The following is a 560,580-nucleotide window of genomic DNA, read 5'->3' on the forward strand; positions in this document are numbered from 1 at the left end:
CCAGATCACTCAGGCTAAAAGCAAACATATGTCTGCTGAGAAATAAAACATGTGAATAGCACAAAACTAAAACTTAATAGAGGCTGTGGGACTGCACCTGCATGACACATTACTGTACAGGTGGTAACATGTCCTCTTGTAATTATTTGGGGAATGGTAGTTATTTTGCTATGTCAACACCATTGGATCTGAGAAATGACAAAACAAAGGTATTTGCTCATCTTTTATAAGAGATCCTTGAACTCTAAGAGGGGATTCACCTGGGGACAGATCAAGAAGATTTATGTTCGACCTGTAGCATTAAGCGGACTGTGTTCCTTTAGGATACACAATGGTAGCTCAGAAGAATAGAGGGTTGTGCCCTTTGGAGTGGAGGCCTGCTGTTTGTTTGACAGAAGGTAATAAATAAAAAGACCACAGTGCCCTGAAGCTCTTTGGAAGGTTTGCAATGAGGAAGTTAAAAAATGGCAAACAGCCTGAAAGTGGGATGTAATGGTGAGGGAGCCGGTGAATGGAAATTCACGTGCCTATTACTCTTTTAAACTTTTCCGTACTGGGAAATTATCTGGGGTCTTCCAGCTCTTAATAGAGCTTGCACTTATTGCCACCTCCCCCTCTCTTTCCATCCAGAAACTCTGACTTAACGAAGCAAAATGGCATTGAAGGGGGAGGAGAGAGCTTTGATTATTGGTTGATTAAAGAATGTTGCTGTGATGTAACCAGTTGATAGAAACATTTAAAAATAGAAAAAAAGTAAGAACATTGCATATGTCAGCTTTTTTGTGAGACTGAGAAATTTCACAAATGTTTCACAAGCATTTCAAGAAAAAGTATGTCTTTTATTGTTGTAAAATATAACAAAACATAAAAATGACCAGTTTAGTCATTTTTAAGCATACAATTCAGTAACGTTGAGTACATTTGCTGCTTAATGTACATGGGTAACCATCACTACTATAGATTTCAAGAATTTTTTCATCTTCCCCAACTGATACTCTGTAATCTCCCCTTATCTGCAGTTTCACTTTTTGTGGTTTCAGTTACCCAGAGTGAACCGAACCGCAGTCCAAAAATGTTGGGATATTTTTAGAGAGTCAGCGAGTGAAAGACCACATTCACATAACTTTTCTTACAGTATATTGTTATGATTGTTCTACTTATTGCTATTATTTTTTGGAGACTGGGTGTCCTGTTGCCCAGGCTGGAGTGCACTGGTGCAATCATAGTTAACTGCAGCCTGAAACTCCTGGGCTCAAGTGATCCTCCCACCTCAGCCTCCTGAGGAGCTGGGACTACAGGTGCACACCATCATGCCTGGCTAATTAAATTTTTTTTCATAGAGACAAGGTCTTGCTTTGCTGCCCAGGCTGGCCTCAGGCTCCTGGCTTCAAGTAGTCTTCCCATTTCGGCCTCCCAAAATGCTGGGATTACAAATGCAAGCCAATGTGCCCATTCATATTTTATTATTCATTATTGTTGTGCCTAATTTATAAATTAAGCTTCATAATCAATATATATGTATAGGAAAAAACCTAGTATACGTAGGGTTCAGTACTTTCTGAGGTTTCAGGCATAACTCACTGGGAATCTTGAAATGTATCCATCATAGATAAGGGGGAAATACTGTATCCATTGAACAATTCAATGAACAATTCAATATTGTATCCATTGAATCCTCCATTTTCCCCTCCCCTAAGCTCCTGGCAACCACCATGCTACTTCTGTCTCTATAAATTTGACTACTCTGGACACTTCACCTAAATGGAATCATATGATATTGGTCTTTTTGTGACTGGCTTATTTTGCTTAGCATAATGTCTTTAAGTTTCATCCACATTGTAGCATGTGCCAGAATTTTCTTCCTTCGTAAGCGTAAATAATATTCCACCAAATGTATAAGTGTACATTCCATATTTTGTGTACCCATTCATTTGTCAATTGACATTTGGGTGGCAGAAAAAGTGTCTCTTAAACATGGCAGGGGGACACAATCTCTTCCTTTTCTTAAATCATCTTACTTTCATTTTTTTCCTTTCACTGTCCTTTCCTTCTTTCCTTCTATTCTTTCCTTTCCTCCCTCTCTCCTCTCTGGATAAAAGGAGGATAAAATGTGACTAAGGAATGGTACCATTGGGAATTTCAAGAATTAGACCGGGCGCAGTCCAGGCATGGTGGCTCACACTTGTAATCCCAGCACTTTGGGAGGCCAAGGCAGGCGGATCACCTGAGCTCAGGAGTTCAAGACCAGCCTGGCCAACATGGTGAAACCCCATCTCTACTAAAAATACAAAAATTAGCCAGGTGTGGTAGCCCGCACCTATAATCCTAGCTACTAGGTAGGCTGAGGCAGGAGAATCGCTTGCATCCAGGAGGAGGAGGTTGCAATGAACCAAGATCATGCCACTGCACTCCCGCCTGGGCAATAGAGCAAGACTCTGTCTCAAAAAAAAAAAAAAATGACGATCATTAAAAAGTCAGGAAACAACAGGTGCTGGACAGGATGTGGAGAAATAGGAACACTTTTACACTGTTGGTGGGACTGTAAACTAGTTCAACCATTGTGGAAGACAGTGTGGCGATTCCTCAAGGATCTGGAACTTGAAATACCATTTGACCCAGCCATCCCATTACTGGGTATATACCCAAAGGATTATAAATCATGCTGCTATAAAGACACATGCACACGTATGTTTATTGCAGCACTATTCACAATAGCGAACCCAAATGTCCATCAATGATAGACTGGATTAAGAAAATGTGGCACATATACACCATGGAATACTATGCAGCCATAAAAAAGGATGAGTTCATTTCCTCTGTAGGGACATGGGTGAAGCTGGAAATCATCATTCTCAGCAAACTATTGCAAGAACAGAAAACCAAATACTGCATGTTCTCACTCATAAGTGGGAATTGAACAATGAGAACCCTTGGACACAGGAAGGGGAACATCACACACTGGGGCCTGTTGTGGGGTGGGGGGAGGGGGAAGGGATAGCATTTGGAAATATACCTAATGTAAATGACGAGTTAATGGGTGCAGCACACCAACAAGGCACATGTATACATATGTAACAAACCTGCATGTTGTGCACATGTACCCTAGAACATAAAGTATAATAAAAAAAAAAAGAAAAGAAAAAAAACTAGTAAAATGACTTTCTTTTAAAAAGTATATATTTAATTTTTTTTAAGAGAAGTTTTAGAGTCACAGCAAAATTGAGCAGAAAGTATGGAGCTTTCTCATATATCGTTTGCACCCATACATGCACAGCCTATGCCATTATCAATATTCTTTACCAGAGGAGTGTATTTGTTACAATCAATGGACCCGCATTACCCCAAATCCACATCATTACCCCAAACATCATTACCCCAAATCCACAGTTTACATTAGGTTAATCACTCTTGGTGGTGTACTTTCTATGGATTTGGACAAATGTATAACCACATGTGTCCACCCTTATAGCATCATACAAAATAGTTTAACTGCCCAAAAAATCCTCTGTGCTTCACCTGTTCATTGCTCCTACCCACAACATCTGGTAACCACCTGTAGTCCCAACTACTTGGGAGGCTGAGGCAGGAGAATCACTTGAACCCAGGAGGCGGAGGTTGCAGTGAGCTGAGATCGTACCACTGCACTCCAATCTGGATAACAGAGTGAGACTCCGTCTCAAAAAAAAAAAAAAAAGTAATTATTCATTAAAAATGATCAGTAATGTAAAAACCCCCAGAAATGTCAGGGTTTAGGGTTAGATATGGTCTGGCTGTTTGTCCCTTCCCAATCTCATGTTGAAATGTGATCCCCCGTGTTGGAGCTTGAGCCTTGTGGGAGGTGTTTGGGTCTTGGGGGTGGATCCCTCTTGAATGACTTGGCCCCATCTCCACAGTAATGAGTTCACATGAGAGCTGGTTGTTAAAAAGAGCCTGGCAGCTCTCTTTCTACCTCTCCCACCATGTGACATGCCTGCCCCCACTCCACCTTCTGCCAGGAATAAAAGCTTCCTGAGGCCTCACTAGAAGCCAAGCAGACGCTAGTGCCATACTTGTACAGCCTGCAGAACCATGAGCCAAATAAACCTCTTTTCTTCATATGTTATTCAGCCTAAGGCATTCTTTTATAACAATGCAAAACTGATTCACATTAAGATTTTATTACATATGGCCATATTGCTCAACAGAAAAGTTGCTCTGACTCTCCCTCTAGAAAAAAAATCCTTGCTTATTTAAAATGTTAAAAAATATGCTTTGTTGTTGTTTTAATTTTCATTTCAATGTTACTAATAGGTTGAAAAATATTTTTTAACATGTTCATTATTTGTATTTCTACTTTTGTGATCTTTACTCATTTTTTTCTATTGGTATTAGTGTTTTTCTATTGAGTTATGGGAACTATTTACACTTAAAAATTTGACGTGATTATATACATTGCACATATTTTCCCTGTCAAATTTATTTTAATTTTAATTTTTAATAACAAAGCCATTAACTGAAAATATTTTTTTGAGACATAGAAGATATTTCTTTATCTCAAGAATAGAAAAATGTTTGCCTTGATCAGGCACAGTAGCTCATGCCTATAATCCAAGCACTTTGGGAGGCTGAGGCAGGTGGATGGCTTGAGGCCAGGAGTTCCAGACCAGCCTGACCGAAGTGCTGAAATTCCATCTCTACTGAAAATACAAAAATTCAGGCATGGTGGCAGGTGCCTGTAATCCCAGCTACTTGGGAGGCTGAAGCAGGAGATCACTTGAACCTGGGAGGCAGAGGTTGCAGTGAACCTAGATAGCACCACGGCACTTCAGCCTGGGTGAGAGATACTCTGTCTCAAAAAAAAAAAAGAAAAAGAAAAAGAAAAATGTAAACTGTTTAACTTTTTGTTCTATTGTTATTATTAATTTTAAAATTTATTTTTATTTTTTGAGACAGGGTCTTGCTTTGTCACCCAGGCTGGGATGCAGTGTCATGAACATGGCTCACTACGGCCTTGACCTCTTATCTCAAATGCTTGTCCTGCTTCAGCCTCCCGAGTAGATGGGACCACAGGCACGTGCCACTATGCATGACTAATTGTTTTATTTTTGGTAGAAACAAGGTCTCCCCATGTTGCCCAGGCTAGTCTTGAATTCCTGGACTCAAGTGATTCTCCCACCTCAGCCTCATGCAGTTCTGGGATTCAGTACTATTTTAATAGTTTAATTATATCACTGAAAAAAATATGGAACTGTTTTAGGAGGCAAAGCATAAGATGGAGATCCAACATTATTTTCTTTTAAATCGTTAGCTGACAGTCCCAAAAGCATTTATTGAAAGAGTCATCTTTTTCTCTCTCACTAATTTTAAATGCAAACATAAAGCCATATGACAAGTTTTCTGTTGATTCTATCACTTAAAGGAAAACTGACTTTTCAAACAGGCCTTTTAAAATTTTCATTTGACTTTCTTTCCATTATATATATTTACTATCCTTTGTAGATGGATTGAAATAGTTTCAGGAATATTTTTATTGAAAATGATTCTAACTGTTGTCTTAGTCCATTTGTGCTGCTATAACAACATACCACCGACTGGTTAATTTGTAAAGAACAGAAATGTATTGCTCAAAATTCTGGAGGCTGGGAAGTCCAAGGTCCAGGTACTGGCAGATTCAGTGTCTGCAGAGGGCCCAGTTCCTGCTTCCAAGGTGGCACTTTTGAACAGTATCCTCACATGGCAAAAGGTGGAAGGGAAAAAAGGCTGAATGAATACTTTGTGAAGCTTCTTTTATGAAGACTTTAATCGTATCCACAAGGGAGAAGCCCTCATGACCTAATTGCCTCCTAAAAGCCCCACCTCTTATCACACTGGTGATTAAGTTTCAACATATGAATTTTGGGGGACACATTCAGATCTTAACAAATATTATCTTTTTTTTTTTGAGACGGAGTCTGGCTCTGTCACCCAGGCTGGAGTGCAGTGGCGCGATCTCGGCTCACTGCAAGCTCCGCCTCCCGGGTTTACGCCATTCTCCTGCCTCAGCCTCCCGAGTAGCTGGGACTACAGGCGCCCGCCACCTCGCCCGGCTAGTTTTTTGTATTTTTTAGTAGAGACGGGGTTTCACCGTGTTAGCCAGGATGGTCTCGATCTCCTGACCTCGTGATCCGCCCGTCTCGGCCTCCCAAAGTGCTGGGATTACAGGCTTGAGCCACCGCGCCCGGCCATATTATCGTATTTTTCAATAAAAATCAGTAACATGGGGTGGGGTGCCGTGGTTCCCACTTGTAATTCTAGGCTGAGGTGGGTGGATTGCTTGAGCTCAGGAGTTCGAGACAAGCTTGGGCAACATGGTGAAACCCCATCTCTACTAAAAATACAAAAATTAGCTGGGTGTGGTGGCATGCTTTTGTAGTCCCAACTACTTGCAGAGCTGAGGCAGGAAGATTGCTTGAAACTGGAGGTTGAGGTTGCAGTGAGCCAAGATGGTACCACTGTATTCCTGCCTGGGCAACAGGACAAGAACCTGTCTCAAAACAAACAAACAAACAAACAAACAACAACAAACAAAACAGTAACAGGGACTTGGAACTTAAGCCTAGTCCTGGTTGAAGATCATGTCCTTTTTTTTTTTTTTTTTTGAGCTAGGCTTAAATTATTTTTTGAGCTATGTCTTTGATTTCTTGCTAATTTTATAAATACTATTATGATTTTAGAGCTTGTTTAAAAGAAAACTTGGCTTACAGTGATAGATTTAAGTGAGAAAGACAGTATTATTATAATATCACATGTATAATGCAAATCAGTGCTTACCACATTGCCTGTATCTTTTAAAATGAAAGATTTGAGAACATATGCTGCCTGCAATGTGGTGATAATGATGATGCATTGAAATACTCCATTTAAAAAGCATGCACAAGTAGTAATGAGTTTTTCTGCTAGCATTTCATGAAAAGGAAGCCCTAGGTCATGTTTGTAATATCTGTATTTCCTAAAGGGGTTCCAGTGGTATCATGAAATACCTGGTAAAGACTTTACCTGTGTAAAAAGAGAGAATATGTACTTCTTCTTGATTTTGAAAGGTACCTGATAAATTACATTTCCCTCCAGGTTACCAGAAAATGACATCAACACAGTTTTTTTCTTGCAAAGAATGACATCAAAAACTTCCAGGAACATTAGTAGCTAGAAATAAGATTTATTTTCACTTAGGAAGCTGTAGTAGTATGTATCACAAAATACTTATGCACCTTGATAACTTATCAGTCTCTCATTCATAATATTCAGAATCTCTAACTTAAATAGGAAAATACAGAATAAACTCAATATTTTCTATATGCCAAGCACTAAACTAAAACTTTCTGTGCATGTATTACTTATTCCTCATCATCCCGTGAGATAGTAATATTTTAATCAACTTTATTGACCTATAGTTTACATTTTTTTTTTTTTTTTGAGATGGAGTCTCGCTCTGTCACCCAGGCTGGAGTGCAGTGGCCCAATCTCGGCTCACCGCAACCTCCGCCTCCTGGGTTTAAGAGATTCTCCTGCCTCAGCCTTCTGAGTAGTTGGGACTCCAGGCGTGCGCCACCACACTAGGCTAATTTTTTCTATTTTTAGTAGAGACAGGGTTTCACCATGTTGGCCAGGCTGGTCTCAAACTTCTGACCTCAGGTAATCCACCCACCTTGGCCTCCCAAAGTGCTGAGATTACAGGCGTGAGCCACAGTGCCCAGCCTTATAGTTTACATATACTAAGTACAACCATTCTAATTGTGCAAGTCAGTGTGTTTTAGTAAATGTATATACCCATGCACTACTACCACAATAATAACAGATAATATCTTCATCATTGCAAACTATTCTTTTGTGCCCACTTTGTAGTCAATCCTTTGCCTCCACCTCCACCGCCGGGAAACCACTTGTATACTTTTTGTCACTATAATTTTGTCTTTTCCAGAATTTCACTTAAGTGGAATCACAATATATGTAGTCTTTTTTTTTTACATTGCATAATGATTTCAGATTAATCCATGTTGCTTCATGTATCAGTAATTCATGTCCTTTTATTGTTGAGTGATGTTCCATTATAAGGATGTGTCGTAATATGTTTATACCACAAGTTGATAGACATTCAGGTTGTTTTCATTTTTTTACTATTATGGATAAAGCTGCTTTGAAATATAATGTAAAAGTATTTGTATGAATGTTGAGTTCTCTTGGGTAAATACCTAAGTGGGGCATTGGATTTTATAATGGTTGTACCATATTAAATTTCAAACAGCAATGTATGAGATTTCCAGTTGCTCCTCATCCTTGTCAACACTTGTCTTTTTAATTTTAACCACCCTAGTGAGTGTGTATTCTTATCTCATTGTGGTGTTCACCGGCATTTCCCTGATGTGGTAACCAGTTTCCAAGATGGCACCCAGTGATCCTCATCTTCCAGTATTTATGCTTTTGGGTAGTCTAGCCCCGTGATAAATGTGGATGACCTGTGTAACCAATAGACTATTGCTGGAATGACAACTGAGTAACTTATGAGGACAGGTCATAAAAGACTTTGTAGTTTCTGTCTTGTTCTCTTTCAGACCACTTACTCTAGGAAAAACCAGCTACTATATCATGAAGACACTCAAGTAGCACTGTGGAGAGATCTATGCCATGAGGAATTAAGGCTACCTGCCAATAGCTAGCACTAATTTGCCAGTTATGGGAGTGAGCCATCTTGGAATTGGATCCTCCAGTCTCAATCAAGTCTTATGATATGGCCTTGGCCACCATCTTGACTGTAGTGTCATGAAAATTTCAGTCTAAAACACTCAGCTAAATGACTCCTTGATTCTTGATGTATGAAAACTGTGTGAGGTAATGTAAGTTTATCGTTGCTTTAGTCTGTTAAATTTTGGGGGTAATTCGTTATGCAGAAATAGACAAATAATGTGGATTTTGGTACTTGGAGGTGGGTAGTACTGTAATTCCTAAACTGTGGGAGTGCCATTGGCACCAGGCGGTAGGTGAAAGGTGGGAAGACTGTGAGGGAAATGTCAGTGAAAGCTTATTGATAGAACCTTGATGGCCTTTGAGGAGGCTGCCAGTGAGGGTTTATAGGAATGTGAAGTAGCAGGATTCTAAGGTTGCCCTCAAGATTCCTGGCCTCTAATGTGTTTTGCATAATTACCCCATTGAATGTGAGCAGGACCTGTGAGTATGATAGAACATTACCACCATGACAATATTATAATATATGGCAAAAGGGATTTTGCAGATACAATTAAGGTCTCTAATCAGTTGACTTTGGGTTAATAAAAATGGAGATTATCCTGGGTAGGCCTGACCAAAACACATGAGACTTTGAAAGACACAAACAGCAGCAACAGAGATTTTTCTGCTGGCCTTGACAAAGTGAACTAGCATGTTTTGAGAGGGCCTATAGGCAGCATAGGGAAAGGTATTCTGGGTAGAGGGAACAACATGGGCAAAATTAGGAGGCTTGAAAGTGTATAGTCTGTTTGTGTGTAGTCCGGCTAGAGGGAAGAGTGACAGGAGACACCAGCTGAGAGGTGTATACCATGCTAAGGAGCTGGACTGTCTCCACTGGCAGCAGGGGTGCATTGTAAGCAGGGAAATGACATTACCATCATCTTTAGAGAATACTTTCTATGAGCCAGGAAGTAGGCTAAGAACTTGAGTGCATTATCTCATTTAATCTATTAATAGTACCGCATGACAAAGTTACTATCATTATCGCCACTTTACAGGTGAGAAAACTTAATCTTGGAAAACTTATGCCCAAACCCAGCAGGTGATAGCTCAGAATTTGAATTCCATCTAACACCTAAAGCTATTCTGCAAATCATTTGTAGATCATTTTATCTAGAAGAGAATAAGAATAATTATAAGAATAATTCTAACAGTGTTATAGAATAGGGATTGAAGAAAGGCCAGGCAAGGAACCTGTTCAGGTATTATAAGGGTTTTGAGGAAAGATGATGAGGGCATTAAGTATATTTTCAGTGTTTGCTCTGCTATGTTCTCTGTAGCCACACTGAGTTGGTTACTTGTTGGAGCATCAGGAGCCTCTGTAAAATGAGGACAGTAGCCGTGCTGACATCATAGGGTTGGTGAAAGGATTCAATGAAAAAATGTCTGTCAATCACTTAGCACCACGTCTGATGTAGTTGGCCCTTAATATACACAGAAGTTTACAAGGTATTTGTTTAATAAAGACAGGTTCACTCCAAGAAATTTTATTAAGTACTTAATAACGTGTGCTTTGAGGTGTACACATGAGTACAACAGCGAACAACATGCACAGGTAAATAACTAAACAAACTAATAATTTTAAGTACAATAATTGCCTGTAAAGAGAAATGGAGGATGCTAATTTTTAGCTCCGGTCAGGAAACTTTTTAAGTATTTTTCTATATCTTTATTTAATAATCTTCTGATAATGAGTTAATTTAATATAAACTCAGATAAAATTTGTTGACAAAACTAAGAGATAAACCAAAATGAAATATCCGATTAGGATTCCGAATCGCGCCTCCAGAGGTTAGTACCGCCCCTCACGACTCCTCCCTTCACCATAGCCACGCCTCTTTTGGGTTTACAGTTCAGAATCACCCCGGCCTCATTCTACGGCTGCTCTCTCCTGGATCCCAGCCGAGGATCTTTTGCTCGCGAGAGTTCCTCCGTCTAGCTGCACACAACGCTGCTGCAGGAAACAGAGGTAAGAGAATTGCCGAGACTTAGCTCGACCACACTCCCCGAGGCCCCGCCCCTCCTCTCTGGCCCTCCTCTTGGCCCGGGTCTTGGGCGTTGCACGTGCAGTTGTTGTGGTTCTACGTCACGTGGTCCCGGAAGTGCACGATAGGCCCGCCTCAAAGATGGCGACGCCTACCGCGCGAGGACGTGATCCGCCTCTGCTCCGGCTTGGATTGCAGCCTTGACGAGGTCTGAGCGACCATGGACGGGCCGGGGTTCATGGCGTCGCTGGTGGTGAGTGCGGGGCGGTGGGGTGGGTCGCTCAGAGTGCCGGCGTCCGGCATTGGAGCCGGTGGGGGTTCTCAGCATTGGCTGTCTTCCGGTTTTGCGCGCTGGACTGTCCTCGGGTTACTGGCAGCCAGGTCTGAGAAGGAGCGCGGGGCTCCCAGGCCACTGGCGGGCCTGGTATCAAGGCTGTGTCTGCGCTGCCAGGTCGTAAGAGACAGGTGGGGGAAGGAAGGGGTACTTGACTCGTTGTCTTTTGCACACTCATTTACTTAAAAGAAAAAAGAGCTTCTATTATACACTGTTAACTACTCTTTTGGGAATTAAAGAACTGTAACACAACGACAAAAACCTTACTCAAGTCGCTCAAAGCCCTTGTATTCGATACTGCCTTTCTTATTTTGCTGCATCTCTTTTCAGTGTTGGCAAATAACATGTCCATCTGTTCATTCAATACATAATCTGCTATTTCTGCCTAGGCTTTGGAGAAATATTGATGAGCACACATAGCTAGCTCATCAGTAACGCTGCGGAGTCAATAGACAGGCTTAGTATTTAATTCCGTAGCAGAAAACTACGAGCATCAACATGTCTTAACAGAAAAAAACAAAAACCAAAAAAAAAAAAAAAACACCTTTACCAAATATTTTGGAGCCTCCAGTAGGGTATATTAGATACAGCAGTTCACAAGACAGAGTTTGGCTTCCTACGTTTTCATTGTGTGGAATGGGCAGTGACAGACAATAAATAATTTAAAAAATGATTTTCATAGGGAAAATGGGGGCCCACAGTGATTTATTCCCTGAATTATCAAATTTTGGTGTTGCAGGTGTTGAGGATAGCATGGTGAACAAGATATACCTGCTCCTAAGGGTCAGGTGTTGGAGACAAAATAGTAAAATGACTGTTGGGATAAATAACAGGTGGGCTAGGTTCAGCGTGTTAGGGGAATATATGGAAGTACGGATGTCTTAGCCAGACTTGTAGGATGATAGCTTTAAATCTAGATTTGTTGAAACTTGTATAAGGTAGGTCTTAGAAATATAAAGAATAATGTTACCGCCTTTTTTTTTTTTTTTTTTTGAAACGGAGTCTCACTCTTCGCCTAGGCTGGGGTGCAGTGGCGCCATCTCGGCTCGCTGCAAGCTCCACCTCCCGGGTTCAGGCCATTCTCCTGCCTCAGCCTCTGGAGTAGCTGGGACTACAGGTGCCCGCCACCAAACCCGGCTAATTTTTTGTGTTTTTAGTGGAGGTGGGGTTTCACCGTGTTCGCCAGGCTGGTCTCGATCTCCTGACCTCGTGATCCGTCCGCCTTGGCCTCCCAAAGTGCTGGGCTTACAGGCGTGAGCCACCGCATCCGGCCAATGTTACCGCTTTTAAGGAGCTTTCCTGTCTAGCTGGTGAGACAGCAGTAGTAGTTTGTCAGCTAACATTCCTGTACCAAGAACTGGGGTAAGCACTTTACATACATTATCCCATTTAATTCTCACAATAATTGAAGTCTTATCCCAATTTTCCAAATGAGGAAACTGGGATACCAAGCGGTTAGATAACTAGTTCAAAATCACACAAGTGAGATCTATTTCGTGTGTATAAGTATTGGAGCTCATATTCCAACCCAGGTGATGTCACTTGGGAGTCGTGCCCTTATCTGCTTCTTGATACTCTCAAGTCAGCAAAGTTTGCAATTGCTAAAACACAGGTGAGTGCTGCAGTTAACAAAATAATGGATTTAGTATATACTTAATTACAAAGTATGATACACATGCAGTAAAGTATACTTTTTTCCCAATGTATTTATAGAGAGTAAAATTAGGATCAATAGGTGGAAGTTTCAAGAAACTAGATATCATTCCAGATAAAGGAAAAACATTTTATTCATTCAGCACATGGTTGAGTTTCCATGTATTCTGCCCACTGGGTATCGTGGTAGGCTTTGTGGATACAGTGGCAGATAACCCCCTTTCAAGTATGGAAGAAAGGCCAACAAAACAGTTGCAGTGAATAAGTGCTGTGGAAGGAAATGAACTGAAGATGTGACAGAGTAGGGAAATATTGGTGAACCTCTTAGATGGAGTGACGAAGGAAAGCCATGAAGAGGTGACATTTCAGCTAAGACCTAAAAGATGGGAAGGGGCTTGAATTTTTGATGATCAGAGTGGGAGGTTCAGTCATGGGGAATGGCTCAAGTGGAAAGAGCTTAGCGTATTCAAGTGGTGAGGCCTAATGGGTAAGGATAACATGGCAGGGGATGGTATGGGTGGGGTAGGCAAAGCCAGCTGAAGTGGGGCTTTGTGGGCTAGGGAAAATAATTTGGATTTCTTCTGAAGTGTAATGGAAGCTATTGAAATGTTTTGTTATCAGAGTAGTACAGAAATGGAGTGGCTATTTTTTAATGTCTTGGAGTGCCTTTGAGACAGGGTAAACACTCCTGAGGGAGTTTGGTTTTGCTTACTACTGTGTAACCAGTACCTGGCACTATATAAGCACTCAGTACTACTTTGAATGAATGAAAAGCCGAGATCGCTGAAGTCTTGAAACTTGGATTTGAAGAATTAAATGAGATAACATTACACATGCGCAGCAGAGCCTGGCAAGTAGCAGACATTGAAATGCTCCCTTCCTAAAGCTTCATGAAGAGGACTGAATAAGTGGAGAGCCTCTGGGATGTTAGTTTTCATTTGGAGCACAGAGTGGGCTATCCAGAAACAAAATCCTCAAATAGTACATTGATCAGTGTATACTTCTAGGAAAGCAACTGGAGCTAAGTATTAGCAACCTAAAGCTATTTATATTAATAACATTTAACTCAGTAAAGACAGAAGCTACTGAAACATGGGACAGAGAGGAAGAATTAGGCAAACAATGGGAAACCCATTTCTTGAACTAGTCTGCAGCCGTAAAAAATAGTGCTTGTGAAGAAAATGTACTATAATTACATAGAAAATGCTTATGAGATAAAATTAAGAGGAAAACGTTGCATGTATGTACATTTGCTTGTGCCTAGTTAAAGCTATGTTAAAACCTATTCCATTCATGGGGGAAAAAAGCCAGATTGAAATACCCCAAAATAACACTCAGTATTTTTGGTGGTAGTATTACATTGTGTAAGTCTGTTCTCATGCTGCTAACAAAGACATACCCGAGACTGGGTAATATAATTTATAAAGGAAAGAGTCTTAATTGACTCACAGTTCCACGTGGCTGGGGAGGCCTCATAATCGTGTGGAAGGCAAAGGAAGAGCAAAGTCACATCTTACCTGGTGGCAGACAGGAGAACATGTGCAGGGGAACTCCCTTTTATAAAACAATGAGTTCTTGTGAGACTTATTCACTATCACCAGAATAGCATGGGAAAGACCCACCCCCGTGATTCAGTTACCTCCCACCAGGTCCCTCCCACAACACATGGGAATTATAAGAGTTACAATTCAAGATGAGATTTGGGTGGGGACACAGAGCCAAACCATATCATTCCACCCCGGTCTCTCCCGAATCTCATGTCCTCACATTTCAAAACCAATCATGCCTTCTCAACAGTCCCCAAAGTCTTAACTCGTTTTAGCATTAACTCAAAAGTCCATAGTCCAAAGTCTCATCTGAAACAAGGCAAGTCCCTTCTGCCTATGAGCCTGTAAAATCAAAAGCAAGTTTATTACTTTCTAGATACAGTGGGGTTACAGGTATTGAGTAAATACACTCATTGCAAATGGGAGAGATTGGCTAGAATGATGGGGCTGTAGGCCCCATGCAAGTCTGAAATCCAACAGGGCAGTCAGATCTTAAAGCTCTGAAATGATCTCCTTTGACTCCATGTCTTACATCCAGGTCATGCTGGTATAAGAGGTGGGTTCCCATGGTTTTGGGCAGCTCTGCCCCTGTGGCTTTGCAGGGTACAGCTCCCCTCCTGGCTGCTTTCATGGGCTGGCATTCAGTGTCTGTGGCTTTTCCAGGCACAGGGTGCAAGCTGTCAGTGGATCTACCATTCTGAGGTCTGGAGGACAGTGGCCCTCTTCTCACAGCTCCACCAGGTGATGTCCTGGTAGGGACTCCCCTATTGGGGCAGCCACATTTCCCTTCCACTCTGCCCCAGTAGAGGTTCTCCAGGAGAGCCCCGCCCCTGCAGCACACCTCTGCGTGGACATCCTGACGTTTCCATACATCATCTGAAATCTAGGCAGAGGTTCCCAAACTTCAGTTCTTGTCTTCTGCACACCCACAGTACCAATACCACGTGGAAGCTGCCAAGGCTTGGGGCTTGCATCCTTCGAAGCCATGACCTGAGCTCTACCTTGGCCCCTTCTAGGCATGGCTGGGACACAGGGCACCAAGTCCTGAGGCTGCACACAGCAGGAGGGCCCTGGACCCAGCCCAGGAAACCATTCTTTCCCCTCCTAGGCCTCTGAGCCTGTGATGGGAGGGGCTGCCATGAAGGTCTCTGACATGCCCTGAAGACGTTTTCCCCATTGTCTTGTCAATTAACATTTGGCTCCTGGTTATTTATGCAAATTTCTGCAGCCAGCTTGAGTTTTTCTCCAGAAAATGGGTTTTTCTTTTTACCACTTCATCAGGCTGCAAATTTTCCAAAGTTTTATGCTCTGTCACCTCTAGGATGCTTTGCCACTTAGAAATTTCTTCTGTCAGATACCCTAAATCATCTCTCTCAAGTTCAAAGTTGCACATATCTCTAGGGCAGGGCAAAATGCTGCCAGTCTCTTTGCATAGCAAGAGTGACCTTTACTGCAGTTACCAACAAGTTCCTCATCTCCATCAGAGCCCACCTTGGCCTGGATTTTATTGGCCATATCACTATCAGCATTTTACTCAAAGCCATTCAATTTTCCAGGAAGTTCCAAACTTTCCCACATCTTCCTGTCTTCTGAGCCCTCCAAACTGTCCCAGACCCTGCCTGTTAACCATTCCAAAGTCGCTCCCACATTTTCAGGTATCTTTATAGTAGCATCCTAGTCTTGGTACCAGTTTACTGTATTAGTCTGTTCTCACACTGCTGGTAAAGACATACCCAAGACTGGGTAATTTATAAAGGGAAGAGGTTTAATGGACTTCCAGTTCCACATGGCTGGTGGAGGGGCCTCACAATCATGGTAGAAGGCAAGGGAGGAGCAAAGTCATGTCTTACATGGCTTCAGATGAGAGCGTGTGCAGGGGAACTCCCCTTTATGAGATCATCAGTTCTTGTGAGACTTATTCGCTATCACCAGAACAGAATGGGAAAGACTTGCCACCATGATTCAGTTACCTCCCACCAGGTCCCTCCCACAACATGTGGGAATTATGGGAGCTACAATTCAAGATGAGATTTGGGTGGGGACCCAGAGCCAAACCATTTCATATGTGTTCTTTTTATTTTTTTGAGACAAGGTCTTGCTCTGTTGCCCAGGCTGGAGTGCAGTGGTGCTGTCTCAGCTAAAGTGATCCTCCCACCTCAGCCTCCTGAGTAGCTGGGACTAGAGACATGCATCAACCACGCCTGGCTAATTTTTTTAATTAAAAAGTTTCTTGTTTTGTAGAGACAGGGTCTTGCCGTGTTACCAGAGCTGGTCTTGAACTACTGGCCTCAAGCAATCCTCCTGGCTCGGCTTCAAAGTGCTAGGATTACAGGCATGAGCCACTGAGCTCAGCCCATGTTCTTATAATTTTTAGAACTTTTTTTTTTTGTAGGCAGAGGTTTCTTGTAGAGAGAGGTTTCACAGTTATGAGCCACCACCCCTGGCTGACCCTAAGAATTTTTGTCAAAACATTAAAAACACTTTGGTTGTAAATATATAGGGGAAAAGTTGCAAAGCTGATATTTACTTAGTACACTGTAATTAAAAACATTAGAAACATTAATAACTTAATTTTTTGGACAAAACCTTATCAATAGTAGTTTGAACATTTGCTTGTGTTCTCATTATGTATTACAGATGAAGCATCTTTTTATGCCTTGGCAAGTTGTCATACTGCTTTCTCAGTTTGGATCAACTTCTAACATTTTATTTTTTGTGCTTTCCATGTTGTGAGTTTCTTTATTGTGAAGACTTGCTGGCATAACTTACTCTGGGACATTTTCATCCTTTTCATTGCAACTACTTTCCTCATTTATGTTAAGTTTGCTCTCACTTATTTTTTCTAGTTACTTATCTAGATTAATGACAGCAGTGTGAGTATTTCCATGGCCAGCTGTTTCTTCTGTAACACCATTTATGTTTGATTTTCATTTAACTTTGTGTTACCACTTTGCATTTTGTTTTTGCATTTTCATCTTTGTTCATCAATTTTCTATGTATTTTTATAAAATGTCCTGTGCATTTATTACTGGGAGATGAGGTAACACAACTATTTGCTGTCTGTGCAATATGCAGTGACTTCTGTTAATTGCATTGTGATTTGTAGACTGAACAAGTGGTAACGTTTACACTTTATCCAGTTACTCATAGTTAATATGCTGTGGTAACTGAAATTTGCCCTGGGTTGTTGGGAGATTCATGTTATTTAAGTAAATCATGGTAACTGAAATTCATGTATGTAGGTACCATGCAAAGTGAGGACTGCTTGTAGTTTTTTTTTTTTTTTCCTTTTCCTGTTTTTAGTGAGATGATTTTTGGCTGTCATCTGGGGAACTTTTTCATAATACTTGGGTGTCTTCTCACTGGACCTACACTTCTGCTGAGAACCACTGGCAGGCAGTAGGAGACTTGAGGGGGACAATGTGGGTTATGATGGGAGGGGTTCTTGGGTGGAGTGAAGAAAGGTAATATGAATGAAGTATTGGGTATACTATTAAAAGAGGTTTTCTGTTTTTTTGTTGTTCTTGTTTTGCCTCATATCTTTTCTGGATAGCGGCCTCCTAGTTTTCAATTTGTAGTAAAGGGTATCTTTGAAGTAAAGATTATCTCCAAATTTATAAGAAATTGAGAATTATGCTTCTCTTTCTCAGGACTTGTGTGACTTGTTTCTTTTTGGCATTTATGTCAGAGTGAGCAAGTCTTCCCTTTTTGCTTGCTTTTGTGTTGAGCAAGAAATTATCTAAACACAAGTATATTCCAAATTTTGCTCAGCCCGTGGAGCATGCAAAGCACTGCTTGGAGACCACCAATATGCAAGGACCACAGTTGAGAACCACCGATGTGATGGAGGCATTTTTTTGTGCATTTCTAGTACCCAGAGATGGGACTACCTTTTTTTTTTCTCATTTTTCTTCCTGTTTAACAAAAACATACTTGGGAAGTTTTAGTATTTGATAACTTAGCTGTAAGTGACTTGTTAATGTGCTTTTGTTACCACTTACAAACCTTACTACTACATGTTGAAAGTTGCTTTAAATATTAAATCTTTTGTAATACAGACAAAAGTTGAGTAACGTTAATTAAATTCCAAATAAAGGAAAGATAAAAGTTTCACGCACAATTATCTCACCCCCCACAAGGCAGCTTTTACACGCCTAACCAGATACATTTGTTGGCCTTTGCTCTGTTATTTGGAGTTGAATTCCTCAAAAATATGGTCCCCCACCTTCATGGATTTAGAGTCTAGTAGGAGGCAGATGCTATACAAAACTTAATTATGTAATTCCACTTGCTGGTAAAACTTAACTGTTTACTGAGCACTTTAAAAGTGTGTATGCAGCTTTTTCATAGCTGAGGTCATATAGGTACAATTTTATAGTCTACTTAAAAAATTAACATGTAAGTTTGAATACAAGAATCATAAAGCAATTTGAACACTAGTATTTCTCTTAAGTTTTTGAAGTTGATGCTGAATGTTCCTGTCATGCATTGCATGATTTGGTTTCTGTTGAGTCAGTTCACTGGGGATTCTTGTCCAGAGAGCAGAATTTGAAAAGAGCTTTTAATTCATTATTGCTAGTGAAAATTTGGATTTACAGATTTTAATATATGAATTTGTCAATTGAGTTGAATATAGGAATGTCATCTTCAGTCTTTGGTAAAGTACTCTAGGCTTTTGCATGGTTTTTAGTATTTCCATGTCAGTATTGGTAACAGCAAGCTTTGAAGGATGTTTATAGTAACATAATTCTAAAAATAATAGTTCCTGTTTATTGATACTTGATTAAGGGCCAGGCATTTTGCTAACCGTATAACAGGTTCATCTAATTGTGTTTAGTTCTCATTTATTTAATTCTCAAAAACTGTGAAGTGTAGGTACTCTTTTCCCTGTTTCATGTGTCAAGAAACACAGGCTTGGAGAAGTTAAATAGTTCTACTAAGAAGACTGATATGGTTTGGCTGTGTCCCCACCCAAAATTTCATCTTGAATTGTAATCCCCATAATCCCCATGTGTCAAGGACGAGACCAAAGGTGGAGGTAATTGGATCATGGGACGATTTCCCCCATGATGTTGAGTGAGTCTCATGAGATCTGATGGTTTTATAAGTGTCTGGCATTTCCCCTCTTTCAGTCACTGTGTCCTGCTCCCCTGTGAAGAAGGTGCCTGCTGCTCCTTTGCTTTCTGGCATAATTGTAAGTTTTCTGAGGTCTTCCCAGCAATGCGGAGCTGTTAGTCAACTAAACACTCTTTTCTTTATACATGACCCAGTCTCAGGTATTTCTTTTTTTTTTTTTTTTTTTTTTTTGAGACGGAGTCTCGCTCTGTCGCCCAGGCTGAAGTGCAGTGGCCGGATCTCAGCTCACTGCAAGCTCCGCCTCCCGGGTTTACGCCATTCTCCTGCTGCAGCCTCCCGAGTAGCTGGGACTACAGGCGCCCGCCACCTCGCCCGGCTAGTTTTTTGTATTTTTTAGTAGAGACGGGGTTTCACCGTGTTAGCCAGGATGGTCTTGATCTCCTGATCTCGTGATCCGCCCATCTCGGCCTCCCAAAGTGCTGGGATTACAGGCTTGAGCCACCGCGCTTGGCCAGTCTCGGGTATTTCTTCATAGCTGTGTGAGAACAGACTAATACAAAGACCAAGTTGAAAATGAAGTTAGATCTGGTTGATGCCAAAGCTGTGTTCTTAGGCAGTACTTAATTTGAAATAATTCCTGGAGAAATGGAAGAATAATCAAGTCAGATTCTGGAACCATTATTATTGTATTCTTGAGAATACTCTCACTAAAACAAAACAAAACAAAACTGAGCAATCACAGTTCTTTCCATTAGGAGGTAATAGTAAGCAGAGGTTTCTGGAGAAGTCCCCCTGAATATTCTACAAAGTGGTCAGGGTGGCTGGGGAATGCTGGGAAGAATAGCAGCTGGTAGCTAACCCTGGCTTTTGGTTGTCACAGGTGCGGTGGCAGACCAGAACAGGGACCACCAAGCAGTGCTTGACTGCAAGATTTCTTCTGAACATTTCATCTTTTTACAAAGTGTTATCTCATCATCCCACATTTCTATTTTAGTAACCCTGCTACATAAGAGACACTGGGTTAGATATTTAGGAAGACAGAGGTGACTGACTGATTTGGTTTCTACTCTGAAGGATCTTCATGTCAGACATCATGGTTAGTACCAAAAGCGAAATATAAACAACGTTATATGCTAGAGTCAAGGACATAGCATTTAACTGTGACTGGAAAATTGGGAAAGGCTTTATGAGGAATGTGGCTTTGGGTTGCAGCTTAAGAACCAAGAGGATTTTGTCAGGGGCATGTGTGTGCATGTGTGTATGTATTGAGGTGGAGGTGATGGTGGTCTACTGGCTGCAACAGGCAGGAGACAAGGATTAGAAGGGAATTTTAGGCCGGGCGTGGTGGATTATGCCTGTAATCCCAACACTTTGGGAGGACAAGGCGGGCAGATCACCTGAGGTTGGGAGTTTGAGACCGGCCTGACCAACATGGAGAAAACGCATCTCTACTAAAAATACAAAAAACTAGCCGGGCGTGGTGGCTCATGCCTGTAATCCCAGCTACTCAGGAGGCTGAGGCAGGAGAATTGCTTGAACCTGGGAGGTGGAGGTTGCGGTGAGCCAAGATCGTGCCATTGCACTGCAGCCTGGACAACAAGCGCGAAACTCTGTCTAAAAAACAAAAAAAAGAAGGAATTTTAGACTGAGGGAAAAACCTAAGCAAAAGCACAGGAATGAGAATTTTTAAGGAAACAGCCGGGTGCAGTGGCTCATGCCTGTAATCCCAGCACTTTGGGAGGCCAAGGCAGGTGGATCACCTGAGGTCAGGAGTTCAAGACCAGCCTGGCCAACAGGGTGAAACTCTGCTTCTACTAAAAATATAAAAATTAGCCAATCATTGTGGTGTGTGCCTGTAGTCTCAGCTACTCCAGAGGCTGAGTCAGGAGAATCGCTTGAACCTGGGAGGCAGAGGTTGCACTGAGCCGAGATCATGCCACTGCACTCCAGACTGGGTGACAGAGCGAGACTCCATCTCAAAGAAGTTGTTTCAGGACATGTTTGAGATGTTCGAGTAGTCAGATTGGTTGAAAACTCCAAGGTCTATAGAGGGTGAAGCTGCAGAGGAGGCAGCTTAGGGTCAGTGGGTTGAGGTTCTTAGTTACCATTTGCTGAGTGGCTTTTATATATCAAGTACAACCAGTAAATTAGAGATTTTTTTTTTTTTTTCCCCAGGGGAAGCATTAATTTTGAATGGCTTAGCTTTTATATATTTGTAATATTCATTACAAAACTTGAGCAAATAAAAGATTAACAAGATAGTAATAATATTTCTCATCCTGAATCTCTTTCCATAGAGGCAGTAACTTCTAGCAATTTACTGTTTATGCTTCCAGATTTCTAATTATGCATATACAAATAGTTACACTTTTTTTAAGATGGGATTATATAGCATGTTTTGTTTTATAGCTAATTTGATTAAGAATATAGTGTATGTTTCTGTGCCAATAAGTATGGATTGAACTTTTTTTTTTTTTTTTTTTAAATTAGAGAGAGGATCTTGCTCTGTTGCGCAAGCTGGAGTGCTGGGCAGTGGCGTGATCATAGCTTATTGCAATCTCACACTCCTGGGCCCCAGTGAGCATCCCATCTCAGCCTCCCAGCAGCTAGGACTGCAGACATGAGCCACTGCACCCAGCCTACCTTGTTGTTTTAAAGGCTGTGTAGCAATTCATTATTTGTGTATAACTTAATTTACTTAACAAGACCCCAGTGGATGGACTTTGAGGCTGTTTTCAATTTTTTTATTATTACAGAAATGGTGTAGTAGACATTCTTGTATATTTGTGCATTTATTTCTGTGGAAGAAATGCTTAGAAATAAAATTAACTGGGTCAAAGGGTTTGATAATTTAAAATGTTAATTTTGCCAAATTGTCCTCCAGTAGATTATGGTAATGTTTTCATTAACAGTGCCCATACCCATTCTTCATATTTTAAATTTTTTCTAATTGGGAAAACATTTTGTTTTTATTTGATAATTAATGATGGAGAATCATATTTTCAAATTTTTGTTAGTCATTTATATTTTTCTTTTGGGAATTGCCTGGTCCTGTCTTTTGCTATTTTTTAAAAAAGTTCAGTGTACCTTTTTAGTGCCTTCTAAAATATAGATAGTAACCCTTTATTAGAGCCATTGAGTGCCTCCCATTAATATGTGGTGGTGCTGGGAACATATTAGTAAACAAAACAGATAAAGATCTTATGGTTTAATTGGACTGGTACTGAACAAATGGTCAGAGGCAAAACTATGTAATTAAAATTGTGTTCAGTGCTTGGCAAGAGGATCTAAACCTGAACTGGAGATTAGGAGGCATTTGTACGAAGTCCTTGAAATGAGGAAGATCAGATGATTTAGAGGAAAAGATCCAGGTGGAAAGAAAGGACTGAGCAAAGGGCACATAGTGCAAGTTTTGGGAGCTGGAGGGGCTCCAGAATTTCCAGAGCCTGGAAGGCTGTGCTAGGGTTTTCTTCATCCTTGGGGCTGTTGGAAAGTTTGGAAGATTTATAGGCTGGAGAGTGGCAAGATGAAATTTGGATTTTATGAAAATGATTAGTACAGAGAGGCAGCGAGCACTGCAGGGAGAAGGAATGGGCAGTAGGGAAGGCGACAAGTATGTCAGAAAACAGAAGTGGCAGTTCTGCAGTGAGGAAGATGGTGATTCAGGTCATGGGTGGCCACTTCATTGTGGAGGAAACCGAGACTGTCAGGGAAATGTTTCCCTTGAGAAGCCATGTTAATATTAAGGCTGGTTCTTCTTAGCTGTCATTTAGGCCCGTGACCTGTGTTGATTTTGCTTAGTTAAATTACGCAGATGATTCGGTTTTGTCCTAGAGGGACAGCGGTGATGCTGTTTTTATGGTGTGCCCTCCCTCTTTTGAGAAAAAAAGTTTTATGGCGTGTAATTCCGACCTATCACTTCTCAGAGTAATTGCAGAGCACTAATTAGGCACTTCCTCTCTACAGCCTGCCAACACTTCATACATTTATTAACTTAAGGTAGAGACATGTATTTTATCTATAAGATATTGAGGTCTAAATACATTGTGATGCTCTAGCAAGATTTGCTGGTTATCTGGGTTATGTCCTATTTCTTTGGATTTTTTCTAGTTAGAATTTTTCAGTATAAGCTATCATAAATTATGAAACGAATCACTTGCCTGATAACTTTCTGATAAATGATTATAACAAAATTTTCAGACTAAAGAATAAGAGTTTGATAGAGTTCTTTATAATTAGGTTGTTACTGGCTTATATATTTTTTACTTATTTACATACAAAACAATATTGATATAGGCATTAAGGTTTTTGTTTAAATCTGAAGTATGTGGTTGTGTGGCTGAATATATAGGTATTCTTATTCAGGTTCTCTGTTAGCTGTTTTTTTTTTTTTTTTTTTTCAGTCTCATGAATTTAAATGCCATTTGAGTTAAATAGAAGTTTGAAATCGATAGAAGTGATTGGTAATCCTTGAGTCATGTTTCACCAGACAAGTAGATTGAATCTGGTCATTTTTTTCCTCAGAAGTTAAGAATTGTGATGAAAGAAAGATTAGAGAATCAATACATGTAAAGTAGCCAACTGGATTAAAAGAGTAATTATTGATTAAAATTTAGCAGTAGATAGTGTTTCTCTGAATCCTCACCTAAGATTAAAGAGAAAATGAGAGGGAAGTGCAGCATGTTTTTAAATAATCTAGTCACATGAGACATTTTCACCAGGATTCTATTCTCTCTGTATTTTGAGAAAATGAAGAGGCAGGCAAACTGTTTACTTACCAAATTATTATTAGAGACGAGGTCTCCCTGTGTTGCCCAGGCAAGCATAGTGGCTATTCATGGGCACAATCATAGCTCACTGTAATCTCAAACTCCTGGGCTCAAGCGATCCTTCTGCCTCAGCCTCCCAGGTAGCTGTGATTACAGGTACGTACCACCATGCCTGGCTCTACTTACTGAATTTTATAAAAATCCTGAAACAAGAAGTAAGAAGAATTTTGACGATTGGCCTTTTTGCTTTCCTGCATTACTTGTGAACTTTTTGCCATGACTTAGGGAAGGCCACCTTTATGTCCAGAAAGAAATCCCACATTATTGGATATTCTTTTGGTACTACTTGGTTTCCCTACTGGCACATCTCTGTGCCCTTTTGGGTGACGTCTTCTTAGGTAATTTGCTGAGTAGAACTTCAGGGTCTTTGGGCTTCTTTCATGTCTTTGGGCTGATCATGAAGTATAGTATTGCTATTTGTAGTAATGTACTTGTCTAGTGTAAATTAATTTTTAATAATTAACCTGTGCTAGTTAATTTGAAAATAGGTATTGGATTTATCATTAAAGTATTTCATTTTTCCAGTTAACTCCTGGGATGGTTTTATGGTGAGCGGTAAGTAAAACAGATAGTATTTGCTAGGTACTAAGCTTTGTGGCATCTGCACATTTTGTAAACTTAAAGGATGGAAACAATCAGTTTGAACTTCGGTTGTATGTTTGAATAATACTGATTCTTTTTTTTCCTTTGTCATGAAATGTATAGTTTAAAAATGTATATTTTTACTTTTTGAATAGGTGATGTATTCACATGGTTCTGATTTCAAAATTAGCAAAAATTAGCAATTCAGTTAAAAAATTGTATAGGAAAGTTTCCTCTTTATAGTGCATTTGTCTGCCTACTGTAAACTGATTTTAACTCACATCTTTAAATGATGCCTTTCGATCTGGGTGATCTTTTCATATCAGAACAAATGTTATGTTTTTGTCTTTTTCACTAATAAGTAGTGCATGTGTATTGACTTTTTTGAGACCTACATTTTGAAACAACTAATGATCCTTGTGAATCCAGATCTGTATTTTAATAATCACACATGTGAGGATTCATACGTATTAGCCTTTCTTTGATGCTCTTTGTGTTCATATTTTTTCAATTTGTTTTCTTTGACTAAGGTGTAACGAGTTTAAACATATTCTACATACGTGTCACTATAATCTTGAGGTACAGAGTTAGTTCTTAATCATTTTTTTTCCCCTAAAATCCATTTAGCAGGAATTAATCAGTTTTTAAAGTACAGCTTCCCCAAAGCAACATGGTATCTCTTGGGAGATTACTAGTTTGGGCCAGATTTTAATTTCCTTCAGACATTTAGCTCTTTAAAAAAATCAATTTATTCACTTGATTAAAAATTATCAAGGAATTTTCAAATACATTTAAAGCCGAAGATAATACTATATGAGTTCTTAGATGTGTGGTTATTAAAATACAGATCCAGATTCACAGAGATCATAAGCTGTTTCAAAATTCCAGTCTGAAAGGAGTCAATTCGGATTCACTGCTTATTGGTTAAGACAACAGTATAACATTTGGTCTGATGTGAAAAGATAAAGATAAATTGTTTAAAAAAAAAAAAGTACAGAATAGTGCATATTGTACATCATCTTTTCTTTTTAAAGAAAATGAAACTATATGTTCATACATGCTTGTGTATGTTTAAAGTAACTTTGGAAAGATACAGCAAGAAACCAATAAAAGTGGTTTACCTGAGTTATTAGGAACAAGGTTGGAAGGAGACTTTGAGCTGTTGACCTTTTTTTGAAGTTTATTTGTTGCTCTTGTTGGCTATTTATTTGTTTTTAAGACACAGGGTCTTGCTGTCACCTATACTGGAGTGCGGTGGCAGGATCATAGCTCACTGAACCCTTGAACTCCTAGCTGAAGTGATCCTTGTTCTTCAGCCTCCCAAGTAGCTGGAACTACAGGCATGTGCCACCATCCCCAGCTTAATTTTTTATTTTTTGTAGTGATGATGTCTCACTGTGTTGCACAGGCTGGTCTCGAACTCCTGGCCTCAAGTAATCCTCCCAGTTCTGTCTCCCATACTGCTGGGAGGCATGAGCCATTACATCTGGCTTTTTTTTTTTTTTTTTTTTTTTTTTAGCTTTTTGAACCATGTGAGCACTGTATCAACAATGAATTTAAATTTTGTTTAAAAATTTTTTTATTAAGGCCGGGCGTGGTGGCTCAAGCCTGTAATCCCAGCACTTTGGGAGGCTGAGACCGGTGGATCACGAGGTCAGGAGATCGAGACCATCCTGGCTAACATGGTGAAACCCCGTCTCTACTAAAAAAAATACAAAAAACTAGCCGGGCGAGGTGGCGGGCGCCTGTTGTCCCAGCTACTCGGGAGGCTGAGGCAGGAGAATGCCGTAAACCCGGGAGGCGGAGCTTGCAGTGAGCTGAGATCTGGCCACTGCACTCCAGCCTGGGCGACAGAGCGAGACTCCGTCTCAAAAAAAAAAAAAAAAAAAAATTTTATTAAAATTTGATTTAAAAAGAAAATTTAATATAAAGTTTACAACTTAAAAATATATCACAATAATGGCTATTTTCTCAGGAAAACTTCTAGATTTAGACTGAAGGTCCTTTGTGCTGCAGAAGTTGTGGACTGAAAGGAATGAGAAATGTGCTTTAAAGACTGTCTTTTTCCTGTCTTTGCCCCCAAGTGGCAGAGGGCTTATTTTGTTGTAACCTTTTTTTTTTTTCCTTTTTCTTCCCTCTTTTGTTTTCAAAGGCTGGTGGGGTAGCAGGTGTTTCTGTTGACTTGATATTATTTCCTCTGGATACCATTAAAACCAGGCTGCAGAGTCCCCAAGGATTTAATAAGGCTGGTGGTTTTCGTGGAATATATGCTGGTGTTCCTTCTGCGGCTGTTGGATCCTTTCCTAATGGTAAAAAATTATATTCTCACTTCTGTAAAGCCATGATAAGATTGGATTTTCAGAATGGTGTGTGGTCTTACCCACATAGAATTCCTTGTGTGTTGAAGCTTATCTTCTGAATTTACTTCTTTAACCTGTTGTTGTTATTTTTTATTTATTTTAGTCAGGGTCTCACTTTGTCGCCCAGGTGGGAGTGCAGTGGTGAGATGATAGCTCACTGCAACCTTGACCTCGAGGCTCAAGCCGTCCTCCTACCTCAGCCCCCTAAGTAGCTGGAACTACAGGCGTGCACCACCATGCCTGGCTAATTTTTCTGTTTTTTTGTAGAGAATGGGTTTTGTCATGTTGTCTAGGCTGGTCTTGAACTCCTAGGCTCAAGCAATCTGTCCACCTTGGGCTGCCAAAGGCTGGGATTATGGTAGTCATGAGCCACTGTGCCGGGCCTAACCCATTATTTTTGACTCAGATAGTGTTATAGATTCTATTTCGATATATTTGTAATAGGAAAAAAAAAAAGCAATCTTTAAAAAATGGTTTTTGTTGTTAAAATTTCCAGCTAGAATCCTTAAAGTGTTATTTTAATGTTGTGATTCCTCAGAACAATCATTCTCAACTTTGCCTGCACATTAGAATCTACTGGGAAGCCTTAAAAAGTACTGATGTCCTGTGTCACCCTAGAAGTTTAATTGGTCTAGGCTTTGCCTGGGTATCAGGAGTTTTAATAACTTCCAAGGTGACTCCGGTGTGAAGTCAGGTTTGATGATAGCTGCTTTGGAGCATCTTAGAGAGCAGGTGAACCTAGGAGGCATTAAACATTTCTATCCTAATTAAATTGCTCTTAGATGATGCAAGTGTTTCTCACTAATAATCTCCTGGATACTCTCCTTCCAGTGTCTTTTGTTTTGGTTCTGAAGTCATGTTATGTGACTTATGACGCTCTTACCCTTTAGTCAGTGTAATCTGTTTTGTTTAATCTGCTTCTTGGTATACTGTTTGCAGATACTTATTTTAATTGTTTACTGTTGGATGCCTCTAGTGGCCTCCAAAAGTAAACTAAAGCAACAAAACAAAAAAATCACCACACATAAGACACACCCACAAAACCACAGCTCTAGAAGATTCTTAAATTCTAGGGTTTGCTTTCATTTTTTCACAGGATGATTCATGAGAATTTTTTTCTCTTATGTTAACCTGACATTTAAATGTTCAATCTGTGAGCATAGCATTCATACAAAGATTTGTAGTGCAAAGAGAAAAATAGTATTTCTGTTTCTTTTTTTCTCCTGCCCTTCCCCATCCCCCAGCCATCATTAGAATGGCAAACTGTTTTGGTCATCCTTGCATTTCTGTGTATGTTAATACTTTGAGTAATTGTAACAAGTCGTTAACTGAGCATCCACTCCATGCCAAGCATAGTTTTAAGTATGTGAGAGGGTCATGGGTTCCCCAGTTTGTCCACTTTGCAATCACCTGATTACTGAAGAGCTTAAACAAATACAGTTGACCCTTGAACAATGTGGCGGTTAGGGGTGTCAACGCCCTGTGCAGTCAAAAATCGGAATATAACTTTTGACTTCCCCAAAACTTAACTACTGATAGCCTGCTGCTGCCTTAATGATAGCATAAACAGTTGAGTAGCACATACTTTGTATGTGTGTTAAGATATGTATTAACATACATTTATGTGTTTTTTTATTTTTATTTTTATTTTTTTATTTTTTTCAAGACAGAGTCTTGCTTGTCACCGCCCAGGCTGGAGTGCAATGGCGTGATCTCAGGTCACTGCAACCTCCAATTCCTGGGTTCAGGTGATTCTCCTGCTTCAGCCTCCTGAGTAGCTGGGATTACAGGCACACGCCCCCACACCCGGCTAATTTTTTGTATTTTTAGTAGAGACAGGGTTTCACCATGTTATCCTGACCTCATGTGATCCGCCTGCCTTGACCTCTCAAAGTGCTGGGATTACAGGCGTGAGTCGCTGCATCCGGCAAATGTTTTATATACTGTATTCTTACAACAATCAGGTAAGCTAGAGAAAAAATATTAAGAAAATTGTAAGGAATGGCCGGGCGCGGTGGCTCAAGCCTGTAATCCCAGTACTTTGGGAGGCCGAGATGGGTGGATCACGAGGTCAGGAGATCGAGACCAACCTGGTGAACAGGGTGAAACCCCGTCTCTACTATAAAATACAAAAAAAAAAAACTAGCCGGGTGAGGTGGCGGCGCCTGTAGTCCCAGCTACTCGGGAGGCTGAGGCAGGAGAATGGCGTGAACCCGGGAGGTGGAGCTTGCAGTGAGCTGAGATCCGGCCACTGCAACTCCAGCCCGGGAGACAGAGCGAGACTCCGTCTCAAAAAAAAAAAAAAAAGAAAATTGTAAGGAAGAGAAAACGTATATTCAGTAAGTGGAAGTGGATCATCATAAAGGTCTTCAGGTTGAGTAGGCTGAGGAAGAGGAGAAAAAAGAGGAGCTGGTCTTGGTGTCTCAGGGGTGGCAGAGGCAGAAGAAGTAGAGGAGGTGGAAGGGGAGGCAAGAGAAGCAGGCTCACATGGTGTAATATTATGGAAATATATCATAGTTTCTGTCTCACATTTTTGCTGTTTCATTTCTCTGAAAATGATTCTATATGGTACCAATCCTTTCACCATTTGCTTTAGTTTCAGTGCCCATATTGTAGAAGCGTCCTCATCATAAAAGAAGTCAAAAGCAGTCTTTAATAATCAGAACCTTTCTGCTAGATTGTCTGATGTCATTTTCTTTTCTGGCACTCCGTCTTCTACATCTTCTCCCTTGTCATTTGACACTGGTTTGGAAGCACTCATCTTCACCAAGTTGTCTTCCGTTAATTCTTCTGATGTGGTGTCAGCTCTTGAATTTAAGATTTATATTTTGAAACCTTTCACCCCCAACTTTTTTTTTTTTTTTCCACATCCACAATCTCTTTTATGGTTTTCTTGATTGGCTCTGTCATGAATACTGTGAAGGATTTGCCTGCTTCTCTTCCTTACTAATAAATGTCCTTTGTGACATTTTTCTTTTCCCGGAATAGGGCACTTTCATCTACATTAGAAACCTATTCAGGCAGATGTCCTTTCTCCTCAATAATTTACTTAATGGCAGCTGGGAACTTGTTTACTGACTTATGGATGGCAGAAGCTGCTTCTCCTGTTATCTTGACATTTTAAAGCCAAATCTTTTTCTCAAATTATCAAACTATCCTTGGCTGGCATTAACTTCTTCAGCTTTAGATTTTTCACCTTCCTTTTGTTTGATCTTGTCATGAAATGACTTTGCTTTTTCTCAAATGATTTTAGACATAAGTATGCCTTTATTATAGCAATCCTTTACCCACATAAAAGCTGCATTTTCAAAACAAGAAAAAAGGTAGTTTGCAAGAAGTGCAAAGTTTTCATGCCTGCTGACATAGCTGCGGCAATGGGTTAATGAGTTTCGTTTCATTTTTTTTTTTTTAAACAATGGATTAAGCTGGATTCATTCCTTTTGAAATGACTGGCAGCCACTGTTTCAGTCTGTGGTATGTAACAAGCAATTTGACTTTTTCTTGTAATGTCATGACTCCTTTCTGCTTCTTAGGAGCTTTCTTGTAATGTCATCACTTCCAGCATCACTAGTGGCACTTCATTTGGGTCCTATGGTGTTATTCAAAGTTTGTGGTATGGCACTAACCACAACAAAAAATACATAAGAACTGGGAGAGATCCTTTTGTACTGTGACAGGCAATTTATTGGGGCGATGAACTGCTCATGTGGAGATAATTAGTGTCACATGGCGTTTTAAGTGGATACTCGGCAACATCTGAACTCACGATAATAGCGAGAGGAGGTGGCAAAGAGGTTACTACGTAGTACAGTATGTGCTGCAGTTAATTTGGTGTGCAGTTACGATTTAACACTACACCTTGTTTTTCCCCCTGCGACAGGTCTTACTCCGTTGCCCAGACTGGAATGCAGTGGCATGATCTTGGCCCACTGCAACCTCAACCTCCCAGGCTCAGGTGATCTTCCCACCTCAGTCTCTCAAGTAGCTGGGATTACAGGTGTGGGCGACCACACCTGGCTAATTATTTGTTTTTTTTTTTTGTAAAGATGGGGTTTCTCTGTGTTGTCCAGGCTGGTCTTGAACTCCTGAGCTTAACCCTCAGCCTCCCAAAGTGCTGGGATTACTGATGTGGGCCACTGTGCCTGGCCCATCTTTACATTTGTTTACATTTCTCTCAACTATGAATGATGTGCTATATGGTTTGTGTTTATAAGTTTTGATGAATTTTAACTTTTTATGTTTTATGTTAGTAAATGATAAAATAGGCTAGTATCTACATATATTTTATGTATTCATGGCACGGCTAGCCTTTTCTTTTCTTTTCTTTTCTTTTTGAGACAGGGTCTGTCTTGCTCTGTCGCCCAGGCTGGAGTACAGTGGTGCCATCTCGGCTCACTGCAAGCTCTGCCTCCTGAGTTCATGCCATTCTCCTGCCTCAGCCTCCTGAGTAGCTGGGACTTCAGGCGCCCGCTGCCACACCCGGCTTTTTTTTTTTTTTTTTTTTTTGTATATTTAGTAGAGATGGGGTTTCACTGTGTTAGCCAGGATGGTGTCGATCTCCTGATCTCATCCACCCGCCTCAGTCTCCCAAAGTGCTGGGATTGCAGGCATGAACCGTGGTGCCCAGCCAGCCACCTTTTCTTAATTTTTTGGTATTTCTAGGCTATGTGGTTCATCTATAAGTTTGTTCAAATTATCACGAATATCCAAAAATTTTTCCAATATATTTATTGAAAAAAAGCCATGTATAAGTGAACCTGTGCCTTTAAACCCATGTTCAAGGATCGCTTGTACTGGTGTTTGTTACCCAACCCCAGAGATTGTGACTTAATTGGTCTGAGGTGTGACCTGGGCATTGGATGTTTTAAAAAAAATCCCTAGATGATTGCTACATTCAGACAAGTTTGAGAACCTCTGAACTAGGGAATTGCAAAGAAACGTGTCACTAAGTCCCCATCTTTTGGTCACCATTTTTTATGATGTCTCCTTCATTTACACTCACTCTTCTAAAGATCTTTTTCTCTTACATATTGCACATAAAGATTATTGTGGGGAGATGTACAATTAGCTGTAGTGTGTGGGTTACATAGTGCTGTCATTAAGATCACAGGTTTTGCATTCTTCTTTAGGAGTTTACTTATAGAATGTGGTTTTGATTTTTTTTTTTTTTGTTCCCATCCACCAAACTTTAGTGAATGGGAGATGCTAGGGAAAAGTGAGAGTACCAGGGTTTCAAAAATAGCCTTGTTTTACTGCAAATTTTGAATGAATTGGACTTTTGTGTTTGGTGTCTTTTTTCTTTTGCTATTGGTTACGGTCTTAATCTGAGTACAGAACTTCACTGTGGTTGATCATTAGTGGCTATGGATGTTTTTGTAAACCTATGCTGCAGGAGTGAGGGGTTGGGGTGGGGCTAGAGGGGACGAAAGATGGAAAGAGGTGAAGAGAAGACCATGTTTAGGAGCCTTACTCCCTGTTTCGAAGGGAATGTAGAGAAAGCATAGTTGTTTTTTTTTTTATTTTGTTGTTGTTTGTTTGTTAAGAGCCAGAAGAAACTATAGGCATCAGATAACCCAGCCCCTCTTCTTTGTTTTAACTTGTTCAGCCCCCAACTTGGAACCTGACTGTACTGACATTTCCAGTTAGTAGAGGCCTTCTTGGATGCCACCTGGAGGTTGGAGGGAGGTTTGGAACTTATATTCTTAAAGAACCTTGTAGATCACAAAAGAAGCCATAAAGTCAGACGAAGTTGAGGTGGTTAACCATGAAATGGAGGAAGTTTTACCACTGTCTTTCTCCCTTTTCTTGGGGATTAGGAGGGTAGGAGGTAGAGTGGCAAACTTAACAGCTGAGTGCAATTAGAGGTATTATAGCTTCACATTTAGTGAGTGGGCTGAAGTGGGAAAAATCGTATGAAGAAACACAAATGGGAATAGACTTGTGTTAACCACGTAAAACTGCCTGAACTGGTCATTATTCATTCGTGGACAGAGTGCCTCTTCTTTTAGCCTAGTGTATATTTGTTAGCATGTAAAGATCCTTTACAAGCTTTTGTTGACTTTGGAGAACTGATTTTCACTTGTCAGGCTGTTTTCCTCAGTGTTTCAGACTTTGTGACATGTTCAAATGTCCTTCAGAAGATGAATTTGTCATTCCTTTATCTCTTGTGTCTTATCTTTTATCCAACTGATAAACATTTTTTGATGAACAGTACATAGAAAGTTTTAAAGCCCTCATGTGCAGCTGCGATTAGTTTATGGTGATAGGGGTAGCTTTTTAGAGATTTTGATTTCCAGTTTTAATTAAATGGTTGATTGTTTTCTTGATGTGAAGGTGAATTCATGCAGTAAAACAGCCATGATTATTTTGAGTAACCAGCAATAAAACATTATAGAATAGACATTTTCTTTCAAGTTAAAGTATGTTTGCAATTTTAACCTATTTATTCATAATGTAGTTGATTGTTTTATGGCCATACATAATGATATTTTGGATCACAGAAATTCATATCCTTTTCTAAAGTTGACTTTAAAAATGTTTAAGTAATTTGTCAGCACAACACGGTAAGTGCTAGATTAGCTCTTATGCTCCCTCAGGGTAAGCATTATATTTTCTGCATTTCTGTAAGTCTAAGATGAGGCATATAACATGGCCTCAGTAAATTCTGAAAGAGTGAGGGTAGGAAAAAAAATACGTGCTTATCACCTTTTCTGTTATCTCATAATTTAATAGTTATTGTCATACCTTTTGAGAAACATGTTTCTTAACAGTTTGAATATATGTTTAAACTTTGTGAAAGACTGGCTTGTTTTAAATTTCAGCTGCTGCATTTTTTATCACCTATGAATATGTGAAGTGGTTTTTGCATACTGATTCATCTTCATATTTGACACCTATGAAACATATGTTGGCCGCCTCTGCTGGAGAAGTGGTAAGTAACAAGTTTTGTGTATAAAATACTTCAGAAATGCACATGATGCATATATTTTCAGTACATATTTATTTCATTTTTAAAAAAATTATTTTTAAATTATGAAAGTTATAAATGCCAATAAATGTAAATGGATTAAATATGACAGAAGATAGAGCCTGACAACTAAAAGATAGAGCCTGATGTAGGACAGAAGAAGAATTCTAGTTATGTGTAATTTACAAGAGACAGATCTAAAACATAATTAATGGAAAAAAGACAAAAGAGTGGAAGAAAATATCCATTCAAATTGTGACAGCTTTGTATTGTGTCAGCACACAACTGAGCTGGAACTACTTCTCTGAGAATTTCCTTTCCAAAGTAGTTTCTTTCAGTTTGGGTCAGCCACAAGAGAAATTTGCGTGTTCTTTGTAAGGTAGAAGTGAAGAGCTGTATTTATGCCCAGAAGGTTGGTATATGGTCAGGCAATGTTGCAGCTTACACACCTGACTTTGCTGTATCACCATGTTGGCATTTGACTTCCAGCTTCTCCAGCTCCCTCTGGTTCTTCTCCATCAGCTTATCCAAATTCTAGGTTAGATTTGTGGGCTCTGTAATGAAGGGTGCCAGCTTATACTGCAAGTTCTCTCTCACAGGTTGGTGAGAAATAAATGTGACTTCCAGTCTGTCCTTGTTCTTCCTCCACTTCACATCCATCTTTCCTTTCTTGTTGCCTGCCCTTTGATTTCTATCCCAACACTAGATGCAGAAGCAGCAGCCCTATACAAACTGCTTAATTAGCTCCCATAATTGCTGGTCAAATCTCTATAATCCTTATCCTTATCACTCATAGTGGTTTTGCTTCTGTGATGAAACCTTAACTGATAGAGAAATACTAATTGGAAAAGAGTTTGTGGAGTAATATTAATATTAGGAAAAAATACATAAGGCAAAAAATGAAGAGACCAGTGCATAATGATACAGGAACAGTTCTTTCAGGAGATATAACAAGCCTGAACATGCACTGAATAACATAGTCTCAAAACGTATAAAGCAAAAACTGACAGAATTTTACGGAGAAATGAACAAAACCATAGTCTTAGTTGGAGATAGTCACGTCTCTCTCTCAAAGCAGGCATAAACTTACTAAGGCCATAGAAGATTTGAACAACACAATGGCAAGATTGGTCTGTTGATAATATGTTACACTTTGCACCCAGCAAGTAAAGAAGATAGACTTTTTCAAGCATAATTGGAACTTAATAAAAATAACAATAGCCCACAGGGCCAGTTTTAGTGAATACTGCAGAGACAGTGTCATTACAGATCATTAGTTGTATCGTTATAATGAAGTAAAATTGGGAACAATGACAAAAAATAGGCAGTCTGTTCCTACCATGTGTTTAAAAAACAAACTTTCTTTTGTAAATAATTTCAGTCAAAGTAGAACACAATACTGTAAGTGGTAAGTGTAAGTGATATTTATTTTTGTTTTTATTTTCAAAGAGATGGGGGTCTCATTATATTTTCCAGATTGGTCTCAAACTCCTGGCCTCATATAGTCCTCCTGACTCAGCCTTCCAAAGTACTGGGGTGATAGGCATGACCCACTGTGCCTGGCCAAAAGTGATATTTTAAACCAAATCATAAACACAGTTATGATTAAAGAAAAAAAAAAGAAACTCAAAACGAATGCAGAGGAGAAATGTATAATACAAATAAAAATTTCTTCATTCCCCTCATTAACTTACTTTCTCCCTACCCCTTCTGCACAATGCTGAGGGACAGCCTTGTCTGTTGCTTGTTACACTATTTTCAAATCGCACAGCCTGGTATTCATGCAGTCTTATTAAACCGCCAGTCTTGTGATGGGCGTAACAGAAATGGACAACACAGTGAAGAAAAAGGTCTTAAGTTTGTAAGCCTTTTATGAAATCACACTTTTCTTTGTAATTAGAAAAGTAATGGCATATGTTTACATAGGAAACTTGGGAAATGAATTAACCTTTATAACATTTACGTTAAAAAATTGTATTATATTGTGAATTTGTTTTTGATGTGCTTTTTTTCTTTAGGAAGTTTAACAAGAATCTACAAACTGCTTAGTAACCTAATAATCCTTGCTTAAGAATATAGTGAATTGGGGATATGGAAAAGAGAGTTAACAGAAAAGTAAAAATTAAAGAAGATTTTTTTAAAATAAACGAGCTTTATTGAGATATAGTTCACATACTATGCAGTTCACCCATTTAAAGTGTATAATTCAGTGGTTTACACCATATTCACAGAGTTGTACAACCATTGCCAGCGTCCATTTTAAAACATTCATCACTCCCCAAAGGAGGCCCTTACCCATTGCAGTCATAATCCCCATTTCACCCCAACCCTCCCCACACCTAGGCAACCACTGGTATGCTTTCTGTCTCTATGAATTTGCCTGTTTTGGACATTGGTATAAATGGAATCCTATGATATGTGATCTTTCGTTACTGACTTTTTTCAGCTACTGTAGTGTTTTCCAGGTTCATCCGTGTTATAGCATCTGTTAGTACTTCATTTCTTTAAAATTATTTTTGGTGATTATGTCCTGACACACAGTCTTATTACATGCATTTAGTTAGGAGTATATATACTTAGATTTGTTGATACGTTGTTGAGAGCAAGCAACAAAAAAAGAACCTGGCCACTTCATTTCACCTGGGGCCATCTTGCCTGAAAGCTAGTTTGCCATGTTGAAGGGCAGGCTTGCTTCAGTTTGTAAACTTTCTGTCCAGGAAAATAGAAAGTGATATAATAGGTAGGGCAAATAGTAGCTATTAGATTTCTCATGTTAATCATACATCTTTTTGTTTGTAGAAAGTCTTGTATATTCTAATGCTCCTAGTATCTGTAACTAATATCTTAAAAAAAGTTTCGAAGATTTCCAAATATTATGTCATAACATTTGATATGTGGACTGTTAGGCTTGAGAGGTGGGGTAGATAGATTTTAGAATTAGGAAACAAGTATCCATGAGACTGGAGATATAACAGATGAAGACATTGTACCTGCACTGTGTCTCTTGGGGGTTCTGTGGTCCCTGAGCTGGTAAGGCCAAATATCAAACACCTGTTTATAGTTTCTGTGGAGCTGGGCTGTTGGTAATTTGCCCATGTTGGCTTCAGACTCTTGGCCTCAAGGGATCCTCAGTAGCTGAGACTACAGGTGTGTGCCACTAGGCCTGGCAATTCCTAGAGAATCTTTTTTTTTTTTTTTTGGTTTGAGATGGAGTCTCGCTCTGTCACCCGGGCTGGAGTGCAGTCGCGCCATCTCGGCTCACTTCAAGCTCCACCTCCTGGGTTCGTGCCATTCTCCTGCCTCAGCGTCCCGAGTAGCTGGAACTACAGGCGCCTGCCACCACGGCCGGCTAATTTTTTGTATTTTTAGTAGAGACAGAGTTTCACTGTGTTAGCCAGGATGGTCTCGATCTCCTGACCTCGTGATCCGCCCGCCTAGGCCTCCCAAAGTACTGAGATTACAGGCGTGAGCCACCGGGCCTGGCCCCTAGAGAATCTTAAAAGGACAGTTGGTCAGCAGTGGGTACATAGATTGAGGACTTTCCACATGAAATACTTCTTGATGTTGACTATTTAAATAAAAATATAAATATATATACATATGTGTGTGTGTGTGTGTATATATATATGCACGTACACACACACACACTCTTACAAATGAATGAATGACAGGGTCTCACTCTGTCACCCAGGCTGGAATGCAGTGATGTGATCATAGCTTCTGTAGCCTGTAACTTCTGGGCTCACATGATCCTCAGTTTAGCCTCCTGAGTAGCTGGGACTGTAGGCAAGTGCCACTATGCCTGGCTAATTTTTTAAAACAGTTTTGTAAAGATGGGACCTTACTATGTTGCCCAGGCTAGTCTTGAACTCCTGGCTTCAAGCAATTCTTCCACTGTGGCCTTCTAAAGTACTGTAATCCAGACACGAGCCACTGCACCCTGCCAATATTGACCTTAAATGGACTTTAAATTCAGTTACGGTTTAGTATGCTGAGAAGTTTGCCAAATTTATGAAGTTTGTGGAAATGTTGGTTCTGATGCTCTAATAATCTTTGAACTTTAAAAAAAAAAAAAAAACCACAACTTTCTGAAGCCATTCAGTATCGATTTTCTCAATAAATGCTTATATACATATTACTCCTTTTTTTAGTAACTTGTTTTAGTCTCATAGAAGGTAAACTTTGGATTTCAGATTCATGCAAGTGTGGTTGCTGAGATTAAGAGAAACCAACAGGTGAATGTAGAGGAGATAAATTTTTGTTTGTAAAATAAAAAGAAATAGGAATAGAAAATATTTATAGCTGTCAATGGTCAGAAAGGCATAGTAAGCTAGATAGAGATTATAAGAAATACTTTAGTGCAATCATTCTGTAACACATTTGCTTTGATAGAAGATTATTATGTTAGATTCCTTAGAAACAATAACATTTTGTTTGTATTGAATATGGCCACAGTTACTTTCTTGTAGCAACTATTAAAGAAACTTAGAAACAAAAGAGCATTGCCAAAATAATAACCATTCCCTGTAGCAACAGCTTGATTAAAACTTAATGATGAATCAATAAAATTATAATTACAACCTTCTACCTTGTGTTTTCAATTTGGAATACAGTAAAATCAATCAAATAAGATTTAACATGTAACAATAGCAAGAGGGGTCTCACTTGTGCCGTTTTTATTAGGAAGATTGCTGTGCCAAATCTCTAAATCCCTACCTCCATAATTTTACAGCTCGTTTTCGTCACACACAGAAAAGGCCCTTTGGGAAGTAGAATCTGTAATTAGATCAAAGGTTGGGGCAGGTTTACTTTAACGCTACATATGCTATAACGTTCTAATGGTAATGCTTTTCTTTTCTTGAAAGGTTTGAAGATTTGACTTTTGTTGTATCTTATCCTACTTTTGTCTGTCTTCATATTGTCAGAAATGAAAAAAACGTTGAAATTTCTTCACCCTTGAAAGCAGCAACACTGTGAATGTAATATGTGTGCATAGGTGACATGTACATGTCCTCATACACTTAGATGCTGGTAGAGCGTCATTTTCAAGTGTCCTTTATAGTCCTGTTCTGACTTGGGATTGAGAAAGCTAGGAAATAAATGGTATCATGTTTTGTAAATGTTTTTCTGACAGCCTCTAACAGTACTTCCCCAAGAAGGCCCGACGAGCATCAGGCCGTACTTCACCATCAATTGCGTAGGTAGCTAGTTACAAATAGGGATTTTTGGAGATGACACCAGGGTTCCTGTATTTTAATCACAATTTCTAGATGATTGTGCAACTCACCAATATTTAAATGCCACTGATCTAGGCACATAAAACGTCTGAACTTATACCCCAGTAGTAAATATTTTTACTGAATTGGCTCAGTAGTTCCCTACATAATATTTTAGTAGGTGCATGACACTGGGTGTGGTGTTACCACTTGTAGATCAAATGTGTTATTCTTTCTTTTCTCCTCAAAATGACATATTTTAGACCTAAAAAGGCTAGTTTAATAAACTGGTTATTTTTGAGTGTGACAGTGAACTCAGACATGTAGATTTGGGTTTAACTGGAGTTAGAATGAGTTGGAACCTCACTGAGATTTTCTTGAAGGCCCATGCTGTCATAGAGCCTCGTAGGTGAAGGCAACTTGTGCGGTTTAGCTTCTTTAGTAACTGACAGGCCATTGGACCCCCTTTGTACTACAGTCCATTCCAGGGTCTTGTTTGGTATCAGCATATGGGGCAAACATGTTTTTATTCAGCTTTCCCACTGGTTAAAGGATGGGACGCGTGGATGCTGTGTGGTGTTTGTCAGCTCCAGAGCATGGTGCACATGTTACTGAGTTTTTCCCTAGTGGGGGCTTAAGCTGTTTTGTTTATGTACTTAATAGCATGTTTTAAAAATGAGTATGTAGTGTTTTTCATGATCTTCACTGGCCTTTTCTTTTTTTTTTTTTTTTTTTTTTTTTTTGAGACGGAGTCTCGCTCTGTCGCCCAGGCTGGAGTGCAGTGGCGCGATCTCGGCTCACTGCAAGCTCCGCCTCCCGGGTTCACGCCATTCTCCTGCCTCAGCCTCCCGAGTAGCTGGGACTACAGGCGCCCACAACCGCGCCCGGCTAATTTTTTGTATTTTTAGTAGAGACGGGGTTTCACCGTGGTCTCGATCTCCTGACCTTGTGATCCGCCCGCCTCGGCCTCCCAAAGTGCTGGGATTACAGGCGTGAGCCACCGCGCCCGGCCTTCACTGGCCTTTTCTAAGAAGAACCACTGAGCAAGATAATAGAAGGTTGACAACTTTTGAAATGTGTTTTATCTTTTGAATTAATCATGCTTTTGAAATATTCATCAGTCAATACAGATTATCTCTCACTTGCAATTGGAATATTTTGCCACATCTCTGTACGGTTGTATAATTGAGTCATGGGGGATAGGTGGAGTGGGGCCACAGTGAAGTGTAGCTGACGATGGTAATTGCTTGTATATAAAGATGAATGAAGGTATGAGTATATAACTACTACCAGGAAACACAGAAGCTGAAACAGAACTGTCAGATACCTGAGTGCACTCAAACACTTTTTTGTTTGATGTGTCTAAGCACATCCATGTATTATGGGGACCTTTCACCCTGTTTTCATGTCTGTTGCCTTTTTCAGTGTGTCTGGGAGTCTTCCTTCAGGGCATTAAATACATAAGGCAGGCAGACTTTTAAATTCCTTCTTAGCAACCCTAAACCATCAGAATTACATGAAAAATTATGTCAACAGTATAAAAAACAACTTGTTTTCCAGACTCCTTTTATTTTGTATTATTTCCTCATTTGTACGTCTTTGGTTCCTTTTTGTAATAGGTTGCTTTTGTTCAGCTCATCCTAGATTCCTTCACCACTTTTATTGTCCTTACCTAGTGGTGTGAATGTAGATCTGAAGTCCCTAATATGTTCCAGGCATTGGGAATGAAATGACAGGATAAGATACTGCGTTTTAGAGGCTTGCTGTCTAGAAACGGAGATGGATATGTAAGTGCACTAAAGTGTTACAGGCATTTTAAGAAAAGGAACTATAGATGGTCCCTGACTTACGATGGTTCTACTTAAATGACTTTACGATGGTGCAAGAATGAGATGCATTCAGTAGAAACTGTATTTCAGATTTTGCGTTTTGATCTTTTCCTGGGCTAGCGATAGGTGGTAATAGGTGATGAGATGCTCTCTGGCAGTGCTGGGCAGTGCACGTCCCAGTCAGCTACGCTGGTGTAAGTATTCTGAGCAAGTTTTAGGGAGGTGAGGCTAAAGCAATGATATTCCATAGGTTAGGGGTATCACATGCAATTTCAACTTGAAATGTTTTCAACTTAGGATGGGTTTATTGGGATATAACCCTGTCATAAATTGAGCATCTGTACAAGGTAGAGTGAGAGGCTGAAGGGAAGGAGTGGTTGGTTTTCTCTGGATTGGGGTAGATGGATGGGTATTAATTCAGAAAAAACCTCACAGAACAGCCAGCCTTTAAGCTGCGTTTAATTTAATTCATTAAAAAAATTGTGTATCTATTTAAGGTATACAACATGATGTGGGATACATATAGATAATAAAATAGTTGCCGCAGTGAAGTAAGTCAACATATCCATCATGTCACATAATGACTCTTTTTGTTTTGTTTTTGTGGCAGGGCAGCAAAAATCTACTCATTTAGCAGGAGTCTCAGTTATAGTACAACTTTATTATCTTGCATTTAGAATAGGATAGTTTGTTAGGTGGGTGGGTGCAAGGAGGAGTATTGGAGTTCTAAAATGCCCTTGTTAGGTAGTTTTAAGTTCCATATAGTTAGAGCACAGTGTGATGGGGTCACCCTGAGGTGAAGCAGGGGCTGAGAGCTATAGGGCCTTGCCTGCTATAGTAAGGATTGGGGCTTTTATCTTTTGATCAGACTTGTAATTTTAAGAGAGTCCCCTGGCAGCTTTCTGGAGATAAGGGGCTATTAAAGGAATCCCCAGGAGAGAACCACAGCCTGGGCAGAGGGATGCAGAGGGAGAGAGTGAATTCAAGAGATGTTAAAGAGATGGAGCTGGCGGAAAGATGATCATTCTTTCAGGAGCCCTTCCAGCGACATCCTTCAGTGCGTTTTTCATCCTGGTTGCCTTTTAGTTTGTTGTGTCTCTGTGTGTTGTGCACCTGCTTGAATTCTCCAATGGAGTCTGCCGAGCTAAGTTGAATAAACATGCCCCATCTTGTCAGTGGGCCCAGCCATCTGACGCTGAGCTCACACACAGAGAGGGGAAGAAGACGAAAGAGAGAGACAGTCAGGACAGGGGAGGTTCAGGGCTTGCCCTGGCTTGGCATTACCTGTGTGTGGTGATGACCTTGCTTGTAGTTATTCATCTATTGAATGTGCTGAAGAGATTTATCAGGGAGGCCTTTAGAAAGGAACATCGTACCCCAGCTATGTCTCCACCCCCAGTTTCTCGATGACTTCCTTTTCTAACATATTTCAGATTGTTTTCTGTTGTATGGATTTTCTTTTTCTAATATAGTATGCAGTGTTAGTTCAGATGATATTGATTCATGATCTGGGAGAGAGTATTTCATTGATTGTTTTATTTAGTTAGTGGACAAAAGGGAAGGGAAACTCTGTTAACTTTTTATTTAAGATCTGCATCAGTTTATAGAACACAATTAAGTTGAGCTTTATAGGCACAATATGATTTTCATATAGGATGATGCAGTTGAAGAAATGCTTCTGAGCCACAGGAGTGAAACTTGGTCAGTTATTGCCACTACATTGTAAATGGAAAAACTGAATACTGCTCTCAAAGGACCAAAATACCAAAGGAGGTTAGGATTAGTCACTTCCAAGCAAACCTGAACTCTGTCAGTGACAAACCTTTATTTCCCAAAATATTGCCTTGTTAAGATGAGGATTCTTGAACTAAATGCCCCTGTCACTTATTTGCTTTGGTTTGTGATTGTGTGCTTTTCAATATTGGAGTGCCTGTTGTATATCTAATACTATTAATAGGTGCTAAGAGACACCAGATAAGAAATTTGATCCCTGTTTTTGAGAAGCATATAAGTTAGTTGGATCCATCTGTTAAATAACTAGGGAGTATTTGAGGATGTCTGTAGGGAGGTAGTATGGTATGGAACATGGGCCGTCAAGTTACACAGATCAGGGTCAGATTTGTGACTTGTCCACGTATTTGTCTGTAGGCTATTTACTTGCCTTCACTGAAATGCTGTTTTCCTCATCTTGGAAAAATAGGATTAATGCCATCCCAGTCACAGTTCTTACAAGGATGAAATTATACAGCACTTACAAAGTGTCCAGCCTAGCATCTGACACACAAAATGTTGAATAAACATTGGGTCTAGCCCCATTTCACACAAGTTGCTGAATGTGGCACGTTTTTAGAATTTCCTGGTTTTGGGAAGGATATCAGTTCAGAAGAAGAGGAAATTAAAATTCAAAGAAGTTTAGTGATGTGCTCCTAGTGTCCCAGCTATTATTATTCCCAGCTAACAATAAAACGCCATTGCAGAATAAGTAATTGGATAAATATCTCTGTGTGTACTTCAAGGAGCACCTCTTGTTTTCTTTTTTGTGTAGTATTTAAAAAATGGCAGAAGTAGCAATAAGTATACTACTTGTGCAGTAAGGATTCACATCAATGGTTTCTTAAAACATTAGGTTCCAAAATTTGCCATTGGTTACTGTGGTAGGCAAAATAATGCCCCCCCCCCCCCCCCGCCCAATAAATATGTCCTGGTCCCCAAATCTGTGAATGTGTTTCCATACATGAGAAAGAGATTTGGCAGATACAGTTAAGAATGTTGAGGTAGGGGCTGGGCATGGTGGCCTGTAATCCTAGCACTTTGGGAGGCTGAGGCGGTTGGATCATTAGGTCAGGAGATTGAGACCATCCTGGCCAACACGGTGAAACCCCGTCTCTACTAAAAAAAAAAAAAAACCACAGAAAAAAATTAGCCAGGCGTGGTGGTGGGCACCTGTAGTCCCAGCTACTCAGGAGGCTGAGGCAGGAGAATGGCGTGAACCTGGGAGGCGGAGCTTGCAGGTCGTGCCACTGCATTCCAGCCTGGGTGACAGAGCGAGACTCCATCTCAAAAAAGAAAAAAAGAGAAGTGGAAAGAGTTTTCTGGATTATCCAGGTGGGCCCAGTCTAATCACTGGGGTCCTTAGGAGAGGGGAGCGGGGGTCAGAGAGCTGAAGACGCTATACGACTGGTCCAAAGATAGAGCGAGGGGCCACAAACCAAGGAGTACAGGGGAGCCCAAGAAATCAGGAAGCCGACGCTCCCTTGCAGCTTCCAGAAGGCATACTGCCTGACTGACATATCTCGATCTTAGCTCAGGAAGACCCATTTTGGAATTCATACCTTCAGAATTATAGACAATAAGCTTGTGTTTTAAGCCACTAAATGTGTGGTGATTTGTTAGAGCAACAGTAGGAAGCAAATACAGTCACCATTGCCACCTCCTCCACGTTCAGATTTTTGTATTGGTGGGAATCTATAAATCCATCCATGGGGCGTTTGTCACCTCCTGTGAAATCATGGCTCATTTCTGTTATGGAAAAGTACAAAAGCAAAAAAGCCATTTAAGGCTAATCTTTTGGGTTGTGTAAAATTCTGTGAACAAATTTTAGACACAGGGGCTAAGCGTTGGTAGAGTTATTTTCATTGAGAAGACTTCCCTGTGTAGTCTGGATTATCCGCGCCAGCAGTCTTGTCAGACCAGGGAAGACTAATACCTACAACGATTGAACTTATTTGCGTGATTAGAAAGAGTCTTATAAGGGAGAAAGGTTTAATGAACATAGGTCCCAACGTAAGTAGGTAAAAATTAAAATCTAAGGAGTGTAAGTTAGGATTTGTAAATTGGTTTTGTCAACAGCTGTAATTCCATTTATCAGCAGAAGATGGCAGACTTGACACACAAATGGAACTGTTGTAGAGGTTTTTGATTTTTAAATGATGGTATAGAAAGAGATGTTAAATATTCTTAATTGGAAACCTTTCTAAAGAGAATTTTGGGAATTACAAAGAGAATGTGGAAATGAAGTACAAGTAAGCAAATTGCATTTCAAAAATCTTTATAGTTTCCTGGGGTCTCTCCCTGACCCCCCGTCTTACTAATTTGCCACATTGAGTTTGCTCTGTAAAGTCCAAAGTAGCTTTTGCTTTGAATATGATGAAGCTTTGACTGGCTCTGTTCAGTGTATTGTTAAATTTCTATTGAATTGGTTATAGAGTTGCCTGTTGAAACATGAAGCATTAGCTGAAATTAAACCTTGAACCTTTAAGTGCATTAGATGTGTGTAAGTATGACATCTTTATTGAAAAATAATTCTGGAGATGATAATCAGAAGACTTGGGTTTCACCCATACTTCCTGAGCTAAGTAGCTCTCTGACCTTCAGCAACTTCTGTGATCTCAGATTGATTTATATGTAAAATGCTGACATAATTAGCTTCTAATATCAGAGGAATATTTGCAGGTAGTTGATGGAGTTTCTGGGAGAAAAATCTTAAATCAGATTTTTTTTGTGAACTATGTTGAAATAGTTGGGGAGAAGATGTAATGTTAATAAAAGGTATTATTGGAGATACTCAGGGACTTTGAAGAGCGTTTCCAGAGCGAGAGGACAGGGTGCAATTGTAAAACCCCAGTGGTGATGTGCTGAAGGACGGGAACTTGCTATGGCAATGAAAGAACCAGAGATTTTAGTAGCATCCATCTCTCTCTTCCTCCACTCAGTACCTAAAGTGAGGCCAAAGTTCACTGTAATTTTTTCCTTTTCAGACACTTAGTTTTATGATTTGTAGTGTTGCATCTCGGGTTTTTGTTTTTGTTTAAAGAGACAGGGTCTCATAGGTGGCCTAGGCTGGCTTCAAACTTGTGGCCTCAAGTGATCCTCCTGTCTTTACTTCCCTGAGTAGCAGGGACAGCATGCAGGTGCACCTGGTTCTTGGTGTTTCATTTAATAAATACCAAAAGGAAACATTCAGTCCTTGGTTGCAGCAGTCAGTTAAAAACAGCAGAAAAGGTTTTATTTATGTCAAAGGAAGAAAAATCTTGGTAGCAGCATCATGATTTAATCAACATTTTAATCTAAGGTTTCATCATATTTTGGCGTGTTGAAGGAGGCCAGCATTGCATTTTGATTTTGATAAAGTATGGAGGGAGCATGATTTTTTTTTTTTTTTTTTTTTTATGGAAAACCTTAGTAGTTCTTGTTTTTAGATAGAACTTTAACATATAAAACATTCTTGGGTTTAGTGAAAATGCCCCCATTCCTGTGTCATGGATTCATACTGAACCCCAGATTTATGAGGAAAGAATGCTCTGCAGAATGAATTTACCAAGAGACCCACAGATGACATTCCCTTTATTTCCTTTCATAGAACCATAATACTGTAACATGTTTTTGTTCTTGTGCAGTGAAATACTCTGTTGTAGCTCAAATTCAAATCTAAGAAGGATCAGAGTTAATAGAAAACCAAATGGAAGGCTCCGGAGGTACTGGAGGAAGCAGAAGCGTTACTTTGTAGCATGTCTCTTATGCTGCAGTTGTCACCCAGCAGAAGTCAGGAAGCCATGCTGGGTGCTTTGTACCCCTCGACTAGTTAGATTGATTTTTTTTATCAGAGAGCCTTTTCAAGGTTTTTCTTCTGCATCTGTATTTTTAAGAACTAAAAACATAATAGTAAGAACATGGAGGGTTATGAAGCATGAAGTTCCATAAATATTGATACCAAGCCACAGAAGTAGACAATTCCTATTTTCTTGACATATTGGGGTCGGATTTCACTCTTGACCTCTTGAATTGAAAAATGCAAAGAGTTAGTATACCCTTTTCTTTCTCTTATTTATTTATTTTCATTTCTTTAATGAGTTTTAGATGCTGGGAGCTGTCCTTTTAGGTTCATGTAGGTTTCATTGGACTTATACCCAATTTTAGGCCTTACTGGTAAGCAGTTTTAATCTGTTTTTGTGGATTTATTGCTACTAAATTTATAATATGTAATTTTTATCAAGGCTAATAGGTTGCCATCTAAAAGCATATTTTAAATTAGCCCTTTTATTTTTCTCTCTCACTTAAAATCTTTGGTCCATAATAAATACTTTTTTTCTTTGAAATTACGTTAAAAACTTATGAAATAATAATAAATGTGAATTGTAGAGAATTTAGAAAATATAGGTAGGTAGAAAAGAAACATCTGTAATTCTACTGTGTTTATTCCCTACTCTTTACATAAGTATATGTATAGACAATAAATATGTGTAGAGGCAAAAAAAAAAATTAGGCTGGATGTGGTGGCTCCCGCCTGTAATTCCAGTGCTTTGGGAGGCTGAGGCAGGTGGATCACTTGAGGCCAGGAGTTTGGGACCATCCTGGGCAACATAGCAAGATCCTGTCTCTACCAAAAGATGAAAAAATTAGCAAGGAGTGGTCCTCTACCAAAAGATGAAAAAATTAGCACATCCGTAGTCCCAGCTCCACAGGAGGCTGAGATGGGAGGATCACTTGGGCCCAGGACTGAGGCTTCAGTGAGCTATGACCATGCCACCTTACTCCAGTCTGGGTGACAGAACGACACCCTGTTTCTATGTATATTTATATGTAAATTCTAAAGTATGGAGAAGTCATTTCTGTGGAATTGATGTTTTTTTTTTTTTTGTTTGTTTTGTTTGTTTTTTTTTTTGCTGATTCCTTTCCTCCTGGCTAGTTTCATTTGCTTTCAACATAAAATAATACACCAGCTGATTAGTAAGTTTGGTGCATACCGTCTTCTTGCTCTCAGGGTGCTTACGGTTTAGTAGAAGAGGAAATATATTTTACAAACTATATGGTGTAAGTTAATAAGTAAAAAATGTCAGATAAGAAAGCTTATATGGGAATTAAGAATTCAGAAGGGAGGGAATCTTTTGAGGTTAGATAAGGTATAATTTTGGAAAATTAAGAATTATAGAAATAAGGACCTAAAAAGATACCATAAAAATTTGGTCCAAGTCAAGTAAGAAAAATTATACATATATGCATCTAATTGTATAAATATATGCATTATTATTTGTCAGTTTTCTTAATTTTGAAATGAATTAAAAAAAAAAAAAAGACCTGGAAGGCCAGGGAAACACTCGGGAATTCACTTGCAGAACTGGGGACACAGTCTAGGGCTGCAGACCCTCAGCCAGACCACTGCTCATTCCTCCCTGGAGTTGAACCCTGAATGAAAGATCCAGTTTTGATGCAGGAGTGGCCCCGAGGCTGAGGGGTGGGCCTGGTAAAGGGAGGTAGTCACAGATGGAGAAGCATGGGCTCGGGCTTCTGACTCTGCCTTTTTTAATTTCCTGTGGGGTCTTCATGTATTATTTCACTTCTTTCCTAGGTTATCAACCTTTGTCTTGCTGAGAGCACTTTCCCCCATCGTATGTGCAAATATCGACTGTCTTAAGTAAAACCAGACTATTCCTTGACCCTGTGGCCCTCTTCACTCTGAACCCATCTCCTAACACCTAGCCACCTTTCCCTGACGGTAGTCTACACTTGCTCATCTCCCTCAATACCTTATGAATTGACCATAATGGATCTCCCACCGCAGCCACTCTATGGAAACAATACTGGTGAACATTGGAAACCCTCATATGTTTGCTGCTGGAGACTCTTGATGCGTTCCTCTGCCAATCTCCATTTGAGGCTTCTGGCCCCCTTGCACATCAAGTAGGGTGCTTGGTTGCTTGCCATCAACATTGATCCTGGCTAACTTATGGAATGAAGAATATTTTTTTGAAGATTGGCAGACACTGTTGCCTTCCACTTCTCCTTTGCCCACAGAATGCTGATTTGGTTTGTGTCCCATGTTCCTAACGCTTTGCTAGATCTAGATATCCTCCACCTCCCTAACAAGGGGTGGCCACATCATACAACTCTGGCTAACACATGCAAGGAAATGTTTGCTGGGGGGCATCTGAGAAAAGAGAGGAGGCCCGTTCTTCCTGCCTTGAACTCTGTTGTGTGATGAGGTGGTACTGAGGGACATAACAGCTGTCTTTTATCTGAGAGTCAGGAGGCCTAAGGATGAGAAGCCAGGGAGCTGGGTGGCTGGGCAGAAGGATAGGAAGAGCCTGGCTGCTTGTTCACTTTGAGGTTCTGGACTAAAAGTTGAACTGCCTGTCACCAAATCACTTAAGTGACAATTAAATGTCATTTATAGTCATGGTCCTGGTGCTTGCATCTAAAAAAGCAGTTATTTCTGTAAATGAATGTTTAGCTTTCCCAGTCGCTCCAAACAGCACTGTTCAATAGAGACATAATGTAAGATGCAGGTGAAATTTTATCTTTTCTAATAGCCACATTAAAAAAGGTGAAAACATCTGCTGGGATGAACTTTAATAACATCTTTTATTAAACCAAACACATCCTTGGTATTTAGATTTCACTGTAAAATTAATGTAAAATAATTATTAATTGGGAATGGTGGCACCATCTACTCAGGAGGCCAAGGTGGGAGAATCGCTTGAGCCCAGGAGTTCAAGGCCAGCCTGGGCAACATAGTGAGACCTCATCTCTCTTTTCTTTTTCTTTTTTTTAAAGAATTAGTAGCAGGATATTTTACATTAATTTTTTTATACCAAATTTTCAAAATCTGTCATTTAACACTTATAGAACATCTTAATTGTACTAGCCACTTTTCAAGTGCTCCGTAGCCTCATGGGCTAGTGGCCTACATATTTGCCAGCATAGCTCTAGAATCAGACCCCTGGACAGGAGTGTTTGATTAGTCGGACCTAAGTCACCTGATTGTGGTCCTCCTGCCAGGGCAGGAGGGGAGAGACTGACTCCCTTTGTTTTTCCTAACTGGGAAGCCCCCAACACATGAGAGTCAGAAGCTGGGCAGCCAGTGAAGGCAGATGTGCCTGGCAACACCATGTACCCCCTCCCACTGTTGCTTGCCCTTCAAAAATTGATGTTCCCAGGGTCCCATTATTGGCTTTTGATCTTCCTTTTTGGCTCTCTCTTTGGGTGTTACTATCTATTTTCGCAACCCTGTTATTTTCTAGTTTTATAACTATATTTTCATTACTTGGCTGGACATAGCCCCTTACGTGTCCCCCAGACTTCTACTCAGCATTGTCCAGTCTGAACTTACCTCCCCTCTTCTTCCCTGGACTCCTAATCTCATGTTATGGGACCACCATATGCCCATTATCCAAACCAGAAACAGAAGCATCTTACTGTCTCCCTACTTCTTCACTCCTTAACCTCCTGTCGGTGACCAGGTCCAGTGCATTTTACTCCTGAATTTTTCCTCAGATTTGACCTTCTCTGAGCCATATTCATTTCCAGACCTCTTATAGAACTGCTATAGCAATCTTGTAACCCATCTCCTGCCTTCTGGCTCTTGGTCCGAGTTTGCTTCTTGCCTTTCTCCCCACTCCACCCTCCAGCTCTCCTGTGCACTGCGGCCAGAGGGATCTCCCTAAGCACACATCGTCATTCCTCTGCTTCAGCTTTTTCAATGTTCCCACTGACTATGGAATGAAGTTCCAGCCCCTTAGCGTGGTATACAGGGCCTTGTCTGTCCAGTCTTACTTGTCATTACTCCTGACCTTGCACTTGCTACTTTGGTAATACGGAACCATGTGGGAGGCTGCCAGCTTTGGAATACTGTGTTGGTGGGGCTGCCGCTGATGCCCCTGGACACCCTGCTTTTGTATTTACATACTTTCTTTTTTTTGAGACAGAGTCTCGCTCAGTCGCCCAGGCTGGAGTGCAGTGGTGCAATCTCTGCTCACTGCAAGCCCTGCCTCCCGGGTTCATGCCATTTTCCTGCCTCAGCCTCTCGAGTAGCTGGGACTACAGGTGCCCGCCACCACACCTGGCTAATTTTTTGTATTTTTAGTAGAGACACGGTTTCACCGTGTTAGCCAGGATGGTCTCGATCTCCTGACCTTGTGATCCACCCGCCTCGGCCTCCCAAAGTGCTGGGATTACAGGCGTGAGCTACCGTGCCCGGCCATTTATGTACTTTCTTTTATTGTTCGCTCTTCCCACTGTGACCTTCCCACCTTTCTTACCAGCTCATTCTGGCTCATCTGGAAGGTTCTATAATGGCGTAATCTTGGGCAGTTTCTCTGAATGTGGGGGTTGGACTAAATACCCCTCCTCCACATTTCCCATAATCTTTCTTCCCCCCCCCCCCCGCGCTTTTTGGCCATATGTTATTGAAATTATTGATATGTATTTATGGGTTCTTTGAGGCCAGGGCATCATCTTAGTCTTCTTTGTCGTGGAGTGGCTTGTGTAGTATCTGGCTCCATATGTATTTCTTGAACTGAATTAGATAAGTTTAAAGGGAGACTGGGTGGAAAGATATATTGGCCCAAGTTATAGACAGCTTTATGCATAAGAAGCATTCAAATGTTCGGTGAATGAAGAAATGGAAATCAGATTATATTGTTCTGTAAATCTTGTCAGTTTTGGTAGAAAAATAACTTCAGGTAATGGATCCTTTGTTACCATAACCATACCCTTTGTTGTAATGCATCAGCATGAAGCATTGTTACTTCCTAGGTTTAGAGGCGATATGCCCGTGTTAGCTGACTTCATGACGTCTAAAATCACGTCACATGGCATCTTTGTCCCACTTGTCATGGGGTGCTGGGGCTTTTATCTGTTCTGTGCCCAGTCTGCTTTTGCCAAGGCTAATTCTCTTAGCGTAGGGGTTGGCAAGCTGTCGCCTGTTTTTGTAAATATCATTTTATTGGAACATAGCCAAACTATTAATTTATATATTATATATAAATTAATATATATATTAATCTATACATATATAATATATACATTATATGTATAGCTTCTTTTGTGCTAAAACAGCATAGCTGAACAGTTGCGACAGAGACCATGTGGCTTGCAAACTGTAAAATATTTTCTACTTGGTCTTTTACATTATAAATTTGCTGTAGAGCCATGCTTTAGAACCATTTAGTTTTGGACAGACAAAGCCTTATGTAATATCCAAATTGAGTACTGATCTCTGATTAGGAATCAGGAGAATACAGATCAGAAGGGATAAACCTCTTTGAGTTGTGTACTCTATTTGGTGGGACAGTTTTCTTTTTTTTTTTTTTTTGAGACGGAGTCTTGCTCTGTCGCCCAGGCTGGAGTGCAGTGGCCGGATCTCAGCTCACTGCAAGCTCCGCCTCCCGGGTTCACGCCATTCTCCTGCCTCAGCCTCCCGAGTAGCTGGGACTACAGGCGCCCGCCACCGCGCCCGGCTAGTTTTTTTGTATTTTTTAGTAGAGATGGGGTTTCACCGTGTTAGCCAGGATGGTCTCGATCTCTTGACCTCGTGATCCGCCCATCTCGGCCTCCCAAAGTGCTGGGATTACAGGCTTGAGCCACCGTGCCCGGCCTGGTGGGACAGCTTTCTTACATTTCTTGCAGGCTAGTCTTGAACTCCTGGGCTCAAGCTACCTTCCTGTCTCAGCCTCCCGAGTACCATAACTTTGGTGTTCAAGGTTACATGTGTGAAATCTAAGTTGCAGAAAAAGTTTTTATCTTTGCAGACTGTTAGGTCCATAGAGGCTTGAATACAGGACTTCCATTAAAATGTTTAAAATATGTTTACACGTCTCCCTCCCTGTACCTTGCCACCCTTTCTCCAACCTTGCCTTCTTTCCTTTTGTGGGCAGAGTTCCTTTGGGTTTGACGAATTTTTTATTGTTTCTCTTTCTGAAAATAAGTAAATTACCTTTATATAGGGTAAGGTAAAATCCTGGCAGTGTGGATTTGAGGTGACATATACCCGGCCTCAGCATGTCAGCAAGGGTGATATTAGAATCACATATTGGCCAGTAGCTGTGAGGATGACCCACGTCTGCTGGAATGCTGGAGGAGAGTGTACAAGAGTGCTGGGAGTCCCTTTTCAGTTGCTGCATGATCGAGAGTTGTGGGGGCTGGAGTTGGTGAGGGATGGAAGGGTGGGTACCAGCTGATGGTCAGCTTGCCTCTACGGATGTGTGCATTACTTCCAGTAAAGCAGAGGTTCCTCTGGTTCATCTTTCATCACGCATGTTTGAAATGTCATGTGCCAGATGCAGTTCTGGGCGTTGGGGATTCGAAATGAGTAAATGTGCTTCTCGCCGTTGGGAGGCTTATAGACAAATGTTCTTGGAACATCTGGCAGGAGGTGGGAGAATCTATATAGGACAAGCCAGGAAAGGTTTTTTGACAAGGTTTTTTGACATCTTGCAGTAAGCCTCCATATTATACCTTTTTACTATAATTTTTGCTTACCAAAAAATTTCAGTTTTTATAGCAGTTATTTACTTTTTAGGATATAATTAAATTTGTCTTTTAGGTTGCCTGCCTGATTCGAGTTCCATCTGAAGTGGTTAAGCAGAGGGCACAGGTATCTGCTTCTACAAGAACATTTCAGATTTTTTCTAACATCTTATATGAAGAGGTGAGATGTGTTTTTTAAGCTCTTCTTTTCTTTATTAAGATTTTATAGTAGCTCATATGAGCACTGTGGACTTCATCCTGACAGCCTGAGAGAAAACTTTAGAGCTAAATTTAATGTCCAGTTGTAGTAATTTTTTGCTAAGATTATCTTTGCCTTTTATTGGTTTTTGAGTATTTTCATTTAAATGTTTTTCAAATTTCTAAGCATAACATTGAGTGTCTCCACAGTATATGTGTCCTGAGTTGTAATCTACCTGCAGTTCCTCTGGAATCAGATGTGAAACAAATTGTAAATATGTAAAATGAAGAAAGATACTATATTAAAACATCACTATAGTATTTTAGGTCCATGGAAGAGATATAGTACTGGACTGATGACAGTAACCAGTGTCATAACGTTTATACCAAAATGTAGCTTCTTTTACTGATGCATTTGAAACTGTCAGTCAGAAATTGTTTTTCCTGGCCATGTGACTAGAGAGCATTTAGTTGCTTTCTTTTATAGTTTTTATAGAAGTCTTTAAAAAAAAAAAAAAAAAAAAAAACATGAGAATCACATGGAAATTTTCAATGAGTGTTGATTTTAGAAAAGTTATTTGTAATAGTCTGTTACCTAGGTGAGGAGACATTGAATATTAATTGTACAAATGAGATGAAGCGACTATAGCTTCCTTAATGAAATATGTGGATGGTTAATACAGGTTTGTCTGGAAATATTGACCACTACTTTGGGAGATTATGAATAACTTTCTGATGTTTGAAGCTATAAATATAATTCTGTTTATATACAAAAGGATAATTGGCATTTGTGTGCATTTGCTTTTGGAAATGTATTTAAAGCATCTCAAATATTTTTTTCAAGAGAAGACATGTTACAGCAATTAAGTACTATTACTAATATTTAGTAGAATAATAGCAACTAAAAGTAAGTAAATGTGTAGTCAGTTTTATTGTTAGAGATGTTCCTATTTCAAAGGAAGCTAATCTGAGCTCCCTTAGGAGCTGGTTATAGAGGTATATAAGTTATATAAGGTATAAGTTATGTACCTTAGGCCAGTTTAGAATCATTAACCTCTTATAGAACTGTGGCAATTGTGAATGTTCTAGAACTCAAACAAGAGCAGGTAGATCTGCTGTATACAGAACGTCCTTCAGAAATCTCTGCCATTCTTTCTGAACTCTTGGCTGTTTGTTTCAGGGTATCCAAGGGTTGTATCGAGGCTATAAAAGCACAGTTTTAAGAGAGGTAAGTCACTTACTTTCCAATATTGAAGTACAAAAGAATGATGTGCTTTGTTCGGTAAATTTACACTACTTAACAGTTAGAAATATATTTGGAGAAACTTGGTTTAAAAAATCAAAAAGGGAAATTATTGTCGCTTTTCTGTTAAGTTTTCTCAGTTTTTACATTTGAAAGAATGAGTAGAACGGGTTTGGCGGAAGAGCAATTTCAGTGGTCAGAATGGCCCATGATGTAACTGACTTGTTATTCCAGGGTGGCTAAAAAATGTCTCTTACAGTTGATGTATTAAGAAATAACTTCAGGCCGTGTGTGGTGGCTCACGCCTGTAACCCCAGCACTTTGGGAGGCCGAGGCAGAAGGATCACCTGAGGTGAGGAGTTCGAAACCAACCTGGCCAACATGGCGAAACCCCATCTCTACTAAAAATACAAATATTAGCCAAGTGGCGGGCATCTGTAATCCCAGTTACTCAGGAGGCTGAGGCAGGAGAATTGCTTGAACTCGGGAGGCAGAGGTTACAGTGAGCCAAGATCGTGCCACTGGATTCCAGCCTGGGAACAGGGCAACAAGAGTGAGACTCTGTCTCCAAAAAAAAAAGAACTACTGAGGGTAAGATATCAAGTTAATTACTGAATTATGAGGAACTAATGAAAAATTTGTAATGAAATAAGCATTCTAAGACAGGGACCCCAACCCCGGGGCAGTGGACTGGTACTGGTCTGTGGCCTGTTAGGAACTGAGCCACACAGCAGGAGGTGAGCAGCAGGTGAGTGATCATTACCACCTGAGCTCTGCCTCCTGTCAGATCAGCAGCAGCGTTAGATTCTCATAGGAACACGAACCTCATTGTGAACTGCGCATGCAAGGGATCTTGGTTGTGTTCTCCTTATGAGAATCTAAGGCATGATGATTGGAGGTGGAACATCTTAGGTGGAACAGTTTCATCCTGAAACCACCCACCCCACCCCACTGGTCCATGGAAAAATTGTCTTCCACAAAACCTGTTCCTGGTGCCAAAAAGGTTGGGGACCGCTGGTCTAAGAGGTGGGTGTCTCAAAAGTCCGTATCAGGCAGTGAGCCCTTGGCTTCTTGATAAGAAAATGTGATGAGCTGGGAAGTTCAGTCTGGACTGGAGTCCTGGCACTGCAGGTGATTCAGAGAGCAGTGTACCCCAGGGGAAGCCACTTCACCTCTCTTTGCCTTCTAACTCTAAATTTCTGTGATTCAGCACATGGGAAATTTTCTTTTGTTCTGTTTGGTTGAAAGAGCAAAAGTTTACGATCAGTAAGTAGTTTCAGTATATTACTGCAAGAGCATGATATAGGCCAGGCATGGTGACTCAAGCCTGTAATCCCAGCATTTTGGTAGGTGGAGGTGGGTGGATTGTTTGAGCCCAGGAGTTTAAGACCAGCCTGGGCAACACTGTGAGACCCTGTCTCTGTAACAAATACGAAAACTAGCTGGGCGTGGTGGTGCCTGTAATCCCAGCTACTTGGGAGGCCGAGGTGGGAGGACTGCTTGAGCCTGGGATGTTGAGGCTGCAGTGAGCCGTAATTGTGCCACTGCACTCCAGCCTGGGTGACAGACAGACCCTGTCTCCAAAAAGAAGAAAAAGAAAAAAAAGAAGTGTGTTATAATCTTTGCTTCACATGGAAGAGACTATCTTGAAGTTCAAAAGTTCGTTTTCAGATAGATGAGATATAAGAGAAGTCTGGTTTGGGACACAATTTTCTGTTAGAGAAAATATAAGTGAGAACCTGCATACGTCTGCTCTGTGTCTGCGTTTTCTATTTGGAGGTTCTGGGATACTGAAACATAATAGTTAAATATTGCCGTATTTGACCGAATACTGAAATTCGTTGAAATCCCTCATGTTATTCTCAGGTAGTTTTTTGTTTTTAATTAGAGAGTGCAGTCTTCTTTATGACATACCAACACTGTTACATGTGACTTAAAGCTTTGGTTTTCACAGGTTCACAATCTACTTGGTGTAGATCTTTGAAGAACTTATTTTTAAGGCAAACTTAATGTTTCAAAATTAGTTAATTCTGTGGCGATGACTTGTGCCTTTGAGAAATAGCACCCATACTGTATATACACTCTGTACTTAGTTTCTTTCTAAACGTGTTACTTACTCAGATTTCACCTGGGTGCAGGAAAGAGCGAGGCAATAAGCCTTTTTTATTTTTCTGAGAGATACTGAATAAATGAATATATTTACATGCTGGAGAATACTGGTTTTGCATACAAACAGATAAACACATGATTGCAGCTGTGTTCTGTTCTTTAAAAAATTTGTTTTGACATATGTCATGCTAGTAATTAATTTCTAGCCTGCAATCCTTGAAAGTAGTGTGACCTTACTGAGATGACTTTGTTTACTCAAAATGGCAGCGTTTTGTTGGAAATTTAATTGAGGTCTTCTGCATTATGCGTATTTATAAAAGATCCTTCAGACTTGATTTTAGTTGAGGTGTTGCTTTTGTACAGATTCTCTGATAGAATGAGAGAAGAATTATTGCCGAATGAAACATAGCTGCTTCTCAAAATGAGAAAAATAAGAAGTGATAACATCTGCTTTAAGCAGAATTTTTTTGCATTAGGTTCTTACTTTATTCTGGCACCAATATAAAATCTTTTTGCCAAGAGCGTGTTTGTTGTTTCAATAAGAAAATACATAAAAACCTTAGTGAGAATCACCTGGAAACGTATATGTTTATTCTGTATGCAATTTTTTCCTTAAACTAGTTTTATCTCCCTAGCAGTTGCCCATTAGAATGAGATTGAAGTTTGAGTCCATGCATTATAAGATAGATTCTGTGTTCTTTAGATTGTGTGAATGTTGTCACACTTTTTCTTCCCCCTGCATTTGATGTTTGTGGGGATTGCATGCTTATCCCTTACATTCTCTGAAATTATTTTAGTTACTGTGAATTTTAGATGGAGTCTAAGCAAGGTCAGCAGATTACACTGTTTACCTCATCCTTTCAGTGTTCATTTTTCTCATGATCTTTGCCAAATTAAATGTGCTCAAGCATGCTGGTGCAGTGTTATTACTGCAGTAAGATGAAGGTGGGGAGCAAAATCATAGCTGCTTTCATAACCAGCACGATTTCAGATGGAGTTGGCCTGAAAATTTTATGGAGAGCAGCCTCATACTCTTGGACGTAAATTAGAAGGACTTTTTATAGAGGAAGAAAGCAGAGTAAAGCAAATTGTTTCAAAAGAAGTGGGAATCAGTTAAACTTAGCAAATGTTTTTTGTCCACAAATTTCACTCAGCAGTCCTTTTTGGAGTGCCTACTGGGTCTTGGGGCACTACAAGGAGCACTTCTGCCTGAAGGATTCACTTTCTGGCAGGGAAACAAAGAGGGAAGTAGACACTTTACAGTGCAGTGTCATAAGCACTGTAATGATAAGTATATACAAGATGCAGCTGGGGTTACAGAAGGAGCAATGCTTGAGTGGTGCTCAATTAGCATAAAATGACTTAATTGTTGAAGGAGTGGCAGTTAGAAGTAGTTAAGGATATAGGCAGAACAGCAAGAGCAGAACCACAAGGGTGTGAAAGTACATGTGTGTGGCTTGCTTGTTGAAGCAGAATTGGGGTTTTCATAACCATAGAGAGTGCAAGCCAAGTGAGGGCCTTCAAGAGAGCACAAAGTGGGGTATTTGCCTGGGGGAGAAGTTGAACCTCTTGCTCTCAGCTGTTTGCCAGGGATTGGAGTGGAGAATTTGGGAAACGCCCTTAAAAGAGCCCAGCATGTGTCCCCTGGAGTCTGGAGGATAAATTGCTGGTGTCTGACTCCTGTCTGCAGAAACCTGAAGGTTAGAAGCTGGTTGGAGCTGTCCCAATGGCAAGATGTAGCCATTTTAATAACAAGTAACTCCTGGCTTCTTTTTGGTAGATGCTCCTGAAGAGTTTTGAGATAGGTGAGGGTTATTCTCCCCACCCTAGTTTTGCTGCAGGCAGTCAGGCACGCCAAACAAGTAATTCAATCTGTTCAGTAAGTTCATTGAAGCCCCCAGTCTTTAGGTGCAAAAATCATCACTCTTACTAGTTTACTCAAAAGTGGATATAGCAGCTTTTCAGACTTGTTTTCCCTTAATATCCATGCTAAGCAGCAGGGATTCCCCTAAATCCAGTGGCTGGAAACGGGAACCTTCAGGAATCAAGCTTCAAGGACTGTCCTCCAAAGTCTCCTTCCCGGTTCTGCTGTCTGCCTGCTCAGTGCCTTCCCCCAAACACTCATGTTATATAAGTCTCCTTAGTGTTTTTCCAGAGCCACTCTATCCTAGATCTTCTGTATTTTTTTTTTGCTGCTTTCTAACCTACTTTATTTTGGAGATGATTTATATCACTTCACAAAGAGCACTGTCTTTTATAATGATTGCATAGTAGTCCATTGTGTAAACAAACCATAGTTTATTTAACATTTCCCTATTGGTGGACATTACAGACATGCTGCGGTGAGTGATACTGTTCCTGTGTCACGTTATACATGGTTGAATGTTTGCAGGTTACATACCAAAAGTAGAATTACTTCGTGAAAGGTATGGGCATTTGTAATTTTGGTAGATAATGCCAAATTGCCCTTTAGGGAAGTACCAATTGACACTTGCCAACAACGTAGGAGCTTTCTGTTTTCCCCTGCCTCATCTATGGACTAGCAGTCTTAAAGATAAAAAAAAAGATGTCATTGTAGTTCTAATTTTAATTACAAGTAAGAGTGGACATAGTAACATATATCTGAGAACAGTCTTATTTACTTTCCTGTGAACTGATGATTTGAAACTTCCCCATATTCTTGTGAGAATTAAATGAGGGGATCCAGGGTAAGTGCTTTCTATAGTGCCTGTCACATAGTATGTGCTCAGGAAATGTTAACTAGGAGGATTAGTACTCTGGTAACTGAAAGAGCATTAACAGTGAAGGACACCTGATATGGTTTGGCTCTGTGTCCCCACCTAAATCTCATCTTGAATTGTAATCCCCACGTGGCAGGGGAGGGACCTGATGGAAGGTGGTTGGATGGGCGGTTTCCCTCATACTCTTCTGATGATAGTGAGAGAGTTCTCACAAGAGCTGATGGTTTTAAAAGTGTTTGGCAGTTCCCCCTTCGTACTGTTTCTCTCCTGCTGCCATGTAAGACGTGCCTTGCTTCCCCTTTGCCTTCTGCCATGATTGTAAGTTGCCTGAGGCTCCTCAGCCATGCAAACTGTGAGGCAAACCTCTTTCCTTTATAAATTACTCAGTCTCAGGTAGTATCTTTATAGCATTGTGAGAATGGACTGATAAAACACCTAAGTGTGGAATGCAGCTCTGTCCCTTACCACCCATCTGCTCCTGACAAGTTTACTAATCTGAGTCCAGGTTTGCCCATTTGTGCTAGGAACTTTGCATAGACTGTTCTCATTGATACCTTTGTACCTTTACAGCAGTTCTAGAAGGCGGCTGTGATAGCAGTATAGCCTGCTAGGAGATTTGGAAATTAAACCTGCCTTTAGGTTGTTAGGTTCTTCAACGGGGATGCAACCTTGATCTGTCTGCTTTCAGACTTGTTGATGACTAACAATTGCTGTGTTTGAATGAGAGGCCAGACAATTGTTACTGCTTGTAAAGCTTTCCTGCTATAATGAAAGCGTTGTATTCAAATGTCTTATTGAGAGGCATCTCTATAATTGTAACAAATTGCAACCTGCAGTTGATTTTATATTCACTGGCTACTTCTGTAGGAAAAACAGCATACTGGTATAATGAAGTAAAGTTACCCTAATTGATGATTGAGCTGATCAAGATTCCTAATGAAAGTGTATTGGGAAAATTCCATGATTGTTATTTTTGACTTATTCTTATGGAGATTGCACCACTTGGATGTTTTCCACTGAAAAATGTTACCAACCAACTATCACCAGAACTTCTGTTGCATCTTTACCGTCCTTAAGGCTCTATGTACTATTTCCTGCTTATCATGATTGTAAAAGAGGAAAAAAACCAGTCCTATCTCATAAGGGAGAGTTTTCCCCCTCCTTGTATCAGTGCTGTGTATCTGTCTCTGTGTATGTTTGTGTGAAATTGTTTTCTTTGATTTACCTCGTTCTCTTTCAGTTTGTCCTTAGAATTGGGTTGTGGCTTATCTTTCCAGATAGCATATTAGTCCTCTTGAAAACAGCCACTGGGTGTTTACCTCCTTGTAGGGTGCACAGACTCTAGGATAAAACTTCTACACAGTGAGCACTCAGTGAATACTTGTTGTTCTTCACTGCTTTAAGTTTGACTTACTTTTGTTCAGAAGCTGCCTGACATCATGATCATTTCAGAAAGGTGAGGGAGCTCTAAGAGGGCTTGGAGTTATGTAGAGTAGTGAATCAGGCTTTTGATATGCTACATTACTATGATCTTTGCATGAGACGGGTGATGAAATACCAAAGGGTATACACTTTTCTAAGATTCCAGTCTTCTTAAACCTTGAAAAAGTAGTTTTTATAAGTCTGATTTTATTGGAAAAGCAGTAAGTGCTATAATTATTCATTTATTTTCTTCATCTTAGCACTTCTACTAAAAAGGAAAAAAAGTGTTTCAAAATCTTTCCAAACTTCTAATGTGAAATTGTTTTTCAGTTAAAATCCAATGCAAACATATTGAACCTTATGTTAATCCTACATAATTCATTTTATTAACTATGACCAAATACAACATCTGTTAAAATTCCATAATGCTAGCTTCATGGGAAAAGAAAAAAGTCCCTGTTTGCTCTTGGAATTTGTCCATTGTTTTATTATTCAGGCTTTCAGTAAATGTGTAATGAGACATTCTTTTTGATGGAAATATTAAACAAATGAAAATGAAATTTCCTCTTTTATCATAGAGGTTTATAAAATGAGTCACTTAATTGCATTTACATTATTGTAACTTTACTGGAGAGATGTTCTGTGAAGAATGAGTGCAGGTTCATTTGATTCATTCTTTAATTCAAGAACCTAAAATCATTACTCCTCAAACCTGGGCTTTAGCCTCTAGTGTTTCATCATCTCTTAAATAAGCAAACATTTTTAGGAAGAACAATTGAGTAAAATTATCTTAATGTGGAAGTATTAGTCTAGCCATTCAGTGCATAGTTTCTCATGTTTTGTTTACGTGAAACCAGCTGCTATTTACTTTTTTCCTTCCTTGGACAAATTTCATTTATGCTGTGAAGTGACTTGAAAATGCTGCATATTTCCATTGTTGCATGTTGGCCATGTTGTCCTAAAGGGGCACCAGTTCCTGTGTATATGGTGTGTGGAATGTAAATGCAATAATATGATGCTTCACTGTAAACACATTGGAAGCTATTGGATACAGGTGGAAATTATCTCTTAATTCTTTATTTAAACGTTGTGATCATAAACCATAGTGTTGAGAAGTAGCTCTTTGTTGTTGTTCCTTTGTGGTTTTCATCCCATGTGAAATATCCTCTTTCTTCATCTTCGTAAGTCCATTTGGATTGCATTTAGGCTGCAAATAACAGAAAATTTGACTGCAGTCGTTTCACCAAAGAAGTTTTCTGTTTTTTCCTTTTCTAACAAATCTGAAGATGATTATTCTAAGGCTGGTGTACTGATTAGATGAGGGCAAGGAGAATCCAGCTTTTTCATTTTGCCTGGCTAACTTTAATGCTCTGGCTAATTGACTTATGGTCACAAAATGTCTGCACTACTTTCAGGCATCATAGTTCCATTCCAGACATGAAGAAGGGGAAGGGCATGAGGCAGTACTAACTTTATCTGTCCTTTTGTTTATCTCGAAAACAAAAACTTTCCTGGGGCAGACGGTATATCAGGGCCTTTCTGAGTTGCGTGGGGATTGGGAAGTTGAGTATGAGCTTTTCAGTGTAGTAGATGAAGTGAGGCAAAGGGTGGACTGGGGGCAGTGTGACTACCGTTACTGAGTCACCCCACAGGATCTGCCATATTCTGTCCCTTCAAACCCTTCTAGCTAAAGTTTCATCTCTTCAGAGAGAAGACCATTTCATACGTCTGTAGCTTCAGCCCCACATGTGGGCATCCATGAGTACTTGTTTTTGGTCATTCTCCTTTGTAAATGGAAATGTCTGTTCATTTTTTTTTTCTGCTGCCTTTGTTCTTTTGGGCACCAGTATAGAAACTCATCTTTAAAAATCATTTGGTGATCTCACTGAAATTATTTTGAAGACATGAATTTACTTCTGAGTTATTTGCTTTTATATATAGTTTTGATTTTAAAGTTAAAATCTCAGAATCCCTCTTATATTGATATATTCATATGTAAACAATGTGTGTCAAAAATGTGTGTCATTTTAAATGGAAATAAATGTTTACATTTACCAAGTACTTAGAATGTTCCAGTCACTGTGCTAAGTTCTTTACATACATTATTTCACATAATCCTCACAGTAGCCCAAAACACGATCCCTACTTGACAGACACTAAAGCTTGGTAAGTTTGTGGTTGGCCCAGGGTCTCCTACCGGTAAGGAAGAGATCAGAGGACTCCAGAATCCATGAACTTAACCTTTATGGTGAGCTGTGTATTTTACATTTTATTAACAGATACATTTTTCTGGGGAGGAAAAAACATTTAAAATGAATAATCATATTTATATCTGTAGTCTTTAAGCCTTTAGATAGGTGTTAGTGCCAGGAGTTTGGGGAAACTGGAAGTGTACATGATATTAAAAATAAATTAATTAGAGGAAATAAGCAAGTGTAAGGAATCTGTGTTGATGGAAGTGTTCGTGAAGAACTGTGGCTTATAAGTGCATATTATCACGTTTGCATGATTTTCCCTTATCTAGATGTTAGTTCACGTGCCTCTTCTCTGAGGGACCTCCTGTGATCACTCCAGCTAAAATAGATCATTCACCTGTTACCCGATCACTCACCTGTTACCTTTTCATGCACCGATGTTTGAAATTACCTTCATTTCTTGTTCAGAAATTAATTACTGCTGTCTTCCCTCCACTAGAATGTATGCATCAGGAGGGCAGATGCCTCCCACTTTGTTTCCTACTCTTAATCCAACACGTAGAAGAGTGTCTGGCACATAGCACACTCAGAAAATATTTAACAAACCGATGACTTAATCATACTTGCTTCTCAAAAGCAGACCAGTTTTAAGTACTTAGATATTTAAGACCTGCAGATACATTTAGCAAGAATTGTGGAGTTCTCACTTAATTCCTATACAAGCTAATGGTTTTCTACCAGGTAAACTCTCTGTACTTCCATTGAGATTTTCTTTTCTTATCGTATTTACTGCTGTCCACAGATAGCTCTTATTTTAATTTTGTCATTTCTAGTTATAGTTACTCCTGTAACTGTTTCATATATTCAAAACAGGTTTTGAAATGATACGTGAAAATAATAAAACAACTTATGAAGAAGATCCTTCATCAGGTGTGTGCAAATTGTCTCTGGTGAATACCGTGTGGGTCAGCAATTACCTTTGATGTTCTCATTACTGTATACTGTCTTATTGTCTGAATAAACACCATCTTATATGGAGTATTAAGAAACTATATATGTAAGAAAACTAAATTTCTTATATATGTAAGAAAACTAAATTAAAACTAAATTTGAAAAATCAAATCTAGCTTTTTAGATTGTGTAATTCAAAAATAGTGATTGGAATCATTCAAAGGAAATTAAAATGTTTATCTGTGGGTTCGACTGCTTGGCTGCAGATTACTTTGGGATCACATAATGAAAATAGTTACAATTTGAATACTAATTATGATCATTTACTTTACATATATTTTCCTAATCCTTAAACTGTAAGACATTAGCCTATTTGTACAGATCATAAATGGAGGCTTAGAAAAATTAAGTAATACAACTAGGAGGTGGCAGGACTGGAATTGGAGGTCAAGTCTGCATAATTCCAAAGCCTGTGATTCTCGTTACACTTTGCCTCCTGTTTGTGTCTTACAGATAAATTCACTGATAGAATTTTTCAATAAATCCTAAGAAAATAACGTGATGGGAGATCTGCAAGACGTGAACCAAATCTTGACTTGAGTGAGAAGTGGAGCACAATTTCTCAGTGTTAGAGGATTCTAAAGCATAGAAATGGAACCGTTTATATGGGCAGAACACAATGAGAGGCTTCTAAATTAGCCATTAATATTGATTTCCTTATCCTTTTTCATCTGGCCTTTATGAAGGGTGCTTAAAAATGTTTTGACTGATTGTAGTCTTCTGTCCTTTTTTGTTCCCTGAGCTGCATGATATGTTCTGAGAAACAGTAGAGTAGGTGGAAAAACGTTGATAATCTTTGGACTTGAAGTGGTTTTGGTACATAGCCAAGTAACTAGCAGATAATTTATTGACTAGTGGAGAAGCAGAAATTTTTGTGAGAAGAGGATTTTTTTTCCCCTTTTTGAATATACTCTGCTTTTTGTTACTGAACTTCTCAGTGCAACTCACGTTACAGAAGATCACACTAGAGGGCGCACAATGCCTGTGTTTTAAATGTTGGTGGCAAAAACCTCAGCATGAACTTGGGAGTTGCTTCGTGGCACTGTTTGGGGGGGAAAAAAAAAGATTCAAATTAGAAAATGAAAATTTAAGCATAATAGTGTTTTCTGATCAAGATACCTGAATGGGTAAATTTGTGTTATCTTTCGATACATATGTGCATGGAGTTGTATTTATTTGGGTTCTAATTTTTTAAAACTTTTACCATGGAAAAATTTAAAGACACACAAAAAAGATTAGTAAAATGAATACCTGTAGTCTCATCAATTACCAGCTCTTGAGCCATGTTGTTCCATCTGTACCAAAGCCTACTTCCCACACGTCTGCATGATGTTGAAGCAAATACCAGACATTGTGATTTCATCCAGAAATATGTCACTATGCATCTCTAAAAGATAACTGTAAATATAATGTATAAAAATGAATGTCATAACAGAAAGACAAATACTGTATTATATGTGTAAACTAAGAAAGTCAAATTCATAGAAGCAGAGAGTAGAACCATGGTTCCCTGGGGTTAGGGAGTGGGTAAATGGGGAGATGTCGGTCAAAGGGTACAAATTATCAGTTATAGGATCAACAAGTATTTAAGGTACAGTGTGAAAAGTGATGGATGTGTTAATTAATTGGATTGTGGTAATCATTACACAATGTGTATCAAATCATCATATTGCTCACTTTAATATATATAATCTTTGTCAGTTATTTTAAAAAATGAGTATCATAGTTTAGAAGTATTTCCCCAAAGCTATTTATCACTTACAAAGGGGAAAATAGTAATTTTACATTTGGAAAGACTGGCAGTCGCTATTTTATCCAAGTGATAAAGATTAACATCACCAGTAATAAGATTATATTAACATCATACATCCCTAATATAATGCACCAAGGACACAATGTAACTCCTTTGGTCTTCTTGCCAAAGATGCATAATCTCAATGTGTTCATGAGAAAACATCAAACAAACCCAAATTGAGAGACATTTTACAGAATTGTCAAAGTCATGATAAAGAAAGATGAAAGAACTGTCACAAATAAGAGGAGACTAAGGAGACAAAACAAGTAAGTGCGGTGTAGAATCCTAGATTTGATCCTGGAGCAGAAAAGATTTTGGGAAAAACTGGTAACATTCAAAATCTGTAATTTAGCTGTTAGCATTGCAGCAAAATTGGTAGCTGGTTTTGGTAAGGGTGCTCTGGTTAAGTTATTAACATTAGAGAAGTCAGTGTATATGTGAACTCTACTATTTACGCAACTTTTATGAAAGTTTGTTTTAAAAAACCAAAAAACTAAAATGCCAGATTTGGACATTGTATGAAATACATAATTTTAAAGTCATCTTCTAAAATAATAAGTTAAATTTAAAATTTAATTTCTTTTATTGTTAACTTGTATCAAAATAATATATGCAATTAGTAACAACCCAAATAATGTAGAAAGATTTAGGTTGAAAAACAAGTCTCCTGCCCATCCCTCTCCATTCTGGTTCCACTCTCTAGAGGTAGCCCCCTTTTTTTTTTTTTTTAAATTAATTTTAACTTTTATTTTTAGTTCCTATTTCATCAGTACTTTCAGATAATATATTTAAATGTCTGTTTTAAATTTTGTCAATAAATAAAGTCTGTTGAGTCTTTGGGATGGAAGATGTGATTAAGCTCACATTATTTTCCTCCTCAACCCTGTTTCATTCTAGCATTCCAGTTATAAATTTCATTCCTCTGGTCATTTTAGAAACTTTAAGTCATATATTTGTTTATTCCTTATCCTACAAACTTTCAACATCTTACAATTTTCTCTTGACATGATGAGGCTGTTGCTTTCTTTTTGCCACCTTGTCCTCCTTAACCTGCAAATTTCACTTTCTGGAAAGACTTCTCTCAGCTATACTTTCATTATACATTGTCGAGAGGGTTGACAATTTCATCCTGTCTTTTACCCTCAGTCACTTCTTTCATACTTTTTCTGTATTGATTCCAAAAGTAGAGTACTGGTGAACTAGTGTTTGTATTATTGAGAAGACTTCATGAATGATCAGACCACGTAGTGTGCTAAGGCTGTATTTTTGTGTGTGTGTGGGACTTACCCCCTGAGAGATGGTATCAGCATCAGAGTCAAATAGACCTTCTTTTCTTGCACTCTATCAGTTGCTACAATTTAATTTACAACATTTGGGACTTGAGCTTATCTTTTTTTCTTGGAGTTTCTAATTGCCTTTTCTATGTGAAAAAGGCATTATTTGCATTATTTTTAAATATAACAACTTTGAAAACATACTGTCTTTTGTCCTGAGTCCCCTTTTCCCCTGGGAATCTTGGAATCCTTCATTCTCCTTTTCTAATCCTGTGTTATAATTCACTGTGTCTGGGCTTCTATTCATGGCCTTCTTGGGTCAGATTTGCTGTTTCCTGAAGGCTGCAGAGCATAGTGGTTCAGACTAGGGCTTTGTGGTCAGGCAGCCTAGGTTTTGCCGACAGCTCTGCCTCTGTTAAGCTTACACCTGGTGCTATAGTGTCCTCATCGAATGAAAATGCTTTAAGATATGATAAATATAAGAATATAGTTCATTTGTTTGAAGGCTTTTATTTGATCCTGATTTTTTGGGGGGAGGTCAAGTAATTATCTTTCTCTAGTGTCTATTATTTTACAAATCTCTCATTAAAGACAGCCGATGATAACCATTCTAATGATTCTTTGGCCTCAAATGTGTTTCATTGATTTTTTTTTTCAATAGTAGGAAGGAATTATGTTAATGTTATGATTCTTAGAAAAGCATTTTGATCTTATTAGTTTAGTGTGTATCCTAATTATGTTTTGGAAATAAGTGGTTAAATTGATCTGTGGTAGTCTTACAAATGGATTACCAAGTTTCTGATAAAGCTTGCCTATGTCTTGATCCACGTATTTTAAGTCTTTCCTATTATCAGTGAATTTTTCCATACTTCTGTTTTAGAGAATGGAATGATGACTAAGTTAAAAATCACTTCGGGACAAAATTTATTATCTTTCATAGGGTAAATGACAAACATGTCATTTGCCTGGTAGAAGATACCAATAGTATCTGTGTTCACAGTCATCTATGTTGTGTTTCATGTTGACTAACAAAGATCTTGTGATAATTAGACTCTCGGCTGGTTTATCTTTTGGTTCACACAATTGTTTGCCAAGGTTGTCTCATCCTTATAGACATTTAATATGAGTTTGAAAAAGTAGTGAGAACAATCTTAATCTCAATCTTAACCTTAATCTCAATCATTAAGTTTTGATGGAGTGAAAACACCAAAGGTTTGGTATACAGTTGCCTCTTGGTAACTGGTAAGTTCTTACCACATTATTTTTCTGTATTTGAAGGAGAAAGTACGTTGAATTTATCCAGCATCTGCCATATGCCAGACTAGGTACTTTTCATATATAGTTTTTTCATTTAATCCTCACAATAATTCTCAATCATTATTGCCAACTGAATAGTTGGAAAGTACGTACCTCTTTAATACCTTGTCCTGATTCCCACTCAATCTCTAATGTTCATCTACCTTGTAAACCATTTTATATGCTAACAGACGTTTCTCTGTTTAATATCAGTGAGAAAACTGACCCTTGGTGGTGTAACTTGATCTATGTAAAGCAAGAAACACTGTTAGTGGAAGGCAGAGTTGGGCTCTGAATTCTTTGAACTCTTAAAGCTCTTCTCGTAACAATGTATGTATTTCCTTTCTACTGTTTGAGGTATGAGTGAGGAAGTTTGAAAGTAGTAACACCACATTTTTCTTTTTTCCTGCCTCTCCACCTTTTTATTTTGAAAAATTACAATTTACAGAAATGGTAAAACGTGTATTTTTTTCCCCAAGATTCACCAATTAACATTTTGCTTTGTCTGCTCTGCCCCTTTTTTTTATCTTTTTTTTTTCTGAAATATTTTAAGTAAGTAGCAGACAATCTGATACTTATTCAGTATTTCAGCATGTCTCCTAAGAATGGATTCATAACTTCTCATAACTACAATGCCATTATCACACCCAAGAAATTTAATATTAACTAACTAATATTATCTAATATGTGGTCAATTTCCCTGTTGTCCCAGTGATAAAAGCCTTATAACTTCTTTCTCTCCTCAGGATGCTGTAAAGGATCATACCTTGCATTTGGTTGTCAGGGTCCCCAACCTTTTTTATTTCCTCCATGTCGTTGACTTTTGTGGAGTCCAAGATATTTGTCCTGTAAACGGTCCCATAATCTGGATTATCTGAGTTCCCTATTATTAGACTCAGGGTAATTGTTTTGTTTTTGTTTTTGTTTTTGTTTTTACATGGATAAGTATTTTTGCGTGTTTCTCATTGAATTGTACCAGGAGGCACAAAAAGTCTTATACTTGGTGAGTTTAATTGTTTGATTATGTTGTTTTCTAGTTTTTTATACACTAAAGGTTCAATTATCCTTTGATGTTAAGCAGCAATCTATGGGGTAATATTTTGAGGACACATGATTATCCTTTTCCCCAATAATCTTTCACCTAATGGTTTTAACATCTGTGGATACTTCTTGTCTTAAGCATTTATTACATTGGTGATTGCAAAGTAATGATTTTCCTAATACTATCATTTTTCTATGAATTTGTTAGCTGGCATTCTTCTGTAGGGAAGAGTTTCCTCCCTTGCCCTCCAGATCCTTTTAAAAAAATCCCCATGGACTCATGGATTTTAAAACATAGCCTAATTGAGATACAATTCATGTACCAGACAGTTTACTCATTTAAAGTGACAGTTCAAGGGATTTTAGTGTATTCATAAGTATGTGCAATCACTACCATAGTCATGGATTCTTTTCTGTTTGGGAATCATAGTCTATTACCATTATTATTATTATTCTTTTGATCCTTAAATTGTCCCAAATTTGGCCAGTGGGAGCCTCTTCAGCCTACTTCTGTGTTCATGTGACATTTCCCCATTAGTCTTTTTTTGAGATAGAGTCTCATTCTGTTGCCCAGGCTGCAGTACAGTGGCTTGATCTTGGCTCACTGCAACCTCTGCCTCCCAGGTTCAAGTGATTTTCCTGCCTCAGCTTCCTGAGTATCTGGGATTACAGGTGCGCACCACCACACCCAACAAATTTTGCATTTTTAATAGAGATGGAGTTTCACCAAGTTGGCCACGCTGGTCTCAAACTCCTGACCTCAAGTGATCTGCCCACCTTGGCCTCCCAAAGTGCTGGAATTACAGGCATGAGCCACCGTGCCCAGCCCCCATTAGTCTTTGAGAACCTCCTTGCTGGTGTAGCAAGGTATCTTAGTCTTACCTTGTACTCTCCCTGCCCCAGTCCTGTAGTCAGCCCTTCCCCAAGGGGGCCTTGATTCCTTTTGGTGGGGAATGGTGTTTAGAAGCTATAGGAGTATCATTGCATCTAGGCTCTTTTATTGGACAGAAAAAAATGAAATTATGTCATCTTTCCCATTTCATATATTTACATCAGGCAAGAACACAGAATTATGATTTATTTAAAAAATTATACTGTAAAGGTCTTTCCCGTGTACAGTGCTGTGAATTCAGTGTATGTATAGATTTGTATAACCATCATCACAATCAAGATACAAAACATTTCCATCATCCCAAACTCCATTGTGCTACTCTTTGTAGTCATACTCCTTTCCCTGCTTCTTACTGCTGGCAACTTTACTGATCTGTTCTCCATCACTATAGTTTTTTATTTTTGAGAATGTCATTTAAATGGCATTACAGAATATACAGCCTTTTCAGGTTGCCTTCTGTCACTCAGCATAATGCCTTTGAGATTCATCCCGATCATTGCATGTATCAATAGTTTCTTTTTATTGCAGGGTGGTATTCCATTGTTAGGACGTATAGTGGAATACAAAAATTATGGTTTATCCTTTGATCTGTTGAAGGACATATGAGTTCTTTTGGGGTCATTATGAAGAGGATTGCTATTAATAGTCATGTACAAGTTTTTGTGTGAACATCATTTTCATTTTTCCAGGGTAGAAACTCAGGAATGGATTTGCTGGGCTGTATGTTGAGTGTATATTTAGCTTTATTAGAAACCGTGAACTCTTTTCTTTTTTTCTTGAGACAGGGTCTCACTGTGTTACCCAGGCTGAGCGCAGTGGTGCAGTCTTGACTCACTGCAACCTCTATCTCCCGGGCTCAAGTGATCCTCCTACCTCAGCATCCTGAGAAGCTGGGACTACAGGCATGTACCACCACACCTGGCTAATTTTTGTATTTTTTTGTAGAGATGGGTTTTCACCATGTTGTCCAGGCTGTTCTCAAACTCCTGGGCTTAAGCAGTCTGCGTACCTTGGCATCCCAAAGTGCTGGTGTTATAGGTATGAGCCACTGCGCCTGGCCCAAACTCTTTTCTACAGTGACTGTACAATTTTACATTCCCACCAGCAGTATATGGTTAGCACTTCATACTGTCAGGATTTTTATTTTAGTCATTTTAGTAGGTGTGTAACGATACCCCATAATGGTTTTATTTATTTATTATTGTTTTAACCTTAGTTGACTCTTTAATCACAGAAGTTAAATAGTCCAGAATATAAATTTATTTGCAAAAAAGAACCACACATATTTATGGGAGAGAAACTTTCTATAAGATTGAAAGTTTAGAATATTGAGACCTCTATGTCTTGAACATGGTATCTCCATTTACTTTAATCTCCATTTTCTTTAATGTTTTGAAAATACTTTATAAATTTGTTGACTGTTATTGAGTATTTTTTGATTTATTCCAGGTAATATTTTCTGATGCCACTGAAATGTTATCTGTGTCTTCACTTTTTTATGCTAAAATATTTTAAAGTAAATTGATATTACACACTTAAATATTTCAGTATAGGCTGGGCATGATGGCTCATGCCTGTTATCCCAGCACTTTGGGAGGCGGAGGTGAGAGGATCACTTGAGCCCAGGAGTTTGAGACTAGCCTGGGCAACATAGTGAAACCATGTTTCTACAAAAAAAAAAAAAAAAAAAAAAAAAAATTGCTGCCTGTGGTGGTGCACACCCATAGTCCCAGCTACTTGAGAGGCTGAGGTGGGAGAATCTCTTGAGCCCAGGAAGTAGAGTCTGCAGTGAGCTTAGATTATGCCACCATACTCCAGTATGGGCAACAGAGCAATGTTAGAAAAACTGCTGAGTGCTGGAACTCTAATCTGCTATCAGAAAGGGAATAAAAGTCCTGAAAACATAGTTTCATATGATAAAGTAAAACTGAAGATCCATAAAAGCTGATTTTCTCCGCCACTCGCAGGTATATATATACCTAACAGAAATGCACATGTGTACCAAGAGACACATGCAACAGTGTTCATATCAGTATTGTTTATAATAGGAAAAATTTGAGATAAATATTAATATAAGAAAAATAAACTATGATATGGAAGTGCATGGAATAATACACAGCAGTGTGAAAAGAACAAACTGCAGCTCTTGCAACAACATGGATTAGTCTCAACAAACTTCATAACAAAAAAGAGATGCAAAGTAATATATAGTGTAAGTGTCCATACAGAACTCAGAAGCAGGGCTTGCCACATTTTCAAATGGTGCAGCAAATATATATCCATCTATTGAGATACCAAGAAAACATGGTTAAAAGTTAATTGAGAATTTGGGTGAAGAATATGCAAAAATTCATTGAACTATTTTGTTACCATTTTGTAGGTTGGAGATTTTTCAACATAAAAAGATAGGAAAGGGTTAAAAATCAGATAAAGCTAATTTATGTAGTTTTGGAGTATAAACACGGGTAGTAAAATGGTAAGAAAATACTACAATTAAGAACAGTACCAACTCTGGGAAGAAGGATGAACTTTTGCTGAGGAAGAGCCTAGCAAGGGTCTTCTGGTGCTGGTCATTTCTCTACCTGGGTAAATGTGTGAACTTTCCTTTATAATTATCTATTAAACTATCCATATGACTTCTATGCATTTTTGATATACATATTTCACAGGAGAAAAAAGGTAAAAACAATGTAATGAGGTATATGAAAATGCTTTCAAAGAAAGATTGCTATACACTTGTTAAACATTATTTTTTTTTTTAAACCTGCATTTGCTTTGTAACAAGTGAAGTGAGTAAGGGGATTTTTGCTATGTGAGTCGTTTACTTGACATAAATTTATCAAAGGCACTTACTGAGGACCAATTTTTGAGGCTACCAATATAATGTCATCTTACTTTTACTAAGGTAGTTCTTACACAGCCATCAATTCTGAATCTTGTTTAGTTTGGTAATACTAGGTAATAGATTCTTTTAAATAATCCCCATGAACTGCAGTATGATACCCTCATACTCATTTTGGCAGATATTCTAACATATGCAACTTAAAAAATTGTTATAAGAAAAACTTGAGCCCAGGAGTTGGAGCCCTGAGTAACAGCGAGACCCTGTCTCAAAAAAACATATCCAAAAACACAATGGATGAAAATCTTATACTTGCTGAAATATCATACATGATTTATATTGTTCATGTATAAATTTTGCCTCTTTTCAATAGCTTTTTTCAAATTTTCTCATGATTTCACAGTATTTTTTGTGAAAATTGGAAGTCAGAAGTTGGTCAGAATTTCACATTCTCAAATTGACTTGTAATATGTTGATATTAATTCACTCTACTTTGTCATCTAAATCAATATCAAAATCTAAATCATCACTTTAACTTTTTCTGCAGCTTCTTCGGTGGTTAGAACTTAGATTATTTTCAGTAATTTTTGTTTTTTTTCTGGTTCTTTATTAAACAGAATAATAGTGACTTCTTCATTTCTACATTTTGTGCAGACTTCACATTCATAGGCACATAGTCTACACATTATGTGATAAGAATCCTCCACTGACATTTATAAACATTTAACACATTTTTTTAGGTTTTGATAATGGTTTGTGTTTATTATAGTTTATTAATGCATGTCATTCAGGAACTTCTTTACAGAGCTGGCATATCCCATCATGAAATTTTCCGTTTATTTTCTTGGTCTGAACACTCTTACCAAACTTGGTGTTTTTTTTTGTTTTGTTTTGTTTTTTGTTTTTGAGACAGGGTCTTGCTTGCTCTTTCACCCAGGCTGGAGTGTAGTGGCATGATCTCAGCTCACTGCAAACTCCTCTTCATGGGTTCAAAACTTGGGGGTTTTTTTGTGCTTTTTTTTTTTTTTTTTTTTGAGACAGAGTTTTACTCTTTCACCCAGGCTGGAGTACAGTGGTGCAATCTTGGCTCACTGCAACCTCCGCTTCCCAGGTTCAAGTGATTCTCCAGCCTCAGCCTCCTGAGTAGCTGGGATTACAGGTGCCCACCAGCACTCCCGGCTAATTTTTGTATTTTTAGTAAAGAAAGGGTTTCACCCTGTTAGCCAGGCTGGGCTCCAACTCCTGACCTCAAGTGGTCTGCCTGCCTTGGCCTCCCAAAGTGCCAGGATTACAGGCGTGAACCACCATGCCTGGCCCAAAACTTGTTATTTTTGAAGCCAGGTGTATTCTGGTGTTTCTGAGGCCTGGAACGAACCACATTGCCCTTCTGGGAGCTAACCACAGGAACAACCACCCTGCCCTTAGTAGAGGGGAAGTAATGCAGGGAAGACCAACAAACTACTCCCAGGAGTTGATGCTATGTCTCATAATGGTTTTACTTTTCAGTTCCCTAATGGCTAATGATGTTGAACATGTTTTCATATGCTTATTTGCCATCCTTGCATCTTTTTTTCGTGAAGTATCTGTTCAGTCTTTTGTTCATTTTTAATTGTATGGTTTCTTTTGGAGTTTCAAAAGTTCTTTATATATTTGGGATGTTCGTCCTTTACTCTTATGTGATTTGCAGTATTTTCTAATCTGTAACTCGTAATTTCTGTAAAACAGTATTACTTGCAAAGTTAAAAGTTTTAAATTTTGGTAAAGTTCAATTCATTTTTTCTTTTATGAATCGTACTTTGGATGTCATCTCTAGGAACTCTGCCTAACTCTCAGTCATTAAGATTTTCTCTCATATTTTCTTCTAAAAGTTTTATAGCTTTATGTTTTATATTTACATCTATGATCCATTTTGAGTTGATTTTTATTTAAGGGGTGAGGTTTAGCTCAAGTTTTGTTTTTTGCATATGTAGATGTACAGTTGTTCTAACAGCATTTGTTGAAGAGTTTTTTTTTTTTTTTCCTCACTGAAATGCTTTTGTATCTTTTCAAAAAATCATTTGGCCAGATTAGTATGAGTCTGTATCTGGAAGAAATATATATATTGAGGAACCTGTGTATATAGGTTCCAAGTAATGTCTTTGTTTTTCTTTATTTAGGTGTTTGTTTTCATATTTTTGAACATCGCAGTCTTGAAAGATGATGTTTTGATTTTCTGAGACCTTTCCTTTCGTTTTTTTATTTCATTTTTCTCGAGACAAGGGTGTTGCTCTGCCACCAAGGCTGGGGTGCAGTAGCACAATTTCACTCACTGCAGCCTCCTTTCTGGATTCAAACGCCACCTGAATAGCTGGGATTACAGGCATGCATCACCATGCCTGGCTAATTTTTATATTTTTAATAGAGGCGGGGTCTCACCATGTTGGCCAGTCTGGTCTTGAACCCCTGGCCTCATGTGATCTGCCCAGCTGAGCCTCCTGAAGTGCTGGGATTACAGGCATTAGCCACCGTACCTGGCTTGCTTGTTTTCTTAATTGATATGATGGCTATCTTAAAAAAATTTCAAAGAGGGCTGGGCATGGTGGCTCATGGCCTGTAATCCCAGCACTTTGGGAGGCTGAGCCTGGCGGATCACGAGGTCAGGAGATTGAGACCATCCTGCCTAACACAGAGAAACCCCATCTGTACTAAAAATACAAAAAATTAGCTGGGTGTGGTGGCGGGTGCCTGTAGTCCCAGCTACTCAGGAGGCTGAGGCAGGAGAATGGCATGAACCCAGGAGGCGGGGCTTGCAGTGAGCTAAGATTGTGCCACTGCACTTTAGTCTGGGCAACAGAGCGAGACTCCATCTCAAAAGAAAAAAAAAATCTCAAAGTGTCGTCTTGTCTTTTCTCTCCTAAAACATCTCTTTGTTCCTTTTCTTTTTTTTTTTTAAGTGATAGAAAGGACTGACTTTTTAGTCACTGTTTTTACATTTCAATAATTGGTTATCTTTCACCTTTTTTCTGTCTCTATTTTTCTGAAAATGCCTATTTTCTCTTGCATTACTGTACTCTTAATATGTAGACAGTGGATTAGAAGCTCAGTTCTTCTTCTTTTTTGATTCATAGTATAGTTACTATTAATTCCTTATATAGATCGTGCCGTTTTTAAAATTCTTGCTGTTGCATTATCATGTAGTAAAAATAGTCTCAACATTCACCTACTGGAAGGAGGAAAAGGCGCTGTGTATTTTGTTTTATCGAAGCACGAACCTTCTTTGCTTTGAGTTGTCTTCCTTACAATATCCTATAAAATACAAAATCTGAAGTGAGTCACTAAGATTACTGTTTACTTTGTGCTGAAATAAACCTAGAACCTAAATTATTTACTTCTTATTGTAGCACTGACTTCTTAGAATTGAAACTCTAAAAATCATGGAATTAATGTGAAGTTTTTAATGCAGAGGACAGATTATAGAAATTTTCTTTGTACACTATCACTAAATGTTTACTGTAGTTTTGAGAATAATATTGTTACTGAAGTGGTGACCCAGTAATTTTTAGTTCACCAGAAAACATTTATAGAGTGAGTGTAGGGTACAGAGCTATAGAATTAGCCATGTGTAGATGGGACAGAGGAGAGAGATTCTACCCCTAGACAGCCTCTCCTATTTGTGTGTGGAAATGCATGGATATTTGTAAAGCAGTTCATTAGTAGTTGAACATTCAGTAGTTGGATATTAAAAGTGTTGGAGTGCTGGCAAGATACGAACAGACACTCAAGGAGTGAATCCTTGAATGTCTCTGAATGAGGTGAATTTTGGACAGTCCTTTTAGACAACTTAGAAAAAGGAAGGGTAGAGTAATGGAATTGATATATTGACATTGGAAAGCATTTTTTTTTTTTTAATTACGCTTTAAGTTCTGCGATACATGTGCAGCAGGTTTGTTATATAGGTATACACGTGCCATGGTGGTTCACTGTAACCATCAACCTAAATACAAATACCTAAATACATTAGGTATTTCTCCAATACTATCCCTCCTCTACCTCCCACCCCCAGCCCTCAACAGGCCCCAGTGTGTGATGTTCCCCCTCCCTGTGTCAATGTGTTCTCATTATTCAACTCCCACTTATAAGTGGGAACATGCGCTGTTTGGTTTTCTGTTCCTGTGTTAGTTTGCTGAGATTAATGGGTTCCAACTTCATATCCCTGCAAAGGACATGAACTCATCCATTTTTATGGCTGCATAGTATTCAATGGTGTATATGTGCCACATTTTCTTTATCCAGTCTATCATTGGTGGGCATTTAGGTTGGTTCCAAGTCTTTACTATTGTGAATAGTGCTGCAATAAACACACTTGTGCATGTGTCTTTTTTTTTTTTTTTTTTTTTTTTTTTTTTTGAGACGGAGTCTTGCTCTGTGCCCCAGGCTGGAGTGCAGTGGCGCGATCTCGGCTCACTGCAAGCTCCGCCCCCCGGGGTTCACGCCATTCTCCTGCCTCAGCCTCCCAAGTAGCTGGGACTACAGGCGCCCACCACCACGCCTGGCTAGTTTTTTGTATTTTTTTTTTTTTAGTAGAGACGGGGTTTCACGGTGTTAGCCAGGATGGTCTTGATCTCCTGACCTTGTGATCCGCCCGCCTCGGCCTCCCAAAGTGCTGGGATTACAGGCTTGAGCCACCGCGCCCGGCCGTGCATGTGTCTTTATGGTAGAATGATTTATAATCTATTGGGTATATACCCAGTAACAGGATTGCTGGGTACAATGGTATTTCTGGTTCTAGATCATTGAGGAATCGCCACACTGTCTTCCACAATGGTTGAACTAATTTACACTCCCACTAACAGTGTAAAAGCGTTCCTATTTCTCTACATCCTCTCCAGCATCTGTTGTTTCCTGACTTTTTAATGATCGTCATTCTAACTGGCATGAGATGGTATCTCATTGTGGTTTTGATTTGCATTTCTTTAATGACAAGTGATGATGAGCATTTTTTCATATGTTTGTTGGCCACAAAAATGTCTTCTTTTGAGAAGTGTCTGTTCATATCCTTCACCCAATTTGTGATGGGGTTGTTTTTTTCTTGTAAATTTAAGTTCCTTGTAGCTTCTGGATATTAGCCCTTTGTCAGATGAATAGGTTACAAAAATTTTCTCCCTTTCTGTAGGTTGCCTGTTCACTCTGATGATAGTTTCTTTTGCTGTGTAGAAGGTCTTTAGTTTAATTAGATCCCATTTGTCAATTTTGGTTTTTGTTGCCATTGCTTTTGGTGTTTTAGTCATGACGTCTTTGCCCATGCCTATGTCCTGAATGGTATTTCCTAGGTTTTCTTCTAGGGTTTTTATGGTTTTACGTCTTAACATTTAAGTCTTCCATCTTGAGTTAATTTTTGTATAAGGTGTAAGGAAGGGGTCCAGTTTCAGTTTTCTGCATGTGGCTAGCCAGTTTTCCCAACACCATTTACTAAATAGGGAATCCTTCCCCCGTTGCTTTTTTGAGGTTTGTCAAAGATCAGATGATTGTAGATGTGTGGCATTATTTCTGAGGCCTCTATTCAGTTCCATTGGTCTATATATCTGTTTTGGTATCAGTACCATGCTATTTTGGTTTACTGTGCCTTGTCGTATAGTTTGAAGTCAGGTAACGTGGTGCCTCCAGCTTTGTTCGTTTTGCTTAGGATTGACTAGGCTATGCAGGCTCTTTTTTGATTCCATATGAAATTTAAAGTAGTTTTTTTCTAATTCTGTGAAGAAAGTCAATGGTAGCTTGATGGGAATAGCATTGAATCTATAAATTACTTTGAGCAGTATGGCCATTTTCATGATAATGATTCTTCCTACCCATGAGCATGGAATGTTTTTCCATTTATGTGTGTGCTCTCTTATTTCCTTGAGGAGTGGTTTGTAGTTCTCCTTGAAGAGGTCCTTCGCATCCCTTGTAAGTTGTAGTCCTAGGTATTTTGTTTCCTTTGTAGCAATTGTGAATGGAAGTTCAGTCATGATTTGGCTGTTTATCTGTTACTGGTGTATAGGAATGGTTGTAATTTTTGCACATTGATTTTGTATCCTAAGACTTTGCTGAAGTTGCTTATCAGCTTAAGGAGATTTTGGGCAGAGACGATGGGGTTTTCCAAATGTACAATCATGTCATCTGCAAACAGAGACAATTTGACTTCCTCTCTTCCTATATGAATACCCTTTATTTCTTTCTCTTGCCTGAGTGCCCTGGCCAGAGCTTCCAATACTATGTTGAATAGGAGTGGTGAGAGAGGGCATCTTTGTCTTGTGCCAGTTTTCAAAGGGAATGCTTCCAGTTTTTGCTCATTCAGTATAATATGGGCTTTGGGTTTGTCATAAACAGCTCTTAATATTTTGAGGTACATCCCATCAGTACCTTGTTTATTGAGAGTTTTTAGCATGAAGAGATGTTGAATTTTATTGAAGGCCTTTTCTGCATCATTTGAGATAATCATGTGGTTTTTGTCTTGGTTCTGTTTATGTGATGGATTATATTTATTGATTTGCATATGTTGAACCAGCGTTGTATCCCAAGGATGAAGGTGACTTGATCATGGTGGATAAGCTTTTTGATGTGCTGCTGGATTTGTTTTGCCAGTATATTATTGAGGATTTTCACATTCGTGTTCATCAGGGATAATGTTCTGAAATTTTCTTTTTTTGTTGCGTCTCTGCCAGGCTTTGGTGTCAGGATGATGTTGGCCTAATAAAATGAGTTAGGGAGGAGCCCCTCTTTTTCTGTTTGGAATAGTTTCAGAAGGAATGGTACCAGCTCCTCTTTGTACCTCTGGTAGAATTCGCCTGTGAGTCCGTCTGGTACTGGGCTTTTTTTTTGGTTTGTAGGGTATTAATTACTGCCTCAATTTCAGAACTTGTTATTGGTCTGTTCAGGGATTCGACTTCTTCCTGGTTTAGTTTTGGGAGGGTGTATGTGTCCCGGAATTAATCCATTTCTTCTAGATTTTCTTGTTTATTTGCATTGAGGTGTTTATAGTATTCTCTGATGGTAGTTTGTATTTCTGTGGGATCGATGGTGATATCCCCTTTATCATTTTCTGTTGTGTCTGTTTGATTCTTCTCTCTTTTCTTCTTTGTCTGGCTAGCAGTCTATCTATTTTGTTAACCTTTTCAAAACATCAGCTCCCAAATTAATTGAGTGTTTTACTTCCAATTATGTGGTCAATATTAGAATAAGTGTGATGTGTTGCTCAGAAGAATGTATATTCTGTTGATTTGGGGTGGAGAGTTCTGTAGATGTCTATTAGGTCCTGTTGGTCCAGAGCTGAGTTCAAGTCCTGAATATCCTTGTTAATTTTCTGTCTTGTTGATCTATCTAATATTGACAGTGGGGTTTTTAAATCTCCCACTGTTGTTTTGTGGCTGTCTCTTTGTAGGTCTCTAAGAACTTGCTTTATGAATCTGGGTGCTCCTGTATTAGGTGCATATATATTTAGGATAGTTAGCTCTTCTTGTTGCGTTGATCCCTTTACCATTATATAATGCCCTTCTTTGTCTTTTTTTTATGTTTGTTGGTTTAAAGTCTGTTTCATCAGAGACTAGGATTGCAACCCCTGTTTTTTTTTTTTTTTTTTTTTTTGCTTTGGTTTCAGTTGCCTTTGGCATCCTCATCATGAAATCTTTGTGTGTTCCAATGTCCAGAATGGTATTGCCTAGGTGTCTTCCAGGGATTTTATATTTTTAGGTTTTATATTTAAGTTTTTAATCATCTTGAGTTCATTTTTATATATGGTATAAGGAAGGGGTCCAGTTTCAATCTTGTACATATGGCTAGCCAGTCATCCCACCACCATTTATTGAATAGGAAATCCTTTCTTTCTTTATTGCTTGTTTTTGTCAGCATTGCTGAAGAGCAGATGATTCTAGATGTGTGGCCTTACTTCTGGGCTTTCTGTTCTGTTGGTCTGTGTGTCTGTTTTTGTACCAGTACCATGCTGTTTTGGTTACTGTAGCCCTGTAATATAGCTTGAAGTCTGGTAGCCTGATGCCTTTAACTTTGTTCTTTTTGCTTAGGATTATCTTGGCTATCTGAGTTCTTTTTTTGGTTCTATATGAATTTTAAAATAGTTTTTTTCTAGTTCCATGAAGAATGTCAGTGGTAGTTTAATAGGCATAGGGTTGAATCTATTATATAAATTGCTTTGTTCTGTGTGGCCATTTTCACGATATTGATTCTTCTTGCCCACGAGCATGGAATGTTTTTTCGTTAGCTTGTGTCATTTCTGATACCTCTGAGCAGTGTTTTGTAGTTCTCCTTGTAGTATCTGTCACCTCCTTGGTTAGCTGTAATTCTAGGTATTTTGTTTTTTTTGTGGCAGTTGTGAATGGGAGTTCATTCCTGATAGGTCTCTTGGCTTGCCTGTTGATGTATAGGAATGCTAGTGATTTGCGTATGTTGATTTTGTATCCTGAGACTCTGCTAAAGTTGTTTATCAGCATAAGGAGCTTTTGGGCCGGGATTATGGGGTTTTCTAGATATACAATTGTGTCACTTATTGAGTTTTTAACGTGAAGTGGTGTTGAATTTTATCGAAAGCCTTTTCTGCATCTGTTGAGATAATCATGTAGTATTTATTTATTTATTTTGTGCATAACTCTTTCCTCAAGTTAGAGGGAGAAAATAAAATTGCAAGCCAAGGTGGAATTTGTTTGGAAGGCTCTGTGTGATGTTCTCATATAAATTACAGAAATGAGTAGTCTTAGAATATCAGAATAAAATAGAACTTAAAAAAATCCATGTAGTAGTAGGACAAAAAAAAAGTGTAATTAGCTAGTTAACATTCTGTCTGCTATGTAGTAACCTATTTACTATGGGTCATTTATTGATTACCACACGAGATTGTTAGGAAAATCTTTGTAGCAAAAATGGCCATGATGCTCAAATGTGTGGACAGTAAAGAATCCACTTTGCTTTTGGCTCTTAGTTGTTACATTTAAAAGATCTCAAATGAATTTACTCTCATTGCAGTTAAAAAATATAAACTGTTAACCTCTTATCAAGAACACTTTACTGCTGTTCTTTATATTAAAGTTAGGCATACGCTGAATCTTATAAAAACTGCTTGGATACAGAAAAAAAGTTGATTTATCTCGTGCAAATCAAAAACCCCAAACAATTTACAACCTATTTTGTAGTTTAGAGGATATTAAACAGGCATCACTCATGTTTTGGGGCATCTTGAAGCATTATTCAATATATGTGATCTTGTCAACTTGGATGGCTTTTGCGTTTTCTCAAATTTGCTTGTGTGTGTGTGTGTGTGTGTGTGTGTGTGAGAGATGGAGTCTCACGCTGTTGGCTGGAGTGCAGTGGTGTGATCTCAGCTTACTGCAAGCTCTGCTTTCTGGGTTCAAGCAATTCTCCTGCCTCAGACTCCCGAGTAGCTGGGATTACAGGCGCACACCACCACACCCGTCTAATTTTGTGTGTGTGTGTGTGTGTGTGTGTGTGTGTGTGTTTTTAGGCAGAGTCTTGCTCTGATGCCCAGGCTGGAGTGCAGTGGTGTGATCTCGGCTCACTGCAAGTTCCGCCTCCTGGTTCACACCATTCTCCTGCCTCAACCTCCCGAGTTGCTGGGACTACAGGCACCCACCACCATGCCCGACTAGTTTTTTGTATTTTTAGTAGAGACGGGGTTTCACCGTGTTAGCCAGGATGGTTTCAATCTCCTGACTTCATGATCTGCCTGCCTCAGCCTCCCAAAGATTTTTTGTATTTTTAATAGAGACGAGGTTTCACCATGTTGGCCAGGCTGGTCTTGAACTCTTGACCTCATGATCCACCTGCCTTGGCCTCCCAAAGTGCTGGGATTACAGGTGCGAGCCACCGCGCCTGGCTGTGTGTGTTTTTAAAACTATTTTTTAAATTCCATTTCTTGGCCGGACATAGTGGCTCATGCCTGTAATCCCAGCACTTTCGGAAGCTGAGGTGGGTGGATCATGAGGTCAGGAGTTTGAGACCAGCCTGACCAACGTGGTGAAACCCCATCTCTAATAAAAATAGAATAATTAGCCAAGTGTGGTGGCAGGCACCTGTAATCCCAGCTACTCGGGAGGCTGAGGCAGGAGAATAGCTTGAACCCGGGAGGCAGAGGTTGCAGTGAGCCATGATCACGCCATTGCACTCCAGCCTGGGTGACAGAGCAAGACCCTGTCTCGGAAAAAAAAAAAATTCGATTTCTTAAAGAATTGGAACCATCAAAGTTGGCAAGCATTAAGCATGCTAATTAGTTCAACATACTGACCAGTTCTCTGAATTATTAGTTCAAAGAAGCATGTGGACAGGGATGAAATTAAATTTGGGAATTTTTCACTCTAGTTGTTTTAGGATACTTAGGTTTGCTTTGATCTGTAAATAACAGATGCTTTTTCATGCATGGTGTAGAGTATATCAAACATGTTCAAAACTTCAGATACTTAAAATCAAGTTATTTTCCTGATATGCATGCATTTGCTTTATTTTAAAAAATAAACTGGCATGAAATAGGTGTAAGGCCATACATAAAATTTGCTTTATTAATTGCTAAAATATATTGCTTATTTAAATAATCAGTTTTAAGAGTAAAAGCTTTGGCAACTGTGAAAGCATAGGGAGTATGTGTTCATATGTGTGTGTACTATATGTGTATACATAATATACTTTTAGGTATCTAGTGAAGATGAATGTCTGCTTTTATTAGCTAAATATTCTATTTAACTTAATAATTGCTTAATCACTAGAATGAAAATAAAACTTTGTAGACTGAACAGAAACATTGTTTTTAACGTAAGTGTCATAGTTGACTACCTTTTTTGGCTCTTAACCAAAATTTTAGTAGGGGGAAGAACTTTTTTAACGAATGGCATAAAATGGATGGCAGATGGGATGAGAAAGGTGCAGGACCAAGAGTGTAAGAACTGAGAAGTCCTCGATTCTGTTTTCCACACTCCCTGGTCAGAAGGCTTGATTGGCATAGGCCCTAATAGTGTAGGCTACAGGAAGCAATGTGACGAGAGTCCAGATTGTCATTCAGTGGTGTAAGCCTCCCATTTATAAGTAATAATAGGAATAAGAATGTCTGGCATTGAGTCGGGTGCAGTGGCTCACGCCTGTAATCCCAGCACTTTGGGAGGCTGAGGCGGGTGGATCACCTGAGGTCAGAAGTTCAAACCAGCCTGGCCAACATGGTGAAACTCCCATCTCTACTAAAAATACAAAGAAATACCTGGGCATGGTGGTGGGTGCCTATAATCCCAGCTAGTCAGGAGGCTGAGGCAGGACAATTGCTTGAACCTGGGAGATGAAGGTTGCAGTGAACTGAGATCGTGCCATTGCACTCCAGTCTGGTCAACAAGAGTGAAACTCCTTCTCAAAAAAAAAAAAACAAAAAAAAACAATGTCTGGCATTAATTCTAGAACTGAGATGCTCTTTTGCTTAGTAAAGTCATTTTTTCTTTTTGATCATTAAACTACATGAGGTTTTGTAATGCATTCCATTCGTGGCTGTTCTTTATCAAAATATTACTATAACAGTAGCTTCCTTAGTACATCAGACATCAGGACACTGAAGGTCTAGTTGCAATCTTGCCACTTACTATCTTGTGCCTTTTGAAGTTGTTTAATCTCTCTGGGTATTGATTTCCTCCTTTTAAAAATAGTTGGTAAACTATGACCTGTGGGCGAAATCTAGATCCCAGCCTGTTTTTGTAATAAAGCTTTATTGGCGTGCGGCCACTTTCTTTCATTTAGGTATTGTCTGTCTGCTTTCACACAACAATGGCAGAGTTGAGTCGTTGTGACAGAGGCTGTATGGACCATAAAGCCTAAACTATTTATTGTCTGGCTCTTTACAGAGAAAGTTTGCTGAATCCTAGACTAGATCATCTTTGAGGGCTGTGCGATGCCTTAGAGTAGATTTCCTTTTTGTCAATTTCTCTTTAATTCTAAGCTCTCAAAGTCTGTCTGTCTTTAAAGGATATAGCATATCATTTCCTTGTTATCAAATTTGCAAATTATGAAAAGAAGGAAAATACTGAGTAGATCATTGGTTCCCAAAGTACAGTCCTTCCATGAATAGCAGCCGCATTCCCTAGGAACTTGTTAGAAATGCAGACTCTAAGTTCCCACTTGAGACCTTCTGAATCAGAAACTTGGGGTGAGGCCCAGAATTTGTGTTACACACCCTCTGAATGATTCTGATGAATTCTGAAGTGTGAGAACCACTGGACTAGGTGTTACCAAGTTCAGTTAACCGATTTTCTTCTTCTGTTTTGAAAAAAAAGAAAAGCTTAAATACCAAAACCATTTGGTAGATATATCAGGAGGAAAATACATTGTTTGATATTATTACTAAACTGGTGGAATTAATATTTTCTCTAGTCAAACTGTTTGTCATAAATTGTGGATAATTTTTAATGAGAAATTTCTGAGAGGTATATCTGTGTCACCTTCAGCATATTTTTAATGGACAGAAAAGTAAATATGATTAGTTTCTTTGTGGGGTTTTCTTTTCTTGGTGGGAGATCACTTTGATTTATTTCAAAACTGATGATTTATAATAAACAGTTTTCAGAATAAAAGAATTACATTAAGAATTAATTTGCTTGTGAAGAAATGTTTTAAGGAAGAGCATTTAAGGGGCACAGCAGCCTCTCTGCTGTAGCTGGATTTCTTCCCCATTTTTAGTGACATCAGTGTTGAATTGACTTTTTCCTCAGTGCTAAAAGCTGCTAGAAATGAGCACCAATCACACTACTGATCTGTGTTAGGAAAGATCACAAACACAGTGCTTTGTAATAAATCTCAAAAAGAGGAATAGCAAAATTGTACATGTCAAGAAAGCATTACAGGATGACATTGTTATTTGGAGAATTGCTTTCATCTTTGAGATATCTCACACCTGCTTCATTTGGCATAGAATGTTTCCATTTCATGAAAAACAGTCTTTTCCCTCCCCCAGATCCCAAGTTATATAGAAACAGTATGCTAAGAAGGGAAAAATTTTAACATAAAAACTCACTTGAAGGTGCCATTTAAAAACGCAATGTATAAACTGAGTTAACTAACTTTGTTTTGTTGAAAAGGGACCTTTGGTTCATGTGTGTTTATGTATGTGTACACATGAATATGTACCTGTGTATGTATGTATTACTGTGTGTTTATATGTGTATGTATATAGTTCATTTGATGTGCATGTGTATGCACCTATTTCTATGTATATATTTAAAAGAATACGTACAACAGACTGTTTTTTGGAGGCAAAGTCTCCTTGGCTGGAGTGTAGTGGCACAATCTCAACTCACTGCAACCTCCACTTCCTGGGTTCTAAGCGATTCTCATGCCTCAGCCTCCTGAGTAGCTGGAACTGCAGATGTGTTCCACCATGCCTGGCTAATTTTTGTGTTAGTAGAGACTGGGTTTTGCTTTGTTGGCCAGGCTGGTCATGAACTCCTGGCCTCAAGTGATCTGCTCACCCAGCCTCCCAAAATGCTGGGATTACAAGTGTCAGCCACTGTGCCCAGTGAACAAACTTTTGTATATGTAATCCTCTAATACTCATTTTTAACTACTTCTAAAATCTGTGTTAACCCTCAGTCACTAACACAGTTCCATAGGCCATATTTATTACTGCTTCTTTCACTTTTCTCCTTTCCTAATGCATGAAAAATACAATATGATCCAAGGGAGGTATGTGTGCATGGGGTGTGTGTTTATAGAGTAATAGTTAAATGTCTTGAAACAAACTGATTTGGATTTTTAGGCTGTAGATGTTTTTGTTTTTTATTAAATGTCTTGATTGTTTGACTGTCATCATGGTTGTTTGTATAACTCCTTGAGAAGCTTCCTCGTGCGGGTAGTTTTTGAAAAGGGGAATATTTATTTGCTTCAGTTTTTCAGGGGATGGTATCATACTGGTTTTTCACATTTTGTGAATGACTTATTTGGCTATCTCTGGGCAAAATCCAGTTAAAAATAATAGTATTTAATATTTAATAAACTACCAGGCTTTTGAACCATCTGGAACTTTATTTTCTTTGCATGCAGCATCTGAGTTTCAGCTGTTAGCGTTTCTCCTTTGCTCTGGGAAGGGTCAATTGCTTTTAAAGTCTTTGAAGCTTGCTGTGTCAGCCCTTTTCATATTTTCAAAATGCCCGTGTAAAAGGGCTTTTCATCCATTCATGCTGATAATTCTTTTGAACTTGAGGTTTGAACCAAGCTAATCAAATTTAATTATAGCTTAAATCCTGTTACAGTGAACTCCAGTGGACTTCTAGGCTAGGGGTTTTTTTTTTTTTTTTTTGGTGTTATATTGGAATTTAGCCATTACCAATATTACTTGAAGTGAGCACACCATTGACTGCAGTTTGGGAGACCTTTTGTAATGGCCAGATTTTAGTTCTAGTGACATTGGCAATATGATTTGAACTTTATTCTTTTCCAAAGGAAATAATTGATTTAGCCACAAGTAAAATTTCTTGTTCTTTGCATATATTTCAAATTATCTTTTCCTATTCATCTTAAACAGCTTTGAACAATTAAAATCTTAAAACTACTTTTTAAAAGAGTCCTTCGGTGGTGATGTCGCTGATGCTTGTTTTCTGTTTTTAAGATCCATAACAGAATGAGGATTTACATACATCCTCCTAGAGATAATGTCAGGGTTTCTGCATATTTGCATAGCACTTTGAGATAGACTTTTTCATTTTTGCTTCATGTAAAAAAGTTTGAGCAGTATAATTTTCTAGAAAGAAGGAAATATAAATATTTTAGACTGTAGCATATATTAAAGGGAGGTGGACTAGTACTGATATTTTTAGTGCTTTCTTCAAAATGATTGCTAACACATGTGTATTACATTTTAGTATCTTGTTAAATTCACTTGTTAATCTGTATTTATGCTTCTGTATGTGCAAAGTTTTTTAGTTTTTCCAACACAATTTAAAATTCTACTTAAAGATTACATTTTGTTTGGATTTCTAAGCAGATTTGGGAATTATGGCATTGAAAATACTTTGTTGCTTTTTATGTCTAAATAAAGTCTGCATTTTTATAATATTGGACCAATGTTTGACCTGCTGGAATAAAATGATAGAACTCATTCTATCCTCAAAGAATTGGATCCTGAAATGGAAGACAGGGTTCATGAAGGATAACAAATAGCAGAGCTCATACAAAGGTGAAAATTTGCTTTTCTTTTTAACATTCAACTCAAAATTGCCAGTTTCCCTGAATTTGTTATAACAAGGTCTCTTGTTTTAAAATGAAGTGAAATGTGAAGTTAATTTACATACTAGCTGCTTTGAAGTGTAATTTTGCTTGCCAAGTTGTTACGGATTTTTATACAGACTTTTAAAAGAATTTTTGTAATAACGCTGCCACAGTGTGTAGGACAAGTTCATGCGTTACATCTTTGATGGGCTTTAGAATTGTTTGCCACAGTTCCCACTCTGGTTGGAGGACACAACCAATTCGTCTATGCCTTTTGACTTACATGCTAGAGAGTGTGATTTCTGCATCTGTTTGTTAGTATTTTTATGTAAGCAGAAGCCAAGAATATCATTAGAAAGTAAAGCTTTAACAAGAAGTACTGAAACCTACTAGGCAAACATAATTTATAGAGAGCAGAGGCTGACATTTTCATTTGGGAAAAATGCTTCCATTTCTGTACGTGTTTAGGCAGAGTACCTTGAGCGTTGTTTTAGTCTTTTCCTGTCTACATGTTATCATTAAGAACTCAGGTGGATGGAACATATTTTATGTGTAGTTACAGAGAGATACAGAGCTAAAAGGCTACAGATACAAGCATTAGAATTTTGATGGGGATGATTAGAAACATGGACTCCGAGGGTTGCTGCCTGTCTGGGTTCAAATTTCAGCTCCAGTACTTAGCCATGTGGCTTTAAGCAAGTTATTTAAACTGTCTTATTTTCTACCTCTGTAAGATGAGAGTAACAGTAATACCAACCTCATGAGGTTGTCGGGAAAATTACATGTGTTCATACATATGAAGTGCTTAGGACAGTGCCTGATATATAGTTCTATATAAATGTTATGATTTATGATTATTGTTGTGATGATAATGATGATGGTAATATCACTAGCAGCTCTTCTGAAACTTGTTGGCCTCATCCAAGGCCTATCATTTAGCTTTATCCCGTGTCTCTAATACTCCATCTGTTGTACAGAGTATATCCTGAACTTTCCTCCCTCTGAATTTGCCCACTTGGCACCTCTTCATTTGCTCTTAAAATCTCTAGACCATAAATTTCAAAGAGGTGACCCAAAATGTTGGACTCAAGGTTTTTGAAAACTATAAGCTAACATGTTAAAATTGAGTGGTTTCATATACAACTTCAGGTATCCAAGTTTTCTTGGACAATCTGGATATCTGGTCATAGTGGGCCTACATTTCTGCATTGCAGTAATTGTCTAGAACAGAGTGGCTTCCTGTTTTGACAGAAACTGTGCTCTCTATTTCATTAGAGTCCCTGCCACTTCCTGTTGTTTTGACACTTTTCTCATTCTAGTCATCGATATCATTTGTTTGGGCCATGTAATACTTATTTGCTGCCAGCAGTGTAGAGTAAGCAGTGGTTCTCCACTATGTGTTCTATATACTCATACTCCACTATTCCTTTGCTGGTAGGTCACCAGATTTTGATCCATGTGTAAAACAGATTTGTTAAAATCAAGTATGCATAATAGTGTCTTGGCTTTGTCTGTCAGAAGGAACATTGAGCTGAGCTTGTGTGCTTGTGTATTAGAGCTGGATACAACATGGTGAAAAGTTTAGCCCATATTTAAGTTCAAACCAAAGATAAGTGATTAAAGCCCAAGCCAAAGACAATTGGGGTATGGGAGAGCTTTGCCTTCTGAGTGTGTAAGGGAGCACAGGTGGGGCATGCCATGTGTTCAGTGTCCCAGTGCTAGGGGTTAAGCAGGGATAAAGAGAGATAACTGATTCCTTAAAGCAGAGTTTAAGAGGACCCCCTATGCGTTCCAGGCTGTGTAGCAGCATCCCTGGCCTCTACCCACTAGATGCCAGGAGCCCCTCCCCTGAGTAGTGACAATTTGAATGTCCCCTGGGAGGTAGAAAGATGCAGAAGACATTATATAGTAGTTATCATGGTCTAGTCACTGTTGACATCTTTAATGTTGCTTTTAGTCTTTGAATCCTTTGAAATATTGGCTTTATACTCCACTTTTCTAAAGCATGCGGTATTTATTTTATGGCCATTTTACTACAGTATCAGAGAGGAGATACACTTCTCTCCCCCTCTCTAGTCAAGCACAACTGCTTGTATCTTTAAGGAGCAGCCACCTTTAAGGAAAGACTTCTGAGGGAACAGCTAATGGTGCTGGAGGAACTGGGCTGTGGCTCGTCCTCTGCTGCTCATTAGCCTTGTGAACCTGGGGAGGCTAGCTTCCTGTCTTAGTCTTGGCTAGAAAGTGAGGTGGCTGGATCAGATAATCAGCAAGATGCCTTCCAGGTAAGATTAGGCTGTCAGTCAGAAAACACTGTAGGACTTCTGAAACTTTAACTGCCAGTCAAGATCGCTTAACTAGAATGTCCCACATTTTTCACTCCATTGAAATGAGTAACTTCAAGTGTCATGTAACATCACGATCACACAGGGGAACGTCTAGAGGTGCAGTAGGTAATTGTTAGCTTTCTGTTGCTGTGTAATGAATTACCACAACTTTAGTGGTTTAAGGTAACATATATTGATGATCTCATGGGTCTCTAAAGCAGCAGTCTGAGGACCGCGTGGCCAAGTTCTCTGTTCAGTGTTTCACACAGCGGCAGTCAAGGTGTTGCAGGGACTGTGATCTCATCTGAGGCTGGAGTCCTCTTCCAAATGCACAGGGCGGTTGGCAGATGGCATTTCCTTGTGGCAGTATGACTGAGGGTCCTGTTTCTTGTTAGCGATCGGATGGTGAACACACTTGACTTCTAGAGGCTGCTCTCAGGTCCTTGCCATGTGGCCCCCTCCATAGGCCCTTTTACAACATGAAATTTTGTTTCTTCAGATCCAGCAGGAGAATCTCCCACACTTCAGATCTTGTTAGGAAGGGGCTAGTTTTTCTAAGAACTCACCTTTGAAGTCCAACCCATCCACGATAATCTCCCTTTTGATAAGCTCAGAACCAACTGATGGGGGACCTTAGTTACATCTGCAGAATCCATTCATGTTTGTCTTTGAATGTACTCTCGTCACAGGACTTTTTTTCGTCCTGTTCACAGTCCCATCCACACTTGATGGGGGAGGATTATACAGGGCAGGTACACCAGGGAGTGGGAATCTTGGGGGCCTCCCACAATGCCTTTTGATTTAAAAAGATTCTGGAACATAATTTTTCTTATGTCTCATATCTAAGCTAACAACTTCCCTTTTCTGTTCAGTTTTGTGTTCACACGTCCATTGTCATATTTTTTCTTGTATTTTTGCAGGAGGAGGATTAGAGTCAAAGGTGTGGGATGGCTTCTGAGCTTCTGTGAGGTGTTGTGTGTGGCTTGTATATATGCTGTTGTACTGGTATACTCTGTAACAACCCCTGATTGCTGAACATTCTAACTGGGATATACACTGCATGGTTCACTGGTGCTTTCAGGAAATCATTGAGGTGTCAGACATTCAGGATTTGTTCACTAATACATTCTTTAAAATGCTTTTAGAATCATTATATCCAGTTTCCTTTCTCTCTCTACATGGAACTGATTAACCACCGTGTGGGCGGAAATCTAATTTGTTGCTGGCTCAGAACTTTGCAGTTTTCAATACTTTGCAGAATTCTCCTGTTTACCAAATGAATTATGATGAAGATTGATACATTAGTATTAAGAGGATGATTTATAGCATGTACTGTGATTTATAGGGCCAAAAAGACCTGTTACACTCAGCACTTTTACCCCATAATGTTAAGAAACTCAAGAGATTTTGTCACCAAAAAGCATATCTTGTGTTTTGTTTGTTTGGTTTTTTTATAACACGGTGATAGCGCTTGTTAGAGTTCTGAGATTCTTTATTAGCAACTGACAGTTTTCTAGGAACTGAACTTAGAGCTGCCAAAAGCAAAAACCATTTCTAAATCATCTCCATTCCATTCCCCTCAAATAATAATGGACAAGCTCATTATAGTTTGTTAGTTTCTCATGCCTTTCTTTGGTGTTCTTATGGTTGTGAGAAGTTTGGAGAAGCAGTGTCTAAATTTAGGAAATGAATTTCTTTTCTGTTACTAAGGTCATTGCTATAATTTAAAGACAACAGGAGAACATGTCTTTTTTCTCAAATGGATCTGCATATTTTTCTTCTAAGGTGTTTCTCTAAGAGTAACATTATGTACTTTAATCAATGTTATAAAAAATGGAACTCCTGGTTAGGATTTGAAAAGGTGATGTTAACAGATACCAAATTTTTTTCTTTTAGGGATTGAAGGACTTTTATTTATTTATTTAATTTTAATTTTAAACTCCAGGGTACATATGCAGGATGGGCAGCTTTGTTACATAGGTAAATATGTGCTATGGTGGTTTGCTGCACCTGTCAACCCACCACCTTGGTATTAAGCCCAGCATACATAAGCCATCTTTCCTAATGCTCCCCTCCCCACAACTCCACTCTGTGAAAGGCCCCAGGGTGTGTTGTTTCCCTCCCTGTGTCCATGTGTCCTCATTGTTCATTTATAAGTGAGAGCATGTGGTATTTGGTTTTCTGTTCCTGTGTTAGTTTGCTGAGGATAATGGCTTCCAGCACCATCCATTGATCATTGAGACATGATCTCATCCCTTTTTTTTTTTTTTTTTTTTTTTTTGAGACGGAGTCTTGCTCTGTCGCCCAGGCTGGAGCGCAGTGACCAGATCTCGGCTCACTGCAAGCTCCGCCTCCCGGGTTCCCGCCATTCTCCTGCCTCAGCCTCCCGAGTAGCTGGGACTACAGGCGCCTGCCACCTCGCCCGGCTAGTTTTTTGTGTTTTTTAGTAGAGACGGGGTTTCACCGTGTTAGCCAGGATGGTCTCGATCTCCTGACCTCGTGATCCGCCCGTCTCGGCCTCCCAAAGTGCTGGGATTACAGGCTTGAGCCACCGCGCCCGGCCGATCTCATCCCTTTTTATGGCTGGATAGTGTTCCATGGTATATATGTGCCACATTTTATTTGTCCAGTCTATCACTGATGGGCATTTGGGTTGATTCCTTGTCTTTGCTATTGTGAATAGTGCTGCAGTGAACATAGGCATGCATGTATCTTTATAATATAATGATTTATATTCCTTTGAGTATATACTCTATAATGGAATTGCTGGGTCAAATGGCATTTCTGGTTCTAGCTCTTTGAGGAATTGCCACCCTGTCTTCCACAATGATTGAACCAATTTACATTTCCACCAACCGTATAAAAGCCTTCCTGTCTCTCCACAACCTCACCCTCACCAGCATCTGTTGTTTCTTTCTTTCTTTTTTTTTTTTTTTGAGATGGAGTCTTGCTCTGTTGCCTAGGCTGGAGTGCAATGGCACTAACTTGGCTCACTTTAACCTCCGCCTGCCGATTTCAAGCAATTCTCCTGTATCAGCCTCTTGAGTAGCTAGGACCCCAGGTGTGCACCACCATGCCTGGCTGAGTTTTTGTACTTTTAGTAAAGATGGGGTTTCACCATGCTGGCCAGGCTGGTCTCAAACTCCTGACCTCATGATCCACTCACCTCGGCCTCCCAAAGTGCTGGGATTACAGGCATGAGCCACTGCGCCCGGCCTGTTTCTTAACTTGGTAATAATTGCCATTGTGAATGGCGTGAGAGGGTATCTCATTGTGGTTTTGATTTTCATTTCTCCAATGATCAGTGATGTTGAGCTTTTTTTCTTAGGTTTGTTGGCTGCATGAATGTCTTTTGATAAGTGTCTTTTCATGTCCTTTGCCCACTTTTTAATGGGGTTGTTTTTCTTGTCTCTTTTTTTTTTTTTTAATACTTTAAGTTCTGGGGATACGTGTGCAGAACGTGCAGGTTTGTTACATAGGTATACATGTGCCATGGTGGTTTGCTGCACGCATCAACCTGTCATCTAGATTTGAAGCCTTGCATGCATTAGGTATTTCTCCTAATGCTATCCATCCCCTTGCCCCCCACCCAATGTGAGATGTTCCCCTCCCTGGGTCCATGTGTTCTCATTGTTCAGCTCCCACTTATGAGCGAGAACATGTGGTGTTTGGTTTTCTGTTCCTGTGCTAGTTTGCTGAGAATGATGGTTTCTAGCTTCATCCATGTCCCGGCAAAGGACATGAACTCATACTCTTTTATGGTTGCATAGTATTCCGTGGTGTATATGTGCCATTTTCTTTATCCAGCCTATCATTGATGGGCATTTGGGTTGGTTCCAAGTCTTTGGTATTGTAAATAGTGCTGCAGTAAACATACGTGTGCGTGTGCCTTTATAGTAGAATGATTTATAATTCTTTGGGGTATATACTCAGTAATGGGATTGCTGGATCAAATGGTATTTCTGGTTCTAGATAGATCCTTGAGGAATTGTCACACTGTCTTCCACAGTGGTTGAACTAATTTACACTCCCAACAGTGTGGAAGTGTCTGTTTCTCCACATCCTCTCCAGCATCTGTTGTTTCCTGACTTTTTAATGATTGTCATTCTAACTGGCGTGAGATGGTATCTCATTGTGGTTTTGATTTGCATTTGTCTAATGACCAGTGATGATGAACTTTTTTTGGTATGTTTGTTGGCCACATAAATGTCTTCTTTTGAGAAGTCTCTGTTCATATCTTTTGCCCACTTTCTGATGGGGTCATTTGTTTTTTCTTGTAAATTTATTCAAGTTCTTTGTAGATTCTGGATATTAGCCCTTTGTCATATGGATAGATTGCAAAATTTTCTCCCATTCTGTAGGTTGCCTGTTCACTCTGATGATAGTTTCTTTTGCTGTGCAGAAGGTCTTTAGTTTAATTAGATCCCATTTGTCAATTTTGGCTTTTGTTGCCATTGCTTTTGGTGTTGTAGTCATGAAGTCTTTGCCCATACCTATGTCCTGAATGGTTTTGCCTAGGTTTTCTTCTAGGGTTTTTATGGTTTTATGTCTTATCATTTAAGTCTTCCATCTTGAGTTAATTTTTGTATAAGGTGTAAGGAAGGGGTCCAGTTTCAGTTTTCTGCATATGGCTAACTGGTTTTCCCAACACCATTTATTAAATAGGGAATCCTTTCCCCATTGCTTGTTTTTGTCTGGTTTGTCAAAGATCAGAAGATTGTAGATGTATGGCGTTATTTCTGAGGCCTCTGTTCTGTTCCATTGGTTTATGTATCTGTTCTGGTACCAGTACCCTGCTGTTTTGGGTTACTGTAGCCTTGTAGTATAGTTTGAAGTCAGGTAGTAAGATGCCTCCAGCTTTGTTCGTTTTGCTTAGGATTGTCTTGGCTATATGGGTCTTTTTTGGTTCCGTATGAAATATAAAGCAGTTTTTTTTCTAATTCTGTGAAGAAAGTCAGTGGTAGCTTGATGGGTTTAGCATTGCATCTATAAATTACTTTGGGCAGTATGGCCATTTTCATGATATTGATTCTTCCTATCAGCATGGAATGTTTTTCCATTTTTTTGGGTCCTTTCATTTTCTTGAGCAGTAATTTGTAGTTCTCCTTGAAGAGGTCCTTCACATCTCTTGTAAGTTGTATTGCTAGGTATTTTATTCTCTTTGTAGCAGTTGTGAAAGGGAGTTCACTCACGATTTGGTTCTGTGTTTATCTGTTATTGGTGTATAGGAATGCTTGTGATTTTTGCACATTGATTTTGTATCCTGAGGCTTTGCTGAAGTTGCTTATCAGCTTAAGGAGATTTGGGGCTGAGACGATGGGGTTTTCCAAATACACACTGATGTCAACTACAAACAGAGACAATTTGACTTTCTCTCTTCCTGTTTGAATACCCTTTATTTCTTTCTGTTACCTGATTGCCCTGGCCAGAACTTCCAGTACTATGTTGAATAGGAGTGGTGAGAGAGGGCATCCTTGTGTTGTGCCATTTTTCAAAGTTAATGCTTCCAGCTTTTGCCTATTCAGTATGACACTGGCTATGGGTTTGCCATAAATAGCTCTTATTATTTTGAGATATATTCCATCAGTACCTCGTTTATTGAGTGTTTTTAGCCTGAAGGGGTGTTGAATTTTATTGAAGGCCTTTTCTGCATCTATTGAGATAATCATGTGATTTTTGTCATTGGTTCTGTTTATGTGATGGATTATGTTTATTGATTTGCATATGTTGAACCAACCTTGCATCCCAGGGATGAAGCCCACTTGATCATGATGGATAAGCTTTTTGATGTGCTGCTGGATTCAGTTTGCCAGAATTTTATTGAGGATTTTCGCATCCATGTTCATCAGGGATTTTGGCCTGAAATTTTCTTTTTTTGTTGTGTCTCTGCCAGGTTTTGGTATCAGGGAGATGCTGGCCTCATAAAACGAGTTAGGGAGGAGTCCTTCTTTTTCTATTGTTTGGAATAGTTTCAGAAGGAATGGTACCTCTGGTAGAATTCGGCTCTGAGCCATCCGGGCTCTTTTTGGTTGGTAGGCTGTTAATTACTGCCTCAATTTCAGAACTTGTTATTGGTCTATTCAGGGATTTGACTTCTTGGTTTAGTCCTGGGAGAGTGTATGTGTCCGGGAATTTATCCATTCCTTCTAGATTTTCTAGTTTATTTGCATAGAGGTATTTATAGTATTCTCTGATGGTAGTTTGTATTTCTGTGGGATCAGTGGTGATATCACTTTTATCATTTTTTATTGTGTCTATTTGATTCTTCTGTCTTTGCTTCTTTATTAGTCTGGTTAGCAGTCTGTCTATTTTGTTAATCTTTTCAAAAAACCAGCTCTTGGATTGATTGATTTTTTTTTTTGAAGGGTTTTTCCTGTCTCTATCTCCTTCAGTTCTGCTCTGATCTTAGTTATTTCTTGTCTTCTGCTAGCTTTCAAATTTGTTTGCTCTTACTTCTCTAGTTCTTTTAATTGCAATGTTAGGGTGTCGATTTTAGAACTGTCCTGCTTTCCCCTGTGTGCATTTAGTGCTATAAATTTCCTTGTAAACACTGCTTTAAATGTGTCCCAGAGATTCTGGTATGTTGTGCCTTTGTTCTCATTGGTTTCAAAGAGCTTACTTATTTCTGCCTTAATTTTGTTATTTATGTAATAGTCATTCAGGAGCAGGTTGTTCAGTTTCCAGGTAGTTGTGCAGTTTTGAATGTGTTTCTTAATCCTGAATTCTAATTTGATTGCACTGTGGTCTGAGAGACTGTTTGTTATTATTTCCGTTCTTTTGCATTTGCTGAGGAATGTTTTACTTCCAATTATGTGGTGGATTTTAGAATAAGTGCAATGTGGTGCTGAAAAGAATGTATATTCTGTTGATTTGGGGTGGAGAGTTCTGTAGATGTCTATTAGGTCCGCTTGGTCCAGAGCTGAGTTCAAGTCCTGAATATCCTTGTTAATTTTCTGTCTCATTGATCTGTCTAATATTGACAGTGAGATGTTGAAGTCTCCCACTATTACTGTGTGGGGAGTCTAAGTTTCTTTGTAGGTCTGTAAGAACTTGCTTTATGAATCTGGGTGCTCTGTATTGGGTCCATATATATTTAGGATAGTTAGCTCTTCCTGTTGAATTGACCTCTTTACCATTATGTAATGCATTTCTTTGTCTTTTTTATGTTTTTTGGTTTAAAGTCTGTTTTGTCAGAGACTAGGATTGCAACCCCTGCTTTTTTTTTGCTTTCCATATCCTTGGTAAATATTCCTCCATCCTTTTATTTTGAACCTATGCGTGTCTTTGTATGTGAGATGCGTCTCCTGAATACAGCACACCAGTGGTCTTGACTCTATCCAATTTGCCAGTCTGTGTCTTTTAATTGGGGCATCTAGCCCATTTACATTTAAGGTTAATATTGTTATGTGTGAATTTGATCTGTCATCATTATGCTAGATGTTTATTTTGCACATTAGTTGATGCAGTTTCTTCATAGTGTTGTTGGTTTATATTTTGGTATGTTTTTGTAGTGGCTGGTACCTGTTTTTCCTTTTCATATTTAGTGCTTCCTTCAGTAGCTCTTCCTTCAGTAAGGCAGGCCTGGTGGTGACAAAGTCTCTCAGCATTTGCTTTTCTGTAAAGGAGTTTATTTCTCCTTTGCTTATGAAGCTTAGTTTGACTGGATATGAAATCCTGGGTTGAAACTTATTTTCTTTAAGAATGTTGAATATTGGCCTTTACTCTCTTCTGGCTTGTAGCGTTTCTACAGAGAGATCTGCTGTTAGTCTGATGGGCTTCCCTTTGTAGGTAGCCTAACCTTTCTCTCTGGCTGCCCTTAACATTTTTTCCCTCATTTTAACCTTGGTAAATCTGATGATTATGTGTCTTGGGGTTGATCTTCTCGAAGAGTATCTTTTTGGTGTTCTCTGTATTTCCTGAATTTGAATGTTGGCCTTTCTTGCTAGGTTGGAGAAGTTCTCCTGGATAATATCCTCAAGTGTGTTTTCCAACTTGGTTCCATTCTCCCTGTCAATTTCAGGTACACTAATCAATCGTAGGTTTGGTCTTTTCACATAGTCTGATATTTCTTGGAGTCTTTGTTCGTTCCTTTTCATTATTTTTTCTCGTCTTGTTGTCTTGCTTTATTTCATTAAGTTGATCTTCAGTCTCTGATATCCTTTCTTCTGCTTGCTCGATTTGGCTATTGATACTTGTGTATGCTTCACGGAGTTCTCATCTGTGTTTTCCAGCTTCATCAGGTCATTTATATTCTTCTCTAACCTGGATATCCTAGTTAGCCATTCCTGTAACCTTTTATCAAGGTTCTTAGCTTCCTTTCATTGGGTTAGAACATGCTCCTTTAGCTCGGAGGAGTTTGTTATTACCCACCTTCTGAAGCCTTCTGTCAGTTTGTCGTACTCATTTTCTGTCCAGTTTTGTTCCCTTGCTGGTGAGGAGTTGTGATCCTTTGGAGAAGAGGTATTCTGGTTTTTGGATATTTCAGCCTTTTTTTGGTGGTTTTTCCTCATCTTCGTGGATTTATCTGCCTTTGATCTTTGATGCTGATGACTTTTGGATGGGGTTTTTGCCTGGGTGTCCTTTTTGTTTATGTTGATGTTATTGCTTTATGTTTGTTAGTTTTCCTTCTAACAATCAGGCCCCTTTGCTACAGGTCTGCTGGAGTTTGCTGGAGGTCCATTTCAGACCCTGTTTGCCTGGGTATCACCAGTGGAGGCTGCAGAATAGCAAAGCTTGCTACCTGCTCCTTCCTCTGGAAGCTTCGTCCCAGGGGGACACCTGCCAGATGCCAGCCGGAGCTCTTTTTTATGAGGTGTCTGTTGAACCCTGCTGGGAGGTGTCTCCCCGTCAGGAGGCATGGGGGTCAGGGACCCACTTGAGTAGGCAGTGTGTCCCTGAGCAGAGCTTGAGTGCTGTGCTGGGAGATTCATTCCTCTCTTCAGAACTGACAGACAGGAAGGTTTAAGTCTACTGAAGCCATGTCCACAGCCACCCTTTCCCCCAGGTGCCCTGTCTTATGGAGATGGGAGTTTTATCTATAAGCACCTGACTGGGGCTGCTGCCTTTCTTTCAGAGATGCCCTGCCCAGTGAGTAGGAATCTAGAGAGGCAGTCTGTCTGCAGTGGCTTTGCAGTGGGTTCTGCCCAGTCCGAACTTCGCCACAGCTTTGTTTACTCTGTGAGGGAAAACCACCTACTCAAGCCTCCGTAATGGTGGACACCCTTCCCTGCACCAAGCTCGATCACCCCAGGTCGACCTCAGACTGCTTTGCTGGCAGCAAGAATTTCAAGCCAGTGGATCATAGTTTGCTGGGCTCTGTGGGGGTGGGACCCACTGGGCAAGATGACTTGGCTTTCTGGCTTCAGCCCCCTTTCCGTGGGAGTGAACAGTTCTGTCTCACTGGGGTTCCAGGCGTCAGTGGGGTATGAAAAAAAGAAAAACAAAAACAAACAAAAAACTCGTGCACCTAGCTGTCTGCCCAAACGGCCACTCAGTTTTGGCTTGAAACCTAGGACCCTGGTGGCCTAGGCACCAGAGGGAATCTCCTGGTCTGTGGGTTGTGAAGACTGTGGGAAAAGCATAGTATCTGGGCTGGAATACACCATTCCTCATGACACAGTCCGTCAAGGCTTCCCTTGTTTAGCAGAGGGAGTTCCCTGGTCCCTAGTGCTTCTTGGGTGAGTCAGTGCCCCACCCTGCATCTGCTCGCCCACTGTGGGCTGCACCCACTTTCTAACCAGTCCCAATGAGATGAACCAGATACCTCAGTTGGACATGCAGAAATCACCTGCCTTCTGTTTTGCCCTTGCTGTGAGCTACATACCAGAGCTGTTCCTATTCAGCCATCTTGCCAGATACCACTGTTTTTTTGTTTTTTGTTTTTCTTGTAGATACAAGTTCCTTGTACACTCTAGATACTAGACCTTTGTCAGATGGATAGATTGCAAAAACTTTCTTCCAGTCTGTAGGTTGCCTCTTTGCTCTGATGATAGTTTCTTTCACTGTGCAGAAGCTCTTTAGTTTAATTAGATCCCATTTATCAATTTTTTGCTTTTGTTACTATTGCTTTTGGCAATTTTGTCATGAAACTTTTCGTGTGCCTGTGTCCTCAATGGTATTGCCTAGATTTTCTTCTGGAGCTTTTATGATTTTGGGTTTTACTGTTAAGTCTTTGATCCATCTTGAGTTAATTTTTATAAAAAGGAAGGGGTCCAGTTTCAGTTTTCTGCATATGGCTTCCAGTTCTCCCAGCACCAATTATTAAATAGTGAATCCTTTCCCCATGGCTTGTTTTTGTCAGGTTTGTCAAAGATCAGATGGTTGTAGATGGGCTGTCTTATTTCTGAGTTCTTTGTTCTGTTCCATTGGTCTATGTGTCTGTTTCTGTAGCAGTACCGTGCTGTTTGGGTTATTGTAGCTTTGTAGTGTATTTTGAAGTCCAGTAGCATGTTGCCTCCATCTTTGTTCTTTTTGCTTAGGATTGTCTTGGCTATACGAGCTCTTTTTTCATTCCATATGAATTTTAAAATAGTTTCTTCTGATTCTGTGAAGAATGTTAATGGTAGTTTAATGGGAATAGCATTAATCTGTAAATTACTTTGGGTGGTATGCCCATTTTTGTGATACTAATTCTTCCTATCCATGAGCATGGAATGTTTTTCCATTTGTTTGTGTCCTCTCTGATTTCCTTGCGCAGTGGTTTGTAGTTCTCCTTGAAGAGATCCTTCACGTCCCTTATTAGCTATATTCTTAGTTATTTTTTTTTCTCTTTGTAGCAATTGTGAATGGGAGTTCATTCATGATTTGGCTCTCTGCTTGCCTGTTGTTGGTATATAGGAATGCTTGTGACTTTTGCTTGTTGATTTTGTATCCTGAGACGTTGCTGAAGTTGCTTAAAAGCTTAAGAAGCTTGTGGGCTGAGACAGTGGGGTTTTCTAGATATAGTATCATGTCATCTGAAAACACAGCCAATTTGACTTTCTCTGTTCCTGTTTGAATACTTTCTTTCTTTCTCTTGCCTGATTGTCCTGGCCAGAGCTTCCAATACTATGTTGAATAGGAGTGATGAGAGAGGGCATCCTTGTCTTGTGCTGGTTTTCAAAGGGAATGCTTCCAGCTTTTGCCCAGTCAGTATGATACTGGCTGTGGGTTTGTTCTATATATCTCCTATTATTTTGAGGTATGATCCATCAATACCTAGTTTACTGAGACATAACATGAAAGGATGTTGAGTTTTATTGAAGGGTTTCTCTGCATCTGTTAAGATAATCATGTGGTTTTTGTTTTTGGATCTGTTTATGTGATGAATTACGTTTATTGATTTGCATATGTTGAACCAACCGTGCATCCTGGGGATGAAGCCAACTTGATCGTGGTGGATAAGCTTTTTGATGTGCTGCTGTATTCAGTGTGCCTGTATTTTATTGAGAATTTTTGCACCAATGTTCTCCAGGGATGTTGGCCTGAAGTTTTCTTTTTTTTGTTGTATCTCTGCTAGGTGTTGGTATCAAGATGATGCTGGCCTCATAGAATGAATTAGAGAGGAGCCCCTCCTTTTCAGTTGTTTGGACTAGTTTTAGAAGAAAGAGTATTGGCTCCTCTTTATATTTCTGGTAGAATTCAGCTGTAAATCCATCTCGTTCTGGGCCTTTTTTTGTTTGTTTGTTTGATTGATAGGTTGTTTATTACTGCCTCAATTTCAGAACAGATTATTGGTCTAGTCAGGGATTCAACTTCTTTTTGGTTCATTCTTGGGAGAGTTTATGTGTCCAGGAATATATCCATTTCTTAAAGATTTTCTAGTTTATTTGCATTGAGATGTTTATAGTATTCTCTGATTGTTGTTTGTATTTCTGTGGGGTCACTGGTGATATCCCCTTTATCACTTTTTTATTGTGTCTGTTTGATTCTTTTCTTCATTAGTCTAGCTAGCAGTCTATTTTTGTTAACTTTTTTAAAAAAACCGGCTCCTGGATTCTTTGATTTTTTTGTTTGTTTTTGAAGGGTTTTTCATGTTTATCTCCTTCAGTTCTGCTCTGATCTTGGTTTTTACTTGTCTTCTGCTAGCTTTGGGGTTTGTTTGCTCTCGGTTCTCTAGTTGTTTTAGTTGTGATGTTAGGGTGTCAGTTTGAGATCTTTCTAACTTTTTGATGTAGTCATTTATTGCTAAAAATTTCCCTCATAACGTTGCTTTAGCTGTGTCCCGGAGATTCTGGTATGTTGTTTCTTTGTTCTTATTGGTTTCAAATAACTTCTCGATTTCTGCCTTAATTTCATCGTTTACCCAGTAGTCTCAGGAGCAGGTTGTTCCATTTCCACGTAGTTTTATGGTTTTGGGTGGGTTTCTTCATCTTAAGTTCTAATTTGATTGCATTGTGGTCTGAGAGACTGTTATGATTTCAGTTCTTTTGCATTTGCTGAAAAGTGATTTTCTTCCAGTTGTGTGATCAATGTTAGAGTTCCATGTGGCACTGAGAAGAATGCATATTCTGTGGTTTTGGGGTGGAGAGTTCTGTAGGTGTCTATCAGGTCCACTCGATCCAGAGCTGAGTTCAAGTCCTGAATATCTTTGTTAATTTTCTGTCTCGATGATCTATCCTTGATAGTAGGGTATTAAAGTCTCCCACTATAATTGTGTGGGAGTCTAAATCTCTTTGTAGGTCTCTAAGAACTTGTTTTATGAATCTGAGTGCTCCTGTATTGGGTCTGTATATATTTAGGAGAGTTAGCTCTTCTTATTGATTTGACCCCTTTACCATTATGTAATGCCCTTCTTTGTCTTTTTTGATGTTTGTTGGTTTAAAGTCTGTTTTGTCAGAGACTAGGATTGTAACCCCTGCTTTTTCCTGTTTTCCATTTGCTTGGTAAATTTTCCTCCATCCTTTTATTTTGAGTCTGTGTGTGTCTTTGCTTGTGAGATGGGTCTCTTGAATACAGCACACTGATGGATCTTGACTGTTTATCCAGTTTGCCATTCTGTGCCTTTTAATTGGAGGCATTTGCCCATTTACATTTATGGTTACTATTGTTATGTGTGAATTTGATCCTGCCATCATGATGCTGGCTGATTATTTTGCAGACTTGTTTATGTTGTTTCTTCATAATATCACTGGCCTGTGTACTTCCTTGTGGTTTCATAGTGGTTGGTAATGGTTTTTCCTTTCCACATTTAATGCTTCCTTCAGGAACTCTTGCAAGGCAGGCTTGGTGCTGATGAATTCCCTCAGCATTTGCTTGTCTGATAAAGATTTTATTTCTCCTTCGCTTATGAGGCTTACTTTGGCTAGATATGAAATTCTAGGTTGGAAATTCTTTGGTTTAAGCATGTTGAATACTGGCCCCCAATGTCTTCTGGCTTGTAGGGTTTCCACTGAGAGGTCTGCTCTTAGTCTGATGGGCCTCTCTGTAAAGATGACCTGGCCTTTATCTCTGGCTGCCCTTAACATTTTTTTTTCTTTTTTCTTCATTTCAACCTTGAAGAATCTGATGATTATGTGTCTTGGGGTTGATATTTGCATGGAGTATCTTCCTGGGGTTCTCTGGATTTCCTGAATTCGAATGTTGGCTTGTCTTGCTACGTTGGGAAAGTTCTTCTGGATGATACCCTGAAGTGTGTTTTCCAACGTGATTCCATTCTCCTAGTCTCTTTCCAGTACCCCATCAGCTGTAGGTTTGGTTTTTTAACACAGTCTCATAGTTCTTGGAGGTTTTGTTCATTCTTTTTCATTCTTCTTTTCTAATCTCGTCTGTCTGTCTTATTTCAGCAAGATGGTCTTCAAGTTCGGTTATCTTCTCTTCCACTTGGTCTGTTCAGCTGTTGATACTTGTGTTTGCATTGTGAAGTTCTCATGTTGTGGTTTTCAGCTCCATCAGGTCATTTATGTTCATCTCCTGGTTATTCTGGTTAACAGCTCCTGTAATGTTTTATCGTGGTTCTTCACTTCTTTGCAGTGAGTTAGAACATACTCCTTTATCTCAGCGAAGTTTGTTACTACCCATCTTTTGAAGCCTACTTCTGTCAATTCATCCATCTCAAGCGTCTGCTCAGTTCTGTGCCCTTGCTGGAAACATGCTGCGATTATTTGGAGGAGAAGAGGCCCTCTGGCTTTTTGAGTTTTCAGCATTTTTGCATTGATTCTTTCTCATCTTCATGGGTTTATCTACCTTTGATCTTTGAGGCTGCTGACCTTTGGATGGGGTTTGTGTGCGGTCTTTTTTGTTGATGGTGTTGTTGTTGTTGCTTTCGGTTTGTTTTTCTTCAGGCCCCTCTTCTGTAGGGCTACTGCAGTGTGCTGGGGGTCCACTCCAGACCCTGTTCTCCTGGGCCCCTCCCACCCCTGGAGGAATCACCGGAGGCTGCAGACCAGCAAAGATGGCAGCCTGCTCCTTTCTCTGAGAGCTCTGTCCCAGAGAGGCACTGACCTGATACCGGCTAGAATACCCTTGTATGAGGTGTCTGCAGGCTTTTGTCGGGAGGTCTCACCCAATCGGGAGGAGTGGGATCAGGGACCCACTTAAATAAGCATTCTGGCTGCCTGTTGGCAGAGTGGGTGTGCTGCGCTGGGGGGAGTCCCCCTCATCCAGGCTGCCCTGACTCTCCAGAGCCAGCAGGCATAAAAGACTAAGATTGCTTATCCATGATACCACAGCTGCCCCTCCTCTTAGGGGCTCCTCTCAGGGATATCAGAATTCTGTCCATAAGGCCCTGGCTGGGGATGCTGAAATTCCTGCAGGGAGACCCTACCAGATGAGGAGGAGTGGATCAGGGTCCTACTTAAAGAAGCAGTCTGCCCAAGAACTGACCCAGCGACTGTACTGTGATGTGGGGAATTGCTCCTGGTCCAGACCACCCAGTCTTGCTGGCACTGGTGGCAGGGGGAAACAGCCAACTGGAGCTGCAGTGATGGCTGCCCCTTTTCCCCAGGAACCTGGTTGTCTTAGGCAGTCTCAGGCCTGGTATGCTGGTTGGGGATTCCAGGCCAGTGGATTTTAGGTCTTGGGGTTTGTGAGTGAGGTCACTTGGCTCCCTGGCTTTAGCTCCCTTCCCATGGGAGTGGACAGATCTCCTGCCTCACTGGCCTTCCGAGAGCTGAAGTATGCAAATTCTCCTGTGTCTCAGTGCCTGCCCAAGGGGCCACCCTCCTGAGCAGTTGTTGGGAGTCTGCACAGTTCTGTGCTTGGGACCCAAGGCCCTGGTGGCATGGGTTCACGAGGGGTACCTCCTGATCTGTGGGTTGCAAGGATCTGTGGGAAAAGCATGGCTTTCAGGGAGGGGTAGCACAATCCCTCACTGCCTGCCTTGACCGGGAGAGGGAGCTCCCTTGCCCCCTCCCCTCCCATGAAGCTCCCAGATGGGCCCTTGCTCCACCCTGCCTTTCCTTGCTCTCCATGGGTCATGCCAACCAGCTAGTCAGTCCCAGTGAGAGAACCTTGGTACTTCAGTTGAAGATGCAGAATTCACTTGCCATTTTCATCCTTCTCAGTGGAAGCCACAGAGCGGAGCTGTTTCTATTCAGCCTTCTTGGCTGCTCCTGACTTTTTTTATTAAGAGAGAGAGAGAGAGAGAGAGAGAGAGAGAGTGAGTGAGTGTGTGTGTGTGTGTGTGTGTGTGTGTGTGTGTGTGTGTATTTTTTTTTTTTTTGAGACAGGTTGGGAGACTCTGTCACCCAAGCCGGAATGCACTGTCTCATCATAGCTCACTACAGCCTTGAAATCCTGAGCTCAAGGGTTACTCGTGCTTCAGTCTCCGATGTAGCTGGGACCATAGATATGCACCACCACATCTAGCTATTTACGTTTTTTTTTTTTTTTTTTTTAATAGAGATGGGATCTCTCTTTGTTGCCCAGGCTGGTGTCTAACTCCTGGCCTCCCAAAGTACTGGGATTACAGACATGGACCACCACACCCAGCCTCAAAGGACTTTTAGATTCACAGATTTGAGTTACATTCCCCGTATTGTGACTTACGCTATACTTACAACTTTCACTGGACACCGATATTTTCTAAATGCCTAAGGCTATATAACAAACACTAAAGGCAGAGTCACAGCCACCCTTGAGAAACTTAGTTTTGAGATGAGAAATCAGGAGTCAGCATCACTTAAATCAAGTTAGAGTTTGTAGAACCAAAGTTACTGAAGTAGAGAAGTGTATATGATGGCATAGCTCATTACACATTTCCTGTATATTAGGAGCCTCGTGATATAATTGTTTCTTTTCTGTGTTTTTAAGTACCCAAAGTATTGAAAGTTGAGGGTGTGCCAGAGACAAGTGAGATTATATTCATTGGGAAATTCATATTATGGCTAAGAAAATAACTATAGGCAAAGATACCATACCAGTATATAATGCATCCTGCTAGTCTGTTTTATCCCATTAAAAAACTTTGTGTGCTTTTATTAGAAGGTTTATTTTTCATATGACTGGGTAAAACAAAATTAGATAATTTACCTTTGAAACAGTTGCTTATCTAGCATTCTTATACCTTCCTAATCTATTATTAGTGAGCTTGTTTACTGTGACTATTTCTGCCTTTCAAAGTTGATTTAAATTCGGTTAAAATTGTCTGATCTTCCATTAACAGTTTTTCTTTGTGAGCATATAAATACTGTAGACAAAACAAAACCAAAATGATACATCTGCATAACTTAAGGGGTCAGCTAAACTGAAATCAAAGTACTGTGTGACAGCAATTAAATTATTATTATTATTATTATTTTTGAGATGGAGTTTCACTCTTGTTGCCCAGGCTGGAGTGCAGTGGTGCGATCTCGGCTCACTGCAATCTCCACTTCCCGGGTTCAAGCGATTCTCCTGCCTCAACCTCCCGAGTAGCTGGGGTTACAGCCACATGCCACCACGCCTGGCTAATTTTTTTGTATTTTTTTTTTCAGTGGAGACGGGGTTTTTCCATGTTGATCAGGCTGGTCTCAAACTCCCAACCTCAGGTGATCCGCTGCCTTGGCCTTCCAAAGTGCTGGACAGCAATTTAATCTTTAGTGGGCTTTTAGACAAATAATTGAGACTAAACTTTGAAGTAATTAAGCTTGAGCTTTTTATAGTGGTGGTTAATAAAAATATATAAACTAAAATTTGCCATTTTAACCATTTTTAAGTGCCTAATAGCATTGATTACATTCAGTGTTGTGCAACCATGATGACCATTTCTAAAATGTTTTCATCACTGCAAGTACAAACTCTGTAACCATTAAGCAATAACTCCCTACTCTCCCCTCACCCCAGCCCCTAATCCACTTTCTGTCTCTCTGAATTTGCCTATTCTAGTTATTTCATATCAGTGGACCACGTGATACTTGTCCTTTGCGTTTGGCTGATTTCACTTAGCTCAGTGTTGTTAAGGTTTATCCATGTTGTAGTTTGTATCAGAACTCCTTTCCCTCTTTGAATAATGTTACATGGCATGGATATACTTCATCTGTTGATGGTCACCCGGGTTGTTTCCACCTTTTGGCTATTGTGAAGAAGGCTGCTGTGAACAGTGGTATGCAAGGTTCTGTTTGAGTTCCTGCTTTTAATTCTTCTGGGTGTATACCTGTAAGTGGAGTTGCTGAGTCATATAGGAATTCTAGTTTTAGCTGTTTGAGGAAGCCCCAAACTGTTCATAGGGACTGAACCATTTACACTCCCACCAGCAATGTATTAGGGTTCCAGTGTCTTGTCACCACTTGTTATTTTGTTTGTTTTTAAATTATAGTCATACGAATAGATGTGAAACAGTATAAACCAGTTGCATTTTAAAAAGTAAATTTAAGATTTGTTTATGAAATACTTAAACTTTGCTTAAAAGTGCCCTGAGTTCAACAATTTTAAAAAATTGTTGTATTTTAAAACATTTATATAATTGCTATGGTCTGAATTTTTGTATTCCCCCAAAATTCTTACGTTGAAGTTCTAACTTTCAAGATGATGGTATTAGGAGGTGTATGGCCTTTGGAAGGTGAATTAGATCTTCGGGGTGGAGGCCCCCATGATGGGAGTAGCATCTTTATAAAAAACACCTGAGAGAGAGAGCGCGCCCCCACCCCTTTGATCACGTAATGTTACAGTGAAAAGACTAAAAGCATTATTAGCATAACCTGGGAACTTGATATTAATGCAAATTCTCAGGCCCTACCTAAATCGGAAGTCTGGGGCTAGGGCTTACAATCTGTGTTTTAACAAGCCCTCCAGATGATTATGATGCGTGCTAACGTTTAAAGCGTTCTCTGTATTTAGAGTTCTTTTCTTGTCTTTTATAGCATGATGAGAGTCTATGCATCTTGGCGCAGTTGCAGTGTTGTCCCTTCTGGAAAGGCTCCCCCTTCCCCAGTCTCCTCCTGCACTGGGCTCTCAGAGTGCGCTAGTATGGAGTGCTGATAGTTGGTCTGATGTTCCTTCCGGTTTGAGAAACTCTTCCGTTTAGGGATTTGTATCTCTTTTACTTCTTTATAAACCATCATGCTTAGCAAACTGTAGAGGTCCTTTAAAAGTTTGTTCAGTTGAATTGTGTGCCCAGCGGGTGGGGGACAGGGTACATAAAGTAATTAGAGGGAAGTAGAGATGAAGCAGGTTGTTACTTGATTCATGGGGTTGTGAAAACAATGGCAAAAGTCGAGTTTACTTTTTTGAAAAGTTTTCTTGGGGGTGGTATTATCCTTTCTTGTTATATAGCTTTCTGCCTCCTTTTTTTTTTTTTCTTTCCTTCTTATTTTAAGAGTGGTGTATGCTAGTTAGAATTCAGAATTATCAGGCGGAACTTTATCTTAGTCTGTTTTGTACTGCTGTAACAGAATACCATAGACTGGGTAATTTATAATGAAAAGAAATTACCTGTTCATTATTCTGGAGGCTAGGAAGTCCAAGATTGGGGGACCAAACTCACCCTTTTATATGGAACTCTCTCCTGAGATAACAGCATTAAGCCATTCATGAGGGTGGTGCCCCCATGACCCAAGTACCTCCATTAGACCCTGCCTCTCAACACTGCCACATTGGGGATCAAATTTCCAACACGTGGACTTTGGGGGGCACATTGAAATTGTAGCAAATTTGCTTTAAAATGCTTATAAGGTGTGAAATGAACTTTGAAAATGAGTGTGGGGAGATTCTGAGATGTTTCGGTTTTCACTTTTAGGATATAGGAAAGTGTCTTTTAAGGAAGAAATCCTTTGTTATTAATTCACTAGTTTGATACATGCTTTAGATTTTTAAAAAATAGGACACTTTTACCCTGTGAAATTTAAATATGTGACTAAAGATATTTAAAGTTTTGGCACACATTTTCTTTTTCTTTTTTTTTTTTTTTTTTTTGAGACAGAGTCTCGCTCTGTCGCCCAGGCTGGAGTGCAATGGCCGGATCTCAGCTCACTGCAAGCTCCGCCTCCCGGGTTCACGCCATTCTCCTGCCTCAGCCTCCCGAGTAGCTGGGACTACAGGCGCCCGCCATCTCGCCCGGCTAGTTTTTTGTATTTTTTTTTAGTAGAGACGAGGTTTCACCGGGTTAGCCAGGATGGTCTCGATCTCCTGACCTCGTGATCCGCCTGTCTCGGCCTCCCAAAGTGCTGGGATTACAGGCTTGAGCCACCGCGCCCGGCCTGGCACACATTTTCTCATTAAGCAATGAGATTCATATTTTCTAGTTCATGGGATAAAAATAAAAATTCGATCAGTGGTTGCTACAGTTTCAATCTCATTACAGCTGCAGTGGAGTTTCCTTATTAAGACCGCTTTTCAACCACAGATACACTTTTTAGCTTAGGCTTCACAAAGCCTCATAACTGAGGTTCCAATGGCATTGAGTATCTTGCCTTTAACAGACTTCTAGGGCTTTATTTGTTTCCCACAATTTTCTGCATGTTTGTCTCAAATGAACCATAAAATGATTCAGTGACAACATGTGGTTTTAATAACAAACAAGCATGGGCAAATGAATATGGACTTAGAATTTGAAGTTTTATACATATGCCATGACTTAAACTTCTAACTCAATTTATAGCTCAGCACTCAGTCAGTAGTAAATAATTTATCAGTTGCTAGATGGACTTTTTCATTCTAGACTTCAGTTATTTTGGGTGTCTGGTATTGAAGACCGCAGATCGTTGATATAAACAATTTTCTGCAAGTTTTTAATAGAACATTTCTAGTTAGGTTTTGTGATCAAGTGGGAGCAAATTTCCCCCAATCTCTTTTTTACCTTCTTAGTTTTTAATTATTACGGTTTATGTCAGGCCTCTGAGCCCAAGCCAAGCCATCGCATCCCCTGTGACTTGCACGTATATGCCCAGATGGCCTGAAGTAACTGAAGAATCACAAAAGAAGTGCAAATGCCCTGCCTCGCCTTAGCCTTAACCGATGACATTCCACCACAAAAGAAGTGAAAATGGCCGGTCCTTGCCTTAAGCGATGATACTGTCTTGTGAAATTCCTTTTCCTGGCTCATCCTGGCTCAAAAAGCTCCCCTACTGAGCACCTTGTGACCCCCACTCCTGTCCGCCAGAGAACAACCCCCCTTTGACTGTAATTTTCCTTTACCTACCCAAATCCTATAAAACGGCCCCACCCTTATCTCCCTTCGCTGACTCTCTTTTCGGACTCAGCCCGCCTGCACCCAGGTGAAATAAACAGCCATGTTGCTCACACAAAGCCTGTTTGGTGGTCTCTTCACACAGACGCGCATGACAGTTTATATTGCATCAAAATGAAAATTTCAAGATAATCAAGTAAGGTATTATAAAACTCATTTCTTTACAAAGGTTTCTATTGAAAATGAGTCTTTTTGAAGTAAGAATGTACTATAGTAGCTGCTCTGAGCATTAGAAATAGGCATAGTGTCCAGCCTGGGCGACAGAGCGAGACTCCGTCTCAAAAAAAAAAAAAAAAAAAAAAAAGAAATAGGCATAGTGGAGATTCCTCTTTCGTCTCTGAGGTGGAACAGCATGAGGCTACTGATGTATGTAAATGTGGTCATTTCCTCAGATCAGGTGGGGCAATGGAAGGGGTGATGGAAGAGAGGGTTAGTAGATGCCATATTGGTATTTGAGTGTCTTGCCTGTACAGGCTTTGACTGAACGAAAACCACATTTTCCAATCAACCTTATAGTGATAAAAATAATACTCTGGCCTTAGGTAATGTACTGTGTCTAAAATAATGTATTAGTTACTGTAACCACCAGCAAGTTCTTGCCCGCTGCCGATACGGAGCCAATTTATCAAGATGAGGGAATTGTAATAGAGAAAGAGTTTAATACAAGTAGAGCTGGGTAAATGGGAGACTGGAGTTTTATTATTCCTTAGTCTCAGCAAAAATTCAGAGACTGGGATTTTTAAAGATAGTTTGGCCTGTATCCCAGCACTCTGGGAGGCTGAGGCAGGCAGTTTATTTGAGCCTAGGAGTTCGAGACCAGCTTGGGCAACGTGTTGAGATGCTCTCTCTACAAAAAAAAAACCAAAGCAAAAACTGGCCAGGCCTAATGGTGCGTGCCTGTAGTCCCAGCCACTTGGAGGGCTCAGGTGAGGGATGGCTTGAGCCTGGGAGGTCAAGGCTGCAGTAAACCTTGTTTGTGCCACTGCACTACAGCCTGGGTGACAAACTGAGACCCTGTCTCAAAAAACAAATTAATTAAAATAAAGATAGTTTGACATACTGGGTGTGGTGGTGTGTGCCTGTTGTCCTAGCTACTTGGGAGGCTGAGACAGGAGGATCTTCTGAGCCCAGGAGGTCTGGGCTGTAAAGCAGTATGTCAATTGGGTGTCCACACTAAGTTCAGCATCAGTATGATGACCTCTTCGAAGCAAGGACCACCATGTTGCCTAAGGAGGGGTGAACTGGCCCAGGTTGGAAACAGAGTAGGTCAAAACTCCCATGCTGATCAGTAGTGGGATAGAGCCTGTGAATAGCCGCTACACTCTGGCCTGGGCAATGAAAAAAATATGTATATTTTTAAGAAGACTTCCTGTTTGTTAAAAAAAGTGTGTGTGTGTGTGTTTGTGTGTGTGTGTGTGTGTGTGTGTAGTTTGACAGCAGGGGCCTAGGGAATGGGGAATGCTGGGTGGTTGAATCAGGGATATAATCATAGTGCATTGAAGCTGGTTTTTCTTGCCATCTTCTGTTCCTGAGTGGGATTGCAAAACTAGTTGAGCCAGATTTTATTGGTCTGAGCGAGGCCAGCTGGTCTATCAGAATGCAGAGTCTGAAAAATACCTCGAACACCAGTCTTAGGTCTTACAATAGTAATGTTATCCGTGGGAGCAACTGGGGAGGTTAGGCATCTTGTGGCCTCTGGCTGCATGATTCCTGAGCCATAATTTGTAATCATGTGGCTAATTTGTTAGTTTTACAAAGGGGATCTGGTCCCTAAGCAAGGAGGGAGTTTGTTTCTGGGAGGGGCTGTTACCATCTTTATTTCAAAGTTAGACTATGAACTAAATTCCTCCCAAAGTTAGTTTGGCCTACACCCAGGAATTAACAAGGGCAGCTTGGGAGGTTAGAAGCAAGATGGAGTTGGTTAGGTCAGGTTTTTCTCACTGTCGTAATTTTTGCAAAGGTGGTTTCATTATTAGAGTTCATTTATAAGTACTGTTTTTTTTTTCTCTTGCCTTATATTCTCTGCCTTTTGGGAGAAGGAAAAAAACTTTTTTCTTTACTCTCTTATATTTGGTAGCTGGGAGCCTACAAATTATAGTGACAAAAGACAGAGTAGCAAGAGAAAAAAATAGATTTGATTGTGTATGTATATATATACACACAGGAATTCACAAATAAATGTGACTCAAATAGGCAATTTGAATTTTGGGCTTATATACCATCTTATTAGGGGATGGAGAGGGTCCTTCTGAGAGAAATTCAGATTGGATTTTTCTTTATGTTGGAGGATTGACTTAACCCTTGCCTTATCTTGGTCTCCTTCAATGTTTTCACAATTCTAGTATAAGCATTTCCCTCAGAAGCGTTCATGCAGCTTCTGTTTATGGGAGATTATAAGGCGTATATTCAGTGAAAAATAAAAGATAGCCAGAATAAAAATCAAATAAAAATTAAAGAAAGGTGAGGTGATGCACACCTATCTTGTTTATATAGTAACTTAATGAGGTTTTACAGATTCACTGATGGATGGATAGATGGTTAGCTCATGCATTCATTTACAAATGCGTATTCAATCTTTCATATGTACCAGGTACTATGCATAGGGGAAACATCTGTTAACAAGATCAATATGGGCCTTGCTTTTGCCTCTTGCCTAGTTCACAGTCTGGTAAATGAAACCGATACTGTTTAATTAGAGTGTAATGAGTGCTTTATAGGTGGTATGAGAATGTCTAAGTAGGACACCTGATCTAGTCTGGACCAGTTAATGGCACTTTCCTGAGGGTATGCTGTTGGGTCTGAGTTCTGATTTATGAATAGTTAGTAACTAGGTGAAAAGGGGGTGCAGGGAAGGCCCAGCAGCCCAGGCAGAGGAATCATATGTAAGAAGGCCCCGGGGATAAGGCCAGTGTAGCATAAAGCACGAAGGAGGGGCCAGTGGCTAGAAATGAGCCAGCACATGTAGGGCCTCGAAGACCATGGAAGGACGTTTTCCTTCATCCTAAATGCAACAGAAAATCACTGAAGGTTTTATAAACAGAAGGTGATCAGTTTGGTCTGTTTTCTTAATGTTGCCTCTGGCTCCTCTAGAGAATGGATCATGGTTGGGGAGTAAAAAGAGGTTGAACAGAGATGAGTTGGGGTGTTGTAGTTGTCTAGGTGAAAAGTAATAGTAGCTCAGACTAAGAGTACATTGGGGAAAAACAGATTGAAGAAATATTTAGGAGAGAAAATTCACAAGATTGGATTGGCTGCTAGCTTGTGAAGAGAAAGGAGGTGCCAAGAAGGACCCACAGATTTCTGACACAACCACCTGATGCATAGTGACCACATTGACTGACCTCGGGAACCCAGGAGAAGGCTAGGCTTTGGGGGCTGGGGCTCCAGCCTATGGGCTAGATTGCAGGACATACAGAGTGCCTGTGAGACAGCTAAGTGGAGATACTGAGTGGAGACTGGAACATATGGATCAGGAGCTCTAGAGTACCTGTCTGGGTTGGAGAAATGTCCGATGGAATTGGGGGAAACCAAACAAAAAACCTGTTCGGGTTCAGCAGCTTTGTGAGTCTTAAAATTTTTATTGGAATGTCCAATAAACAGAAATCTTCAACTGCCACAGATGATGCTAATAAATCCTTTTCTTCCTAAAGTTTTAAATAAAGTATCTTAGATGGCAGCAGCAGTGAAGGAAAGTGAGAGGATAAAAGCCTTAAAATGAGGGACTCTGCAGAGCCATCTCAAGAGAAGCTGCCAGCGAACACGAGTCCCAGCTCTTTCTTGTCTCTTATTTTCCCAGTTAGTGCGGGAGTGTTGAGTAGCCTGCCCAAGGCCAAGGTCATTTGGTATATCTGGATTCTAATGAGAATCTGTTTGGCTTCATAGCTTTTGCTGTTTCCACTCACCCTGTTGCAGTCCAGAAAACAGTTAAACTAAAATAATAATCTGTAGTCAAAATCATTTTTTAAGCATCTGTGGTCCCACACAAATGTGAAATATTCTTTATTTCATTATCATACCTCTGAACGTCCCTGTCAGTGACTTGTACATAGTTGTCTCAGCCAACAAAACTTAAAGCCTTTGGAACCTTAGAATGGTAAAATGTTAAGGTTGGAAGGGACTTGAGAAATCTTCGTGTCTGATAACTTTCCTTTGTAGATAAGGAAATAAAGATATCAAGGTCAGCTGGGTACGGTGGCGCACGCCTGTAATCCCAGCACTTGCGGAGGCCGAGGTGGGTGGATCACCTGAGGTCAGGAGTTCGAGACCAGCCTAACATGGTGAAGCCCCGTCTCTACTAAATACAAAAAAATTAGCCGGGCATGGTGGCACATGCCTGTAATCCCAGCTACTCAGGAGGCTGAGGCAGGAGAATCGCTTGAACCTGGGAGGTGGAGGTTGCAGTGAGCTGAGATCGTGCCACTGCACTCCAGCCTGGGCAACAAGAGTGAAACTCTGTCTCAAAAAAAAAAAAAAAAAAAAAAAAAAAAAAAAAAAATCAAGGTCACCCATCCTATTAATATGAAAAGCAAGCTGTAGCCCAAATATCAAACTCCCTATCCTTCCCTGTAGCAATATATGCTGTTCTTCTCATGTTTGACTTCTCTTTTAACCCTCACATTTAATTGCCAAAGCTCTACCAGCTATTCTTCTAAAATGCCTCACATGCTGGTTTCTGTCTCCAAATCCTACTCCTCCTAACCTAGCTCAGTCTCCCATCTCCCATGCACTCAAACTCTGTGGCAGGAACCTCCTGACTGGTCTTTTCCTAAGCCACCACCATGCCTGTGCCCCTCTCCAGCTCACATGGGCTTTGACTTTTCCTTGGGCACCACAGAACTGGTTTCAGAATCTTCTGCTGAGTTGCTTCTGCAACTGTGGGTGGGGCCTGGAGGTCAGGGTGGAGTCCACAGAACTTCAGCATACATCTGATGGTTTTCTCAGCTTTGGAGTTTGAGAAGGATCAACCTTTAGGAGAGGGAAGGCAGCCAGCCTCTACTTAAGTGCTGTTGAATTTTTAGTGCCATTTCAGTCTATGCTGTAATTCATTTCAGCTGTTTCAGCAGTTTCTTATTAAATGCCCACAGTGGGCCAGGCACTGTCATAGTCATGGGGATATGAAGGCATTAACTTCTATTTAGTAGAGACACATGTTATTCTTAAAAAATTTTAAAAAGAGATTCCTTTAGATTGTAGGCTCTATGGGGCCAAATACCTTGTTTTAATCATTTTGTATCTCTGGAGTCTACCTTAGCATTGGGCACTTACGGACCTTCGGTTAATATTTGTGGTGTTAGTGGAGATTGAATTAAACCAAGATTTTCTTTTAACTTTCGTATTGTTTTACTTAGAGACTTTCCATAAAAAATTGATACTCTTTAAAGAGTTCTTAGGTTTTTTTGGTTCATTCTGTTATGACTGTCCTTTCCATCCATTCATTTTTTTCTTATCTAAGTTAATAATGGAAAGGTGAGTAATGATTTAGTCATCAAGAAAGAAAGGTATTGCTGGGTGTGGTAGCATGCCTGTTGCCCCACCTACTCAGGAGGCTGGAGTAAGAGGATCACTTGAGTCCAGGAGTTTGAGCCCAAAACATAACGAGACTCTTGAAAGAGAGAGAGAAAGAAAGAAATTAACATGTAACAATTTTTTTTTTTTGAAAATCAAGTATTTATACAGTTTGATTTTGTGTCAAATTGAAAAATACGCGTAACACAAATATGTGCCTGATCTTTATCAGTAAATGTACTGTGTTTTATTCAGAATTAATATGCTTTAAAAGTGTATTTTATGCTCTTAGAGTATTTGGTCTTTCCTTGTTTCTGTTTAATATGTTTTAATTAGAAAGAAATGTTGCACCAAGTACAATTGCTCTGCCGGGAACATCAGTGAAGGGGATCAAATGAAAGAGATCTGTTAAAGGTGACCAAACGCTCTGTCCAAAGAAGAAGGCAGAGCGCAGTGACAACCCAGAACCTCAGAAGATGATACCAATCCCTCCATTTCCCTCTAAACTGCCACCTGTCAATCAGATTCACTGGGACATTCTGTGGGCCTGGCACCACCAATTAAAGCTGAGCACAAAGACCAGAAATTAGATGCACATAAGGGCCTGTATTCTTTTACTTACCCAAATCAAAAGGATATTCCTAGCACAGGAAAAAAGAGGCCAGAATCTGGAAGTCATTATGAAAAAAAATCAAAGGTGGAAAAGAGGGAAACGTCTCTGCAAAGTTCTGAGAAGATGCGTCCTCCTGAAGTGGCTCTTCTTCCTGAGGAGGGGTTGCCTGCCCTGGCAGTCTGCTGCTCTCCTTGAAGGAGTTAATACAGTTGTGGTGACAACTTCTGCCCCAAAGGCTTCGCTGGCCTCCTGGGCCAGAATTGCAGCCAGGGCAGGGATGCCAGAGGCAGTGAATGGAATCTCCACAAGAGTGGTGTCAAGCGGCATGTGGTCCATGGGAGAAGTCTCCCTGCAGACACAGATGGTTGGGTTCACCTCCAGTTTCATGCTGGACAAGCCTGGGTTCCCGAGAAGCAGGAGGGAGAGTGAGTGCATGCATGCCTCTCGCTTCCTGCCTTCAATTTTCCACCCCCACACCTTGCAGACAATATGTTGAGCCCCAGATGTGTTCACAGGAACAAGATCTTCAGAAGCCTCCAGCGGAAAAAGAATAGCAAGAAAAAGGGCACATCTCTGGTAATGGCAGAAAGCCTGGACAGTTGAGTCCATGGTGCTGCTGGCAGGTCAACTCTGGTCCTCTCCACACCTGCTTCTAGGCCATGCAGACTGGTGGGTTGCAGATGTTAGCCTAAGACCGTGGCAATGCCTGCTGCTTTGTGGTTTCAGATAGAGACTCTCATGTTTAAAAATGGAAAAGCATTTTACAAATTACTATTTAATTCTAGTTAATACGTAGAAAAAGTCATTCACACTACCCCTCTAAAGTAGAATAACTTCTGCTCTTTTAGGCGGGAACTTCAGCTGGGCATTGGGAATGGGTTGAGTGAAGAAATAGTAGTTTGTGTCTGTGCTCAATTTCCCTCCTCATAATACTGATTATTTTAGGAGTTGCTCCATTCCAATTGGATATTTCATAAATTGTAAAGTATTTTAAGGCAAAGAAAGGCCGTTAATTTTCTCCCTCCCCAAAACGCATGATTTTTAATATTCAAAATAATGTTTTTCAAAATTTTCTTAGTAACCTAAGATTTCTATGGTTTGACTCCAGGATAAAAACACAAGGTACTTTGTCTGTATTATTTCCACTTATAATTGTTTTATATATTTCTGCTGTTAAAAATGTTTAAGGTTGCTTCCCACTTATAAATATATAATACATTGAACTTAAAATATATTTATTAACCAGTTCTCCAAAAACAAGAATGAAACGTATATAAAATAATTCATCTGTTATATTTAGGGAACTGTATACATTGCAGTGCAAACAATTGTTAGTGATCTTTACTGAAAGGATTAATCCAAAAAGGATGATTCTGTTTTTCATGATTCATTTGCTTATTTTTTTCTTTATTAGTTGGTGGTATGGGTTGGATCATTTGTTTTAAAACCACTTTTTGTATGATTGACATACAAAAAGCTACACATATTTAGTGTATCAAATTGAGTTTAATTTTTAATTTTTTGTGTACTTCCTAAATTTATAGTCCTGTGAGTCTTAGGACAGATCTGTTTTTCACTTGTCCTGTGTTTTAATGTCCGTTTCCAACATTGTTGTATTATGACGAGTAGGGGATTTTTTTTTTTTTTTTTTGCCACTTTAATGAAGATACAAAAAAAATAACGTGCTGAAAGGAGTGGCGGAATTGAAAAATTTGTAACCATCATGATATGGAATTAATAGGTTTGGGAAAGAATCCTCAAGAATGTTAAAGTGGAGGAGGAAAGTTTGTTAAGAAGCAAGATGGTTTTATAGTCTGTGTTATTCCCTCCCACCTGCCATTGGTTGTTGGTGGTCAGAATTATTCAGTGTAATAAACAGTACACACATTTTTCCCTTTAAAAAGTTGTACAGATTGTTTTGTGTTTTGTTTAGTATTGTGATGATGATGCGTTCTTTTGTAATAATATGAAAAGAGAATAAAAGTCCCATTAAGATGCAAATTCAAAGAACAGGTTATTTCATACGGAAGGTGTTTCTTTATAGTTAGACTTCAACCATTTTCCCCATATAACTTGATTTAATATGAAAGCTGGTTCTATGAGGCACTCCTCACGTGAATCAGTGTTAGACCTTCATGGTCATAAACTCAGAGCATGTGGTGCTAACACATTACCTACTAATAAATAGGAGATCAGCTGTGGACTCTAGATTTCCCCGTCAGCTCACATATTTTTAAATGGTTTATTTTCATCCTCTTTCCTTTGAAGATGGGACTCTAAAAGGTCTGTCAGCTGATCCACTTCTGTTTCCTATTTAACAGTACCTCCATTCATCCACAGCTGCTAAAGTCATCTATATTAAAAGATCTTTTAACTTAAAAGTCTCTCAGCATTCGAGAAATAACTTAGGCATCTTTATAGAAGTATTATACATTCGTTAATCAATAAAGCTTGTGTGTCTTGAACATTTCCTAGTTAGCAGTAAAACACTTAGTTTCTCTTTATAAGATTTTCTTTTATAATTACTTGCATTTAGACTTGTGCCCTTAATTTTCTATTTGTTGTCTAAATGGCACCATTTAAAGTGTTCTAAGAAATTTAATGTTTCCTTATTGGATTAGGAGAACATACCTTTAAGGAAAAACTACCCTCTGAGCAGGTGATTTACAGTATTATTTTCTCCTGGCCAACCTTTTTAAAAATCCAAAGTATGTGCCACCTAGCTTTTTAAAAGTTTCGTTAGAATTAGTTATGTATTATGACATATTTGTGAAGTATGTGAAGTGCTTCGGACAGCACCTGGCACATTGTGAGCACTAAGGGTTCGCCATTATTATTCTTACCTTGATTTTAAAGACGTGAAATATGGAGATGTGACTGTGGTTTTTACATTGGAATTTCATATTAAGTTGGTGGCCCGTTCAGTAAAATAATAGCTTACTGTAAAGTTCTCTGCAAAAGATTTTCCATTTTCATATTTAATTTGCATGCATATCATAATTTTTATTTCTCTCGTCTTGGAGTCTCTCTGTAGATTTCCTTTTAATGTGTCATACTTAAGGACCTCTTCATTTTCTTAAAATTCTGCATCCTTCTGTTAACCAAACACATTTAGAAAGTCATTCAAATTTTATGCATGTAAGTGGTACTGAATTGGAAAAGCAAAGGATTGTTTACCCCAGGAGCAAGCTGGAGTGTGTGCCTGCTTAATAATGGAAAACATTGTGATCAATTTGCTTTTAACTAGTTCTCCCTTTTTCCCCCCTATTTCCTTACCCCCAAGAATGAATATAAGTGTTAGACAAAGTTGAGGTGAATTTCCATTAGGGTTTTAAAAGAAATTTTTCTATTATAAAGGAATTGGATATTTATTACATTTTTAAATGTAAGAAAATTGAAAGAAGAAAGGCACTAACAGACACTAAAAGACCATTAGTATTTTGTGGCAGATTGTTCCAGTTTTTTTTCCTCCTACTCTATTCAGTTTTACTTATTTGTTTGTTTATGAGCTAGAGCCTTGCTCCATCACTGTTACCTTGAACTCCTGGCCTCAATCCACCTTCCTGCCTCAAACTCCCAATGTGCTGGGATTATAGGCATCAGTTTCCCCAATTCATTTTAATACTGATGTAGATAGAGATTATAAATTTACTTCTAGATTTAAAAGCTGTGGTATTTATCTTTATAACTGCTTTAGTATGTTTTTTCTAGGGATCTGTTCCTTCATTCAGTAAATAATTACAGAGAACCTCCTATGTGCCAGATGCTGTTCTAGGGGCTTTGATTCATTAGGACATCCTACTCCCACCCTATCCTTAACTTTCTGCCTTCTGCTCATCTTTCAGTACACTCTTGACATCAGGAGCTTCCAGTAAGTTAGCCTGGCAGATAGGATGCAGTTTGTGTGAGGGAGCGAGCTGTCAAAATTGACTCCAGGGTCTGGTTTGGCCTATACAACTGGGCCTATGTAGTCATCTTTAAGATGGAGAAACTGTAGGTAGAGCAGGTTTGGGAAGAAGGTTATACAAGTTGAGTTTGGACATGTTTAGTTTAAGATACCTATTAGACAACCTAATGGGAATGTTGAGTAGATAGGGAAAAACACTGATGTTCTAATCAGATGTGACAAGAGGTCAGCCAGAATTTTGCACAATTATCAAGATTATTTAAATGTTGTGTATGTTATATATATATATATGTGTGTGTGTGTGTGTGAAATGTTAGTCTACAACAGGAGTAGGATATATATATAAAATATATTTCATGTGTGTCTGTTCATATCTTCATCTACATATTTCTGTGTATTCTACCTCTATTGTAGGCTGTGTGCTTTATCCTGACTTGTGCCTTGAGATGCTAGCTAACAATGATAGTATCTATATAAGTGATCCTTAAATAAATAGACATATAATGGATGGGGGGAGTGGGTAGGCATTTTTTTTTTTTTTTGTCAGCAGAATACACAAAGTTTGTAAACTGCTGAAACACCCACACAAATTTTTGCCCATTCAAAAAGTTAAATGAATGCTGTGGATGATTCTGTCTATAAATTGTTTAAGCAACAATTCCTCAAATATGAAACTTTCTTATAAGAAAATTCTTTTGATACTGGAAGAACCAAACTCATTTGAAAGGAATCAGATCCAAGATAAACTACCAGCCTATAGCTGTTTGTCCTTCAAGAACAGAATCCATGGGAAAATCTTCTTGGTTACTCCTTTTCTTGGGTGGTGATTTGTGAGAGTTTGTGTATCTCAGTCAATTTTTTAAACCTTAGATTTATTATTATTGTAATTTAGATATTATTTACATATATGGAAACATCTCTTAAGAGAGCCTTATTTAAAGTGCTTATTAATTATTGTTTAGTTTATATATCTATATATAACTCTGGTACTATGCTATATCTAAACTCTTGGGTTTTCTAGGGCAAAAGTCATTGTATGAGAGTAAGAAAAGTGTTTTCTTTCTCCCTTCCTCCCTTCCTTTTCCTGTGTTTCCACCAAGTCAATTTTTCTTTTACTGTATTCACCAGTACTTTTAAGGAATGTTGATTGATACTGCAAACAGTAGACATCCCTATCTAGTTTGAATTTGTATTTCATTTAACTGCTGTATTTTAGTTTGAATATTGGTTTGTGATCTACTTTTTTCATAAAACGTGGCTTTTGTCATTACTTAATACCCTTTTAAAAATCCCATTTTGTCACTTTAACCTTTTAAATCTCATTTCCATGCCTATCCTTTTATTTCCAACATTTATTTTGTTTTATGTGTGTTTTTTTAAACGGAATATAGATGTCTTTTAGTGGATAATTTACTTTATTCATGTGTCATATAGTTTTTTCTTGCTTTCTTTGCTGCATATTTTAACTTGCAGTTTATTATATCTGATTTTTGCTGGTTTGATCAATTTATTTTATTTTATTTTATTTTTTTAATCTCTTGTTACTTTGGAAGTTCTACCGTGTATTTCCATTCCATTAATGGCGACTTTTTCTTTCCTTGTACTCAGAAACATTTATATGCTGTTATTTAAAAATAAAACATGTGACTTTCCCCAACAACTTGTCTTTGCTATAATAACTTCTGTCTCCTGCATACATCCCTCCTCAGTAAGGTGATAACTTTGGAATTGTTATGCCCAGACCGTTTATTCCCCGAAGAAGACCACCAGAGTCCAGAGTCAAAGCTAAGCAGCAAGGATCTTTATTACAGGTTCGAACCTGGAACTCTCCCTCGCTCGTGAAACGAGACGGGCAGGAGAGCTCCCCCACTCAGCTCCGAACAATGTTATATAGTCTAAGAAAAGTGGGCATAGAGTTATTATACAAATCAGATATATGATTGGCTAGTGTTTGAACAAGGCGATTTGGCTAACTATGATTGGTTCCTGCCATTTCTGATATTTTGGTTCAAACTTTGAGGCGGGAGAGCAGGTTTATGGCAGCAAGAGTTTATCTTACTTAAACACGTCTTGTGACCTTGCCTCAGAACTTACAAAATCTCTGGTATGTGCAAAACAAAATCTCTGGTACGTGCAGAAAACCAGGTACTCACAGAACTTAAGAAATCTCTGGTATGTGCAAAGATTAGAGAGCAGAACAAGGATGTAGCGGGTGGGGGGCGGGTACACATCTATCTTTGTGTCCTTTCAGAATATTTTCACTTTCCTCTTGTTCTGCGACCCCCACCCCCACACCCACACCCACACCCAGCCAAGAAGTTTTTTTTTGTTTTGTTTTGTTTTTGTTTTGTTTTTGTTTGTTTATTTTGAGACAGAGTCTCGCTGTGTTTCCCAGGCTAGAGTGCAATGGCACGATCTTGGCTCACTGTAGCCCCTGCCTCCTGGGTCCAAGCAATTATCCTGCCTCAGGCTCTTGAGTAACTGGGATTACAGGTACGCGCCAGCAAGCCTGGCTAATTTTTGTATTTTTGATAGAGATGGGGTTTCGCCATGTTGGCCAGGCTGCTCTGGAACTCCTGACCCTCAGGTGGTCCACCTGCTCTGCCTCCCAAAGTGCTGGGATTACAGGCGTGAGCCACCACGCCCTGCCTCCAGCCAAGAAGTTTAGCATGCGCCTACTCCTACTGTGTTTATCCCTTCTTCCAATGCTTTGATATTCCTGAGACAGTTACATACTTTCAGTTCAATCCTTAGCAGATAATACTTTGCCGAACATCTGTTTTGTTTCAAGTATTCTTAATTAGAATTTATTACAGTTGCCATACAATTAATATTACTCATTTATAAATGAGATTGAATGTATACAACTACCATATTTCATAAAACTGAAGCACTGTTTGCATTTTAGCACCTCTGGAATTGAGATGTGCCTTATAATTGATGATTTTCTAGAATTAGACTTAGAATTGTAATTTGGCAGCACTTGGATTTTCTTTCTTTTTTTTGAGATGGGGTCTCTTTGTGTTTCCCAGGCTGGTCTCAAACTCCTGAACTCAAGCTGTCTGCCTGCCTTGGCCTCCCAAAGTGCTAGGATTACAGGGATGAGCCACCGTGCCCAGCCAGTGCTTGAACTTTATTATCTATCTGGTGGAATAGATACAGATACATGAAACTGTGTCTATAGAGAAAGCTGGTGCAGGCACAGACAGGGTTTATTTCATACTGCTCTTATCTCTCTTGTCCTTCCCCAGAGATCTTTAATTCATTTATTCTTCAATCAGAAGTCGTTCTCAGGTATTTTTCTATATGACACATGTGGGTGGTATATTTTCTGAGTATCCATCCATACATTTTTTTCAGGACAAGTGACAGGTGTTGTGTTTGGGGATTGCTACTTTTCTCTCAGTAGTTTGTTAGAGCCATTGCTATGGCTTCCATTGTCATAGGTGAGAAGTCTGATGCCTCTGATTTTTTTTCCGAAGTACTGTGTTCTACCTACCTGTAAGCTTGTAAAAATATTTTCTCATAGAGTCAGGAATTTAGTAGGATGTGTCAAGATCTGTGTGTAGAATAACATGAGCGCTTTTAATCTGCAGACCACGGTCTTTCTTTGGCCCAAGCAAATTTTCTTCTGCTTTATTACTGCCTCTCCTCTGTCTTTTCATCTTTCTTCAGCTGGTACTGCTGTTCATCTTATTAGATCTGTCCTCCAAGTCTCTTATCTTTTCTATCGTCATTTCTATTTTGTTGCTTTGAGCTGTTTTTTCCATTTGACCTTCCAGACCACAAATTTGGATCTTCGTCATAAGCCATTCTTTCCTTCATTTAATCTACTACATGGTTTATTTGGAAAATCATGTTTTTAGATGTGGGAAAGCTTCTCTCTGCTGTAGTTAAATCTCCCCAGCATCCCTTAATTTTTCTGACTCGTGTTGGCCTTTCTTTCTCCAAGCAGCTCTATTTCATTTGGGGTTTATTCCCTTCGTCTTGACCCCGTCTTTCTGGATGCTTAGCCTCTTTATGTGTTGTCGTGTTTTCTTGGTCAGCTCATGAGGGCCCAGGTCTGATTTTGGCCTCTAATGATTCAAGGAGATGTAGATGTGCTGCCTTCCCTGTTCCCCACCCAAGGGTCATCAGATCTCTGTGGGCCAGGCTTTTCTTAGAACTGTTAGTTTATGGTCCTTGTTCTAGGATTGCAAGAGACTTGTCTCCAAATACTTGCCCAGAACCTAGAGAAAAAAAAAGCACACACTCCAGTTCCCTCCTCTGTATTACAGAGAGTGCAAGCCTTCACTTCCATTTAGCTGTCTGCAGGTCCCAGGGCTGTGTTCTGTTACAGCAGACAGATTGAAAATGGTAATGGAGGTCAAGGAAGGTGAGTTTGTGTCTGACTCTTTCTGGAATCTTTTTGGGCCTGGATTTTTTATGTTTTCATTCCCTTAACAGTTGTGGATCTTTTGTCTAGACTTAACAACAGTAGGTAAAACAGCATTTGGCATGGAAACTAGAAGACCTATAGGAGTAATATATTACTGTTCTCAACTCTTTGCTTCTTTCTCTCTGAGAAGATTGATGATACTTCCCTGTCTCTTGCAGTGTGATTGATTTGTTGTGTCTCCTGTCCCATAGTCAGGCTTGATTTTATGACTTGGCCAATGGAGTATTTGTGGAAGTATACGAGTCCTGAACAGAAGCATTCTTTGTTTGTTTGTTTTTTTGTTTTGTTTTGAGACAGAGTCTTACTCTGTCGCCCAGGCTGGAGTGCAGTGACATGATCTTGGCTCAGTGCAACCTGCATCTCCCGGGTTCCAGTGACTCTTGTGCCTCAGCCTCTTGTGCCGCACACGAATAGCTGGGATTACAGGTGTGCGCCACCATGCCTGGCTAATTTGTTTGCATTTTTAGTAGACGAGATTTTGCCATGTTGACCAGGCTAGTCTCAAACTTCTGGCCTTAACTGATCCACTGGCCTCAGCCTCCCAAAGTGCTAGGATTATAGGTGTGAATCACTGTGCCTGGCCCTGACCGGAAGCTTTAGGAGATATAGCAGATTTCTGTCATCCCTCTTGCTTCTGCCTTCTACCTTGAGAATAGCATGTCCCAAATATGATCTGTTCTTCTGGATTGGATTCTGGGAAAGAAGACACTCAGGGCAAAAGCCACAGCTTTGAGGGCAGCCATAGCTAACCCAGGGCTAACATGTAATGTGACTGAGAAATACACGTGTGATGTATGCCACTGAGATTTGAGGGTTGTGTTGTTACTGCAGCAAGCTAACTGATAAAATCTGGTTTAATTTATTGTTTTCTCCTTTTATTAGCTGATACATATTTTTCCTACCAACTTTAAAAATCTGTATCAGATCCTACATTCTATTTTCTCTCTCTCCTGATTTATCTCTTAATTGGCTGATATAAATGAACTATTGTAATTAGGGTCAAACACTGATTACTTGTGGTAGAGTGTTTATAAGTTATGTAGTAGGTTCCAACCTGTGTAACAACTGGGGAAAAAAGCAGTAAATTGGGGGCAGTGTCTTGTGGCTGTTAATTGCCTATTTATTGAATGCCCTAAATTCTGTTCCAAATTATGATTGTAGAAGCATGGCTTTTCTCTGAATGTATAAAGCAGATTATTTGTAGATCTCAACATCTGGATGGTAGTGCTGTTTTCTATTATCATAAATAAGAATTAATTGGGAAAGCATTTATGGAGTGATTTTCCAGAGTTGGGAATTCCTGGGATGTGTATATGTGCGTATTTATCTGGCCTGTTGGATTAACTGAAGAACAGATGTAAAGAATGGGATTTATTTTTGTGTTTTATCCTTTTTGTGTATAATTGATATTCTTTTGTCTTATTATTCTGCTCTCAAAACACTATTCTAACAAATATTGTAAATTAGCAGTAGATGAGTAGAAACAGTAATATTATTCCTTGGACCATGAGCCAGAAGACCCGGGTTCTCCCATAACTCTTTTAGCCTTATCCCCTCCCTTCTCTTCGTCCCTTCCTTTGCCTTTCCTCCATTCACTGATGTAATAAATATGTATCGAGTGTCCTGTTAGGTGAGATGCTAGATGTGGTGAGAAGTAAGCCAGCCTCCCTCATCAAGCTTACCGTCTTCTCTTCTGTTCTTTAGCCCCTTCTGTCTTCCAGCCATACAGCAGTATAAATTGGTCCATGCTGCATTACTGCTAAGCCTCCTCATTGCCATCTTTTGTTAACAGGGCTGCTTTCAAAGGTGTTTTTAATACTGGATTGTTTTGGGAAAGTTGGGGTGGTGAGGAGGGAGGGAGGAAGGAAGTGGGTAGATGAGTAGGCAAGTAGGAAAGGAGGAAGCTAGGGAGCTGTTCACAGGACCTAACCACCCAACAAGCTGCTTTTTATTAATGTTTTTCATGATTCTTTTCTAATTGTAATTTTGCATAAATGCACAGAGGATGTATCTATACAAATGATTTGAATATTAGATGAGAACCTTTCTTGTTCCTGGCTAGGTTTTAAAATTTTATTTTTTAGAATTTGGGAAACCATCAATTAAAACATCTTTGGTACCAGAAAAATTGCTCAAAAATAGGGAAAGCCTGGATAAATAAGCATATGCCTTTGTTAACAAGGACATTTGATAAATTAATAAGTAAAATAAAATCTACCTTTTATTGTTTTGTTTCTTGAGGCATTGGTCACTCATTTTTCCTCTCCCCTCTTTGTTGTTGTCTCAGTAAAGAGATGCTAAAATGTGCTGCTGAAAGGGAAGGAAAGTTGGGGGTGGGAAAGACAACGGAACTGTACACAGTGATGTCATTCTCAGCTGCAGGAAAAAAATCTTAAGGCAACCGGATTATATTTGATAAAAGATTAAAGTTGCATGCAAATTCTAACTAAGAACAGCTGTTTCCTGATCCTGTGCAAGTTCTAACATTTTGATAGGAATTCTGGTTTTGAAATGTCTGAGTCTTAAGTTTACCTTCCTCAACTACTGCATGGCTGTTTTCTTAAAGGACTTAAGTCAATACTGCTTAACATACTGGAAATGACTGTGAAGAACCGAAAATGAACTTCTTTGATTGCTTCTTACAAGAAGTTTTCAGGTTTCATAAACAAGAATCATCGTGATTGCCGAGTGACAATTTTAAAAATTGTGGTGTGATGCAGAGTTCATTCCAGGAAGCCAATGAAAAAATGGAACATATGTATATGTGTGTGTGTGTATAATTAGTAATAGATTTTTAAAAACTTTTCAGGTGTTCCTGATTTTATTAAGAACCTCAACTAGCAAAAATTGTTCCTTTTTAAAACTTTGTTTTTAGGTGAGGTACAATTTGTATCAACTGTGACATCATAATTTATATTTTGCTAAATCAGACATGTGTTGAAAAATCTTGATACCATAATTGCACTGCATCAGTAATGCTTACAGACTCCTGGAAGTAGGATGAAATCTAAAAGCAAATACTGAACTTTAGCTAGGGGATTGGTTTATATTGAATTTTGCATTACAATTGCTCACTTCAACTGTGAAAGCTAGTGTGATTTTGTAATTTTCATTTTGATTGATTTTTTAAACTTGATACCTAAAAGCAGATTTCTTTGTGTTCTGATACACCCAGCCGTTCACACTGGGCGTTTTCTAAGGATGATTGTACTGTGGAAATGTTAACGCTGGGTCTTAGTCTACCATGTTAGTGTGAGGTATGTTGAGGAATATTTACAGTCTGTATGATACAGTTAGAATGTCCTACACATTAGAAATGATTGATTAAAATGAAATGATTGAACAAAGTTGTGTTTTATGAGGAAGAAAAATGGAAAGAACCCATCAATGAGGGATAGTTAAATATTATGAAATTCTGTGCATTAGAAAGAATGATAGATCTATTAATGTATTAACATGGAAATACTTAAGATAATGTTGGGGGAAAAAATCAAGTTTTGGAACACATACTAATGTTTAAAACAAACCCCCTGAAATTAAAACCTAAAACTAAATGCGTGGAGATAAATCAGAAGATTTATTCCAAATTGTTAATGACAGTTAACTTTGGTTGAACTTCTATATATTAATTTTAATGCAAATGTAGTCATGCTTTACACATACACTTATTTTTTATTATGGATGTACACAAAGTAAATTGAATTTATTATATAATGAACCATGAAGTACCCATCACCAACCTGCAAAAGCTATCAATATTCTGCCGTTTTTATTTCATTTATGTCTACACTTATTCTTCACCTTGACTACTATTATATTTTTTACAGTACATTTTTAGGTAAAATTCATATATATTGAAATGCACAAATTATATATGTACACTTTTGACAAATGTATAGTTGTGTAATCCATATCCTTATGATATTGAATGTTTCCCTATTCACAGAAAGTTCTCTCATCTTCAGTCTCATTCTGCCTACCCAGTTTATTTTTGCCTTTTCTGGAATTTTATATGAATAGAATCATATAATCTGCACTCTTTTTGTTTCTTACTTCTTTTGCTCAGTATAACCTGTGCAAGGGTTGTCAATGTTACAGCAATGTATCAATAATTTTTTTCATTGTGTTACTAATATTCCTTTATATGAATACACCACAATTTGTTTAGCCCTTCTCCTATTGATGGGCATTAGTTGTTCTGATTAAAGCTGTTACGACATTCATGTATAAATCTTTTTGTGGACGTATATTGTTGTTGCTCTTGGATAAATACCTAGGAGTAAAATTTCTCGTTCAAATTAAAACCTGAGCAACCACCTTTGAAAGTTTTAAGTTCCCACCAGCAAAGTATGAAAGTTGTGGTTGCTCCATATCTTTTCTGTTGTTTGATTTTCTCAGTCTTTTGATTTCAGCCATTTTAGTGGATAATGGCACCTCATTGCAGTTTCTAAAAAAAAAAAAAAATTAAAATTGTGGGAAAATTGCCACTACCATAATCATAAAATTTGCCATTTTAAACATTTAAAGTGTAAGATTCAGCATCATTAATTACATTCACAGTGTTGTGTAACAGTCATCACTATCTATTCCTAAAACCTTTTTATCACTTCAGACAGAAAGGTTGTATCATTAAGTACAGAGCTTCCTGCTTACCCTTCCCCCAGCCAGGCTACAGCTTCGAATGCAGTTCCCCCACAAACAACTTCTAATATAGCTTCTATCTCTATGAATTTGCCTTTTCTAGATATTTCATATAATTATAATCATACATTATTCGTCCTTTTATTTTACCTGGCATGGTGTTTTCAGAGTTTATCCATATTGTGGCATGTATCAGAACTTTATACCTTTTTATGGCTGAATAATACTCCATCCCATTGTATGTATATACCGTATTTTATGTATTCATTTGTGTGTTGATGTACTTAGATTGTTCAGCTATTGTGACTTATACTGCAAGCTGGGATACTAGTGTCTGTTTAAGTCTGTTTTCAGTTATTTTGGCTGTATACCCAGGAGCAAAATTGCTGGATCATAAGGTCATTCGATGTTTAACTTTTTAAGGAACCATCAAATTGTTTTATCAATAGATTTTATTCAGGATTTCCCTGATGACTAATGATGTTGAATCACGTGCTTATGTTACCTATCTTCCTTTGTGAAGGGCTTGTTCAAGTCTTGTGCACATTTTAAAAATCAAGCTTTCTTTTTTATTGTTGAGGTTTGAAAGTTATTTTTATATTCTGAATGCAAGTCCTTTGTTAAATACACATTTTGCAAATATTCCACTCTGTGGCTTGCCTTTTTATTAGGTGTATACCTAGAAATGGAATTGCTGGATTTTATGCTGATTCTACTACTTAATTTTTTTGAGGAAGAGCCATACTGTTTTCAGGTGACTGCAGCCTTGCATATCCTTTGTTCACCAACAGTGAACAAGGGTTTCATTTTTTTCATACCCTTGCCAGCAAGGATATTTGTTATTTTCTGTTTTTGTTGCTAGTAGCCCTCCTAAAGGGTGTGAGTTTATATCTCATCATGGTTTTTATTTGTGTTTCCCTAATGATAGTGATGATAAACATCTCTTTATATGCTTGTTGTCTATTTGTGTATCTTCTCTAGAATAATGTCAATTTAAATCCTTTGCTCTTTTAAAATCTGGTTGTTTTGTTGAATTCTTTATATATTCTGGATATTAACCCCTTATCAGATACATGATTTGCAAATGTTTTCTCTTATTCTGTAGGTTGTCTTTTTATGCTGTTAATTGCATTCATTGATGCACATATGCTTTTAATTTTGATGTCCCATTTATTTCTTTTTGCTTTTGTTGCCTTGCTTTTTGTGTCATATCCAAGAAAATCATTGCCAAATCTAATGTTATGAAGATTTTCCCTGTGTTTTCTTCAGGGGGTTTTGTAGTTTTAGGTCTATGTTTAGTTCCTTATTCTACTTTAATTTTTATATAGGGTATGAGGTAAGGGTCCAGATTCATTCTTTTTCATCTGGATATCCATTTTTCCCAGTGTCGTTTGTTGAAAAGATTGTCCTTTCACTGTTGAATGGTCTTGGCACCCTTGTTGAAGATTATTTGACGATATATGCAAAGCCTTATTTCTGGGCTGTTTTTTCACTGGTCTATTTGTCTGTCTTGATGCCACTACAACACAGTTTTGTTCATTGTAGCTACTTTTGAAATCAGAAAGTATGAGACCGCCAACTTTCATTGGGGTACCTTGAGGTCCACATGAATCTTGGTGGTGGATTTTGGATTTTTCTATTTGTGCAGAATATGCCATTGGGATTTTTCTTAACCTTTTGATGAGCAGGAGTTTTAAAATTTGATGTAAATTAATTTTTCAAAAGTTTTTTTCTTTTGTGGTTATTGCGTCTTGTGGTCCCAGAAATCTCCTTCTATCCACAGATCACCAGTTTGCACCTGTTTTCTTTTAAAAGCTTTATGGATTGAGCTTTTATCTTTAGGTCTGTGATCCAGCTCTCATTAATTTTTGTGTAGGGTTTTGAGGTTGGGGTCAAGGCTTATTTTTATCCTGTGGATATTCAGTTGTTTTAGTGCCATTTATTGAAATCATTGTTTATGAGCACTCTCCTCTATTTCATTGTTTTGTCTATCCTTACGCCTGGTTACTCTGATCACTGTTTTGATTATAGTGGTTTTAGAGTAAATCTTGAAATCAGATATTGTCAGTACTCCACCTTTCTTTCATCTTTCAAGATTGTTTTGGTTATTCTAGGTCCTTGGCATTTTTATGTAACTTTTAGAATTAGCTTTTGATACTATTGTAAATATAATTTTTTGTTGAAAAAAGTTGTTTTTCATTTATTTGCTGCTAGTATTTAGAAATTATGTTGGGGGAGAGAGAGAGAGAGAGAGTGTGTGTGTGTGTGTGTGTGTTGATTCCTTAAGATTCTCAGCAAAAACAATCATGTCATTTGTAAATGGGGACAGTTTTACGTCTTTTCAATCTTTGCTTTTTATTTCTTTTATATATTTTTTCTTTTTCTTGCCTGATTGCATTGACTAGGACCTTCAGCACAATGTTGAATAGAAGTGGTGAAAATAAACATTCTTACGTTATTCATGATCTTAAGGGGAAAGCATTTAGTCTGTCACCACTAAGAATGATATTAGCCATACATTGTTGGAGGTATATTTTATCAGATTGAGGAAGTTCCCTTCCATTCTTATTTTGATGAGCATTTTTATCATAAGTTGGTGTCAAATATTTAAATACTTCTGAAAAACAGTGAAACTTGTTTCCAGGGCTTCAGAAGTATAGTGAATTACAGACTAATTTGACATTGTCATTATCTTCATTACAAAATAGTGTTATATAACTGGCAGTCTAACATGTAAATTGATACATTAGGAACCAGTTCCATCTACACAAAATTACTGTGATGATTCTGTAGAATGTAGAAAAAGAAAATCTAATCATTACCTTCAGTGATAGCATTTATGACTAATGTACTGAGTTGTGTGTGGAGATACTCCTAATGCCCCTGGCCTTGAAATCTGAAAGATTTACTTAAGAATCAAACTGCTCACACTCATCTCCTTTTCTCTATTAGATTCTGTTGCTCGTTTTTTGTTTTTTTTTTTTAATGTTTTCTTTGGAAAGATGCTTTAGTTTTTATTAACCTAAGGAGTAATTCACTTTCAATTTTCCCCGTTTTAGGTTAATTTCTTTTATTGGGTATGTGCTCTTTTCCTTAGGTACAGTATAAATAAATGAACTGTAGTTGTTAAAAAAATCAGAATGTATTTACTATTGGAATTCTTTCCCGCTATGTTGAATACTAGCAGACTAGCTTTGAATGGTTCTCACTTCTGTTGTTGTTTTTTTAAGAATAATTATCACTTTGGTACAAGGAATTTTTAGGTCTTCAACTTCATTTGTCCTTGGTTACCCCTGGGGTTGAATTGGAAAAGGTTCAGAATATTTAAAAGAATGGTTTTGTTGTCGGTGGGACAGTAGAATGGAAAACTCTAAATTAACCACTAGAATTTGGAAATTGTCATGCAAGAAAAAGGAGACTCTTCTGTGAATCACTTGTAGATCTCTTGAAAATTGCAGTGAGCCAGTCCTTGGATCCACTCTGCTATACATGGCAAGCCTACCAATTCCATGCTGTTCTTCATTCAACTAGAGGTCTTGCACACGGTTTCTGTGTTTTTTAAATCTATCGCTAGAGAGTTTTTGGTTATTTCTGCCAATTACAAAAGCTTTTACAGCTTTTTAAATGGACTTTCTTGGTCCTTAGGCTTCCTAGATCACCCATGGTGGCATTATGTTCATTGTAGCTTACAGTCAAGTCTTATTTTTTAAAAATGTATTGGTATTGTAATGTAATTTTTTAATTGAAAAATAGAATGTTAGGGCTAAATGATACCTTAGAAATCATATCTTCTGTCTCTTCAGTTGTATTATAAATCACTTTGCTATTAAAGGACCATTAGATTGCATTTATTTTAAGACCACAGGGTTAGAAGCATTGATTGGCTTCAAAGATAATTCTAGTCCCACACTTTGTGATAGGTGAAACGTGCTCATAATATAATTTTGTCTTTATTTCATTAGTGATGCCTAACTTGCCCTTCCTGTTTACCACACCCAGATTTCATTTTATCCCTATTTCACCTGGAATCCTCACATGCATTCTTGTATAGAATTATTTCTCTGTTTATTACTAAGTGGAATCCATGTTGAATTTTAGCAGGTTTCTTCCCCCTCCATCTGTGTCTTTGATGGTAGCTGGGTTTACTGCCACTCACTTATTAGTGCCCTGGGTCTTAACAACCTTATTCAAACAAAACATCTTAAATGGAGGCATTAAACAGGTCACAACAATGAGCCATTTTGTAACTTTAGGTGCAATAAAATGGGTATGTTGTGTTTTGGAATATAAGACCTCTGAGTACAGCTATTCATTTTCTTCATCTATAAAACATTTTAGAATAACAGCCTACATCTGTTTGGGGGTATAAAATTCCACGTTTTGAAGAAACATCACTGTTATGTAACTTCAAGGCAGACGTGGGGAGGGACCTTGCTTTCTGACGGGCCCGCGTTCTGTAGACGTTGGGAATAGTGTTTGTTTTAGCTATGGAGCTGTATTTGCTGGCAGCCCATCTTTCACATGTGTGGAACACATTTTCATTATTGTTTGTTCATATTGTAAATGACAACAAGTGTGTGATACAATTTTGACTTGAAGAATATTTGAAAAATTTTCACACAGCAGGAATTTATGAGGGATATTTCACTACTAGAAGTCAGAAGCAAATTTAATTATTTAGGCATTTATAGCATATTTAATTACTTTAGACTGTCAATCTTGTTTTAGGGAGTAAAGCTGGGGTTTACTGTCGGCCCTCTTTTTAAAATAAATACCCAGTGGAATAGTACAGCCAACTGTTCCAAATGTGTGATTTTAAAATTATTTCTTTAAACTGAAGGAACAGCTCAGTGAGTAACTTTCATAGAGGAAATGGGCAAAATGTTTAATGATAGAATTCAAAATCTAAAGTATTAAGTACCAAATAAGTGTAGATAACACTCAATGCAATTTGTAGGTGATTTTAATTGAGAAGTGAATGATGCTAACGTGGATCGTTAGAGTGAATTTTAAAGCTTTTTTCGTCTTATAAATGTGAAATATTTATCTTCCTACTAATCCATAATCATACTACCTGTCTTTTGGGGCATATTTTATTACATATTATTGAGTTTAAAAAATTTAGAAAAGCTTTTAGAAACCTATTACACAGTCAAGTTATTGTTTTGATAATTAATTGGAAATATAACACTTGAGTTTCAGAACAGATGGTGTCAGATGCTTTTATGTTTTTGTGACAATAAAAAACTAAATTTAACTACTGTTAGGGAAATTTGAGTTTCAGGGTGGGCTGGCTGCCTGTTTATGATGATAACAAACTTCTCTGAGATTCTAGCTTGTCAAACTAGCCCAGGCTGTTGACATTGATCTTTTTTCTCGTTGACATTTCCTTCCTGAATGGTAGACAGATTTTCTTTCTGTGGTCACTGTCTGTCAAATTTGGGGCCATCATTTGCTGTAGCTGAGTAAGACAGATGATGCTAATCTTTAAATTTCTGATTAAATATAAATATTTAAGAAATAACAATGCCAGGCCAAGGCGGGTGGATCACCTGAGGTCAGGAGTTCGAGACCAGCCTGGCCAACATGGTGAAACCCCGTCTCTACTAAAAATACAAAAATTAGCCAGGTGTGGTGGCACATGCCTGTAATCCCAGCTACTTGGGAGGCTGAGGCAGGAGAATTGCTTGAGCCTGGGAGACGGAGGTTGCAGTTAGCTGAGATCGTGCCACTGTGCTCTAGCCTGACCGACAGAGCAAGACTGTCTCAAAAAAACAAAGAAAGAAAGAATGCCCTCAATTCACGTGAAGGTAAATACCCATTAATTCCTCTGAAACTGGGACATTACAGCCACGCCTACCCACCCACATGTAGTGATAGTGATAATGTTCAAAGTCCACATTTACTTTTCCCTTGCAGCTGGGCTGCCTGTGCAATGCCAGTACTGGGCCCATGGCATGTGCGTGCCCATGGGCATCACCACCACCAGCACTGGTCCCCTGGGCTGTGACTGGACATTACTTCAGCTGCTGGGTGGGGTCCACTGGTGTTAAGACATTTTTATCTTAGGAAATATGACATGGGTGTCTTAAGTTTGAATTTCAGAAAATTAATAACAGATTGTACTGTGGGTGAATTTATATGCAGATAATTTAGATGTCTCCTGGGGATAGTGGTAGTTAGACAAAACTCTAGAGTCAGATTGTCTGGGCTTCTTACCTCCTAACTGCCTTTAGGCAAGTTACACAGCGTCTTTGAACCTCATTCTCGTCAACTATAAAATGAAGGAAGTAATACTACTTAACTGTCTCAGCATGCGTTATGAGGATTCAGTGAAATGAAGCTTACAGAGTGCTTATTTGCAGATATCTGGCACATGAGAAGTGTTGGTGGTTCTAGCCCTTACTGTTAGACAGCTCATTGTAAATACCTAACTCTAAGTGTGGCGATTCTCTTGACCGCTCATACTTCATTACTACAGATGACTCCCCTCCCCAGCTGTGCCTGGGACTTGATCAGCGCTCAGACCCACGTCCCGCTGTGTTTTGTTAGAACCTCTCCAGTCCCCCAGCATTGACTGACTTGGTGATCCTTCCTTGAGGGGTGTGGGCTTCCCACTCCTACACTGGCTGCTCCGTTCCTGGAGTCCTGTTTCTCAAGTTTGACTCTTGTAGGTAGCTCTGTCTGCTTCCTCTTTCTTCCCTCCAGCTACCCTTGCCCTCCAGCCTCCTCCCTCCTCTTTTCTCCCTCTTCTTTCCTTCTCTGCCCTCTGTTTTCTGTCTTCTGTCCTCCTCCTCTCTGCCCCGGCACCCTCTACCTCCCTGCTTTTGTTCTCCTTTCCTGCTTCCTTTTTTACCCGCCTCTTTTCCTCTCTCTACTTTTTCCTTTTCTTCCACTCCTTTCTCTCTCCCCTTCTCTTCCTGCTCCCTCTTTCCTCTCTGTTGTTTCCTCATTCCCCTAACACTTTCCCCCCTACCTTACCTTTCTTCTCTCTCCTCTGGGTTTCTCCTTTAAATCCTAACACTTTGCCTGCTAAGGAGTAGACAGCCTTGGCTCTTAAGCACAGAAATGTCAAGTCCTAAAGTGTTTTCATTATGCTGGGAAATATTTATTTTGTCATTTCAGTAGCCAGACTGTTGTGCTTCTCCTTCCATTTCAAAGGGGCTTCACAACATCATTTTATGTCCCTTGGGCTCAAAACTTAGAAGATCACCAGGCTCAGTGGCTCACGCCTGTAATCCCAGCACTTTTGGAGGCCAAATCAGGTGGATTGCTTGAGCCCACGAGTTTGAGAACAACCTGGGAAACATGGTGAAACCCCATCTCTAAAGAAAACATACAAATATTAGCTGAGTGTGGTGGCGTGTGCTTGTAGTCCCAGCTACTCTGATGGCTGAGGTGGAAAAATCTCGTGAGCCTGGGAGGTCGAGGGTGGTGATCTGTCAGCCTAAGTGACAGAGCGAGACTTCATCTCAGCAAAAAATGAAAATCCACAGGCCACAGTTTAACTCTTTTTCTAAACATTATGTCTACTATAACTGTGAATTTGTTTGATATTAGCTTTGTTGTAAAGTTGAAGTAATAATTACAGGCTCGTATAGTCATACAGGCAAACTTGGCTCTTTTTTGCCTAATTTATTTGATTTTTTTTTTTTTCTCTCTTCAGATTCCTTTTTCTCTGGTCCAGTTTCCCTTATGGGAGTCCTTAAAAGTAAGTTTCTCAATCTTCACATAAAATTTATCTCTAATTATAACATACCTAATAGTTTGAGTGTGAAAGAGTAGAACATAATGTTGACTAGAAGTTCAGCAACCGAAACCTATTAGCAGTTGAAAATACATTTTATGTGTGATTTACATGCAATTTCAGCCTTTTAAACTTGTTCAGGTGGCTGTGCTCCTAGGAAATAGGCATAGCAGGTGGCACTGAAATCCATAGATAATAAAAAAAACTTAGCTTTACTTTTTTCCATATTGCCATTCTTTCTCCACCGTTAAATTTCATTTTGCTTTGGGGGTGTGTGTGTGTTTAGAAGTCAAAGACTAACAGTGAGGGTAAATGGGAGAGGAAAAATGCAAAGCCTTGAATACTTAAAGACTAAGAAGGACCAGCTCCCCCAGCACCCTATATAAGGACCACTCGGATGGGGAGCAGCAGGGTCTCAGGGCTCTGACTGTCCCTTCCATCTTGGTTGCTCACTCCAGCCAGGACTAGGAGCCTCCAGAGGGAAAGAGCAGAGTGTGGTGAGTTGTGAGACAACCTTGGGGAAGGTCAGTGAGCTATTTATAAAAAACAACATGTTTTAACCATTAAGGACATGGACATGGGCAAGTATTTCATGAGGAAAACATCAAAAGCAATTGCAACAAAAGCCAAAATTGACAAGTGGGATCTAATTAAACTAAAGAGCTTCTGCACAGTGAAAGAAACTACCGTCAGAGCGTTCAGACTGTCTACAGAATGGGAGGAAATTTTTACAACCTATTCATCTGACAAAGGTCTAATATCCAGAGTCCACAAGTAACGTAAACGAATTAAAAGAAAAAAACAATCCCATTAAAAAGTGAGCGGAGGACATGAACAGACACTTCTCAAGACTTTCATGCAGCCAACAAATACATGAGAAAAAGCTCAACATCACTGATTATTAGAGAAATGCAAATCAAAACCACAGTGAGATACCATCTCACGCCAGTCACAATGGTGATTATTAAAAAGTCAAGAAATAACAGATGCTGATGAAGCTTGGGAGAAAAGGGAACACTTTTACTTTTGTTGGTGGGAATGTAAATTAGTTCAACCATTGTGGAAGACAGTGTGGCGATTTCTCAAAAGACCTAGAACCAGAAATACCATTTGGCTCAGAATCCCATTACAGGGTATATACCCAAAGGAATATAAATCATTCTGTGATAAAGATACATACATGCGTATGTACATTTCAGCACTATTTATAATAACAAATACATGGAATCAACCCAAATGCCCATCAATGATAGACTGCATAAAGAAAATGTGGTACATACGCACCATGGAATACTATACAGTCATAAAAAAGGAATGAGATCGTGTCCTTCGCAGGGACATGGATGGAGCTGGAAGCCATTATCCTCAGCAAACTAATGCAGGAACAGAAAAACAAACATTGCGTCTTCTCACTTGTAAGTGGGAGCTGAACAAGGAGAACACATGGACACAGGGAGAAGGACAACACACAATGACAGGGGCCTGGGAGGGAGAAGGAGAGCATCAGGAAAAATAGCTAATGCGTGCTGGGCTTAATACTTAGGTGATGGGTTGATACATGCAGCAAACCACCATGGGACACATTTACTTGTGTAACAAACGTGCACATCCTGCACACATACCCCAGAACTTGAAAAACAACAACAACAAAACACATTTTAAAAAGCCTATATTCAAAACATGCAGAGGCGTTGCATTGGTTTTTCACCTTCTGGTGCGGTGATACTGAAAACTGTGGGCTGTGATATGAATTGTGTGGGTCTTTGTCAGCATTTTAAAGACAATAATAAAGAAGAATATAGTAGAGGGCATCTTAAATGGTAAGAGTAAGTCTTATTTTGTAAGACCTCAGTGTTATGTATGCATGCACACACACATGTATCTGTACTAGGTTGCAATGTAAAATGTATTTCTCGCTGTGGATAGTGGTCCAGAAACTTTGAAAGCCCTTGTTCTAGTGAAGATGTCATAAATGACCAGGCCATAAAATAATCTAGGTAGGCATTAGCTAATACAAAAATAAATAAATTACTCTCACAATTTTATAGATTTACTAGTCATGGAGTGCTCTTACAAAATGCCTTTTGAGGATTATCATAAAAATTATTTGGGCTTAGAAATAAATTGTTGAGGTTATATACTAAAAGATACTAAATTGAGAAAAAACAGTCATTAGCAAAGTAAATTATGGGATGTTAGGTATTGAGAAGTATTTCTTATAAGTGATCTGATTTTAAGGAGGAGTATTGCTCATTTAATACAGTTTTTTGGCTCTTTTGTTGTTTTGTTTGTTTTACCATTTCCTATGTGGTGCGTGGTGAAAATAGAGTTCTCGGGCAGTGTTTCAGGTCATGATGTAACAGCTATCCAATGAGAAGGTCACATTCCATTAGCATAACAGCTCTCCTTTTTAGTGTGTGACAAAAGAACAATGAAGCCAACAGCTGTCCAGCAAACAAGACTTACTTTATTAGTGTCTCAATAACCAGCATTCACACAGCTTCTGCACACTCTAACATCCTTATGCCCTAACTCTGCAAAGGAATGTTTCGAGGCCTAAAGAAGGAAAAAGCATAGTGTTTATTTCTTTTCAATATTAAGGACATTTGTAGAATTCTAGCTAGTTAAGAAATGTCCAGAATTTTTCAGCGTAATCATAGATGACAATGCTGTGATTTAAAAATTCTCTTTGAGCAAATGTTAAGATGCTGCAATTTTTTTTTCTATCAAGTCAGGTTTCTTGAGGAATACTTTGCATATGATAAAATTCACCCTTTATACATGTACATTTTTATGAGTTTCAATAAATGTTTATAACCACCACCATAACCAAAATAGAGTATTTCCATCAACCCAGAAAGTTCCCTCATGCCGCGTTGTAGTCAGTGCCCTTCCTCTACCCACAGCCCCTGTGAGCCACTGTTCTGTAGTCTTCTGTTTTCCAGAACATCATAGAAATAGATACAGGGTACTATTATACCATCTTATGCTTTGCTTTTTTTGCTTAATGTAATATTTTTGAGATTCTTTCATGTTGTTGCTTGTACTGGTAGTTTGTTTTATTTTACTTTGTAGTATTCCATATGTGTATAGATAATGTTACAATTTATTCACTAGTTTATACACATTTGACTTGTTTTCCAGTTTTTGATGATTATAAATAAAGCTGTTGTAAATATTTGCATATAGTATTGGTAGGGACATAGGTTTTTACTTCTCTAGGGTAAGAGGCCAGGAGTAGCATCCCTGGGTCATACAGAAGGCATATGTTTAATTTTTTAAGAAACAAACTGTCAAGGTGTTTTCCAAAGTGGCTGTACCAGTTTGCATTCCTACCAACAGTGTATGAGAGTTCTAGTTGCTCTACATCCATGTCATTTCTCGTTACTATTAGATTAAAATTTTTTTTCCAGCCATTCTAGTACTTGTGAATTGGTATCTCGTTGGGGTTTTAATTTCTAGTTCCCTCATGACTAAATAATGTTGAGCATCTTTTCATATAATACTGTTTTTTAAACATCTGAATGTACAATCACAATACTTTTGTAGAAGTAGACAATTTTTGGAGCTTTTTTATTTTTGTGTTTACAATTTTATCTGTTTAAATTTGAGTTTGCAGTTATAGAAGGAGATTATATTATATGAAAGGATTTCTCCACTGTGTTTATTTGTGTTTATGTGGGAATACCATTCAGGGAAGTTCTTCTTAGCCAAGACTAGCAGATTGCATACATATGGCACTGCAGGGAGTAAGGGGCTGGAGGTGGTAGCCACTGTTATCTTAAATTCAACTCTGTCTAAAATAAAAGTCATCATCTTTCTTATAAAATCATGTCTTCCCGCTGTCTCCCATTTCTATTAATCAGTATTCTCCTGGCCACCTATTCTCAAGTCTCCGATTAAAATTTGATTCCCGTGTTTCTCTTTCTCCATATCACATTACTCAACAAATTTTGTTGACTTGACTGTTGGGAATTTGTGGCCACATTTCACCTGATTCTTAGTGCCTTATGCTTGCCCACATCCTGGTAGGTTCCCTTCTTTTTCATCCATTCTACATTTTGGATGTGTCTGATCTTCCTTAAACTTCTCTTTCAGTAACACTTAGGTTCTCAGGAACATATAACTTTCTAAAACTCTAAAACGTGAAGTTCTTGGAATTCAGGGTTCTCCACACTGTGTCCTTGACTGGTTTTTTGAGCTTCTACCCTATACTGTGTGTGTGTGTGTGTGTGTGTACAAAATTCTTTCCCTCCAGCCAGAATAGCCTCCTTACTGCCTCTGAATATGTTCTCCCCTTCCTTGTTCTCTGACTCCTTTCTGAAGTATGCTTCCAAGGAGCCAAAAGAGATGCCGCATTCAAAGCTCAGTTCAGTGTTTGATCTCCTGCTTGAAGTCTTCTAATCGAGGCCTTGAAGAGTTGCCCTTACCACAGATTTGTCTGTGTCACTGACTCGTATTTAATCACCCACCATATTGTGTTTAAAACATCTTAACAGTGTTCGGATAAGGCCTTAACCCCTTCAATTTACAAATAAATGATACCTGCTGTCATTGCGCCTCTGGTACCTGTCTACTCTGAGCTGGACATGGTTGCATTTCACAAGAATGCAAAGATGAATAAGAAATGGCTTAATGCCCTTGAGGAGCTGAGAGTCGATGAGAGCAGCACACAACTCGCTGATACCTTTAATGTGTCTCTAAGTGCAGAATACTCGCTACCCAAATCCTGTGTTACTATGCTACATCATTTCCTTTGTTTTTCTTTTCTGTATTATACTTTATGCTTACAAAAGCATATTTTAGATGAAAGAGGACAAGACGCCATAAAGAGATGGGGAAGCAAAAGCAGTAGTTTATCATATCCAAAGTCTTAGAGAAGATAATTTTCCTTGAAGATTGATATTTACTTTGGAACTTTCTGGCAGCCCAACAAGAAGAGAAGCATGATAGATTTCATGGTTTTTATTACCTGACAAAGACCTGTAGCTTGTTATTTTATCTTATCCCTCGGCTTTGGATACCATCTTTCTACCACCTTGCACGTTTATAGCCCCTTCCTCTGAGTGGCAGCCTCGGATGACCAGCTGCCTAGTTGACATCCTAACTCAGGATGTTTCTGGGTGGCTAGGTCAGAACAGAACTGTCAGTTTTCAGTTGCCTTCTTCCCAATCTGTTCCTTCTTAGTTGTCCGCTTCTCAGTAAATAGCACAGTTGTCTTATGCTTGCTCAAATAGAAACTTAAGAATGATTCCAGAGTTCTGTCCTTTATCCCTTATCATCTAGGCCATCAACAAGTTCGCTGTTCTAGTTCAAGCCTCTGACACCCCTTGTTTGAATTGCTCCACTGGTCTCTCCAATGGTCTCCCTCATTTCCCTCAGGCTTTCCCAAAATATCTTCACACAGCAGCCACAGTGATCTTTTAAAGAAATGAATTAGGTCAGGCACAGTGGCTCACGCCTGTAATCCCAGCCCTTTGAGAGGCTTAGGCTGGAAGATCACCTGAGCTCAGGAGTTTGAGACCAGCCTGGGCAACATAGACTCCATCTCTACAAAAATTAAAAAAAAAAAAAAGATTATCTGGGAGTGGTGATGCACACCTGTAGTCTCAACTATGTGGGAGGCTGAGGTGGGAGACTCACTTGAGCTCACAACCTGGGCAACAGAGACCGACCCTGTTTCTTAAAAAAATACAATAAGAAAAAGAAAGAAATTAGACCATACCATTCCTTGCTAAAACCTGTCAGTGGCATCTCTTTAAAAGAAAAATAAACCCAGAGCTTAAGCTCCGGGTGACAAGGCCCTGTGTAATCTGGCCTCTGTCTGCCTCAGCCTTACCCCATGCCACTCACCCGCTGTGCCCAGCCACGCTGCGCTGACTGTGCTGCTGCCTACCACCTCCCCTCGGTTGGTTTGTTTGTTTGTTTGTTGTTGAGATGCACCAGGGCCTTTACATCTGTAGATCTCTCTGCTAGAAATATTCTTTCTTCCTTCATTCTATATACATCATTTTTATGTGTGTGATCATTTTTTTAATTTTAATTTTTTCATATTTTTAAAAACTAATATCTGTATATTTAAGGTGTGCAGCATGATGTTTTGAGATATATAAATAGTGTATATATCTTTACTGAGTGTCTACTATGTGCCAGGCATTTTCCAGGGTCTGGGGATACAGTGATGAAGAGGACTGACACAAATAACTGACCCCATGGAGCATTCATTCCAGCTCTTTCCCTAGGCCTCTCTCCATCCCTCTTCCCCATTCCTCTCTCATGTCTCCTCTTTCCCCATTCCTTAGGCTTTAGATCACATGTCACCTCAGAGAGACATTCCCTGTCTACCCCTCTCTAAAGTAGGACTTTCCCCTCCTCCCTCCTCTGTAATCATAACACCTATTTATTTCCTTACTGGTATTTTAATAACTTAGTTTTTTTAGTTATGCACTTACATCATTGGAATGATTCTTCACTACATCCGTGGTGTGATGAGCAGACACTGTGTGCCAGGCTCTGGGCTAAGCATGATGCATTCATTACTGTCATCTTCACACCACACACAACCCAAAGAGGTGGGCCTTGTTGTTATCCCCACCTTAAAACCAGGGAAGCACGGCTGGAGGAGATTGTCTTTCACCTGGTAGCCTGAGCACATTTTACTGTGTGCTGCGTGGCAGACGGGGAACTCAGGTTAGCAGGTGATTTTTTTAGTGATGGTAACAGCCATAATAAAAGCAAGAACAGCCACCATTTTTCAAAGATACAATGTGCCAGGCACTGTAGTAACACTTTCCACGCATCTTCTGCTGTTCATCTTCGTGACAGTTCTGTGAGGTAGGTGCTGGTCTGGTCTTCATTCTGTAGATGTGAAAACGGAGGGAGAGTTAAAATGCCTTGCCCAAGGCCATGGGAGTACTAAGGGGTACAGCCAGGATTTGAACTCAGGCTCAGATCTAACTCCAGACTTGATATTCTTAATCACTTTACATGTAATTATGCACACCACACATGATGTCTTCCATAATGTTTTTGCAGTTTTGTATACTCAAAAGTTGATAAAAAGTTTAGGTCATATTTAGTCCGCTCATTGAAGGCATTTCTGTAAATTGCATTGATTCCTTAACTTGGTGACATGTAGCTTAGGAAAGTCTGGCCAGCATATTTCTTAGACCACCTCTCCCAAGCATCCATTGCATCTGCTGAGCTTGGGCAGGGATTAAACTGTGCTCACTGAGTCAGTTCTCAGAGACCAACCACGGAGAGCACAGATAAGTTCACAGTTAAGGAGTTCAGCCAGAACCGCATTTTCCACGTGCTTGTGTTTAACTCCCCACAGGACAGTGCTTACTGGAGTAAGGAACTGTGTCTTCTGTTTATTCTTTATGGTTCTGTCTTTTACACAGCAGGTGTTTATGTAACTATTTGCTAATTGTTTGAAGGGTAGCATTCTTTTCCAGGTTGAATGCAAAGTTGGATAACTGTATCTAGATTAACTGTTTTATTTATACATTCTTTTAGAGGTATGTTCACAGCTATAAAAGAGTTTTCCCTTTTTAACCATACAGATTTTTTCTTACCAAGCTTTAAGTCAAAAGTAAGCATATTATGAAAGGATATGATAAAATTTCCTATGAGAATGCATTTTTTTTTTCTATTTTCTTAGTGTGAGACATCAGTTTATATTGCAGTGTGGAGAACTGTTAAGAATACTGTCAGGTCCGAGTGATTTTGCTTACAGCTACAAGGTGTTACAAAGCAGTAGCTAGATAAGATGTAATCTTTAAGCTAAGCAGTATTTAAAGCAAAATGAAAAGAAAATCAGTTTGGTGTTGTAAGACAGCAACATTATGCTTATGCTTTTCTAAGATGAAATCATAGCTTTGTAACAGAAATCAGGGATCAATGCATTATCACTTCACTTGCATTGATAGTTCGATGTATATAATAATTAGATCTCTTTTATGTTTTATAAGTATTTTAAACGTGCAGTACTACATAAAAGCTATGTTTTCAAGTTTAAGAGTAAATAGCATTTTTTCTTGTTAATTCTTGTTTTAATAGTAGTGAAAATGTCTACCACCATCCTACCCACAACAAATTTCTCTCATACTTTTAGTTATATAAACAAGATAAGAATTAGAAGATGCTCAGTGCTCAGGGTCTGCAGTTATACCATTTCATGAGACTGGGAGAATCTGGTGTCTTCATAGACATGTTTGCTCGGAACACAGCCTCCAGTAAAAGCATTGCAAAGATTGAAAGGAGTGGCGACAGACTAAAAAAATGCCTGTGTGTCTATGTGTCTGCGATTTTTACCACAATAAGCTAGTATTAAAAATTAAATATAACATGTCAGTATGGAAGAAAACTGCCTGAAAATACGAACAAAGTACATTGTAAGCTGGGCATAGTAGCCCACGCCTGTAATCCCAGCACTTTGGGAGGCCGAGGGGCAGATTACTTATGGTCAGGAGTTCGAGACCAGCCTGGCCAACATAGTGAAAACCTGTCTCTACAAAAAAGACAAAAATTAGCGGGGCGGGCGTGGTGGTGCGCGCCTACTTGGGAGGCTGAGGTGGGAGGATTGCTTGAACCCAGGAGACAAAGGTTGCAGTGAACCAAGATTGCACCGCTGCACCCCAGCCTGGGCAACAGAACAAAGCCCTGTCTCAGAGAAAAAAATAAAAAGAACAAAGTACATTTTAAACTTCCAGATTAGCAGTCAAATCAGAGTCTAAGTACTGTTTAAAATTTTAGCAAAATCACGTGATGAAACAGGCATCTTTTAACATTTCAAAAACTATAAGAAAATTTGAATTCTTAATTTGCATCTTAGAAAGTATGGGACACTTAATAGAAAAAGAATGAGAATTCCCCAGCATCCTTGCATTCAAATTATAAAAGTAAGAAGCAAAATTTTCTGGTTTCTAGAGCAATTGAGAGAGATCCATATAAGGAATATAAGAATTGGAAAAGTATGAAACTCCTTGGGTTTTAGGTGAAATTCAGTGAGTAAACAAAATGTTTAGGAAATGCTTGTATTTCATGATTTGGCCAAGGAAAAGATAAATACAGATGGTTTAAACAAACAAACACACAAAAAAACAGATGACTAAGAAGACCAAGTAGGGCAGGAAGAGTATCATGTATCTCAAAGGCCCAAGAAGATGGATGAAGTAAAGGCTGTGGCTCCCGGAGCCCAGGCTCCCTCTCCCAGCTCCTCAGTTAGAGCTGGGTACCCAGCTGCCCAGGCATCCTGCTGTGGTTACGGTTCTGGAGCCAAACTAATAACACCCAGCACATTTCTTGCAGGTTCTCTTATTTGTAAACTGAAGGTGAGATTTAACCATGGCTTATGAGTGCCATAGCCTGGAGGTAGTGGGCTAGGTCGTTTGTCAGAAAACAATAAAAAGCACACCAGAATTCGTCGTTTCTTTCTTTTAGGTATTTTTCTCTTATTTATGGAAGTCTGTGACTGAAATGAGATAAATAGAATCCATCAAGATAAAAGGTTCTTGGGATGAGTCATATCGACTTTTTTTTGCTGAGACAAAATGTGAGAAAAGAGAATTTTCCACACTTGAATTTAATCAGATTATCAAACATAAATATATATTTAGAAGCACTTAAAATGCCTATAATGATTCCTCATTCCTTTGGAAATAGAAGACCTTGACAGTGTATGATTTTCAAGGGACTCGTTTATACATTTACGTGTACCTCCTTTAACAAATGGGGGGAAGAAAAGAGAGTATTAGCTGTTTGTATTTGTTCTTGAGACCTGCTTACTTGTTATTTGTGAGCATTTCAGAGGTTTGTTTAGTGGGTCTGGTTTAAATATGCGGTATGACATTGCGTGTGCTGCCTCTAGGTCTTGCTCTGCCCCAGTAGGCTTTACCAGTTGATCGTAGCTTTCATTCCAAGTGAGCCTAAATAAACTTGGGAAACCATCTTTGCACAGCTCATCAGAAAGCCTTGTCCAGTCCAGTAAATGCCATTCCTGATTTATAGGGTTATTTATTGAACCAAGAATGAAATTTGGGATTGTGATGTTTGGCCCATTCATGTTTTCTCCTGTTCCTTATGCAAGGGTAAAATGGTGAAATACAACTTGCATGGTAGGTATTCATGTAGGTACCAAACATTTACTTGCCTTCTTTATGTAAGGAACTGTGCAGGGCCCTGTGGGGACTCCAGAGATGAAGGTAATGACGTCCCTCTCCCTTAGAATCAAAGGTGAGATGAGAGAGCTTTTAAAGGGCAATGAAAAAAACAAGTGACTACTTTCTTTTAAAATATTTTTCTGGTGCTTTTTAGGATAAAGGCTTGTGAGTATATCTGTTTCCAATAAATAGGGCTTGTCAGTGTAAGTCCTTCAGCTCTTTTATGTTAACCATTTTTGATAAAAAATCTTTTTAAAAAGATTGTCCCATACTTAAACACAGCAAACCAAGTGTTCTTTTGCAGGCAAAATTATTAAAAATAATCACACCTTTTCTTGGTGACTCATAATCAATGTCATGAGCATCAGTCAAATTGTTTTATCATGACTATTACTCAATGATATGTTTAGATGTTGTCAACGGGTTTTACCCTACCCAAGACTAATGATAAGGTTTGGCTGTGTCCCCACCCAAATCGAATCTTGAATGGTAACTCCCACAATTCCCATGTGTTGGAGAGGAATGCAGTGGGAGGGGATTGAATTACAGGGGCAAGTCTTTCCTGCTGTGTTCTCATGACAGTGAATGAGTCTCACAAGATTTGATAGCTTTAAAAAACAAGAGTTTGCCTGTACAAGCTCTCTCTCTGCCTGCCGCCATCCACGTAAGACGTGACTTGCTCCTCCTTGCCTTCTGCCATGATTGTGAGGTTTCCCAGCCACGTGGAACTGTAAGTCCAATTAAACCTCTTTCTTTTGTACATTGCCGGGTCTTGAGTATGTCTTCATCAGCAGTGTGAAAATGGACTAATACAACTAATAAGAACCACAAATAGAAAGCTCGGAGAATCCCCAGTCAGAATAAATATCCCCCACATATCTAAAATCTGGCCCACACATATCCAAAAATATTACTGTATAAATTCTAAAACCTAAATAGTAGTAAGCAAACTGAGCATTTTAGTCCATCTTGCTTTTACTTAAGAATAATCAATGTCTTTGCCTGTAATTACCAGCACAATCATTAGTTTAAGATTTTCTTATAAATTCTTATTATCTTTACTAACTTATCTAGAATGCAAATATCTAAATATCTCAACTAGCCAACATATATTATTGCCAAAAACAAAGTACAGATCAACGCATATAAAAATGATGCTGCTTGCACATCCCAGAACAGTTTCAGTCTAGCTGCCATTATAACCCAAATCAGCCTGTATACCGTAAGGGATTCCTAATTATCTGTTAGGTATATCCATTTTTAATTATGAAAAGTAGTGCTATATGAAAAATTTATTTTAGCCTTTTAGCCACCAGTGTGTATTGCAAGAGCTACGGTGTGGCCGAATGAAATCCGAATTGTGGTTCCCATTATGTTTGATATTGTTTTCAGTTTCACAACTTGCTTTTAGAAATCTCTTTTGTAGCCATAGTAGTATGAGAGTACTTCACAGAGAGATGGTTCATCTGATTGAATGATAAAATGATAGGCAGCTGTTGCTTTGTTTTTAAAAATATATGTGCAAAAGCTACGCAATAGCTTGATCAACAACAGCATGGAAAGTATTTACACGAAAATCATTGTCTGCTGTCTGTAATCTGTTATAAACTTCTGGTGGTAAAGTCACAGCAGTGAGACCTACCCAGAGGATGATATCCAGAGCAAGCCTAGGTTTGAAAAAACTAAGCATTTTCCTTTCTATTGTCTTAAATTTTGTCATCTGATGTTGCTAATTTTGGAATTGAGTAGATGATTCTGTGCACATACCTATTTTGCTACATGCATAAAATGCATGTTGTCAACGGGTTTACTACATACATAAAAAGCATGTAGTATAATATCATCATCTTGTAAGGTTGGAAGCGATATAACTGCTTTTGAATAGAGCAGCTAAAGAAGTCCTAAGTTGTAAGTTTTTGTTCACTGGAGCCAACACACTTATTTTCAATTTGTTATTCATAAGACAATAGTGCTTATTTGGGTGGGTCTTTTAAAAGTGAAAAAGCCTTCTCTTCATGCTGTACTTTAAATAGAAGACATCTGGTCTGGGGTTGGACTCCCAGCCACTTCATAGTATTGTGCCTGGTGTTTGCTTTCTGGCCTATGACTACTGGTGCTAATAGTTATTATCTTGGGGTGGGGGTCAGGGAGCCAAACTACTTCATGCTTTTCTTCCTTTGATAGGCCTTTAGCATTTAAGTGAAGAATCACTTGGGAAATTACAACCTGATTGTTTTTGTAGTGATATCACTGAGTATCCTAATGAATAATACAAATATTGTTAATTTTAAAAGTCAAGCTGATGTTTAAAAGTTGCTTACTTTTATACAATAGTTGTTATGATGAAACTCAACTAGGGTCTGTAGCTTAGTTAATAGTATTGTACCAATTTCAGTCTTGTGCTTTGATAATTATACTGTGGAAGCTGAGTGAAGGATATATGGGAACTATATTATTATTATTTTTTGAGATAGGGTCTTGCTTTGCTGCCCAGACTAGAGTGCAGTGATGTGATCGCCGATAACTGCAGCTTCAACCTCCCAGGCTCAAGCAATCCTCCTACCTCAGCCTCCTTAGTAGCTGGGACTCAGGCATGTGCCACCACATCTGGCTAATTTTTACATTTTTTTGTAGAGACAGGGTCTCCCTGTGTTGCTCAGGCTGGTCTCAAACTCCTGGGCTCAAGTGATCCTCCCACTTCAGACTCCTGAAGTGCTGGGATTATAGGCACGAGCCGCAGCACTCGGTGGACTGCTTCTACTTTCGTAACTCTTCTGTAAATCTAAAATTATTTCAAAATAAAAGTGTCATACAACCTATTAGAAATGGTTTATAATCAGCCTCTATTAAGGTAGCTTTACTTAAGAAAAATTACCGAAGTGAAACTAAGAACATTTTTGACTTCTGTTCTCATTACTTAAACTTGATATTTCTCATTAATGTAACCATAGATTCATGTGAAAATTTTATTTATACTGTAATTCCAGCTACTTGGGAGGCTGGGGTGGGAGGATCACTTGAGACCAGGAGTTCGAGACCACCCTGGGCAAACATAGCAAGACGCTGCCTCAAAAAAATAAAATAAATTAGCCAGGCATGGTGGCACTTGCCCAGAGTCCCAGTTTCTCAGGAGGCTGAGGCGGGAGGATCGCTTGAGTGCAGAAGTTGGAGGCTGCAGTGAGCTGTGATCACTTCACTGCACTCCAGCCTGGGTAACAGAACAAGATTCAGTCTCTTAAGTTACTTACATTTGAACAGAAAAAGGAAACGGGAGATTGAATTGGGATAAATAAGCAAACATCAGGGAAAATGTGCCTCCTTGCTTTTTAAATTTCTTATTGTTATTTTGGTATACAACCTCCACCATGGGTTGAGCCTACATTACTGCTTCTTCACATTTGGGCCCCTTAGTACCCCTCTCCTCCTCCCCTAATTATTTATCTGCCCTGACAGAAATGATCATTAGACCTCTGTGGCAATGAAATGACTTATTTAGGTTGAGAAATCATGGAAATTTAAAAAAATTTTGGCAGGTTCTTTAAAAAAAACTTTTATAAACCTACATTATTTAAATTCATTTTATTAACTTCAAAGTATTTAGTAACATGTGTATTATGATGTAGTTTGACTAGAAATTGAGCTGCATGTGATAGTGAGGAAACATAATGCTATTTGCAGAATGAACCAGCCTCAGTTTTCCCACTTACTATCTATGTGACCTCAGGCACGTTACTTAAAATCTCCTAGCACTTGCCTCTCACCTGTTTTTGTGGAGAATAATACACTTCTCAACATTGAATGAGATTATACATGTAAAATCTTTAGCATAGTGCCTAGAGCATTGTAGGTAGTCAGTAAATCCCAACCAGTATTGTCAATAGTAATCATTTATATTGTTACCTACACTACATTTTTATTCCACATTCCAGTCTAAAATTATGTGAATGTCATAATCAATATGTAGTCTTCCTGTGAGTAATGTCTTCCAGCTAGAGTATTTTGTTTATTACAATCCTGTTGTCCCTCCAAATAGATGAGCAAATATGTAATTTCAAAATATGTTCATAATTTTTGTATAGTATTTTTTAGCAGTCAGGTTCTGATGATTGTTGTTTTACGAATTTAAGGTTGCACTCAAATGAATAATTTGTAAATAACACTCACCTTTTTACACTGGTCTCAGTATTACATTTCTGAAGTTCTGTATTCAGACAGTTCCTCAATTAGAAAAATCATTACAAACTCATTTAAGCAAGTTGTTTCAGACATTTACATAATTTGTTCATTCACTTGGATATTTTAATCATTCCAGTAGAAACTGTGATTTGTGTGTGGAAGTAAAGTGTCTCATGAATGCTTATCTGTGTGTTACCTGGACAACAATATCCTATAGATCCAAACCCATGTGATCCAAACCACACCAGAGTGTCCCTTCCAGATCCCAGCTTTCCTACTCACTGTTTAATCTTTGAGTTACTTAACATCTTTGAGCCTCATCTTTAAACAGTTTTTTCCTTAGAGATGGGATCTCACTATGTTAACCAGGCTCATCTCAAACTCCTGGCCTCAAGTGATCCTCCCATCACGGCCTCCCAAAGTGCTAGAATTACAGGCGTGAGCCACAATGGTTTTGTCTATAAAATGACAAGATAATAAGAATTACATATACGTCAGAAGATTGTGGAGAGAATTACATGAGTTGATGTATGTAAAGCGCTTCACACCTGGAACATGGGAAGTTCTGTATCTTCTGTGGAAGTGTGTATTGTGGTTGCTGTTACAGTCGTTCTTTACGTCATGCTTTGTGTTTGCCACTGAAGTTTCTCGCTTTACATGTTTTGAGTCTTCTGGAGATGTTTTGTTTGTTTTAAGGTATTTATTAGTATCCATTTCAAATACCAAATTATTTCTTTATGTGTTTTTTGTAAGCTCATTATTCTGGCCAGGTGATAGTGGAAAGTTACAGTTATCTGTGGAGATTCTATTTTTAAATGTTGTCTTCAGCCATCTGAGTCTGTTTTGATTGTGGCTTTTTTTCCCCCTGGCAACCAATTTTTTTTCTCCCTAGATTATGACAGGTGCCTCTGTGAAGCTTTCTCTGTCACCTCACTTCTCTCTTTTATAATCCTCTTCTGCCCCCACCATACCTTCCTCGAATATTAAACCTAGGGACTGTTACTTTTTCTCTCCTTGGCTATAATACCTGACACCTAGTAAATACTTGTTGAATTTATGACTTGCATAACATTTTTGATTTCTTATCACACATCTTGTTGTTACTTACTTTTGCTTATAAACTCAGCATTATTACCAGTATTTCAAGTCTATCTGGAGTAGCCTTCTACTCTTTGGAACCTTTAAAGTTGTCAGTAGATTAACTGAAGGTGACCTTTAGTCATCAGCAGAAATCTAGTTTATATTTTGCACTGCTTTTCTAATAAGTTGGTGAAGTAAGTGTTGGTGTTAAAACTGGCATTAACCTGATAAAATACACCCTTTGCCACCTTAAAAGTAAAGAAAAAGCGATTCCACTCTCTTGTTTCTTACTCTTTCTGCAATGCTTATAGGAGCTCTGGAGAAAATAATGCTTTCTATTAAAGCATACAGATTTATTTGCAAACATTAGAGCATTTTCTGAAAATATACCAGATACTCAGTTTAATGGCAATATTATCTTTAGAAACCTGTTTCTAATAAATCTTTTCTTTTTTAGCTTATCTGTTTTCACAAGTAAGATGACAAATACCTATTTGAGAGCTGCACTCTCAGTGCAGTAAATTGAATTAATACACTTTCAGAGAATCATTCATGTTAGTATGGATAGAGGGAAATGTTGGTCCTCAAACCACATACTGTCACATATTTAATTTGTTAGATAGTTAACATAGTAGCTGTCTGACTTAAGAAAAGTTGTGAAAGTTGACAGAGTAAACAGTACCTATGATTCATTTCCATGGCATCTTCTTCCTCCCCTCAGTGACCTTCACAGCCTTCCAGAGATAGTTGTCAGTGAGGAAGTATTCAGAGTAGGAAATTAAAATGAACTTTGCTGTTCTTCTTTTAGTTGCTGTGTATTTGATTATCCCTAAAAATGTCACACCACTCTCAAAGTCATTATACTTTTCTAACTATTTAAATTAGTATATTCAAGAGGTCTTTTTTGTTAATATTTGTGGTCACTATTGCAATGCATACTATTATGCTGAAGGTCCTACTCAATTCAGTAAGGCAAAAATGAAAATAAACAAGAAAAGTTACCTTAATTGGAGAGGAAAAAGTACAGCTCTCTTTATTCACAGACGATATGGTCATCTATGTTGAAAATTGGATGAGCTCTATAAAAAAAGCTATGAGGTTGGTAACTTTAGCAAGGCTGCAGAATACAAGATCAGTGTACAAAAATCAATTGTATTGATAATCAGTTTCTGCATATTAGCAATGAACAATCAGAGATTGAAATTTTAAAAAAGTATGATTTGCAGTAGCACCAAAACATGTGAAATACTTAAGGATAAATTTGACAAAACCAGTGCAAAACTTGTATACTGAAAACTATAAGACAGTGTGGAGAGAATGTAAAGAAGGCCTTAGTTAAATGAAGAGGAATGTCATGCCTATGAGAAGAAAACCCCTCAACATTAACAGCTGGTTCTCTCCAGAATAATCCATGGATTTGGTGCATCCCAATCACAGTCTCAGCAGGTTATTTCATAGGAATTGATAATCAGATTGCAAAATTCATATGGAAATGCAAAATACTTAGAATAGGTAGAAGAACTTTGAAAAAGAATTTGAAAAACAAATACTACCTGATTTCAAGATTCATTATAAAGTTACAGTAGTGAAGAAAGTATGGGATTGATATCAAGATAGGCCTATAGAGGAGAACAGAATAGAGCGTTCAGAAATAGACCCACACAGATGTGGACAATTGATTTTTGACAAAAGCAAGCAGGCAGTTCACTGGAGAAATTACTGTCTTTCCCAGTCACTGCAACAACTGAATATCCACATGTGAAAACCAAATAACTTCAATCTACATATTGTATGATGGATATAAATGTAAAACCTGAAAGCATAAAATTTCTAGAAGAAAACACAGGATCAAAAAATCTTTGTGACTTTGAGTTAGGCAAAGATTTCTTAGATGTGACACCAAAAGCAAGATCTGTAAAAGGATAATTTGAACTTCATCAAAATTAAAAACTTCCTTGAAAGACGCTGTTAAAAGAATGATGAAAGATGCTGTTTAAAGAATGAAAAGACAAGACTAGAAGAAAACATCTGTAAATGAGCTATGTCTAGAATATGTAAAGAACTCTTAAAATTCAGTCATTGAGATATGGTAACCCAGTACAAATGTGCAACACATTTGAACAGACACTTCACCAAAGACAGTATGTTGTGGATGGCAAATAAGTACATGAAAAGCAGCTCAGCATCATTAGGGAAATACAGATTAAAACCACAATGAAGGCCAGGCGCAGTGGCTCACACCTGTAATCCCAGCACTTTGGGAGGCTGAGGCGGGTGGATCACTTGAGGTTAGGAGTTTGACACCAGCCTGGGCAACATGGTGAAACCCTGTCTCTACTAAAAATACAAAAATTAGCTGGGCATGTTGGCGGGCGCCTGTAGTCCCAGCTACTCAGGAGGCTGAGGCAGGAGCATCACATGAACCCAGGAGTTGGAGTTTGCAGTGAGCTGAGATTGTACCACTGTACTCCAGCACTCCAGCCTGGGTGACAGAGTGAGTCTATGTCTCAAAAAAAAAAAAAAAGAATAAAAAGAAAGAAATACTACAACACACTTAGTAGAATGTTTAAAATGTTAAAGTGGTGATGATAACAAGTATTAGGAAGATGTGGAGAAACCGGAACTCATGGGAATGTCAAATGGTACGATTGCTTTGGAAAACAAGTTTGGCAGTCCTTAAAAAGTTAAACATAACTCCCATGTGATCTAGCGATTTCACCGCTAGGTATTTCCCCAAGAGAAATGAAAGCATGTGTACATATAAAAACCTGTATACAAATGTTCATGGTGGCTTTATTTGTAATAGCCCCAAACGGAAAAAATCTCAGATGTCCATCAACAGGTAAACACGTAAATCACGATATATACATACAACGGAATATTACTAATGAAGAAGTAGTCAACTGTTGATATCTGCATGACATGGGTGAATCACAAAATAATTCTGAATAAAAGAAGTTGGATTTTAAAAATATGTGATTACAATGATATTCTGGGAAAGGCATACTAATCGAGTGACAGATCAGATTGGGGGGTAGTGAGGAAGGACAGGAAGGAGGGGTTACATAGGGAGACAAGAAAACGTGTGGGTCATGAGTAAGTTCACTATCTCAATTGTGGCGATGAAGTTTTGTGTGCGCACACACATATGTATACTCTGAAAATTGTTTCCTTTGAGCACTCTACTGTAGCTGTCACTCTCATTTCTTTGACTTATTTTAGAATGCAGTTAAGTCTTTGGGAAAGTCACTTATGTCATCAGTAAAGAATGCCACCAAAATAGCTTCTCATTTAAGTTCCCATCCCCAGAGCTAACCCACAGGAGGTTCCGATAAATTCAAATATTTAATAACTTGTATTTTTCTTTCTCCTTAAACACAGGCCCTCTGGTCCTGGAGGCAGGATCATGTGGTGGATTCTTGGCAGTCAGCAGTCTGTGGAGCTTTTGCAGGTGCAAAGGATTATATTATACTGGGAAAGACCTAAGAGGGGGAAAAATGTGAAAATATTAACTGTGCAAAAACAACATTCTTTAAAAATTCCAGGTTGTTTAGATGAAGAGTGCTCCACTGGTTGAGAAAAGAACGTGTCCTAGAGGGGGGAAAAAACTGCTAAAAAGGTGTCTGCCTGAAAGACAACCAATTTGTTTTTGACAAATTTTTCTTTTTCTTTTTATCTTTATTAAAGCCTTCATTCAGGCCCTGGAATGATCTTAAAGATGATTTAGAAAGTCCTCTGTGGGAAGAGACTTGCTGTGGGTGCAGGGCTTACCATGCAGCTGTCTGCCTTGGGCAGTGCTTAGGGGGTTTAAGCGATTTCTGCAGAAGGCAATGATTCACGGTTGGTGTGACATGTTTGACAGCACTGTAGATTAAGTAGTGTCAGGAGAGCAGAGGCTCCTCCATAACTTACTGAAGGCTAAACTGTTCTGTGTAGGAAGTATGGAAATCTACACATCTGGGCATTTTCGAGACATTAAAGCAAGAGCGAGGTGACAATATGCAATGTCATGTTATCCATCACTAAGTCATAGGAATTTTACAGTGAGGCTTTAATGAGAACTCAAATGCTTTAAAGAGCTTAGTAAGTGACACATTTAAAAACCTAAGAGAGAAGTATATTTTGTTGTTACAAAGTTAAATTAGAATTATAGTTGAAATAAAATGGGAATTTGCCAGAAAAGGAAACTTTTAGTTGAGATGTGAAGCCAGTAGGGGAGGTTTAGGGTGTTAACTTCATTGGAAAATAATTATTTTCCAGTTTGTTTAATAGTCATTGTTTTTTTGTTGTTGTTGTCATGATTGGGAAAACAGAAAATAATTCATTTTATAGGACTCTTTATTAATAGACTCATTTGACTTGTAGAATTGGTAATCAACAATAAGAATTTTGCCTCTAGGCATGAAACCAATCCAGATTGATTATGATGATGATTGTTTCCACATGACACATAGTCATTAGCTGTGTTAAATAATAGGTGGTCTTGATTCATTTTCCAGAGGTCAGGAGTCATTATTCCCCAGTCCCTAAGAGAGATGTGCATTTTTGTAGACACTCTCCTGGGCCCTGGGGACAAAGTGAGCACATAATGGAAATTTAGTCATCCTGGATAAGTAAAGCTACTTTTTAAAGTTAGCAATACTATAAAACTTCCATGTGTTGAAATAAGAAGAACATATTCTCTGGTCCTATTCCTTAAATACCCAATTCAAAGATTTGCTTGCAGAGACATTGTTACTATTAAGGAAATTTGCATTAATTACAGTTTCCTTTTTGGAGTAATACTCTGTAATAGATGCTAAGGACTTATACTGTCAGAAGGAGGGAGAGAAGGGAACTTCCTATCAGACATCCTCTATCTTTGTGGTAGGATCCTACCATCCAGGCCCTTTCAGTTAAGGTGACTCGCCTGGGGAGTGTGGCAGCACAGCCGGTGCTCCAGTGATGCTGGAGTGTGGAGAAAGGGAGCGAGGTGCCCACAGCTATACATCTAGCACAGGCTGAGCTGTGTGACTTACAGGATTGTCAAGTCTCTTTTTGGTCCCCAACTCAGGAATGAGACTTTGGGGCCCTCATGAGTGCCAGTTTCCTTACCTGTAATGTAGAAGCAACAATTCCTACCTTAGGGGATTACTTCAGGGCTTGAGATAATGTATGGTTAGTACTCTGTACTCTGCAAAACCGAGTCGATATAGGGCACTACTACTATTTCAGTAAGAACAACCAACGTCCAGAAAATGAAAACCTACTTTCACAGTAATTCACCTTCTTGATTGAGTGAAGGAATGTCATATCAATGAAGTTATTGTACAGAACAATCTCCTCTAATAGCTCATACATTTTAAAATGCCTCCAATACAAGCATCTTATTTTTTTTTTCTGATGAAGTTCTGATAAGTGAAGGAGTTTGTCCAAGGCCTGCAAAAAATCCGTTGTTAGTAGATCCACATATATTTAGCAAAAGATAAATATATTTCTTATTTATATCTCTTACTGTTTTGAAATTTTATTTGGTACAAATGTTGATCCAGAGGAACAGGGTTACTATTTTAAAGCATTTCTGAAGGATAAACATCACTTGAAAATATTCCAATTTATGAAAAAGCGAGATTCTGTAAGAGTTGCAACATGGTGCCTTACAGAATATAGAAATGAATGATGTCTTATGAAGTCCCTTTAAAATACGTACACACTGCACTTGCAGACTTTACCCTTACATGGCCATAAAGGCAGTGATAAAACTTGCCCTCAAATCAGAAATCAGATTTCTCATCCCCATGTGCTTTTCCAAGTTTAAATTGGCTAAATCATTGCAGATGAACCATGCTGTGTGCCATCCTTGGCACTCTTTCTTGCTCATGCCTGTTTTATAAACTACTTGGCACAAATATCCAAAAATGTCCCACGAGATTGGAGGTGTTGATGGCTTGTCATGCACAGAAATTCCCTTGGCTTCTGGTCAGGGGTGAAACTAGGGGAAAAAAAGGACTTTGCCAACTTCCTTGTTTCAAGTGAACTTCTAAACATAAACCATAATGCAGCCGAAGTATGACATTTGCTACTATAGTGATATTTGGTGCTCTCGTATATTTTGATCAGTTTCTCATAATAAACACCTCTGTACATTCTCTAGGAGAAAAGAGGGTGGGGGAGAAAGAGGCGGGGAAGGAGATTGATTGCAGTCTCTCCATGGGTTAGAAATTCTAGAATAGGGTGAGGGATTACTCGGGTAACAAATGAGAAGGCCTGACACAATCTCTATTAAAATACAAACAAAAACCACTTTCCTTCTTGTTGATGTGGAAGTCTTCCACATCTGTCTGCTTCACTGGAGGTCACGCATAAGAGGGGCGTGGTGGTGCTCTTGTCCCTCCCAGACTAATCAGGAGCAGCGCAGGGGCTGGAGGAGAAATGAATGGCAGCAAGGGTGCCCAGGGGTGGGTCTGGGGACTTCCCCACTGCTGCCCCCACATTCTCAGCCGCTGCTCAGAGGTGACAGCTCCAGCCTTACTGTAGGAAGGTGGCTACTTTGTCTTTATGGCGGGGAGGGGCGGTTAGGGAATCTGCATTTGTTCCTCAAGGAAATAGATATAATTTTATCATAAAATTTTAGTTTCCCCTGAATCCTGTCCTCGACAGCAGTTAGCCTAACATTCAGTAGAAACCTAACTCCAGTGGAGACCGTAGAAGACTGTTTCACGGATGCTTTGAACACAATGGCAGCCTGTAATTGCTGTACCAAATGATTATTTCCTGTGTCATATGTTAGAATGTTCCTTGTATCTATTACCAGTAGCTTACAATGCCCTTAAATAAAACATAGAAAATAACTACATTTTAACTGAAAGTCCTGGCCCCCAGCCCTTCCCCGTTATGACCATTATTCTATTCTATTATCTTCACAAGTCCTCCTTACAGCCTTACAAAAGCATTGTGAGATCCGCGAATCAGAGAAATATTTGATATTTGAAGACGGGCAAATTGATTTATTAGTAACACATAAAATACAGCTTCTCTCTCAGTAGTAAAGTTAGAACCTATTTGGAGCATACGTGTTTCTGTCTTAACTTTTCTTCGTATTACTTTCATGAAACCTAAATCTCCAAGAGAATATTGGCAGGCATCCACACTAAAGTAATGGTGGTAGACCTTTGCTAATGGCCAAAATAAGTTTGATTTGCAGTAACTAAATTTATTAGATGTTCCTTATCAACCTTTAGGTCTTTTTAATTGGTTTAGGATCGTTTGTGAACATTTTCACATATGAAAGTGAGTTTTAACCATTGGACAAATTTTAATTTGTCTTATATGTCAAAGTCATTATGTAGTGGAACAAGTGATACTTTTGGAGTCATGATACATGTGACAGTCCCAGGTCCCACACCAGCTGTGTGGCCTGGGCAAGTAAGTTGGGTGTAAGATGGGAATAGTAACCCTATGCAAATGAGATCAAATAATCAATGTGCCTAGTGCATTCCTGGCATGCCAGATACGAAGTAAGCACTGCAGATATTAGCTCCTACCTTTACTTTTCCCTGCCTTTTAGAGGATGAGTTGAAATTTTCAGTTTATAACTAGAAAATTTCACTAGAGAACAGGACTGTATATTCACTAGAGAATAGGACTATATATATTTTCAGTTTATAACTAGAAAATTTCACTAGAGAAAATTTAACTAGAGAACAGGATACCAATTAAGCGTTTTCAAGTGCCTGCTGTGTGTGTGCTGGTCTAGAGATACGAAGAAAAATCACTCATTAGCTCTGCCCACCCAGGAAAAAGTTATTTTTTTGATTACTGCTGTGAGCCAGATGCTGTTTCAGACGTGTTGCGTAGGCCCATTTAATTCCTGTGTCATACTACTGTCTGCATTTTACAGATGAGAAAACTGAGGCCACTAGGAGACCAGTGGCTGAGAGTCCCAGTTCCGGAGTCAATACAGACCTAAGATCCCATCTCAGCTCTGCGCTAAGTAAAATCTTCAAGTTTTTAGCCTCCGTAAGCCTCAGTTTCCCCACCTGTAGCATGGGGTAGTAGGAGTCCCTAGCTCATAAGGTGCTTCAGCTACAGAATAAGTAATTACCTAAGGCTGGACAACTGGTAGAGCAGGGATTTAAACGTTGGTCTTTCCACCTCCAAAGAAGGGTTCTTTCAGGCTAGACCCTGCTGCTGGTGAGGGAAACAAAACCAAATACATTATTTCGGAGTATAAGAAGTTTGAGATCGTAAAGTTTATTGCCTTTGTGTCTTGTGTCTTTTTCCCTTTTCTTCCTTTCTTGGGGGAGAGGGGGAGGGAGGGATGGCTGGACACATGAATGGATGGATGGATGTTCATGGATGTTCATGGAACCTGTTGTGTAACTAAAAGTATATTTACTTTTCCAGGGCAGAATATATGGTTACAAGAGTAGGATTTCAAGACCAAGTCCACAGAAATTTAAAAGACACAAAGCTTAGCAAGTCTCTGAATTTCAGACAGCCTCTGAATTTAAGACAAAGAGTTTTACATACTCATAATTTGAAATGAGTAAACCAAAGGGGATTCAAATACTCCTGTCAGTTGATAGTACTTACCCCTGAAGTCTGTGACAGTCAGGGGTAACCAGAAGTGGACCATGAGCGCGTAAATAAGTACACCGTTCAAAAAGTCAGTGTCATAATAAATGCTACCATATAGAGGAGGCTTGGTATAATCTTATTTCAGCAGCATGTTTAGAAAGAGGTCAAATGGCCTTCTTGTCCACAAGCCACAAAAGTGAGAAGGAAAGCAGTGCTGTTTCTGGAGTATCCTTCACATACGTGTGTCCTGTTGCCCTTGTAACACTGCCTCTTTCCCCCTAGCTCTTGGAAGCTGAATCTTTATAACACCTTTTAGGGTTTATTATTTTTCTCTCGTAGGGCCTCTTGGGATTTAGAATATATCTTTGTACTGCACTAAATGAAATATTGACACTATAAACTTGGTTTATGTTAAAACAGAAAGTCCTTCAAAAAGTCCAATCTGTGTACAGTTCAGCTGTCATGACATTCAGATAATGCAAACATGAGAGAGAAGGGAGGAAGGAAGCCATAACGTGGAATGCGTGCTGAAGCAAGACTCAGGCTAAGAAGATGTAGAGGAGAGCTTAGAAATGTAGTAACTCTGGCTAGCCTGCTATCAGGAGCCTGTGAAACACAAAAAGCTTTGCTCCTTTAATTCAAAGAATCCAGCCATGTATACCAAAAATCCCCACAATGTTAACATGTGACTCTGTCCATTTTGCTATATGCAAAGCAGAAATGATAGAAGCATTTTGAAGTAGTCACTTTAAAGAACGGTGGTCCAGGCTGGGCATGGTGGTTAACGCCTGTAATCCCAACACTCTGAGAGGCCGAGGCAGGAGGAGTGCTTGATGCAAGGAGTTCAAGACTAGCCTGGGCAACATAGCAAGACCCTATCGCTGCAGAAAATTTAAAAATTAGCCAAGCATGGTGGTGTGCAGCTGTAGTCCCAGCTACTCAGGAGGAGGCTAAGACGGAAAGATCACTTGAGCCTAGCAGGGTGCGGCTGCAGTGAGCTATGATCACACCAATGTACTCCAGTCTTGGTGAGAGACAGTGAGACCCTGTCTTAAAAAAAAAAAAAAAAAAAAAGACAGTGGCCCATAGAAAGTCGTGAACCCTTTGAGAATCATTAGGAGCAGAGGGTCTCACATACTGAGAGTGGGCATCTGGCCATATTCATGTATGTCATACGTGTACACATTCATCATGTACGTACATACACTCATTCGTTTGCTAGTTAATGAGAGAGCAAGATAAATTGTGGAGCCTTGTATTTTTCACCTGAGTGGGTAGAGTTCTGTCACTGCAAAAGAAATGAAGCGTGTGGATAGAGATTGTGCATGTGTGCATCGTGTTCTTGAATCAGTGTACATAATGATGAAGTGATTTGGGCAGAGTCAGGAATTCTAAAAATTACAAAATTATCATGTAATACAGTAAACAGTATCTCACTTGGGTGTTGGGTATTATTTGCACAGGTGGATTTGCCGCTGCAGTCACCACACCTCTAGATGTGGCAAAGACAAGAATTATGCTGGCAAAGGTAAGTGGCAAAATAATGTAATGGAGACACTTCAGATGCTCATATCTGTTAGCACTAGGACTACACGTATATAAAGTAAACACAAACGGCTACCATTTACCTGTAATAGCATCTTATGCTGCCTGTGGAACCTCTAAGAAAACCGCCATTGATGGAACAATATCCCCAGTGTCTATATAACATTGTACCATTTCACAGGCATTTTCCCCTGTGTCATGTAAGCACATAGGGCTGGTAGGGCCACTGCCTGGTAATACTATCTTCAGATAAACTCTCTTTTTACTGCTGACAAACCTAAGGCTCAGAGAGGTTGACGAGCCTCCTGCCATGTGGCAGGCTTTGAACCTAGGGTCACGGTTGGCCTTAACTGGATGAGTTAAGACAGTTGTCAGAAATGTTGAAACCATTTTGTTTAAGAGAAAAATTGTTTTAAAAAAACCCCGCTAGATAGAGAGTTGAAAGAATGCCATACATATAACATACCTGAACCAAACCAAAACAAAAAAAGTCCTATGTTTTTGGAAAAGTAGAACAAATATGGCCAGATTTTAGTATGGAGGTGGCAGGATCCAACCTAAGAATGCTGATCACGTTGTAAATGGAACATTTAAACGGCACTCTATTAAATATGCTTATTAGCTGCTTAGGCAAGTTTCATAGTTGTACCATTTACACTAATGATTCCCTGCCCTCCTCACGTTGCTTCATGGTGCTTCTTTTTCCTGTTAAATAGTTCATCATTCATCTCATGAGCTCTGATAAGCAGAGCCTCCCATGTGGCGTGGGCCACATCCCTGCTTGCCTGCATATCTGAGCGTAAACGCTTCTGGGCAAGCGAGCCAGGTCCTGATTGCCAAGAAACTCCCTGGTATCTGACACTGTGTCCTAGATGAGGGTGATGGGGAGCTGTGCGTCTGAGGATATCTGAGAGGCAAGTGTGTGATTGGGAGCTTCAGAAGATAACAGGTTTCTCTTTGTTCACACAGGCTGGCTCCAGCACTGCTAATGGGAACGTGCTCTCTGCCCTGCATGGGGTCTGGCAGTCACAGGGGCTGGCAGGGTAAGACGAGGAATGCCCTCCCGCCTTTCTTCCTCTCCACCACTCCTCCTCCTTTAGCCTGACTTTGGATGAACACCTCTCCTTCCCTTCTGCTTATGTTCTGCTTTGAGTTTCTATATATTGTGCACAATAGTCTAGTTGATGTTGTATATATGAGATAACGTAGCACATCAAATTGACGGAGTATTCCAATCAGGCAGTTCTCAGCCTTGCCCATCTTGATGTTAGATGGAATTCACGTGGGTGGCCCTCACCAGGGTCTGGGCTGCAGCAGTGATAAAATGGGCTTCTGGTTACACAGTGCAGATATACAAGGGAGTGAAGGTAACATTGCTAGAAGAAAGCATTTGTGGTTTTGATGTTTTTAACTATTATTAGTAACAAATTACTTTCAACGTACCACAGTGCAGGTGGGATGACTCCACAATTAGCATCAATTGAGAACCATTGTACTACAGAAGTGCCTCAAACTTCTAGCTTCATGTCCTAAAAAGGTCTCTCTGCAAGATATTTCAACATTGCTTTGACACCGTAAACTTGTAAAGCCACCTGAATGTTGGGATCTTACAGGCGTGTGAAATAATGATTTTTCTCTTAGGGACCATGTACCAGGGATTTTCTTGCAAGAGCAAAGCAGTGGCCTCCCTTTGGAGAGGGTCGGCAGCTGCCTGGACTTCAGGCGTCTCAGCTGGCAGTGCCGCCTCCTCATCCTGATGCCGAGTTGGATCACTTATTTGATGGTAGTTTTTGTGTACCTTTGGCAGTTTTAATCTCAGCTATTTGATGGTCTGGAGAACATGAAGTTAGGTGAGTCAGGCCCCAGTTAAAGTTTTTGTAGGAGAGCAGCCCATCCTAGATTGAAATTTTCCAGTTGGAAGTTTGAAAAATAGGTGATATTGGATGGTTTTGTTGAATGTGACAACTCTGAGGGATTGATGTTGGGTGCCCGAAGGGTGTCGCGGTTTTGAAACAAGAACTGGGGTGAAGCCAGAGGAATAATTGGCTGTTGACGTCTAGTGAGAGCGTGGGAAGGGCCGAGTGGGGGCGTGTGTGCTGGGAGCCTGCCACTTAGGACTGCCATATCGTGAGCTCTGCTTGTATTTGTGGCACATTCATTCTGCTGCCAGTTCCACAGCAAACAAAGGAATGGTGTGAGAAAAATGAGTCCTGAAGCCACTTAGCCAGTAGCAGGTAAACAGTCTTTATGGGCTGGGTGAGGTGCTCACACCTGTCATCTCAGCACTTTGGGAGGCTTTGAAGCAGGAGGGTTGCTCGAGGTTAGGAGTTTGAGACCATATGGCAAGACTGTCTCTCTAAAAAAAAAATAAATAAATTAGCCTGGTGTGCTGGCACACACCTGTAGTCCCAGCTACTCAGGAGGCTGAGCGATCATTTGAGCCCGGGAAGTCGAGGTTGTAGTGAGTCACAACTGCGCCACTGCACTCCAGCCTGGGTGACAGCAAGACCCTGTCTCAGAAAACAACAACAAAAAAGTTCTTATGTGTTTCAAATAGCAGTTGGACTGCATACACAAGAGAAGTCACATTCAGTGGCTTTTTTGGACTATAAAGCCAAACTGCCACATTTCACTGTCTCACTGATTTCAGTGTAGTTCATGCTTGATTCTGTGGCAGCTGTTGGGCAGACCTCTTCTGTCGACCTTAGCTTTGTGGAGCTGTGCAGAGCCGTAGCCCCTCTGCCTTTCTGGAGACAGTGGTGGCAGGTGGGGATGGCATGATTGACTGGCAACCCCGTGGCCCCGAAAGCTGGTAGCAGTTGAGTAGATTGAAAATCATCTTCCCTGTGCTGGTTGTGGCGTGTATTATACTTGACGTTATAAAACTAAGCAGTGCCGGAAATACAGGCAGAAGAGGGGTGTCTTCCTCAGGCCAAGGGCCCGTCTCTGTCCCCATTGTCAGCTCTGTAAAGGTCATCTGGATTTTTTTGCTTTTCTATCTTCTGAAAGTGTCAGAAGTCATGGGCTCTAGTCAGTCTGTACAGTGTAGTCTCTTGAGAGCATTGCAGACAGCAACGGTTGTCACTTAAGGGAGTTCTGATTAGCCCCTTATTAATGATTAAAGACAATAAATAATTTGACCAAAAAACAGTCACAGAAAAACCTGGGCTGTTGTGAACAGAGGTCCCAGGCATCCTCAGCCTGAAGGTGTCTCCGCCGGCTTCTTCTGTTGGGTCTCCAAGCACACAGCGCTGCTGCCACCTCCTGTCTCCTCCCCTGGGCACGCACTAAGTTTACCAGTTACTACTTGGGTTTTCCAGCAGACACCATCTCCTCACCTTGGGATGGAAAGGTGCTGCCCTCTCGGGGTCAAGTAAGGTGGCGACCACTTTTATCTTTCTGTGTGGTCCACGCAGGTGAAGACTTTGTTCTGGCACGTACTGGGAATACACATATCAGTAGAAATGTATTACTAAACAAACACCGCGTGTTCATTCAGCCCAGCAGCCGAAGGCAGATGGGGAGCCTGCCCACCCTGGATGGCCCCTTTCTGGTTTTCTTCACTCATCAGCTGGCTTTCTGTTTTTGTTGACTGTGCCCTTTATGTAGTAGCTGCCACTGCCGCGAGCATCCCTTTCTGCCTGGCACTGTAAGTGCTTACGTTTGCTCTCATTTAATCTGTGGGCACTAGAACGCGCTCCTGCTCAACTCAAAAGTCTTCACCTGCGAGACTGGCTGGGGCCTTCACTGTTCACATTACTCCACGTTAAGGCCGTAATTACGTTAATAGATTCAGTGGTCATCTATTGAAACCATAAACTGCTTCCATCTGCCTCTTGCCAGGGGCAGCTGAACTTGTGAGTGGCAGAAGCTGAACAAGACACTGGCGTTTAGAAATAAGTAAGGTAGTCAAGGCGGAGAACTTTGTGGCCAGTGTGGTCTCCTGCAGCTCGGCATCTGCTGACTGCCCGTCTAGCACCCTTTCCTTCATAATATGGTAGGAGCAGGGAGGCTCAGCTGTTTTTCAGGCGGGAAGGACATAGTGGTAATTTATGAGTTTTTGTCCTCACCACCCACCCCATGCAAAAACAATATGCATCATGATGCTGACCTTTTTTTTTTTTTTTTTTTTTTTTTTAAACAAGTATAGTTTGGTTTTCAGTACAATTTTCATGGTTATTTTTGGACAAGTAATAAGGGTCCTTAATTTTATGTGCAGTATTTTAATGATTTAAACCCTTAGCTAGCTAACTAAAAAGGGCCTCACAAAACTCTTGAATCTCCCATTTTCCTTAGAAGTGCTGAGTGCTGCAAACAGAGGGAGGCTGCTCAGCCTCCTCCAACAGCTCAAAGGTCTTGGGAGAAAGGAGGCAGCCAGGTGCTGGAAGCAGCCTGCAGGGACCGCCACGTTTCTCTCCAGGCCACCAGCTTGCTTGTCACAGAGGCTTTTCCTGTATATTAAAGGATGCATAGCTACTGTTGGTGTAACTTGACCATTTTCAGTTTTCTTCCATAGACCTGACCGGAAGTCTTTTCACTGGCATATGCACTAGGTCTGCCTTCATAACTTCTTCTGCTTACAGAAGTAATATAGGCATATTTTGTTTAATTGCACTTCTCAGATAGTGCATTTTTTCCCAAATTGAAGGTTTGTGGCACCCCTGCATTGAGGGAGTCTTTCAGCGCCCTTTTCCAGTAGCACATGTCCACTTTGTGTCACATTTTGGTAATTCCCACCTTTCAAGTATTTTCATTATCATATCTGCTGTGATGATCTGTGATCGGCCATCTTTCATGTTACTGTCATTGTTTTGGGGCATCACACACCGTGTCCACCGAAGACAGCAAACTTAATTGACAAATGTGGTGTGGGTTTGGGCTGGGTCACCAACCGGCCATTCCCTGTCTCTCTCCCTTTCCTCAGGCCTCTATTCTGTGAGAGACAATATTGCAGTTAGGCCAATTAATAATCCTCCAGTGGCCTCTAAGTGTTCAAGTGAAAGGAAGAATCACACCTTTCTCATTTTAAATAAAAAACTCCGGCTGGGCATGGTGGCTCACATCTGTAATCCCAGCATTTTGGAGGTCAAGGTGGCAGATGGCTTGAGCCCAAGAGTCCAAGACCAGCCTAGGCAACATGCCAAACCCTGTCTCTACAAAAAGTACAAAAATTAGCTGGGCATGGTGGTGCGTGCCTGTGTCCCAGCTACTTGGGAAGCTGAGGTAGGAGGGTCACCTGAGCTCAGCAGGCAGAGGTTGCTGTGGGCCATGATCGTGCCACTGCACTCCAGCCTGGGTAGCAGCAAGACCTTGTCTCCAAAAAAAAAAAAAAAAATTAAAAGCTGGAAATGATTATTTAGTGAGGAAGGCATGTGGAAAGCTGAGATAGGCCAGAATCTAGGCCTCTTGTGACAGTTAACCAAGTTGTAAATGCAAAGGAAAAGCTCTTGAAGCAAATAAGAAGTGCTATCCGGCGAATACACTAAATGATAAGTGTAACAGCCTCACTGCAGATATGAAGAAAGTTTGAGTGGTCTGGATAGAAGATCAGACCAGCCACATCCTCTTAAGCCAAAACCTAAACCACAGCAAGGTGCTCTCTTCCATGAAGGCTGAGAGAGGTGAGGAAGCTGCGGAGTTTGAAGCTAGGAGAGGTTGATTCATGAAGTTTAAGGACAGAAGTCATCTCTGGAACACAAAAGTGTAAGGTGAAGTGGCAAGTGCTGATGGAGAAGCTGCAGCAAGTTACCCAGGAGATCTAGCTCAGATCATCGGTGAAGGCGCTAACACTAAACAACAGATTTTCAATGTAGATGAAACAGCCTTCTATTAGAAGATGTCATCTAGGACTTTCCGAGCTAGAGAGGAGACATCAATGCCGGGCCTCAAAGCTTCAAAGGACTGGCTGACTCTCTTGTTAGGCGCTAATGCAGCTGGTATCTTTACGTTGAAGCCAATGCTCATTGACTCTTCTGAAAATCCTAGAGCCTTTAACAATGATGCTAAATCGACTCTGCCTCTGCCATAGTAATGGAACAACAAAGCCTGAGTGACAGCACATCTCTTGACAGCATGGTTTCTGGAATATTTTAAGCCCGCTGCTGGGACCTAGTGCTCAGACGAAAAGATTGCTTTTAAAATACTACTGCTCATTGACAGTGCACCTGGTCACCCTGGAGTTCTGCTGGAGATGAATGCTGTTCTCTTGCCTGCTAACAACATCCATTCCTTGGTCCGTGGAACAAGGAGTAATTTTAACTTTCAGGTTTTATTATTTAAGAAATCCATTTCATAAGGCTACAGCTGCATCGACAGTGATTCCTTTGCTGGATGTGGGCAAAGTAAATTTCTGGAAGCCTTCTAGAAAGGAGTCAATATTCTAGATACCAGTAAGAACATTGGTGGCTTCATAGGAGGAGGTCAAAATATTGACCATGCTAAGACTTTGGAAAAAGTTGATTCCCATCCTCATGGCTGACTTTGAGAGGTTCAAGACTTCAGTGGAGGGAAACACATACTAGATGTACTGGAAATAGCAAGACCACTATAGTTAGAAGTGGAGCCTGAAGATGTGATGAATTGCCACAATCTCATGATTAAACTCGAATGGATGAGGAATTGGTTCTTACGGATGAGGAAAGAAAGTGATCTATTGAGGTGAATCTACTCCTGGTGAAGATATGGTGAACATTGTTGAAATGACAATAAAGGATTTAGAATATTTCATCAATTTAGTTGCGAAAACAGTGGCAGAGTTTCAGATGATTGACTCCAATTTTGAAAGAGGTTCTACTGTGGGCAAAATGTATTGTGTGCTACAGAGAAATCTTTCATGAAAAGTAGAGTCCATCAACGCAACAATGACAATTTTTAGAAATTTCCACAGCCACTCCAACCTTCAGCAGCCACTATCCTGGTCAGTTAGCAGCCATCAATGAAAGCAAGACCCTCTAGCAGCCAAAAGATTACAACTTACTGCAGGCTCAGATGCTCATGAGCATTTTTTAGCAATACAGCATTTTAAAATTAAGGTATGTATAATTTTTAGACATAATGCTACTGCATACTTAATAGACTACAGTATAGTGTAAACATAACTTTTCGGTGCCCTAGGAAACCCAAAAATTTGAATGGCTTGCTTTATTGCAATATTCACTTTATTATAGTGGCCAAACTTCTCCTGGGACCAAACTTGAAATATCTGAGTCATGCCTATACTCTTGGTCAAAAGGTTCAAAGGTTATGGAAGCATGGGCCAGGAATGTGTCCTGTAATCCTTAGGCAGCAGGCATTCAGTTTAGGGTTTAGGACACATCCCTGGCATGCCTTTTAGACATGGAATCATAGCCCTTGGACTTGGTTTTATAAACCTGTTTTTAATTTTTTTATGTTGGCATCTGTGTATTTCCTCATCTTTATCAGCTACATAATCATCCACTGTATGTTTGTAGTGTGCCGTAACTGGTATCACCAGCAGCAATGCCACAGTGAAGATGTTTGCACAAATATCTGAGTAGGCATTGAGGGGGGGGGGGCAGTTTTAAAGAATGAATCCTCAATTTATATCCTCGTGGCATTGTAGTTTCACCTTGCATTTCTCTGATTATTCTACATTGCACCTTGGCTGGTGAGCAGCCTTCTGTGGTACCAAGGGACTGTGCAGGTGAAAGCATGCTGCCCCCTTCACAGCCACAGCCCATTTGCCTTTCATGCCTTTAGACAGAAAAGGAACACAGGGAATCCATGGAGCTTCGACTCATTGTTGTGATGTCAGGTTTTGGGGTCTCAAAGGACAAAATGCAACGGAGTCAGTGGGCAGAGCAGCAGCATTGCCCAAAAACCTCTGCACCAAGCGAACCCCTGGAGACCACTTTAGAGGTCTGGGCTGGGAAGTGCCTTCCAGCCTTACCTAGGATTCAGCTCTTTAACGCCTTTTTAAAAGTCAATTTCATCTCTCAAAGGGAAAAATGGCATGAAAGTTTTAGAACTATTACTGGGACAGCGCCATTACTTGCCTTATTTGGGAGGGTTCACAGGTGAGCTGTTTACAAGTGAGTGTTCACAAGTGAGTGGTAGTTAGCCACTAATGAGCATGGTGTACTGAGCCAAGCAAGCTGTGGGTATTGGAATTTAACCTTTCTTTTAAATACACACAACATTAAAAATCCTGTTTTTTCCCCTAAGATTATTTGCAGGTGTCTTCCCTCGAATGGCAGCCATCAGTCTGGGAGGTTTCATCTTTCTGGGGGCTTATGACCACACGCACCGCTTGCTGTTGGAAGTTGGCAGAAAGAGTCCTTGAAGCAGAGACAGCCTCACCTCCACTTCTGTCAAGAGAGGGGCCTGCAGTGTAAACCCTCTTCCGCTGAGCAGCTGTCTGAACTATAGGCCCCAGTGCTGAAGACCAGTTCTGCCAAGATGCCGGCATCGAGATTGTGCCATCCGTGGTGTAGGCTGGCTGGTATGAAGTCATTGGCCTGTATGCCAGAGAGCTAAGAGATGAAAACGGGGTGTGTGGCGGTACTCTGAACAATTTCCTCAGAACCTCTTAATAAATGTTTGGTATTGCTGAGGCCAGGCCTTTCAGAGCTTTCATTTGATCTGTATCTGATCTTTCATTTCCTGCCACCTGATGGTGGATTCAGCAGAAGGCAAGATGGTTAGAATTTTAAAAGAATAGCTTGTTTGGGAAAAGGAGACTTGGGGAAGAAGTTGTCTATGTGGGTGTTTCTCCCCCTAGTTAATTCCTGTTGTGTAAGGTTAGGCTTTGTTGAAAAAAGAATGAACTACACAGGTGCATAGCAAGCATTCTTTCTGGGTAACTAGGCTGCTGGTTTTAATTACCCTCAGATTTCACCCATAAAAACACACAATGTATTATTTTACAGAGCTGTGTCCAGCGCCCCCTGTGGTGTGTGAGAGAGAGCAGCTGCAGCTCAAGTGACTAGGTGGGCCCAGCTGGCTTCGTGCAGGAGGACACGGTGGGTGAGCCATTCTTGCCATTCTCCGTGTCAGGCTGAAAGGAGGGCCTGGGCCAGCTTTGAAAACAACATTGCTAGAAGTAGGCAGGATGAAATGGAAAGGTCACCACACTTTGGGATTTTAGAGCTTGACTAACAAGCTCCAGGCATAGAAGAATTCAGAACGAAATCTCAGGAATCTAGCTGTGTTGTCTGCCCCGGAGCAAACAGTATATGATTTTGCTTTGCCTATTTTTTTTTTTTTTTCCTTTTTTGGGGAAAGATAATTAAAGGCAGAATGACTGCGTTTGTAAAAGGACCACCAACTGTACTGACATTTATAAATGAACCTTTATTAAAGACACTTCAATGCCATCTGTTAGACACTTCAATATTTTACATGGTTTTCAATGTACACTGTACCAAAATTTCTATAAATAAATAACTTTGTACATAAAAGTAATACTTCCTCTTTCACATTGCCTCTCAGAAGCAGCAAATTCACATATTTTGTGGAAGTAAGATTAGTCAGTTAACTGTCAACAAAATTCTAAATATGCTTACCTTTTGAACAGTGATGACACCTGACAGTAATTGTTAACTATTTTCTCCGTAACTCCCTTCAGCTTTTGGCCAAAGGAACATTTTAAGGACCTTGTTTCTATGTAAGTTAAGTTTTACTAAATTACACATTGGCACTTACAAGATGGTTAGCTACCAGTCTCAAAAGTGCAAATATACCCAGAACCCAGGTCAAGGTCTAAGTCTTTTCCAGTCCCAGCTCAGTTTCATCTGTGCGTGGGAATGGCATGGACAGGCCTGCTCTGGATCCTCAGTAGAAATAAGGTAGCCCTGAAAAGAAAGAACTTCCTCCTTTCTATCCCCCAAGGCCAATGTAATACTCACTCATTATATTGGCAGAACGAAAACAGCACTATAGAAAAATCCACAGGTACCAACACCAGCAGCCTTTACCTTAATTAAAAGTCTCAACTAGCGATCGAATGATACTGAGAAGGCCACATTTGCTTTTATCATAAAATCTGAGGAGGAGGAAAGGCAGTGCTTCATTAACTGTTCTGACCATTTGCTTGTGATGGATTAACCACCCTCATTCTATGCCTTAAAGACAGGACTTAAACCTAAAAGGAAAAGCCATTCACTGCAAGCGTGGATGGCACCCGGCACCCCTGGCTCTACAGGGAGGCCTGTTGCAGGGGCATCCACACATGACCAGTGCTCTCCCGAAGCTCCTTCCAGCACATGTGGAGTCTGACCGGGCAGCAGTCTAGGGGTCTGTCTATGAAGTGCAATACAACTCCAAGGCCTTCCCTCCTTCCCATCCCCACCAAAAACTCCTGCTAACAAATGTGGTTGTAGCCTCTATAAATTCCAGCCATGCGTTAAGGCACCAGAACTATTTCCCCACCCCCCTCCAAAATTAAACAGCAACCTGATATGAAAAATAATATTGTCAAAATTGTATAATTTTTTCTGTATAATTTTTTTCTGTTAACCATGCACTAAAGATTAAAATAGCCTCTGTAAAAGATATATATGAAATCTCTGAAAACTCTTATGTACAATGGTATCAAATACTTTTTCTGCCTTTTGTACACAAATCCCCTCTTGCGTTTCTGTGCTTCAGATGCAAGTCCTGTGAGTGACTGATACTCCACATGGAAGTTACAACTATGTACAGATGAGTGACGCTTGAACCCAAGCTTCCTCACAGCCTCTCCTACCTCTCTTTCCCGTAGAGACTGGCATGACAAGAGCTGAGGTAGACAAAACCTAGCTTTTTGGTGCCAACAGCAGTGGCACCCTCTGTTTCCCGGGGAGCTGTCCTGTCAGTGGCATGGACTCGGGACTGGAGTCGCACGCTTTGGGGAGATGGCCATTGGAAACAAGCAAGTGCTGGGCTGCCGTGCGCTCTGGACTGCCTGAAGTTAACGAAGATGCAGGCTGTAGCTCTGCACAGTCCGGGTCGTACAACCTTGCTAAAGTCCAGGAAGAATCCCCTACAAGGAAAGAAAGGACCTGTGAGACCCCCACTTGACCACTGAAGCAGCTCCCAACTCACCTGGTAGTAACTCCTCAGAAGACAGTAAAAAGTTACCTTTCCCATCTAGAGATGCCATTGGCTTTTTCTTCACAGCCGTCAGCATTCTATCATGGTTACTGGGGTAGAGCGACCCCTGGCACTCGGGGCAGGACCCAGCAGCAGTCCCGCTGCACTGGTGATGTGGAGAATGCTCTTGGTCACTCCCACCCGGCTCCGGGCCATTTGGCTGCACGCTGTCTCTGGACACAGGCTGGGGGTGGAAGTCTTGTTCCCTGGAGTAACAGTCCACTTCAGTGTTGCAGTCACTGCATACAACCCGGCCACCATGTTCTGCAGGACAGTGCCAAAGATGGGTTAGAGCCACTGCTGTGGGAGTCTTCATGCCCACACAGAGAACAGGCTGCTCAGCTCCACTGTGCAAGGTGAGAACCCTGACTGCAAACACTGTATGCATGCTTCCTCTTTCCCCCAACTATGTCCCCAGAAAAAGGACTGGGCAAACACCAAGCCACTCATGAACTGTGGGGTCTTTCATGTTTACAGTGAATTTCATACTCAGAGAATATAGTCTTACTACTTCAGGGGGGAAAGGGCCATTAGCGTTAGGTACTATGCAGTGTTGGGTCTTTTCAACAGTTAGAAATTAAGCCTCAAAACAGCCCTGGTGAAAAGGTGCTGACTGAAACTCTACATTTTATTTGTGCCTTGCCCCTTATTTAAGTTGCTTATAAATCTAGAAAATTCACGCTTAGGCTTACCATGCCATAGATTTATTTAGGAGAACTATTCTGGAATTAAGAGAGCCAGGCCCAAGCTTCCCCAAGCTTCCCATTTCTATACTGAACACCAAATTTGGAGACAGCTGTGGACTAAGAATGTGTCTCCCCCTTTGATGTACTGACTAGGTCAGCCCCAATTTCCACTTCAGAAAGAAACTACTTCCGACGGGAAGCATCTCATACCCATCTTCTGCGGCCCAGGTATCCCTTCCGCTTTCTCCGTCGCTTTCCACGGCTCTTTGTGATACCCCGTACAGAGCTTTGGCTGCCTGCAGGCAACGCTGTGAGCGTCGGCCTCTGGAAAGTGGCTTGCATCTCTTGGACAGACACCTGCAGTGAATTCCAACACGATTAGAAACTCTGGGCTTGGTATTTCCCAGTAAGCCTTATGAAAGGAATGAGCAAGGCCACTAGAATAGTCATTTTCTAAAAAGTTCTTCAGAGCGGCAGGGCTGTTGGTCTGGCAAGCAGCGTGTTTTCTATCACTGCTTCCAGGCAGGTACGCCGGCCTTGTGAAATGAGCAGCTCATTTCTCTACAAGGTGAGCCTCTACGGTCTCGGGAAAGAGCTCAGAGGCCCCCACCATTGGAAGTACCTTATCCTGGTGACAGCTTTCCAGTGTAAGACTGGCTCACAGAGCAGACCTGGGCACATTCCCCATGTAAGGAATGGGCTGGTTGGGTTCATGCCCCGTAATGCCCTTTCCAGCTGCTACTGCAGGCAAGCCTACTTTATCCTGCCAGGGAGGTACTAAGCCCAATCCAGTGGCTTCCTTGGGCGGGGGGACAGGACTTTAAAACCTTGCAGAACTCATAAAGACTGGTCCAAAAATAGCAGCCCTTAGTCACAGACTAGAAGTCACAGCCTTCGAGTTCACCAAGTGTGCCCCGTCTGATGCCAGGTACCTGCCCTGCAAAGAGCTGGAGGCCACCTCCAGCACCCGGAAACATAGTCTCAGCAGAGCTCTGCTTCACGGTTACTGAGGCCTTACCGTTGCTCTCAATGTGTCCATTGGCCTGAGGGCCACCCTCGGTCCTGACCACGGTTTCTTGTCGGTCAGAAAGGGTCCCCTGAGAAGAGAGGTAGCTTGGAACATCTGGTGGCACGATGGTTTCATCTGCAAGAAGACAGGACAAATAAAACACCAGGGTCTCAGTCACAAGAAATGCAAACACACGTTCATCGTCAGGCTCAGAAAGGGGATCCTCCCAGTGACGACCATCAGGGCTGTGCAGAGATGGCATGGAGTCCATGTATGCAATAGGCCCTCCCAGAACCTGCTCAGCCTTACTCTACACCCAGTGTGAAGAGCACAGCCGGCAGATGCCAGATGCCACAAGAGGTGGAGACCAGTGACGGGAAGGGAGCCAGGATTCACAGAAGCACCGCACTGGGAGATTGTTTCAGGAACAACCTACTACATAGCAGCAGGGCCTGTGCATAGATGGCCTCTGAGTTACCAAGGAGAGGGAAAACTGCAGGGTGCGTCAGTTACTTATATATGAGAGTATTCCTGTTTAAGGTTAAGTTACTCAAAGTTAAAATGGAATTGGTGGGACTAAAGCCTCAGGAGTTCTGAAGACGCTGGAACCCAGCCCAGTTCCCCAGCATCACTGCCATTCCTCCCTCCTTGAAAGTCAGCTCCGCTGGCAGCGCCTGACCTGTGTTGGTGACACTGTACTCTTCACTCTTCTTCCTGGTCTGGTAGATGATGCACACCCAGACCAGTGACGTCAGGACGATGCTGCTCACGACGGCAATGGTGAAAATGCCTACCGTGGTCCCGTCCTTCCTGCAGCCTGCTGCGGGCAGGACACTCAGCTGGCTGTGAGCTCGCTCCGTGCCCAGGGTGTTGGACATCTCACAGGTGTATCGGCCCGCGTCCTCTGCCACCACGTTCTGAACCACAAGCAGCTGGTTGTCAGGGGTCAAGTGGTGCCGCTCAGTGAGGCTCAGTGGGCCGTCCCCCTTGAACCAGGTGATGCGGGGTGGAGGGTTCCCCATCGCTTTACATTGGAGGGCCACTGTTTCTCCCGCAGATACCACACGGTCTTCCAAGGGCACCGCCAAGGATGGGGTCTCTACAAGAGGGCAGCAGAGATCTCAGTCATTCTCAGAGCCGCAGTTGCTCTGGCGCTGCGCTGTCTTCTGGACAACGGACAATCCAACATATCAATGAGATGCATCTGACATTTTGTATCAGAGTGACAAGTTTTGGAGAAGACCCTTCGACCCACTAAGTCATCTCCGTTCTGGGGGGTGCTTCCACAGGGACAGTGAACCTCTGCTGACAAAAGCCCCCGCTATTCCCTAACTGTCCTGTGTCAGGCCTGTGTCCCTATTCTTGACCAAGCCCACATCCATCCTGTCCAATTCTTAGAATGTTCTATATCTAAACCCTATGAAGACTCTGAATTCACCAGCTATCATTTCTTTTAAAGAGAGAGAACCACTTAAGAAAAATTAATTCAAAAAGCAGCCCCAAATTTCAAACAGGGTCGAAAGGCCTACCACACATACCACCCCTGGCCACACAGAGCATTTGAGAGAAGCACACACACACACACACACACACACCCCGGTGGAGCAACAGCCAAACCTAAGACAGTCCCCCGCTGCCCCCCGTGGAGCAATAGCCAAACCTAAGACAGTCCCTGTCCCCCCCCTCCCCCCCCCCCCCGTGGAGCAATAGCCAAACCTAAGACAGTCAGGGTGGCATTAGCTGAAATGGAGCCGGCCGAGTTCTGGGCAGTACAGCTGTAAACCCCTGCGTCGTCTATTTTCACATCAGTGATGAAAAACACGTCGTCATCTGGCATGACATGCATGCGTCGCTCACGGGCGGCGGGGAAATCCGTGCCTCCATCCTTCTGCCAGGCAATCTGAGGGTTCGGGTGACCTGTGGCAGCACATTCGAGGCGGGCCATGGTGGTGGTCCGGATGGTTATGTCGTGGGGCGTTTTGGTGAATGATGGCAACACTGGAAAACATATGTATACAGGGTCGGCTAGATGCAAAGCCAGGAAGTCTCCTGGCAAACACCTACCTGTCACTGTGCCCAGTGCCAGTTCACTTCCTTTCTCCCAATGTCTGCCCAGGACCACTCCTGCCACCTGTGAATCAGGAACCCCCAGCTTCTCCCACCACAGCTGGAACACTTCCATCAGCCTTGCCTTGTACAGCCTAGGCTGGCTATAGTCCCTTCAAAGCAAAGGCTTTTACTCTACATAGCAGTGTCTATACGGGGGTTGCAGGGGGTGCCCATCCACGCAAGGTAGGGCCTGATGCTTGCCTGCCTTAATTACCCACCAGGAAAGACGCTGTGGAGATGGAATTACAGAGGGAAGGCGGGCATGCCTCCACCCTGGGAGAGCAATGGGATGGCTCATCCGTTTGGACGGGTGTTCATGGGATGAATGGGATGGCTCATCCATTTGGAAGGGTGTTTACCAAGGGTGTTCCTGCCCACCGCTGTATACCCAGGCAGGAAGCATTCAGCTTGCTAGCTTGCTCAGCCTAAAGATCGATGTCCCGACAGAGTGGGATGCATCCAGCCACACGTCAGGCATCACCGTAGTTCCTGTCAACGTTAATTTGGGGGAGAGTCTAACAGTTCTCTGAGTCTTCCAGAAACTGTGAGGACTTGGAATAAGCCAAGACAACGCGACCACACTCTGGTAAAGCAGGTGTTTCCCCATGATCTGTGGGGGCTTAAAGAGCACAGCAGATCCAGCATTCTGATGATTCTCAAGCCAATTCTTTTTAACTAGAGGGTTAGTAATCAGGATAACTCCATTAGGTTACTGGGGTGGGATAGTAAACTATTCAAGCTATCTACTCCCCACCCTTTGCTCCAAACACAAAGTAACACATGGTCCCCTTGACAAGCTCTAAGGCTGGTTAATGAGTAAAAACCTGTCAACTGCCAGGACACTGTCTCTTTCAGGCCAGGGTTCACACCAGCCTTGCACTCCACAGCCTCTGGAGCAGTAGCCAGCCTCTGACTCCAATGCTGTACTGTCTACTCAAACAGCAGCTTCCCCAGGATAAGGGGATGTTTGGAATTTGGAAACCAGATTATCTTGGCTTACACAGGATAAGAAATGGACAAAAACACAAGGCTAAGCTCTCCACAATTTGACCTAATAACTATTTTTTTTTTTTTTTTGGAGACAGAGTCTGGCTCTGACACCCAAGCTGGAATGCAGTGGAGTGATCTCAGCTCACTGCAACCTCCACCTCCTGGGTTCAAGCAATTCTCGTGCCTCAGCCTCCTGAGTAGCTGGGATTACAGGCATGTGCCACGACATCTGGCTAATTTTTGTATTTTCAGTAGAGATGGGGCTTTGCTATGTTGGCCAGGCTACTCTCAAACTCCTGGCTTCAAGTGATCTGCCCACCTCAGCCTCCCAAAGTGCTGGGATTACAGGCGTGAGCCACAGTACCTGGCCAATAACGAGATTTTTATTTTTATTTTTTTTTTTGAGACAGAGTCTTGCTCTGTCATCCAGGCTGGAGTGCAGTGGTGAGATCTCAGCTCACTGCAAGCTCCGCCCCCCAGGTTCACACCATTCTCCTGCCTCAGCCTCCTGAGTAGCTGGGACTACAGGTGCCCGACACTTGGCCCGGCTAATTTTTTGTATTTTTAGTAGAGACAGGGTTTCACCGTGTTAGCCAGGATGGTCTCGATCTCCTGACGTCGTGATCCGCCCACCTCAGCCTCCCAAAGTGCTGGGATTACAGGCGTGAGCCACCGTGCCTGGCCAATAACTAGATTTTTTAAAGTCAACAAAAACAAGTAACTCATTGAGAATAACCCTTGAAATCTGCAAAACCTGCTCTAGGGCAAACCCAGGCAACAGTATGATTTAATAGCGCCCCAGAGAAGCATGTCTGTGTCCTGTCTCAGTCATCCTACATGGAAAGCTGAAAGGGCAATCAGGGAGTGTGGTATGTAGGATTCTGGCACTATAACAAAGAAAGATGGTGTTCCCATACCATTCACGGTGAGCCTGGCCTTATGTGAATAAGTGGAGCCAAAGTGGTTGGTGATGACACATTGGTAGCGGCCCTCGTGCCCAAAAGTGACCTGGCGGAGGTGCAGGATGGTGGTGTACTCCATCACTTCCCCGTCCTGCGCGTGGACGTGAACAAAGTTCTCCATGTCTGCGTTGGTCAGGACTTCATTGTCCTTCTTCCAGGCAAAGGTCATGGGGGAGCTGCTGCTGCTGGCTGCTGAGCACGTGAACCGGATGTCCTTCCCCACCATAGCCATGGTGGTTTCTGGCTGGGTGATGATCTGTGGCTTCAGGAAGTCATCTGGGGAGAGAAGGGTCAACTGTAAGGCAATGGGTTCTTAGTACACACAGGAGCCAGCTGCTGTTCATGCTAACAAGAAACTGACTCAGATACCAAGCCGGAACCAGAGCTCGAGGTCCCTGTGCATCCTCAGCCCCACCAGAGGCCATAAGAGTTGCACCATGGATATCTGACCTCATCTAATTATAAATCTGTGAGTACTGATCACCTTTATGATCAAACTCCTTGATTAGAAATTAACCCAACACTTCTCAGTTCTCAAACCAGCCAGGTGGCAGGTCCCTTAAGACAACTGGCTCTGCCTGCTGACTTTCACACAAAACAGAGTCAGGCATCACTGGTCATGGCTGCAGAGATCTTATCCACAAACCTTACTCCAAAAGGAGGGGGTGTGAAACACTTCCAAAATGCCAGAATAAGGACCTCCAAAAATCTGCATTAAAACAATGAAAACACCTGGAAAAATGGTCAAAAGCAACTTTTTCACAATTCTGGAAAACCAAAGGCCTACAACAATCCATGGAGTGTTGATTCAAGAAAATAGCAACATCTCAGTAAGAAATGTGAGCTTTTTGGTGTTTTAACTTATCCTAAGCCCCATTATCTTATCTCCCCAGCTCCATGGTAGCCTTGAAACCCAGCAGCCTAGCAACCACTGAAGGGTCAGAATGGGTTCCCCAAAAGCCCCCTCCCCAGAACTGACACTATGTGACCTACCTGGCAGCAACCTGGCAAGCCCCATTCACAGGATTTGCATTTATTTGCCCTGTCTAGTTTGCCCAGCAGGAGAAGCCCTAGCCCCAGGGCACATGACCACAACAATCAGTAGCCACTGTTTAACAGTGCGGCTGACTGAGGGGACAACACAACTATAAAGGAAAATGTGGGGAATACAATGTTGATGGTGGGCTTTGAAAAGGTCCAATACGTTCCTGGGGATCTAGACAGCCACATGCAGGTGCAAGGCCATGTGCATGCCCAGGAAAGACCTGAGGGGGTCCTCATTTCTCACCTGTGGCTGAACATGACTGTCTACACAAATACAAAGTGGATGGCACACCCCAACACAAACACAGCCGTCAGTAAAGGATAGGAGACAGTGGTTGTGGTGACAAGGACTTTTCTGTCCAACCATTAGCTAACCACTAAACTAAACAAGCAGGGACTTAGGGGGACAGACTTTACAGCTTTTGTCCAGGAAAAGTCACTAGGCAAGCTGTAACAATAAATAGCAACAGCAGCAAATCCTGGGGGAGAAGAAGGGGAATATCCAGTTTCCAGAGTTGCCACATTATTTTATTTTAAATGCCCAATTTTCAACAAAATATTATGAAACAAACAGGAAAAAAGCAGTCAACAGAAACTCTCTGAGGGAGCCCAGACTTAGACTCACTAAATAAACTTTTTAAATCTGCAATTACAGGCATGTTCAAACACCTCAACGAAACCATGTCTGAAAAAAACTGAAGGATAGTGGCCAGGTGCGGTGACTCACACCTGTAATCCCAGTACTTTGGGAGGTTGAGGCGGGCAGATCGTGAGGTCAGGAGATCAAGACCATCCTGGCTAACATGGTGAAACCCCATCTCTACTAAAAATACAAAAAAGAAAAACAAAAAAATAGGTGTGGTGGCGGGTGCCTGTAGTCCCAGCTACTTGGGAGGCCAAAGCAGGAGAATGGCGTGAACCTGGGAGGTGGAGCTTGCAGTGAGCCGAGATCGTGCCACTGCACTCCAGCCCGGGCAACAGAGCAAGACTCTGTCTCAAAAAAAAATAAAAAAAATAAAAATAATAATAATTAAAAAAAAATTGAAGGATAAAGTATGAGAAAATTTTATAGCAATAAAGAGATAAATTACAGATATGAACCAAGTAGAAATTTTGAAACTTAGAAGTACAATAACTGATATGAAAAATTCACTAGAGGGGCTGGACAGCAGAACTGAGCTGGCAGAAAGAAGGGGTAGGGAACTTCAGACAGTCAACTGAGATTATCCAGTCTGAGAAAGAAAAAAGAATAAGGTAAAATGAACAGAACCACAGAGACTTGTGGGACAACATCAAGCACAACAACATACAAATCATGGGAGTCCAAGAAGGAGAAGAAAAAGGAACAGAAAAAGTATTTGCAAAACAAAGGCCCCAAATTTGATGAAAAAATATGCAGCCACACATCCAAGAATATTAATGAACTCCAAGTAGAATAAATTCAAAGATCCAAACCCAGATGCATCATAGTCAAGCTGTCAGGTGCCAAAAACAATCCTGAAAACACAAAAGAGGAGCAACTCATCACATTCAAGGGATCTTCAGTATTATTAACGGCTGATTTCTCACCAGAAACCACAGAGAACAGAAGGCAGTAGGAAGACATTCAAATTACTGAAAGAAAGATGTTCAACTACGAATTCTATGTATTAAAAAAACCCATCCTTCAAAAATGAAGGAGAAGTTAAAACATTCCCAAGTTTTTATTTTAAACACATACAAAGCAAGTTGACTGTTACCAGACCTGCCCCACAAGAAATCCAGGAGAGTATTTAGTATGGCTGAAATGAAAGGATATCAGAGAGCAACTCCAATCCACACCAAGAAATAAAAAATCCCATTAAAGGTAACTACACAGGTAAATACAACACACAGGATACATGTATTTTTGTAACTCTCTTCTCCTGATTTAAAAGACAGCTACATAAAGCAGTAATTGTAAAGCTGTGTTGATGGGCTTAATGAAAATGTAATGTGTACGACAATAGTAACATAAAGGAAGAAAACTGGATCTTAATAGGAACATAATTTTTGCATATTATTGAAGTTAATTTCATTATTTCTTTGAACTAGATTGTTGTAAGATGTTAATTTTAATTCCTATGGGCAAAACTAAGAAAATAATTTTAAAAATACCTGTGTGTATATTTAAAAAACAGGGAATTAAAATAGTACACCAGAAAATATCTATTCAATACAAAACAAGTCAGTAATGGAAAAATAATGAAACAAAAAGATAGGACACATAGAACAAATAAGGGGCAAACTCTACCTTATCAGTAATTGCATTAAAAGAAAATGAATTAAACACTCCAATCAAAAGGCAAAGATTACCATAATGGATAAAAAACCATGATCCAGCCACAGCCTGTAAGAGACACAGTTTGGATTCAAAGATACAAACACGCAGTCACCAAAAGAGAACTAAAGTGTCCATACTACTAACAGATAAAACAGGCTTTAAGACAGGACTTTTTACTACAGAGACAGAATAATATTTTATAATGTAAAAGGGTCAAATGCATCAGAAACACATAAAAATGATAAATACATATATACCTAATGGAGCGCCACAAAACAAAATCTGACAGGATTAAAGAAATAGTGCAACAATAATAGTCTGTACACTTCAATACCCCACTTTCAACAATGGATAGAACTAGTCAGAAGATCAAGGAAACAGAAGACTTCAACAACACTATGAGGGGACTTGAAAAAGTTCATGGAAAATGGAATTATAAACTTTATTTCTCAACCTCCATCAAGTTTGAAACTCTCTGGAGTGATGATACCAGCCATTTAGCCCATCCCTAAGAAATTGAGGGTCCTGGAAATTTAAACATATCAATGCAGTCTTTTTTACATTATTAACTGAAGAAAATTGGGTGCCCTTTAAAGATTTTTAAAGATAATAACTAAAAAGTTAGATGGAGCCAAATCAGGACTTATAGGTGGATGTCTCATGATTTCCCACCAAAACTCTCACAAATTCACTCTTCTTTGATGAGAGGAATGAGCAGAAGCACTGGCATGGTGGAGAACTCTGGTGAAGCTTTCTCAGGCATTTATCTGCTAAAGCTCTGGCTTTTTTAAAACACTCTCATAATAAACAGATGTGATCATTTTTTGATCCTCCATAAAGTCAACAAGCAAAATGCCTTGAGCATCCCAAAAAACCTGCCATGACCATTGCTCCTGACTGGTCTGCTTTTGCTCTGACTGGACCACATCTGCTTCTTGGTAGCCATTGCTTTGATTGTGTTTTGTCTTCAGGATTGTACTGGTAAAGGCATGTTTCATCTCCTGTTTCAATTCTTAGAAAAAATGTTTCAGGTCTTGCTCTCACTTCTTTAAAATGTCCATTCAAGACTCTGCAGCTGATCCAAGTAATAATGGTTTTGGCACCTACTGAGTGAAAAATTTGCTGAACTTTAATTTTTCAGTCAGAATTGTGTAAGCCAAACCCATTGAGATGTCTAAGGTGTTGACTATTGTTTCTGCTGTTAATCATCAGTCCCCTTAGGCACAAACAAGATAGTCTTTTCCTTGCAAATTGATGTGGGTGGTCTGCCACTGGGGGCTTCATCTTCAACCTTCTTAATATGAGTTATCAATGTGTAAACTGCTGATTTCTTTGGGGCACTGTCTCCATAAACTTTTTGTAAAGAGTCAATGATTTCACCATTCTTCCACCCAAGCTTCACCATAAATTTGATGTTTGTTCTTGCTTCAATGTTAGCAGAATTCATGTTGCTCTAATAGGGGCTCATTTCAAATTGATGTCCTAGTGCTTCAAACTAGATGCTATTCAAACATGCTATAACAAGTTAATAAACGTTTATTTTGGTGCAAAAAAACCTGGAAACCTATGCACAGTGTTTTCATTATACGCATTTTCCATTAATTTTCTGAAGGCCCCTCATAAAAACCAAATAGAGGCTGGGCACGGTGGCTCATGCTTGTAATCCCAAAACTTTGGGAGGCTGAGTGGGCAGATCACATGAGGTCTGGAGTTCAAGACCAGCCTGGCCAACATGGCAAAACCCTGTCTCTACTAAAAATACAAAAATTAGCTGACTGTGGTGGGCAGGCATCCGTAATCCCAGCTACTCGGGAGGCTGAGGCACGAGAGTCTTTTGAACCTGGGAGGTGGAGGTTGCAGTGAGCTGAGATCGCACCACTACACTCCAGCCTGAGTGACAGAGTGAGACTCTGTCTCAAAAAGAAAAAAAAAAAAGCACAAACAGACCTAATAGCTATCAATGGGATACTCCACTTAGCACCACCAGCATGAATATTCTTTTGAAATACACATGGAATATTATCCAGGATAGATCACAATTTTTTAGGTCACAAACCAAGTCTCAATCAATTTAAAAAAGATGGAAATCATACAAAGTATCTTCTCTGATGGCAATGGAATGAAACTCAAAATTTAACAGTAGAAAGAATACTGGGAAACTAATTTGTGGAAGTTAAACAGTACACTCCTAAAAGGCAAACAAGAAATCACAGGAGAAATCAGAAAACACTTTGAGATGAATGAAAACAAAAACATAACATACCAAAACTTGGAAGCTGCAGCTGAAACAATGTTTATACATTTACGGCTGTAGATGCCTATATTAAAGAAGATCTCAAATTAAAAATCTAACCTTTTAAGAAATTTTAAAGAGGAAGAGCAAGCTGTACCCAAAGCAAGCAGAAGGAAAAATAAAGATCAGAACAGAAATAAATGAAAATAAATAGAAAAATAGAGATGATCACTGAAAACAAAAGTTGGTTCTTTGAAAATATCAACAAAACTGAAAAACCTTCAGAAAGACTTGTAGTAGGGGGGAAAAGGCTCAAATTACTAAACTCAGGAATGAAAGAGGGCACACTACTACCAACCTTACAGCAATGAAACAGGGAATACCATAAACAACTGTATACCAATAAGATAATCTGGTAAAAATTCCTAGACAGACACAAACTACCAAAACTGGCTCAAGAAGAAATAGACATTCTGAAGAGACATTAATAAGTAACAAGACTCAATTAATAATTTTACAACTTCCCATAAAGAAAAGCCCATGCCAGGCACAGTGGCTCATGCCTGTAATCCCAGCAGTTTGGGAGGCTGAGGTGGGCAGATCACTTGAGGTCAGGAGTTCAAGACCAGCCTGGCTGACATGGTGAAACCCCATCTATACCAAATGAGAGGTGACAATGTGCTAGCAGCCCTCACTCTCAGCACCTCCTCGGCCTCGGCATCCACTATGGTGGCGCTTGAGGAGCCCTTCAGCCCGTCACAGCACCGTGGGAGCCCCTCTCTGGGCTGGCTGAGGCCAGAGCCTCCTTCCTCTGCTTGCGGGGAGGTGTGGAGGGAGAGGCGCGTGCAGGAACCAGGGCTGCGCTGGCAGGCCTATGGGAGTTCCGTTGGGCCCTGGCGCGGGCTTGGGGGGCCCCCGCACACACAGCGGCTGGCCGGCCCAGAGCAGTGAGGGGCTTAGCACCCGGGCCAGCAGCTACAGAGGTTGCACCGGGTCCCCCAGCAGTGCCAGCCCGCCGGGGCTGCACTCAAATTCTCGCCAGGCCTTAGCTGCTTCCCTGCGAGGCAGGGCTCAGGACCTGCAGCCCCACCATGTCTGAGCTCTCTCCCTGGGGTGTACTCCCACACAGCGTGAGCCTCCCCAACCGGCGCCGGCCCCTGCTCCCTGGCGCCCAGTCCCGTCTACAGCCCAAGAGCTGAGGAGTACAGGCACAGCGTGGGACTGGTGGGCAGCTCTGCCTGCAGCCCTAGCACAGGATCCACTGGGTGAAGCCAGCTGGGCTCCTGAACTGGATGGGGACTTGGAGAACTTTTATATCTAGCCAGAAGATTGTATGTGCACCAATCAGCACTCTGTACCTAGCTCAGGGTTTGTAAATACACCAATCAGTACTCTGTGTCTAGCTCAAGGTTTGTGAATACACCAATTGGTACTCTGTATCTAGCTAACTAGCACTCTGTGACTTTGTGTCTAGCTCAAGGACTGTAAATGCACCAATCAGCACTCTGTCAAAATGGACCAATCAGCTCTTTGTAAAATAGACCAATCAGCTATCTGTAAAATGGACCAATCAGCAGGATGTGGGTGGGGCCAGATAAGGGAATAAAAGCAGGTTGCCTGAGCCAGCCAGTGGCAACCCGCTGGGGTCCCCTTCCACCCTGTGGAAGATTTGTTCTTTCGCTCTTTGCAATAAATCTTGCTGCTGCTCACTCTTTGGGTCCACGCTGCATTTATGCGCTATAACACTCACCACAAAGGCCTGCAGCTTCACTCCTGAAGCCAGCGAGACCACGAACCCACCAGGAAGAACGAACAACTCCAGATGCGCTGCCTTTAAGAGCTGTAATACCGCGAAGGTCTGCAGCTTCACTCTTGACAGCAAGACCACGAACCCACCAGAAGGAAGAAGCTCCAAGACACATCTGAACGTCTGAAGGAACAAACTCTGGACACACCATCTTTAAGAACTGTAACACTCACCACAAGGGTCCACGGCTTCATTCTTGAAGTCATTGAGACCAAGAACCCACCAATTCCGGACACACAAAGATATAAAAATTAGCTGGATGTGGTGGTGCACACCTGTAATCCCAGCTACTCGGGAGGCCGAGGCAGGAGAATCGCTTGGACCCTTGAGGCAGAGGTTGCAGTGAGCCAAGATCGTGCCACTGCACTCCAGCCTGGGTGACAGAACAAGACTCAGTCTCGAAAATAAAAGCCCAGACCCAAATGGCTACATTAGTGAGTTCTACCAAACATTTAAGGAATTATTACCAGTCATTCACAAACTCTTCTAAGAAAATCATTTGAGGGAGTATTTCCCAATAAGACAAAACCATCACCACAGAAAAACTATAAAACAACATCCTTTATGAGTATAAACGCAAAAATCCTCAATAAAAATACTAGCAAACTGATTCCTACAACATATAAAGATGATATATCACAACCAAGTTGGATCGATCCCAGAAAGGCAGGGTTAGCTTAAGATCCAAAAATTAATGTAATACACCGTATCAGTAAAATAAAGGGAAAAACTCGTATCACCTCAACAGATGCAGAAAAAAAAATCTGACGGAATCCAACACCCTTTCATGACAAACACAGAAGCCCTCAACAGATTCGGGATAAAAAGGAACTTGCTTCAATTTTGTAAAGGTTGTCTCTGAAAAATCTACAGCTAGCATCATACTTAATGGCAAAAGAAATGGTCAAATACTTTCCCACCAAGATTAGGAAAAAAGACAAAGATGTCTGCCCTTACTACTTTTATTCAACATTGTATTAGAGCTTTTAGCCAGGGCAATTAGGCTAGAGAAAGAAATGAAAACCATACAGACTGGAAAGGAAGAAGTGAAACTACCTTTTTGCAAATGACATGATGATCACATATAAAGAAAATCCTAAGAAATTTACTGAAAAACTTAGAATAAATGACGTCAACATAGGTGCAGGATACAAGAGCAAGATACAAAATTCAATTGCATTTCTGTATACTTGCAATGCAAATTTCATTTTTGAAACTCCAAAAGTGAAATTAAGAATTTCATTAAAGCAAAAATAAAAACAGAAATACATTTAGCAATAGTTCAAGATGTGTACACTGAAAATGACAAAACATGATAGAAACAAATTTTTAGGAAGCTAAGAAAGAGTGAACAGACAGCCCATCTTCACGGATTGGGAAGACTTAATACTGTTAAGATGGCAATAGTTCTCAAATTAGTCTATAGATTCAATGTAACCCATATCCCACTTTCCTTTACTGCAGAAATTGACAAGCTGATGATAAAAATTATAGGCAAGGCTGGGCGCGGTGGCTCAAGACTGTAATCCCAGCACTTTGGGAGGCCGAGACGGGCGGATCACGAGGGCAGGAGATCGAGACCATCCTGGCTAACACAGTGAAACCCTGTCTCTACTAAAAAATACAAAAAACTAGCCGGGCGAGGTGGCGGGCGCCTGTAGTCCCAGCTACTCGGGAGGCTGAGGCAGGAGAATGGCGTAAACTCGGGAGGCGGAGCTTGCAGTGAGCTGAGATCCGGCCACTGCACTCCAGCCTGGGTGACAGAGCGAGACTCTGTCTCAAAAAAAAAAAAAAAAAATTATAGGCAAATGGCAAGGGATCCATAATAGTCAAAACAATTTTGAAAAAGAACAAAATCAGAGGGCTTTGTAACACAGAGGTTATAAAACTCTTAGAAGAAAATAAAGGAGGAAATCTTTGTGACCTTATCAGGCAAATAGTTTCTTAGATACGAAATCAAAAGCATACGTAATAAAAGAAAAAACAGAGATATTGAACTTCATCAAAATTAAAAACTTTTACACTTCAACTATCAAGAAAATGAAAAACAGCCCTCAAACTGGGAGAAAATATTGGCACAACATGTATCTTATGAAAGTCTAGTATCCAGAATACATAAAGAACTCTTACAATTAAACAATGAAAAGACAAATGAATACTGGCAAATGATTTAAATAGCTGTTTTTCCAAAGAAGATATACATATATATGTCCAATAAGCATGTGAAAACACGCCTAACATCATTAATCATTAGGGAAATGCAAATCAAAACCACCATGAGACTCTATTTCACACTAGTACATCCAAAATAAAAAAGACAGCTAATAACACATGCGAGCAAAAATGAGGAGAAATTGGAATTCTCATGCATTGGTGATGGGCATGTAAAATCATGAAGCCACTTTGGAAAACAGTTTGGCAGCCCCTCAAAAAAGGTGAGCCTAGAGTTAGCATATGACCCAGCAATTCCATTCCTAGGTTTGTACCCAGAAGAATCACACAAAACCTTGTATATGAATTTTCACAGCAGCATTATTCATAGTAGCCAAAAAGTGGGGACAATCTAATGTCCATCATCTGATAAATGGATAAATAAAATGTAAACCCATTTATTCAGACGTTAAAAACAGTAATGAAGTACTGACACATGCTTAAAAATTATGCTAAGTGAGAAAAGCCAGTTACAAGAGACCATATAGTGTATGGTTCCATTTATATTAAATGCCCAGAACACACAATGAGATTAGTGCTATCAAGGGCCTGGGGGCAGAGAATAGGGAGTGATTACTAATGGTATGGGGGATCCTTCTAGGGGTGACGAAAATGTTCTAAAATTAGATAATAGTGATGGTTACACAGTTGTGACTATTATAAAAACCATTTATACATTTACAAACCAAAATATACATTTTAAAGGGGTAAATTTTTATGATATATACATTATATTTCTTTCTAAAAGCTTTATTGAGAATAGTTCATCTACACTACAACTCACTCATCTAAAAGTATACAATTTAATGGTTTTTAGTATACTCACCAATATGGACATCATCACTAGTCAATTTTACAACATTTTCATCACCTCAAAAAGAAATGTTGTACATTTTAGCTATTAACCCTCTCTTTCCATCCCTCCCCATCCTTAAACTACTACTAACCTAATCTCTACCTCCAGAGATTTCCCCATTCTGGACATTTCTATGAATGTTATCATGTAATTTAGATTATTGGTCTTTTGTGGCTGACTTCTTCCACTCAGCATGACATTGTCAAAGTTCATTCATTTTGTAGGACTACTGACTCCTTTCACCGCCTAATGAATATTCCATTGTATGGCTACACCACCTTTTGTTTATCCAGTCATCCTCTGATACCTGGGTTGTGCCCACATTTTGGCTATTATGAATAATGCTGCTAGGAACATTCATGTAGAAGTTTCTGTGTGAACATATACTTTCATTTCTCTTAGGTATACACCCAAGAGTGGAACTGCCAGGTCATGTCATAACTGTATGTTGAACGGAGGAACTGCCAAGACTGTTTTCCAAGGTGGCTGCCCAGTTTACACTCCCACCAGCAATGTAGGAGGGTTCAGATTTCTCCCTCTCCTCAGCAACACTTGCTATTATCTCAGTTTCGGATTCTAGCTGTCCTGGTGGATGTGGACTGGTTATGTTTCCGTTTTTAAAAGAGGAGTGGGAAACTCCCATTGAGCCTGAAACCTTGATCTTCTGCCAAGTGTTTTCATGATTCCCATTAACACCTGATGTTTTTAGATCGGGGAAGCTTGAACTAAAATGTGGGGGTGGGGATGACAGATGTGAAATAAACAACTCTTTCAATCCAGAATATGCGAGGGCCACAGGCTGGGGGCTAGGTGAGCTTACCAAAGTCCTACCTGGCTCACCCAGAGGGAAAGCCTGCCCTATGGCAGGAAAGCAGAGGGAGCAACAGAAAGCCTCATTTGAGGGAGGTCTATAAACAATTTAAGGGTCAAGGACTTGATGACAATGGGCCAATGAACAATGGATTATACAGCCATTTTGTGCCTGGAGAATGGAGCTGTGCGAGCATTCGATTCCACACAGAAGACTCCGTAAGACAGATGAAAAGCTCAGTTTGGAGAGCGGCTGCCATGTTCACAGTGTGTTTAAGACGTGTCCCTGGTCTGGATCCAGAGGAAGTTCAGCAGGCCTGTTCTCAGAAGTGGTGATGGTGAAGGCAGGGGTGGATGCATGGAAGGAGGGTGCACGCATCTTGCCTCCAGCAGGCACACTGGCTATTGCTATGGCCAGAAAGTAGGAGAGAGAAGTGGCCCACAAGGGTTCCCATATGGATGGGTGAGTGCCTGGTTAGGATCCTCACAGCAGGGATCTCAAGGCTCAAGGGAGACCGGTGAGCACAAAAGGCAGGAGGGACTTTCACCTGCCCAGCAGTTCCAGTCAGGCCTGGGAATCCCACTCTTGCTCCCGCTTAGAGCAAAAAAAAAAAAAAAAAAAAAAAAGGAAAAACTCAAAATTCATCTCATTCTTTGATCATGTCTTCCTGACTGTGAGGCTGTGTCATTCCTGTCTGAGCTAGCCTGCGTGTGTGTTTTCAGCTGTTCAGCATTTTCCATGCTCTCTGCAACCAGACTTGGATCCCGACTCCCAGTCAAAAAGATGGCAAGAGCTATGTTCCGGCAATCAGAAGGCAAAAGGAATGTAAAGCTGCAAGTGCAGATTTCAGTGGTTTGGAGAAACAGCAAGAGTACAAGTCAACATCAAGGAATTATTTTTACTACAGCAACTGTTCTCCTGAGACTTGTTCTTCCTGTATTTAACCTTTCATTCTTGGGGTTGGAAAGAAACACACATTAAAACCCCAGCCTCGTACACTGAGTAAATTCACAGCTAAACCCGGGCACCAGAGCCCTTCTGAAACAACAGAACTATCCTTCCTGTAACTGATTATTCTGATTTGTAACTGAACCAACTAACACTCCCTTCTGATTAAATGCATGTCCTCCAAGAACCACATAATGAGGCAACTCTACGGTAAATACCGTGTGTGGTTTCAGCGAGAAATAAATTGCATCCAGCAGCTGATCTGTAACCACGGGCTGGGGTTTACTCTGATCACAGGAATGACTCCCATACTGAAGAGTACCTCCTGGCTTCCTTGCCCTTCATGAAGGAGAAAAAGAGTTACAAAGACAGTCTTACCACACACGAAACTCTCTGGTGGCACAGAGAAAATGCTCTGACCCTTCAGTGATTCTGGGTGGGCACAGGTGGCTGTCACAAAGGCCTGCAGCATCCTGCCCATCAGCCACGGGGGCAGCCACTTCAGCTGGCAGTCGCACAGGAAGCTGTCGCTGCTGATATGGCTGAAAGAAACACAACAGTGGATGCCTCAGGTGCAGCCGCAGAGGAGGGATACTCCCTTCGCACACAGAATGATCAGTCGCCTCCAGTCAGCTTCTCAACTGAACACCAGTACGCTAGAAGGGGAAATGGTTTTTCTCACAGTTCCTCTCCAATTTCCCAGGGCCGTGCATATAACCCACCTGGAGATTTTGAAAAACTGCAGTTGCTGACTGGGTCGATCAGGAATGGAACCCATGACTGCACATTGAACAAGCTCGCACATGAGGCTGGGGCTGCTGACCCAAGGACCACAACTGGAGTAGCAGCAGCGTGGAGCTCACCCATGTTCTGGGACAGACACTGTTCTGTGTGACCCTGGGCTGCCTTCTGACCTCTCCCGACCTCTGATACATCCAACAGTGCCACCATCCCCCCTCTGGTTTTTCCCACTTTCCTGATACACTACTTGGAGCTTCCAAACTCAACCTAAGACTGATCCAAATTCTGCAACAAGTTTCGAGGAGGGCTCTTTTGCCTCATGGCTGTTCCCTTTTCATTGGCAAAGCTGCATGTTTTCTTACTTCCAAATGTAATAAGCCCCGTCCCTGTGCCACCCTCTTGTTTGTGCCTTGATCTTTGCACCAGTATTCTTCAGGGGGCCAGCAGAATTCGGCTCTGCTCCCTAAATAGTGCTTGTTAGTTAATTGCCACTGCCCAGGGAGCATGAGAATGCACAGCTTTAGTTTTGTAGGGCTCCAACCAAAACAGAGAATATTTTCTTTTTCATTTCTCAGCAACTAAGGATAAGCTTTTGAAACAGAAATCGGAATCGCCATCTCAGTGGACATTCCTTCCTGAGGAGTCACTTGAAGATAAGTCAACCAAGAGTCTAGCGGCCTTGTTCCTGGAAGACCTCAGAGCTGTGAGCTAAAGAACGATGGCTAGTCCACGATAAGGGAAGACTGGGAAAGAGAACACACAGGCTTCCCTGCAATACGCTGTCTCTGGTACCTGGTGACAAACAGGGGACACAGGTATGCTCCGAATTCCAAAAACATCATGCAGGCCAAGAGCATGGCCTTGGCCACCTTCTCCACCCACCACTGTCCTCAGACATCAGCAAAGCAACCAAATGGACTGGCCTTCCATTTTCTTCTATTTCTCTCCAGATTTCTAATGAGCGGAGAAACTGTCACAGCAAGGAAGAATGAAATGTAAGCAGATGACCCAAGTCTAAATGAAGTAAAATCCACTCTTCCTCATGTTCCCCATCACCCCTAGATGAGTTGGGCATCTTATTAAAATAATTATAATTTTGGAAAGTGCTTTTCCAAAAACGGAAATAACTTATCTCAAGGCCATCATAACTGGGATGCTGACCCATATCAGATCTTAAAATCAGAATGAGAGTTTGCATTTCTATTTCATAGGCAGGTAGCGTCCTGCTGAGAGTTATCTGGAGGGCTGTTCTACTGTGGAGTCACTGCAAGTGGCACAAGGGCTGTCACGGCCATCCCTGATGAAATGGCCAGTTCCCATGCAGCGTTTGGGGAGGGCAGCTCCCAGGAGTGCGCCCTGCATGGGGGTCGGGCTGGCTGCGCCAGGCATGGGGGAACTCAGCCTGGATGGAGAACTCGCCGCTGTCAGAAGCACTTCCAGCTCCCTCGCAAGAGGGCACTTCCACGCAGTCAGGCAGAACAGCCTGGGCACTGTTCATGAAAGCCTAGGAGAGGCTGGGCCATCCCTGCACGACGTTAGGCATTTGTGCAGGACACAAGGGCCTATTCCATTTGAACCACAGGAACAAACTGGGGAAGACAAATTTGACATTTATCTTTGATCAGACACATGTGGAAAGGGCTAAGCCTCATCTTACACACGCTCTGGACGTGTGGGGCTAATACCTTTGAGGATTTCCTACTTCTTCCACCATGAAACCCACCTCAGACAGGAGGCCAGACTCCACGAAGACAGTGGGTACCCAGGGTGGAGACAGCATGTTCCTAAAAAGCAAGTTACGACCGAGAGGACATATGGGGAGGGCCTCGGGCCAGGCAGCAGTGAGGATTCCAACCCCTAGGCTCTGCAGGCTCCTGCCGCCCTTCCTCCACCCATGGAGAGCACAGCGCCATCGGCTCTACTGCCGTCTGCGGCCATCCCAGGGCTTCGCTGGCTCACATGATGCATTTTCATGATTCCAACTCAAAGTGTGTTTCTAATCATCACTTGTGGAAATTTACCCAGAGGATGACTAAGTGCACAGTACAACCTGACTTGATCTGATGGAGAAGAAAACGACCAAGTGGAATTAACCGTTTCTCTCACCCGAGGACTGAGCACAGGGCCAGCCCCAGCTAGGTACGTGCAGCAATGATGGGAAAGCCAGGCAGGAGATCGAGGCTGAGCCTCCAGAACTAGAGAAGCACACTGGGGATCCGAGCTTCTGGAAGGGTCCAGTTCCTTCCAACTTCCCAAGGAAAATCTTATCCCCTTCCTCCTTCCTTCTCTCAAAATACCCTCTTCCCATTTAAATTTAATCAGGTCTTTTTCACTCCTAACATCATATCTAAAAGTTTCAGAGACAGAAAAGGTGAAAGAATTCCACAGTGAATGCTCCTGTGCCCCACCTCTTGTCTTCTACAACTAATGTTTCATTCCACTTGCTTTACTGTCAGTCCACCTCTGAATCCAGCCTTCCATGGTGGTCTGGAATCATCTCCTCCCCTGCTCTGGAAGGAGAGCCATGGAATCCCTTCTGTATGTTCTGTCTCATCCCACAGATAGAGGCGGAGCTGCTGAGGCTGGAAGAGGGAAGGCCCTGGGCACGGAACAGCTGTCTGCAGAGCCCTGAGCTCCATGTACCCATCACAGATGCCCGCTCCAAGATCCAGCCCTTGCAAGGACGGTATCTACTCAGCAGGCCTGAGGCTCACAGCACGCTGAACGTCACAGGGCAAGTGCCCAGGCCACCTTCCTTCCTCACTCAGAGCGGTGTCACCCGGCCTGCTTCAGTTCTCAGCTACGGGGAATGCACGACATTTCCCATTCCCAGCCTCCCTGCCCCAACTGAGGGTCCATCAGGAGTGGCCTCGGGGAATGGGGATGAGGCCAGGGCAAAAAGATGACTGTCCTTTGGCATGTGCCATTCTGTCAGCACTTCTAGGAACCAAAAGCTACCCCTTGAGGGAATTGATATCATGGCTAGAACTTACTGGCTGCAGAATCAGATTCATGTCTAGAAAAAAAAAAAAGAAAAGAAACTTGGGTGTTATACCTGAGGACCTAGACTAGCTCCCCTGCCAGAGAGTAGGATACAGGGAAGATTTTCCAACCTTGTCACCCAAGAGCCCATGGTCCAAGTCCACGGTGGAAGCACCACCACCTGTGAACTGTGCCTAGAAAGCTTGGAAATGGTACGGGCAGACACCACCGCACCCCTCAGCATCCCATCCCCTCCAGAGCTCTGCCTTGCTCACAGCCCACCAGGCTCTGAAGGAGCCCCTCTCAACACAGGCCTTCATTGTAAACAAGCCCAAAATATGGAAACTCATCCCTGACATAATTAAAGGGGTGATTACCCACTTTATAAAGGACAGTATATTTCACATTGTCTAGAACAGTGGTTAGCAAGCTTCGGCCTGCGGCCCCACTGCCTGCTTCTGTCAATGTGACTTTATGGGCACACAGCCACACCCACCTGCTTATGTATTGTTTATGGCTGCTTTCTGCTGCAATGACACAATCGAGTAGTCATGACAGAGACCCTGTGGCCCACAAAATCCAAAATATGTACCATGTGGCCTTTTAACAAGTGAGCATAATGCAACTGCAGAAGTTTCTTACTCTGAAAGTCTCCGTTCCCATCAGTCAGACCCAGGGAATCCAGATACTTACAGTTCTTTAAGATTCTTCATCTTCACAAAGGCATCAAACTGGACAGATCTGATCGCATTCCCTCCAAGGTTCCTGAAACAGAACATACATACTTATACAAAGAAACCCTAGGTAAACCTGAGGGGTTTTCAGGACAGTCCTGGTTTCACAGATGACCCACAGGGACTAGCCAGACCTGTGTCCTAACTACTACAGGAGGCTGTTGTTTCCCGAATCGCAACACAAGCCCACAGAATGACTCAGGAGCCGAGCCAGCCTTAGGGCACCATCCAAGCTGGGCGGAGGCCTGCTCAGCAAGGCAAAACCTTCCCCAACAGAGGTAAGAGTCAACCTTGATTCAAAGAGGAAATAAACTAGGAATCACATACATGAGGCATCCGCCCCAGATGGCAATAGCATGACTGTCTCAGGGGTGGCTCTGTCCCCCTCCTCCCAGGGTCTCAGAAGCAACCACACCAAACTGGTTCAGCCCAGCACCTACTCTGCATTGTTAAGCTGCTTTAATGGAGGCAACAGGCTTGGCCAGCAGGAAGCACCTTGATGGAAGAGGCAGTGCTTCTTCCAGGGGTCCGTGAACAAGCTGGTGCAGGGGTGAGGCTGCGCAGCAGGAGGGGGGAGGGTATTTATCCAAACACCAACTGAATTAACGGGGAGCACACCCACTGGCCATATGTTCTGTAACTGTTCCTGGCATAGGCAACATAAAGGCCAAAGTTGAAGCTGACTTATAATGAGAAGGAAGCAGCTGGTGTTTCCAAATAGCCCGTTTCTCAGTTTACAAAGATGCGATTAAATTGCTAGCAGAACTCCCCGGCAGCCACATTTGGCAGGCCTGTGCCTCAGGGCAGGGCTGGCGAGATACTCACAGGTGCTCCAGGCCTTCCAGCCCGGAGAATGCTCTCTTAGCCACAGACTTGATCTTGTTTCCAAACAGAGTCCTGTAGTTTCCAAACATCCAGAAATTAAGGCCAGGGAAGGAGAGAGAAACAAGGAAGGGTTGAGAGAAAGAGAAAGAAAACACATAATTAAGGTAGTGCTACCTGATAAGTCTGTCCAGTGAGGGGCAGGTGGAAAGCTAACCTGCACTGAGATTACGGGTTTGAAGCACACAGGCCTTACCCTTTCTGAAATGAAATACTTTTATCTTTACTAGAATTTAATAGTGATGACAGGCTGGAATTGCATGCGCCGTCTGGCCTAAAAAAGGCCCCTTGCAGTGTCAGGTGGAAATCACCTTGTCTGGCCCGGTCTCTCTCCAAGGACCACCCACACTTGGATGGTGAAGTTTAGTGATGGCCTTGCAGGAGAGATGAGACTGGTTATGGTTTCAGTGAGAGGAAGCCGAGTCAAAAAAGGAAAGAAAAATCTTCGGAATTAAAACTGCTGCCCATGACTGGGCGTGGCGGCTCAGGCCTGTAATCCCAGCACTTTGGGAGGCTGAGGCAGGAGGCCTCAACTTGAGGAGGCTCAAGTGATCCCAGGAGTTTGAGACCTGGACAACATAAGGTGAACTTGTCTCTACAAAAAATAAAATATTATCCGGGCGTGGAGGCACACACCAGTAGTCCCAGCTACTTAGAAGGCTGAGGTGGGAGGATTGCTTGAGCCCAGGAGGTAGAGGCTGCAGTGAGCCGTGATCGCACCACTGCACTCCAGCCTGGGCAACATAATGGGAAGTTGCCACAAACAAAAACCCCCAAACTGCCACCCACTTCTGAAAAGTGCATTCTGGGAACAAAGTTTCCCAAAAGAGGCAAGAAGAGGACAGGAAAACAGGCATCCATCAAGCTGGCTCCATAGCTCTCTGCACCTGAGATGTCCTGGCAGTCAGCACACAGCCATGGGGAGCTGTGTCCTTGCCTATGAGAGGGACCCCTCAGGGCCTGCAGGTGATGCCCCAGTGCTTTGGCTCCTCAGCCATACCCCAGACTTTATATGACGTCAGTGAGCCAGCCTCCAAGGTTATCACTAGGGCCTGTCCCCTGCCTGGACTGCCTGCCCATGAGAAGGGGTTCCTGCCTGCAGGCAGCTCCAATCCAAGCCTTAGCAGTAACTGCTAAGAGCTTTCCCAGAAACCAAAGTCTGTGCCCTGCAGAACACATGAAGAAATGAGTGCCTCCTCCACCGCACTGTGTGATCTAAAGGCAAGCTTGTTTCCCTGCAGGGGAGCCCCTAGGGTGGACACTGGGAATGAAGAGAATTCAGTTTTCCCCTCCCTGTTACCATGTTCTCTGATGAGAACCCACCAAAGGCATTCCCTCCAATCCAGACGGCACAGGAGACTACCAGGGAACAACCGAAGGCAGTGCTGACCATGAGCTTCGTGGACTTGTCAATCTTAAGGTACACCAGGATCTAACGGGCTTGCTAAGAACACCGATTGCTGGGAGCCAACTCCTGGGGATTCTCAGCGTCAACAGGTCTGTCCAAGGCAATGGGGTTCAGGTGGGCAGGAGAGGAAGCCCCTGGAGAAAGCCCATCTGGCCCAGCCCCCTACTGGGAAAGGGACTCTTGGTCCAGGATCTCACCTGGCACTGGGGAAGAGACTGGACTAGAGGCCCCCTCCACCTTCAACCTGCATTAAGACTGGGACCCATAAGGGAAAACAAGAAGTCCCAGCCCCTTCCCGAAAGGAGGAAAAATGTAAGCCCTGAAGCCAACCAAAGATGGCAAGGCAGCCTGGGACCTGCCCAGCACACGGGCCGCTGCTTCTTCCTAACTGCAACAGGCCTCCTGGGAACCGCCTGGGCAGGTACCAAGAGGCTGCCTCCTGGCAACACAGGCTCACAGTAGAGCCAGAGGGAGGCACCACCAGCCTGCGTGGCCAGCTTCCAGGGCAACCACTCCACAGGGGCTGCCTGACCCTCCGTTTCATCAGAAACAGACTCCCTCCCTGGGGGCCACCATTCAGGCCGACCCCGGCGCTAACTGTGAGCTCAGCCCTCAGACAAAGCCAGCTCTGTTTCCTGCCTCCGGAGGGTGAAGGGGCAAACGGGCCAGAGACCCTCTGCCTTTTCTTTCTCTCAGGCCGTCTGCATGGATGGGAAAACAATCGCATTCTGAAAGCGTTTCCACAACCCTTCAGTCTGAAACTTTTATTTTAAAACAAATAAACCAAACACACAGAAAAGCCGGTGGCCATGCTAACTTAGGCTCTTTAACCACAAAACTCGCCAGCAAGTAACAGCTCATGGGGCACTGCACCCCGAGCGCTTCAGAGAGCGCTGCCAACTTCTACACTTACTCAGATCCCCCGGCCCAGGCACTGCATGCCCGAGGTCCCAGTAAAAACGCATTGAACTGTTTAGTGAAATCTCCTGTAAACGAGATCCAGGAAAAAGCTGCGCTTTATTTCATCCATTAAATATTAGTCATATTGACCTGTTTTACAATGAGGGCAGGCTGTTATTTTTAATGGTGACAATAGCAATAAAACAAATTCTCAAATTCTCAATTATGCAGGGGTTAATCATCTTGTTGGTGGATTAGGCAGGGTCCTTACCTTCCCCCAGCAGACATATGGGGCTGGGATGGGGAGCTGCAGCCAGCAGACTGGGATGGCTCTAATAAAAGGCTGCTGTGAGGAGAAAGGAGAGGCGGGAATATGGGCTGGGAGGACACTATTTCTGTACCACAGCCAGGCTCCCAGAGAAGGCACAGCTGGCCTGACCTCCCCAGCACCAACCTGGAACAGAAAGCAACCTGCGGGAGTCACCTGTCAAGCCTCCCATCTATCTCCTGGCCAACCCAGCTAACAGCTCTAAAGGCCTGGTTAGCACTTGCCAAATCAAGTGGCAGGTACAGGGGGCAGTACTCAGGTGGTCCTTGTACTCATGTCCTTGAGAGTAGCCGTGACATGTGCACTAGCCCCCACTCCCCACCCACACACACAGTGAGTTCCACTGCAGGCCCGGCCCCCCCACAGGCAGGGATGGAGGCTGCGCTCCCATCAGCTCTGCAAGTGCCCCCAAACATACCCCTTGCCATGTGCCCTGTGTGGGACTCTGCCCCTCCCTCTGAAGAATGCCATGGAGCCAGCTGGAACCACGGGGCAGGAAGTCGCATACCCAGATCACTAACTGCTCCTCTCTGCCTGAAATTTGGGATCCAGAAATTCTCTCTTCCCTCCTGCGTACTGACTCTGTGCCACTGTGTAGGCCCCAGCCTGGGAACCGCACAACCATTTGGAAACAAACAGGCCCTGGGGTGGGTCTACAAAAGAATCCCAGACAAGCTAGGAAGAAAGGCATGTGCTGGGGTCTAGGAACATTCTTGCCCTGCTGGGAAGCTCCAGTGTGAGGAACTCTCCAACACAGTTGTGTGCATAAGCTGGAAAAATTAAGGGCAGGTCAGCATCCACCCCAAATTCACAGAGAGGCCATTTATGGCTCTGCTGCTCACATCTCCCTTTCTTGGAAAACATTTTAATTTAGGTCTGACCTCTTGCGTGGTGGGAAGGACCCAAGGTCCCTGAGTAATTCAGCGAAGGCAGGGGTCTCTACCTTCCCATCCTAGGGCAGATCCTGAACGCGAGCTCCCTGAGCTCTCCAAAGACAAACCCACACCAAATGAAGGGACTCAGGGCACCGGCTGCGCTCCCCGCAGCACGGATCAGCTGCTCTAGAGGGGCAGGTCCTCTCTGTGTTAACATGCACCCCACTTCTCAGTGGATCCCAACAGGCCAGCACTGGGCCACTCCCACGGAGCAACACAGTGCTGTCTGTGGTCACTTCTCTCAGCCAGGGCCACAGCACAGAGCTTTCTTGGAATGTTCTGAGTAGACAGGTGGGGAGGGGACCAAAGAGGCACTGGGTTCTTCCTCTGTCCCTCCCTTCATTCGTTCAACAAACATCGACTCAACATCTGCAATATGCCAAACACAGCAGTTTTTAAGTAGCCCTGTGTACCAGGATCACATGAGAAGCATTTACTTCTCTGCTTCCCTTTCAATGTGGAAATTTGCACACACTATGCTAGGTAGACGTAGTAGTATCCTGAACCCCAAGTGCCCGTCACACAGCTACAACCATCCTCCGGTCGTGCCAATCTCGCCTCATCTCTACCTCTAGCCACTGCCCATTCTCGAACCCAGCAGGAGTTTATGGAATCCACATCATAGGCATCATACCATTTTCTTTATCCAAGAAGAAAATGATTCGTTTCCTTTGCCACATAACCATGATAGCATCACACTTACATAAGTGATTGCATATACTTAATCATATTAAGGAATTCTTGTTTGTTTATTGTCCCAGCTTCCCCAACTGGATGCATGTCTTTCTCTCTCACCCGTTTTCAAACATACACAGAGTCTCCAGCCCCAAGAAGCTGACTCAGTGGCTGCGTGGGGTGAGGCTTAGATTTTAACAAGTTCCCAGGAGTCTCAGGACCAGCTCAGTGTGGAGCCCACCACAAACAACAAGCGAGGAAAGCAGGAGCTTGGGCTGACCTCTTGGGGCTCAGGTGGAAGTGCTGAGCCTGGTCCAGCAGGGGGACAAAGGAGAAAGCACCAGGGCACAGAGGGTGCGCACTCAGGAAGGCAGCGACAGACTCATGCAGCACCGGAAGCCCAGGTGACCCGAGGCCAGGCACACCTCACGGGCCTTCTGTAGAGAGACAGTCTCCTAGAAGCCATGACACCCAGGAAACAGCTCCAGGATCCTAAAGATGGACATGCCCCATGAGGGCTGGCAATGCCGCCCACTCTCCCCACCCTCACCCTTCAATCAGTTATGGCCGAGGCCAGGAAGGCTTATGCTGAATGGCGGCCCCGGTGCTGAACACCTCAGCAGCCACGTCCCAGACCTGGAGCTCCTCTTGCTAAGAAGGCCTCTGCCTCAGCCTACTTGGTACTTCTGGCTCTTCCCAGGTTTGCCCTATATGGGATAAAAAGGGGCCACGTATGGGTTCAAGGTTGGGGAAAATCAGCATTGTTTTAGGGACGATAAGGACAAGAAACATTGACAAGCATCTCCGACGTGCTGCTGGAGTACGGGACGCTCAAGAAGAAATACCTTCCTCAGACAGCCAACAGAGCTTATTCCTAATCAGGACCCTGTATATAAAAGGTGTGAAATGCCATGCTTTTCCAAACCAATCAGAAGCATCTACTATATGAAAAGACTCTCCCTACCACAGGCTCTCCTCTATCCTCGAGCTCCACTAGGGCTTTCCAAATATTTACTTGACACTCGCACTCTGCCGAGCTCCCGGTCACTGGGGACGGGGTGGGAGAATCGAGTGGCGGCCGTCCGCTCCGTCTTGCCCTCCTCCAGTCTTCCCTCCAAGCTGCTAGTCAACAGTAATAATTACCCCCGTCCTCCTCCTGCGTGGTCCTTGGGTGGCATCTACAGAAACTGCTGGTGACATGCAGAGAAAACAGGGTGGGCCAAGGGGGAGGGAACGTGGGCTTTGGAGCCAAACGAGCAAATCCTGAGCCTGCCACTTGCCCACTGTGTAGTTTTGGGCAAAATCCCATCACTTCTCTTTCCTCAACTAATAAAGAGGTTGCCTAACACAGCCTGCCCTCATGAGATCATTAGGTACCACACACACAGGTGCTTGGCAGATTAACTGGCAAAATCTAGGAGCTAGGAAAAAAGGAAAAAGACCCCAAACCACACATTAAAACAGCTGCTACCATGACCCTTGGAAATGATGTTTCCATTTGAGATGACGGCTAACGATGACAGTACTGTCAGGAGCCTCACCGCCCTCACAGCTGACTGAGCTTTACACAGTCAGCTGTGAGAAACGAGTAACAGGGCAAGACTCCTTTGTAAAAAGGACAACAGCAAATTCAGCAGTTTTCACGTGAGTTGTCAGGGAAGCCCGAGAGAAGCTCCACCAGGCCGCCAAATGCCGGGTTGCCAGCCCCCAAGAACCCAACACCCAAACCAGCAAGGAGACCCCTGCCCAACGAGGAGTGGGGTGACCCCCGCTCTCTTCTTCAAACTCTTCTCCCCAAACAAAAGTCTGCGTGGAGCCAGCTCTCTTCTGCCTGGGCCCAGAGCAGAGAGGCGCAGGGGCACCCCAGAAACGTCTCCCACAGAAGTGTCTTCCCGCGCATTTGCTGGCGGAGCTCCGTGCCGCGGATACTCACAGCTTGCTGAGGCTGTCGAGCCCTGAGAAGGCACCGCTCGTGTCCTCTATTGTGCCCGCAATCTCGTTATGGTCCAGATCCCTGGGGAGAGGACAGAAAGCAGCTCACCGAGCAGTCTGGGCATGAAGGGAAAGCCAACTCCCACCCAGCCTGCTGCTCAGAAGCTGAAGTCCCCTGGGTGCACCCTGGAGGCACAGCCGGGACGTAGGGTGAAGAGACACATGGCCCTGGGAGGGACGCCCTGTTTCTCAGCCTTCCAACCAAGACGACACACGCCTCAGACAAGAAGCTTCCCTGGGCTCCACCTGCCTCCCTGTCTGCGGAGGCCGCGCTCCGGGGGAGGGAGGTGGTGCAGACAGCCCAGTTTGTATTCAGCCCCCGGAGAGCGGACATCTGGCCCTGGCACGAGGATCAGCCCAAAAGGTTCCTTAAGGCTCCTGTCTGCTCTCATACCAACCAGCGTCCCTTTTCTGGACATGACCGAGAAACTGCAGAAAGCACGTGGAAGAAACAGACCTGGCACAGGGCCCACCCGTGGGCCCCTCTGTGCCAGCCAGTGGGTCTGGAGCCCAGAGCCCATCTCCTCCCAAGGCCTGCAGGGCGCTGACTTTGAGCCAGGGAGGACATCTGGGTGCTGAGTCAGACTTGTGACCCACTCGCCAGGATTGGAGAGATGAGGCCAACTCCTCAGCCCAGGCCCCTCCAGCAATACAAATCCCATGGCCGATGACTCAGTGGCCTCCCGGCTTCCAGAAGCAGGTCACAGTGCCCAGGCGAGACATCACACCTGGCGACCAGGCTCCCATCCTGCACACATTCTGCCCTCTCCAACTTTCCACAAGGTTCTTGGTTCTTAAACTTTCCCCTCCTGAGTCCTTGCAGACACAGGCCAGGGACAGAAAAGGAGCGCTTGTCTCCTGTGAGAAGCTGCAGCAGGAATCAATGCTGCCAGCAGGGAGGGCAGCTCTGAATGAAGAGTGAAATGCTGGCGGCCACCTTTCTTTTACAGCAGGAAGCTCAAAGAGTGAAGATTCTGCTGCTGGACGGGACTTCTCCTCTCAGTGGGTTCCTTCCTATCATCTGCATACTGAAAAAACCAGGGACCGGGGGCTGTGGCTTTGTATGCCTGTCTCCCGGCTCCTAGCCCTGGCTGCCAAAGTTTTTCTCTCCTTTCTGGCCAGCTCAGTCTGAATGTTCCCAGCCTTGTTATTTGGACCTTGTATGGGCTCCCAGGCTGACCTGGCCTGAATAGCTTGGCTCCGGCCCCTTTCACACTCCCTGGCAATGGCTCCACGTTAAAGCTGGCTTTGCCAGGTGCAAGTGCAAAGGCCTCCCTCCCTGTCACACTGGAACAGACCCCTCTCTGTGCAGTGAATTACACCTGAGAAGGAGACCCTAGAACCCGCCACCACTATCCTCTGAAAACCGTATGCCCCTCTCTGGGGGTTTCATGCTGATAGCCGCTTGGAAGTTCTATGAAGCCAACCACGGAAAAGTTTTATACACAAGCCTCAGAAAAGCATCCTGCAGTCACTTTTGCCAATCCCATCTAATTAGGGACTTCAAGGGAAGCGGCATTAGCACCTCCACTTTGTTAACCGACCCCTGATGAGGTACAAGGAGAGACACAGGATTCCTTAAGTGCTGCTTTTGCAAAGGAGGCATCTTGGTACAGGTTATGCTGAAGAAATTCAAATGCTAGGGCGAGAGATGCACAGAAATATTCCCATGGTTTAGAGAAAAAATACTCAGGACTTAAAAACGGAAGTTGCAACTGAAGACTCAAGATGGAAAAGACTGACCCACGGCTGCTGAACTGGAGGCCGCACCAGGCACTCAGCGTGGGGAAGCTTTTTCCAACACTAGGAGCCAGCATCCTGTCCAGCACAACGTGGGCATCACTGCTTGAGAACAACTACTTTTTAGGAGTTGCCATCCCTCTCTAGGCACCATCCGAGGGGAATGAGAGGTTTTTCTGCTTAACCAGTTCTTTCTCCGTTGATTACATAAAAGTTTGAGACTCTGCACACAGAGCAAGCCAGCGTTGGATCCAATTCTGACTCGAAGCCAACGCAAATGGAGTTCAACAAGCAGATGGTTTGCTCTATTCTGCTCTCCCCACTGGGGACCCTTTTATCCTGTCAGGAGTGGGAGACGTACAAGACTCGCAGGCTCCTGAGTCCCTTGAAGGCGCCCTCCGCAATGTGGCTGATGGAATTGTGGCTGAGACGCAGGACGCTCAGGCTGCTCAGCTCGGCCAGGCTCTCCTCGTCCAGCCGTGTCAGGTTGTTGAAGGACAGGACCCTGAGGAAAGGGAGGGCAGTAATGTCACCATCTAGCGTGGTTGCCCCCCAACCCCACCCCACCGGAAATCGGGCCACGGTCGGCTAGGTTTCAGTGGGAAATGACACGGATGCACACACATAAGCGCATAGCGCCCCCCCCCCAGAATTCTGGGGGTAAAAGTGGCCATGCAGCTAGAAACTCATCAGTGCCCAACACACTAGTCTGACTCCTAGAACAGTTGCGTAGGTCACAGGGGCCAGGGTAGCTGTTAAACTGTGAAGACTACGCACAAGGTCATGACACACAAGAACTCTCAAGCTCCAGTGCCTTCATGCTGTTGTCCAAGGCAGCTCCTGATTCAGGCTACGAAAGACCTCTCATAGCAGAAGCCTGGGATTCTGGAGATGACCGACAGCAAGCCAGGGAGCCAGGGAGCCCCGGTCACACTCCCTGCATCGGCCAGCAGAGGGCACCACTAGCCCCTGCGTGGGACGACCACACCTGTGCCTCACGCCTTAGTGGGGCAACTCCCCCAGGACAGGAGCCTCCTGCTCAGGCCTCCCTGCCCCCATCCACGTGGTCCTCAGAGCATGATCCCCTACTGCAGGTGGTAAAACCATAGGCTTTGTCCGAGCCTCAGAATCAAAGCTTCCTCCCAGCACTCCTGCACCTCTGGGTTGGTTACATGACATTACTGGTCATCTATCGTTGAAAAATGAAAAATTGGGGCCGAGGCAGGAAGATGGAAAATAAACTCTGAGAAGATTAATGAGTTTTTAAAGGCAGCTGGGAGCAGCATTCTTTCCCTCCTGGACAAATAAGTCAGGGTGTCTGTCAGTTGCATAGACCTGGCAGGAGATCAAAATTATATCCTCACCTGCAATTAAAGAATGTAGCTTAAAGGAGGGGTGGGAAACACGCTGGGAAGCAATCCCAAATCTGGCTCTGAGGTTACCTGGATATGGTGCTAACCGCTAGGACTGCTCAAGCGCACTTCTGTGATCTCTGCTGCCCCTTCTAGAGGGCACAGAAGAGGGCTTCACGCCTTCCACCAGCCAGAGGGGGGATCCCGCACCCCGCAGAAGACAGCATGCCTTCCCTGGGGCCGCAATATGCTGGTGAGTCAGAGGACAGCTCCTCACTTTAAGAACTGAACTGGCTCAGACTTTGGGGACTTAAAAGACCTCTCTTGTTTCCCACAGCTCCCAGCTCTGACCAACAAAACCAGGAACTCCCTGTTGGGGTCACAGCTTGACTACAGAGCCTGAAAGGAGCCATCCAGCACGACATGGAATGTACAGCTACAGGCCCTGAAGCATAGGAAGCTGAACCCAAAGGGTTAACACTCACAGAATCCAAGAAAAGTTAGGAAAGAGGCAGGACCACTGTGTTTTGCATTAGATAATGATGGAGTCACCAAAATATAAACTCCAGGTCTGTGTGTGTGTGTGTGTGTGTGTGTGTGTGTGTCTGTGTGTGTGTGTGTGTGTGTGTGTGTGTGTGTGTGTCAGAGGTAGGGGAGGGGAGGAAGAGGAGGGAAGGAAGGACAGGGAGAGAGAGGAGAACACAGAAGACCAGACACAAACACCAGATGCAAGAATCCACATCAGATTCACACATCCCCTTGAGTGTGTTTGGTGAGGTCAAGAGAGACAAGACAGACTGAGGCCTGGCTCTCTTAACAATCATTCACTTCAGTGGGTGAGTCTTTTTCAAACAGCCAAGCCTAGAAAAAGGAGAAAAAAACAAAAAAGAAAACCCACCCAAGTCTTGCGAAAAATCAAGAAACCTAGTGGACTAAACTGGAGCATATAAAATGGAAAGAACAGTGAAAACACAAACTATCTATTTGTGAAGATGTTCTGTGAGTCCTTAGGAATGCTGCGTTCACTGTCCAATAACCCCACCCTGACATGATAGGGTGGCCAGGGCCACTGCCCCTCGCTACACAGGGGAGAGTCTGTCACTACTCATCTCAGAACTTTGGGCAAGACAAGCTCAGTTCTCAGTCTCAACTTGGGAGCCCTGTCTGGAAATCTCCAAAAGGAGTCCACGCATCTCTGAATCAAGCACACACACATGACTGCACGGGAGCCTCTGCCAGCAGGCCACTGCGGTGCAAATGGGGCCAAGAGCCTGGGCAACTCGTCTACAGGAAGGAAGGTGGTGACTCCGAGGACACAAATTCATCCACAGTCAGGATGCCACCGTCTCTGTTTAAGCCCAAATGATCCCCTCACTGAAGAACCGCATGCTATTTGGTGCGGCCATTAACACATAGCCACTCTCAAAATGGCTCCTGTGAGCGCTCTGCTGGAGCTGCCCTTCCCTAGGAACTCTCCACCCCTGGAACTGTCTCCAAACCCAACAGAGTCTTGGAGGCCAAGGCTCCCTGCAGGGACCTAGATGCTATTCCCGGAGCCCCCTGCTAATCTAAATGCAGAGGAAGTGAAGGGGAGATAAGCGATGTGGGCTCAAATCGCTGAGGCTCCTACTCTGGGCCTGGCTGGTTTGGGGACAGGGTTACTGGCCTCCCTGTCTCTGAGTCCTCCCCAAGGCCGCTGTGTGGTGGAATGAACCAGGCCTAGCACTTTCACCTCCAAGCAGTGTCTAAAAACTGCCCAGCCCAGAGCCGAGGACACTTACAACTCATGCAGCTTCTGGCAGAAGCTCCAGCCCTTGCGGTGAATGCGGGCGATGGAATTGTTGCTGAGGTGGAGCTGATGCAGGGCCGTGAGGCCGTAGAGCGAGCCGCTGTTCACTTCTACCAGGCTGTTGTATTCCAGGTGCCTGCAACGACAGCCATGCACAGGATGAAGACAAGCTTTCACTCCTTCACTGGACAGACAGCAAATGAGTAGCTATGCTGTATCTGACCCTGCAGTCCCACGAAAGCTAGAACAGTGCACGAGACGACTGTGGAGTCTACTCGCACACATGTGCATGTGAGGAGGGGCTGGGAGAAGACAGGCAAATCTACATGGATGATAGCACATGCCAAGGCCAACTCAGAGTGTTCACAGGGCAAGAAGGAGCTTCCTAGAAGTGACTTTTTTGGCCGAGTAAAAGTGAACCAGGACCGGGTGTGGTGGCTCATGCCTGTAATCCCAGTACTTGGGGAGGCCAAAGCGGGAGGATCGCTTGAGCTCGGGAGTTCGAGACCAGTGCAGGCAATATAGCGAAACCCCACCTCTACCAGAAACAAAACAAAAAATGACCCAGGCCAACAAACTGGCAAACGACTTCCAGGCCAGGGCAAAGCCCATTAAAGGAATAGAAAGGAGAATAGGAGGAGGCTCTTATTATCACCCTCATCTCACCCATGAGGAACGTGCTGCTGAGAGAAGCCAGGTAACCTAAGACTTTACACAGCTTAGCCAGTAGGGAAGGGGCCAGAAATAATTCAAGCCCAGGTCTGGTTACCAACGGCTGGACTCTGTGCCACTGTGCTAGGAGACCCGCTTTAGCTCTGGCGTCAGACTATCTGGATTTAAATCCTAATTTTGCAGCTTGCTGGCTGAATAAACCTGCACATCTATAACATGAAGATATCTAAGAGCACTGACTCCATGGGGTCACTACAAGAAGGGAACAAGGGGACATCGGGTTTCAGGGCAGCGCTGGGCCTGAGCGCTCAGGCCCACTGTGTAAGTGTGCTAGCACCCTGCTTCCCCACACAGCATGTGCTAGGAAAGACAGCGCAAGCCCAGGTGACCGCCTCTTCAACAGAAGACCATAACTCGAATTTTGCTGCGTGTTCAATATTACACAAGGGCTTTGGGCAACTAAGTTTTGCTTTTTTCCATATTTCTTTCTGCTACTGCTCAAAAGGTAAGCACTTAATGTATAAATAACCTCCAAGACAACTCAATTTATATAAATTTGTTCAACATAAAAACCAATGGTAGGTGCTAACCCCATTTTCCTCTGAGAATTCTCTTTTAACTTCAGTCCACTCAGCACATGACCACCTTGGACTTCCAAGTCCAAAATGACATGCTGAAGGAGATCAAGCGAAATGTTTTTGAATACGTAAAACAAAGGCTGGAGAATGAGTAGAGCAAGAAGTCCAGCAGCAGAAACATCCTCACTGTTCACAGGGCACGGAGGGCTGGTCATGCAGAGACACCGATCAGAGTGACACAGCACAACACGTGGATGGACCTGGGCCTAGTTGGTTTCCATTGCCAAGAAAACCAGTAAAGGGCATACAAGTCATGATATAATTTGCCCAGACTGGAAGGGAGAAGGGGCGGTCATAAGCAAGTTAAATCATTGACTCTAAAGCAGGAAATCGCAAGTGGGTAAGTAAAGACAGTGGTGTCAGTATATTAACTTGGAAGGAACAACCAGCAAAGCTAAAAACAGAAAAACGAGAAAGAGAAAGGCTTAGAAGTGCCTGCCTCTTAGGAGAGGAACTGGGGTGAAGAGAGAATGAGGGGGAGGCGGCGGGGGAGGCTGGGGTGGGCAGTGACAGCTTTTCTTTACTATCTAACTATACAGATGAATTACTTTTGATTAAAAATAAATTTTAATGTTTAAAAATGCTTTTAACGTTTAAAAAGCCTTTTCTGTATGCTGCCCTCCTGTTTCACGTCACTGTGCAGGCAAGCCTGTTGTGCTGTTGTACACATCTGGCTGAAGAGACTGCTCCCTTGATAAAAGTTGAACATCTGCACCCAGTGTCTTGATTAGCTCACAAGACAGAAATAAATCTCCTAGGATGAGCGCTACATTTTTGGCCCACCTGCACCTCAAGAAAGACTGTCAAACCCAGAAGGGGAGAGAAGGAACTTCCTGTGGTGTGGGAGTAGAGAGGATGTGAGGAGGGGTCTGTTCCGCAGTCCCACGTTCACCGAGGAAGCAGGGGCGGGGGCAGTGGATGCAGGCTGAGGGGAGCAGGCCTGGCAGAATGGCCCGTAACTCCACCTCCATCAACCAACTGATCTGAGTCAATCCGCTGAAACTTCCCCCAAGTGGATTTCAGTGGATTTTCTGATCTGCTAGGAAAATACCCTCAGATTTGGCCCCGTCCCAAGACACTGAGTTGGGCCCAGGTGAAGATGCAAAGGGAAGGGGGCTGGGTCCGGCTGAAATCTTGAAGAATCCTTCAGGAGAAAGGGACTGGGCACTGGTGCCCCACTCCATGCCCAGTGCACAGCTGAACGCTGGTGTGGGCATGCACGTGCACACACACACACACATAGACCACAACACACAGTAATGCTGGTGTGGGCGCGCATGTGCACATACACACACACACCACACCCCACACCCCACACTCCACACCACACAGCAATCCTTAGCAATGCCAGGACCCCGGTCTGCGCTTACAGCACATGCATCTTGGACAGTCCCCAGAAGGCCCCGTCCGTCAGTTTGCTGATGTTGTTTCGCTGAAGCTTCAGCACCTCCAAGCTGTTGAGCCCCTGGAAGGTGAGGCCCTCTATCAGCCGAATCCGATTCCGATTGAGGTCCCTAAAGAGATGAAGCCAGCAGGGTCAGAGTGTCCTATGTGCATATGCCACCCACAACCATTCCCAGGCAGTCCTGGCTAAGTTTCCAAGCCAGAGGAGAAACCCCAGTGCAGGGATCCCTGGGAAGCCAGGACGTATAGGGGAGCCCACCATGTGTCTCGGCTGCCACGCAGGCACTGACGCCACCACTTGATCACAGCTAGTGCAGGAAAGAGGGGTGAGTGAGGCCCCGCTCTCCACAGTCAGCTCCGAGGCTGGGCCCGTAGCTGCACGGAAGCGAGCGCGTGTGTGCTCACGTCTCCTCCCCCAGTAGCACCACTGCCATTTGTGACTCTGCAGTGAGGACGTGGGTATGACTCAAGGGGTGAATGTCTTACGTGAGGTATCTCTGAGCTTGGCAACAGAAATCCACACCACATGCCTCAACCCAGGAAAAACCAAACCACTAGGTATCAAATGACAACACCACTTTCCACTGGAGGCATTTCATAGCATCTCCACTATAGAGAGAAGTGACTGCACATGGGGGCGGGGGGGAGATGGGGGAGAGACATCCCACAAGTCATATACACTTGGCTTCTAGCCCCAGTATGACAAAGCCTCAGTTCACCAAAAGATGTCAGGAATCTCGGTGGGCCATTAGCAGCCCTGCGGGAAGGGGAGACAGAGCAGCCAGAAAGCCCTTGGTTTTCCCCAAATATTTCTGCAGTGTCTCATGATGCTGCTCCACACAAACCTTCTCAGGAATCACTGAGACCTTCTCCACAGACTGAAAAGGGCAAAGTCTAGGACTCCCCACCCAGGGGAGGTAAAACCCAGGCAGGTTGAGAGCCAGGCACACCCCATCTTGCCGCCAACCTGGCCCTCGGCAATTACTTTGTTTTGTTGAAACAAAATTTCCAAAACTGTCTTATTTTCCTGAAACACACTCTTCTGCTAAACAGAGGGTACAGAGAAAAAAAAAAGGGAAAAAGTCCTTCATCAGGCTCTGGTTAACAGAGCTTTTCTTGAATCTAAAACTCTGCCTTCTAGAAGGGTACTCAGCCTTCCATCAGTAAACTAAACAATTAAATTGTTCAAAAAAATAATAAATCAGCTGGGTATGGTGGCTCACACCTGTCATCCCAGCACTTTGGGAGGCCAAGGCAGGTGGATCACGAGGTCAGGAGATCAAGACCATCCTGGCTAACACGGTGAAACCCCATCTCTACTAAAAATACAAAAAAATTAGCCGGGCGAGGTGGCTGGCGCCTGTAGTCCCAGCTACTCGGGAGGCTGAGGCAGGAGAACGACGTGAACCCGGGAGGCGGAGCTTGCAGTGAGCTGAGATCACGCCACTGCACTCCAGCCTGGGGGACAGAATGAGACTCTGTATCAAAATAAAGAAATAAAGAAATAATAAATCAACTACCTTGTTAGATTTAACAAATGAAAACAAAGGCCTGTCTTTTGCTTACTAACTCTGGCTACACTAACTTCCTCTCAAACTGTTCGAGAAGTGTAGGACACCACCATGTCCAAGGTACAGATTTTATGGGTATCTTTAAAAAATACAGAAAAACATCTAAGATAAATAAGAACCCAAACCCATGCAGCCTCAGCATTAGCCAGCATCAGCTAGGCAGCAGGATTCCTGATTCCATTTTGGAAAACATGAGGGAAGACAAGCAAACTCAGTGGATCTCTTTCTCAGCAAGCTGAGGCAGCCACAGCACCAGACCCAGCTCTGAATTTGCTTTTATGAGGTGCTGCCATTAATGGTAATTTACAGAGAGCTTTACCAAAGGGAGCAAGGAAAGGGTGGCGTTTGGTACGAGGTCCTTGGGGAAATTTGGCCTCCATAAAGTTTGGCTAGCCTTAATTAAAGTGTAGTTTTCTATACTCACAGTTGTGTCAGCCTGGGTAGCTTGAACGCTCTTACAGGAAGCTGGGTGATCCTGTTTTTGCTCAGGCGAAGAGTTAGCAGTGACCGTGACAGACCATCAAATGCCCCCAACTCCAGGGTGCCAATCCGATTGCCCGCCAGGTTGCTGGAATGATTCAGGAAAGAAAATGCGGTGGTTGGTCAAGGGCCTTCCTCATTTCATTACAGACACCAGACCTCTCTGGGTCTGAGTTGGGAAGATTAGTTAAGACACCAGCGGGACAGGTTTCCAATGAGAGGTTTATCAGCCACAGGCTCTGGATGGGGAGCTAGAGCGATGCAGGTGTTAGGACTGTGCACCTAAGCCCCGAGGGCAAGGCCGGTTTAGCTGAAAACACACTGTCCTTGAAGCTGCTGGGCCACCCCAAGAGGGTGGGAGTGAAATTCAAACACCTCCACGTCCACTGACACACCAGCCCTGCATCAGGAGCCACCTGCAGGACTCTTCTCACTACCCAGTGCCCAAGGTTGATGTGAAAAGTCCTAGAAAGCAGAAAATCGATCGAAAGGCAAGGTCAGTGTCGATTTAGTAATTTAGGGAAATAGCCTTTAATTTTGAAATGGGTCTTGCTATATAAATTACATAACACACTATAAACACAAACTAATTCATTTCTGTAATTTTAAATGCCTCAAACAAACACTCTAGCGCAGAGACCTGTGCAGAATCCCTTCAGAAAACAAGCAATACATCATGGTACCTACATTTACAGTGTGATTAAGTCAGGGCACCTCCTGTGACAACAGAGAAAGGCAGACACTGCTTCTCAAAAGGCACAGAAGTCTGCAGCTCAGATCTGTGCATCTTGCTGTATGCAAATTATATCAAGCAATAGAAAAGAAAAGAAAGTACAAGGAGGAACAATATGGCATTCCTGTGAGAAGTGGTCTCCAACACCTCTCCTCTGTCTTCCCCAAACAAATGCTGCTTTTTCTGGCCTAAGTGAAAAGGAGAAAGACCAGAGAGGGTTTTCTACCACAGAGGGTGGAAGGGAGCAAGGCACTTTTTGTCTCTCCAGCAGGCAGTGGCCTAGCACAGGGCACAAAAGGATTCTTTGCAAATAGGCCTGAACTGTTTGTTCTCAACACCCCAGATTAAAGAACAGCCTGTGTGATGAAGATATATGACCCAATAGCTGCCAAAATAGAAAGTCCCTCCCGCTTTCGTGCAGGGAGAGGTCAAGGCAACTAAGTGTAGCAGTTATGGTTTCTTTGTCCCAAGCAAAGTGATGTCACATGGACATCTTTTGAGGGCCCACACTGGAGGCTTCACAAAAGCCAACGCCTCCTGTTCCCAACTCTGGCGCCCTGATGCAGGCTAAGAAAGAAATCACTCCTCTCCTTGCAGTCTTTACTTGGAAAATCCATGTGCCAAACCTCACCCTCCCTGAAAAGATAGGTCACAATGACCCCTAAACTAGCCTTGCAAATGATTTCCAAAGTTAATTCTGGAACAGTAATGATACAGGGAATAAAAACTCACCTGGAATTAGAAAACATCTCTTTAGCCTGGGGTTGCAGTTTCTTTCCCAGAGTAACACTTTTCCTACCAACAAGTAGTTGATTAAGTAGGTTTTAACTTTTTTTCCTTTTTCCTTCCTGTCTACCATCCATTGTGTGTGAGATGGGACATTAAAATGGGTAAAAGAGAAACAGATAAACCTAAAAGGTGCTGAAAACCCACAGAATAGAGTAACTTCCCTCCCCCAAATAAACCCAAAGACTTGTTTTACAGTGCATGACACTAGAAAGATAAGCACTGATAAGCTAAGCCTTGTCAAACAGGCTTCCAATGTGAATCCTCTAACCATCCTCCCTGAATCTCCTCTGGAAGGATTTCTGAGAGGCAGCCAAGGAAATGGGAAAGAAAGCAGGCTCTGTGGTCAAGATCGACTTGTACCTGAGTCCTAGACTCTCATCTTGGAGTGTTGAGTCCCCTGGACAGGCTAAGTAACCTCTTCCTGCCTCTGTCCCTTGTCTGTCTGTAATGTCAGGATAATGCTGCAGATCTGGATGTGCTCTATGCACCGGCCCCGCCCCTGCCCTGCTCAGGGAAGGTCCGCACCATCCCCACTGACTTGGCCCAGCCATGGCTGAGAAGGGAAGGAAGCATCCCTCCTGTGTCCAGAACTGGGTGCCGGTAAAGGTGTTAGCTGGCTGGACACAGAGGGCCAGCCACAGGTAGCTGAACAAAGGCACTTACAGCTCCTTTATAGGCGGTCCATGTGGAAAGCAGGTGTTCCGCACTTCCGTGATGTTGTTCGAACTCAGATCCAACACTTCCAAGGAAAGGTAGGCCTTTAGCTGGCTCCCCTCCACGCTGCGAATCTTATTGTGCTGCCTGAAACACACCAAGGGAGGTGACTTGAGCATCTCTTTTTGCAAAGTAACTACAAGAAACTAGTATTCCTGTTCCCCCCACCACTGCAATATAACTATAATGCAGTGACACTCTTAAAAATGAGATCTCCTATTTCTTTTCCCATCGAGTTATTACCTGCTGGCCAGGTGCTAGAAGAATATCAGGTTTTTAATCTGGGACAAGTTTGTCAAAGTTGTATCCCTAGGGTTCTCTCTCCAAGGGCAACAACACAGCAGTGACACCGAACACCACGTGAGACCAGCATGACCTGACCAGAATCCATGGATGCACTCACCATAAAGGATGTGCCGTGTGCAGCCAGATAGCTCCAGTCCAACTCTCACCCATCACCTTCAGACCTAGTCCAGCCTCATAACTTACAAGAGCCATAGGCACCACAGCCCAGAGTTCACTTTAATCCAGTTTAACACTTCATTTACACACCTCACATTTTACCAACACCTACCATATACCAGACACAGAGGATTTAAACAAAAAAAAAAAAAAAAAAAAGATTATGACAAAATCCTGACAATCTAAAATGGGAAAGAGGAGCTCACTGCTGGGTCTAATTGAAATCGAGTCCCCTGAACCTCCTGACTCTACCATTAATATTAAGCACTGTGCCTCCGTTTTCTCATTTGGAAGATGGGGCCACAACTCATCACTTCAGGGATAGGGACGATCCAGCCTAAAACCACATACAGCATGTGGCAAATGTGAAGGTAAATGTTTAGTGGTCACCACCTCCCAAGAGAGGAATGTTCCACTGTAACTTGTGTGTGGTGTTTTTTCTTTTTTGTTTTTGAGACAGAGTCTCACTCTGTCGCCAGGCTGGAGTGCAGTGGCGCCATCTTGGCTCACCGCAATCTCCACCTCCCACGTTCAAGCGATTCTTCTGCCTCAGCCTGCCGGGTAGCTGGGATTACAGGCACGCACCACCACACCCAGCTACATTTTTAAATTTTTTTTTAGTAGAGATGGGGTTTCACCATGTTGGCCAGGATGGTCTCGATCTCCCGACCTCGTGATCCACCCACCTTGGCCTCCCAAAATGTTGGGATTACAGGCGTGAGCCACCACAGCTGGCCTGCGTGCACTTTTAATCTACTTTCTGTCAAACTCACAATATAAAAAAGCAACAGTTATTAGTCAAGAGAAAGACAAATGCTAGCCAAGGCTAGAGGTAGCTAACTGCCCCGTTGTGGGTTTGGCGCTGCCCGGCAGAGTTAAACCACTGCAGCCCTCACTTCAATATTAGACACTTAGGAATCTGCTGGGTGGTGGCGTTGGGCCTCTAGGTTCCAGGCACTCACACTCGAGCCAGTTCTGAGTAAACAGTGTCAGCATCTCCGGCCAATCAAAGCATTCTTGAACGCAACACAAGTAAGCCAGGCGTCGCTTACCAAGTGGCATCTCCTTTAAACAAACACTTGACCAAATCGGTTCCAACAGGCATAAACAAGGACCTCTTTCCCAGAAGCTCTGGGGCTTCTCATGGACTCCTTTGTTTTTTTTCACGAGTCTCCCAGGCCCTGAACTCAAAAGTCCATTTCCAAGGGTGCAACTCTGCACACAGAACCTCCCCGGCATGACAGTCCCTTCCTCTCCCCTCTGGCCCCCAAAGCCACTTCCTTTGAATTCTTTATTAAGTTATTTAATAAAGATAGTCTCTTCAGTTTTCTGATTCCAAAGGAAAAAAGAAAAGAAAACCTTTATTATGTAAAGTACGGGAAGAAAAAGAACAAGAAATAAAGGCGACACAGCTGAATCTTATCCAGGAACTGTGAATACGGTATCAGGGAGCCAGGAAAAGGGTCCGTGCTGGACAGAAGGGCCAGGCGCCACCAGCCCAGAAGGGCACAAAGAGGGGGTGAAGCCTTACATTGCGAAGCCGTGGGACAGCTGCAGGCCCAACATCTCTCCCACGCCAGTTTTGTCCTCTCCCTCACCTCCTCCTCTGTCTCCTCAGGCTTTGTCTGTGGTCTGGTACCTTTTGCTTCTTTCTTGTCAGTCTTTTCATTCACTGAATCAAACACAGTCCAAGCCTCACTCTGCATAAAGGACCCTGTGCAGAAGACAAGTCTCTTTCACCCCCTGGGAAAGTTCCCCACTTGGCAGAAGAGGCAGCCGTGGAGATGGGAGACAAGGGTGTATGGGAGTGAGGGCCGCAGCGACAGGGTCTGTGAGAGGAGCAAGGGAGTGTTCAGCTCTGCCTGGCACAAGGTGCCGGGGCGAGTGTCTGAGGGTAGGAAGCTGAGGCCAGGAGGAGACAGGTTGGGGGAAGCCAGGAGCTTGGATCAGATTGCAGAGCCGGTAGGGTGGGCAGGACCACAACAGCAAATGCCTCGCAGGCCAAGCTAACAAGTTGGGAATGGATGCCACGTGGGCCAGAAGAGAGATGGCGGCAATACAGAGACAGGCACAAGAGACCCTCTGATTAGGTCCTGCCCACCCTACCGGCTCCACCCTCTGATCCAAGCTGCTGACCTCTCCCCACCCGTCTCCTCCCAACCTCAGCATCCTACCTTGAGATACCTGCCCTGGTGGGGGCTGGAGATGACAACTGGGGGCATCAATAATGATTCAAAATGTTCTAGTTTGGAAATGCAAGATAACCATGCTCATGGGCTACTGACTAGACCTTCCATCCTTGCCCACTTACAGTCTATTCCCAACCCAGCAGCCAGAGGGATCTGTTAAAAAAAAGTCACTTCAGGCATCCCATGGAATAGGAGAAAACATGTGCAAATCACATCTCTGATAAGGGGCTAATATCCAGATATAAAGAACCCCTACAACTCAATGACAAAAAACAACCAATCTGATTTTTAAAATGAGCCAAGAATTGAATAGACATTGTTCCAAAGAAAACACACAAATGGCCAACAAGCGCATGAGAAGATGATCAACATCACTATTCAGTAGGGAAATACAAATCACAACCACAATGAGAAGTCACCTCACACCCACTAGGATGGCTACTATTAAAACAAACAAACAAAAAAACAAACAGAAAATAACAAGTGTGGGTGAGGATGTGGAGAGAGTGAAACCCTGTATGCCAGTGGTAGAAATGTAAAACGGTGATGCACCTGCAGAAGAAGACAGTATGCAGATTCCTCAAAAAATTAAACAGAGGAGCACCATATGATCCCACAATTCCACTTCTGTGTATCAAAAGAACTGAAAGCAGACCTCAAAGAGACATACATATCTTTATGTTAATAGAAGCATTACTCACCACAGCCAAAGGTGGAACAGCCCAAATGTCCATCAATGTTGTATATACATGCAATGAGATATTACTCAGCCTTAAAAAGAAAAGAAATTCTAACACATGCTACTCAATGGATGAGCATTGAGGACATGATACCAAGTGAAAGATGCCTGTCACAAAAAGACAAATGCTGTATGATTCCACTTATGTGAGGTAGCTAGAGTAGTCAGATTCATTGAAACAGAAAGTAGAATGGTGGTTTCCAGGGACCGGGGAGACTGCAGAAGGAAGATCTGTTGTTTAATGGTGTATTAGTCGATTTTCATGCTGCTGATAAAGACATACCTGAGACTGGGCAATTTATGAAAGAAAGAGGTTTAATTGGACTCACAGTTCCACATGGCTGGGGAGGCCGCATAATCATGACAGAAGGCAAAGAGGAGCAAGTATGTCTTACATGGATGGCAGCAGGCAAAAAAAAAGAGCTTGTGCAGGAAAACTTCTGATTTTAAAACCATCAGATCTTATGAGACTCATTCACTATCATAAGAACAGTGCAGGAAAGACCTGCCCCCATAACTCAATCACCTCCCACTGGGTCCCTCCCATGACACACAGGAATTGTGGGAGTCACAATTCAAAATGAGATTTGGGTGGGAACACAGCCAAACCATATCATTCTGCCCCTGGCCCCTCCTAAATCTCACGTCCTCACATTTCAAAACCGATCATGCCTTCCCAACAGTCCCCCAAAGTCTTGAAACTCATTTCAGAATTAACTCAAAAGTCCACAGTCCAAAGTCTTGTCTGAGACAAGGCAAGTCCCTCTGCCTATGAACCTGTAAAATCAAAAGCAATCTAGTTACTTCACAAATACAATGGGGGTACCAGTAATGGGTAAATATAGCCATTCCAACTGGGAGAAATTGACCAAAACAAAGGGGCTACAGGTCCCATGCAAGTCCGAAATCCAGCAGGGCAGTCATGTCTCACATCCAGATCACACTGATCCAAGACGTGGGTTCCCATGGTCTTGGGGAAGATCCAGCCCTGCAGCTTTGCAGGGTACAGCCTCCCTCCCAGCTGCTTTCACAGACTGGCATCGAGTGTCTGAGGCTTTTCCAGGTACCCGGTGCAAACTGTCAGTGGATCTACCATTTGGGGGTCTGGAGGACAGTGACCCTCTTCTCACAGCTTCCCCAGGCAGTGCGCCAGTAGGGACTCTGTATGGGGGCTCCCATACTGCCCTAGCAGAGGTTCTTCATGAGGGCCACACCACATTTCCCTTCCACACTGCCCTAGCAGAGGTTCTTCATGAGGGCCCCACCCCTGCAGCAAACTTCTACCTGGGCATCCAGGCATTCCATACATGCTCTGAAATCTAAGCAGAGGTTACCAAACCTCAATTCTTGACTTCTGCACACCTGCAGGCTCAGCACCATATGGAAGCTGCCAAGGCTTGGGGCTTCCAGCCTCTGAAGCCATGGTCTGTGCTCTATGTTGGCCCCTTTCAGCCATGGCTGGAGCAGCTGGAACACAGAGCACCATGTCCCTAGGCTGCACACAACACAGGGACCCTGGGCCTGCCCCATGAAACTACTTTTTCCTCCTAGGCCTCCGGATCTGTGATGGGAGAGGCTGCTGCAAACATCTCTGACATGCCCTGGAGACATATTCCCCATTGTCTTGGTGATTAACATTCAGCTCCTCGTTACTTATGCAAATTTCTGCAGCCAGCTTGAATTTCTCCTCAGAAAATGGAATTTTCTTTTCTATTGCATTGTCAGGCTGCAAATTTTCCAAACTTTTAAGTCCTGTTTCCCTTTTGAAACGAATGCCTTTAACAGCACCCAACTTACATCTTTAATGCTTTACTGCTTAGAAATTATTCCATCAGATACCCTAAATCATCTCTCTCGAGTTCAAAGTTCCACAAATCTCTGGGGCAGGGGCAAAATGCTGCCAATCTCTTTGCTAAAGCATAACAAGAGTCACCTTTGCTCTAGTTCCCAACAATTCCTCATTTCCATCTGAGACCACCTCAGTCTGGACATTATTGTTCATTATCACTATCAGCATTCTTATCAAAGCCATTCAACAAGTCTCTAGGAAGCTCCAAACTTTCCCACATTTTCGCGTCTTCTTCTGAGCCCTCCAAAGTCCTCCAACCTCTGCCTGTTACCCAGTTGCAAAGTCGCTTCCACATTTTCAGGTATGTTTTCGGCAATGCCCCACTCTACCGGTACCAATTTACTGTATTTGTTTGTTTTCATGCTGCTGATAAAGACACAAAGACTGGGCAATCTACAAAAGAAAGAGATTTAATTGGACTCACAGTTCCACATGGCTAGAAGGGCCTCACAGTCATGGTGGAAGGCGAGGAGGAACAACTCACATCTTACATGGATGGCAGCAGGCAAAAACAGAGTTTGTGTAGGGAAACTCCCGTTTTTAAAACCATCAGATCTCGTGAGACTCATTCACTATTATGAGAACAGCACAGGAAGGACCGTCCCTCATAATTCAATCAATTACACTGGCTCCCTCCCATGACACATGGGAATTGTGGGAGCTACAATTCAAGATGAGATCTGGGTAGAGACACAGCCAAACCATACCAAATGGGTATGCGGTTTTAGTTGTGCAAGATGGTAAAAAGTTCTGGAGGCTGGTCGCACAACATAAATGCATTTAACATCACTGAACTCTACATTTTAAAAAATACTTCAGATGGTAACTTTTATGTTATGTGTATTTTACCACAATTTACAATTAAAACAAGGCCAGGCACGGTGGCTCACGCCTGTAATCCCAGCACTTTGGGAGGCTGAGGTGGGCGGACCACCTGAGGTCAGGAGTTCGAGACCAACCTGACCAACATGGAGCAACCCTGTCTCTACTAAAAATAAAAAATTGGCCGGGCGTGGTGGCGCATGCCTGTAATCCCAGCTACTCAGGAGGGTGAGGCGGGAGAACTGCTTGAATCTGGGAGGCAGAGGTTGTAGTGAGCCAAGATCATGCCACTGCACTCCAGCCCGGGCAACAAGAGCAAAACTCCATCTCAAAAAAAAAAAAAAAAAAATTAAAACAAAATGCGAGTCAGTTCACAGCACTCCTCTAATCTCAAATGATGATTCTTGTGTCTCCCAAGTCCTGTTCATGGCCTCCAAGGCACATGTGATCTGCTATACACGTACTTCACCTCCTACTCCTCCACTTTGCATGCTCTGCCCCACAATGGTCTGCAGATGTGTCAGGCCTCACAACCTTCACACCTGCTGTTCCCACGACCTGGAATGCTGTTCCCCAGACACTTGTCTTATGCCCTCGCTTCCTTCTGTCTTCACTGAAATGTCACCTTATCAACAAGGCCTTCCCAGGCCACCTTCTCTAAAACCACAAACCCCTTCACACTCACTCACACACACACACACACCCTTTCCACACCCTTGCCTGCTTAATTTTTCTAAATAGCCCTAATTATTTATCATCTAATAGCCTCAGTGTTTGCTTATTTCTAGTTTAACACTTTCTCTTCCACCAAGATGCAGCACCACAATGGGGAAAATGTTTGCTTTGTCCACTATTATCTTTCCAGCCACTGGAACAATGCAAGGCTCATAGTGGGTACTCAATACATATCTGTTGAATGAACCACAAAGAGCACATGTTGAATTCGGAAGGGCTGAGGTTGAACACAGATTTCAGACTCACCGGCATTTAAGCAGAAGCAAATCACGCAAACAGATGAATTCAATCAGGACTCAGGATTGGGAGGAGAGAAGAGTTCGTCAAGTGCCCTGCAAAAGTACTGAGTCCAGGGCAGCTCCAGAGGCTGAAGAACACACATCACCTTTTCTTTCTTTCTTATTTTACTTTTAGACATGGGGGTCTTCCTTACGCTGCCCAGGCTGGACTTAAACTTCTGGGCTCAAGAGATCCTCATACCTCAACCTCCCAAGTATCTGGGGCTCCGAGTGTGTGCCACCAGTTGCAGCCTTGCCACCTTTTCCTCTGGGATCTGTCTCTGCTCTAGACCGTAGCCCAGGACCCTGACTATACCCTTCCTGAATGCCTCGTGCTCAAGACAGCTGACTTTGAAGCTCTGCACTCCTGCAGAACTCTGCATCCCCTCCCTGATAGAGCAAGAGCCTCACTGCATTAGATGTGTCTGTGCACTCTGGTAATTCCATTCAAGGCCAGTGAGTTCTTCCTACTCTGGAACATGGCACAGCACTGTGGAACAATATGCTTTGAGTGTCTCCCTGCCCAGGTTCAAATCCCAGCTATCCCACTCACAGGTGTGAGCCTCAGAAGAGCCCCCTCTGTAAAGTGGTGTGTGAAGTTCATATACCCCATAGGCTGATATGACCTGACATGTAACAACTGCTCAATAAAATGAGTTCTTGTTTTTAGTAGTCATGTTTGTGTCATCAGAGCCAGGCTAAGGATCTAGTCTGTAGGAGGTGCTCTGGAAAAAAGAATAAATAGTATTAATGACTGGTTCTTGTCTACTCTTCTGACATATTTCAATGCAAACAGGCAGCTCTGGCTCCCCTCTCAGGAACCAAGGGCTGACTCAGAGCTCTCACTCTTAACTTCAAGCATAAAAGAAGTCTGCTCCAGCTGGAGAGCATCAAACCCAGCCACTGGGAAGACCCCATGCTTCAAAGCAAATCCCAGACTGCAACTTCTGCAGGATTCAGGGTGGCTAGAGATCTGATAGATTCCCCAGCATCTGGATGACACCCCCCCACCCCTACTCCCACAGCAAGTGGAACTGAGGCCACATCCCTGACCCAAGCCCACCAAACCCCACCAACCCCACCACTCCAGACGTAGCCTGCTAGTCTAAGATACCCTCTCTAGGTCTCCCCTCCATGAAGGTTAGAGGAAGCAGCTGGCATTCAAACCCCTGCAGGGAAGCCCTCCCACCTCCTGCCTGATAGTTGGTGCCATGGAAACCTGTCTGCTGCCCTCGCTCAACCAGGCATTCCACCTTCAGGAAACTATCCATGTTTTCAATGCTACATGCAAACCCAAGTGATCATCATTTTCACTCCTTTAATATAACTAACTGCACAGCTCCCAAAAAGATCCACACCTCTATTACCTCTGAACAGCTGACCAATTAATGAACACTTATCATGTATATAGCAGATCGTGGGCAAAGCATCAATGCCATCGTACAGCAATCTAACAAGGTAGGTACTATTATTTCTATAGGCAGTCCCTGACTTACGATGGTTCGGCTTAACGATTTTTTGACTTCACAATGGTGCGAAAGCTATACACATTCAATAGAAATTGTACTTCAAGTACCCATAAAACCATTGTGTTTTCCACTCAGTATTCAATAAATTACACGAGATATTCAACACTTTATTATAAAATGGGCTTTGTGTTAGATGATTCTTCCCAACTGTGGGCTAATATGAGTGTTCTGAGCACATTTAAGGTAGACTACGCTAGGTTGTGGTATTCAGGTTAGGGGTATTCAATGCATTTTTTGCTTAATGATATTTTGAACTTAGGATGGGTTTAACTGGACATAACTCCATTGTCAGTTGAGAAGCAACTATACTTAGGCAATTGAAGAAATTGAGGCTCAGAGGTCTGCTGGAGCTTGTCCAAGTTCACACAGCTGGGAAGCAAGAGGAGCCGGGATGCAAGCCCAGGGAAGCGTGACCCTATCTAGCCCATCCGAGAGGCTCTCCTGGCAGAATTTTAAGGGCACTGGCCCAGATTCCACCCATGAACTTCCAAAGCTTGGCTAAATCTGAATGTTAGCTGGCCATTTCTTGGTCAGCTCAGACTGGTCTACGTAGCTGGCCTCAGCCAGGTGGCCCAGCTCTCACACTAGCTTCCCCTGTGTGAGGAGTCCTGTGTGAGGAGCAAATGTGCACAGGACTTCATGTGACTGAATCTCAGCAAATAAGGCAGATGAAGCTCAAGTTTTTACTTTGGATGTTCTGGATGGAAAGAACAGCGCAGTTTCTTTGAGATCTTGACAGATCTGCCATCAAGGGAGGAACAAGTATCTTTATTGTTAGGGAAGGTAAGCTGCAAAGGGATCCACTTAAGTTTACAGAAAAGGGTGAGGATGGTGCAAGGCAAGAGGACTGTGTTGTGCTAGGAATCATTCTTACTGGCCTCATTGAAGGAAGAGCACCGCCTTTCTCTGCAACCAGACAAAACCAGTGACTATGCACTTACAGGGAGCGGGGGAAGTGTGTGGTGGCCAGGTCACGTGGCATTTGCCTCCATCCACAGTGTCAGTTTACCCCTCGGGCTGCCCTCTGGGGTGAGGAGAACTTAATACAGCAGAAGTCTATTAAACCAACACCTGTTAAAGGCTTCAAAAATAAAACCAGTCTTCAAAGGCAGAAAGCAGGCAAGATAAGCTCTCCCCACTTGGCTACATTTTCAGAGCTAATGTTAAATTAGACAGTGAAACAGATGGAAGCATTTGAAACCAACATTTAAAACTTTTTCTCATAAGTGATTGTTCCACTACAGTTCTGTGAAAGCCTGGTTTACAAGGTGTTCCCGCTAGTGATGGAAAAGATCTCATGTCACAGATAACAGCCAGGAAAAAAGGGCACGGAGATCAAAGGCAGTTGAGACAAGGTGGGTCGAGTGGGTAATTTCTGACCCCTGAATTTATGCACCTATTTTCTACACCAGGGGTCAGCAAACTTATTCTACTTTGGGCCAGATGGTAAATTTTTAGGCTTTGTGGGTCATATTGTCTCTGTCACGACCACTCAGCTCTGCTGTTATAATGTAAAAGCAGCCAGACAATATGTAAATGAATGAGTGAGGCTATGTTTCAATAAAACTTTATTTACAAAAACAAGCAGTGGGCCAGGATTGGGACCACTGTCTGTAGTGTGCTGACCCTGTCAACACTATGGCAACCAGTTTGTGTTTCTTGGGGGGCAGAGACCCAGACTCTAATTCTTGCTCTTACACAATTTGGGAACCATGTATAAATCACTCTTTCTCTATCTCGTTTAACCACGTGCAAATGAGGAAACACCTCTTAACTGCAGAGAGAAAACTTTCCCATTGTCCCCCCCCAGTGCCCATGTCAGACATCCCTAATCACAGTCTTTTCTGCCAGTGTCTTTTCTACCTCTTCAGAAAGTGAAATGGAACATAAGTCTTTATCACTGTTATGTTCCTCAAGAGATCAACCAGGTTCCTTACCGGAGCCAGTGAAGATAGATGGGCAAACAGGGTTACCTTACAGAAGACAGAAATCCACACTGTATATCCTTCCTCATTTTAGTTCTGCCAATTAGTCTGAAACATACTGAAGCTGGCCAACTCCCCATCCCTAAGAAGCTGTGCCCTTCCACTCTTCCAGACAATTACTGTGATTCACGAAGCCCACCGTCAACTACTTGAGTGTGGACTCACCAAAAATGGCAAATCTACCATAATTTTACTTCAAGATCAAACTCAACACGTCTTACTTAATGAATTAGCAAAATCCACATTATAGCTCTTTGCTTCGCCTGAACCTCCAGTTAGAAAGTAAGTTTCACATAATCTAGCCCTGGACCGGGAAAAAAAAAACTAACACCCCCAGCCCCCATTACCCCAACAAAGTGATCCTGGTAGACAGAATTAATCAGACTCCACACCCTGCAGCATTCTGCCCATCATGGTGCTGCAACGGAATTCTTACCAAGGCTCTGCACCACACACTCAGTGTCACCATCCGCACACAGCAGGCACTCAAAGTAATCAAAATGAATGAAGGCATGCACATATTCACATATGCCTTCTGAGGCTACAATGTAGCTTAACAACATATCACACCTGGAATCCACACAATGTGAGACTATCTGAGACCCTCATATTATTGACCGAAGATGAAACTTAGTACAGTGCACACCAGCCCTGATACCTACTTAAGGAGGTGTACTTTATGACTACAAATGCCAAAAATCATTAACCATTTCAAAAACACAAGTGAAGGTGACGATTTCTCCTTTGTCAGAAGATACAGGCTGGGTACAGTGACTCAGGCCTGTAATCCCAACACTTTGGGAGACAATAGTAGAAGGACTGCTTGTGGCCAGGAGTTTGAGACCAGCCTGGGCAACACAGTGAGACCCTCATCTCTTAAAAAAAAAAAAAAATGCAGGCTATCAGACAGGCCATATGGCCAAATGCTGGCAGTTGTTTTGTTTGTAAACATTTTTATTGAAATGTAAAGGATTTTTACAAAATGTAGAGAAAAATTTCAGTACCCCAGAAGCCTCCCTCCTCCTGTCTCCTGGTTGTTATTCCTCCCAAAAGAAACCTCTAATTTCTACCACCCCCAATTAATTCTGCCTATTTCTGTGCTGTACAGACACAAAACTGTTCTGTACACACCATTTTTTATCTAGCTTTCACTCAACATTGTTATGAGATCCATGTGGGCTGCTGCATTAGTAGTAGTAAATTCTTTTCTATCACTGTATGATATTTCTATTGATGGAACATATAGCAATTTATTTTTTCTTTCTATTGTTGATGGACATTGAGTTATTTCCAATTCAGGCTATTGCAAAAATCACAGCTATGAACATGTACATGGCTTCTGCACGTGCTTTCTGGTGCATATCTGCATGCATTTTTGGCAGGCATGCAAGGTCCAGGCATGGAATTGTTACTCAGGTCATTGAGCTTGCATATGTCTGGACTTAGTAGACACTGGTAGTTTTCTTTTAAACCACGTCCCCCAGGGTTGAAATGAATCTGAAAACCATTAGCTCCAAGTGCTCTGTTTCATGCTGCTTCATTTGAACACATTCTCAGATGCCACTGCCCTCATGTGTGCCCTTTCTGATCCCTCCCCAAAAAACACATTAGGAATACAGCCTGGGGCCACCGAACATGGCCAAGCTCAATCTAATCTTGTTCAGGTGTCCAACAGAATTTTTTCAAATAAGCGAGGGCCTAATGATCACCAGAAAAAAAAAAAGAAAAAAAGAAGAATTCTAAGTCTCAAATTGGCAAGAAATAATGTTGATGCTAAAGTCCACAGCTTACGATAATGCACTTGTGCCAGAACCAATACCCATATACAACTTGAAAATTAAGATGAGATATTTTTCAAGAACAAGTGAGTGCGGAAGAGTTTTCCTAAGCCAACTTGAATAAAAGTCTCTTTTCTCAGAATGACAGTTGAAACCATTTCCCTCTAGCCTGCTTTACATCCATCTTCTTAAAAATTAAAACCAAAATCATTTGTTCTATTGCAGAAATTGATCATTTACTCAAAGAACTGCTGTCTTGTAAGAAACAGCCCAGCCTGGGTTATTTGCTGGACAGGAAATGAGAATCAGAATAAGCAGGTCTCTCTCTCTCTTGCTTGCTCCCTCTCTCTTCCCCTGCTGCTGGTGAATCACCAGTTCCCTGGGGAATTTTGGCAGATTCTCAGCCTGGCTGCAGATGACGTTCCGGATCTGTTTATTCAGGTGGAGATTGGATAAAAAACAAGAGCAGCCCAGTGGCAGGATAAACAGCCTCCGCCAGGCAGGGTCAACCTCTCCAAAGGCAGGACTGGGCTGTGTCAACCAACCTCCCAACCCGTTCACTTCCTTTAGGGTCACCCTCCCCTTTGGGTCTTCAACAAACAGTTTCCATTAACTCCTTGCAAAGACGACCCAATGTCCCATCCCCATGAGACTACATAACCCCAGGGACCTTGCTACAGCAGATCCCATTTGGTTCTCCCACCCATCAGCTTACACCCATCGAACTGAAAGCCCCAGATCCCTGAAATGAAGAAATCTAGGTATGATCAAGAGCCAGCCACCACTGTTCTATGAAGTCTAGAGTGACCCAACTCATGAACGACTGACTGCAGGTCACCAGGACCCAACCCAAACTATCAGAATGTTCTGCATGTAAGATGTACAAATAAACAACAGCAGCAGCAAAACTCCTAAGGAAATATTGTTGAGTAAAAGATGTATATCTGAAAAAGACTACCAATTGTATGATTCCAAATATATGACATTCTGAGAAAGGCAAAACTATGGAGACAGTAAAAATGTTTAACTGCCAGAGGCTGGGGAGAGAGAGATAAGCAGGTTCAGCACAGGGGATTTTTAGGTCAGTGAAGCTATTCTGTATGACACTATAATGGTGGGCACATGTGATTATATTTATCAGAACCAAGACTGAACTCTAATGTCAACTATAAACTTTAGTTAGTAATAATATATTGATATTGACTCATCAGTTGTAACAAATGTACCACACTAATGCAAGACGTTAATAATAGGGGAAACAGGGTGGGTGTGTGAGGGGGAGAGAGAAGACATTGGAGGGGGCGTATGCGAACTCTCTGTACTTTCCACTTGATTTTTCTGTAAACTTACAACTGTTATAAAAGTCCATTAATTAAAAACAAAACAAAACAAAACAAAACCTCCCTAAAGTATTAAGTAGTCCTGCAGTCTTGACCGGGTAGAATGTAAACTGCACACCAGCTAGGGTTTTATCAGTCTATTGTACTGACTGCTATAGCCTTAGCCCCCAGAATAACGCTTAGAACTTAAAAGTTACTCAATCAATATTTGTTGAGTAAACAAACAAATTACAACTTTAGTTCAATGCCTTACATTCACCACAACAAACCTGAACCAAGGAACATTATTCAGGAAAAAAAAAAAAAAAAAAACCCTCTGAAGCAGGACCAACCATCCAATTAAAAACTTTTAAAAAGAGAAAAAATTAAGATACAACATGGAGTTAACCTTTTTGAAAAAGGTAGGGAAGCTGACAGACCTATTTAAAAGCAAATGTCGAATAGGATGGATTTTCAAATAGCACGGGATGGGGCTTACTTACGCATTTCCCACATTCAACTGAACCCCAAACACTGGCCCTCACCAACTTACCAGGCTTGCAATGTTGAGACAATTATGCTTGTCCAAGGCTGACCAACCACCTCTCCCTCATCCACTTCTACACCACAGTTCAGCCCTGCCTAAGGTCCCTATCTGCATGCCTGCCTTGGGAGTTCCCTGTGGACACTGCTGACCCATGGAAGCTACACAAGCCACATCTGGATCACATTCCCCAGGGAGAAAGGCTATGCCATCCTAACACAGGCAGGGGCTTCTAGGGGGCTTGAGGAGTTAGTTCCACGTCCACAAGGAGGTCAGTTGTCTTGGCATTTGGGCATGGCAAAGCAGTACCAGGTTGGGCCAAGAGATGAAAAACCAGGCCCAAGTAGGGCCAGAGATGAACAGTGAGCCACTTCCACCAGAATTCCCAACCATATATGGGCACCTCTGGGTCAGAAGAGCCAAACATGTTTATCGCTTTTGCCCAGGGCCAACAGAGCCACTTGATTATCTCTCCGGGCTTTGTTTTCCCCTGAATGTGTCAATACATCCCTATTTCCTTCCCCCTTTGTTTTCCTTTTCCTAGTGACCTGCTACCCCACACCCCAGCACACTGACGGTGTTCCCTCCACCACACCGAAACCCCGAAACCCCGCCACAAGATCTCAGCCCTCAGGGAGCACAGGCCCCAGCCTGAAAGTTGGCAGAGCACAGGGCTATCAAGCTGTCTCCTGTGGAGCCACCAACGCCAGCACAATCGTGGAGCCCGGATACGGCACAGCTGAACTGGACCCCTCTGATTTCCCTTTGAGAACAAGGCTAAATGCACTTCATTACAATGGTCAAGGTACACGTGTCCCTGCTTGTTCAGCTCTGCCCCTCGAGGAAAGGAGGAAAGAAAACCAGGACACAGAACAAGAGACGTGGATTCACCCAGACTACGGGGGCTGAGTAACTGTTTCTGGCCAAGAAAAGAGGAAAAGGTGAGATGGCAACGATCAAGAATGAGGTGATGAGAGTGTCCCTTAAGGCCAGGGACTAACCCCAGAAATTTTAACCAAGGAGTGTCCACACCACCCACGTAGGAGGGTGTCAAGAGGCTGCCATGCATGGTTTTCCTCCAAAAAGGCTCCACCAACTAGGGTGAGGTGGGAAGTCCCGAACCCAGGGGCGTGAAATGATAGAGATACTGTACTTCACAGAGCAAGGACCTCCTCTGCCCAAGTTCCATAGGGACTGGTCAGGAACTGCAGGAGGGAGTCACCCAGGAGTCCAAGACCAATGAGCTCTGACGAGCTATCGTGGTCTCTGTTCCTCCGACCTCACCAACTAGGACCTGAAAAAATGGAACCACCGATGAGAAACATGCTGACCTCACGCCAAATTCCCAAAGGGAGCAGAATGAACCTCCTACTCACAGTCACCCTTCCATCTTAGCCTTGGGCAAAGCGGTCTACAGCACTCACGCACCTGGAGACTGTCCCTGCCACCATGCTAAACCAAAAGCAGGGCACAGGGACCACCAATTCGCATCACTGTCCCTCTCTAGAAGATACAGGCAGAAAAAAGGTAGAGAATACAGTGTTGTTCTCACAGTACGATGATAATGGCATCTCCACACCATTTTGCACACTGCCTGTCAATTATGTGACATTAAATTTATATTTACAAAGCAGTTAATGAGCATATGGACACTGAACTTTGGGACCTAAACCTTAAGTGCAGAGCAGACTAAGAAATGTGGTGGAGAGCTGTGTAGGGCTGGTACAGCCCAGGGTGGCCTGAGCAGTTCCACCCCTGGTCCACCCGGCACAAAGGAGGGTTTTCCACACAGAACCTCCTCCTGAGCCCCTGGTCCCCGACACTCTCATGGCACCCAAGCCTGCTCCAGGTGGTGCAAACATCAAAGGGCCTTTGTAGCTGGAGTCTGGTGCTTCTGCGGCCTTCAGGAAGTGGTTCCAATGCTGCACAGGGCCATGGATGTCCAGGGAGCTTGGCCTTGACGCTTAGCTATGGAGGAGGCACACTGCATCTTCTTTCTCAGTAGAAGGGGTAGCAGGAGTAGCTATAAAGGCAGGAACAGCGGGAACAAATCTAACATTTTGTCAGTGCTTACCAGTAGCTAGGCGCTGGCTTCACTCTTAACATCATCCCTCATTTAATCTTCATGACAACCCCAGAGGTGGCCACTATTACTGTCCCCATTTTACAGATGGGGATGCTGAGGCACGGAAAGGTCAACTCACTTGCTGAAGGTTACACGGCAGGAAGCAGTACAGCTAGGACTGGAGCCCAGAACAGGAATCCATATCCCACACTCCTATTCAGGATGTGGAACTGCCTCATAAGGGAAGTGGGCAGCAGAAATCCTGAGGAAGACAGCTTCTCTGGATAGCAACCCATACCTCCCACCCCTTCTCGGCATCCACCAGGGAGGGGGATCCCCTACGCTGGGGCCACATCATGCGACTGGAGCAGAGGCAGGACCTGACTCTGCAGATACAGAGGGAACAAGAAGGGGAATGTCCTGTCACAAGCCACTGTTCATCCCCCGTCCTGCCAGGGGCCCACACACCTCCACACCCACACGTGGGCTTCCAGGCCCTCAGCCCACAGCATGTCAACACACCATTGCCAGAGGGCCCAGCCAGACCGCCTCTATTTATATTTAGGATGACTGGAGTGGTCAGTGGTCGTGTCCCCATCCTAAACAGGTGGGTGAGGGTGGCTCTTATTTCCTCAGGCAGTAAGTATAACGGCACAGAACTGAGCACTCTCCAGGGAACAGAAGAAACTTGTTCACTCATTGCTTACCACCATGCCAGAGAAGGCACCACCTACTCCAGAATCAGAGAGGCTAAGACCCTGGTCTGAAGTCACCCAGCTAACCAGGACGCAAACATAGGTATCCTCTGACTCCAGGCTATGCCGCTCTCTGGAGTGACAGTGGTACAATAAGCCAGATCAGACAGCCTGTGGCTACAAGGACAGAGAGGAACTGTGGGCGCCGCAGCGCTAAAGCTCCCTCTGAGGTCACACACGGGCCCCTCACCTCTACTGGCCACTGGCACATTCCCTGAGATTCACATGCCAGCTTCCTGACAGCTCTGCAGTTCCAGGCAAAGGAGGAAGCTGTTTCAGCACTTGGCTGCAGCCTCTAAGACAAGATCCTCTCCTCCTCCTGGGAGAGATACCACTGATGTGCCTTTAAAAATAAAACCAGGCCTACTTCCTGCCCCATCTGAAAGACTTTGATCTCCCGATCATACGATTTAGAATATCTCTTACCACGCAATTTCTCAAGCCTTCAGCATGTGACCTGACGGTACTTCGGGAGGGTTAAGGATGGGTACTGGGTGGGATTAAGGAGTTGGCCCGTTAACGCAGCCCTTCTTCACCCACCCCCAAAAATGATTTGTTACAACACCAAAATGGCACTGTCTGCTGCACCCCTTCTCTGTACCCCAGAACCATCTCACCCCTTGCCTTGTCCATTCTGGGGTCCTACGAGAAGCAATTCTCGCTCTCTTTCTTTCGTGGAACCACAAGCTTCAAGTTTCTTCCTGATTTCAGGCTTTTTAAAACATGTCACCGTGAACTTACATGCAAAATATAAAACTACAGATCTTCTAAGAGAAAACACAGGAGAAAACTTTTGGGAATTAGAGTTAGGTAAAATTCTTAGACCTGATGCCAAAAGTACAATCCATAAAAGGAAAATTTAACACATATTAGGCTTTATCAAAATTTAAAATGTTTGTTCTGTGAAAGACTCTGCTAAAACGAAAAGACAAGCTACAGATTGAGAGAAAGTATTTACAAATCATATATCTAACAAAGAACTAGTATCCAGAATATATATCCAGACTACATAAACATCTCACAAAACTTGAGAGCAAAACAACAACAACAAACAACCAAAAAATCCAATCAGAAAATGGGCAAAAGGCATGAATGGACATTTTACCAAAAAGAATCTACAGGTGGCAAACAAGCAAAAGAAAAGATGCTTAACATCATTGGTCACCATGGAAATACACATGAAAACCATAATGAGATATTGCTATACATCTATCAGAATGGCTGAAAAAAAACACCACCACCACCACGGCCAGGTGCAGCGGCTCACACCTGTAATCCCAGTACTTTGGGAGGCCGAGGCTGGTGCATCACTTGAGGTCAGGAGTTCAAGACCAGCCTGGCCAACACGGCGAAACCCCATCTCTACTAAAAGTACAAAAATTAGCTGGGCGTGGTGGCGCAAGCCTGTAATCCCAGCTACTTGGGAGGCTGAGGCATGAGAATCACTTGAACCCAGGAGGCAGAGGTTGCAGTGAGCAGAGATTGTACTGCTGCACTCCAGCCTGAGCAACAGAGCAAGACTCTGTCTCAGAAAAATAAAAGAAAAAAAACACACCACCAAATGCTGGCCATAATGGTGCAGAAACTGAATTGCCTACACATTGCTGGTAAGAATGTCAAATGGTATGGCCATTCTGGAAGAATCCGACAGTTTCTTAAAAAAACCAAAAACGCAACTCCCATATGATCTGTCAATTGCACTCCTGGGTATTTATCCCAGAGAAGTGAAAATTTATGTTCACACACACCAAAAAAACCCAAACACAAATGTTCATAGCAAAATTTTTTTAAAACAGTCCCAAACGGGAAACATTCTAGATGTCCTTCATCGGGTGAATGGTTAAAGTATGGCATATCCATATTATGGAATACAACTCTGTGATTAAAAAGGAATGAAATGACACACACAATAACCTAGATGAACCTTCAGGGAATTATGCCAAGTGAAAAAAGCCAATCCCAAACGGTTATCCATACTTTTATTCCATTATATAAAACTCTAAATGAAAAAAACTACAAATTTGGAGAACACATTAGAAGTCAACCAAGGGGGCTGGGCATGGTGGTTCAAGCCTGTAATCTCAGCACTTTGGGAGGCTGGACAGGCAGATCACTTGAGGTCAGGAGTTCAAGACCAGCCTGGCCAACACAGTGAAACCCCACCTCTACTGAAAAATAAAAATAAAAAAAATGAAAAAAAAATAGTCAGGTGTGGTGGTGCATACCTTTAATCCCAGGTATTTGGGAGGCTGAGGCAGGAGAATCGCGTAAACTTGGAAGACTGAGGTTGCAGTGAGTCAAGATCGCACCACTACGCTCTAGCCTGGACGACAGAGCAAGACTGTCTTCTCAAAAAGAAAAAAAAAGACAACCAAGGGTGTGAGGGCAAGAAGTAAATGACTGTGGCCATAAAGGGGAGAGATCCTTATGATGATACAAATATTCTGTATCCTGACTGCATCGATGTCAATATCCTGGTTATGAAAAGTTGTACAAGATGTCACCATTGGGAGAAACTGGGTTTAAGGGTATATGAGGATCTCTCCATATTATTTCTTTTTACAACTGCATGTGAATCAACAATTATTCCAAAGTATAATTAAAACAACAATACAAAAGTGTCATGGCATTCACGGTGGAATCACAGGGAAGGTCTGGGTGAGTTTCCACTAGAATCAGCCTTCCTGCTACTTTACTCAATCTCCAGCCATCCTTCAAACCAGCAGAAACTTACATAGTATGACTCAAGTCTCAGAGCCAAGCACCAATTACCACTGGGCTCTGTGTGATTTCTGAAATCTGGGGATATGCATGAACTGTTTAATTACTTCCCATCATTTAGGAAAGGGCTGAGGGCTGGGACTCCTAGAGACAAGGGTGTTGCTGAGGACAGCTACAGTGGCCCTTGCCTGGCATCAGGGGTTGTCATCTACCCATGTCTTCTCCCAGTACTACCTGGCCAAGGAAGAAGATGTGCCAGACGTGCATACCCAGAAAGTGGCAGATGCAGGCTGCCAGACGCCAGACTCCCAAAGCATTATCCCTCGAATACTGGCCTTGGGAGGTGTTCCATGGAAAGGGTTCCGGGTACAGGCAAGTTCAGGAAGAGGCCTCTCCTCCACCACCTCTTGCAGACCCCCTCAGCAGGTCAGCAAAGGAAAGCAGCTTAGAAGCGACGATAAGGACACCTTTCACTCGGCTTGCTTTGGCATTTGCTAAACTTACATGACCACAAAATCCTTTTGTTCATGAAATGACCATTAACATCCCACAGAACAAGTATTCCAGGGGGCTCACTACTCACTATCTGTGGGAACCAAGTCTCTCCCCCTCATTAGAGGTCAAAAGATATACAACACAGAGCCCGGGGGTCTGGTGCCAGCCTCCAAATGAAGCCAAACTGTAACAAGCCTGCACAGGAAGAACTGAAGAGGAAGGGGAAATGTATGCCCATGGTAGCAAAGTCTAAACTTCACATGGATGTGCATTTAGACAGGGAAGCAGTACTCTCCCCTGCCAGGGGGACGTGAGGAGTGCAGTTTATCATTCTCTAGGTGAGCACCTCTCATGCTCCTGAAATCTCCCTTCCTACCTCTGAAAGAAAACGAAAACATAATACAGCTATGATGAAATGATCTTAGGAAGACCTCCTCTGCTTGTCCTTGGAAACTCAAAGGAAACATCAAGCACTAAAGGCTCTGAAATGTCCTGCAGGAAAGAAAGGTGCTCACCTTCAACTCTGGGTTTTCTGAACTTTCTGACTACAGAGCACTCTTTATTCCCTCAATGCATCTACTGGCACCTCTAGAATCCAGGCACTCCTTACTGTAATCTTTTACGCAGCCTGCTGCACCTCCCTCATTTTCCCTCCGTCTCTGCGGTGGGGAATAGGAGGCATCTCCCAGCATGGGTTGGACGCCTGCAGGGATCTGCAGTGACTCTCCACCTTCACTTCAGAGAAAGCCTTTCCCATACCACCTGCTGACCCCTCAAACAAGCGAGCAGAGACTGGGAGAGCCCTTCTCTGACACATCTGTGGCGGGGTAAGAGCAATCTCTCGTCTAAGCAAACTGAGGCTTGGAAAGCTGCTGCTAGAACGTGGCAGAACCAGGACTCAAACCCCGATAATGAACCCTGGGGGCAAGCTCTGTCCACCTCTGGGCCAGGCGGCCTCTCACATGGCAGTTTCCACTAATACCTTTTCTCCCATGACACCCTGCCTACCTCTTCAGTAAATCCAGGAAAGCAAGTCTTATCCCCTGGCTGGAGAGCCATGCCCTCCGGGACCCCCAGCAGGCCACTTCTATTATTATGTGCCCAAACCTGCCTCTCCACCTTGAATAAATATCTAAAACAACCTAGTATCTGCCCCATATCCCACAATCACTTATCCTTGAGATGGCCCTTCCACTTGGTCCCTCAGAGTCACTCATCCACACACGGATGGGATGCCTGCTACAAGCAGTTGCTGGAAGGAAAAATGGATGCGGCTACTGTGCCACTGGCCCCTCACCCCAGCCCCCGAGGAGACAGAGAGAGGTGATGGGTGCAGTGGCAGAAAGCAACGCAACGTCATCAGGAGAGGAGGTCAGGAGAGGGTGGCCATTCCAGATCAAGGTGGCAAAATGAACCAGGCACAGGATCCAGAGACACACCCAGTATGGGCTTCCATTACGCACAATTTAGAGGTGGAAGAACAGGAAGAAATGGAGCCAGGACCAACTCTGAAAGAGCTGGGACTTTGTCCCATAGAGGATGGCACGCCACGAAGGGGCCCTTCATTCATGTCTTCGCCAAGTACCGATGACGGTACTTCACTGGGTGGTTGGCGTGGAGTAGGGAGGAATGAGGGCTGCCTGAGAGTCACATCTGGATGCTTGGGAGCCGAGGCCTTGAGGACCCCCTGTAGAGATGAGTTGCATGGCCCAGATTTGGCACTGGACCCAAAGGGCCTGCTAGGGTGCTACCGCCTGTCCCACTCCAAGCAGACTTCTCAACATAGAGCACAGCCGGCTCAGGTGGCCCTCTCCATAGAATTCACAAACATGTGAGCCTGCCAGGAACCTGGGGCCCCACAACTAGGGGGTCACCCACAATAGCAGTTCTCAACTAGAGATGTGAGTCTGTTCCAAAGAACATACAGCCCAGGCCTCCAGTAGGGAAGCAGCCACGTGCGTTTTTAACCCTGGTTGAATATGGCTGATACTGAACCAACCCCTTTCCTTACAGATGAGGGAACAGAAGCCACAAAGAGGTGTATTTTGTGGAAGATCCTATAATGGATCCATAATGTCAGAGTAGGGACCACACACGAAGTGTCGTGACACTCGTTTCTCTGAACACTACTGGTGCTAACAAGGGGGAAAAGGCCCTGTGCACTCCAGGAAGGGATGTTTCCTCCTAGTTCCCAAGAGGCAGAATGAGCCTTAGGTTATGTTTCCACAAGAGGACGGTGAGAGGGCTACCCCTGCGGCAGAGATACTACTGCAGACATTCTGGCACCCAGTTGGAGGTGAGCAAAAATGGGCCGATGCTCTCTACTGAAATGCCCACAAAGCGATGGCCCTGTGAGAGGCCACCTGGTCCTCACCATTGTGCCAACAACTCACACCTTTTGGCTTTCTCTTCCTAGAGGTGACTCATGAGGCCACCAAGGCAGGAAATGCACATCTCTGCCACATCACCATTTCCTTTGATGACGTATTGAATCTCTCAGGGGCTACAGCTCTTTTCCAGGGAATTGGGGGAAAGTGAAGACAGGCACTGGGCTCTTACTTGGAACCACATAATTGCTAATAGCATCACCAAATCAGGGTTCTCACACTATCCTCTAGTGTGTGTTAACACTAGACGGGGTAGGGGCCAGCCTAGTCCATGAGGAAAAAGCAGGTGATGAAAGGGTTTATCACGGCTGTCGGCAAGGCCATGGGGAAGGGGAGTCCCTGGAAGGGCTGTACCGAGGCCTCCCCGGGCCCAGCCCACGAAGCCCATGCTGGCTTTCTCAACACGCTAGCTCTCATTCCGATTGAGAAGAACCAAACAATTACGAGGCAGAAAAACTTCACTATGCGTGTTGATAACCACTGTTTTTCCCCTTATAAAAAGTACATTTGATTTGGAGAAAAGTCGCATTCTAAAAAGTCCAAGGGGAATTTTTTTTTCTCATTTCCAAAGTTCTACTCTTTGCAACTTATCCAAGCATCCAATTCCAAACACAACCTTCACAAAATCCCATTATACAATTCTCCAACTCAATTTTAGCACCAGAACTTTGCTATATTACAATAAAGCTTTTGGGTGAGGTCCTTCAGTTTCTATATCATCTATTTACATTTTTTTTTTTAAAGAGCCAAGTCTTACTTTTGAACTTATTTAAAAAAAAAAAAAAAAGGTGTTTAAGGAGCTTAGAGTAAGTCAGTTTTGCCTCTTGTTTTACTATAAAGGGAGTTTTTTCCACCATCATAATGGGACATTTCTGACAGATAGGCAGAATGCAAATGACAGATGGGTGGGCTGGCTATCAGCAGAAAGAATGACCCAGATAAGGGGCAAATCCACAGTTGAATTCTGTGATCTCCAAATAAAGTGGGCAGGTCTAATCAGACCAAAAACCCTCACTCGTGCACCACCAAAGCAACTTCCTAATCACGCTGTGGCTAACTGCACAGTATCTTCAACTTAAATCAATGGTGAAAGAGGTAACTAAAACCTCTACTAGGGATCCCCAGAGTCATAAGTACTAAAATGAAGGCCAGCCTCAATATTTATTTCCCCTCCACCTGGTGAGAAAGAAAGAGAAAAAAAGGAGTAGAGGGCAAGGAGGTGGGGGAGCCTGGGTATTTTAAAAGATAGTTATGAGAGGGGAGGAGAGAAGAGGCGGAACAATGCCTTTCACTTGCAATTACCCAGCTGTGGCTTATTAAAGCTTTTGGCTGCACACTGAAATGACCTGGAGCACTTTTTAAAAAAACCACCACACCGTCTGGGCCCAACACTCGCCCCTACTCTGCTCCCCAGCCCACTAACTCGAGGTTTTGATTGAACCGCCCTGAGACGCAGACACGTAGTTTTTTTTAAGCTCCCCAGGTCATTCTACTATGCGAGCCACTGCTTAAACATTTGCCTAGCACTTTGCTGCACCTACCCTAGGCAGAGAAACAGAAGATGAGAAGAAAGGAGAGAAAATAAACTCTGCTGCTGTCCTCAACAGCTCCCGTAAGAGGAATGAACACATACACATACAGGGGTTTTCTGTAAGCTTCAACTGGTTTATAGGAGGGTGAGCCATGATGGATATCTGCAAGTAAGATCCATTTTTACGGGATGTACAGACTCCTCTCCAATCTCCAACACCAGGTGGCCTCCAGGGTTCAGTGTAGAGAGCAGCAATGCCCCTCAGAGCACAGCAGCAATGCCCCTCAGAACACAGCAGCAAAAGCAGGCTTGCTTTACCCACAGCCCCAAAGGTGCTCAGTACAAAGCTGTCCGAGAGAGCAAGAGTGTCTAACACTCCATGCACGTTCAGTATATAGCAGACACTATACTGAGGACACATACTGTTTAGTTCATCCTAACTACCACCTTATCAGCAAGTATCATTTTATGAGTGAGAAAACTGAGGCCTGAGAGAACCTGCCCAGGTGACATAGCAAAGGTGATGCAGGCAGGACTCAAACCCAGATCCGACGGATATAGAGCCTTCTCTTCAGCAGTGTGCAAAACTGCCCCCTCTCTATAAAGCCCACATGATGACTGAATCAGGGTAACGTGAAGAGATCCATTTGTACCTACCTTTATCCTACCACTATGTGGAGAAGGAGCCCTGCTATTTACAAACCAGTTTCACAGCAGCCATCCCTGAGGAAAAAATGTATCAGAGCCCCCAAAGAGACTCTACAATAGGACAGCTAGTTGAGCAGAAGCCAGTGGCCCCTGAGAGGACAGCCCATGAGTACCTCGGGGGCTGCACACTTCACAGCACACATTTCATCTCCTAGTTGATGAAGCTGGGAAGAAAAAAAACCACAAACTGGCACCTTTATTTCAGCTGTTTGGGTTTGAAAGGCATCCAGGAAGTGAGGAAACTGCAGAGGAATTCGCCTTGAAGTGATGTCTTCGGGGGCAGATAGCCACTATCTGAGAATCTACTGGCACAATCAAACAAGTCTGGGCTCTGCCGAGACCTGATGACAAGAGTGTTTTTCCTCACTGTACCTTCCACAGATGGCCGGCATAATCAGCTTCGAACTGACATGAGAGAGAGACAGGCAGAGACAGCGCGGGGAAGGACCTCCTGTTACTTCGCATCAATGAAAGAAAATCATACCAAGAGTTCCCCAAAGCAAGTTCACCTCGGGCTAGAAACAGGCTTTTAAAGCAAGGGCATTACAGAGGCACACGGCACCACTTTGGGAGATGTGTGCTGCATTTGCAGGGTAGCAGCATCTCACTCCACACTCCAGAGTAACATCCGAGCCTTTGGGCCACAATACCAAGGCTTCCCACACCTAGTACAGTTTGAAATGTTAGCACTTAAAATGACAAGACCCTTCTAAGCTCCCAGACCACATACTTCCAAGGGTACAGTGAGCATAAGCCCCAGAGATGGAGAGAAATAACAGGATCCAACTTTGATGTCTCCTAGCTCTGTGACCTCGAGCAAGTTCCTTGCCCTCTCTGTGCCTTAGGTGCCTCATCTGTAAATTGTGCTTAACAGATCCTGTGTCTCATAGGACTGCAGAGTTGACACAGTAAGACAGGTCCTGGGAGGTCCCATAGAGCAATGCCTGCCAGTATCAGTTTACCATATATGCTGACTGTCACTATTTTTTCTTCTCAAAAGGCTGAATACAAGACTGCTGATGTTTGACCATTACCGAACAAAACACAAACAGCAATTTCACAGGACTCAATATACTGAGTAACCTATTCTATATTTAAAAACTCTTGCCTTTAAACAAGCAGGGGGAATCCAATATTCCCTATGTATGGCCCAACAATGACAGGCCTTATGAAGGAAAGGCCCTGCATAAACACAAACATATTTCTGCCACTTGGGCTACAAAAGCTGAAAATGGCTCCCAGGTGTGAGCAGACACAATAGGCCCTGCCTTCCCTGCAAGGTCAGCACACAGGTCAAAGTCAAGCCAGCCATTTTCAGATTAGGTGCATATGCACATGAGGCTTCCCAGTGGTAACTGGATTACAGAAGCCACCTGCAGGAAGTGAGGAGGGGGAGGAGAAGGAGGAGGAGGAGGAAATGGTCCCAGTTGGAATGAGACTGTTGATATGGGCTGGAGCCAACCCCTTTCACACGGGAGATTGTGCAATGACAGAGCAGCTCTGCTTCCCGGCTCCATTTCAAGCAGCCCTGGAGGGTTTTCAGCACTCACTGCTGGAAGGAGTGGCACTTCCCCTCCGAGACCATCCACTGCTTCTCCAACATCAGGGAACAACCCGGGTCCCCACTGGATCTTGGGCTATATTTAAAGCTTACATGGTCATCAGGAAAAAGGAAAGAAAGAGAGAAAGAGGTGGGCGGGGTGGCGGAAAGGAAAAAAGCCCTACACTCGACAAAAGCTACCGAGTTTCCAAAAGAGGCAGTGATCTCTACAACCAAGCTCCTATTCCACGGGCTCTCCCCTTCCTCGGCTCCCCCAACCCCACAGCTGGTGTTCCCTTCACTTTCTCAGCAAATGACTTGCAGATGTACCTCTCATCTGGCTGGCTCACCACCCCCACTCTCAAAGAAAGGAGAAAAAAGGAAAGAAAAGGAAGGAAAATGACAAGTCATGACTGTGTAATTTGGCAGGCTGGCTGCGGAGGCCACAGCGGCTCTTTTCCCAGCGAAAGGCTCGCTTAGACTGGGGGCAAGTGGCAGTCTGCACTAAGGAATCCCTGGCAAGTTTCTGGGACAGAGAGCTGCTTTCTTTGTAAATTGGGTGTTTAATTTTCTATTTTGAGGCTCCTTGGTGGTATCTAGCATCTGATGAGGCTGCAGTTCTAAGAACCACGGGCCCTGCTCTTCCTTCCAACAGCGGCCTGCTGGCTCTTCATAAAAGCCTGCCTGTTGAAAAAGAAAAAAGGCAGGGAAGGGAGGGTGTGTGTTGGGGGTGGGGAGTGAGTGAGGGGGTGTATGTGTACACATATTGGCCTAAAAATGGAATTAGCCACGTCCTTTTCGTATTCCTCTGAATGCTCCTCCAAGTACCCAAAGTGTTGGCTGAACATTTAGGGTGTTCCATTTAATGCCTGTAACTTACACCTCCATGTAGGGGAAGAGAAAGGAGGTTTGCAGAACAGGGAGCCTCGGCTAAAATGTCGCTTCATCTGGGAACCTTCTTTGTCATATGCCCCATCAGTGACGGGCAGTGAGATGCCCCTTAGACATTCTCCAGCCCCTGTATGACGACTGTCTGTCCACCCATCTTCCTCTGCAGCTAGACTGCCAGTTCCTTGAGGGCAGTAACTCCAGGCCCATAGGACCCGACCTGTTTGCTCATGCCAGGCCTTGTGTGGGGCATGTGCCGGCCAACTTCACAGCAGCCGTACAGACGAGCCCACGGTCTCCATCATGAACCAGCTGAGGTTTCTTCCACTTTTTCATCTCTTTTGCCCACTGTTGACCTGGACCATAGTCCCCAGGCTGGGAAAATGGGAGGAGAGTAATCTGGCCATAAACAATGCAGTGCTACAAAGGGGCAACAGGGCAGGTGCGGACCCCAGTAGGGTGGGGGAAAACATGCCCACCTTTCAGACACGCCTGTTAACTTCCATCTGGAAAAAGAAGTTCCATTCAAGTCTTAGCTGAGGATAAAGACTGATCAGATACGAGTAACGGATAATCAAAAGAACGGTAAGTGTGCTAAAACTGACTCCAGCCGGGGGAGAGTGGATGCGCAGCTGTAAGGGGAGCTGCCAGCACTCACCGGCTGAGAGAATAACAGGGCTCCTGCCACGCTGGGCTGCTCACGAAGCGCTCTCCACCTCTGCAGTAGCCAGTGAAGGTCTGCTGGGGAGATTTGAGTGGTCACCAACAAACAGCAAATTAAGCACAAGCAAATGTGTAACAGCCATGGGCCTCAAACCCTGAGCCACCCAGGTCTGTTCTGTCCGTGGTACTGGAGCTCACTCTGCCCACTGCCCCAGAGCCTTTCTCAGAAGCCATTACCAGGGCCATAGAGACCCACTGTCCCAAACAAATGCCTGCCTCCACACTGGTGACATTAGGAGTGGATCTACATAATTTACTGTCCCCCAAGGCCTAAACAGCTTGGTCAGAACTGACACATGAGCCTTGGGGCTCCCCCCAGCCCCATATGAGCCCCAGCAGAGGTTCTCAAAGCCAGGTTCCCAGGCCAGCAGCAGCGGCAGCATCACCTGGGAACTCATGAGCAAAGCAAATTCTCTTGTCCCATCTCAGACCCGTTGAGCCAAGCCAGAAACGAGGCTGAGACCCAGCGACCTGTGTCTCAGCAAGCCCTACAGGTGGTCTACCAGTGAGGGGAAGCTGCCATCTCCCAAGGGAACCGGCATGAGGTTTTATACAGAAGAAACAATCAGTTCACATCAACAAAAATCTGGGCCAACAGGGCAGGAAGTGAATACATCTTTGAAAACTCAGAAGAGGAACAGAACTTTAGATAATTTTATTTTATATATATATATGTGTGTGTGTGTGTGTGTGTGTGTGTGTGTGTGTGTGTGTGTATTTCTCCCTGTTGTGCTGTTTTTCTTTTTGACTAGGGCTGTATCTTCCCCCTTTAGCATCAGGGAAACAAAACAGCTTCGGACTACTCAAGGAACAAAAGGCATTCACTTAAACTCAACCTGGGCCTTTTAAAACACAGCTTTGCTCACAGTTTCTTCCCAAAGTAGCTGCAGTCATTCACTCTGAACTCCACACTCTTAATGAGCATTCATGTTATTGCCAGAGCAACAGAATGCCAATAGCTCAGGTAAGGTTTACTTTTACACTGACACCCAAACGGACTGGCCATCCTTCAACAGTAAGGCTAAATCAGGTTGCTATGTGGGGGAAGCCTGTCCAAAGTAGCATGGGGACATATACTTGTTTTCATATTTTCTAACACCCTTGATTAGGTCCACTCTTAATCTGGTGACTGGTAGAGGGGCCAGCAGATAATTCCTCCGAAGGAAGAATGGGGTAACCCTTGGTCATGGGGAGCATCACCTCGACTGTACACACACCTATGGTGCCCACAGGTCCAGCTAGCAATAAATGCACAAAGAGGTCCACCATCTGAGATTACCACTCCACTTTTAAAGACAAATTCTTATTTCATCCCTCCAAAGATAAACATCACATGCAAAAACTTTTCACATCAATTCTTTATTATGCCAGTGAAGGATGCCTTTCTTCAGGAGATGCAATATGGAGAAAGTTTTAAGGGCAGGCAGTGAAGAGAAGGGCAAGATGTCTCAACCCAGCTCCTTAGATGGAGAGTATGTCCCCCCATCCCCACATACACATGCAGTGGGAATGCCAGCCGCTGCCTGTGCCTCAGTATAATCTCACCTGTGCTTCAAGCCTGATTATTAACAACCTTAACTCAGGTCATGAGGCTGAGACTAACTTTGCGACATTGCATTCCAGGTCGCTTCCAGCTTGAGCCCTCTGAGGGACTCTCATTATTCCCCCCAGCCCTGAGCTGCAGCAGATCACAGCTGCCTCTCTCTAAGGCTCACTCTTTAATTATGCTTTAATGCGAATTGATCTTTGCATTAACGAGCCTGTAAAGAAGATTGATTTCGCCCCTCTTCTTTTCCAGAGGGTTTGCTAGGTACCCTGAGAGTTAAGTATTCCTATTGATTTTACTTCACCAACAGATCCAGCCAAGAAGAGGGCTCAGGCCTTCGCTGCCTCAGATCCCTCCAACCCCAACCAGGGATTCGTCCACTCTTCACTTGCCCCCAGGGAAGGGGGGAGGTGACCACCTCCCCTTGATCACAGGTAGGACACTGCATTTCTTTCCTTCCAAGTTTTATTCTCCAGAAATTACAATAGAGGGATGTTAAGTATCCTACCCTATCCTATCCTCCCCTATGGCCTTTTTTCCTTTTTTTTTTTTTTTTTTGAGACACTCTAGCCTTGTCTCCCAGGCTAGAGTGCAACGGCGTGATCTCAGCTCACTGCAACCTCCACCTCCCAGGTTCAAGTGATTCTCCTGCCACAGCCTCCCGAGTAGCTGGAATTACAGGCGCCTGCCACCACACCCGGCTAATTTTTGTATTTTTAGTAGAAACGGGGTTTCGCCATGTTGGCCAGGCTGGTCTCCAACTCCTGACCTCGGGTGATCCACCTGCCTCAGCCTCCCAAAGTGCTGGGATTACAGGCATAAGCCACCATGCCTGGCCTTCCTATCCCTTTCATTTAATCACTTTTTCTTCAGCTAAGAGGTCACAGCAAAATATAAAGCCACCTCAGATATTTTTATTAAGTTATTTATATACTAAGTCTTGCAGGTTCATTTGTTAACAGGAGAGAAAAATGCTTTCCTCAAAAAGTTTTCAAGCAAATGGTTACCAGGGACCAGGGTGAGGGATATGGGAAGTGACTGTTGAAGGAGTATGGGTTTTTCTTGGCGGGGGACGGGGGGTGATGAAAATGTTCTAGCATTCTGTAGTGGTGATGGTTGTACAACACTGAGAATGTACTACAAGTGGCTTTTAAATAGTAAGTTAATGGTAAGTTTATCTTTTTAAATTTTCTGATTTTTTTGTGAGTATATAGTAGGTATATGTATTTATAGGATACATGACATGTCTTGATACAGGCATGCAGTGCATAATAATCACATCATGGAGAATGGGGTATCCACGCCCTCAAGCATTTATCCTTTGTATTACAAACAATCCAATTACACTTTTAATCATTTTTAAATGTACAATTAAGTTATTATTGGCTATAGCCACCCTGTTGTGCTATCAAATAGGTCTTCATTCTTTTTTTTTTTTTTTTTTTGAGGCAGAGTGGCCCAGGCTGGAGTGCAGCAGCACGATCTCTGCTCACTGCACGCTCCGCCTCCCAGGTTCACGCCATTCTCCTGCCTCAGTCTCCTGAGTAGCTGGGACTATAGGTGCCTGCCACCACGCCCAGCTAATTTTTTGTATTTTTAGTAGAGACAGGGTTTCACCGTGTTAGCCAGGATGGTCTCGATCTCCTAACCTTGTGATCTGCCCGCCTTGGCCTCCCAAAGCGCTGGGATTACAGGCGTGAGCTACCGCACCCAGCCATTCTTTCTATTTTTTTGTACCGATTGACCATCCCCACATCGCCTCCTCACGCCCTGGTACATTTATCTTATATCATTAAAAAAATAGTTTTGAAAAACATTTTTTCAAGATTAGAAGTAAAAGGCGTTTCAACGTGTTTTCAAATGCAACATAAACCTAATAAATTTTAATAGCAATATTACAAAGTCACAATTAATTGCGTGCCCCTAAATTTTGCCTCGGTCTTCCTGCTGGTCGAGGACACAGGCTAGGGGAGAGCAAATGACAAGGCACCATAAAGGGATGAGGTCTAGAACAAACCAGCTGGAGAAGTTGTTAGGTGGACAAGGCCAACCCTATGGGTAACATGCTGCAGTCCATGCACAGGAGACAGAAGCTAAGGCCGACTATACCACATGCATTTTTACTCCCAGGTTCAATGATTTTCACTGTCACCAATCTTCTCAACGGTACAAGTGCAGCAACACCACAGGAAAAGCAGGGATTTTTCCTTAACAGAAATGTCATTTATTCATCAGACAAAATTACTGTTGCTGTGGGAATTGTAACATGAGTTTCCTGGATTTCAAATTAAAAAAAAAAAAATGTCAAACATAAAAATCTACTGGCAGCTTCTGCCCCCATTTAACAAAAGTCTGTTTCTTTTTCTCAGCACTATTTTATGAAATTAGCTCCCTCACCGGAACCCAGTCTTATTAAGAGCTTTCCTTGCGTTCTATGCTTTCTGTTTATTAAGGACAAATGGCTCCGGCATTATCCTCAGAACAAGACGCAAATAAATCTGTTCCTTGACAAATATGTTAATTGAATTAGATTCCTTTAATCAGAAGGTATTAACCAATTGAAATGTTGCTGTATGACTCCAGTTCCCAAAACTATGGAAGTCTCTTTTGAAGCCCTGATAGAAAAAGCCAGGTGCAGAGCACTGCCTCTTCCCACGAGGCTCTCCCAACGGTGCCACCCAGCTCAGGAGGGCTCTGGTGTCTGGGAAGTCGGCTCGCTCCTGCATAGGCAGAATGAAACACAGACAGAAAGGGCCAACTTTCAGAGGCAAAAGTCCATAATTATCGGTGTCCGAGCTGAAAATTAACAAACCTACTACTTCTGTGAAAAGATAGAAAGCAACAACAGTGGTTATTGGTCAGAGGGTAACTATGTCTTTTGTGATGTTATTGCCCCCACTCTCAACTTTCGGGTCACAAAGAGAATACACAAGCTTCGAGGGTACTTCTACCATCTGCTTCAACTTCCTCATTCAACGAATGAGAAAAAAAGCAATGTATGTATCCCATGTCACAACTACATTAGAGACGGCAGGACCCACACCTGGCCCCGACTTTTCTGTGATGCATCTACCTATAAACTTGTCCCAAGAAAGTTGTCTGGGCTCCTATCACTCACACGGCCTCAGCAGACATTTGCTCTATTCTCTCTGCACATTTTGATTATTTTTTTCTGATCCTCTGTCTGCCCACAAAAATGGAATAAGAATTTGAGGATTAAGGACTATAAGCATCTAAGTATTAACTACCACATTTTCAAATGATGTGTTGAGGCTTCCGCTTCTCCTTGGGACAGCCTCTGGGCCACAACCGCAGGGGCACAAAAAGTGCCTGCTAAATATTTACAGAACACCTGACACCCTTCAGTTCACTAGTTCCGAAAAGTAACAGACACATCAGCAAAACCTGCTGTTCAAAGCCTGGATGACTGGAATCATCATGTGGATGGGGCTGCTAAGTCTTCTGCCTTCATTGGTTAGGATGAGGAAGGTGGTTCTTTGGGCTATAAAACGATGCTCATCCACTGCCTGCTCTGTTGTTTTCTCCCTTGTCCTTCGCACGGTCCACTTGGGAAATACAGAAAAGGCATGAAGGATTATCAATAATCCAGCCGCTCAGATGTCACACTGCTAACCTAACTTGCCAGCACTGAATCCAGGCATCCAGTCTAAGAACGGGGAACACAGGCACCTCAGAGAAAACCAAGATAAAGCCCCTTCAGTTTCTGTCGTTTCAGAGAAATCACTGACCAAATCAGGTGGTGCCCAACTTCAGGCCAAAGAGCTGGCTGCCAGTGCTAACCTGCATTTTCCAAACTGAATCCAAACAGGGAGCAAGTCTTTTTTTTTCTCTCTCTTGCTTTACATATTTCAATGCTGTCTAATGGAATAGCAGGAACAAGGCCAAACAGCCCCACTTCTCTTGGCACTTGGGCCAAGGAACAGAAATGTATTTTTAGTCAGCAGAGCAAGGTGCAATTCGAACTGCCACAGGCCCATGGGGCGAGCTGGGGGCCCTGCCTGCCTCTGGCACAGCGTGGTTCAGAGTCACCTGCCGTGCTCCTGCCCCGAGTGCATGGGGTTATATAAAGGAGTGATGCAAAGGCATTTGTATCCGGTCTCAGTTCCACTTCTCACTTCTGCAACTTAGAAGACCTCCAGGGAGGCTCAGTTTCTTCTCTGATAACACAGAGATACTCTCTGTGGCCCTAGCTTCCTGTGAGGAACAGGAGGAGTTACATCAGCATTTCTCAAACTTGAACTCGTGGACAAACGGCCAGGGCCCTTGTTAAATGGAGCTTCTGATCCAGTAGTGTTGGCATCAAGCCTGAGGTTCTGCATTTCTAACAAGCTCGAGGCTAACTCAATACTGATGGTCCATGACCTGTGTTTTAAGTGGCAAGGAGCTCCTAGCATCTTCAAGTGCTTTGCTTTATTGACACACAACAGGTTATCACATCCCTATTAGCCTCACATAAGATGAACTCATTGATTAAGCCAAAAATTAAACACCTTCCAGATGCTGGGCCCACATACCAGGTGGGTACAAAATAAAGTCAGACCTTTACCCGTCAAGGGAACAAAGGGCCACAAACCTTCCTTCCAGCACTTTACAGGAACAAGGACTGACTCTTAAATCCTGTGGCCTTAAAGGTGAGATCCTGCCAAGATCCAAGGAGCTAGGTGACAACTAGCTACCAGCCAACAACAGTATCCACCATTTGTCAAACATTCCCACACAATGCTGGGAGCTTCATATACATTCCACTCCCCCAGGTCTCACTTTCTTCATGTATAAAATGGGTCAAAAACCATTATGTAAATGAGAGAAATGAGGTTCAGAGAGACTAGGTCATCTGTCCAGGGCACACAGTGAGTTGCAATTCTAACCTCCCACATTGTCCTGCAATCCCACAATGCCATGAAAAGGGTTAAGCCCAAGACCATGTTTCACAGGGACACAGCACCTCCTGAACACAGGGCGTGCTGCCAGCCAAAGATCCAAGATCTGTAAGCTATGCCAGCACTCTTATTAATAGCACCTTCCTGCAAAGTTTCTCTGCTCGGCCTGCCGAGCCTCAGTATTGAGATAAGATTCACACAGGTGAGCAAACGAATTATAAAACCAGCAAAATCAGAATAAAATTAAACTATGCAAGCCTGGAGTGGAAACAGGAAATTCAGTGTGAAGAGGGAGGTGCTCTGCTGGGGACGCTGCCAATAAAATCTGGCAGAGAAAACTGTTGGACTCATGGCTGGTTTATCTGGAAAGTCTTCTGGGCGAGTTTAAAACAAGCAAGCTCCTCCACCTGACTGCTGAAGAAATAGGGGTAGGACCAGTGCTCAGTTCTCTAGCAAAAGTCTGTAACAGCACAAATGATAGTATTCCCAATGGGTGCCTTCCTGTCTTTTTAGCTAAGGCCCTTCATTTGCTTTTGCATTTCCAGTGTGCTGTGTATAAAAAATAGACTGTATCTTATCTAACACTTGACCATGACAACATACTTTTACACTGATCCCAGACGCCTGGGGGTACTTTCTTTTTCTTAAAGCCATAAAGTAAACTGAGTCACATTACCAAATTCACTGGCACAAAGATGAGCTTGCTGTCTTATAATTGACACTGCTTCCTTTAACTCCAGTTTTATTTGAAGTTGCAGCTTAATCAACCACAGAAGCAAGAAATCTAGTTCCATATACCTCTGGGCATTAAAAAAAAAAAGACCTACTTTCTTGCAAATTAAAGATGAGGTAAAACTTCCAGCTTTTAATTCTGCAAACCCCAAAAGAAGCAAGCAAAGCATCTGTCGTAATCATTAGGGCCACATGAAGAGAGGTCTTTCTTCACCAGCGAGCACATGAACTCAAGTTATCCTGCCACAAGGTATCAGCAAGGCAACAAACGCCATGGCCCCACCACACAACCCAGAGTCCCCCAAACGGCACCACTTACAGAAAGAGAGAGACGACATGTGATGAAGCAGCGCCCAGGGATGGTATGGCTGTCAACTCATTATTATTGAGGTACCTGTAACAACAACAAGAAATTAATCATGTAAAGCATTTTAAATTAGTCTGAAATCATATGCATACGAGAGAAATAAACGAACGTTGCTGAATCTGCCACAGTAAACCTATATTCTAATGTTGGGGAAAAGAGAAAGAATTTAGCAGTGGGTTTTCAAAGGGAAAGAAGTCACATGAGGTCACAAAAACTAGCTATTGATCACTCCCATGGCTAGAAATAAACACTAACGGGAAGCATCTCCTATCTGCCATCAGCTTCCCATAGAACTCAGAAATCAAGACAAGGAACGGTGAGAACAAGCCAAGAGGCAGGTTCGGGACAAAAGTGCCCCTAAGACCATCGGTGAGAACACTCCCCGTGGGCCGAAATTTGCCCTTGCAAAGGGCAACAAGTGTGGAACAAGAGCCAGAGACTCACATCCTGGCTCACATGGAGTTCTGAGGGGCTTGGGACACATGGGGCCAATTATTTCAGTGCCTCATCTGTGAAATAACAAGGGAACTGGACTCAGGGACTCTCTTCCATTTGAGGTTCCAGCTGGACTCTGATGAGCCTCTGGATGCATCCCCCAGAAAAATGAACATATATGCACACACTTTTGTGCATAAACACTTTGAAAATTCTCCACAGACGAGATTTGCTCTCCAAGCTCCCTTCCTGCTCAAATAGTCCAAATCTGTATTTCCATAGTTAATATCTCTTAACGGAAGGGGAAACCCACAAACCAAAGCTCAGCTCGCCTGGTCTGCCCCCAGAGGCTGTGCAATCTGGCCTCCTTACATGGACATGTATTTCCAAATCTGGGAAGAGAATCCAAAATCAGACTTGCAAAGTGAGCCCAACAATCCTGAAGAAAACCAAAGCACAGTGTTCAGGCTTTCTGCCAGGTGATGGGCTAGAAATAAATTACTTGCGATGCAAAGTCAAGGGGATAAAACTCGGTTCTCTTATTCTCAGTTTTTTAAGGGAGGTACATCTAACACAGAGCATCTTGTTTCTGTTTGAAGACAAGGCAACTGAAATGACAGCTGTACTCATACAAGTATACAGCTAGCATGTGCTTGAATAGAATAATCTGGTTGTCTGCCATCTTTTATAGAAATGAATAGAAGGAAAAAAAAAAAAAAAGGAAAGGCCTTGAATTATCCCATTTGCTTTCTTCAGTGCCAAAGCCAGTTAGGGATGAAGCTTGGCAATTACTGGGCTGTGGGACACAGAATGCCTGTTTCAATAGCTTCATGGCTGAAGCATCTGGCAGAGAGAAGGCAGATCCGTATCATGTGGCAAATCCTTTCTCCACTTAAAGGGCCCTTGTTTGTGTGTTGAAACAGACAATTAATTACTTTAACAGTCTCTTATCTGACTGCCCCCTAAATCAGATTGTTTCTGCTTCACCTTTTATCTCCTCCAACCCTGCTGTGATCCATTTCCCATCCACATGCAGGGACACTGAAAACTCTCCATTAGTCTTAATCTCAGCTAATAAATTGTCATAGTACCCATCGACGCGCCTATTATTACAAGAGACCCCCAGGTTTTATCAGAGCAAGAAAAACTAAGGTCGGGCACCTGCTGCCAATCAGGCAGCTTGCCTAAGAACTCTTTCGTTGCTTGCGATTCATTCTGAAACACAGAGAATGGTGGTAACAAAAACAAACGCAGATAAATTAATGAAGGCTGACTATGTGCCAGGCACAGCTCTAAGAGTTTTTCAGTATATTCATGCATCTTTACAGCCCTCGGAAACAGGTCTCAGGAACATTTCCACTGCACCAATGAGGAAACTGAAACACAGACGTTAAGTAGTTTGACCAAGGTCGCCAGCAGTAAGTGGTAGTGGCCCAGGGTGCCTAGCCCCAAAGTCTAGGTTCTTCCTCATTACCTTCTAGTTCTTTATTTCAGCAAAAACTCGACATGCCTCGTGCACTTTCACCATCACAACAACTTTGAGTCAGGTACCAGGGTAACTACTACCATTCTCTACATTACAGGTAAGTTCTCTAGGCCAGTTTAAGTCACTAGCCTAGGATCACACAACAAGAGAGGACCCGGCCAAGAGCTGAAAAAAGTATGACAGAGAGGAGAGCAACATGCTCAAAGGCCAGCTGGAAAGCTCGTAATCCCTTAGGTAACAGCACAGTTGTTTTTCAGCCAGCTTAGGATCTCACTTGATTTTAAACCTGAAACAAAGCGTATGGATTTCTCTGCAGGGGGCTACGCCTGATGAGCTTGGTCTCAAGCCAGGCCTACCGTATCTGTGACAAACTGCTCCACCCAATTTCACAGAAATAAATGAACAAGGGAAGGGGGCAACATGATATTTCGAAACGTGACAGATCTGCTGGAAGTGGAGCATAGAGGGGCGGTGGACCAGGGCTGGAGCTCAACTGGGCCTTGTATGTCTAGATGAGCAGCCCCGAGTCAACAGGCTCAGTCAGAAACAGCAGGCTCTGGTGGCATCAGGGCTGCCTGACTTACAGGGAGGACACTCGGAGCCCCCAGGAGAGGCCCTGCCCAGTAAGCTTACTTCCAGATCATTTCTACTGAAAAAAGAACCGCTATTCCGAGTAAGTCTGTTAGCTCCACCACTGCTGGCCCCCTTTTTGTTCACTCTGTCCCCTGTTGAAACAAGAAGACTCTCCTCAGAAGGCAGCAAAGGCCCAGCTCACTCTGAGATGCAATGAACTTCTTGCCAGACTGAAATAGAGACTGGTCAAAAATAGCACAGCTACAGCTTTGAGGGGAGAGGCGCTCAGGAAGTTTAGCAGAGTCTCCATGAAAAAGGAAATTTTCAGAATTAAAGATTGTGCCTAAGGAAATTTTTTTAAATATCTAGGGTTGTACAGTCTTCTATCCCTCACCCCTTAGCCACCATCCCTCCCCAATTTACTTCCCCCGCTGACTCCCATCTCCCCACAAAATTTACTTCCATCCAAGGCCCTAAAAATCTCTCTGAAACGTCTGGCCTCTATTGCTAAACCTTTTCCTGATGATTCAGGATTAAGAAGTGCCTCAGATGCACAGGGGTTTTGGAAGCAGGGCCACTTAATAACTGTATTCTGCTTTAGTTACTGGAGAATAATGTATACTAACAAATTGATTTGGTGAGACTTTATGATACATGGTTTCTACACAAGATAGCCAGATAAAATTATTTTAGCATAGGATACAATTACTTTAACAAAATAAACAATAATAAAGGTGAACATCTACTATGTGCCAGATTCTGTCCTAAGTTTTCTATGTGCAATATCTCACTGAACAATACGCCAACACTTTGAGGAAAATACTAAATTATCACCTCTCTTTAAGAAAGGAAACTGAGGCAGTTACGGAGCAGGGATTATTAGGATGGGATTATACGGCTCAGATATTTAAATCAGACAGATCTTGGTTCACTCAACTCCAGTTGTACCCTTTGTCAATCCAATGCTAAACATGTCACTCAGTCTTGCTCTCCCTTACTTCCCTCTTCTGAAGAATGTAAATAATACAAGTACCAGCTTTGTAGGGTTTTGGGAGGATCCAGCTGAAATAATTAAACCTAAGATCTTAGGATACAGCCAGATACACAGAATATGCTTAAGAGGTGGCAGTAGGGCCAGGCATGGTGGCTCACACCCGTATCCCGGCCCTTTGGGAGGCCAAGGCGGGAGGATCGTTTAAGCCCAGTAGTTCAAGACTAGCCTGGACAACATGACAAAACCCATCTCTACAAAAAATTAGCCAGGAGTGGTGGTGCATGCCTGTAGTCCCAGCTACTCAGAAGGCTGAGGTGGGAGGATCACTTGAGCCTGGGAATTTGAGGCTGCAGTCAGCTATGACCATACCACTGTACTCCAGCCTGGGCAAGAGTGAGATCCTGTCTCCAAAACAACAACAACAAAAAAGTGATAGTAATTCACAGCTAAAAAGCAGTACCCCAAAATGACAACCCTCATTATTTCAACCTCTTCCTAAACATACTACCATCTCCTACACCCCTGCTCACACACACCCACTGTGGGGAGCAACAGCCTGACAGAAAGGGATGAGCCACAAATACCCAATGGCAGGGCACACTTGAGGCTTCCTTACCAGGTCAGTGGCCCTGGCAAGCACACGGCAGCACCCACAGCAGGCACTCGTGGGCCAGGCGGCAGTAATGTGATCTGAGGGCAGTTTCTACAGAGGACTATATAAATAGCCCCTCTTATTAATAGAGGAGCCTGCTGGCCAGGACCCCAGCTGGAGGCACTCCCTGGTGGGCTTTCCTCAGGGCTGTGGGCAGTGAAGACCGTGTGGCTTGGACACAGCAGCACAAGTGTCCTCATGTCCTCCAGGGGCCTCGCCTTCTCTCTCCAGCCGGCACACGATGTCATGTGGTTCTGAGGCCTCCAGAATAAAACCACTGCTAAACCACCGCCTGCTGTTTTGCCAGCCTGTGGCTCCACTCTCACTGAGGGCTACAGACTGAAGGCTCTGTAAGGTCTGGGAGAGCTGACAGCGCCGAGGCAACACTGGAGACTGGTTAATTTCGAAGCAATAGCATTCAGCTACGATTTTTTTTTCTTTTTTGCAATATCCTTCCCCACCTCCTGACGCCTCACACCTAACAGCCTCTTTCTGTCTCCATGACGTTTTAGAATTCCCTTAGGGAAAGGCCTGGGTCTTTATCAGTGAGAAGTTCTACTGTTCTAGGCATCAGGGAATTCATCTCATCCATCTCACAGAACAGGGAGTGACACCAGGGATAGGAAGCACAATGGCAAGACATTCAACCTATCAGCCTGCAAATATTCATTTCTAAACAATGCACCCAGCTTGGAGGGCTGGGTAGTTCCAAAAGTAGCAGGAGGGAAGAGGGATAATATTCAGTGAGCCTCTCCCATGTGCAAGGCCCTGTGCATCATCTTAATAACTATAATAACACCAACAAAGTGTTATGATGTCAATGTTACAGAAGAAAGAAAGCAAACGCTGAGGCACTAAGTAAACTGTCTAGGGTCTCAGGACCCTAGTAAGGGGCAGAACCAGAAATCAAACGTGAGTCTGCTTGCTACCAAAATGAGAGTTTTTCCCACCACATCACATTGAATTCCTAAGATATGACCTCTGTCTTAACACTCCCTATACTTGGAAGGTACTGTTGCCAAAGAGCGTGTGGACCAGGATTACACTGGAGAACATAGGTCAAATTCTACCACTCACTAGCCATGCAGTTTCAGCCAAATCCCATGCCTCAGTTCCTCTTCATCTTCAGTTGACTGTGAGGGTTAAGATGAAGGATGTAGGAAATTAAGGTAGCGTAGCCTCAAGGTTAGCACAGGTTTTGAATTCAGCTCTCAAGTTTTACCAACCATGTGACACTGTGCAAGTTTCTTTTCTAAGTATCTGTTTCCTCTTCTGCAAAGCAGAGAAACTCCTTTTATTTTTCTTACATTTTTTTCAGAGGCAGGGTCTTGCTCTGTTGGGTGGAGTGCACGGTGTGAACACGGCACGCTGAAGTCTCAATCTCCTGGGCTTCAGCGATCTTCAGGCTGCAACCTCCCAAGAACCTGGGATTACAGGCATGGGCCACTATGTCCAGCTAATTTTTTATAGAGACAAGGCATCACTTTGTTGCGCAGGCTGGTCTCAAATTCCTGGGCTCAAGTGATCCTTCTGCACCCAGATGAAAAAATGCTTACAAAGAAAATGTTTTAAGGGGCTGGGTGTGGGGTCTCACACCTGTAATCCCAGCACATTGGGAGGCTAAGGCGGGCAGATCACTTAAGGCCAGAGTTCGAGACCAGCCTGGCCAACATGGCGAAATCCCATCTCTACTAAAAATACAAAAATTAGCTGGGCATGATGGTATACACCTGTAATCCCAGCTACTTGGGAGGCTGAGGCATGAGAATCACTTGCACCCAGGAGATGGAGGTTGCAGCGAGCTGAGATCACGCCACTGCACTCCAACCTGGGTGACAGAGCAACACTCCATCTCAAAAAAAAAAAAAAAAAAGAAAGAAAATGTTTTGTATCAGGCAAGGTGTGGTGGCTCATGTCTGTAATCCTAGCATTTTGGGAGGCCGAGGCGGGCAGATCACCTAAGGTCAGGAGGTCAAGACCAGCCTGGCCAACATGGTGAAATCCCATCTCTACTTAAAATATAAAAATTAGCTGGGCACGGTTGCAGGCACCTGTAATCCCAGTTACTCGGGAGGCTGAGGCAGGAGAATCACTTGAACCGAGGAGGCGGAGGTTGCAGTGACCCAAGATTGCGCCACTGCACTCCAGCCTAGGAGACAAAAGCCAAACTCCATCTCAAAAAAAGAAAAAACAAAATGTTTTATATCACAGAGTTGGTGTTAGGGTTAAGTGATGTCATATTCCCCAAAGGTTTATTAGCACACTGCTACAATTACTGTGACTGTTCCTAAGTGAGAAATATATTTTTAAGACTCATAACCAGTATCTCCAATGAAGATACTGGTGGGAGTGCTCAGTTCTAGAGCTGGGTGAGTTCTCAGTTCTAGAACTCTAAGAAGTGCTGAGTACAGGCTGCAGGTCATGGGAGCCAAAATAAACGAAAGTTGAAAGCCTGTCTAGGCAAGGAACAAGAGGAACAGGGAGTTAGAACAACACTGATAATGCTCACCAGAGCATGTCCCATGCCTGCCCCTGATAGACAGGGGTCAATGAGGGTTGAAACCATAAAAGGACCTAGCCTCTGGCCACATCCCCCTGCCCTCTTGCATGCCAGGCACAGTGGCCCTCAGCCTGCTCCCTTCTTGAGGCTTTGTACTTGCAGTGCTCCCTGTCCTCATCATTCACACCTGCTCAGTCATTACCTTCCTGATCATACTATTTCTGTTATCATGCCTCCAAAATTCTTCATACAAAAAATACTCCCACATTACTCTGTTCTATTTCCCCCATACCACTTATCTCCAGTAAGTCTTACCGGTTTCCTTATTCAGTCCATGGCTTTCCTCCACTTAATGTAAACTCAGTGAGAGGAGAGGTTTGTCTGCAGGGTTGGAATTGGGTAGGGAGGGGCACAAAATTTAAGAGACAGCCAAAAACCCAATCACCAAGACAAATACTATATTAATGTAATATTTTTTAAATATGAAGATGAATGCAAAACAAAATTCATGATGAACAAAATATGAAAAGTTTAAATCAAGACAAAATCAGCAACAGCACCATGTGAAGCCATCGTGGAACCGGAGGCAAAAGGATAGGAATTAGTAATACTAATCCTATCTTGAGCTAAGCTTTTTATATTTTACTCATTTTTCTTTTTATATTCATTTTGACTTTCAAAATACTCTATCAAAATATCCTTTATCTTGACTGCTGAGTCTCTGGTGTCCCCACAAATTATGCGCCTGTGTTGGGTGCCTCACTTGCCCCTCCCCAGTCCCAGCCCTCTTTGTGTCTTGTTCACTCCTGTAGCCCCAGCACCCAGAATAGCGCCTGGACAGAGCAGATGCTTGAGTAAGTATTCAATGAAAGCTTGAATGATGCTAGAGAGAACTCCCCAATTTTGTCCAATCCTAAAAGAAAACACTAAGTTTGCAGATGTACACAGAATTTGAATATATTCTAACCACAAGCCATTAAAGACAGCTTGGATTAGGGAAAGCACTGGGTTACAAACCTAACAAGCTCCATGATGGACTGAGTTTATCACCTTGGTGACTATGATGGGCTGAACTGTGTTCCCCTAGAGTTCATATGTTGAAGCTCTAACCTCTAGTACCTTAGAATGTGACTGCATTTGGAGATGGTGTCTTTAAAGAGGTGATGGGCCCTGATCCAATAGGACTGATGTCTTTATAAGAAGAGGAAATCTGGACACACACAGAGACACCATGCATGCACACAGAGGAGAGAGCACGTGAGGGCACAGTGCAAGGCCTCGGAAAAAGCCAACCCTGCCAGTACCCTGATCTTGGACCTCCTGTGTCCAGACTGTGAGAAGATGAATTTCTGCTGTTTAAGGCACCCAGCCTGTGCTATTTGTTTGTTATGGCAGCAGCCTTAGCAAACTAACACAGTGACCCACTTCAAACTTCCTTTCCCCTGCCACGGGCTCACTGATCCTCTGGGAGAATGACAGTCCTAGAGAAACCATTTCCAAGGCCCCTTCCTGTTCTGATGCTTCTTTAACTGTAGAAGCCTAAACCTTTTTAAAACAGAAGCAGAAATTATAAACGCCAATCTAGAGAATCTGGAGATGAGGGTACGGAATGCAAGTATTTTGCAAATTGTACCAGCTGATGAAATTCAAATTTATTTAGATATGTCATCAATAATGGAATCAAAGAATAACAAGTAAGCCCGGGTGCAGTGGCTCACACCTATAACCCCAGCACTTTGGGAGGCCAAAGCAGGAGGATCACTTGAGGTCAGGAGTTCAAGACCAGCCTGACCAACATGGTGGAACCCCATTTCTATTAAAAAAATTAGCTGGATGTGGTGGCACACACCTGTAGTCCCAGCTACTCGGGAGACTGAGGCAGGAGAATGGTGTAAACCCAGGAGGTGGAGCTTGCAGTGAGCCGAGATCGCGCCACTGCACTCCAGCCTGGGGGACAGAGCAAGACTCCGTCTCAAAAAAAAAAAAAAACAAAAAAAAAAAACCATACTGTACAGTTTGATCCTGAAATTACATATGTACACGTGATAGTTTTCACTAGGTGTTCGCAATGGGTATGCCTGGGTAAGAATACCGGTGATTTTCATTCTTCACACATTTCTGTAGTTGCCAATTTTTCTACAGTATGTATACTACATATATGTGAAGGTTTCTATAAAGTCTCCATGGAATTAAAATACCTGATAATCCTAACATCCACATGAAAAACAGAATACATTAAAAGGAAGAAAAGATTGCAGCCTGATTTACAAGACACTGCAAGGGACAGCAAGCCTAGAGCTCCAAAGGCAGTCATCCTAGCTCTGCTTGGAGGTGGAGGGGAACAGGTAAGCCTCTATAGTCCATCCTTCCATAACTTTACTTCCTGGGAAATACAGGTGGGCTGGCATCACATGCCACTGTTGAGTAGGCTGATCAGCTTTCCCGGGAACTGTGACAAAGTACCAGCCCAGGTTGTGTCACTCCAGTTACAAGGCTTCCCACAATGGAGGGACTCTGCTATACACCCACCATGCGCCCAGGATTTCCAGGAGCTCTATGCCTGCTGAGTTGTAACACACCCTTTATGGACAGCCTAGGAAGAACAGAGAGCCTAGGGAAAGGGAGAGATAAGCAGGAATAGAATTTGTCAACACAGCCCATACACAAATGTTCCTTCCTACAAGATTAGACTGCAGATCTAGGGGAGTGAGCGATGCTGCAACACGAGAGGATTTTCCCAAAGAGCTCTCCATCCTTCCAACCACCAGAGATTTAGGGGAAGACTCACACTTCCTGTAGATTTGGCAAGTCCTCAAAACCAGCAGGGTCAATCTCAGAGAGTTTGTTGTAACTCAGGTTTCTGGTAAAGACAGAGAGAGAAAAAAAAACGGAATCAACACTTGGCATCATACCCAGGATTCAGAAATCTTCTCTTGTCCTGCTCCCCCAACCCTCAAAATCCAAGCCCCCACCCCAGGATCATGTGTTAAGTAACTGTATTGATACTGAGATTCACAGACATACCCCTCCCCACCTACATCCATAAATAAGGCACTCCAAGCAACTCTGTGAAAACCCAAATGACCTGAGATTGGCTAAACCCAAACGAATTTCAATCAGTATCATTTCACTATTAACAACTTGGAAAGAAATTCCAAGGTAAGACAGTCCCTGGTCCAAACGCTTTGCATCATACCAAGTCCAAGGCTATTCTTAATGGCATTTTAAAAAAATTAATGTTTTACTAAGTATCAACATCAAGCCTTAGTAAAGGAGAAAAGGGGGGGGAAAAAAAACCCTTCATTGTCTAAACCAGTGGCTCTCAACCAGGGATGATTCTGCCCCCCAGAGGACACTTGGCAATGTCTGGAGACATTTTTGGTTGTCACAACTGGTGGCAGGGAGTGGGGGGTGTTACTGGCATCTGATGGATAGAAGCCAAAGATGCTGTTAAATATCTTACGATGCACAGGCAGCCCTGCACAACACAGAACTGCCCAGCCCTAAATATCAATCCTAGGATTCAGAGGTGGAGAAACCCTGGTCTACACAAGAGCTTAAGACTAAAAATTGCACAAATAGTCAAAGTTCAAGTGAGTGTTTGTGAACACTGTAAGATCCTGAATCATAAGGCTACTTATGAACACAGTATTCCCACCTTCACTGAATAAACCAGGAGGGATAGTCACACAGGAGAAGAGGGCCAGTTGTTGGAAATTCTTGTTTGTGTTAACCACAGGCAGGGAAAGCCTCAGGTGAGCAGCTTTCTCAAGATGATAGCATCTGTGTCAATGGTTCAGAATTACAACTCTCCCTGCTTCATAACCCAGCCATACCTTTAGAGGCGGACAAAGAGCAAGCTGGGCACTATTCTGTTAGGTGACCACAATCTCAACCAGACCAGCTTCATCTTTCAGGAACAAAGCCACAAAGATGTGATCCAAATGGGCCCTAACTTTCTTTGCACAGAAAGTAATCCTTCCCTGCCTCCAAAGTCTACCCAGCCCTGTGTATGCCGAAGAGGTTTACATTTTTCATCTCAGCTATTAATTCCATTGACATTACTGCCAATTAACAGTACGACTAATTATGAGTTTAAAGTTTGTCTCGGAAAGTGTCACGTATGTGGCAACAATCTTTTAAACTTACTCCAGAGACATTTCAATCAATAGTAACCTAGAGCTGAGAGCCATTTCACTGTGAACTCAGAGACATTCATCTAAATAAAAGTCAAACTACACTTGAAACTAATGGTACTTCTGTATTCATGGTACAGCCTGAATTAAAAGCAATTTGTCCAGAGATTATGTTACCATAAAGATTGAAGGTGATAATGCTTTAAACCGCATATTGAAGTCAAGTGTGAGCTTGTCTGTGCCTGGGGGTATTTATTAATGGGTACCCAGAAATCCCAACTTAGACTTGAGAAAGAAAATCTACAAATTGAGAGAATTCTCCCACATCAGAAAAAGGACTTAACAGACTGAGATTTTCTTCTATTTTGAGCAGATTATCGTAAAAAGGGGGATGGAAATACTGTCTCCGGGTGTAAAGATATTGTGAGTTTACGAAGACTAACTTTTGTATTGTTATAGGTAACAGAAGTTGTGAAGCTGGAAGGGATATTAGAGAAAGACTCAGAAACCACAATGGCAAGAGCTTAGAGGACAAGCAAGTAAGAGAGAGCTGGTAAGCCTGCCCTGCGTGTAACAAGGTTGACACGGAAGTGCCTGCCACCCACCTAAAGGGGCATTTGCTTCTCGTCCCCTGAAACAAGGGTCAGTGGAGACCAATCTTCTCAGAGGCTCAGGATCTGAATTCCTGTTTTGTTTGGCCCATCCAGGGCTGCCTTATTACTTTTTTAAAAAAACCTGAAAAGATTTCACATATCTGCAGGCCACATTTGGCTTGAGGATCACCAGTTTTTGCCTCTGATCTGGGCCACTGACTCTTGAGGCCATTAGGTTCAAAGGGAACAGTGTGTTTCTGGCTTACACGTGTGGCCTGGGCAGAGCTAGGGCTCACCAGGTCTTACACAATTAAACTGATGGCTCAGTTTGGGACTATCTGAAATGAGATTACTTTCCTCATTTCCCACCCAGCAAGTGTCCACAGTCTTCAGCAATTTGGTATAAAACCATTTAAGTCACAACACCCTTGGGTTTGTCTTTCCCTTAAAGAGCAGACAAAATGTATTTACATTTCAAAAATGTTATAAAAATTTTGCTTTTTAGACAAGGCTACTAGAGCGAAGGGTCTTCCATTCCAGTACTATCTAGAAGCCTAGCAGTATCAAGACTTAACACTGAAATGCCAACAAGCAGCAACAGAGATGAACACACTTAGAAGTGGAAACATTAAGTTCTCATGGGGTCAGCTGGAATGCGGCGACTTTTAGAGTTTCAATTAACTAGAAAAGCAAGTGTTAGGGTGCTACCCAGAAAGGGTACCTCTTCTCTCAGAGCACCTGTTGGCAAAAGAGAAGACAGCCGCCGAGGCTCATGTCCCTTTCTGCTTTGGACAAGCGGCTATTCCGGTTTTTAAGTCTGAGAAGTAAGTGGGCCTGAAGAGTGGAGTCAGCTGTGGATCCTCAATAGGTTTACTAGGAAATGAGGAAAATATTTACTACAGTCTCCCCAGGAACTACAATATGAAATAAAATCCTCAGAGACACTTTCTTGTTGGCCCAATTCAAGGAGACAAACTCTAACTTTTTTTTTTTTTTGAGACGAGTCTTGCTCTGTCGCCCAGGCTGGAGTGTAGTGGCATGATTTTGGCTCACTGCAACCTCCATCTCCCGGGTTCAAGCAATTCTCCTGCCTCGGCCTCCAGACTAGCTGGGATTACAGGTGCCCACCACCACGCCCGGCTAATTTTTTTGCATTTTTAGTAGAGACGTGGTTTCACCATGTTGGCCAGGCTGGTTTCAAACTCCTGACCTCAGGTGATCCGCCTGCCTCGGCCTCCCAAAGTGCTAGGATTACAGGCATGAGCCACCGCACCCGGCCTAAGCGTAATTTCTTTAATATGGTAAAATACATATAACATAAAATTTGCCTTTGTAACCATTTTTAAGTGTACTATTCAATGGCACTGAGTACCTTCACACTGTTGTGCAACCATCACCACCATCTATCTCCAGAACTTTAGAAGTTTCTCAACACCCCAAACTGAAAGTCTATACTCATTAAACATCAGCTCCTCATTCCCTTCTGTCTTAGCCCCTAGCAACCTCCATTCTACTTCTGTCTCTAAGAATCTGACTACTCTAAGTACCTCATGTTGGTAGATCATAGAATATTTGTCCTTTTGTGACTGGCTTAATTCACTTAACATAATGTCTTCAAGATTCATCCATGTTGTCACATGTGTCAGAATTTCATTTTTTTAAGAGATAGGGTCTCACTCTGTCACCCAGGCTGGAGTGCAGTGGTGCGATCACAGCTCACTGCAGCCTCAAACTCTTGGGCTCAAGTGATCCTCCTATTGCAGCCTCCCAAGTAGCTGGGACTACAGGCACACATACCACCACACCTGGCTAAATTTTATTTTTTTAGTAGACATGGGGGTCTCGCTATATTGCCCAGGCTAGTCTTGAACTCCTGGACTGAAGCAATCCTCCCACCTCAGCCTCCCAAAGTGATGAGATTACCAGAGTGAGCCACTGCACCTGGCAGAATTTCATTTCTTTTTAAGGCTAATATGCCAATGTATGTATATGCCACATTGTGTGTACCCATTCATCACAGATGGCATTTGGGTTGTTCCTCCTTTTGGCTATTGTGAATGATGTTGCTATCAACATTGGCATTTTTTCTCCAAATTTTTAAAATTATTTAAACAAAGTTTTTTCAGGCCTTTTCACTGCTTACTGATAACACTCATTTCTCAGTAATTAAGAAAATACACCTAGCCCAAGAGCTTTGCAGAAAGGAGCGTGAATTCCCATCTGAGATCCCAAGAACAATCATAGAGTTAATCAGTAAAAACCTTTAATGAGGCCTTTTCTTTCAGGTGGCAGCTGACATGCACACACATCTAAAGCATCTCACTTATTTCTATGAACACGATCGCCCTGTACTAGGCCTGACATCTGAATGTGTCTTCGGTTGAAGGTTTCAGATTCTCCTGCCAAAACAATTCATCTGTCAGTAGGACAGATGCTGTCGAAAGCATTTCTGCACCTTTCAGTAGCAAAGAGGAGAGGAAAGAAACCTCAGAGAATTTAGTTACTGCCAATTGCAGCTTTAATTAAACATTTTGTCAGCCATTGTCATAACACAAATTTTCCCTGTTCTTGCACAAAGGGTGCGCAGATCTCTGAACAATTGAGCCCGGCGATAGATATTCTTTCAGCTAATCTGCTGAAAGATGACCGTTCGGCCCACCATTCACAGAACACACAAGAGGCACCTCTGCAGAGAACAGCTCAAGTTTTATCCAGGTCTGTCTGAAAAGCAAACTGTTTAACAGTGCACAACGACAGTTGGCTCGCTGAACATGTTTCCTGACGAGTCCCCTTGCCCCAACCCCAAGGAATCTGAAGAGCTAAAGTCTTTCAATAGCTGCAAAATCCCCACCATTATCTAAACCTGTGCTGTAGCCACTAGTCATGTGGCTATTTACATTTATATTTAAAGGAAATTAAAATTACGTAAAATTAAGAATTCAGTTCCTTGGCCACACTAGCTATATTGCAACTGTTTCACAGTCCCACGTGGCTAGTGGCTATCAAAATGCACAATGCAGACAGAGGTTATTTCTATCAGCACTGAAATTTCTATTAAACTGTGCTGTGTCTAAATTACAAAAAAATCAACAAATATGTCTAAATCATGAAATAATCCACAAACATTTCAAGTAAAATGTCACCTACAGAAGAAACTTGAATCTAAAAAACAAATCTGAGTTACCCGATAACTCAAGAATTATGTAAAAGGATGTGGTGGGGGATGGACACTGATACGAACACAAGTCCTTTCAGGACACAAAAAGTTCTGAACCATCTCAACAGGGGAAAGGGCCTTCAAAAACTGAAGTTATGAGGAAGACACTCTTAATAAAAACTGCCCTCAGAGTATAATTCTATAGGCTTAATCGGCATTTATATAATCTGACCAGCACCTTCCTGGATTATAACCAGAACCACATATTACAAACTTGGCAAATGTTATTCAAAGCTGGTGAACAGTAATTCATCGACTCCTTGGAAGTTGAGGGATAAAAAGTTCTGTTTACTTTTGAGTAAGCTGTGGTGAGGAAATAACCCCACTTCGTCAGACACCAGAATTATCACTTCATCCCCAAAAGCAAGTATGGCTCACAGACCACTGACGAACACAGACAGTATCTCTCACTGTGAAGAGTAGCGCAACCCATGGCTCTGTTTCTCAACATTAGCAGAATAATTCAAAGTGGAAGGAACTGGTTCGAAATCCGTGACAAGCATTCCCTGAAGAATGAGGTTTTCATACTTGGTTTGGTTTCCAGGCTAGCCTATTTCCCATTACTCAACTCTGTCTGGACTACTGCGCGCCACAGTACTTTGCATATTTTCAGCTTTCAGATGTTTGCTAAACTGCATTAATACAGCTGGAAAGAAAATGTAAGGTAATCCAATAACCCAACTTCTGAGCACCAGTGGGCACCCAGCTCTGGCCTGGATGCCGTGGGCTCTGGCCATTCATCTCTTTCTCAACCTCAGAACGTGCACTGTCAGCCACTTGTTAAAAAATTGCCTGCTTTGGACTAACCAGAAAAAGGCGATTCGTACTTTCAAAATTTCAGCCGGTGCGAATGAGAAAGAACATGCAACAATGTTTAAGTTATTTAATCCTTTAAGCTTTTAAGGCTGTTTCTGCTGCATTTTTACTTTCTGAGGAATTACACAGTACACATCAAGTTCCAATGAAATCACATTATGTTCCCATGTTGTAAGGTTTTATGAGAATAAGACTTTGTTCAAATCCCAGAATATTAGATGTTCTTATCTTTTTTCTATTGTGATGCTTTCCCCTTGTTAACCAAAAACCACAACTGAACAAGCGGATAATACACATTAAAGGCTCCTATTAAGATGACAAAATTGCATCTTGAACTGGAATCATTCCTCTAGTATCCTATCCAAGGATTTCCACTCAGGAGAAGGTTCTGTACTTGCTGCTACCTCTCTTCAGTAAGCTAAGCGGCCACATATTCCCTATGGCAAAAGAACAAACTCTGCAAATAATCAAATGAAAAAATCACTCAGATCGCAACATGATACAAATAGCTCATTTTGTAAGCTTTTGGGCAGTTGTATCTCACAAAGTCAGTAATGAGTCACAGTTATTTCCATTTGTGAAAATTTGACATAGATCATGATCTATGCAAATGAGGGAAACCTACGGTGACTCAAAATAGGAGATACTATATACATACAGCTATATATGGACCCAGACTCACTGCCTATTTTTACTCCTTAAAAATCAGCTATAATAATCAGCCTGGGCCTCTGAAGTCTAACGCCTACGACATTAACTGAGAGAAGAAACTCATGCCTGCCTCTGTGATCCCACAAGGTCTTACATGTGCTTCTCGACCTTTACTAGCTCACACATGTCATCCTGGTGTGTAGCTAATTTGAGTACAAGCCTACATCTTTTCCCTCTAGCACCCAACAAATGTCAAATATGACAAATATTTATTGGCTACAAGGTATACTGCACTGTGATAAACTGATAACAAATTAGGATAAGATCTAGTCTGTGACCTGAAGTGGTTTACAACCCACTGGTCAAGTTAAGACTCCTGGCTGGGAGTGGTGGTTCACGCCTATAATCCCAGCACTTTGGGAAGCTGAAGTCGGGGAATCACTTCAGGCCAGGAGTTTGAGACGAGCCTGGGCAACATAGTGAGACCGTGTCCCTATCAAAAAAAAAAAAAAAAAAAACAATACTGACCAAATAACTACAGCGAAAGGCTCTCACATTGCAAGCATTCTGTAATGGTAGATCAGTAGTTACAAATTGGTAGTTCGTGGGTACAAAGCTGGGCTGCAGGGAAACTTGCTTGTTTCTGACTGAACAGTGTTGGTAGAAACCTAAAGTTTTCACCAAAAATAAAAGTTTCAGCTTTTCCAATCACAGGGCCAGCATTCCTAATAGAAACAATCAACTGCATGCATTTACCAAGCATTCCAATGACCACAGACCTCACCACTCCTTACTGTCTCACCCACGCCCTCTTTATTCGCTGGCAGTATCTGCCTAGCCCCTGTGACATGTGAGTTTGTCGTCCCTAGTATGGATAACATGAATGAAGGCCAGATGTCATCCAGAGCAGGGAAGATCAGCTGTAATGAGAAACGTTTATCGAAAATGCAAGACTTCAGCTAGGCCTAGAAGAAGAGCATATTTTTTTGAGGAAGAGTCCTGGGAAATGAGGCCAGAAAAGTAAAATAAGGAATGGAGGGCATGAAGTAAAATAAGCAAACAAAAAGGCCAAGAAGTCAGGACTTCCTAAAAGGAAAGGGCAAAACACAAATGGTTCTAGAGCAAAGTTGAGAAGAATAGCCCCACGCTGCCAGACCCACAACCCACCAGGCAGTTAAGTCAAGGGTTATATAAACCTTGGCAAACCCTAGTGCCAGGTCCCTCACGAACATTAATCTATCAGGCCATTAAAGTTGATTTCCATAAGAACAGAGTATCTCCTTGTTCATCTACTTAAAAGTTCTGAACTAGATAATCAAGAGGCCCAACTTGTTTTCTCACCATTACTGAAGGCAGTTAGCATTTGCTTTCTATACTACCCCTTAAAATGGGAGATTCTAGGATCTTTCCTACCAAAAATCTTAGTTTGGCCAAAGAGAAACAAAATAATTAGGTATAATGGGGTTTTGTTCTGTTTTACTTTAAGCAGTCTCATGTTTACTGCAATTTAGTACCGTGGAAAGCCCACAAACTTCCCATAATAGTCTCTCGTTAATATGGTATGTGCATCATTAACCCCTAAAGATTAATTAATTTAATTAAGAAGAGGCGCTCCAACACACCAGCTCTGCAGTTGGTGGGGACTTTATAAGCAAAAGGAATTCGGGCAGGGAATAGGTGCTGCCAGAGGCTGACCCTCCCCAGACCTGACACAAAGGGAACATCACCACGGCCACCCCAGCAGGGAATGGGTGCCTACAGCCACCATTTGGCTTTGCTATTAGAGAAATGCTTTGCGGAGGCTTCGAAATGGGGAGCGGGAAGAGATGGGTCAGAAGTCTGGTCATTCAGGATCGCCTATTCTCTACTCTATCATCTCCAAAAAGCAACACTAATTCACCCTTTCACATAGTCCTTAAGCTCTAACAGGACTTTCCAGACTCATCACCTGCACAATAGCTCCCCCATCCTCACCCCATCCAGTAACAGAGCTGAATCTTTACCTCCTGGAAGCCCAGTCATTCTGCAGAACAGAGCGGGGTTGGAACCTTGGAACCAGGTGCTCCCTGCTCCCACTGAACTCTTCCCCCAGGTGCCCTGACAGCCTAGGGCCCCAGCCGCTGCAGGGAGAGCAAAGGCTCATCCATCCCAACCAGCAGGGATGGAGGGCAGCCAGAGGTAAAACCCAGAGGTTCTCTCAGTTAAAGGATGGCAGAGAGTTCTCATAAGTGAAAACCATGCTCTACTGCAACAGAAAACAGGAGACTTTTGCTTCTGGAGTAGTAGAAACAGGTCAAGCAAAAAGGACAGGAAATAAGGGACGAGTAAAACTGAGAAAAAGGACACATTAACCTGGTGGATACATTTGGAATCCCAGGTTCACCAAGTGCTTTGTAAAGTCCACCAATGCTCCTCTGGTCACAGATTCCTGTTTTCCTTTCCTAAAACTTCCACATCTACCCTTCCACATCTGCCCCGGCCCCTGCTAAATGTCCACTTTCAGGAGACTGATTAGCTTCCTATGAAACCACCAATGCAAAATCCAGGGTGCTTTCTGAAAATGTGACGCAGCTTTAAAATTCGCTAACTTCGGGCTGGGTGCGGTGGCTCACGCCTGTAATCCCAGCACTTTGGGAGGCCAAGGCGGGCAGCTCATGATGTCAGGAGATCGAGACCATCCTGGCTAACACGGTGAAATCCCATCTCTAGTAGAAATACAAAACATTAGCCGGGCGTGGCGGCAGGCGCCTGTAGTCCCAGCTGCTGGGGAGGCTGAGGCAGGAGAATAGGAGAATGGCGTGAACCCGGGAGGCGGAGCTTGTAGTGAGCAGAGATCGCGCCACTGCACTCCAGCCTGGGCGACAGAGCGAGACTCTGTCTGAAAACAAAAAATAAAAAATAAAAAATTCACTAACTTCGGATTGACATGGGAAAGATGCAAACCAGCAATGAAAGCTTCTTTGACTGCCATGTGCCACAGAGGAGAATTTAATTGTGTAAACTGTGGCACAGTCACCATCCGTAAGTGATGCCGTGATGAATCTCCCATTCCAATACACTGAAATGATTCTCCACTTAATGGTGAGTGATTTGACACACTACACGCCCACACCTAAGTGCCCTGAGATGAACATTGCCATCGAAGAGCAAAATACCTATTTTAACACAGGCCCATAAAATTACTTCTGGTCATGAGAGCAGGGTGGCCAAATTCCAAGTCTGCCTTTCTGGCAGAAGGTAGGACCACGGATTTCACCGGGATAAAGTGGTAAGAAAATTCTAGAGCAGTGACTTTTAATTCTTTAAGAATGAAACCTCCAATAATATATTACTTCCTCTGGGTGCAACAAACACAGATTAAAACATCAAAACAAACAAAAAACCCCTTCCCTCCATCTGAGTCATTCATTACACACTATTCTAAACACTCTTGTCTAGGACTTTCCTAGGACCAAGAAAGGATCGGCCATTTTGGGCCTTTTTAACTCTCATTTTTGACAATTCACTCTCTAACATAATCCAATCAGTGAAAATACTAGTACAAAAACCTCATGTTACAGAAATGTATGCCAAAAGATTAAAAAAAAAAAAAAAAAAACTAAGTGGTGACTCACTTCTGGACATGTAGTGATTCGGGGGGTTTGTTGTTTTTTTAAGAGATTGAGAAGGGCAATTTTAGGCAAATACCCTTCTGGGTCACAAAAGAGCAATGTATAAGTTGCCTGTATGTCCTATTTGAAGAAGGAAATGAAAGTGGTTTGTTTTAAACAAATACATCTGTACAAACAACAGCTTACCTTCGTGCTACCGGCACCTCCTTCGTTCCCCATCCACAAAAAATTTTAAGGGACAAATGACATAAGTGGGTGTAACTACCTTCCCAGGCTGGAGCTGCCCGTGAGGAAAACCCTTCCTGGGAAGCCACAAGTTCCCCAGAGTATGGGAGTCCTCTATCAGCCTCCACTGGAACTTACACGCGTCCTTTATTTTTCAACTGTGTGACATCACACCCACAGCTCACTAACATCTCTGTGAGGTCTCTTGGTGCCTGTGCGAAGCCCAAGCATCCAAAAATCTATAAAGCTAATATAAAAATCCATGTTTACTTGCATTTGCCACAATGCTTGGCCTTACAAATGGATTAAGTACAAGGTTCCTTCAAATATTATTTTCTAGGTTTATCCTCTCTTCCTTTCTCGGCTGCCTCAAAACAATGTAGATCACACAAATACAGACAGCAGATCCCTGGTATTAAATCAGCCAAATTAGAAAAGCGAATTTACCCCACAACTTTTCAAGAATACATCCGCTGTATTACAGGGAGGCACGCGACTATCTCTAGCTAAGTATTTTAAAGAAAACACACAGTTTTAAAAGGTCAGCTGTCTGGCCCACAGTGAAGTCGCTGACTTTATTAGCTAGCTTATCGACTTGGGATCTCGTCCTGTTCACTTTTTCCATTGGGCTTCTTAAAGTTTATGTGTGTCATGAAATGCTTAGCTAAAGCCAAAAGGCTAAGTTTTTCTTTCTGCAGTACTAAGACGTCGTGAGACACTCTAAATTTAAAAGACCATCTACCACATCATTTTCTCTGTTTAGAGGCGTGGGGCAGTGATGATTTCCCTGGTTCTGGTTGTTGAAATGGCTGAGAAGATACGAAGTCAAGATTCAAAAACCACAAAGTATTTCAGCATGCATTATTGTACACAGACTATTCTGCTATTAAAACATGGAACTTCCTTTTCACTGAAATTACAAGCACAAAAAAGCAGATGATGCATGCGACCTCCATCCTCGAACGTATTAAAATTTTACTAAGTCAAATGGAAAACTGGCTGTGAAAATGACTAGGCCACAACACACTTTTGTTTCTTTTTTTAAAATCATTCACCGAAGTCCCTAAAAATGATGCCTCACCTCTTCCACAAGGTCCATCTACGTTCTTTTTTTGGAAATGGAGTATCACTCTTGTCACAAAGGCTGGAGTGCAATGGTGTGATCTCAGCTCACTACAACCCTTGCCTCCCTGGTTCAAGTGATTCTCCTGTCTCAGCCTCCTGAATAGCTGGGATTACAGGCACCCACCACTGCACCCAGCTAATTCTTGTATTTTTAGTAGAAATGGGGTATCACCACATTGGCCAGGCTGGTCTCGAACTCCTGACCTCAGGTGATCCTCCCGCCTCGGCCTCCCAAGGTGCTGGGATTACAGGCCTGAGCCACAGCACCCGGCCCCATCTACATTCAATGTGGCTGGCTGCATCACCCCACCACACACCTGTCCCCTCCCCACCCACCCCACTCCCATTTGCAGGTCCAGGTCATTTACTCACAAAGGATGTGTCTTACCGGGTGAACCCTAGTGGTACATTCCACTTGCTAAACTATATCTTAACCAAATAATGAATACTGGTACCTGTGGAATATGAGTCCTTTCTTTTAAAGCCAATCACCAGCAAAGATGGTTAAAAGCCTTGTCAAAAGTCAATCATCAGTAACTCCTTTTGGAGTTTCAGTTACAGGCAGAAATCTAAGAAACACCATGTGTACTTCTAGATACTCCATCGCCTCTCTGTGCACTAGAGAGAGACAAGAGCCATTCAATTCACAGAGCATCTTCACATCCAAGCAGAAAATCCAAGCCCACTGGTCATACCAAATCGAGACATCCACAAGATCAGCTACATTGAGGCAGCTGCCCTACGAAAACTGCTAGGACTTAGCCTAACACTTGCTATGTAACGAACACACAATCTCCCAGTTTCTACTAATCACTCCTTTGACAAATCGAGGTTTCTCAAAGTCTCTGCCTAGCCTGTCCTACATCAAGTGGACTCCATCATGACTTCCCTCCAATAAACATGCTATCTTTGGTAGGGAGGTAGAAAGGTGGAGAATGACTTGCGCCTGCGTACTACACACTAACAAAATTAAGCTGGTTTTGTTCTATGCCCTGAGATACAGGGAACCAAACAAAAGATGGTGGTTGGGGGTGAGAGCAGTTTGCTGGAAAAGGCAGGCACTCAGTTATCAGATGCAACCTGTACTCCAGCTAAGTCTCCCCAAACTGGCTTTCCTTTCTCCTCACTCCCCCACACTCAGTCTTGATACACTGTCAAAGTAAATAAAAGCTATTCCAATCCCAGGTCTAGTCCACATGGCCACACAAACATGACTCTGCAAAACTGTGCTGACAACTGCATTTACCTGTGGCAAAGTGAACCAGGATCGATAAGCCAAGGTGGGTTTAGATTTGGTTAGGTTTAAGCCCATGGAAGCACAAAGAGAAAACCACCCACTCTCAAACTCAAAGAACTAGTGCAGAAAGCACCTGCACAAACTCGTCAGGATGGTTTATAAGGTCACAAGCACCTGAGAAAAGATCGTTTATTCCTAGGGGCAAGAGACAAGTGGTAGGCCTGTCACACTACTAGTGTCAATATTTACCTAAGGCCTGGGTATTCACGATGGTATAAACCAGGCACCTTTTCAATTCAGTTATTCACGCAATCCACCACTACAAAGTACCAAAACAGAGATTCTTTACAGCTTGAATTTCTTTTCTTCCATTTCCACACACAGGGGGCTGGCTGCAGGACCCATGGTCTCTGTCAGCAATAATCCCTGCATCCTGGGAATAAAGCGTACAATGTATTTCAGAACTGCCTATATCAAATGGCATTGCACCTGAGGACAATGAAGAGGTGGGGAAGAGAGACAGAGCACCTGCTTTCTTCCTTCCCATGGCAAGCATGTTTTCTTCACTTGAAATGAGTGGAGCTTAGACCCTGTAGTAAAGTAAATGAACCCCAAGAGTCACACCTAGGCATGTCTAAGTGTGACTTACACTGCAGGATTAATCCAGCAACCAATACCCAAAGGTATGTGAAGCTCAAATAGCCCTCTCTGGCCAGCTCCAATTCTCTCCAACCCCTTAATCCTTCACCCCTTCCCTCCCTTAGCCTCCCCGCTTCCCCAGATAAAGGCCTAATCACAATTCTCTTTCCCAGGTAAAAGTCAAAAGAAATAAGCAGTCCATTAGTATCAACTTTAAGAGGTCCAAGAGACCTCTGAAAAACAGCTGTGGAAACCAGGTTCACAAATGGATTTCTCCAAGTCTCTCCCTATCAGTCCTCAAATCCCCTTTTTCCAAGATGCCACACTACAGTTCCCTCAGTCAAATCTGCTGGTCTCTTCCTGCGAGATACACTGCTGTGTAAATCAAAGCACTAGAAAAGATGGCTGTCTCTCCAGGGTCACATTAAAGAACCTGCCTCAAAACCCTCTTTAAAAGTTGCTGGCTAAGTGTCATTAAATGGATTTCTCAAGCCAGCTTTCTACAATTCACTAAACCTAGTTTTCAGATTCCATACACAGGATTCTTCCCAACTACACTGGGATCTTCACCAAAGTCCTCATGAGGACTCTGGATCCTCTGTGCAGCCCGGTAAGGATCATCCTACTTATATATCCCAGCAGGCTGCAAAACACTTCAGTTCCCTTCGAAGTGAAATTGTGATGGCAACTGATGCACTGTGACGCATGACGCACATGTGGTCTGTGAGGAGCTGGCATTCCTATCTCTGCTTTAAATATGCCTGTTGAGCGAGAGCAGGCAGGAACGGAGCCCAAAATGGTAGCAGCTGAGGGTGTGGTCAGTTTTATTTTTTTCTTACATAAAAATATACTTAAGAGCCAGTATTTCCTCACACACGCTGAAGTTAATAATTCACAAACCAACTAACATTCATCAAGGATCAGAAAATTTAAAGGTTGTTTGCACAAACACTCCTGTTCTTGCTCTTACTTAACAGCTGGTTTATTTAACTGATGGCTGCTGTTGCCACTAGGGCCAGGTGGCACTTCAAATTGCTATCTGTTGAGCCAGACACACCACGACCTGGGTCATTTGCCCTCTGGATCCCACGGTATCCAAACTCCCGTGCTTAGTTTTGCCTCTCAGGTGAAACAGATAATTCTGGCAAGGCAAAAATACAGGATAAGATGATCCTAGTTTGCTGGTAAAACATTACTGTAATCATGCTCTCCCTTTTCTAATCCGGCCCCTCCAAATGGACAATCCCCAAAGATGCCAAGACACAATGGAGCAGCAGGTAGGGCTGGAATAACCTCAAACAAGAGACAAACTGCCTGGACTTCAGACCAAGGTGTCTTATTACAAGGAGAAGGTAAGTTTCTATACCTCCGTCATCCCTTAAAAAGGAGGGCCCAATCCCCTCTCACCTCAAACCTCATCCTCTCCACCTTTCTTCCTTCATCTCACTTAAGTTCATTCTCTCATTTTTAAAGATGTTATCATCAGAGCCAGAAATGTAAAATCATGCATAGGTGTGTTGGGGAGACACCTATGGGGGAAGAAGCAGGGAAAGTGGCCTGCTGTAGGACAGGAGGATTACCAAACAGATGTTGGTTGTTGTTTCGACGAAAGAAAATTAAACCTCGGGGGTATGAGTTAGCTGTAAAGCCATGGACTTGCTACAAACACAGGACACACAGCCTGGGTTTGTGGGCCTGCAATGGCTGGCTCCAAGGCCACATCAATATCTACGTAAGTCTTGCTAAAGAGGTTACACATTAACCATGGCACAACTCAAGGAAAATCCTATCACCTCCACCATCTCCACACCTTTTATTTCCCGCCTTTGAAAGAACTTTCTGCAAGTTGCTACCATGGAATTGGAAATAAATGGAGATAAATCCAGTTTTTGGTTCTATGTTTTTGTTTTTAATACACAACTAATTTCAGTGCATGCAGATGGTCCTGAAAAGGTAACCAGTTAACCCCAATGGGGCAGAAAATAACAGTTAACTCAAAACGGCAGATGTGTAGGACAGCCAACCCATGATTATCTCGACAGGTGTGTGTAGGCAGGAGCTTCAGGGACATGAGAAAGCAGTGTCCCGGATAGATACTATCAAGGAAGAAAATCCAACGGTAACTCACATTTAGTTTGGAAATAAGCACACAGGTGTTTATTATGCACTTGCTGTGTGCCAGGAGGGCCACACAGGTCAATAAGGTAGGCTCTGCCTTCAGGGAATCTGCCCTCACATTTAAGACTCCAAAGCAATTCCCTCCAACGGCTGTTCACAATGCAGATTCCCAGGTCCTGGCACCATAAACTCTGACTAGAGGACTAACAGAGACTACCATGTCATTATTATCTCACTTGTCTAGACAGTTCAGCCCGCTGACCATCTCCCTAACTCATGGATCTCCAAGGGTCTCCACTGAGAGGGTCAGCTTTTTTTTTTAGTATGTCCCCACAGGCCTTTTCTCAAGCTCACCACCACCCTCCTGTCAGTTCATCTAGAATGGGACTAAGGAGTAGGAAATTAAAAACAAAACTCAGAAAACCTGACCCTCTACACCAGGCCTGCAGAGATTTAGTACTAACTCCCTGAGTAGCTCAATGAGCCATTTTCCTTCTGGTTTCTTGCTCTAAAGGAAACCACTGCAGGCCTCGGCTCCCTTTCCCATTAAAAGCCACTAGGGCTATAGTTTTCAATTAGCTCTGTCAGCCCACCACCCTGCAGCCGCCCAAGTTCAATACGTCCTCCCTTCCCCCAGCTTCTGGTCTCTACCAAGCACTTCACACCTCCCTATTGTAAACCTGTCCAGAGCAATTACCCTGCCTGCACTTGGACAGCCTCAATACTGCACTTCTGTCTAATTTATAGCTGCAAAGCTCCATCGGCAAAGGCAGACCTGCCCTGGAACAGAGGAAATACAGAGAAGTCAGGCTCTTCCATAAATGCATATGCACAGCCAATTTCCTTAGGTTACAGGAGAGCAAATTCTCCCATTCTCCTAGGGACACTGTGTAATAAGCTCCCCTAGAGTGTCTGTAGTCTGGATTCACTGCAAGGAAAACCACTACTCTTTCCTGCCACATTTTCTTTTTCCCTTGAGATTGCAAAAAGAGGGGCGAGTTATCAGGCAAGTACTGTGCATTACACTTCTACCTAAAGATCTTAGAAGTCTTAAAGATAAAAACTCTTCTTGCCTGAGGAAGATAAAGAAAAGTGCACTACCAACCAGGGGAATACCCCAAGCTGTTTGAAATTGTTCTTTCTAAACATGCTCTGCTTACCACTGAGCAATAAAAAGACAAAGGACTCAATTAAAATACAGGTAAAGAAACCGAACAGACATTTCTCCAAAGAAGATATACAAATGGTCAATAAGCATATGAAAAGATGCTCGGTGTCATTAGTCATTAGGGAAATGCAAATCAAAACCACGAGATACCACAACACACCCACAAGGATGGCTAAAATTAAAAAAGACAGATAATAACAAGTGCTGGTGAGGTAGTGCAGAAATGGGAACCTTCATACCCTGCTGGTGGAAGTGCCATGTGGTGCACACAGCCTCTCCACAAAACAGTCTAGCAGTTCCTCAAAAAGTCAAACATAGAATTGCCATATGACCCAGTAATTCCACTCCTCGGTATATGCCCAAGGTATACACTCAAGTGAAAACATACATTCACCACAAACACTTACGCACAAATGTTCACAGCAGCATTGTTCATTATCACCACAAAAACTTATGCACAAATGTTCACAGCAGCATTGTTCATTACAGCCAAAAAGTGGAAATAAACAAAGTATCCACCAGCTGATGAACTGGTAAAGAAAATACGGTCTCTCCTCATGATGGAAGCATTCTTCAGCCATAAAAATTAATTAAGTACTGATACCTGCTATAATATGGACGAATCATGAAAACACTGTGCTAAGTAATTAAGTAAAAGAAAAGGCCACATATTGCATGATTCTGTTTATATGAATTGTCCACAACAGACAAATCCACAGAGATAGAAAGTAGATGTTGCCGGGGAATGGGAGGTAGGAAGGATAGGCAAGGAGTGCTAATGGGTACAGGGTTTTATTCTGGGGTGATGAAAATGTTCTAGATTAGTAGTTGCACAACTCTATGAATGTACCAAAAACCCGGAATCCTATCATTTAAAAGGATGAGTTTTGTGGTATTTGAATCACATCTCAATAAAGCTATTTAAAAATAAATAAATAAAGTCCTGTTGCCCACCTTAGCAGGCTGTCAGAATTCCAGACTGAAAATGCCACCTAGCTACTTCTATACCACAGAAATGCAGAAATAACTGCTCCTCTATGTGCTAGGAGATAAATGAACACCCAGAAGAACACCCAGAAAGAACGTCAGCTTCTTTCTGCTTCCCAAATTGTCCTATACGCTCTCCCATGCTCTGTCCACGAATCCATCAGATGCAGAAAACCTCAACTAGAGTTTACCCTCCCGCAGAAAACAAAGTCTTGGCATTTTGAAAGAGAATTTCTTTTCTTCCTTTGAGAAATTATTTAATAAGGCTGTGGAAAGCAGGGCTCCCAGTGGCCAGTCATTCAAAAATTAAGACCAAGCCAGAAGGCAGGAGGAAATGTCACCACAATTGGGAGAAAATAAATTAGTTAGATTAAGATTAAGATCTAACCCTTTTCTGTGGTTGGGGCAGGCGGATTTGAGAATAATAGCACGCTATTTCTGGAAAGTCCCTCCAGAGTAAAAGCTGGGAGGGTGGGGGTGTGAGACTATATGCTTCAGTGTTAGATTAGTATTTGTTGAAGTTGGTTGAAAACAGAATAAATGGCCAGCGGTCCCCCTGACCCAGCACAGGTATGCCAGTCCTCTGTGGCTGAGGTCCCTCTGCATTTCAGACCACACCTCAGCACTGCCCTCGCCAGCAAAGTTAAACGGGAAGGCCCAAAGTCTAATGGGGCCAGGATGCTACACAACATCAAAGAGATTCCAGTTGCTCCCCTTGTGCCATAAACTCTTTCACCCAGCATCATTCACACTTTCAGAGTGCAAAGTTCACTCTGATATTGGTGGCTTTCTCACTTTGTAGCTTTTTTGGCAAGTGCCCCTTGGCCTGGTTGTTCATTAATATATAATCAGAACATTAAAAGCATTGTTTCACCTTCTAGGGAGGCTGTGCCCAATTTAATAAAGCCGACATTGTCCCTAGGGTGGGAGGAACCACCTGGAAATTGGCAGAGAATTCAAAGATGCACAGACCGGAGGGTGTATGTACACACACAAACACACACACACGCATGCACACAGAGTTAAGTATTTCACAAGATGTTTTTTATATTCCCCATGGCAAAGGGGCAAAATTAAAATGCTTCTGTCACCACAGAAACTGACCTGGCATTTCTTTCCCTTAATCCTTTCAATACCAAATTACTCCTTACCTTCAAAACCTTTACAGGAAGTAGTGATCTTTGTGGCAGGAAGACAAAGAAATGAGAAGGGACGTCTAAAACCCTATCACAGTTATCTGTGAGAAAGCTAGTCCAGTGCACTACTTTTACTTTTCAAATCACATGCACACAATGACAACTCACTTTCGAGACCATGTTTACTTTGCTGAAAGCCACATTCTAAACATGGGCTCGCTTGCAGAAGGGAAGCAGCTTACAATTCAACCTTGTTTATGCTCCAAGTAGGTTTGACAGAAAAACCACATCAATTTGTTTTAAAATAATTTCCATTTGCTGGAAGCTGTTCCTGAAAGGTTCTCAGCCACGCTAATCTGCGCTGATTCCTACCAGCTGCAGGTACCAGGCACCCTGGCCACAGACAGGGCAGCCTGGGCACAGGCAGGCTGGCTCTGCAGAGGGCTGCAGCAGTACGGGATCCACAGAGCCACTGCCACAGTCCCCTCCAGAAAACGCAGTCCACATCGGTTTAAGAAGAACCCAAACACATATCCTGGTTCAGAGTCAAAGCGTGTGACATGCCTGTTGGGAGTACAGTTTTCTATGCAATCACACCTGTGCTCTCTCAGAAACACAGCTTCTCTAGTACCAGAGAGATGTACTGTGTTCAAGCCCGAAGTCCACAGTGGAGGACAGCAGATGATTTACTCGGCTGAGCATCAAAAAAGGAAGGAAACTCAAAAAGGAAATATCTGGGAGTACCCTACGTAAAGTCTTCAGCCTCACCATTCAAAGAAATGCAGATTAAAATAATCCAAGGCAATTTCCATCCATTAAACTGGTACATGATTACAGAAATAAACAGCATTTAACAGTTTGTGAGGGTGTGGGACAAGCACAAGTTCACACATAAGTTGGCAGCCTCTTTCTTGGGGTGGTGGTACCTGAATTATTAAGAATCTGCATACCCAGGGCTATCTGAATTGGGTAACTCATCCTAAGGAAATAAATGGCTAAACATTTATGCATAAGGATGTCTATCAAAGCTTAGGAAAAAGCCTAAATGCCCAGTATCAGAGAAACTTTACGAGTTTCAAGTAAGTTTTGTAATAATTCATTACACAATAAATATTAAAGCATATTTTAAAAACTGTTTAAAGTCAGGCAAAATATTCAAGACATTGAGTCTTTAAAATATAACTGAAATAGATATTCAGCCTCAGACATTACTGGAAATTTATACACCAAAGTGATAATATTTATCACTGGATAATGAAATCAGTTGTTTTTCTTTTGCACTTTCTTTATTCGATAAATGCCTAACATTTGTCACCAGAAAATAATAAAGACATAGTAACTAGGCTAAGAGATCAATAGCACCCCCTCCAGCACCCCCCGTATGGCCACCAAGAGAGTGATCTGCCTAGACTATTCCAGCTCACTGGGGACAAAAGGCATCACAGTCCAAGATCTCGACAGCCATTAAAAGAAACATGTGAGGCCGAGCTCATCAGGCAGAGCACAGCTTCCACTGCCCCTTGCTAGCACGCCTGGGAGACTGCCCAGAGAGGAGCTCCGCGAGCTATGTTAGCAGTGCTCTCTCTGCCATGGATGGAGACCATGCATGTCTGATGATGGGGTGGGGGCCAATGTCTCACATCTGAGGTCCACGCTAAAAAAGCCCAGATTTAGAAGTGTAGCTGCCTGAAGTCTCCTGCCATAGAAGCTTCTATCAATTTACGTTGTTACTTGGGCTGGGTCCACAGAAGGCAGGGTAACCTGTCCTTAGTGTTCTTACAGCTCCCTCTGGTCAAGGAAAGCAGTCTTTCTCTCTGCCAGCAGCAAAGAGGGAGAAAAGCTACCTTGGCCTGGTCATCCTTTTTGTCAAAGCAGAGGCCTGAGCAAAGTAAGAGCTCAAGCAACCAAAACCAGCTGCCTGGCGAGGGCTCAGCATAAACTGAGCAGAATAACCACAAGGGGAAGGGTGTCTAGACAGCCTCGGTCTATGGAAGAAGCCACCCTCCCCTGCAGTGTCAACTCTGGAAAACGAGGCTCCAAAACGCGGCTCCAGCAAAAGAGCAGATGAGAGACCATGTCAACAGCTGGGAAGGGCACCACGGGCTCCCTCGCCAAACGCAACACAGAGGAGAGCGGCTGAGCCTGGCCCACCTGCCAAGGACAGCCACCAGCGATCCAGCAGAGATGCAGCAACCGAGGACCCTATGTGGGGACAGTTCACACGCACTGCTTAAACTACAACGCCACTTCAGTGACAGTTCTTGCATATGGGACTTTTCCAAAATTCAGAGGGACCAAAAAGACCGCCTATTCTAAATGTGGCAGGTAAACAGCCTGTCGTCTTTTCAACTTCGGTTCTGTTTGTTTCTTCTTCCTTTCCATTCTTCTAAGTTTCTCAATACTTAAGAGACTTTGGTAGAGGGTGGTGAGGGGTATAGGAAGTTACCAAACCAGCAAGGTATATTCAGGAAATACACAGATGAAGCCTGGGAGGTCTAAATTCTATCTGGCAGAGGTATTTCCATAGGACGTATAGGACTCTATAAAATGAATGCCACTATCTGTATCTACACTGATACCTGTCATGAGCATTTAATGTGTCACAGGCTTCATGCTAGATTCTGGGAATACAATGGTGGATTGGAAACAAAGCCAGTCCCTGCATTCAGGGAGCTTATAGACTAATGGGGGTGGCAGAAATGAATCAAACAGTCACACAAAACTTCTGTACATAGCACTGCAAAATCCTCACGATGGGAATCTAACTTAAAGGGAACCTCAGCCATGGTTTCTACGGGGAGAAATGTTTAAGACAAATGAATAGAAATCTGCAAGGCAAAGAGGGAAGAACCGTTCTCCAGACAGAGGAAATGATGGGTGAGGGACATGGGACATGGTGGTATTTAAAAAGTCTTAAAAAAAAAGCCCCACCTGGTGGCCGGGGCAGGTGGAGCCAGGTAAGAAGTGTGATGAAGGGCAGGTGGACAGTAACAGCTTTAAGCAGTGGGATTCATGTGCTCCAATTTGTGACTCTGCAAAGACCTCTACAGCTGGGGGCAAGGGGTTGCAAACAGATGTGAGTAAACAGCTCTCTCCTCCCACTAAAGTCTGCATAACAAAGTGAAATAGTAATGACAGAAAAAGTTTAACATAAAATGTATCCTACAGGCCAGGCGTGGTGGCTCACACCTATAATCCCAGCATTTTGGGAGGCTGAGGCCGGCAATTGCTTGAGCCCAGGTGTTCCAGACCAGCCTAGGCAACATGATGAAACCCTGTCTCTACCCACAAAAAATACAAAACTTAGCCAGGCATGGTGATGCACACCTGTAGCCTCAGCTACTCAGGAGGCTGAGGTGGGAAAATTGCTTCAACCTGCGAGGCCAAAGTTGCAGTGAGTTGAGATAACACCACTGTACTCCAGCCTGGGTGACAGATTGAGACTCTGTCCCCCCCCCAAAAAAAAAGGAAAAATTATCATACGAAATTATTGATAAATTCCACCTTTCTCCTTCCATCTTGCTGCTACATTCCTTTTCTTTTGAATAAACGGTGGGGGCAGTGGGTCACTGGTGGCCACAGCACTCCCCCAGGACTACGTACATCTTACAGCACCACAAATCCAAGGCATGCCAAAGATTTCAGGCGGTGCATAAACTCCATCAGCAGGCTAAACTGTTTATATGTTCTTGAGTTAAAAATACACCACTTGGGTCAGCGTTAACACCAGGGCCTTATCACCAAGGCTCTCTGTGAGCTGGTTGCACAAGGCTGGACCATGACTCGCCCATCTTTCAGATGTGTCTCAATCTGCAAATTATCTAATGATACATCAGTAAGATGATAATAAAGCCAACAAATATACACGCATTTGAGAAAAACACTTTCCAAACCCAAGGATACTTTACTGTTTATAAATAGTTTACTTTTTTTGATCCCCAAGCATATAATATTCACAGTTGCTCCAGAAACCAAAGCAACATGGAATAGGAACACAAACCACAACCTAACAGAAACAATAAACAACAGATGGCAAAACATATGTGCATGTTACCACCCCCTTTACCAAAGAGGCAAACCAAAAATGGATCTGACACACACGCCTACCAACAAAGAAACACACTCTTCCAGATCACATTCAAGACACCATGTATGGAGCACCAGCTGTACAGCCAGAACTACACTAGGTGCTTCAAGTCACCAAAGACCAATCGTTGGCCTCCAGGAATTCAGAGACGTCAAAGGGAGGCAAGAAAGAAGGCAGTCCTGGTCCTACCATATTTTCTTCTAAATATGTACATGCAGGTCTGAATTTTAACTCTGGCAACTGCTAGACGCTAAGCAAGTTATTCAACTACTCTGGGTCTCATGTATACATCAGAGACAATATTTTTCATCAAGTTAAGAGAGTGGTGATTAGTTAACACAGATATATCCTGCTGCAGAAAGGTACACTGCTATTATTGTGATAGTTATAATAATAATATTATAGCTAACCTTCCTCAAGCTTCTGCTTGTGTGGTAGGCCATGTGTTAAATATTTCTTTTTTTTCCTCATAACAAGCTGACGGAAGTCAACACTGCAATCACTCCCATTTTACAGAAAATGAAACTGAAGTGGAGTAAATTGCCAAGGTCACCCAGGCAGCCAGGCCCCAGAGCTGCCTCTTAACCACCCTGCCTCATGAACAGCATGGCTGCTGCATCCCCACAATCATGGCCCCTCATAACTAGATGCCTGGAATGCAGGACTCTGAGAAAACAAGGACACAACATTATCTTCCCCCGAAGACCCTGAAATACTGCACTGCCCTGGGCTTTTCACTGGTGAGCAAGGCACCTGAACTTATTAAACGAGCTCAAGACAAATGCTTAAATAAATTCTGATTCTCATGTCACAGCTGACTCAACTAATGATCCTGAATAGTTGATGTTTATGACTTTTTAAAAATGTCTCAAAACAACGGAAAAGGGTCCCAGTAAGTAAGTGTGGCTATCGTATTGTTTTCCATGTATGGACATGTCTATTTTAGGTATCACAGACTCATGTCCAATCACTCTGCCAATTTCATCTCAATGCTAATATTTTAAACTCTGACTAGAATTTTCCAACTACACTGTAACTTTAAGCTTTTGTGTTTCTTCTACATTTAAAAAGAATGCCATTTCCCAATATATAACTCCCAGATGTAGAATTCACAGATGATTCATCTCACAGAACAAGTGTTCTGAGACATCAGCTCCAAATAGAGGAAAAACTTGGAATTCCCTTCACCCTCAAAGTAAGAACTCGCCTAGATCTGCTTTGCTCAACAAAGTTTGTTTTCAATTATATTTCCAAATTCTTCTAACAATAACTCCACGGCGTCTGGCACCAACACATCTGATTCTTTGAAGTGGTTCTCAAGCAGAAAGTAAAAAATAAGGAGAAATGGGAAAGGAAGAGAGGACTATCCATAATTTTTGTTTTAGGTCAAATATTCTCTCCAAAAGTTCTGACATATAAAATCAGACAAACCACAAGCTATGACTTCTCATTGAGAGGCCACACTGCAAGAAGCAACAGCAATTGAAGAAAGCCTCTGCATTTAGCCGCTGGCTCCAGAGGGGAAAACAGACCCTTTGTACAAAGAAAATGGCCTTTTACTCCTTATATTTAAATTCCAAAAACACTCCTATGAAGTCCTCCACACAGGCCAATCAGGAACAATTACACTTCAGGGGTAAACCTCAGAACCCCTTAGAGAAACAATGAAACTGGGGGATCCGTTCTGCCCTGAAAGAATGTACCAAGCTCCAAGACAAAGTGGTAAGGCAATAAACAAATAATTATCAAGGGATTCCGAGGTACATGAAATTGAATGATCCCTGCTGCTTTCAACTCTAAGTGGAGAGAAACACACACACACACACACACACACACAGAGGGATGTGTGAAAAGTTACCTAATCTGATAGACTCAGAGATTCCTCTGGGAGAGGACAAGATGTAAACAATAAATTCACCAGAACGAGACCAAGTGAGTAACAGGGAGAGTGTGTGACACTGACACACGGGGCCCGAGGAAGGGTGGGAAGATAGATCATTTGGCCTGTTTTGAGCTCAGAAAGCACAATGGAAAAAGGTCATCTTTGGGTCTTAAAGGGAGAATTTTTTTTGTAAAGTCTAGTTTTTTGGACACTCTATTCCTAAAGTGGTCCCTAATTGTTGTTAAACTTCTGTCAAGAAGTTCCAAACCACTAATTGTTCCTCCAACTTCATTGGATTTTAGCTGTATCCCCAAACAAAACTCCAAATTCCAAGAATTTGTTCCGAAAAAAATAAAAATAAAAATAAATTTTAATCTGGAAGTTTCATTTTATGAAAATTCACATGATAAAGAATGAGCGGAAGGAAGAGAAAAGCCCAAGAATTTCCAATGAAGGCACTAACAAATTCCACGTGGAAGAAAAGTGGACATCCAGAACAAAGAAAATAAAAGCTTCTAGATTCTCCGTAAGTATTTTAAGAAGTCCAATTACTGTCATAATGGTCAAGATTTTCAAAAACTGTGTAACTAAGAGGTAACCAATGCAAATTTAATATGAATTTGGCCAAAAACAGAGTCAGACTTCAAAATTAGAAAAAGAAGCCACAGCCGGGCTCGCGCCTGTAATCCTAGCACTTTGGGAGGCTGAGGTGGGTGGATCACTTGAGGTCAGTCATGAGTTCGAAACCAGCCTGGTCAACATGGTAAAACCCTGTCTCTACTAAAAACACAAACAAAAAAAAATTAGCCTGGCTTGGTGGCAGGCGCCTGTAATCCCAGCTATTTGGGAGGCTGAGGCAAGAGAATCACTTGAGCCGGGAAGGCGGAGGATGCAGTGAGCTGAGATCACACCACTGCACTCCAACCTGGGCGATAGAGTGAGACTCTGTCTCAAAAAAGAAAAAAGAAGCCACTAGGCTGTACACGTTAATTGGCTGAGTTTCCACCTTGAAGGGGACACACAAAAGATCTCCCTGGTAAAAGGTATGGCAAGCTGGCCCAGAAAGAACAGGCAGTGCAGTGAGTAGCTGCCCTTCCTGTGGCCATGACTATAGAATGTGACAGGCGGCCCATCCAGTCCTTAAGGCAGTTTCCCAGCATCACTTACAACTTTACTTATCGCAAGTATTCATTGAAGGACTGCCTGAGAAAGATGCTGCCTGCAGTGGCCCTGAGAAAGGACTCTTTGGGAAAACATGCCTGTAATTTATTTTCCTGTTTTTCTTTTTAAATTTTTATCTAAGTTCTTAAAAAGCTAAATCAAAGATCTAAAGTGGATCTGCACTAACCTCCATAGTTTTCTTTGGGCCAGAGGGAAAAAGCAGGTAAAAATGAAGGAAAGCACCCCTTTCTTTGTGGAGTATTCACTCCTCCTCAATAACATCTAAAGGCTCACAAAAGGGTCCCTCATTGAGACTCTGCATGCACACACCCTTTTATCTCTTTGCTGCTTATGGTATCCATCTGAGAATTTCACTCAGAAGTAGCAAACATTGGCCCAGCATGGTAGCTAATGTCTGTAATCCCAGCACTTTGGGAGGCCAAGGCAGGAGGATCGTTTGAGCCCAGGAGATCAAGACCAGTCTGGGCAACATAGCACGACACCATCTTTACAAAAAATAAAAACTAGCCAGGTATGGCCAGGTGCGGTGGCTCACGCCTGTAATCCCAGCACTTTGGGAGGCCGAAGCAGGCGGATCACGAGGTCAGGAGATCGAGACCATCCTGGCAAACATGGTGAATCCCCATCTCTACTAAAAATAAAAATAAAAAAAATTAGCAGGGCGTGGTGGTGGGCGCCTGTAGTCCCAACTACTTGGGAGGCTGAGGCAAGAGAATGGCGTGAACCCAGGAGGCAGAGCTTGCAGCGAGCCGAGATTGCGCCACTGTACTCTGGCCTGGGCGACAGAGCAAGACTCCGTCTCAAAAATAAAAAACAAAAAAAACAAAAACTTGCCAGGTGTGGTGGCAAGTGCCTGTAGTCCTAGCTACTTGGTAGACTTAAATGGGAGGATAGCCACCGCACTTCAACCTGGGTGACAGAATGGGACCCTGTGTGTGTGTCTCTCACACACACACACAGAACGTTTAAGTAAGTATCCTAGACACAGATCAATTTACTAATTCTTACCATCCAATGAAATGTAAGTTTACTCCCTTTTTGCTTCAATTAGAATAGAATCATGAACCTAAAAATGAGGGGTCTTAGAAGTTATACATCCCTTTACAGACAGGAAATTAAGTGACTAGCCCAAGGTTATGCTGCCAATCAGTGGCAGAGCTAGGACAAAACCCCAACGTCTCCTGAGGCCCAGCCATGAGCTAGTTTCCCATTCTACCACATCCCCACTTTCATGACTTTAAGAAAATTAATTTTTTCCTCTCAGGTAAATCATTTTTATGCCTCTTTGGTCACGCACCCCTTTAAGAAACTCCGTGAAAACGTGGTCTCCTTTCTGTCCAGAAAGACGTTCTGCGCACCAAGACTTCTCATAAAGTTTCCCCCAAGTAAATAATAAGGTCAGCAATCTTCATTTTAAGATAGTAAGGAACTGAGTATAATTTACTCATTTCTAAGTATTGTTTCAAATGCCCTTGTGAAAGAATCCAAAAATCTCCACAGAAGACTCTGATTTTTCTAATGGGTAAAGCACAGCCCTGGATAAGGCCAAACCACCCAAAGCGAAGAGTCCTACACAGACTCCAAATCTGAGAAAACAATCAGAGGAATTTGGGATGAGGCAGACCGTAGTGACTACAGGCCATGTCAGCTTGTTTTCTGGATCTCCCCTCCTCCAAGATGGAAGGAAACCCTGCTCCCTTCCAGCGGCAGCCTCTGCATCCATCACTTCATTGCATCAACAATCCACTTCCTGGAAGCAACGAGCTCTTCTGACTGTTTATAAGTTTTGCAAGCACTGTGAGCTTGTGTGCCAGAAACTCACACCAGCCCAGGTGGAGGGAGGAAACCACAGACACACAGAAAAATTCTTCTTAATTCAAAATAAAACGAAAACTAAGACGGAGGCATGATGCTGGGTCAAGGTACCACCACACTGCTAAAACCAGATGAAAGAATGGTGTTCTCCCAATTTGCAAAACAGCACTGAATTTCATAGTCTCTCTCAATACCAAGCTTTTCTGCCCCATAATTTTAAAAAATGCACTGGAGTGTGCTTCCACTTTTCTAAACAGAGAACCCACTGTAAATGGTGTCTAATCGGATATCATATAAATTTAATTAAGCTTCATAGATCCCACCAGTTTAACCTGACCATGTTGGACAGCTTTTAAAGCCACTGAACACTCCATAATCTACCTGGAATTTGATTTTCACAGATAGAAGATGGAAGTCACTCCAAAAACTAGGATAAAGTGAATGGAATTTGGAGGACTAGTAATTCCCATTCAGATTCCTAAATGAAGCTGCAGCTAGCACAAAATCCATTCTAAAGGAGCCCCCTCACCAACAAAGTACCAGACTGAGGAGAAATTAAACTACGGACTTTTATAAAGTAAAACAAACCTTTCAGCAGCTACTTGGAGAAAGCATTTTCAAATCTGTGTGAAGTTTAAATCAAGCACAGAGGGTTCCAGGAACCTAGTTCTTTGCTTTTTGAGGATTTTCTTACAGGCTGCCTCTAACTCTATTTAAAGCAGCCTCAAGTAGCCACAGCTGGAGGGTCAGGCCTTACAAAGTAAACAATAGTTAACTCAATTCAGACTCATGACTTAACTACAACCAATGGCTAATTATTCCTCTACTAAACAACAGTATCTGAGACATCACTTTTTAAATGATCTAGTCCATTTCTAATTATGTTTGTTCACTAATGGATTTTAATCAACAATTAATAGCCTGGTAGAAACCACCCAAGTAAGAGCTATGGGGAGAAAGTGGAAGGTTAATCAGAATTGCACATTCTGGCAAATGAGCGGCACAAAAGAGCTTGCTAAACACCTCCTACAAAAGAAAAAAAAATCTGTATTTTGAGAACATACAAATTAGGGTGCACACAGTATGTGCCCAATAAACATCTGTAAATATATAGCTTACCAAAACGCCCTTTGGAAAAACACAGTTAAAATGAATGCCAATTTTTTCAAAACTTCCAATTTCTTAAAACCACCCTACAGTAAATAGTATGGTATATAAATTACATCTCAATAAAGCTGTTAATTTAAAAAAAAAAACCAAACTATACATTTGCAGATAAAATGATAATGTCTTTATTTCCAAAAAAATAATAAATAACATGGAAGGGCAGAAGCATATTGGGAAATAGATCAAATAAGACAGTTGATGATTGTTGAAGGTGAGTGACAGGTACCTAGAGTTCATTACATTCTGTCCACTTGTGTAATATTTACGTTTCTCCATAATCATAAGAAAAAACACTCCATAGCAACAGAAGTGAGTTAGTTTATTTAAACTACCTGGCTGCGTATCAAATGTTCCCTTAATTCAAAATTTTTTCTAAAAACTATGTATTTCAGATCATCTCACAAGAAAAAGAAGCTGTATCTGCAACAGCCTGCTTCCTAATCAGTTGTAAGTTTTCACTAAGCAGAGCCCAGCCTGTTAATTTCTTGTTATCCAGCCCAAAGTGCTAATGCTTGAGAGACAAACGCTTTCAAACAAAAGAGCACTGGAACTACAAGATTTGAAACAACAGCAAGATTATCTATCCTCCAATTCAGAAGTGTTAAGTCCTTCTCATTGTATCTAACAGGTTATCATCAGGTAGGTAATCCGGAAGAAAAGAATTTCAGTGCAATGTATGCTTTGACCAAGATAAGCAGTAAATTATTTGAATGGCAAATTATAAATTGGTGGAAGAAACAAAACAGGGAGGGGGAAGCTGTTAAATGCTGCATAAAGGAGTCTTAGAAAATAAAGTTGTGAGTTGTTGTCTTTTCTAATCAGCTAAAAAAAAAAAGGAAGAAAAACCCTGCATTATGTTCATGTGTTTCTCAAAGTCCAGCTAATTCTGCTTGTAAGAGAGACCTTCACTCATTTCCTTCATTTTCTTCCTAATGTGAGATCTTGAGAATGCAGATCATAAAAGATTAGAGATCCGTGCACCACAAAAGTTCAAAAACTAATCAATGCAAAACACTTAAAAAGAGGCCATGCTTTCTTTAAATCCTCTAAACGTCACCTTTTGCCAAAACAAACTGAACAAGCAGTAATTAGAACCTGCATCCTGGTTCATAAGGCAACCAAAATGTATGAGGACTTGCAGAATGAACAGATTGGTTGTTCGCACAATGGGCCTTACCGGTTATGCTAGATTAAATAGTAATAAAGACGCAAACAATCGTGGCCGTTCATGTGGGCAAGGTTGTGAATTATGGCCATTCACCGAGGAAGGAACTCAGGTACAGGTGCACAAGGAGTGACAGCAAACAGTAAACGGCTTTTCAGGTGGCATCCTTGCCAGATGCCTCAAATGACCCTGTGTTCCCCGCCTGTGTCCCCTACAAAGTTCCTATGCAATTCCAAACAGACCAAAACAAATGAAAAACGTTCTCTGCATACAACTCCACAATTGTCTCCTGTCCTCCCTCCTCCTCCTCCCTCAAGGTTTTCCAAAGAGAAGTGGATACAGTAAGGATTCAGCCAGCCCTAAAGTCTGTAATTTAACCCTGTTTGGAAGAGCACACCTGCATTTTTCCAAGCTATTGACTGAGAGGTGCTACTTGCATCTTGGTAGGGTTCAGTTTCAATGAAACCCTGGGAAATAATAGGATAAAATGATTAGTTTAAGGGCCTCTCACTTCCCTCCCGCCTTCCCATACCTGCCTCCCTTCCAAAAGGATAGTGCTAAACAGACATAACTATTTGTACAACTGGAATAGATTTATAAAATACCTCAATAATTTTTGCTAATTATATAATCTGTTGCAACTGTTCATAGCTTCCTGCCTGTTTGGCTGAGATTTCCAAGGGTACGTGAAGTTCACTTGTGGCACTTCATACATATCACCAGAAACCCATGGGAGAAGGCTGCTTCATACATATCAACAAAACTCACAGGAGAAGGCTGCCTTCTTCCCACCCCAAAAGACTCCTTCATAGCACAAAGGTAAACATTTTCCAGGAGAGCCTTTGTCACCAGCAATCTGGCTTGGAAGCTGAGTGTGGCAGCCTGAGCCTTGTAGTCTCAGCTTCTCAGGCAACTGAGACGGGAGGACTGCTTGAGCCCACGAGGCTGAGGCTGCAGTGAGTCTTAATTGCACCACTGCACTCCAGCCTGGGCAACAAAATGAGGCCCTGTCAAAAGAAAAGAAAGAAGAAGAAAGAGAAAGAAAGGAAGAAAGAGAAAGAAAGGAAGAAGGAAGGAAGGAAGGAAGGAAGGAAGGAAGGAAGGAAGGAAGGAAGGAAGGAAGGAAGGAAGGAAGGAAGGAAGGCAGGCAGGCAGGCAGGCAGGCAGGCAGGCAGGCAGGCAGGCAGGCAGGCAGGCAAAAGAAAAAAAAAGAAAGAAATGGAGAAAGAGAAAAAGAAAAGAAAGAAAAAGAGAAAGAAAGAGAAGAAAAAAGGAAAAGGAAAGGAAGGAAGGAAGGAATCTGGCTTGGAGAGACTGGCTGTGTGATACAGAATAAATTGGTGCTACTGAGGCCTTTAACCTTCAAATTGTGCTCCAGCATCATCACAAAGTTGATGGACCCCTGTTGAGGAACCTAGCTAAATACAGGCATTATCTAACTTTGTCCTCACAACTTCTATAAGATAGAGCATTTTTCTGTCTTTTTAGACATGAAGAGGTTTGCCCAAAATCACACATGTAGCTGTAGACTGGAGGTGCCAGGGATGGACCACAGAATTAACCTTCAACCCCTTTACCACTCTTTAATGAAGACTGTGAGCTGGGTGTGAGCTAGGGGCAAGGGTCCCTACATATTTAACATAGTAAAGGTGAGGAAAGCTTTATCCTCACCCATTCTCTCCCCCAATCAATAACCCAAATGGAGACCAGGGGACAGCTGGGTAGCAAATGCCCACTTAGAAGATATAAAGAACTAAAAGCAGGAAATGAAAAGTATAAAACCCAGTGAAATGGAGAAACAGCTTAAAAACTGAATGACTTCTATGAACAGACTGAAGTTATAACTTGTGTTTCAAAAGACTATGCATAAGGTGCTTGGGTAAAAACCACTGATAACAAATTATACAAAATATATAAGAGTATAGGAATATATAAAGCAAAAAGCCTTTGTATAAGAAAAGTTCACAAACATACCCACCACCCCTACAAAAAAAAGACACAGATTGCCAACTTTCAATTAGAAATTAGACCATTAATAAACCGCAAATTTTTTCTGCAATCTTTATTGATCTATTCATTCTGCTTAATAACAATGGTCATGTATCAAGTACTTCAGCAAAAAACTTCTCAGTCCTAGTCACAATTGGACAATTAATTGGTCAGTCGGGACTGCTCTTCTAAACTGTGCAGCTATATTAAATTATCTGAGCAAAACATAAATGCAGGTCCCAGAGGTAAACTATTATAAAAATTTTAACCGCTGGTCTTCAAAGTCCTCTATTTCTTTGCAGAGGAGATAAGATCTGAGTTTCTTACCAATTTGCACATTTTAACTTGAAACAAAAGCAGAAGATAACCACGTAATTGACATACAAACACTGAAGCCATGAGGTGCATGGAATGAACCCCAGTGGCTCAGTGTCCTGCTTAAGTCATAAAAAAAAAAACAGTAACGGTCCCTAAATTTCCCACAGGCTGGTAAACATTGGAGATTTTTAGATATTTGCCCTTCCCTGCCTGGGAATTTTTCCCCCACCCCTCCTCCCTCCTGTCTCAAGACAATGCCTTCAGCCTTTGAAACTGCATCCATTGTAAACAGCTCTGAATATTAACACGGCCCAGAGTCCCGTTCGCTTTTAAAAGACCCCCAGGGTTTCAAATTGCAGTCACTGAGGAGGGGGAAAGTCCCCAGTGAGTAAATGTCACATAGCTCATTCAAAAGGAATTGAAAGTTAGGCTTGCTCGTGAAACTTAAAGTCCTTCTACCTATGGGGTAGGTCAGAGGAATCCCTTTTATGTTTTAAACAAACGAGGAAAAGAAGAAAAAAAAGACTCTGGTACAACCAACATTCTTTACTGCTTATAACAACTTTCAATTCAATGAATCCCTCTTCTACATTTCCCTCTCCTGTGGATGCCACTTTTTAAATAACCATAGACTATTTTAAACAATCTCCACCCAGCTTTCCTATCTAACAGACCTTCAGGGCTTTAGCAGGTGCACAGCACTGGGCCAGGTGCATTGTTAAGACACACAAAACCCCAGTGCTCTCTCCCGCATTCCTGTCCACCCTGAAAGAGAGGATGCTGAAAAGACTTTGCACCACGGAGACACCCCTGCAGAAGCGGGAGAGGCCTTTTCATTGTGATCATGGTGTCTGAGGGAGAGAAAGGTCAGCCGGAGGCCGTCCCAATGGACTCAGGGAAGCTTCAGGGAGAACCCAGGCAAAGTAATTAACACTGGAGGGAGGGAAGCTTTCAGCTCATGGTGCAGAGCTGGGGAGATGGGACATGAGGACATCCACTAGCAACCAGCTCTCGTCACACTACACTTAACGTTTCTTCATCTTTCTGAAGATGGTTCCAAGAATTACAGGTGATATATCCAAAAGTCCAAAGTTTATAAAATCTAGCAACCAAATATAATTATGCAAAAAGACAGCACACTACTTTTTAAAACAGTCCCTTGAAAAGTGGAGCAGGAACAGTTCTGACATGTCCTAAAGGCAAGAGGGACATTGTGTGCCAATACAGAGTTAATTTACACTGGGTGCTGGGGATCTCTGGACACTTCCTACTTTAGCAGTACTCAAAAAGTAGATATTATGGCCACAATTTCATATCAGCAAGACTTAAACAGTGTGTCTTTTTCTCACGACAACCAGTATTATTTGCCAGAAACCTCACCTTACTCAAAAAAAGTTGTCAGACAGCTAGCAACAGACAAGTTCTCCCCGCTCAAGAGGGAAGACACTTGTTGCAAGAGGAAAGGACTCTGAGCTCAAGCTAAAGCTCCCTGAAACTCCAAGAACACTTGCACCTTTCAGACTGTATTCTTGGCAATTAACCTGTATTTAAAATGCTCCCTATTCCAAACAACCCTTTCCCTGTCCCACAAATCGGAAGATGTTCAAAGTCTGTTGAGTTTAAGTGATATGGAGAAGGAAATATTTCAGGACCATCCATCCAACAATCAACTTAAAAAAAAAAACATGAATCTCAGTTTAGGTTCTGCAACAATTTGGTGATCTGCACTTTAAATTTAATTTGCATAAACAGGATGGGCAGTATTTTCCAAACCCTTAATTCACAACACCCTGCACACCTGGGCCTTCCAGCACAGCTGTAAAATTTGAAAGACAAAGGCCCTCTTTGCTTCACAAGTACAACGGCAACCACAGTTGGTGTTTATTGTCTAATGCAATCATAAGCACCACTTCTTTGCCAAAACTGGCAAGGTTAGATTTAAGCTAACTGATTTGGTATTGCAAACACATAGTACAAAGAGATCCAAATCAATAAACTCATCTTAATGTGGCTTAGGACAACCACATTTGGTATACACTTTTGTGAATATCCTTGCATTTGAATGCTCTGTCATCTTCGCTCCACACTGAGAACAAAAATCAGGGTTTGTTCTTCCTCTGGGGCCTGCCGGCCTTCCTAAACCCAATCCCAATGGGCTACCATTCAGCTCTCAGAACACTGAAACTAGCAACATTTTGTGATTAAACACTGCTCAAATGTATGGCACAGGTAAGAGTCTAAGGTAAACTGTGTTTAATACTTTTTAAATAGCTCCTGAAGCCATGCTCTCAAAAATAATTTCAAAGAAAGCAAATATCTGAGTTCTAAGAAGTTCAACTTCTTCTCAGGTTCTGGGAAGTTGGAATAAGGCTTGGCAGTGGCTTGGTGCTATTTATGAATGTGCTAGTTGGACCATGCCAATCTCACCTACGTAATGGGCTGGGAGACTCAAATTATGGCTTGACTACTACAACTATAAGCTATTGTGCTAAATAAGTTATCCTCAGGCCCCAGAAATTCACCAATTATCAGCTCCATTCTGTTTCTTCTATTCACACTGCATTGACATCCACTATTTAAAAGTTTTACTTTTCTTATACTAGGCCTAGAAGCAACTTCCACATTAGATGCACTGTTTACAAAAGAAAAAAAAAAAGGTCCCATAAAGCCACAGGTCCCCTGCTATCTCAAACCCACAGCCTGAAGTTGTTTGAACTAGCTGCAGTAAATCTAGTTCATGGGTTTATAAACTAGCTCAAAGCATTTTCTAGACACTGTAGGCTTAGAGCGTGTAAACTTGGTGAAACTATAAGATATTTCATTATATCATATACAGACACTTTCTCCCCTAAAGTCTTGCTGAATCTTGGCCAGGAATATAAACCGTATAAATACTCTTATGGAAATTCCAGAATAAGACTCATGGAGACTAATGATTTAAATTCAGAAGTCTGAAGTCTAGAAAAAAAGAACACATTTGCTTGATTTGTCCTTAATCAGAAATAAGATAATTTCACAACTATTTTTCAAAGGATAGCCATTTTGTACTGCCTACTGTGTTGCTACATACTAACCAGAAATCACGCTGCTCGTATCTTAAAATCGAATCAGTCAACACCATAATCAGTATACTAAAGTCTACTGATGCTCAAAATACCCACTTTGGTATTTATCAGTCATCAAATGTGTGAGTAAAAGAGAAGAACTTCAATTTTGAAGGTATTTATGCCATGTGAAATGTCACTCCTGGGCAACAGAAAGCCTAAAGAAATAACCAGTATGTTTGCTCCAAAAATTAAAGGGCAAGGCAAAGTGGATCTTGTGACCATAGGAAAGTGCAAATAAGAGGACACCCTGTCCTCTCTGGGAAGTTACTGCTGTGGAACTAAATGCCTTCCCCACAATGCCACTGACACATGGCATTGGGAGTCACTCTTCCAACAGGTGAACACTTAAGAAGTTAATCTGATTCTGCCCACATGACTCAATTAAAAAAAAAACTACCGTATATAAGGGAAAAATCACAATACCCCAGACTAAATAAGATACTACCTAAGGACAATACTGGGCTCTATCTAACAGTACTTAACACAGCTGTGCCTCCACCCTACGATCACTGATTTTCACTAACTCAGTAAATTCCATAGAAGAAGTAGATATTGAAAATCTAACTGTAACTAAAGGGTCCTGGTCGTCTTCAGAACTCTGTAGTACTTGTTGATGGAGCAGTGTCTGGGGCCAAGTTAAAGATTCGTGCCCCATTTTGAGAGGTACAGAATCTTTGCATTTAAAAGGAATTAACTTTTCTTCCCTTCAGAACCCAGGCCACATTTTCTTCAATCAAGCCACAGGTGCTGGTTACAACTTGTGACACCAGTTTTCTCTTTTTAAAACAGCCATAGTCATGCCTGAGGTTACTGCTGTGCCTTTCCTATGTTCTAGGAAAAATGTCCAATTATTCAACCGAAATGCGGACTATTTAAGCTAGGCCTTTTCTGGAAAGGTACTAATAGTTCTACAGAGATGCTAATTACCGATAACTGAACAGGATTAGACTCATGGACCAGATTTTTTTTAGAAGTAAAAGAAGGCTATTCTATTCTACCATGTTTACAGAAGGCTAATGCCTTTTTTTCCTGCCAAATCTCCTGTAAGAAGTGTCCCACTAAGTCCTAAATATGCCCACATCCTGACAGCACAGAAAAGAGCCTCTTTCGGGTGAAACAAATTGCTTAAATCAGCCAAGACCCCGGCACCCTCTCCTGAAGCAGCATTACTCCAAAACTCATTTGCACCATTTATGGAGGAGAGACTCTTGAGGGTGGGCCCCACCCCACTGGATCAGCAAGTCCAATGGGGCCCCAGGGAACACACAGGAAGGGTCTGGAACACAGTTCCGTATGCCAACCAGGCGGAAAAGGACAAACTCCCAGCACTCACAGGTCGCCAGGAACTGTCAAAGCCCTCTAACTCAGGGGTCCTCGGGGAAAGACTGCCTTCTGCCCCGCAGAGAGGCAAGTCAGGCCACCATGGTCTTTGGGGATCAGGAGACGGCTACACACACTATCAACTAATAAATAATGTAACCGAAAGATTGGAGCCAAAAGTCACCTTCATTCATTACCCACTGGAAAACCAAGGAGCTCAGACACCAAAGAGTTGGATTACAGGAGAGGAAAAGGAAACGCACCCACAGACCCCCACACAGACTTCTTCACACTCTGCTCCAGACGTTTCCCACCCACCCACACGCAAACACACTCAGCTCCAGACTCCCACTCGCTAACTCCCACACGGCCCGCACGACGCGTGCTGGCTAACCCCCAAACCTCTACGACCCACGCTCGCTCGTCTCCAGACCTCACCAGGAATGCTCTTCTCCTCCAGGCTCTCTCGCACGCCTACTCCCCCGGACCTCCACGCAGGGTCTCCCCTCCGCCAACCCAAGCTGACAGTCTTCCAGCACGCACAACTCCATACATACAACCCAGTCCACACCCCCTCCCTGAGTACGAACCCCCGCCGCCCCGTCCCCGAGTGACAGAGCCCCGGGGTGCAAGGAGGGCAGAAAGGGCGGCACTCACAGGCTCCGCGTCCAGGCGGGCAGGTCCCCGGGCAGCGCCGCCAGCCCGCGCCCACCGCAGTCCACCGAGTCCCCAGCGCAAGTGCAGGCGGCCGCGCAGGGCGCCCGCGGGCCGGCCGCGGCGGTCGCCGGCTCCAGCCGAAGCAGCAGCAGCCAGGGAAGGAGAAGGCAAGGCGAGCGGCGCGGGGCCCCGAGCGCTCCCCGGACCGGGCGCGCCATCTTGTCTGGAGCGCGCTGCGAACTCCGGGCGCGGGGACTGTGAGGACCCGAACGGCCGCAGACGCGGGCGGGCCCGCGGGGCGCTCCGCTAGGCTCTAGACTCCGCGCCGGGGCATGGCCCCCGCCCCAAGTTCTCTCTGAGGCCGCGGCTCCGGCACTCAGCGGGCCCCCGGTGCCCGGGCCGCTCCGCAGCACCCGGCGGGGGCCGCAAACCCCGCGCCCATCCGGGCCGGCCGGCCCGCCCGCGCTCGCTGCGAACTCTGCCGATTCGGGCAGGGCGTACCCAGGCTGCGCTCCTCGTCCGCCCGGCGCACGCCGAGTGCCGCTACAGACACCGGCCGAGGGCAGTGCTGCCGCTGCGCCTGGAAGGCAGGCGTTCAGCCCCGCAGCCCGAGCTCGTTGCCGGCGGGCATCTTCCTCTCGGCTCAGAGCGCAAAGCCGTAGACCCCGGGCTGGACGGCGCGCGCTAGGAGGTCCCCGTGCGCCTCGCTGTCCGCGCGCCACGGGCAGAGGGCGAGCGCGCGCGCAGCCTTGGGTTCCGCACGGCTCCTCGGCGCAGCAAGAGTCCCGCCGACCTCGCGGCCGAACAATCAGCCGCTTGCTGCTTGCCTCCCCGCGGCCCAGCCCCGGCCAGTCCCCCAGGCCCCGCCCCCGGCCGCTCTCCCGCACACACCCCCTGGGCTCCGCACCCCGCGGCCGCCTGCCGGCCCACGTTGGACGCTTTGCAACAGCGCCCCGCCACGCCTCCCCGCCTGCTGCTCATTGGCTGCCGGAGTCCACCGTGGCCAGCCTCGAGAGCCATTGGAGCGCTCTTCGTGATCCTGCCCCTCCCGCTTTGCCGGCTACCCCGCCCCCACACTCTTTTCCCACCCAAGGTGTGAAGGGCGGGAGACTGGGAGGAGAAAGGGAGGGACGGCCCCCGCCTCTTAAAGGAGACATGCAGGTTGTTGTTGGAGAACAGGGACGTGGGCTGGGGAAAGGAGGCGTGAAGATATGCCCTCTGCGTCTAGAGGAGGAGAGAAAGTTAAGAGGGTAACGCCCCCGTTTTGGAGCTGTCTGGCCCCGAGGCTTTTTACGTCCTCCTCAGGCTGCAAGCAGGACTGCAGATTAGAAGCAAACCCGCGTCCATTTTCCAGGTGCTTTTCAAGAGCGAAGACACAGGTTTAAAACTTAACACACTTGTTCCTGACTGGGACATCCTTGGTTATTTAATGAGGCGTGGTCACCTTCCTCCTCGAACAGCCTGGAACATCTGCTCCTGACTTGCTCTTCGTGTCTTATATCCAGCAATAATGTCCTTGATTACCAAAATGAATGTGTGCTGCAGAAACCTAGTCTCAAAGGTGCACCCTCGGCTGGGAGTGGGGGCTCACGCCTGTAATCACAGCAGTTTGGGAGGCCAAGGAGGGCGGATCACCTGAGGTCAGGAATTCGAGACCAGCCTGGCCAACATGGTAAAACTACGTCTGTACTAAAAAAAGAAAAATACAAAAATTAGCCAGGTGTGGTGGTGCACGCCTGTAATCCCAGCTACGGGATGTTGAGACAGGAGAACCGCTTGAACCCCGGAGGCGGAGGCTGCAATGAGCAGAAACTTGTCACTGAATTGTTACTGAATTTCAGCCTGGGTGACAGAGCGAAACTCTGTCTCCAAAAAAAAAAAAAAAAAAAAGTGCACTCTCCTTCCCAGCCCTTAGTGAGTTGAAAGGTACTTCTAGAAAAGCTCTAGCCTTTGATTAAGGGGTTGCTTTGTTGTTGTTGTTGTTGTTGGGTTTTTGTTTTAATCAGTCTTTTTAAGATGATTTTCAAGAAGCCATAGTGTACTCTTAAGGGACGGGGTTAAAGGAGAAAAAATAGTTACAAAGCTTCTAACTTTGGCTCTTAAAGATCAGACGATAGTAGTTGTATATTATGATAGTACATGGTAACATTAAAGCATACACACAGACACAGACACATTGAGAAAAAAGGAAAAAGATTACCACTGTAACATATAGCTGCCCTCTGGGCGTTTTGGTTTGCTGGTGTCTCATATCCCTTTCCAAGAGTATGCAAATTACTAACATAACTGCGCACATTGTCAGGAAGATTAAGCAGGTCAAGTCTGTTGAAAAACATTTGCTCCAGAACATTAAATCTGAGTTGTGTTTTATGGAAGTGGGGTGGGGTTGGAGGTAAAGAGGAGAAGATGTTCCTTAGGGAAAAAAAAAAAAGCAAAAAAAAAAGTAAAGGGTTTATTCCATTTTCGACACAGTCTAAGAGGTTTGCTTTAATTGAGATACACTAAATGTGTTAAACTTTCCCTCAGCCATAAGATCACCTCTTTTATTTAGCCAAAATGTAATCTTCCTATCCCTTCCTCCCCTTTTTCCTTCTTCCCCTTCTGATTCATGGTGCTCTCAGATAATGGTGCCTCATTTTTTTTTTTTTTTTTTTTGCATGATCTCAGCAGTGATGCCCCAAGCAGTACTCAAATATGTGGGTAAATCAATTCAAATCTAATTCCCAAGAAAGATTATCAGAAAAATGCTGCACCTGACCCATTCCACCCAGAGCTTTAACCAGCTTTTATGTTTTATATGTAATCCACATAAACATACACCTTCCATCTGTATGAGAAGAAATACATCCTTTTGTTCTATCCCTTTTGGTAAAAATAATAATAAGCAGGGGGAATGGATTAAAAAGACCCTAAATTTATGAAGTTCTCTAGGTCAGTGTTTAAGTTTTTCACGACCAAAGCACACAAAACAGTAATTTAATGCAGAATACCCACATCCGTTTCCTGAAATGAAACTGTCAGATCCTCGGCGTCCCCACCCCACAATAAAACAGCATATGCAGCAAAAATGAATTGAAATGACTGAACCTCTTGAAATGCTGACCTAAAATTATCTTTCAGGTTTGTCTCATTTCTAGTACTATAAAAATGGGTAATTCTTGTAAAATGTTTTTTTCAAATGTGTATGGGTGTACTTGTGAGATGCTTTTTTGGAATCCTAGCGTTCTGGAGGATAGAATTCAAGAATCTGCAAGGTGAGGGAGTGCCCACAAATCTAAAGCATCCCTTGTGGTCTGGTTACCATGCAGCCAGAGAAAAGGATTCCAAAGCCGGGGCACACTTGGGGGGACAGGGCGCCTGAGCCTTGGCAGTTCCTCTCGTCTACAGCAAAGCATGAAGTCATGTCTGCTCCCCATACCATGTATGGAAGTTTGCCCACATACTAGCAACCTGCTTGTGATTGCAATGAGAGTGTGAACTTGGAGAGCAGTGATATCCAGCTCAGGGGGGAATTCATCTACAGCCACCGCCTAAGATGAAGGAGATCTCAACAACAGCAATGGCAAATGTCTAGGGGAATCTATGTCCCTGCTCATAAAAGTGCAAGTCTTGGTCCATTCAGCACAGAGCAACAGTTGATTTGGGTACTGTAGGTCCTTATTTTCCTCACAGTGCAACTTTGATCATTTTAAATGCTTATTCCTTGAATGAGTCATCCAGGAATTTTAGATTTTCCGGTTCATTTTCATCTACCCCAGGGATAGCATGGAATCAAATCCCCAGTGAGAATCCCTGCAGGTCTCTCTTGACTACAGAAGCCCTAGCAGTTAATCATCCTAAACCCGCTGCTTGAGAGAGGAACCCAAAATCTAAAGAGCCAGAAATCTATTGGGGAGAGAAGCAAATAATAAAATAACAAGAAAGAAGGTTAACCATAGGGATTTTTTTTTTTTAAACACAACTTCCTGGGGACTGAATTTGTGCTAGTTTGCTATAGTTCTAGGTGGTGTGGTCTTTTTTTTTTTTTTTTTTTTTTTTTTTTTTTTTTTTTTGAGACGGAGTCTCGCTCTGTCGCCCAGGCTGGAGTGCAGTGGCTGGATCTCAGCTCACTGCAAGCTCCACCTCCCAGGTTTATGCCATTCTCCTGCCTCAGCCTCCCGAGTAGCTGGGACTACAGGCGCCCGCCACATCGCCCATCTAGTTTTTTGTATTTTTTAGTAGAGATGGGGTTTCACCGTGTTAGCCAGGATGGTCTCGATCTCCTGACCTCGTGATCCACCCGTCTCGGCCTCCCAAAGTGCTGGGATTACAGGCTTGAGCCACCGCGCCCGGCCGGTGGTGTGGTCTTTAGTGGTTTTAAAGAATGCTGAGATTCAGAGGTGCTTTCTTAATGTTAGGCGAGATTTTACACTACGTTTAGTACATTAAAAAAGCACCAGGGCACCATTCAGGAGAGCTGGGTTCCAGCCAGGCCTTGTTATCCGTTAAACCTTTGGCCAGTCATTTTCTCTCTTGGAGCCTCATTTTTCTCAAATAGAAAACAAGGGGCCGGGCATGGTGGCTCACACCTGTAATCCCAGCACTTTGGGAGGCCGAGGTGGGTGGGTCACCTGAGGTCAGGAGTTCAAGACCAGCCCTGGCCAACATGGTGAAACCTCATCTCTACTAAAAATACAAAAATTAGCCAGGTGTGGTGGCACACACCTATAGTCCCAGCCACTTGGGAGGCTAAGGCAGGAGAATCGCTTGAACCCGGGAGGCGGAGGTTGCAGTGAGTCGACATCACACCATTGCACTCCAGCCTGGGAGACAAGAGCAAAACTCCATCTCAAAAAATATATATATATATATAAAAGAAAAATAGAAAACAAAGATAATGGTACTTGACCTGGGTGCTGAGTGAGTAAAGAAGGATCATTTTGATAAAGGACACAAGGGGCATTATAAACTGTTTAGGTCTACATACATGTAATTGTTTTCAAGGTGTTATTGAATTGTTAACTCTGAAAAACTGAGAGCCCATATGTATAATATAGATGGAAAATCTTAGCAGGTTCTTTCAGCAGGAAAGTTTCTTGTCCGGGAATGTGACAAAGGGTTAATAATTACCTATAAAACCCCTGAAGACTTGCAGGGTGATGACAGCCCTGCTTTGAGCCTGTTTTGTATCTCTCTTCCAAGGAAAATAAAACTGTGTACTCATTAACTCCTTCCTCGCAATAATCTTGTCAAGGAGATGGATGGGTGGAGAAGGTAAGAGAAGAGGCTAATGAGTCTGCGAATAGAATATAAAAAGAGAAAGATTTTGAGATCTCCCCATCCCCCATTCCAACATTTGCCTTTGATGGAGGTGGTTTTCTTGTGCAATCTCTGGCTATTGGAATATTGGTTAATGCCCAAACAGTGCCAAGCTGCAGCTGCTGCAGTTCCAAAGCAAGAATGGTTGTTGCCTGCAGCTCAGCTGTGACCCTTCACAGGTTCTGCCCTCCTCCACAGAGCACCATCGACAGGGACCAAAAACCTTTAGAGTCCACTTTCTACACAAAGTAGAACCTTGCCACTTGTCCTTGCCTTGTGAATGTGAAATGTCTACTGGTTCACTGAAAGGATGAAAAAAAATGTATCAAAGGTATGAGCATTTCAGAATTCTGAGACTGAGATTCTGGAGTGATGGTCATTGTAAGAGGCAGTCCCTTACCTCTGACGGTGATGATAATGGGATGGGCTAATTACATCATCACCAGAGACCACACCCCTCACTCCCAATCTACTGCCTTTGCAAATGTCACTCCGAGAAGTACATGAGGGTGAGTGCAGGGAGGAATCAAAGTTTATGCCTCACTGCCAGCAACTCAGAACTAACACTTCAATGTATATAAAGAACAGCACATTGATCGTAACTTATAATAATAATCTTTATGAAGTCATATACCTTACATTTTTCAAAGCACTGTCACATGATAACATCAGCTATCATTTACGGAGCACTTTTTATGTGTCTTTCACGTTGTTAAGTGCTTTATATACTTTTTTCAGTAAGGTAGGAGCTAAGAAAAACGTTTAAGCCCACACAAGCTAATAAGTGACAGGGCCAAGATTCCAAACCAGTTCTGTGGACATCAAAGATCTATTTTGGGCTGGGCACAGTGGCTTAATGCCTGTAATCCTAGCACTTTGAAAGGCCAAGATGGGTGGATCACTTGAGGTCAGGAGTTTGAGACCAGCCTGACCAACATGGTGAAATCCCTTCTCTACTAAAAATACAAAAATTAGCTGGGCGTGGTGGTGCGTGCCTGTAGTCCCAGCTACTCAGGAGGCTGAGACAGGAGGATCACCTGAGCCCAGGAGGCAGAGGTTGCATTGAACCGAGATCGAGCCACTGCATTCCAGCTTGGGTGACAGAGCAAGACCCTGTCTCAAAAACAAACAAAAAAACCCAAAGATCTATTTTGACATTTGAGCCTCCTAAACTTTGAATATGAAAATTGTTATTGTTCCCACCTTACAGATGAGAAAGCTGAAGTTCAGTGATTGTCCCAAGGTCACACAGCATCAGTAATAAATAGAATCTTAAAGCATAGGTTTCATCACAACCACCACCACACATACTTTATATTCAGTGAATGTCTTGTGAAGTGTATCGTGAAGCTTCTTTCTCAAGGATGCCATGAGAATGGATGTGATTTCTTTGCTTTTTCATATTTACTAATAGATTTCCAGAGTTTTCTCTATGATTAATAAGTTAAAATTTTAAAGATAAATATATTGACTTTTTTCTTCCCCCATAAACAGCAGCACTTGTATAACAACAGTGGTTAATATTACTGAGCACTTACTTTCTGCTAGGCGTTATTTCACATCATGGCTTAATTTCACTGAAGAGTTCTATGAGATACCTTAGAGATCATCATCTTACATGTGAAGTTACTGAAACTCTGAGGTCAATCCACTTGCCCACATTATACCCTAATTAGGTGCTGAGCAGGATGAGGCTCACAGCTAACCTACCCCAATCACACACCCTGTCTTATCATTCTCGCTTTTGATTATTTTTCCTGTTTATCTCCCCCTCCAGACTAGTAGCTCAGTCAGTTAAACGTAAGTTAAAAGACTGAGTCTAAATCCCTTCTTGGTATTCCTGTTGTCTAGTACAATTCCAGGCACATGGTAGGCACAGGGACAATATTTGCTGAGTGATTCTTGCCTGCCCTGAAAGGAGGGAGAATTATCAAGCCTCTTTCCTCTCCCATTTTATTTTATACATGCTTGCTGTTCAAATCTGTGTGCTGGCCACATCAATATTACCTGGAGCTTCTCAGAAATGTGAATCTTAAGGCCGGGCATGGCGGCTCATGCCTGTAATCCCAGCATTTTGGGAGGCTGAGGTGGGCGGATCACCTGAGGTCAGGAGTTCAAGACCAGCCTGGCTAACATGGTGAAACCCTATCTCTACTAAAAATACAAAAATTAGCTGGGCATGGTGGCATGCACCCATAGTCCCAGCTACTCGGGAGGCTGAGGCAGGAGAATCACTTGAACCAGGGAGGCAGAGGTTGCAGTGAGCTGAAATCACACCAGTACACTCCAGCCTTGTTGACAAAGTGAGATTCTGTCTCAAAAAAAAAAAAAAGTAGTTTCAAAAATAAAGACAAGCATGTGGTTGGCATTATTGCACCTAAACTGAAGAGCATGCAAAACATCTGCTGTCCATGAGATTTTGGTACAATCCTCTCGTGTCATTCAACTCTCTTTTCCTTCACCATGCATTCAGACTAATAAAAAGCATTTGCGAATTTTATAGCCTGTTATATTTGTTTCCAAAAGGACAGTTGTGTTTATGACACATTTCAAATTTATTATAAACATACAGACAGACACATATTATATGCTTTTCACTGTCATTCTTATCCATGAGCTACATTCTTTAGATAATCATTTAAATATCCTTATTTCCCTGGGGGAGCTTGACACTCTTCTTGGATTTAGATGCTATAAATCAAAGAAAAGTCTTTGTCTTTTCCACAACTCTTCTTATTTGAAGTGCCTTGACTGGGTACTATTTGGAGAAGGCAGCTGTACAGAATAATTGTCTGCCGACGGCCACTAGCGTTTTTCCCCTCAAGAGGCAAAGTCTATTTTCTCTCCCTCTTAAATCTGGATTGGCCTTGTGCCTTGCTCTCACTGATAGAATGCAGTAGGGTACCAGTTCTGGGCCTGGCAACTTTGTTTCTCACCCACTTCCTACCCGGAGCTGTCATGTAAGGAAGTCCAGGCTGCCCTCCTAGAAATAGAGGCCCTGGAGGAGAAGAGACCATGGAGAGAGAGAGAAGCAACGTGGAAGAAAACCGGGTGGCCCAGTCAACAGCCAGCATCATAACCCTAGACATAAGAGTGAACTCCTTTTGGACCTTTTAGCACAGACCGGCTAAATGGAACTGCACAAATGAGCCTTGCCAACACCACATGAGCACGGCTAAGCCATCCCCAAGAGTCTTGCCCAAATTCCTGACCCACAAAACCATGACCAATAAAGAAAGCTCTTGTTTTAAGCCACTGAATTTTGGGGTGACTTGTTATGCAGCCATAGATAACTGAGATAACAAGTGTGGCTAAGTGAGCATGCAATAAAACGTGAGTGGATTTTGGGGGGAGGAATAACGTCTAATCAAATAAACCTGTCATTAGGAGTGTCAAAAAAATTAGTGTTATCAGTTGACCTTCCAGACATGTTTGTCAGGGCCCTTGATTGAATGCAACACACTAACTGGCTGATGCCATCAAACAAAACTTCTTAGGTAATAAATATTCTGATTCTTCAGCAGGTCACAAAACAGGTTCCCTTCCACTTCTCTTGGAAACAGGTATGAGAGAAATGCAGAGGATCTGCTTATTTGTAAAAGGTGTGTTCTCTTATGTAACCCCATGGCATCCAGGTAAAATAACTGTTATGAAATAATTGAAGTTCTATTCTTCCCGAAAAGATCAGATAAGGCTTAACGTGTTTACTGCATTTTTCATAAGGGACAAATAAATGAATATTTTAAAATGGAACCCCAGCCATAAAACTGACATTGAGATACAGAGTTTGTGGGCATGTTTTGGTAGGGGTTGACAGTGGTGGGGATTATATCTCTTAGCTGTGTGCTAACCTTTAAGTTCTACAAGGCATAGCTTACTGCCTCCTTATATATTCTCCAGCTCTCATTTCTTAGAAGACATCATTGTGAAACAGTGCTGCTTACAAAATCAAGTTAGCTAAGTCCCTGCCATCAGAGAGTTTATAATCTGATGGTATTGTTAACAGCTGGGTCCCCAGGATCTAGAACAGTGCCTGACAAATAGCAGGCATTCAGTACATGTTACTGAACGAATACGTGATCAAATGAATGAATGGTTTTCTGTATGCAAACCTCATTTTCCAGTCAAGGCTATAAGCAGGTCACAGGAAGCAGGCCACAGAGTCACAGACTATTGGAAGACAAAGGGATTTTGTGTCTTTGAGTGCAGCGGGTCAGGGTGAAGCCTGCCGGAGCAGATCTGCTGGGTCAGAAACTTCTGGTGACCAACCACCTAGGTTTGGAACTCAGGGGTTTCCCAGGTCATGGAACTTCAAGTGCTAAAATAGGAAAAGTTCTGGAAAAATCAGGACAAATTGGTCGCCCTAATTGGAATCCTAGTTTCTAAATGCACATTTAGAACCTTTTGCATGCCATATAGCTAGACTATATGAGAACCTACTACAGTATGCATCAGGGAATAACTTGAGTGGTTCAAATGCATCACCTCATTTGATCCTCCCTACAGCCCTATGAGGCAGAACTATTAAAATCTTTTCTTTCTGTAAAATAGAACACTGAGGTGCAGAAGGAAGTAATCTGCTAAAGGTCACACAGCTAGGAAATTAGACTCCAGAGCTCACACTTTATTATTATTATTATTATTGACACAGGGTCTTGCTCTGTAACCCAGGTTGGAGCACAGTGGTGCAATCTCAGCTCACTGCATCCTCCATCTCCCAGGCTCAAGCAATTCTCCCATCTCAGCCTCCTGAGTAGCTGGGACTAAGGTGTGTGCCACCGTGCCCAGTTACATTTTTGTATTTTTAGTAGCAACACAGTTTCTCCTTATTAGCCAGGCTGGTCTCGAAATCCTGAGCTCAAGCGATCTTCCAGCCTCAGCCTCCCAAAGTGGTGAAATTACAGGCTTGAGCCACTGCACCCAGCCCAGAACTCACACTTTAAACCAGCACTCTCATATACTTTATTATAGTAGATTCCCAGCTCCTTCTCAAAAATTTTTTTAACCTTGTTCCTTTGTTTGTATTCACAACACCTTTCACGGTTTCCAGTTATTTTTAGATTTGGCCAGCCCATTTTGTACCTGACTCTTTCCAACAGTAGAGCTGAAGCCTGAGGCCAGGGACCTCCACTCTACACCCCAGGGTCTCTCACAGCACCTGGCATGAGAAAGGCTCAGGACAGATGTGCGAAATGAATGCAGTAGACATGAAACATCGTAGGTTGACTGAAAGACTGATTGAGGTAGATTTCTAGCTCAAAGGTAATCTAATATTAACCAACATCTACCATGTTTCAGCCACCATCCAGGTAAAAACGCTGGCCAAACTTGGGCTTCACGGGGATTAATTTGGCCTGAAGTGTTTATTTTCAAAATTTGAATTTGACCTGCCTTTAGGAGGTAGGCATCTGCTGTCTTAATTTATATTTCCTGCCTGCCCACCCCATCAGGCATTTGAGTTTGCAACTATGATCCCAGCCTTTCTGTAACATTGATTTAACCTTTACAACAAGCCTCTGTAGTAGGCATTTCCGTCGACAGTTTATAAATAAGAAAACTAAAGCTTGGAAAGCATAGGTAACCCGGTCAAGGTCAAAAACTTATGAATTGGGGAATAGTACACAACTCAGGGCTGACTCCTCTTGCTATATCCACCCCTTCACTCCTTAGCCACTAAGTTCCTCTAGGCATCACATGAACGAGAGAGTTACTACTTCTCAGTCTACATGTCTGTTTTACAAGGGTGAGGCTTCTGCACAAAGAGTGAGACTCCGCCTTCATTCAATACAGTCAATCCAAATGTGTCCCAGGGTCTCCTAAATGTTTCTCTCCCATGATTCACCACCTCTCCTGTGCCCCCCAATAGAACATGGTGTTCTGGAAGCTAAGTAGGAGGGATAGTTCACTGTGGGAAACGCTTTTGGAAGATCTAGGTGAGAACTAAGAACTGACCATTGGATTTAGCATCAGATTTTATTGTAACCTTGACGATGGCTCTTTTGGTGAAGTAGAGAGAACAAAGGCAAGATTAGAGTATTAAAGAGAGAACTGAAGATAATCATAATTTGGCACAATGATTATAGCCCTTTTGAGGAGTTGTGCTATCAAAGCTAACAGAGAAATGGGATGATCGCTGGAGAGGAAAGTGGAGTCAAGAGAGTTTGTTTTATTTTGAGATGAGAGAAATAACATGGCATTTTTAATGATGGAAATACATTTGTAGAGAATAGAAACAAATCAATAATGTACTAAGGGAAGGGGAGAAACGTGAGAGCAATATTCTTGAGTAACCAAGACTGGACAAGGGGAGAGGATGATTTTCCCTGGGACCAAAGAGTCTTAAAGAAGCTGGAAGGCAGATTACAGGCGTACCTTGGAGATATTACAGGTTTGGTTCCATACCACTACAATAAAACAAATATTACAATAAAGAGAATCACAAATATGTTGGCTTCCCAGTGCATACAAAAGTTATGTTTATACTGTTCCATAGTCTAGTAAGCATGCAATAGTGTATGTCTAAAATAAAAGTATATATCTTACTTTTAAAATGTATTGCTAAAAAACGCCAATGATCATCTGAGCATTCAGCAAGTTGTAATCTTTTTGCTGGTGGTGGGTCTTGCCTCAGTGTTTATGAGGGTGGCGGTTGCTAAGGCTGAGGTGATTGTGGCAATTTCTGAAAATAAGACAACAGTAAAGTTTGCTGCATAGACTGATTCCTCCTTTTGCAAGATTTCTCTGTAGCGTGCCATGCTATTTGATGGCATTTTACCCATGGTAGAACCTTTAAAATTGGAGTCAATCCTCTCAAATCCTGCCTCTGCTTTATCAACTAGATTGATGTGAAATTCTAAATTCTTGAGCATTTCAACAGTGTTCACAGCATCTTCACCAGAAGCACATACCATCTCAAGAAACCACTTTCTTTGCTCATGCATAAGAAGCAACTCTTCAACTGCCCACGTTTGAGTATGAGATTGCAGCAATTCAGTCACATCTTCAGGCTCCACTTCAAATTCCTGTTCTCTTACTATTTCCACTACATCTGCAATTCCTTCCTCCACTGAAGTCTTGAAACCCTCAAAGTCATCCATGAGGGTTGAAATAAACTTTTTCCAAATTCTTGTTAATTTTGAAGAACATTCATGGCTTCTAAAATGGTGAACCATTTCCAGAAGGTTTTAGATTTACTTTGCCCAGATCCAGCAGAGGAATCACTATCTATGGCAGCTGAAATACATTATGAAATATATTTCTTAAATAATAAGACTTGAAAGTTGAAATTACTCCTTGATCCATGGGCTGCAGAATGGATGTTGTGTTAGCAGGCATGAGAACAACATTCATCTCCTTGTACATCTTCATCTGAACTCTTGGGTGATCAGGAGCATTGTCAATATGCAACGATATTTTGTAAGAAATCCTTTCCTCTGAGAAGTAGGTCTTAACAGTGGGCTTGAAATATTCGGGAAATCACGCTGTAAACAGATATACTATCATCCAGGCTTTGTTGTTCCATTTCTAGAGCAGAGTATCATTATTAAAAACCCTAAGGTTATCAGAATGGTCAATGAGCAATGGTTTCAACTTGAAAAGTCATCAGCTGCATTGGCTCTAACCAAAGAATCATCCTGTCCTTTAAAGCTTTAAAGCCAGGCATTGATGTTTCTTCTCTAGCTAAGAAAGTCCTAGATGGCATCTTCTTCCAATAGAATGCTGTTTCATCTACACTGAAAATCTATTGTTTAGCATAGGCACTTTCAGCTATGATCTTACCTGGATCTTCTGGATAATTTGCTGCAGCTTCTCCATCAGCACTTGCTGTTTCACCTTGCACTTTTATGTCATAGAAATGGCTTTTTCGTTAAACCTCATGAACCAACTTCTTCTAGCTTCATAATTTTCTTTTGTACCTTTATCACCTCTCTCAGCTTTCATAGAATTGAAGAGAGTTGGGGCCTTGCTCCGGATTGGTCTCTGGCTTAAGAGAATGTTGTGGCTGGTTTGATCTTCTATCCAGACCACTTACACTTTCTTCATATCAACAATAAGGCTGTTTAGCTTAAAAAAAAAAAAAAAAAAATTCCTGTGTTCACTGGGGTAGCACTTTTTCTTTTCTTTTCTTTCCTTTTTCTTTCTTTCTTTCTCTCTCTCTCTCTTTTTTTTTTTTTTTTTTTTTTTTTTTTTTTTTTTTTTGAGAAGCGGTCTTACTCTGTTACCCAGGCTGGAATGCAGTGGTGTGATCTTGGCTCACAGCAGCCTCTGCCTCCCAGGCTCAAGTGATCCTCCCACCTCAGCTTGCTGAGTAGATGAAACCACAGGCGTGTCCCACCAAGCCCGAATAATTTTTTATATTTTTGGTAGAAACAGGGTTTTGCCATGTTCCCCAAGCTGGTCTTGAACTCCTGAGCTCAGGAAATCCACTCACCTCAGCCTCCCAAAGTGCTCGGATTACAGGTGTGAGCCACTGCGCACAGCCTGGGATTGCACTTTCAATTTATTTCAAGAACTTTTCCTTTGCATTCACAACTTGGCTAACTGGTGCAAGAGGCCTGGCTTTCAGCCTATCTCAGCTTTCAACACGCCTTCCTCACTAAACTTAATTATTTCTAGCTTTTGATTTAAAGTGAGAGACGTGTGACTCTTCCTTTCACTTCAACACATGGCGGCCAGTGGACAGTTATTTATTGGCCTAATTGCAATATTGTTGTGTCTCAGGAAATAGGAGGTCCAAGAAGAGGGAGAGAGACTGGGAAATGGTGGCTGCTGGAGCAGTCAGAACACGCACCACATTTATCTGTTAAGTTTGCCATCTTCTATGGCGTGGTTTGTGGCGTCTCCTCAAAATAACAATAGTAATATCAAAGATCACTGATCACAGATCACTAAAACAGACATAATAACAATGAAACAGTTAAAAATATTGTGAGAATTACCAAAATGTAACAGAGACACAAAGTGAAGACACGCTATTGGAAAAATGGCACTGATAGGCTTGCTCGATGCAGGATTGTCACGAACCTTCAATATTTTTTTTAAAAGCATTATCTGCAAAGCATAATAAAATGAGGTGTGCCTCATTATACAAAGCAGGTAGCCATGGTAGTAGGAGTTTCCGGCTATTCTCTCTCTCTTTTTTTTTTTTTTTTTTTTGAGATGCAGTTTCACTCTTGTTGCCCAGGCTGGAGTGCAATGGCATGACCTTGGATCACTAAAACCTCCACCTCCCTGATTCAAGCTTTTCTCATGCCTCAGCCTCACGAGTGGCTGGGATGACAGACAACCACCACCATACCCAGCTAATTTTTTGTATTTTTTAGTAGAGATGGGGTTTCGCCATGTTGGCCGAGCTCCTAATCTCAGGTGATCCTGCTGCCTCGGCCTCCCAAAGTGCTGGGATTACAGGTGTGAGCCACTGCGTCCGGCCTTGCTATTCTCTTCTGATTGTTTCTATTTTCTTAGTGAAATAGAAGGCAAGATCATTGGCTGAGAGGGAGAATAAGGGTAGAGGTGATGGAGGTTTAAGGAATCATGAGAAGGCAAAATAGAAGATATGGTTGTAAAGAGGGATGCTTGATTGTAAGGGGGTTGCTATTATTAGCAAGGTAAGGTATGACTGTGGGAGGAAGCAGCTGAGAATAGAAGAGTAAGGTCAAGCACTCAATAAATATTTGTCAAATGATGAATGAAAACAAAATCACTGGAGATGATGTGATTCAAAATGTGGGAGGCCAGGAGAGTGAAAAGATCATTTGCATGGTTATGAAAATTACCAAGAATTATGATGGAAAGATTACTGTGAGAGTGAAAGTGGATCAGGAGTTAAAATCTTTTAAGGATCAGTAGATGACTGCTACAAGGTACCAGAGAATTTGGGGAGGTGTGGATGAGTGAATCTGAAATCATAAGATTGAGCCAGGAACGGAGGCTCATGCCTGTAATCCCAGCACTTTGGGAGGCTGAGTCAGGAGAATCCCTTGAGCCAAGGAGTTAGAGACCAGCCTGGACTACTTAGTGAAACCGTGTGTCTACATTAAAAAAATAAATAAATAAAATTTTTTAAAAACTCAGTTGGGCATGGTGGTGCATGCCTATAGTCCCAGCTACTCAGGAGGCTGAGCTGGGGGGAATCACCTGAGCCTGGGAGGTCGAGGATGCAGTAAGCCGTGATCTCACCACTGCACTCTGGAGTCTGGGTGACAGGGTGAGACCCTTCTAAAAAAAAAAAAAAAGGAAAAGAAAATATTATTTATTAAGAAAATTATAAAGAAGATAAAATATATTTACTATTTAAGTGCAAGTTGATCATCATAAGGTCTTTATTCTTGTTTTCATATTGAGTAGGCTAAGAAGGAGGATGGAGAGGACGGGTTGGTCTTGCTGTCTCAGGGGCAGCAGAGGCAGAAGAAAACCCATGTGTAAGTTGACCTGCGCTGTTCAAACTCATGTTATTCCGGGGTCAACTCCACTGTACTCCACCACTGTATCACAAAAGCAGCCATAGACAATATGAATATGAACTTATTCATTTAGAATATGTGTAAATGCATTCCAATAAAACTTTATTTACAAAAACATACTGCAGGCCTGCAGGTGGAAATCTGCTAACTGCCGATCAATACTGCTGAAAAAGCCCAGCTAGGAGAAGGTCTAATGAACAAAAACAGAACATGCTTATCTGAGGACCAAGAATAAAAAGGATATAAATTTAGGATTCTGGTTGCAAGCAGAGTGGCCACATATAGTTGTGAAGGTTGTTCACTGCACAACCCCAGGGGGCACTAGTCACATAGATTCCAATGTCAGTGACTACCCTAGAAGCTGTGCAGGGCATAATCTGTATAGCCACATTTGACAGTCCTAGTTGCAAGCATAGTAACTTCAAGGATTTTACTACAATAAAAGAGTTGAGAGGAACTTCAAGCCTGAGAAGATATCTGTACTCTTTCTAGAAAAACAATCATTGCTTTTATTGAGCACCTGGCTTAGGAATATGTAAACATTATCTCATATAATACTCCTAGCATTACTGTAAGGTATATTTTCCTCATTTTACTTTAAGGTTCAGAAACCTGAGCAATTTGCCAAATGTACCCAGCTAGTAAATATCTAAACCAAGATTTGCCTGACTCCCAAGTCTGTATTCCTCCTATTCTCTTCTCCTTTCAAACTGGTTACAAGGTTCTTTAATGATGACCCAGTCAAACATATACTAAACATTTTCTTCTGAAAACCTAATTAAAGGTAATTACATACCTTAAAAGACACTAAAAATATGGCAGGCATGCCAACAAAGAAGACAGTTCTTATTATATCAATGTCTTTATGGATTTGGATTCTGTTCAGAAAAGCTCAGGCTCAAAAGGTAATTGCTGGCAGCATGCAAAAATCCATCAACCCATAACTAACATATGACAATTATTCTAATTGCCTCAAACAACATTTCTATGTTTTTAATTGTAGAGCAATTTGCCAATAGCATTGTTAATTGGCAATTTATATTTTAAACATGCGAAGGACAATGGGTCCTTATTTCCTCTGAAGCAACTGCATGCATTAATTGAATTTTAAAAATACGTTTTTTCTTTTCTCTGACCCCAGGACCTCCTTCAGATGGTTCTCATTGCAGTTCCTTCTGGCCAAAGTGTGTTTTCTCTAGGTAACTTAATCTTCCTTTAGCACTTTAATACATTTTCCTAACAATTCACTTAGACCAGATCCTTGTTTCTCTCTAGACACCCTGAGCAGGGCTCCTGTTGACTTCAAAGGGAAAATAGTGGGTGCAGGGAAAACTAGGAATCTGGTTCCTGGTTCAAAAAACCTCCACACACTATAAAACCTCACTGGTGTCTTCCTGTGTGTTAAGGGCCAATTAATATATGTGAGTGAAGCCTTTGTACGAAACCACCCTGGCAACTCGTGAACTTGCTGGGAAGCACAGCAGCTAATACAAAACAATGTTTAGTGGACCCAGTTCCCATACAGACCCCCCATTTACTCATGGGGAGGGAATGAGAAGAGTAAGAATTGCCTCAAAAGGCAGAAAAGCAATAAAGACAGCCATTGACTCTCTCTTTCTCTGTCTCCTCCTCTATTTCTTCAACACACAATTATAGACCACTTTGAACCAAACACTTGGCTAAGTATCAAAGATTAAAAATAATTTGTCACCCAAGCATCAACTCCCGGCCCCAACGTTAAGGGTCACTTTGCTCTGGTATGTTTGGGAATGAGGTGGTATGCCTTAAACCTACATGAGACAGCCTGGCACAGCTCCTCAGTGTTACAGCATCTTCCCTTTGGCCTGCTGGCTGTCACCTGGAGCTTCCGAACTCGACCCTGCCATGGGATGCTGCTTCTTGATGTGGACATTAGTGGAGGGGAGCAGGAGGGGCAAGGTATCTTTAGCTTGTCCTTTCTTAACCCCACTGAAACCAGGACCAGGACCAAGACCTCTACCTTGTAAAGTTATTCTAGAATATGAGAATTTAGGGATGACCTAGAAGTGATTGTGATGGAAACTGAAAGACAAAACTTTTAATAATGTCAAACTCTTTTTAACTTAATATAACTGCTCTCCATAGACAAGGGGAAAGGGGAAAAAATCCAATACCTTGACAGAGATTTCTAGCCTGGCATTGTTTCTCAGACTTCTGGGCACCCTCGTCCCAAGACCATCTCCTGCAAATACAGTGGAGCTGAACTATGAATACATATTAACTGAAGAGCTCTACCTGGACCAATTAAATCAGAATATCTGGATATGGGCCCTAGGTATCAATATATATTTTTCTTTCTCCAGGTGATTTTAATGTGCAGCTAGGATTGAGACTCCTTGCCCTTGGATAGGTCCTATCCCACCACCAGGCCATGGGGTAGAGTAGGGGTGCGGGTGTGGGTGGACAATGTCAGCATAGGTCCCAAAGCTGGAATTATTCAGTCTAGACTGAAGTTTGCAAATTGAAGGCCCACCCACAGGCTGGATCCAGCCAGCCGATGTGTTTTGTTTGGCCCACATGGGGTTTTAAAAAATGAATTACTTGCCAACATTTATTAATGAGAAATATATTGCACAAAAATCTGGATATCTGGCTTCTTCTGGAAAATAGGAATATCTGATTTTTCTTGGTCTGATTTTCTGTGTGACAACAATTAGCTGAAGGGGAGGAGCCACCAGCCCTTTAGGTACAGCCTGTGCTCTTGGGTTCACCATAGTCCTCACCACTCTCTATTATCTCACACTGGTCCCACCCCACTCATTTACCTCCCTGGCCCCTGTAGCTCTACCTAATGGGACACAGGGAAAGAGAGGAAGCCTTGTCTCCCTTTATAATATCCTCCCCATGAAGTGCAATCCAAGGACTGACACCCACAGGATAAGAATGGAGATAAACACAAGAGATTCCTGAGAATTACAGAACAGAACTATTTTTCTATATACAACTGAAACAGGAGAGTTCCCTGATTCCCCTCACAGGACATGGAACAAGGGTGTGGCTCACCTGTTCAGTCACCCCCACAGCTCAAACCCCTAGAGGAAACACGAGGATGGGCAGGACAGAGGCTGGGGTGAGTGCTTTGGACTCTCAGCTCTGTGGTAGTGTCTAGGGGTGGGTGCCTGTACTCCAGTGTTACCAAGCTCTTTCAGCTTTGCCATCTGCAGACAGCTTTTGTATTAATCAGCTCAGTGGACCCTCTGCCTTACCGCAAGGGCAGAGGGCCAGTGTGACAGCCTTCTGTATCCCGAACTCTTGCCCAGTGTCCCGAAAGAATCGGATCACACGCGGGCTAGAAGGATGAGTGCAAGGTTTTATTGAGTGGTGGAGGTGACTCTCAGTGAGACGGATGGGAAGCCAGAAGGGGAATGGAGTGGGAAGGTGGTCTTCCCCTGGAGTTGGGCCGCCTGACAGCTGGACCCTTCTCCTACCGTCTCCGACCAAACTCCCCTCAGCGTCCAGACGTCCCTCTTCTCTCTCTGCTGTCTCGTTCCTTTCTTTCTATCTCGCATCGTTCTGCTGTCGCTGGTCTGTTGGTCTGCTGGCCTGCAGGTCTGCTCTGGAGTGTAGAGTTTGGGATTTATATGTGGGCAGGATAGCAGGTATGAGGGGCCAAAAGGCAGCTTTTTGGGCACAAAAACAGAAATGCCTGTTCTCATTTAGGGCTATGGGTATCCAGGCTTGAGGGTAGAGCCTTTGCCAGGGAACTACACTCTTGTACCCAGTATTTCCCTGTCTCTTGTCCGTATCACAACTTAATCCACACAGGGCTCTGCCTACAATGGAGAGTACTTAATGTTATCATCACAGAGTGGGATTGATTCGAGGCCCAACCCATTTCTATCCTTACCTCCACCTCTGTTCTTTGCTCAACCTCAGGTTTGAGCTTGCACAGGAAAAAATCCCACCCCACACCCTTAGAGTATCTACCCATTCAATGATAGACAGTTACTGTTTATCAATGCCTTAGGCTAGGTCAGGTTGCCAGGCCAGATGGTCCCACACCTGTCTTCCTGGGGCAGTATTTCTCAATGTGTGACTCCCACACCTCCTGGCAGATTTCTGTGCCCCATTCCAGATTTACTGAATCTAGATATCTAGAGGTGGGACCAGGCACCCACATTTAATGTGCCCAGTGGGTGTTCTGCTCAATAATAGCAATCGCAGCTGCACTTACTATGTGCTTTACATGTATTGCATCTGCACAGAATCCTTGATTTGGGTAGTAATAGCGCCACTTTGCAGGTGAGGAAAACTGCAGCACAGAGAAGGTAAGTAACTTGCCCAAGTTCACACCACTGTAAGTAGCAGAGCTGAGATGAGGCTCATCTGTTCTAGTTGGTAAACCTCTGCTCTAAGCAATAGGGTTGCAAGTGATGGATTCGTGAGCCCCCAGGCCAAGTTGTTCAAGGAAGATGGGGTAGAGTTTGTCAATTACAATGATAAAACATAGGCCTTGCTTTCTGTTACTAGAAATTGTTTTGAGGTAGAGACTAGACAAAAGCATCTTACCCAGAACGTATGGTAGCATATGATGAGATGACAAAAAATATCCTGTGTCCCATAGGATCTGCTCTCTGCTTGTCTCTCAGGGACCATCTTCCGCCTTTAATTCCAGCCTCTCTGGTCCTTGTGCTGTCCTCCTGGTCCTTGTGCTGGGACTTAGCATGTGTTGTTCCGTCTATCTGAATTGATGGTGGATGGGATCTGGTTGGGGGTCGTCATTTGCCAAACTGCCTTGGATCTCATGGACAGCTCTTTCTTGTGCCTCCAGCTCTGCTCAACTCAGCTCGGCTCTGGGCTTCTCAAAGAGGCCTTTCCTGACTTCCCTGGCTAAAGTTGCCTCTTTCCTCCTCCTAGTCGTCTCTTTCTCATCAGCTTAAAAAATGAATAGCGCTTATTAGCTTAAGATTTTCATATTCATACTTAGTTTCTTTGCATAGAGTGGGTCTTCTTGTGCTAGAATATAAGTTCCATGAGAGCAAGGTGGTTGTCTGTGCTGCCCTTTGCTGTTTCTTCCATGTCTAAACAGTAAATGGCACATCGTAGGGGGAGTAATTGGGTAAATCACTAGGCAAAGCTCTCCCATCTCCTGTAATACAACTCACATTTCCTTACAATGCTAAGCTAAGGGACTACAAAGATAAAATATTACCCAACTACTGCCCACAGGAATTTTAAGTTGTAGGAAAAACACAAAACAAAGTGTGATTTCTCTTTTCTAGAATAGAATAGGTTCCTGTGTACAAAGGACATGAATAGGATATGAATTAGGATGGTGACAGGTGAATAATGTACATAATTCTTGGAGTTAGGCATCCTTTTTTTTTTTCAGTAGAAGAAAAGAACAGATTCATTGAAAGGAAAATACATTCCACATAGTGGGTGTGGGTTCAAGCAAGTGACTCAACAGCTATTAGGCATACTCATTCTTCAGAAAGTGAAATTTTCATCTTGGACAAAACTAATTTCCTTATGGAAAGCTTAAACAATCATTTTGAGACAGGGTCTTGCTCCGTCACCCAGACTGGAGTACAGTGGTGTGGTTATGCCTCACTACAGCCTCGACCTCCCATGCTCAAGCGATTCTCCCACCACAGCCTCTTGAGTAGCTGGGACTACAGGGGCATACCACCATGCCCAGCTACTTTTAGTATTTTGGTTTTTTGTAGAGACAGAGCTTCACTATGTTGCCCAGGTTGGTCTCAAACTCCTGGCCTCAAGCAATCCTCCCTCCTCTGTCTCCCATGGTGTTGGGATTACAGGCGTGAGCCACTGCTCCTGGCCATGATTTTTTTCTTATGTAAATAAATAAGACATTAAAACAGTTGTTAAATTGTGCCTAGTCAGAGTATGAAGAAAACAGTTTCCTTATACACTGGCAGTAGCATGTACATGAGAGAACAAACTTGGTGGGCTGTTAAAACTGTTGTGAGCAGGAGCAATGGGGGTCCCACGATGACAGAAGCAGCTTCTCCCAAGCCCCCAGGGTCAGCCAAGCAGCACAGATGCGACAAACCCTATGATGTTCATCCACCTGATGGAAGTTTTCCTTAAACCATACTGAAAAGAGCAACTCTCTGTTTCATTCCCACCGAGGACTTTTAAGAGGGGACTGTATTGGTCTCTTTTCATATTGCTATGAAGAAATACCTGGGACTAGGTAATTTATAAAGGAAAGAGGTTTAATGGACTCACAGTTCCACATGGCTGGGGAGGCCTCACAGTCATGGCAGGAGGTGAAGGAGGACCAAAGGCACGTCTTACATAGCGGCAGGCAAGAGAGCGTGTGCAGTTTTTCCATTATCACTGAAATCTGCACTTTATGAAACCATCAGATCTCATGAGACTTATTCACTATCACAAGAACAGCATGGGAAAAACCCACCCCCATGATTCAATCATCTCTACCCGATCCCTCCACGACACGTGGGGATTATGGCAACTATAATTCAAGATGAGATTTGGGTGGGGACACAGCCAAACCATATCAGGGGCTTCATCCCAATTGCAGATGGCATGTGGAATGGGAGTGGATCTCAGCATTTCAGGGAGTGCAGCTCTGACACATGACTGACTCCCTAAATGTCCACTGGGTCCCAGGTGGTGTTAGTCCCATGTGGACTTTACTACATGAACTCTTAGGCTGAAGGGAGTTTTGTTTAAAAACAAAAAAATGACAGCAATGGTGCCGCCTAAGAGGCCTGTCACCTGAGGCCTGATGATGAATGCTGTGTCCTCTGTAAATCTATTTCAGCCAACAAAGTCCCAAAGGGTGCCTTGAGAATTAAGGCGAAAGCAGCAATGTCTAAGTGTAGGATTCCAAAGTGAAGATCTGCTTGTTTCTCCAGCAGACAGCCCTGTTTTCCTTAATGCATTAACAATGTTTCTCTTATTACATTAATTTTAAGTCATTAAAATGACTCAAGGATCACGTTCTTGTTCCCCAGCACCCGGAGTTTTAATTGAGCTTTGATCCACACTCACTCCATACAAAGTGACAGGCGGGCGGGCGGGGGGCACAGTGGAGGGGAGCACAAAGAATAGACAGGAGGGTCTCCCCATGCGGGGCTCCCGATTGATCAGGAGGATGTGTGTGTTGGACAACATATTTAGATACTAAGAAACTGAGAAGGTGGGATTTTAAAATTCAAGTTTTTCCATTATCACTGAAAAAATACCAAGTAAGCTGGTCTTACCGGCTACCAATGTTTACCACTCATTGGGTGCATAATTTGTGTCTTATCTAATTTAATTCTCAGAGGCAACCAGTGAAGTGGGTTCTATTATTGCCCTGTTTCATGGATGAGGCAACCAAGCATCAGAGATGTTAAAAGAAGCGTGTGCCGGTTCACACAGCTGGTAAGCAGATAAGCTGAAAAACAGTTTGGAGCCTGTTTAAAATTTATACACCTGGCCACTAAGCACCTTCTCTGATGATGCCCTTCTGGGCTGATCAACCCTTAGGTACAGGATGTGATTAGATCACTCTCTGTGATTAGAAGGGCCCTCCCATCCCTACTACCTCACATGCTCTGCTTCTGAGAGCTGTGATTTTACTATTAGAGATTCATTCATCGGCGGTGGCGGGGGGTGGGGAGCGAATCTAGATCTCTTGGTAAATTACAAGTGACCCTTCAGAGAACTAACACATTATACCTTCATCCTTTATAAACTGCTCAATGTCATACTGTAAAGAAGGACCATGGAAAGGATGGTCCAGGAGGTTGGCATAGTTTAGAGAGTGGTCCTCAGAGGAGTCCTTTGTGAAGCTTGCAGTTTGGGGGGCCTGGTGCATCTGCCTATAGGGCAGCGGAGCATGGACAGAGGAGATGGGCCTTTCTCTTCTCCACAATTTGGCTTCAGACCACCACTGATATGTGACCTCTTCTCAGGCACCTGGCTATGATACATGTCCCTGCCTCCCTTGGAGCAGGTGTGGTCGCACTGAGTTCAGGCTGGTGAACTATGAGTAGACGTGAAGTGAATCTTGAGAAAGAGAAGTAGGAATCCCTAAGTAGCCACTGCATGGAAATCCCACTCCTCCTCCACCCCACCCTCATCAATGAACTATGATCTGAGTGAGGAGTAGACTTGGTGCACAAAGCCTCCGAATTGTGGGGAGTGTTTATTATGGCAGTAGCTTACCCTGTGGCATGGCCTATGATTTCCCCACTATTCTGCCCCCTTGACTTGCCAACTGTCTGCCACTGTCCTCACAAACCATGTGGGAATACAGAACTGTTCATTTGGAGTTGGTTACAGCAAGGTGTACTGGGCTGGACAGTGTCCCCTCAAAATTCATGTCCTTCCCAGAATCTCCAAATGTGATCTTCTTTGGAATCAGTGTTTTTGCAGATATAATTAGTGAAGATGAGATTATACTGCAGTAGGCTGGGCCCATAATAATCCATGGTGACTGGTGTCCTTATAAGACGGATGGGACCCAGAGACAGAAGCCCACACGGAGAACATCATGTAATGATGGGGTGTGTATTGGAGCAATGCATCTACGAGCCAAGGAATGCTGATTGCCAGCAACACTACAAGTTAAGAGAAAGACAAGGAACAGATTGTTCCCTAGAGTCTTCAGAGAGAGTACAGTCCTGCCAACACCTTGACTTCAAACTTCTAGTCTCTAGAACTGTGAGAGAATAAAGTTCTGTTGTTTAAGCCACCAAACTTGTAACTTCCTAGGGCAGCTCTGAGAAATGAATACACGAGGGAGTCAGCTACCATCGCTTGCATTTGGCAGAGACTCAAAGACTGCCAGGGGTGTCTTTATCGAAGACTTCAAGTGTGCTCTGATTGGAGGTTGTAGGCCTGGGGCAGCTGGGGTCATGCCCACAAGAAGTGGGGCATTTTATGTGATTGGTTTGAAAGCGTATTTGACTTTTTCCGGTTTTTTTTTTTTTTTTTTTTTTTTTGAGACAGAGTTTTTGCTCTTGTTGCCCAGGTTGGAGTGCAATGGCATGATCTTGGCTCACCGCAGCCTCTGCCTCCTGGGTTCAAGTGATTCTCCTGCCCTAGCCTCCTGAGTAGCTGGGATTCAAGCATGCGCCTCCATGCCCGGCTAATTTTGTATTTTTAGTAGAGTTTCTCCATGTTGGTCAGGCTGGCTCTCAAACTCCCAACCTCAAGTGATCTGCCCGCTTTGGCCTCTCAAAGTGCTAGGATTACAGGCCGCCGCACCCAGTTCTGGTTGGTCTTGAGTTGGAAGTAGGGGCAAAAAAATAGAGACCTTGGCAGCCATTGACCAAGTCCTGACTGCATAGATTGTGGTTTGGTTTCCTGAAGTGGCTGCTGCAGAGGTTGTGGTTTGGCTTCCCAAGGCAGTTGCTACAAAGACTGTGGCTCAGGATTCTATTGTCATGTATGGTCTCACCACTGCCTGTTTATATATTCCATTTCTCCATCGAATGCTTCAGGGCCAACATCCTTTGAGAAGACGTCACTGATCCCCACCAATGCCCCCAGTGCATTTCCACATATGTCCCTTACCCCTCCTGGCTCTTCTGTACCTGCCTTTCATAATTTTATGTATTCTTCCCCCTTATCCTCCCTCTCTCCTTCCTCCTCCTCCCCTTCTTTAGGGACAGTATCCTTAGTAAGTAACCATTAATCAATACAAATGATAATAGCTAACACTTATTGAATACTCCCAACATGCTAGAAATGTACACTGTCCTTTTAATCATTTCAACAACCCTGTGAGTTAGATATTAGTAGCTCTGTTTTGCAGATGAGGAAAAAATAGCTCGGAGTAATTAGGCAATTTTCTAAGAAGTAGAAGAGCTAGGATTTGAATTTAGGAGTCCTTTTTTTTCAAGTTCATGCTTTTTCACTCTTCACATTACCTTGTAATCATTTTCTTTATATAAAACTAATAGTCTTATTATAATTATTGTATTACTATTGTTAAGTGTATTTTTCATTTCTGCAAAACCTTTTCAATGTTCTTATTACAAGAAAGAAAAGCAGTATTTTTTCCTGATATAATGATGGTTAAAATTGGAAAAGCTGCTGCTAAAGGCATTTCAGAAGGAACACTATATATTGAAACAAGGGTTTTAATTTCTAAAAAACTGATATTATGTAACCTCAGAGCAGAGAGCTGATAAAAACTAACTTAATGGCAAGTATTTTATTTTATTATTACAGATTTAAATTTTGATTGACTCAGCAAAACAGACTATTAAGCAGCATTGAAAATCGATGCGAAAAGGGTTTCTGAGTAATATGCCCACTCATGAACTGAAGTTTGACAGAAAGCAGGTGCTTCATTGGAATCTAATTATAGAGATTGGTTCAATACAACTCCAAATTGATTACGCATAATTCACATTATAAAGACTGTAGAATCATGCCTATAGTCTGCCCTCCAAAGAACATAGTCATCTATTTTCAAAATCTCTCCAGTGACCTCTAGCCCCCCAATTTCTTTTCCACTCTGCAGAATTTAAAATTAGGTGTGATTGCCTTTGGCTAGAAGAATCTATTAAACACATTTGTTCATTAATGCGACAAAAATTACTGCACACCTGTTACAGGCAAAGCACTGCATTAGGCAATATGGGAGCTACAAAATAAACCATACACCTTGGAGAACTCACAGCCTTGGAGAAAAGATCAGGTATACATCTAAGTACCTAGACAATGATTTCTATTCTTTAAGAGATGTCCTCAAATTATTTGATACCCTTCCTGTAGAATGGTGAGGGTCCACTTCTCCTTCCCTTGAAAGCTGTCATGTGACTGCTTTGGGAAGTAAAGTAAGGCAGAAATGATGCTATGTCAGCTCCAGGCTGCCTTTAAAGGGATTGGCAGCTTCCATTTTGGTCTATTGGAGCCTGGAGCTACCATGTACAAATGCCCACTACCTTGAGGATACCATGCTATGCGGAAGTACATGCTAAGCATGTGAAGAAGCTCTGGAAAAAGAATGGACAAGAGGGATGCCCATGTCCATTCAGCTGAGGCTCTAGAAATCATGGAGCAATGATAAGCCAGCCCTGATTTGTCCTGACCTAAGTTTTAACTCAGAATCATGAAATATAGAAATGATTAGTTACAGTTTTAAGCCACTACATGTTGGTGTAATTTGTTCTAACAGATAACCAACTGTGCTTAGTGTCGATAAAAATGGACAGATGAGGGCCCTGCGAAATTAGAAGAAAAATGTATTTCTAGCCTTTAAGGTGGTGGGAGAAAACAGGAAAGGTTTCAAAGCAGTGGTGACATTTGAGTTGAGTGTGGAAAACTTTAGGATTTGGAAATGCAGAGAGGAAGGGATAAGGGTGCTCCAGGCAGAGAAAATAATGCTGACAAAAATACAGAGGTGAGAAAGTGTCTGATGCATTTGGAGTGTTACTGAGCCCTTGACTCATGGGGTGATGCACACAGAAGCCAATACTTATGGCTCACTGGGTGATGCACACAGAAGCCAATACTTACGGCACTGACTTTTGCGATAAGAAAAAGCTTTATTGAGAGTTGACGAGCAAGGAGACAGGAGGCAATGCTTAAGTGTGTCTCCTCTATATGGGGTGGGGTGGGGGTGGGGAGATCAAGCTTTTAAGGCATTGCTAAGTAGTCCCAGGTGATGCCAATGCAGCTGATCTGCCAGGCTGGTGGTGTTAACAATTAGTTTTCATTGCATGTGCCTGGGTGACATGACTTGCAATTTTGGCTCTGTGCCATCTGTAACAGCTTAAGCAATGTTAATTGGTTTGAGCTGGTCACACGGTTACAAGTGGTTCATTTTGACAAAAGAAAATAGTTTGAAAGAGTGAATTGTGATGATTTGAGTGAAAGGAAGGCTGAAAGTATCATCAAAGGCCCAAAAACGTTGAAGGCCAGGGTGAGGAGTTACATTCAATTATGTGGATAAGGAAGAGCCACCCCGTATTTTGAAGGGAGAAGTGATATTGTTAATCTTGTGTTTTGGAGGAAGTTAATACACTTCCATTGAAAGGGGGAATTAAGGAAGGAAGGAGGCCAGTTATGACAGCTGAGTAGCTAGTTGGAGAGCTGGGGGCCCAACCTGTTTCCTCTTTGGGGTAGAGGCAGAGTCCTGGAGGGACTGGGTTGGCATGCAAAATAGTGACCCCTAGAGATGCCCATGTCCTAGTCCCTGGAACCCATGGGCATGTCATGGCAAAAGTGACTTTGCAGATGTGATCAAGGTTAAGACTATTGAGATCAGAAGTTTATCCTGAATTACCCAGAGGGGCCCAATTTAATCACGTGTCCTTAAAAGGGAGAAAACTTGGAAGCTTTCAGAGGAAGCTAGGGCTGTGGAAGAAAGGTGGGAGAGATGCAGAATGACAAGGACTTGATCTACCATTCCTGGCTTTGAAGATAGAAGATGGGGCTAAAGGCCAAGGAACGCAATCGTCCCTAGAAGCTGGCAAGGGCTCTCAGTTTACAGCCAGGGGGGGAAAAAAATCGAAACAAAACTAGGACCTCAGTTTTACAACCATGAAGAACTGAAGTTTGCCAACAACCCAAATGAGCAAAGGCTCCTCTCCCAGAACCTCCAGAAAGAACATAGCCCCACCAATACCTTTTTGTAGCCCAGTGAGATCCATGTCCAACATCCGAACGCCAGAACTGTAGGAGAATAAATATGTGTTGTTCAGCCACTACATCTGTGGTAATTTGTTAAGGCAACAGGAAACAAATACAGACCTCAATTAGCTAATGACATTTATTGGACTCCACCGCAGTAGAAACCAGGAGCTGACTGGCCTCTCTTGAGCTGCAGCTCTTTCTGGGCTATGGTTCTATTTTCATGCTACATAGGAATATTGACTTTTTGGCCCTGCGTGTTCTTGATTCAGCCAGGTGACCTTGATTAACTTACTTAAGCTCGCTAAGCTTCAGTTTCGTCGTCTGTTCAATGAGGAGGTTGAGCAAAAACAGCTCCAAACTTTACTTTTTCTCACCATGACATGCTTGATAGAGAATGTTCCCATCTTCTACTCACTGACGGGCATAGTCTAGGTTTGGGGAAATTTCCAGCACTCTAGAGATAACATTATTTCCTCTCCCCTTCAAAAAATCAGGCCGGTGCAATGGCTCACACCTGTAATCTCAGCACTTTGGGAAGCTGGGATGGGTGGATAGCTTGAGCTCGGGAGTCCAAGCCAGCTTGAGCAACATAGGGAGACCTTGTCTCCACCAAAAACAAACAAAATACCCGGGCATGATAGCATGTGCCTATAGTCCCAGCTACTCAGGAGGCTGAGGTAGGAGGATCACTTGAGCCCAGGAGGTCAAGGATGCAGTGAGCCATGAATGTGCCACTGCACTCCAGCCTTGGTAACAGAGTAAGACCCTGTCTCAAAAAAAAGAAAGAAAAAAAGGAAAAAAGTATCCTCATTTGAGCTGGGTGCAGTGGCATGCACCATAGCCCCAGCTACTCAGAAGACTGAGGTGAGAGGATCACTTGAACCCAGGAGGTCAAGGATGCAGTGAGCTGTGAATGTGCCACTGCACTCCAGCCTGGGCAACAGAGTGAGACTCTGTCTCAAAAAAAAAAAAAAAAAAATCACCTCAGAATATAAGTGATAAGTGATGTCTAATAGGGATAACTTTATATTTAATTTATTGAGCTTAGTTACAGGGTCTGGACATTTATGTATATGTATCATAATATTTTATAAAAGTGACACAGAATTACATTAATATAATGCACAACAAGAAATCTATCATAGGCTGGGCATGGTGGCTCACACCTGTTATCCTAGCATGTTGAGAGTCTGAGGCGGGAGGATCATTTGAACTCAGGAGTTTGAGACCAGCTTGGGTAACATAAGGAGACCTCATCTCTTAAAAAAAAAGAAAAAAAAATTAGCCGAGTGTGTGGTAGCACACGCCTGTAGTCCCAGCTACTTAGAAGGCTAAGATGGGAGGATGGCTTGAGCCCAGGAGGGTGAGGCAGCAGTGAGCCATGATTGTGCCACTGCACTCCACCCTGGTGACAGAGTGAGACCCTGTCTCAAACAAAGCAAACAAAAAAACCTCAACAACAACAAAACATTATATATCATAAATATAAGCAATGAAGCTTTACTATTAATATCACAATACTAATAGTAGATGTGAACACTGGGCTAGACATTGGTAATACTCTTCCTAGCGCTGAAATGGAATAGTTTTAGGAATTGAAGAGTGGCCTGAATTAATTGAGGGGGAAACACTTGCAGCTCGAAGGGAGAAAGAAGGTGAAGGGGGAAAAAACCATTTTCTAAATCATTAAAAGAAAAAAAAAAAAGTTCCTCCCCCGAGTCTCCACCCCCAACCAAACTGAACAAACCCTTAATATAGCAATAGTATTAGACTTGTAGTTATATCATTAGGAAATGACACACAAAACTTCATTCTGAATTTGTGGAGGGAGCTAGAGCCAAGGGCCTTCTAGTAATTCCTAATAAACTTCCTATTGAATAAGAAAGAACTAAAACAGGGTAGCAAGGAAACCGATCAATATCGACAGCAGGCCTGCCTGAGCTGCAGTCTATTTAGTGGCCCTGGAGCTGTTTCATGTTGAGCATCTGTGCCAGGAATAGTTCTAAATCTTAGTATTTCAATATTTTCAAGGCAGTTCAATTCGAGTTAGGCGCCCAGACACAAAGCACATGGATTTCTTGAAAAAGGGATGACACAGTGTGGGGAAAGGAGTCCTTTACATGGTGTGGCTAAGACCTGGGCTCTGGGGGTCAGACATCCCAGTGTATCAATCCCAGTTCTGCCACTAACTATGAGTATGATATTAGGCAAGTTACTTTATCTCTCTTCACATCAGTAGCCTTTTCTGTAAAGTGAAGAGAATCATAGTGCCTTCTTCATGTACTGAGGGCCTAGACAGATGCCTGGTGGGAAGTGAAGACTCACTGTCAGCTCTCACCATTATTAAGACCACAGATACCTCAAGGAAAAGCCTGCCAAGTGGACTGGATTGCTTTCTTGTCATGCATTATATTAATGAAGTTCCTTGCCTGCTTTGTAAAATATATGGGCATTTATGCATAAAATTTCAAGTCCTGTATCTATACTCTTATGTACTTTTTGAAATCTTCTATAGTGTGGCTTTCATGGCATTTCCTTTAGATGCTAACTTTTTTTTTTTTTTTTTTTTTTTTTTTTTTTTTTGAGAGACAGTCTTGCTCTGTTCCCCAGGCTAGAGTGCAGTGATGCGATCCGGCTCACTGCAGCCTCCGCCTCCTGGGTTCAAGCGATTCTTGTGCCTCAGCCTCCCAGGTAGCTGGGATTACAAGCACGGCACCACCACAGCCGGTTAAGTTTTTTTTTAGTATTTTTAGTAGAGACGGGGTTCCGCCATGTTGGTGAGGTGGTCCCGAACCCCTGGCCTCAAGTGATCCAGCTGCCTTGGCCTCTCAAAGTGCTGGGATTCCAGGCATGAGTCACCGCACCCAGCCTAGATGCTGATCTTTTTCATGTATGAATTGAACTAGACTTTTGTTGAGAACAGGATTATACTTCTGTTTTCCTGGCCCAGTTCTCAGAGCAAGGGATGCATCAGTTACTGGAAATCTGAAATCCAGTTAGAAGACCTTCCTTCCTACTCTATAGTGACTTGCAGTAGAGAATGAAGAACACAGATAAACAACCAGAAGAGGTGCTTTTGTTTTTGTGCAAATGACACTGTTAGTTCTGAACAGATGACTGGACCATGAAATTATTAGAGTAGCACAGCAGGTCCCTGGTAAGAGTGACTCAAAGTGGTTGCCTTGCTTTTTGTTAACACCAATGAAATTTGAATTGCAACAGAGGAGAATATGTATTGGAATGGGGAATCAAGGGTAATGGATTCTTTTTTTTTTTTTTTCCCCTTTCAATTCATTTAATTTCAACAATCTGTCAAAAACAGCCAATAAACAAATACTGAGTTACATTCTGCTGGGTTTTTTAAAGGCTCTAGACTATGAAAACATCTTGTGTGTCTCCCACCCTGACCACCCTGCGACTTTTCCATATACCACAGGCCACCCATAGACACAAAGCCAGGGGGTGAAGCTGACATGGTCTATTTGGAGCCAGTAGACAGGAGGGCGATGAGTCCTGATGAAGCACTTATGGACAAGATGTAGTTCACTGTAGGGTTGAAGTTCTTCAATATGAAGAAGGAAGCAAAAATGACCACGACCAGGAACAGAGTGTTGTTATAGAAGATGGAAAATGTTGTAGCTTCATAATCAGCAACTTCATTCTTCTTCCACAAGATTCTTTCATCTTTCTCCTTCCGAGACATCTTTCTATTATCAGCTTCAGAAAGTTTTCGAGTCACTTCTTTGGAAACAGCATCCTCCCTCTTCTGCGCTACTTTGTGCTTGAGAACAAATTTCACATTCTTGTATGCAAAGGCTACCAAGTATGTGCTTACTAGGGTCATCACACTATACAAAACAGCAGACTGAATAAGATCCATATGCCATATTCTCCAGTATAACCAGATGGGGATGGCGGACACGATGAACGCGTTCCCGAAGAAGAGCGCGGAGGACTTGGCCGAGAGATTGCGGCTGAAATCCTGCAGGAGCAGGTCCTCCTCGGACTGCTGTTTGGAGCTGCCTTTGGGAGCCATGGCGGAGCAGGAGGCGAGAACTTGGAACGGGTAATGGATTCTAATCCGTCTTTTGCCAGAAATAGTTACGTGACCCTGAGCAAGTCACTTGCCCTTTCTGGTTTTAAATTTCTCTTCCATAAAATGAAGAAGTTGAACTATGCATCCCATTCTGGGACATGCATCCCATTCTGGGACATGCAAAACATGGGTGCTGTGTGACACTATTTAGGTAATTTTGCTATGTACTTACTTTAATATGCACTTAGAAAATATATGAGGTAGCCGGGCGTGGTGCCTCAATGCCTGTAATCCCAGCACTTTGGGAGGCCAAGGTGGGTAGATCACTTGAGTCCAGAAGTTTGAGACCAGCCTGACCAATATGGCGAAATCCTGTCTCTACTAAAAATACTAAAAATTAGCCTGGTGTGGTGGTGCCGCACCTGTAATCCCACCTATCTGGGAGACTGAGGCATGAGAATTGCTTGAACTCAGGAGGCGGAGGTTGCAGTGAATCAAAATCGTGCCACTGCACTCCAGCCTGGGCGACAGAGTGAGACTCTGTCTCAATTTAAAAAAAAGGAAAATGTACTAAGTCTATCAGCCCTGTGATTTCATGGATCTTATTGCTCAAAATGAAGCTAAACATATTTAAGTTTAGAAAGAAGAAGCAAAAACAGATGAAAACATTCTGTATTAGACACTGGTCTGATTTCCTGAGATATATATCCCGGCTGATGATGTTGGCTGGTGCGTATTAATCATGTTTTTTATTTTGCACATTTTATGGTGCTTTGATATCTGGAGACCTTTCCATTCCAGGAAGGGACTGCTTCTCTGAAGATTAGCTAATTCCTAGAGATAGCAAACAACTGCTTTAGAGCATGCCTTTGATATGCAAACCAACCAATCCCGTGTCCATACCTCCCACCCACCTTCTTTCATTACGCTCCTGCAGTTTGGGACAGTAGCCTCCTGCCCTAAATCACACTGGGCCAGGTACAGGACAATTAGGGACCACCTCCTATCGTCTTGAGCTCACTGAAATTATTCAAACTATTCAGTTCTAAATCTGACTAACCTGCCTTGCCCATTTCTTCCTGTAAAAACCATAATAAAGGCTCTGGCCCATGCATTTTCTTCCCTCCTTCTCCCTCCTGATTGTCCCTGGTGCTTCTTGACCCGGCCCTGCATGACATACCCTGCCCCTCCTCTTGGGAACTGTGAATAACAAACTTTCTTTTCAGTGGCAGCCAATCTTCTGATCTGATGGCCTCACCATCCCTGGATTTTAAAATGGGGAAAGAATACGTTTGAACTACTCTTATTACTTGTGAAGAACTTTTACCTCATCACCTTGCAGGCTTGCTTTTTCTCTGTTTTAAAAATTATCTTGTTACAGAAAGTAGATTAGTTGCCAGGGGCTAGGAAGAGGAGAGCATGGGGAGTGACTTCTAATGCTACTGGGATTCTTTCTGGGGTGATGAATGCTCGTTGTGGAATTAGATAGTGATGATGGTTGCACAACTTTGTAAATATACTAAAAACACTGAGCTACACACTTTAAAAGGGTGATGTTTATGGTATATGAGTTATATGTTAATTAAGAAAAAATGGTCCTATTGGCCACTTTTCCTCTCCTCTAACTCATTTGTCCTGTAAGATTCAACTTAGATGTCATCTTGTCCCCCAAAGCCTTTGCATGCAATGCCTATGGTTATAATTTTCCTTGCTGTGTTTTCAGGGTTTTGTTTTTGTTTTTATAGAGACAGGGTCTTTCTCTATCACCTAGGCTGCAGTGCAGTAGTATGATCATAGCTCACTGCAGCCTTGAACTCGTGGACTCAGTAGCTCAGTACTCAAGTAGCTGGGACTACAGGTGCACACCACCATGTTCGGCTAATTTTTTTTTTTTTTTTTTTGAGACAGGGTCTCACTTTGCCACCGAGGCTGGAGTGCAGTGGTGCAATCTTAGCTCACTTCAGCCTCAACCTCCCAGGTTCAAGCGATCTTCCCACCTCAGCCCTGCTAGTAGCTGGGACTACAGGGATGCATCACCATGCCCAGCTAATTTTTGTATTTTTTTGTAGAGACAGAGTTTCACCACATTGCCCAGGCTGGTCTTGAACTCCTGACCTCAAGTAATCCACTAGCCTCAGCCTCCCAAAGTGCTGCGATTACAGGTGTGAGCCACCGTGCCTGGCCCCGACTAATTTTTAAAAACTTTTATTTTTGGCCAGGCGCAGTGGCTCACGCCTGTAATCCCAGCACTTTGGGAGGCCGAGAGGTAGGCGGATCACAAGCTCAGGAGATTGAGACCATCCTGGCTAACACAGTGAAACCCCCAAGTCTACTAAAAATACAAAAAAACTAGCTGGGTGTGGTGGCGGGCACCTGTAGTCCCAGCTACTCAGGAGGCAGAGGCAGGAGAATGGCGTGAACACGGGAGGTGGAGCTTGCAGTGAGCTGAGATTGCGCCTCTGCACTCCAGCCTGGGAGACAGAGTGAGACTCCGTCTCAAAAAAAAAAAAAAAAAAAAAGAACATATTTTTGTGAGGTCTCACCATCTGGCCCAGTCTGGTCTTGAACTCCTGGGCTCAAGATATCCTCCCACCTCAGCTGCCCAGAGGGCTGGGATTACAAGCATGAGCCACTCCACCAGCCTCCTTGCTGTTTTCAGCACTGGTTTATGAGGGGTGGGCGTTAAGAAAAAGAAACACTTTCTCCTAGACCCTTCTGTTGTTGCTTGGGGAAGTTGCCATTTAACTCCACCCCCACCCCCACCCCCACCCCACCCCACCACTTCTTTGATCCAAGAAGTTCCTAGCAAATCTCAGTTTCTACTTCAGTCAAACAGAATCTCAAATGTGTGATTTTCCGGTGTGACTTTTCTCACACTTTTTCCTAGGGCTGCTAAATCAAAAAATGAGAGAGGGAACTTGTGTTTTCCATTTGGAGGCACTGCTTTTCAAAGATTTGGGGACAGATGAGTTAGCAGTCAAGCAAGGTCCAAGTCTGATACATTCTATTAATTCATACTGGAAAAGATGACTTTTTCTCAGGAAAAGCCTATGACTTTGGGAAGAGCTCCAATCCACAAATGCCCATCAGAAGGGCCACACTGCATTGAAGCAGTTTCAGCAGATGTTGACTCTAAAAGATTAACTGCAAGCTTTGATAGCTGGTTTTGTCAGCTTGTAATTGGCTTCTGGGGAGGGGAAAATCAAATCCTTCTACTTCTATGTATCTATCCATATCTTTTCTGTGCTAATTGTTTGCTGTCTTTTTCTTGAAAGAGTACAGCAAACCCGCTCATGACAGAGCCTCCTGATTAAATGCTGATGAACTGTAATAGTGCCTCTCAGATAAGACAGGACTCTCCCTAGCTGCCTTTGCTCGCATAAAGGAAGCCACAAGCCAAAGCACGAGCTCCTTGAAGAACGTTAGCAGAATGAAGGGAGGGTTGTTTAGTACTTGAATGGTGGGAATGGTGGGAATGGTGGGTGGAGTTTAAGGAGGTAAAGGAGTAGGCCAGAGCGTTCACAACCTCTCCACCTACCACACTAGAGAGATTCTAGGGTTTCACCAGCTGGAATGTGCACACAAAAATCATTTGGACATCTTGTTAAAATGCAGGTGCTAGTTCAGTAAGGTGGATGGAGTCTGAAATTCCGCAGTTCTAACAAACTTTCAAGTGATGTTGGTGCTGCTGATCCTCAGACCACATTTTGAGTAGCAAGAAATATCTCTGATTTCCTACGTATCTTTTTTTCTTCCTTTTTTCTTTTTTTGAGACAGGTTCTCACTCTGTCACGGAGGCTGGAGTGCAGTGGCGCAATCACGGCTCACTGCAACTTTGATCTCCTGGGCCCGAGGGATCCTCCTGCTTCATCTTCCCAAGTAGCTGGGACCACAGAGATGCGCTGCCGCTCCTAGCTAAGTTTTAAAAAAAAATTTGTAGGGATAGAAGGGTCTCCCTATGTTGCCCAGGCTCGTCTTGAACTCCTGGGCTTCAGCGATCATCCCACCTCGGTCCCCCAAAGTGCTGGGATTACAGTCATGAGCTATGCATCTTTAAAATCTAGATCGAAGGCCAGGCGCAGTGGCTCATGCCTGTAATCCCAGCACTTTGGGAGGCTGAGGCTGGCGGATCACAAGATCAGGAGATTGAGATCATCCTGGCTAACACGGTGAAACCCCGTCTCTACTAAAAATTAAAAAAATTAGCCGGGCGTGGTGGTGGATGCCTATAATCCCAGCTACTGGGTAGGCTGAGGCACGAGAATCGCTTGAACCTGGGAAGCAGAGGTTGCAGTGAGCCGAGATCATGCCACTGCCCTCCAACCTGGGCAATAAGAGCGAGACTCGATCTCAAAAAAAAAAAAAAAAAAAAAAAAAAAAAAATCTAGATTGAAAAGAACTTTCTGAAAGCTGACAATTGAGAGTTCTTTCTTGCCTGTCTCAGTTAAATATTAGTGACAGCAATAATAATTACAACAACAATGACTGACATTTATGGAAGGCATAGTATGTGCAGGGCTAGCCTAGCCTAACTATAACTGTTACCCGCCTATGAAAGGACTACGTGTGGTCTAGAGACAGTAAATAACTTGGCCAAGGTCTCATCGTCAGTAGTAAGTGGCAGAGCAGGAACTCAAAGACTATTTGACTTCACAAGTGAGCTCTAAATAGTACTGTCTTTCATCTCCCTTTGTCTTATTTTAGGTTCAGTGAGGCTGAACATATCAAGTGTGATCTTTGCTTTCTAAATGGAGGATTTTCCTGTGCTACAGGACTAAGCCAGTGGTGCAAAGTTACCCATGAAGTCAGATGAAAGATGTGGACAGACAATGCATGATACACAGGCAAAAACTCAATGGAGAAACTCAATGACCTTGCACTTAGTCTGCACTGATAGCAAAACGCTTTCCCCAGTGATTTATTTTTCCCTTGCAAAGCAGACACTAGATTAGGAGAAGAGTATTGTCACCTTAATGTGAGGCTTATTAAAAAATGATGGAAAGGTAAGAAAACTGTATCTATTATATATTTTTAAGGCAAAATTATGTTGTCTTCCTTGAACATAAATTAAAAAGCTTAGGATACCAAAAGCACAGAAAAAAGCACATGAAAAAAATAGGATGAATTGGACTTTATCAAAATTAAAAATTTATACACTTCAAATGACACTGTAAAGTGAAAAGATGAGCCACACAGTGAAAGACAATATTTGCAAATTATCTATCTGATAAAGGGGTTTTGTCCTTACAACTCAGTATTAACCCAATTAAATAATGACCAAAAGATCTGAATAGATATTTCACCAAAGAAAATATACTGATGTGCAATAAGCACATGAAAAGGTGGTAATATCATTAGACATTAGGAAAATGTAAATTAAGGTCACCATAAGATGCTACTTCATGCTCACTAGAGTGGCTGTAATAAAAAATACACAATAACAAGTGCTGAGAAGGATGTAGAGAAACTGGAACACCCATGCATTGCCTATGGAAATATGAAATAGTTGGGTTACTTTGGAAAATTCCAGTCATATAAAGGATTTTGTTTCCTTGATCTAATTTCCTTGCATATTGGAATGCCTTTTTTTGTGGTGTGTTTCACATGTTGTTTTTTGTGACCTAAAATTTTTTTTTACATCAAAAATATTTTAAATCCTTTAAAAGATGAAGTAGCTAAACTTAGACCTTTTTGTTTTTGTTCTTGTTATAACTTCTTTTAATTAAATTTATTGCAAGCAGCAGTTCATACCCAGAGCTGTGGATAATTAAATTTAAAATGCAGCTTTATTTAAAAAATTTGATTTAAAATTTTGATAGTTGTCAGTTTTAATTTATATTTTGCCTTTTAAATTTAAGATATAATTTAAAACATTTTAGAATAGAAACCATTTAAAATATTTTAATATTTTGTGTTTACTTATATATATATATTTTTAAAATAGAATGCATGCATATTTATGTGTGTTTGTTGATTTCCCTTCTCCTTCTTCCTCACACTATTTTTATATAGGGTGTGTTATTGTGGTTAAGTTTACAGTCGAGTCCACAGGGCTTATAATATTGAGATGGGATCCAAAAGAATTAGAAGAACAGCTCTCATGCAGAAATCCCAGACTTTGGGTTGGATACAGGAACCAAAGAGATTTTGTGTTGCCTTCTTCTGGGAAGTGGATGAAATCAAGATGAGATTTGGTGGCAAAATGTTAACTGGAAACTTTAAAAAAATATATACGTATGGAAAGGTATGCTGAGCAGCCAAAGGAATGAACTGTATTTATTTAGCAGCTAACTCCTGTTCTAATTTAGGAGGAGTCACCGATTGCATGTGCTCCCTCTTTTATTACAAAAGTCAGAGGGAGATGACAGGTTGTTCCTCTTCATTGTGCCTGGATGCCAGGGTGGGAGCACGTGAACCCGTGCTACTTCTGTGCAGGGCTTTGAATCTTGATTGAGTGACACAGAGGAACATTATCACAGTTCACTCCCGACCGCAACCTGTTCTTGTCCTAGGACCTTGGTCATAGTACTGTTCCCTCTGCCTGGAGCTTTTTGCTCCAGACTCCCGTGGCAGCTCCGTTACTTCTTTCAGGTCTCGGCTCCAACGTCACTCCCCTGGCCATCTAAAACAGCCACCACCTCTTCTCATCATTCTCTGTTCTCTAACTAGGCTTTATTTTTGCATATGGCACATATACAGAATTATATATTTATTTTAAATTGCGTTTTTTTTCTTTTTTCTTTTTTTTTGGTACTATAATGTACTGTATTCTCCTCAAGGATACAAACGCTGTTTTGTTCACCACTTTATCTCCAGGGTGCAGAACAGTGCCTAGCACAAGTAAGTGCTCAGGACATTTTTGTGAAGTGAATCAATAAATGAAAGCTAGCTCAGTGCTTGGCAGGCCAATAAATACCTGTGAAACAGAACTGAATTAGTATTAGTTCTACATCAGGCTCACTTGGGTGGAAATTGAATCTAGTAAGTGACACAAAGATGAACACATGATTAGAGTTTACTTCCAGCAGCAACTTGTTTCTTTTGTTAAGTTATGAAGCATGAAAACTTGGCCTAATTTAAAATGGCAACTGTTTGCAGGCCCTGACACAGTATCTGCCAACTTCCACTCAAATACTTATGAGAACTAAGAAAAATATAGAAACCAGCCCTGACAGACAATCTGATGTACAGCATCAGAAGAATTTTCACTAAGTCAAATGGTGCAGTATTAGGAAAGCAAGTTGCAGTACTCATGAAACAGTGAAGCCTGCTCCCTCAAAAGAAATTAAAACACACTTTCTTTGCTAGTAACTGACACCAGATAAAAGAAAAGAAACAAAATATAGCATGTTGGTTACAAAATGGCCCCCCCACAACCCCCTCCCCCCCCACCACCCAAGGAAATTAACCTGAAAAGGTTAGACATAAAAGAATGAGTAAGATTTTTCTGGCAAATGCAAACGAAAAGAACACAGAGGTGGAAAAATTATTTTCTGACAGTGTAGAATCTGAGGCAGAAAAAGCATTAATGAGACAAAAGAGGAAATGTTATACTGATAAAAGTTAAAATTCACACCAAAGGTAGAATAGTCAGTAATGTACATGCATTGTTTATCAAAGAGCCAGATAAAAAGGAAGAATGGACAAAAGGAAATTGTGGGAGCTTCTGAAACATTTTTCATATACTTTTACAAATCTGGTAGGTAAAAAATAGAGAAAGGAGAAAATTTGAATAATAAGATTTAATATGTATATTTTTTATCTAGAAACTATATCCTCTTCTTGGGCACCCATTAATTTTTTATAAAAATTGACTATATGTTAGCACAGTAAGAAAATAACTTCCCCAAATGAAAATACAGATCAAATGTCCTGAAGATAGTGCAATAAAATTAGAAGTGAATAACAAAAGTGTAAGAAAGAAATTTTAGGCTGGGCACAGTGGCTCATGCCTGTAGTCCCAGCAGTTTAGGAGGCCAAGGTGGGAGAATTGCTCGAGCCCAGGAGTGTGAGACCAGCCTGAGCAACATAGTGAAACCCTAGCTCTAAATTAAAAAAACAAAGAAATAAACAAACAAAAACTAGCCAGGTCTTGTGGTGTGTGTCTATAATCCCAGCTACTTGGGAGGCTGAGGTGGGAGGATTGCTTGAGTGCAAGAGGTCAAAGCTGCAGTGAGCTGTGATCACACCACTGCATTCTAGCCTTCGTGACAGAGTGAGACCCTGACTCAAAAAAAAAAAAAAAAAGAAAGAAAGAAAGAAAGAAAGAAAGAAAGAAAGAAAGCGAGGAAGAGAGGAAGAAAGGAAGGAAGGAAGGAATAAATTTTAGAAATAAATAAAAATAGGTCCAAGTGAAAGAAAGGAAAGAAAGAAAGAAAGAAAGAAAGAAAGAAAGAAAGAAAGAAAGAAAGAAAGAAAGAAAGAAAGAAAGGAAGGAAGGAAGGAAGGAAGGAAGGAAGGAAGGAAGGAAGAAAGAAAGAAAGAAAGAAAGAAAGAAAGAAAGAAAGAAAGAAAGAAAGAAAAAGAAAGAAAGAAAGAAAGAAAGAAAGAAAGAAAAAGAAAGAAAGAAAGAAAGAAAGAAAAAGAAATTTTAGAAATAAATAAAAGTAGGTCCAAGTGTGATGGGGCTCATAACTGTAATCCCAGCACTTTGGGAGGACAAGCCAGTGGATCGCTTGAACTTAAGAATTTGAGATCAGCCTAGGGAACATGGTGAAACCCTGCCTCTACCAAAAATATTAGCCAGGCATGGGTCTGCCTGTGGTCCCAGCTACTTGAGAGGCTGAGGTGGGAGGATTGCTTGAGCCAGGGAGGTGGAGGTTGCAATGAGCCGAGATCGCATCACTGCACTCCAACATGGGTGACAGAGTGAGACCTTATCTCAAAACAAACAAACAAACTTTCCCCAAAAATATTGAGTCAAAAGAGAAATAAAAAGTATGATTTCTGACAATTTAGAAATTAATGTAAAAAGAATATTTTCAGAAAACCAGCAAAACCAAACTGAGCAAAATCATTGGCTTAAGGAAGTACAAAATAAATGAAGTGAATGTTCAACACAGAACTTATCAAAGTGATAAAACATAGGCTTTGAAAGCACAGGGAAAAATAATAAATATTGAGCAAAAGTTAGTGGATTTGAAAAGAACATTTAATTGATAAATAATTAGATAAGTTTTAAAAGAAAAACAGTAAAATAGACAAATCTCACGATTTGTTAGGGTAAACCTGGGTAAAATTTTTACCCGGAAAAAGAGGGAAAACAGAATAAAAGAAATTCCAAATGAAAAACAGCAAGGAAAAACAGATGTCCTCTATTAATGCGTTTGAGGATTTGAAAGAAATGGATGATATTTTGTGAGAACATAAAACTACCAAATAATCATGGATGAAAATTGAACTATTTGTTAAAAAATTATCTCTAAAGTAGCTTCCAAGGCCAAACCAGTGAGGTCTCAGACCATCACAAAATAAATAATTCCTATCTTTACTACATAAGCTTTTCCAGAGTAAGATAAGGTCAGACATTATCAAATAAAATTTAATGTTATAATAATCATTTTTGATGACCAAGTACAGATTATGTTAGTATTTCAAACACTAACATTTCAAGTAAGTTTTATACATGTGATACTTCAGAAGGTTTAATATAAAAATTAGTGTTTAATAAATGTAGAAAAGGCACCTAATATTATCAAGTTCATATCTAATAAAAATTTCTTAGAAAAAACATGAAGAGTAGTCTATTTCCTCAGTGTGCGAAGAACATTTATCTCATATCAGCAGCAAACAATGTTGAATAGCAAAACATATTCCCATTAAAATTAGATTTAAGATTGTTCTGGATGCTCTGGCTAATGCCAATAATATATGAAATAAAAATATGAGAAATAGTATTGAAAGAAAGAGACGAAGTTCTTACTAACCTATATGATAGGTTAGTAAATTGCTGGGATACGAGGTAAATAAAAATTGGTAGCATTTTGCATACCAGCAATAACTAGCTAGAAAATGCAGTGGATAAGGTAGATTTCATTCCAAATAAAAGTAACAACAAATAACGAACTAGAATCAATTTCAATAAGAAATGTATGTTATATATATATTATAAAACTACAAAAGGGCCTTTGAAATTATTTATGATGCAATGTTATTTTTAAATGGCAAGTCATAAATATATATATTACAAGTTTAATATTATATTACATGTCATATATATGCTTAGAAAAATATGGAAAGGAAATATAAGTAAATGTCAACAGTAATAAGATAATAGGTAAGAGCTTTGGCATCAGCAGAACAGGGCTGAATCCTCTCCACCTCTTGCAGAGACCCACTGAGGGTTAGCGCTTCAACCTATGAATTTTGGGGAAATACAATTGAGTCCACAACAGATATATTTGTGGAGGAAGGAGAAATCTGAAATTTATATTTATGTCTTTCAGAGTGTGCAAAGGTATGCTAATATCATTCATGGCAGTAACAATAAATATTCCTTAATATTTTGCAACTTATAAAGCCTGCTGACGTATTTTTCTCAAATCATGGAAATGCCACCTAATCACTGAGGTCTTCTCTGAATAGCACCCCATGTATCATGTGGCATTATGTGTATATAATACTGTCCCCAGCCATTCTTCTCTCACCTCTTACGTAGCTTTACTTTTAATTTATCATCTTATCATCATCCAATATATTTGTTTTTCAGCTTTATTAAGGTATAAATGACAAAAATGGCATATATTCAAGGTATACAGTGTGATGATTTGATATACATATACATTGTGGAATGATTAGTCCAATCAAGTGAATTAACACATTCATTACCATGCAAGTTACTATCTTGTGTGTGTTGTGTATGATGAGGATACTTAAGATCTGCTCTCCCAGCAAATTTCAAGTAAATAATACAGTATTATAATACAGTATTATAAAACAGTATTAACTATAGTCAGCAAGCTATACATTAGATCCTCAGAACTTATTCATCTTATAACTGAAAGTTTGGACTCTTTGGCCAACATCTCCCCATTTTCATCCCCTTTCAGCCCCTGACAATCACAGTTCTATTCTCTACTTCTATGAGTTTGACTTTTTTCTTTTTTTTTTAAGAGACAGCATCTCATTCTGTCACCCAAGCTGGAGTTCAGTGGCATGATCACAGCTCACTGCAACCTTGAACTTCTGGGCCCAAGTAATCCTCCTGCCTCAGCCCCCTGAGTAGCTAGGACTGTAGGCATGCAGCACCATGGCCAGCTAATTAAAAAAAAAAAAAAATGTAGAGATGAAGTCTTGCTATGTTACCCAGGCTGATCTTGAACTCTTGGCCTCAAGCAATCCTCCTCCTTGGCCTCCCAAAGTGCTGGGATTACAGACATGATCCACTGTGCCTGGCCTATGAGTTTGACTTTTTAACGATTCCACATATAAGTGAGATCATACAGTATTTGTCTTTCTATGTCTTATTTCACTTAACATAATGTCCTTCAAGTTCAGCTACGGTGTTGCAAATGGCAGGGTTTCCTTTTTTAAGGCGAGTAATATTCCATTGTGTATATATACCACATTTTTATTATCCATTCATCTCTCAGTGAATGCTTAGATTTTTTTTTCTGTATCTTGGCTACTATAAATAATGCTTCAATAAACACAAAGGTGCAGGCGTCTGTTTGATATATTGATTACATTTCTTTTGGTTATATACCCAATAGTGAAATTGCTGGATCATATGGTAGTCCTGTTTTTAATATTTTGAGGAACTTCATACTGTTTTCCATAATGGCTGTATCAATTTACATTCCCACCAACAGTGTATAGAGTTCTCTTTTCTCCACACCTTTGCCAACACTTATTTCTTATTTTTGTTTGACAATAGTCACCCTAACAGGTATGATGTGATATTTCATTGTGGTTTTGATTTGCCTTTCCCTGATTATTAGTGATGTTGAACATTTTTTTCATATACCTATTGGCCATTTGTATGTCTTCGTTGGAAAGGTACCTATTCAATTGCCCACTGTTTAATTGGGTTGTGGGTTTTTTGTTGTTGTTGTTGCTATTGAGTTGTATACGTTCCTGGATATATTTTGGACATTAACCCCGTATCTGATACGTGGTTTGCAAATATTTTCTCTCACTTTGTAGGCTGCCTCTTCATTTTGTTGATTGCTTGCTTTGCTGTGTAGAAGCTTTTGGGTTTGATGTAGTCCCACTTATTTATTTTTGCTTTTGTTGCCTGTGCTTTTGGTGTCATACCCAAAAGAATCATGGCAAGTATTGGTTTAGTTATTTTTTGCCCATTACCTATACTAGGAAAGACTTCCTGAGAGCATAATATACACTTGTTTTGTTCACTATTGTGTCCACATCGCAGCACCTAGAACAATGCCTGGTGCACAGTAGGTAACCAATACATTTTTACTTGAAAGATTAAGTTATTATGTGATCATACCAATTAACTGTGTGGTTAAGTAGGTAGTGTAGGTACTGTTTATAGATAAGGGACAAGTAGCTCATATGGTCATAGGGATTCTGAATTCCTGTCTCATAGGCTTTCTATTATCAGGTACATTCTGTTATCAGTCTTCATGACTCATGATCTTGTCTTAGATTATTAAATATGTGGGTTCTTTTTGAAAAGCTTTGTTCAGATATAATTCATGTATTATATAATTCACCCACTTAAAGAAAACAATCAAATGGTTTTTAGTATATTCACAGAGTTATGCAATCATTATTACATGAGTTTTATAACAATATCATCACCTCCAAAAGAATTTCCCTAGCCTTTAGGCAGCACTCCCCCAATTCCTCCATCACTCTTAGCCCCAGGTTATCACTAATCTGTCTGAAGTCCTTATAAATTTGCCTTATAGCTCACTGAAACCTTGAACTCTTGGGCTCAAGCCATCCTCCTGCCTCAGCCTCCTGAGCACCTAGGACTACAGGTGTGCACCACCAAGACTAGCTACTTTTTAAGAATTTTTTTTGTAGAGATGGAGTCTTGCTATATTGCCCAGGCTGGTCTCGAACTCTGGTCTCATGCAATCTTCCCATTTTAAAAATATATATAGCTTCCATACATTGCTTGTTAGAATGATTTCTAGATGGTTTAGGTTTTTGTTATTATTTTGAATGAATTGAGTGTTCTAGAGCTATGCTGTACAATGTAGTAGTTGCTTGACATATGCAGCTATTGAGCACATGAAATATGGCTGGTCCTGTTTCTTTTTAAAGTCGCTACTAGCACATTTAAAATGACATATGTGACAAATTATATTTCTGTGGAATGGTCATGTTCCCGACAGAACAAATTTATCAGATGAATTTAAAATATGTATTTCACTTTGTATTTTGTAGACAAAATACTACAAGCTCTCAAGGAAAATTGAGATTTGCTGTGAGGGTAAAATACACACCACAATTTTTTTTTTTTTTTTTTTTTTGAGACGGAGTCTTGCTCTGTCGCCAAGGCTAGAGTATAGTGGCACAATCTTGGCTCACTGCAGCCCCTGCACCCTGGGTTCCAGTGATTCTCCTGGCTCAACCTCCTGGGTAGCTGGGATTAAAGGCGCACGCCACCACACCCAGCTAATTTTTGTGTTTTTAGTAGAGACAGGGTTCCGCCATGCTGGCCAGGCTGGTCTTGAACTCCTGACCTCAGGTGATCCACCTGCCTCAGCCTCCCAAAGTGTTGGTATTACAGGCATGAGCCACCGCGCCTGGCTACATACCAGAATTTTAGAGCTTGGTATGAAAAAAGAATGTAAAATATTTCACTACTAATTTTAAATGTTGATTACATATTGAAGTGATACTATATTGGGTCATATATTTAACTAATATTTAGTGATAAAATATGTTATTAAAATTAATTTCATCTGTATCTTTTAACTTGTTTAATATCATGATTAGGACACTTAAAGTTACATATGTGACTTGTGGTATACTACTATTGGATAGTGATGGTCTAGACATCAAATTTATCAGACAAGTTTAAAATGGGTGCAGCACACCAACATGGCACATGTATACATATGTAACAAACCTGCACGTTGTGCACATGTACCCTAGAACATAAAGTATAATAAAAATAAATAAATAAATAAATAAAATAAAATGTGTATTTCACTTTGTATTTTGTAGCAAGAATCTTAAAGTCCCTGAGAAAGAAACATATTTTGAAAGGTAGTAGAGGAAGATCCCATGATCAGAAAAGACTGAAGATACACCATGAAAGTAGTGTTTGGCTCTATATTCAAATATATAACAAATTTGATGACTAGGCATGGCCTGCCCACATCTATCCCAGCCTGGGCCTTCACAATAGCCTCTCAATGGGATGTCCTGCTTCTGTTCTTGCCCTCTCCCTGGGAATAATCCCCACACCAGTCAGAGGGCTGTTTCCACGATGCTGGTCAGGTTCCACCACTTCCTGGCTCAGCACCCATCACTGGCTTCCCAAAGCCTTATGTGATCTGGGCTTCCTCTCCCATCTCTCTCTCCAATCTAGGCTTTGCCCATCAGCTCTGGCTACACCATCCTCTCTCCTTGTTCCCTTTCTCTTGGAATACTTTCCTGGCCTGGTCTTGTCAGGGCTGGCTCCTACCTGTCATTCATATCTCAGCTTCCTTCGCAGTGGGTTTTCAGAGTGTCTCATGAAGAGTAGAGACTATGAAGCTATCCTTCCTGAGTAGCCGTGTGACTCTGGGAGAGTTTACTTTTCTGTTCCAGTCTGCTCATCTGCAAAAGGGTATAATTATGGTGTCCTCAGAAGATTAAATGAGTTATTACATGAAAAATGCTTACAACAGTGTCTGGCATATAGTAAGTACCATGTTTATATCAGCATCATCACTACCGCCACCATCATCATTGTCACTATGAAATATTTGGTAATCCCAGCACTTTGGGAAGCTGAGGCAGGTGGATTGCTCGAGCTCAGGAGTTCAAAACCAGCCTAGGTAACACGGTAAAACCCCACATCTACTAAAAGTACAAAAAATTAGCCAGGTTAGTAGCATGTGACTGTTGTCCAAGCTACTCAGGAGGCTGAGGTGGGAGGTTGAGGCTGCAGTGAGTCCTCATTGCACCACCGTACTTGAGCCTGGGCAACAGAGTGAGACCTTGTCTCAAAAAAAAAACACAAAAAACAAAAAACTTGGCACCATGTATCAGGGAACTTAAAAAAGGGTCTCACCACTGATCCAACAGTTCAGTTGAATGAATTTATCCCAAGTAAATATTTACTTAGACAAGAGTATATGGATTTGCATATCTCATGGAATTAAAAAAATATTTAAAAACAATTATAATTATCTATTATAAAATAATTATAATATATTTTCAAATAATAATTTTAAAAATTATTATAAAATAGGAATGATAAATTGGAAATAGCCTATGTATTGATTGATTAAATAGCAACAACAGTGAAATAATAGACAGTCATGAAAAATTATCTAGATTGGAAATTCTTAACATTTTCTTCTTCCATGGACCCCGTTGGCAATCTGGAGAAATGTAATCAATGTCTTCTCAGAATAATGTTTTTAATGGTGTAAAACTGACTATACAGGATTGTGAAGAAAACAGATACATGGAAATAAAATAATCAGAATAATAAAATATTTTTGTAATGTATTAATAATTTTTTTTTTTTTTTTTGAGACAGGATCTGACTGGAGTGCAGTGGTGCAATCACGGCTCACTACAGCCTCAACCTCCCAGGCTCAAGCCATCCTCCCACCTCAGCGTCCCAAGTAGCTGGGACTACAGGCATGTGTCACCACACCTGGCTAATTTTTGTATTTTTGGTAGAGATGAGGTTTTGCCATATTGCCCAGGCTGGTCTTGAACTCCTGGTCTCAAGTGATCGTCCTGCCTTGGCCTCCCAAAGTGCTGGGATTACAGTCGTGAGTCACGGTGCCCAGCTGATTCTTCTTTTTAAAGGCGTAACATAAAAAGATCTAGCAGCAGGTCTAATAATTATAATTTTCAAGTAGCGGTAAACAAAAATGCATCAAGTTACCTGTGACAAATTCTCCGTGGTATAAGAACAAGAAAAAGTGGAACAAGAAAAAGGGAATGTAATATCTGCCCGCTCCCTGGACATAACCCTCCAGGAGTGAAATGACGCAAGCTTAGTTTTTCACTGTAGTACTCTCAGAATTAAAAGCAAAATTCATATAAAGAATAAACCATATACTTATGAAGAAAAGACCATAATACTTATGATTTTTAGTGGAGACAAATTCACAGGTGCTGCTAACACAACTGTGATTTATTGTCTATACTAATACTTTGAAAGATATGTTAAATTTCAGCTAGAATTGCTAAAAATAGAGATGTAATCTCCCCCCAACCCAAATTCATAAACCCTCAGGTTTAAAATCCGTGATCTAGCTTATAAGTCCCCAGACTTTTTCTATAAAGGGCCAGATAATAAAAATTTAGACTTGTGGGCCATACGGTCTCAGTCACAACTACTGAGTTCTCCTGTTTTTAATATGAAAGCAGTCACAGACAATATGCAAACAAATGAGCATAGTCGTATTCTGATAAAACTTTATTTACTAAAGCAGGCAGAGGACCTGATTTGGCTTATGGAGTATACTTTGCTGTCTGCAGTCTAGAATAAAAGTTTCTGACTCGGAAAAATGTTCCTGAACTGCTAAATGAAACAGAGCAGGTTACAAATAATTATGAAGTGTTCCATTTTGGTGAAAAAAGTATATCTCTATGTATGTCCCTGTGCATATGTATACATGTATAAAAATACACAAGTTTGGAAGGGCTTACTAAAATGTCAATGGTGATTGTTTCTGGGTGATGGGAATATGAACACTCTATACTTTTCTATATTCTTTCATTGTTTTTCAATCAGGGTACATTAATTTTATGGTTAGAAAAGTAAGAATTAGCTGGACACAGTGGCTCACGCCTGTAATCCCAGCACTTTAGGAGGCTGAGGAGAGTGGATCGCTTGAGCTCAAGAGCTCCAGACCAGTCTGGGTGACATGGGTGAAACCCCATCTCTATTAAAAATATTAATACAAAAAATTAGCTGGGTGTGGTGGTGCATTCCTGTGGTCCCAGCTACTTGGGAGGCTGAGGTGGGAGGATCACTTGAGCCTGGGAGGCAGAGGTTGCAGTGAGCCAAGATTGTGCCACTGCACTCCAGCCTGGGTGACGAAGTGAGGCCCTGTTTCAATTAAAAAAAAAAAAAAAAAAAAGGAAAGAAAAATAAGAATTAAAGCAAATAAACTGGAGGGTTTCTTAAAGGTCCAAACTCATATGAAACAAATTCCCTCTTGAATCCTTCCAACCATTCTTCCTAAGTCCTTGGTGAGAAAAAACTCACCTGTATCCTTTCACTATACCAAAACAAGTACAAGTACTGATATTCTGTTTTATGCAGTTAAAAACATTATTCTAATACGAGACCCAGCTTACTTCTCCAGGCTACCAAAGGGGTCTATGGAACAAGAAAAAGTGAATGTAGTATCTGCCTGCTCCCTGAACAAAAGCCTCCAGGAGTGAAATGATGCAAGCTTAGTTTTTCACTGTAGTAGTCTCAGAATTAAAAGCAAAATTCATATAAAGAATCCAGCAAAGGATGGGTAACTGGAGATCCTCAGCAAGTGTTCATTCTATTCTCCTTTCCTTCCGTAGGCTGGTGCCACCAACATTTGGAACTAGCTATCAGTTCTCTTATCTGAAATCATATTGCTCGAAGAATGGGTACCTCTAGTTGTTTTACCAATTCCTCACTTGTATCACACAGAACCAAGTGTCACCTTCTCTGTTCCTCTCAAGCCCTCTGCTTTATTCCTTGCTGGCAGGACCCTAATGATGTCAGTCATTAATTTTGCTATGTGTTTTGGGAAGGTTATCCTTCTCCATCTCCAGGGAGGATTAAGTGCTGATTAGTATAAATTAGTGGTTTTCAACATGTAGCCTTTTAAAAATGTTAATGCTAGAGTTTATACAGAGTTCAACTGGGGCCATTCTGCCGTATCAGGGATACTAGACAATATCGGAGACTTTAAAATTATCATTTTTTTTTTTTTTATTATCAAAGGGGTTGCCACTGGCATCTAGTGGATAGAGGCCGGGGATGCTTCATATAATGCATAAGGCACTCCCCATATAAAGAATTACCTTGTCCAAAATGTCAATAGTACCAAGTTTTAGACACGTTGGTCTAAACCAATCATGGTGATTCCATTTCTTTATCCTTCACAGGTGGTGAAACTGTGGCCAGTGAGCTCAAGAGAAATCCTGGAAGGAAAAAACCCTTTTATCCCTGATATAAAAAATGCATGAGGAGAAACTGCCCTTCCTTACGGCCTTTGGATATGCTTGGGGAAAAGCATGATGGTTGCAGCTGTAGTTGCTTTTTGTCGTTAATACAAAAGATGGCAGAGATGAGACAGGAAAAACACCGACCTCCTCAGCGACATTGCTGTCTTGGAAACAATCCTGCAACCTCCTTACTGCTCTGGACTTCTTATTGGTAAAATAGTTTTTGTTTTTGGGTTTTTTTTCCCCTTTGAGACAGGGTCTTGTTCTGTCACCCAGGCTGGGGTGCAGTGGCATCTCAGCTCACTGCAACCTCTGCCTTCTGGGCTCAGATGATCCTCCCCTCTCAGCCTCCCGAGTAGCTGGGACCACAGGCATGTGCCATCATGCCCAGCTAACTTTTGTATTTTTTTTTGTGGAGACAGGATTTTGTCATGTTACCCAGGCTGGTCTTGGATTCCTGGGCTCAAGTGATCGACCCACCGTGGCTTCCCCAAGTGCTGGGATTACAGGAGTGAGCTGCTGTGCCTGGCCTACAATAGTTTCTTTTAAAAATTTACTATTGTCCTGGTGTGGTGGCTCACACCTATAATCCCAGCACTTTGGGAGGCCAAGATGAGATCAGGAGTTTGAGACCAGCCTGGCCAACACGGTGAACCCCCATCTCTACTAAAAATACAAAAAAATCAGCTGGCATAGCGGCGGGTGCCTGTAATCCCAGCTACTTGAGAGGCTGAGGCAGGAGAATTGCTTGAACCTGGGAGATGGAGGTTGCAGTGAGCTGAGATCATGCCAATGCGTTCCAGCCTGGGTGACAGAGCGAGACTTTGTCTCTAAATAAATAAATAAATAAATAAACAAAATAAAATAAAACATAAAAAAATTACTATTCCTTTTGTGTTACATGTAGCCTTTTACAAATGTTAATGCTAGAGTTTATACAGGGTCCCTCCCCAATTCCATGGATGTAGAAATTGAGACCTAAATGATTTAGGGGACTTGCTTATGGTCACACAGCTTTTTTAGCAACACAGCTGACACTAGAAAGTCAGCTGATATGATTGAGCCCCTAGTGTATTTACAATGTTGTGCCTGTGCCTGGGGAAGGTGCCAGAAAATTAAGTATGAATTAATTCATATACTCTTCGGATACAGATCTTACACTGGATCAACAATAATGACAATGAGCTGGACACCTGCTATGTGACAGCCATTTTATATATTTATCTTGAATCTTCACAGTCACTCTGAGTGGTTGGTATTATTTTTCTCATTTTGTAGACAATGAAAATTGCAACCTGGAGAGGTTCGATGGCTCACCCGAGGGTACACAGCGAGATGGTCATGAAATCAAACCTATGTCAGATCTTGGAGTCCACTCTAATTCCACTATATCACATGACCTCCCTTCCTAAGCGTCAAAGCCTACCAGACTCATGACAGGGCTAGCTCCAAAGTGGGTGCATCTGAAGGAAGATTTTGTCTTAATATATTTTACCCAATGGATGATGCTTCTTAACAGTGACTTCAAGAGCAAACTAAAGAGTAATATTGGGGAACAGAGTTCAGATAAAACAACCGCCACCTACAGTTAAGGAGCAGTGAGGTTTGGGTAGGGTTGAGGGGTACGGCATATGGATGAAGACCTTGCTTCAAGATCAGATTCCCTAGGGAGTTACTCAGTTCTTCTCCTCATTGTGCTGCCAACCTCTGGCAAGCCAGCCATCAACACTGTGATATTAAGAGCACAATAGCTATCATTTCTTATGTGGTTGCCAGTCAGTACTGTGCTGTTGGTCCTAATAAGGATGAATAAACTACAACGAACTTAGCACACATCGTTTCCTTTAGTTCTCTCGAAACCTAGGGAGGGATTTACCTTTAAAACAACCCAGAGAGTCAACAAGGTGGGGCCCTTTGCCCAAGGCAACACAGCCAGCAACTGAAAGGAGACTCAGTTCCCACTACACCGCTGAGCCTCTATCTTGTGCATCTCCACCTCAGACCCGCCTATTTCTCATTCCTTGTCTTTGCTCCAGCTGAGCCCCTGTTAGGAATGCTATCACCCTCCCTCTCTTTCCGGTCATCTGTCACAGCTCAGGTGAAATCTGGCATCCTTGGGGGAAATGTGTCTGTGACCACTTTAGTCCACAGAGCTTTTTCCTTTACTGATACCTCAAAAAAACAAAAAATTCTGTGAACATTATTATGAACATCTTGCTGCACCTATCTTGATTTATTTCAGTTGATACTTAACATAAAAAAAAGCACACATAGGATTTAAAAATACTTCTCAAAATAGCCCTCTGGGTTAGGAAATAGAAAACTGCCATGTACTAGTTATGCTACTTTGTTCAATCACTCTTGAAGCCTCAATTTCCTCAGTCCCTGAATGGACATAATCTTACTAGGCCCTGGAGGACCTGCAGGGTTCTTGTGAGGACTTGACTATTGTATCGGAAAATGTTTAAAAAATGTAATTCCCTAGACCAGGGACTAGAAAGCCAAATGCCCACAAGAATCAAGCAGCTAATGAGGGAAGGAGGCCAATGTAAGGCAACAGGGATTGGTGTGGGTCTGGTGCCCTGGAGACCACATGTCCCATCTAAAGAGACAGCTGTTGCTCAGCTCCAGCCAATTACTGCCATTCAGGAATGAGGACCCAGTGTTACCAGAGCTTAATTTTTCAAGAGACACAAAAAACACAGACTTTAAGTTACATCATTTGATTTTGAAGCATCGTTGGGTGTGGTGTTTCATGCCTATAATCCCAGCACTTGGGGAGGCCAAGGCGGGTGAATTTCTTCAGCCCAGGAGTTTGAGACCAGCCTTAGCAAAATGGCAAAGCACCACCTCTACAAATGCAGAAAAATTAGTCAGGCATGGTGTCATGTGCCTATAGTTCCAGCTACTTGGGGAGGGGGCTGGGTGGGTGCTGCAGTGGATGGACGGCTTGAGCCTGGGAGGTTGAGGTTTCAGTGAGCTGTGATAGCTCTGCTGCACTCCAGCCTGGGTGACAGAGGAAGACCCGCTCTCAAAAAAACCAACCAACAAACAAAAAACCACCATTATTTATGCCAAAGTAAACAAAACATAATGAGTGTCTTTCCTATAGGAAGCTAATTTGCAACTTTGTTCTATATACGTGTAGGTTGTTCTAAACTAGAATATTTGGATTGGCTCTCTGAGTTATTTTGCATACAATGTTTTCTTCAATATATACTTAGTGAGTCTAAGTTTTGTTTTCTCAATAAGACTGTAAGAGTTTTGGGGACACAATTTACATCTCCTGTATTGATGTGTAAGCCAAGCCTGATTAATAATCTTCGTAGATGGTAACTTACTTGTTTGTCTATTTGTGTGGTCCTTAAATGTCAGCATGAGTCAGCATTTCCTGAATTGCTTGTTAAAAATGATGATTTCCCCCAGCAATTCCATCCCTAGAAATAGAACAGTGTACATATATTCATCAAAAGACATGTACTAGGATGATCAAAGCAGCACTATTCACAATAGCTGCAAACTGAAATCTATCCAATTGCCCATTAGCAGTCTTAGAATAAATTTAAAAATTGCATTATATTCACAATAAAAAAATCTATGCAGCACTGAAAAAGAATAAACTGCAACTGTAGGCAGCAACATAGATGAATTTCACAAATACAAGGTCAAGCAAAAGAAGTCAGACACCAAAGGGTATATAATATATATTTCCATCTCTATAAATACAGAAATTGGTAAAACCTAATGCATGGGTTATGAATTAGAATAATAGTAACTGTTGGGGCCAGGTGCGGTGGCTCACACCTGTAATCCCAGCACTTTGGAAGGCCAAGACGGGCGGATCATGAGGTCAGGAGATTGAGACCATCCTGGCCAACATGGTGAAACCCCGTCTCTACTAAAAGTACAAATATTAGCTGGGCATGGTGGCACACACCTGTAGTCCCACTTACTCGGGAGGCTGAGGCAGGAGAATCACTTGAACCAGGAGGTGGATGTTGCAGTGAGTGGAGATCACGCCGCACCACTGCACTCCAGACTGTGTGACAGAGCGAGACTCCGTCTCAAAAAACAAACAAACAAAACACACACACACACACACACAAACAAAAAACAAACAGTAACTGTTGGAGAGAAGTAATGATAAAGGGATAAAAAGAGACTTCAGGGGTGCTGGCAATCTTGTTTCTTGATCTGGGTTCTGGTTGCATGGGTGTGAAAATTGAGGTGTCTATTTTTTGTACTTTTCTGTACATTAATATTGCAATGAAAAGTTAAAATGCTAATTCCTGGGCCCTAGCCCAGACTGACAGACTCACCCTCTCTCAAGTGCAGGTGTGTGGGTGTGTCTGTGCATGTGTGTGGTCAACAGTGTCCCCAGGCATTTCCATGCAGCTCATTAGGGTGACATCCTTTGAAAATTACACTGCACTTGAATGACACACATATTTCCTTCTTCAAGGGGTTTCTGCAAGCACTCTTGGCTAACTCAGCATCTGCCTTTCCTAGTTTCTTTTGTTATATATGCCCATGTTTTACCAGAAGCCAAGAGGTTTACCAACATTAAGAGGTCTTATGGGTACCTTCAAACAGTGGCACTTGGGACAACAGAGAGAGACAGCTCTGATGATGTGCCAGCTTATAAAATATGGCTAAATAAAATTAAATGTTTATGGGGTGACTAATGCGCCATATCCCTAGGGGAATCAGTCAAGTGCTCACCGTTGCTGAATTTCCACTGAATCCTGGCTTCTCTAGGGAAGGATTGCTGGGTGGAGGCCAGAAGGATCTGGTGCTTTTCCTGGAAGGGAAAAGGGGAGACTGTGACTGGACAGGAAAGGACCAGTGTATGCCCAGTATATGCCCAGTTTAGTGTCCAGGGCTCATTGTGCTCTATAGATTATGTTTGTTGCTATCTTTTCCATCTGGAAGGGACTGCAGAGATCATCGGGTTCAGAGGCTTTCACAGACCTCCCTAGAGAGCTGCAGCAGCATCTGCTGAGATGAGGGAAATAAACAGATTCCTGGGCCAACAACAGACTCGCTGAGTCCTAATTCCATTGCTTTGGAGTTTCATTTCAATGATTAACAATTTAAACTGAGTGTATCAAAAGAGCAGAATAGGCTGGGCATGGTGGCTCATGCCTATAATCCCAGCACTTTAAGAGGCCGAGGTGGGTGGATCACTTGAGGTCAGGAGTTTGAGACCAGCCTGGCCAACATGGTGAAACCCCACCTTTACTAAAAATACAGAAAAAAAAAAAATTAGCTAGGCATGGTGGTGCAATTCCAGCTACTTGGGAGGCTGAGGCAGGTGAATCACTTGAACTTGAGGCAGGTGAATCACTTGAACTTGATTCACTTGAGGGAGGTGAATCACTTGAACCCGGGAGACAGAGGTTGCAGTGAGCCAAGATTGTGCCACTGTATTCCAGCCTGGGCCACAGTGCACAACTCCATTAAAAAAAAAAAAAAAGAGCACAGTAGCAGAGTCGAAGGCAGCTCTGATACAATAATTGAGCAAGTTGCTTAACTGTCTCTGAACCTCACTCTCCTCATCTGTGAAGTGAGAATAATACTATCTACCATGGAGGGTTATGAGGGCTTTCAAAGCCCTGCCAGCTCTACCTGGAACATCCCGAGCACTCCATCGATGTTGGCTACTAAGAAAGGTACGTCAGATTACATTGTTTTTACTGGTATTAACTCACAATAAAAAAAATAAAATTCAGCAAGGTTTGGTGACTCATGCCTGTAATCCCAGTGCTTTGGGAGGCTAAGCAGGGAGGATTGCTTGAGGCTAGAAGTTTGAGACCAGCCCAGGCAACATGGCAAGACCCTATCTCTTAAAAAAATAATAATAATAAAAATGAATAAATAAAATAAAGTAGAAAATTAGCTGGGTGCGGTGGCACACACCTGTAGTTCCAGCTACTTGGGAGGCTGAGGTGGGGAGATCACTTGAGCCCAGGAGGACGAGGCTGTAGTGAGCCATGATTGTGCCACCGCACTTCAGCCTGGGTGACAGAGCAAGATCTCATCTCTAAAAAGAAAAAAAAAAAAAAGAAAGAAAACTCGTCCGTATCACTATAATTATTTTTTCACCTTTGAAAATCTGAAATGTAGTAAAAGGAACTTCATACTGAAAAGGTTATCTAGGTATCATCCAAAGTCCTCCTGCAGGCTCCACTCTTCAGGCCCACATGGATAACGGATTTGGAGAAACAATGAAAAGAGGACAGGCCGATGGAAAAGAATGGTTTCAAGATCACATTTCTTACTAACATTTTTGTCAAGACTAGAGGAAGTGTGCAGCCTGTTGCCTGAGACTGAGAGTGGGTAGATGGGGAAAAGGGTTGGTTTCTTCCAGGAAGGGTGAAAATAGACATGTTGGTGCCAAGCTCTTGAACATTTACACAAGACAGGACACCTCATTGCGCATTGGACTACTTTTGCCTAGCGAGACCTGGACATTAAAGTGGTTGTCAAGCTGTCCGGTGTGGAGTCTACAAAAAAGAACAGATCCGCAGAGTTTAAGATTTATGCTCCAGGATGGTAGGAGCACCACTCTGAATACAAAACTCACGTAGGTTCTTGGCTGACTCTCTTTGGGTCTCTGTTGCTTTTTCCCTGCCTTCTTGGGTTTCAATATTACTCAGGTATTTATGAAAAGGGAGCATAAAATTTGGCTGAGGACCGGTGCAGTTCAATGCAATCCACTTGCACGAAGCCCTGAAATGTGCTGGAACACTGATTTTATTACTAAAGAGCTGAATAGGAATGGAAGAGAACCAGACAGAATTTGATCCTATAGGCTGGGTATGGTGGCTCATGGCTGTAATCTCAACACTTTGGGAGGCCAAGGTGGTCAGATCGCTTGAGGTCAGGAACCCCATCTCTACTAAAAATATAAAAATTAGGCATGGTGATGCATGCCTGTAATCCCAGCTACTCAGGAGGCTGAGGCAGAAGAACCACTTGAATTCGGAAGATGGAGGTTGCAGTGAGCCGAGATCGTGACACTGCACTGCAGCCTGGGTGACAGAGTAAGACTCCATCTCAAAAAAAAAAGAAAAAAAAAAAAAAAAAGAATTTGATTATATAAAAGGGGCCTGCATTTTAAGGATGAGGAAATGTAGCGACATGAAGTAACTCACCCGGGTCCCACAGGCTATTTAGCTTCAGAAATCAACTCAAATTCCCAAATGCCTCATGTCAAAGCTGCATGCAGATGTTCAGACAACAGATGAGGTTTTAAAGACAAAGAGGAAGACAGCAGGCTCTGAGGAAGGCTTCTCTACCCAGTGAATATGTGGGTAGAGATAAGTTAACAAAGTTAAGAACTAATGTGAAGCAGAGGCATACAGGATGCTAGACTGACCATCTGGATCCACACATAACCATGTGAAGAAATCATTAATACTGGAAGACAGGGGGCATGTTTCTTATGGAATTAGCTCCTCTACCAGTGACATACCTACAGTGGGCCTGCGGGCATCATGCCACTATTTTTCAGTGAAAAATGAGTTCAAACCACCTGGTTATGCCCCTAAACAATGGTGGAATTTGGTAAGAATGGATAGAGAGAGTATTGCTAATTAATTCCTCTATTACTAGCTCACATAAAATGCCCACTTAGCTGTTGGTATCACCTTTGAAGGATGGTCAGGTGTTTGGGTAAGATTTAGATATTAAAATTCTTTGGCCAGGCATGGTGGCTCATGCCTGTAATCCTAGCACTTTAGGAAGCCAAGACAGGAGGATCACTTGAGGCCATGAGTTCAAGAACAGCCTGGTCAACATGGCAAGGCACCTATTTCTACAAAAAGATTTAAAAAAAATTGTTCAGCAGACACTTGGCATTCTCAGATGTAATACTTAATAATAACAATGACTATTATAATATGAACATAGTGCTTAATATGTGTGAGACACTGTGTTAAGCATTTTTCACGTGACAACTCATTGACATCTGAGGACACCATTTGTATTAGTCCATTGTCACGCTGTTGATAAAGACATAACCAAGACTGGGAAGCAAAAGAGGTTTAATTGGACTTACAGTTCTGAATGGCTGGGGAGGCCTCAGAATCATGGCGGAAGGTGAAAGGCACTTCTTACATGACAGTGGCAAGAGAAAATGTTGGGGAAGCAAAAGCAGAAACCCCTGACAAACCCATCAGATCTCGTGAGACTTGTTCACTATCAGTCACAAGAACAACATGGGAAAGACTGGACTCCATGATTCAATTACCTCCCTCTGGGTCCCTCCCACAACATGTGGGAATTCTGGGAGATACAATTCAAGTTGAGATTTGAATGGGGACACAGCCAAGCCATATCATTCTGCCCCCGCCCCTCCAAATCTCATGTCCTCACATTTCAAAACCAATCATGCCTTCCTAACAGTCCCCCAAAGTCTTAACTCATTTCAGCATTAACCCAAAAGTCCACAGTCCAAAGTCTGATCTTAGATGAGGCGAGCCCCTCCTGCCTATGAGCCTGTAAAATCAAAAGCAAGCTAGTTACTTCCTAGATACAATGGGAGTATAGGTATTGAGTAAATACAGCCATTCCAAATGAGAGAAATTGGCCAAAACAAAGGAATTACGGGGCCCATGCAAGTCTGAAATCCAGTAGGGCAGTCAAATTTTAAAGCTCCAAAATGATCTCCTTTGACTCCAGGTCTCACACCCAGGTCACGCTGATGCAACAGGTGGGTTCCCATGGTTGTGGGTCAGCTCTGCCCCTGTGACTTTGCAGGGCATAGCCTCCCTCCTGGCTGCTTTCACAGGCTGGCATTGAGTGTCTGTGGCTTTTCCAGGCTCAGTGCAGGCTGTCGGTGGATCTACCATTCTGGACTCTGGAGGACAGAGGCCCTCCTCTCACAGTTCCACTAGGCAGTGACCTAGCAGGGATTCTGTGTGGGGGCTCCCACCCTACATTTGCCTTCTGCACTGCCCTAGCAGAGGTTCTTCATGAGGGCCCTGCCCCTGCAGCAAACTTTTGCCTGAGTATCCAGGCATTTCCATACATCTTCTGAAATCTAGGCGGAGGTTCCCAAACCTCAGTTCTTGACTTCTGTGCACCTGCAGGCTCAACATCTCATGGAAGCTGACAAGGCCTGGGGCTTGCACCCTCTGAAGCCACAGCCTGAGCCTAGGGCTAGTGCTCTAGGCTGCACACAGCATGGGAACTTGGGCTCGGCCCACGAAACCACTTTTTCCTCCTGGACCTCCAGGCCTGTGATGGGAGGGGCTGCTATCACAGCCCAAATGACATGGCCTGGAGACATTTTCCCCATGGTCTTGGGGATTAACACTAGGCTCCTTGCTACTTATGCAAATTTCTGCAGCTGGCTTGAATTTATCCCCAGAAATGGGTTTTTCTTTTCCACTACATGGTCAGGCTACAAATTTTCTGAACTTTTATGCTCAGCTTCCCTTTTAAATAGTAATGCTTTTAACAGCACCTAAGTCACATTTTGAATGCTTTGCTGCTTAGAAATTTCTTCCACCAGATAACCTAAATCATATCTCTCAAGTTCAAAGTTCCACAAATCTCTGGGGCAGGAGCAAAATCCCGCCAGGTTCTTTGCTAAAACATAACAAGAGTCACCTTTGCTCCAGTTCCCAACAAGTTTCTTATCTCCATCTGAGACCACCTCAGCCTGGACTTTATTGTTCATATCACTATCAGCATTTTTGTCAAAGCCATTCAACAAGTCTCTTGGAGGTTCTAAACTTTCCCACATTTTCCTGTCTTCTTCTGAGCCCTCCAAATTATTCCAACCTCTGTCTGTTACACAGTTCCAAAGTCACTTCCACATTTTTGGGTATCTTTTCAGGAACACCCCACTCTACTAGTACCAATTGACTGTATTAGTTCATTTTCATGCTGCTGGTAAGACATACCTGAGACTGGGAAGAAAAAGAGGTTTAATTGGACTTAGAGTTCCACATGGCTGGGGAAGGCTCAGAATTATGGGGGAAGGCCAAAGGCACTTCTTACATGACAGCAGCAAGAGAAAAGGAGGAGGAAGCAAAAGCAGAAACTCCTGATAAACCCATTAGATCTCATCAGATAGTGAGACTTATTCACTACATGAGAATAGCATGGGAAAGACTGGCCCTCATGATTCAATTACCTCCCTCTGGGTCTCTCCCACAACATGTGGGAGTTCTGGGAGACACATTCAAGTTGAAGGCCGGCGTGGTGGCTCATGCCTGTAATCCCAGCACTTTGGGAGGCTGAGGTAAGCAAATCACCTGAGGTCAAGAGTTCAAGACCAGCCTGGCCAACAGGGTGAAACCCTGTCTCTACTAAAAAAAAAAAAAAAAAGGAAAAAAAAATTCAGAGCCGGGCACGGTGGCTCAAGCCTGTAATCCCAGCACTTTGGGAGGCTGAGACGGGCGGATCACAAAGTCAGGAGATCGAGACCATCCTGGCTAACACAGTGAAACCCCGTCTCTACTAAAAAATACAAAAAACTAGCCGGGCGAGGTGGCGGGCGCCTGTGGTCTCAGCTACTCCGGAGGCTGAGGCAGGAGAATGGCCTCAGCCTCCGGAGTAGCTGGGAGGTGGGAGGCGGAGCTTGCAGTGAGCTGAGATCCGGCCACTGCACTCCAGCCTGGGCGACAGAGCCAGACACAGTCTCAAAAAAAAAAAAAAATTCAGCTACTGTGGTATCAGTTGCCTGTAATCCCAGTTACTTGGGAGGCTGAGGCAGGAGAATTGTTTGAACCCAGGAGGTGGAGGTTGCAGTGAGCTGAGACCTCTCTATTGCACTCCAGCCTGGTTGATAAGAGTGAAACTCTGTCTCAAAAAAAAAAAAAAAAAAAAAAAAAATTCAGGTTGAGATTTGAATGGAGACACAGCCAAACCGTATCACCATTATTATCCCCATTTTATAGATAAACTGAAGCAGAGCAATAAATTCACCCAGAATCACACAACTGTGAGGTATCATAGCTTGGATTTAAACTAGGACAGGATGTGTTCACAACTTTCTCTTCAGGAGTCACTCTGAAGACCCATGATATAGTCATTTGTCATTCTTCAGAGGCAGGGATTGAATTCACTTGTTATGAAAGGGCTTTGTGCAAGAAGTAAGTCACTTAGCTAGTGACTGAGCCCAGCTCATTGAAGAACATCTGAATCTCAGAAAAGTTTTGCTGTTTTCTGATCCTAATGTGGAGCTTTTGCAAGAAATTATATGCCACAGTAGATGGCATATAATTTAGTTAGATGTAATAATTATGATGCTTTTGACAACAGGTAACAAAAATGCCAATTGACAATCATTTTAAAAGTAAAGACAATTAACTTTCTAATGCAACAAGAAGTCTGGAGAGAGGTGGTTTTAGGTTGGTGCAGCAGCTCAAAGATCCTCAGCATGTTGGTGTTGACTTCCCGCATGGTCCCAAGGTGGCTGTGGTAGTTCCAAGAATCACATCTTCATTCTCTGGTATCCAAGAAGAAAAGAAGGAGGGAAGGCAAAACATATTTCCTCTTTCTAAGGAGGAAAAACACTTTGCGTAAGTTTCCCCTACCTCTTTTCTGTCACATTTCATTGCCCAGAACTGTGTTACATGTCAACCCCTAAGCTGAGGTTTCTCCACCTCAGCCTCATTGATGTTTTGGCCCAGGTAATTCTTTGTTGTGTGAGGCTATCCAGCAGCACCCCTGGCCTCCACTCATTAGATGCCAGGAACACAGTCCCAGTTAGGACAACCAAAAATGTCTCCAGATATTGTCAAATGTGTGTGTGTGTGTGTGTGTGTGTGTGTGTGTGTGTGTAAAATTGCCTGAAGTTGAGAACTATTGTCTTAGACCAATGAGTGGCAAAAAGAAATGGGAAAGTCATAACTGACTTAGACGAATCAGTTTATCCTCTGGGGCTGGGCACACTGATGTCTGAAGAGTCCTGTTTAAGGGAGGAGGGGTAATGGCTGTGGTTTTACAATCATTCGCACATTGCTTTGTGGTTTTGTTTTTTGTTTCTTTAAAATAGAGAAATAGCGTCTTGGCTATGTTGACAATTGTCTCTGTTGCCAATAGAGTCTTGTCTGTGTGGCCCAGGCTGGTCTTGAACTCCTGGGCTCAAGCGATCCTCCCACCTTGGCCTCCCAAAATATTGGGGTTCCTGGTGAGAGCCACTGTGCCTGGCCCCCATGTTGCTTTGTTGTTCAAACAAATGCTTTTATTGGAAATCCAAGGGGAGAATTGAAAAGGAGGTGTTCTCTCTTCTCACAACCATTCCTGTGGTATGTTGGGAGAATTAGGTCTTAGAAACAGGTGTCTCAAGATAACTAATTTTCAGCTTTGGTGGCCACAGGAAAGCAACAGGGAGTCAGGGTAGCCAATCCTCTTTTTATTTAGAAAATCTACACCAAGATGCCTTTCTTGGGGAATTTTTTTTTTTCTCAACCTCCCCTTTTTTTTTTTTTTTCAAAGACAAACTTGTATTTGTCCATGGATACTTGATAAATAAGGACTGCAAAAGGAAAATTTCTAAATGTGTTCCTCCATTACATGCCTTGGATATTTAATTTCAGTTATTAAGATTATGGTTGTAAAACTTTTCAAATTGGTTGTTTGAAAACTATTGGTAAACACCATTAAGTTGGCTGCCCAAGGTCATTTCAGTCTTATGATATTTATTTTCAAAATTTCAATCAGTCAAGTTGTGTACAAGGTGGGACTCAGAACTTTCAGCTAGAAAACAATACTTGGATTTAAAGGGTTATAAGGTGTGATTTTTCTGGCTTTCAAAGAGCTGTGTTTCAGATCATGGTTTTCATCAAAGTCATTTTCTACATTTTTGTAAACATGTTTAATAAGAAAAAATTTAAATAACCAAAACAAAATGAAAAATTGCACTAAATATGGAAACACTGGAATGAGTGCTATGTTGTAAAGGCTCTCCCTTATGAAAACACTATAAAGCTAGCACTGTATATCTTAGGGAAGGGGGACACTTTGTTATTGCTTTCTAAAAGAATTTTTTTACTTTCTAAAAGAATTTAGCAGTGACATTGAAAGAATATTGAGAATTCCCTGATGGGAACCCAGCTTTCATTATTAAAAGGAAGACCCTGAGTAAATATGAAATTACTTACATTAGGGCTATAGACACCAATGATGGCTGAAAGCCTAATTACAGTAAATGAAAATTGTTAGTTGAATTCCCCCCAAAACCCCAGAGGCATAAATACTTCAGGAATTGATTTTCTTTTACTCTGATACCTTATAATGATTCAGCAAAACAAATTTATAAATACTTCAGTTCTGAGTAACATTAAATTGGGAGCAGATTGGATCCTACTCCCCCAAGTCCACTTACCTCAGATAGGTCGGCAGTACCAGGACGTGCTTCAGTGGGAAAGTTTATCCTAAATTGATTGGAGCAGAAAAAACAAAATCCGATATACGTATTTTTAAACTCCCACCCCTCATCATGTCCTCAGTGCATTTTTTCCCCCTCATTGCAATTTTGTAAAAGTCTGATTCAAAATATTTAATTAGAAAATTAGCTTAATCAGATTTCAGGGAACTAAAAATAGAACAACCCTAAGGTGAGTGCATATATACATACACACACATATATATAGGTTCTGTTGTCAGATAGGAATTAAGAAAAAGATTACCAAAAACAAAACAATATGTATCTATTTTATGTACATATATACACACACATACATAGAGTCAATTATATTATTCATGGTAGCTATGTTCTTTAAAGTTGTAGCAAATACTGAATTAGTAAATAGCAAATCATTGACCCTAGGGAAATCTTAGGGTTAAGTTCCTGCAAACCTGTGGTCACACCATGATTATTCACTGATCAACACATAACCTTGTTTTATGTATGTTTTTGTTTAAAGACACCTTATTTAATACACAGTGCTGATCCATTTTTAACATGGAACTCACAAACACCATAACTCACATCTGCACAAAATTTTATCTAACACACGTATTTTCTCCGCAAGGCACTTCACAGCCTTCTTATACTTAGGAACGCAAGAGAACTATGGTTGGGGGCTGTTTTAAACAGCAAAATCACCAACCAAAAGCACACAAATGTGAAAAACCTGGCGCTAGCTAGACCTAGAAAAGGACCCCTGTTTATACTCTGAGGGCTGAAACAAGTATTTGACCTGGGAACATGCACGTTAGGTGACTCAAATCTCCCCGCTCTTTGCGCAGGTCTGAATAATCACAGAAGTGCTACAGTATTGAGATATAATATGTGAAACATACAACCCAAGTATGACATATTATTGTCAAAAACAACGAAGCCTAATCAAGCCTCCAGAGCCAACCAGGAGGAAGAGGTAACAAGTGAAACAGGTCTATGCTTTGGAAACAATCAGATAAATTCAGGAGGTAGGACATTGACTTTGTGTGTGTGTGTGTGTGTGTGTGTGTGTGTGTGTGTATGTGTGTGTGTGGCGACAAGTCAATTGCATGAAAAAAAGAAAGGGAAGGGGGAACTTTCATGAGATGGAAGAGAAATAATCAGCAAGTGCAATACGTGTACAATTAAACTGTAAAAAGACACTTTTGGGATAGTTGGGGACATTTGAATATAATTGGCTAGTTGGTATTAAATAATTAAAATAATTACCCGTGTTGTTAATTTCCTAAGTGTGAGAAGGGTACTGCGGTTTTATAGGAAAATGCTCTTATACTTCAGCAGTTTATACAGAAGTGTTAAAGGGTAAATTACATGTTGCCAGGGATTTTTAAAAAATATTATGGGACAGGAAAGAAAAAAAAGGGAAAGATTAGGAAAAAACGCTGCTAATTAGTTGCTTGACTAAAATTAGTAGCAAATTATTTATTTTTCTTTTTTCTTTCTTTCTTTTTTTTTTTTTTCTTTTGAGACAGGGTCTGGCTCTGTCACCTAGACCGGGATGCATTAATGTGATCATAGCTCACGGCAGCCTCAAACTTCTGGGCTTAAGTAATCCTCCTACCTCAGCCTCCTGAATAACTGGAACTATAGATGCACGCCACCATGCCTGGCAAATTTTTGGTAGAGATGGGGTCTCACTATGTTGCCCAGGCTGGTATTGAACTCCTGATATTGAGTGAAGCTCCCATCTCAGGCTCCCAAAAGTGCTGTGATTACAGGTGTGAGACTTTGCACCCAGCCAACAGTAAATTCTTTCGAAGTGGTTAGATGTCTGCTGCCTACAGTACTTTTGGAGTTATGGAGGGGTTTGGCTCAATTATTCAATGTAGTAGTTATTACTTAAAGAATGAACTTTTAGTTTCAGTGAGAAAGGAAGGAGAAACATAAGAAATGGTTGCTAAATAATAGCTTAGTCAGCAGAGGTCTGGAATCTCTGTGGTCTGTGAGATCTTTCATGTGATTCATTAGTTCCAAAACTCTTTTTATAAAAATACCAAGGAGCTGAAGCTGAGACCTGAAAGCTAAGAAGGAGTGTTCCAGGCAGAGGGAATGGTATGTGCAAAGGCTCTACAGAGCACTGTGCATATAGAAGTCTGACTCAAAGTGGTTCTGTGTGATTGGAATGTACAGTTCACAGCATATATATATAGCTGATGGAGTGGTTTGTGGGAGGATTCCTTTGCTTTATAGTTGTTCATTGGCATGGGATTGAAGCCGTGGCATTTAGTGCCACAATTCCTGCAATGAGGTGGGAATCTGTCAAAGCTTGGAAGGCCTACCTTAAAGGTATCCAGTTCTGAACATTTTCTCTCTTGTTTTCTGTATACCTAAGAATACTACTCTTAAAGATACCCAGGTTTGGCAAAGTAATTGTAATCATCCCAGTCAACCCTATAGGGCACTTGTGAGTTTACAAAGCTCTTCCTTATGGGCATTTCTGCATTTGGATTTTGAGCCAATGGGGTAGACATAGCGGGTATTATAATCCCCAATTTACAGAGCGGGACACTAAGGCTCTAAAACATCAAGTTTCTTGACTTGTGTTACCCAGTTAATGAGTAGCCAAGCCAGGACTTGAAGCTTGGTCTTTAGCCACCAAATAATTAAACTAATCAATTCATTAAAATGCTCATTGATTCCATATGATTCTGTCATAGGTGACGGCTGAGGTTGCAAGATGAATGAGACAAGTCCTTACTCTCACATACTTGTTCCCTGTGGTTCTCCATATGTTTAAGTACAGTGTCTAGCACACAGTAGAAATTACAGACCAGTAGAATCCTATGTTCTTCATTGTCCACTTCTAATTATTTGCCTTTATGAATGGTTATTAAGTTCTGCCAGATATATTTGATATTGCATATTAATAGTGAAACCACTGAGGTGATAAGAGAGAATTGCCTACTGGGCATTTCACCATATTCATTCTTAGAATTATACACTTTAAGTAACATGCTTTGGACCTCCAGTTGTCCCTTTTTCTAACCAACATTTCATATAACTGCACATGGCATTTTTGAAAATTGCAAGTCTACATGCTGCCCCCTACCTCAGAGCTGTTCGTGGCTGCTTATTTTATTTTTATTTTATTATTTTGTGTGTGTGTGCAGAATTTTGCTTTCTTTTGTCCTTCAACTTTTAAGTTCCAGGTACATGTGTGGGATGTACAGGTTTGTTACATAAGTAAGCATGTGCCACGGTAGTTTCCTGCACAGATCAACCCATCATCTAAATATTTTTTTTTTGTTATACTTTAAGTTCTAGGGTACATGTGAACAACATGCAGGTTTGTTACATATGTATACATGTGCCATGTTGGTGTGCTGCACCCATTAACTCATCATTTACATTAGGTATATCTCCTAATGCTATCCCTCCGCCCTCCCCCCTCCCCACAATAGGCCCTGGTGTGTGATGTTCCCCTTCCTGTGTCCAAGTGATCTCATTGTTCAATTCCCACCTATGAGTGAGAACATGCGGTGTTTGGTTTTCTGTTCTTGTGATAGTTTGCTGAGAATGATGGTTTCCAGCTGCATCCATGTCCCTACAAAGGACATGAACTCATCCTTTTTTATGGCTGCATAGTATTCCATGGTGTATATGTGCCACATTTTCCTAATCTAGTCTGTCACTGATGGACATTTGGGTTGATTCCTAGTCTTTGCTATTGTGAACAGTGCCACAATAAACATATGTGTGCATGTGTCTTTATAGCAGCATGATTTATAATCCTGTGGGTATATACCCAGCAATGGGATGGCTGGGTCAAATGGTATTTCTAGTTCTAGATCCTTGAGGAATCGCCACACTGTTTTCCACAATGGTTGAACTAGTTTACAGTCCCACCAACAGTGTAAAAGTGTTCCTATTTCTCCACATCCTCTCCAGCACCTGTTGTTTCCTGACTTTTTAATGATTGCCGTTCTAACTGGTGTGAGATGGTATCTCATTGCCATCACCTAAGTATTAAGCCCAACATCCATTAACTATTCTTCCTGATGCTCTCCCTTCCCCCACCCCCGACAGGCCCCAGTGTGTTGTTTCCCTCCCTGTCTCCATGTGTTCTCATCATTCAGCTCCCACTTATAAGTGAGAACATGTGGTGTTTGGTTTTCTGTTCCTATGTTGCTTTGCTGAAAATAATGATGTCCGCCTCCATCCATGTCCCTGCAAAGGACATGATTTCATTCCCTTTAATGGCTGCATAGTATTCTGTGGTGTATATTTACCACATTTTCTTTGTCCATTATGTTATTGATGAACATTTGGGTTAATTTCATGTCTTTGCTATTGTGAACAGTGCTGTAACAAACATATGCATGCATGTATCTTTATATTAGAATGATATATATCCCTTTGGGTATATGCCCAATAATGGGATTGCTGGGTCAGATGGTATTTCTGTCTCTTGGTCTTTGAGGAATCGCCACACTGTCTTCCACAATGGTTGAACTAATGTACACTCCCATCAACAGTGCAAAAGCGTTCCTTTTTCTCTGCAGCTTTGCCAGCATCTGTTGTTTCCTGACTTTTTAATAATTGCCATTCTGACTGTGTAAGATGGTGTCTCATTGTGGTTTTGATTTGCATTTCTCTAATGATCAGTGATGCTGAGCTTTTTTTCATATGTTTGTCGGCTGCATGAATGTCTTCTGAGCAGTGTCTGTTCATGTCCTTTGCCACTTTTAATTTTTTTTTTCTTCTTGTAAATTTGTTTAAGTTATTTGTAAACTCTGGATACTAGACCTTTGTCAGATGGATAGATTGCAAACATTTTCTCCCATTCTGTAGGCTGCCTGTTCACTCTGATGATAGTTTCTTTTGCTGAGCAGAAGCTCTTTAGTTTAATTAGATCCCATTTGTCAATATTTGCTTTTGTTCCTATAGCTTTTGGCATTTTTGTCTTGAAATCTTTGCCTGTGCCTATGTTCTGAATGGTATTGCCCAGATTTTCTTCTAGGGTTTTTATGGTTTTGACTTTTACATTTAAGTTCTTACTTTCTAAGACAGAAGTGGGAACATGGTAACCTATAGGCCAAATCTGGTCCTCAGGTTAAATCAGGCTCACAGACACAGTATTGGGGCCTTCCCTTTGCCGGTTATTCTCTGTGTTTTCAATTTGAATTAATCACCAGTGTCTCCCAAGAGGGAGAGTTGTACATAGGGATCTGGATCTTGGCCTCTCTTGAACGATGGAAAGATCTGGCAATACAAGTACTAACTGAAGTGCACTCCTGTTTGCCACAGTCCCCACTGTCTTCTCTTGTCCCTGGGCCAGTGCATTAATTCACAGCACCTGCCCGGTCTGGGCCAGGTCTAAGGGACAAAAGACTGTTTCTTTAGTGTTACATCCATAGCCCTCCATGATTTGGCCTCAACTTGCCTCTTTTGCTTCACCTCCATCCCATTTGGAACTTTATGCTCTGGTAATAAGGAGATGATTGTAGTTCCCAGAATAGAGTATGCCTTTGGTTCCTTTAAACGACCTGTACCTTTTTCTCAGTTCTACTGAACCGTATGTTCCTTCAAGACCCAGTTTAGATATCATCTTCTTCAGGAGGCCTTCCCTGGTTGGATAAGGATCTCTTTACATTCCCCTAGTTTCTTGTGCCCTCTCTAACTATGATACTGAGATGATCTGCTTATCCAGTAGTCCCCCAGTGGGAACTTCTCTCATCTGCCTACATTCACTTTTGTAGCCCAGCACCTAGTGCAGTGTCAGGCATACCTCGGGGCAGGAGTCATAAGAACTCAGACTCCAAATGCTTCCATTAGAGAAGGCCTGGGAATCCAGAGAGGGGAATTTTCTCAGAGACCAAATCCCTTTCTGTAGCCTTTTGCCTTCTTTTCTCCATGTGTCCATTCCAGGAGCCCCTGTCTACAGAAAAAAAAAAAAAAAAAAAAATTATTAATTTGGTTTTATTGAGCACTTTGGGCTATAGACAGGAGATAGTTTAAATAACCAAGTCTTTCTGGCTTCTTGCCTTTGCATGCGTGGATGAGCCAGAAGTGAAAATGTAGGTGAGTCACTGAGTTGCCTCTTGGCCCCACTGCAGTGTAAGGCTTAGGAGACCACTCCTCAAGAATGGTGCTTCTGGCAATTTGGGAGAGGGAACTGATTCTGAGAAGCCAGCCTGAGGCTAGGATGGGTTAATCGCTATAATTACTCATTGCAGCTATTAATAATCACTAGTTATTTAAATATGAAGTAATTAATTCACCACTATTAAGTAGAGGTACTTAGTGAGGAATTAAATACTTTGCCTAAAGCTATCCTTAGAAGACAGGCAGGGAGGCCAGGTGGTATGGTGGCTTCTGCCTGTAACCTCAGCACTTTGGGAGGCCAAGACAGTAAGATTTCTTGAGGCCAGGAGTTCAAGACCAGCCCAGGCAATATAGTGAGACACTGCCTCTACCAAATAATAATAATAATAATAAGGACAGGGAACATGGTAGTCTCATTTAGAGGCTGCTGTATTCCAAACCAACTCCAGGAAACTCACCTCGGTGACAGGATCTTGTTGAGGATGTTATTCCTCACATTGCAGAATGTCCTCCTGCTCCTCTATATCAGGAAAAGCCATGTTGTTCCTGGTCAGTGTGAGTTAGATAGCCCGTCCTGATTCCCTTTCTGTGTTAACTGCTGGAAAGCTCAGAGTCAAATTTGTGACTTGCTTATTTAGGTTTGTAAGGTGTTCGCTTTTGGAATAAGCCTCATTCTTAGTTTTCCACTTGTATTTTTCTTTCTTTTGCCCTACCTACTTAAAAAAAAAAGTCCCTACTCTGCCCTTACTAAAGAATGATACTTCGTGCATACAAAATCTTTAAAAATGTATATAACACAGAAAAGCAAACACAAAATGAGTAAAACTCACCTAGTCATACCCAGAGAGAACACTATCTATATTTTGGTATATTTTCTCCCTACCCCCACTCAACCCATAGGCTATACATATATTTTAGGTTAGGGCAAAGATAATTGTGGTTATTGCCATTACTTTTTTTTTTTTTTTTTTTTTGAGACGGAGTCTTGCTCTGTCACTCAGGCTTGGAGTGCAGTGGTGCCATCTTGGCCCACTGAAACCTCTGTCTCCCGGGTTCAAGTAACTCTCCTGCCTCAGCCCCCTAAGTAGCTGGAATTACAGTTGTGCACCACCACGCCTGGCTAATTTTTGTACTTTTAGTAGAGACGGGGTTGCACCATGTTGGCCAGGCTGGTCTCGAACCCCTGACCTCAAGTGATCCGCCTGCCTCGGCCTCCCAAAGTGCTGGGATTACAGGTGTGAGCCACCATGCCTTGCCTATGATTGCCATTACTTTTAGTGGCAAAAACCACAATTACCTTTGCACCAACCTAATACAAAATGAGATTATATCATATATAGTGTTTTATAACTGTCCTTTGTTTCACCCCACTTACTACATCATGCACATCTTTCTATGTGGTTAGGTGACTTCTGTCTTGTAGATGTTCCATAATTTATTCAATCAATATAAGATTGTTGAATGTTAGGCTGTTTCTAAATGTTCCCTTTTATAAAACAACCAAAAACATGTAATAAACACTCTTGTATCAAAATCTTCATGCGTAGATTGATCTTTCGGTGAAAATTCTTAGAAGTTTTCATTGGCTTTGAACTTATGTTGCTTCATTTAATGTATCCAGTCAAGCACCCTTAAATACTTTCTGGAACAAGCTGAGATAGGACTAATCTCTTGCTCAGCATCCACCCATCAGTTACCTGGGACAAATTTTCTCAGAAGACTCAAGATACACAGAATGATAAGAGGTGATCTCTGTGTCCTCCCGGGGTTTAAATTCGACTTGGTGAAACCGATGACCTATAAAAACGTGCACTAAGTGACCAAATACAAGGTTAGAGAAAAGTTTATATATAAGGTGGCAACTGAAAGGTGCCAACGGCAACAACTCATAAGGGCAGGTTGGTACATTCAGCAAATATTTACTGTACCAAGTGTTTTGTGCGCCCCATGCTGAGGATACAATGGAGATTAAGACACAGTCTTTGTCCCCAAGGAGCTCAAGGTCTATAGGGGGTGAATGAGTGAAGGGGAGGGTCTCAGAGTACTTACACAGATTATTGCAAAACAACCTGGCAAGTGTTCTTAGAGACACACAGGATTTTCTGGAAGCTTGAAGGCTGGAAGAGGGGGCCAGAAAAGGCTTCCTGGAGTTGAGCCTAAAGGATGAAGAGAAAGCCAAACAAAAGAGCAAAAAGACCTTTTGCAGAGAGCAGTAGACAAACTTTTTAACTTTGCCCCACAGTGAGAAATTCATTCTAAATCTTGATCTAGTATGTACATAAAAAAAGTTTCATGCATCAATTCTCTAATACACGCAAAATAATTTTACTTTCTATTTTAATTCATTAAAAAAAAGTATGGTTGCAATCTACTAAATTGTTTTGATGACCCATTAATGAGTACTTATGTGCCGATTGAACATTATAAGCCTAAACTGAGGATGGGTTTAGTGCTTGACAAAGGAAACATTAAATCCAAGTAGTGGCTAAAAGTCTCTGGAGCAGAACAGCCAGGTCAGGAAAAGGTCCTTGAAAAGTCCCTCTTATTTGCAAAATGAAGCATAAATAGGCTCCAGTTGTCATAATAAAGAGAATGAAGAACACCTTTTTGTTCTTTTGAGTGGTTTACCAAAAGCTCCCTCACCCTTTGTTATGTAGAACTGGTACCTGGGGAGAGTCGGTACCTCTGTTTGTGGAAATTGCCTCAAATCTCTTTCCCCCAACATTCTGAGTCTTTCAGAATGGCGAGACAGGGTGACGAAGTACCAAAGATAAAATTACCCTGAGGACAGCCTTACAGATGATTAGGTTCAACTCAAAGGGCTGAGAATTCACAGGGGTGGGCTGGTTTGGGCACAGTGTGTGTATGATGGTCTGAACTTCCAGGTGCCAGCCCTGGTAGCACAGTGGATGTGCTTTGGTAAGAAATGGCTGAGTATGAGAGTGTAAACGGGGGGAAAAAAGGCTGTAACGCTAAAGGCCAAAATGAGACTTCAATGAACTTCAGTTGGTGCCTGGATCAGTGAGGACAACCCAGTAATCAACGATCCATCCACAAGCAGTGGGGCGGAGCCAGTCTTCAACAGCTCCCCCGGCGTTAGTGGGAAGCAATGGTAGTAGTAACTGATCAGCGCAGTTTCTCTGGCCTGGGGAAGAGGTGTGGTAAAATCCTTATGAACTCAGACTCTAGGGTTCTTGGTCAGTTTTGTGTGTGGGGAGAGGTCTTAAAAGAATGATACAGAACATCCTGCCATTAAAGCACAGACTAGTTTAAAACGTGTAATCAGGTTTGAAGTCTGAGTTTGTAGAGCAGGTATGTATGCCAGCACCATGTGGAATTTAGCCTAGGTTTGTCTAACGGAGCCCATATTCTCAAGCATGCCACTGGTGGTTTCTCTAGTGTGGTTTCCTGACCAGAAGCATCAGCATCTCCCAGGAACTTGTTAGAAACGCACATTCTCAGACCTCCTTCAAGACCTGCTGAATCAGAAACTCTGAGAGTGGGGCCCTGCAAGCTGGTGTCACAGGCCCCCCAGATGAGGAAACTGAGGCTTGGAGAAGGTCCCACAGCTAGCCAACAATAACCTGGATTCAAATTCAGGCACCAGCTCCCGGGGCCCATGCTCTAAACCACTAGCACAGCTTTTCTCAGACTTTTGTGGACTAAGCCTCAGAGTCGGAAATGCAAATTATTCTTATTCTTATTCTTAATTTTTAGTTCTGGGGTACACATGCAGGATGTGCAGCTTTGTTACATAGGCTAACGTGTGCCATGGTGGTTTGCTGCACCGATCAACCCATCACCTGGGTATTAGGCCTGGCATGCATTAGCTGGAAAATGTAGATTATGTCATGGCCCAGTACACACAGGAAACAATATACATTTTTTTTTCCTATTCTATTTTCTTCTATGCTCTTTTATTTCAGCTAAAAAAAAGTTTTTAGCTATGGCTCACCAAATTGGTTTCACATCCCACTAATTATTGGGTTATAACCCATAGTTTGAAAAACCCTGCATGAGAACATACTATTTTACACCAAGAAAGCCAACCAATGTGAAATAGCAAGAATGTCAGACATGGCAGATGTCATTTAAGTATGTTATTGTTGGGTATAGGTGACAAGTATTACAGTCAAACATTTGAGGGAGAGAGAAAGTGAGAGATATTGAAATAGGGGAGGTAAGAGAACTGAGGCTTCCAGGGAGAGGCAGGATACAGAGTTATAAGCTTTGAGAATGAAATACAATTCAGAGGGAAAAAAATCAGGGAAGGACACTCTTAACAATCCCTAGGCCTTGAGGGATTAAAGTTTGGTACTAAATGTCAGTATTATCATCTGTAAAATGGGGTAATAATTGTCCCTATCTAAAGGGGTTATTGTGAGACTAGAAGAAAATAATGCATGTTGGCCGGACCCAGTGGCTCATGCCTGTAATCCCAGACTTTTGGGAGGCCAAGGCAAAAGGATCGCTTGAGGCCACGAGTTTGAGATCAACCTGGCCAATATGGTGAAATCTCATCTCTACAAAAATACAAAAAGTAGCCAGGCATGATGGCACGTGCCTGTAATTCCAGCTATTTGGGAGGCTGAAGAAGGAGAATTGCTTGAGCCTGGGAGGCAGAGGTTGCAGTGAGCTGAGATTATACCACTGCACTCCAAGCTGGGAGACAGAGAAAGACTCTGCTCAGGAAAAGAAAAAGAAAAAAGAAACCAATAATGCATGTGCCATGCTTTGTACTTAGTCACTGTTCACTGGCAAAATGATGAGAACCACATAAGTAAGCATTTCTGGTAGTCACATTAAAAAAGAAAAAAAGAGGCTGGACGCAGTGGCTCACGCCTGTAATCCCAACACTTTGGGAGGCCGAGATGGGCGGATCACGAGGTCAGGAGATCGAGACCATCCAGGCTAACAAGGTGAAACCCCCATCTCTACTAAAAACACAAACATTAGCCGGGTGTGGTGGCAAGCACCTGTGGTCCCAGCTACTCGGGAGGCTGAGGCAGGAGAATGGTGTGAACCGAGGAGGTGGAGCTTGCAGTGAGCCAAGATGGTGACACTGCACTCCAGCCTGGGTGACAGAGTGAGACTCCGTCTCAAAAAAAAAAAAAAGAAAAAAGTAAACAGATGAAATTAATTTTAATAATATAGGCCAGGAGCGGTGGCTCACGTCTGTAATTCCAGCACCTTGGGAGGCCGAGGTGGGCGGATCATGAGGTCAGGAGATGGAGACCATCCTGGTTAACATGGTGAAACCCTGTCTCTACTAAAAGTACAAAAATTAGCCAGGTGTGGTGGCGGGCACCTGTAGTCCCAGCTACTCAGGAGGCTGAGGCAGGAGAATGGCATGAACCCAGGAGGTGAAGCTTGCAGTGAGCCAAGATCACGCCACTGCACTCTAGCCTGGGCAACAGAGCAAGACTCTGTCTCAAAAAATAATAATAATATATATTACCTAACCCAACATATTCAAAATATTATTTTGACATGGAATCCATATAAAAATTATTAAGATATTGCATATATCTTTTTCATAGTGTATCTTTGGAATCCAGTGTATATTTTACACTTATAACTTGTCTCGATTTTGATGATCCACATTTCGAGTGTTCACTTGCCACATGTGGCTCGTGGCTGCTGTGGTGGGCAAAGTGGGCCTAGCACAGAAGTGCTCTGTAAGTATTACTATTGTTATAATTATCATCATTGTTGTTATTCAGCGTTGAGCAATGGAGTCAAGGACTTTTTATGGGTGTGGGGTGGTGGTTGTGTGGAGTAGAGCAGAGGAACACCCTATTTTCCTGACTTCCAGAAGAATGTCAGCTTGCTGGGATTTCAGTGCAGCTGAGGCCTCAAGCCAGTTAAGCCTATGGGTCCCAGACCCACAGGCCACTTGGTGCCCTTTGTGTGATCCACAGACTGTTCGAGTATCCATGTTTATCATATGGTCATGTTTATACTTTTGTTTCTGGTATGAATTAATAATTTACTTACGATACTTAATAAAAACCAGACATCACCTCATCGGTGTTTAAACAAAAACAGTGCAATTTATCTTATTAATTCTGGTGAGGTCGTCTGTCTTCTGCTGTTGGATTTGGAGGGTGGTGTGGGCAGGCATCCTATGGGGTCTTAAGCCAAATGGTCCTTGGTCTGTGAAGTGTAGGCTTTTGGTTCATGTGAGTATCTAGTGGGTCACTATGGGAGGTAGGATGATAGAGTGGGGCTGTGGAACCAGGACCAGTGCTGGATCGAGGGAGCTAGAATGCTCACACAGGCAGTTGGCGTGCGTACCCAAGGAAGCCAGCGCCAACACGTAGCTCCAAGTGAGAGCTTGATAGGTGCTGCACACTTTATAAGCATGATCTCCTTTATTCCCTCCAACTCCACTCCAAGGTACCCATTCTACAGAGGAGAAAAACGCAGCTCAGAGAAGTTAGGCAACTTGCCTAGCTCCATGATGGTCAAACCTGGCCTCACCCCCCGTGTGTGTGACTCCACAGTCTCTGCTCTTAACCACTTTGCCACACCGGAACTTCCTCTCCAGACTTTCCTTACTGGAGCCATGCTCTCCCTGGCATGGTTTTTTTCCTGATTTGGAAGCTGACAACTAAGTCTGGTCAAACTCTTTCCTCGCTTGTGAAGGAAAAGTACTTTCCCAAGGAAGTTGAACAGGTCCACATGCAGCAGTGGATACAGGTTTCCCAGCTCTGAGAAAAGAGTGGGTGGGAGGCTGGGTTTCAGCTTTTCCTTATCCTGCCAGAGGCCGGTGGCATCCCTGTGTGAAGAAAGGAGACAGCAAGTGCTATCATATTCCACTTTAAGGATGTGGATGCCGCATCACCTGCTATGCTTCAGCCGCATTCTTCTCCCTATAGTTTCTTTTTTTTTTTTTTGAGACAGAGTCTTGCTCTGTTGCCCAAGCTGGAGTGCAGTGGCTCGATCCTGACTCACTGCAAGCTCCGCCTCCTGGGTTCACACCATTCTCCTGCCCCAGCCTCCCGAGTAGCTGGGACTACAGGCGCCCGCCACCGCGCCCGGCTCATTTTTTGTATTTTTAGTAGAGACGGGGTTTCACCGTGGTCTCGATCTCCTGACCATGTGATCCGCCCGCCTGGGCCTCCCAAAGTGCTGGGATTACAGGCGTGAGCCACCGCGCCCGGCCCCTATAGTTTCTTGAATTTGCCAAGCTCTTCCCTTCTCTGGGCCTTTGACCTAGCTCTCTTTTCCCAGGACTCAGCTGAAGCTGAGACTATCACCTTCTCAGAGTTGCCTTCCTGACACTACATGTAAGCAGCTCTCTATCACAACAATTTGTTTCCTTCTGGCCATCGATTATATACTTGTTCACTGGTTTACTCATCAACTGTCTGAATTCCCTGTAGAATGTTGAGTTCTACAAGGGCAGAGAACACATCTCTTTGATTTACTAATGAATTTCTCACACTTAACACACTGCCTGGCCCCAAATAGGATAGCAGTTAAATATTCCTTGCACAAATGAACAAATCAAGAGGGATTCCCCGAGATTCACGGCCACTGTGTGAACCTGGGCAAGTTCCTTCCTTCTCTGGGGCTCAGTTATTGCATCTGTAAAACGGCCTTGAGATGACCTCTAAGCTTCCTTCCAGCTCTGAAATTCCACAGCTCTCTGATCTGACATTGGAAACTGCTGAGCCCCACCCCATTCAGTTATTTTGCCTTTATCACCCAAGTATTTCTTTAGGGAAGGGGGTGGGGATGTTCTAAAGTAGAACCTTAGTTCCTTTTTGAGTATTTGGGCAATATTCCAATGCTTATAATTGCATTAGAAACCAGCAAAGTTAACCTAGTTATTGATTCTGGAGTTTTGAGTCTCTGTTGGCGAGACCAAACCCACAAGTTGGCAGCTTAGTATTCTTTTTCTTTTCTTTCTTCCTTTTTTCTTTTCTTTCTTTCTTTCTTTCTTTTTTTTTTTTTTAATGGTAATGTTGTGAGATTACAGGATCTGTAATCTGGATCAACAACTCTTTCACTTTATAATAAAGTTGTATTTTTAAATTTTGCTTTTGACTTTAATTGCAGCCAGGCATGAAATGAGAGAATGAGGGTGCCTTTCCAGATGAGTGCACATTCAAAATCATTCAAACTCTACTTGGAAGAGGAGAGGAAAATTAATAATGAGAACAAACAGGCCTTTGGAACCAGGCTCCCCCTCCTCCCTTCTTCATAAAATGAAATCCTTCTCCTCACAGAGTAAATGGAAAAAACACCAGAGCAAACAAACTGGGGAGGTGCTAGCACAATTGGTTCTTTTCGTCTTGACAGACCTCAATCAAGTGAAGACCCACCAGAACTACGTACAGGACAAAACCAGATAATTCGACATTCATTCATTCATCGCACAAATGTTTACTGATCATTTATTCCGTGCCAGCTTTGAGCTGGGTGTGGGGATAAAACAGTGAATAAGACAGCAAAAATGCCTATCCTAATACAATAACACTATTCATGACAATAATAATAATTGTTATTCACACTTGCTATGTGCTTAGCACAGTGAAAGAGCTCTAAGTGAATTTTCTCCCTTAGTGCCCACAATATTTTTATGAAGTAGGCACCTTTATGAATCCTATTTAGTGATGAGGAAACTGAGGCACAGGGGAATGGAGTGATTGTTCAGGATCATGTGGCTGACCAGGGAAGCAGCAAAGATGGCTCTGGGGGCAGAGCTCTGCTGCCACGGAGTTGAGTCCAACAGAGCAGGTCGGTGAGCTCATAGGCAATTCTAAGATGGTTTGAGAAGTGATATGATGGGGACACAGAGAAAGGACAGGCTGGAGAGGCCGAGGAAGCATTTGTGAAAGATGTTCTGTCTACGCTGTGATCTGAAGAATGAGCAAGAATAGTTAGGCAAAGATTGTGGGGCATCTGGAAGGGCTAAAAACGTTTCAGATGGGAAAGAAGTGAAGGAGCAGGCCAGAAGAGGAAGAGAGATGAGTCTGGCAAACAGACAGGAGGCCAGATCATGAAGGGTCCAGGAAACCAGGCTGAGACCTTTGCAACCTGGTGGTGATGGGAAGGCCCTGAAATAGCACCATGTATTAGTCTGTTCTCATGCTGCTGATAAAGACATACCCAAGACTGGGCAATTTATAAAAGAAAGATGTTTAATGGACTTACAGTTCCATGTGGCTGGGGAGGCCTCACAATTATGGAGGAAGGCAAGGAGGAGCAAGTCACATCTTACACGGATGGCAGCAGGCAAAGAGAGAGAACTTGTGCCGAGGAACTCCTCTTTATAAAACTCTCAGATCTCATGAGACTTATTCACTATCATGAGAACAGCATGGGAAAGACTTGTCCCCATGATTCAATTACCTCCCACCAGGTCCCTCCCACGACATGTGGGAATTCAAGATGAGATTTGGGTGGGGACACAGCCAAACCATATCACACCATGAGCTTCATGTCTTGGAAGGGTTATGTCTAACGGCTGTGTAGGCAGAATGGACTGGACGGTTGGAGGTAGAGAGATGAATGAGCTCCAGAGGTGATGGTGGTCCAACGCAAGGCTAGGGGCAGTGGTGAAGAAGAGTAGTGTATAGATCTGAGAGAATTTGGGATGTAAAAATGATAGGACTTTGTGACAATGCAAATGTCCACTGTTGAAATCAGGCAAGTGACTTAAATGAACAACTTTGGTTGTCTGTGGTACCTGATAACACTCAGCTTCAGTGTGTACTGTATGGACAGGTCCACATATGGGAAAACTAGGCAACTGTCTACCCTGTGGGGTCATCTTCTCAAAAGGGCCTAACCAAATGTCCCTGTGAAGAACACACTGGCATTGATGTAACAAAGCAGCCTTTTAAGTGGTTTTTCTTTATACTGTTTTAGTCCCTCTTATGAATTCCTCTGCTAATTTATAACTAGGATTGAATGTTTTCCCTTGTAACCGCTGCTTGAAAGTGATTTGGCTGGGTGTGGTGGCTCATACCTGTAATGACAGCACTTTGGGAGGCCAAGGCAGACAGATTGCTTGAGCTCAGGAGTTCAAGACCAGGCTGGGCAACATCGTGAAACCCCATCTCTACAAAAAAAATACAAAAATTAGCTGAGCATGGTGATGGACACCTGTGGTCCCAGCTATTCTGGAGGCTGAGGCGGGAAGATCATCAGAGCCTGGGAGTTTGAGTCTTCAGTGAGCTGTGATTGCGCCACTGCCTTCCAATCTGGGCAACAGAGTGAGATCCTGTCTCAAAAAAAAAAAAAAAAAAAAAAAAGAAGTTGATTTAATCAGGTATGTTTTACTTTTGCCTCGGTTATCAAGAAGTTTAGCACGAATTTTTATTCACACACCTGTATTGCTTTGGAGGGTATGTATCTATTAGCCATCTACAGTTTATTGAATGTAGTATCTGCCACTTAGGCTGTAGGACTTTGAAGAGATGGGAAATAGGACAGGGAAGTGTTGGTGGAGACTTGCAGGTTAGGAACACTTTGGAAGCAGGAGCTGTGTGATGCATAAGTAGGCTTGAAACAAACCTGACTGGGGGCCATGGAAGGGCTGGCCAAGTCATCATAAAAGAGGACTAGAGTCATTGGTAGGAGAGAAAGTAGAAAGCCACTGGTCGGAGGAAAGTGGGCTAGAGTGTGGTCACTCAGCCTTGTTTTCTGCCATTGTGTTAACACAGGCAACAAAGCCACAGTTTTGAAAGACTTGAACAGCAAATTCAAGGTATCATGATTAGGTGAATGCCACATGAAGTGATGTTCAGGAGGCTTAGAAAGAGATTCCTGGTCTCCTTTGTGCAAGTATCCCTATTACATTTTGGCTGTTGGTGGCTCATTCATTGCACCAAGTTATTGTCACCCCAGAAAGTCTCTGCTAAAACATGAGTGCCCCTGAGTGGCGTCATGTAATAAGGAACAAATAATAGCAACTCAGACCTTTGAGCTGGAAGAGGCCTGTGGGATAATTGATGGCAACCCTCATATTACGGATGGGGAAACTAAGCCACAAGGAGGTTAACCAAATCAGACTAAAGTCTCAAAGCCGGTTAGTGGCAAAACTTGTTTAGAATGCAGATCTCTGGTCTCTAATAGAAGATATTTCCACATCACATGATTAGAGGCCAGTTCGTGTACTATTCCTTTCTAAAGTAACAGCTGAAAAAAGGGAATGAGATCCAGGGTGAGCAGGTTTTGATAGGAAGGGAGATGAGAATCAGTCAAGGAGACTAAAGTCCTTCCACTCCAGCCTTGGGAGTCTAGGAGAGGCCACTAAGCCTGGCCATTCATAGTTCTCCACACCCATGTTTATTGATATTGGCTCAAGCAAGCAGTGGGTTCTGGATCCAAGTGGATCCAATCAGAGTCCCTCCAAAATGGGATGTATGGAAGTCTCACTTCCTCTGCAAAGACTATTTGACCTATTTGACAGAGACTGCTTGTGTGTGAAGGCAACACAGAAAAAAGCAGAGCCCCAAACAAGAAAGAATGAGGAAGGTAGAGTGAGGAGAAGGGCAGGAGCAAGAAACAGATGAGAGAGCGAGAGAGAGATCAAGAGGTTGAGAGAGAAAATGCAAGAGCAAGCAAGCATCTGGAAGAAATAATTTGAGTAACTGGATCCAGCTATGCCTGAAGCCAGATACACTCCAAGACTTCTCAGTTTATGGGAGCCAGTAAGTACCTTTTATTTTTTCTGTTTAAACCAGTTCAAGTTGAAGTTGTCTTACTTTTAACTGTAAAGATCCTGTTTATAATAAGCTTTTTATATAAATTATTCTACTTGATATTTGCAGGCACCTTGTGAGATAGATATTATTATAATCACCATGTTATGAATGTGAAAACTGAGACTCGGCGATGTTTAGTGATTGGCCTAACAATATAGAGCTTTGTGAAATCAGTCTGTGCTATTCTTTGTAACATGGGTGTCCCAATCTTTTGGCTTCCCTGGGCCACATTGGAAGAAGAATTGCCTTGGGCCACACATAAAATACACTAACACTAATGATAGCTGATGAGCTAAAAAAACAAAAATCACAAAAAATCTCATAATGTTTTAAGAAAGTTTACAAATTTGTTTTGTGCCACATTCAAAGCCGTGGACTAAAGGGTTGGACAAACTAGCTTTACAAGATCCTTTCTTTTTTTTTATTTACTAAGGCCTTGCTGTTCAAAGCGCAATCTGTAGACCAGTAGCATTGGCATTACCTGGGGGTGTAAACAGGAGTGTAGTATCTGAGGCCTCATCCCCAAAACGATTGAATCTGAATCTGCTTGTGAACAAGCCCCCCAGGTGACCGGAATACATAATACACTTTGAGAAACACTGCACTATGAGCAGGGCTGACTTCAGGGTGGTGGGGTATTGGGGGTGGGTGGAGAGACCTGAGCAGTCTGGACACAGTTCTGTTCTTTCATGGCATGGTCAGGGGCCAGCCGTCCTCTTAATGCTGTTCTTCCTAGCATGGTGTGTTAATACATTGTTAGGTGCTAGGATCATGCTAAGCAGATAATCTGCTAGATAACCACACTGGTCACATGAGGTGGATGATTGGACTCTCTGAGTCTGAGCCTGGGACGCTCACTAGATGGAGAGAGAGGCAGGCTCGTCTCCAGCTTTGTGTGGGCAGATGCTGTGCCAGCACCCAGGCCGCGGCCTCAGGACCACAGCAAGCCTCGGCAGGAAGCCCACACGTGAGCAAGTCTCCTTTGAGGTCTGCATGTGGTGCAAGCGGAAGCCTGTGGTCAGCATGTGGCAGCTCAAATAATACGCTCCACTAGTGTGAGAAAGCCACAACACGGCACGGAGGGAACCATTCACCAGAACTTTCTGTCACGTGTCTGCTGGGCAAGGTGGCCGCTGCAGCTGGGATTGGAGCAAAGCCTCTGAGTTCACCAGTCCATACGCCCTGGAGAATCGTGTGAAAAGACAGGTGGACCATGACGAAGGAGAGCTCGCACAAACACAAACTTAAAAAAGACTGAAGTCGGCCTGCCTGGATTATCTCTGCCAGCACTGGGGCTGGGTGAGAACACAGACACATCCTTTTACTTCTCGGGCTCCCTGAGAGAATATGCCAAGTTCCAAATGTCTCTAATGGAGATACCTGGTCATGCGGGGGGTGACAGACAGAACTGTTTTGGGGACCAGTTCCAGTTCCTTGGATGACTTGGGGCGTCCACCTCGGCTTTTCTTCCATGTTCCTGGAGAAGGACCATTCATTCCCCGCGGTCCAGCACCACAGGAAGAAAAGTCTGGGAGTCACCACTCCTCTGACTTGGGAGCACATTTCGCCTCTGATGTCTTTTTCCTGAATGCATTTCAGCTTTGCTCTTCTGATTCTTTCTCTCCCATCTGGTTTCTATCTGACCCAAGCAGCTGTTTTTTCCATTGAAAAGAACACATTTACCTCTTTCTTCTTCACATGCCATGTTTTCAGTTCTGAAATGCTTTTTCATATGGACTGAAACAGTCTGGATTTTTTTTTTTTCTTCTTCAGGAAAAAGGAGTACCCATGTTTTGATTTGGGTATGCGCAAATTCTTTAAGCAGACCCACAGAACAATGGCAGTGAATGTCTGCACTCCCCTGGCTAGCAAGCCATTCCATTTATTCATGATCACCATGCTCCATGCACAGAAAGACTCTCAGCCATGACTAATATTAGCACAGCACAGTATATATAACATGGTCAGTCATGTATCATAAATATTTATAAAGACCACAGGAGCTTTTCTCATAATGCAAAGAGATGTGCCCAAGAAGAGTTGAGCAGTATGTGTTGGGCGTTTTTGGAAAATGAATAGATGCCCTTTTTTCCAAATGACAAAATAACCTCCCCCACTGAGCTCCCCACCCCACCGAATTTAAAGATAGCTGGAAAGCAAAGCGGTGGAATTTTCTCTGTTGATTGAAGTGTGGGCAGAACACTTTACCATTGGAGATGGAAGAATTTATTCCCATTTTAAGTAATGTTTACCTATCCAGCCACGCCATAGGAAAGGGGATCCAGGGAGAATTGGAAAGAATGAGGTTTGACATTCAAGACCGGCCTTATAAAGGAGAGGTGCTGGGACCAAAACGTGAGTGAAATCTCAGCCCCACCATTGTCAGCTATGTAACCTCTTCGTACTCAGAGATTTCCCTTCCTTCTCAAGGTCTTCGGACATGCTGTTACCGCTACGTGCAACACCCTTCCCTCGCTTCGTGTGGTGGTTCCTTTAGGTCTCTGCTTCAATGTCACCTCCTCAAAGAGGCCTTCTGTGACCACCCTCCATCAATGCAGGCACAGTCATTTGCCTTGTTGGTTTCTTTAACTACATATCTCTTTTTATACCTTTGTTTCCTTGTTTTGAATCTACCTCACCCTCTATAAGTCCTCATATTGGTAGGGACTGTGGTTCCCCTACTTCCCATTTATCTTTTTTTAAGTTGATAGACTTTATATTTTAGAACAATTTTAGGCTTACAGAAAAATTGAGTAGAAAGTACAGAATTCCCATATACTTCCTCCCCTCAGCTTCTCCTATTACTAATGTCTTGAGTTAGTGTGGCACATTTGTTATGATTCATGAGCCAATATTGATGTCTTATTATCATTAACTAAAGGTCATAGTTTACTTTAGGGCTTACTCTTGGGATTGTACATTCTATGGCTCTTGTCAAAGGTTTAATGTCATGCATCCACCATGACAGCATCATACAGAATAGTTTCACTGCCCCAAGAATAGGCTATACCTATTCATCCTTCTTCCCTGTCCCAAACACCTGATAACCACTGATTTTTACTGCTTCCATAGGTTTGCCTTTTCCAGAATGTCATACGCTTGGAATCATAAAATATGTACCCTTTTCAGATAGACTTCTTTCACTTAGCAATCCACACCCCCTCCATTTTTAATCACCGTATTCTAGAGTTCCTAAGAAGTGCCCAGTGAATATTTAGGGAATGAACAAATGAATGAGCTTTATGTTGTCCTAATTTGTAAATTGAGTCTACTGTAGAGTGTTGTGAGGATTTGAAGAGTAACACGGAAGAAGGACTTTTACAGTGTCTAGCCCCTGGTAAAACCTCATAATGGTTGTTCCTTTTTATATTCTGGGGGCGTTTCTGGATCTTGATGCTGGTATAGGCCTGGGAAGTGTTTAAGATCTGATAGCGTGTTCTTGAAGCTCAGGCTTTTTTTTTCGCTGGTAAAGCTACAATTTCTCTGTCAGCCTCTGTATCTCCGGATGGCCACTCCCTAAAATTATGGGGCCTTTGGGAAATCTTGGTGAACCACTGATAGGATGTCTCTGGTCCTCGTTTTTCAGTACAAAATATTTCTACTATTTGCAATTTTTTAGAGCAATTCTTCTTTCAAAACGATCTTAGGGCTCTATATTTGAAATGTTCTTACTTCTTTTCTCTTACATTCTGTTTAGTAACCCCACCTTTTTCTTGAAGAAAACCTTCACACAGTTTCCAGTTCCACTTCCTTTTGCTGTGGAGTGGAAATTCTGATCGCTTTCCTGGTGGGAACTTGATAAGACTGGCCTAGTTGTAAAAGTGTGACTGGCCCAGGTGAAGTATTCATGTCTTTTGACTCTCCGGTCTTCTGAAAAACCCAGGTTGCTGAAAGAACTTCTGAAATGTAAAACATGAAAAGTGTTTCACAATAGCTCCCATCCCTGGATTGTGTAAAATGCTTTTTAAGAAACAGAACATTTCTGTGGCCCTTTTAGGTCTAGATAGAAGTTGTGTCTTCGGTTCCTAGGTTTTGTCTGTCTAATGTCACACATCTGGGTATTTGGAAATAACTAGGTGACTGGCCACATGAGTGCGCTGGCATTTTGTAGAGTTTTAGGATCATCTTTTAGAACAATAAAGGGTAATTTTTTAAGATTTTAAAAAGATTTATGCCAGAATTGGTTTAAAAAATGTAATGACTTTATCATTTTCAATGGGGAAAACAATCTATTTTTTTCCTCTGAGAAGAAGAAGGTGCCACAACTTAATTAACAAAGTTGATTCCTTCTTGGAACCTGACCTACTTGTCCGACGGTCAAATGAAACCCAAAGATGAGACTGGCTGGCCATGGGTTAGGGCAGGGGCGGTTAAGAGCTATTACACATGGGGGTCATATGGACACTTGGTGCTCGTTAAAAATGCAGATCCTGGGCCAAGTGCAGTGTCTCACATCTGTAATCCCAGCACTTTGGGAGGCCAAGGTGGGTGGATCACTTGAGGTCAGGAGTTCAAGACCAGCCTGAGCAACATGGCAAAAACCTGTCTCTACTAAAAATACTAAAAATTAGCCAGGTGTGGTGATACACGCCTGTAATCCTAGCTACTCAGGAGGCTGAGGCACGAGCATTGCTTAACCCTGGGAGGTGGAGATGGCAGTGAGCCAATATGGTGTCACTGCACTTCAGCCTGGGTGACAGAGTAAGACCCTGTCTCAAAAAAAAATCAGATCCCACTTCCCACCAAGATTCTGACTTAGTTGCCTGGGATATGAGATGAGGCCCCAAAGTCTTCATGCCCCAAAGTCTTCATGCCCCAAAGTCTTCATGTACCCCAGAAATGTACTAGATCAGTGTTGCTTAAACTAATATTTATAGAGCACTGTTCTAAGTGCTTTGCATTTATTAACTTATTTAATCCTTCCATCACCATAGGAGGCAGGTATCATTATTATCTTCATTTCATAGGAGACGAAGCTACCTAGGAATTGTGCAGCTCACTGTGATGAGGACACACAGACTCAGCTGGTTACAGCAGAACTGGGGTTTAAATTCCAGCAGGTCTGATGCCAGAATATGAGCTTTCAGCCACTTGGCTACACTGTCTCTCATGGATTATCATTGCTTTCTTACTTTGAACGTGGATGACATTTCTTTTTTTTTTTCAGCTTTTGCATGAATGAAAATTTGCATCTATATGTGCAACTATTTCAGCCATATTGAATAAAGTGGTCAGGCGATTATGTCAACAGGACTGGGCATATAGACATAGGACCACTTAAAAAGAAATGGCCACACCCATTAGCATGGCTGTTATCCAAAAAATGGAAAATAACAAGTGCTGGTGGGATATAGAGAAATTGGAACCCTGGTGCATTGTTTGTGGGAATGTAAAATGGTGCAGTTGCTATGAAAACAATTTGGCAATTCCTCAAAAAGTTAAACATAGATTTACCATATGAGCCAGTGATTCCACTCCTAGGTATATACTCAAAAGAACTGAAAGCAGGAACTCCAAAGGATTCTTGTACTGCCATATTCATAGCAGCATTATTCACAATAGCCAAAAGGTGGACATAACCCAAATGCCCACCGACTGATGAGTAGATAAACCAAATATAGTTTCCATACAGTGGAATATTATTCAGCCACAAGAATAAATGGAATTCAGACACATGCTACGACATGGATGAATCTTGAAAATATATGCCAAGTGAAATAAGCGAGACACAGAAAGACAAATATTGTATGATTCCATGTGTATGAAGGGCCCAGAATAGGCAAATTCATTGAGACAGAAAGCCAGGTGCTGAGGGGAGGAGGGAGTGGGGAAGAAGGGAATTGTTTAATGGGTACAGAGTTTCGGATGGGATGATAAAAAAATTCTAGAAATAGGTAACAGTGGTGGTTGCACAACATTCTGAATGTATTTAATGCCACAGACTATACATTTAAAAATGGTTAAAATGATAAATTTTATGTTATTTATATTTTACCACCAGTGAAAAAGACAAAAAGAAAAAGGAGAAGTAAGTGGCAAAGAGAGACTGCCAGCCAAGTGAGAAAAGACAGTGAAGCAGTGACTTTGAATCCAATTCAGATTCTTATCTCAGCTCTTGGCATTTTATCCAGATAATTATCTTCATGAGTACCCATTTCAGTGTGTGCATAGACACAACTGGGATAATTTAAGAGAGACATCACTAAAATCCATCAAATATTCACCTTCCAGTAGAGAATAAATGTGTTATTAATATTAAAAAATATTAAAAATATTTTAAAATATTAAAATATTCTAACAAGTCCTGAGCAATACATTAAGATGAAGAAAGTCCTTCCGATTCTGGTTATGGGGGTGACCCCCGTGTTGCTCTGACTGCAGTGGGTGTTGCAATGGCTCATTCATAAATACAGGCACCCCAGTTATTGGCTTATCACAGGCACATGTTATTGGAAACAGAATATGCAACTTTGACCTCCAAATAATGAGTTACCGCCAACTCAACTGAAAGCAACTTCTAGACTCTATCCAGCTAAGGGCTGTGGTTTGAGCAAAGACAAATATTACATAAAGCAGAGTTTGTTGTTCGGCTCTGCTGAGGATGAGTAAAGGTCACAAAAGCTCAGTTCAACATGTGCAATCAGATATAGATAGCAAAGAATTAATATGGACCAGGCAACAGAACTTTCCTGTGCATGGGACACCAAATTCATTGTGAGCCATGATGTTTAGACGACAGATTTCATGGCCGGGCGCGGTGGCTCAAGCCCGTAATCCCAGCACTTTGGGAGGCCGAGACAGGTGGATCACGAGGTCAGGAGATCGAGACCATCCTGGCTAACACGGTGAAACCCCGTCTCTACTAAAAAATACAAAATAAACTAGCCGGGCGAGGTGGCGGGCGCCTGTAGTCCCAGCTACTCGGGAGGCTGAGGCAGGAGAATGGCGTGGACCCGGGAGGCGGAGTTGCAGTGAGCTGAGATCTGGCCACTGCACTCCAGCCTGGGTGACAGAGCGAGACTCCGTCTCAAAAAAAAAAAAAAAAAAAAAAAAAAAAAAAAAAAAGAAGACAGACTTCATGACTCAGGGATGAAGGAGCCTCTGACTGATAAAGGAAATGATTGCATTGAGGAAGATTAAAAATACATCCTGGTAGGGCTAATGCTAGGGATAATAAAGCTTATGATGAATTCTGATGAACACTTGGTAGTTACATAAACCCACAGTGTCTCTCTCATCTCATATAGGGCTCTTGGAGAGTCTTTTTAAACAATTCAGTGGAAGGAGCGATGTGCTAATCTTTGTGACTTCTTAGTGCTAGTGTCAACATCTAGATAGCTAGTCATTGCCAATCAACAGTATTGATGAGAACAGCTAATGAGAATAATTTAGGAAACCCTTTTCCCTAGAAAAACAATCTATGTAGGTAGGTGTGAATTACTTCATTTGGTTGACCAAATGGACAACCCGAAAACTGTTATTTGCTTTTGTTCTGTGGTTGTGCCTATAGTCTCTCTGTTTGGGAATATAAGGAGAGTGGGATAATATTAATTTCCCAAATCTCTCAAACCAGTTAATATCTCTAGAACCACTACCCTAGCTCTAGCCACTCTCAACTTTTGCTGGTGCTACTGGAGCAGCCTCCTGGCTGGTCTCCTTTATCTAGGCTTGCGGCCCTCAACCCAGTCTCCAGTCCTCAGCCTGAATGAGTTCTTTAAAATGTAGATCTCATAATTTCACTTCCCTGCTTAAAACCCTCAAATGGCACCCCATTCGTTGTTCTTGTAAAGCTTTCTTCATTTTTTTTGCTTATCCACCTACACTTTTTTCTTTTTAAATCTTTTCCGATTGATATGTCATATTTGTACATTTGTTACGGGGTACATGTGGCATTTTGTTACATGTACAGAATGTGTAATGATCAAGTCAGGATATTTGGGGTATTCATTATCCTGAGTATTTATCCTTTCTATGTTTTGGGAACATTTCAAGCCTACTCTTCCAGCTATTTTGAAATACACAATATCTTGTTGTTAACTACAGTCACCCTACTCTGCCATCAAACATTGAAACTTACTCCTTCTATCTAACTGTATGTTTGTACCCATTAACCAAACTCTCTTCATTTTCCTCCCCCTACCCACACACCCTTCCCAGCCTCTTGTATATATCATTCTACTCTCAACTCTTGGACTCAAGCAATCCACCCACCTCAGCCTCCCAAAGTGTTGAGATTACTGGTGTGAGCTACCATGCCTGGCCCATTCTACTCTCTTTCTCTGTAAGATCAACTTTTTTAGCTCACACATATGAGAACATGCGATATTTGTCTTTTTGTGCAATTTTGCTTAACTAGGCTGATTTTGCTTAACATCATGACCTCCAGTTCCATCCGTCTTACTACAAAAGACAAAATTTCCTTCTTTTTAATTGCTGGGTAGTATTTCATTGTGTGCATATACCACATTTTCTTTATCCATTCGTCCACTGAGGGACACTTAGGTTGATTCCATATCTTTGCTATTGTGAATAGTGCTGCAATAAACATAGGGGTGTAGTTGTCCCTTTGATACACTGACTTCTTTCCTTTGGATAAATACCAAACAGTGGGACTGCTGGAAGTTCTATTTCTAGTTTTTTGAGAAATCTCCATACTTGTCCCATAAAGGCTGTACTAATTTACATTCCCACCAACAGTGTATGAGAGTTCCTGTTTCTTTGTATCCTTGCCAGCATCTATTGTTTTTTCTGTTTTTTTTTTTAAAGATAATAGCCTTTCTAACTAGGGTAAGGTGATATCTCATTGTGGTTTTGATTTGTATTTTCCTGATGATTAATGATATTGAGCATTTTCTTCATATACCTGTTGGCCATTTGTATGTCTTCTTTTGAGAAATGTCTCTTCATTGTTCTTGCAAAGCCTTAATAAGTGTTCATGCAGGCCAGCTGGCTAGGCCTTGCTAGATTTAGTCCCTTCCTGGCATTCTATACCTGCTTATGCCCCTGGCCCTGTGCCTTACCCCCCATTCTGCTTGCAACAGGCACACCAACCTTCTTTCAATTCTGTGAACTAACCTAACACTTTCCAGCTGCACAGCCTTTGCCAATGCTAGAACCTCTGCCTGGAATATCCTTGCCATTAGTTGTGACGTGGCTATGTCTTACTTCAGACCCCAATTGCTATGTCACTTCCTCAGAGAGGCGTTTCTGGGACACCCCATCAAAATTAGAAACTCTGTGTGCTTTCCTTCTTTCAGATCCCTTTCTTCTATAGCACTTATTATAGTTGGTAACTATATTTTTAGCTGAGTGATTATATATTTAATGCCAGCCTTCTACCGCACCATAAGCATAAAAGGGACAATGCATACCTTACTTACTAATGCCTCTTCAGGATCTAGCAAGTAAACTGGTACATTAGAAGTTGCTCAATAAAGACTTGCTGAAAGAAACATATTTAACCATAAGATGCTCACTGTGGTCAGAAACAAGATGTAGGTGGAGACGCCTTTTAAACAAACCACCAGCATTCTTTAGGACTCTGAGTTAGTTTTATTAGTGTCCAGGTACCTTGTTAAATTCTGAAATCATGATGATGGGGGAAAATCTGACTGATTATTTAACCTTTATTTATATTTAACATGACTTTCCCAAACAGATGGGGGCTATGCCAGCCTTGTAAGTGGATGTACAAAATATGGATGGTCAAAATGCACACAAAGCAATTTCATCAATTCCCTTCTTTTCTGCGATTACTCCTCAACTTCTTGTGACCAAGAATCAGTCCAGTATTTGGCAACAAGAGGTGTGAAAATGAACCGAAGACATGAGCAACAATTGACATGGAATCCCTAGGTGCTCCCAACAGACCCACATTCTCAGGAAAGCCAATGCAAGAGGTGTGGCAAAGAGGGGCACAGGATAAGAAATTTGTTTTCTGACCACTACTTAACGGTTTTAGGTCCACTTTGACCAGGGAAGAAAGAACTGTTTTAAAAAATGACTCACTTTATTCTTAAATGTCTCTAAGAGAAAGAGGTGCTACAATCTCCATAGGGAGGAAGTAAAAATTAAATCAGACAATCCTGGGAAATGATTTTGCAAAGTGGCCGTCCTATAGCCAGTGCTCAATCACATTGATGGCGAGGTTTATCAGTGTTCAGCAATGCTGGGAGAGCCTCTTTCAAATCTTCAGTCTTGGAATCAGTACTGATCATCTTAGAACTCTAACTCTTATGGCCAAAAGGTTTTTGATAAATCAAACCTAGATTTCCTTCCCTGTCGCTTCACAGTGTTTTGTAGCCTTTAATATTTCCTCTACCTTTCTTAAAATATGAAATGTGAAAGTAATAAGTATTTCATGTTGATTATGTCGTAGAGAGTTGGCGTGAATTGTTAGGTCCTAGCAATTAGCCAAATAGCCAAGCCTAGATTTTCCCTTCCTTTCTTTCCTGGCCCTCATTATTTGGGTAATTGCATCAATTCTACACTTGGTTTTACATGTATTGCCAAAGTCTAAGCTGTGCAAGAAGGGATGTCCTTTAATGATTTCCTTTGAATGGCTTTCCATCTAGGCAGGAAGAGGGCCCCTCTTGTTCAAAAACAAAGGAATCATCCATCCCACCAAGACCTTTCTTCTTTATTAAGTATCTCTTGAATTTCAAAGGAGGATTTGGAATTTCTCAGTCTCAATCTTAACGGCAGTTCCAGACTGCAGTTTATTTTCTTTGTCCCTTTAAGACCAGAAAACATTACAGCAATGCAATAACTGTTCTTATTTTTCTTGGGTTCAAAACAAGACCAGATTCCAATCTGCTAATGCTTACCATTTCACAGTAACCAAGCAGTTAATGATCATCAGCTCAAGCATACATTTTCCTTCCAAACAAGGATATGGCTACTAGCGGCAACAGCTGTATTTTGCTAGTCAATCCTCATGTTAAAGATTTACAGTTTTAAATTCTGTCACTTGGTTTGCCAACTGTTCTTCCTGGAGCTGCCCAGTTGTTTCTGAGGGACCTTGAAGTGGTTTCCTAGCTATTTCAGCGTGCTGAATGACAATGCATCCTCAGAGTCAGACTGGAGAATGGAATTCCCTGTTTATATCCACAAGACTTCTCTCGCTCTCCTTTTTTTTTTTTTTTTTTTTTTGAGAGGGAGTCTTACTGTGTCACCCAGGCTGGAGTGCAGTGGCGCAATCTCAGCTCACTGCAACCTCCGCCTCCCGGGTTCAAGTGATTCTTCTGCCTCAGTCTCCCGAGTAGCTGGGACTACAGGCATGCGCCATCATGCCCGGCTATGTTTTTTTTTTGTATTTTTGGTAGAGACGGGATTTCACCACATTGACCAGGCTGGTCTCGAACTCCTGACCTCAAGGGATCCGCCCGCCTTGGCCTCCCAGTGCTGGGATTACAGGCGTGAGCCACTGCACCCGGCCTCTCCTTCTTTTAAACATATGCAGAGTCACCGCAGAAACTGGAAACAGATTAAAAGAAATGCTGGCTTTTAAGGCGAGTTTGAAAAACGTAAAGCTGGGAGCCGGCTTCCCGCTCTCCCTGGTTCCCTTTCTGTGTCCTCTTCTGTGATTCATCTGCTTTAATCCATCACCGATTCATCATGCTCATCCATCAGACCCTTCAAAGCAAACCTTACAGCTGCTTTTGCCATTTATCAGTGGGAAATAAAAGAGAAGGGGGAAAAGTAAGGAAAACATATCACCACCTTCCCGGGCCTGGGATAATGGGTGTGAAGAAAGGGTGGAAGGAAAGCTTATCTAATGAAACCCAGAGCCTTCCTGGGATGTGACTTCTTGAACAAAGGATTATGGCTGAGAGCAAGACCAGCAGCCAGTCTGCAGTAAAGTTGCAGGGATAAAGTCTGCCAGAAACAAAAGGTTTAGTGGGAAACTAGAGGAATGTGGACAAAATGATATCCACTCTAGAGGAGTTTAAAACCTACCAATATTCGGCCGGGCGCGGTGGCTCAAGCCTGTAATCCCAGCACTTTGGGAGGCCGAGACGGGCGGATCACGAGGTCAGGAGATCGAGACCATCCTGGCTAACACAGTGAAACCCCGTCTCTACTAAAAAATACAAAAAATTAGCCGGGCGAGGTGGCGGGCCCCTGTAGTCCCAGCTACTCGGGAGGCTGAGGCAGGAGAATGGCGTAGACCCGGGAGGCGGAGCTTGCAGTGAGCTGAGATCTGGCCACTGCACTCCAGCCTGGGCGACAGAGCAAGACTCCGTCTCCAAAAAAAAAATAAATAAATAAATAAAACCTACCAATATTCATAGAAATTTGTTGTTTGCAACCAGTCTCTCAGCTTTCAGCTGTGTACTAGAACGTGGGCATTCAGGTTGAAAGGCAAACATTTGACTTTGATGTCCTTCCTTGCAAACTGGGAAATGACTGATCTGGTAATTCACCATTCTCATTTTCATAAGATGCCTTGCAAGTCATCTGCCATTTAAACACAACTGACATGCCTTAGTTTTGAATTTGTTTTTTTGAATTTTTTTTTTTTGAGAGGGAGTCTTACTGTGTCTCCCAGGCTGGAGTATATTTTTTGGTAAAAATACAAAAATTAGCTGGATGTGGTGGCATGTCTCTGTAATATCAGATTTTTATTTTTTATTTTAAAAAATTTATTTATTTAAAAAACAGAGACGAGGCCTCACTATGTTGCACAGGCTGGTCTCGAACTCCTGAGCTCAAGTGATCCTCCCGTCCCGGCGACTCAAAGTGCTAGGATTACAGGTGTGAGCCACTATGCCTGGCCTCATGCACCAGTTTTGCTCTCAAATTTGAGAATCAAAAAATAAGGGCTGACTCAGTGATTCCACTTCTAGTAATTCAGCCTATATATTTGTAATCCATGTAGAAGGTTACTCTATTTGTCATTATAGAAGGTAGAAACAGCCCAAAGTTTCATCATCAATGACATGTAGCTTTTAGAAAGAATGAGGAAGGTAAACAAACTGTGGACACTATGAAATTCTTTGACTCACCAATAAAAGGGAATAGCTACGAATGCATGCAATGAGGTGGATGGATCTCAAAAGCAAGAGAGAACATACTGTAGGATTTCATTTACAGGACATTCTAGAGTGGGCAAAGCTATTTTATGGTAGAAAAAGAACAAGAATTGCCTCTGAGGGTACAAGGGTGGGATCGATGGGTAAAGGGCATGAAGGAAGTTTCTGGGGGTGATGTTAATATGCTGTATCTTGATAGGGGTTTGGGTTACACAAAAGTATTTATTATCCAAACTCAGTGAATTTTGCACCTAAGATTTATATGTTTGTCAAAGCTTAGAGTATATTTACTTAAAATTTGTGCATTTTATTACATGTATTTTTTTAAGTAAAAAAATATAAACCACTAAAGAAATTCTGACTAAGAATATGCTTGCTGGAGTATTTGGATAAAAGTCTATTGATGCTTTCTATTTACTTTCAAATGTATCACAAATAATATGGATTGCTGGATGGATAGAAAGATGACTGACGGGTGAATATTTGATAAAGCAAGCCCAGTAAAATGTTAACGGTAAAAGCTAACTGGTGGGTATTCACAGGCATTCCTAGTAAAACTACTTACATGTCACTCTATTTTGAATTTGTGTGTGTGTGTGTGTGTGTGTTTTGGGTTTTTTTTTTTTTTTTTTTGAGATGAAGTCTCGCTCTGTTGCCCAGGCTGGAGTGCAGTGGCACAGGCTTGGCTCACTGCAATCTCTGCATCCCAGGTTCAAGCGATTCTCCTGCCTCAGCCTCCCAGGTAGCTGGGATTACAGGTCCATGCCACCACGCTGGCTGATTTTTGTATTTTTAGTAGAGATGGAGTTTTGCTATGTTGGCCAAGCTGGTCTCAAATTCCTGACCTCAAGTGACCTGCCCGCCTCAGCCTCCCAAAGTGCTGAGATTGCAGGCATAAGCCACCATGCCCAGCCAGTTTTGAATATTTTAATAAAGTGTTGGGGAAAAAAAAGAATGAGGAAGCTTTTTATATCCTCATATAGACTTTTTTCCAGTTTTATTGTTAGGTGAAAAAAGTTGCAGGCCGGACACGGTGGCTCATGCCTGTAATCCCAGCACTTCGGGAGGCCAAGGCAGGTGGATCACCAGGTCAGGAGTTCAAGACCAGTCCGGCCAACATGGTTAAACCCCATTTCTATTAAAAATACAAAAATTAGCTGGGTGTGGTGGCATGTGTCTGTAATATCAGCTACTCAGGAGGACGAGGCAGGAGAATCACTTGAACCCAGGAGGTGGAGGTTTCAGTGAGCTGAGACTATGCCACTGCACTACAGCCTGGGCAACAGAGTGAGACTCCATCTCAAAAGAAAAATAGTTGGCCGGGCGCAGTGGCTCATGCCTGTAATCCCAGCACTTTGGGAGGCTGAGGCGGGCAGAACACGAGGTCAGGAGATCGAGACCATCCTGGCTAATGTGGTGAAACCCCGTCTCTACTAAAAATGCAAAAAGTTAGCCGGGCTTAGTGGGGGGTGCCTGTAGTCCCAGCTACTTGGGAGGCTGAGGCAGGAGAATGGCGTGAACCCGGGAGGTGGAGCTTGCAGTGAGCCAGAGATTGTGCCATTGCATTCCAGCCTGGGCGACAGAGCAAGACTCTCTCTCAAGACAAAACAAAACAAAACAAAGTTGTAGTATCCACAATACACTGCCAATTGCAGAAAAAAAGAAGGAACGCATATGCGAATCTGAGTCTATGTGCCTATATCATCTCTTGAGGGAGACCCTAGAAATGGATTACTGTAGAGGCGATAACACTAGAAATGGTTACTTTAGATGAGGGAAAATGGGTGCCTGGAGGGGAGGTGGGAAGGAGAGAGCATATTTTAAATCATTATGATGATTTAAGAGGTAAATTATTGTATGCTTTTGGATTTTGTATATGTGAAAGGAATACCAATTCAAATAAAAAAAATTAAAGCAATGGTATATGCTAGAGTCATCTCAAATATTTACAATGGGTTCCCTTTGCATGGCTGACCTTTGGAATTTATTCTCCTAGCATCCATTCATTCATCTGATGTTCCCTAATCTCTTATGTGCCAGGCATGGTGCCAGACTTTGGGGGTAGAGTAGGGAATTGGGGGCAGCGGTGTCCTTGCCCTCACCGAGCTCATTGATCTAATGAAAGGATGGGTACACATTTGGAATGGATGTAAGTTCTGATCTAACCCAGTCTGGGGTGTGGGTGGGGTCAGGAGGCATTTTTATATAAGGAAAAACTGAGCTAATCACAAAAGGATCCCCAAACTAGGGTGGGGAGAACAGCATGTACAAAGCTTCTGCCAGGGAGGGAGCAGGGTGGTTTAAGTCCCTGAAAGAAGGCCAGGGTGGCAGATCATGAAGAACACAGAGGATGGACAGAGGAGATGAGGAGATACCAGGGACAAGACATTCAAGATACTGATCTTTATACTGTTGTTTAATATCATAATGTACTTTCTGAACATCCTTTTATGTCAAAAAACATTTTTCTCTCTGTAGTGGGGTTTTCGCCCTCACAGGTTCTAAGAGAACTCAGAGCAGAGCTTGTTACATCCCTTCTTAGAAGAAATGAAGCATCTCACTAAATCTCCTGACATATCAGGCACTCATATCTTCTTTTCAAGGATTACAGCCTGCATTTCTTGCCTGAGGGCTTTCTTTGGCTGCTGGGGTCTTCTGAACTGCCCTGTGAAGCAGGCAGATGGTGTCCTAGAGAGTTAATGCCCCCTGAGAACAGCCCTTAACCAACTGATACAGGAGGTAGAAAGAAATTATTTAGGCAGATAGTGAGGGCAAAAGAGTCCTTGGCAGAATTTATTTTCTAACAAAAAGCAGCCCCCAAAATCATTCCTTTTCTAATAAAGAGCAGCCTGAAAAATCAAGCTGTAAACATAGATAAGAAAGCTGGAAGCTTGCACGGGGAAATGCTAGTAGCTCCACCGACAGAAAAGGGCTACCTGGGGGCCAGGCATGTCCAACATGGAGACTCCATCTTCCCTTTTTTTTTTGTTACCATGTGTACAGTAATAAAGAAATTGGCAACATGGTGCAACTCAGGCAGAGAACCCACCTGCATAATAAAAGATTAGGGTGAAAGCTACCAGAGATTCTTGCCCTATACAAATGGCACACCTGGTCCAACCAGTCTTTCATGGTATATGTAAATCAGATACCACCTCCTCAACAGCTCAACTATAAAACCCACTGCTCGTAACCTCACTCTTTGTGTGTCTGCGTCCTTGTTCTCCATGGCCGTGTGACAACAAACCTCAGCTGTCACTCCAGACAATAGGGCCATTTCACAATGACTCATGGGAGTTGGCCTATTCATACCCCAGCTCATCTACACTGGGCTTCCACAGGCCTTTTTGTATTTTTTTCAGTGGCAACTGGGGAGAGAGTTGACTTTGATGAGTTCAGTTGCAGAATATGGACTTGGTTACGATCCTAGGTGTTTAGACCTTTCTGAACACAGCTAGTATTTCTTTGATCTTTAATCCCACTAAATATAATCGCAGAAGATACGCTCATTTAAGAATTATATTGGCTTCCATTTTCTATAAAAATGTCTAACTCATATGCTAGCGTATGGTCACTTTACACTCTTTTATGGGATTCCTAGATAGGCCAGTACCAATATTCTCCTTGAAATGATCAAGAACCAAATAAACAGATGCCAGATAGTCTGGTTGGAGCAAAAATCTTACTTCATTTGACAATTTTTTCCTGAAGGACTGTTACTTTTAAACCTTTAACCTAGTCCACATACGTGGTACAGCTAATTCTCTACATTCCGTCTTTCACATTTTTCACTTGTTACTTTTGAAAAATTAGTGGAATTTTTCACGGAGATCAGATGTGAAGAAATCTATGGCAGGGTGAAATTTTCTAGTCTAGAGGCTGCCTTTCTATGAAGGTCTCATTTCCCTTCCTTTTTAAAAAAATGAGGCTGTTAGGGCGGGTCTCTGTGGGTGACTCAAATCAAAACCTTTTTAGTTTGGGAAGCGCAAGCACCAAGATATTTTCATGCTGGGATTACTTGTCCAGATGGTTTGAGCACAATTTTCTTGGCATGCTCGTAAGAACACAGGAATTTTCAGGGGAAACCAGAGAACATAGTAGTGGGGAGGGTAGGTGGGGGAGGGCAAGTCAGGGCTGAGAAGGCAGAAATAAGGTTTGGATTCCACCAAATGGCACTGACCAGCTGAATTGGAATCAGTCCTAGTTACAGTTGGCACGGGTACCCCTCTCTCCGCTCCAAGATCACGGACTTTCCCTCTTCATAGTGGGAATCACCTGGCTTTCCTAACAGAGAATGGAGGAGGGAAGAACCACAGGGAAATTCATGGAGCTAATAAAGATAACGATTGAGGTGCAGCCCCCAAACCTCACCACTAGGAAAGCGTTGGTCAACTCCTGTATGCATGCATGGGACACTGAGCAAGGTGGGGGAAGCAGGAGTGTGAAGGGAGATGTCATTCCAAAGAGCTGTGTTAGGCCTGGAAACACAGCATAGGCAGGCAACTCTCTTTGATAGCCTCAGCAACCACTGCTTAAAAACACAGAATTTAAAAATGGCAGGCAGAATTCTGAGATTGCTCCCAAGATTTCCAGGACCTGATGCACACACACTTTCCGTGTAAGTGAATCATGTACAGTCAAACATGATTCCAGGTACTGCTGTGAAAGACATACGCAGATGTCATTAAGGCCCCAGATTAGTTGACTTTAGGATAGGGTGATTATCCAGGTGGGCCTGACCTCATCACATGAGCCCTTTCAAAGGAGAAGGTGGCAGAGGTGGAACTCAGAGAGCTGGGTCTCTGTTGACCTGGGAGAAAGCAGACACAGGTTTGTGAAAGCCTGTGGAGGATGTGGTGATGGACTGGGACAGCCTATAGGAGCTGACAGTGGTACCCGGCTGACAGCTGGCAGAAAAATGACCTGCGTACTTAGAAGAGCAACCAAAGCCCCAAATGAGAACCGCAGCCCTGGTCAACATCTTGATTTCCACTCAGTGAGGCTCTGAACAGAGACTCCAGCTACGTCCCATGAACAGGCATCTCACCTACGGAACTGGAAAGATAATCAATTTATGTTGTTCCGACCTGCTAAATTTGTGGTAATTTGTTCCACAGCAAAAGAATGATGAAACGTATGATAATGCATAGGTGAATAGTGAGAGAGGCAGTGTAGCATGGGATGAAGAAAATTAGCTCTGTCTTTTTCTTTTTTCTTTTTTTTTTGAGGTGGAGCCTCACTCTGTCATCAGGCTGGAGTGCAGTGACACGATCTCTGCTCACTGCAACCTCCATCTCCCGGGTTCAAGCAATTCCCCTGCCTCAGCCTCCCGAGTAGCTGAGACTACAGGTGCCCGCCACCATGCCTGGCTAATTTTTTTGTATTTTAGTAGAGATGGGGTTTTGCCATATTGGCCAGGATGGTCTTGATCTCCTGACCTCGTGATCTGCCCGCCTTGGCCTCCCAAAGTGCTGGGATTACAGGCATGAGCCACTGCGTCCTGCTGAAAATGAGCTCTTTCTTTAAACTTCTCTGATGAAAATACTGGCTCTGCCTCTTCATAGCTGTGTGATTTTTAAACAGGTGACCTGACCTTGCCATATGTATTTCCTTATGTGTAAAAAAAGATTAAAAGAGTGAGTAAGATTAAAAGAACTTGATGAAGATTAAATGAAATAATATGTATCAAGCTCTAAGTCGTGTGTAAAAGCCACAATGCATAGTAACTTAGTGAGTGCTCAAAAAATAAGAGTTAGCAGCAGCCATAATCTGTGGAACATATAGCACGTGTCTGGTGCTGCACAAGGGGCCTTAAATAAATTAATCTTCAAAGAAACCCTGTGAGATTGGATTCCCCATTTTACAGATGGGGAAACTGCAACTCAGAGAGGTTCAATAACATGCCCAAGATTATGCAACTAGTAAGTAGAGGAGCCAGGATGAAAACTACCGGGCTCTGATCCTAATCCCCATCCCGTGAGCCGCTATTTTAAGTCCTATGCACAGTGAAGAGGTTGTAACTCTCCAGGTTGCTGTCCTGAGGAGACCCAGGGCACCAAGATTGGGATTCCCAAACTGCCAGGTCGCTCAAAATGGAGCCCAAATGATCCCAGATCTTTGGGAGGCTGAGGCAAGAGGATTGCTTGAACCCAGGAGTTCAAGCCCATCCTGGGCAACACAGGGAGATCACATCTCCACAAAAAATTACAAAATGAGCTGGGTATGGTGGCACATGCCTGTCATCCCAGCTACTTAGGAGGCTGAGGTGGGAGGATCCTTTGAGCCCAGGAGGTCGAGGCTGAAGTGAGCTGTGACTGTACCGCTGCACTCTAGCCTGGGAGACGGAGCGAGACCCTGTCTTGAAAACAGAAAAAGATCCCCAATTCTCCAGCCCTGTTCTCCACTCCATGGGATGCTCTCTTCTTTGTCCCTGTCTTATATAGTTCCCTCCTATTCACCCCTCGGATCTCCCGACCTCATAGATCAGACCAAGTCCACTTCAGTGCATTCTCCTCAAGTACTTCTTTGCAGCAGTTCTCACATTTTATCATTATGTGCTAGACCAGTGGTTCTTGTCTGTGGGCAATTTTTCCCATGTTTGTCATTGTCTGGAGGCACATTTGGTTGTCACAATGGAAGCAGGTGCTCTTGGCCTATAGCGAGTGGAGGTCAGGGATGCTACTGAACATCCTACAGGGCAGTGCCCAGGAACAAAGGATAATCCAGCCCCCGATGTTAACAGTGCTGAGTCTAAGGAACTCTGTGCTGTGCCATAGGCTCCGCAGGGCTGGGGCTGCATCTGTATTTCCCCAGTGCCTAGGATGAGCCTCTCAAGAGAAGTTTATTGAAGGAATGAAAGGAAGATAAACAGTGAATCTCAGGTCAGTCTTGTTGCTAGCTCTGCTCCACTTCTGTAGCTTCAAAAAACTGACCTCAGCGGCAGAGGGTAACTTTGAAACTTATCTATGTCCTTGGAAAAGGGGAAAATAAATGGGCAAAATAAGTCCTTGGTAAAGGAGTTAGAGTTCTTTTTTCTTCACCCTCAGTGGTCCTGGCCTCTTCAGCTTTTCCTAAAATTTTAACTGATTTTTTTCTTCCCCCAAATAATCTATGTTTGATGAAGAAAACTAGAAATGCAGATGGCCCAAAGAAAATGAAATAATCCATAATCCTATTATCTAAATATAAAAGTTGTTAATATCCTAGGGCATATCCTTCCAGTTCTATATCTACACATATATTTAAAACAAAAATGAGATGATGCTGCACATATAAATGCAAAGTTTTTGTAAGTTAAGAGTAATTCCTGAACATTCATTTATTCATTTACCAAATATTTCTGGTTTCCTTCTAGTGTGCAGGTATATATAGGAGAAAAAAAATCATTTCATGCCATTATATAGCTTTCTTTCTTTCTTTTTCTTTCTTTCTCTTTCTTTTTCTTCCTTCTTCCTTCTTCCTTTCCTTTCCTTTCCTTCCCTCCCCCTGCCTCTGTCCCTCCCCCTCCCCTCCCTCTTCCTTCTTCTCTTTCTTTTTTTTAACTTTAATAAAATAATTTATTTTATTTTATTAAATTTTTGAATTTTATCTAACAAATTTATTTTATTTTATTATTATTTTTTCTTTTTTATTATACGTTAAGTTCTAGGGTACATGTGCACAATGTGCAGGTTTGTTACGTATGTATACATGTGCCATGTTGGTGTGCTGCACCCATTAACTCGTCATTTACATTAGGTATATTTCCTAATGCTATCCCTTCCCCCTACCCTCACCCCGCAACAGGCCCCAGTGTGTGATGTTCCCCTTCCTGTGTCCAAGTGTTCTCACTGTTCAATTCCCACCTATGAGTGAGAACATGTGGTGTTTGGTTTTTTGTTCTTGCGATCATTCTTTCTTTTTTTGAGACAGGATCTCGCTCTGTTGTCCAGGCTGGAGTGCAGTGGTGCGATCACAGCTCACTGCAGCCTTGATCTCCTGGGCTCAAGTGATCCTCCCACTTCAGCCTCCCAAGCAGCTGGGACTACAGGCGTGTGTCACCATACTTGGCTAATTTTTTAAAACTTTTTTTTTTTTTGAGACGGAGTCTTGCTCTGTCACCCAGGCTGGAGTGCAGTGGCCGGATCTCAGCTCACTGCAAGCTCCGCCTCCCGGGTTTACGCCATTCTCCTGCCTCAGCCTCCCGAGTAGCTGGGACTACAGGCGTCCGCCACCTCGCCCGGCTAGTTTTTTTGTATTTTTTAGTAGAGACGGGGTTTCACCGTGTTAGCCGGGATCGTCTCTCGATCTCCTGGCCTCGTGATCCGCCCGTCTCGGCCTCCCAAAGTGCTGGGATTACAGGCTTGAGCCACCGCGCCTGGCTTAAAACTTTTTTGTAGAGACGGGGTCTCCCTATGTTACCCAGGCTGATCTGGAATTCCTGGGCTCAAGCAATCCTCTTGACTCAGCCTCCCAAAGTGCTGGGATTACAGGCCTCCATCATATAGCTTTCCATAGCATCAGTTTTCATGACTGCATGTTATTAACATCAAATGGCTACACCATAATTTATTCAGCCAGTATTCTATTATCAGACATTTAGATGGCCCCCTCCTCTCGTTTTTTCTTCTCTTCCTGTCCCCTTCCCTCCCTCCCTCCCTCCATTTCTTCCCTCCTTCCCTCAATCCGTTCCTTTCTTCCTTCCTTCTCTCTTCCTCCTCCTCCTCATTTCTGCTCTAAATGCTGCCATCATGAACATCTTTGTGGCTTAACCTTTACACATGTCCCTGATGACTTCTTCAGAATCAATTTGCCTCTCACTGCTTTGGAAACCACTCGCTGTCACAGAATTGAACCAAGACCACAGGTCCAGCAGCAAACACACAGACATTTCAAGTGGAAAAATGCATGTTTTACTCCTTTTAGTAACACCGGTGGGAGGGTAAGGTTGTAAGAGAAGCAAGGCAGGATAGCCAATTCTCACTTGAGGTGTGGTTTTCACATTGTCTAAACCTGTTGGGGCACATCAGCCTTTAGCAGGGAGCAACTTTATTGTCTCTTCTGCCAGAGACTTCCCCAAATTCTCAACTTCTTTTTTAGTTCCCAGTGAAGAGTCTTGACATTCACAGAGAGTTAAAGAAGAAAACTATGTGCTTGCGGACAAATTAAAAGACAATGCCAACTGGCCAGGAGTCATCATTTCTGTATATGAGAGAGGGGGAGCCTGATCAAAGCCCTGAGTAAACAGCTTACAGACATAAAAGACAAAGTGTTTTCTTTTCTGAGCACTGGAAATTGAGGAACAACTTGTGTCAGATTTTGCAGCCTTTCCAAGAGTTTGGGTATCTTAACATAGCGATCTTACTCCTGGAGCCATTACAGAGCCAATAACCAAACCAACCGGGTTCTTTAACCTGGAAGCCAAAGATGGCTATGGAACCGGCCCCCAACATCAGCTACATATTTGGGGGGCTGGGGAGCAAGTGGGGTTGGAATGAATGTGTTGGTGACAACATGGTATATTTGTAAAGATACCAAAGTCATTCCCACTCTCGCCTTTGACAATTGCTGACTCTACTACCGACATTTTGAACTTGAAGCATTCTCCAGGTGAGCAAAGGACAAAGGGAGAAAGGATATGTTCTAGTCAAAGAAGGAACACAACTTGTAAATGTGGGAGGCGACTTCTGGCATTGTGTTCTCAGGACATAAGGGGCTGAGCTGCAGGAAGAAGCCACCACACCCCAAAGCATTTAAAGTCGTGTGGTTTTCCTGGGTATAAAGCACAGGAAAGAGTCCAGAGGAAGGGAGGAATGCTTTGTTCATAAAATACAAAGCTAAGCAAACAGTGCAGGTTGGAAAGGAATTGTAATGTTTTAATATTGTGTAAAAGAATAGATGATAAATCCACTTAGAATTAATGGGAGCAGCCGTGTGAATAATCCAAAAAGCATTGCTCCAAGTCTCGAGAATGAATAATGGGATCGCTTGCCCCAGCATATTTCTCTTTCTAAATGTTTCCTGTAGTTTATTGTTAAAATTAATGAGAACTCCCTGAGTGGCTGGGGAAAGGTGACCTGTATGTTGGGTGACATGAAGAAACCTCCCTGAGGTCAAAACTTTTCTGCAGATATTATATACATGGATCAATGAGAGTTCACTGGGTGTATTAATTTTGATTAAAAAAACCCTTGAATCCATTACTGTTCATTGATACATTTAGTGTGGTGATTCCAGTGTCCTGCACATGACTAATTACTAAAGTCATATTCTCTGACCTACCATATATTCACTGCCTCTTATGACCCTGTTTTATTTTCTTGTTTTATTGCCACCGGATGAAATTATCTTATGTTATTACTTTTTAAACTTCGACCAGAACATAAGCTGCAGGAGGTTGAGGAGTCCCGCTGTCCTATTCACTACAGTATTCTCTATTCCTAATACAGTACCTGGCACATAGTAGGTGCTCAGTAAATATTTGCGAGGAAATCAACATGTTCCCATCCAACACACTTTCTAGGAAGAAAGCTACTACTCCCTAAAGATTCAGTGTCAGCTGAGCTTCCTAAAAGATCTTCCACTCTCATCTTTTCTTTCTTTATTTTAAAAATTAAGCTATAAATTACAAACAGTAAAGTTCATCCTCCTTAGTGTGCAGATCTGCAAGTTTTGACAAATGCATACAGTCATGCAACCACCATAATCAAGGTATGGAATAGATCCATCATTCCCACAATTCCCCTAGCTACCCCTGGTAACCGTTGATCTGATTTCTGTCCTTATAGTGTGAAGGCATCTGAATCTGGTTTTTTTCACTTAGTGTAATGCATTTGAGATTCATCTATGTTGTATGTATCATTAATTAGTTCCTTTCAATTGCCATGCAGTATTCCATTACATTATATGGATATAGCACAGTTTGTTTATCTGTTCTCCACTGGAGGGGCATGTTCTCATCTCTTCTTATATGAAAATGTTGTCCACTCACAGTGGCTAAGAGCAGAAGTTTCAGGATCAGTTGGAAATAGGATTGGATTCTTGGCCTGTCACCTCTTAGCTGTACGAACTTTGGACAAGTCAGTGAAATGCTCTATGACTCAGTTTTCTCAAGAAGAGAAGTGAGGATAACTTACATAATTTATTTAGTGCAAAGTCTGGCAAATAATAAGTGCACCATAAATGGTAGTTCTAATACTTTTTTGTGTGGGGGGGTGGGAGTTGGGAAAGGTCCTGCTCAAATTTCCCTTGCTCCGATCACCAAACCAATATTTAATCATTCAGTCTTGCTATTTAACTGGTCTGAATCTTATTTTTTTCACCTGAAAAATGAGGGTTAATAATACCAACTTCACATGATTGCTAGCAGACTAAGTGGGCTAATAGACATAACTATCCTAATGCAGTGTGTTGGCCCAGAAGAAAGGATGGTTATGGTGAATAGGAAAGGATGGCGCTTGGTGAATATGACTCATATACCATCTTTAGGGCTTGCAGGAATTACAAGGAAGCAGAGTTGTATAGATGGGAGATGGAGGAAGGCTCTGGGGTCAAACTGCCTGGGTCCTATTCCCAGCTCTCTGCCTTCCTACCTGAGTGAACCTGGACAAATTACTTAACCTCTCTGTGTCTGTTTTTTTCATCTGAAACATGGGGATAATAAGAATACCCACCTGTAGGGTTGTTCTGGAGATTACACAAGATAATGCATGTCAGGTGCTGGAACAGTGACTGGCACATAGACTTCATAAATGTCATCGGGGGAGATGGTTAGATATTGAACATGCCTGACTTCTTTAGATGGCCTGAGCTTTAGTTATCTTTATATTATAATATTATATTAGCACAGTTTCAAGAACAATGTAGGAGTTCACCGCATGTTTGTTGAACTGAATTCATCTAAAGAACACATTTCCCTTTGGGTCACATCATGATCTCACACGTTATCATATATTTTGAAATCCAATGTAAACCAATTTTTCAAAGGATATGTTGCAAAACTGCCAACAGTGAGATTCAGAAAAGCAGTTGAGGATGTACATTATTCTTATAAGAAGGCTTTCATTAGGATGGTTGCATGAAATTTTTCATACTGGCCACACTCTTCAGGAGAAATCACCCTTGATCCTTCCTTCTCAAAAAGACCTTTGACGTTTCACTTGTGTTTTCCTTCATAGAGTTTCTGTGATGGCTTGGTAGCCTTTGGCCATCAGACTTGTCCGTTTTATGCTCTAGAATTGGCCTGCTCTGGACTTCAGGTAAAGTGACTGCCTCCTCTGTGCCATAGGTGCTCCAATAGCCACCTCTGTGCATTGCAGTGCTAAATAAACAATTCTTTAAAAGCCTCCACAAAGATGGTGGGTGTGTGTTGGGGGTGGCGGAAGACATGATAAAAGTTATTCTCATTCCTTATAAAGAAGTGAGGGGGTTTGGACATTATTTGGTAAGAAGATAGCCTTGTGTAGACTATACTACTCAGGCATGTCAAGTTACTAAGTCCTCATTAAGGTCTATTTATGTATTCATTCATTTATTTTAGAATTGTCAACCACTTATGTTGCCCAGCTGTCAAAAGACAGCCACCCTTGGTGGAGGGCATGTGACTGCATAAGGCAGGTTTTGCATCACATTCTTTTGGTTATTGAAAATGTCAAGGGTCTTTAGGATTAAAGCTGGTCCAACTGGAGTGAATCTCTAAACTGAGGTGGGAACTACCGAAAAGAGGCTCATTGTTTCCTCCTGGATTTGACATCAGGAGCAGCTGCTGCTGACCATCCTGACACTGCAGGAGACACTTCCCAAGAACAGGAGAAGCTGGGCTCAGGAACATAGAGAGAAATGAGATCCTAATGATAGGGTCAGAGGCCTGACTCCAAATGTGCCTGAAAGCCAATCTACTGATGGCCTTTTCAATTTTGTAAGCCAATCTGTCTGCTCTCTCATACCTGCTTTTTGGCCTATACTGGCTTGGGTTGGGTTGTCTTTGGCTTGTAATAGAAAGAGTCCTATTTAATATTAAAACCACTTATTTATGAGATCTTGGGGGTAACTAGGCAACTCTGAGCTTCAATTTTCTCATCTGTAAAATGGGGATAACTTATTTTAATTTTATTTTTTTGTTTGTTTTTCAAGTTTTTTTTTTTAATAAAAATGGGGATAACTTATAATGTGTAGTTTTGTTGAGATAATTAGAAATAATACTAGTATATAGTAATACATGAAGAAAACCAAATCTTTTTCAAATGTCATCCTCCCAGAGAGGGATCCCAGACCCTCCTATTTAAAATTTCTAAGCCTCAATCCTCTCCATCTCCATAAGCCTGCTTTATGCCTATAGCATTTATTTTCTATCTGTGGCAAAGTGATTTATTTAATTGTCCCAACTAATGGCCTCCCTGTAACTGCATATTTTGCCCTGTAACTTTATAGACTATTGCCTCTCTGGATCTGGACTCCATCATGTGACTTTCTTTGGCCAATGGGATGTTAGCAACTGTGATGTAAGCAGACACTTGAAAAGCATGTGTACATTTCTGTTTGCCCCCTTGCAGGATTGGGCTGTTTGCCTTTGTTCCTCTCTGACCATGGGAACATGACTGGGCTAGCTGGCTGGAGGGATAGGAGAGAGACATGGACCAGAATGGCTTAGTTTGCTCCAGGTGACCCCAGATGTATGACCCCTCAGTTGCAACCTTGCCAGCTGCCTTCCAGACCGGGGAGCAAACCCAGCTGAGACCAGAACTGTCCAGCCTAAATCACTGATTTACAGAATCAAGAGCTAAATAAACGATTATAGTTTCAAGCCACTGAGATTTGGGGTGGTTTGTTATATTCACAAGCTACCCGATATGCTAACATACCATCTAATTTACTTACTTGTTGTGTGTAATCTCTCTCTCCCCCAACTAGACTGTGAGTCCCAAGGGGGTTGAGATTTTTGCCTGTGTTATTCAGAGCTATGCTCAGTGCCTAGAACAGAGCCTTACACACAGTAGGTACTTGATAAATACTTTCTGAATATTAAATGAATAACATATAAAGTACCCGACAAAATGGCACTTGGGTTGATGTTTAACAAATAGTGGCCAATATAATGATAAGGTTAAACATTTTTACGCCAGAGCCAACATTTTTTTTTCTCTCAGGGTTTTCTGTTATTTTGCCCAAGGACATTGTTCAAAACATGGGAAAAATACAAGTGACCCTCTCTTGGATACATATTGGTAGATGGGGGTTGGCAATAATGTCAGATAAGAAACTTAATTATTTTTCTTTCTAAATTGACTTGGGACTGTGGCCATTGTGGAGACATAGCCTGAGCCTCTTCATTTATTGGTTCTCTATGTACCTTCCTAGCAGCCCTAGTGGGTGCAGCAGGGCTGATATTTATGTGTGTACGTAGAGCAAAAGAGAGATTATTGCCACTTGAGAGGCCACATATATAGCCTATGTATCATAGCATGCATAATTTTCTTTCAAAATCATCATCACATTTGAAGTAATTAATTAGTTACCAGGTTATCTGTTTTATTTCTCTCTTCTCAACCAGGCTATATGCTCCATGAAGGAAGGGATCACTTCTATTTTATTAATTATTATACTGTCATCATCCAGCACAGTACAGGTGTTCAAATATATTTGTTGAATAAATGAATCATGCCCCTGTTCATTTTAAGAATATAAGCTTCTTGAACTGAAGGGCTATGTCTTTCTACGAACATGGTATGAACTTGGCATTGTGGTAGCAGTTCATGTGTGTGCAATTGCTCTCATTTTTAGGCAAATAACAAGTACATTTTATTGAGCCCTTACTACATGCCAGACACTGTTCTAAGCACACAGTGTACTAACTCACTGTGGAGGTAAATATTGTAATAAGTGCCATTTTACAGAAGAGGAATTTAAAACACAGTGTGCCTCTCTTGGAATATTGTGTTGTACCTTGGGTAAGTCATGCTCCCTCTAAACGTCTGTCCCTCATCTATAAAGTAAGAAGGTCAGGTTGGTTAGAGTAACCTTTCCTTCTATGTATTCTAAGAAGAGCTATAAATCTGATAGGTTCTGGGAAAATAAAGTCTTTTGTGGTGAGCAGACTTGTGTTCCATACCACATACCTCTGGTCTACGTTATTTCAGTGTAGCCATGTGGAAAGTTCCGTGCATGTTGCTAGAGTTCTATGTCAAATGCTTATTCTGGTGTCCTTTTGCTGCCTCAGAGCTTTCTCCAAAGACATAGAGAGCAGCTCCACCAGTGTCTTAGTCTGTTTTTTGCTGCTATAACAGAATACCATAGACTGGGTAATTTATGAAGGATGTAAAGTTTTTTGGCTCATGGTTCTGAAGGCTAGGAGGTCCAAGAGCATGGGACTGGCATCTGGTGAGGGCCTCTGTGCTGCATTACCTCATGGCAGAAGGCAGAAGGGCAAACAAGTGCATGAGATATCGAAAGGAAGACAAACTAATTCTTTAATCAGGAACCCACTCTGGTGATAAGTAACTCACTTCTGCAATAATGGCATTAATCCATTAATGAGGGTACAGCCCTCATGACCTAATCACCTCTTAAAACTTTAAAATGGCAATTACATTTCAACATGAGTTTGGGAGGGGACATTCAAACCATAGCAACCAGCATGTAGGTGTAACCCAGGAAGTGCAGGGCACTTAACTTCTTCAGGGCAACCTATAACCAACAGAGAATGTAAGCCCTGGTTGCTTCATCTTTTAGTGGCACAATTTTTAGGCATTTTTTATATGGTCCTTCTTAGATTTTCCAGCAATACTGATTTCTACTTGAACACAATGGAAACCAGTCCATTATGCACTTTTATTGCCTTTTGTTTTTTCTTTTCATCCTTCCCACTCTCTCATTTCTGATCGCTGGAATCAACTTCCAAATAAACTACACCTGATGCCAAGCTTTTGTCTCTGCTTTTGGGAGAATCCAAATTAAGTTACAATGTCAACTAATTTGGGGAAACACTGTATGCTTGTTCTTCTCTCAGACATTCACGATACACACCAACATAGTCAAGGCTCTCAGAAGTCCGGTTGCAAAGTAACCTGTCCATCCACCTTTCTTCAGCTCAGGCTTTCCCAAACTTAATTGCCCGCGAACATTTTTTTATCCCTAACATCTTTCAAGTTACCCTGGAGTAGGTGTTCCATGAAATATGCTTTGAGAAATGTTGGTTGGTGTAGTCTTAAGGGTCTTGTCCCTTATTATTATTCTGTCAGTTGATGGATGGATCCAGTAGCTTTAGCTGCCATTCCCTGGCATGGAGCCAACAGCCAAATAAAACTCTGGATGGGAGATTTCTCAGGGCCAGGGAGCAGAACCTTCAGACAAGGCCTCTCCAAAAGTGGGAAACCTTTTTTTTTTTTTTTTTTTTTTAAACATTTTCTCTTAGAAAAAAGGCTCTTCCCCTTTTCTTTATAAATGAGATGGTCAGCCTCTGTGTGGGGCCAGGAATGTTTGGCTGGCTGGCCTGGGAGTGCAGCTGTGGGCATCCTGAGAAAAAACTCCACTTTTTGATGACGCAGGAGCCTGGATGAGATGAACAGGAAATGTTTGCTAACCAGCCTGCCTGCCCGCACTCACTTGCTAACAAGCAACCATGGGAGAATTTAATTGGCATGTGTCCAGGGAGGATAATTATTTCCTACGGTGGTATACAGAAGGGCACCTGGGAGATCCAGTGATTACAGGGGCAGGAGGATGTGCGTGGAAGCCTGGGGTTTGGGGTCTGTGGCCTCCCAGTGGGGGCTGGTTGGTGGGAGTAAAGATGGGTGACCAGCAGCCCATCCATCTTCCTTTTCCCCTCAAAGTCTCATACTGAAGGAACAGTATTGAGGTGCTTGGATTTGGGAGATCGGGTTACACTTGAGGGAAATGCTTGAAAATGACATCATTTTAAAAAAATGAAACCAGTGAAAATTATAACAATAATAATGGCAGTAACAATTTCTGAATTCTTTGTTGAAAGATGTACGCATATAGCCTTTTATCAAATCTTTTATATTTGATGATTAATCTGTGTTGGGACTTCTCAACCTCAGCACTATTGACATTTTAGGCAGGATAAGTATCTGCTGTGAGGGGCTGAACTCCTCACTGCAGGCCGCTTGGCAGCATCTCTGCTCTCTACCCACCAAATGCCATTAGCACCTCTTTCCCGTCAATTATGACAACCAGAAATATCTTCAGACATGACCAAATGTTCCTTGGGGGTGCAAAACTGGTCACAGATGGGAGCCACTGGTCTATAATAAAGGGCAGTAGATTATAATGGTTAAAGCCCAGGTTTTGAGCCAGGTTTTTTTTTTTGAGACAAAGTCTCACTGTTGTTGCCCAGGCTGGAGTGCAGTGGCACGATCTTGGCTCACTACAACCTCTGCCCCCTGGGTTCAAGCAATGCTACAGCCTTAGCCTCCCTGGTAGCTGGGACTACAGGTGTGCACCACCACGCCTGGCTAAGTTTTGTATTTTTAGTAGAGACAGGGTTTCATTATGTAGGCCAGGCTGGTTTCAAACTCCTCAGGCCTCCTTTGGGAGGCCACCTGCCTTGGCCTCCCAAAGTGTTGGGATTATAAGTGTGAGCCACCACACGTGGCCTGAGTCAGGCTGTTTTGTCCAAATTCTGGTTCTACCACTTTTGTTATGTGGCCTTAGTCACATTATTTAACCTCTCTGTGCCTCAGTTTTCTTCCCTGTAGAATGGGGATAATGTCTAGGACAGGCAGGGTAGTTCATGCCTATAATCCCAGCATTTGGGAGGCCAAGGTGGGCAGATAATTTGAGGTCAGGAGTTTGAGACTAACCTGGCCAACACAGTGAAACCCCGTCTCTACTGAAAATACAAAAATTAGCTGGGCGTGATGGTGCACACCTGTAATCCCAGCTACTCAGGAGGCTGAGGCAGGAGAATTGCTTGAATCTGGGAGGCAGAGGTTGCAGTGAGTTGAGATCATGCCACTGTACTCCAGCCTGGGCAACAGAGTGAGACCCTATCTTAAAACAAAACAAAACAAAACAAAACAATAATGTCTAGCAGAGGTACTTAATCAATACTGAATTCAAGAAGAGAGGAAGGAAGGTAGGAAGAAAAGGAAGAAGCTTAGCAATGGAACTTCCAGTGTCCAGATATGAAAGAGAAAGATTAAGAACCTTTCCCAGACTGCTGGCCTATGCACTGCAGTCTGAATCTAGGGCTCTCCCGGTTTCACTCTACAACCTCAGGTGGAAGAGGGGGCAGGGGAAAGAAGCCAAGCAAAACCCCAGGGGATGTGTAAAGGGGCCTCAATGCAAAACTTTAAAGTAGGCATCCAGATGCATGGAAATATGCTTGAAATTTCTTGGGGCTGGAGGTTGCATTGGCTCTGTGCTAAGTAGAAATGATTGCTACAGCCTGGAAGAAGCAAGAAGCAAAGTAGGAACGTATGTTGTCTGCTTGTGTGCCAAGAAAGACTAAAGTATGGCTAAGAGTGTATTATTTATTCCTCCATTGACAAAACCCACGAAGACCATCCATGAGCTTGGGGTAGAAGCCTTCAGATGGAGGGCTGAAGCAATGCAGTTGAAAATGGTGAAGGCTTCAATTGACCACCCAGAGAAGGGTGGATCTTTAAGTGCTAGGATGCAGGAGGGCTCTAGAGCAGCATTACCCAACTGAACTTTCTGCAATAATGGAAATGTCTTGTATCTGTGCTGTCCAATATGGTAGCCACTAGCCACATGTGGCTACCAAGTATTTGAATTGTGGCTAGTGTGAAGGACTGAATTTTAAATTAAATTAAAGTAAAATTTAAACAGCTCACGTGTGGCTAGTGACTACTTTATTCAACAGCACAGGTCTAAAAGAAGCCATATGCCTCTAGGTCTCAGGCTCTTCAAGGACACACACTGAGAGATGGTGGGCTTACTGCTCTCCTGGAAAAGGATTAGGCATAAATTCCTATTACTTCTCACCCATATGCACCTGCCAGACAGGCTAAATGGTGTCCTGTTCCAGATCTTCCTTCCTTCCTTCCTTCCTTCCTTCCTTCCTTCCTTCCTTCCTTCCTTCCTTCCTTCCTTCCTTCCTTCTTTCCTTCCTTTCTCTCTCTCTCTTTTTTTTTTTTTTTTGCAGGGTCTCACATTGTTGCCCAGGCTGAAGTGCAGTGGCGTGATCATGGCTCTTTGCAACCTCAAGCTCCCAGTCTCCTGCCTCAGCCTCTCCAGTAACTGAGACTACAGGCACATGCCACCATGCCTGGCTAACTTTAAATAGTTTTTCTAGACACGGGGTCTCCCTGTGTTTCCCAGGCTGGTCTTGAACTCCTGGCCTCAAACAATCCTCCCACCTTGGCCTCCCAAAGCACTAGGATTACAGGCATGAGCCACTGCACCTGGCCCCATTCTACTTTCTTAGGCCACTAGTAACCTAGTGTGAGGGGAGGGTAAGAGAGAAACAGAGGCAACAACAACGATGATGGCAATTACTACATTACTGTGACTGACTACAATCAACAGCATTTGAGGAGAACTGAGTATGTGCCAAGCACTAAGCATTTCACATGGACCATCACTCATTGGCTAAGTCCAGTCATTATTCCTGTCTTCAGACAGAGAAACTGAAGTACCAAGCCATTAAGAATATGCCAAGGTCACTCCAACAGTGAACTGTGAAGCTAGGATGCTAAGTAATTAGAAATGAGAACTCTGGAATTAGGCTAACAATATTATGACTTAGAATCTTTTTGGGGAAGGGATCTGTAAGAAAGTGTTAACATTGGCTACTTCTGCAAAGAAGGCCTGGGAGTTGACATGGAGGGTAGAAGAGATTTTTCCTTCTTCTGTATTTAAATCTTTCTGTATGACATGAAACAACAACAACAACAAAAAATACCAGTGGGTACATAACATTTTAGTAAAGGAAAAACTTATCAGCAGGACTCATCTTGTCATTGGGGGTATAGGCCTTTTAATTTTTATTGTTTTCTGTATTAGAGCAGTCAAATTAAGATGGAGAGAGCTCACTTTGTGCGTTTCGCCACAGTAGATCACGCTCAGTGCTCCTGGTCACTTTGTGGGTTTGCATTTTTTCCCTCTGAAGATGAGGCTCAGCGAGGAACCCAGGGCAGACAATCCCATTTATACCATAGCAGGTTCCTGGATGTTTTGACCTCGTAAACAAGGTGATAAACTATCCTGGTTTGCCCAGGTCTGAGAGGTCTTCTGGGACATGACACTTCCAGTGCCCAAATTGGGAAAGCACCGAGCACACCTGACTGAATTACTGGTCCTGCTTGGAATGGGGAAAGATGACACTTGATGGAGACTCCAACCCACACAGCTCCTGTAGCAAAAGAGCAGAGTCCTAGTAGGCTAGTATTCAGGTGGACAAGGGGATTGCCAAACCAAGGACATGCCTTATCTCTCCGGCATTGCTTGTTTGATACTTAGACTTTCAAAGACAGAGCAGCCTGAGGAAATACCATCAACCCCAGGCAGGGCTGCATGTGACTTTCAAGGGCCCAAGGACCTCATGTCTTCATAAGCCCCTTCCTTTATTTAAAAAAAGTTAAAAATTACATTGAAGACTGCATTTGTATAAAGAGGAATATAATCCAGCCTGAATTTATTATAGATCCATTATTACTACGTTCATTTCTCTTCCTTTTTGAGACAAGTTCTCACTCTGTCACCCAGCCTGGAGTGCAGTAGTGTGATCATGGGCTCACTGCAGCCTCAACGACCTGGGCTCAGGTGATCCTTCTACCTCAGCCTCCCAAGTAGCTGGGAGCACAAGTGCATGCCACCACACCCAGTTAATTTTGGAATTTTTTGATAGAGATGGGTTTCACTATGTTTCCCAGACTGGTCTCAAACTCCTGGGCTCGAGCAATCTGCCCGCCTTGGCCTCCTAAAGTGCTAGGATTACAGGTGTGAGCCGCCACACCCGGTCATTCTTCCAGTTTTAAAAGAAATTAAAATCAAAATACTTTCATGAGCCTTTAAAAGTATCATGGGCCCTGGGCATTGTGTTTGTTGTACCTACAATGGGCAAGTTGGCCTTGGTTCCAATGCTTGAAAGAGAGGCTGGGGAAAGGGGAAGTTTGGAAGCATCAAGGTTGGGGGTTCCTAACCTAGATAAACTCGCATGGGGAAAATGTTCTTATTTTTCTACAGTCTACAACTAGAATTAAACATTTCCTTCCATTATGACTGTAGGCAAAAAACCATACCTGCATTGACAGCACAAGCTACTCTGTCACCAGCAGAAATGACTGGTATTTTCAGATCACATTACTGTAGTGGTACATGTCTAAACTAGCATTTTTTCTCATCCCTTCTTCAAAATTATGGTAGTTATTAGACTGGCTGCTAGATCATGCTATAGGATGTATTACCAAAGAAGTTCATATGTTATTATAATTATGATTTTAAAATGTAAATACTGTGTTTTAATATAATTTTTTCTTTTATAGTTCTGCATATGTTGTTTTATGCATTTCAAAACCTTATTGTGAGAAGGGGTCCCCAGGCTTCAGCAGACTGGTAAAAAGTTCACACCCAGGAAATGGTGAAGAAACCCACACTAAGTGTCTAGAGTTCATAAATGGGGCCCTTCCCTTAGTTTCATCCCTCCAAATGGTGAGGAGGAGACTCTTACACAGCTCTGCCCATCTGCAAGAAAAGCCCAGGACAGGGTTAAAGAATTGCTGGTAGAGCTTAAAGTCACACCCCAGGTGTGCAGCCTAATAAGGTGCTAATTGGAAACCAGGTGAGCAGAGGGTGGGAGCCCAGATGGTTGCCTTGGGTGTTTTTTTCCTTGAGTCTTGGTTGTTGTAACAGTATCAACCCCCTCCCGGGTGGAAACAGGCTGAGTGCCTCCCTCTGTCATGCCTCTTTGCATAAAATTCCACTGTTGTGGTCCTAGGGTAGGCCTAGATTTTTAGTTTTACTTACATTTGTTCTTAACCTTCGCTGAGCAGCACTTCCTGTGTGCCACGCAGTTTGCTAAGTGCTTTAATGCATTATCTCTTTCAGGCTTCACAACCACTCCATGGGGAAGGCACTCTTGTTATTTCTATATTTATATATGAGGCAATAGAGGGAGGCTCAATGCAACAAGTGATTTGCCTAAATCCACACAGGCAGCAAGTGGTGGGTTGGGATCTGAACTTGATCTCATTCTTCCAAAAGTCTCTTTCCCTTAAACTTTTGGTTTGTTTGTTGTTTTGTTTTCCTTTAACAGAACTTTTTTTCTTTTATTTTTAGTTGACATGTAATAATTGTACATCTTTATGAGAAACTGAGTGATATTTTGACACACATATATACACCATGTGTAATGATCAAATCAGGGTAGTTAGCATATCCACCACCTCAACCATTTATCATTTCTTTGTGTTGTGAACATTCAGAATCCCCTCTCAGCTGGGCATGGTGACTCACACTTGTAATCCCAGCACTTTGGGAGGCTGAGGCAGAAGGATAACTTGAGTCCAAGAGTTTGAGACCAGCCTCAGCAACACGGCAAAACCTCGTCTCTGCTAGAAATACAAAAAATCAGCTGGGTGTGGTGGCGTGCACCTGTAGTCCTAGCTACTCAGGAGACTGAAGTGGGAGGATTGCTTGAGCCTGGGAGGTCAAGGCTGCAGTGAGCCATGATCATGCCACAGAACTGCAGCCTGGGTGACAGGGTGAGACCCTTCTCAAACAAACAACCCCCACCCCATCCCCTCTTTTAGCTATTTGAGAATATGCAGTAAATTATAGTTAACCACATTCACTCTATAGTGCTGTAGGACACCAGAACTCATTTCTCCTGTCTAGCTGTAATTTTGTATCTGTTAACCCACCCTTCAACAGAACTCTGAATTTTAAGGATGTAGCACATCTCAGACACTTCAGCCGATAGGCAGTGATCACAGATGGAGCTTCTAAAGAAGGGGCTTACTAGAAGATAAAATGTGACTACACGAACATGGTAGGGCCCTAGAATTCCAAGCCTCCTGGAGTGGAGGACGGCCTTCCTCCTCAGACGCAACCCTTGTTGCTCTGTGATAATCATAAAGGCTGACATTAAGCAGGTCTTGTGTGTGTTTTGGTGGGGTGCTGAGGCAAAGAGAAAAAAACTATCCTCTTGAGGTAAAGGTCATACAACTCCAACACACAAATGCTTGAATTTTTAATTAAAAAGTTAAGAGAAAAAAAGTCACGTCTCTGTTCCTTGTTGCTTCTTGGTTACGTTCCAGTCTTCTACTGATGGAGCTTTGAGAGAAGTAGCTTGTTTTAATGTGGAACACCAAAGGTTGGGTGGGTTTGCCATCAGAATTGCTCTATGCTGGGTCTGGGGTCAGCTTCTCTCCATCTTATCTTCAACCACCCAGAAAGGTCAATGCTCAGATGCAACAACTCCACAAGGCACCTACCCTTTGTCACCATCTGTTTATATCCCGAAGGAAGATTTGATATTGCAAAATCCTGAAATTTAGAGCAAGCGGAGCAAGGAACAGTCCATTCCTTGTTTTAAATCAAGTTGTCATAATCCAAAGGCAAGCTCCAACTTTAATAACAAACACTCAGTGTTATGACATTTTACCTTTTCCAACTATTTATGTAGGCCCAAATATTGTGTTTAAATTTTAAACTATACAGTTAACATAAAACAGTCCACTTTCTTAGATACAGTAAAAATAAAGCTAGTGATGCCAATTTTGTTTCCCTTTTAGGCCTCATTCTTTAAATAGATTATTCATTCAACGAATGTCTGTTGAATGCTCAGTGTCAGACACCGTGCTTGACACAGCATGCCTCCAAATGAACCAGCGTTAGTCCTTGTGCTCTGAACACCATAGAGAAAGAGAAAGAAAACAATGGCAGCCACTCTTAAAATGACCTGTGCTTTTCCATCTCCAATGTCCAAAGAAGTATCAGAGATGATCTGCATTCCCTTTTCAGTCCTCTCCAAGCCCTGTCCTCCCAAACCAAGTCATAATGAGATCTAAAAGCGGCAGGGTCTCAAACATCACGAGAGTAAAGCCTGAATCACATTTGGAGTATGGTTTTTCAGCAGTTTTAGGAACTCAGGCTGTGAAACACAGGAATGAAAGTGGTGGAGAAAACAGTATTTTTCAGTCACCCAAAGAAAGATGAAATGTATGATGCTCCGTGGACTTGGCATCCGTACTCCTCATCCCACTCTCAGATGGCAATTGGATTTTAACAAGGAGTAGGGTTTGTGGTTTGGGAAATACAGCATTTTTACTGCCTTGGGTCATATTTGAAATATTTGCAGCCGTTTAAAATAGCGTAATGTTATTTTTTCCCTTGTCTTCAAAACAAACCCAGCAAGCTTTTCTAAGTCATAACAACAAGCATAAAATTGGGACATTGGAAAACCCATGGGCAGGGCTTTGGAAAATCCACTCTCCCTCAGGACGGGTGTTTAGATTTGGTTGCAAAGGATCGTTAGCTTCTTGGAGGCCCACCTGACCTTGAATGACTTTGGGACCCTGAAGGAAGGAGGAAGGACTCCATGGGCCACAGAATTGGGATGTCCCACCCAACTGCGCTTCAGTGCAATAATAGAAGTGTGCACAGAGGCTTTGGGGCTTTCCTTTTAGCTAAGATGCCCTGTTTTTACCCTGGAAATTTCTTTGAAAAAAAAAACCCAATCCAGAGACTCATGTTTATTTAAGTGAGCAATTCCCAATACCCATTGGTTTGGAGTTCTGTCCTGTGAGCCATGCTATCTGGGGCCTATCCCTGCCAAAAGGCCTCAGGTGGGGCCAAACATTGAAACAAAGAAGTGAACTGGCCTCAGATGCAAGGGTACCCAGCTTTCTGTTAATTAGTAAAATGAAGGGTAATCAATCTTTGCCCAGAAAGAAATACACACACACACACACACACACACACGCACGTATGTGTATATATATATGTGTGTTTGTATATGTGTATGTATGTGTATATATATGCACACTTATGTAGCAGACAATGATGTTTGGTCAACCATAATTTTGGTGTACCATTTCTGTATTTAGATATATTCAGATACACAAATGCTTACCATTGTGTTACTGTTGCTTACAGTATTCAAGACAGTAGCATGATCTACAGGTTTGTAGCTAGGAGTAGTAGACTACGCCATATAGCTTCAGTGTGTAGGCTATACCGTCCAGGTTTGTGCTATAAGTGCATCCTAGGATGTTCACACAATAGTAAAACTGCTTTTACCAAGACATATCCCTGTTGTTAAGCAATGCATGGATGTATTAATATACAGTAAATATATAGTTATATAGTAAACATAACAGTTAATATTTCTTGAGCATCTCCTAGTCCATACCCCAATTAATCCTCATAACAATCCTATGAAATGTGTACTATTATTATTCCAATTTCTTGATGGAGAAAACTGATGTGTAGGGGGTAAAGTAACTTGCCCAAGGTCACACAGCCTGGAGGCAGGGGAGCTGCGGTTTCCATCCTGGCAGCTGCCTGCGGAGAAGGAGCGAGCTCTCCTGTGTGTTACCATTACACACCCTGGCTTGTTTGTGAGGTCCAGATTTAAATACATCCATATTTCAGGTATCAGAAATTCTGAAAACCTGATGATGAAGGAAAGTGTTTGAGGACTTTCCTTTTGATTCTTGTTATTAAAGAAAAGATAAATGCAATTCTCTAATTATGTGGAAGACATAAGAAAACAAATCAAAGTGAATTGAAACACATTTTCCCAGGCCTGGCAAAGTGGCTTCCACCTGTAACCCTAGCACTTTGGGAGGCTGAGGCTGGTGGATCACTTGAGGCCAGGAGTTCGAGACCAGCCTGGCCAACATGGTGAAAACCTGTTTCTACTAAATATACAAAAAATTAAAATAAAATAAAATTAGCTGGGCTTGGTAGCGCATGCCTGCAATCCCAGCTACTAGGGAGGGGGAGGCACGAGAACTGCTTGAATCTGGGAGGTGAAGTTGCAGTGAGCCAAGATTGTGCTACTGCACTCCAGCCTGGGCGACAGAGCCAGACTCTGTCTCAAAACAAAACAAAACAAAAACAAACACAAACAAAAATTCCAACATGTTTTGCCTATTTTAACCCCTCTATATCCTCTCCCAAAGAGCAAAAGAATAAAGAAAAAGAAGAAGAAAAGCCCTTTATTTGTTTCTACTTTTTGAAATTACCTTTTTCCAATTTTTAAATTCGTGGTTTCAAGAATATAAGAAAAAGAAATGACAAAAGCTGCTTCTGAAGCGGAGGAGGAAGCCACTGTGCTCAGCAGGCCTAGAACTGATGGGGGCCGGTCTGTCGGGGTCTGGGCTGGAGTGTGGGAGAATCCTCTTTGCAGGGAGGACACGGGAACGCTTTCAGTGTCCTGGGATAAAAGAGTTCAGAAGAAAGGCGCCTCTCAATGAATGGTGCTCAAAATGGGCTTGAAAACAGGGGAAACGGGCCCTCTCAATGAAAAGCCGAAAAAGTGCCTTTTTTGTTGATTCCCTCACTGTGAGGCACTGCTCTTCCCCCATCATCCTCCCTGACCTCTTCCCCAGCTCATCTCATTGGGTCCAGAGAAAAGGCCTCTTGTTGTAACCCCATCTGCCTGCCACTCATCCACGTTCTTTTATCTCTGCCCAGGGCCTGGCAGTTGGGCTGAGGTTTCAGCTGCCAGAAATTTTGGGTTTCACACAGAATATTCCCAAGATGGGCATCTGAGAAATGTCAGTTTACATCAAAATTGCCTTCTCCAACGAATAGCCAGAAAGCTTTCTTTCCCTAGCAAGGTCGAGAAATAATTCTCTTTCCAAGATCATGCCAGCACAAACTCAGATCCACTCTCCACAAGGCCTGACTTAAAGGGACAGGAAACCACCTTGGTTTTACACTAAAAAAATGACTGAATTTTAAAGTTGGATTAAAGATGGAAAATTAGTCATGTTTCCTTTTTTGACGGGGCTTTGTGTAACAATGAATATTGCACTATAACAAATTCTTGAGAACAGGAGTTGTAGCCAAGGTCATAGAGGAAAGTTGTGGGTGATGTTAAAAAAATCACCAATCCATAACAACTTGTGTAGTTGGCAAAGTCAAATGGATGGTGGGGTGAGGATGAAGATAAAAGGATAAAGAAGAGAAAGCAGAATTTCTTAGAGACATTTCACTGATCCATAGGAAGTTCTGTAACAAAGGGAACAGAGCACTCTTTGAAGTGGAAGATTGGGCCACTCGACTGAGTTGGTTAGAATGCACAGGACAGAAACTGCGAGAAAGTCTGGTTTTTTAACCCTGCAGGAAATCTCTGCTCATAATGATCATTTCAAGCATTGGTACATTCATCCCAAAGACAACACTAGATTCTAACTGTTATGCAGAGGAAAATTCAGGCAGAAGGATGGGTAGAGATGTCTCCAGATTGAAGACTGACAGGTTCTTTAGCCCCAGGTCTGAATAGGAGCAAGTCAGCAGAAGCAATAAAGCATAGAAACCCTGTTTTCTATTCACCCGCTTCCAGGGTTGTCCTTTGTTAGGCTGATTGTTGTCTAGAGTGGAGGTGGAAGGTGGCAGGGTAGGGGTGGGGTTGGGATGTGGGAAGGCAGCGAGCCACCAGAGGGTTTGGGGTTGGGGTAGAGTTTGGCCCATAGATTCCCATAGGTGGTGAAGGCCTGGCAGCCTCTCTCCATCCCTTACCCACCTCACCCTCCCTTGTTTTCCTCTCCCTGTGGAGAATAAGCAAAATCTTCTGGTCAGCTTATTTTCCCTTTCAGCAGTAGTTCTAACCCTGGAGGCAGAGTGGCCTTTCTAAAATAAAAGTGAGAACCTAACCGTCTAGCTGAAAATCCTGCAATGCTGCCCATCATCCCAAGGTAACCTATAGTCCTCCCCATGGCCCAAATGTGGGGTGACTCTTGAAGTGATCAACCAAAGGACTCTTTTTTTTTTTTTTTTTTTTTAAAAAAACAATTACTTTACCGAAGTATGGTAAAAGGACGTATTTGAAAGTGAAAATGGGTGCAGGGAAAATCATGCCAGGGCAACATCACTGACCCAAAAGGCCCTTGGAGACCTGGTCCCTGCCTCCCTCCTCAGCCTCTTCTGATCTCCCACTTCCCTCTGCTCTCTCTGTGGCTTTGATGCCAGATTCCTTTTGTCTCTAGCGCCCTGTCCCACTTCAGGGCCTTCACGCACTCTCGTCTCTCTGCCTGGCTCACTTCCCTTTATCCATCTCTCCTGGCTAGTGTCTGTGGGTCTCTCCTACAGTCTCTGCTCTATCTCGGGAAGTCTTCTGTGTTGTGTTTTGTGTATTTTTGTTTTTGTTTTGTTTTTTTTTTTTTTGCTAACAGAAAGAAAGCAGGGACCAGATCTTAATATCAGACAAAAATGAATGGAAGGCCTGAAGCACAGAGGTTATGGCTGGCTGTGAGAATGTCTTTGCTTCCACTGGATCTTCACCAACTTGTTCTTATTCTTCCTATCTCTTCCGTAAGTCTTTCCAACTCATCTGCTGTTACCATTTCTCCAGGATCCTAATGCCTAACACGGAGCATCCTCTTTAAATCCCCAGCCAGGCCCAGTCAGCCCTTGTCTGGGGTTTCCTTCTGCTTCCTGGCTTACACCTTTTGATGAGGGCTGAGGCTTCCTTCTGCCTCCTGGGGGATACCTTTCCCAGGGTGGACTCCCTCAGCCTTTGGCATGTTCTGTGGATTTTCTTCATTTTCTTCACAAGACTTGTGCATTTTGAGTATTTTTTATTATTTCCTTTTAGAATAAATTGATCTTGAAAGGATCTTCTCCAGCAATAGGGAGTGGCTACAGGGAAATAGGCCTTGGACCATAAACCCTGTGTGTTTTATGGTCTCAAGGACCAGGGGTGACCAAAGATGCAGTCACTGCTGGGTAATATGAACAAAGAAATGAATGAGCAAATGGATGAATGAATGACCAATTATTTCCCTTTGGCTTGGTCAGCTTGAGCTGCCATATAGGCTGCATGACTGAAGCAACAGACATTTTTCTCTCACAGTTCTAAAGACTGGAGTCTGAGATCGGGTACCACCATAGTTGGATTCTGATGAGGGCCCTCTTGATATATCCTCACATGACAAAGAGAAAAAGAGAGGAAGGAGAGGGAATATCTCTGGTGTCTCTTCTTGTAAGGGCACTAATTCCATCACAAGGGCCCCATTCTCATGACCTCACCTGAACCCAATTGCCTCCCAAAGGCCCTATCTCCAAATACTATCATACTGGGGGCTAGGGCTTCAATGTATGAAATCTTGGTAGGACACAATTCAGTCTAGAGCACCCTTTAATTCTCTAAATAAATGAAACAATATGTTGAACAAATCTGCTTACTGAGTAATATCTTGCAGCATAAATTGTTCATCAGGTCATTCCTATAGTTTCTAAATTACTTTTTTAAACTATTTTAACATTTCCATATGTTTTAAAACTGTTTAAAACCACTTTAAAAGCTATTTATTTATTTATGTATTTATTTTTGAGATGGAGTCTTGCTCTGTCACCCAGGCTGGAGTGCAGGGGTGTGATCTCGGCTCATTGCAACCTCCACCTCCCAGGTTCAAGCAATTCTCTGCCTCAGCCTCCCGAGTAGCTGAGATTAAGGTGCCCACCACCATGCCCGGTTAATATTTTGTATTTTTAGTAGCAACAGGGTTTCAACATCTTGGCCAGGTTGGTCTTGAACTCCTGACCTCAGGTGATCCACCCATCTCGGCCTCCCAAAGTGCTGGGATTACAGGCAGGAGCCACGGCGCCTAGCAAAACTATTTATTTTAAAATAATTACTGATTCACAGCAAGTTGCAAAAATAAAACAGAGTCCCTGTGTACCTATCACCTAGTTTCCTCCAGTGGCAACATTTTACATAACTACAGTTCGATATGAAACCAGGACAGCAGTATTGGTATAATCCACAGATCTTATTTGAATTTTGGCAGTTTTACATGCACTTTACATTTGTATATTGTGTGTGTGCATATACTTCTATGCAATTATATGTGTAGATTTGTGCAACCACCACCACAACCAAGACACAGGACTGCTCTGTCACCACAAAGATCTGTTGAGCAACTCTTTTTTTTTTTTTTGAGATGGAATATCTCTTTCACCCAAGCTGGAATGCAATGGCATGATCTTGGCTCATTGCAACCTCCGCCTCCCAGGTTCAAGAGATTCTCCTGCCTCAGCCTCCTGAGTAGCTGGAATTATGGGCATCTGCCACCATGTCCTACTAATTTTTCTATTTTTAGTAGAGACAGGGTTTCACCATGTTGGCCAGGCTGATCTTAAACTCCTGACCTCAAGTGATCCACCTGCCTCAGTCTCCCAAAGTGTTGGGATTACAGGCGTGAGCCACCGCGTCCGGCCTATCCAGTCTACTATTGATGGGTTTTTAGGTTGATTCCATGTCTTTGCTATTGTGAATAAGGCTGCAATAAACATACATGTGGGTGTGTCTTTACGGTAGACCTATTTAATAACTTTTTTCTTTTAAACATCTATCAGCATGTGCCTTTAGGATAGATCTATTTAATAACATTTTTCTTTTAAACATTTATCACATTAAAAGTGGTATTGAGGCCAGGCATGGTGGCTCGTGCCTGTAATCCCAGCACTTTGGGAGGCCAGGGTGGGAGGATTGCTTGAGCTTAGGAGTTTGAGATTAGCCTGAGCAACATAGTGAGACCCTGTCTATACAAAAAAATTAAGAAAAAAAAAAAATAGCCAGTGTGGCGGCGCATGCCTGTAGTCCTAGCTACTCATGAGGGTGAGGTGGGAAGATTGCTTGAGTCCAGGAGATCGAGGCTGTAGCGAGGTCTGATTGTGCCACTGCACTCCAGTCTGGGTGACAGACTGAGACCTGCCTAAAAGAGTAAAAATAAATAAAGTGGTGTTCAATTTCTGTCCTTTAATCTCCTTACAGTCAGGGCCCTTCCTGTACTTGTCCTTTCTCCAGCACCTAGCTCAGTGCCAGCACAGCGTAGGCACTCAAAGCACTTTTGCTGGATGAAGGAGTAAGTGGGATCCTGTTTTGTGGATGGCTTGTTGGATCTAAACTGATTTCTCTTAAGTAGAAACTATTCATTCATTTGCCAAATGATGCGTTTCCCCTCAGGTTCTACTGGATTTTTTTTTTTTTTTTTTAAATCAAGGAAGAAGGGAATGAATGTGCTAGCAGCTGCTAGTCTAAGCAGCCGCTAGCCTAAGCAGCCTGATTATGGTGTTCACAATGTCTCCTGCCCCCCCTCACTATTTTGAAGTAAGCACAGGAAATTACGTAAATTGGCAATAAGAGTCCAGCAGTTGGGATCGGGGAGGTATGCATATTTGCGTATCCAATTTTCTGCTCCCCTACCAAGAGAACACATGGAGCTTTGACCTTCCATATGTTTTTAATGCGTGTCGGAGATAAGTGTTCCAACAAGTTGGAAGCAACAGGTTGAGTTTTCTGCACCCCCCTTCTTCCATCTGAAGCTGCTTCAAGCAGGCTGTGCATATGTGGGAGAGACAAAACAACCTCCCATGGCACTAGGCCTTCTCAGAATGTTCTGGACTCCTACCCTCTTGAGTTGTTTAATCTGGAAATCTTCCCTGACTTGCAGGGCTGGATTAGGTGAAACCTCTTGCTCCTAGCACCCTGTTTATCTTGCGAGGCACAGACGATGCTGTGTTCTGGAATTGACTGTGTTCTGGTCTGTCACCCACATTAGACTGTAAACCTGAGAAGATTAGGGCCCCGTCTTTTTCTCTACCTTGTTTCTGGTGCCTGGCATCATGCCTGACCCAGAGTTGGGGCTGAGGATGTATTTGTTAGATGAATGAAGAAATGACTAGAAGGGAAATAAGAGCATTAATCAGAGCTTTCTGACAGTCAACAAGTCATCCAGACTTCTGACACCCATATGTTCTGGTTCTTATTGCAAGAATCACCAAAGAGTATGGTTGTTCATCCTCTAATTCACTGGCTCTCAAATTTGAACACTCACTGGAATCACCTGGAGGACTTGCTAAAACATAAATCGATGGGGCTTATTCCCAGAGTTTCTGATTCGGCTTATCTGGGCTGGGGCTGTAGATCTGCATTTCTCTTTTCTTTTCTTTCTTTCTTTTTTTTTTTTTTTTTTTGAGATGGAGTTTCGCTTTTTTGCCCAGGCTGTAGTGCAGTGGCGTGATCTTGGCTTACTGCAAACTCTGCCTTCCGATTTCAAGCGATTCTCCTCCTCAGCCTCCCGAGTAGCTGGGAATTCAGGCACCTGCCACCATGCCCGGCTAATTTTTGTATTTTTAGTAGAGATGGGGTTTCACCATGTTGGCCAGGCTGGTCTGGATCTCCTGACCTCAAGTGATCCGCCCACCTTGGCCTCCCAAAGTGCTGGGATTATAGGTGTGAGCCACCGCACCCGGCCTTAGATCTGCATTTCTAACACGTTTATTGGTAATATCGATGCTGCTCTTCTGGGACCACAGTTTGAGAACGTCTTTAATAATAAATAGAGAAATTATACTCAAATTACATTTACTGCAATACTGAAATCTGCATCGCATAATTTTTAAAAATGGCAACATCACTGCTTATGATGTAAAATTAGCTTGATTAATTTAAATGTGATTTAAAGAGCACAGGAATCTGTAACTTTGACTTTGTGATAGATGACTATGCTGGGCTTTTCATCCACGTGAATTGCATATTTAAAAGGCATGTGGCCATGCATGGTGGCTCACGCCTGTAATCCCAGCACTTTGGGAGGCCAAGGTGGGCAGATCACTTGAAGCCAGGAGTTTGAGACCATCCTGGCCAACATGGTGAAACCCCATCTCTACTAAAAATACAAAAGTTAGCTGGGTGGGGTGGTGCACACCTATAATCCCAGCTACTTGGGAGGCTGAGGCATAAGAATCGCTTGAACCTGGTAGATAGAGGTTGTAGTGAGCTGAAATTGCACCACTGCACTCCAGTCTGGGTGACAGAGTGAGACTGTCTCAAAAAATAAAAAAATAAGAATTAAAAAAAATAAAAGGCAAGTGGAAGAAAGATCATGGGATTTAGAGCCAGTCAGACCTGGCTCTGACTCTCAGTTTACCACTGACTGCCCAGGAGACCTTGGGCAAGTTACTTGCTTACTTAGGATATCAGAAACTTCATCTGTAAGACGAGGATAGTAAAAGACTCTTTTCAGTTACTGGAAGAAACGGGAAAAACAAACAAGTATTTTTTTGTTTTTCCTAGCCAAAGATAAATTGGATCATGAGACTAAAAACAGTAAGCTTGTCTAGCAAGGAATATAGTGTTTTCTGAAGCTATTCAGATCCTGAGTTCAGATAATGAGAATTATATTGGAAAATTGATCTCAACTTACTGGGTTACTCAGTGTGGATAGTAAGAATTTGGAAAGAAGGATGTTTATATAAGTAAAATGGCTTTTTTTAAAAAAATTGAGTGGATGCTCAATAAATGATAGATATAATAGAAAAACTGAATGCAAGAGAATAATGTATGCATAAAATAGATGGATAAATTATACAGGGAAGATCTTCATTACCTGAGTATTTGTTATTTGACAACCTACAGGTACCCAATTGTGGAGGGAAGCTGAGATTATGGTAACACAGGAAATATTCACCAATGACATGACCACCACAAAATTAATTCCTACTCAAATTCTTCCTGGCTCAGCATCTTTTTTGCTCATCATGTTACAGTTTTAGTTGCTTCTCCTCTCTTGTTGCCCATTGGATGTCCACTGAGCAAACAGGCAAACCAATAAAAAGCTTCTTGAAAGTGAATAGCAAATCTTACAAATGCACAAGATTTCGTAAAGTCGATGAAAAGATGATAGAGAATTACGCAGAGTTACGTAGAAACAGGGTTCTAGTAGAAGAGCAGCTTACAACTGAAGAAGAGAAAATCCAGATGATGTTATAATGGTTTCAAAAGATAATTATTTGACTATCGAAGGATTGACAGAGACCTTGAGAAAAGCAATAAGGCCCTCAAATAGTTTTTCACAATTGGTTCTCTTTCGATAAAACTACAGATGTCAATCGGAAGAGATTATGTTGTACTATGTTATCATGATTGTAAACACACAAAATGTTATCACATATTTTGTCAGAAATGTTGTGTTAAAACTACATGATTCTTGCTTCTTCTAAAAATTGGTATACATTACATTATAATCTAAATAAGCAGTTAGCAAACTACAGTTTGAGGGCCAAATCTGGCCCACCATCTGATTTTATAAATAAATCTTTATTAGAACGCAGCTATGCCCATTCGTTTACTTATTATTTGTGGCTGCTCATATACCACAATGACAGACTTGAGTAGTTGTAGCAGAGATCTCATGGCCCACAAAGTGAAAAATATTTGCTATCTGGCCCTTCCAGAGAAAGTTTGGTGATAGTTATGCTATCTGGACCTTCCAGTAAAGTTTGCTGAAAATTGACCTAAGATTCTTTTTTTAAATAAGCTTTTTCTCTTTATTTTAACTTTTATTTAAAAAGATACAGTTCTAATAAAAATAATTCCCTTGACTGGGCACGGTGGCTCACGCCTGTAATTCCAGCACTTTGGGAGGCCGAGGTGCGTGGATGACGAGGTCAGGAGATCGAGACCATGGTGAAACTGTGTCTCTACTAAAAAAAATACAAAAAATTAGCCAGGCGTGGTGGCGGGCACCTGCAGTCCTAGCTACTCGGGAGGCTGAGGCAGGAGAATGGCGTGAACCCGGGAGGCAGAGCTTGCAGTGAGCCGAGATCGCTCCACTGCACTCCAGCCTGGGTGACAGAGCGAGACTCCATCTCAAAAAAATAAAAAAATTAAAAAAAAATTCCCTCAACTTTTACATTGATGTTTTAATTTCCATTTTAAGTGGATTTATTTTAGGTGGATACCTTTCTTTTACCACTCCCCAAATTATGTTTAGCTGATGAGGTCTCCTTATAATTCAGGACAAAACATGACTATTCATAAAGATAAATTAGGCCGGGCGCGGTGGCTCAAGCCTGTAATCCCGGCACTTTGGGAGGCCGAGACGGGCGGATCACGAGGTCAGGAGATTGAGACCATCCTGGCTAACCCGGTGAAACTCCGTCTCTACTAAAAAAAAATACAAAAAACTAGCCGGGCGAGGTGGCGGGTGCCTGTAGTCCCAGCTACTCGGGAGGCTGAGGTAGGAGAATGGCGTGAACCCAGGAGGCGGAGCTTGCAGTGAGCTGAGATCCGGCCACTGCACTCCAGCCTGGGCGACAGAGTGAGACTCCGTCTCAAAAAAAAAAAAAAAAAAAAAAAAAAAAAGATAAATTATTGCAGACCCCCAATTTAAAAGTGCAAGACTGTCAAATCAGACTATGTTTGAATCCTGGTACTGCTTGCTACTTACTAGCTGGGAGTATCCATGCATGGTATCTAATCTTTCTGGATCTCAGGTTCCTCCTCTGTCATATGGGGATAGTAGCATGAACTCTGTGCAGTTAGTGAACTAAAACAAGATAATGAAGGTCAGGCTCTTACCCCAGTCCCTGGCACACCGTATACATACTCAATGGCAGCTGTTGTCACGTCTATCTGCCTGGAGTGGTTTGGAATCGCCATTTACACAGCCTGGGATCTGAGTGCTGAGTCCTCCAGGCTTTCTGTGAGTTGTTTGATGTAAGGCAACACTACGGTTTGGAAAGCACTGCTAGGAGTGGAGGCAACTCCTTCACCAAATCAACTAATCCACTCTGTTTAAAAAAGTAAAGGACCAGTTAAGAATTTATCTTCATGTTTAGAGGTGTTTCTTTTAGTCAGTGCATGTCAGAAATTGCAGCAGCAGCAGCAGCAGCAGCAGCAGCAGCAGCAGCAGCAGCAGCAGCAGCAGCAGGGAGGAAGCTTCTCACAACAATCCGAGTCCAGCAGGGAGAGTCAGCCCAACACAGCTTGCATCTAAATATTCCCAGATGCTGTAACTGCAAGAAGGAGGCATTCTGTCTTTAGGAGAAGTGGACAAAAATGACAGCCGCAAGGCAGTGATGGTAATGAGGGCGGTAGCCAGCAGGCCAGGGGAGAGCAAGGTGATTTCCTGGCTGGGTCACGCTGAGAAACAATACAGGCTTTATTCCTCCTGGCCTTGTCCTGGTTTGCAAAATACTTGCAGGAGCAGCCCTCGTTAAGCTTCCAGGTTGCTCCCCAACGATCCCATCTTCTTGTATTTATGCCTTTGTGTATGCCCAGTCTCTGAGTATGGGCTGGTCCTAGCAATTTGCTTCTAACCAACAGAAATGGTAAAGATGATAAGATACCACTTCTCTAATTAGGTTATAAAAGTGTTTAACCTCCATCTTGCTAGCAGACACTATTGCCTTCTCAGCTTGTACATTTTATGAAACAAATTGTCATGTGGGAGAGATCCACATGCCAAGAAACTGAGGGTGGCTGTGGGCCAATATCCAACAAGGAACTGAACACCTCAATGAACTGGATCCTACCAACCGTCATGTAAGTAAGTATGGAAGCAGATCCTTCCCCAGTTGAGCCTTCAGGTGAAACCCCAGTCTTGACTGACATCTTGATTACAGTCTGGGAGAGACCATGGAGTCCTGACCCACAGAAACTAACCTAATAAATGGGTATGGTTTTAAGCCACTAAGTTTTGGGATAAGTTGTTATGCAGCAATAGAGAGCTAATATAGATTTCTCCCTTAAAATTAAAAAGCAGACAAAAGACCTACATTTCTGCTGAGGGTTGATGGGCGGATTGTCACTTATTTGGGTTTATCTCAGTCATTCTTCATCTAACATGGCGTGGTATTAAGAACAGCACACTGCCGACAATGCTGATAGATTCATTTGGCTAAGTCACACCTTTGATATCACCCTTCCCTTATTTAAAAACTTTCATTGGTTCCCACTGACTGAAGGAAAAAAGCTCAACTTTTTTATTTGTCATTCAAGGCTCACTTGGATATTTGCCCTCTATAAACTGTTAAAATGATCATCCTAAAACATCAATTAGCCTGTTACTCTCGTGCTTATAAAAGTCTCTGTTAAATTCTGACTGCCGACTAGGTTAAATCTGTGTTCCACAACATAGAGTCTTGCCATGACCTGGCCCCTCCTACCTTTCTGTCTAACACTTTTCTTTTTTCTTTTATTTTTTTGAGGCAAGGTCTTGCTCTGTCACTCAGGGTAGAGTGTAGTGGCATGATCATGGCTCACTGCAGTCTCAAACTCCTGGGCTCAAGCAATACTCCCATCTCAGCCTCCTGAGTGGCTGAGGCCACAGGTGTATGCCACTACATCTGGCTAATTTTAAAAATATTTTGTAGAGATGCGGTCTTGTTATGTTGCCCAGGGGTCTTGAAGTCCTTGGCTCAAATGATCCTCCTGCCTTGGCCTCCAAAAGCGCTGAGATTACAGGCGTGAGCCACTGGGCCTGGCCTCTGCCTCATGCTTAATGTCTCAGCAACACAGGAGAGCTTGTCATATGCTCCCCAACCCACATATTGTGCCATCTCCTGCCCTCCCCACTTCCCATCTTTATGACATTTTTCTCTTTGCCTCAATTGCTATTCTCTTCCTTTCATTCTCCATATTCCCTTCTCTGAAGAATTCATTCTTAAAGTTCAGCTCAGATCATCTGAGTAATAATGAGAAAACATACTCATCTGCTTGGATCTGCATAGACTGTCTCCAGAAGAATCTGGAACAAATCAGTGATACTGGTTATCTCTGGGGAGGGGGTATTGAGTAGGCCTGAGGGATAGACTTTAAGAGAGGGAAACTTTACTGTAAACCATTTTGTGCCTTTTAAATTTTGTAGCATATGAATATATTTATCTGTTCAATCAAGTGTTAAATGAAGCATTTATAATGAAGGAAAAAGTTAATTTCTAAATTTACCTTTGCTGGGAAGCCTTCCCTGACTTTCTCTTACTGAGTTGAATGTGTGAAGTCCTATTCATGTATCTGTCACCCCCTCTGGTCTCTATTGTCCTAGAATTCAGGGACTCGCTCCTTATTCCCCTCTTATCCCTGTCCCTAGTGGTCTAGCACACTGCCTGCTACCTCATAAGCCCTCAAAATAGCTGAGGAATAAAACAACTACACTTGCAAATGTATTTTCCACCACCTCTCAGACTCCTCTATGGGCACTGGCCATTCTTGCCTCTGGGTCTAGCTCCTACTGTCCCCTCTCCTTGGATTTCCCTTTCCCCCATTATTTTATTTTTGAAGTCTCCTCATTTTTCAAGACTTAACTCAGCTCTCGCCCCAGGAAGTCATCTTCTCCCTGTCTGATTTCCCATACACTCCTGAAGATTTTTTTTTTTTTTTTTTTTGAGATGGAGTTTCAGTCTTGTTGCCCCAGGCTGGAGTGCAATGGTGCAATCTTGGCTCACTGCAGCCTCCACTTCCCAGGTTCCAGTGATTCTCCTGCCTCAGCCTCCTGAGTATCTGGGACTACAGGCAGCTGCAGCCACACCTGGCTAATTTTTTTTTTTTTTTTTTTTTTAAGTAGAGATGGAGTTTCACCATGGTGGCCAGGCTGGTCTCGAACTCCTGGCCTCAGGTGATCCACCTGCCTTGGCTTCCCAAAGTGCTGGGATTACAGGTGTAAGCCACTGCACCCAGTCACTCCTGAAGATTTTTATTTATCCTTCATATCAGGGGATGATGAACTATGGCCCGTGACCAAATCTGATCCATTGCCTGTCTCTGCAGATGAAGACACCACTTATTTGTTTATTCATTCATTCATTCATTTATAGATAGATAGATAGATAGATAGATAGATAGATAGGGTCTCACTCTGATGCCCAGGCTGGAGTGCAGTGGTGCAATCTCTGCCCACTGCAGCTTTGACTTCCTGAGCTTAGGCGATCCTCCCACGTCAGCCGCTCAAGTAGCTGGGACTACAGGCATGCACCACCACGTTCAGCTAATCTTTTGTATTTTTAGTAGAGACAGGTTTCGCCATGTTTCCAGGTTGGTCTTGAACTCCTGGGCTCAAACGATGCCTGCCTCAGTCTCCCAAAGTGCTAGGATTACACACGTGAGTCACTGCACCCAGCCGACACCCATTCTTTTACACATCGCCTATGGCTGCCTTTTCCTTCCAATAGCAGAGTTGAGCAATGCAATGGAGACCCTTAGGCCTGCAAAGCCAAATGTATTATTTATCTTTACAGAAAAAGTTTGTTCTCTCCTGATTTATATCATAATTATACCTATTTACTATTCTGCTCATTAAGATACAAACTTGTACTCAAACTCTGTGTTGGATCCAGCCAAAGTCATTATCTTGGCAATAGAAGCTGCCCACCCCTCCCCAGAGCCTCCGAACCCCATCCCATAGAGCATCTTCCCATTCCCAGAGCCACTCGCATCCTTTCCTGCCTCAGCTTTGACCTTGCGGTCGGTCTCCGCCTGAACTCAGCGCTCTCTGGCTGTTTTTTTCTTGTTCTCCTAGTCACACCCCAACTCCCCAGCCTAGAGAGGCATTCCCTGACCCCCTTACCTATTTAGGTACTGGTGCTAGTTTCTGTTCTGACACCTGTGTATCCCTGCATGACACATACTACAAGCGGTAATTATTTTTATTTATCTGTTTGGCTCTCTCTCTCTTACTAGACCATAAGCTCCTTGAAGGCAGGAACTTTATCTAGTTTCCTACTGCATTTGCAGTGTCTTTTTTTTGAGACAGGGTCTTGCTCTGTCACTCAAGCTGTAGCGCAGTGGTGCAATCACAGCTCGCGATGTGCAATGTCTCACACAGCGTCTGTCACAAAGGGGGTAAATACTATAGGAAATACCATTTACTGACTGACTAAGCAGACAAGCGAGTGACTAAATCTTTTTCTCCATCAGAGTGACTAGCTGAGTGTCTAACAGGCACTCAACACTATTTGTTGAATGAATGAATAATGTAAGAGGGGACACTTAATCATGATAATACTGATAAATGAAATAAACTCATTGCAGGGTTCTTTCCACCCTTTAATATCAAGCTCATGGAAAAGAATAGCTTCCTTCAGCTCCATTTAAATTATTCAGGACAAACGAAAGGAAGTAGGCTCTCAAGGGAGATGCTAGAATATCCTCTGATTGTGTGTGTGTGTCTATGTGTGTGTGTGTGAGTGCGTGAGACAGAGAGAGAGAGAGAGAGAGAGAGAGAGAGAGAGAGAGCCAGAGAGAGAGCCAGAGAGAGAGAGAGAGACAGAGAGAGAGAAATATGTATTAGCCTGTAGGTCGGGCTGCTGTCTATGGACTTGGGGAATAAGGGAAATGCACTAGTTCTGTGGGGCTTTGCACAGATATGCTGCCAGTGGACTGTGAAATCTGTTTTTCCGTAGAATCAGCAGTTCAGAAGTTGGAATACCTACTTAATGTGTTTTTTAAAGCAATACTGTTTTGGATTATAAAATTGATGAATGCATTGCAAAGAACTTAAAAACTAAAGAAAATAGAAATAAGAAAATAAAAATTACTCTTAATTTCACCAGGTATTTTGTCTTACCTATATGTATTTTAGATATTCTTCCTCTCTCCTTCCCTCTCCCTTCCGCTCCCTCCTTTTCTCCCTCCCTCTCTTCCTTCATTCCTTTCTTCTTTTTTTCAATACATTTGAGACCTATTTAGCATTATATCCTGAACATTATCTCATAACATTAATTATTTTCAACAATAACATTTTAAAGAACTATATAATATTCTAGAAAATTTACTCCAGGAAATTTATTCAATTCCCTATATGAGTTGTTTTCTATTTTTTGGTGTTATCCCTCTATAATTAACGAATACACAGTTCTACAGTGGACAAATTTGGTAGTTTTGCCTTTCCTTTAACTAGATTTACAGAAGTAGAATTGTTGGCTAAAATTATAAAATTTTACAATATTGTTTACAGGTATGACCAAATTAATTTTGTGGGACTGATATAGATCCACAGTCCTAGCCTCATGCCTATTTTACCATAGACTTTCTTCAATATTATTACATTGCTATTGATACAGAAGGGGGGCAGGGAAGTGCTGGGTAGAGGAGGGCATGGTCCCTGGCTAGGGCTCCACCCCAAAGCCTGTACCCATGGACCTAGGTGAAGACAGCCATTTTTGTTTTCCTGCTCAAATGTTGCATTTCTCAAGACCATCATGGCCTGCCATGCCCCCATCCCGTGCCTATAGAAACCCTGAGACACTAGCAGGCAGATACACAGGTGGCTGGACATCGAGAGGAGCACAACAGTGGAGGAACAGGGATGGAGGGCGGCTGGATGTTGAGAGGAACACACAAGTGTAGGAGCACATGGGCACGCCGGCAGGCCATCGACGGGTGGAAGGAGGCAAAGTTTGGCCAGGGCAGTTGGAGGAGAGCCTGGGCTGGAGAGTGGCCTGAGTCCAGGGGAAAACTATCTCCCTTCTGGCTCCCTGATCTGGTGAGAGCTACCTCCACTCAATAAAACCTTGCAGTCATTCTCCAAGCCCGTGTGTGATCCAATTCTTCCGGTACACCAAGACAAGAATCCTGGGATACAGAAAGCCCTCTGTCCTTGCGATAAGGCAGAGGTCTAATTGAGCTAACGCAAACTGCCTATGGACAGCTAAACTAAAAGAGCTCCCTGTAACACACACCCTGGGGCTTCAGCTGTAAACATTCACCCCTAGACACTGCCGAGGGGTCGGAGCCCCACAGCCTGCCCATCTGTATGCTCCCTAGAGGTTTGGGCAGAGGGGTACTGAAGAAGCGAGCCACACTCCCATCACACGCCGTGTGAGGGGGACAAGGGAACCTTTCCTGTTTCACTATCACATAATACTTTTATGATTTTAAGGAGAAAGCATCAGTTAAAATGTTTATCATTTATATCTCTTTTTCTATAAATCTATTTTCCCTATCCACATTCTTCTTTGGAGCTTAAGTACTTTAAAATTCAATCAAACTTAAATAATAATTGATATCTTCTAGGTGGTTGATTATACTTCCAACTAAAAGTAATATTTAAGTATAGTATTTAGTCATTTGATATAATAACAGCTCGCTTACCCTAAGCCAATTTACAGACTCGTTTTAACTTCAGAATACTAAATACCGGAGGTAAATCAAAAGAAACGCATTTGAAAAGGCTAAATCATGGTCAAAGATCAGCTAAAGATACGGTACATGGACATATCCCAAAAAATCACCTGGCAGGGGTTGTGCTTGGGATATACATTAAAAGTACGTCTTCCTGGGCCTTACCCAACACCCACCAAGTCAGAATATCTTGTTGGCAAGGTCTAGGAATCTGCATTTAAAAATTTTTTGTTTTTATTTCAATTGGTTTTTGTGGAACAGGTGGTGTTTGGTTACATGGATAAGTTCTTTAGTGGTGATTTGTGAGATTTTGGTGCACTCACAACCCAAGCCGTGTACACTGTACTCAACGTGTAGTCTTTCATCCCTTACCCCCAAGTCCCCAAAGTCCATTGTATCATTCTTATGCCTTTGCATCCTCATATCTTAGCTCCCACTTATAAGTGAGAACATATGATGTTTGGTTTTTCATTCCTGAGTTACTTCAGTTAGAATAATGGTCTCCAATTCCATCCAGGTTGCTGTGAATGCCATTATTTTGTTCCCTTTTAAGGCTGAGTAGTAAGGAATCAGCATTTTACTAAGGCTTGTGGAATTTAGAAATCACTGCTGACTTTCCACTTCATGCTGAGTCTATTTATTCTTGCTTTACCCAGAATCTACTGGGCCTCGATAAGGTGTGCATATCCCTAATCAGATGGCCCTCATTCAAACAGAATTATGGCAAAGGGGACTTGCCACTAGGGCATGTTTTCCCTCTTTGGACGTGAGATCTTGACTATCATCAGAAAGGGGCCATGTGTTCTAGGAATCTAAGTGTTATAAATATGATACCCAAAGGACGATCTTTAACTTGATGATTTATGAAGATGATCCTGGTTCCTTTCCTGCCAGTGGGCAAGGCTAGTCTTTGCCTTGGGGGATGAAGTGACACTGAGGATGGGGCAGAGGAGACCCTGGATGGCAAGCAAAGGGTCTGCTGTAGAAAACTGAAGATACCCACAGAAATTCTGTGAAGTAACGCATACAAAAGAAAAGTATCTGCCAGGCACAGTGGCTCACGCCTGTAATCACAGCTGCTCGGGAGGTGGAGGCATGAGAATCGCTTGAACCCAAGAGATGGAGGTTGCAGTGAGCCAAGATTGTGCCACTGCACTCCAGCCTGGGTGACAGAGTGAGACTCCGTCTCAAAAAAAAAAAAAAAGTCTTCCTTTCAGCTGGAACCACCATCTTCCAGTAATTGGCCAAAACGATGAACACAAAGAGAAAGAGAAGAGACACTGATATATGTTCTCTAGGCCTTTTGGAGAACATGGAGTTGTTCCTTTGGCCACATATATGTGAATTTATAAGAAAGGTGATATTGTAGACACCAAGGGAATGCCCCACAAGTGTTACCATAGCAAAACCGGAAGAGTCTACAATATTACCCAGAATGCTGTTGGCATTGTTGTAAATAAACAAGTTAAGGGCAAGATTCTTGCCAAGAAAAAGAGAGAAGCCAAAGAGAAAGGTACCTGGGTTCAACTGTGCCAGGCTCCTTCACCCGGAGAAGCACGCTTTGTGAAAACCACTGGGAAGGAGCCTGAGCTGCTGGCCCCTAGTCCCTATGAATTGATGGCACAATAGGTGTTAAAATATAATAAAAGACCTCTGGACTGTAAAAATGTGTCTCTTTTTTGAGTAGAGTGTGGTGTCCCCTCCCCAAAAGACATTTTTAAAGCAAAAAAAAAAAAAAAAGAAAGAAAAGGTATCTTTTTAAAGCAATGTTCTTCAAATGTTGTTCATTGCCCTTAGAATGTTTTTGAAAAATTATTTACTACTTACATATTTTAAAGTTGAGAACTAAAATATTTCATCATAAGGTTAACAAGTTATATAAAAGTTGGATAATTTCTAGCAAACTCTGATGCTGTAAAATGAAAATGGTTTGATTAACTCTTTTAGCTTCATCTGGTGAAAATTAAATATCCTAGAGATTTGATATGTCAATCCTTTTCCTGTTTCCATTCTACTTCCTGCAGAGACTTTACTGTATTTTAATGCTTGAAAGATTTTTATTGATCACGGTCACACTTGTCTGGATCAAGATACTATACAGTTAAAATTTAAATCTTTAATATTTTCTGTGAGTTTGTTGTTCTAGATGTTAAAAATTTCTTCCTGTTACATTACAACTATTATTTGTACTCGTTTGCTGAAAACAACAAATGTATTATTTGTAGATAACTGTGAAACTAGAATAAAACTTTATTGGAAGTGCATATCTTTTTTTGTTTGTTTTACTAGGCGTGGGGTCTCACTATGTTGCCCAGGCTGGTCTTGAACACCTGGGTTCAAGTGATCCTTCCTCCTTGGTCTCCTACAGTGCTGGGATTATAGGTGTGAGCCACCAGGCCAGGCTGGAATTGCGTATCTTAGATGAGATGGATGGGGCTTTCCCCTCCCTCCCATTAACTTCTAAATATTTTTTATTGTCCAAAAGAGACAGGGTTCAGCATCAATTTTATTTCTTTTCTTTGCTTTTAATCATAGCTGTAAGGACTGAAAAATTTTGTTCACATTAGTAGATGGGAATGGAGGAGATTTGTTATAGCAACATCACTCAATTCTTTAAACTCTTTCTAGTTATTTGCCAAAAATAATGTGGTGATCTATCATCAAAAAATATTTTAATGCTCTACCAGCTGACAACTTCATCAGATCCTCCTTCAATTTTGTTGAAAGCAAAGAATTGAAAACCAGTTGACTTACAAAAGGATTTGTAACTCAATCATTAGAACGTTTCACTTTCTCAACACAGAAACAGCTAGATTTTGAATCACTCCTTTGTTTGGAGACTTGCTTTTTTTTTTTTTTTTTTTCCCCTGGCACAATGCACCACAATGGGGATTCAGGATGAGTGAGAGGTTGGCCTTTCTTTTGTAGAAGGGGAAAAGGTAGCTGTGAAAGGGGAAGTGGCAGAGGACCCGCTGAAGCCTATCACACAACCCAAGGATCATCACCGTTCACGTTGTGTCTCTGCATGTCCTGAAGGAGGTGTCCAGGCCCCTTGAGGCCTCGGAAGGAGAACTCCCATGTCGCAGTCATGCTCTCAGACATAGCAGTTTTAGGAGCATCTAAAGAGGAGCTGACAATCTGGAAATTATTCCTTTAAACCATTCATGCCAAAGTCACCCTTAAAAATCTTGGCAGCAACTATCAAAGAAATAACAGATTCAGGTGAGAATCATCAACAAGGGCTAGAACTCTGATGAGGAATAAGATAATTACAGAGCTTCAAATTATCTCCCCACAAAATATTAGTCAATTACCCATTAAGTACTAAGTACAAAATACTTAGAAATAAACTTTACAGTGAGGAACACACACACATATATAGAAGAAGTATATATATTTCAGGAAATCCCCCAATCTGAGACAGAGATAAAACAGAAACACAAAGATAGTCCATGGTGTCTGATATCCATCTCCAGTATTTTTCATTGAGTAAAATGTTGATGACTCTTGTTCAGTGCATCCAAGGGAATAATCTCTGTCCTGGTTAGGACTGGTTTCTTCTTGCATATCTTCAACCATAATATGATCTGATTTCTCTTGTATTCCATGATGTGCATTTCCTGATTCATGGCCTTTACTGTGAAACAGTTGTCTTTATCAGTTGATTTTTGCTATAGACTTTGCTTTGCTCCCATTGACTTGGAAAATGACGGATATAATTGTACCATGTTGTAGTTCTGTTTTCAACTAGAGTCCTCTGTTTCTGTCCAGATTCCCTACCTAAATATTTTCCCTATGGCAATGATTTGAAATTGTTACTGTTTAAATAAAAGAAGGCAAATTGGTTTTATATCACTAACTGATCAGTAACAGAACTCTTGGTGTCCTTTGCTAGGGAAGATTTTGAAGCCCTTTCTGGGCTCAATGAGAAAGAGTGCCATGATTGTTTAGTGATGTTTGCTACAGCCTCTAGAAGAAAGACAATGATACACGCTTGGTATGTGGCGTAAGCAGCCTATGCAATGGTTCACAAGGATCTCCTTCCCAGTATTCATCTCCATGGGAGCGGGCCATAATGTCTTGCTTGGAATAAAAAATATGGCAAAGGTGATGGAATGTCACTTCTGTGGTTAGGTTACAAAAGACTGTGACTTCCATCTTGCTGCAGATGTTCTTTCTGCTGGCTTTGATGAAGAAAGCTGCCATGCTGAAGAGGCTCATGTAACAAGGAACTGAGGGTGGCCTCCAGGTAACAGCCAGCAAAGAACTGAAGCTCTCACCCTAACAGCCCTTGAGGAATGGCATCCTGCCTTCAGGTGAGACTCTAGCACTTCATTACACACAGCCATGACAGAGACCAAAGATCCTAAGGTAGAGCTTCCAACAAAGTGTTCTGGATTTCTGTGGATTCCTGACCCACAGAAACTGTGCAAAAATAATTATGCATTGTTTTAAGCTGATAAGTTTTGGAGGTAATTTGTTAATGCAGCAGTGTGTAACTAATACATCACATATTTATCAATCTTAGTTTAATCACTTTATATACTTTATTGTATAGCAGAAAAATAGTAGGAGCAGCATCATACACATAGCCAGCAGCAAAAATATAGCTGAATTTACGAGAAATAATCCATAACTTATCAAGATCAATCACAAGGATGCAAGACACGGCAATCAGAGGTTATTTAATGGAGAGGCAAACCGTTTTGGAGAACTCATACAACTTTGAATTCAACTGTTTTGCCATTCAGTTCAATGTAGCTCATAATAGTCTCTACTTCTCTTATCCTAGCACTTAGTTCAGTGGGATTCCTTGTTTAATTATCTCTCTTCTTCACCAGAACATAGGTTTAACAAGGACAGGGACTCTGTCTCTTTCAATCACTATTATAGTGCCCATACCTGGCCTAGTTCTTGGCACATGTTAGGCTTCCAATAAGCATTTGTTGAATGAATAGATGTTAGTGTTTCAGTGAATGTCAATAAGTCACAAAATATTGCTACACATTTTAGAAAAATAAACACAAGAAATAGTTATAATAAAGATTTTCTTAGTGCTTAAAGGAGGTAAGTCTTAGTATCTGGCCAGTTCACTCATTTAGGGCATCTAATTCCCTGACAATGCCAGTTAAATGGAACATTACTGTAATAGGTACCATTAATTATTCATTGCTAACACAGTGTGCAAGGTCAAATGAAATCTGATGGAAAATCTCACCATTGTGGAAAAATCACTTGCTGATTATTATCACAACTTTTACTGCTGCAGAATAGAGCTTATCTCCTTCCAGTGTGTTCTATGGGGACTATAGTCACTAAGTTCATCTCAAGGAAAGTAAGGCAATTTTATTTTATCTGATTGCACATTTCTCTGCTGCTAGGAATTTCTTTAATCTTGTAAATTATATACATAATATATATATATATATGATTTATCAGATTAAGGAAATTTAATCTTTATGTTATATATTATATATTTTTTTACAAGATTAAGGAAATTTTATAAGAGTAAGGAAATCTAATATATAATTTACATATTATATATAATTTATGATTAAGGAAATTTATTAAATTTACTTTATATATATATAATTTACCAGATTAAGGAAGTTTATAAGATTAAGGACTTATATGCATATGAACTATTATAAACAGAGAAAAGGAAATAAGTTATGGTAAGATAGAAGCAGAATAAATGAAAAATAAGTTATTTGTGAAAGAGAAATAGAATGATGGTGTCACCAAATTTTAGAGGTCTACCCCTGAACTGCCTAGTGTAAGCTAACCAGCATAAAACCCAGAACCTACATCAAGGGGATGAGTTTAGCATTTGTTTGATGGCAAAATGGGAAATGGTGGTGACGTCTTTATTCAGTAAGAATGAGAAATGGTATTTAGGTTTCTCCTGTTGCTCTGTGTCAAGAAGGATTCTGAGGACTGGTGGAGGATCATTATGATTGATTAAAGATGGCACCAAGTAACGGAGCAGATGTACTAATCAGTGCATCTGTGAGTCTTAGATTTCTCTGATATAATACAATTCGTTTCAGGGTAAATTGCGACTCAGTGAAATCCAATTATGATTTATTTTCCTTATTGCCATAGTATGAACAGACCTGTTTCTAGATTCAAGGATTTTATTTTCTTAAACCTCTGCGCTTCTAGCCTAGGCTTGGCTTATATTTACTTTCAACAGGTTATTTCAGCTAAGGGAACGATTTCAGGCTCTGAAATGTTATCAAGTTTCCCATGAGTGAAAAACAAAGCTCATAAAAATGAATCATTTTTCAAAGGTGACAGAAACCACTGATGCCTCTGGCTTATGTGTTTGCATTTCACCATAAAGCAATAACTATATGTCCACTGGTGATTTGCTTTAATCTTAAGATAAATAAAACCTGTTGGAGCGGAAACTGAGAATAGGGTGGTCAAAGGGTAAACAGTATTGCTAGTACTTTGTTCTCACATTGCTCATGATTTCTTGGGGCATTTAGCCATTCAGTAACCTAAACTAGTGCACTAAGCCTTTTCAAAAATAAAAATGTATATTAAGAGACAAACTGATCTGGAAACACTTTATGAAATGAATATCAAACTTGTAACATGCAGATTGCAGAGAGATGGTGAGTATTTTTAGATATCCTCAGCCTGAAAAATCCATTTTCCTCACTCCTTTGTGAAACTTGAGCTGGCCTGACACCCTGAGAGTGCGGACCGTAGGTTCCTTCCATTTGGCAACTCCACAAATGGCTTGGACTTCAGTTTCCTCCACAGTTCACACTAATTACACTGACTCTGTAGAGCCCCTGATCCTTCCTTTCGAATGTAAGATGTGTAACAAATACCTTCTCCAAGGACCTGCCTTCTCTTTATCACTATGTACCAAGTCCTTCCACTCCTTGGGCTGCAGTTCCATAATTTACATATTAATTTAATAAAAATGTATTGAGTGGCTGGTAATGCTAGGTAGGTGCTAAAGATAACAGTGGTAAAGATTGTAGATGAAGGAGGTAAAAATATAGAGCATTTGAACAACATGATTAGCAAGAATAATCTAGTGGACACATATATAACAGTATTACTAATAACTGAAATAAACTGTTTTTGTGCATACACACAACATACATAAAATCTGAACATATACTGGAGCATAAAGCAAGCGTCAAACAAATTTTAAGCATTTGGTACCACACTGGCAAATGGTATGCTAGTAAACTACCTCTGTGGGAAAGAAAAAAAGAAAAGCCTTGATTTGCAGCAATTCCCTATTTCATGGCATTAACACTTCCACCATAGCTGATTTCAAGCTACCAATGGCTTAACGATGGGTTTGCAAAATTCCTGAATCTTCAACAATCAGATGTTGTGAGTCAATATGAGTTGGTTGTAGTACTTTCTGACTATAAAAATAAGGCCAGCCATTAATTTAAATAGTATAACTCGCTCTCCCCCTCATTTGTTTGGATATTGAAAACATATTTCTCTAGCTCAAAGGTCAAACAAACTATAATGGGTATTCAAACTGAGTGATAGTGAACATACTGTATAGGAAAACTCATGGGATGCAACAAACATGTTCTTCAAGGAATTTTTTTTTTTTTTTTTTTTAAGGCAGAATTTCACTCTTTGTCACCCAGGCTGGAGTGCAGTGGTGCAATCTCAGCTCATTGCAACCTCCATTTCCCGGGTTCAAGCAATTCTCCTGCCTCAGCCTCCTCAGTAGCTGGGATTACCGTTGTGCACCACCACACCCAGCTAATTTTTGTATTTTTAGTAGAGATGGGGTTTCACTATGTTGGTCAAGCTGGTCTCTAACTCCTGACCTCAGATGATCCACCCGCCTTGGCCTCCTAAAGTGTTGAGATTACAGGTGTGAGCCACTGCGTCCGGCCTACTTCAAGGGAAATTTGCATCCTTAAATGATTATATTTAAAAACAGAAAAAGTAGAAAACAAATTAGCTAAGATTCAACTGAAATAAAATAACACAAATGAATAATAAGCCAAAAAGCTGAAGAAAATAAAATGAGGGACATAATAATAGAAAGGTCAGACTTCAATGAAAGATAACACAAAGCATAATAGAGATCCTCCCCATCAACAGATATTCGTTGGTTTACTAAAGTGATATAATTTAACTTCCTATAAGGTCAATCAAGTTGAAAGAAAACCCAAACAAAATAATTAAAAAGGGGCATTATAGATTCATCAGAAATTAAAAATACAATATAAGATTAGTATGAATGATTTTATGCCAATAACCTTAAATAATTTAGATGAAATAGATACATTTCTAGATGAGTATAAGTTACCCAAAGTGATTCAAGAATCAGAAAATATAAATGGTCCCATGCATTAGCTATCTATTGCTGTGTAACTACCAACCTGCCAGTCAACGACTTAAAATGACAAATATTTATTATTGCTCAGAAATCCATACATCAGTTGGATTGTTTCTCTGTCTCAGTGAGGCTGACTAGCAGACTGCAGGTTAGGTCGGTGGCTCTGTGGATCGAAGTTGGGCTCACTCTCAAATATGCTTCGAGGGCAGTTGGCTGTAGGCCTAGTAGAGTGTGGCCTCAGCTGAGACAAACTGCTTGACCACTAGATGGTCTTTCATCCTCCAACAGGCTAGGTAGGACTTGTTCCTGGGCTGGTGGCAGGGTTCTAATGCAATGAGCAGAAGCACAAAAGGCCTTCTTGCAAAACAGGGACAGTGGAAGAATTGCATTTTATTGGCTAAGAAATTCACAAGGCTAGTCCAGATTCAAAAAAAATGAGGAAATAGATACTTTCTCTTTAGTGAGAGGGCATGGATGTAGAGAATAATGGAGAACTGCAACCATTCTTGTAATCTACCACATCCTAAAATCATCAAAGATGTTGATTCAGCAGTTAGAAAGTCTTCTCACTAAGAAAACACCAGGCCAGATGCTTTTTCTGGCAAGTTCTACCAAACATTCAAAGAACAGACAAATTCAATCATATGAAATCTCTTCAAAAATAGAAAAAGGACTATGTCATAACTCATTTTTATGAGGCTGCTAAATCCCAGGCACCAAAACTAGACAAGAACAGTATGAGAGAAGAAAATAATGGCCCAAATGCATTAAAGATCATAAACACAGAATTTAAAGCACAAATTAAAGAAACTAAATCTGTCAAAGTATAAAGAAAGAGGATGCACAACAGCCAAGAGTTTATTTTAGGAAAGCAAGGTTGGTTCAACCTTGGAAAAATCTATTAATTGGCTATATTAACAAAATATAGGAAATAAACTCCACTAGATTAAAAAAAAAGCACTAAATAAAATTCAACAAACATTTATGGTTAAAAAATAATGGTAAATATTAAGAATAGGCTTGAGGCTAGGAGTTTGAGACCAGCCTGAGCAATACTAAGACTCTATCTCTACAAAAAAAATAAATTTTTTTAAATCAGGAAAAAAAGAATGGAAAGGAACTTTCTTAACAAAAACCAAAACAGTATCTACCAAAACCTATAACCAAACATCAGTCTTCATGTTGAAATGTTAAAAGCATTTATTTTACAACCAGAATCAAAAAAAGACTGACAGTTATTTTATTAAACACTGTTTTGGAGTTCCTAGCTTATGCAATAAAATAAGAAAAGTAAATAAACATAGAAATATTAGAAAGGAAGAAACCAAACTCTCATTATCTGCAGATATTATATATGTCTATGCAGAAAGCAAACTTATAAAAAAATCATAATTAGATATAAGAATTTAGCAAGTTTGTGGAATATTATATCTATATACAGCTAATTACATTTCTCTATAATAGCAATAAACAAAAAATGTAAGCAAGGTCCTGATTATCATAGCAAGATATCTTCTAACTATCTATCTATTTTAGAAACAAACATAATGAAATATATATAAGATCTGATGAAGAAAATTATAAATTGAAAGCATTAAAAGCATTGAATGAGGTGGTAGAGCTGGTGGGGAATTAAGAAATGTTGATCAAAGGGTGAAAACTTTCAGTTTTAAGATGAATGAGTTCTGTGATCTAATGTGCAGCAGGATGACTATAGTTAATAATACTGTATTGCTTACTTGAAATTTGCTAAGAGTAAATATTAAGTGTCTACACACACACACACATGCACACAATAACTAAATGTGATGATGGATATGTTAATTAATTTGATTGTTCATTTCACAATATATACATATATCAAATCATCACATTGTATGTACACCTTGCATGTACAATTCTTGTTGTCAATAAAGCTGGGGGGGGGGGGAAGCATTGGATAACCTAAATAAATACAGAGTTAGTTCCTATTTATGCATATACTCAACATTTTAAAGATGGTAAGTCTTCTTAAATTAATATGTAGAATCAAAGTAATTCCAATGAAAATGTCCAAACAGGTTTATTTTTGTTTTCTATTTATTTTTAGTGGAATTTGACAGTCTGTTTCAGAAACTTACCTAGAACAGTAAAGGTCAAGAATTAGCAAGACATTACTTAAGAAACAAATTAGTGAAGGGGACTTGCCACAACACATATCAAGACTATATGAAATAAGGCCAGGCGCGGTGGCTCACGTCTGTAATCCCAGCACTTTGGGAGGCCAAGACAGGTGGATCACTTGAGGCCAGGAGTTTGAGACCAGCCTGGCCACCATGGCAAAGCCCTATCTCTACTAAAAATACAAAAATTAGCTGGGAATGGTGGCACATGCCTGTAACCCCAGCTACTTGGGAGGCTGAGGCACAAGAATCACTTGAACCTGGGAGGCAGAGGTTGCAGTGACCCAAGACTGTGCCACTGCACTCCAGCCTGGGCAACAGAGTAAGAATCTGTCTCAAAAAAACAAAACAAACAAACAAAAAAAACACTATATGAAATAAGACAGTGCATCACTGACCCTGGGGTTAGTCAGAAGACCACAGAAATGTACCAGACCGCATCCATGTGGGGCCAATGGCAGAGAAATGGACTATTTAATAATTGATATTAGAACACTTATTTATATGGAAAGAAAAAGAAATTGCACGCCTACCTCACAACTTGCATCAGACTCAATTCCAGATGCATCGGGGACTTAAGTGTGAAAGGCAAAACTTTAATAATTTTAGGAAGAAATAAAAAAGTATATCTCCATGACCCATGGAGGTAGGGAATGATTTCTTAAGCAAGAAACAAAAAGCACAAAGTATAAAGAAAAAGATTGGTCAGTCTGACTCATTAAAATGAATTGTGCTCATTTTAATGAGCGAAAAGGAGGTGAAAAGCCAAGCCGAAAAACTGGAAGAAGATATTTGCAATACCCAGAACCAAGAAGGGGTTAATATGCAAACTACAGAATGCAAACCCAGGAGAACTTATGCTAATAAGTTAATCAGAGAAGCCCTCTTTGAGGAGTGACGTGGAAGCAGAGATCACAAGGATGAGAAGGGAGGAAGAGCACTCCAGTTGGAGAAAAAATTAAATTCAAAGGCTTGAGGCGGAGACCAGAGATCAGAGACCAGCGTGGCTGGAAGAGAGAAAGTAAGGGAGAGGACATGGGCTTGGAGAGGTAGACAAAGGCCACAGCAAGCAGGATGGTACAATGAGAGGCCAATAAAGGGTGTAATGGAGCACACCTGGCTGCTATGTAAAGCATGGATGAGGGGCTGAGGTTACAAGCAGGGAGACCACAGAACCTCTAGAATCGAGTACAGGAGCTTTCACCGAATCTCAGAGCAGCAGATGCAGCGTCTTCATTAAGGGCATGAACTCTGGAGCTAGACTGCCTGGATTCCTATCCTTGCTCTGCTTTTTTAAGCTCTTTGACCTTGGGCAAATGACTTTGGCTTTCTGTGCCTCAGTTTCCCAATCTTCAGAAGGAGGTAATAATAGTGCCCACTAAGTGTTCTTAATCATTTTTATGCCTCAAATCCCTTGGCAGTCTGCTGAAGCCTTCTCAGGAAAAAAAAAAAAAAATAATAATAATCATAATAATAATCATAAAATAAAATACATAGGATTCCAAAAAAATCCAAATATATCTAAATATAGTTATCAGCCAGGAACGGTGGTTGTAATCCCAGTGCTTTGGGAGGCCAAGGTGAGAGAAGCACTAGAGGCCAAGAGTTTCAGACCAGCCTGGGCAACATAGTGAGACCCCATCTCTTTCTATTAAAAAAAAAACTACCATAATTTTCAAGTTGTGATGAGAAAAAGATGATATTTCAAGGCATCTACAACAACTGTAATGTGATACCAAAAAAAAAAAAAATTAACTTCTCCAGGTTATAAAGTCTCAGGTACCACTAATTCAATGGTGTGGTTTGTTGCCTACGTTCTTAATGGAAGGAAATGTTAGATTTTGGTTAGAGGTTACTGAAAATAAAGAAGTGTTTTCTACCTCCCATTCAAGTTGAAGGACTCTCTGAATTCTAACCACTAACCCATTGGACATCCATGGATCCCAGGATAAAAACCCCTGTTTCTAGACAGAAGTTCTTCTAATAACAGCTGGCATAAAGTCACTTTAGTTATTGTTGTTGTCATGGTCATTGCCATCATTTTAGGAGGTGGCATGGATAATCATGAAGTTTTTCTACTACGTTGGGGCAGACGGCTTTGCCACATACTAGCACTGTGACCTGGGCAAGGCAGGTGCCTCCTTGAGCTTGGTGTCCCTCATGGTGCTTCTCCTGGAGACCCTGACAGAGCTATGGAAGGAAGAGCCAGGAGAAAAGGAGGAGACCATTTCCGGACACATCCTGCCAGTTATCCTTCCAGCCTGACGCAGATCATTATTTATAAACTATAACTACTCATTCTCTGGATTTCATTGCTCATTAAGAGCTGAGTGTAACATCTTTAATTAGAGTCAGGAGTTGGATGCATGAGAAAGAGAGACAAAAAACATCTGAAATTCTGAATCTAAAATAAAACTCTTTAAACGGATTATTTTTGTAAGAAAAATCTTTAGATACTGATTGGGGAAAAATCTTTGTTGTGTTTTTGTTGTTGTTGTTGTTGTTGTTGTTTGGTTGAATTTTGAATTTTGAGCCTGTGAAGTTTGTTCTGAATCCAGGGGCTCCATAATTCAGGGTTTGTCTGCTTCCTTGCAAAACCAGCCTTCCTGAGTTCTACGAGATGTTTGTATTTATACTCTTGACATTTAAAATATTTTCATATCTCCTATCTCTACTATCTTACTTCTTCCCAAAGGACTTACGGGGTAGATGTGACCAACTTTTGCTTGAGTTAGCCAGAGAAGGTGCATTTTGCTTGTAATGTACATTTCTTTGCTGCAGGACTTCTCAGAGCCTCTATATGGTAATGTGCATTGGGAAGTCCAGACAGGGGACAAACTAGTCGACATATCTCAAACTTGTGTGACCTGCTTTTTTATCTATAGAATTTCTCACAGGGCTAGTGAGAAAATGCTATCTTAGATAAACACTTTAAAAGGAAATATTTTTCTTAGGAAGTGTTTGCAGTCACTGTAATTATCAAACAACAAAAAAGCAGGGAAAGTAGGGGGTATGACAGGCTGAATCCAGAATGGGGACAGAGCTGCCCTAGGAGGATCCCATAGATTAAAAAAAAAAAAAAATCATCTTACCTGCCTTATTTAACTTGGGATTGTTTATAAAGGTGAAATCACATTCCCAGGTGACCTGCTGTGGTTTCAGAGCCATTTGTTAGGCCCTGGGTCCTCTGGAACCACTCAGGACTGTGGCCCCACCTCTGAGGTTGGCCTCTAGAGCTGTACTGAATGGCCTGTACATATCAGCTCTCTTTTCTTCCTTCCCACATTTCTTCAAGGCCTACCCTGCCCCCTCCCACAGAGGTGCTATTTGCCAAGACTGTTTGTCTAAACCAGATGGTCTAGAAAAAGCCGGCCACTTGGAGCACAGGAGGCATGGGTGTTAACGCAAGTGATGTTGGGCTGTAGTATCTCGGCTGTCCGAAACCCAAGGCTCTATCTCCACCCAACATGAAATGAAGTGGTGGCAGAACCTTTCCCAGATGGGGCCTGGGCCAGGAGGATGACACAGTGGATTAAAAGGAGTTTTTGGTTTCCCTTAAGCATAGCTGTAAACTTGCATCTCAATTGCTAGAAATAAGACATCAGTATTTTGAAGGGCATGTATTCATCCATCAAACCAACTTTAACTTACTATCTAGACCAGCGTTTCTCAACTGAGGATGATGTTGCCACCTTCCCACAGGGGACATTGGGCAATGTCTGCAGACATTTTATTCACACGTTGTCACAATACAGGGAGGTGCTACTGGCATGTGGGAGGCAGAGCCCAGGGATGCTGCCAAACATGTGCAATGCACAGCACAGCCTCCACAGCAAAACATCATCTAGTCCCAAATGTCAGGAATGCCTATATAAAGCACTTAAAATGATGCAGTTTTACTATTATTGCTCTGTAAAAGGTGCTTGAGTTTGCCCCTGGAAGACAGGAAGTTGACAGATGCAGATAGACCTGGACATGCCAGGCAGTGCAGTATGTATGGCCAATGGTTGGGAGAGTTTGTCAAAGAGACAGAATATAAAGATATGGCCTTTCATCTTGTACAGAGTCTAGAACTGTGCTGTCCAATAGGACTTTCTACAACGATAGAGATGTTCCATATCTACTGTACAATGTGGTAGCCACTAACCACACATGGTTATTGAGCACTTGAAATGCGGTTAGTGCAACCAAGGAACTGAATTTTTAATTACAAAAATTTTGTGGGGTACACATACAATTTGGTTACATGCAAAGATTGCATAGTGATTAGGTCAGAGCTTTTAGGGTATCCATCATCTGAATAATGTACATTGTATCCATTAACTAATTTCTCATCATCCATCCCCCTCTTACCTCATTACCCTTCCAAGTCTCCACTGTTCATCATTCCACTATGTCCATGTGTACACATTTTTTAGCACCTATTTCTGAGTGACTTTCTGTGCCTGGCTTGTTCCACTTAAGATGATGACCTCCAGTTCCATCCACGTTGCTGCAAAGATACAATTTCATTCTTTTTTATGGCTGAATAGTATTCTCTTATGTACGTATATCACCTTTTCTTGATCCACTTAGAGCATTTTAAATTTTATGTAATTTTAATGAATTAAAATTAAGATACTGCACATGGCTAGTGGCTACCATACTGGACAGAGCAGGTTTAGAAGAGGAGATGGTGTTGATGCGGACCAAATATTGATAATATATGACATTGGATGGGGGAGGGGCCTAGTTGGGGTACAGGAAATGAGGGGAGGAAGACATCACTTCTGACCAGGCACTTCATGGACGAGATACTGGGAAAGCTTGACCCAAGGTGAGTAGGTTTTTGATGGCAGAAAATGGGACCAGTAAGGGAGAGCAAATTCCAGGCAGGGGAAGCCACGCGGGCAAAAACATAGGCAGGGACACAGGGAGACAGCAGGGCCTGTCTGCATGGATGATGGACAGGTCATAAGACAATAATACCAGACCATACAACAACTGTCATTCGAACTAGGCAGCGTCAAAACTAGTTACTCTTGGGAGTCCGAGGCAGGCGGATCATGAGGTCAGGAGTTCAAGACCAGCCTGGAAAAGATGGTAAAACCCCATGTCTACTAAAAATATAAAAATTAGCCGGGCATGGTGCCGGGCACCTGTAATCCCAGCTACTAGGGAGGCTGAGGCAGAGAATTGCTTAAACCTGGGAGGCAGAGGTTGCAGTGAGCCAAGATCATGCCATTGCACTCTAGCCTGGGTGACAGAGTGAGACTCTGTCTCAAAAACAAACAAACAAACAAACAAACAAAAAACCTAGTTTCTCGACAACATACCTGCTGTAAGCCCAGGATACTCAGACTGGAGAAATGGAGAGAAGTGACTTGGAAAATTTAAAAAGTGCTATTTTATGGGACAAATTCTTACTGAATCCACCAGAAAGTGGTAGATGTGGGTCTTGAACTCAGGTCTATGTGACTTGAAGCACAATGTTTTCCACTCTGCCCCATGAAGGCACCAGTTCTGTGTGTGGGCACAGAAGTTGTAGAATCTACTATGAGAAGTTGGAAAAGCTCTAAATACAAATTTTGACAATTTGGCAATTTGCCTCAAGCTGCTCTGGTTTCTGGAACCCAGTTAATGATGGGATGATGTGGTAGAAAATATTGATGAGGATAACTGGCACTACAAAACTCGTGCAGACACTCAGACATTGCCTCAAACTTTCCCCAGAAATCTACAAATTATTGTGACTCTACCAAGCAGTACTTATTTAGTAGCTGCTGAGGCTGGACTAACAGTGGCAATTGTTTTGGGGATTTCACTACCGGCGGGGGACAGAGAATCTCCACACAGGAAACCTGAGGTTTGCAATGGGGTTTACTGCTGGAGCAAGAAACATTTATCTTCTAACATGGGGAACATCTGCAAGGTGTGCCAAATTGCAGTGCTCACTGAAGACATGTAGAGGACGGTCAATAAGGTGAAAATTTCTCATGACAAAAGGAAATCATCTTGTGCAAACCAAAAGTCTATCAGTTTTGGTTACTGGCTAGAATCCAGGATTCTTACATAACTCTAGGAAACAACAATGGATCCCCAAACAGGTAGATTTTTGAAGCTGTGTATCTTAGAATGTCTAGCAACATTTTAATTTTGTTTCCATTTTGTTTATCGAAGAGAGATTCCCTCTTTGATAAATAAGATGGAAACAAAAATTTCCTAGTCTCTGGACTGTCTATTAATCTTGAAAGGAAGAAAAAATTAAGAGATGTCTCAAAATAAATATTTCGATGTTAAAAAAGAGAGAAAGAGATACAAACTTCGAATATATGTTTGAAAACTGAGTACACTGCTCCTGAAAGTTATCCCATAGAAGAGTTAAAAAAATCCAGAAAAACAGGAGCTTTCAATGGCATAATCAATCTGTGGATAGCTTAATTCATGATTTTAGCCATGTGGTATTAATACAATAATTTCATAACTTAAAGGAAATTTCAAAGTAGCTTGTAGGTCTCCACTCCTCTAGCACTTAAGGTCTGTAGAGTCTTACTCCAGCTAGAACCTACGGCAAGAACTCTAGGTAACAAGATGGTCATTTTTTACCTCCTGGTTTGTAAAACCCTCAGTCCCTTTCATTTCTCAGACACTTTGGATTAAACAAGATGTGTTTTCAAACTACTTTGTCTCTTAATTTTTAAACCCTTGTTTATTTTAACTTAAATTTAATCCACATGTTTCTGATTCATTTACACTTAACTCATCAAAATGCTGTTTCATAAAAAGTTCTTTGATGTTCAAATTGCCTTTGGAGCTATTTTTAATAAGTTTTTTTTTTTTTTAAAGCTTCCCTACTTAGAAACAGAAAGTTCTATTTCATTGCTATTTAATAACTAGGGCTCCACAGTGTTGGGTTCAGTTCATTATTTAAGTAGAATAATGTATGTAAAATGCTTCATAAATTCTAAAGCAATTGCTGCCTGTTAGTGATTACAGCTGCTATTGTTATTGCAACCACGCAGAGGGGCACATGGAGGATCGAGGTTTCTTCTTCCCCAAGTTCACTGAACTAGAACATCTTGTAGCTCTCTTTCATTTAAAACATTTTCTTATTCTAGGACTTTCTCATTCTTAGTAACAAGTCCAATAAACACATCAAATAACTGTTAAAAGAATAAAAAATTATGTCAGCTTGAGAGCCACCCACATACAAATTGAACCCCTTTTAGTTGAGGTCTCACTTGGACCTACAGGCTGACCCTCAATGGGGTTGAGTGTCCGGTTGGCTGTCACTGACTTCGGGGTCAGGGGGCTTCTCAGCGTATTATTTGCATGAATTGATAGCCTTTGACAGAAAAATGATTCACTCAAAAGGAAGCTTTGTGAGCAGGCACTGGGGCAGGAGTTGGGGGTGGATAAGCAGGCAAGGTGGGGTCTGTTCCTCGGTTCCATGTATGCATTCCAAGCCTCATGGAGAGCTGCATGGAAAAGCTGCAGCTGTTTACAAGGGGGGCTCTGGGAGATGTGGGCACATAAGGCGCTGCTTAGCTAGTTCTGGGCAGAACTCAGCCCTGCCCTGGCCTTATGGGAGTCCCTATATGTTGATGATAGTGTCTGGTGGAATAGTGGGGCAAGGGTGGCTGAGATTCTGTTTCCTGGCAGGACACGGCAGAGAAGTTTTGGCAATATCCTGTTTTGGCAATAACCAGTTGCCTGTATGATTATCACCCAGTTAAACCTGGCTTAAGTGCATGTGAGCCTCCCTGGGGTTCCCAGAAACACTTTGGGGTGTGTGTGTGTATGTGTGTGTGTGTGTGTGTATGAGGAGGAGGGGTTCCCATGTGTCTCTCTGACCTCATTCCTTGCTGGAATCTGCTCAGGCCCGAGGCCATTCAGGTTACATGTGAACATAGCAAAACGGCCGTTCTGTTGCTCTGTACTCACGGTTGTGCGGAAGGCCTCTGCTGCTCTCACACAAGTGAACAGGAGCGCTTTGTCTCCTGGAAGCTGACCCTGATCCTGTGTGTGAAGCATAGACTTTCAGCTTTTGCAGGCTCTCCCCATGGCCCGGCCTGCCGCACACCAGGCTGCCTTGAGGAATTTGGAACCAAACTTGAAAACTCTTTCTCAACAATAGAGGGAACATTGCTTTGCCCTTTCACACATCAGTCTTTCCTGGTGAATGGCTTCCCGGCCTTCTGATTCTTGCCGTATGGAACAATTGGCCCGTTCAGTTAACTTGCCAGCGGTAATCAGTTATTTTCTCCTTGCCATATATTTCGGCCATTCTTTTTGGAGGAGAAAGAAATTAAAGGAACAAAGGGAAGTGGCTATAAAGAACAGAACTGTCAGAATAGCAAGTGTTTGAGTAATTTGTTGGGTCCTTGGTTTAGGGTTGACTGATTTTAGCACTAATTTTGGTTTGGAGTATTTCTTGGGACAAAGAAACCCTATTTTAAACTGCATCTCCATTGAAGATTGTGATTACAAGAGGGGAAATGCTGTGCAATGGAGGTCTTGTTATAATTCCATAACCTAATTGATTATTTTCCCTTCTTTTTTTAGAATTTGGATGTCTGTTTGGCTATCTCTCTTTTCATGAAACAAGCCAGATCTTTGACAACACCCACTGAACTCGGTCCATGACAGACATTGCCCAAAAAACCACCTGGTCCAGCAAAATTGTAATAACTGCTCTGCGGTTCAGTCCACTGGGTCTCTTTTGAAAAAGGGGGAAAATTCCCCAAATGACTAATGTTCTTAGGTCCAGTCGCAGTTTTTCATTGTTCTGAAAGCACCTGGTATAACCTGCTTGCTTTCAATTCTTCTGAGAGCCTGAGGATTTGAAATGAAAAGAGAAAACAGAATCCCCTAAGTCCATGGGCAAGACAATCTGCTCTCATAAAGAAAACACGGAACATTTCCGAACATGTGGCCCGCTCAGCTGCCCTCGTCAGGGTCAGATTTATGTATTTGCTCTGGAATCAAGATTTTTGTACACCAGGCACAATACCTTGGAGTATTTACAGTGTAAGCTATTTTGCTAAAGCAAACAGCTGCACAGAGGCTCAGTAAACCCCCCTGTCCCCAGACACAGGAGCCACAGAACCTTCTCGGTTAGCAGGTGTGTGTCCTACCTAGGAGGAGGTGAACTTTCTTTGGGCCTGACTTCCCGAATGTCTGCACATTTTCCCTTTTTCCAGGATGCAATCTAATGACTTCTGAAAGCATTTGAAAAGGAGATTCTTTGCTTATTTTCCCGTCGATAAGAACAACTAAAAAGGGTTACAGTTATTACAATCTGAGGGGAAGGGCTGGGTTGCTTTAAGAGGAAGCTGTAGATAAAGTCTGAGCTGTGACAAAGACACTTTATCATCGTCTTCTTTTTCTGTTTTTTAGCTCCCCTCCCTCTTTTCTGGCACAGAGGGTGGAGGCCATGGTCAGGAGCAGGGATTTAAAAGGGAAACAAAAGGCAAAAAAACAGGAGACTGCTTTTACCCCACGGAATCTCAATGGTAATTTTTGCTTGTGAGACTCCTTGCTGGCTTCTATCAGTGGGAAGGACAAAATCATCCGCATATCTACAGACAGGAGTTTAAAAAACAGAGGTGGAATAAGAGGATGGAGTGATTTATGAATTTATTCAGTCAACAAATATTTATTAAGTGCCCACTGGTGTTGGGGCTGAGGTTCCTGTGGTGATGGGGTTGGATATCATCCCTGTGAGAGACCAGAGATGTCTCCCTCACTAGCTAACTGCAAAACTTCCACAATTTCAACCATTTCTTACCCTGGTCTGTCCTCCTGCCTTTATCTTCAAAGTTAGCAGGGTAGTATCTTCAAATCATTCTCTGCTTTTAAAAACTTTTATTTTTTGTAGAGATGGGGTCTCACTATGTTGCCCAGGCTGATCTCAAACTCCTGGCCTCAAGCAATCCTCCCGCCTCATCCTCCCGAAAAAGCTGGGATTACCAGCATGAGCTACATGCACCAGCCTCCTACATCCCTCTAATAAGGACTCTTGTGATGACATGAGGTCCATCCACATAATCTGGGACAATCTCCTCATCTCAAGATTCTTGATAATATTTGCAAAATCTCTTTTACCATTCAAGATAACATATTCACAAGTTCTGGGAATATGACATAGGCATCTTGGAAGCCACTCCTCAGGTCACCAAAATTCCATTTTGAGATATTTACCAAGTGGATCCTTAATATATAAACAAAACAGGCCGGGTGCAGTGGCTCATGCCTGTAATCCCAGCACTTTGGGAGGCCCAGGTGGGTGGATAGCTTGAGGTCAGGAGTTCAAGACCAGCCTGACCAACATGGCAAAACCCTGTCTCTATTAAAAAATACAAAAATTAGCCAGATGTGGTGATGTGCGCTTATAAACTCAGCTACTTGGGAGGCTGAGGCACGAGAATAGCTTGAACCCAGGAGGTGAGGTTGCAGTGAGCCGAGATCGCACCCTGCACTCCAGCCTAGGTGACAGAGAGAGACTCTGTTTCAGGAAAAAAAAAAAAAAAAAAAAAAGCCAACAAAACAAAACATGACTATTAAAATTTATAAGAGTATATATTAAGTTGAATGTAGATATCTTTTTTACTAATTTCATCAGCAAATATTCCTAAATATCTGTACACAAAGCTTTGCCTTATCTTTCCATTGCCAGCTTAAGAAGAGCTCTTCCTTGATGTTGTTTTCTCTACCTTCCTTATGAGGACTGATTCCCCCTTCTCAGCATCTATACAGAGCCTGGCCCAGAGCTGGAACTCCATAACTGTTGACTGACATGACTTCAATGACGTTTCCATGTTTTTTCTCTCTAACAGCTTCTAGGCCACCATTCCTTAAAGCACGTTTCACAAAACACTTGTCTCATGAGATTACGTCACATACAAACAGTTCTATGGTCAAAACATTTCAGGAAACACTACGTATTTTACTCTCTATAATGGAGATTCACAGTAGTGTGCATTAGCTTATTAAAGACTCTGACAAGCGCTGCGCGTGGCATCGGGTAGGAGTGGGGAGAGGTAATTTAACGTGGCATTTTCCAGATTTACTTGCCAGTGGAATTCCTTTTCCTATAAAATCGATTAACACCACATTTTGAAAAATATTGCTCCAGGGTCCTTGGGGCAAGAACCAAATTGTGTCCTTCTTTGTATCTTTTGTGGCTGGTATATCCCTGGGATACTGTAGATGCTTAATAAATACCTGTTGAATGAATGCATTAAATAAGAGGAAAACCAAGTTGATAAGACAAGGTCACTTCTCTCAAGTTGCTAAAAATGAATAAGACATATGTGTAAATAATTATTTATACTACTAGATAAATTAAAAAGTGATCTAAGCTAGGATTGTTAATAAGGAGAAAATCAAATCCAAATGCTGAAAACCAACCTAAGAGTGAAACAGAACTAGGCCAGGTTACTCAAGCCGCCCTTTGAACTTTGTGGACTGCCCTCTTTCAGAAAGGAACAAAGAAAATTAGATCTGTGTAGCGCAGAGCAGAACAGAAAGGAATAGCTGTCTTCAGATAAAAAATGAAAATTGTTATAGAAAAGATTTAGCTACGATTAAAACTCCAAGTCAGGTCTCTGTTGCACTCCGAGTGATGGCTGAGAACCCAGTACTCATGTCCAATTGTGTCTGTGAACCGCAGGCAGTCAGTTTGAGGGAGTGAACCCATAGCTGGCTGCCAAAGGTTGGGCATGAATTTTCCAATCCAAGCCACCATCATTTATCAGAAATGAAGGTTCTCTTGACACAGGAAGCAGGAATGGCCTCGCTCTGAGATGGCGCCAAAGGCCAGGGCAATCACTGATGAACCAGCCATTCCAGCAGCTGCTCCTCGGCTTTGCTGGATTCGCCTGTTGGTTGAATTTAAGAGCTAATTCATCCCAGGTCATGAAGTGGTAGCAGGCAATCTTTCCTATGTGTTCTGCCAAAGTCACTAGTTCAAACAAGAAGAGAAAGAAGCTGGTATAGCTCCATACAAGAGGCAAAGTATTTGGGGACCACCAGAAAGATATGGATTTGAATTCTGGCTTTGTCATCCGTGACTATATGCAAGTTACTTAACTTCTATGATCCCATGCCTTCAGTTCAGAAATTTGAATATACCTCTACATAGGGTTGTTATAAGTCCTAGAAGTAAAGTTTACAAAGTGTATGTAGTAGTCATTCAATAAACAATAGTAGGATAGCATTTATAATTAACAAGGCTTGTTAGTAATATAAAATAATATATAATATTAACATAAAATATTAAAATATGAATAAAGGAAACATAATAAATAATATTTTATCAGTAAAAAATAGCAGGATAAAATTTGAGTAATTTTGCTTTCTTATACCTCTTTCAGGATTTCTTTTTATTTTATAACTTTGCTCAGTATTTGGGAAGTTGTTCATTCTGGGCTTATTGCCTCAGGGAATAGATGAACTAGCAGGAAAGCAAAGAAGAAAGAACCACTTCTGGACTTTGAGTTTCAAAAGTCAGACAATGAAGGAATAAAAAGGAAGACTCATGATATAGACTTGCACTGCCCAACATGGTAGCCACCAACTAGCTGTGGCTATTGAGTGCCTGAAATGTGGCCAGCCTGTGTGCTGTAGGTATAAAACACACACCAGATTTCAAAGACTTAGCGCAAAAGAGAATGTAAAGCTCTTAATTACTGGTGTAGCTGAATGTTTGTGTCCCCCCCAAAATTCACTTGTTGAAACTTAACCCCTAGTGTGATGTTATTAGGAGGTGGGCCCTTGGGAGGTGATTAGCTCATCAGGATGGAGCCCTCATGTGTGGGATCAGTATCTTTGTTAAAGAAATCCCAGAGTGTTTCTGTGCCCTTCTGCCACTTATGAACCAAGAATCTGTCCCTCACGAGATACCCCTGCCAGTGCCTTGATTAGACTTCCAGCCTACGGAACTATGAGAAATAAATTTTTGTCATTCATAGGTCACCTGCGTTATGCTACTTAGTTATAGGAGCCTGAATGAGCTAAGACAATTATTAATTTTTAAAACTGATTACACATTGAAATGAAAATAGTTTATTGAGTTAAGTAAAATGTATTATTACAATTAATTTTATCTGCTTTCTTTCTTCTAAATGTAGCTACAGAGAATAAACATATGTAGTTTACGACTGTAGCCACATTATATCTCTTTGGAACATCACTGGCCAAGACAATGAAGGAATAGAAAAGACTTATGGTATAGACAATTGATCCAGTTGAAAACATAGTCAGTCTGAGCAAGGTTTCTTGCTCCTAAAATTAGAAATGAATTCCTGGACTGGGTGAGGAGGGTCAAAGGCATACCATGAGAGCTAAGATGCAGGTTCATTCTTGTGACCTGCATGACCCCTAACTCTCTAGCCTTAGCCCTGGAGAGGAGATGGCATTGTCCCCAGATAGGGTTTTGGGATCAGAGGCAAAGGTACTTGTGCCGCCTTTGCTAGGTAGAGTTCTGATGTGGCAGCAAGATTCCAGAAGAGAGGACTGTATGGTCATCCCAGCAAACCAGGCCTTAACAGCCTCATTACATTTCCCAAGCTCCAGGAGAAGAATTCCCAGACATCCCCAGAGTGGCACAGACATAGCAGAGCAACTGCTAGATTTGAAGAAGCTTGGCAGATAGGATCAGGGGCTGACTCAGCAGGAACCTGAATAGACTGACAACCTAAGAAGATAAAGGATGATGGGAGTCTCTGTACACATGGTCTTAGGCCAAATTCCCTAGAAACAGAGCCGAAGATGGGGATTCTTGTGAAAGTGACTGCTTGAGGTAGTATTCATAGGGGAAACCCGAAAGCAAGAGAGGAAAGCAAACAGAATAGGGCAGGGGAAGAAATCAGGCAGAGACATGGCTTCAGGAGTAAACCAGCCCCTGCCTGATCCCATGGAGAGCCCTGCAGTGTGAAGCTGCATCCCAGAATTTGTTCCATCTTGAGGCACAAAGGCTGAGCTTTTATGCTGCTCCATCAATCATTAGTTACAGAGGGACCTGAAGGGGCCTTTTTCATCATCTTCCAGGCATTTCTAAGAGAAGTGGCTCCAATCAGTGAAGGACAATACTCCTGAGAAGGGTGCAAACCTTCAGTAGCCAGGGGATGAGAGCAGCAGTCTGGGAAAGAGGACTGTGCTGAGTGCCCACAGCATCTGCCACATGGAGAGGAGTCAGCAGGAGAGCAGATGAACCCCCTTCCATTGCCTTGGCACAATGGAAGTCTCATCCTTGGCACTGAGCAACAACTCTCAGGAAAGAGGGAAGATCCTAAGTTGGTAGAAATTAATTTTTTCCCATCCTTATTGATAGGAGACTTGATATACTAATTAAGGCAAATAATTGAAAAATAAAATTTTATTTCTTGCATACCTGTGTTATAGATTGAGATTCACTCTTTATTATAATGATTACAAGGTACAGCAAGCTAAATAAAGGTGGGTACAAGATGTATATGAGAAAAAAAGTATGTCCAATGGCAAATATATATGATTTTCTTATAAAGTAAAAACACACTGGACATGGTGGCTCATGCCTGTAATCCCAGTGCTTTGGGAGGCTGAGGAGAAAGGATGGCTTGAGGCTAGGAGTTCGAGACCAGCCTGGGCAACACAGTGAGATCCCATCTCCACAAAAAAAAAAAAAATTGTAAAACTTAGCCAGATGTGGTGGCATGTGGGTGTAGTCCCAGCTACTTGGGAGGCTGAGGCAGGAGGATCGCTTGAACCCAGGAGTTCAAGGTTGCAGTGAACTATGATCACGCCACTGCACTCTAGCCTGGGTGACAGAGAGAGACCCTGTCTCAAAAAAAAAAAAAAAAAGAAAATTAAAAAAAAGTAAAAACAAAAAGAACAAGATTTATAAATCTTGTCCAGTATGGGCTATTGGTAATTCTGGTGAGAAATATTTACACATTCCAGTGGTTACATGATGCAATGTCCAGGTGGATATTAAATGGACTGTGACAAATCTGGAATGATGGTACTGACACTGTAAATATCTCATTAACAGATTGCCTCAACCTATAAAAAAGAAAGCTTTTACTGACTTATTCATGTGGTCACCATATTTGCTAGAGAATTTTACACACATTTAGATGTGTTTAATTCAAGGGAAAAACAATCATCTGGACTAGAGGAAGTAACCAATAGCTCACGGGACTAAAATTTTTCATGTGTGTCATTTAACACGGGTCCACATAACAGGTTTTTCCTGTCTGTATTTGTTTGACAGATTAATTAAATCAATTCCAGTTTACATTTTTTATCCCATTCTAATTTAGAAACCATCAGCTAAGACTTAGAAAGCTCAAAAAAAAAAAAAAAAAAAACCAAAAAAACAAAAAAAACCAATAAAAGACCAAACTCCTAACTCCTAAATGTATGTTAAAAAAAAAAAAAAAAAAAATATATATATATATATATATATATATATATATATATATACACACACAAACTTGGCGGGGCACGGTGGCTCACGTCTGTAATTCCAGTACTTTGGGAGGCTGAGGTGGGCAGATCACAAGGTCAGGAGTTCAAGACCGGCCTGGCTAACATGGTAAAACCCTGCCTCTACTAAAAAAATGCAAAAATTAGCCAAGCGTGGTGGTGTGTGTCTGTAATCCCAGCTACTCGGGAGGCTGAGGTGGGAGAATTGCTTGAATCCGGGAGGTGGAAGTTGCAGTGAGCTAAGATCGCGCCACTGCACTTCAGCCTGGTTGACAGAGCAAGACTCTGTCTCAAAACAAACAAACAAACAAATCTGCCAAATGTTTGCCAGCACCGAGGGTACTGGTAAGTTCTTCTTTCAATTTCTCTTCCAAATGCTCCTGCTCATTATACTACTTTTCCCTTAATTTGATTTAGAACTCGTATGCAGTCTGTACTACGATGTTCTTAATTACTTGCTGCACAATTTTTCTTATTCTATCAGACCATTCGCTTACTTAACTCAAGGAATATTTCTTGGGTACCTACCACATGCCAGGTGTTGTGCTAGGCAGCAAGGATCCAGCGGTGTACAAAACAGGTCCTGCTCCTGTCTTCATGAAACTTATAACGGGTACATGGTCATCAACTGGGCTAATAGAAAACATCACATTTATATATTTAAGCTGGTTTCTTTCTGTGTGTGTGTGTGTGTGTGTGTGTGTTTGACAGAATCTCACTCTGTAGTCCAGGCCGGAGTGTAGTGGTATGGCCACGGCCCACTGTACCCTCAACTTCCTGGGCTCAAGTGATCCTCCCACCTCGGCACCCTGAGTAGTTGGGACTATAGGTGCACATGACCATTCCTGGTAATTAAAAAAATTTTTTTTCTTTTTTTTGTAGAGACAGGGTCTCACTATGTTGCCCAGGTTGGTCTCGAATTCCTGGACTCAAGTGATGTCCCTGCCTCAGCCTCCCAAAGTGTGGGGTTTACAGGCATGAGCCATCATGCCTGGCCTCTGGTGGTTTTTGTTTAAAGTAATATTTGTAGCTAGTCATAGAAACATTGACTAATCTAATATCTACTGTTCATCAGGGCAAGGTACTTAGGGCTTTAAAGATGTCCTCACCATTTCATCCTCATATAACCCACTTATTCCCAGTATACAGAGGAGGGAATTTGACTCCATGGCCACACAGCAGACCAGGCCCTAACTTCTCTGTTTTTCTTTCCTTTTATTTTTTTTTTTAACTTTTCCCTTGAAATTATTTAGTGCTTTGTGTGTATTATCACATCAGTCCTATTCCTTCTGGTTTAAAATCTCCTCTGTTTCTTGGTGGTAATTTTCACCACCTACTCTGACATCCCCTTGATCCTGATGTCACATTGGAAGGGAACTGATAAATCAGTGCCTGCAAGGAACTATGATGGTACCAAACAGAGAGTAGAGTCTGTCAATGAAAATCTTTCAGAACTAAAAGTCTGCATCTCTGACAAAGGGCTTTCAGGTGCTGCAGCAAAGATGGTTTTTCCATAGTTAAATTTGCTCCTTCTTCCTTAACGATGGAACACTCATTCTTTAGCTGAAATCACGAGCATCATGGATGACATCTCCCAGTTTCTTTTGCAGCTAAGGTACCATGTGATTAAGGTTTGGCTAATGGTATGCAAGAAGAGCAGTCTGTGCAACTGCCAGGAACTGTGCCCTGAAAAAAGGTGATGTGTCTTTTTATATCTGTTCCCTTTGGCTAGAACACAGACATGAGGGCTGAGGCTCAAGCAGGCGGATTGGAAATAGTGTGTTGATGATAGTAGAGCAGGAATTTGGAAGGAGATTGTATCTGATGATCAGGGAGCACCTTACTGGCCCTGGACTGCTTACCTTTGGACTTTGTGTAAGAGAGAAACCAACTTCCATCTAGGTTTTGTGACTTTAGGTTTTGTATTACTAGCAGCCTAATTTAATCCTGATGAAACAGTCACTATAACAGGAAATAAGAATATCAGCCAGTGACTTTCCTGGTATCCCTGAGTCAGGGAATTACTGGTTCTCCTTGCTTATGATGCTTATCCATATATTGTCCTTAAGCCAGAATGAAACTTGACAAGGAAACAGGGCTTATGAATGATCCGAATGCATTCTGGCAATCGTATTTCAGGTGGCAAAACCCCTGCTTCAGGAAAATCCTGGGAGAGTCACCTGCCCCTCCGTCTGGCCTTGGTATAACTTTCCCCTTGGGAAGCACATGTCTGTGAAAGCAGTTATTATTGCCTCTATCACCCCAGCCTCTAGAGTCACTCACCTGGCTGGGAGGAGTTACAAACTACGCTAATTGTCTCGTATACAAAATAACTTTGTAAAAAGAAGCCCAAAGAACAGAGAACAAAAAACAGGATTAGAGCTGCAGTTTGAAAATATTGGTACAGAATGGATTGGGCTGGGCGTGGAAAATTGGGAGCAGGGAGAAAAGTTAGGAAGGCAATGAAATAATCCAGGAGGCAAGTGTTGAGTGCTGGAGCTAAGGCATTGGGAGTAGAAATGTAAAGTAAGCAGCAGCTTAATTAGAATTGTTGTGGACATGAGATTACATAGTGATTATTCATAAAGGGAAAAGAGGGCAAAAGGATGAGAGCTAGCAAAAGAGATGGAGAAGATAAAACTATAGAGGTAGGAGGAAAAGAAAGAGAGTGGGCCTCACAGAACAGGGTACGTTTTAAACGAGGGAGTGGTCAACAGAGTCAAAAGTACTAAAGAGGTCAAGAAGGATAAGGAGAAAAAAATATATCAATTGGCTTCTATTGGTTTTGGCAACATGATGGTCATTGGAAATTCCACTCCGAGCAGATCTGCTAAGTTAATGTTCATGGAAGCCAGATTGCAATTGACTGAGGGATTAAGACCTTTCTCCATCCCAGAATAAAGGAAGGAGTGGGATGAAGGGTTGTTTCTTTGGAATTACAGGAACTGCTGACACAGATATCAGGTGAAAGCAATTCTTACAAGAATCTTGGTTTGATATCATAGAACGCTTTCAATTCATACTCATGTTGTCTTTGGCTCACTGGAAATGGTATGAATAAAAAACTTCAGCATTTTGACTGCCCTCAACTTTTTGGATGTTTTGACTACTACCCAGTCAGTTTGGCCAAAATCAACTAAGAAATTATGCACATGGGTGTGATAGTTAAATACAAAATGTTTACTGTCTGTCCCAAGAGATAGTCAGGAAAAGTTCTGTTAATTAGATCCTGTGTACATTTCTATTATCATGGCTAATTACCTGTTTTATTCAATGATATGCTTTATTAATTATCACTAGTGCTCTTGGTTCTCAGCCCATTTTAAACGTCTTACAATGCTTTCTTTATCTTCTCGGTGTAATTACCAGCCTAGCTTTTGTTTGTATTAAGAAAGCAGTAGATACATGGAACACCATGTGCAAATTACAGAAGCTACCCCCTGTCTTTGCTCTTTCCATTGAGAAATGTGGTCAGAAACTGGTCACATTTTAGAGTTAGAGGTAAAGTTATTAAGGTTATTCTGTGCAGCAGTTCTCACCCCAGGAGCGGACAGAAGATTTCTTGGTGGAACATGGGAATTTTCTTCTATAAGACAGAATCAGATGTTACTCTCAAATACATTTCTATAATGCTACTACAGTTTTGATCCTTAAAACTTTTCATGTGCGGCCACTAAAACAATGAAATGTCTACAAGGTTGTGTTTCTCAGAAAAAAAGTAGACTTTTGATTTCTATCACAAGTTCCAGGTTGTTGAAAGAGTGATTGGTGGTTTAGGAGATATTTGAGGCATTATCTGCATTTTACCAAGGGGAAAAAGTGAAGTCCATCTAGAGGACAAAGGACCTTCACAGAACTGCCAGTTGTGGAAACAGCAAAGTTAGAACTGAAATTCCACCCTTTTCTTTTCACTAACCTGAACCCCACACGGTCCATGCTGAAAAGGCAGGATAGGTGAGGCTCTGGGCTCACACAGACCTTGCTTTGAAGCCTGGCTCCCTCCCCTTTAAATCTCACTTGCCTCATCTGGAGAATGGGAAGGACAGTAGTTGCCACAGTACTGGGATTGTTTTGATGATTAAATGAGAAAACGTATGGGCAGTTCTCACCCTGTGCTTGGAACATGGTGATTTCCCAACAAACATCAGCTGCCTTTCATAACACACACCCAGAGCCGGCTGTGGCTTTGCTGGGTGCCCCAACTCCAGAAAAAAGTCTATAGCATCCCTGTAAATGGAAGAGTGATCAGTCTTCACCAGATTGGCCTCTATTTGCTCTTTAGACACTTGCTGATGGTCAGTTTCAATTTAGACCCAGCAATAGCAATATTAAAACATCAAAAGCATGTGGGGAAAAACACTCCTTTTTTGTTGTTTTCCACATATGTGTATCTAAAAAATTAATTGGTTGGCCACCACCATATAAGGCCCCATGACTATCTGAGGCCAAATCTACTGAGGCCAGAAGGCAGAGCAATAAGGAGTATTGAACTTCCATCATATTTCCTGAATACTCTGTGATCTACTAAAACCTTGGGAAAATTACTTGACCTCCCTGTGCCTTTGCTTCCTCATCTATAATATGAAGGTAAAAGAGTACCTACCTCTTGGGTTGTTGTGAGAATAAAATAAGATGCTGCATATAAAGTGCATAGCCAAAGACAGCACATCATATGTCCTCAATTATTGAGCCATTAGCATTGTTTCTGTCTTCTCTGCAACCACCACCATCTCATTATAGAGCTTGGTTCTAATCAGGACCAGGATATACAAATGTCATATGCAATTTGTAGAATGCTATGGGTTTGATATTTGCATTGTTAGTTGTGTGTTTGAATTCTGTCCTCCAGATATGGTCTTACAAATTTTATTTATCCAAAAAATATGCAGTGATGATCTTTACTGAGCCTTTGAAATCTACTTTAAAGGTTGCTATGTATTATATACAGCAGTCCTAAACTTCCAAAAGTAAAATGGGTCTTTTTGACAATGGGCAATGATTTATGATTAGTATCAAAACCACAAACACGTAAGATTTATTTATTATGTGTTACATGACTTTGATAGACATTATCTCATATAACCCTCAGAAGCCCTTATGAGGGAGTGTCATAGTCATTAGGGTGGTTCACATAATTTTCTGCCTCTTTCTACTCTCAAGTGTAGTAGTGAGATAGGTGGTGGGACTTGATGTTAGAGGCGGAGCTTAGACACTGGACCAAACTGAGGGCTAGCTAAAACAGGGACAGAGCAGAAGTAGCTTTCCATAATACATGCCCACCAGTGTTCCATGTCAGTTAGCACTGCTGTGGCAACACCAAAAGTTACCACCCCTTTCCATGAAATTTCTGCATAACCTGTCCCTTACTTTGCAGGTAATTAAAAGTGGGTATAAATATGACTTCAAAACTGTCTTTGAGCTGTTACTGTGGACGCACTACCTATGAGGTAGCCCTGCTCTGCACAGAGCAGTCCCTTTGCTGTTGCTGTACACTGCTGCTTTAATAAAAGTTGCTGTCTAACACCACTGGCTCACTCTTGAATTCTTTCCTGGGAAAAGCCAAGAACCCTCCCAGGCCAAGTCCTAATTTTGGTCCTGCATCAGTAGGACTGCACTTCTTGGCTTCTCTGAAGTTAGGTGGGGACATGTGACTTATTTGGCCAATGAGATAAGAGTGTTAGTAATGTGGGTCACTTCCAGGGGAAGCACTGAATTGCCAGTGTGAGACAACACAGTGCTCTCTGGTCCTCTTCTACGGCGACTATGGAAGCACAGAGACTGAACTTCTGTTGGGCAGGGGCCATGAGTGATGGTAACAAGGAATACAGCCTATTACTGATGTGTGAGCGACATGAAGTGTGGGTGAGAAATAAACTGTTTTGTGTGCTAAGTCACTGATTTTGTGAGGCTATCATGGAAATAACATAGCATATCTGGACAAGTATAGGGAAAGACTATTATTATTCCCACGTTACAGAGGAGGAATGGGAGGCACAGAGCAGTTAAGAAATTTATCAAAGGTCACACAGGCAGGAAGGTGGAATCAACATTCATACCTAGATTTTTCTCACTCGTAAATGATGCCTTTAACAACTACGCTATTCTTCACTGCCTTCCAATTAGTTGTGGGAATTTATAGTTTCAGTGGAAAATGATTGTACTTGTCATTTTTATTTTTTTATTTTTTTGAGATGGAGTCTCACTCTGTTGTTCAGGCTGGAGTGCAGTGGCACGATCTTGGCTCACCACAACCTCTGCCTCCAGGTTCAAGCAATTCTCCCGCCTCAGCCTCCCGAGTAGCTGGGATTACAGGCACACACCACCATGCCTGGCTAATTTTTTATTTTTAGTAGAGACAGGGTTTCACTATGTTGGCCAGGCTGGTCTTGAATGCCTGACCTCATGATCTGCCCACCTCAGCCTCCCAAAGTGCTGGGATTACAAGCATGAGCCACAATGCCTGGCCTGTACTTGTCATTTTTAAAGCCATCTTCTTGAAAAATTCTTATCTTCTTTATGAAGGAATCATTGTGCAAAGTGATTTGATAGGTTTCCAAAACACGAATGACTTTTTTGGGGCAGGGTTCCCCACAGCCAGTGCCTATGGTTCTGCAGGCCTCCTTTCAGTAAGGGACCAGCCTTCCCAGTTTCCCAGATTCTTCTGTCCCTCTTTAATTGTTAAGATCCAGTGTCTGGTCTTGGGACCCAGGTCTGAAACCTGCACCTACACCTTCTCAGATTCCCATGTCCTTAGCTCAAGGACTTACCACTCTGCCTTTAAATATTCTCTTCATTTCTGACTTTATCAAGCCCCAAATGAAAGACCTTTTTGTTCAGGATAGTTGATTGCTAGATACTATACATGCTACAGAAAATAGAAATACTGTGTAAAATGTAACAAAAATAGCAAAGGACATGACTGTTCATAAAATAGGATTTAAATGGTTTAAGATATCAAAAACTATAGCGAAAAATAGGAAATTATGAAAAAAGAACCTGCAGGCTTAAAAAACATGCAAATAAGTCTTTCATCAATGAAAATTATCATTACATTAAAAATGCAATAAATAGATTAAATAGCAGATGGGATATAGTTAAGGAAAAAAATTAGTAAACTGGAAAGTAGATTTGAGAACATTAACCAGAAAAGGGGTTAAGAGATATACAGGAAAAAATGATAAGTTCTCATTTTAGGTTGTTAGAAGGATAGATTAGAAAGAATGATGGGAATGGCCAGGTGCGGTGGCTCATGCCTGTAATCCCAGCAATTTGGGAGGCCGAGGTGGGCAGATCACTTGAGGTCAGGAGTTTGAGACCTGCCTGACCTATATGGTGAAACCTTATTTCTACTAAAAATACAAAAAAATAGCTGGATATGGTGGCACACAACTGTAGTCCCAGCTACTTGGGGGACTGAGGCAGGAGAACAGCTTGAACCTGGGAGGGAGGTGGAGGTTGTAGTGAGCAGACATCGTGCCACTGCACTCCAGCCTGGGTGACAGAGTGAGCCTCTATCTCCGGAAAAAAAAAAAAAAAAAAAAAAAAAAGAAAGGAAGGAAGTGGGAAAGTTGAAGAGGTTATATCTGAGAATGTATCAGAAATTATAGAAGATGTAAGTATTTTTTATTTTATTTTATTTTATGTTATTTGACTACTTATTTTAAAGTAGATTCCTTGGCCAGATTTATGATTGAAATAAGACACTGGTACCCAAATAGTAAAATAAATAAGCTGCTCATTTGCAAATTCTGCCTTGATGAGGATTATTTTTATAATTATGCATCTACTTTATTGAAGTCCAATAGGATTATTTGTGAAACAAAATAAAATAGCTGTACTCAGGCATAGAGATTATGAGAACGAGGAAGTCATATATATAAAGCTATTGTTCCAACCTGTATTGTGCATAGGGATTACAAGATGAACTAGTAAAAATGCAGATGGCTATCTCTTACTCTGAAATCACTAGATTCAGTCAGTCTGCCCCAGCAATTTGCGCCTTTTCTAAGCACCAGCCCAGTTTATTTGATGCAGGATCATCCTTGAACCTCCCTATAAGAAACATGGTTCTAGGCCATGCTTGCATTCAGTGTTGTATTGCTTTGAATCTTGTTGCTTAGGTAAGAAAATATTGGCTCTGGTCTACAGGGACTGCCCATCCTCTCAAAGCCAAGTCATTTCCTGAGATAGGCTTTAATATCAAAAAAACTTTGAAGTCCATTGTTTGATAACTTTACCTTTTTAACCAAAAGAGGAAATAAAAATAAACCTCACAGCATTTGAAAAAAAGAAGGTAGTTTTAGTAAAACAGTAAAAAGAAATCATGATGACAAACTTACTGATTTGTTCACTTGACAAAAACAAAGGTTTTCATAATTCATTGGCCAATTTAGTGGGGTTTTAGAATTGATTTAGAATTATATTTAAACTTGACTTCTACCATGTAGACAAAACTCTTGAAGGATGGAGGTAGCCTGGTATAACAGAATGAGCACAGATATTCCTGTCAGAAGACCTGGGTTTGAATCTTGGTTCTGTCAATCCAGCCATGTGACATTAACCCCTAGTGATAATATACATTATCATAGCTTGGAGATATTTCTTTTTATCAGCCAGGACATCATTCAACCCATCTTCCATGAAATATTTAACTTCCATCAGTACTAATAGGCCAACCAATGTGGGATTTCCACCCAGCCGTCATTGATACTCCCCAAATAGCCCCTTAGGAAAGGACTGTCACCATTATAATGGTGATAATGTATCACCACTAGTGATAATGTACCTAACTTGCTTAGCCCAGTTATTAGCATTATTTATAATCATTCCTATTGTTATTTATCTTCTCTTCCCCTTAATCAATACGATCGAGAACATGATGGTGTTCTCCCCTAAATTTGTTGTGAGGATTTTTAAATTAGATAATTAACAGGCTACACATTTAGTGCTTATGATGTGCTACTATCTTAACATGCATTAACTCATTTGATCTTCACAACACCCTCTGAGTTTCTCCCCATTTTACAGATGAAGAAGCTGAGGCTCAGAGATGAAAAGCACATTACCCAAGGTCACACAGTTATAAGGGGTAAAACTGGACTATTGTAGGTGAAGAGCTCAGTCTGGTACCTGGCACACAGTAGATCTTAATCATGGACAGCATTCGTGGTGTTGTGTGTAGAGAGAACCTTTCCTAAGGGGCTGTCTTCGGAGTGTGAATGACGGCTGGGTGGAAACCCACGTTGGTAGGCACATTTATACTGATGGAAGTTAATTCTTTAATGGAAGATGGGTTGAGTGATGTCCTGGCTGACAAAAAAGAAAAAAAAAATCTCCAAGCTATCAGCTGCAAATGAGGGTGGACATATATTTAAATAGGCATTGGGCCCAATTCATCCCATGTGGTCCCCAAATTAATAATATCTATAAATAATTGTGATACTTAGAAATGTTTCCTTTCTGTCCTCAGAGAATGATTATGCTGCAAAGATGCAGTTCTTAAGACTGGGTGGAAAAAAAAAAACCCTTCTCTTATATACAGTTATATTCTGATGGGCCAGCAGTAGATGCAATAAAGGCAGTGATATTTAAGTTGATCAGGGACAGATGTTTAACATATTTTATGTAAGAATTGTAGACAGAGTTAGCTGCCAAAACAGACTGTTTCTTGAAACAGTGGACAGATGGAACCAACAAGATATACTCCTAAGGAGTCTGAACTCTTCAAAGTGACCCTAATTTAAAAATAATAATAATTAGTCTTGATCAAAGCACTTCAGTGATGTTCAATTCTTTTGTCTCTGTACTTTGTTCACTTTGTCATCGCTACAAAGGTATTTGGGATGTAAAATTTCTTTCTCTCTCTGTATGTGTATGTGTCACACATGTGTGAGTATTCCTGGTTTCAAAAACACACTTTGTTTTATTCTCTCTCATTCACTGTGGGAAAGAGTGTGCTGTGCACATTGTTGGCTGTCTCCCCAGCATCTGCTCCCCTCCCCTCTTTCCGACAGCCCTTCATTTCCATTTAGGGATCTGTGGTCGAGGGAGGCTGGTTCCATGCCCAACTCCATATCTTGTCACTACTGTGTTCCAAGGCCTCCTCTTGCTCCCTTTCCTATAGAGAGTGAAACAGCAGTTTCCAATGGGCTGTGAGGCCCAACACCATCTGGTCCCATGCTGCCCTGACCTTGTCTCCCACAGTTTTCCCTACCCTCTCACTCTGCTCCTTTAAACTGATGACTCCCTTGCTGTTTCTCAAATATGCCAAGCAGGCTCCCATCTCTTCCCTTCTCTAGATCTTTTCGGTCAGGGGTCCCCAGTCCCCAGGGCCACTGACTGGTATAGGTCCATGCACATGCGAGGGATCTATGTTGCACACTCCTTATGAGAATCTAATGCCTGATGATCTGTCACTGTTTCCCATCGTGACCAGACGGGCCCCTCTAGTTGCAGGAAAACAAGCTCAGGGTTCCCACTGATTCTACATTACGGTGAGTTGTATGTATAAATATGCAATTATTTCATTATGTATTACAATGTAATAATAATAATAGAAATAAAGTGCCCAGTAAATGCAATGCGCTTGAATCATCCCGAAATGATCCCCCACCCCTGGTCTGTGGGAAAATTGTCTTCCATGAAACCAGTCCCTGGGGCCAATAAGGTTGGGGACAGCAGAGTTAGGGAACATTTCACTGAATCAAACAAGTGAAGACCTTGATTGAACTGAACAGTTTTGTCCAAATCCCTCATTTTCACATCACAGAAAAAACATTCCAATAAAACCAGATTAATTTCAAGCATTCATCATTTAATGTTTCAAGAGGAGCTTGCACCAACATTCCGCCCTGACAAGAATTTTAGAAGATGTGTATGAAGTCTTTCTTCTTGTGTTCATAAAGAACAATGTGCAATTCAGACATGGGGTGAAGGCTTTGTTGAAAGGAACTGAGAGAGTTATTTACTGGGAGGGATTTCAGTCTTGTTGCATTTACACAGCACTGGCTATTCTGCTGATAATCACTTAATGAAAACTTAAAAATAAAAACATTTGGAAAGTGTGCCAACCAATGCCTACTTTACCAGTTTCACTTTCTGGCTTACGTCAAGTAATTTTAATAAAGTATGTCAACCAGGGTCTTGAAAGAATTCATGTTCTATAATCTGCCCTTGTCCACTGCTACAAGAGTTTTGGGAATAGGCCCATGAACTTAATAAAATACTTAAAATAATACTGCAGGAGACTTAAATCTTGATAATTATGCAAAGAATTGTACTTCAGATATATTATATGCTTCTAAAAGGATGCATTTTGCCTAGAATTCTGATGGTTGTACTTTAAAAGAGCTGTGGTTAACAGGGTCAAATTTAAATAGTTTCGATTCACAGATGACCCAAAATGAAATTCATGCAACTAACAGTTGGGAGGGATGGTGCTACCACTCTCTTGAGTTTGCCTTATAATGACTCTGTTTAATTTCCTGTTTTAAAGAAAGAACTTGAATGGAATTTCTTCTTAAGGGATTGTTTGGTTTAAACCTGATCCTCTCGAATGCTTTCCTAAATCCCTCCTTTGAGGATTTGGACTCTGGACTCACCTGAAGGTATCATTTCAGTTCTTGGATGAGAGACACACTCTTCATCATTCCAAAGCAATCCGAGAAAGTTCTTCTCAGCCACAAATGGCACCAGCAAGTGTACAAAGCACACTTTGTTCTGTGGAAAATGAAATTGCATTCTTAACAGTGCATCCTTGGGCTGAAATAGGAAGACCCTCCACCTGGACATTAATGCAAGTCAGAATCATTAACGTTCATAACAGTCCACATTGCTGTTTATTCATTTGATGTTCAATGTATCTGGGTCTCGTTTCATTCAATAACATAATACCTGCTTTCATTAGCAACTCCAACTTGGACTTCTTGCTATTCAATTCGGCTAGGAAAATGTGTATACAAACCAGAGAGTCTAAGCTCAAGGCCTTCATACTTCTTTTGCCATGGCAGTTTGTGGAGCAAAAGACCTCCCAGCCTATCCACCCAAGTTCTCTCCACTTTCCAGTGGAAAAATAATTCAGTGATAACAATAAAGATTCAGTGTCCAAGCAAATTCTTTTGGGATTATGTGTACATCTGTTTTAGCAATACAGGTAAGGATGACCCATTTCGAGTCACAACATGTGAGATGTGTGCAAGTTTAGTTATTGGAAAGTTATAGGCTAAACATACTGCTCATATGAATAGGAATTTCTTAACTGTGAAGTTAAGCAAACAATCCCAATGAACTTAATTAATAATTGTGAAGCTAAACCAAGATTAATTTCAGGTAAAAACAAAACAAAACAAAACAAACCACCACTAGGAGACACTGAAAATTGCAATCCAGTAAGATAGCAAAGTATGATGTATACCACCCCCAAAAGTGGTTCCAATGATCAGTTGAGCCCACATACACAGAAAGAGCTTCACAGCTCTGTGGAAATCTGCCTAGCAGACAGCTTTCTTAGTAGAATTCAGAATTAAGAGCCAAAGTAATCTTTTAGTTTCAATTAATGAATATCAAGTTTTAGGGATTCTGAATAACTCACTTAACAGGTTACTATTAAGTAGTCCTTAATCATATATAAAAGTTCATGGAATTACAAGTCATTCGTGCAGAAGACCTAAAAGAAATAACATGCATTTTAAGAAATTTAATGATTTATTTTTAAATCATTGTAGATTCACATGCAGCTGTAAGAAGTAGTACAGAGAGGTTCAGCGTACCCTGTACCCAATTTCCTTCAATGGTACTCTCTTGCAAAATTTTACTATTATATCACAACTATGAGATTGACATTGATACATTCAAGGTAGAGAACATTTCCACCAACTCAAGAATCCCTTACGTTGTCTTTTTATAGCCACACCCACTTCTCTCTTGTCCCTATCCTTTCCTTATCTACGGGCAACCAGAAATTTGATTTTCATTTTTATAATATTCTCAATCCAAGAATATTAAATAAGTGGAATGATATAGTATGCAACCTTTTGGAAAAGTGCTAGATTGTTTTCCAGAGTGACAGTACCATTTTACATTCCCACCAGTAATGTTTGAGTGATTTAGTTTCTTTACATGCTTGTCAGTATTTGGTGTTGTCACTATTTTTTATTTTAGTTATTCTGATAGGTGGCCAGTGATAGCTTATTGTAGTTTTAATTTGCGTTTCCCTAGTGTCTGATGATGGTGATATCCTTGCATGTGTTTACTTGCCATCAGTATATCTTCTTCAGGGAAACGTCTATTTCTGTCTTTTGCCCATTTTCTAATTGGCTTGTTTGCTTTTTCTATTTGGGTTTTGATAATTCTTTTATAGTCTAGATACTAGACCTCTGTTAGATGGTGCTTTGCAAATATTTTCCCTCAGTTTGTTGCTTATCTTTTACAGGTATTTTGCAGAGTAAAAGTTTTTTAATTTTGGTGAAGTCCAATTTATCCTTTTTTAAAAATTCATGGATCATAATTTTGGTGTCAAGTCTAAGAATTCTTTGTCTAGCCATAGATCCCAAAGATTTTCTCCTCTTTGTGAAGTATTATTTTATAGATTAACATTTAAGTCTGTGATCCATTTCAAGTTAGTTTTTGTAGAAGGTACGGAGTTTAGGTTGAAGGTCAGTTTTTTGCCTATGGAAGTCCACCTCCCCCAGCACCATTTGTTGAAAAGGCCTTTTTTTTTTTTTTTTTTTTGAGACAGGATCCCACTCTGCTGCCTAGGCTGAAGTGCAGTGGTGTGAACACGACTCAATTCAGCCTTGACCTCCTAGGCTCAAGTGATCCTTCCACCTCAGCATCCCAAGTAGCTGGAGTCACAGGTGTGTGCCATCATGCCCAGCTAATTTATTTTTATTTTCATTTTTTGTAGAGATGAAGTCTCCTTGTGTTGATCAGGCTGGTCTCCAACTCCTAGGCTCAAGTGATCCTCCCACCTTAGCCTCCAAAGTGCTGGGATTATAGGAGTGAGCGTGGGTCCATCTTTTCTCCACGGAATTGTTTTTATGCCTTTGTCAAAATCAGTTGGGTGTATTTGCATGGATTTATTTCTGGGTTCAGTATTCTGTCTCATTGATTTACATGTTTATTCCTTAGCCAATACTGCTCAGTTTTGATTACTGTAGCTATTTTATAAGTTTTGAAATTGGGCAGATTGATTATTCTTACCTATTCTTTTTCAAAATTAGTTTAGCTATTCTAGTTTCTTTGTTTCTACATACAAATTTTAGAATAATCTTGTCTATACCTACAAAACATGTGCTGAGGTTTTCAGGTTTTTGAGACAGGGTCTCACTCTGTTGCCAAGGCTGGAGTTCAGTGGTATAATCATTGGTCATGGCTTACTGCAGCTTTGGCTTCCCAGGCTAAAATGATCCTCCTAACTCAGCCTTCTGAGTAGCTAGGACTACAGGCAAGTGCCATTATGCCTGGCTCATTAAAAAAAAATTTTTTTTAGAGACAGGGTCTCACCATGTTGCCCAGGCTGGCTTTGAACTCTTGGGCTCAAGCAACCCCCTAGCGTTGGCCTCCCAGTGTGTTGGGATTACAGGCATGAGCCACTGTGCCTGACCTGGGCTGGGATTTTGATAGGAATTGCAATAAACCTGTATAATATTTGGGAAGAACTGACATATTTACTATGTCGAGCCTTTCATCCATGAATATAGTATGTCTCTTCATTTATTTAGATCTTTGCTTTCTTTCGTCAGCATTTGTATTTGTCAGCATATAAGTCCTATACATATTTTATACAGTTTTTTTTTTGTGGTTATAATTGGTATTATATTTTTAATTTCAGTATTCATGTGTTCACTGCTAGTATATAGAAATGTAATTTTTTTTGTATGTTTATCTTGTCTTCTGTGACCTTGCTAAACTCACTTCTTAGTGGTAGAAGTGTTTGGTAGATTCTTTGAGATTTTCTTTCTTTTTTCTATTATTATTATTATTTTTTTTTGAGATGGAGTCTTGCTCTATTGCCCAGGCTGGAGTGCAGTTGTGTGATCTCAATTCACTGCAAATTCTGCCTCCTGGGTTCAAGCAATTCTCCTGCATCAGTCTCCTAAGTAGTGTGTGCCATCATGTCCAGTTAATTTTTGTATTTTTAGTAGAGATGGGGTTTCACCATGTTGGCCAGGCTGGTCTCAAACTCCTGACCTTAGATGATCCACCTCCCTTGGCCTCCCAAAGTGCTAGGATTATAGGCATAAGCCACTGTGCCTGGCCTCCTTGAGATTTTCTATGTAGACAATCATGTCATCTGCAAATAGAGACAGTTGTATTTCTTCCTTTCTAATCTTTGTTCCTTTCCTCCCATTACTATACTGGCTAGAAGTTAACAGTACAATATTGAAAGAATGATGAGAATGAGCATCCTTGTCTTGTTCTCAGTCTTAGGGAGAAAATACTCAGTCTTTCTCCATTAAGTATAATGCCAGCTGTATGGTTTTTTTGTAGATGCTCTTTGGCAAATTAAAGAGGTTCCTTCTACTCCTATTTTTCTGAGAATTTTTCTCATGATACATGTCAAAATTTGTCAAATCAAAGTATGTTCTTTAGTTTCCAAGTTTTGGAGATTTCCCCATGACCTTTCCTTTATTGATTTCTAATTTGATTTCATTGTGGTCATGGAACATACTTTGTATGATTTCAATTCTTTTAATTGTTGGTGTTTGTTTAATGGCCCAGGGTATACCACATCTTGGTATATGTTCTGTGGGCACTTTTGTCAAATCTCTTTTTTGCCTCAATTGATATGATCATGTAATTTTTCTTCTTTAGCCTATTAATATTTCAGATTACAATGATTGATTTTTGAATATTGAACCAACCTTGTATCTTGGGAATAAACCTCAACTTGGGAGTCACGTATGTTTTCTGAAACTTTTCCATTACAAATTCAATTCCTTTAAATTTTGGGTCTATTCAACTGATCTATTTCATATTGAGTGAGTTGTGATATTCTGTGTTTCTTGAGGACTGGGTCCATTTTATCTAAGTTGTCAAATTTGTGTGTGTAGAGTTGTTTGTAGTATTTACTTGTTATTCTTCTGATGTCTGCAAAATCTGTAGTGATATCCCCTGTTTCATTCCTGATATTGGTAATTTGTATCTTCTCAAGTCTTGCTCAAGGTTTGTCAATTTTATTCATCTTTTAAAAAAAGCTCTTTTTTGTTGATTTTTTCTTCACAGAATTGTTTTTCTGTTTTCAATTTTATTGACTCCTGCTCTTACCTTTATTATTTTCTTCCTTCTGCTTGCTTTGGTTTATTTTGCTTTTTTCTAGGTTCTTTAGGTAGGAACTTAGATCATTTGAGAAGTTTCTTCTTTATATACATGTAGTGTTATAAATTTCTCTTGGCATTGCTTAACTGTGTCGAACAAATTTTGATATGTTGCATTTTTCATTTTCATTCCATTCTCTGCATTTTAAAATTTCTCTTGGGACTCCTACTTTGACATTAGATTATTTAAAAGTATGTTCCTTAGTTTCCAAGTTTCGGAGATTTCCCTATTACCTTCTTTTACTGATTTCTAGTTTGATTTCATTGTGGTTAAAGAACATACTTTGTATTATTTTAATTATTTTAAGTGTGTTGGTGTTTGTTTTATGGCCCAGGTATATTACATCTTGGTATATGTTCTGCTGGAACTTGACAAAATATTTGCTCTGTTGTTATTGGGTGCATTGTTGTATAAAAGTCAGTAACATCATACTAATTGATGGCATTGTTGAGTTTCTTTTATATCTTTGCTGACTTTCTGTCCAGTTGTCCTATTTGTTATTCAGGGCGGAATGTTGAAATCTCAAAACGAAATTTTAGATTTGTTGATTTCTCCTTCAGTTCTGTAAGTTTTTGCTCCTGCATTTTGCGGCTCTTTTGTTTGGTGCATACACACTGAGGATTGCTGTGTCTTCTTGGTGGATTTACCATTTTATTATTACATAACATTTTTCTGTGTCTAATTTTCTTTCACCTGAAGTCTCTGCTTTCTTTTGCTTAATGTTTTCATATCTTTTTCATCCTTGTACTTTAAACTTGCCTTATATCATTGTATAGATAGCATATAGTTGGACCATTTTAAATAAAAATCCTTGCTGTGAATCTTTTTGTTGTAATATAGACCATTTATATTTAATGTGATTATTTATATTTTAGAGCTTAAGTCTTATTTTATGTTTTGTTCTGTATGTTCCCTCTGTTTTTCACATCTTTTCTCCTGCCTTTTATGGGTTACTTTAACTTTTTTTAGAACTTCACGTTGATTTGATAACTTTTTTAGCAGTTTCTCTAGATATTACATTATACATACATAACTTCTCAGTCTATGCTGGTGTCGTTATCCAGTTCTAGTAAAGTGTTGCAAACTTGTCTGTCTTTATGCTTGACTAAACTTTCTCACTTATATAGTTGTCTTTAAATAGTTCCTCTTTACACATTTAGAATTACAGTAGGCAATGTTATAATTTTTTTTGCTTCCATCAAGTATAATTTAGAAAACTAAAAAAAGAGTGAAAGTCTGTTGTATTTTTCCCATATATTTGCCTATAGTTTTCTTCCTTCCTCCCTTCCATAAATTTCTGTTTAGAAAACGTTAGCCATTCTTTTAGTGACAAATTCTCTTTGTTTTGCTAAGAGAATTATCTTGATGATCCCTTTATTGCTGAATAGATATTGGATTCTCAGATGACAGTTCTTTTTATTCAGTGCTTCAAAAATGTTGTTCCACTTCCTTCTTGCCTCTGTGGTTTCTGATGAAAGATACACTGTCATTTGAATTGTTTTCCTTTTATTGGTAGGGTGCCATTTCTCTCTTGCTGGCTTCTTGATTTTTTTTTTTTTTTTTATGTTTAGTTTTCAGAAGTTTGATCATAATGTGCCTTATGGATTTTTTGAGGTTTATGCTGTTTGCAATTTTCCCAGATTCTTGACTCTGGAAATTTTTGTGTTTTGTCAATTTGTGAAGTTTTCAGCCATTAATTCTTCAGAGACTTTTTAGCCCTGTCTTTTTCCCCCTACTTTCTAGGACTTTGATGACATGAATGTTATAGTCCCATAGATTCCTGAGGCTCTGTTTATATTTTTTCAGTCTATTTTTTTTCTGTTGTATTCTATTTGCTAATATTTTGTTGAAAATTTTTGCATTCATGTTCTTGACCTTGGTCTGTAGTTTTCTGTTTTTTTTTTTGTTTGTTTTTTTTTTTAGAATTGCCTGTTTGGTGTTGGTATCAGGCTAACGCTAGTCTAATTAAATGAATGAAGAAGTGTTCTCTCCCCTTTCATGTTCTGAAAGAGATTGTGTAGAATTGGTGACATCTTTTTCAAATGTTTGGTCAAATTACCTGGGCCTGGAGATTTCATTTTTGGAAGATTTTTAAAAACACAAATTCAATTTCTTCAATAGTTTTAGCACTATTCATATTATGTACTTCATCTTTATATCAGTTTGCAGTTTTCAAGGAATTGGTCTATTTCTTCTAAGCTGTTCAACGTATATGTATGTGTGGAGTTGTGCGTGTGTGTGTTTTTCTTTTGTAGCATTCCTTGTTATCCTTTCAATGTTTGTGGAATCTAGCAAGTCTCCTCCTCCTCCTTCTTTTTTCTTCTTCTTCCTCTTCCCCCACTTCTTCTTCTTTTTCTTCTTCTCCCTTCCTCCTCCTCTTCTTTCTTCTTCTTCCTCCTCTTCTTCTCCTCTTCCCACCTCTCTTCTTTTTTTTCTCTTTCTTTCTCCCTTCCTCCTTCTTCTTCCTCTTCTTCTTTTTCTTTCCCTCCTCCTCCCCCTCCTCCTCTTCCTCCTCCTCCTCCTTCTCCTTCTTCTACTGCTTTTCTTTTTTAACATTTACCAGTTTATTATAGGGGATAATGCAAAGGATAAAGATGAAGAGATGCATAGGGAAGGGTATTGGGGGAGGGGTGCAGAGCTTCCATCCACCCTCTGGGAACCTCCACATGTTCAGCTATCTGGAAGCTCCTCATTCCCTTTTCAAAGCCTTTGGCAGTGCAATTCTGATGGATCCCATATATGTGCCACTCAGTGGTTAGTCAGAGACCTTGGCCATAGTCTATCTGTTCATTCAATTCTCAAAGTCTTTGGTTTGCTGATTAGGATCAGACTCACGCACACAGAGCTTGCAGTGAGCCCAAGTGTTCATATATAGTTATGGGGTTGCTTTCCTGAGCTCCCCCTCTGAACTATTCCTGGTACTTTCAGTTTCCTAGTGTTTCTCTTTTTGGCCTTCTGGCCTGATAGCTGGGGCTTTAGTTACTTTCTGCCATGCATATCTGCAACTGCTCCAATGTCCAGGCCCACGTGGCAGGAGGATAGAGAAAGAATAAAATGAAGTGGAGGGGTTGTCCCACTCTCTTGGGATCACCACCCTATTGATTGGAGAAGAAGATGTCCTTCCCTTAGAGTTTTGGCTCCTGCTAGCTCCAGCTGCAGCCTCTGTCACTGCCTTCCTTGGATTGCTCAGGGGATAGGATAAGAGAAAAGGAAATAAAAAGAGAGAGAAGGAAATAAAAAAAAAAGAGAGTGGGATTTCCATACTGTGTTCTGAGTGTCAGAAGCTCCCTTTCCTCTCTTCCCAAACCAGTAGTACAAGGCTTCCTCTGGAGTACTGTTTATACCCCAGTGCTCCTGTTTGAGTTTCAGGGTGTGTTGTATTCAGGCCAGGGGACACAGGAGGGGAAAAGGTGGTAAACTCACTACCATTTTGGTGGCACTTCAAAGTCTAGTCTTCTTCCTCAATCCATCTGCTACTATATACTTTTCAGGGTCCTCAAACAACTGCTCCATGCATCCTATGTAGATTTTATAGTGTGTTCAATGGGTGATTCAGAGTAGAGTGTGCCTCCTCCATCTTAACTGGATGAGGACCTCAAAACATGCATTTAAAATTCACTTAACACCTATCACCTATCATAAAAAGGCTTAGACCATATTCTGAGAATTACTGGTCAAAAGCAGTGTGTCTCAACCTCCCATTTTTTTTCTAATACAGGAACAACTGTATGTTTATCAGCCTTTTAGTCATAACACAGTGCCATTAATTAAACATTGTGACTTAAGGTCTTAGATTCTCTAAGCATCCTTAAGAAGTTATACACCTGGATGATATTACTTTAGCTCTTGGTTAAAATGTAATCAAGACAGTGATTAAAGACAGTCTCTGGGTTTTTATCCAAAGTTGAGAAAAGAAAAAGTACTGCTTTGGAAGACATTGTCCATTTTGTTCAGCATTGTTTAAATAAAACATTCCCCTTTGAATTTTATGTAAAGAAAAGATTAATCACTTCTTATGGACTCTCATCTTTCTTATATGACTTAAGTTTTCTTTCTTTTCTGGCTTTCAGAAATCTCAGATCCTCATATATTCCTGGTTCAGTTATACTGGCTCTCCTTAGCTAGGTCCCCTGAAATAACTGTTTTTCCTCTATCTTGTTACATGGAGCTTTCTATTTTCTACTTATTATACTGATAGACACCAAGTCATAAATGAATTTAAAGCAATGGTAGGATTATCAGTTTCCTGTCTTTGATTCTTTGCCATTTTTGGTATTTCGAAAAATCATGCTGTTTTTTAAAAAATATAAAACATTTAATTACATTGAACCTTGAGTCATGAGTACATGTGATGTTAGAATGGCTATTGATTTTGTATATACTTGAAATTCTCCATAATGAAAAGCTAAAAGTTTTTTTAGAAATGATTATACAGTGCAGCTACAGTATAACAATAAAAGGGCAATAGTTGAAATAGAATGGCTAGACCTGTAATGTTAATAGAATAGCTAGTCCTGAAATAGAATAGCTAGTCCTGAAGCTAGAACTAGCACACTAAATTCTGATGTATATGTTGAAGATGCAATAATAAATTAGCCGGAAAAGGAAAGATTTTCAACAAATAGATATCTTGTAATGGGTTAACTATTTGTGCAGAAAAAAACTTCACTTTCACTGGATACAAAACCTCAAAATTAATTCTAGTTATATCTAAAAATTAAGTGGGAACAAATAAAGAAAAAATCTAAAAACCAAGTGATTTTTTATTCACCTCTCTATTTGGGGAAGAACTTCTTAAGGTCAAAACAAAAGATAATAATCACAAAAGGTCAAATTTTTTATCACATAACTATTCACACTTTGTATTTTGAAAATTAAAAAAGCCACAATAATCCAACAACAAACTAGGAATATTATTTGCAACAAATATCACTGGTAAAGAGTAAGTAGTCTACATTTGTGCTAAACTTATGTAAATAAATAAAATGAATAGTAAGACTCAAGCAGATAAACAGTCAAATATCTTGATAATTTACAAAATAAGAAATGACTAACAAACATGCAAAAGAAGTATATTCTTCATTAAGAACCTATTAAGGGAAGTCAGACCTATTAGATATTATTTATCTGCCAAATGTGACAGTTTTATGAAAAGTGAGGTAAAATAGTTTTTTTTAATAATGATAAAGATTTAATCAAGCTATTTTGTCAAGAGCTTTAAAACTTTAAAATACTAAGCATTTGATCCAATAATTCACCTCTAGGAGTTTATCTTAAGGATAAACTATATCCTTAAGTTAATACATATATCCTTAATTCTAAACATATTCATATATAAAATATACAATTATATATGTGTGTATATATATGCATACATATATACATACACGTATGTATATATGCATAATATATATGTATTTATATACAGACACATATATATACACACATACATGTACATATAAATATATAATATTTTATATATGAATGCTTAGAATTCTGTAATAAAAATTTTACTGCAGCTACTATATAAATGATCCAACAAACAATTGCACAACATTTGAAACAAATGAAAAAAGAAGATTTCAGCATAAAAATAGAAGATATAAAGAAGAACCAAATAGAAACACAGACAATCACACACACACAGACACACACACACTCACAGATGTATGCTGTAGTATTAGAAAAAAAATCTGGAGACAACTTAATTGTCCAAAGTTATAATAATTCAGTAAATAATCGTATATTTGTATAAGGAATATTTTGTAGGCAATTTGAAATGATATTTTTCTCCAGGGGCTTGGGATATGGGAAAAATGTGGCGTTATTGTTTAATGGACATAGAGTTTCTGTTTGAAATGATGAAAAAGTTCTAGAAATAGTGGTGATAGTTACACAACATTTTTGAACATTCTTAAAGCCTCTAAGCTGTATGCTTAAAAGGGTTAAAATGGTAATTTTTTATGTTATGTGTATTTTGCCACAATATAAAAAGAATTATTTTGTGATACAGGAAAACACATAATAAAAAAGATCCTATGTTAAAAATGAAAATGTTTGCATACATGTTAAAGGGAATCCACTGCTATTTTTTCCCATTAGAGTATACTGATTCATGGACAGGCGTGGTGGCTCATGCCTGTAATCCCAGCACTTTGGGAGGCCAAGGCAGGCAGATCACGAGGTCAGGAGATCCAGACCATCCTGGCTAACATGGTGAAACCCGTCTCTACTTAAAATACAAAAAATTAGCGGGGTGTGGAGGCGGGCGCCTGTAGTCCCAGCTACTCGGGAGGCTAAGGTGGGAGAATGCATGAACCCGTGAGGCGGAGCTTGCAGTGAGCCGAGATCGCGCCACTGCACTCCAGTCTGGGCGACAGGGCAAGACTCAAAAAAAAAAAAAAAAAAAAGAATATACTGATTCACAACTGAGGATGCATATTAGAATCACAAGAAGAGCTTTAAAATATCTAAAAATGCTCAAGATCCACCTCATATTTATTGAACTATCATTTCCAGGGGAAGGCTTGTTCTATTTTAGTTTTAAATTATTTCAAAAAATAAAATATATAATTCATTTTAATATATGTTCCAGATTAAGAACTATTCTTCTAGATTATTAGAGACTGAGAGGTAGCAGAACAATTATAGTACAACCCCAAATGTATCAAGATTAAAGGAAAATAGTCATACAAACCAAATATACACAGCGATTTACTAAAAAGTTATCAGCAGATATCTTTGTCAGATGGAATAAAAGATACCTGATATTTCATTATTTATAGTGTGTGTGTGTGATTTCAAATTTTCCACAAAGTGCATTAGATATATAACCAGCAAAAATTTTTAGAAGAGAAGCAGTAAGCAAATCAGTGAGCATGTTCCTTTTGAAGAGAGGTTTCCCATTTTAAAACTAGAGATTACCAAAAATCCCAACTTCTACTAAACTGAATGTTCTTGACATTACAGCCAAGCATGTTGTTTGTATTCAGTCAGTTGAAATATGTGAAAAAATAGAACCTACTTCTGTTGGGGTTACAATATGGCAAAGGACCAAGTCCTGCCCCACTTTTCCTTTTCTAACCTTGCTCACTAAAAGCATTGAATCTATGGGCTGTTTTGGTTTTTCAGGGTCTTATCATGCTTACAAACAAAGATGCACCTGTATTGGTCCTTAGTGCTGCTTCTGGGGGGGGGGGTGCTTCTTTATTCTGATTTAACATCTTCTTTACTTTAAGGACTTGAAATACATCAGGCAGAGCTTCAAAAAATCAGATCCTGGGAGTAAGACATTTTGACCAAGACTTCAGTTTGTGTGAAATACATTTTTCCTCTTGTTCACCATAAAATACCATGCCCACCTCCATCAGATTTTGGAAAGGAAGAGGACTTTGTGGGTTAGTGAGCACATTAGCTTTTAGGAGGGTGGAACTTGAAGGGCAACAGGTTGATTATGCTCTCTTCCAAAACACCACCCAAGATGAGGAGCTGGAACGTCAGTTACAGAGGAAAGGTTCTGAGGCCCAAACCAAATGGTGTTTTAGTGTTCGACGTTTTCCATTTGCCCTTCCAGGTCCACTCTCCATAATTCCTTACCAAGCTTTGGGCATAGACTTCATCAGCGGCCTCCCTTGCCCTCTGACTTTCTGTTAAATGCAGTCAATCAGAGGCATTGTCACATTGTCAAGAAATGTGAGAGCGAGGCCACAGTGCTCATTTCCCTTCTCCTTTCTCTGCAGTTTGATGGTGTCTTTATACTGAAGGCCACACCTCCTGTGAGGCAGCCCTCAAGTACAGCTAGAGCTACCCTCTCCAGATCCAGGAACTTCCTGGTTTCGTCCCCTTTCTCCTTCAAGCTTGGAGTGATACAGCCCTTCTGTAGCTAAGCACAATGTTCTGACCCACCATTGCTGACTTCCCTTAACCCAACTCACATTTTTATAAACAACTCTACACTTTTGTGAAATTCTCCTCAACTGTACCATGGAAAGGAGCCATGTGGGTGCCCTGCCAAGACTTTAGGCCATACTTCTCTTGATGTTCAGTAATTTTTTTCTCATTATGCCTTCACTGAAGAGCTAAGTATAATGTCTGCTAGCCGAATGGCAGTGATGGCTTCAAGATGCGGCCTCTTTATGTGATCTTGTGGGATGAGGAAAGCTTCACGGCAAAAGAAAAACATGTGAAGCCAGATGTGCTCATTGAAGTCAATCAACATTCATCAAAGGCATGATGCCAGGATTCACCCTCAACCTTCAGAGATTTTCTGATCTAAGTAAGTGCAGCCTTAAAACATTGGCCATTGATAGTCTCTATCCAGAGCTCACACCGACAATCCAATCAACTCAACATCTGCCTTGAGAGTACAGTGAGGAGTGTTGGTTTAGGCAACCAACATACAGTAGATATTCACTATTTATGACACACTCTGCTACTCACTCTGCAAACCTACCACATTTCACGTTAGTCTTCCCAACTCCCCACACAGCAGATATTATTACCACTTTATAGATGAGCAAAGCGAGGCACAGAAAGGTCAGGTAACTTGCCTGGGATGCACAACGAGCAGAAGACCCAGCATTCTGATGTAGGCCTGTGAGACTCCAGCCAGGCAGGCTCTGAAGGTTTAGAGAACGTTCTCAGAGGAAGAGCATTGCAGATAATAGTCTTCTACTTAAGTCCAGGCTCTCCTGGCCTGGCTGAATTACTTTGAACACCTTACGTAACTTTTCCTTTCTTTTTTTTTTTTTTTTTGAGGCAGAGTCTCACTCTGTCGCCCAGGCTGGAGTGCAGTGGTGCAGTCTTGGCTCACTGCAACCTCCGCCTCCTGGGCCTAAGTGATTCTCCTGCTTCAGCCTCCTGAGGAGCTGGGACTACAGGCATGCACTACTATGCCTGGCTAATTTTTGTATTTTTAGTAGAGATGGGGTTTCACCATGTTGGCCAGGCTGGTCTCAAACTCCTGACCTCGTGATCCGCCCACCTCGGCCTCCCAAAGTGCTGAGATTACAGGCGTGAGCTACCGCACCTGGCCAGACATTTGCTTTTCATAACATTTATGGGGAGCAGGGGTGGAGGAAGGGACCAAATCCATATTTGTCTGGCTTCCAGAAAGCTACAGCTTTGCAGGTTTATCTTCACCAAGAGAGGGATCTGCTTCTTGGGGCTATGACATGTGCGTCTCTAAATTTCCTGGTGGTTGAATCCAGCCTGAAAGCAAACATTTCAAAGGCTTTGGCAGAAGCTGTTTAGAGAGAGGCTTTCAAGCCATCAGGACAGCAGATGATGTTTACTTCTTGTGACAAAATAGTCAAGTCAAAATTGTATTTCATAGCAGTTACTTTTATGTCCTGAGAATAGAAAAATCCCTTCCAAATGACCAAAACACTCCTGCACAACCTCAAATCCCATTAAATAAGACTGTGGCTTTGCCACTTTGTGGAAAACAGGGCTTCATCTTTGCAGTCAAGACAGGTCCTTAACCTCCTGAGATACTTCTTGCATTAGCAGAAGGTGAGTGAGTGAGTGTGTGTGTGTGTGTGTGTGTGTGTGTGTGTATTTCTTTAAACAGACTGATTATGGCCAGGTTCAAAGGTGCACCACCATGTTCAGAAGGGCAATTTGGAAGTTACAATGTCCTACTGCAAAATGGTTGGCTGGCGACAAAGACTGGAAGAAACAATAAGCAATACGCACCTTGCACCAAGGGCTTTGCACTTCCTGAAGTTGTCCTGCACTCATGATTTCACTGGTCCCTTTTTCACATGTTGATGAGGGAGATGAGGAAACTCAGGCCAGGCAGGGTTTCTGCTTAGCGCTAGGGTGAAAGGATAAGATTTGGAATCAGTGGGCTTGCACTTTAATTTTTGCTCTGCTTTTCTGGCTGTATGGCCCTGTGCAAGTTACCAAACTTCTCTGAGCTTGTTATGTATTATTTGTGAAATGTGGGTAATACAGATTCAAAAGGTTATACTCTGTATGATTTCATTCATATGACATTTTGGAAGAAGAAAATCTCTATCAGTGGTTTCCAAGGGTCAGGGCTGGGCTGAGGGAGGGTCTGCCTACCAATATTTAGCACAAAGGAAAGTTCTGGGGCGACAATTGCTCTGCATCTTGATCACGGTAGTTAATGAAAACCCAGAAGTAACTGTACAGCAGAAACAAAAAGTGAATTTTGTTAAATGCAAATTCAGAAATATTTATATGCTAAAAAAAACTAGACTAAAGAAAATGTCTCTGGAAGGTTGCTGTGTCATTTGAGTTTATACAGTAAACAGCAGGCAAACAACTGAAACCTACTTCTTGATATTCCTACCCTGGTATTTCTAGGTCTGCCACTGCCAAACAGAAATATAGGAAATGGAATCAACCAAATTTCATTTCCACTCTCAAAAGCGGTGAGGAGGGAAGAGGCTCAGGATGCAGGGCTGGAACTGGAATGCTGATGTGGTGACAGCTGAGAACAGGTGGGAGATGGGAACTGGCGAACTAATCTGTACGTGCCTCTCTCTGTATGGTGAATTTACCACTAAGAGAGCTTGCAGACCTTCTCCCTGTCCTCTCTGCTTGTCCATGGTGTCCTTCACCGTACCCCGGCCCTGGCCCTTCCTTGCTCCACCGACTCTAAATTTTCTCACCAAGTTTCACACAGATCTAGTTGTGTCTTGGTTATTTGTTTCAGGCACACTGCCAGCTGGCATTCTCTGTCCACTGCTACAGAAAACAAATCTCTCCTCCATTTCTCATGTGTTACCAGCCTCACAAATACACTAGTGTCTATGTTTTATACAGATTCATGCAAACGACCTGGTTCTTTTCACGCGGAGTGCTTTCTACAGACTGCGATTTAAAAAAGATGAAGTGTGGTCCTCTGCGTGGGCAGAGTATTTTTAGCTGCTAGGTTTTCATTAATTACACCAGCCACTGCTCTTCATGGCTCTTGGTTTCCTCTGTCTTGCTGAGGGGAGCTGGGTTGGCTTCTGAATCTAAAGCATGTGGCTTTGAAACATAATTAAATCTTTCTTCAGGGTCCCAGCTCTAGTTCTCAGGGATTTCCTCATTGCATTTGCATTTTTAGGATGTTATGAGGTTTTTTCTGGTTTTTTTTTTTTTTTTTTTTTTTTTTGAGCCTGTCACCCAGGCTGGAGTGCAGTGGTGCGATCTCGACTCACTGCAAGCTGCGCCTCCCAGGTTCACGCCATTCTCCTGCCCCAGCCTCCCGAGTAGCTGGGACTACAGGCGCCCGCCACCGCACCCAGCTAATTTTGTTTTTTTTTAGAGGAGACGGGGTTTCAACATGTTAGTCAGGATGGTCTCGACCTCCTGACCTCGTGATCCGCCCACCTTGGCCTCTCAAAGTACTGGGACTACAGGCGTGAGCCACCGCGCCCGGCCATGTTCTGAGTGTTTTTGACGCTTTTGTGGTGGGATGCGAGGAGAGAATGGTTTCCTCCCCACACCTTGAGTTCTTTTCTATCTTTGCTTGGGAAATTGGATTTTATTTGCTTTGTAGCCTCTCCTCTCCTTCCTTTTAAGAAAGTGGTTATCCATGCACAAAATAGAAAGTTTTCAGGTTCAGGCATGCTTGTGAAAGGGAGCTGGAGATTTGGAATTGTTTTGGTGACCTCCAGAAATAAAACTAGGAAATTCAAGGGAGCTGGTTTGTGGAGGCTTCTAATTAGAAGTGCCCTCAAATGCCTTGATATGTAGTGATGTCCCTATCAACAGAGGCATTTGAAAGGAGGCTGGAGGGCCACTTGCTGAAGATACTTCAGAGAAGCTTTATGCATCCCAGAGGGGGTGGTGCTTTCAGAGTTCTAAGCTCAAGCCTCTGTGATTCCACATGATTCTTTAACTTGGAAAGTAAGACACAGACACAGAAAGGGTATATAATTAACCTTTTCTGGAAATTGGTTAAAACAGGGTGGGGGCCAGGTGTAGTAGCTCATACCTATAATCCCAGCACTTTGGGAGGCTGAGGCAGGAGGATTGCTTGAGTCCAGGAGTTTGAGACCAGCCTGGGTAATAGAGTAAGATCCTGTGTAAGCACACACATACACACACACACTCACTCCTGGGCAACATGGTAGTACCCCATCTCTACAAAAAGACAAAAGTTAGCCGGGCATGATGGTGCACGTCTGTAGTCCTGGCTACTCGGGAGGCTGAGGTGGGAGCATCACTTGAGCCTGGGAGGTAGAGGTTGTAGTTAGCCAAGATTACACCACTGCACTCCAGCATAAGTGACACAGTGAGACCCTGTCTCAAAAAAAAAAAAAAAAAAAAAAAAAAAAAAAAAAGAAAACCTGAAACAAACAAAAAACAGTACTCGGCTAGATATCTTCTGTCTGTCTTTCTTGCTTGCTCTACTTTCCATCCTTCTAGATTTTTTTCTGTGTCCTGAGAGGCTGACATGCATGGATCATCTCAACAGGCTCCCGTGCCCTCTGGCTTCCAGGGGATTTCAGCCACTGGGGAGCCCAGGAAGATGATTGGAGGGACAGAGGACAGCGAGGTTGGGGATTTCATTCCCATCTCTCTCTATGGATTTGGGACATGGTGGGTAAAATAGCTCACACTCTCTCTCTCTCCCTGTTTCTATCGCTGTCCCTGTCTCAGTTCCACTTCCTTCTCATGTCTTTTCAGGCCTAGGGATAGTGAAATTCTCAAGTTATTCAGTTTGAGTAGGCCATCTCTTTCTTGGCAAGACCCTGCCTGACACAAATATTCAACACCTACTCTGTGCAATGGAAAATATGGCATGGTTCTTTCCCTCAAGTGCTTTCCAGGATGATTATGGAGATAGGATGAAGATCACGGGAGAGGAAATGGATACATTTTTGTTGTGGTGGCTTTTGACTCCATGGGCTATGTAACCCTAGGAGATGAGAACTGTGCCTATATACATGAGCTAACCAGACCAAATGCTGCTAAAAATCAAATAGATCAACGCTTCCATGAATTCAATCAAATAAACGTCTTATTTCTTGGCTTACTGACAAAGAATTGACTGAATATTCCATCTGGACGAGCTGTTTCAGCATAGTTTTCAGACATGGCCTCTGACAGCATTTGTGGAATGACAAAGTTAACTTTGGGGGAATGACATACAATGGGGACCAGTGGTTTCTGGCAACCCCAGGGTGACCTGGGAGGGTCAGGATCAGAGAACACATGTTGCAGCTGGAACCTAGGATAAGATTACTATATCACACTGTGGGACCCACACAGCTGGCTGGTCACAAAGCAGAATGAGGCTGAATACCCCAAGAAGAGGGGGGCACCTGCAGAATCATTAGTAGGAACAGAAAGCCAATGCCCCTCCTGGGAGGAGTGAGCAGGGGAGAAAAATGTCCTCACGTATTCATGAAAAGACAAAGATGCACACAAGGCTTCACCCCTACACCCCACTTTATGGAAATGGGCAAAGTGCTTCGTACACAGAGCACAAAAAAAATGCGCACAGATAGCTTTGACTTTCTGTCACACACTCTGTTTTCCTTTAAAGTACAATCTGTCAAGTCAGGGGCTGTGCTACATTTGTTCACCTTATCTCCAGGTCTTAACACAATATCTGATCCACAGAAAGTGTTTAGTAAATCATTGTGGAATGAAGGTAGAATTGCTACATCTTCCTTCATCTAAAGCAACATTTCTCTTACTCATCAAACTGTGTGATTTTAACTCCCCATCTCTCATCATTTCTCTTCTTATTTCTAAGGAGTTCTACCTCCTCTGGAAAGTCTGAGAATCCCAGGGTGTTCACTGGCATAAGTGAGTACTGTCCTCTACAAAGAAGATCGTGGAAAATATCATTGATCTATCTGTGATGCTCATGTTGTGCTACTATTGTATTGTTGCCACATAGTATGGCTCTTGAAAGCAAAGGTCCAGAAAAGTGGGGTAGTCTTGGACCACAGAGAAAAATATTCCAGTTATCCAAGCACATCCATTGCTGGCCCAATAGCAATCTTGCTTGGTCTTAGAAATGGAGAAACAGGCTGGGTGTGATGGCTCACGCCTGTAATCCCAACATTTTGGTACGCCAAGGTGGGTGGATCATGAGGTCAAGAGATCAAGACCATCCTGGCCAACATGGTGAAACCCCGTCTCTACTAAAAGTACAAAAATTAGCTGGGTGTGGTGGTACGCCTCTGTAGTCCCAGCTACTCAGGAGGTTGAGGCAGGAGAATCACTTGAACCAGGGAGGCAGAGGTTGCAGTGAGCTGAGACTGCGCCATTGCACCCCAGCCTGGCAACAGAGCAAGACTCCGTCTCAAAAAAAAAAAAAAAAAAAAAAAAAGAAATAGGGAAATAAAGTCTTTTTCTCCCTTGGTTAAATTCATCCTACTCTGTTCTACACAAACTAGAAGAGTGCTAGACTCTTCTTCCCTAGTCACTTTCTATCTCCTAACCCTGTTTCCTTCATGGTACTTATGACTAGTTGAAACTATATTTATTTATTCTTTATCCCGTCTCTCCTTCTCTAGAAGCTAAGCTCTGTGGGAGGAGGGAACAGCAGTATCCCCAGCACCTAGAATGTTCTGGGCACATGGTAGGTACTCAGGCTTTGTTGAAGGATTGAATGAAGGATGGGTCACTTCATATTGGGGTATAGGCTCCCAATAATAGATATAATTCTTTAATACACAGCTCTTTTAATATATGGGCACTCACCCATTCTTACTCCAAGACAATGTCTGGATAAGGAGGGATTGCTAACTCGCAGCCACTTATGTTCAGAACTAACCTTCCCCTCCATGGAAAACATAATCCTGGCTTTGAGGTGAATCAACAAGCAAGTTATGGTGAAATTTCTCCTGTGCTTCCTGGCCTCATCTGATCCATCCTAGTCTATCAGAAATATGATATAAAGCAGAACCTCAGAAGGTAAGGGGTATCGCAACTTTTTTCCCAAGATTCCCACTGATCCTTAAGTCAGAGATGACTACTTGTCTACCAAAACCATTTTGCTAACTTTCTGCACCCAAGGTGGACTACCTTTCCCATCCTCACATGCAGAGAAATGTCTCTGTGACAGTCCTACTCAAGGTAATGTGGGCAGAAGTGATGTCCATGGTGAAAGTTCTTTTCTCTGAGTCTATGAGACTCAGAGGATCTGGCAAAAGCCACAGGACATGGTAGATCCAAGATAGGGCTTGGATCTCTGATGCTGTCCCCCTGAACATTAATTTTTATGTGAGTGAGAAACAGAACAATTGACTTGAGCCACTGAGGTGTTCAGATTTATCTGCCATGGCACGTAGGTAGTTGCCCTAATACAGTTCCTACAGAAATTTGTCTCCTACCTCATAAGTATTCTAGGAGCTTTGCAGAACAGGAGACATGGGGGAATGTTAGTCTTTCTCAAGCCATGACAAAGAGGCTTCACTTGCCTTATATCTGCTAACTCCAAAGGGCCACTCAGATTCTCCCCAAGAAAAGAAAATGTGACTGGATGTTTCCACCACTACAGAGAGAAGCTTCTGGAAATGTCTACATGAAATTTTTTTTTTTTTAATCTCATTGGCACCTCACTGCTAATGAACAAAAGTACATACATTTTAGTGATGGAAATACCTGCTGTGGGATGAAACTGTATGATGTAGCAGAAAGCATTTTTGGACCAAGAGAGTTAAAACCTATTTCTAATCCTTATGGTTCTGTACTAACAAGCTGCATGAAGCTTGGACCCTTCTCTTTACCTCTCCAGGCTTCACGTGGTATTAAAAATGATCAATGAAGGTAAAACACATTCAAATGGTTCAGGTTGTGTATACTGTAATGGGATGGATAATTCAATTCAACAAACCTTGATTAGGATATGTTGGAGATGGTTGATCTAAATGAGATAAGATGTCTGGGAGCAGTGGCTTATGCCTGTAATCCAAGCACTTTGGGATGCAGAAGTGGGTAGATCACCTGAGGCCAGGATTAGCCAGGCGTTGTGGCCATGCCTGTAATCCCAGCTACTTATGAGGCTGAGGCAGGAGAATCGCTTGAACCTGGGAGGCGGAGGTTGCAGTGAGCCAAGATCATGCCATTGCACTCAAGCCTGGGCGACAGAGACTCTGTCTCAAAATAAAATAAAAATAAAAATAAAATAAATAAGATAAGACATAGTCTGACCCCCAATATCTTTCAGTCTACTGGAGGAAACAGATAGTTGAATGACAAACTGTAATCCCTAATAGGCTGAAATAACAGTAAACTATCAGCAATGCGATCTGGTTGTATAAAGGCAGTGATTACTTCTGACTTTGAGAATGAAAAAGCCTTTAACAATATTCCTAATGTTCTTAAGAAAATGGGTAAATTTTCTTAACAGGACTTACAAAGACATGTATGATTTGCCCCCGCCACCCCATTTCTCCCATGGGCTTCTTTGGCCTTGTCTCTTTCTGGTACATATGCAGTATTCTGTGCTCCAGTGATGGTCATATTTTGAGTTCTTAAATTTGCCACATTCTCTCCTCCAAGTCTTGGCACCCTCCTTTATAATTTCTGCTTCTATTGCATAATGTGTACTGTCTTTTATGCTTCAGTTCATGAGTCACCTCCTCCAGGAAGCCTTCTTTGACTCCCTTAGTTCAGGTTAGAAATCCTTTGTATCACTTAGCATTCTATTAGTTGTAAGTAACAGATACTAAATAAAATGGTATTAAAACATGACAAGAAATCTGAGAGACACAGAGCTAGGATTAATTTTGTGATATAACAATATCAAGTCTTGGATTCAACTTTTCTTCAGTTCTCTTGGCTTTTGCCTCATGGTCACAAAATGGTTGCTATAGCTCCAAATCATGCCCTCTGACAAAACAACCAAGATTAGAAAAAAAGTGAAATAACTCTCTGTGTTGCTATTAATCTTCAAGAAAAATCCTTCCCAGAAGTTTTTCTAAGATTTTCTCATACATCTCTCTGGCCAGAAGGGGCTTATATGTTCATGTCCTAGCTGCAGTGGAGGCAAGAAAGTGGGAGTCTGGGATTTCCAGAGAAGGAGGCATTGCAAGTTTGGAAGAAATGGGATATGCAAGACTATTGTGTAGGCCCAAAACAGGGCCAATCTCTGAACTGCCACAGCCCCAGTTCCCACTATGGCCCATCATTACATTGTATGTGGTAGTTTACTTGACTGTATCCACTAGCCTACAAGCTTTGTGAGAGAAGGACAATTGTACTGGATGAATGAAAAAGAAACAGCATTATTATCACCGATCCTTCTAATAACAAAAGTAACAAATTGAAATCATTTCAGTCTGTGAGTAGCAAGTCTTCATAGAGCAGGGCTTCCTGGTGAGGTCCTACCCAGTAAGACCCCAACCTCAGGGGCTACTACTGATGGACAAAACATACCAAACAAAGTACAATTCCTGGGCCTCTACCAGGTGGTTAAACAAGGTGGGAATAGTGAAAGCAGAAGACTTGAGAACTGGTAGAAGCAGAACTTTACGGCTGAACTGGCCTGGTAGAGACCAAACAGGAATGTGTAAGACAGGGGATTTATTTGGTCGCAAGAAACAGAAACTAACTAATCCGTTCGTTGACACAATAAGGAACATTTTTACTCTCTCAATAACAAGAAGCCTCAAGGTAAGGCAGTTCAGGGTTAATTCTGCCTCATTATCTATAGCTTGGCTTTCTCAGGGTTGCAAGGTGGCCACCAGAGTTGCAACTTCTACGTCAACAATGTCCACAGATTCACACATTTCATCCTGTGCCTCTTTTTAAGGGAAAGTTTACCTTTTCCAGAAATCTCAAGAAGACTTTATTTTTCTTTGGGCAGCTCTAGGTTACATATTTATCTGTAAACCAATTATTGATATGTATAATGACATCATCATAAATGAATCAAACCAAGCAATATTTTCTTAATTACACACAGACACCCCCATTTTGTTGTGTATAATGAAGAAAATCTTGAAGTAGGGGCTCTCGTCCAAGGAAAAACAAAGGGAATTGGAATGACTATTGGATAGCCAATGACATCTGTTAACAAACGGTTACCTTGGAACCAAGCAAATTCCTGTTTTCAGTGAGTAAGTCTTACAAAGGCTGAATCTCAATCCACACCTGGCACTGCAAAAACCCTGCAAATGAAAGAATAGCCCAGGTTAGAATGTTTGCCAACTGGTTTCTTCTGCTTCTGTCTTACATAGAGATGCTTATCATTCTTCAGAATTCCTAGGACATGGATACAGAATAATCTATGACATTCACAACCTCTGGGCTACTTCTTTGCAGAGGGGCCAGTTTTGCCATTTCTAAGCACCAGGATTCGTGTATCCTGAGCTGTTTCAGGAAAGGAAGACACAGGCCTCCCTCTCTACTCTTGTGCTTTAGGTCTGAGTCTGCATCCTACTCATTGATAGCTGAGCATCATCTCCCTTTCTACCTAATCATTTAGAGGAAGACTTCCTTATTCTAGATTTGGAACTCACTTTGGTTGTTCTCAAACTGTGAGGCAATATCTTCATTAAAAGTTTTTAAGCCAAGAGAAGATGTTTTCCCACCAGGTGGAAGCAAAACGGCTTCAGAATAGATCTTGGTCCAGCTGGTCTTAAGGGACAATTAGCGTTGTTTACTTTTCATGACCCAAGGCATATCTAAGTTCAGGCCAGTAACTACTTCTAAGCTGGAGCTTTACCCATGGACACCAAATTATTCTGCTGCCTAGTCATCTAGGTCCCTTTTATTAGATGTTTTGAGATTCTAAGTCAGGGCTCAGTGGGCCAAATCTGGCCTGCCACCTGTTTTTTGTAAGTAAAGTTTTATTGGGACATGGCCGCACCCATTCATTTATATATCATCTATGGCTGCTTTTGATCTACAACTGCAGAGTTGAATAGTTTTGACAGAGATCCTGTGGCCTCCAAAGCGTACTGTCTGGATCTTTGCAGAAAAGTTTGCTGACTTCTGTCCAAGGGGGAAAGAGCAAGTGAAAAGCATGAAGGTTCTAAGCGGGATAGATGCTCAAATTCTTATACGTAAACACTAAGCAAAAGCTACAGAGATGCTAGAATGGATTCAGATGGTTTGAAAGTGAGCACGCTGGGTCAAGTTGGGCCTTCCAAGGACTCTGCTCAGCCACTGATATATAATGGGCACCTCACAGAGAGCTGAGCCAGTGCCATGTCTCCCTGGAAGAAGCATTGCACTTCGCAAGTGTTTATGTTCTCAAATGTGAAACCTGGAGACGGTTTTCTAAATAGGACTTTAAATGCTCCAGTCTGCATGTTTTTGCAATCTGACACACACATCCATTAGAGCTGCTCCATGGAGCCTCTGGACTGACCGTAAAAACTCAGCCACAGACCTCCTTGGTTTTCAAACAGGAGCCCAAGAAAGACCACAACAGAAACCTGTTTATACAATTCAGGTTTTCTTAGTAACACAAGGCAGACGTCAGATGAGTCTTAATCACTCGCTGTAAGAATTGATTTCTGCTGGAACCTAAGGCAGACAGACTTAGCTGCTTAGGGTTGTGGTTTCTTATCCCTTCTTAATCAAAAATTAAAAAAAATAAGATAAAGCCGTGGAAGATGGCTGGATGTGGTAACTCATGCCGTAATCCCAGCACTTTGGGAGACTGAGGCAGGTGGATCATTTGAGCCCAGGAGTTTGAGACCGCCCTGGGCAAAATAGTGAGACCGCATCTCCACAAAAAATAAACATAAATAAGCCAGGCATCGTGATGTACGTCTGTAGTCCCAGGTATGGGGAGGCCAAGGTGGGAGGATCACTTGGGCCCAGGAGCTGGAGGCTGCAGTGAGCTGAGATTGTGCCACCTGTACTCCAGCCTGGGTAACAAAGAGAGTTTGTCTCAAAAAAAAAAAAAAAAAAAAGAAAAAGAAAAGAAAAGAAGCTCTGGAAGGTAATATTTATTAATCACTCTTGTTTTAGACACTGCACTAAGCATTTTATGTGCATTATCTTACTTAATCTTTACAATGCTCCCGTGAAGAAGGTACTATACTACATGACCTCCTTTTTAGCGATGAGGAAGGTGAGGCCTAGCACAGAGTTCCTGGTGAGCTTGTGAAAATGCAGATTGCTGGCCCTACCCCAGGGATTCAGATTCAGCCTCTCTAGGGTGGGACCTGAGATTCTGCATCTCTGACAGGGTCTGAGGCGATGCCCATGCTGTTGGCCAGGGTTGCACTGAGCACACTGGCCTAGAGTTTGAGGGAACAGCTAACTCTCATGACCGTTTGTGGCAGGACAAGCTCTCAAACCCAGGTTTGAGCATGTGACTCTTCATTCTTGTAATCAGTCTTCATAAACTGCCTCCCATGAACTCCAAAAATAAGTGAGTGAAAGGCATTTAAACACACACCCAGGAAATCAGGTCAAAAACTCAGTGGTGGCTATTTCTAAAATGACTCAAATCTTTCTCAATTGGTGTCTTGCAATTTTGGCCATGTTGGGAAGTCATATTTGAACAATATATAACCACACAAGCATGTAAATAATTAAATTGGAACTTTGGCCTACAATAATAGATCTGCTAATCTTCTCCAAATTATTAATTCTGAGAAAGCTTACCCAAACTAACCTTGCCTCCATGCTTTCTTAATGTACTCTCAGGACTTGAGAAAGCGGTGTTGCCACACAATGTTGCTCAATAGTTTCAGCTCTATACATCAGGCTTTCTCTTCTCATAAAGATCAGAAATTGCTTCAAGCGGGTATTTTCCCTGTCTTAACATTTTAATGCTGTATTGTGCCTGAGTAAACAATATTCAAAATGCTATACAGTATGTATACTATATATGGTATGGCAGTATGGTATAATGTTAAGAATATGGGTTTTGCATTCAAACTTTGAATTCACATACAGGCAATGCCACTTACTGTGTGGTTAAATTCCTAAACTAAATTTGTTTTCTTATTAGCAAAATGGAGACCAAAATCCCCCCATTAAGTTGTTATATCACATGTAAAGCACTCAGCCATGACATATGGAGAGGCCTAAAAATGTGAATTACAAATTACTGTGTAATTTATTATATATACAATTAGATCATATATATATATTTATATCTTATAATTATATATTGTTAATCAATGTAGTAACATAATTACCTTACTACTATATTAATGTAAAATTAATTATATAGAAGAATCATTATATTACTAACCAATATATTGTTAATATAGATTAATATTGATATAATATTGATATATAATGTATATCATATATAATTATATATAATTATAATATTTTATAATTGTAAACATTATTTACACTCTGGAAAAATGTGTTGACTAAATGCATCTTTCTTTGTTTTTTTTAAGACAGAGTCTAGCTCTGTTGCCCAGGCTGGAGTAAGGTGTCATCATCTCAGCTATTACAACCTCCACCTACTAGGCTTAAGCAATCCTCCTGCCTTAGCCTCCCAAGTAGCTGGGATTACAGGTGCACACCATCATGCCCAGCTAAGTTTTGTATTTTTAGTAGAGAGGGAGTTTCACCATATCAGCCAGGCCTCAAGTGATCCTCCCACCTCAGCCTCCCAAAGCGCTGGGATTATGGGCATGAGCCACCACACCTGGCTTAAATGCATCTTTGAATCTAGTTAGTTTTAGCTGAAGAAACACAGAGCTATGGACGTGTTAGTCAATTAACGTTAGCTCCAGGCAAGGCTGGAGTAGTAAAGAAGGTTCCAGGCTCACTGGCACATATCCCTTTGCAAAGATTATTTTTCTTCTGGAATAACCTCTTCTTCACTTTTTGCCTATCCATTCTTCAAGTCTTTCCTATGCTATGAGGCCTTCGCAGACCAAGCTCATACTCTCTCATGTCCATGAACACAACACCATTTGGTCAATTCTACAGATTAATTTATACTCCTTTCAATTTTTTCTTGTGTACAACCTTGTTCTCCCAGCCAGAATATATTCTCCTTAAGAAAATTATTCATGTCTGACTTGTTTTGTACCTGCCGCACTACTCGTTAAGTACTTGAATACAAGCATGGGAAAATACAGTAAATTTAAATATATTTATTGAAAAGAAGCAGGGTCTAAATTGTGATGCAAACATGTTAAGCCCTTGCAGAATAATCATTAGTTCTACTTTTCAAAATAGCACTGCATTCAAACCACTACAAGTACAAAACATGGTTGGGCTTTATAGCTCTAAAGAGGCTAGACAGAGAAATAATGAGGCCATTCTACTGTATTGCCCACAGCAACAACACGATTTGGCATACACTGGAGACTGGTGGTATAAACATTTCTTAGTACAGATCTTAAAAGCGACTGTAATCCTAAACTCACCTCTCCTTTAACAAAGTTATTATGTTTTGGCATTAGGCTAGATTAAAATGTTATACGAACTGAGCAGCTGAAGTTTGAATATCATAAAGGGGGACATTAGGGAGATGCTCTGGGAAGCATAATGAACTAAAAACCTACCCGTAGACAAGGTTTTATATTTTAATTCGAACACATGACTCCACATGTAGAGAATTTTCAACTAACTTGAAAAATTGCTGTTGAGACAGGAGACTGGAACATCTGGTGGCAGTGGTTATGTGTTCATGGGAGAGAATCAACACTACCCCCTGGATTGATGTAAACACATTGCTTAGAGTCACTTGAATCAGGATCTGCTGACCCATCTTACTTATTTGCCAGTAGTGGTGGAAGAGAGAAGTTTCACTGTGTGTGACAACCGACGAGTAGGGAGGTTCTTCTCAAACTTTAACATGCACACAAACCACCTAGGGATATTGTTAAAATGTAGATTCTGATTCAGTAAGTCTGAGGCAGGACCTGGGAGTCTAAATTACTAATATCTCAGGTGATGTTAACATTCCTAGTCCAAGGACTGCGCTTTGAGCAGCAAGTAGGTAGAGGATGCGGGAATAGTTAATGCATTGCTGCATACACCAACCAGCCTGGATGCAACGAGGAGGCATCTGCGCTGTTTTAAGGTGGATGTGCATTAGTCCATTTTCATACTGCTGTGAAGAAATACCGGAGACTGGGTAATTCATAAACAAAAAAAAGAGGTTTAATGGACTCGCAGTTCCACATGGCTGGGGAGGCCACACAATCATGGCAGAAGGCGAAGGAGGAGCAAAGGCATATCCTACACGGCGGCGGGCAAGAGAAGTGCCAAGCCAAAGTGGGAAAAGCCCCTTATAAAACCATCAATCTCATGAGAACTTACTCACTATCACGAGAACAGCAGCATGGGGATAACTGCCCCCATGATTCAATTACCTCCAGCAGGGTCCCTCCCATGACACAAGGGGATTATGGGAACTACAATTCAAGATGAGATTCAGGTGAGGACACAATCAAAGCCTATAAGGATGGAAACATAACCTTCTAGAAACGAAGATCAGGGACGAATTCAATAGCCTTTACAATGAGCATCATGTCTAGCATCCTTTGTCAGAGACATTAAGTTCACTAGCCCAAAGGACACCCTTTCCTTTCTAAATCTGCAAAGCAGTGACTTCAGAGAAGTCGCTAGTTAAAAAGATGGCAAACAAGTGCTACTACAGGCAGTGCACATGAGCCTGGGGTCAGACAGCCTAGCTCTGACTCTCAGCTCTGCCACACAGACATCAGCTGTGATCTCGGGAAAGGCGACTTTTCTCCCTAAGCCTCAATTCCCATAACTGGAAAGTAGGGATAATACTCGTAGGGCTGTTGTGAAGACTCCAGAAGGAACACATGTAAAGCACTTCATTCTATGCATGGTGCATACTAGTCAAAACATCCAAGTAATTTTTTTTTTTTTAATTAGAAAACCAATCAATCAGTCAAGAGTGATTGAGTACTTGTTTGTTGAACACTGTCTTGAGGCAGTGCTAGGGAAGAAAGAATTAAGAAGAGGAGAAGGAGACACAATAACAGGTCTCAAGTAAATTCCAGAATATACCTGGAGAGGCAAACACATATGCATGTGGAATGATTTAGTATTTCCACAGCAACATGCCAAGACACATCACAAACAGAGTTATAGAGCACACGTAAGCCATTTGAAGAAAGCAAATGTTTAAAATGATATCACTGGAGACAGGAAACTGAAGGAGTCCCTAGACAAAGTCAGAGCTGTATTAAGTTTCTTTTTTTAATGTTTCATTTTTCAGCAGGATATTGACAAGAGCTGCTGTCATATGGAAACTATTTTTTAGAAACACCTGGAAGAACTAATTTGGGGGAATGAATTTTTTTTACACAGGCTTAACATATAACAAAATACAAGGTGTGTCTGAGGTGCAAGCCTGGTAAGAGATTAGATCACCAAAGCTAAATTACCTTAATTTCCATATTATTTCTGAGAATGGCTTGAATAGACCTTTTGGGCCACAAGCCACCATTTGTGAAGAACTCTTAGATGTTTTTGCAGGGCTCACGATATTTGAAATGCTATTTTGATATTTTTCTCATAAAGACAACTCTGCCAAAAAACAAAACAAAAACAAACAAACAAACAAACAAACAAAACAAAAGAAGGCCAGGAGCGGTGGCTCATTCATGTAATCGCAGCACTTTGGGAGGCCGAGATGGATGGATCATGAGGTCGGGAGTTCAAGACCAGCCTGGCCAGTATGGCGAAACCATGTCTCTACTAAAAATACAAAATTAGCCGGGTGTGGTGGCACGCGCCTGTAATCCCAGCTACTTGGGAGGCTGAGGCAGGAGAATCGCTTGTACCCGGTAGGCAGAGGTTGCAGTGAGCCGAGATTGTGCCACTGTACTCCAGTCTGGGCGACAGAGCAAGATTCCGTCTCAAAAAAAAAAAAAAAAAAAAAAAAAGCAAAAGAAAATCTTATTACTTTCATAGAATTTCTCTGTGAGTTAATTTTGTGTTTAAATGTGACCATTTTCCTGGTCCCACAGATCAGCCTGTCTGCCTACAACAATGAGACAATCATGGCTCCCAAAGAGGAACAGAAATAAGACTCTGGGGAATGAGCCTGGTAGACGTGATTGTTCTGGTCACTGTGCCTGAACCCATAGATCTACATGACTGTGCTTGCCTGGAGAAAATAGCAGGGAAGGACTCACACTAAGAGTGAATGTCAATTCGACTCCACCTACTAGGTGGGACTCTTCATAGCTATTTCAGGTTAGTTTTTCAGGTGAGTGGTTTAGAGTCACTGTTTTAGTCTTATTAAGGAAAATGTTACATTTCATCTTAATATAAAGCAGTCATTTCCGAAACCTCTTCTCTTTTTGTGTTCAGCTTCTCTCCTTTCTTTTCTTTCTTTATTTGGCAATTGCCTATAGCTTCACTTGAATCTTCAACAGGCCCTGCAAAATCTCAGCGAAGCTTAGCCAGCATGCACTGACTGAGGCTCTACTGGGCATTGAAGAGACACAAACGCTGAGATATGGGCCCTGATCTCAAACAGCCTATTGTTTAAAAGGCAGACACAAACCTAGGTCACTTCCAAACAATATGGTAAAGCCAAATTATAGTTACACAGGAGGGTACTTGTTTTGGAAGTTTAGAAGGATGAGGTTTAGTATCTGAACTTAGCCCTGAACAAGGAATAATTATAATTGCAAACACCTTTAACGTTCTTAATTCTGTGTCTTAGTTTTCTCATCTGTATAATGATGATAATGATAATCATCTACCTTTAGGTCATAGGAGGGATATATGTGTTAGTAAATTCATGTAAATAATTGGACTGATGCCTGACATATAGAGTTTAAGTAACTGGTCAATTCCTACAGTGACTGAGTGGTGAAATCCCAAGTCCGTGCTCTGGATCACAATGCCATCCTGAAGGTGGAGAGAGATGAGGATGGGTATGGCAGGCAGAAGGAAGAGTGTAGTAAAGGCATGGTCAGGTGAAATAGCACAGTAGTGTAAAGCCAGGGGACCAGGCTGGAGTATAAGGAGGGTCTGGGACACAGAGGGAGCCATAGCCATGTTAAGGAGCTTGACTTATCTCCTGGTCTGTTATTAATTATCTTCTTTAATTATCATCTGGGCAATGGGCTTCAAGCTGGGGCACAGGAGGTATGTTTGGAGATAGGCAGATCTCCAGTTTCAAGAGCTCTCTTGCAGTGATAAGAAGGATGAGCTTGTAGGCAGAAAAGCTAAAATGGCATGATCAGTTAGACTGAAATTGCAACAGACTGAGTAGGAGCTAAGTACACTGTACTAGGGAAATGGAGGGGAGACAGAGAAAAGGACAAGATCTGAGAAATATGGAGGCTGATTGGCAGGACTTAGTAGCTGTGATAGCAACTTTCCAGATGGCCCCCAATAATGCCTGCTTCCTTATATTCATTCTGTGATGGTTAATATTGGGTGCCAACTTGATAGGATTGAAGGAAGCAAAGTACTGTTCCTGGGTGTGTCTGTGAGGCTGTTGCCAAAGGAGATTAACATTTGAGTCAGTGGACTAGGAGAGGCAGACCCTCCCTCAATCTGGGTGGGTACCATCTAATCAGCCGTCAGCCCGGCTAGAATAAAGCAGGCTGACGAAGTTGGAAGGACCAGACTTGCTGAGTCTTCCAGCCTTTATCTTTGTCCCATGCTGGATGCTTACCATCTTCAAACATCAGACTCTAACTTCTTTGGCTTTTGGACTCTTGGACTTACACCAGTGGTTTGCCAGGGACTCTCGGGCCTTCAGCCACAGACTGAAGGCTGCACTGTCGGCTTCCCTACTTTTAAGGTTTTGGAGCTCTGACTGGCTTCCTTGCTCCTCAGTTTGCAGATGGCCTATTGTGGGACATCACCTTGTGATTGTGTGAGTCAATATTCCTCAATAAACTCCCCTTCAAATATACATCTATCTTATTAGTTCTGTCCCACTAGAGAACCCTGACTAATACACATGTTCTTGTGTAATTTTCTCTTATACTGTACCAGGGCTTGTCAGAGTGACCAATAGCATGTGGAAGAAATGGTGATAGGTCCCTTCCAAGATTAGGTTACAAAATACTATGCCTTCCATCTTGAGCTCTTTCTCTTGAATCACTTGCTCTGGGCAAAACCAGGTGCCACACTGTGAGCTGCCTTAGGGAGAGGCCCACATGGCAGCCTCCAGCCAACAGCCAGTGGGGAGCTGAGGCCTGCCAGCAACATGAGTGGGCTGCGAAGTGGATTCTTCAGTTCCAGTTGAGCCTTGAGATGACTCTATCCCCAGCTGACAGTTTGACTGCAATCTCGTGGAAGACCCTGAGCCAGAACCACTCTGCTAAATCATGATGGATTCCTCACCCTCGGAAGCTGTGCAAGACAATAAGTGGCCACTGGTTTATGCTGGGGTAATTTGTTATGTAGCAATAAAAAAAATAATATAGTAACTTAAGGAATGGCAGAAAGTGGGATACATGTGAGGACATCAGGCTTGGGTGGCTACATGGAGAGTTATATCAACAACTGAATCAGGCCCATGCCTTACTCTGAACTCAGGTTTTCCCCTCAGATGGACTCTTCTTCCTGACTTCCCCATCCTGTTAATGGCACCACAGTTCTCCTGCTGACCCAGACTCAAAACTACAGGGCCACCAATGCCTGTTATAGAACTGATGTCAAGGTGTGTCGATATTTTCAGATGTTTTCCCCTTCTGTCTCTCCCGTTTTCTACCACTCCAACTGTACTCGTCATTATATCTCATTGCATCTTAGCTATAAAACTGCAAAAGCTTCTTTAATGAATCTTTTTGCCCTTAGTTTCTCCTTGCTTTGCACTGACAAAAGGTAATCTTCCTAAAGTACTGTCTACCACTGCCTTCTCAAATAAAGTCCAACTCCCTCAAGCTTGTGTTCAAACCTCGCCATTCTTTTCCCAGTCTCTCAGCTCAGCCTAATTCCCCATTCTTCCCTGCACCTGCACCTTATGCAAACTGCAATTGACCAAACCTTTGCTTATATTCTGCCTCTTTCTTTCCTTTGGCCAAATGTTTAGTTCTCTGTCATAACTCAATTTGAAATTTACCTCTTTTATGCAAACTTTTTGTATCTCAGCGACTAAATGAGACTTAACTTTCCTTTGAGCTCTCACAGGACTTTTATGCCTCTCCTGTGGCATGTGTGTTGCTTATCTAGTCCTTGCCACTTCTCTCTTACTAGGTTTCAAACTCTTCTAGGTTGGGGCTACATCTTATTCATCTTTGCCTGTCACGTAAAAGGGTGCTCAATCTGGGTACAGTGGTACACGTCTGTAGTTCCAGCTACTCTGGAGGATGAGATAGGAGAATCGTTTGAGTCCAACCTATGCACCATAGCAAGACCTTGTCTCCAAAAACAAAAACAAACAAACAAACAAACCCAAAAGACCAAAACAAAACAAGAGTGCTCAATATATCTTTGCTAAGTAAATTTTCTTTCATGGCTGAGCCCCTCTAAACTAAGTCAATTTACCATAGTTTGCTATGTTACTTCTCACCCTCTTGTCAAAATTTTATTATCCGACTATATAAACAAACTAAGTGAATACAATAATCAAGTGAATGCAACTCACTGTATTTGCGTCAAACTCGGTGCCACGGTGATCTCTATCAAATAGAAACATAATACTCGGGAGGCAGAGGCAGGAGAATTGCTTGAACCCGGGAGGTGGAGCTTGCAGTGAGCCGAGATCGCATCACTGCACTCCAGCCTGGGCAACAGAGCGAGACTCCTCTCAAAAAACAAACAAACAAACAAATAAAGCATAAAATCAGTTTAACACTTACTGGTCTAGAAAAATCAGATCTGCTCATATATATGGGCAAAATGGTTTTTAGCTATCCAAAGCTACCATTTATATTCCTGGCATGTGTGGGTGCTGCACAATTCACATAAATCCTATATTTGATTCTCACAAGAAACATAAGACACAAGGACTGCTATCATTTCCACTTTATGCATGGTGACATTGAAACAGAGACGTTTAGTAACTTGCCTAAAGTTGCACAGCTAGGAAAAGATGTAGCTGGAATTTGAACTAAGGATTTATGTTGTTAAATTTACCCTCTCTACTTTTCTTACCATAGAGCTGTATTTAGCTTCATAAGTGTTTGTTTTGGGGGAAGGTTGCATGCTTCTGATTTATCTTTCAAGAATATTTGCCCAAATCAGTGACTGCACCCACAAAAAGAGCTGGGTTTATGTCTTTGTGAGCTCACTGGATACATAAGAATGCTCTTTATCAACAGCAGGCACATTGCAATCTCTATTTGACCACCTTAATGTGATTCTCCCTAGACAAACTCTTTCCTCTTTCTTTTTGTTTCTGTCTCCCACACACATTTTCTCAGGGAACAACCACAAGCCTGAATGTTGGTGCAAGAGCATATCTAGAAAGACCCATATTTGAGAGACTTCATTCTACTTTCCCATCTGTACGTAAGAAACCAGGATGTCAATGTCATGGTGGAGACGGATGTGAATAGGGGGGTGGTCCCTGTCTGCACCTCCAGTAAGTTATATAATCAATCACGACCCCCAAGATTTGTGACCTTCTTAAGGAAATGATGATGCCCTTCTCATCATTGTACCTTCTAGCACGGTGCCTAGTAGAGAACCCTCAAAAACTATTGGACGGAAACTTAGGCCAGTGTTGGTCACTAGAACTTCTGCAGTGATGGAAACATTTATTATTTGCGTTGTCCAATATGGTAACCTCTAGTCGCAGGTGACTACTGAGTGCTTGAATGAACTACTGCTAAGGAACTTATTTTAAATTTTTATTTTAATGTAATCAATTTAAATTTGAATAAACCCAAGTGACTAGTGGCTAGTGTATTGGACAGCCCAGTCCTAGGCTATAAAATTAGGAAAATAATTTCCCATCTGTTTATCTTACAGTTTGTGGTGAGGAATAAATGAAATAATGAATAAATTAAAGATAGGATCATATGAGAAAATCAGATGATTTGGTTTAAATCCCAGCTCCATTACCTTCTATCTCTGTGACCCTTGGCAACTTTATTTAACTTCCCTGAGCCTCAGTTTTCCTATGTGAAAAATGGATTTAATGATAACTACTTTTTACAGGTAGTCAAGTGGATTAAATAATAGGTATGAACAGCCTAACACATCACTTGACACATAGAAAGTGCTCAACAAATAACTATTTTAAAAAATGAGGGTATTTTGGAATGCACAGAGCTCTGTATAGGGGCAATATAGGATTATTAGCAGAAAATGACATGACCCATGTTTGCTCCCCTAAATTGTGTCTTCTTCTCTGGAGATGACATGGCTGTGTTGGCTTCTCCCTTTTCATAGCCACTTTTTGGTCATATACTAGATAGCTCACAAATAGCTGATGCTTCAGATGCATCCCTGAAAGAATCCTCTGCTGCTGGAACTAGCTTGGCTTTCCTGGAGTGACACGCATGCTGTCCCTTTGCTACCGAGGAGGTTGGGATGAGGTCTGCTCCTAAGTCTCCTCTGCCTGCCTCCTGACACTGAAACTTTGCAGAGGAGAACAACTTCGTCTAGACAAGCAGTGGCTCGTCTGGCTGCTGCAGCAGCTAGCATCCTCATTGTTTCTCTCTGTGTTGGCTGCAAATTCCTTTTTCTGTTTATCCCCTCAGGAGCCTAGGTCTGGGAGTGTAGCATGGGGGCTGGAGAGAGAAAAAGCAGATGTTCCCAAAACTGTCATTGCCATGGGCACCAGCCATGTTTGTGGTGCCGTTATTGATATGGCCCTGAGATGGCATGAGCATCAGGTTGTCAAGGACAGCCTACTGGTTCTAGTTACTGAAGCTGCCACCAACGTTTCACAGTGGATTCCCTGCCAGCTACCAGCCTGGGAAACTTCAGATTGTTTAAAGAAGCACCTCCTATCCTCCAGCCTGGTGCTGGAGCAAGAGAGCTACTCACAGTGCCTGAAATATATCCTGGTTCTCATTGTTCCCCTGGTCTTAACTTTACCCGGAGACCATTGTGCAGATCTATTCTGCAGGTGGGAAATGGAGGCAGAGCAGGACAGACTCACAGACTTCAATCACTTCTTCAACAAATAGTTGCTGAGGGCAACAATGGCAAATGCTGACTGTTGCAGAGCGAGTCTAGAAGCCAATCCCTTGGCATCTTAATGTATATTGATTTGTTAATTTACAATCTGCCGCTGCCAATGGAATGTGAGCTCCACGAGCCCAGGGATTTTGCTCACCACTGTAACCCTAAAGCATGGCACACAGATAATCCTTAATCAATATTTGTTGAATAAATGAATGAAGGACTACTCTTTCCTCATTGATGAGTCTTTTGAACAAAACATGTACTTAGAAAGCCCATGACTATAGATCTGCTTCCAAAAGTACCAGTTCTATTGATATGACAAACACATTGACTCACTGATTCAACGTTCGATAATCATTTCCCTCCTTCCTTCCATCCCTTCCTTTCTTTCCTCCCTTCTTCTCTTGCTCACTTTTTTATTTATCTAATATTTATGAAACATCTATGAGTGACAAGGCACTCTGTAGTGTACATCAATAACACAGAGCCTTCAACACATTTGTCTTTACTTATCCAGTGTGTTTGGAAAACAGAAAAAAACAGACACAGGGACCTCTCTATTGTGTGAAGGATGAAGGTTTATTGGTGCTTGGAGAATTTGTTGAAAGATGGAATTAAAACTAGAGATACAAGTTGAACTAGGCAGTTTACAGCAATATCCTGAAAATCACCTGAGGGAAAAATTGTAAGGCTAGAAGGGAAGATACAATCTTACTGTGATGTTTTCATGGTAGGAATAGTTTCTGGACTAAATCACAGGTTTAAAACACACACCACAAATCCATTCTACTGCAATGACAAACTTAAGTTCATATGATGTCAGCTGGCAGTATAAACAGCCTGGAATCTGGGGTGACAAAGTTACAGAGTACATTGATCTAAAGCAAGGGTCAGCAAACTGTGGCTCACGGACCAAGACTGGCCCACAACATATTTTTGTAAATAAAGTTTTATCGGAAGGCAGTCATGCTCTTTTGTTTACAAATTGTCTATGGCTGCTTTTGTGCTGCCACAGCAGACTTGAATAATTGTGACAGAGATCGTATGACCTGCAGAGCCAAAAACATTTACTCTCTGAACTTCTATAGAAGTTTACTGATTTTGGTCCAAAGGAAAGATGCTCTCATGCCAAATGAGATTCTTTAAAAGAAAACAAGTCTGGGCACGGTGGCTCATGCCTGCAATACCGGAATTTTGGGAGGCCAAGGTGGGTGGGTCACCTGAGATCAGTGAGTCTCTCACTGAGGTCAGGAGTTCGAGACCAGCCTGACCAACATGGTGAAACCCAATCTCTACTAAATACAAAAAATTAACCAGGCATGGTGGTGCATGCCTGTAATCCCAGCTACTTGGGAGGCTGAGGCAGGAGAATCGCTTGAACTTGGGAGGCAGAGGTTGAAGTGAGCCGAGATTGCGCCACTGTACTCCAGCCTGGGTGACAGAGCAAGACTGTCTCAAAAATAAATAAAATAAAATAAAATAAAATAAAACAGTCCTCACATTTAGCTTGGTACATTGATGTTTATACACCTGCTTTCCCTACCAACAAAGAGCAGCCCACAGTTCATATCATTACATCATCAACCCCAATATGTTATTGTTCTCTCTTTCTGCAATACGGCCACTAAGTTAATGATCTGAGATAATTTTCCATAAGTGAAATACCGAACGGTCAAATTATTTTTACTCTAGGCTTCCCAGACCACTGCCCTTTTGCTATCTCATGCCAGAGCTGGATAAATAATCAGATCAACTCATGTTTGCACTAAGGCTTGACTTGGCATACGGCAGTCTTATAACTGAAGATTTCTTCACCTGTGCTTGCTTTGTGGCTACAGATCTCAAAATGCCCATAAACTTGATTAAACTTGTCCCTTGTATGCCTCCTCATTTCACATGCAGATTGTTTGTGATTCCGAGTTACATAATTCTCAGTTTCTCAATAAAGCAACCAGCAGGTGGTATGCCTTTTTGTTTGAAGAGTTACCTCCCTGTGTAAAAATGTGGAGCCAGGTGTCTCTCAGTGAGTTCAACAGATCCAAGCATTCAGACCTCCTAGGCCTTTCTTAAAACCCAGCCCCGATTTTTTTTTTTTTTTGATGTAAAATAAATATTTTGAAAGAGGGTTCAAAGCATTCGACCATTCTCTCTTCAGTTACTGCAATGCAAAAACTGAAAAATGGGATCCTTTTCGCTGTTCTGGTGATGAAACCTTGGTAGAAAGATAATCATTTAAACAGTAGTTTCCAGATACACATTTACTATAATCCTCACAATCCAACAGAGTTATTTTTATGCTTTTACAAATGAGTAAACTGATGCTAGGAGAGTTCCAGTAATTTACCTAAGGACACACAGCGATTAAGAGAGAGAGGGTGTAAACCTATACTTTCTACTCTGCTATTCTTCCCAACAAAAGCATGGGAATAAGGACTACAGAGGTCTCTGTAATCATTACCTACAGATAATGGTGGATTTCTCTACATTTCTTGTAGTCTGATAGGTACAGTATCCTATTACTAATGAAAGTTGGTTTACATAATCTTAACTAGTGTGCAATCACAAATTATTTTTGTTGTTATTTATTTCAGATGAAAATGAAGATGGTGGGCATTTGGAAGGTGATGGTAGAATATGGAAGAAAGAATACATTAAATTTCATTTTCACTGGAAAAGCACTATAAAGGAATAAGCTAGATCTGAATGAGAAGGTGAGGCATAGTCAAAGTTACCTTTAAGAACACAAACATATTTAGGGAGGCTGAGGCAGGAGGATTGCTTCATCTCAGGAATTGGAGACTAGCCTGGGCAACACAGTGAGATCCTGTCTCTACAAAAAACTGAAAAATTAGCCAGATGTGGTGGCATGTGCCTGTAGTCCTAGCTACTCAGGCAACTTAGGTGGGAGGATTGCTTCAGCTCAGGAGTTTGAGACCAGCCTAGGCTACACAGGGAGAACCTGTTGCTAAAAATAATAATAATAACAATAAGCCATGCATGGTGGAGAGCATCTGTAGTCCCAGCTACTTGGGAGGCTGAGGCAGGAGGATCACTTGAACCCAGAAATTCAAGGCTGCAGTGAGCCATGATCATGCCCCTGCACTCTAGGCTGGGCTAAAGAGCAAGACCTTATTTCGAAACACACACACACACAGACACACGCAAACATTTTTTAAGGCAAGGAAAGTTTATTAATTGGATCTTACCTAAAGCTTGTTGATAGTGGTTCTATAAAGCCCCTCCTGTCCTGTTATCCCTGTTGCCTGTTTTCTCATTCATTCACCCATTTATTGAGTGCTGACTAAAGGCCAGGCTTTTTGTGAGATTTTGGGACTATCAGGACAATATGGCCTGTATTTACTCTCTGGAATCTTGAATTTAGGGCCTCCTTGTTGAAACCATCCTCCTCATTTCCCCACTGACGAGGACAAAGAAAGCTAGATGAAGAACTACTGAAGTACAGACACAAACAGCATGGCACATGGAGAGAAGCTTGTCCCTCACTTTTAAGTTTTTTTCCCACAGGACATCTCTTTCTGTCTCATCATGGGCTCTTTCTTATCTCCTGAGCTCTTAAAACCACAACCCCGAGTTCAGCTTCTTTTGATCCATGGGGATATAGGTTAAGAAAGTGGTGGGGAGTAGCTGCTTATTTCAGCTTCCCAAGCAACTCAAAGGCAGGGAGAAGACACAGACGTAAAATATTACTACAGCGAGTTAAACCTCCCCTCTAGGAAGTCATCCTCATTTAGGGGTCCTAGGGATATTGGGGTCAGTGAAGATGATATCCTAAACATCCAATTCCCATCAATAAGTGAGACCATTTTATTAATCCATTCTTTAAAACCTTTAAAATATATATATTCAAAAAAAATAATACATTCTGATAGAATGCACAACACCAAGAGTGGACCCTGATGTAGACTATGGACTTTAAGTGATAATGATGTGTCAATGTATGTTCATTGATTGGAACAGATGTACCACTCCGATGGGAATATTTGTGGTGGGGAAGGCTGTGCATGGGGCAGTTGGGTACAGGGTATATGGGAACTCTCTGTACCCTCTGCTTAATCTTTTTGTGAACTTAAAACGGCTCTTTAAAAAGTCTATTTTTCAAAAGTGATACACATTCATAGGCTCATTATAAGAACTTTAAAAAGTTGTAGGAAAATACAAAGAGAAAGGTAAAAATCACCCAGCATTCTTCCATCCCTAATGTGAGATGAGTAGGATTAATGATTTAGTAAACATCAACCAGGCGCGGTGGCTCACGCCTGTAATCCCAGCACTTTGGGAGGCCGAGACAGGCAGATAACGAGATCAGGAGATTTTGAGACCATCCTGGCTAACACGGTGAAACCCTATCTCTACTAAAAAATACAAGAAATTAGCCAGGCATGGTGGTGGGAGCCTGTAGTCCCAGCTACTCGGGAGGCTGAGGCAGGAGAAAAGTGTGAACCTGGGAGGTGGAGCTTGCAGTGTGCCGAGATCACGCCACTGCACTCCAGCCTGGGCAACAGATCGAGACTCTGTCCCCCAAAATATAATAAAATAAAATAAAATAAAATAAAATGATTTAGTAAACATCTCCCAAGGTTTCTCTGACCTTACCCATATGTGTACAAATTTCCATAAGCAGAGATGGGTGCATGCATGTGTTATGTCTATTTGTGTTTCACTCAGCATGTTTTCCTGTCTATCAGTATTGATCCACATGATTTTTAATAAGTTCATAGTATTGCAGACACAAATGTGCCATAATGTACCAAATCATTCTCTTATTTGATAGCCACTTTGGATTTTTGCTCATACAAATAATGCGACATGAATGTTTCGGAACATAAAGCTTTTGTCTATTACAATCTTCTTTGAATCTGTGTATCTTCCCAGTCCCTAGCACGTCTTGGAGAATGTTTTGAATGATGTATTCTTAATACGATGGAGGTGGTTCTTTACACAAAGTACCCATCTAGGCAGAGGATCTTTATTAATTCTACTTCTGACACTCCTATTAGAGAAAAAAGAGGAAGAAGATTTGACTGTGAGATCACATCTCTAATGTCTTTAGTCAGGGCCTTGCACATAGTATGTACTCAATAAATAATAGTTGTGACTATTATCATTGTTGATGTTATTTCTTTTGCTTGGTCCAAGTGTCCTTCCTGAAAAAGACCTGAACATGGCGCAGGGCGACCTGAACGACAGAAAATGTGAAGAAAACTACATTTCTAGTCACTAAAAGTTTCTGACTCCGGCTGTAATTGTCAGTTTTAGAAACAACGGATCATCCTGAGCATGCAGTTCACTCAAGCATCCTCTTTAGACATACAGTGCAATGACTGTGAAACAGAGACGCAGACCACATGTTCCGTGGAGGTCATGATAATGATCAGATGTGTTTACTCATTTGTGATGAAGAAAGGGAGTACAATTTTTCTGGCTTTTGACACATTATTATCTCGGTTCTTTTTCCTTTTTTTTTTTGAGAGGGAGTCTCACTCTGTCACCCAGGCTGGAGTGCAGTGATGCGATCTCGGCTCACTGCAAGCTCTGCCTCCTGGGTTCACGCCATTCTCCTGCCTCAGCCTCCTGAGTAGCTGGGACCACAGGCACCTGCCACCACGCCCAGCTAATTTTTTGTATTTTTAGTAGAGACAGAGTTTCATCTTGTTAGCCAGGATGGTCTCGATCTCCTGACCTCGTGATCTGCCCACCTCGGCCTCCCAAAGTGCTGGGATTACAGGTGTGAGCCACCGCACCCGGCCATCTCAGTTTTAACTTTCTTATCCCAAGGAAATAGTAAGACATGTTGGACTTTTATCAGTGGCATTCTCTGTAAGATCCTGTGGGCTACCACTCCATGTTGGATCACTCCCAGAGCTTTCCACAAAAGCCTCTAAAACTGTCTACTTTAACCCCTTCAATTATAAAGTAGTTAAAAGAAAAAAAAAAAAACCCTCACACATAACTGCTTCTGCCTAAATCTACCATGCTGTTTGTAAGAGTGTATGTTTATGATATGATTTTGAACAGCATCTTCAAGAAAAAATTCTTACTGGTTTATGCTCAGATTTATGGGTCTATTATTTGCTCCAAGGTGAGATGAAAGCAAAATCAATAAAGTTAGTTTTGGGTTGCTCGCAGTAAGTAACACAAGCCAATTTTCAGTAACCTCAGATCACTAAAGCAGGAGAAAAGTTAGATGAAGAGAGAGAAATCAAGAGGGCACGCTTGTGTCTCTGGACACATCATTTATGTCGATGACAGAATTCATTTAAAAATTATAAGCAATCATGTTTTAATAGCATTAGAGAAAACAGCATAGGTTGTATTAAATTTGATACTAGAAGTATTAGAAATAACAACAAAAACATTTTGCCCTGGCACCGCCGTGGCCCCCAGTCAGTAACCAGCCTCATTAGTCATGGCATCTCTCACATGAAGCCCCTATCATCATTTTCATAAATACAGTAAGATTCTCCAAATCAAAATCCTGTGGTCATCTCAAAAAATTATAATTATGATTATCATTTATTGAGCACCTATTGAGTACCTGGCACCGTACTAGGTCCTTTGCACATATGAGTCAATAAAAATTTACTGAGAGCCTACTATGTGCCAGGCATTATTCTCCGTGCTAAAGATACAGCAGTGAACAAGATACACAGAGTTCCTGCTTTCTGAAGGCTTCCAGTCTGAGACAATCAATGAGTTTATGAACAAAGATAGTAAGTGCTATGCAGAGAATTAAAATGGGGCAACATGACAGAAAGCGATTGGGTGGTCTCTGAAGGGAGTACATTTAAGCCGAAATCTTAATAAAAGGAGGAGCTACCCCACTGAGGATAAGTGGGGAGAATTTAATCCTCTCTTGACAACCCTATCAGTCCTATTCCACAGAGGAGGAAAATGAAACTCAGAGGGGCTAGATAACTTCTCCATGGCAGGCCTGCGATTCAGACTGCTCCCGGTTTACAAACGCCTCTCTAAAGAACTCAGACTGAGTGTGGGCTGCCACAAGGCGGGAGGGAAATAGAAAGGACAGGTGATTTGGGACATGAAACCTCAGAGTTTATTATTTCAGGTGCAATAAGCCTGAGTGAAATAAATTTGGAGAGGGAGAGGGAGCTGACTTTTTGGTGAGCATCCAAAGAGCTGGTCCCGTTGGAGAACAGGGAATGCCCAGTGTCCACGTGAGCAGGGCCAGGCCAGTGTTTGCTCCTGGCTCTCTTGGGGCTGCTACCTTTCATTTCCATCACTGGAGGTAACTGCTGAACATCACATTTAAAATCAATCTAAAGAGAAGCAAACTCTGAAAAGCTTTTTTGGGGTGCCATGACCTGCTTACTTTAGCTCATTAGCTTATCATTGCAAAGAGCAAAATACGAAAAAAAAATTTCATTGGACTCCAACTCTCACATATTCTGGACTTGTTGGCTATCCCTGCCTTCTTTCTGTGGTGTCTCTGTTTTCTTCAAGCTTCTGCTCAGGGATTTATGATGACTTAGATGACCTGTTCAGAGCAGGAACTTGTGTTTTTAAAATAATCTTTGTATCATCCATGTCTGCTTGAGGACTGGGTATAGAATGGTTTCTTCCTACATGCTGAATACATGGATGAGTGAATCCAGGTTCCAGCAGGAATGAGAGTCACATACTCCTTCAGTCTCCACATGCATGTCTCATGACTGGCCACACCACAATTCCCAAGGTGATGATTTAGTTCCTTTTGAGGGTGACTGCTTCCTATTAAGACACAAGGAATGGCCTCCATTTGTTGTCTGTATATTAAAAATAAATACATAGGTAGGAAGATTATCCTTTATAGACCACAGTTACACATTCTTACCTAATCCTCATTTCTTGATTTGGGGAATCATCTTACTTTAAGGATCTGGGACTCCCCCATAATGGACTCTAGGCTTCTTCATCGCCTTCTCCTGGAGTCAATCTGCTTTCATAAGGAGAGGTCATTCCTATTTTCACTATAGGTAATACCCAAGTACTGTAACCTAGTAGTCCTCAAAATGGCTCTGTAGCTGATGTATGTACATGCGTATGTCTATGGGGATGTCTGTGAGTATACGTGACAGTGTATGGTTATAAGCTTGTTAAAAATGAAGATATCTGGATGCCATCTCAGTACCACTTAACCTCAGTTCCCAGCAGGGATTGGGGGACAGATATCTATATTTTAATAAGCACTGCATGTAATTCTTAAACACATTCCAGTTTGAGAATCTGATCTAGGATAGCGGTTTTCAATGCCGGAAACGTACTAGAGTCTCCCAGCGAGATTTAGGAAATCTTGTTGCCCACACCATACCCCGGTTGAATCAAATCAGATTTTCTGGGAGGTAGAGTTCAGGCATCCATAATTTTCAAAGTTCCTTGAGTGATTCTAATATGTAGTCAGGATGGAGAACCTCCTTTCAGCATAGCTTGACATAAAAAAAAATTCAATAAAGGGAAGTCAGGCCTGAATCAAATCTACAGGAGTACCTTACTTCACGTTCCCAAGAGCCTCCCTTAAAGCATTAGTGATACTCTGTTCTTTGATCAGAAAGACAACTTTACCAAACAGGTAAAACTTATATGTCTGCAGCCAGTTTTACTGCTATGCTCACTTGAGAAACTTGCTAAAAGCCAGACTTCTGGGACCTACTTATAGATATGGATTGATTCATCAGGGGCGGGGGGCAGGGGAAGCCAAGGACTGGGACCTACGCATAGATATGGGTTGATTCATCGGGGTGGGAGGGAAGCCTAGGAAATGGTGTTTTTAACAAGCCCCTAGGTGATTCTGATGCAATTCACCCTTGGTCTAACTCTCAGAAACAATACCTTAGACTAGCCCTTCTCAATAAGGGGTGACTATTCCCATTTGGGGGACATTTGGCAATGTCTGCAGACACTTTTGATTGTCGTCACAACGAGAGTCTGTGTGCTACAGGAATCTGATGAGTCGAGGCCAGGGATGTTGTTCAATGTCTTCCAACCCAAAGGACAGCACCCCCAAACAAATAATAATTATCCAGTCCAAAATATCAAGAGTGCCAAGGTTGAGAAACTCTAATCTCTCTTCTCAATCAACTTCCTTTCTGCTATCCTCAAAGAAAGGCATCACCCTCTTTAGAACTTCCACAGCTCTTTCTGGTGTTGAAAATCACCCGTGTGTGATTCACCTCCCTGACAGAAGAAAACCTTCCTTAGGCCAGGATCCCTGCTTCATTCATTTCTGAGTGTGGCCTCATTCCTCCTCCAGCACACAGTCCTTACTCCACAAATATTCCAGCCATTTCAAAATGAAAATACCCTTCAGGACCAATCACGAGGTGGCTTTGTGATTGGTAACCATGCATACCCAGTATCTACAAGGAGAAGGAGAGCCCACGGCCGGAGCTCATTTTCAGTCTAAAAGTTGAATACAAATCTACCAGCCTTCACCTAAGAAAATGGCTCTCCATATATATTTTTTTCAACATTCGCCAAAAATTTCAGAGGCTTCTGGAGCTGCCTGGGGTCTCTACGGGGCAAGTCAGTTGTGTGAACACGAGGACCACCCACGGAGCTCAGCCATCATGCAAAGAACCTCGCTGGTTGTGTCTGCTATAGTGTCTGGCCACCAGTTGGCAACTATAAGTGGCTCACTTTGTCCCTGAGCCAACCCTGAATTCCAGAAAGTCAAATCCAGCAAATAACGTTACACAGATCTGTGAGGGAAATGCACAAGGGAACAGTGCTCCCCATGGCTCTAAAAATAACCAGGTAATTACCTCTGAAGATCTCTCAAGAAGATGCACTTAACTGCACAGAGTGAAGCAGCAAAGCCTCATTTGTTTGTTGATAGGAGCTGTCTCTAAGTAGTCAGCCGACTTCAGAGGTTGGAAACCCAATCAATATTTGGGTACTATGGAGTTACTATGCTACTGGGCTGACCATAGTTAAAAACAAGAAACTGCCCTTAGTGAGGCTGACCTGACCACATTTTTTACTAAATTGATCATGCTAGTTTTCTTGACTTTGATTTTTGTTCCGATTTTAATGCTCGGCATGAATGTTGCGGTGAAAGGTATCCACTAATTTTTACTTTATGTGTTGGAGCAATCTATCAGCACCATCAATTCTTTAAATGCTACTTTAAAGATATTCCACCTCCAGCAAGATTGTTGAATGCAGAAATGAAATATATCACAGATTGGTGGTGAGGTTCCACCAATTTAGCAGTTTTCCTCCCGTGGTTAATCACCCACACAATACACTGCTCTTTTTCTTCTTCGTGTTTTAATTTGTAGTCTTGGCAATATATGCTAAAATGACTTGGAGTTATGAAAAGTATGAAAATGTGTTTGTTTCAAATAGTTGGCTAGGTGCTTCATCAGCCGGAGGCCTAACACAGGTGTGAATATTTGTTTGTAATCCAAACACAGCAAAGTAAACAGTCCAATTTTGCACCCCCTTTTTTCCATGCAATGCTTTAAATATTTTCTTTGTGATGGTCAGTGACTTTGTTTAACTTTTAAAAAGGCTGAATGGAAAGAAAGGGCCTGGAGACTGGAAACTGTTTGTACAAGGGTCTGCAGTGAGTGATGCTAAGCTGAGCTGGGCGTGGAGCCCTGACATTTTGTCAGCTCCCTCAGGAGGCAGATGTGATGTCCACGACTCACCTGTCAAGTGCTGATGGAAAAACAACTCTGTCCTAGGTAGCCGTTAAGGCTACACACACGACCTCTAACCCCAGAATCCCTTCCGGAGTTTTCCACTGGGTGTCAAAATCCTTTCAAATACTTCCAGCTGGGCATCTCCTTGAAGTATAATTGCAGCTCAGCATTTTAACACTGGGTCCTTGTGGAGGGAATTTTTCTGTCTTTTTTTCCCCCTCCCCCATGGTAAGGACCAGTTCTGACATCTCACTGGTAGCAAAAGAGAAATGTTGCCCTCATTGTTTAAAACAGCCTTTGCCTCCCAGTTGAATCCAAGTGTCCTGAAAGTAGAGTATTTTTGAGGCCACTCGAATTCCTGTTCTCATCTCAAACTTCTGAAACCCTTCATGGATCCCTCAAGACAATAAACTTTTCCATGCTCTGGGGTCCAGTGTCTTCCAAGGGCTTGTTTTCATTTCTCTTTTGCAAAACAGGCAACAACAAAGAGGAACTCAGACGCCCTGATTCCAAGGTTTGGTGTTTAAAAAGAAAACACAAAAAACCTAGTAACTGAATTTCAAGACAATGTGCAAGTCTTTTGATCTCCATTTTCTACTAACAGGATAGAAACCCCCAACATTATTTTTTAAAAAAGAAAAAAAAATTGGGGGAAAACCAACATACAATGTAGCTCAGAGAAAATAATTCATGGCTAAAGCAATACATTTCTTACAAATGGAAAGGTGCCTCTTCAGTCAGCACAGCAAAAACAGGTCAGTAGATTTAGGCCATTCAGAGTAATAAATAATGAATTTCATGGCAGAAGGCAAAATCACCTTAAAATTATATCAGTTGAGCTCCAACAAGGTCTAAGAGTTCTTGGATTGAGCATTTCTCATGATGAACCAAAACGGCCTTGGACTGTGTCCACAAGGTACCAGATCTATAGCAGTCTTGTTGAAGCCACAATATTTCCACTGTTCCTTCAAGAGATGGTTTTTTTTTTCTCTCATTTCTTAGACTAAAGGACCTCAGCATTTGCTAAGCATATGGATGTTCATAACTCCCCTATAGAAATTTTGATTTAAATGAGCTAAAAATAACCAAATGAAAGGAAAATCACAAACTGTAATTTTAGAAAGTATTAACATCATTTTCTCCATTTTATGAATGAGGAAATTGAGATTCAGAGAGGTAAAGTGGCCTTTCCCCAGGTTATCCAGCTAGTAAATGACAAACTCTCAATGAGGGCTTGAATTTCCTTCTCTTCTCTTCTCTTCTCTTCTCTTCTCTTCTCTTCTTTCTCTCCTCCTCCTCTTCTCCTTCTTCCTTCTTCTTTCTTCTTCCCTCTGCCCTCCTTCTCTTCCTCCTCCTCCTCCTCTTCTTCCTCTTCCTCTTTTTTAGAGTTGGGGTCTCAGTATGTTGCCCAGGCTGGTCTTGTACTCCTGGACTCAAGGGATCCTCCCACCTCAGCCTCCCAATGTGTTGGGATTACAAGTATGAACCACCAAGCCCAGCCTCCTCTATTTCTTTAAAGCCCGGGGCTTAAAAGTGGTTCATAGATTTCTGGGAAAAATAAACTGACAGATGATTATTGTCCCCATGATAGGCAGGTAGATAAATAGATGGGACCACTCATGATAACATATCGTTAGGATGGGAATACTAACTCGGCTAGTTTAGCTGCTCAAATTAGCAGAAGTCATTGTACAACCTGATACCTGGATGTCATATTTGCCTGACTCTTCTAGAACAACTCCATACAAATTGTGCCAAGTGAGGTTAGCCCTTCTACCCTCCCTGTGGGATCCGAAGCTTAGTTTTCAGGCATTTCCTCCCATTTTCTTTAAAGAGACTCTGTGCCATCAGCCTGAGTCAGTTCAGCTTCCTCAGTCACCAGAAAGCCCCTAGACAGCCCAGCCTAGTTCTCAGCCTAGCCCAGGCACCAGCTGTCTCCTGTCAAAGCAATGGCCTCTGACCTTGTTATTCACATGCCTGGGTGTTTAGTCTGATGACCTGGGGAACTGGAAGAAGGAAAAAAGTATAAATCTCTGGAAGAAACTAGAAATGTTCTGGGTCAAACAATATTTTTGTAGATCTGTTGTTTGTGAATACTCTTTCTGAAACCATTTAGCTTATTGTGAAATGCACTGTTGAAGGATGCAAAGGATGGTGCACTATCTTCATAGGCTCTGCACCATCAGAATCAGCATCGCTTGGGAGCTTGTTAAGAATGCAGTATCTTGGGTCCCAGACCCATTGAATTAGAATATGAATTTTAATGTTAGGAATGCAGTGCCTTGGGCCTCAGACCTACTGAATTAGAATATGAATTTTAATAAGATCCCTAGGTGATTCACATGTACATTTAAGTTTGCAAAGAGCCCAGGGGCTGAAGAGAGCTACAACAGTTCCCTCTTCCCCTTTGCCTCCCTTTGCTACTGGGATCCATGATCACTGGCCGGGAAGTGAGCCCTTATAACCACTTCCTTTTCTTCTCCATCTCTGCCTTACTCATCCTTTCTCTTTCATTCCTTGTCCTGCTTGTCCACTACCAACCCCCTTCTACTGAAGTCTCTAGAATTCTCTTTGCTTGACATGAAATATCACTATATAATGCAGTCTTTTCCCTAGAAAACTTCATAGCAATCTCTTTTCTATGTAGAGGCCATTCACTCTTTCTTACTTTCTATAACTCAGGACAAAAAGTAAAAGACAGATTTTCCCTAACTTATCATGGATGCTTCCAGATCACACTCATTCTAGAACTTTTCCTTTGAGGATTTCTTAAATACAGCACAGAAAACCCTGATACATTTTTCAATGTTAAAATTAAGAAAATAGGCTCAACAAAAGATAGCAAAAAGAAAATTTTAAAAAAGTTAAAAATGGATTTGCCACTCAGAATTAGTGTCTAGAATATATAATGAGGCTCTATATACTAATTAAAAAATAACACCTATTTACAGAAAATGGGTAATAGATACATTGAAGCAATCCACAGAACAAGAAACATGAATACCCACAAAAATATGAAAAGATTCTCAACCACACTAGTAATTAGGGAAGTAGATGCCAAAACCATAGTAAATATCATTTCACACCCTATTAAGAAGTTGGATCATATCAAGTGGAGATGACGATATGGAGTAATGGAAACTTAGACTCCTGGAGAGAATATAAACGTCTATGACTACACGAAAGAGCAATTTGGCAGTATCTAGTCATGTTAAAGAAGCCCTCACACTATGACCAACAGTTTCACAGCTAGCTAAGTCCAGAGCAGCTCTTACCCAGACACATATGAAGATATGTACAAAGATGTTCACTGGAGCAGTGTTTGAAATGAGACACATTAGAAATGACTTCATGTTCTCCAAGAGGAAGAAGGATAAATTGCATATTCATACGATAAAAAACTATGCAGCAGTGAATGTGAACTCTCCCTCTCTGTATATGTATGCATATATACCTTACATATATTTTATATATTTTATATATGATAGATTTTATATATCACATATTTTATATATGATATATATGTATTATATATTATATACTTGATACATGTATACCATACTTTATGTATAATTAATATACATTTATACTTACATATACTTAATATATATTACATACTTAATATATGTATACTATAAAATATATATACAATAAGCATAATTTGTAATATATAAATATTATAATTAATGTATACATATATACATATATTTATATATGAAATATATACCTATAACATATAACATATTTATATACATATTATATAATACATATATAATATATACATATTCCATAATATGTATACATATTTTATACATTATATATACTCTATATATTAGGGAAAATAGTATGTACATATATTCAGGAAAATAATGTATATATTTTATACATTATATGATACATATATACTATATAATGTATAAAAATACATCTTATATAATATGTATATACTATATGTTACATTATAAAATATATTATAAAATATATTTTAAAAATATTTTTAAAATATATAAAATATTATAAAATATATATTATAAAATATAATATATTTATTATATAATATGTATTTTTATATCTAGTATATATTTATATAGTATATAGTATACCATATAGTATATGGTATACTGTATATATTTTGTTATATATATACAGGTATACTGTATATAGTATACTATGTGTATACTATATATACTATATAGTATGTAGTATATACATGCTGTAGTAAATATTTTATACATTATAGAATATATATTATACATATTTATAATATATAATATATATTGCATTTTATGTTCATTAAATATAATGTATATTACATTGTATATTATATATATTCAACTTGGATGAATCTCACAATTTACTGTTTAATGATAAAAGCATATTGTGGGCCAGGTGCAGTGACTCAGGCCTGTAATCCCAGCACTTTGGGAAGCCAAGGTGGGCGGATCACCTGAGGCTGGGAGTTCAAGACTAGCCTGACCAACATGGAGAAACTCTGTCTACTAAATATACAAAATTAGCTGGGCATGGTGGCGTATGCCTATAATCCCAGCTACTCGGGAGGCTGAGGCAGGAGAATTGCTTGAACCCAGGAGGCAGAGGTTGTGGTGAGGCGAGATCACACCATTGCACTCCAGCCTGGGCAATAAGAATGAAATTCCAACTAAAAAAACAGCATATTGTGAACAAATACATAGTATATCATGGAAAACAAAGCTTCATTTAAGGAAACTTTATATGTAGTAAAAAAGTAAAGCAATGCTTGGAAATAAGCATCATATTGGAACAGTGGTTATATTGGTGAGAGTAGAAAGGAGAACAAATGCATGAGGATTTACACAGGGGGCTGCAACAGTGTTGGTATAAAGCTTTCTTAAGCTGAGTGACAGTTACAAAGGATAATAAATACCTTTTTAAATACACTTTTGGGTGTCTGAAATACTGATTAAATTAAAACAAATAAGCTTTACTCTTTAAGACTCCATAACTCAGCTCTTTCACCCTCTTCCCACTGTTGTCACCGTGATACATTCATGAATTCTCATCCATACCCACCCTACAGTTCTGTCCATCCTTCCTACCGTCTCCTGCGTGACATCAGCACTCCTACTGCTCAGTCAGCCAATGACTTCACATTTCCTGGGTCTCTTACATTCCACCAACCTTTAACTGCACTTGTCTTAGTAATGCACAAGCTACGATTTGTTTTTTCTTTTTCTTTCTTTTTTTTGAGATTCTCGCTCTTTTGCCCAGGCTGGAGTGCAGTGGCGTGATCTTGGCTCACTACAGCTTCTGTGATTCAAGTGATTCTCATACCTCAGACTCTCAAGTAGCTGGGACTACAGGCACATGCCACCATGCCCATCTAATTTTTGTATTTTCGGTAGAGATGGCATTTCACCATGTTGGCCAGGCTGGTCTCGAACTCCTGGCTTCAAATGATCCACCCACCTTGGCCTCCCAAAGTGCTGGAATTATAGGCATGAGCCACCGTGCCCAGCCTGTTTTTTTTTCTTCTCTCTCTTGTTTAGTTATTTATTTTTAAAATTATTATTTTTTGAGACCAGGTCTTGTTCTGTTGCCCAGGCTGGAGTGGAGTGGTACTCCATAGCTCACTGCAGCCTTGATCTCCTGGGCTCAAGTCATCCTCTTGCCTTAGCATCCTGAGTAGCTGGGATTACAGGCATGTATCACCACATCCAGCTATTTAAAAAAATTTTTTTTATAGAGATGGGGTCTTGCTATGTTACCCAAGCAGGTCTGAAACTCTTGGCCTCAAGTGATCCTCCTGCCTTCGGCTCCCAAAGCTCTGCAATGACAGGTGTGAGCCACCACTCCCAGTCACAAGCTGCATTTTGGATCTTGTCACCCAAAACATCTCTACCCAATACCCCTGGCACTCTCTTCTTCTGCTTTTTCCTTGTACTTGCCCAGCTAATCTTCCCTTTGATCTCCTAGGGCCTCTATTTCCTTGACTTCCTTTCTCCTTCCAATCCTCCCCTGAGTTATTTTCTTCTTTCCTAGCAAACTAGGACCTATAACCAACATCTTAGAGCTCTGTTGCAACTGTCTTACCCAACTCCAGCTGTCCACTTCCTCAAATCCTGGCTTGGGATGCTGAACAATGCTAACAGAAATCATGTGACTGCCCTGATCAGCATCATTTCAAATCTGTTTTCTGCAGAGCAGGGTGACTCTAGGTCCCGATGCCAGTCTTTTCACTCACCCCTAGTTGAAATCATTATCTGCCTTACATATCAGCTCTGGCTCCCCTTTGCCTAGAATGGTGAGCTAACTGTGGCCTGCAGAGCTAAGGGCTCAGGGAGGTGCCTCAAGAGTGAGCCTGGGAGGAGAACACCTCTTTGGCAGGCTCTGCGTCACCATCCTTGCCTCAATCTGAGTTAGTCTGCTTTAATCATTTAAAATATTGGTCTTACAAGTAAGATTTCACGTAATAAAAAAGGGAGGAGTCCTGCTCTGCAAAATCTTTGAGTGGCTTTCTATTATACACACAAACCCGTTACTTACATGGAGTTTGTGGGATGTGGCTCTGTCCTCTTCTCCAACCTCATCTAGTGCTACTTATCCCCGGCTTCCCACACTGCAGGTTCAACTCTGCTCTCACCTCTAGGCTCATGTGCCTTCTACATGCTCACAGACCTGTTCCTCTGTTCTTTGTATGCCTGATGCTTCATTTTCAAAATTCTCCTTATATGTCACCTGCCCTGGTCTTCCTCATTATTCTCTATCACACTACCTTATTCATCTCCTTAATAACACTTCTCACCATCTTTATTCAATTTTTTGTTTGCTTCCTCATTCATTGTCTGTTTCTTCCCTCACTAGACTATAAGCCCTGTGATGGGAGGCATCATGTTTGTTTTGTTTAACTATTAGTAGCAGAGCCAAGGAGTAGCTTCAGCCCCTCTTCTAAGGCTCATAGTAGGAAAATGGAGTTGAAACGATGCTGGTCAGGACCTTCACCCCAAATTGCCTCAAATAAGTAACTAAAGGAGAAACAGCACCTTTTGGTGCACACCCTTGCTGTACACACGAGGCTTTGTGGAAGGTGCCACGGCTCTCTCAGTTCCAGTCAGATGCTGCCCATGGACCTTTGTACAGAGAAATCCTGGAGGTGCGCTGGGATCAGTATATCCCCAGCGTATCCTATTCACATGCATAGGAGGCTCACAGGAACATTTTTTGGAATGAATCTTTGAAAGTTTGAAAAATACCAGCTTAGGAAGTAAAGTTCACCTCTCCTAAATCACTAGGAGGAAGAAAACTAATTGGAAGTCAGTTTTCTCTCTTCTTCTGATAATCCATTACTTACCCAATGTCCTATTCCAGGAGAAAAGACAACATGCTGCACAAAGAAAAAATTCTCCTTTCCAACACATGTGCTACATTGAATCTCCAGATATGATGAATTGAGACACTTACAGAGTTAAGTGTGGAAGGGCGAACTGATTTCACAATAAATTGGTTGACTATTTAAGTGTTTCGAGATTCAGCTTAAGTGTCCTCAGTCCATCTTGATATAAGTGACAAACTTGCAAAAGGTTGGAATGCCTGTCATTGTGGCAATATGCAAGTGCACTGCAGGACACAGAGCGGTAGTTGGCTAATTACTTCAACTATATGAGACAGATTAGATATGATCAGTAGTTACGCAAGCCAAATCCTAAACAGAAAAATCTCAGTGGTATCCACGTGTGTACACAGGTTGTCATGGCCACACCTTGGCTTGGCAAGTGCATCGAGGAATATTTTCTCCCAGGCTGCCTTTTCCCCCGCCTGTTGTGATTGTCTATAAGGCTTATAATAAAACATGGTGAGATAGCAAACGTGGCTTATGTGTGTATATTTGTCCTTCTCTGCAAACAAGATTGAGTCTTTTAGAAGCAATACACAAGCAGAAAAATGGCTTCAGACAAAAAACAAACAAACAAACAAACAAACAAAAAACAGGGTAGTACCTATGGGTAATAGAAGGCACTGTGAAGGTGAATGGATGTAGGGTGTTCGGGTATGTGAACTGGGCATCTGGGTCAGTACAGGGATTGGAACTGAAATGGAGGTGATGGTGGAGGTTATACAGTAGGGAGAGTGAGTCTGATTATGATGATAGCTACAACTTTTTTTTTTTAAAAACTCTGACAACTCAGGTACTGGGGCCTTTACTTAGGTTTGGTTTTTTAACTCTTTCAGAAATACTATGAGATAAGGGCTTTTATTATTCTCATTGTATATGGGAAGACACCGAGGCTCAAAGAGATGAAGTAATTTGCCTAAGGTCACGCAGTTAATTCCAGAGCCAGGATTTTATCTAGGATTGTGTACTCCCAAACTATGTGCTTATAAACACTGTTCCATTAGTATCCTCTGTTCCACTGTGTATGTTCCATACCGTTTCACTGTATCTCTGTTGGCAGGACAGTCTAGAGATCAAGAGAAAGGTTAAGCTTAGAGCTGTAATTACAGGGGGAATTTCTGAGAACATAACAAAGTCAAAGAGAGAGTCAATCTCTGGCAGCTTCCCCGAGGTGTGGCATACAGGTGAGACCTGGGGAGCACTGAGAATTTGTATTGGAGAAAGTATGTTCTGTTGTTCCTTAATTTGAGGATACAAAAAAAAAAAAAAAAAGAAGAAGTAAATCTGTGGCTGAGGTGAAGGACAGAAGAGTAAAAGATATAGGAAAATAGATGTAAAACAATAACCACTAAAGTGTACTGGCCAGTTTACTGAATGCTTAGAATTGCTGATATTGGTTTTAGATTGAGTTGCTTTTTCCTCAGGTAACTCCACGTAGCAGGGTCTAGGGTGAGATGCCTAAGGGATATATTTAATGATGGTTAATGATATTCCTGAGTAGAAGGGGAGAGGTCAATTGGTTCTCCATAAGAGAAGTCAAAAAGGTGGCAACAAACTATGTAATTCCTGCCTCACTATCAGAAGAATGGAAACTGGTATGGTTTGGCTGTGTCCCCACCCAAATCTCATCTTGAACGGTAGCTCCCATAATTCCCATGTGTCATGGGAGGAACCTGGTGGGAGATAATTGAATCACGGGGATAGGTCTTTCCCGTGCTGTTCTCATGATAATGAATAAGTCTCATGAGATCTGATGGTTTTATAAAGGGGAGTTCCCCTGCCCATGCTCTCTTGCCTGTCACCATGTAAGACTTGACTTTGCTCCTCCTTTGCCTCCTGCCATGATTGTGAGGCCTCCCCAGCCATGTGGAACTGTGAGTCCATTAAACCTCTTTCCTTTAAAAATCACCCAGTCTTGGGTATGTGTTTATTAGCAGCATGAGAACATACTAATACACACTTGTCTGATTCATTATGACTATGCCATTTCTTTCTCTAGAGCTTTGCTACTCAAAATGTGGTCCATGGAACATCAGCACCATCTGGGAGCTTTACCCCAGACTGATTGAAATAGAGCTTGCATTTTAACAGGTTCCCCAGGCAATTCCTATATGCAGTAACGTCTGAGAAATACTTCCCTAAAATATGTATTGTGCCAGCTCGGCAACTTGGTGAACTCTTGTTCAGCCTTCAAAGCCTAGCTCAGATATCACCTGTTCTTTAAAGCTTTCCCTAGCAATGTCTTAAAGAGTTAATTCCTCCTTCCTTTCTGCTGTTTCTCCTCCTACTCATCTCCATTCTGTGCTCATGACACTGTGTTCTTGAGGAGAGGGTACCTGTGTTGCTCCTCTTTGTATTCTAGTGTGTCAGCTCTGTGACTTCAACAAGATAGGTTCTAAAAAGCATCCAGTTATTCAATTTAGTTATTCAATTTAAGTCCCTCTTGGACAATGATTTTTAAATTTTTCTATGCACAAAAATGACCTTGTTAAATTGGAGGCCTGTAGACCTCACCCCTATGAATGCTGATTCTGCAGGTTTAATTGGGCCCCAGGAATTTACATTTTAACTAGCAGCTCTAAAGATTTCTGGTGCAGATGACTGAGAGAGATCTCTGGTTTAGAAACAATTCCTGGTGTCTGTAATGTGGAGCTTCTTTCTGGCCTAGTGGATTGCCGCTATCCTGCATATTGTGCTGGTCTTTATGTCCTCTAGGTATCAAGAATGCCTTAATCAATTAGTAAAGGGGATACCCAAATAGGTATCGACTATATATCAGTAAGGATGCCTTTATAGAGAAATGAAAATATGCTGCATTGCAGGCCCTAACAGTCTCAGTTACTCAGTATGGTAGAGACTGTTGTAAAGATCTCTTTCCCTAAGGTGGAGGTTGCAGTGAGCTGATAATCGCGCCACTGCACACCATCCTGGGTGAGAGAGTGAGACTCTGTCTCAAAAAGGGGAAAAAAAAGAAAAATCTCTCTCCCTAAATGGACTCAGTGATTCTTAGGACCCATTCCAGTGTGTGGGAAACACGTGAATATTTTCCACAGCTCTGATTGTGTGAGTGCTGCTATGTGCCAGGCAACATATGATAGGTAAGTACATTGATGATTTCATTGAATTCACACCATGATGCTGGACACGATGCAAGGGACACTGTCACCCTTTGAATGATAAGAAAATGAAGTCAGGGGTTCTTGCTTCTTTCCTGTTTGCCAAACTATCTCTCTGTTTCTTCAGCTATACTTTTTACTCATTATCCATGCAAAATTCCACCGGGATCAGCAGAGCGGGTGGTTGTCAGCCTTCCCTAAAGTTCCTTCACTGCACTCCACTTCTAAGCCTTAATCATAACCATTTTTCTCCAGTTGTAGAATATATCTGTACTAGGGGATGTCTGGAAAACACAAAGAAGTGATTTATTTCTTTTCTTAAGAGAATTTTTAACCAGTTTGATTCTTTCCTTAGCTGGTGCTGCCTCTAAATCCACACATATCTTCATGGCTGGAGTAACAGATACACGGATACATATTTTTGAGTTGTTATAGCAACAGAATCAAATCACAAAAGAGTGGAGACAATCAATTTTTGCAGTTGATTGGAAAGACAATTAGAAAATTAGATTGTCAGGGGCAAAGCTAATTTAGTTAATGCTGCAGAGTTCACTGAGAATAAAGCAAAGTTGTTTTTTCTCGGGAGGGTTTGTTATTTGGAGGGTTAGGATAAAAGAATGGATTAAATAAATTATGGTACATCTATAAATTGAGACACAGTGGTGCTGATTTCTTTCAATGTCTACTATATGTAGGGCACAAAGACGAATACAGCAGGCCCAGTTCTTGCCCTCGTGGAATTTATTGTCTATTGAATGAAGTAGAACTATGTAGATCTATATATACTATCATCGAAAGCCATCCAAGATATGTTGTAAATAATGCATAATGTAAAAACAGTATACGTTTGTGTACAAATGAATTTGCCAGATGGTTACAACCAATGTTATTAATGGCAGTTATCTCTGAGGACTAGTAAGGGGTTTGGGTTGGGGATTGCAGGAATGGGAGGGAATGATGAACTGTGCAACTTTTTGTGGCAGGGCCTGTGAACTACCTGCCCTCGAATCCCTTCTTCAGCCAAAAAACAACAAAATCAAACCAAAACAGAACAACAACAACAATAACAACAAAAACACATAGAAAACAAACCCCAAATATTTTCCAGACTTCTTATGGCTTGATGTAGTCATAAGACTAAGTTCTAGGCAAGTAGAAGTGTTGTATATGACAGCTAAAAAGGCCTTCTAGAAAGGGAAGGGACTTGCCCTTTTGCCTATGTTACTTTCTGCTGCTTAGAATGTGGATTCGTGGTATGGTCCTGGCAGCCATCTTGGACCATGAGGAGATCTGGAGGGCAGAAGCCATGGACGGGAGAACACTAGGATGAAGGACCATGAGTCTCCTTCATACCAACCTGCTACCACTTTTGCCATTTTCTCTGATGGTAGCAGTAGCCACATATGAATATTTTAAATTAATTAAAATAACATAAAATAAAAAGTTTAATTCTTCAACCCTACTAAGCCACATTTAAAGTACTCAATGGCTACCTGTGACTAGTGGCTACTAAACTGGACAAGACAAATAATAGAACATTTCCATCATCACAGAAAGTTCTATTAGATAGTGCTGCTCTGCCGCCTGGTTCCTGGTTCCAGGCTTTACAAGAGCCGATAAATCCCCATATTTATGTCTTTGTTACTTGTGGTTGAATTAAACATACACTATACAAATTCTATTTTATAATGACCATATATCAATTTTATGATATAAAACCCATATAGTTTTAAATACACAATTAAACATCAAACACAGATTAAAACAGATCAAGATATATTATAAATAACTTGGTTTGATTATTTAAAAAACAGGAATATTGTGTCAAAAATAAAATTTTTAAAACCCTGGGTATAGAAGAGATCTAGAAAATTATAAACATTTAGATGTGTTTCCAAAAGCAAAAGGCTGGGCATCTGAAGTTTATAAAAGCTTCACTTGGAATCGACATAGACCGCACACCAAGTAGGTGTATACATTTCTATAGAGTTGCTGTCTGCACATTCAGCTATGGAGCATATTAAGAATGTTCTGACAGATACAGTGAGCATTCATAGGAGACACTTTTATAAGGATAAGATATGGTCTGGTGCTCTCTAGCTATTTATCAAACTCTCTGCTGTTTGCATTTTGAAAATATACAATGACATTACATTTTAAATACACTAAGTTATATTGTGCTGCCTTTGAACCTGCAGCAAAATTATGATACCATTGTGTATTTTTAAACATTAAATATTTCTCATATTTTTGCACTACAGCAAGCAAACCAAAGGCTTTTAGCATTCCAGGTCATGTAGACTCTTTCAATAAGGTTGTTTATTCTTCGTTCAACGTGTGCGGGATTCAGGAGAATCATTTCCATTCTTATAGAAAGGTGCCACCCAGGTAATTTTTGGCACATAAACATCAATGCATATTCTGATCTGTTTGGAAAATGCAGTACATAAAACCCATTCACCAGGCTGAGGTCACCAAGGGCGGATAAACCAACACTCTGCAGTGGCTGCTTGTAACAAAGTAGAAAAACCTTACACTTTCAACAGGGCACCAAATTTAGTAAGTCCCTAAACACCCCCACCTGGTACTCTGCCAGCACAAATGGAGGACATGTGTTGGTTTTTTTCCCCCTTCCTCATGTGTGTGTGTGTGTGTGTGTGTGTGTGTGTGTGTGTGAGAGAGAGAGAGAGAGAGAGAATATTTTATTCTTCCAAGTTGCGATGATTTGACATGTGCTGTTTTTACATATTTCCATTTTCTAGTTTCACTGAAAGTCTCAGAGGCTTATGGAGATGAGAATCAAAAATTGGTAAGCGTGTTCCTGGTAGGCAAATGGTGCTGTTATGAAATCCTTTCTAAAAATCACATTGGAAAAAAAGTGGTTTCAATTGTGGACTTTATATGACCACCATGTCATTTTTATATTTGCCTGAGAAACAAAGGGATGAGAGCAAGGAGTGAAGATGGTTGGGAGATACAATTTGGAGAGAGGATCTGTTTCTAATACTCCTAATACTAACTTGGCATTTCAGAGTGTTGTTTATCTCCTTCCAGTTCCATCAGCAGTGGTAATTTTTAGTGCCATCATTAGGAACTTGGTCTACTGTCCCATTCAATACATTACAATTCAGCATGAAGTCTGACATTCAGAAAATATCGAAGAACAATTTAAATTTTTACTGAAGTCTCGAGAAACAATGAGCAAAGGGGATTACATTTTTAACTCACAGAAATGTTATAACGTTCTCTTTTCTGCCTTTTATCCCATTGTCTCTGGAGTGCAGCCAACTCTTGTTAAATCTCCCTAAAATCTCCACGCTTTCCAGACTCCCTCTAGCATGGTTCTTTCTTGACTTCTGACCTTTGACATTTTGGATCTGGTGTTTTCTTTCATGAGGGTCGTAGTCTTTTCTAATGTAAGATTTCAAGATTTTTCTGGATATTTTTTGACATTTTGGATCTGGTATTTTCTTTCATGAGAGTCTTGGTCTTTTATAATGTAAAGATTTCAAGCTTTTCTGGATTTTTAAAATTATCTTTCTGCTGTTCCCAGCATTAACACCACCAAAGGCCCTAGATGGTGAGCAGGCAAACCCAGAAGCCACTCAGCTCAGTAAGCAGTGGGAAGAGAAAAGCCTGAGAAACTTGCATGCTACATTTTTACTTTTGTGTGCTTCAGCTACAAAACCTTTTACCATCCTTCTAGTTCATCTAGTTCATCTAGTTCTTCTAGTTCATCTTCCTTTCTTCCAGCCTCCAGGCCCCCTTAACCTAATGCTGCTCTGCAACATTAGCTAGTTTTTATCCAACTACTCCTCCCTACCCCAACGCTGGCCACCTGTTCCTTCTGTCCCCTCTTCCCTCCCTACTGCCTCTGCTATGTGACCTTAAGCTAGTTGCCTCGGTTCCCTCACGTGTAGGTCACACACCTGTTCTAGAAGGTCACTGTGGGGCCCTCCTCTTCTGAGATTGTAAGATTCAGGTCATGCCTACTCAAGACCGAACACCTGACTTGGTTAAAAGTGAACACCTGAGCACGGGTTGCTCCTTCTCCTTTGAAGTATTTTTTGATGGCACAAGTAACAGGTATATAAGTATATACTCCTATACAAAACAAAAACCATTAAGAATGAGACTGAAATCATTCCTTCCTCTAACCCCAACCCACACCCCTTCAATTTTTTAAGAGATTAAAGAAACACAAAAAGCCCCACATTTCATCCACTTTTCTTCTTCTTTTTTTTTTTTTTTTTTTGAGATGGAGTCTTGCTTTGTCGCCCAGGCTGGAGTGCAGTGGTGCCATCTCAGCTCACTGTAACCTCCGTCTCCTGGGTTCAAGCAATTCTCCTGCCTCAGCCTCCCATGTAGCTGGGACTATGGGTGCACGCCACCATGCCCAGCTAAGTTTTATATTTTTAGTAGAGACAGGGTTTCACCATGTTGGTCAGGCTGGTCTCAAACTCCTGACCTCAAGCGATCCGCCTGCCTCGGCCTCCCAAAGTGCTGGGATTACAGGCGTGAGCCACCGTGCCTGATCTCACTTTACTTCTTTAGGAGTTTGATCTGTATTTTTGCTGAGAGTTTTTTATGTTTTTATACACATATGTATATCCCAAGACTGCACAATTTTGTTTTGTGAAGAATTTTTTAAACATATAAATGCTATTCCCGTACATTTTTTATTTTCAAGTTCCTCTTGAATGTCTGAGAGGCTGGTAAAAATGAGATAAGCTGGGCAAGTGTGTTCTTGGCAGGCAATTGGTGCTGTTTTGAATAAAAATAAAAATGGTATACTGTGCTTACTGTTTTCATTTGCATTCTTTTGCCCTTAATATCATTGTTACTATAGAAGAACATAGATCTTTAAAAAAAAAAAACAAAAAAAAACAGCTGCACAGTATTCCATGTAGTAGCAAAAAGTAGAATAATCATACTGGTAGCTAAAATTTATAGACTGCTGTTTGCCAAGAACTGTTCTTATTTAATCTTCAAGGAACTCCATGAAATAAGCAGCCAATATTAGTACCATTTTACAAACAAGATATCTCAGAACCAACACAAAATTACCATGCCTTATTTCATCTGTTGCCAGACATTCCAGTTGTTTCAATTGCTTGTGGTGACAAACATGAGACCAAATCTCCTTGTCAAGGTGCAGGTAGGATGATGCCGAGATGGAAACAGATGAGGTGTGGGGCATCTGCATTTTTAGATTCAAGGGATACTTCCAGACTTCCCTCATGATTGTATTAAGAGAGACTGTAAATATTGAGAAGGGTGGGAGTGGAATATAGAATGAGGAGTGAGTTGGTAGGATGGCCAGAAAGGGGATGGGTGGAGGGATGTATGGCAGATACACCTGACGGCAATAACTTGCTTAAGCTTACCCTGAAAATGACCCTGTATGGCACCTGAATGTATGTCTGGAGTTCCCAGCTAAGGAATCCAGGAGTGGCCAACTGGGAGATTTGTTCCTTGTCTGTGAGGCACATTTGAAGCCCTTGGATCCATCCTTTGGAATGTAAGCTGTACAGGAGATCCGGGCCCTTTGTTTTGGGTTAATTGAAGGTTATCAGGTGGAAACTGTTAGGCAGACGGTGCTAACTGAAAATGCTATATAAACTGCATGCTTTTCGCAAGTGGTTGTGGTTCTTCTGCCCAGTCTGCCGCCGCTGGACCGTCCCTGCGTGTAAGTTTCCCACTAATAAAACTCTGTGTCTCATCTGCTGGCTCCATGTCTCTTTGGCTTCTTGAACATGATGCCATCGTTGTTGAGGTTAACAGGGGTCCAGCACAACAAGGGACAGCTCAAACTCCAACTTCATCCACTTTCCAATTGTGCATAAGGACAATTCTGGGTAAAAGCAGCCTTTTCCCACTATTTCTTCCAATGTCCCTAAACTCCAAGGCATCGACTCACTTCTGCCTTGTCTCCCCCACCCAAGACCTTCCACCCACCCTGCGGTGCATCTGGGCCCCAGCTGTGCCAACTTTGTTAGGCTTAGGAAAGATGTCAAGCCTTTCAATATTTACTTTATCCCAAGAACATAAGGCAGGCAGACAGGCCTCCATCCCTACGTACCATTTACACAGATGTCAGGCTGTGGATGTGGGTTCATTTTTCATTCTTTAATCCACAGGTAAGAATTAAACCATAACCTGCCTCACCAACACCACAGCATCAATATTTTCTCAGACTGGAACATGGTTTCCCCGTTCTTATCCACCATTTAAAAATAAACTTAACATATGGCATTTGTCTTATGTCAAAGGAATGCAATGTGCTTTTCTTGACATATGACTCAATTCAAACACTGGGAAAAACTTTGATATTTCAGAGGAGTGTGCAGTGGGAGGGAATAGGATTGCTACCTTCCCCCATTACACTGGTTAATCCCTTGAGGCAAATTTCCAGAACCTGAGATGTCCTGAGTTTCTCAGATAATTGAGTTGCTTAAATCAAAATATGTGTCATACAGACCCAAGGGTAATGCTGGATACTCAGTAAGACTTCTTAAAATCACAGTCAAACCAATAGGTAAAATGCATGGAAGTTGGGAGCATCCAAGATTATATTTATGGAGTTTTCTCAAAGGCCCTGCAATGCTGGACCAATCATTCAAACGCACCCCAATGACACCTCATCAATGGAGGTAAAGGAAAGAGGACATGGACACAGAGCAAAAGCTTGCAAGTGGGGAAAACGTTCATATACAAGCAGAGCAACAATGAAAATAACCACCACTTGCTGGATGTTTATAAACCAGGCACAAACGTAGCACTTTGCCTATGTGATGATGCTCAATACTCGCAACCATCTTCCGAGGCTGGTATCGTTATGAGCCCCATTTTACATATGGGGAAATTGAGATTTAGAAAGCACAACATTTTGGACAAAGTTATACAGCTATTGAAGGAATAGGAATCCAAGTCCACTTCTGTTTGATTCTAGAGCTTGGCCTGACTCTGTTCATAACAAAGGCTTATTATTATATGTCATCAGGGAGAGCAGGTTGTAAATCCCATCTCTCAAGACATAACTATGATTCTGTGAATTTTTGCCCCCAAACAACTTCTCAACTTTTTTTTTTTCTTTGAGACGGAGTCTCGCTCTGTCACCCAGGCTAGAGTGCAGTGGCGCGATCTCAGCTCACTGCAAGCTCTGCCTCCCGGGTTCACGCCATTCTCCTGCCTCAGCCTCCTGAGTAGCTGGGACTACAGGTACCCGCCACTACATCCGGCTAATTTTTTTTGTACTTTCAGTAGAGACGACGGGGTTTCACCGTGTTAGCCAGGATGGTCTCCATCTCCTGACCTCGTGATCCACCTGCCTTGGCCTCCAAAAGTGCTGGGATTACAGGCATGAGCCACTGCACCCGGCCAACAACTTCTCAACTTTCTAACCTGCCTGTTCAGGCACTGAAGTAGCCTGCTAACTGCGTACCCGATATTCTAATCCCTTCACCTAGGTAGAATGATCTTCCAGGGTACTAGAATATCATCATGAGCTCACTTGCTCAGAAATCATCAGTGATTCTTATATATAGCTCTCTGGCTAAGACGGTGCCCTACAGACAGCGAGCGCATGAATATTTACTGAATGACTAAACATGCTCCAGTGACCTTCTTCCTTTCCCTGGCACAGTTTCTGAAATTAGGTGTCCTAGGTCACACCTATAGATCAGGCGATGTTAAACACTGGAAAAACACTCTTCCGAGTCTGAAAGACTTGAGCCCTGTCTTGCTTGGCTCCATGCCCTGAGGCAAATCCCTTCAAGGCTCTGATTCTTTTTCCTTCCGTGTCCCCATTACCTGGTCAGTGTAAACTTAGCAGTGGTATATGCCTAAAGTACACAGGATTCTCACAATATCATCATTAATAAATACTGTTGAAACATTTTATCGGTCATTCACACCTTAGTAAATCAACAGATCTGAGCCAATTTCCCTGTGACTGTGAGGTGGGAGCAGGGTATTTAAGGCAGAAAAGTTTTTGTGGGCCAGAAGAGGAGGCCCTCTTGGAACATGGTGTCCTGCCTGGTAGAAGGTTGGTGGTCACCAGCTACCCCCATGGTGGCCCTGGAATTTTAGAAGTTGCTGTGGGGACGACAGAAGCTCCTGGGAGGGAAAGGAAGAATGCTTAACAAGAACCAAAAATGGGCCAAAGACATTTTACTAACCTCAGAGTTTTGACTACCTGAGACCCAGATTGAGCTGTGGGCCTAGGAGAAAGAGAAACGGTGAGGAGGACACAGCTGCCTTCTCCACCTGTGTGAGCTATTTTTTGCACAATTTGTTCCTGGGGACATTGGGAGAACTTTTTAGGTACCAATTGCTGAGAAACCAACCACTCCCAAACAGCAATGATTTATTATTGTCTCCTCATTTGCTGGGTTGGCAATCTGGCTGGTTCTTCTGCTGGTCTTGCCTGGGGTCATTCGTGTAGCCACAGTCATTTGACAGTTTGACTGAGGCTGGAGAGCCCAGTGGCTTCATTTATGCGTCTGGTAATTGATGCCTCAGCTTTCCACCACACGCCTTCTCTTCCTCCCATAGGCAACACTGGGCTTCTTGACAGCAGGGACGTCTCAGGGTTCTAGGAGGGTGACAGCAGAAGCTGCAAGGTCTCTTAAGGCCCAGGGTTCAGGAGTTGTACAACATCACTTCTGCCACATCCTATTGGTCAAAACAAGTGGCAAGGGCAGCCCAGATTCAAGAGGGTGGAACAATGGAGCCGCCTATTGTTGAAAAGAGTGATGATGTCATGTTGCAGAAATGCCTGGACATGGGGTGGCATGAGTAGTTGGGTGCCATTATGGTAAAAATCTGTGATGGGATATCCTTTCCCACAGTCAATATTTCCAGAATGTTCTGCCCTTACCAGCCTAAGAATTTTACCTACAGTTTATATGGTTATTTGGTTTCCTAGGGTCACCATGAAAATTAATGGCTCTTGGTCAATGTGGTTGGTTGGTGACCAAAACCAATCCAGGAACCTGCTTCTAGAGCCTTTCTGGATCTTTGACTCTGCTTCTCCCACCTCCCTTTTCCTTCTTCTCACTGAAAAGCATGGTGTTGACCTAAGGCCTAAATAGTATTAAAAAAAGGAAAATTGTTTTGACGCTTTAAGATGTTTTTCATCATCTTCAGGAAAGGGATCCAATTCTAGGGACTGTTCTGTAACTGTAATATCAGCCAGCATTCCATGGGCCCAGTCCCAGAGCAATATCACATTCAAAGATACTAAAGCATAAGTAATTCCCATCTAAACTTGTGTTTCTTGAGGAATATTAAAGAGGATCCAACTCCTAACCTAAAGCACCATTTCCTCAGTTTCAGACTCCCTCACACCTCGAGGCTGCCCCACCATCTCTGTCTTCCTAATCTCCACTCTTCGTTTCCTCTTCAGAACCTCTTTGACGCTCCCAAATGTTAGGCCCTACTCTTCTCTTCCCTCATTCATTCCCACATGAGTTTTTTCCCCTCTATAAGTCTCTTTCAGCTCCCTCCAAAACAAATCTCCCAATCTGAGCCCTTCTTCCACTTGCCACTAATGACATTTTGGGCCATATAATTCTTTGTTGTGGGATTGTCCTGTGCATTGTAGATGTGTAGCAGTATCCCTGGCCTCTACTCACTAGATGGCAGTAACACTGCCTCCCAGTCGTGTAACCCCAAAATGTTTCTGGATGTTGCCAAATGTTCTGGGTGGCAAAAACACCCCCAGTTAAGAACCACTGTCTTAGCCAAAGCTGGATATTAAAGGCTCTTGGGAAATGAGGAGGGATGGCAAAATGCATTTCTGTACTGAGAGAGAAGGGAAATAAACCAAAAATATATTTTTTATACATTTAATAACTTGTGTCTCTAGTATAGTACCATGATCTAGTAGTGTGGTCAGGAGAGAAGAATGACCCAAAGACAAGTTAAATTATGCATTGTGCACTCCAGCCTGACAAGAGCATGGGATGCCAACACGAGCCGCCGCCTGGTGCTATGGAACGCCAGGGCAGTTGGGTTCAGGTCTGAAATCTGCCACTCGTTTTCAGATTCAGCAGAGCTGTGCTGGGGGTTGAGTGTGAGTCATTGAAAAGGCTCTTCAGATGTTTCTAATGTGAACTTCTGGTTAAGAAATTCATCCTGGCTGGGTGCGGCGGCTCACACCTGTAATCCCAGCACTTTGGGAGGCCAAGGCGGGCGGATCACGAGGTCAGGAGATCGAGACCATCCTGGCTAACACGATGAAACCCTGACTCTACTAAAAATACAAAAAATTAGCCGGGCGTGGTGGCGGGCACCTGTAGTCCCAGCTACTTGGAAGGCTGAGGCAGGAGAATCGCTTGAACCCGGGATGCGGAGCTTGCAGTAAGCCGAGATAGTGCCATTGCACTCCAGCCTGGGCGACAGGGCAAGACTCTGTCCTAAAAAAAAAAAAAAAAAAAAAAAAAAAAAAAAGAAAGAAAAGAAAAAAGAAATTCATCCTAAAGGCTCAATAAACACAAGCAGCTGTGGTGGAGAGCCTGCTGGGATGGGAGATGAGAGATCTGAGGTCTCTATGAGGTGGTTCACTAACTAGCTGTGTGACCTTGAGAAAGGTATTTTACCCTCTGGGACTTATTTTTATCATTTTTCAAACAAGGGAGTTGAACCACATCCATATTTCTTGCCAAGACCACCTTGGATGTTTGTCAAAATGCCTATCTGTGCCCTGATCAACATTTAATAAATTGGAATCTATCAGGGTGGAGGCCCGAAGATCTACATTTTTAAAGTACATTCTAAGTTTTTGCTACAATAAGGCCAGCAAAGATGTAGAAATTATTTCTAGGTACCAAACTGTATGATAAGCTTTCTTTGTTTTCATACCTATAATGTGTTATTATACCCATTTGACAGATGAAGAAACTGAGGCTCACACTGATCGAACAACTTCCTCAAGGTCTTGGGCATAGTAAGTTTGGGAAGCCAGGTTCTATCCCTGGGCTACGGAGCCACAGTGCCACAGCCCCTAACCATGACTCATGGTATAGTCTGCCTCCCTTCTGAATACTAACTTTTGAGTGTATCTGAACTTGAATGGTTTCTAAGCCTCCTGACACCTTGAACATTTTGACTAATTAAAAATTTTCCAAACTATTTGCCTTTACCTGTAATCAGTGATGGCTTTGTGAAGAGGCAGTGTTTTTTGGTGGGGTGGGAATAGGAGGATTCACTGAAATAAATATGTGAAGAACACGCCTTCCAAAGATGAGCCGCTTTCCTCGTTAAGCCTATTTTTCCAGGTTATCATGGCTAATTCATTGCCATATTTCATTATAGAAACTAACTGAAAGTTCATAAGTAAGTACTTTTCCGTCAGAGGTTGCAGTTAATTTCAACTTCAATAATCATTAATGTTTCTGTTTTTATGCTGACTGATCCTGAAATTCTAAGAAGTCACATGGAAGCTGGTTTGCAGTTTTTATCCTCTTTTCTTCTCTCCTAGATAGTCTATTTCCGACAGCCATATTGGAGAGCCTGCTAGAGGCATTTGTTTTGATTTTCTTCATTAATGTTTGATCTGTTCAGGATAAATCACAGAGAATGCGTACCAGGCTGAACATTTGCAAGGAAAATCCGCAAAATAAAGTCAAATTCAGAAATAATTTGGTTACACCAATTCATCATGTCTAGCATTACTGACAATATTTAGACAATGTAATTCCGATTACACCTGCTTTTAGGGAAAAAATCAGTTACCCTAAATTAAATTAACATTTTAGTGTATATAATTTGTAGTTCAGAATGAGCTATAATTATCATTTAGGAGAAACCATGTGGAATGCATTACCAGCCTTCTAAGTCTTGGGTTTTAACCATGATCCATGACTCAAAATGCTTTATCCAAACAGGTTGTAAATTCTGAGACAAGCAAGATGCATTTCAGTCATTTCTACTTTAATTCCAAATGAAGAATTCATTGTCTTTTCAAATTATAATAAATTGAAGAGCAATTTCCCACTAAACAAATCAAGGAAATTGAAAAATTACTTCTCTGGGAGCTGTTTTCTGCATCCTTTTTTTTTTTTTTTTTTTTTTAAAAAAAAAAAAAACAAAACCCATGGTTTTATTATTCTTAATGTGTATACTAATAGACATCTGCATTGCCAAAACAATTTTCTTCCTCTTCTTTAAAGTAGAAGGTGAACTCTGAAAAATGTTAAATGTTCAATGTAATTTCATTCCAGGGGGAGTCTGGAGCCTGCAATGAGAGCTCACATTTAAGAACCTCAATTAATATTTAGAACATTAGCTCCCAAAGCCTTTCTCTCTCAGTGATGCACTTCCTGGGGAACCACAGAACTATGAGTCATGAATCTAAGGATGCATGTAAGCCATAGCTGTGGGCACTCAAATGTCCTCAAAATTCTTGGAATTGTTAATCTAAGATTTAGATGTACATAACAATCTGGCAGAAAAGAGAGGAAATGGTAATGCATGAAAGACCAAAATGGGGAGCTGAAACCAAAGCCAGGGAATGATTTTTTAAAGTCATGTGTGCTCTGTCTTTTGAATATCTATTTCTCCTGCCCTTGTTTTTCTCCTTTAGGTAGAGACATGGGGAAGAGTCTTTGATGAACAGAGAACAGGGGTATATCTGTATACTGCCATTTCTTTTTCAACCACGCCAGCAAAACACTTTGACTTACTCTAAAGAGTGACTTGGTCTCTGAATAGGTGATCTGGACCCAGGATTCTCTGTGCAAGGCTTATTTTTGTGGCTATTGACACTATGGAGATTTCTGACTTCATTTCACAGTGCTGAGCTCTGGGAAATGAGTTAGGAGCTTTCCATCCTGAGGGCTGCAGCTTCTCCGAAGAGACTGGTTGGCAGGCACTAAGACCAAAGCACCCTCAGTTTGAAGAAGAGTTTGCTCATCTGGGAGGAGCCTGTTGAATATTAAAGGGCTTTTCTGAGGGTACCATGGAGTTTCTAGGAAGGGCACCCTGTTGGCAGGATTTTGGCTGGGTTGGTCACTGAACACTGGAATATTTTAACTTCACGGTTCCCAAGTTGTGACAAATCAATGGACAGATGTAGGACATCAGTCAGTTGAGTAACTATTGTCTCTCATGGAATTGTCCTATTTCTGTAGCACGAAGTCAGTTTCATATCACTTCATTTTTGTACTCTAAAGTTGGATTAAGAAGACAGAAAACCAGAAAGAGTAGTTTTATATGGGAAATCAGTAACTGTCACCATGTGAAAAATTTTCCTCATTGTTTCATTATTCCAATCAGTATTCCTAATTTGTGTCAATACAAATACAGATTTCTTAGATTTAGTGGTGAAAGTCAACTTATATACCAAAGACAACTAACTCCAAAGCCAACTCTAGATTGTCTTGGAGATCAGCTACAGAATAATGATGGTTCCAAAGCTCTGTTTCAGATGAGAACCAAAGAGCCTGCATAAATATGGCTTGATAGTAGCAGACTCTTCCCAGAGGGACTCTAGGCAGTGTGGATAAAGATCATGAGAAAGTTGATTATAGATCTTTACTAAGGTGGAAAAGAGGACATCTTTTTTTCTAAAACTTGACTTTTCTGGGTGATATTTTAATCATAAATCCTCTTTTCCTAAATAAAAAAAATATTTCCAAGTCATAGCAATAAAAATCTATATATTTGGGGATAAATTGAGGGTTAGGCCTGGGAATAAAGATTTTTCTTTTGCCATCACCTGACATCTTTCCCTCTCCCCTTCCATGTACTAACCAGTTAAACATTGTAGAAATATATAAACACTGGGAAAATGCTGAATATTTCTCTCTTGGTGATTCTCAGAATAGTGATCCACAAGGTTGTGAAGAAAAGTCCAGAGATTCATCTCATTTCTTCTTTGTCTATTTATAAAGTGCTTAGGTCAATGCCTGCTGCATAGCAAGTATTAGAAATAAATTTGTTATTAATAATTATTCTGAGAAATAAATAAGACAATGTTTGTAAATCTCTCAGCAGAATGCTGGTCACATAATACATGCTCCGTAAGTGGTATTGAATATAGATAGAAATTACATTCTATAATAAAACATCTAATTATATATTGTTGTCATTATTGTCTTTGCTCGATAAACTCCTAGTCATCCCCTAAAATCCCAACTTGAGTTAACCTTCAGAAAGAAGCCTTCCCTGCCACTCCTAAATATAATTAATTATTCTATCTTCTGTAGCACTTTGGTACTTTGATATCATATGTACATGTTTTATTGCACTATAATGAGTTATTCACTGTTACGGCCCTTTTGATAGGTCACAAACTCTCTGAAGGCAAAGATCATATTCTCTCCAGCATCAGACTTCCTACATCCCATAGTGTAGCGTCTGGCCATGTGGTAGGTGCTCAACAGACATTTGTTAAATTGTGCAAAAATGCTAGGCGTAGAGACAAAGGGAACGCTCCCATTTTTATGCCCAAACAAAGATGGGAATGTAGAGAATGTTATTCTTTGAAAAAAGAAATCTCAGGGGCTTACTTGAAAATAGGCTTGAGTGCTTACAAAAATGAGTGCCAAAAGCAATGGATAAGCAACTCAGGCCTGATGCAGCCCCAATGCGAGAAAATATCCCAGTCTCTTTCTTTGACTCAGCAGCTGCACAACAGATGGGAACGACTGCGGCTCAGTAACGCTGCCATGGGACTAGGGAAAAAGGACCAGGCTGCAACAGGAAGAGAACATTTTCTCCCATGTGTTCATTTGAAAATACAGTGTCCTTTAAAGATCACCAGCACTATACCAACGTAACTTGATGTGAGTTTTGGTGCTCACGGGGGAAAGGGGGTCTACAGTGAAATACATGTACCCCTCATGGCCCTTAGGAGGATGAGATGTGAGCCATCTTGTCTAAAGATGTCCTTTCATCTTCCCCAAGGTCTTGCATTTTTTTTCAACCCACAGAGTGACGTGATTGGGACAAATGTAGCCAGAGTGGCGAGAAGGATCTGAGCAGAGAGCTTTGCTCCAGAAAATGTCTGTTGATGGGGCTGAGTTTGCAAAAAGTGCAATACTTTGGCCCAAAGCCACTGCCACACAAGCAAAATTTCAAGCGTCTGTGTATCCTCCACCACCCCGTCCCACCCCGCGACTGGGAGAATGGTCTCCATCTCTCCTGCCTGGCTGCAAGAGAATTCTCGCAGTTAGCTGGCTTACCCACTTCATCCTGGGTCCTATCCCTGATCTCCCAAACAATAAGCAGCTTTTCTTCTTTTTCTGATAATAAACTCATTGATGCATCCATTTAACATCAACCAGGGTGGGTACCAGGCATGGTGTGAAGTGAGGTGACAAAGTTGCAGAAGTGATTGTCCTCAAAGAGCTCCCAGTCTTGCTGGGGACAGGGACTGTAAACATGCAATTATAACACAATTTTGATAAGTCCTCAAAGAAAAGTATGTTCAAATAATTATCAACAGGGGTACCAGAAAGGTAGTTTTGTTTAACTTTCCTGGGGAAGTGGTAAGATGAGGGTCTTTTGCCTAGCAAGTTAGAAAGATAAGGAGCTAGCACCACCTATGGATTCTAGAAAAGGACCTTGGTATCAGAGTAGAGGCCATTTCTTTATAAATTGAGAGTTCAAAGAGCCCTCAATTATATAATAGATCTTGGGGAAATAGCTTGTTTGCACTGAGCTTTCCCTTATAAAAAGGGGTGAGTGGTTTGCAGAATTTTAATGCTTTTTGTCTAGAACTATCACAGTCTTAATTGCCTCCAGGTATTAAATCCTTGCACACATGGTTCTAATCCATAAAATTTTTGCCATTATGATAACCATGTGCCTGAGCCTCCCATTCCTTGCATAGCTCAGCAGAAAGCACATCTAAGCTTGATACTACATTTCCATGCATTCTGAACGGCCACTTGTTCTAACTCTGTGAAGGTTAGAACAGGCCCTGTAAAAGATCTATATTCCTTGAGAAACAAGGGGCCAGGGCAGAGCAGATTCAAGGCAATTGATAGGAAGAATGAATTGTTTTGCCCTCCAAGCACAAACCTTGCTGGCATCACACACAGGGAAGGAGGGGAATAGAAGCTGGTCCATGAACAGAAGAGTTTGAGGACCTAGCTTAACCTCTGGGGCAGGTGCCGACTATAATAGGTTTGTGGAAATTGTAGATTCTCGGGCCCACCCAAGATATTCCAGATTCACACCGCTCTGTGTCTTTCAGAGTCTTTAGACTGAGTCTTCTAAGACAGATGTATCTGTGGCCTGTAAGAATCATCTTTTACTTAAACATGCTGATGTATTATGATGTTGCCATGTCTTTATTTTTATTTTCCGTCTTATCAAAAAACCCTTTCTCTTGGCTGGGCACGATGGCTCACACCAGTAAACCCAGCACTTTGGGAGGTTGAGGCTGGAAGATCACTTGAAGTCAGCAGTTCAAGACCAGCCTGGCCAATATGGTGAAACCCTGTCTCTGTTAAAAACACAAAAATTAGCCAAGCATGGTGGTGCACACCTATAATCACAGCTACTGGGGAGGCTGAGGTGGAAGAATCGCTTGAACCCAGGAGGTGGCAATTGCAGTGATAGATCATGCCACTGCACTCAATCCTGGGTGACAGAGCAAGACGCTGCTTTGGAAAAAAAAAGTTTTCTCGTTACTGGGGATGTAGAGTGGTAGGTAGAAAGGGGTGGGATATTGGAAAAGAGAGAATGAAGTGGGACAAGATAGAGAGGGAGAGGGAAAGAGGGAGGGAGGGAGAGAGGAAGAGAAAGTGGTGAGAGGGGACAAAATTCCACACTGCCACAAGTGTATTACACGAGGAACTTTACCAGCAGCAGATATATCTCAGGAGGTTTTATTCTTTTTTTTTTTTTTTTTTTTTGAGATGGAGTTTCGCTCTTGTTGCCCAGACTGGAGTGCAGTGGCACGATCTCGGCTCACTGCAACCTCTGCCTTCCGGGTTCAAGTGATTCCCCTGCGTTGGCCTCCCGAGTAGCTGGCACTACAGGCTCCTGCCAGCATGCCTGGCTAATTTTTGTATTTTTAGTAGAGACAGGGTTTCACCATGTTGGCCAGGCTGGTCTCAAACTCCTGACCTCAGGTGATCTGTCTGCCTTACTCTTTAAGAGTAAAAACTAAAAATGAAGATGACAAAATTCCGACAACTAAACATTAATACAAATTATAGGTAAAATAAAATTTCACAGGATTGTCAAGCTTTCTCTGTACAAGACCAGATATCCACAGACAATACATAAATGAATGAGCATGGATGGATTTGGCCCTCTTGGCAGTAGTTTGCAAACCCATGCTAAAAGATAGGCTAACAACTGCAATCTCACTAGTGCAATGCATCTTTTGATCCAAAGGAGGAAGTAGTCTAGGGATACATTTCCCATCACCTTTCTGCTCTTCGTAGGCCACAATTTTGTGTTACGTCAGAAAATACCATCTTTTCTCTTTGTGATAGACAACTCTGGGGCATGGTTCTTTCACCCAACTTCCCACTGGTTCCATAAATTTGGATCTCTTTTGTCCTTAAAAAAGAAGTGAGTAGTATCCCCAAGGTGTATGTATACCACATAATGGACTTTGGGGAGTCGGGGGGAAGGATGGGAAGAGGGGTGAGGGATAAAAGCCTATACATTGGGTACAGTGTACACTCCTCAGGTGACGGGTGCACCAAAATCTCCGAAATTACCACCTAAAGAACTCATCCATGTAACAAAAAACCACCTGTTTCCCTAAAACAATTAAAATTAACAAAAAGAGACAGCTTTATGCCTCAAGGAAAAAAAAGACCAGATTTTATGCCATCTCCTGGAAGCCCAGAGCAAGACACTGTGGCCACGCTGATGGTTGTTTTCCAGAAACACAGCTAAGAACCTGGGGGACATTAGATATAATGGGTTCAGAACATGTACAGTCTAGTTTCTGTCTCTGCAAGAATAACTTATACTGTGGCTTTTCATCAACTAATCAAAACCGTTAACCTTCCAAGTACATTGGTTCATACATTTCTGTTTATGTACATCTTGGAGCTCATTGAAATCCTGGGTCAGGTACCAAGTTACAGAACCGAGTTTGCAAATGAATAAAATAAAGGGTGGAAAAGTTGAGAGAATTTCCCTTTAGGGAATTCCAGAAAAATAATGTCCCAAGTATATTCCAAACCATTCAGCACCATGTCTTTGGTCTTTGCTTTTCCCTTAGCAGAGATGTTAAAATAGAATGACTTAGATATCAGATAGGTTAAGTTACAATCACCACTTTGCAAAGATAATCCCCAAAGAGCTAAAATGTTTCAAAGTTCCAGCCACTGGTCTATTTATTTAAAAAGATATTAGATAAAGCAAAATTCCTGTACAAGGAAAGAACTCAATGAGGCCCTCAGAGGTCATTTCAATAGGATTTTTGGGCCCTGACAAATTTAAAGGGTCCCAGTGTATCTAGAGAGACATTTCAAAGAAGGATGTGTGTGTGTGTGTGTGTGTGTGTGTGTGTGTGTGTGTGTGTGTGTGTGCAGTCACAGCAATGACTCACTGTGAGAACAGTGGGACAGTAGCAGCCCAAGAACCTGACAGTTACCATAGCAAGGAAGGGGACTTTGACAAACGGAACCCTTTCATGATAATCTCAACAATGTAATCTGTAAATGTGTTTGAAACTCCACCTTAGGGGCTGGCTGCCAAGTTTAGGGGCTGGCCAGAGGACACGCGGGTCCAGAACTTTGTAGATCACACATTTTTATTTTTCCATGACTTTTCTCTCTAAAGATGAGCTGAGAAATTTCTTGTCCAAGCTACATTTTGTAAAATCTTACATAAACTTCAGAAACAGCAACAAGTGTTGAGACATAAACCTGTATTATTGGAAAATGTTGGAATAGTGTACAAATTCTTTTACCAGCACAAACCCTTTGCCCCATCAGCTGTTGAAATTTCTTTTCCCTGTTCTTAGAGCGCTGTTCTTTTTCTTCCAAATAAACTTTATACACACAAAGTGCACAGAATGTAAGTATTTTGTTCAATAAGATTTTAACTAAGTGAAAACACAAAATTAGCTAGCACCAAGATAAAAATGTATTATTAGTAGTCCAGAAATTCCCCTTGAGCCCCCTCCCTGGCACTATCCACTCTTCTGACACCATAGGTTACTTTGTATCGGGGTACTTAACCCAGGGTCATCTCACCCTGCCCCTGGGCATTTGGCAATCTCTGGAGACATTGTTGGCTGTCACTACTGTAGAGTGGGTGCTACTAGCCTCTAGTGAGGCCAGGGGTACCAGTAAACATCCTATGATGCACAGCACAGCCCTTTACAACAAAGAATCACCTGGTCCCAAATACCACTAATGCCAACCTCAAGAAACCGTGCTTTACATAAATGTAGCCACGCGGTATGTTTTCTTTCTTTCTTTTTTTTTTTTGAGATAGAGTCTCGCTCTGTTGCCCAGGCTGGAGTGCAGTGGCGCCATCTCGGCTCACTGCAAGCTCCGCCTCCTGGGTTCACAACATTCTTCTGCCTCAGCCTCCTGAGTAGCTAGGACTACAGGTGCCCACCACCACACCTGGCTAATTTTTTGTATTTTTAGTAGAGACGGGGTTTCACTGTGTCAGCTGGGATGGTCTCAATCTCCTGACCTTGTGATCCGTCCACCTCAGCCTCCCAAAGTGCTGGGATCCATGCAATATGTTTTCTTTTGTGTCTCTCTTCGTTTGCTCACCATGACATCTGTGAAATTCATCCACATTGTTGTATGAATCAGTACATTTATTCTCATTGCTGCAGGGTATTTCCCCAATAAAAGCTGGGTTTTTTCAGAATTTTACTTGAAGATATTTATCAAATCATACTTAGTCTTTTTCAAAATTTTAAATCTTAATTCTTTTTTTTTTTCAGAACAAGTATATAGTATTTTATTAATTTTCCAGACCCTCTTACACAAATATTTAACTATACTTTTGCAGCATAATCGTTGGTCATTTCTTATTTCAATAACCTCAAAATTGTTTTTCTTTTTTTTTTTTTTAAATTAATTTATTATTATTATACTTTAAGTTGTAGGGTACATGTGCATAACGTGCAGGTTTGTTACATATGCATACTTGTGCCATGTTGGTGTGCTGCACCCATCAACTCGTCATTTACATCAGGTATAACTCCCAATGCAATCCCTCCCCCCGCCCCCCTCCCCATGATAGGCCCCGGTATGTGATGTTCCCCTTCCTGAGTCCAAGTGATCTCATTGTTCAGTTCCCACCTATGAGTGAGAATATGCGGTGTTTGGTTTTCTGTTCTTGTGATAGTTTGCTAAGAATGATGGTTTCCAGCTGCATCCATGTTCCTACAAAGGACACAAACTCATCCTTTTTGATGGCTGCATAGTATTCCATGGTGTATATGTGCCACATTTTCTTAATCCAATCTGTCACTGATGGACATTTGGGTTGATTCCAAGTCTTTGCTATTGTGAATAGTGCTGCAATAAACATACGTGTGCATGTGTCTTTGTAGCAGCATAATTTATAATCCTTTGGGTATATACCCAGTAATGGGATGGCTGGGTCATATGGTACATCTAGTTCTAGATCCTTGAGGAATCGCCATACTGTTTTCCATAATGGTTGAACTAGTTTACAATCCCACCAACAGTGTAAAAGTGTTCCTATTTCTCCACATCCTCTCCAGCACCTGTTGTTTCCTGACTTTTTAATGATCGCCATTCTAACTGGTGTGAGATGGTATCTCATTGTGGTTTTGATTTGCATTTCTCTGATGGCCAGTGATGATGAGCATTTTTTCATGTGTCTGTTGGCTGTATGAATGTCTTCTTTTGAGAAATATCTGTTCATATCCTTTGCCCACTTTTTGATGGGGTTGTTTGTTTTTTTCTTGTAAATTTGTTTGAGTTCTTTGTAGGTTCTGGATATTAGCCCTTTGTCAGATGAGTAGATTGCAAAAATTTTCTCCCATTCTGTAGGTTGCCTGTTCACTCTGATGGTAGTTTCTTTTGCTGTGCAGAAGCTCTTTAGTTTAATGAGATCCCATTTGTCAATTTTGGCTTTTGCTGCCGTTGCTTTTGGTGTTTTAGACATGAAGTCTTTGCCCATGCCTATGTCCTGAATGGTACTACCTAGGTTTTCCTCTAGGATTTTTATGGTATTAGGTCTAACATTTAAGTCTCTAATCCATCTTGAATTAATTTTTGTACAAGGAGTAAGGAAAGGATCCAGTTTCAGCTTTCTACTTATGGCTAGCCAATTTTCCCAGCACCATTTATTAAATAGGGAATCCTTTCCCCATTTCTTGTTTCTCTCAGGTTTGTCAAAGATCAGATGGCTGTAGATGTGTGGTATTATTTCTGAGGACTCTGTTCTGTTCCATTGGTCTATATCTCTGTTTTGGTACCAGTACCATGCTGTTTTGGTTACTGTAGCCTTGTAGTATAGTTTGAAGTCAGGTAGCGTGATGCCTCCAGCTTTGTCCTTTTGACTTAGGATTGTCTTGGAGATGCAGGCTCTTTTTTGGTTCCATATGAACTTTAAAGCAGTTTTTTCCAATTCTGTGAAGAAACTCATTGGTAGCTTGATGGGGATGGCATTGAATCTATAAATTACCTTGGGCAGTGTGGCCATTTTCACTATATTGATTCTTCCTATCCATGAGCATGGTATGTTCTTCCATTTGTTTGTGTCCTCTTTTATTTCACTGAGCAGTGGTTTGTAGTTCTCCTTGAAGAGGTCCTTTACATCCCTTGTAAGTTGGATTCCTAGGTATTTTATTCTCTTTGAAGCAATTGTGAATGGAAGTTCATTCATGATTTGGCTCTCTGTTTGTCTGTTACTGGTGTATAAGAATGCTTGTGATTTTTGCACATTAATTTTGTATCCTGAGACTTTGCTGAAGTTGCTTATCAGCTTAAGGAGATTTTGGGCTGAGACAATGGGGTTTTCTAAATATACAATCATGTCATCTGCAAACAGGGACAATTTGACTTCTTCTTTTCCTAACTGAATACCCTTGATTTCTTTCTCTTGCCTGATTGCCCTAGCCAGAACTACCAACACTATGTTGAATAGGAGTGGTGAGAGAGGGCATCCCTGTCTTGTGCCAGTTTTCAAAGGGAATTTTTCCAGTTTTTGCCCATTCAGTATGATATTGGCTGTGGGTTTGTCATAAATAGCTCTTATTATTTTGAGGTACATTCCATCAATACCGAATTTATTGAGCATTTTTAGCATGAAGGGCTGTTGTATTTTGTCAAAAGCCTTTTCTGCATCTATTGAGATAATCATGTGGTTCTTGTCTTTGGTTCTGTTTATATGCTGGATTATGTTTATTGATTTGCGAATGTTGAACCAGCCTTGCATCCCAGGGATGAAGCCCACTTGATCATGGTGGATAAGCTTTTTGATGTGTTGCTGAATCCGGTTTGCCAGTATTTTATTGAGGATTTTTGCATCGATGTTCATCAGGGATATTGGTCTAAAATTCTCTTTTTTTGTTGTGTCTCTGCCAGGCTTTGGTATCAGGATGATGTTGGCCTCATAAAATGAGTTAGGGAGGATTCCCTCTTTTTCTATTGATTGGAATAGTTTCAGAAGGAATGGTACCAACTCCTCCTTATACCTCTGGTAGAATTCAGCTGTGAATCCATCTGGTCCTGGACTTTTTTTGGTTGGTAGGCTATTAATTATTGCCTCAATTTCAGAGCCTGCTATTGGTCTATTCAGGGATTCAACTTCTTCCTGGTTTAGTCTTGGAAGAGTGTAAGTGTCCAGGAAACTATCCATTTCTTCTAGATTTTCCAGTTTATTTGCATAGAGGTGTTTATAGTATTCTCTGATGGTACTTTGTATTTCTATGGGGTCGGTGGTGATATCCCCTTTATCATTTTTAATTGCGTCGATTTGATTCTTCTCTCTTTTCTTCTTTATTAGTCTTGCTAGTGGTCTGTCAATTTTGTTGATCTTTTCAAAAAACCAACTCCTGGATTCATTGATTTTTTGGAGAGTTTTTTGTCTCTCTATCTCCTTCAGTTCTGCTCTGATCTTAGTTATTTCTTGCCTTCTGCTAGCTTTCGAATGTGTTTGCTCTTGCTTCTCTAGTTCTTTTAATTGCAATGTTAGAGTGTCAATTTTAGATCTTTCCTGCTTTCTCTTGTGGGCATTTAGTGCTATAAATTTCCCTCTACACACTGCTTTAAATGTGTCCCAGAGATTCTGGTATGTTGTATCTTTGTTCTCATTGGTTTCAAAGAACATCTTTATTTCTGCCTTCATTTCGTTATGTACCCAGTAGTCATTCAGGAGCAGGTTGTTCAGTTTCCATGTAGTTGAGCGGTTTTGATTGAGTTTCTTAGTCCTGAGTTCTAGTTTGATTGCACTGTGGTCTGAGAGACAGTTTGTTATAATTTCTGTTCTTGTACATTTGCTGAGGAGTGCTTTACTTCCAATTACGTGGTCGACTTTGGAGTAAGTACGATGTGGTGCTGAGAAGAATGTATATTCTGTTGATTTGGGGTGGAGAGTTCTATAGATGTCTATTAGGTCTGCTTGCTGCAGAGATGAGTTCAATTCCTGGATATCCTTGTTAACTTTCTGTCTCGTTGATCTGTCTAATGTTGACAGTGGAGTGTTGAAGTCTCCCATTATTATTGTATGGGAGTCTAAGTCTCTTTGTAAGTCTCTAAGGACTTGCTTGATGAATCTGGGTGCTCCTGTATTGGGTGCATATATATTTAGGATAGTTAGCTCTTCCTGTTGAATTGATCCCTTTACCATTATGTAATGGCCTTCTTTGTCTCTTTTGATCTTTGATGGTTTAAAGTCTGTTTTATCAGAGACTAGTATTGCAACCCCCGCTTTTTTTTGTTCTCCATTTGCTTGGTAAATCTTCCTCCATCCCTTTATTTTGAGCCTATGTATGTCTCTGCGTGTGAGATGGGTCTCCTGAATACAGCAGACTGATGGGTCTTGACTCTTTATCCAGTTTGCCAGTCTGTGTCTCTTAATTGGAGCATTTAGTCCATTTACATTTAAGGTTAAGATTGTTATGTGTGAACCTGATCCTGCCATTATGATATTAACTGGTTATTTTGCTCGTTAGTTGATGCAGTTTCTTCCTAGCCTCGATGGTCTTTACATTTTGGCATGTTTTTGCAATGGCTGGTACCGGTTGTTCCTTTCCATGTTTAGTGCTTCCTTCAGGGTCTCTTGTAAGGCAGGCCTGGTGGTGACAAAATCTCTAAGCATTTGCTTATCTGTAAAGGATTTTATTTCTCCTTCACTTATGAAACTTAGTTTGGCTGCATATGAAATTCTGGGTTTAAAATTCTTTTCTTTAAGAATGTTGAATATTGGCCCCCACTCTCTTCTGGCTTGGAGAGTTTCTGCCGAGAGATCTGCTGTTAGTCTGATGGGCTTCCCTTTGTGGGTAACCCGACCTTTCTCTCTGGCTGCCCTTAAGATTTTTTCCTTCATTTCAACTTTGGTGAATCTGGCAATTATGTGTCTTGGAGTTGCTCTTCTCGAGGAGTATCTTTGTGGCGTTCTCTGTATTTCCTGGATTTGAATGTTGGCCTGCCCTACTAGGTTGGGGAAGTTCTCCTGGATGATATCCTGAAGAGTATTTTCCAACTTGGTTCCATTTTCCCCCTCACTTTCAGGCACCCCAATCAGACGTAGATTTGGTCTTTTTACATAATCCCATACTTCTTGCAGGCTTTGTTCATTTCTTTTTCTTCTTTTTTCTTTTGGTTTCTCTTCTCGCTTCATTTCATTCATTTGATCCTTAATCGCAGATACTCTTTCTTCCAGTTGATCGAGTCGGTTACTGAAGCTTGTGCATTTGTCACGTATTTCTCGTGTCATGGTTTTCATCTCTTTCATTTCGTTTATGACCTTCTCTGCATTAATTACTCTAGCCATCAATTCTTCCACTTTTTTTTCAAGATTTTTAGTTTCTTTGTGCTGGGTACGTAATTCCTCCTTTAGCTCTGAGAAATTTGATGGACTGAAGCCTTCTTCTCTCATCTCATCAAAGTCATTCTCCGTCCAGCTTTGATCCGTTGCTGGCGATGAGCTGCGCTCCTTTGCCGGGGGAGATGCGCTCTTATTTTTTGAATTTCCAGCTTTTCTACCCTGCTTTTTCCCCATCTTTGTGGTTTTATCTGCCTCTGGTCTCTGATGATGGTGATGTACTGATGGGGTTTTTGTGTAGGTGTCCTTCCTGTTTGATAGTTTTCCTTCTAACAGCCAGGACCCTCAGCTGTAGGTCTGTTGGAGATTGCTTGAGGTCCACTCCGGACCCTGTTTGCCTGGGTATCAGCAGCAGAGGCTGCAGAAGATAGAATATTTCTGAACAGCGAGTGTACCTGTCTGATTCTTGCTTGGGAAGCTTCCTCTCAGGGGTGTACTCCACCCTGTGAGGTGTGGGGTGTCAGACTGCCCCTAGTGGGGGATGTCTCCCAGTTAGGCTACTCAGGGGTCAGGGACCCACTTGAGCAGGGAGTCTGTCCCTTCTCAGATCTCAACCTCCGTGTTGGGAGATCCACTGCTCTCTTCAAAGCTGTCAGACAGAGTCGTTTGCGTCTGCAGAGGTTTCGGCTGTGTTTGCTATTGCCCTGTCCCCAGAGGTGGAGTCTACAGAGACAGGCAGGTTTCCTTGAGCTGCTGTGAGCTCCACCCAGTTCGAGCTTCCCAGCAGCTTTGTTTACCTACTTAAGCCTCAGCAATGGCGGGCGCCCCTCCCCCAGCCTCGCTGCTGCCTTGCCCGTAGATCACAGACTGCTGTGCTAGCAATGAGGGAGGCTCTGTGGGTGTGGGACCCTCCCGGCCAGGTGTGGGATATGATCTCCTGGTGTGCCTGTTTGCTTAAAGCGCAGTATTGGGGTGGGAGTTACCCGATTTTCCAGGTGTTGTGTGTCTCAGTTCCCCTGGCTAGGAAAAGGGATTCCCTTCCCCCTTGCGCTTCCCAGGTGAGGCAATGCCTCGCCCTGCTTCAGCTCTCGCTGGTCGGGCTGCAGCAGCTGACCAGCACCGATCGTCCGGCACTCCCCAGTGAGATGAACCCAGTACCTCAGTTGAAAATGCAGAAATCGCCGGTCTTCTGTGCCGCTCGCGCTGGGAGTTGGAGACTGGAGCTGTTCCTATTTGGCCATCTTGCTCCGCCCCCAACCAAGACCTTTAAATCTTAATTCTATGCTTTTGCTTTAGGTATCCCTTAAAAAATTGAAGTGCTGGTTTGTTATGACAAAAATTAATACATTACTTGTTTGCTCATTTGGCTGAGTGACTGGTTAACCTATTCCTTTGCTTTTTCATTCATTCAATAGCCAATAACCATCCAGTTTCCTGCCAGGATCTTGGAGGTGCTGGAGGATTCTGGCATTTTCTCTGGGTGCTTACAGAAGTACGCTTGGCCTCTAGCATGCAGTAGGGTGGTCACTCCTGGGAGCAGAATCAAGCTGGGTTGGGGGGCAGCAAGTTCATGAAAAGGGTGCCACCTTTGGTTATCATCTTCACCTGTTGCCTGGATTTGTTTTCATACTGTTTTCCCCAAATTTCATCATTATCTAACAAACCACCTTAAAATTGTTGAAAAGAAAGCACTTTTGGAGTATGTGCTTAATTGGAAGCAGCTACCTCCCACAATACAACTCCCACCCCTTCCCCTATGCTTTTAAGTCCACATAAAGGATTTTGCCTGATAGACAAAGTCCATTTGGTCCTTCAATCACTAAATGGCTAGAGGGGATTCCAAGTTAGCCTGTCCTCACTCAATTTTATGTCAGTTCTTAAGCAAATTGCATCACCATGATGTCCTAGACCAGGGTTTTTCAACATCAGCACTGTTGACATTTTGGGCCACTGAATTCTCTGTTGTGGGGGGCTGTTCTGTGCATTGTAAGATGATTTGTGGCATTCCTGCCCTCTACCTACTAGGTGCTGGTGGTACCACCCCCTCTCCCGAGTTGGGACAACCAAAAATCTTTCACACTGCCAAATTTCCCCTGCAGGGGGAGGGGTTTTGTGTGCAAACATCATCTTCTGTTGAGAACTACTAGTGCGTAGGACACATTTCTTTACCAGGAAAACATTTCGAGTATAATATTTAATAAATAGCCCAGTTTAATTAAATTACTGGGCCTTGAATGCAAGCAGAGAGAGTATCTTTGGTATTCATTCTATTTAAGACACAAAGCAGATTTAAGAACTGGAATAAACATACTGATCAATGAAATGACCATTGGAAGGTCAGATTCAAAACAACTATGGCCTGGCTCCTTGGTTCTGTTTTCACACAGGCCTTCAGAATGTTTAAAGGTTTGCTTTCAAAGATAAACCTTTCAATTCACAGCCTCTGTTTTGGCTTGGACACAGGTTGAGTCTGGGATGGCTGGAAGACTGATATCTGAGGGCATTTCCCTTTTGCTTAACATTTGGCAGATAATGTTTTATTACGCTTGAATATTCCATCCCAGGATCATGGTTCTCAAGGTTGAGGTTATGGAGCCTCATAACACTGGAGGACATTCTGCTCTTGAGATAGGGAAGGAAACGGTTAGGATTTGCTGAACGCTTACTATCTTACTGGCACTGTGCTAATCACTTTACACGCTTATCTTATTTAATCCTTACAACAATCTAATGGGGGTAAATATTATTACTTGCATCTTGCTAATGAGAGAACTGAGATTAAACAATTTGTCTGAGACAAAATACCTAATATGTAGCGGAGCTGGGGTTTGAACCCAAGAGTGGTGGGACAGAGGGCTATAGATTCTTTGCCTCCCTTTGAGAGCTGGGACAGGTTTCCCCTGACCTTGAATCTTGGCTGGCTCTGTGACTAGTTTTGATCAAGAGAATGAGGCAGGTCTTAAGAGATCTGCAGTCCCCACTTTCGATTCTCTAGGAGTGTTCCCTCACACTCGTGGCAGCTTAATGCCATGTGAGATGCTGGATTATCCTGAAGCTTCTATACTGGGAGTGGTAATAGGAGTTAAGAAGAAATTACTTAGGCAGATAGTGAGGGTATTGGAGTCCTCCATAATAAAAAGCAGCCTGTGAAATCAAGCTGCAAATGTAGATGCTGGCAGTTATGCCAATCATGTTCATCGTCCCTTCTCTCTCTGCCAGTCACATGTACAGCAAAGAGCAGACAAGATGGCCCTGGTCGAAGTGGAAAGTCAAGTTCTGTGGTGAGGTTAGATTACGATGCGTTCACAGCTCTAAGAGTCTATTGTTCTAAATGTGTGCACACCTAGATCTACAGACTACCAAGCATTGTCAGTGTGTTGGGTCAATTTTTCTGTTCCACCAAACTCTAGTTCGGGGAGCCTAGCAAAGTCTGCACTTTTGACTGCTTTCTTTAAAGCTTATCTGTCTGGTGGATATCTTCAGAATCCAGAGATTCCACTAATAATTGAATACTGTGGAATCTCTAGACAATTAAACCAATATTTCCCAAACTAGGAAAAATATGTTATTTAATACACTTAAATAATAGTTATTATTTTACAGTTACCTTCTACTTATAGCAAGTGATGGGGGCTTTTCATTTATGTCACTGATAGAAGTTTTAAGGCAACTTTAAGTTAAAACAGTGAATTGACTTAAAAATAGTAAATAATAGTAGCAGTGGCACGAAAACATGGCTAAAATAGTGAAGGTAATAGATAAATGACTGAAGTTTGGGAAATACTGGAGACAAAGAAAGATAAAATGCTACTGTAGACCATCTTTCTGTTTCTCCCTTTTTGGCCAGGTCATTCACACCTGGGGCTGGCGTATTTTGCTGATCACACAAAAGGAAGGCTCTGGCTGCACAAATCAGTACTCGCCATGGCAGAAACACATGCATCACTAAATTTAGCTCAATAAAATTCAGAGGAAGAAGAAGTAGCATACAAAGACCAGAGAGAGAGAGAGAAAGAGAGAGAGATTATGGAATATTAGAAGTTCAACTTGGAAAGTGGTATGTTTTGGTAGTAGTGTTATGTTTCACTTGGAAGCCTTGAATAATAATGAATATGACAGGTCTTGGCTACAGGGGCAGAAGGAGACATGGAGAAGCACTGAACCAGAAGTCAGGTAGCAATCAGGCTCCGATGACATGTGGGCATGAACAGGCTGCTATCTAGGACTGGTTTGTAAACACCGTTGCAAAACCTTGCTTTGTTACCACTCTTGGGTAATCTCAACTTGGATACTACAGCTGCTAACCTGCAGTTGCATGGTGATTCATGCTCTTCAAATTTATGGTAATATAAGCATAGAAATGAATTTCCATATATAGGCATCGAACTCACAGTAGTTACCCTAGGGATGGGAACAGGTAGGATGTTCACTTCTAATGTTTGACTTCTTTAGAGTGAGAATGCATTGTATGTCTAAAGAGAAAAATTTTAAAAGATAAGTAATAAAGAAAAAAATTAGGAAGCTAAACAGTCAAAAAGGTTAAGAGTTGAGTTTTAAGATCAGGATTCAATCCAGGATTGAATTCCAGCTCTGCTACTTACTAACTGGGTGACTTTGGGCCACTTAATTAACCTCTCTAATGTTCAGTTTTCTTGTCTCTGACATAGGGATAGTAACAGTCCCCACCTGATACAGGTATTATAAGGATTGAATGAACCATTTCACAGTAGTCATTCAGCACAGTAGTAAGGTAGGAAGGACCCAATAAATGGTGATTGCTATTAAATTAGTAAATTATTATTTAATACTTAAATTATAATTATACAAATAATGGCTATTAATCATAAGATAGTAATAAGAATTGATATGTTTCAGCAATGTTCGACTTTTTGCTATAAGTATGCATTACTTTTGTAAGATAGAAAATGCTAATGATCAATTTAAAAAAGTAGTTTGTGCAGTTAGTTATAGTTGACCCTTGAACAATATGGGGGTTGGGGCCCCAGCCCACCCTGTAGTCAAAAATCCAAGTACAACTTTTGACTACCCTAAAAACTTAACTAGCTTTCTGTTGACTGGAAGCTTTACTGATATCAAAAACAATTAACATATATTTCGCATGTTATATGTATTATGTAGTGTATTCTTACAATAAATAAGCTAGCGAAAAGAAAATGCTATTAAGAAAATCCTAAGGAAGAGAAAATACATTTACTCTTCATTAAGTGGAAGTGAATCATCAAAAAACTCTTTGTCTTCCTTGCTTTCATGTTGAGGAGGAAGAAGAAGAGTTGGTCTTGCTGTCTTAGGGGTAGCAGAGGT

General features: G+C 41.8%; 2 protein-coding genes, 2 long non-coding RNA genes and 3 pseudogenes across 18 annotated transcripts; 4 read left to right on the plus strand and 3 right to left on the minus strand.

The window, feature by feature from the left end:
- Positions 1 to 10,856: 10,856 nt before the first annotated feature.
- On the plus strand, positions 10,857 to 173,324 carry SLC25A26 (solute carrier family 25 member 26). Of its 10 annotated transcripts, none has more exons than XM_015130409.3 (11): positions 10,857 to 10,977; positions 26,898 to 27,054; positions 33,927 to 34,036; positions 53,437 to 53,541; positions 54,739 to 54,786; positions 138,302 to 138,346; positions 157,183 to 157,252; positions 163,824 to 163,888; positions 164,875 to 164,948; positions 165,547 to 165,688; positions 172,090 to 173,324. In XM_015130409.3, the coding sequence occupies exons 1-11, from the start codon at positions 10,945 to 10,947 to the stop codon at positions 172,159 to 172,161; spliced, it is 921 nt and encodes a 306-aa protein (XP_014985895.3). In that variant the 5' UTR covers positions 10,857 to 10,944; the 3' UTR covers positions 172,162 to 173,324.
- LOC106996861 (developmental pluripotency-associated protein 4-like) lies at positions 90,898 to 118,380 on the plus strand (annotated as a pseudogene).
- LRIG1 (leucine rich repeats and immunoglobulin like domains 1) lies at positions 173,198 to 299,820 on the minus strand. Of its 5 annotated transcripts, none has more exons than XM_077993306.1 (19): positions 299,501 to 299,820; positions 261,440 to 261,511; positions 251,964 to 252,038; positions 216,373 to 216,510; positions 214,132 to 214,275; positions 212,103 to 212,246; positions 209,415 to 209,558; positions 206,643 to 206,786; positions 204,483 to 204,563; positions 198,247 to 198,318; positions 197,381 to 197,452; positions 193,343 to 193,506; positions 180,708 to 181,028; positions 178,408 to 178,689; positions 177,371 to 177,790; positions 176,701 to 176,826; positions 175,893 to 176,039; positions 174,985 to 175,260; positions 173,198 to 174,886 (listed from the first exon to the last, which is right to left on the minus strand). In XM_077993306.1, exons 6-19 carry the CDS (start codon positions 212,111 to 212,113, stop codon positions 174,660 to 174,662), a joined length of 2,487 nt encoding a protein of 828 aa, XP_077849432.1. In that variant the 5' UTR covers positions 212,114 to 212,246; positions 214,132 to 214,275; positions 216,373 to 216,510; positions 251,964 to 252,038; positions 261,440 to 261,511; positions 299,501 to 299,820; the 3' UTR covers positions 173,198 to 174,659. The 5 variants fall into 5 exon arrangements, with proteins under 5 accessions (XP_077849432.1, XP_002802785.4, XP_077849433.1 ...); XM_002802739.4 differs by having other exon boundaries at positions 299,000 to 299,820; XM_077993307.1 differs by lacking the exon at positions 251,964 to 252,038.
- On the plus strand, positions 174,514 to 178,124 carry LOC144339262 (uncharacterized). The gene is made up of 2 exons (XR_013414100.1): positions 174,514 to 175,352; positions 175,836 to 178,124. It is a non-coding gene; the product is annotated as an uncharacterized LOC144339262 (long non-coding RNA).
- Positions 299,821 to 330,634: 30,814 nt separating the features above from the next.
- LOC106996872 (translocon-associated protein subunit gamma pseudogene) lies at positions 330,635 to 331,428 on the minus strand (annotated as a pseudogene). The gene has a single exon (XR_001442959.3). The product of XR_001442959.3 is annotated as a translocon-associated protein subunit gamma pseudogene (transcript).
- Positions 331,429 to 437,228: 105,800 nt separating this feature from the next.
- Positions 437,229 to 437,605, plus strand: LOC144339478 (large ribosomal subunit protein eL21 pseudogene; annotated as a pseudogene).
- A 90,464-nt stretch (positions 437,606 to 528,069) lies between these two features.
- On the minus strand, positions 528,070 to 535,867 carry LOC114676144 (uncharacterized). Its single transcript, XR_003726997.2, has 3 exons — positions 535,758 to 535,867; positions 530,480 to 530,630; positions 528,070 to 528,296 (listed from the first exon to the last, which is right to left on the minus strand). It is a non-coding gene; the product is annotated as an uncharacterized LOC114676144 (long non-coding RNA).
- Positions 535,868 to 560,580: the final 24,713 nt, after the last annotated feature.

This window comes from Macaca mulatta, chromosome 2 (genome assembly GCF_049350105.2).
Source record: "Macaca mulatta isolate MMU2019108-1 chromosome 2, T2T-MMU8v2.0, whole genome shotgun sequence".
Classification (NCBI taxonomy): domain Eukaryota; kingdom Metazoa; phylum Chordata; class Mammalia; order Primates; family Cercopithecidae; genus Macaca; species Macaca mulatta.

Excerpts from the sequence above, each read along its gene's own strand:
- SLC25A26 (XM_015130409.3), top strand. The coding sequence starts at position 10,945 with ATGGACGGGCCGGGGTTCATGGCGTCGCTGGTG. Across the intron at positions 157,253-163,823 it reads AGTCTGTGGAGCTTTTGCAG|GTGGATTTGCCGCTGCAGTC; the intron begins GTGCAAAGGATT and ends TTATTTGCACAG. Across the intron at positions 165,689-172,089 it reads GTTGGATCACTTATTTGATG|ATTATTTGCAGGTGTCTTCC; the intron begins GTAGTTTTTGTG and ends TTTTCCCCTAAG.
- LRIG1 (XM_002802739.4), bottom strand. The coding sequence starts at position 299,217 with ATGGCGCGCCCGGTCCGGGGAGCGCTCGGGGCCCCGCGCCGCTCGCCT. Across the intron at positions 204,564-206,642 it reads CTCAGGAGCCTGCGAGTCTT|GGATCTGGACCATAACGAGA; the intron begins GTACGTCTCCCA and ends TCCTCTCCCCAG. Across the intron at positions 175,261-175,892 it reads ACCTGGGCCGCAGAAGATGG|AACATGGTGGCCGGGTTGTA; the intron begins GTATGAGATGCT and ends ACTGTCCTGCAG.